The following is a 557242-nucleotide window of genomic DNA, read 5'->3' as shown; positions in this document are numbered from 1 at the left end:
CTAATCAACAAGGATTCACTTACAGAAACTAATAAAGAGCCAGAAAACATTATAAAACATACATTTTAAATGCAAAAGTTTTCATTCTCCAAATGATAAAGCTTATTTTCCCCCATTTCCTGTTTAATAAAGTCAATAAACATCTGTTCTCAAATGCAGATCCACTTAGATTATTTCAAATTTGTCATGTGGGGGGATTTTATGATAAAGAAATGAAGCTGTTATATATTACAGTGAGAGGGATTTTTCTGCTGGCTGAACAGACTTCTTTATACTGTGGATGTTTCCTCATGCTTTTTCTACTCAGACTGATGCTGTAGATGCATATCTCACTTGAGGTTTCTCTAACTGGGCTTGTAAATTAATAAATGTAATCTACTTTTCAATCCCTGATCTTATATCTGTCTAACACACAATAATGCCAGCAGATTGGAGCACACTTGTTGACCTCCACGGTGGTTCCCTGCACTGATTGAGCGTGTGGGTGTAGGCCAACTCTGGTTCGCTGATGTTCAGGTTTACATGCTAATTGCAGGTTAAGCCTTGTGTCATTTTACTTGGAATTTTAGAAAGCACAAATTACAACCCAAAAGTGCTTAAAACCAAGTTCGCACAAGTTTAGTCTGAGGGGTCCTAGCAGCGTTACCAAACCAAAACCTAAACCTAAACCTAAACATAAACACATTCAATGCAGCAACTCAAAAAGAGACTCTGAGTGGAAAAACACACAGAGGAAACATGAAATCTCACTTTCACAGCCTGTGAAAGTGTCCAGAAAAAAACAGAAGCAACCGGGATTGAAAGTAACTTTTTCAAAAATCCGTCACACCAGTACTACATCAACTGTTCCTTGATTTTGAAGTTCAAGAGGTGTCAACTTTTCCAAAATCCAAAGATTTCAGTCTCATCAAGCATGTTTGAGATTTGCAGGAAAAACAAGTTTGACAAGTGGAGGCTTCACATCGCATGTTACAGAATTTAAAGATCTGCAACTAATGCCTTGATTGTCGGATTCAAATGGACATTTTTTTACAGCTTTTTAGTATCCTTGTATCAAGAGGTTTGAGCTGTTTTATCATGAGGTGGAGCTACATTACACTAATCAGGCTGTAGTAATCTGGCTTATCTGCAAACCTTATGTTTTAACCCTTAACCAACTTGTTTGCTGTGACTTATTTGAGACTTAAATTAATTCATAAGTAAATGTAATTTTTAATATTTGATTTTAAAATCTAATAGACATTGTGGATCAATAAAACTGGCATGCACAGCACTGTCTCATACATAAAGGTACAAGTGAAGTCATATGCTGCTTACATCACAAGCCTTAACTTTATGTTTGAGCCAGTTCATTAGCCACTCAAGCTACTTGTGTATCTGCAGTGTTGATAACATTAGTGATGCTCCCACATGTAGATTTAATGTAATGAAAGTGTCATTATGCTCTTAAGTCAAAGGATAGATAACACATGATAAGCCAAGGAATGTTGAGTCACTGTGTAACACACATGAAGAACTCTTCAAGCCCACTGGCATAGGGTGATGACGTGGGTTCATTTTACAACCAGAGGACATCTTGCAGTCATTGACTGAACCACCCACTCCTCTGTATATCAAAAATATCCAAAAGTCAAACGTGACCCAATTATCCGACAGCAAACACTTAATCTTAAAATGAATTATACAAGAGGACAATAAACCCAAGCACTGCAGCTAATCTGTAAAATAATGGGTTTTAAAAATGAGGTGTTCTAACAACTGAGAACTACAGATTATTTCATATATATTTAAATGTCATGCAGCTATGTTGCTATAAAACTTAATCAGTATCTTTCTTTCATTAGGGTGGATTTTAATGCATTGAAACAAAAAAGGTTAATTGTTTAAAAGGCAATAGAACAAAAAAGCATTTGAGAAAATGTAAAACAGAGATCAAATTGCCCTTTAATCCCAACATGCCTTGATGTGAGGCAACAGAGGTCGTGGTTATAGTGTGTTTAACCCATGGACAAGAAAGATGCTTATGACTGAAAGCCAATTTGTCATCATCATTGCGGAACAAAGTGATCTGACTAGTAAATTAACAAAAAGTCATTGGGATTTATTGACAATACAGGCAGTTGTTGCTGTAAAATGAAAGAATATTTCAAACCCATTTTGAAGGAAGAGCAAACTAAGACATTAAATTTCATTATGACTGTCCCCAGTCAATATAGATTAATGTATTAGTAAATGACCTTGAGCACTGCAGGACTATCAGCAGCAATGCCGATGTCATCTGGAGGAGGAGGAAGAGAAGGAGGAGGAGGGGAGAGGTGAAAGATGAAGCAGGGAGGCTCATGTTAAAGTAAAAAGCTTTCCGGATGTGTCATCATCTCTGTTCAATGTAATGTAATGTAAGGGCACACGAAAGGGACAAACATAATGGCACCAAATGGTATGAAAAAACAGACCAGAGTCTAACAGGAAGAATCATGCCTGTTAGATGTGTGTTCCAAACAATAGATGTCAGTAAAATATAAGGAGTTGCCTTATGTGCAACTAAATTAGTTGATTACTGCAGCCTTCAAACCAAAAGAGATATAAACTTTTATCTTAGTAAGACTTTCTCACATAACATACATATGAAACTGTTTTTTAAATGTAATAATGAAACAGTAGGGAATGTGTTTTCAGACAGAGGCAGGGTGAATTTAAGAATGTGGCCCACAGGGCTTCTGATGTGAGGCTCTGGGAGATGACTCGCCCAGGACAGCAGGATCTAACACAAAATAAGAGGGGGGTGGTGGACTTAACGTGACATTATGGAAGACAGATGTAGAAAAAAGCACAAGCTTAAGTGGAAAATAAAGGTAAAGCCATTTTCTGAAATACTAATACAATAGATCTACCAACCTTTTGAGTTTGGTAGCAATTTATCAAATAGTTGTCAAATTATAAAGCATTTAGATAATTGTGATTAAAAAACTTAATCAAATTTAAACATGTAAGAAAGAGTTTCAACAACTGTAATACTCTAATAATCTATTAAAAACCCACAAATTAATTTGACATACTGATTTGACACCCTGGAAGCTTGGGGCCATAGAGGAGCCCCTTCCCTAATAATCTGATCCACTTCACTCAGATGTTCAAAGGGATCTGTCCTTGGTACTGAAATTAGTCCTGCTAATAAAACAGGAGTTAAAACTTGATAAGAAACTCACTATAAACTTTAACCTGGTAAAACTGGGATTTTCCAGCATGTTACAAACAAAGGGCAAAATCCCCTCTTCATCAACACCACGTCTTCAATCTATCAGCAGCTCAAAACAAGAGGGTTCAGTGTCACACAGACTAAATGTGCTGTTGCAGCTCCGCTGTATAAATGACAGCACTACTACAGGCGTGTCTGCAGCTTTAAGTGGCCAATCCTGACTGTTGAACACACAGAATAACAGAGTTAGCTGGTGTGGAATGCCAGCTATGACAGACACAAACATGTGCACGCTTGTACACTGGCTCCACGTTGCAAACCCAAACACCTCATAATGACAGATGATGTGCCCCGGGGGTGATGCTGAAGGGCCCCAACTGCCCCCTTTAATGCTCACTTACCACACTTATGGAGCAGAAGAAAAGGGAACAATCTTAAAGGTTTAACCTGTATTGAGGCAAATCCTGCAGAATTATGTGTAAAAAACATACTAGCTCATTTTTTGGAGTCAATAAAAGGTTTATTTGAAAGGCACTTAAAGAAGAGTAAAGAATATTTTCAGAACATTTTAGCATTTGATTCTCACCTTTCCATCTTTCTACCTCTACTTAATCTCTGACAGATGAAACATAACAGACTGGGTATATGGCTACATCATTAAAAGAAATGTAACAGATAATGAAATAAAACGATTAGAACTAATGTCAAATTGATAACTTGTAGTAATTTTTAGTGGATGTATGACAGCTTTTACATTCAGTAGTTTTTATCAGGTTAGGACAGTAGAGGTTACATGAAAACATTTGACCTTTTTGTGCGTACACCAGCAGCTTAGTTAATAAGTACACAAGATGTACCTAATTCAGTTAAAAAGCTTAAAATAAAATAAAGAAAAAAACAGTAAGCACCATTTTTTAACTCATGTAGTTTTTGTCCTACTACAAATAAAGGACAATGCAATTTAACAAAAGTAAAACTCAAGCAGATAAGCTCTTCAATACATCTAAAAACCATGGTAAACGAAAGCTGACAAGCATACACACTCACGCATGATGCTGCTGCAATGCTGCAAGTCTTACATATCACACAGATGTGCAGACACAGCTGAAAAGCTAATGTCAAAGGATGTTATTATCCTTCAGAAAATGTTGTCTCAACCTGAAAACTAAAGGAAATTTGGTTTGTTCTGGCTGATGCATCATTTTCAGTTTAGCCCTGCTAGCCTGAGCTGTCCAGTTACAATATGGACAGTTTATGTTGAGCTTGTGAGGTATGACGCTCAGATCTAAGTCAAACATTTTTACTATGCTGACTGGCTGTACATCTGCTAACAGTTCCCCTTAAAAGGTGAAAGACTACATGGGAGGTTTCAGCCTTTGGCTGTGGATGCCGGGCTTCTGTAACTTTAATGTGCGCAGTGCTGGGCTTGCTGGGAAGAGAAAGACATCACACCATGTCAAGTCAAAGAGTGCAGGCGATGGTTGAATCTGATGATGCGAGAACAGAGCTGAGACCCTGAAAAAAAAGAATTTTGTATTTAATTGTGAGAAAGCGTGAGATAAAGAGTAACATCAAAGACATATATTCAGATAATGGGGATGGTACCTATGAGAATATCTTCATTGAGCATGCTCAGAAGAGACCAGTGATTTCCTCTGTGACAGGGTTGAGGTCTATGTCGTAGAAACAGGGCCGGGTGGGCAGGCCAGGCATTGTGCTCATCTGAGAATAAGACACACAACTCAGTCATTATACAAGTTAATCCAACTAAATTCTCATCCTTAATTGGTAAGTTTGTGACAAAAAGAAAACGACAGAATTTTATAATGGCTGGACATAATTGACCATCATGATGGTCTGCCAAGAGAAGCCTTTTGGATATGGGGCTACCTTAAATCTTAAACAATAATAATAATGATAATGATAATGATGATGATGATAATAATAATAATAATAATTATGTACACATTTATTCCGTTATAAACACATACACATGTACAAATGTCTAATGTTCAACCCGCATCAACACCCACACCACATAGTACAAGGACTGCATTTAATGTTCAGCAGTCTTTGATTTTGTGCTGTTCTTATAAATCTGTCAGATGCCACAGAATCAAACAAACAGGTAAGATTATAATCTAGATGATAACCACAACCTCATATTAAATCCTTCACCACAACACAGCTGCTCCTCACCAAATGATCAAATTTTGCTTCAAAACTTGTGGTAATTAGAGTAGCATCAGCCCTCCACAAGTCCAATAACTATAATTTAGACTAATTCAATGTCAGCAGTGATGAACTTAGCTGTAGAAAATAGTATTCTTGTTTTTACCATCAACAAAATACAGATGACAAAAGGCTGCCTCCAAGATGAGAGGCAACGCTCCAAGCAGCTGGAAACTTTCAGAGCTGCTTTGACAATTTTTGACTTGACCTACCAAAACCCTTTAACCATCACTACCAACAGCCTAAACAGAGCAAGTTTCCAAGCTTGTTACTCAGGAAACAAATAATAGGGAGAAACATTGGCTAGCATTTGAACATGTGTAGCCTAAGTTGATGCCATATTTGGGTTCGGTATCTTTCCCAAGGACGCTTCAAGATTGGACTGGGGAAGTCTGGGATTTGAACCACTGAACTTTAGATTTGCAGACAATCATTTTTCCTCCTGAGCTACAGTGCAATGATAAAACACTACAACAGAACAATAGAAAAAAGCTGCACTGACCATATCTGGCACATTCACAGGTCCATACTTTTATATTGCTACACAACCTTTCAAAACCTAAGACCAAAAGTTAGGAAACTTGTGTTTGATTTCTTTGTTGTAACAATGCTTCTTGGCAATAAATCTTATGCTGTTGAAAAACCCACTCGTTTCCATTTTAAATGGTGCCACAATTATAAAGGAAATGCATTTGTGGAATGAGCATTTATGCACATTGAGTATGTGGGTTGTGCCCATGAAAAAATTTATATAATATTCTCAAAATATTTTCGGACTGAAATGTTTATTCACAACTATTAGAAATGTTTGAAGCAATGTCAGCATGTTTGTTACTCTAACGAGCTAACTCGTATCAGAGTGAGGCCTGTGAACTGCATTGAGACTGATTCAATAAAGAAATAAAGCATCACAGTGGAAACTCTCCCACATGAGATTTGTGACATCACTAGGAGAGAGCATATGAATGGAGGCTCACGAGATGCTGACATCACATGCTGTGAGAGACTAAGCAAAGTAAACTCAATCCAAACCCTGAGTCAGTATTTAGTTAAGTCCAAACCAGTCTACGTATGTTACATCAAAGGCAGCTGGAGCGACTCTTAAAACACCAGTCAGCTCATCCCACACACGATCGATAGTAAATCATCTTGCTCATTAGATGGGCATTCTTTGCATGCCTTCCTTATTCTGACCTAGGGGCGGTTTTATGAGTCCATTAGTGGAAACGAGACAAGAGGACGTGAATAAGAAAGTTCCTGTCTGAGGATGTGCGGTCCTGCAAGTCAAAAGGACAAAACAGGGAGGATGTGCTTAAACAACCTGGCAGCGGATGTGAATTGCCAGCACTTGCTGTTAGTCGGTCAGCTGTGACAACAGTGAAATGAGAAGAGTTCTATAAAAAACAATATTTAAACCATACCTACATATAAAAGAATCCCATCTAAATTTACAGCAATAATTTAATAGATTCCTTGTATTTGAGACATCACAGCTAGTAAAGAAACTTGTGTCTTGTTGATTATTTCTCCCCTTTTATAATACAAATTGGTGTTGTATTATATCACTAGACAGCCTGATGAGTCAACTTAACAACAAAGTACCACTTGGCATCTAATTGATAGGCAGACATATTGAAATGAGATGCTGGAGCCACTGACAACTCTAAATATCCATTTTATTCCATAACGCCATCCTCCAGGATAACAACATTCTTCCCAAATGACCCTGGATCATCAGAGTACTTGGAGAATTTGGGAGTGGAGAGGAATAAATTATCTGTAGTCCAGACCTCTACCCAAATGAATACTTCTAGGATTAGCTTGGGTGTGCAATACATGCTAGTGACCAACACAATCACAGAGTAGATGATGTTCCTGAGAGGAACGAAAAGGTGAATAAGCAGATAACTGTGCTTGACTATATGGCTTAGTGCTGTACTCCCACTGTAGACAAACATTACTGTCTTGAGTAATATTCAGGCAGCCAAACGAAGGTGGTGGAATTCAATGAGCTACACTTATGACAAGACCACTATAGGTCTTGAAAGAGGAAGCAGAGGAAGGAGAAAACTGATGTTATCTGAATTCTTTGTAGTTATAAGAAAAGAAACACATTTTCAGCTCAGTGTTTTTTTTTTTACAAATCCTCTTAAATAGTCTCATTGTCTCAGTCCAGGTGTTCTTAGAGACTGAATTGTGTCCATTAACTATGTGGAAACTACTCCACCAACCTTTTGTATCTAAGGAGTCCTGCCTTGTATCTCCTTGTATAGTTCTACGCCTTATAAAGATGCTTCATATTGATGAGTTTTTGTCACCAAATACAATAAGTGTTTCACCCCATTTCTTCTCAGTGAAATACGCAAGCAACCATCAGAAATGGTATGGCCCTCGCTCAATCACTGCATTTTCCTCGCTTATGTTCATTCATTCATTCATTCTCTGTACCGCTTGTTCCATTAAGGGTCGCGGGTAAGCTGGAGCCTATCCTATCATTAACAGGTGAGAGGCAGGGTACACCCTGGACAGGTCACCAGTCCATCGCAGGACCAACACGTAGGGGACAAACAACCATTCACACTCGCACACACTCCTAGGGAGAATTTAGAGTAATCAATTAACCCAATTAACACGCATGTCTTTGGACGGTGGGAGGAAGCCGGAGTACCCGGAGAGAACCCATGCATACATGGGGAGAAAATGCAAACTCCACACAGAAAGGCCACCGCCCTCAAGGTTCGAACCTCCCCCAGCCGAGATTCGAACCAGCGACCTTCTTGCTGTGAGGCCCTTGCTTATGTTATAATGTAAAAAGAGTTCAGAATTAGAATCATGGCAGCTGTCTTAGGTGTTAACAATTCACTGATTATATGAGCCATGATTACCATGAACAAGGTAGAATTGCAGAAAAATACCTCACATCTGCTGGTGTATCTGCATGTGTATATGGGTGTATATGTATAGAAATGTGTACGTGTATATATGCATAGGTGTTTGCATGTATGTTTGTATGTGTATGCACATAAATGTACTTATATCTGTCCATTGCAGTTTAAACATGGACTTTCATGTGTTTTATGTTTGAATACTTGTATATCGATGTGTATAAGTATGTGTGTACACATATGTATTTTAAGTAACAGTTTATGGAGTTTGTATGCATTAATGTGATGTACTTATGTGTATGCAATAAAGTGCAACATCAATCTAATCCATTCTTCTTCTTTTTCTTATTATTTGTAAAGGTATTTGTCTGCAGGTATTTGTTGTATAAATTATGTACATAGACATTTGACTGTACTTAACAAATGGACCCCAGGACGAATAGCAGGAGCTGGCTGCAGCTAATGGGGATCCACATAAAAACGAGAAAAATGTGCCTTTGTTGAGGAAAACCCTTTAGGAGACAATTTAACCAAATTTCTACCCCCCTCTGCTAAAGGAGAAGAATGTTGATCAACAACAGAAAAGTTTTCTTGAACATGAACAGAGATTATCAAACTGAAGTCACTGTATTATAATGAAGTGTAAAATGTTCTCTGCATCACTTTCCATCTCGCTTGAGTTAAAACTAGTTTAAACAAAGGTCAGTTTCAAGAGAAATACATTTAGTAGATTTAATTACCAAACAAACTTAACTTTGCTTCAGTAACATATGTGCTGTCCTTCTTAGATTTGATCAAGGATTGTTAACAAATCTTCCAAAAAGTAGTGAGCATGAAGGACATCCAGCCAAAAGGGGAAAGTCTTTCTATCTGAATTATTCTGGGTGTACTGGTGCAGTGAAGGCAGCACTAAAGGATATGAATTCTACAGAGATCCATTGTTCTGCTTGTTACCCCTCCCTCACATATCTGAAGAATGACATCAGCCGCTTCCTGATCCTTTACCCTGCAAAGACCCTTATCCTTCCCTTGTATTTAAAACTCCCCCTCTTCTCATACTCCCACCCTCAACTGAGTGAGATCATTTCACCTCTGTAAGTCAAGTAAGTGAATTTGCTTCTCACAAATCTTGGCTCCAGCTTTCTTTTCTCATGTAGGGATTCCTGGTTTTAATTCTAACCATCAAAAAAATCTCAAATATAATGCAGTTGTTTTTTTCTGCCAATATTGTGTACAATTTGAGATTCCTCTGTTTTAACTCGAATAAAAACACCTGAGTTTAAATGTTCTAAACCTTAAAAAAAAAAAAAACTCTATGAGACGAGCTCAACCAGAGACTTCAAAGAACCATTTGAGGCTTCCTTCACGTTGGCAGTCATAGTTCAAGGGTTTTCGCTGCCTAAGTGGCTCCGGGGGCCACAGCAGATCAAAGGCAGGTTTGGGAGAGTGGACAGATGCCACATCAAGAAACAGCAATTCTTTCCTAGCGTGGCCAGAGTTTGACACCTCCACCCCCGGACCCTCAGGGCACACTGGTGAAACAGCAGGAGGCACAACTCTCAGGAAGCTGCTTCCTTCCTGCCCAGCCCATCACTGACCAACTGGCTCCAGTCAACTCTGTCTGTTCAAACCAGTAACGCAGTAGTCAGCAAAAGCTGAAGACAAGGCCCAAATAACAAATTTTACTCCGAGATCAGCTTATGGGAACGATAAAGAGAAATGAGAAGGCAACTAAGCTTCTAGCAGCTGGAGATATAACTGTCTAAACTGGATTTTATGGTAACAGGTTAAAGGACAAGCACAGCAATGGGAGATGGGTCTGGATGTTAACTTTCTTACTTCACAGCCAGTTGTTGAAATAAAATAATGTGGTTTGTGACTTCTTGAGCCTGAATAGAAGTGTTATGTTGCACCAAACCCTTATTCAGTATCTGAGAGTTTTTGAGTCCTTCACTGATACCCCCATATCATCATATATGCTGGTTTTTACCTGTACACTGTTAGCCAAACAGTCATCATCATTTTTATCCCAGAAAACACACTGTCCACAATTTCCAACAAGTGTTGGGTTTCAACTGTGTTCTCTGTATACAGAGATTTCTTTACCTTTACGATGCATCCATTTATGGTATTATGCACTGCAAATGATGATACCCTGTGATTCTAAAAGCTATATGTTGACAAGCATCCCTTTGAAATAGTTAAATTTATTGCATTTGCAATATTTCATCATGGTGACAGCCTCCTTATCTTTTCTTCTCTTTTTATGGGCAGTCCTGTTACTAAACTTTTGTGAGTCAACTTAATTTGATATGAGAAGCTCCCCAGGTGCTTTAACACCACCATCACATAACCAGTTTTCCTTTTTTGGTGTTCTGGTTTCAAATACTTGAAGCAAGTTACTGGATTCAACTTAAAAAAAAGTCACATACCGTTCCCACAAGTGGGTAGATGAAGCCAGCACCAACGCTAGCACGGACATCTCTGATTGGCAAAACAAATCCGGTGGGTGCACCCTTCTTGTCAGGCATGTGGGACAGGGACAAGTGGGTCTTGGCCATGCAGATGGGCAGTGAACCATAACCCTGGTTATTAAGAAAGATGGGGGAAAAGACGGTTGATTCGTGATTGGTGGGAAGACACAGAGGACAGAGAAAGGAGATAAGCTCCTGTTAGTGTGAGTTTGTTATCAGAGCCACAGCAGGGATCTCACTTGTTGATCGTAGTAATCTATCTTGTTCTTGGCCTCTGGGGACAGTTCAATGTCGTCAGCCCCATACACCTTCTGGGCTATTGTTCGGATCTTCTCCACTATGGGCATCTGTGGGAAAGATGGTGCATCAGTAACATTTGGATACACAACACGGAAGTCAAAGAAAAGTGTGGAAATTAGATTTAGTAAAAATGACTATACATCTGTGTGAAATTAAAGAGAAAGAGTTTAAGGGAGTGAATTAAATCATTACACATTTGACTTAGTCAAACACTTTTACTTTACACAGAATACCTTTGTTCTTCTTGAGGGCAAAAAGATCATAACTCATTGACCTGTTCACCCAAAGGATGCAGCACAACCACTTAAACAAAACTGTGTTGTGTAAAAATGATTAATATGCATTACCACTTCCTTGAATTTGTGGGATAGCATAGGAATGACCAATGTTATGTTATTTTATCTGTTGAAGTGTAGCTTGTTGGGGAATATTCAGTCATAATTGTCACATTACTGGATAAATGAGCAGAAGACCAGTGAAGAACATGTCACCTGTGAGGGGAAATAAAGCTACAGTTTGTGGGTTTTACAAAGGAAAGAAAGGAAAACTGCTGTTCTTCTGTAATATCTATGTTGCTCACAGGGAAAATTAAAATCTGCATCCTCTAAACAATCATCCAGAGCTGAAGCAGGCTGTCAAACTGCACATTTCCAGTCTGCACCACTAACTGACCTTAATTACCTTAGCACTTGGAACAATGTAAATAATTAGCATTAAAAGCCAGTTTGGAGCTATTGAATTAGTGCTTATTGTTGGAAACCTGGTATGCAGGCACGTGTATACTGTAAATGGGACAACGCATTATACAGTGTAACAGAAAATTTAATTTATGTCACAACTACCTAATCTCACTAACTCAAACCAGCTGATGTTTATTTCAAAATACTTCAGTAAAAATGTCAACATCATTTACAGTGAACAGCAAAGTATCTAATCTAGTAAAAATTGGGTTCAGATTTTTCATTATTAAAACATTCGCCACATCAAAAATCTGTTTTTAAATAAAGGGCTGCAACAGTAATTATCATCAACAAACAACAAAATATCTGCACTGACCTCTGTGTTGTACAGAAACTGGAAGTTTGTGGGTCTGTGGGCCGACTCATTCACAGCCTGGGCCAACTCCAAGCAACCTCGCCCACCCTCAGACCAGTGGTTGCAGGGCAGGGCGTCAGACGCTCCACACTCCTTGGCTATTTGACACACGAGGTCAATCTCTGCCTGTGTGTCCGTCCTATAGGATCACAAAAGGGAAATGCTCTTTGATGGCTTTGCCAATGAGTTTTAGGACACATAAATGAATCAAACAAAAACAGTGGCTTTATTAACTTTACAAATTATGCTTTTTTTAAATAATTTAGTTTATTCTATAACATTAGACTGGGTATTATGTAAAGCTTTGTCAATGTTTGCACGTGTCTTACTTGAAAACATTTAGTGCCACTACTACTGGTACGCCAAACAGGTGTGCGATCTGGATCTGCTTCCTCAGATTGCTGTGGCAACCACCTGCAACCAGGCTCAGGTTCTGGAGGAGAAAGACACAATGCAGAGGTTTAAATAGGATTTTAGTTATTCAGCTTAAGTCATCTTCAGTCATATTTGCAGTTGCTTGCTGCAGAACTGGTCCTTTTTAGGTTTTATTTAAGCCAAAACCTCAATTATCCGTTACTCCAAGCAGCATTTAGTGAGTCTACTCCAAGTTTAAACACAGAAATCCAACCTTGAATTGTGTGTGTCAGTGTGCATGAGTATGCGTGTTTGCAGACTGCAGGCCATACAAGTTGGATAAATTAATTTGCCTGGCTCTGTTTTCTCCAATACTTCAGGTTCTTGTTACAATCAGTGCTTCATTATTTACTCAGCTGAATCTGCCTCAGAGTCCAGGGATTCTGGCCAGTTATGGAAAAACAGAACCCAACCTCCACTGTGCTTGGGTCTCCCAAACCCAGAAACCACATACAAATGATCAGTATGAGCTTTTAATTAAATAAACATGTTTGAGTTTTAGTACAATCTGTAACTTCTTTATCACATAAATCTCTTTAAATGGTGTCAAATGATGTCTGATTTCCAAAGCTTTTCTTGGCCCGTGACTCACACAGTAGTTCTTCTTCACAGAAACCATGGAGAGGAAGAGACACTAAGGACATGTCAAGTAAATAAATCCCCACAGGTGCAAACAACACTTTGCATGGCAACACATGCAGGCATACAACCACACAGAAGTCAGTTAATAAGTTTAAATAGCTTTAATTTCTCTACTGTAATTAAAACATGCCAGGACACTTATTTTAACTTAAGTGAAAGCAATGTTCTGACCCACTAACCTACAAATCCCTCTGATCAAATCTGCTTGCATCCTTGTCTCTTTACATAGTTCCTTTCACATTTATGTGTTTTTATTATTCATGTTTGTGTACAGATTTTGCCCATACCTCATCAATATACTCTCGGGAAAGAGGTGCACCTGCTGACACCTAAAATTACACAAAAAAACAACAAATAAATACAAACAGCCTCACATGGCATTCAGAAAACTGCTACTCTGAGTTACATTCATTTGTAAGACAGAACTGATGTTTTCTTATCTTGATTTTTGTGTGTTGTGATTAAGCTTTGATATAACGTTTTGAATGTGAAGCCTTTATTTATGAGCTGGATGCAGACAAATACCCAGACATTCTGAGCCTTTTCTTAATTAAATGAAAGAGGTGAAGGAAGTTCAAGCATTTTCCCAGAAATCCACAAGCTCCAAACCGGAATGGAGCATCAGCTTAAGCGATAAGATATCCTGATCACTGTGTTAAGCTGCTGTGTCATTCTCAATGTCTAGAAGTAATAAGCAACAGTAAAGTGGATTAAGTTAAATTTACAAAGGAGTTGTGCATTAAAATGAGCATATGAAACTCTCAAGAACCATTTGACTTGACCTAAGTTATTTGTCTCTGCGAAGTTTGAAATCCTCAACAAACAGGCTAATGTTAAGAGATTGAAAATCTGTAACACACAGGCATAGGCTACTTCAAAAATTTAAACCACTGATTATTTTATAAAACTGCTACAGGAGAGAATCTGTGGGGAAAGTTTTACTATAAATAACACGCCAAAAGGTGAACTTACGTGTGGGCCTCCACCGTGCATCTTCAGTGCTCGAACAGTTGCAACCAGCACCACCACATTGGGCCTCAAACCTGAAGCTCGACATTTAATGTTGAAGAATTTCTCCATCCCAATGTCAGCCCCGAAACCTGCTTCAGTCACTGAAAGAAAAACAGGCAGGAGGTTTTGATATAAGACCACAAACACAAGTATGAAGCATGTAAACATGTTCACCGGAGTGCTATAGGCATATAAACACAGTCAACTGTGAGCAAACTGTATTTACTGTGCTGTTTTACAGCTGCCGCAGCTGTACTGTGCAGGCAAATGAAAATAAATGGAGAACTTTGTCAGTCTTAAAACAAATGACGGTGTTTCTACAGCCTGACTGACCTGATAGTGAGCCTGTGATCTGTCTACATTCCTCATTTCCATCTCATCTTTTGTGTTTTTCATGTTTGACCAAACGTGACCTCATTATAAATGTAAATAAACTAATTAGCATGATCAGACATCTAGAGGAGTCCTGGGAATCCGAGTTATGGTTTTTAGTCTGAGCTGGAATATTGTACTGAGTAATGGGTACAATGTAAGGGCTCTCAAACTGACAGAGGGCCTCTGATGAGGACGGCCCCACATACAGGCCTCTTGAACGTGCTCCAAACAAAACATGTAGTCCACCTGGAAACAGCTTTGTTAAGACAAGGGTTCCTGAAACTTTTCATTGGTAAGTGTGTATGTGTAGCAGGACTCATAAATACTGGTAGGCCAAAAACTTGAATGTTGAAAGCAGACCAAGTCTGATTGGTTTAGTGATGTTTTAACAGCTAATAGAGAATGAATGCATTTTCCTTGTGGAGCCTGTTGAACTTTGTGGAATGCTGACATTGCAGCTCATTGAGGGAAAAACTAAAGACTACATCAATAAAAGTGAACTTTAAAGTCTGTGTGAACACTTATTTTAAACATATTGTTTGCCCCCTCTGGCTAAACTTGATGAATAATAGAATATGGAACAGAGAAACGCATGCAGTTTCTATCTGGACGTCATTTCTCTGAACTTTTGGCCATGACAGAAAGTGCTGCATGTCTTGCTGGAAGTAAGAAGAATACAGTTTGTTTAACTTTTCTGATACAGGTCTATGTAATGAGGAGAAGTAAGTTATGATACATCATTTTAAAAACGTCTTGTAATAGTTCAAAATCTAAAAGATATTTGTACATGCATATTATGCATATTTACAGAATGAGAGCGAGTCAGAGTACAATAATATAAAAATCAAACTGTATTTAAGGAAAATGACCAAGAAACTGGTTTATTTTAACATGGAAAAATCAATTATTCACACAAACACTTCATTTTAATAATAAAGACCGAGAGAATTGGTTGGTTTTCTAACTACGGAGAAGTCAGAACATTATTCACAAATTAGAAATAAATAAATAACGCCTCCTCTAACTCAGACCTCCCCTGACAATATTTTCCCACCAGTATAATTTATTAGGTAGTTTAACACAAGTGTTCTCAGGAGGTTTGGCTCAGATCATTCAGACAACTGCAGGTACAGCAGATGCTTAATTGCGCTTATGGTATGTGTCCACTGAGTGCTTCTGTATGCAATAGGTCATAATGCCTCCAAAACTAGACGCCAGATGGGCGTGCCCCCTTGGTGGTATCGTGATAGATGACTGTCAGGTGCTCTCCTTGCCTGAAAGAGGAAACCAGTAAAGACGGCACCTGATTGGATGGATTTTGCTTCTGGGCCAAACTAGACCAACACTACAGCTGCTGAAGTGTATTTCTTAAAAAATAAATACTGATGCAAGAAATGGTCCACACAGCTCCTTTCTTTAAATTTTAGATCTAATACAGTCACTGAAAGATTTTGAGGGCTTTTTACCCATGCTGGACACCTCCAATTTGTACAAACCAGCTCTGACATGAGGTTAATGATTTGTGCCCAGCTTGATGTCCTTTCTCCCAAAACAAAGACGAATCAGTTTAGAATAAATAACTAAATATATATTCAGTAAATCAGCATCTACAAAATGAAAGCATTTTAAAGACACACTTAAAGCGTTTCCTCCACACTGGTTACAAAATCAGCAACACACGTTTTAAAGCACACACACAAAACTTTAGATGATTCATTTGTTTAAAAATGTGTGTGCAGAGTTTTTATATACAGTTAAGGGATGCTACAAATAATTCTTCACAAAAGAAATTGTGCAATTGACTGATTGGGTCATTTATTCATTTTTTAATGAAACTCAGAAAAAGGATGACAATGCTGAACGTTTCAAGGGAACACCACACAAAGGACGTCTTTAGAAACGAAAAAGAAGTTCACTAGAACTCAGTGTTTGTCTGCCACTCAACAAAGTATTTCTCTATGAAGTTTTCACGAGAAAACAAGTGTTTATTTTTTTAGAAGATGTGTGAGTAAGGGAGAGAGGGAAAGGAGAGAACGGTTGTAGAAAGACACAAGAAAGTGGAATAACAACAGAAAGGCTTTTTTTGGGGTGTGAGAGCAATAAATAAGCCTGAGAGATGAGTAAAACAATTTAAGTGGACTCATTTAAAAAGACGGTGTATTAACACAGTAGACCAGAGTAAATGCAGACTGAATAATCTTCCCACTGCAGCACTATACTGAGCAAGAGGGTGAGCCCAGAGGATGTCATAAGGAAATACTTACAAACTTCCTGTTCTGTGTGACAACCCTGAACTGTGCAGAGAGCAAGAAGGGAAAAAGACATCAGCATTATTATGACAACGGTCAGAGAAAGAGCTGGATAGTGGAAGTGAGAAAATGTTGGTATCCAATAACAACAGTGCTGCCAATAACAACACTGACAACAGCACTAAAAAAAAGTGGCTGCATCCACAATTTAATCTATTTTCTGTCTGAGTTTCCCAAATTAATTAATGTTGTACCTCAGTGTGAGAGGTGCATTAAAAGGACATTTTTCAGGGTGGCAGCTTTTACTAAAAGCGAAGCATCAGGGGTCATCTGTGGTTAGTATTCCAGACAGCCAATGATATAGGAATTATAGACACACACACACATCTGGCCTGTGGAATTCCAAGCTTCCCCTCCCAACTCCAGAGTGCACCATAACAACAACACGGAGCCTGATGAAGCGTAACCACAAAGTAACTTCATTATTACCCCCTAAAACCCCGAGTTCACAAAAGGTTCATGTCCTTCCTCTGAAACAATAGAAAAACTTTCAGGGAGAATTAAACTGAAATTGGAAATGCAGCACCCATCAAACTACACCCCAACAATCCAAGAAACACAGTGGTCTTACTACGCATCGGCTCCAGGCATTGTTTAGACATAAAGCAAAAAATCTGATCAGTCTTTGTTGTTTTGTCCATTATTTCTGTCAGTATCAATAACAACTGCATTAATCAAGTCATGTTTAGAATATTGGATCAGAGAAAAACTGTAATCCTATAAAACAGTTAAATCAATATTTAAAAGTTGGCAAAACTTTAATTGTTTTCTTTAATTCTCTTTAATACTCCCAAGTCTTTAAAGAAATTCCAAATAATATTAAATATGTTATACTTGGTTATTTCGAAAGATTATGTAATATTACATATCTGCAAGTTTTCTGATGCTTCCCCTACTACACATCCATCCTGCCCCTTCCTCTGCTCGGCTTCAGCTCTGCTGAAGTGCTTCTATCAGATCAATCCACCGTCTTTTAATGGGTTAAAGTCATGACTTTTGACTGACCATTCAAAATGACTCCCTTTTTACCCTTTTCCTATTTTTGTAACTCAATTTTTTTTGATTGTCAAGGCAAGAGAGCAGAGAACAGCACGGTCAATGGCATGTCTTTGACTTCATTCAGTTTCCAATGGCGTCTCTGTAGTGAGACATATATATACTGTCCATTTGTCCCATTTGGTATTGAATTCAGTTTGTTTTAGTCTTACATGTGAGTCTTTCAATATTGTCTGTTTCCTCATAGTGGGAGTACCAGTTTATTATGTAAAACAGAACACCCGCTCATGTCTGAATGTCATCCCATTAACTGAAAACACCCAGCTGATTTACCAACTCATCCTTTTGCATTTATAAGTCAGGATTATTATAGAATTTTTCTGAATAAATAACTTTAAATTACATCATTTTAGGTCTTATTTAAGTAGAAATAAGGAATTCAAAAAGGTTCATTCGAGAACCAGCACATATTGTTTAGTTTTTCTTTTTAATGGTTAAGCAATTTACTTTTATAGTTGTTGTACACTTTAGTTTTAATGTTAAATATGATTCTTTTAGCAACATTAAACAACTGATGTCCCGTTTAACCTTTAAAACTGTGGTGTCAAACTAAGTTTGCTACATATAATTACTTTTTTTGGCTAAAAGAGGGCAAAAGCAGTATGTATCCAGAAAGAAGAGAAAGAGTGTAAGGGAGCCAGGGGAGGGGGCACAGTCATCCCAGCTGCCAGGGGAGAGTAATGAGGGAGGTTGAGTTCCTGGCATACCTGAGAGTCAGGTAACAAACACACAGACAGTAGAAAGGGGTAATAAGGCTGACAGATGGCGGAAAAAAGTAGGTGGAGGCATGTGGAGGTACAAGCCTCCCTCTTTTTCAGCTCCATGTTGTGAAATTCTATTCGCTGCCCACATTGCGTACACCAACCCAACCTCCAGACGACCGCTTTCTAGCCACAAAGTCAAGCTGTTTCCTTTTATTAGCTGACGTTTTTACACAGAAAACGTTTGGCACATTCACATAAAACCCACAAGAAATATCTACATGTGCATAAAAAAATACACCTGAAAGTTCCCACAGACTCACATTTACATTCCAAACATATTTTTACTGTCGAAGTAAATGAAGACAGAAAAGGAGCAGCAGGACAGATAGAGACAGATAAAACTTAAATACTCAAGCATGCTTTGACGTTGAAGGGATTAGTGTGGTTTACTCTAAAGCATTCCAGGGCCTCTTAAGCTTATCATCCTGCTTCCTTCCTCTCTCCTGTATTTTTTTTTTTTACACAATCTTTTGACCAGTTTCCTTAGTTCCTTCCAGGCATGTGTTGCTTTCCATTAATGTGGTGGCAACTGAACATGTCAGTGCCGTGTGAATTACTACACGACAGCTGCAGCTATGTCAATACTTCCAACTACTGTCTTCAAACACAGTTTTGTTTGAGACTCTGCTCAATCTTTGTTAGGTTGATATTATTTTTTATGACAAAATGTGCACAACGTCTCACCTAACCAACGGTGGCAGTACAGAGACACTCCTAAGGTGAAGCAAGCATCTTGTTTATCTGTTTATAATAGTTATATTACTGCGGCACAATGAAACCTTCAGGAGTATGATGCTTACTGTTTAATAGCTTTAACAAGTAGAAAACTGAGATTTTAAACAGCTTCTGTCCACCATTGGGATGTTTTACACAGCGCCTGAGCCTTTTTATATGAATTTCTATGGTAATATGACACCAAAACTGTGACTCTATGAAGGCTACAGCATTATGTATTTTTTAATACTGTGCAACAAGCAAATATCATGCACATACTGTAGTTCTAGGCTTAACATTACCAGAAAAGTGAGCAATCGCTGAATAAAAAGCAAATAATCTTAATATCTCATGCATGAGAAGGTTTTGAGGATATTTCATAGGAGCAGAACAACAGAGCTGCATACTAGTCCACCAGGAGAACGTGGATCAGGGCCAGAACCTAGATGGATGTAGGCAAAAGGTTGCAAAAGCAGGGGAGTATCAACACTGGGTTCATCACTGGGTTAAACTGTAAGTTATAGTTTGATCTAGTCTGCTAAGGATTTAAATCCCCATTTGGGACTCTAACTGTGCAGCTAAGATTGTGCTGTCTGTCATCCCCAAAGGTTTTGTGGCTGTGAGTTTGATCTGCATGCAAGGACTGAGTGCTCTTACCCACAAAGCCGTCCCGTCCAACCAACTTCAAAGCCAACTTGTCTGCCAGCACAGAGGAGTTGCCATGGGCAATATTGGCAAAGGGCCCAGCATGGACAAACACTGGCGTACCCTACAACAATTAGAAAGGGCACACAAACATACAGGAGTTTAGAAAACATTGTAATCCATAGCAACACACCCAGCCTACTTTAAATACTGACTAAACACTTCTTTATTAGTAAATTTAATCACTTTCAGTCCAGTTTCAGGATAAATATTGAAATGTAAATGTACTTTGGCTAAGTGAGTGTTTGTCGTAACAGTAGGCACAAGTTAAGAGGTACTTGACTGGCCTGCCAAGCTGAGGTGAGCCAGGCTGACTTCACCTTTAGCTGGTTGTATTACTCCCTAGAGGCTGAAAACACACACAAAGTGCCAGGTTTTCCATCTACCAGTAAAATTGCTTACACTTTATTTTTACATGACTTAGCTTACAGCAAAAAACAAAAACCCTGGAACAGTATGAAATGCAATAATCTGTACATAAGCCATTTGTCTTACTTTGTGAAATATTTTTCTTGATTATTTGTTTTTTTTCTCTTTTTTTTTGTATTTTTGTTTTTTTTTTGACCGAAATATTTGGTTCGTGGACAAAAGTAATGAAAAAAATATATAAATAATTAAAAACAACAATAATCTTGTTTTTTTTTTCACTAAGAATATAAAACTGCTGTTTTACATATTCACACTTCTTCTGAAAGCATTAAACAATCTTTAAAAATGATCTTAACACAAATCTGTCTGGTAATGTGCAACTAGCAATATGCAGAAAATGCATGAATAAATCGTTCTGCTTTTAAGGTTTAAAATCCTGATGTGATCAGTTTAAACTCTTGAAAGATAATTGCTCAGAAAAGGATGTATAGAAAACAAACAAAAAAAAAACAAAAACCAAGTTAACCTATTGTTACACTGAATGTGTATTCCTTGAGAGAGAGGAAAAAGGAAGGGTGGGAAGGCAGAGCAAGATTTTCTAAGCTTTTGTTTGCATACCGCTCCGTCTGGCTGCATAAACAGTCGACTCTCAGAGGAGTAAATCATCTTTTAAACAAGTCTCCAGGAAAAGCAGCCATTTGTCTTTTTGTCTGTGTAAACTTGTATGATTCACAGCAACACTAGCTGCATGAGGAAAGTTTTAACGAAAAGGAAACTGATGTGATCATTTAAATAAAAAAAATGTCATGTCAAACATGATGTGTATTTCCATCTGTGTTTCCAACTTTGAACTTTAATCTGACCCAGGTCAGGATTTTTCACTCTTTCCACCTCCCTACGTAAGGAAACACTATTACGAGATACATCAACAACATCAGGGTGATCGAAGTGGAAATAAATGACAAGTCCACTGTATCATATTTCTAATTATTGAACAAGAGAGAGACAGATGGAGATCATGTTATAATTAGGGCACCCCCTACTGTACATTGTCTACTATGCCAGGTGGATAACTGTGGTACACTAACATAATATCCCAAGTTTTTCCTCTGAAACTGCATTAGGACCAGAGAGCCTACATTCACACAGTACCATGGACTTCCTCCCCGCTTCAGGAAAGACACATGCAGCTGATCTGTGAAATTGTTGAATGGTTGTTTGAAAAACACAGAACAACTGAAGCATGTTAAGTAGACACGTACACAGGTTGTGGGTAAAAAAAAAGAAAAAAGACAGCCACCTTTCTTCTTGTGCTGTTTCCTTCAAACCCTGCCCCATCTAAAACAGCATAAATCTGCCAGCTGCAACACAAACACACCCACTTTCATACACCAGCTTTATTCTCATAAGCGTGTCTGCATTCGCCAGAATCACGAGCAAAGAGGGCACAAAGGGCAGATCTTGTCAAGCTGAATGGAAAATTCTCATGAAGCTCTGAGGTCCAGCTGGTCGTGATACCAGCTCCCTGACCAGATTCACTTGAAAACCACACAGGAAACAGTTGTACACAACAGTACCACAATGCAACTTCCAAAAAAACAAAACAAACAACAAAGAGTAACCAAATCTCTGTAGCATACAAACTCTCCAACCCCCACCGGCACTCAGAAAACACAGAATATGCGACAGTCTGTATTTATTTTTTCCCCAGTAGACATGCAATCAAGCTTTCTATTTGAAACCAACAAGGAAAAAACAAATAGAAAATAGCAATATGCAACAAAAAGTGAGCAGATGCTTGACTGTTAACACTTTAATTGTAAACTTGAATTATTTATATCGCTCCTACATTTAAAAAATAAAAAAAAAGCAAAACAAAAAACAATCAGCTTAACTTTTGGCTTGCAACACACACACAATAAGTGTGTTAGCGCCAAACAAAAACGCCTTTGTTTAAGTGCATAAACTATAGAACGCTGATCTGATGCCATGAAGGGGAGATAAGGAACATCTCTAGAGGATAAAGCCCTGGAATGTGTGTTTGTCACGACTCTTTTAAATTACACAATGTTGGCTTGAGGCACTACTTTGCACATTATAGCTTTAATGTGCAATCAAAAGTAATATTTATTTTCATAAAGTTAACAACTTCTGTCAAACCTGAATGTGATCTTCTGTTTTTCTATTTGGGATTTGCACATTTGATACCATCTTTTCACAATCTGAACACTGGGCTAGTGAACAAGTGAGTGAGAAAAGGAGTGAGGGAGGATGAGGAGGAATGAACAAGTGAGTGAATAAATTAGCAAAGGACTAGCAGGTAAAAGGTAAATTCAAAACCATTGATTAATAATAGCATCCAAGATCACCCAAAGCCCAACAGCAAGCTGTAAAGGACCTCTTTAAAGCGACTGAAAAAGGGAGTCAGTGGCTGTGGGTAAAGAGGGAGGACTCCACAAGGGACCTCAGGTGAGTTGGTGGCATCTAGGGGGTGAACTTGGGATGCTGGGATTCACTGCTGAACCCTCTGGAGGTGTCATGGGCCTATCAGCGAAACATCAAGGATTAGGGCCCACTTGATGACCCAGAGGGTGTCATCACTCATGTGACCATCACACAGAGTCCTTATCCATCAACGCCTAGGTCCAGACCATCTCACAAAGTCTCAGTGGTGACTCAGGTATGTAATGTGGGATATCAGCAACTGCTCCAACACAACAGAACCTTCCAGACATGTGAGTGAAAATGTTACGTTTTGTTCTTTTGGTATTACTCTATTTTTACACGTTAGTATTTCTAAGATTTCATGTGTTTTTAATGATATAAATTTGGCATTTTGCTCAACATAAATAAATAAATTCAATACATTCAAAAAAAATAAATCAAAAGTAAAATAAATTGTAAATTGGATCAGTAATTTTGACCATACTGAAAAGAGCTGTGCATTTTTGCACAAGCAGGGGAAGAGTAGTGTCACACATATATCTGTATGTATGCAAGTGTGTGTTTATGTACATGCATTACATGCATTAACTACTAATCTCTGTGTAAAACCACATGTCCATTCATCTCATGACAATGCCATAAAAGAAATAAAAGCCAGATGTTGTGAGTGACAAAGTAATATAATAACAAAAAAGCTCTTTTGTCTTATAGCTTCAGAGTTAAACATCAATGAAAATAAAGCCAGAGAAGGAAAGATCAATATATCATCCTTTGTTAAAGGCTCGCTGCAGAACTCACTTTTTCCTTGCAGCAGAGGTTACTTATTTGTTCCACAATGCATATATCAGGCTAGATAATGACAATGCAAGTGTGTGTCTCACCTCAAGAGTCTGCATCAGAGTGGGCTTAATAGCATCTTTCATCAGCACTGCCAGAGCACCACTCACACCCTGACAGAGAGAAAGAAAGATTTAAAATTAAAATTATCAGGAGTCAGGAAACATATTAACCTTATACATACAACTAGAATAAATACAAGAAATTGTGACATTTGAATTAATAGTCAATAAATGGAAAATTAAAGCCAAGTTTTTGTGCTTTATGCTTCCAACACTACAATTTGAAGTTCAATCTTAATTTGGCCACAGTGATCATCATACATACACTCAACACATTCCCACCGAGATAGTTTTGAGGTGCAGTGACCCTCCCTGGCAAACCAGAAAGGCTGATTTATAGCTTAACCGGGGTCCTGCCCTATAGCTCTGAAATAGCAGTCATGTGTGGGAAAGTAGGGCAAGCTGACCCTACAATGTGAAAGGCAGGAAAACCTTGTTTAACATCTTAATCACAAGTTACACCTAGATTACACGAGCTGTTTTGAATTTGGGTGGGTTAAACTTTAGTGTGTTTAATAAGAGAAGGACTTCAGAAAGACCTAAAGTGGTGTTTTGCCTGAAAATTGCAGAGGAAGTGTCCTTTCTTTCACATTCAGGCCTTTTTGTGAAACATATGTTAAAGATTACTTGGTCAAATAAAGAAACAATAAACAATCTCAAAACACAGACACACTGCAGATTCAAACACTACAGAAAAATTAATGTAAGTTGTACAAAAGGCTGTTAAAATAAACATGAAAGCGAGTAGTTTCTGCATATTGTGTGCATCAGCCAATTAGCTCAGTAGATTACAAGCTTTGCAGCACCAAAAATAAAAACTCATCCATGATCCCCTCTAACCCACACATCAATCCTCTTCTGCTTATCTGAGCTCGGGTCAGGGGGCCAGCAGCTTAAGCAGGGAAACCCAGACTTTCCTCTACTTGGCCACTTCATCCAGCTTGTCAGGGAGGAAACTTCAAGAGTCCCCAGGCCAGCAAAGAGATATAGTACCTCCAACGTTTCTTGGATCTTCCCTGAGGACTCCTGGTGGGACGAGTCGTGCCCAGAACACCTCACCAGGAAGGCATCCTGACCAGATGCCTGTCCCACCTCCTGCAGAGGTGGCTTTTCATGCATATGAGCTCTACTCTGAGCCACTCCCAGATGATTAAATAATTTCATCACTAAGGAAGGGCTCAGACACCCTGCAGCAGAAACTCATTTCAGCTACTTGTATCTACCATCTTGCTCTTTCAGCCACTATTCACAGCCCGTGATCGTAGGTGGGGATCGGAAAGTAGACTGGGAGAGCTTTGCCTTTTTGGTTCAGCTCCTACCTCATCAGAACACCCTGATGCAGAGCCCATATCACAGCAGATGCTGCATCTCTCTGCTTTATCCTTCCCACAGATCCCTTCTCTAATGTAAAAAAAATCTGTTCAAATGAATAATTCTCACTGGGACTATTTCTGCTTTAGAATTCAGTATTAGGATTGCTGTGGTTAAAACCATCACACTCCTTGAATGAAACACCCTCACACTAATACACACCAGATCCTCTGCCGTGACAGGTTGTCCAGAGCGGCTGGTTCCCACCACCATGCGCGCCAGTCTGCTTTTCATGTCCTCCAGACTGTCTGCTAGAGCTAGGATGGCCATGATCTCACTGGCCACTGCAATATCAAACCCAGTCTAAAGTGTGAGAGAAACAAAGTGGAAATTAATTAAAATGTTCACCACAAAGGCACCAAGTTCCTTTAAAGTGTCATGTAAAAGCTGTGGAGCTGACACTGTAGACTGCAGGTACAAAACTTGTTTACACCATCACATGAAAACATATTTCACATTCAAATATTACAGCCAGTTTGAGAGAATGAAGTGTGTTATAAACCACCGAGCTGTAGAGATTACACTGTGGGAAGAAAACAGGAACCAGACACCAGTCGTCTGGTTAATCACATGTGTAAGAAAGTATGATTCTTATGAATGTGGCCCTGTTTTGGAGAGATGACCGGAAGGAAAAAAAATGATTAAATTACAAACATATATAACTAATTTTGATGTTCCATTTTTATTGACTTATGTGAAACTAGGTGTAATGAGAATGAGAACCATTTAAACTTGGAAAACAGGGAAAAGTGGAAAAGTAAAGTCTCTATTCTGTCCACACACACAGACACACACACACAAAAGAAACATAATTTAAACCACATTAATTCACCAAGGACCTAATGATTTCTATTCCCACTCACAGAGATATTACCCTGAGGGGCTATAGGGTATCCAGCACTGGAGGAAAGTGGAGGGCAAAGGAATGAAAGGGAAACAGAGTGGATGGCAGTAAATATAAGCATATGCTGAAGCAGCTCAGATGCTATTCCAGGTGTGTGTGTGTGTTTGGGTGGGTCATTTTCCCTCTACTCTAAACATTTGCTTTCACTTAGGGCTGCTTGCTTCCCACTGACCTTAAGTGTTTATTCAACAAATTCCATTTAGATGTCATTACTATAGATATATGGCTAAAATATAACAGCAATGGATCATGACCAGAGGATGGAGGAGTGTGCGTGTGTGTGTGTGTGTGCATGAGAACAGCTGTAGTCAAGGTTAAACTCAACCAAAGACTGTTGCAGCATAAAGTATGTAAGAAAAATAACAGGTATCTACCATATTGAATCATTTAACATGAAAAGCTATGTGACATTTGGGGGAAAATTAATGGCTTCGGACAAAACTGGAAAACCAAACAGCTGAACATGTCTTGGGAGTTTTCTGAGCATACCTCTCTGATCCGTCCTTTTTCAGTGCTCGCCTGTCCTACCGTGATCTTCCTCAAAAAACGGTCATTTGTATCAACAACTGAAAAACAAAAGGAAAAAAAAGAAAGGGTGGAATAACATTTATTAGATTTGACTTGATAGCTCAGCTCCACATTTATGTCTTCATCACCAGAATTCAATAACAGTAGAAACCATGTGAGTGAAAAATTTACCTACATGGTAGTTTGGTGTAATGAAAAGGGGAGTGGAACTTCTCTCTCACCCATATAGGTAAATCTGTTTTTAATCCCCTGGGCTTTTTCTCGAAGAAAACCCTTCAGAACTAGTGAAGTAAGAACTGTATCTCATTGATAGCTCTAAACCAACATGGCTGCCACCGTTGTGACATTACAACATTTATCACAACCACACACAGTCGTCTTGTGGTTGATGACACTGAAAATGTGAAGCATTAATTCAATATGAACTACTTTTAGAGTCAAAAGTATAAAAAGGGGAAAATAAATTCTTTTTTGAGACTGCATGTGACACCCATTAAGAATGGGAAAGGACAAAGACTTTAAAGCGCCTGGGATGGTTTTCAAGATGTCTTTGATGTTAATTAGATCTAGGTGACAGTCATGATATTGCTCTTGACCAAGAATAAGTCTCAGGTCAGGTCAAGCTGTCTTTATTTTGATGCCTCAGGTGATGCCAGGTGATCCGTCTGCCACTCTGGAGGTTGTCTTAAAAGTCACTGCTTTGCATTCTGCTGTGTCTGAACGGTTCTGTGCCAGCTTTCCTTTTCCAAGGGGGTCGATCCCTGAGCTTAAATAGGTGGCATATAGCAAACATGTCCAAGCAACTTCCATTTTGCACATAGATTGTCTCCTGGATCCTTCAAGATATGAAAGATATGAGATAAATAATTTCTGAAGCAGGAAAATGTTGGCTGCTCATTACTATTATTAACATTATCATCAGTTCATTTTCCTACAAAAAGCAGCAGACGAACCTTTTAAATACAGCCTGGTTTCACACATACATTTTCTACAGGATGAAATTATAAACTCTTAGAAATACCTCTCTGCCAGGTGATCTTGGAAGGATCAAGATCAAGACGTACAAAGGAGCTGACTTCTTGCGGTGAGAGAGATGCAGGGTCTGTTTTACTGATGCCGAGACGCTGGAATGGAAAAGGGAATTAAGGTGGTCTCACGGGTGTTTTGGAAAAGGTATAGAAATGAGAACACAGCCGACACAGAAATTTATCTAATATTTGATGACAATTATGTTTATTATTTATGGAAACATGCAAAGCTGCTGAAAAATAACTGGAAATTGAGACAAAATGAGGAGACCTCACTGTCGGGTTCAGAAGGAGTTCAGCAGATAAATATTTTATAGCACTTTTAACTTCCCATCAAGAGACTTTATACTTCAGAAGAGACAAACATGAGCTGACATATGTTCAAACTCCATTAGTATGTTGCCAGATATAAAAGTCTCTGTTAAAATAAATGTTAGATATAAACAAATATCTGCAGATGAAGCCACAAACTGAGGCGCCCCTGTTGGACAAAATGAACATTTTATGAGCATTAAATTTATCGTTTTATTACGGTTTGTCTTGACATTTGTGATTTTAGCTCTGCAGAGTTTAGACTTACATGTAGCCTGGAGATTTGGATGGGGGAGAATTGCCTGACTCCATTCACTGAAGGGACCAGTCTTTTGAACAGGGCCTTGATGGTATAAGACAAAACAATCAGTCCATCTTTACATGTAAGTACAGTATATTTAACTGAGCCTTGGGTTAAAGCAAATATTTACAACATCACAGTGAAGTGTCAGAACGAGCTGCTGAATCACTGCAGTCACCTTGTCTGATTGTGTCGCCTCATGGAGCATTCTGGCATCGATGGCCGCTGCCACCAAGTTATTGGCTGCTGTGATGGCGTGAATGTCACCCGTCAAATGAAGATTAAACTAAAGCAAAGAGAAATAAACAGTATAAGGAGATAAACTTCTGTAAGTGTGCATGCTATGAGAGCAGATATGAAACATCTAACAGGGGAGGTTAAAATGGTCTTCTATGAGGTGGGTTTGAACAACGTAATCTTCCAAAGGCTCTAGTTTGGTTCACAAAGTCTTTAGAAATCGGCTGACATTGTTTTTTTTTTTTTTTTTTTTAAAGGGCTGAGAAAGTTGCTGGCACTTTGTAGACTACATGTCTGGAGCATTATAACTTCTCCCCCTCCCTCTTCCATTCAACCTCTTTTCTCTCTGTTTTTATGGACAGTGCCTGGAGTCGCAGCTGCAGGGGTTGGGAATATGTGCACATACATCTTTTGAAGAAACTGGTCAGTCTCTGTGTGTCATAAGTCTTTGAAGCTTCCCTGGTCCTGCTAGGGGAGTTCTTCAAGTCTGTCTGCATGTCTTACCTCCTCCATAGGGATGACCTGGGCATATCCCCCTCCTGCAGCTCCCCCTAGGCACAAAGGAGAGGCAGCACAGTAAGAGATGGTTACATGTCAAGGACATACAAAGGAGCAATATTGAGTGCTGGACTCTACATGAACTGCTCCACCCTTAAAGACAATTCGCCACAGTATGAAACACTAGGCTCAAGCAGACAAAAAAAAAAAAAGCTTAACACACTGCTGCTTGATACACTCCTAACTTCTGGATTGGGATTTCCAAATGAAAAAGGGATATTAAACATCATTATGAGACAGCTGGATATCTGTTCTAATATTAAAATATTAATCAGCAAGGAAACATGAAAGGTATTAAAGTAAAAAAAACTGTTTTACACAAAATTTGTTTAAAAAAGAAAAATTATTTTAAAGGATATTAAAGTATAATTAGATAAGAGGATGCATATTAGGAAAAAAATAATAATAATAAAAACAAAACACAAAAAAACAAAACTGAATATTCATTACTGACCTTTAACCCCAAAGGTGGGTCCCTGGGAAGGCTGCCGGAGGCAAGCAAAAGAGTTGAGCTTCAGGTGGGCTGACATCGCCTGGACCAGGCCGATCGTCACTGTGCTCTTACCCTCACCCAGTGGAGTGGGAGTTATACTGGAAACACAAGAAGGAGATCAGTTCAGAGTTTTACATTTTGGATCTTTAATGCAATATTCATTAAAGTGATAATCCCATCTGAACCGCAGCTTAAAACTGACAGATATGAACAGCAAACCATCGTCTAGAAACATCTCACAATTGTGTCCAAACTCTAATGTATTGCTTAAAGGTCATTTCATATGTTATTGCTTTATGTGACAAACTGAAGTGAATAATAATAATAATAATAGGTGAGTCACACTCACCCAGCAACTAGCACATATTTGCCGTCAGGCTGCGAGTGGAGGCGGTCCAATAGAGAGAGTCGAACCTTAGCTTTGCTCCTGCCGTAGGCTTCGAGCTCCTCTGGAAGCAAACCAATTTCCTCAGCCAGTTGATCAACTGGTTTGGGTGTCTGAGCTCTGGATATCTCTATATCACTGACACAGAGAAAAACAAATCACTGACATTCATTTAAAGCAGGCATGGTACAGTCAAGTGTTGTGTAAACAGCTTCTACAGGTAAATGTAGTTAAAAGTACCAAATCATTACCTTGGTACAGGGGTCAGGGGTTGTAGTTTGAGGCTGCGCAGGTGCCAGGGTTTGTACTGCTGATCTTGAAGCCACCAGCTGCAGCTCTGGACCACATTCTAACAGAGGGAAAGAGAGATAGATAAATAAGCAACCAGAAAATAAACAATTGAGGCAGGATATACAGCAGTAAAGCAGCGAGGTGAAGAGGGACCAGAAAAAAGACACACCTGTGCTCTGTAAGCTGCTGTGAGGTATCCTAATCCAGATCTTGAGGCACGCTCGTCTAAGTTTAAAAATAATCTGATTAAAACACATGTAGTCACAAGAAAATTGTACACTTCTCTACCAGGTAAATATTGTATAACACTTGTGTCTTTGGAAGCTTAGGTACACCCAAGGTATTAGTCACCTATAATCTCATTAAATGTTTCCTAAAAGGATAGCAGCTAAAAATATTTAAGATTTGTAAGCCATTTCTACACAGTGACAAGGTACATGCAGATGTGATTATTTAGCCTTACTTGGCCCTGTGGTGGGCTCACAGCGAATGACAGCAGCCCCTGGTCTCACCCAGGTAGGTGGAACATCTATATTTCCTGCACTCAACAGCACCACAGCATCTGCCTGCATCATCTGGCAAAAGAGAAGAAGATGCAAACGTGAAGGATATGACTTAACTTACCATATAAACCCTATATAGAAAATGGTTATATCCTTATAAGGATGTGAGCTTATATGGGAAATAAATAAAAGTGAAAAAGTATTAAAATATTTTTTTGCATTACCTCAATGAATGTTACAAAAATAAAAAAAGAAAGGCAAAAAAACTTAATAAGTGACTGCATAGGGATGCTGTCCATTAGAAAAACTGAGTTTGACTTTATATTACAATTGACTGTGCCAACACTGCCACCTTGTGGTCAGATGTGAACAATGCACACACTGAAACTCGACTGACATCTAAAAATAGGTCTAAAGACGTACGAATGAAAGAAAAAAAGAACATGTAAAACTGGAATTTATCACTCTTTTTATGCATTAAAAAAATGAAGTCTCAGTTAACAAACCTGAGTCTGCAGGGTCTTGGTGTTCCAATGACAACTCTGAGCTGTCATCCCACTTCTTTCAATCAGACATTGCAGGGCCAATCGGAGGGGTCCTTCTCCTCCAACCAGCAGGACAGTTTTTCCTTCCAAAGGAGCATCTGTGGAAACATTTAAATAATCAGGAGTGAGCAAAAATATTACCTCAATATTCAGGTTTTAGAGTTATCAAGTAAAGGCAAAACTATATTAATTAAAAAAAACATGCAAGCAGGTGGCTTGTAAAAAGAAAAACACGCTGTGGTTTATTTTTCAGTCACAATTACCTTCATGCAGTCAAAAGTGCAGCAATTGTTTAAAAATGCTTGTAAATCTGTTAGTTCTACTTATGCATCCTACTGCCCAAACCTTGACATTAAAATGCCCTAGAATCAGTCTTGGATTCAGTTTTTTCATGTTATATTTTTAAGACGTCTTAAATGCATCGTGTGTGTGTGTGTGTGTCTGTGTCAATTCAAGCGAACATAGGAAAAAGATTCTTTACAAAAATGTTTGTTTTGCAATTTTTAACAGACAGCAAGTAAACAGCTGCAGATAATAAAATCATTAACAAGCAGGTCAATTATACTGATCTTGTAGTCAGTATGAAACAGTACATTCAATCTTATCGGATTTTTGTTGTCCAGAATCATTTCAGTTGCAATTATTAAATCTAAATTACTGTTCAGTTTTTTTGTGCTGTTAACAATATAGCCTCCGCATCCAGTAACAGTGCATGTTGGTACTGATCCAATCACAGTCTATCACAAACCTTATCACAAGCCCTGAAAGATTTAATGGATGTCTCAACTTTAGTGCTGACTATGTTAGTTCATAAGGGATTACATTAGTAACAAATAGTGGACACTATGCTGATTGCTGGAAATAACATCACAGTAAAAGCTCAACCTCTTGTATGGATTCGACAGATGTCCCTGCAGGACTTTACATTTATCTCCTATTAAAGCAATCCCACTTTAAAAGCCTACACACATGCAACAAATATGCAGAACAGTACGTAACCCGTCAGTTGTCACCTACAGACAAACTTCCGAATAGCTTTCTTCCCGGCATCACCCATGCCTGGTTTGGTGGACAAAGACATTTATACATCACTGATTTTTCAGTGAACTGTGGTCAGATCCCACAGGACAGTCTACAAATATCCAGACCCAAAGATGGGTCATAATATTAAAATACCTGATACCCCTGAGCTTGATACATTTACAGGGAAAAAGGTTTAAAATCTCTAATTGTGCGGATTTGGTGTAATTAACGAAAACTCACCATGTTTCCCCAGAAGATCCAAAACAGCACAAGCTACAGGTGGCGCAAAACCTTTGCTCAGGTCCCCTCGCAGCAGGCGGCCCATATTCAAATCTGACATGCTACAACGAGGCAAAACCAGACAGAAATATGGATATCACAACATGGAAATGATTTTGCTCTTCATAAACAGCGTGAATACACATTAAACATCAAATATATTCAATCATGCATCAACCTAAGTTTTTTTTTTATAAAGAGATTATAAAGTATAAGCTATTAAATAAAAATCATTCAAGAGGTTAGACTCTTTGTTTCATTGTAAATAATTACTTTTATCCTTATGTTCACTGATATAACAAGAAAATAGCAACAAAATAATAATAGCTCATATGTCTTTTAATTTTTTTTTCTAAATTAACAGTCATCTGTAATTATTGTTAAACAAGAAACCTTTTCATTTACTACAACCAAACATAAATCATCTCCTTAAATAAAAGAGCACAGCAATAAACTTCTAATTTTTAACTTTTTTCTAGTTTGTGTGAGCTAATTTATGTTTTTTTTAAGTGGCTGAATTTGTTTTAGACATCCTAAATGGATCCAGTTCACTTTAATTTGTGATGATTGAAAAGGGCATCTTGCTAATTTTCTTTTTCCACTCTGTGCTACAGACACACACTCTACATTTTGCCTTAATTCTGTGGCAGCCCTTTCTGATTTAGCTTAAATTACAAACACCACGTGAGGGAATGCACTCAATCACTTTAAACCAGAGAGCCACACACAAGTCCCATTTACCTGCCTGGTGGTTGTATAAGCATGTTGACTGTACTATTTGTAGCACTCTTTAACCTTAAATCAGTGTGTTTTCATTTATTTTTACAATTAAAGAACTTTTTTTATTTGATCTTCCCACTATTTTGTCTTTCTGTGGCAGGGGATCTGAGCCAGTTTTATCATGACTAAATACGTCTGCCTCTGCAAGATTTTACCCATCAACATTCTTTTCAGGTTTGAGCGTGTTGAGGACTCGGCTGGTGAGGGAAGTTGGGGGGAGGTGGAGGTAGACGCCGTGCACCCTGGGGTCATGGTTCAGCTTCAGCAGCTGCTCTACGATCTACAAGTAAACAGAAAGAAGTTGAGAAACGTGGCAGCGATGTGTGAAAGTAGAGCAGCAGGGTTCTTCTCAGGTTAGGAATTGGAATGTAAATCATCCTCCGTCGGCTGAAATGCCTGAGCTATTCTAGGATATTTCATCCATCTGAATGGAGAAAGGCTACAGCTGAGCTTGGAGACCTCCCCAGGTTCTCTTACATAATGTTGGGAAATATTATGAGGTGAAAAAAAAAGCTTGTACATGAATGATTAAGTACAAAAAAATAGAAAACATGGGTCAGTTTCACTTACTTCATCTTCAGTGCACTCCTTTGCCAGACAAATCTGAGTCACATTTAAGCCAATCTGTAAACACACGGGGAGGTGTGAACTGTTTGCTATTAGGTTTTAATTATTTGGTAAATTTGTGAAAATAATTCATATGAACCAAAATTCACACAACGGAGCTGCCAGAGAGACACTTACCTTTTCTACCACTTTCTTATTGATATCCAAGATACCGTCATCGTCACCTGCCTTTGAGACAAAATAAGCTGATTTAGCAAAACACACAGAAAGCTGATAGCAAAGTGGTGTCAGCAAAAACAGATACACCCCCCTCCCAAAGGTCAAAGGTAAGCTGAGGCAAAACAAGCTACAACTAACAATAAAACCCTGCTCTATAAGTTAAGATATACTGACTGTTATATTTCAAGAAAATGCTTCTTTTCACAACAAAACTGGAGCTTGCATTTGTCCTTATGTTTTGTTTTTTTGTGTGTGTCTTTTTTAGAAAGTAAGGATGGAGTGGAAGTCTAGTGGTTGCTTAGGTGTGGAGAACCTGGGTTCAAGTCCCTGGTGTGCCAGCAGGGCTGAACCACTGTGGGCTCTTGAGCAAGGAGCCTACCCACTCCACCCCAACTGCTCCCCAGGCGCCAAAACATGGGTAGAGATGGGTTAAATGGCAAACCAAGTTCTCCAATCAGGATTAATAAAATAACAATTGGGTAATATGAATCCCAGGTGGTGCTGACATTTTTTTTTTTCATTACAGTACCTGTAGAATAGCTAACAGAGGTTGGATTTCTGGATTTCTTCCCTCTAGAGTTGCCAATGCCTCTTTGGTGCTCTGAACCACTTCCCTGTGGAGAAAATAATTAAACTTATTTACCCAAAAAATGGACATGGAGGAGAGAAAAACATTGTCTCTACCAGAGTGAAACTTAGTAGGTTGATTCTGTGACACAAATAGCTAAATTGTAAAGTGTTTTATTTTAATTTCCCCCCTTATTATTTAGTTTTACTTATTTAAACTCGTAAACTACAGTTTAAAACTGCTGCTATCCATATTCTACTGCCAACAATGAAGTCAACACTGGACATAATTTCATGATTTGAATGAATGAACAGACAGACACTGTAATATTCTCTGTGAATGATCCAAGTCCAACACATCCTTAAAATGTATTCATACCAGAAACAATTCTGTCTAAGGTCACCTCTTTTTGTCTGACCAGATTTCAGCTGTCTGACCTTGCAGTGGTCATTGGTCCTGGTGGACATTGGTAATTTCAGTCCGATCATACCAGACAAGTCAGAAAGTCCAGACTAAATGAGAAAGCACTCTTGGTTTCTGGAGGTAGCCTTAAATCTTTTGAGTCTCCTGACATAGACAATGAATATCCATTAAATGAATATATGTTTTTAAAGCATAAGCTGGTGTTTGAGGGTAGATGCATTTTAAAAACATTACAAAACATTCCTCTGTATGGTTCTGTTTCCTCACTTTAATTTCCCTAGATGCTGCACGTGTTATCTAACTGGAACTAGTTTTATTGTTTATGTTTTGTCTTTGCATGAGTGTCTCCCATGGCCACTAAATATGCAACTCTGTACTGTAAACGACTGGCAGTAGCGGAGGAATGATATTACAATGATTTATCCACAATCTGTAAGATCCTGCCTGTTTTCAGAATCGTGTGTTTAAGCAACAACACGGAGAAGTTACATCAGCTGGCTCGAGTCCCTCTGATCCAACAGAGGCACGTGCAGAGCTGGCTGCAATCCAAGGGCCAAAACGCCGGTGGGACTAAGCATCAGTTGATCACTAAGCAAAATACAACTCGTAAGAATATTATTTCGGGTAAAAAAATAATACTGAAACAGTCTTACTACAGCGATTTAGTGTTTTAATCCACGCTGTCTTTCTTACCATACAGAACTGTCGTATTCAGACCAAACTTCCTCTTGGGACTCCTTTCCGAAGATAACGGTATATTTCGGGTTAGTGCCGCTGCTAGTAGCAGCGCTTACCATCCGGAGGATACATGACTTTTTGGTAAATCCAACTGGGAGACATCTCCGCGGTAGATCGCTGAATCTGTTTCCTGGACGAGCTCCATGCACCCGAAGACTCCCACAAGCACTGCGAATCGTAGCCAGCTTCATAGTCTTTTTTTTAAAACAGTGATTGTAATTATTTTCTTTTTAAAGTATCTGATGGACTTTCTTCTATTTGCTTATGGAGCGGCAACTGGTGGGGTTCCTCCCAGAGGAACAAAAAGAAAGTTTAGGTGGCCACAGGATAGCTACTGATGGAGGTACGATGGCTTCAGGGGCAGTCGGAATTTCAAACTTCCAGATACTGATACACTTGAACGGTTCTAATAGCTGATAAATCCTTGTCAGAGAGATGCGCTTTTATCATAACACAAACTCTGTAGGAGGAACATGTGGATTTCATCATTGTCATCGTGTAGCCTATCACAAAGCAAGACTCCAAAAATGTGTTTACTCAAGTATAAATTGCATGCTTGATTACTTTTGTCCACCTTTGTATCATAACAGATAAAGTTCATCTTCTTAGTAGGCGCATAATAAATATATATTCTTAAAAGGTGCCACACAGTGTTAGTGTAACATTTAAGATAAGATTCCTTGGAGAGACGTTTTTCTTGGAAAATTCCGAGTGATACTTAAAGGCATCGAAGTCATTCATAGCATACAAGGAGATCATGTGAGTTCGCAGCCCACCTTAAGCAGTAGTTCAAGGGACATACTGTGTCACATTAAATGTTCCCATTCATATTCAGTTGATAAACAGGGCAAGACTAAATTCTTTGCCATGTTTATCCTGGAACTCACTTTGAAAAACCAAAGAAAGGAGAGCTCCCCAAACGATTGCCGTAAAAGAAATAAATAAATCACGTTTTATTATTCACCACATTTGACTGACGCCATACTTGAATTGCTTTTGATATTTGAATCAAAAGCACCGAGAACAAACACCTAAGCATGTCAAGTGTGTGGAGGATGAGGGGGATATCTTGTCCAAACAAGTCATAAGATCAGACGTTCCTCTGCATCAGCTCTAACAAAGTTTTTTGACCTTATCTCTTATTGTACATGTTTTGTTAAATCATATCTAATATGTGTGCATATCTAAGGGCAGTTTTATCTCCACGAGACAGCTCACTTGTGTCACTGGATCACTGTGTGAACTTAACGCAAAAAGGAAAAGAAATTTGTGTTCAATCGTTGTATTATACATCACTGAAAAGCCAGATTATTCACCTTTACAGCAAATCATAATTTCTAAACATCGAGCTTCTGTGGAATGAGCGACACAGGTAAACGTGAGGGTAGTGGATGAAGTTAGGTCCCAAATTCTGCAGATATGGGATCACCACTGGCTCTAGCATTTTACTTAAATATGTCTGTCAGTTAGGTGCCAGTCATGCATCTGCGAGTGAAAGGATAAATACCAACAAGAGGCACATTTGTTGCTCATTCCAAAAAATGTACGATCCTTACAAGTTATACCTGACTAATCAGGCTTTCCCAACTATGTATGATTTAACATTGAAAGGTATTATTATAAGATAAATTTAATTTAATTTATTAATCATTTATTTGTATTTGCGCAAAACTGGTTAAACTGCTTTGGTGTGTTTAGTTAATTATCCTCCTTCTTTCTTAACACAAAGACACACCTAGTCATCTTATAAGTCATCTGGGCGTGGCTGTTAAAATCTTACTGTCTGCGTGTTTCATGGTGGCTCCTTTTATTTGGGTGGTACCTTCAGTTACGAGGAAAACCCCCCAAACAAATCTTTCCACAAAAACTGCAACCCGAGGTTCAAAGGCGAACTTTCTAGTAAAAAATACTGCCACTTTGACACATTTGAGAACACCCCCAAGCCTCTGTGTACCTTCACAAACAATTTTGGTCAAATATATTCCCTGGAAACTGCGATCAAGTTCAAATTGGCACCCGCTGCTCACCTTCTCTACTCAGTCAACGCTGTTGGGATGCAGCGTCACTGCAAGGCCAAACCGACCGGACTTCATTCCACAAGTCACACCATCACAGTTGCGTGGCGCAATCCCTCGCCCTGACTATGCCAAAGTAAAATTCCAGTTTTAGCTCTAAACATAGCAGCATTACGCGTGTGACTGACTGTGTTTTTCTGCGCACAGTCCAACTCAGCCGATCTCAGAACTGGAGGATGCTGCTGAGGCGCTGCAGCCACCTCACTCCAAGGGACAAAGTTTGATTTCTACGGACATCAGAGCGAAATAGGTAAAGCTGTTTACTTTAATCTTGCCACCTTGCAATGGGTTTGAGAACACATTCTTTCAGTTTCTCGCTCAGGAAATGATGAATTAAAGATAAAAAAGATTACATCCACAAGTGTATGTTGTTAAGTTTGGGGGAACAATTGATACCAATGTGGTGATACTTGTAGATAAAAAAAAAATAACTTATAAATTTATGAGTAAGATCTGCCGTTTATTTTGGGGAAAGACATACTGGTTAGATTTATATGTAGAATTTGATCAGTTTTTAAAAAACACATTCATAGAAATTACTGTGCTTGCATGAATTTGTCTTGGATGTGGCCTGGTGTAATTTACCATGAGGATATTTGAACCTGAGTAAATCAAATATAGTTAATTACAATGCTTATCAATTCTCTGGTGTTGCTAAGCAGGTGAATCTATAGAGGGGTGATAAATGGTGCATTTAAAAGTTGCATCTGCTATATTTTAGCCTTATAAGAATGTGTACAAGGAATGCTGGCTTAAAGCAGAGACAAAATGTTGGATATGATACAGGTGACTGGTTTAGGAACCTCGTGAAATGCCTTATAATGATGTAAGCAGCTTCCTCAGCTCATTAAAAACTGTTTTGTTCAGATTGTATCTCAAATTCCAAGATATGTCTAGGTCTGATGTACAGAGTCTGATGTTAGGTTAAAAGTCTAAATGAATGTCTGGATAAAGACGTCAGACGAATCACAAGCTAAAAGAACTAGTTTGGCCAGAAGAAACACCTATGGTTATTCTCAGGAGAACCTGTTCAGCTAGTGAGAGGTACTGGGTGAGTTATACATGAAGGAAGAAGGAAAAGGCTTCTTAAGCATGACAGAGTCAACAAAAGACCAGTTGTTTTTCTAGTTATTTGTTGTTTTATACCTATTAAATGTAGCTTCCAGAAAGCATTGTAAAACTAAAATTCATGCTTGTTTTCCTTGTCAGGTTTGCCCATTTTAATGAATTGTGTCTACCAATGTGTGTCAGAGGGAGGTATAATCAGAGAAAAAAAATCATCTTGACTTTTCTGACTTTTCTCGCAGTCCAGTGCAACCATGAGGGACAGACTGAGTCACCTGCAGGTAATGTCCAATGGGAACATTGAGCAGATGGAGTATGAGGAGTCCACTGTCTCGGACTCCTTCAGCAACATCGACCTGGAGGAGGAGCTGCCCCATGAGGCAGTCATTTTTGACAATAGCCCTGCTCTGGCAGAAGTCTTTTCTCAATCTCAGGATATCCATAAAGAAATCCAACTAATCAGGCTTGAGGTGAAAAAGCTTCGAGAGCAGAATTCTCGCATGCTCCAGGGCACCACCACCATGAGCACAATTAAAAGGGACTCTAATGCTATTGGTGCTGACATAAAGAAGAGGGCTGAGGGTGTTCTTGCACGCCTGCAAGACATGAATGGAACAACCCACAAGCTAGAAGAAATGCATGGGTCAAATTCTGCCACCACACGCATCGCCAGAACCCAGTACGCCTGCCTTAGTAATGGCTTTCGCGATGTGATGTTTGACTATAACGAGGTTGAGATGAGCCATAGAGAGAACTGCAAAGCCCAGATCCAAAGGCAAATGGAGATAGTAGGGCGCGATGTGACAGGAGAGGATATAGAGGAGATGATTGAGAAAGGTCAGTGGAACATTTTTACTGACAATGTTGTGAGTGAAGGCAGAACGGCCCGATCAGCTCTGTCCCAGATTGAGAAGCGCCACCAGGAGTTGGTGGATCTGGAGTCTCGTATAAAGGGCATCCATGAGATATTCCTGGACATCGCCCTGCTGGTAGAAGAGCAGGGCCCCATGCTGACCACCATCCAAACCAACGTTCAAAAAACTGATGAAGGCATACAAGATGCTCTCGTCAAACTTCGCACAGCCAAGCGTCATGACAGAGACAACCCGTTTAAAAAGATGTTCTGCAGCTGCTTTCCATGCTACAACTAAGGCCTTGAAAGGGTAGAGGGATTGCAACATAAGCAGCGTGCTGTTCAAATAAATAAACAGATTAGTAATGGGACATTGCTCTTAAAATATGAATATAACCTGTGGAAAATGAAGGTATAAAGGTTGCAATAGTTGTATCTACACTGAGAGAAAAATATTTGTGTGAAGCACCAAAAATTGTACTGAAGTCACATTTGTGTTTGTACAAGAGATTTGAGACGGGTATCTCAAATCTAAATCCACTCTCCCATGACTGAGGCTTGACTGAGACAATTTGAAAAGATTTTTCCTGTTTTTATGGCCTCTGAGACATAAAAAAATATATATATGTGTGTGTGTGTGTGTGTGGGGGGCGCTGGGAATGCTGACTCATGAAACGCTCCCTGATGCTGGAAACTACCACAGTAAACTTAATTTTTAACAACTTATTTCAAACATTTTTGCCATGTGTCATTGCACCTGTAAAATAGATGCTAGAGTTGACAGAAAAATGAAAGTCTATTTGAAGATTTGTATAGTTTAGATTTCCTTGAATTAGTTTTAAATATTTTTCTTAAATATAAATCATGGTTGCAATGTTTCCTGATATTTCCTCACCAGACATGAAACATTTTTAAAAGAGAACATCTAGATTTTATGCAGTGATCACTGTTTATGTGCTACCTTTGATGATTTCTTGCATGAGAAAACTTTGTTGTATTTCTTCTTTGGTGTCTTGTATTTATCATAAAAAATATTAAAATGTGTCATGAGTCTGTAGTTATTTTTATTTTAAGCAAACATCTGGAATGAGCCAAGGAGCCCAAATAGCAAAGGTCTGATCATCTGTGTCCATTTGTGATTTAGGAACATTTAAAGGAGCCCTGTTGGATAATCTCATATGTCAAGCTTGTTTGTTAAATGTTACATAAGTAGGCAGGGCATATAATGTTATGAAAGAAGCCATGACGCCTTAAAATGTTTGAGTAGGCAGTGAATAAAGTGCATTGCAGTATTCCAGTTTGGAAAATGTAAAAGCATGGATGACCTTCTCTAGATCAGCAGGAAGGACAAATTTCCTATAAAGTTAATTTTTGTGCAAAACAGATGTGTCAAATATGACATTTGGATTGTGTGTTTATATTCTGGGAAAAGGAATTTAGGCTTAAACTAGGTTTCCAAATATTGAAACTGAGCAGGTAGGGATAATTTTCATTACTTTAAACTTTGAGTTATTAAGCTACAGAAAGACTTTCCAACATCCAGATCCAGAATTTACCAGGACAGATAATAATTACATGTTGTATGAATTGAAGTAGAAATTGACATCTGTATGCAAGGTTGGGTCAAGAGGAAGTGGAAGAAGAGAAAAGCGCAGGATAACAGGTGATCAGAAGGGGACCCAATATGAATCCAGGCACATAAAGAAGAGACCACTTATCATAAAATAAAATCCATGTAAGCATATAAAAATACATTAATAAGGTTGTGAAATTTTGGATTTGAACTGAAACACATCCCCATTCCACTGACATTAGCAAAAAGTTTGTTTACCGCTTCATTAACAGCTGATAAAATAATAATCCCTTCGAATGTTCCAGGTTATCTGTTTCATTGAGGACTTCCGGATTCCTTCTTTGCCCCCTCACCTCAACTACATCATTAACTAACACACATCCGCAAACAAGAGTCACCAATCAACAAATATGGAGTGACTAGTTTGTCATTTTTATAGTGGTTAATCGCAGTTCTTCACTCTATTGCACTTGTTCTGGATACACTAGTTGACTAGACTGTCATGAGTTAATTGATTCTTGAAGAGATAGAAAGGGGGAGGAAAGCATATCTCTTTTGAGGAAGTGATCATGTTTCAGTGAGAATACTTTTCTATGTCACCTGGGAAGGGGTGGCAGACACAAACATGCACAAAAGGCAGATAACTATCCAACAGAACAAAATGATGCTCTATCACGTCCCTTTGAACAAATAAATCAAATAATATAAGTTAAAGGACTTTTTTGCCGTTTGGATATTGTTTCCACCAGAAGAGGTAAGATATTTTAAATGTTTAATAAATCTGATTCTTCTAAGGAAAAGTGTTGCTACCTGGAGACAGGTCACTGAAGGATTGCTTAGAAATGTAACGGATACTATGAACCACAAAGAGATTGGAAAGCTATGAATGATTCTGTGTATAAGAACGATTTTTTTAGGGTTATTTCAAATATCATGACATCTTCTTAAATAGTGGAATGAGAATATTGTTAGTCAGTGTTAAGACTGGTGAGACATTGTCCAAACATAAGTTCAGATGTTTTGTATATAGCAAAAGATTTTATTTAAAAAAAAAAAAGATTTATGCAAGTTTATCCGAACACACCTTAATTCTTTGCTTTGAAGAGAAAAGTTTGATTTTAAGGCTGTCTTCCTTGTTCCTGGTTTAAATGAAGACATGCCAGTGAGCCACTGGGCTGTGATTGCTCATTGTTGGAAGATAAAAAATGCAGCTTTTGCATCCATTACACTTGCTGCGATTCTGACATTAGTTTGTTTAGAAGTCTTATATTTTTTTCCATAGGCACACTAGTGTATGTACCAATATCTATAGTAACCCAGCAGTGTATTTCAGTACTTATATTAGTTTATTTAATGTTTAGTTGCAAATTGTCCATATTTTATTATCCCTTTTTTTTGCAACATATTTAATCAAATTCTTATTGATTACAACCCAGTATGTGTCATGCATGTGATACAAACGTTGGCTGTTGAATGAAGAGTTATCAATAGATCAGACTGGACTTTACATAGGCCCAATAACTAAGTTCTTCTTCTTCTTCTTCTTTTTTTTTCTTCATTGATCCCTCAGGCAGAATGCGGGACATGCTTGAAAGACTACAGAATATCAGCGAAGAGCAGGAAGATGATGAGCCAGAATATGGGCCTAAATATGATGTGGACGAGGTGAATCTGTCTCCACAGGCAGTCATTTTTGAGAACTCCTCAGCAATTGAAGATATATTGAAAGAGGCCCATTCCATACGCAAGGAGATTTCTTTGATCCAATTGGAGATAGAGCGTCTGAGTTCCCATAATGAACGCTTTGGCACCTCTGTACGACGGCTCACCCTTCTGAAAAGGGACTCCGATTCCATTGCCAGAGGGATCCAGAAACATGGGGAGTCTCTGTATGCCCGTTTGCAGGCCCTGGGTAAGGAGAGCAGCCAGCTGGAGGAGAAAGAAGGTCCCAGCTCTGCTGTTAGTCGCATTGCCCGTCTTCAGTATGACACTCTGACCCGTGCCTTCCATGCTACCATGAGTGACTACAACAGGGCAGAAGAGAAGCAGAGGAGTGCATGTAGGAAGAGGATCCAGAGGCAGGCCTCCATAATTGGGACAGACATCAGTGATGAGCAGCTGGATGTGATAGTGGATAAAGGTGGCGAAGGCTGGTCAGAACTGTCCCAGAGCCTTCAACCAGAATCTGTGGGCTCATGCCGTGTAGCACTGTGTGATATTAAAGGACGACACAAGGAGCTGGTGGACTTGGAGGCCAGGCTGAAGGAAGTCCATCAGCTGTTCCTGCAAATGGCCACACTGGTAGAGGAGCAGGGGTCTATACTTAACAGTATTGAGGTTAATGTTTGCAACACCCAGGAATATATTGAAAATTTCAACTATAACATTAAGAAAGCCATACAATACAAGAGGAAAAACCCTTTTCTGCAGTGTTGCCCCTGCCTACCATTCTGTAGAAGCCGTTAATTTGTTCAGCACCTGTATGCACATTGAAAAAAATATGTTGTGCAATATGCTTAAATTAAGCAATTACAGTGTTTGCAGAGGTATTTCGATGCAGTAGAGAGCTTTACCCTGCAAAGGAGCATGCTGTCTAATTAACTGATTAACATTTAAATTCAATGCAGTTTGAAGTTTTAAGTTATTGTTGATTAAATTTACAGTATAATGACTATGTTGTTATGATCACAGAATTAATTAGTATGCTTCAATATTTGTACTTGCATGTAAAAGAAAGAATTGAACATTAAAAAAGAATGATTTGTTTTGGAATTCTTTAGTCTGAAGATGTTCACTGACTTATCAAATAAATGCTGTTGTAGTAAAATGTCTGGCCACCTTAAGTTTCTTGAGGACTGACTTAAGTTATGTGGGAGAGTTGACATGTTCTTTCTGGATTTGTAAGAAATGGAGTCATGAGAAGAAGGATGGAAGAAAAGTTTCCAAATTATAGCAATGTGGTGCTAAATTATGGTTTATTTTTGCCCATGTGCAATTACAGCCCAGGTAACTTTTACAAATTTCAATACAGTTTACTTTAAAAATTCAGTAAGTTCCAAAAGAACTGGGAAAGACCTCTTTCAACAAATCAGCCAGCTTCTTTTTAGTCCTCTAAAATATTATTATCTTTGACCACAACAGTCCTTACATTCGTTTTAGTACAAACAGGAGGCTGTGTGTGTAGCCAACTTTTTGATTATGGCTCCTTAATGAGCAAGTATTTAATCCAAAAGACCAACTTCACATATTCAATTGATTTAACAAATCCTTATTTAAATGATCATTAAATTAGCTTGTCCTTTGTTTATCATTGGTCTTACAAAATCTTGACCACATGGATCTAGTCATGTTGACATATGATATGTAGAAACTTGTTTGATTTAAATAAAACATAAAAATAGTAATCGAAATTATTACACCAAGGTATCCATGTTTATTATAACTTTTTAAAACACTATTTACTTGGTTGCGCCAGCTGTCTGTGCCAGTCAAGTGCAGAAGGCAGGAATAAATTAGTCATATTTGGCTTCCAATCTCAGAGGTGAGCAGACAAATGTCCACAACACTAAACAAAAGAGAAACAAATACTCAGATTGTTTTACAACCTTTATTTTTCAGAGACACAGAAAAAAACATAAGACATATCACATAGGTCTAAGCATGTGAGAGGGATCACATCTTCCTGACAAATGAAATGGTGATCTTACAGATAATCATGAGCGTGACTGACTAAAAAAAAAAAAAAAGGAATATAAAAACAGCATATACAAAGGGGTCAAAGCCCTTTTAACTTGATCTTACCAGCTCTTGGAAAATGTGACATTAAGTGTGAAATAAATAAACAAAAAAATCAATTTGATATACATATTTTTCAACTGCATTTTTTTAAATATATATAATTGTACATATTTTAATAATTAAATAGATATGTTTACTAATATATTACTTACATACCTGGTCATGTTTGCAAATGAGAACTGGTTCTCAAACATTTTTACCTGGTTAAATAAAAGTTAAATAAAAAAAATAAAATAAAAAAAACTTATATATATTTATATTTACAGTTTTTATATCTTTATACTGTTACTTTGCTGTAAATACACATTATAACTTGAGAGCATTTGTCTCCTTTTCTTTTAGTGTTGTGAACATTTGTGTTGTGAGCGTTTGTCATGGAATCGTCTCCGAAGTTATTACGGACTTCATCTAGAAACTTACGGCGGCTTGACTCCGATATAACTGGCGTTTTGCTTGCATTGCGTTTATTCGGGGTTGCACTCTATGACAATAATAAACTCTTCGCTGTACGTTTGGAGTGAAGAGTTTATTATTGGCTTTATTTATTATTGCTGTAACTTATGCTGTCTGTTAGCATGTGCTAACGTCAGGTAGCGATATTAGCATAATGGCAACGGTAGTTTAATGCAATAATTTATCACTGAGAAAAAAAACTGACGTTATCGTTTTTGATAATGCGTTTTGTGCTCTACGTAATAAAGAGGAAATAAAAAATCGCACCAGTGATATAGACGAGCACGACTGTAATATGCTACGTGCTAGCCTGCGGTGCTAATTATGCAGTTAGCATGATATTTTACACGACTGTTAGCTATTCATGTTTAACATGTTGCAACCATTTTGTTTTAGTACAATCGCAATCGAATAAAAAAATGGTACCAAAAACACTAGCTAATTTCCTATTTTTGACAAGTATCGTAGTGGGGTTACCGATGTACACCAGGATGGCCGAGTGGTTAAGGCGTTGGACTTAAGATCCAATGGACATATGTCCGCGTGGGTTCGAACCCCACTCCTGGTAGTTAACATTTTGATAGGATTTCTGCGAGGATCATGGTAACATTGTATCTTTCCGCCTATGAAGAAACAGTTGCCAAATGTTATTAGTTAAGACAGGAAAAGTGAAAGCATTTACGTGAAATGCAGGTTGTTTGCGGTTTAGTCTGTTCTTCAGACAAGATGTCGCATTGCAAGTTAAAGTTTCGCAATTGTTATGTATTGAATTACTTGATTTTATATATAATCAAGTAATTCAATATATATATATATATATATATATATATATATATATATATATATATATATATATATATATATATATATAGTATTAACTTTTAATTACTCTCTTAACAATACCATATGTCTTAAATACACTTATTTGGAGTAGATACGCCATATTGACAGACGGGGGCGCTTTAAGTCCTTGCTATGGTTCCTGAGCAGAAGTCCAGCACTTCCCTACAAGAAGGCCTACAAGTTACCCCTGTAATTTCACTAGCAGGGCGATGCCTTTTACACTCATCAGTCATCTTTATGTACCACATGAGAAGCTTCATATAACATAGCTGAACCAGCGGTTATTTTTTTTTTCTTTTTTTTTTAAATTCAATTATTTTTTCTTATATTGTTCATAAACACTCACTAAACTGAGGTGTTTCTGTAAAATTACAGCAGATACTTGTTGGTAAAAGTTACTCCATTGAACCTTAAATAGATTCATTTTCATTTTAATATTTGCAAATATGCCAGCGAGTCTGTGAGTATTCACATCCATACTCTTGATCTTTCTACTTATAAACAGATATCCTGTCACTTAATGGGCATTGGAGGCCTGAGAGAGCACTAATTTGAGAAAGTTTTTTCTTTGAGCAGTGTGAGGAATCACTCAGAAAAGAGCCCTAATAACCACAAAGATGCAGGGATGGGGAATTACAACTTGAGACCTACATCTCTGCATCCCAAAAGCCACAGAGACTCTTGCCAGTGGGCCCCAGTTAATCAGTCCTCTTGGATGTTTGAAAAGTTGTTTTTCTTGAGACTGACATCACTCAGTATTATAGCAAGACACCTGCAGGAGGGCAGTGGAAGGGTGTATGGTAATGATAATTGATGCTGATATCTAATAAGAAATATATTGTTGTAATAAGTTGTTCCTAATTGTTCTGATTTTTATTTTATCTTTTGCTTTTTGGATGTATTTTCATAGATTATCATTAATTAAATTCATGTTTTGGTTTTCATTTTTGTGCACTTCCTGTTACATGATTACTAACATTGATGCTTCCACAAGAAAAGTAGACTAATTAGACTTCAGAATAAACTAGAATCTAAAATGCAGAGGGCAGTATACATATCTAGAGGTTATCCAGTCATTTCCAGGAGTTGTTATGGGCTGGAGTCCTTAACTGTATGATAAGCAGTCACTGGTGGAATGCAGTTAATCTTCCAAAGAACCCCCGTTTTGACCTACTTTTCCTCTTTGTCTTTTACACACTTCCAATTTTTGTTCCAGATACTTGTGTGAACCAATAATTGCTATTTATTTTGTTGAATAGTAATTAACATAAACTGTGATCTTTCCATATATTAAACTACTATGACTTTATATATAGACAAAGAAAGTGTCCCTCTTGGCTTGCAACAGAGGATGGTGGTAAATGTATGAGTAATATTGTCATATATTACTGTTTTGTTAGTCATTGCTTTAGCTGGTGTTATGTCACGTGACGGCCACCGCGCCATGTTTCCATCTCTGCGTCAGGAAAAGTTTTACAGCCAAAGGGAAGATCTTTGGATCCCTGTCAAAGGACCACCAGTGAACACTGTATTTCCGGTTATGTCTTTCTAAATAAAGGTTTCTAATTTCGCTAGCCATGCGGAGACCTGTTTTTAAAGATACTTTACAGGAACGAACAAATCAGATATTAATATTAAATACTTGATCGTATAATTCTTTTCTCGAACACAATTGTAAACACGCATCTTCTAAGTCCTTTTAACTGATTAACAGTAAATGAAACTCCACGAACAGACAGCTTTACTTTGAGACGCCCTTCAGCTTCCGCTGCGCGTGGCTAACTGTCTTAACTTTACATCGGTGTGAGCAACAGGGAGAAAGAATCAAGAAAGCTGCAAACTTGTGGGACCTGCGTGAGCAGTACCGCTGTGTTCACCCGTGAAATGTAATGACCATCTTCCAATTTTCGAGAGACAGCCAGCTGTAAACTGGTAAGACGACGGAAGTTGTCCTTTTCTGTGGCTTGCCCAGTAAAAAGGCGTCTCTAAGTTTTTTTTTCTTTAGGGGGGGTGGAGGGCATTGTGGAGAGTGGATGCGCTTGTGGACGGTTCTTGTAACATTAGCTACATTTTAACATTAGTGAAAGGAAGGTGTCTCGCGCTTCAAGCAAAATGCCTTAAACTAATAGATTTGTTGTACATTTAGTAACATTTAAAAACATATAGCCTAAGCTGTCTATCCATAACCCGCACATTTTGGATTTGTTGTGTGAGAACACGTCTCCTGACCTCTTAGTGACAGCGGAGGTGAGTGTGTGGTTTTTGATCCATAAAACATCTCGGACTTGTTTAATCATTGCATCAGCGGAATACATCCCAGAGAAGTTTGTCTGTTTATTGATTAGGACTAAATTACCAAAATAACTTAACAAGAAGTTGCTGTTACTACTTAACCTGAGGTTTTGCGTAGTTAGTCGAGGTGTTGGTGGTGTACACAATGCAACCTGCATTTAAATTGAGTGTTGAGGCCATGCGTGACAGATAAAACATTAACTATTAACAAAGCCACGTTTAAAAGTCACTTTGTAAGTTCTGCAGCAATGATTTAAAAAAATATATTGCCTGTAAGGGAGTAATTTGACTAGAAAAAAAAGCACAATAATGCTTAAATGTATCGACAGACTGGAAACTACTGCAACTACATTTGAGACTGGTGAAATACACAGCTTCAGGAAGCTCAGATTAAACCGGCAGATTGTATCCCTCCAGTTGTTTAGCTTCGGTTGTCACAACCTTCACAGAGTAAGGAACTGAAATTGTAAAGATACCAGCAAGACAGATGGGCCTTCCTTTTGCTTGAGTTTACAGTTGTTATTTTAGGGTCTTACATCATCCTTAAAGAACTTTAACTCACTATGCACTGCTTGATAAAACTGCATGTGAACCTTTAAAGCAGTCTATTTTCGGAATGAACATGGATGAGTTTTTAATGAAAGGATGTCCCGAATGAAATCATACCGCAAAACCAGCTGACCTCTTCTCAGATTCATAATGAACATGAGCAGACTGTGATATATGGTTTCATTTTACTTTTCGACTTGAAGCTGAACTTGTATTAGCAAAATGTTTGTTTAAATTTTGATGGAAACCATTAACAATTGCACCCCCTTTGCAGCAAATATTAATCAACAGAATTAGCCATTCCTTAGGTAGTGATAAAAGCAAATCTCCATAAAATTCAGTGGTGATTGGGGAGAAAGAAAAAACATTTTTTTTTTTAAATCTAGTTTTTCAGATGTTGAAACTCTTTTCAAACTTTGTCCTCATAGTTTGCAGATGCCCACAATATAATTATCAGTTACCTCTGCAGCATTTTCTATTACAGGGGTAATTTTGTACTAAAATCGATTGTCAGATTGTCTGCCTCTGCCCATGATGAGAAACAAGCTTAGTGTAAAGAAGTGAAGTCTCAAACAGCTGTGAGTGTTTTAGCACACTTCCTGGTGCCAGGTCTGAGTGGCCTGGTTCCATGCTTTCTGATTTAAGAGTTTTCTCTTACTGCTGGACGTCATGTAAAAACTGAGAAGAGTTAATGGAAAAGGAGGAGTTTTCTGATTATTTAGGAGGTGAGCAACTGTGGAACTGACTATTCTCGCTTGCAGGTACAGCAAGAGGGCTGCACCGTGTGTCAAGAGGCCTGGAGGTGCATCACATAATTTCAGCTATTCTGTCATTGGATTAACGGGCTACAATGGCATCTCATGGTGACATTGCAGAAGGAGGAGTCACTGAAGAGTTCAACGAAATCATCAAATGGAGATCTGGTATGTTTGTGATAGTTTGGCAGCTGCTGATATTATGTTTAAAAGTGCTGCCAGCATGGAGTGCTTTCAAGCACATGTCCAAGTCCAAATGTTGAGAGACCTTTAATGTTTTTTAAAGAATGTAATTCATTAGAGAACAAGGGAACAGCTGGTTACATACTTTAGTGTGGTAACTTAATGGAAACCCTGTCAGAGCCAGAAATCAAGTGGTTCATGGTTAACCTTGGTTCCCATGGAGGCAAAGAAAAACGGACAGAGGTAAAGCAGGCAACAAAGGCACTGAGGGAACTGGAGATGGTTGAAGGTACCACGTTTGCAGATATTATGAGCAAGTAACAGGAAAAGGTGACCAATGGCAGCAGAGAGAAGGAAAGACAAGAATGCAGGGATGGGTTTAGAGAGCCGCACCCAATGATCTCTTTCTTTGTGGAGCTTTTCACTCCATAGGTTAATCTTTTGTAGACACCACCCTCAAGGAGAGGGACACATACAAACAAGTTGTTGTTCTGGTGAGAGACTGTTTTAGTTGAACATGCATTTTTTTAAGACAATTAAGAATGACACTGATGATGTGTATTGTCCTCTGTTCAAGGAAGCTGAGTTTTTGGAACTGTTCACTTTGTTTAACTGGGTGAAAAATGTAGAAATCACAAACGCTCATCTTCTTTTTATACATGAAAGATGCATTTTACAACATGTATTGCTACATTTCTTTGTATATATTTGATTCAAAGGTTTTAAAAGTTTTTCCAGGTCTGTCATGGTCATGAAATTTTAGTTGAAAATAATCTGCCTTTTTCTATTCATTTTATTTTGCTAGCATGGTATTTAGCCAAAAATACTGAAATCATGCACACAAACCTTTCAAAATTGAGCTTATGTGACTTTTAAAAATCCCCAGAAACAATCACTGCATGCCTGGTGTTTTGTGTGTTGAGTGATGGAGGAGTTTTCACTGCATTGGTGTTACCAGGTGGGAACCCTATTTCGTTGGTGTTCTGTTTATAGGCCCATGACACATCCAGAAGGCTCAGCTGCAACACCTGGCATCCCATGTCTTTTTGTCCTCTCATGCTATCCATCTTGCAGCCCAGTTGACCACCATTTTTTTCCCCGTTATAAGCAAGTTGTTGGATTTGTTCAGCAGCCTCTGATGGTGCCTTAGGGTGCATTCAAACCAGCCTTTGTGATTTGAATTCTAGTCTGTTTGCATGGAAAGTCCACTTAATTTGGGGTATCGTAAATGTGCAAAAGAATCCTGATTCGAATTAAAGAAGCAGACTCAGTCCGCCTACAAATGCAGGTCTCTGTCCGTAGTAAGTGGACTACAACACAAAGTGCATTGTGGGTTCAGCGCACAGCATTATGGGTAAATAAAACAGTGGGAGAAATAGCTAGCAGTCAGATATGGGAGAATTCGTCAAAGTTCTGATAGAAATCTGATCAACCCAGACCGCTAAGATTTGATGCAGCTCCATTTTTTATGTACTAGAAACAGAAGTTGTTCTGCATTAACCAACAGATGAACGTGTTTTCTTCTTCGATGTGTGCCTTGTTTTGTCTTTCAGTAAATCTTGGCGCAGTTATTTAAAAGGTCCGATTCATTTGAGAGGACAGTGTGAATGCAATCTTGGTCCGGAAAATATTGCACCCCCCTGAACTGAACCAAGTTTGAAACTGAACTGAGTCTAGTGGACTATCTTGGTGTGAATTCCCCCCTAACGGCTTGTCAGAAAGTCTGTCCTCTATACTCTTTAGGAGCCTAGTTTTTGATGTGGCAACAAGCCTTCTACATCCAAGCTTTATCAAAAAACTTGGGTTTGTCTGCAACTGGAGATGGAGTCTTTTGTGTTCTTAAGCTTCCTTGATTGCAGCCTACCATTGAACTGTTCCACATTGTGTAGGGACTTTTGCAAAGTTGACCACAAGATCAGGTTTGGCTTGAGATTGCTGCGTTTTCCAGTTACAGTAGTGTTCAAAAAGGTTGCTTCCATTCTTGCAGACGGTTTCATGGAAAGTTGTATCGCTCTAACAAATTAGGTGGTGCCTGGGGGTGGATGGCCATTTCTAAAAAACCTTTTATTGGCAATAAACATGGGAATGTTTAAGTAAAAGATGCATGTTGTTGCATTTTAGGTAGAGTGATTTTAAATTGTGGCTAGAGTTTTCTTTCAGGTTCAATGAACTTTATCCATTATGTAGCTCTTTTTTTTAGATTGTTATGCATCGGTTTAGCATGCCTCACTGTCATATGGATATGGTTATTCTTTAATAAAATCTGAACTGAGTTACATGTCTTTACCAGAAATTCAAATTAAGGCAGCAATCAGTTTAGGGGACAAAATCACTGGCATGTAAATAATTCTTGTTACTTTGACAGTGCAGATTTTGGTTAACACAATCATCAGAAAGGCTCATGCTGGTATCAATAAATGGCATGTGCTTTAGTAATGTCCTGGATTTCTACTTGTCCAGTCCTCTTGCCAACTACCCAGTACTGCTGTCTCTCTCTCTCTCTCTCTCTCTCTCTCTCTCTCTCTCAACTGTCAAACACAGTAGAAGTAGGGAAAAAACACTGAAAAAAATCTAGTCCGTGTGCCAGATTTCCTCGCCCACCCAGCCTCGGAGTACCGGCAGATTCCATGCCAGGAATTCCACTGTGCCACTGGAGTTTGTAATTTACAGTGCTTGTCTCCGAATACAATGTTTTTTTTTTTTTTATTTATTACAAAGATTCAGGCTACCCTCAGCAATCCTAAAAGTAATGTTGAAAATTTAGTGCTTAGTGAATCTCCTTTACACTAAGACAGCCAAAAATATACAGCTCTAGACATTGAAGCTGAGGCCTTGGCTCAACTGGTTCTTCATGCTGAGGTGTGGTGTGTGCATGTGTGTATGTGTGGTTGTTGGGTTTACAGAACTATGACTGAAATTAGATGTTTCGTTATATAATCAAGTGGCTGTGTGAGCTCGGAAACAAGGTTAAAGAAGGGGTGGCAGCTGAAAGCCTAAGCAGTGAGGAAAATTTACCAGTTAAATATACAATTTTCTACACTCATATACTTTATGATTTTGAAGCAAGGTATTTTTTTCCTGCTATACACTAAAGAAGCTGATTGTTTACTCTGACATTGTGACATTTCACTAAATCTGAGTTGGTATGGTGTGCTGTTAGAAATGGAGACAGATTGCTTCTTGGTGGAAAAAGATTTGTAGTCAGTGTGGAGATGTCAGCAATGACTGACAGGGTGGTGAGCATGAAATATGTTTTCACATCTGAGCTCATAGTTTTAGTAGACTTGACCCCCAGTGACCTCCATGCTGAGGCACATTTTATAAAGGTTCAGGTGTTTATTCCCAACTGCAGAGGATGTACTCAGTCAGCAACTTTTACTGTAATGATTGCACACATGCAGAAAGCTTGCACTGCTACTCTGGATCTGCAGAGACAGTGAACACATTCTGATGTTGTGTAGCTTCAGATTAGTTGTTTCAGCTTGTCTTTTGTTTTACTTGCAAACATTTGCTATTGTGAGATCATAACTGCAATGTGAGTGTGTGTATATTTCTCTATGACTCCTGTGAGAGAGCTCATTGTGTTAGTCCCTTTCAAAGATATTTACGCTCATACCTTCTGATGGGCATTGAGAGGTGTTTCGTGTCTTCCAGCATGCCAAGATGCTATTCAGGCCCATCATAAATCTAATAGATTTCGGTGCCGAACAGAGGAAAAAAGGTGTCAGAGTAAAAGTGTGAAGTAGGGAAAAAAAAAAAAAAAAAACTGTCAAGTGTTTGGTCAAAAATTTATCTTCTTTCCATCTGTCAGTGGAAGGTAGACTCAGGTAAACTCAGAAGATTTACTGATCGTTTATTATTTGGCTAAAAGTAATTTAAGTTATTTGAAAACAAACTAATCTTCAGTATAACTTTAAAAAGGCAGTCATCGATTGATTACATCAGATTTGTAAGATTATTATTTTAAAGTTGGTGGCATCTGTTATTGTGTTGGAAAGAAAGCAGAGTAATTTCCACTTAATTCACACGCTGTGTTCTGGTTGCTCTAGACAGTCATTTCTCCGCACGTCCTCCCTCACATTTCCACCTGGGAGAACGCAGCTCCTGCAGAAACCCTGCTGCTGTGATGTACTTGTGTGAAAAGCAACTCTGGAAAAAGAGCGAACCAAATTGTAAACTCATGGTAATTTTCATTTTCACTTCTGGTTTAATTGACTTACAAATGATCAGAAATCTAGAAAGCATTTTTCTTGCTGCTTTTGAGTGCATATTATGCCTTCCTACAACTTAGTGTTAAGGATACTTGCACACATTCTTCAACAAAAGTTACGCTTGGATTAACTTATAACCTCCTGGAAGTCTCATCAACATTTGCTGACTGTGCATTTCCCTTCCCTCTCTCCATTCCAGGGTGCAGACAAATGCAAAAGGTCAGATATCCTCAGCATCAGGAGTTGTTTAGCAGCCAAACTTAGTATTGAACACTCCCCCCCCTCCCCCCTGTTTGTCACTTGAGAGCTGTGTTGTGGAACAGCCTTCTCAAAACCTCCCCCAGACAGCTCTGGTTACCCGAGTTGGTCTTATTCTTCTCTGGCTTTTTTTTTTTTTTTTTTTGCTTGTACCCTCTCCGATTGTTCAATATTATTTAGTTTATGTTATGCAGTGTATTTCACTAGGAAGTGCTGTACAGCTTTATAAATATATACAACTTTAAAATGGCTGTGCTAAAGCAGGAAATGGAGACACAGAAGAAATGTTCATGCATGTTGCTCTTAATAAAATCACAAGCTAACCTGCCAGCTTGACCAGCTGAGCAACACGCAGGGACATCTGCTTACAAATTATCTTTGGGTGTGACATGCAGTATAACGCCAGAAATATTGTTGTCTATATGAGAACAAAAATGTGAGTAACCAGACAGAGGGTGTGGAGGATTTGTCACCGTACTAGCTCAGCTGCATGTCACAGATCCTTAATTCAAGCCTTGGCCTTTTGCAACAGGGTGTACCCCGAGCAGTTGGAAATATTCTAGCTGACGTGTGTGCCTGTGAGGATGGAGGCAGGAGAATGAAAGGATAAAGAAAGAATGCTATCAGGAGTATTATTGCCTTGCTATACAATTAAAAGAAATGATAAAACTATAATTGACATGCGTAATAATGGGTTTGCATTTTTATATTTGGGTGGCGTCGATGGGACTGTCAAAGTCAAAACATAGGAACTTTTACCTTCACCACCCCTTGATACGTTGCAATGACCTGAATATGTTTTGTTCTTTGCCTCTAAACCTTACTTTTGTGAATGGGTCAGTGAGAGTTTTCCATTTTTGAAAAAGAGGTATCCACAGGGAATGCAACTTATGTGTTTTTGCAGCTATAAATACATACACAGACCCACATGTGTGTATGTGTATGTGCTTTTATTTCCTTGGTTGTTGCTGAATCTGGCTGCCTGGGAAGTGGGAGGAAACTGACTGCTGGAAATTTGGGAATTGAAACTCTGGCCAAAAAATCTCCCCTGGGTGTGGTAGTCTGTGGGACTCTGCCTCTTTGGTCCTTGTGCACGTACCCTGCCTAGCACAGATGACATTTATACTCTTCAGAAGAAAGCTGGAAATAGCAGAAAATGATCAGTCTTGAATGTTCCTTTGGCTGTTAAACATACAAAAACCAGTATTTTCCTCCTGTGAATCTCCAAAGCAGGGCCTTCCACTTTAAATCCCCTCAAATTCTCTCAGCTTATTAGTGCCACAAAGCCATGTTGCCCAATCTGCCATCTGACCCCTCACATGACAAGAGTTTACTAAATAAAAGAACAGACTGAGGTTGAGAGAAGGTTATAATTAACCCTTCAAAGCTACAGTGGTATTTCACTAAATAACTTTAAGGGATTTAAATAATTTATCAGTATTCCCATTTTCTTGTACACTTTTCTGTTGTTGGGTTGATTAGACAGACCTTTTATACATCCCTCATTCAGGAAATTTGGTATTGCAAACAGCTGTTTATAGTATACACAGTATACACAGAACCAAAATAGAAAAGCACACACTCATCTCTATTTATATATATATAAACAAATAAAATAAAACATTGCAAGTAATCTACTTGTTCTAGTCCTTAGGGTGCTTTAAAGTAGGTGAACCACACAAAAAGAACCTGTATCTGAAGGGAAAAACTAGATTAATCTATCATGTTTTTTCCAGCTTTGCACAGAGCCAATTAATCAGCCAAAGGTCCTTCGTCAGGTTTAATCCTTGCAACTGCAAGAGGAAGTTTTAACAAGCTAAAAAGTGACACAAAAATGACCAAAACATTTTCAGGGTTGAGGGATCCATACCATAACTTGGAATCTACCTTTACCTTTGGATGCAGGTCAGTGGGATTAATGAATGTGTTGAAGTCTTTTATTCTTTCCTCTAGGGTGTTGTTGGGCCTTTGTCTTGGTCTTTGTACATTTTCTATATGACGTTTAAAAGTAGTTATATTGAACATAAATGTCATTTTAACTTGTTTACCAGGGCTGTGTCCTGATGTCTGTATTTTCAAAGGTACTTGCTGAACTATTTAGATACTACTGCGTACTGTTCCATGTTAAGTCAGTGCCACATTTTACATGACTGTTATACCTTGCAAGTCTACTATTAAACAAAAGTCTGGGGTCAAAAATAATATACAACTCATAAAGTCATACTTATCAGACAGTGAACTACACAACAGGTCGCCTGATCTTTTGTGACGGGATAGTTACAGGATGTAACTCCAGCTTTGTTGACCAGTTGTAGACCTAAAAGCACTGGAGGTAAACAGACTGCAACTGGGAATGTAAAAAGATTAAATTACCTTGTTTCAGCAGATGCATCTGTAAGTAAAAAGATAAATAAATACTACTTGAAAAATGTATTTTAGATTAAATTATTTTCTTTCTGATGGAATGGATATGATAGCTAACACACTAGCAAGTTAAGCGCAAGGCATGCTCTTATTCTTAATGGTTCGAGATTTATTTATTATATGGGACAGATATTTCAAAATTCGGGTTTTACAAAAGGATTACCCTTTCTTTAGGTTCTGGTTTGTCTGAACTACATGTTACTGCTAAATTTCCAGACTTCAAATGGACTCCATCCCTTCACAGAGTTTATGTCTGGTGTGTATCAGAAGGTTTTTCATGTTTCCTATTTAAGATCAAGTGAGAAATATGGGTGGAGTAGCTTCCGGCCTTATCAGTTTTGGGCATTTTGCCAAACTAGTAGCAAACTGTAGACTTCATATCTTCAGGGTCTTTGGCTTGTTGGAAGGGAAGGTTTGATTTCTGTATCTTTTTTTTTTTTTTTTTTTTGACATGCTAATACACACAGTTAGGTTTCCATATACTTTTTAAATGAAACCTGTGTGTTTTTTGACTGTGTCTGTCTTCCTGTTTCCTCTACCCTCATTCTTTAATTCACCCTCTGTGTGGGAATACAACTGTTTGTTCAGTTGCTCCTCATTGACTGAATCTATCAATGAGCAAATGGACTGAGGCCTGTTTTCTGTTCCACTGCATCAGCTCAAAGTCCCACACTCCATGTCTGAAGCCATATTACAGTTAGTTGGAGTCCGTCTGTAGCTGCATGCTTGTGTGTCATAGGCTTCAACATAAGCTAAATATTAGCAAAAAAGACTATTCTAGCTACTGTGTCAGTGACATTTTTTTAGGGCCACTCCGAGTCTTGTTTATCTGCTGTTTGTTGCAACATGGCACTATGAGAGCTGCTGTTTCCTGTAGTGGTTTGTAATGTAAGAGAGACAATCAGCTGTCAGTTGTTGCAACGCACATGTCTGTCACACGTCTGTCACCTGTTATTTACCTATTAATTGAAGAGCTAAAAGCTAGTCCCTGTTTCTGTCCCCCACTTTTGTCACCATGTTGTCAGTGTGTGAAGATGTGTGTCATGTCACATTGGACAGACCAGCCCATCACCCCAAATAATCCCACCCAGTTTACTTCATAAACACTCTCTCACCTCTACTTCCTCTTTCTCTTTTCTCTGTGTGTCACTCTCCCACAGCCACAAACTTGTCTTCCTGTTCCGGATTAGTAGTTGTCATTTCTCTCTTTTGCTTTTTCTCTGCTCTATATTTGAAACATTTGCTTTCCACCATGAATTTAAGTAAGTGGATGTCATGGAGAAAGCGGAACTTTTTCAGAAGAAAAGGAAAGCATGAATATAGTCTGGATCTGGGTAAGCTTGCTTTCACTTTTTAAGTTCGACTGAATATGCTTGCATTTGATTGTTTTTTTCTTTTTTCTTTTTCTTAATGCCGGCCCCTATAAAACCGATTGATTATCCCTAACCTCTTTTGCTTTGAAACACCCTTTTAATACCGTGTTTTTGTTTTTTATAGCTAATTTGTGTGAATGTGCTTTCCTGAATCTTGAGCATCGTTGTGCTATGTGTGTATTTGTCTTGCCTGTCAAACATAATGCAATTAAAGTATTGGTTTAGTCAGTATTGGGTTATAACTTTGCATGTAGCTTTGCTCATTTTTATTACGTAAAAACATAAGCTCTCATTCAGCCAAGATATGTTTGGGAGACATAGTCAATGTTGCTAGCATTTTCTCCTCATTACATTATGCTTTCTAATTTTCACCTTATGACCTTATTCATTCTAACTCAGCTTCACACGAGTGCGTTGAAGTTGGATTTGTGTTTTTATTTTAACTTCTCACTTGAGTAGATTTCCATCAAAGTTAGATCAAAAAGTTCAAGTATCTATCCTAAAATATCATCTCCACCATCATTATGTGTTGTTTGTGATTGTTTGCCAATCTCTGCATGATATGCCCTTCTTTGTCTTTCTTCCTCACATTGTGATGGCACTGAATGCAGAGATGGTGCCAAGCTGATTATCTATGCACATCCCCTATCCCACAATGGCATATGACTCCCTAGCTCTTGGCTTGCCCTGTCCTGTTCTGCACAGCTCCAATCCCTTTCCCTTTCATTGACTGTGTCCCTCTTTCTCTCCCCTCTCCCTCTGCTGCTACATTCTTCTGATCTTTTTCTCCCTCTCTGGTCCACAAGTGACTGTAGCAGAGAAGAGGAGAGGAAGGCAGGAAAACCAAAATCAGTTTTTGCACTGATACTTTTGGACTATCTTCACTTGTGCTTTTGGGGGTTTTACTGCTTCCTCTGTTCACCGTTGCAGCAGGTTATGGTAAAAGATGGCAGAGTTTGGGCTCAAACTCAGAGGTATGAACTTTTGACAGGTATGTGGTTGGGTTGCAGCTAGGTGTATCACATGCATGATTGGCTCAAACCACAGATACTGATGGAAGAGGTGGTGACTTTGACCTCTTACACATGCTGTTGAAGATGTGTACAAGCCTTTAGGTTTTTGGATGGAGTGGGAAGTTAACTTTTACTTTCTCTTGCACAAGATGTAAAGATGTTATCGGGCATACCAAAGGTTGGGGATGCAGTTTAGATTTAAAAATAACTTTTTAAACATCTTATTTAATTTTCTGATTTAAAAAAAAATCTCTTCTTGCCTAAAATACTTAATATGCAAATAGATTGCACATATTTGCCCAGGTTGAGTTGTCAATAAATGAATGCATTAACATGAACAGTTTTATCATTTCCTCTCTCTCACATAATGGATCAACGTTTTCTTGTTGCATCGCTGTTTTGTGGAGTGACTTGGCTTAGATCACAACTTAATGTCAGCCCTGGCTACGTTACATTCCACCACCCTTCACCTCATTGTTTTCATTCACCCCTAATTACAGCAATTCACTCGCATACGTAGACCACAGGGGTGTTTTGAAGATAGTAAGTGGGGATATGCAGTAATCTCTCTGGACGTTTGCCGTGTTTTCCCTACAAATTTCCAGATCACGGTGAGGGAAGAGTGTCAACAAGGCTGTGCCAGCTGGGGCAAGCTTAGACAAGTGACCACTGGAGGGAGGAGGGAGGCATGCATGGGAAATTATAGGAATTCTATGCATTCCTCTCAACCTACCGAGTTAAAATAATGCACAAGTTTGCACACAATCTGAATCAGACTGAGTTGCTAATGCTTTCAATTATTTGTCTTTGTTTTTTTGCAAACACTTTTATCAGGCTATTTGAGCAATGGATAATAGTTAAAGGAAAATTTACGTCTTTAGTTAAGGTCTATGTCCTGTACACAGATTAGCACCTTACAGCTAGGTCTGGATGGAGCTTTACTGAAAGACAAGAAAGCATAGAAGCTTCAGAGGTATTGTACCTGGTGAAACTTTAGTATGAAACCAACCAGCCTCTTATTGAAAACTGTTTAGTAGCTAAGCCAAGAACTTCACTTTCTTTCTTCATCTCTTTATAAAAGCCATTAATTGTTCTTTAGTTCAAGCATTCATTTACTTAAGCCAGCTCTGGGGTTAAAAGGTTGTTGTGTTAACTGTGCTCAGTCAGTGGCCACGCTTGCATGTAGAAGCTTTAATGTAAAACCAACTGTGAGTATCTTAATCTTAAAAGTTCAATTTTAGGTGTAAATCACAAGGTAGCATAAAATAAGTGCTGCTCTGTGGTGCAGCAAACTTAGTAAGTATCCTTATTTGTCCAAGCTCTGAGCTCTCTTATTTGCTGTGTGATGCTGTTGTTGGAAACCTTGATGGTTTGTTTGATTTTCACCTCGCTGCCTTCCCCCGGTTCATCCCCCCTCTCCCCAGTTGTGTGGTTACAAGCCTTCCACCTGTGAGATGGAGGGAGATTGGGGCTGTATGTTTTATGAGCCTGATTTGTGTTCTCAGCTGGTTGCTTTGAGGAACATGTGTGCCTCCATGTTTGTTTTTTTCTTTTTCCTTAACCAGCCATGTTTCTATGCTTGTTTGCAAGCTGGTCAGCATTTTCTTGCCTTTGTTATGTAATGTGAGCCAGCACCAGGCCAAGCAGTGGATACAGTCTGACAACTGACATAATTATGTAAAGAATTAACGTAGGAAAGTTTGACTTCTTGTCATAAACTGGAGATCCTGATACTGAGGTGGGAATGAAAGCTTGTGAGAACATGTATGTGGACTTGGTGAGAAGACACCACTGAGATTTCTCTTCATGATAAAGTCATAAAGGGAAACATTTAACTCAGTCTTAGCACATTTCCTACATATGACTAGTATGTGTGTTCAAAGTGCACATTAGCAAAACCTGATGTGTTCATGTGAGAAAAAGTTGGTCATCTGAAACGTGCTGGCTGACCGTTTGACAGAGTTTGAATATTTGCTCTGCAAACACATGTGCCTGTGACTCTTGCCTCATTGTGATTGTTGCAGTCTGTTCATTTGTACGTACTGGGCTGATAGGATATCTCTATCATATGACCAAGTGACCCATAAAAATTGTTTTCCAGCAGCTTGCCAGCTTTACTAAACTGTAGCCAAGAACAAGACATGGGAGAGTTGTATGACATATTAGTATATCAAATTAAATGCTGCTAAAATTGAATGGAAACACCCCCCCCCCCAAACCCACTGATTAATGCTTTAAGTTGATTATCGCTACACATGTGGTTTAACTGTTCTCTTTACTAACAATTAACAGACAGGAAGTGGGAAAATATCTTCAAAGGAATCCACATTTTGATGTGAACATTTCCTCCATTTCTTGCTTTGAATGTTCTAATCACTAGTTTTAGATAATTGGATGACCATTATCAATTCCTGTTATCAGTTAAAAAAAACAAAACAATAAAAAACACACACACAAAAAAAAACCAGCTCCTACAAATTGTATCAAGAAACCAAACCGTTAATTAAACTTCGTACTTGGTTTACTTCTGTTTATAGCAAATGGAAACAATTTAAAATGTCCTTTAATGAAACAATTGTCTATTTCCATTAAAATATTATCTAGTTACATGGTTATAACTGGTAATTAAATGGTTATTTTATAATTCCAGAGTAAGTGATGTTACAAATATTTGACTTTGATGGCTTTTTTTTTTTTACTGCAATGGCTCGAGTGCTGGTTTTTTTTTTTTTTTTTTACATATATTTATACCCCCTTTGACTTCTAAAGTACTGGGTCAGGGCCAGAAAATCTGGTGCTACAGAAACACCAACTCTTACTGGTCCAGATCTGAGAACAGCTTGTATCAGGAGATGATCCAGACCAGCTAAACTGCCAAGTTTAAACATCTAAACTGCTTGTAAATCCCATTTGTACTACCTTCATAAATACTATTCAGCGTTTGGATATGCTGGTTGGTATTGCAAAGAGCCACCAAAACTGGCTGCTGTTAGGAGCAGAATTTATAAATGCAGAGTAACCATAGTAAGATGTTGGTGTGCAGGTTAAACAAAGCAAACACTGGGATCTATGCACAGAAATGGTCTTCTTGCATTCTCTGCCCTGCAGGAGATTAGAAAATCAATTGTAAGAGATTTGAAGCGACATAGTGATGTGGCTCTGGGCTGGCTCTCTAGCGGTAGAAAATCGAACCAGTTTTTAGAAGCTCCTAAAGCTTTGACATGACCAAAGCATCTGATCAAAAAGTTAAATGTGTTAAATAGACTGTTAATGTTTTCATATAACAAGCCACTGACAGACTTCAGTCAAAATCAAAACCTTACGCATTCTGTCTTGAAGGAAGAAGCGATGCAGGTTAAGAGTTCATTTAAGGTGATTGTCTTCCTCTCAACTCTTTTATAAGTACGTCCTGTGGCTGCTACATTATTTTTAGACAAATGACTTCTCAGTTGTGGATGCTAATGTTCTTGCGTCATTGTCACGGTTAACTTATCACATTTGGTGATTTTTAAATTTTATTTTTCCCATTTCTGGTGGATTGTCTCAAGTTTGCTGTCTATGCTCAGATCCAGACCAGATGAGGCAGAGATCGTTTTGTATTTTGAATAATATACTCCCGCTGAATTGAGTTTTTGTTATATCTCCTCTCTGCGGTCTGCCTGAGAATGTTTTCTTTAATTTTGTTTATATCCAGCTGGAATCACCTATCCTCATCACCTTGAAACTTTTACATGTCAGAGAACTTGAAGTCTTCTTGCCAAGTAGCCGACACACTCACACAGTTAACACAGTGATATAAGTGAGACTGTGCATTAGTGTGTTAATGTTGCATTATGAGTATAACTGTGCACAGACTCTTCTTTGTAAGAGAGGAGCCTTATTTTATTGCTTATTGAGATGCACTTTTTTTTTTTACTTGGACACACACATGCACACATCACATAATCTTGCTGTTGCTTTGATCCGTCCTGCAGTTAGACATTCCTGTGCTCTGATGAGTAGGAGTAGCACACAGATTGAGGGGGAGCAGTGGTATGAATAAGGTTTATTGTTCTGCCAAGACAGTAAGTTAAGAGAGTACAGGAGACTTGAGTCGACAGGGACCCTCTCCTCAGGGACCTCAGAGGCCCCTACAGGGTGCCGATAAAGCTGTAAGAAACAGGAGGTCCCCTTATAGGGCTATTTAGAAAAGGTTAAGTGATTTTGTGCTGAAAGCATACCTGAACTGTACCTGCTTTACACTTTTTTGCTTCGCATATGTTTTCTAAAAGTTCTTGCCATCATTTTTCTCCCTTCATGGCACCCGCTCAATATTTTTATCTCATTTTGGAAGTAATTTTTGTTGCTTCTCTCTTCCCATTTGCTTGTTGGCCTTGTCATAACAAGTGTAATTTTCTTCTCCTGTTATTTACCCACTGTAATTGAATGCCATCAGTCACTGGGCCCCCTGTTATTCTTATGGCACCTTCCTTTTGTCAATCATAGTGTTATTGATTTCTTTAACATGATCCCTTCTTTGTCTTCTGTATCCTTTTTATTTCTCTTCCACCAGCTGTCATCTCATTGCTTTGTCCCCTAGAAAGAAAAATAGCATAAAGGTTATTGCTGATGCCCAAAGTTTAAGTGAAAAATAGGTCAGAATACTCCCAGGAGGGCTTTTTACAGTACTATGAATAAAACACTGACACAGGACAATGTGCATATGCCAGTTTAGGTAACTAGTGCTTCCTGATTTAGTCTCTACCTCAAAGTCTTACCTGTCCGGTTTTCCCGTTATTGGGCCTCATTCACCGACTGTTCTTACGAACAAATTTGTTCATAAATCATCCTTATGAACATTTTACAAATAGTTGTGGCATTCACTGTAATCTTTGTATCTTGGATTTGTTAAGAACATTTTCCACTTGGCAAAGAACAAATCCTACGAACACCCAGAAGTACTCTACAAACATCTGAAAGCCGATACGTTCCAACATAATCGCATTTGTGTTGTTTTCTGTTCTGTTCATTAAAATACAATAATCAAGCTACAGTCATGTTTTTGTCAGATTTATAATAACTTTTGGTGAAGTATAAAGCATTTACTTAAAATAAATACAAATATTGCAGATCCAAACTTTTTCATTTTCCTCATGGGAAAATTAAACAACTTCTTTTTTTTTTTTTATCCATTTTATTCATTCAAGAACAAGTCACAGTCAAAACTGATCTAATTCTGTTGCTGGTCTTCCAGTCATATCACTCCATCCGTGGAGGGACTCCAAAATCAGGCTTCATTACACATCTTTAGTATTTTTTTTTGTTTGTTGTTTTCATCAGTTTGTCATTCTGTTTATTTCCTCATCTGTTTCTCTTCTGTTTGCTGCAAACAGTTTACTGTTTAAGTTATGACCTTTTATGGTAATTTTTTTAAGGCCGGCTGGTCCGTCCTTTTAATTTACAAGAGATTGGTATTATCCAATCTAGGAGTAAAGATACAAACAATTCCGCAGCCTACAAACATTTTCATGAATTTGACGGAGGGTTTTCGTAAAAAAACAACTTCTCAAGTACAACTTCAACAACAAATTCAAAAAGATTCGTAAGAAGATATTAGTGAATGATTTCCCCATAAGCCTCTACTCCTCCACCATTAATCTCATCCCTTTCCCTCACCTCTTCACCTCTCTCACCCCTACCTCTGGCCTTGTCTTGTGGTACATTCCTGTTTTTATACTCCTCTTCGCCCAGCCGGCGGCTGCAAACACACACTCTACACACCCCAAACAAAGGAGCTGATGACTGCTGGGCCTGGTGATCATAACCTTTAACCTTTTGTTCAGTTTGTTGTGCTCTAGACAGCTTCTAGTTGGATGACAGCGGTAGCTTATGGACACATAAACCTAGCCCCTTTTCCACCCTCAGATTACAGTCTTGAGTGGGACAGCGCTAAGAAGCAGGTGTGAATGCATATTTTTTAGATCCATGCCGGTGGGTCTACTATTCTAAAACAGACTGTCTGCTTTAGAGGAGTATGTGAGAAGCAAAGAACCTAAACATGGCTGGCTTCACTTTAGAAATGAATCGGCTATAAAGTTGTTAGTAAGGTTCTGTTCTTGATTTGTCTTTTTTTTTTACCTAAAATTATCACTCCTTCATGGAGGCTTTTCCACCCTCACAGTTTTATAACAAAATCCAGACTTAAATTGTAATTTGTAAAGCTTTACAAGCCATGTGTAACAAATACGAAGATTGGCTTAATAACGTAGATATTTGTTTCTGTAAAAATTTGTTTCTAAAGTGCAAGTCTCTGCAAGAATTCCAAGTTTCCGAGACATTCTGATCCATTACAGGAGCCAGCCATCACTCAGGCACATCAAAGCAGCTGTGCTTGATACACAATGAGGCCTTATTGGAGAGCCACGTTGGAGAATAAAGGAGGAGCAGGGTGGGAGGGAGTCAAGTGGGAAGAGAATGTGAACTATGAGTACAGTTGGATTCTGGGGGAACAGCATCAATGGGGAAGTGGGTGTGCACATGTGCAAATAGGTTTTTAGTGTGTTAGTATTATTCCTGACACCTGACATTTTGGATCCACTACTGAAATGTCCTTATCTGCATTTTGTTCCTGTCATTTTCTGATGTTCCAGCCACATTGATCAGGATGCTTTTAAGCCATAATTGCCTCCAGCTACAATTACCGTTCAACAGCACGTCAATGTGAAATTGAATTTGACCTGAAGTGAAGTAGTGAAATGGACATTTAGTGTTAATGTTATTTTCTGTCCCTCATAAGACTGGTTGTTCCAACTTGCTGTGTCCATATTTCTTTTTCTTATTGTTTTTTTATTTTATTTGTCCACAGATGAGCATGATGCAGTACAGAAGAAAACATTCACCAAATGGATAAATGCACAGTTCTCCAAGGTATTGTTAAACTTTGCATACAAACAGCTGTTTACATGCACATGTTTTTCCAAAAGCATAGAAAAACTTAAAGCTATGACATGTGTGTGGCTTTACCCTCCCTAAACTTTTTTACCCTCTGAATTTAGAGTAAATTGAATCTTCTCATCCCATGTTAAAAGGGCCTGCTGCAGACAAGTTTGGCTCCATTTGTGACACGAGTTTTCACCTTGACAGCCCCTTTCAGTCTTCACGTTATTTATGGATTATTGATAACGAACTGCTGTTGCACTGAAGATCTTTTTGTTTCTATTTTATGTTCATTTTATGAATTTTCTAGCAAAACTATTCACTTGGCTCTTTTTCTCCTCTCAGACAGGGAAGACGCCCATCAAAGATATGTTCTCCGATTTGAGGGATGGGAGGAAGCTGCTGGAACTGCTGGAAGGTCTAACTGACACTGTCCTGGTGAGTTTATCAATACAAACATACATTTTCCTTTTTAAACATTTACTAAACCCTAATGCCTAACTCTAAACAGATCAAATTATTATAGTATTTCATCTCCCCCTTGAGTATCTTCAGGTATATTTAATTTTTCTACCAATGTATTATCTCTAAAGTCTTTATTCATACAATACTTGTGTTGCTTGCCTGGTCGGGATCATCTTTATTTTGATGTGACAATTTTTTCTGTGTGAATGCATCAATGATTTAAAGCATTGTTAAAGCTGATTTAAAGCACAATGGAAAACTGAACTTTTGGCATTGCATAGAGTGAACTTAGAGGAGTGCACAGTTTCTCCTTACATAAATATCTGACTGCTGCTTTCTCAAGCCAGTGCAAGCGTGTGCATTATCTCACGTTGGTGCTTATGTATAATCTTTAGTAAACATCAGAGCTACACGGGCAGCCTGAACGGGTGTTTCTTTAGTTTCTCAAATTAAAATGGCTAAATTCATGACAGTTGTCATTTAATTTATATTTGTTTTCAAATAAATAGATGTAAGTGTTTTCTGTTAAGTGAGCAAAGATGGGCTTGTGTGCCCATGTTTATGGATTCCTGGGTATTTCTTTTTTTAAATCAGTGTCAAAGCTCTGTCACCTCTTCAACAGGATATCATTTTTCTTGCACCTGCAGTCAGACCAAGTGCCAGCTGCCTCTTTGCCATATATGCTGGCGCACACACACACACACTACTAATACTAATGCTATAATTGGGTGCTAATCGGTGTTTGAGGTATGTGAAGACTTAAAAGGGATTTGCAGCTGGCAGCCATTTGTGCTGCCATTCTTTCCATAAGTTGGCCTGTGGACCCTACTGATATGGTAATAGGTGTGATGAATGTAGGTTGTGAAGCGCTCTGCTGAGTGATGGGATGCTTTTCCTTTGTGTAACAGTAAACTGCTACATCTCAGTCCTTTTTTTTATAACCGATTTAAAAGATGGATTTGTTATTATTAAGGTGGATTTTTTATAAATTCATATGTTAAATAATTGATCCTCTTAAACTTGCACATAAATTGCAAAGGCAAACAATGCAAAACAGTTGATTTCTGTAACCGTATGATGAGAACAATCTGTTATCTGATCTCTGCTGCATTTCCTCTTCTTCAGACCAAAGAGCGAGGTTCCACCAGAGTGCACTCTCTCAACAACGTCAACAAAGTACTTCAAGTCTTGCATCAAAATAAGGCAAGTGCACCAGGTGTTTCCAGCTGTTTTTCACTCCCTTGTCCTCTCAGCTGTTGTTCCTGACCAGGTGTTTGAAAGCATAAGAGTTTGCTGGGTTTCACTTTAGCAACATGGTGTAAGCAGACAGCGGGACCCATAATAAGCCTCAACACACAAAAGAAGATAATTATAAATAAGTACAAATCCATTAGATTTTTTTTTTCACCAGAGCATATGCCCCATAGTTTGTTTCTTTTCTTTTTTTTTAGATTACACTAAAAATGTAATAATTTTTTGTAATTTTCTCTGCGCCTCCCTTGCTTTTTACCCCATCGCCTCCTCCGTTCTGTGCACCATAGTTGGTCTTAATGAAGTGACCTTAGCAGTGGGACATTATAGGGAAAGCGTAGGAGGTCCACGCCTGCAAGATCCAAAAACACTGTCAGGTGGCTACAAATTTCCTACGTGCCAAGTGGCTTGAAAGAAAAGGAAATGAGACATTAGAAGTAGTAGACAAAAATGTTTGACAGTGAGGATTCAGGGAGAGTGTGTGTTATTTATCTTTTCTATTAATTTTGCCTAATGAACCTGCTAAAGAATCTTGGGGGAATCAGATGCATTTGCTCCTGCAGTTTTGTTAAGGAGGCCTATGCTTGTACGTTGATGTGTTGCTGTATTTGTGAGGTTTATGATCGTGATATAAACAGAAACTAAAAGTCCGTGACATAGTCAAGGTGGAGGCTGATCAGGATACTTGACTTCATGGTTTGACCCGACCCTCTAGAATATTTATATGTAATCAGTTCTTTACCTTTTATGAAGAAGAGAAGACAGCTACACTTCAGTGGTTCTGGAAAGTATAATTAGAGCTGTATAATCTGTGTTGTGGCGAAAACATACCGGCTAGAAGTACTCATCTATAACAGACTGTACACTCACTAAGATCAGGAACAGTATTATTTACCCAGCAGCATTAAGCAGAATTAAGCAGCTCAATTGTTACTTTGTGATCAGAGTTATTTCTAAGAGAAACTCTTCGGATTTTAATCAAGTCTGCTTTTAAAATGGGAGGAGAATGCTGCTGCATGTATAGAATAAATAGCTGAAAATAGAATTGCTGCATAAGAAATGATTGCATTTGTTTAATATAGTTTAATTACCAAGAGAAGAGTTAACTTAAGAGTTATCCAGATATACATTAATTATTAAAACTTTTATAATTGCTGGATATATTAATATATATTTTCTTTTTAACATGCCAGAGTCTTGCTCTCTCCACACTTTTCAAATATTTATTTAATTTTTTTATATATATATTTTGTAGGTGGACCTGGTGAACATAGGGGGGACAGATATTGTGGATGGGAACCACAAGCTGACATTGGGACTCATCTGGAGTATCATCCTTCACTGGCAGGTGAGCACTTTCCATACATACACCCTGCACATACACACTCTGAGTCTCATTAATGTTTGCTTTATCAACTCACCGTTCACTAATGTTCCAGAGGGATCAGAGAAACAGATGATGGAAACTCTGTATAGATGTACACGCATGCCTGAATGCATGTAAACATGTTGATCATCCAGCCCTTTGTCAGTTCGACGTGCTGAAATTTTGAGCAGCTGTGGAACAAAGTTAATAAAGCTGGTGTAATAAAACAGCCTGGACACTGCTTATTCTTTTAGCACCAACTTTTCATTACTCTTTAATAGTTGGTAGTTTGTCTTTATATTTGTCCACTATATATGCATACTGTCAGTTTATATCCTGTTTTTTTTTCTTCTCTTATGCATTCACTTTATTACATTGGACTTCAGTAGAATAGCTAATTTAATACCTGATGCATATGTGTGTGAAAGTGTTTAGATGTTTCTTAACCATGGAGTTGCTGGAATCAATATTGAATCGAGTTACTATGTGTTTGTATAGGTAAAAGACATCATGAAGGATATCATGTCCAACCTGCAGCAGACCAACAGTGAAAAGATCCTACTGAGTTGGGTTCGACAGTGTACCCGCTCATACCCAGAAGTCAATGTGCTGAATTTTACAACAAGCTGGGCTGATGGCCTGGCGCTAAATGGCATCCTCCACCACTTCAGGTCAGGAGCAGGGATGAAACTGAGGGGGTGATGAAATGATATATATATATATCTATATATATATATATAGATATATATATATATATTTAATGCTGCTATTATCTGATAAAATATTATATGCTGTAACCTCTGTACTCACATTTAGTTTATTGTTGAAATTGATTTGAATTATATTGATTTTCTACATAATAATGCACTTAGGCTTCATGTTTTGTCATTTTTTGAATTTGAGATTAGTACTCTTCTTGAGGTTAACATTACACACTAGTCATATTTTTCAACCTTTTTTGCTTCAACCGCTGTCATGAATCTAAGTGCTGCAATTTAAAAAAAAAACAGATATTAAAAATCATGTGTGTGCTGTTTGTGAGGGGAAAAGGTGGAAGTGGTGGAAGGTCAGACTAACAGGTCAGCATCTGCAGGGTGTGTGCACACTGCTTAACTTACTCTGTTTGGGCCTGCCATGTCACTGTTTGCTCATGCTATGTGTGCACCTACGCTGCTGTGTATGAGACAGCAAGGGGAGGAGTGTCGGGGTGTTTTCCCCCCTTTATGTAACCCCTTGTCTTTACTAGTGACATTCACGCGTGCACACACTGAGGCTTGTGAGTGGTGAGAAATTCCTGTGTTGGTTTAGACCTGGGCCTAGGGTTTAGGTAGATCACTGAACACACACATTCCACACCCAACTGACCTCAACACAAGTCCCCCCCCTCCCTCACACTGCAAAGGGACAAATATTCTGTCTACAGCATACGTTTGTATGGTAATAGTTTAAACACTCATCAGATTATTTCTGTTGTACAGATTTCATTAAATAGCTTCAATCAAGCCACTTCTATCTACATATTAAATCACTAAAAGTTGTTAAGTTTTCTTGTTCTTGTTCAGTCTGTGTTCATATTTTTTGTGGTTAATGAATTCTCTCATACTGTAATCATGTTAAAATATGTTTCTCCTATTACTTCTCTTCTGTGTGTGTCTCCAGACCAGATGCATTTAGTTGGGATCAGGTGGTCAGACTCAGCGCTGTGGAAAGACTCGACCATGCATTCACTGTAGCCAAAGACCAGCTAGCTATTGAAAGGCTTCTGGATCCTGAAGGTACTATTTTCCATTTTATTCAGCTGCTTTTTATTGTAGCTGGATAGTCGGATATCTAGTACTTAAAGATGTAATGATATTCCTTTTATTCAAAATTCACAGTTTTGAAAACACTTCTGTGATCACAAACCCGACTTTAAAGTCTTGCCAGCAGCTAGATAAACTCAGTAGAGAAAATATGCTGAAGTTGTTATAGACTCTAGATTTGCAAAAAGTTGTTTTTGGTTATAATTTAGATGTGAAATATGTCATAGCTGTGAGAGCCAATCACACCTAACCCATATTAAAACCTTGTTTAATTAGTCTCAGTCTGTTCCTCCATTGACCTTCCATCCCTTTATCTTTTCCTGTCAACCTTAACTACTATCGCACTCTTTCTGCCATGCTTTTTTCCTTGTTTTTTTTCATGCAATTTTCACCTCATTATCCCCCCCATCCCATCTCCCTCCTGCCTCTCACGCTCAATTTGGATCTTGATCTTTCTGCCCTGCATTCATCTGCCTCCCACACTCTCGCTCCTTCTGTTCCAGATGTGGCGGTGCAGTTACCAGATAAGAAGTCCATCATCATGTATGTAACGTCACTTTTCGCTGTGCTGCCCAAAGACGTGAGCATGGAAGCTATTAGAGAAGTGGAGACCCTGCCACGCAAATACAAAGTGGAGGCTGAATGTGGGCCAGGACTTAATGTGCAGGTAAAGTATTACTGTACAGCATGGTATTTGATATAAGTTGGTGTAAGCTTTTTAATTAAGGGAGAATCACTGTACTATTCTCAGTGAGCTTTGCAGCTGGTCACTCACTATTACATCTTTTTTTTTTTTTTTTTTTTTTTTACAAAACCAAAGGTGATCTTTGATGTGTGAAATTTTAAAAATCCACAGCTGGTACACAGCCATGCAGATGGATGCAGAGTGGGTCCAGATTTGATTTATTTATTATTTGACTTTTAAAGTTGGTTCATTGTGTAGGGAAAATTAATATATTCAACTATAAATGCTGATTTTATGTTTAAAACTTTACAAGCATAAAATGTTTTTACTGTCATCTAACTAACATAACCAACATCTTAATGGAGAAAAGACACACAGCAATAAATGCAGCAAAGATGGATGGGTTGATGCTCTGGAAGTTAAATATAATGAAAAATATTTGCTCATGTTGAATTTGATGGCCACAACAGAAAAGTGTTGTGCAGTGACACTAAAAAGGCAGAGCTGGATGATTATGTTTATGGTTTATTGTGAATGAATAATTGGTTTATGATATCTGTGAGTTATTGCATTTTGTTTGACATACATTTTAGACTGCACCTCGACTGTTTTCTTTACTTTGGAATTGGGCTTATAAGTAAATGACTCATACTTCAGTGATACCAGCAAATCAGTTCTGTAGACTCTCAGAAGTGTTTTGGTAGAAGTTGTTTTTTAGTGCGTTTATGCTTCAGGATTGATCTGAAGAGCTTAAACAGATGTGTCCTGGTTGTGTTTCGTCATTTCTGATACTTTAAGCGTTCCTCACACATTAAGTGCTTCAAGGATGTTCTTGTGAGAGCAGCTCTATGCCAACAATGTCCAATGCTGATCGCACATCATGATGGTGGTTCCTGTAAACATGGGAACAAATTTAATTTAGAACCACTTATCAAATAAAAACTGAACTTTTTATAAGACATTGACATTCATTAGCTGACAACGTAAAATAAATAAATAAAAACACAAGGAACATTATCTCTGCCTCTTTGTATTTGTGCAAAGAAAAACATTCGTTGGCCCTTTTGCCTTGTCTGACTGTAGAGAAAAGCTTTACTTCAACTCCTTTTGCATATGTTGTAGCTTACTTAGGCTGCTTTGTGAAGCATTATGACATTATTGCACTATGTTAAAACTGATTTCATTGGTGACATGGTTGTTTAAGCCATCTGATAAATGCTGTCACCCTCAGTGACTGCCTGTCTGATCCCCTCTGGCTATGCTGATAAAAGCACACTGGTATTTTTCTCTAAAAATGGTGGTGATATTCCACCTACACGAACAACAGAAAGTTAGTCACTAAATGAAGAAACTCATATCTGCTTTAACTTTTGATGCTGTGCTTCGTTTCTGATTACATTTGGTTTTAAGGCCACAGGCGTGATCATGTGTAGGAACATTGTAAATTGTGTGTTGCTGGGCAAAATGAGTCATTTCAACTCTGAAAAAATAAAACAGTTTCCTTCATTCTCTCCAGCCATGCTCATGAAAAGCACAGCAGGCATGGGCAAATTGGGAGCAGAGCCATGACTCACCCCTCTGACATTATCCAACAGGCCAAGCTACTCTCTGGAAACACCGATCTGTAAATGGATAGAGGGAAATTGGTGGTGTGTGTGCAGAGTTGACAGGGCAGGGAAGGTTTTGTCAGCATTAAAGTCTTAAGCTGCCGAGCTGTAGTACTTGACTGATACACACTTACATAAATGGACTCCCCTGCTGTTTCATTAACTGGTGATTGTACTTTGTGCACAACTTTTCTTTATCCTGTTATACAAAATTTACAGCTCAAAATATTTAATTTTTGAAGAAATAGAACAGTTTGATCAATTTAACACATGCATATTTTATAATTGTTAGCTTTCAGCCCCTCCTAGACTGCTGTGCTGTTTGATAATAGACAGCCCTGGGGTGACTTGTTCTAGAGCTTTTTACTTAGAAGTACAAGAAAGAAAAAAAAAATCCCAAAACCACCTCTTAAGTTTTTATTACCCATGGGCAAATACTTCACATGCCCTGGAATACATGTTGGAAAACTCTTTTTAAATAGTGCTCTGATTGGTCCAACAGGGGATTTACTTTCCTGGCACATTTCTTCTCCCCATAGGAAGTGATGCGTAATGCTGCTGGTAGTAAAACCAAGTGAAGAAAGGCCCTTTGTCTTATTAATGTTTGGCTTTTCACTTTAGATGTAGATTCACAATATTGGCTTATGGTATTTTTTAATATTTGACTCTTGATTTCATATGATTGATTTAAGTTTTGATTATTCCTCCAGCTCATGAAATGTTGTTCCATTAACACCTTTTATTAATATTGCTGATTGCAGGAGTTCTGTTGGTGTTTAGTCTGGCATTACATGCTTTATGATCACAACTGAAGGAGTGATGAGTGCAGGACCTCAGTTGAGTAAATCAGCTGGTGATGATAAAGTGCTCTGTTGAGCCAGACCACATCTATTTTACAGCCATTCAAGTCAATAAATAGAGCAAGACTTCACTCCCTCTCTTGGCTTTATTTCTGTCTGACAGTGCACACTGCCATAACACTGGGGCTTACAGTGTTTTTGTGACTTTTTTCAAATATCCAAAAGGTCGCTGAATATTTTCAGCAGCTGACCTTTTCTGTGTTTTCTGCACAGTTATTACCACTGTTTAATTTCAGCCTCGAAAACAAAGGGCCATTTAACTTGTTACTGTACTAGTCTCTGCACACCCATTTACATTTCTGTCGGCTTTGACTTGGCCGAGGTGCCTACAGAGATTTTATCCAGCTCAGCTCCAGACAGAGTAGTGGGCTCTGTCAAGCTTTTTCTTGCTTTTACCTCACAAGAATGAAAACCTGGAATAGTTTGCCTGTGCTGTTGGAAACACAGGATAGTATTTTCCCCCTCTGGTGTTTAACAGCTCAGACAATTAATAAAACTTATTACAAAGATTTTTATTTTAGACCTGAAGCAACATCAACATTACTGTTCTACTGAAATCCTTTTTGTCCTTCCTAATCACAGTTTGGTATTTTAAGATTAGGCCATCTGTTTCCCTGACTGCACACTCTACTTTATCCTGGTTGCTGCTGTATTTCAAACTTTCTAATATCCCTAAAATTAAGATTGTCCTGCCCAGTGTGCAAGAGGCTCTTCCCAGCATCCCATAATAGGCCTGCAGTTGTTTTCATTCTTAACAGAGCAGGTCACTCTGCATGCTCCAGAACCACACAACCCCCTCCTTGATGTCTGGGTTATTTTAAAACTTGCCAGCTGATGTGCACAGATGAAATTAGGAGTATTAAAGACGACTGGAGGGCTTGTGCTTTGCCACATTTGAGTTTTAGTGTTGTCATTTGAATGTGACACTGGGGAAGCAAACCATTTTTTTCTTACAGTAGATTCCACCAAAACATAAGATCTAAAGCTGCATCCATATTCTTTTATTTTGCCAGTGAGACTAATGCATGATAACATAAATATATTGTTTTTTTCTTTTGTCAACTCATGCACTCTCTCCTTGCCTGATGTTTCTTAAAACATGTAGAAGGAGGAGGCAGGCAGCAGCCCACGGCCTGAGACCCCCAGCACCTTGACCGAGACAGAGGCGGAGATGGAGGGCAGCCTGCTGGAGGTGGACCTTGATAGCTACCAGACTACCCTGGAAGAGGTTTTGACTTGGCTGCTGTCAGCGGAGGATACACTACAAATTCAGGATGAGGTGTCGGACGATGTGGAAGATGTTAAAGAGCAGTTTCACACTCACGAGGTACATGGAGGCGTGCAGAACTTAAAAATCCCTTTTTACAGCATTTAGAATGTATTTGAGAATCCTGAAAGAATAACATGTACATGCTGATTTACATTTTTAAGATGCACAGTGTTGTACAAGATACTTCATACTGCTTGTTTGACTCACTCCAGCTTTTTGGCTAAAAACTGTCACAACAATAACTGATTCAGGCCTCCCACAACTCACAGTACATGCTCTGTACATGTTGGGAATGCCAGGAATTCTGCTGAGAACAGTGGCGCACTGCACTCCACGGTGCCCTGGCTCAGAGTTTACTTGCTTGCTTGACAAGGCGTATTTGCAAGGTTTTTGTCTGTGCATGTGTGTAAAGGGGCTTTGGCTGAGTTCCCCTGGCTGAAATGTGAATATTTGTGAAGTTGAATGTCTGGAATTCAGGTCAAAGCAGAAACCTGTTTTTGAGACAGAGCAACAAGATCCAAAGCCTCCTTAACAGCCAGGCTTTTCAGGAGGCCTAAATAAACACAAACAAAAAACAATCCAGTTGGTTTAGGCCTTGTCATTCCCTTAATTTCACTAGCAAAGCCTCATCAAAACCAAGAGTACTCAGAGGTGCAGTCACAAATGCTTATTCATCCAGAGAGCCCTCAGAAACAGACAACTCAATTCACTGGCTTTCAGTTTGCTACTGAAAGATAAAAGCAAATACCCAGTATTTGTTCCTAAAGAAGTTTTTCTTTCTCTTCTTATTTTCAATTGGCCTGTGTGGCAGCTGACAGCTCAGCTATGCTTCATCCTGGTCGGGCTGTTTCTACAGCAACGTTTGCAAATACAAAGCTGCAGAAATGATGACAATGGCTCTAGCTGGGACTTAAGAGGTGAAATACTGAGTGAAGGGAGTCATTGGGACAGAAACATGATCAGATGTTGGCTTGTTAGTGCCAAGTGCAAGTATGGGGCCTCAGATGAAAGAAACCTTCTTCATTAGGTCTACATGTTTGAATAATCTAAACAAAAACAACAGCAACAAAAAACAAAAACGTCTTTTTATTAGGAGGTTTGTTGTAACATTTCTCTCTGAAGGCCTTCATGATGGAGCTGACGGCGCATCAGAGCAGTGTGGGTAATGTGCTGCAAGCGGGGAACCAACTGATTTCCCAGAGAAACTTAACTGAAGAAGAAGAAGAAGAAATCCGGGAGCAGATGAGCCTCCTCAACTCCCGCTGGGAGAGCCTCCGAGTGGCCAGCATGGACCGCCAGGCCAGGTAGAAACACAAACACTAACACTTTAGTCATGCAGAGGTATTGACAAACTTGTGTTGTCTGCAGTATCATCACAGAATCCCATGGATTTGTTTGCCAGTGTCAACGTTGAGCTCTGATATTTGTTTTTTTTTTTTTTTGTGTGAGGCGGCAAGTTGTTGGAAGGTGACACATGATAAACCTTACGTCTTCCAAAGTTCAACAACTCTATCAGTGTGTATTAGGAAGCTTTTGTATGCTTTAGAAGCACACATACATATACATAAAGGCACAGATATTCATAAATCATCTTCATCATGTCTTCTACATCACCTGCTGAAGTTTCTTTTGAGTTTCATGTTTCATCTTCTATAGGTTTATATTTACATCATTGATACTGTTTGTTCCACCTGTCCGCTTAAAAGTTTATTGAATTGACTGTTTTGATTGATTGATTCTTTTCCAGGCTCCATGAAGTTCTGATGGATCTTCAGCAGCAGCAGTTACAGCAACTTTCTGACTGGTTGACGCTGACAGAAGAGCGAATTAAAAGGATAGAGACAGAATCACCAGCTAATGACCTGGACACCTATAAAGACCAGATAGAACAACACAAAGTGAATACATTTTCTACTTTTTGTCACACTTTTTTTTCTCTTTTACAAAATGCTTTCAATGAAGAATTGGCAATATGTTGTTTGGGATACAGAAACTCAGTTTTCTTTTATTTATATTTCATTAAATTGTCAGTATTTTTGTGCTGTTCTTGTGTTAAAACGTACCCGTCTTATGATTACCTTGTTACATGCTTGATCCTGCACTTTGAGTCATAAATTGTCTCCATGTGGTCACCATAAATCCTGACAGTTTGTCTGCCAGCTCAGTTAATATGTAATATGTGACCATGCTGAATACACTGTTGGTGTTCCTGTGCAGGAACTTCAAAATGATTTGGAGGCGGAGCAGGTAAAGGTCAACTCTCTAACACATATGGTAGTCGTAGTGGACGAGAACAGCGGTGAGAGTGCCACTGCTGCCTTGGAAGAGCAGTTACAAGTAAGTTGGAAGTCTGTTTCAGAATCAGAATTAAGGTTTACTGTCATTATACATAATTATGAGATTAACTCAATTCTTCATTGTTTATTACTTACAAATGCTGGAAGTAAGCTACACCTGATAGCAGTTTTATCTTTTGTGTCTGAACTGTGGTGTGAAAATAACTTTTAAAAGTGTTCCCGGTTGTATTTATTTTTGCCTTTTACCTTTGAATCAGTCGTTGGGAGAACGCTGGGCAGCTGTGTGCCGCTGGACAGAAGAAAGATGGCACAAGCTGCAGGACGTCTTTCTGGTTTGGCAACAACTTTTGTCAGATCAGGTGGGATATTTAGTCACATAACTTATTTAATACACATTTTCTTCCTTGCTCTCAGTTAAATGACTAATTGTGTTGACTGAGTTTTTCATTTGCAGTATAAACCTGCTGAAGTCAAACTGAAACAAAGCCTGTTGTGAAGTAACTGAAGATAAAGTTGTTTTCTCACTTTTTCTGCAGAGTTTGTTTAGAGCGTGGTTGGCTGAAAAAGAGGAGGCCTTAAGTGAAGTACACACCAGCAACTTTAAAGACTCCACTGAAATGAATACTAATGTACGCCGATTAGCAGTAAGTAAAGAACTTATTCTAAATAGCTTCTGCAGTTGCAGCATTTATATTGGTTCAGTAAATAATGCAACTTTCCTAATGAAAGTAAACTGAACGATAGCAGTGGAGTTTTTTTTCTTGCTCATTCCACAGGAGCTGCAACAATAATGTTTGAACTTTCCAAAGTTTACTGTATCATTTGTGTTTTTGTCATTCTCTCTTTTCTTTTAGATTTTAAAGGAAGACATGGAAAAGAAGAGAAGAACGCTGGACAAACTGTCTGATGCAGGACAGGATGTGATACAGCTGCTACAAAGTGTTGAGGCAGGAGCTAAGATCGAGGCAGACACAGAGGAGCTGGCCCATAGGTGGGACAACCTGGTGCAGAAGCTGGAAGATTGCTCCTTCCAGGTGTGTGTATTGCATTTGCCTATTCTTTGCACAAGGTTCAAAATTGGTGGCAATGTGCGATTTGATAATAAACAAAATGTCAAATCATCCATATGTTGTTGTTTACTTTGTCCTGCGTTGTTGGAAAAGCAACACTTAACTCTGACCGGTTTAGAGGAAGCGGAATTACAGATCACTTTCCCAAACAGACATTTGATATATTTGGCTTCTCGAGTTGGAAGGATGTACGACAAAAGAAAAGGAAGAATGGTAGAGAGATGTCCATTGGTTTGCTCAAGGGTAATTTAGGAAAGAAGTAGCACTCAGAATGTGTAGACCTCTGCCAAGCCAAGTTTTTTTTCCCAATGATATTCCCAGGCGTTTTTTTTTTAGTTTGAAGCTCTAAAGGCAAAATTATCTACATCTCTCCATAGTAAATAATCCTTTAAAAAATTCTTGGATCCAGAAGGGGATCCAGATCACCTTTAAAATCTAGTCACTTGTTCCTCATTCTATTTCTGAGATTTCCTGAATATTTAAGGAATATTCATCCATAACCTTTTGAGTTATGTTGCTTAACAGACAGACAGACAGACAGACAAACCAACCACACCGAATACATGACATGTGCCTTGGCACAGGCAAAAAAAAAAAAACAAAAAACTGTTCAACCAAACTATCCTAAACATTAAGATTATGTGGAATTTTGCTTTCTTTGCTCTGTTTATGCATTTCCTTTGTATTTGCTGTGGTTTATATGTTATACGTATTCTCATGGATACTCTAACTCTTAGGTGATGGAAGCTGTGGCAGATGCTGAGCTGACTCAGGTGGAAGAACAGATTGTTGTGGATACAGTTACTGTTGCTGCTTCAACTACTGATCAGGAGTTGGCACCACCTGCTCCCCCTAAGAAACGACTGGTGGAGACGGATACAGAAGTTAGAAGAATGTATGAACCACAATGCAAACAGCCAACATCTACATGTCCTCTGATTTTTTAAAAAAAAAAAAAAAGGTTTCTGAAGACTAAAGCACACATTATGTTCTGCAGGTTTGAAAACAAGACATCTGACTTGTTGAGCTGGATTAAAACATGGAAAATGTCTGCTCAGGCTCTGGGTTCCACACATCCTGAAACTACACTTGACACTCTAGACCTGGAGAAAAAACTAAAGGTAAACCTGCAAAGAGATAGAGATAGTTTCAACAGTTGCAACTCACATTAGTCGTGTTTCAAAAGGATCATCGTAACTGTCTGTGGAATAATCTCCTCAGGATCTTGAGTTAGAACTCAAAGCCAAGGAAGCCACGGTTAGTGAAGTGATCCATGATGGACGAGGCCTGATGGACCAACTAGAAAAAGGTAAGTAAAGGGCAGATTACAGTTGTGCTCTATAAATCAAGTAAATCATCCAAGTTTTGTCAAACATTCTCCTCCCAATGAGTCTTCAGAACATGGCTCATATTTAATAGCTTTCAGCAGCTCATGATGACTCATGATCAGGTCCTGGTTTAAACAAAAATGTTCCATTTTCCTCTTAAACTGCATTCACTTTGTAATTTTGCCAATTTTTTCCAGCTGTCTTGTGTTTTCTGGGTATTTATAAATCTTTTTATAACAGTTATTCAGTGTTGGAGGCCAGTGATCTAAATGATAAATTTTGTGCTAGTAGATTAACTAAAACATCTGTTTTTCTACATGATCACTGATTTCATATAACAGTTAAATGATAAGAAGAGACACTCAGGATTTTTATGTGTTTACACTGTTCTGGAGACAGTAAGAGGTAGTACAGCAGCCCTCCAAAACTGGATTAGATCTATTAAACACCAAACTCTCCAATAAACCAGCTTGATTTATTCCTTCATGTCTGTTGTTGATCTGTTCTTCAGTTTTTACCCCCATCAGTATTACTTGGATCTCAGTCTCTCATGTAAAAAACTGAACTTTGAGTGCATTTGTTTTGAGCTTTTGGGCCTCCGTGTCTTTTTACAGAGGCTGCGAGTGTGGATTTGGTGAGAGCAAACATTGACCTGATCCAGACTGAGTGGGATGTTTGTGCGAGGGAGCATCAGGCCACCCGTGACCGGGTTAATACTCAGACCCGCATCAGAGCCGTGTCCGTAGAACTTGCAGACTTGAACAAGGTCTTGGAGAAACAGGACCAGTGGCTGGACTCAACCTTAGCCGTGGAAAAGTGGAACAAGTTTGAGCTCAGAAACTTGAGTGATGAATGTCGGGTGAGATTTGCTGTTTCACCCACATTCACCCTGATCTCCTTTGTGTTACATTAATCCCAATTCTCACCTCTAACCCCCAGCGCACCACTCCTGCAGCAGTGTTGTTTTTGGCATCTCAGTTTTAGTCTTCAGGACGAAAATACTTATTAGTTTTAGTCACATTCTAGTCATTTCTATGTTTGATAGTTTTAGTCCAGTTTTAGTAAAAAAAAAAAGTCTTTAATAAAATTTATTTATTTATTATATGCATTTAAAAAGTGGAATCAAGGTTCACAGGTTATAACAAGTTATTGCAAGTTTTGCAATTCATAAAACAAGTTAACCTGAATGCTTTTGCATAATAACCAGATCCTTTACCAGATTGATAGCTTTAACCGGGACTTTCCCATCAACAGGGATGCAATGCTACTTAACTGCTGTTGGGCAAAAATCTTTTATTTCTATATTTCACCTTTTTTCATGAATTGATGCCCTACTTCGTCATATAATAATGTGACACAAGAAAATAGCAGATCTATAAGTTCAACATATAGCAACACATTGTGAGCTTGTTTGGTTATTTTCATCGATAACTACAAAATTAAAAGGAATGCTTTTAGACTTAGAAGGTTTCCAGCCAACAGCAAATACTTTCTGATCTACTCAGGGTTATGCATTGCACAGATAAAGTACTAACTAATGAATCAATTACTTCAAAAAAGCAAAGAGCAACAACAACCTTACTTTGGTAACTGTGGCTTTATTTCTGAGAATTTTCTGAAGTGCAATACTCCACCCTGAACATACATATGCCCAAAATATGAGCAAAGGATGAGGAACACATGCTCAACTTGACCTGGTCTGCCAGTAAAATTATGATGGATTATAGCTAAAATATGTCCATATATCTTTTCATCGCTTCCACCAAATCCCTTCGTCCACACTACTGCCATGATTTATCTATGAATGAATAAACTGCTTGTCTGTGTGGGCGCTGCACGTCACCTTCTCGTTATCGTCATAAAGAAACCCCCCAAAAATTAGTCATCGTCACTGTTGATGAAAACAACACTGTCCTGCAGTATATTTCTAATTATTGCAGCTTTTAGAGCAGACATGAAACAGAATAAGAGAAATGTAAATAAAACCATTAAGAAATAATTCAGATATAGCATTTTGAGGAACAGAGCATAGGGTGAATAAACTTTTAAGTGTTAAGCTGAGAATTGTTTGTTTGAGACTAACTTACTTCTGCTGAGAGGGAAAACCCGTCCTATTTATCAAATGGTTTGCAGTTGAAACAGCTGGAAAATAACACTTGTGTACATCAGCTGTTGCCATAACAACAGATACTTCAGCATTTTTAATGTAAGATGGATCGGGTAAGTTAAGTGTAATAATTAACTTGAATTTAAAGATGACATATTTATAAACTAACAGTCAAAGTTGTAGAGCGCAGGTGTGAGTATCCATCCTTATGATTGTGATTCAAGTTGGTTATTGTTGTGCGAAACAATGCTATATGTCAAGATGGTCAGCAGGCCAAATGAGATTCATTCAAAAGATGTTTTTTTACTTTTAAGAAAATGCATTGAGTTGCAAAAATTAAACTATTGCTAAAAACTGTAAGAAAATCAGGGAGCATGATTATGCACGATCACTTACTTACTGTAAGGTTAATCAAAAGCACTGCATTACATGATTTAACCGTTTAGATTTTAATGATGTTTCCATACCAAACACATCAGGGATCTTTATTTTTCCATTTTATGTTTTTCAGTCCCGCCTTGCTCAGGTCACTGCCTTCAGTCCTCGTCTGGAGCAGCTGTCTGCAGAGATGGGATCACTGGGAGCGGTCCCCTCTCTCAAAGACAACATGGTGGTGGTTTGTGCTCATCATGCCTCCACAATGCAGCAGCTGCAGAGCAGAGAACGAGCAGTACAAGAAGGTATTTCTACTCTACGATATTAAAATAAATTTTAAAATCAGTGACAAGAGGAATTTACCAAACTCTAAGGAGGTTCAGCTGTATTAACAATACAATTTGCTTCTCAAGGGAACTGACAGCCTTGAGACATCCTCTTACTCCAATCAAGTACAGAACAGGAGATTTAAGACAAAGGCCTTTTCTTTCTCCTTGCTCTCCTTTTAGACTAATAAAGAGGCTAAAAGACTGATGGCTAAGATCATCACAGCTCAGGCTGTGTAAATGTGACATCAGTTTTTATATAAACCTTGGCCAGTCTCAAGTAATAGATGATGCCCTTATATGGCCTGTAAAAGCTTACAGATTTGCTGCTGTATACTTGAGCGATTGAGTGTGAGGTCATCTTTCTGTGTCAGCTCATATCTACCTGAAGACATGACTTGGAGCTGGAACAGTCCTAAAAATCAGTGACTGTGTTACCTCTGGAATTTACATATGCTACTCTTGGCCAAAATTAGTCTGTAAAGAGTAATTTGAAGGCTCCTAAAACTAAATTTGTCTGTTTGTGTGTGTGTGTGTTTTGTTGTGCCTCTTGGGCTTTTATGATTCGGACAAATTGGATGAGAACCAAGGACAACTATTTTGTTTCTGCTTGAGGGCTGTTTGCTTCTTGCTGGGGCCTCTCTATCACCACCATACCCCCACCCCCACACACTCCATCTCTGCTCTGTCTGTAAATAAACACAGTCAGATTATGTAAGCATTAAATCACCTGGTAATTAAAAGACAAAAAAATAGAAATGAAGAGAGACAGTCGTGAAAACAAGCAGGAGCCACTGAGACGTGATCCTTTGTTCTCTTGCATAGCATTCGTTTGGTGTCTCACTATGGGACCGCTCTGGGCGTGACCTCATCAGAAGCTCCTAATGCACTCTTCCAGCCAGGATTGGCTGGGGGCATGCTTGTCAGTGCCAGGGAGGGCAGAGACCCTTTCCCTATATAAGGGGCTGGCACTTTGCAGGCAGTTCATTCAAAAACTTTTCGTACAAGTTTTAATAAATCTCTCTCTCTCAACCCAACTGTCTCCCTAAGGACTTAGTTTAACTGTCCACAGACACAAGCGTAAACTCGGTTGCCAGGCGCTTTGTTTTGGGCTTGCACAGTATTTCAGAGAGAAAATTCCTGTCACTAGTCTGTAGCCAACCAGTGGTGTGAGTTGGTAACTGCTCAGGGTAGCAATACGCTTTGCCGTCAGCTGACTCGAGTAGCAATACTTAATCCCCAGTGATGGTTTCTGCGGCTGTTAACCAAGAACTGGCAGACCATGCAGTAATGCAGGTCCACAATGCAGAACCTAGAACAAGCTGGGGTGAAATACTCAAAGCTGTTGACCCGTTGCTACTGGGTTCAGTCAACCATGGCCTCACAGTCAGTTCTCTGGATTTCCACATAGCAGGAGAGGATGAAGCTTCAGATGGATGTTTGAATTTGGACTTGTAGGACCTGGACATGGACCTGCAGGATGAGTGCAAATACTCCACAGTAAAACTTGTCATCCAGTGACCTGAAGTGCAAGCTGAGTCTAGCTTGTCCAGTTATGAAGGGAAGAAGCTACCGAAAGCTAAGAGAATGGGGAAAGAGGTACTACTGTTTTTCTCAGATTTGCTGGAGGAGGTTGCCGTCTCCTGGGGGTGCAAGTTCACCAGGGAAAAGTAGCTGGAGGAGGACATGACCTCTGTCCCTAATGCTATGCTGTGGGAGGAAGAGTGTTATCACCGATCACTGCCTTCACCCCCAGAAGGTGGCGACCCAGGCATTTGGTGGAGCTATGAGGCTGACAAAAGTCCTGAGGAGTTGGAGGCGTCGCTGGAAGAGATGAAGGTGGGAGTTGAGGGCTGGAAATGTTGGCTGAACCTTACCACACTCTCAACCAGAGACAAGGAGGACCTCCTCATCCTAGACACCCCCGTAACTCCGGAGGGGCTGTTAGTGCAGCTGTCTCCATCATGCAAAAGAGGTGCAAAAACTATGACTATGACAAGACTATGAAGCTCTAAAACTGTGTCTTCCGAGTTGGTTGCCGGTACCCACTGATAGAGCACCCCTGGCAAACTGTTGCTCTGGCTTTGGCACACTTTATATATATATATATATATATATATATATATATATATATATATATATATATATATATATATATACATACATTTTTTTTCAAGATGTTATTAAATATATTGATCCTTTTCCAGTGTAGAAAACATATGTCCATGTCTATACACACATGGAGAAATCCCATTTTGATTACTGCCACCTTGTGGTTAAAAAAATATGACTCCTCATTCAAAAGTTCAAAACTATAATGCGGTGTCTTTTCTCTTTTAAACTTACCCTTCCCATGTTTAATTCCAGCTTTGGCCAATCTTGAAGCCACCGGGGCGACTCAGAGTCTGGTGGAGGGTCTGGAGGCCAGGCTGGCCACTCTGAAAGAAGGAATAGTAGATATACCAACAACAGAGAAGGCAGTGGAACAAGCTCAGGTGAGTACTCTTCCCATCTGGTTAAAATATAGAAGATGGAATAAAACCAAAGGCAGCATAGCAGGGTACCCTTCCGTTCCATATAAACAGAATTGCAGTTGCATCACTTGCTCTTGTTTGTGTCTGTAGCTGTATGTGCAGCACTTATCGGCCTCTTACTTCTCTTAGTAACATGTTCCAATGTGTAAGAGGGAATGACAGTGTGCGCCTGCCTCTCTGTGTTTTTGCACGTAGCTTCGTTCAGTACGTGTTTTTGGGTTTTGTCATTTGGTCTCCTCCATCCTCCTGTGGAATGCAGCTTAGTCTGCTCTCTTGTTATCGTGGTAGATAGGGCATGGTGCTGGGAAGGGCGGGTGGGGATGTGGCACATTCTGGGCAGGGTGCCCATGCGTGCAGCCTGGAGCTCATCAGAGCTCCGCGTGTAGCAGCTGAACCTGTCAGCCAGTCAGCGCTTTGACAGCAACTCCTTTTGAGTATTAGCATTATGACACAAGATTATTATGCATTCATATTTGAGCATGCGTATTTGTGACTTGTTTATAATACAATATTAAGGAGTTAATTAGTTGGAATTTTATTTAATAATGCATGTATAGTGTATAATTTGATATGGACACATGTTATATTAAAAAAGTAACAGATTAATCTACATAAAATAAAAATACTTGAAAGCATGTGTGTTTGAAGTTTGTATGAAGTGTTAAGTGATTTTAGAAACTTTAACATTAGCTGGGATAAATCCTAGGTTGGCACACAAATGTTTAAAGAATCACCACACACACACACACACACACACACACACACACACACACACACACACGTCTAATTCAATCAAAGAAATGAGAAAAAAAACCCAAAAATGCTTCTCTCAAAGGAGATGACTCACAGTTAAACAGTTTGTTTCAGTGTAATTTTCTAGTTTCTAAGGTTGACCGTTACTTGCACCCAATTTTGAGATGTCATTTTAACTCTGAACTCTTGTTCACCTCAGGGCTTGTGTTTAGAGATTGAGCAAACGCAACAAGCCTCTGATCCTGCAGAACATCAAAAATGGAGTCAACTGTCCTCCAGGGTTCGTGAGGAGCACGGTACACTGCAGTGCATCCTGGGCAGCATGAAGGACAATCAGGTAGAGTAGCTGTAATTACTTTAACATATCAGTGTTGCTTATGTTTTTAAAGGCTGTTAACTCTGTGGTTTTTATTCTGCGTTTAGGTGCGGTTGGAGCAGGTGGAGTGTTGGTTGAGTGCAGTTCAGGAGCTGTTGTCTCGGGACACCACAGGATTGGGTGGCTTAGAGAATCTACAGGAAGAGCTTAAACAGTGTGAGGTGAGAGAAAGATGCAAAAGTTAAAGTGGTGGTTGTGTGCCAGGTTCGGAGGGACTCACATAATTTCCCTCCTCTCTTCCAAACTTAAGACAAACAATAGATTTTGGTGGTTTAATGCAAAACAAATGGCAACTTTATAACTTAAAAGCAGGTTTGAGTAGTATTACTTCTAAAACTAATTAGATTACAGGATTACTTCCTTAAAATAATTCTTGATTATGCTTCTGCATTACTTGCTGATAAATAAACACTTTGCACTTTGGTTATAAAGCAAACATACATTCTGAGGCTTTACCTCACTGCATAGTCCGTTTTAAGGTGTATAATCTTGAGCTCAGCTGGCTAATTAAAAATGTGTTGCCTGGTAATTAAAAGGTTGAATAAAAAAAAGCTAATAACAGGATTATCATGATCATCAGTCCTGCATCCTGTCTCTTCTCTAAACTCTTTCTAGCAGTAAAAGTTAGATCCATGTTGACTCGTGCTCGGTCACTTTCTGTCTTGCTTTTTCTCACTTCCGCAGATAATTTTGTTCTTTTAGTCAGTTATGTTGTCCATTTAAAGCAGCCAGTTTGTTGATATCCAGTTGATGGTGTGTGATATAGTGCCGTGAAGCTGTAAGGATACCCTGGGCTGTAACAAGTTATGAAGTGTGGTTTCTCAGCCTCAGGATGCTGCAGGGCAACAACAGCTCTAGGAATGCGCATAATGAATGTGCCAGTGTGCCATTAGAACAACCCAGAAGCACAGAGGTTTTTGGTCAAATGCAGTGTATTTTTATCACTGGTTTTAAGAAAGGATGACTACTCTACAGTTGTTGGAATTCTCCTCCTCCTGCACCACATAACAAGCAACATGTTCATTATTTGTCCTCTGAGCAGCAGGTTTAGCCAAGTTGAGAGGTAGCTGTTGTGTTGCCGTAGCTCTGGCAGAAGTACTGATGTTGTGTGGCTTTGTTCAGCCTGCAGGTACTTTTTTACAATCAGAAGTAGTTATTTGCTGCTGACGGACACTCATTATCACCCAGGCGTAATTCGTGATCTCTTTTGTCATTTTCACCCACATACTGAAAACATTATTAGAAGTTAGTTCAATGATGTAAACCCCATCCTGTCTCACCTGTGCATCAGTGTACATGAACACTGATGTGTCAGATCAGACTAGCTGTTCGCTGAGGAAAAGAGACGGAGCAAGTAAAGGAATTTTTTGTTTTATTTTTTGTTTGTTTTGCATCATCAGAATTCACAAGCTGATGAGATAAAAGGCCAAGAGTAACAATTTATATTTAAGAATGTTACTAGAAATGGATTACTTGAATTGCAAAAGTAGCATTGAATGTTACTGGTTACCAGAAGAGGCAATCTGAGTACTTTACACTTTAAAGTTACTTTACTGTTGTGTTTTTTGTAGAATTTCACCATGTAAGAATTAGGGGATCTATTATCAAATGTGCAGTCATGCTCAAACTGTTGTCATTGCTGTAAAGTCTTGTGAAAGCAAAAAAAATGTTTTTTTTGGTACATCAAACCAGTCTTTCACATCTACACCTGAGCCATATATTTGGGTTTTTAGGTTATATTTAAAGTTTTCTTTCTTTTCTTCCTTTTTTTCTGAACTAGGAGTATGTGAATAAGATGGAGTTAATGGAACGTTCATTGAAGCAGATGGAAGAGAATGTGAATTCTGTACAGGCGACTGCAGTCCCAGGGCTGACCAAGTGGGGGCAGGATGTGTTAGAGGAGTGCCAGGAAAAGTGGGCCATGCTCAGCAAAAAGGTAACTAATAGCTTAGCGGGATTTGTTTATTTTAATAATTTATTTTTTTCCCACTATTGGTTTTTTGGTGATTAAAAGTCCTAAAGCAATTTTTAAAATGTGCATTTTGTTTTTAAGTCTTTTAGTCTGTAGATTTTTCACAAGTTTTTAGTTTCATTTTTAGAATATATAAATAAGGAGTAATTTACCTTCATATTGTTGGCTAATGCAAAGTTCGGAGGGATTCAGATAATTTCCCTCCTCTCTCACAAACTTGTTGAATACATTTCCCTCCAGCTCCTGAGCCATCATGAACATGTTGGTGAAAGTCATGAAAAGCAGATGAATCTGAAGAAAGACCTTGCAGAGATGCAGGAGTGGATGGCCCAAGTTGACGATGAGTTTCTCATGAGAGACTTTGAATACAAAAGTCCTGAGGAGTTGGAGGCATCGCTGGAAGAGATGAAGGTGGGAGTTGAGGGCTGGAAATGTTGGTGAAACATGGTGAAAAGGATAAACTTTATATATATTTGGATGCTTTTTCTCTTGACATGATCGTCCTAAATTTTGCCATCTCTGACAGCGAGCTAAAGAGGATGTGCTACAGAAGGAGGTGAAGGTGAAGATCCTGAAAGACAGCATCAACCTGCTGGTGTCCCGAACGTCGCACCCTGGTGGTGGGTTTGGACAGGAGCTGACCTCTGAGCTAGAGGGGGTACTCGCCAACTACCACAAACTTTGTGATCGCCTCAAAAGTAAATGCCACACCCTGGAGGTAAATTTGCCTGAATTTATGCTTTTCCATGAATAAGTTATGAACAAAACATTAGTTATGTGACAAATAAATTGGATTCACTTCCTTGTTAGTAAAATACATGGATATATTTCTAAACTTCAAGATAAAAATGAGAAGTGCATTTTCTCCGCTGTTTTCTAATAGTCCTTTTTCAGTTTAAAGAAGTTGCTGTAATTCATTATTTTATGCAGCAGTGGCTCAGTTCAGCTGTGGTGGGACAAGTAGGTTTATGGGAAGTGTCATTTATTGGTCTTTTTGTCATTAATTTTCATGTAAAGAGCAACAAAAGCCACAAGGAGATGTCAGTGCAAGTATGTGCATAAGTGGTAGTTTAAGGCACTGTTTTTGATTTCTGTCCCTGTACTCTCAGATAAGATGTTACTGTGGTTTATTTACATTCACAAGTACTATAAAGTTCATTACCAAAAAGTGGTATTTTTATAGCCTTATTTTTGTGTTTAGATTTTATTGCTTCATTTAATTTTGTTTTTTCTTTAGTAAAATGCAGTTCATTAGATTGTGCTTCAATGTTCAACAGCAGCATATTTTTTTCCCATTTATTTGATTATCTAAATGCATGTGTCGGGTTGTGCTGTGTAGGAAGTTTGGTCCTGCTGGATGGAGCTGCTTCAGTACCTGGACATGGAGCAGAGCTGGCTCAACACTCTGGAGGAGAAAGTGCAAGCTACTGATGACCTTCCAGAGAGCACAGAGGCTGTTAATGAAGCTCTGGAGGTACATACTCAAGCAAATGTGTCATTATTGGTTATTATTGTGGATCCCCATTAGCTACAGTTTTCACATGAAATTGATAATTTCCCATCATTTTCTTTAAAGGAAAGGTTGAGTACTGTTTGTATTCAAACAATTAACCAGTAGTCAAGCTGTGTGGGCAGTTTAAATCATTGCTGCTCTAAGCTGCATTAATGCAGCTGAAACATGTTTTATGGACAGAAGCTGCAAAATGACAAAAGATACTTTTAGTACAAAGCTGCATGGGGTGTTATGCAGTTCTGGATATATATTCACAATAAACAAAAAACATATATAGCATTATATTATAGCAGGAAACGTATAAATATGTCAAATGTTATAAAAATGTTTTATAAATGCACGTATTTGTTCTCTGGCATGTCACTGGCTGAGGACACCATTACACTGATCCTAGTTAGTACTTAAGTTAAATCTAGCATTTTTTTTATTTTAAAATATTATTTTAATTGTACTTTTGGCTTTTTTTGTTACTTTGCATGCATTTTTAAGAACATTGAAATGTGTGTAAGATTACCCACCTTTTTAAAACAGAATGGTTGGGTTTGGGGAAGGAGGGAAAAAGTGGTTTTCTGAAATCGGTACAGAAATATTCATACAACCTCTAATATCATAAATTGATTCTTTTTTGCTAAGTGGGCAGTTGGCAGCTTTTTGTACCAGCAAGAAAAGGATTTCTGAGACATCACTCAGGAAGGAAATCAAAGATTATCTGATATTTGCACATAAATTAAATTTACTGGGTGGTGCATACTCTTTGTGAAAATCTACATGAAGCTCTAAACTGCAAAGGAACTGGCTTGGGTGATCTGAAACCATCCAAGAACTACAAAGGTACATATTCTCCCTAAAATGGGGGCTTTGGTCCATGAATTTCCCTTGACTTTAAACAAAGTCAGTGGTGGTCCGGCTGCATCTGTTTAAAGTCAAAGGAAATTCATGGACTGAAATCAAGTCTTTGAAACTAAAACTTGAAGTTTACCACATTGACACAGAAAGGGTTCCCGAGGAAAGTTGTATAATGAAATGAGACAAAGATTTAGGGGTCTGATGACAACCGTGGTGTGTTTGAAGGAGTAAGGTGAGGTATTCAACTCGAAGAAAACTGTTAATAACAGAGGCAGAAGCACTGGTAAAACTTAAGAAAATGGAGGGAGGAAATTATGAAGGAGATCGACTGCCTTAGAAATCTTTGGCATAACAACCAAACCAAAGGCTAGACAGTTGACATCTGAACACAACTGGATGTTCAAACAGGACATTTATCTCAAACACAAATAAAAACTGTTTACATAATAACAAAAATGGGTGAATGATACACTTTTGGGATAGTCTTGCCAAAGATTTGAACTCAGCCTGATGGAAAATACTATATGTAATCTGTGCTCAGTAAACAAGCAAATGTAATGAACACAACCAGTTCTACCATAAAAAGTGGTTAAAATAAGACTGGAAAAACACCAGAGTCATCATAGCTGCTAAACACCACAGCAACCACCAGACCAGAGCAGACCAGAGTACAGGCCACAGTTGTAGGGCTGTAGTGCAGGACCCCCAGCCACCTGGTCAAGGGCAACCACTGCGGCAACAACCCCCAGACTGAGCAGGCAAGCTCCCAGCGCACAGGATCCCCATGCAAGTCAGATATATAAGAACACCCAAGACTATTAAGATGTAAGCTATAAGAGCTATAAGAAGTTCTCTGCCATCCATGACTTTATGACAGTTTAAAAGAATGTTAACTGGCTCCAGGTCATCAGGAGATTTGGCGACGTAAAGCTGCATATCATCAGCATATCTGTGAAAATCAATGCTGTGTCTCTTAAAGACACACCCAAGAAGCAACATGTACAGATTAAAAATAATTGGGCCTAAAATTGATCCTTGGGGTACCCCACACTTGACTTCATGGACTCTTGAGGACCATGTATCCATACTTACTAAAAACTGTTGTACTGTGAGATAGGAGTAAAGCCATTTTAAAATAGTACCTGAGAGGCACACCAGAGTCTGTCTAATAAAATCTGGTGATCCATTCTATAAAAGATCCAGTAGAACCAGGATGGAAAGTTTCTGTAAGTCTAAGTTACACCTGAGATCACTGACCATCTTTAGAAAAGGACTGTCCCGGTACTGTGGTTTATGTCCACTATAAGAATATATAAACTTCACATGAATCGCATGGAAAAAGTTGCATGAAACAAATCTGTCATTTAAAAATAAAACTATATGTTAATCTAATTTGTCTTTAATTTGTTTGGCAAATTTCTTCCTCTTTGACTTGCTCTGCTGCTAAATCTGTAGACCGCCTGCAGCATGGCTGTCAGATTGGCTTTAATCACTGAGCTGCTTCTGTAACATCACATAGTAATGAAGGACATTGAGGACCCTTGAAGACAATGTTTCTCTGTCTTGTCTGCGTCCTTCTCATCAGATCTTTCAGGCTTATTTAGTTTTTTCTTTCCCTCCCCCAGCCGATCTTTCTTTTTAGCTCTCTCCCTCTTCACCCTTCGAAACCCTATGTTGTCATCCTCATGTACGTCATGCCTGGAGTTTGAGACTAACCCCGTTTTGGGTGAGGGTTGTTGGGAAGGGCTGTCACTCTCTCTCTTGTCCATCACCAACGGGAAGGAAAAACACTTTTAATGAACCTACATAAACAATGCTGGAACCAAACGTGCTGTCACTCCTCTCACTCTCTCCCTTGTTCAGCTCTCATTTTCACTCAGTGATCATCTCTTTTTGGTTTGCTTCTTTTGGACACACCCAGCTCAGCAATTTCTGCGTCTGCTCTTTTTTTCAGCTTTTTGGTTATTTCTCAATTTTTTTATCCACATGCACACTCACCCACACTCTCATTCACAAGATTATATTTACTCTACAATTGATGTTTCTCTTTTCTTAATCTTTTGTGTTGGTCTTGGGATTTTTTTTCTTTTTTTTCCATATTTGATTATTTTGAAACATAATTGGACTGAATTTTTGTTGCAGGATAGTTTTATTGTTATTGGGGAATTTCACTTCCATGTGCTCATTTGCTTTCTTTCCTCTTTTGCTGGATGTATCCTTCCTCATTTCCCATGTGTGTGCCCTTCTCTTCATCAACTACCAGTCTTTGGAGTCTGTTCTTCGCCACCCAGGGGACAACCGGACACAAATTAGAGAGCTTGGTCAGACGCTGATAGACGGGGGCATACTTGATGAGCTCATTAGCGAAAAACTCGAGGCCTTCAATTCCCACTATGAACAACTCAACCATCAGGTCAGGACTTTGTCTTTGTGTTTATGTGTGGATGTTTTTGTGTTTTTGGCGCCTATTGTAAGCTGTTTGGATTTCTTTTTCAGTATGTATATTTGTTTTTAATTCTATATTGTTGCTAATTAGTTTCATGTATGTGCACAGTGGAAATGTCACCAGTTATTACAGTAAGACATGATGGCTTTTATTGCACACTACTGTTATATTAAGTTATTTTATGATTAAAAATAAGCATTTGTCTATTGTTACATCTATTTAAGTAACTAATTAAGTCCACTTGTTTATTCATTTATCCATTCTTTTCTGTTTGTTTGCACATGCTCGGCTGAGTAGAAATACCCAATCTGATAGGTTCAAAGCCACAACTTTCTGTTTGTATCATCTTTCAGGCAGTGAACCGGCAGATCAGTCTTGAGCAGCTGCTGCAGACCCTGAAGGAGAACGAACAGGCGCTCCAAACCCTGCAAGAATCACTGAGCCAGCTGGACCACACTCTCACTTCCTACCTCACCGATCGCATTGACGCTTTTCAGCTTCCCCAGGAGGCACAGGTACAGTGCACATGAACACAAGTTCATACCAAATGATATTTTACTCCTTGAAAAGGATCCAAAGTAAAGGGCCTACTTCCATCTAGGGGCTCAGGTAGAAGTAGTATATCATTTAACACATCCAAATGTCTTTCTGAAATGCTACATATGAATTAAAAACAAGGAAAATGTGAGAAGACTGCACAAATTCACATGAAGTATGGCATGTGCAGTTTGAGTATCACAATAAATGTGCTCATTTTCACTTTTTCTTCAGACTATTGGTGCAGAGATTGCAGCCCACGAGGTGACAGTGGAGGAGATGAGAAGAAGGAATGTGGTCAACTTACCTCCTCCCACCACTGATGGCAAAGGTGCCCGTGGTGGGACTATGCTGGATCAGCTACAGGTAACACTGACTCCTACTGGACAATGTGAGAAAGTGTATCCTACATATTTTCTGAACTCTACCTTTATTTTTCACTATTTGTTGATGTTATTTTTCACATTTAAAATGATTAAACAATACTGATTCATGGCACAATATTTTGTGTTATTTGTGCTATAATAGAAATTTCTAACTTTTATTAACATTTCACATGGGTTTTCTGCAGAGGAAATTGAGAGAGATTTCTACAAAGTACCAGCTATTCCAGAAGCCTGCTAATTTTGAGCAGCGCATGTTGGATTGTAAGAGGGTCCTGGAAGGGGCCAAATCTGAGCTGCACATTCTGGATGTTAAAGACGTGGAACCAGAAAAAATCCAGTCCCACCTTAGTGGTTGTATGGTGAGAACCAGACCTTAATCAAGCACTGCTGTATACAGTCTGTTCAAACTGTTAGTTGTTGCAGTTTGTCCACATTGTAAATGTACAACAAAGCTGAACGTAATTACATAAAGAGACTTGCAACCAAGCTTCCTTCTTATGCAGACACAGCAAGTATCTCAGCCACACAGTAACAAATTTTATTCGTCTTTGCTGTATAGAAATTGTACAAGTTGCTGAGTGAGGTGAAGCTGGAAGTGGAGACGGTGATAAAAACAGGCCGTCAGATTGTGCAAAAACAGCAAACGGAGAATCCCAAAGCCATGGATGAACAGCTTACTGCTCTCAAATTGCTCTACAATGACTTGGGGGCTCAGGTAACTCATTTAAGGCATATAACTATTTCATGCTGATTATACATAAGATCCAGCTTTTCTGAAATAGCCCTGAGACCTGAATCTTCTCTTCACAGGTCACAGAGGGAAAGCAGGACCTGGAAAAAGCTTTATCCCTGTCTCAAAAGTTCCAGAAGGAAAGTGCTGCCCTGCAGGAATGGCTGACCACAAATGAGGTCCAGCTTCAACAGAAAAACAGCAGTGGGGACATGCCAGCTGACATTGATGCTGAGATTGCATGGGCAAATGTGAGTGGTTGTCCATGTTTGTTTACTTATATATAAAGATCTCAAGAGACTTAAAAGAGAAAGTAAACAAGTTCAATACAAGTGCAATTAGATACAATCCAACCAATTATAATGCAAATCAGTCCAAATCATGATAATCCAGCTCATTCTGTTTGATGCCAATGTATAAAAAGTGGCCTAGAGAAGTAAATCAACATATTAGGAATGAAATATATGACAGGCAACACTGAAAGCTTAGATTTCTTTGGACATTAGCTTGTGTGATCATGCATCTTTTTAAACTGTGACATTTTCCATATCAAACAAACTTTGCAACCTTTCTCCTTAAAATAATCAAAGAAATACTTCTCTCTCTTGCCAGTAGATGGAGCAGGGAAACAGACTTGTGAAGATGAGCACTAATTTCTCAGTAATGGAAATTAACTATTAATATTATGAAGAGAAGACAGTACAGGGTTAAAAAACACTCTTCTCATTAAGCCGTGTTGTATCTCAAGTATTTTTAAATGATGCATGTTTATTTATCAGCTAATGTCAAGGCAGGCTGTTAATGGGTTTATGTTACCTGTTATTTATGTTTGTTTTCTGTACAGAAGTATAAATTGAATTTATCTATCTGAAAAGTCGATAAGAAACATGTGTTGCTCAACCAGGGCCTGCTGAAGGAATCAGAGCGTCGGAAGGTGGAGCTGTCCAGCCTGATGGAGACCAGTGCGGGCCTGCAGACGCTGGTGGAGGGCAGTGAGGCTCAGCTGGAGGACAAGCTCTGTGGTCTTAATGAATCTTGGGGCCGTGTCCGCACCTGGACTGAAGACTGGCTCAGCACTGTTCTGGTGGGTACAAATGCTGCTTATAATGAGATAAAATGAAGAATGCAGCATGTCTCTGTTTGTTGTTCTGTGAGTTAGTAGATTCTTTTAGGCTTTTATGAACATGAACTTTTTTTCCTGCATTAACACAATTTGCAGCTGGAGGAGCTCTTAGATATTTTTATTAGCCGTCTTTTGTATATTCTTAATAGTTTTTTAAAATGTAAGGATTAATCCTGTTTTCATATCAAACATACTTGATTTTTTAAATACACATGGGTTCTTTTTAAAACTCTACAAAATGTATTTATCTTATAGTTTTTTTCTGTTAAATGAATAATTAAAAGGAAAAAACTGCAAGTAACAACAAAACTAATGCATGTAAATCACCTCTTCAGTGTATTTTTATTCTAACAAAGTTCCTGTTGTCAGATTATGCAAATTGTAATTTTGATTTAAAGGAAACCGTTGATCCTCTGGTTTTCTTTGTGCAGAGTCACCAGAATGAGGTGGAAATTTTTGATGAGAACTTGGCTCACATCAGCACCTGGCTCTACCAGACTCAGATCCACCTGGATGAGGCGGAGCGGCTGGCCCCTGCAGAAAGAGAAAATGTTTTAAAGGTAACGAAGAGCAAGTATTTGTATTTTAAAAGTCATGTGCAAGCAAGTGGAGGCAGAATGACTCAAATGTGTAGAAACGTTGCACCAAACCTCGTGGTCTTGTCCAATGGTGTCTTCAGAAATTTACTATTTCATATTTTATTATATTCTTGGATAATGAAGAAAGAATTGGCAGTGCTCAAACCATGGTAAGTTTAAGAGTATCAGATATAATTTAAAATTACTTCCTGCACAAGATAATGCATTTTACTAAACAAATGAGGGTTAGTGGGGGACTGGTGCATAGAGAGATTTGCTTCAGAAAGACGTCAGCTAAATAAGAACTGGAAAGACGTGAATGAGTGCTGCATTGTGGTGTCAAGTAATTTGAATATTTTAAATCTTCACTTTGAGTCTCTTAAATCTTAACTGTTCCCTTCTCTTGACCTGACTATAGCAGAGCTACACTAAATATGAGCTGTGGTCTCTTGGATTTGACCCAAAACTACTCTGCTATCCAGTCCAAGAGATAATGACTGACTTCACAAGCTGATAAACAGATGATCAGATACTCTTCATTCTTTCCTCAGCGTATGCTGGAGGAGCTGGAGGATATCAGTCTGCGTGTGGACAACGTGAGGGACCAAGCTATTATCCTGATGACCAGCAGAGGTCCTGCCTGCAGAGATGTGGTGGAGCCCAAACTGACTGAGCTAAACTGCAACTTTGACAAAGTTTCCCAACATATAAAAACTACAAAGGTACAAAAACATTAAAATAATTTTCTGTTGAGCAGATTAACTCACTTTGTGGAGTTGTATTCCTATGTAGGCACGCAAGGTTTAACTGTCAAATGGAGGGCAATTTATTAAACCAGTTGTTTTGTTTTGGCATGCAGACAGTGACCAGTCTGGAGTCAGGAGTTGAGATGAATCAACAGGCACCTCAGCTGGTACAAGAAACTATTAATTAAATCATAACTTGCCAAAAGATACTTTATCATAGGATTATAATTCATTACACAAAAAGTAGAGATGCACTGGAAAAAAAAAAACATCAAGGATCAGTTTGGCCTAAATTCCCTGAGGTTTGTTTTTTTTTTGTTATTTTTCATCAGATCACCCACAGTCAGGAGATCAGAGCAGAGAGTCAGACTTGCCCTGATGAGGACATGGTCCCAGCTGAGATAAAGGACCTTCAGGCAGAGTTTCTGGACACACTAAGAGCTCTGCAACAGCACCAGGACCCAGTAAATACCCAGGATGATGACAAGGTATTCAGGGTTACTTCTTACATTTTCATTTAGTTTCTTTTTAAAATCTTCCAAGCAAAAGTGCTGATAATAACTGTAATAATAAACATAAGATCTATCACAAAGATATAAACAAGATGGTAGAAACTGCTACTTTGGAAATATGAATAGAGTAATCATCGCTCTATTCAACAACTTAAGGGTTAAGTATTTCTAGCAAATTTCCTGTGGAGTTTGAGCACAGACAGTGTTGACCCAGGTTATTCTCTTTGGAAAGTTTTATGAGTATTTTTTTCTCTAGGAAATAAGCGGGGCCATTTCCAGTAAAGCTTCCCAGCTGATAAAGCAAACTTCAAGGTTTAACAAGTCTGAAATTCAATCTGTGTTATTAAGGCTTATGACGTTAAGCACACCAGCAGAAGAAAAGAAAAAACAGAACAATCCAGCTCAAGGTCACTGGGCCAGTCTGTAAGCCTTCTCTGTGTTGGATTTTTCCAAGAGGTGTTTACGGCATCCTTAGCCTGAGCAACTTGTTGCTTGTTTAGCAGACTGGATAGATTTTAGATGTACCCAAGATTGCTCAATTTACAGAAAGAAAAAGTCTGTCAATTGCTGGCAGTTGAATACTTAATGTGACTCTTTCACTTGTGTCTACCTGCACCAGATGGATGAGGAAAAAGCCAGCGTAGAGGATTTGCTGAGAAGAGGAGAAGAACTGCTGCAACAAACCTCAGATGAGGGCCAGAGGGAGGAGTTGAGAGTTATGGTGCTACGGCTGCAGACCCAATATTCTGCTCATAGGGTGTGATGCATTAACATATTTAATATCTTTTCCCAGCACAGCTCATAGCTTGTGTGCTACTTTAACTTTATAAAGACATTAGCTTGTCTCACATTGTGTTTATGGTTGTACATTGTTGCACTCAATTGAACTTGTTTGCATGTCTGCCTGCTTTAGGAGCTGAGGATGCGACAAGTCAGACAGGTTGAAATCTCTGTCGACTCATCACCTTCCCACACCTTTAGAGAACAGACAGAGCTTTTAGCTGGGGTAAGTGGTCTTGTATGTGCACAGATACATGTACTGATCATTTCAACATTAGGGAGTTAGTAGAGTGATGCAGACAATCTCTAGTCAACCACAGACTGGATTGGAAATACATCACAGAGGCCAACTATAAGACATGCCAGACCAGTCCGCACTTACTGAGAAAGCTTTGAGTCTTTAATATGTGCTTTTATAAGTCTATTGTAGGAAATATAATGTACTTGGCTGCACTCTGCTGGGAAAGTGGAGTCACAGTGAGTGATACCAACACCTGATTTGGTTAGCACTGTGCTTTTCCAGTTTTGAAGAGGAGGATGCTGCTCAAATTGTTGACCATTATCTTTCACCACCCCATGACTCGCTGGTCAACCGGCAGAGCACTTTCAGCAAGCAAACTACTAAAGAGCATCTGCACCACTCTTGACAATTACTAGCCTGTGTTAGAGATGGCTACTCTTCCTCTGGCAGAGTATAGTTTTCCTTATTCTAGGTTTGTCTTACAGCATGTTCAGTATGTAGTTTTTTTCTGTTATTAGAAGTTATTCTGTATATTAGCCTTTAGGCTTTGGTATTCTAACTGCTATAGGGCTACTTTGGATTACTCTAAAAAACTCAGATGACACTGACACTGTTTTTCTCCCCTGATCTATGACATAGGAGATGTCTGCAGCAGTGCATAGCAGTGCTCCTTCGCTTACTCCTTCGGACTATCTGTTGGAGATCAACAAAGTTCTACTTGCCATGGCTGACAACGAGTTGCTACTGAATTCCTCTGAGCTCTGCGGGGGGCTTTATGAAGACTTTTCTAGCCAGGAGGACACACTGAGGGTGGGCCTCACCCCTAAATCACAAATTACTTTATACATCTTACAGTTACAGTCTTTGATACTTGGTTTGCTTTAATTATAATCATAACGATCGCTTGTGATTGCACAAATGTGCAGCACAAATTACTTGTAAATCGTTATGGTTGAAAACAATACAGTGTAGTAGACTGGGCTGGAATTGGGATCATTGAGGATTGATGTTATTAGCTATGAAGAATAAAGTTAATTTGCCACTTGTTGCGCCTTCTTTATTTTTGTATATTTATTTTCCAGAATATCAGAGAGAATTTGGAGAGTCTGAGTGAGCAGGTCACAGGGATCCATGAGCGCCAGCCTGATGCCATTCGAGATGCTTCCCCTGCTGAGGTGGCTCAAATGGAAGACGCCCTCACGCAGCTAAATGCAGAGTGGGACCGCCTCAATCGCATGTACAATCAACGCAAAGGGTATGTGGACTGACTTCAGGTACAGACTTGTAAGCTAAAAGTAAAGTGGTAAATAAAGATTGGCTCAGTCTTTAAATAGACTGAAGTACAGCAGGAACAAAACAAGCTTTTTTTTCCAGATGTGATGTGTGAACCTTATTGGTGTTTGTTTAAAGCTACAGGGACTTTGAATACCAGCTGTCTGCTAGTCTGGAGAGAACAGGAACAGATACAGGGAGGATATGGTGAACATGCACAACGACCTTGGTTAATATCAAAGCAATTCCTTGGGCATAAACAATCTCAAGCCTATTCACATATTCATTCACTCATTCTCACACACACACACACACACACACACACACAATGGGTGACCTTGACCAACATCATCACAATTCCTTTGGCATAAGCAGTCTTCATTTGTTGAGTGCATTGAGTGGAAAGATGAGAGTAAACCAGTGAGCTAATTTTGAGATTGCATACAAATGCTGAGGCGCTCCATCTGTAATCACAATAACCTCTAGGCATCATTATAAATTAAAGAATGGAGCATATTTTGTAAAATTGCTCATCCAGAACTCATTTCCTCAACTTGTCTCTCTGATCAGATTTGTTCTGCTGTAAATAGGAAATGGCGACCATCCACACCTCCAAAGTGATATACATCTGTTTTTTACTATGACTTATTTAAGTAATAAGCCTCTTGGCTTCTTGTAGGAATTTTTTAAACAGAGTTTAATAGTTTTTTTTTTCTATATTGTTTCCTAAATGGGGAAAAATATGGGTATTTGGCCCTTCATTTTTAGCTGCTTTCCTCATTTTCTATTTATGACTTATCCTTCACTTCATGTAGTTTTTGGTTAATTATTATAGTGATTATGATTTTAGTATTACAATACTGTGCACGTGGCTTTAAAGACAATACAAATAGTTAAAGCTGGTTGTGGAACTGGATATTATTATTAACAAAGACATGGTGGGACGTTTGTTTTCCATGGTGCGTTGCAGGACTTTCGACCGAGCCGTGGAGAAGTGGGGGCAGTTTCACTGTGATTTAAAGGACTTGACTCAGTGGTTGACGGACACAGAGATGCTGCTGTCTGAGAGCATCGGCCCAGATGGACAGCTAGATCTGGACTCTGCTTGTCAACACCAAGAGGTCAGTGGAAGGTGATGAGTGGGATGTTTGTGTGTGTGACTCCTGGTATGTGTTGCTTGTAATTTTTATATGCGCTGTAATTTTCTCATCCTGGATTCAGGTTACATTTTTAATGTAACCTGGTGTTTTGCATTTTTATAATGTGGTAAACTTTGTGATCCCACTTTTAACATTATAAATGTGGAATCATCAAATATTGACACACTCTCATGCAAGATAATTATCAGTTCAGAATATTGAAGTAATGTGTTTGAGATATAAGCACTTAGATGTGGATATGTTAGAAAATAATTGCATTTCATTCCCTAAGGAGAAAAATAGCTTCTATACCATTCCTTATAAACACACTTCACCTCTAACTGCTCATTATGCAGAGCTGAAAGTAAGTTGAGAAGGGGGCCTTTAATTCAGTTTTGTTTGATCTCTAAAAAGGCATTTTCATTTCCAAAGGAAGTTAAATTTTCTAAAGCCTGCATTATTGCTGACAGTACCACTGCCATTAACACCTTTATCAGTGTGATTTGCAAAGCTCAAGTTACACTCCTCTCTGTTGAGCTCGTTCACATGTTTTCACAGTCTCTGAGACGGGATCAAGTGGAAGGGAATTGAGAGATCTATTAGCTGACTCACTCTTCTTTGGACTGTACAATCAGTCACCTTACTTTATGGGTCTGTCTTGGCACGATAATTCTTTCTTGCTGGAAGGTAGAGATTTGGCAGCTTAAATCTTGACTTGCTACAAATCATGTCTATGTGTCAATAGGAGATTTGCTCGGAGAAATGGAATTGAGCTGGGGATTTGGGCTAGAGTGCATGAGATCAAGCAGATTGACTGAACTCTGATTCTACCTTTTCTGCTATTCTCTCTTTTCATTTTGGTTTTTAGGAGCTGGAAGAAGGCCTTACTAGCCATCAACCTGTCCTGGCCGGACTGGTCCACACTGGAGAGCAGATTATTGGAAAACTTTCATCTCCTGATGGGTCCCTGCTTGGGGAGAAGTTAGAAAACCTGGGTCAGCGTTGGAAAGCTGTCAACCGCCAGGTCTTAGACAGACAGAGCAGGTATCCATGGAAACTGTGGATGCAAAATTAACACAATGTTGTTGTCACATTTGTTTGTTTTTTTTTTTTTTTAAACATCTGTCTGTCTCAGTTTTACAATAAAAATAAAATGGTTGTTAGTGCTCATTGTCAATCTCCACGAGGCTGTTGACTTATCAGTCTTTGACAGGTTAACTTTATCAGTGTGGTCAGTAAGTCTGTAACAGCAATTTAAATGTAAATTTTATGAATAAACCTGAAACCTTGAGGAAATGGAGATCCTAATCTAAGAGTATAATGTGCTGTATGTGTGGGCAGGTTGGCTGGAGGGGACGCAGCCCTGTCAGACCTGGTGCAGCGACGTGAGGAACTGACTGTGTGGCTGGAGCAGGCGGAAAATGCCGTTGGCTCCCTGCCTGTCTCTGCCACTGACAAAAACCTCAAAGAACTCAAGGTACAGCTAGACCAAAACATGCTCAAGTTAGTTAAAGTTTCTATTCTTCCAGCCCCCTATGAACTCTTGGAAGGAAGGATGGACTTTTTTTTTCCCCTCTAGATAGTTTGCTGATTTTTACAGTTCCCTGTAAAAGTATGAATAAAATGTCATTTATTAACTTGTGTTGCATTTCTGAATTTCCCATTCTCGTAAATGAATGTTTACTTTATGCATCTATTTGTGATATTTGGTGAAATAACAGGTCAGTGCACCTTTCCTTGCAGGCCCTTGCTGAGGAAATGGATTCACAGAATGAACAGCTTGGTTGGCTAAACAAGCACGCTCCCCAGATCTTGGCCAATGCCAGTTTAAATCCTCAGAGCAGAGACCTGCATGTTGGAAAACTGAGAGCCATCAACATTAAGTGGAGCAAGGCAAGAACTGCACCAACTCTACATCCAAATTAAAATCTAACTTTTAGCCTGTGATATTCAGCCACGGTTTTAAATATCTATTTAGAGATTGGGGATTAACCACTTCTTATGCTTCTTTTATCCACCCTCCACCCTTTTCCTCTGCAGGTGACCCATGAGTTGCTTGACAAAGTTGGGGAGGTGGAGACCAACCTGCAGGGGCACAGTCAGTTCCAGGACAGGATGAACAGGCTGTCAGACTGGGTCATCGTCACACACCAAACAATCGTGACCCGAGGCCTGAATACAAGCCAAGCACAGGTAGATAACGTAAATACAACACAAAACGCTCTTGTAAAAAGAGTGCTGAACTTAAATGAATGTGTTTTCTGTTTCGTAGGCTTTGGAGGTCTCTATGAAGGACAGGAAAAAGGACCTGGAGGAACTGTTGGCTCATTCAATTGAGCTGCAGCGACAACAGCAACTGTTGCCCCAGGAAAGGGTACTATGTCCCATAATATTTTTAATTGATAAAGAATATATTGGAATTCTTAAGACGATACCATTTTGCTCAGCATCGCCACCCCTCCTGGGGTAATTGAATGTCCTGTTAGTTTTTGTAGTTTTATTGACTGTTTAATTAAATTACTAAGTCATAAATGATTTATATGCTTCCCTGTACACATTTATGTGTGTAGACTAATGTGGAGCAGCTGGTTGCCGATTGGAAAGCCCTGGATGGCCAACTAAGAGAATCTCTTCCACCGTCTCTTTCTCCATGGACACATCACCAATATGTTGTCCAGCATCAGCAACTTGGTAAACACATCTAAAAATACACTTTTTAAATATATAGATAGTTCTGTATTTATTCCTCACCAAGGGTGCAAAGCCAAAGTAAACTTTTATGAAGACAGAGACATTTTTAATATTTGATTATTGGGGATCTTTAACAGCACATTTACTTCTGTGAGCAGTGATAAGCTCTCAGGGGAGGAATTTGCAAATTCATTGTGGCATTTCTTAACTCGGAGCATGATAGCAGAAGATGCGCAACAGATTTCTAGTTATGTCACACTAAAACTATTTCTAATACCTAATACCTACCTACCTTTCTAACAATTTATGATTTACTGTAAAGACACTGTCTTCTGTGGGCAGTTGGACACCTTCTACCTCAGTCTACCATCACTTAAGTGGCTATTTATAGCACATTTGCATTATGTCCTTTTTACATCTCTGCTCCAGTGTCTGCGGTGCCCTCTGCTGTTCAGATGGCCAGCTTGGTAAACGAGGATCCCCACCACCAAACCCCCCACACACCAGACGCTGTGGCACCCACCGATCTCAACCAAACTGCCACCGAACTAGCCGACTGGCTTCTGCTTATTACCCAAATGCTCAAGTCTAATATTGTCACTGTGGGTGACACAAAGGAGATCAGGACAACCATGGGACGCCTTCAGGTGAGGGAGAGGACACTGAACAGAAAGTAGTAGTTCCAATCTTTTACAGTAAATGGATCAAAACAAGATGTTACTTGATACCTGTGATGTAAAAGGACACCATTAAAGATTGTTCTCCACAGAAAGTAGACGTAGTTGATTAAAACAATAATTTTTTAATTTGGTGCTTTTTGAGTGGGTCTGGAAAGATACTAAATCTAGTGAGAAACTCTCCAAGTTGGTAGCAGTGCATGTGCACACCAATCTCTCCTTTCCTAGCTTCATCATGTTTTGGTTCAGAGTGGAGAAAAGGGAAGGAGCTAGCAGAGTTAGCGTATGTGTGTGGGTGAAACAGAAAGAAGCTGAATCACTGTGCTCCACTCAACTCTATGATAAAAGATTTGAATTAGTGACCATTTTGAATGGGTTGTTAAGTTTTTATGTGGAAAATACTGCATATATCAAACTATAATGATCCAGCTTAGTGATTTTCCTGACCTAATCCATGCCTGTCTGATGTATATTTATGCATTTCTTTTTTCCTCATGGCAGGTGACAAAGAGTGACCTTGAGCAGCGTCATCCCCAGCTAGAACATATTTTCACCTTGGCGCAAAACATCAAAAACAAAACCTCCAATCTTGACATTCGAACATCCATCACTGAGAAATGTACGTACTGAGCCACCACTAAAACAAAATACACACACAGGCTACTTCAAACAGAACAAGGATGCATTTTTTATTCAAACTACTCTCTTTTTGGTCTAAATTTGCATGTTTCTGACTCTAGTGGAGAGAGTACAGAGTCAGTGGGACAACACTCAGCATGGCGTCGAGGCTCGGCTCCAGCAGCTGGATAACATGATTGGCCACAGTAACCAGTGGGACGAGCAGAGGAGGGAGGTGAAGGCCCTTATTGGGCAACTTGAAGGACGCTTCGACAACCTTCTTCAGTGGTCCAAAGATCCCCTGACTAATCAGCTTGAAGATAGTAAGGTTAGGGAAGATATTTGGACTTTATTGTGATTTTGTGTCCTTGCCATTACTCCAGGGAATCTTCCCTGTTGGAGGGAAATATCCTCAGACTAAAGCAAACTTGACTCCATGGCCATGTAGGTTTGTCTGTAGTTTGCAGAAGTTGGGAATGAATAAATCTCATCTGAAGTTTCACTTTAAACCTTAATAACATTCACTTACATTATCCATCATTTTGATTTGTGAGGATGACTAAGCTGGGAGTTTCGGGGAAACTAATTCTGGCCCTTAAGTCTGTCTGAGATGATACAAAAATCAAACACTAGAGGGCAACTGAGTTTAACAGAATCCACAGTGAATCATACACACCCACAAGTTCCTGGTTTGTGTGGTCTTGTCATGATGAGTAATTGTCTATTTATAATTGTGAAGTATCCCTTTTTGTCAAAAGAATAGGAGCCAAGTCGTCACATATGCATGACTTATTTGCTAATAGTACATTTATAATAATCAGTTGGGTCTCTGTAATCTGCTTAATTAAGCAGAGGTTAAATAAATAACATCAGAGAGCTGAGCAGCAGAATAACAAGTTTATTTGCATTTGTAAGTTTTATTTTTATTTACTGAGCTTAGAAAAGAGGCTATTAATATCCCCACATGACAATTTGTCTTATTGAAGAGACCCAATACAGTCCAGGAAAAGTAATAAACAGGGTCCCTTGAAGTGACTGATACTGTTCACAGTGAATTACATCTGTCTGATTTTCAGTGTCATGGTCCAGTGTCATAGCACTTATTGTTTTACAGGAGTTTCTCCAAGCTCTGGGCCGAGGCCAAGCCACAGTTGCAGCCTTCAATGAGCTGTCCAATCACCTTTTGCTAGAATACTCTACTGATGACACGAGGAGGATCAAAGAGGTCACCGAAAAACACAATGCCTCCTGGAACAGCATCAACAACATGTACACCCAAACTAACTTGATACATATTTTTTTGTTTATTTGCCAAGTGTTCTGTTGTATTTGACCTATTCTTGTCATTCGGCAGGGCGAATGACCATCACACCCAGTTAGACAATGAACTAAAGGGAGTGCAGGTGTCTCTTAGGGAGCTGGAGTCCTTCCTCAGGTGGCTTCAGGAGGCAGAGACAACAGTCAATGTCCTGGCTGACGCTTCCCAGAGAGAAGATCTGTCTCAGGACTCCGCCCACGCGAAGGAACTGAGACGACAACTGGAGGTAGGGTTAGAAACTGATAGACTGTGAATGTGTGTGGAATTCATGCACAGGTGCTACCCCATTATCTCAGTGCCATCCTTCATTAGCCCATCTCTGAGCAGCTGAACTGAAGATGCAGTGTGTGCGTGGATGCATCTGTGCGTACGATGGTAGTTAAAAGTGGGTGAATGAAAGGGCACACAGAGGGCGTGCAAATGCTTGTATGCATTGAATGTGACTCATTGATCCTCTTGTCCCTCTCTGCTTAGGAATTCAGTTTGTGTGTCTTTGTGCCTCCTCCTCACTTGCTTGTCATTTACACAGACCTTCCCTTTGGGATCATTTGACACACATCCATGCTTTATGGAACATTTTAATCCCAGGATCACTTTACCTCATTCTTTGAAAAGATAAAACGGGCACTTTTTAAAAAACATCCCTATGAAGCTAAAACATGACCTTATCAGTCTTGCTCTTATCTCGTTTGGATTGTACATTCAGGACCATTTCACAATCTCCTTCCTGGGGTTTGTGTTGTATTTTTGTGTTGCTCTTTGAATTAACTCCTCAAATCTGGGTGAAAAACTGCCACTCATGTGTCTACCATCCTTCAGACCTGAATCCTCTGAAAGCCAAGGGAGGCCACTCTTAGTTCTGTTGTCTTAAATATGATTCATTTAAAGTCAGACGAAAGTTTGAAGAAAAAAAGCCACACACTTTTTCCTCAGCATTGTAACTCATTACGTTTCTAGCCTTGATTTGTTTTTGTGAAACACAGTTCTTCTAATTGGAAAGTAATGGCTGATATTATCACAATTATCCACCCATCACGCTGAGCTGTATATGTTGTATTGAACCTTGTCTATCATTATAAGCGCTTTAAAAATTGTAAAGGAAAAAACAGAACTTTTTTTTTTTTTTTTTACATTTTGTTTTGCTTTTAGTTGCATTTGATATTTATGGCCAGCGCTTGTGTGTTGAAAGTATGTTAATAAAACAGAGACAAATGTTTTGACTCTGATATTGTCTGTTAACAGAGTTGACTACTCTTCCACCATTTAATTACTTTAATTACAAATATTTGCCACAGACCAGTATGATTTTCTTTCTGCCATTTTTATAGAAAATTTACAGCTGTGTACAATATAATATTACAGCAGTTTTAATAGAAATTGACAAGTATAGATAAATGTGAAGATGCTGAGTGGTAGTATTAGACTCCCCTGAGGTTCTTAATATTGGACAATTTAATGATGGAGCAACAGGATTTGCCAAATGGTATTTTGGAAATACACTTTGATTTCTTGCTGATTAGCTAAGTCTGTCATGTTTGCCAGTTCAGTACAAGTTAGTGTAGCATAACACCAGTTAATGATTTATTGGTTTTAGAGGCAGGTATGTACATTACATCTTGTACTCTGCCATCCATATGTGGAATGTCGTGACTTTGTCATGAAGCAGTCCTTCTGTCAACTGCTGTGTATGGACATCAGAGGAGTAATTACCACAGTATGAATTGCATCATAAGTTTATACTTACTCTTCTATCTTTTCATGGAGCATAATGTCATATTCTGTTCCTGGAGCTGGTACATGAAATGCCACTCCATCACACCGCTCATCTGCACAGATGCAGTAGAAGTTATTGAAATAATGGCTTTCAGCAGAAAAGAGCAAAGGTCCACACAGCTTGGAGGGCTGATTTTGATCAAACCTGGCATGTGCGTGTTTGGTTGGAGGTGTTAGGATGTGGGCCTAAGCGTGTGAGTGTGTCAAGTGCTTTCTACAAACTCTTAGGTAGGATCTGGTAACATCAGTGCCATTTTGGCAGACCAACAATACACCCAGTCTCTCTTGTAATTCCTGTGATTTGGAGTCAATACTCAGAGTACAATGCTTTAGCCAGTTAAACATTGTCTAAACTAAGCTCTCCAGTAAGCTCATAATGCTGCTACTTAAAGTGAGTTTGTAATGTGTGCACAAGCTTGTTGGTAAGTGATCATTACTTACTATTATTTATTCTCAGTGTTGGTGCTGCTTTTGTGTTTCCCCTCATTTGTATAAACCTACCAGGCAATTGAATTCTTTATGTAGTATACAGCAAACACTGCATTTGTTAGTGTGTCTTAATTTGGGCATTTATTTTTTAAATACAAAGTACTTCTTTTTTTTTTTTTTTTACAATTTTAAGTAATTCTTCACCTAAGAGTCATGGAGACCTTGATTATGTTGAAAATCTATGTATTATAAAGCTTAGTGGCTTCTACATGATAATCTCTGCTGATGGTTGACCTATGGAGCTGTTGCTAGACTCTTTTTGTCTCTGGATGTCATCTGTCTGGTTCTTTTGGTGCTTTCAGTAGATATTTTCTCTAAAGATTCAGCAGTTTTTTTGCACCAATTTTAAAGATACGTAAAAGCCTTTTATCTACTTTTGACCTTGCTCTTAAGCCTTCTCTCCTCCATTTCTATCTTCCTCCCTTATTTCTTTTCCTCGTCTTTTATCCAAGTTAATCTTTTGAAAACTGTATTTGAACCACACAGACTTGGCCAAAGTAAGAACACATGCTCTGTATTTCTCCAACAGAGGTGCAAAGTAGGATGGATCGCCTGTCTTAAAATGGATTTTTCTGCAGTTAATTAAAAAAAATAATAATAATATTCAGTGTTTATCAAGACATAAACATTTGTTTTCAAAGTTTCCTCTAGCGTGTTTTCCCTAATATGTGAACAAAACACCTTAAAGAAAAAAAAAATAGTCAAATTGTCCATAAATGCACCATAAATAACATTTAAACCTTGTTACTAGGGCTGGGCCATATGGTCTAAAAATAAAATCTCCGATTTTTTATAACCAAACCCGATTTCCGATTTTAATCGATTTTTTTTGTCTTTTCTTTTACAAAACATAAATAAACTTATTAAAAACATTTATTTGTTTATATAGATGAATGCCAGCAAAAATAAAGCATATAATGTCATAGCTTTTCCACCATATAAACGACTTCATATCTTACATAGAAATATGCGACACAATGCAGCCGTGATCTCTTTTCATCTGGATCTTATCATACAGGATCCTCAGAAATAATTCCCCTGATGAAGGTGGTCTCTTAACTAGGGTTTGTGGGTTAAGTTGACTTCTGCATCTCATAGAGAGCAGCATTTCTCATTGCAGTTATATGCACAGCTAAATCCCAGGTGTGAGTGAAGGGTCACTTCACTGAAAATCTGTCAGACAAACACTGTTCTGGTGTGGAGGGAGGGCTACGTCTGCTGCTAACTAACTATGGAAAAAAAAATCCAGATTTTCATAAAAATAAATCTCCAGAAATGGAAAATTCGATTTATGGATTTTATCGACTAATCGCCCAGCCCTACTTGTTACATAAACATTTTAGGCAATAGCTAATTAGTCCATTCAAGACAGCTATACAGTGGGAGGGATTTTTCTATATTTCACCCTTTAAACAGCATTGAGACAACTTTAAATATCTTGTGGTTACTGCTCAGTGGACATCTGTTACTGTTGTTTTCTTGGTCAGATCCGTCTTTTCTGAACTGTTGATGACAACATGCAACCAGAATCTTGATGGTTCATCTTTAATATGAAATCTTGCAAACAAAAGTGGGAGTTAACATATTTCATACTTCATTTAGGGTTTTTTCTCACTTTTTTTTTTGGCACACAAATTTAGGCTCAGAGTGGACAATTCTTACTGAAATGCTCCATGCTGACCATGTGTCCTTCGTTTTGAGATTTATTTTGAGTTTTATTTTTTGGCATTGTGCTTTCTAGTACACCTTTTTCCCTCGTGTATTAGTGAAGTGTTTCATGTCCATCTGAATCATGGGAGTGATACAGCTAAGGCTGGCAATGAAGGAAATGAATGGAACTAATACTTCCAGGAACCCTAGATGCCTGAAATAACCCCTCCCTCTTTGTAGACCTATTGTGTGTGTAAGTGTGTGTGTGAATCTCGTTTGTTCTTGCTCAGTCTCTCCCCTTTCTCTTTCTTTCTTTGTCTGTCTCTTGCACATTGATCTGTCTGTTGCCAGGCGTAATGTCATCCTCCCTTCATGGCAGAGGGATTGCTTATCTTCCCTTACACTGCTGTTTCATCTTTCCATCCCTCTGTTTCTCTCACTTCTCCTGTGTCTCCCTCTCTCTGGATCAGAAGCAGTAAAAAAAGTGATCGGTGGATGATTGCTCTGCCTACTTGTCCGGTGCAACTCTTGCCTTCCTCTTCTCTCTGCTCTCTTTCCAGCTTGCTGGCACTTTTCTCTCTTCTTGTCTTGTTTATGTTTTCAGCATTTCTTCGTCACTCTTGTCTGACTCTGCAGGGTGCCGTCACAAGTGATTAGTTCTCTTCTGGCTCCGCAGTCGGGTTACACGTGTGAATGTCCGCGTGGAGGAGAAAGTGAGTGGCTCGTCTTGTCCGCCTCGCCTGCATCATGTATGTGTGAGTGCATGCTGAGAGATGTGTTGGTGTTTATAAAGAGAGAGAGAAAGAAAGCTGAGCAAGGCTGCGCTTACTGCGTGGAGAGTTCGTGTATGTGACGAAACGAAGGGGGCATGCTGAACTGAGCGCGCTTGTGAGTGTGTGTGTTTTTTTTTTTTTTTCTCCTCTCTTTCTCTCTGTACATGTGTGTATGCGTGTGTGTGCATCACGTCAGCTTGGCTGGGGTCTGGTCGTTTGGCTAGGGAGAGGGAGAGGGAGAACAATATGAGCGGGGTAGGGCAGTGCTAGGATGCGGACCAGGAACAGGCTGCTGCAGACTTGTAGCAGTCTTAAGATGATGGCCATGGTCCGGACCTCCCTCCAGAAAGTGGTGGTCTTCTTACACAGGCTCCAGAGGATGGCCATCTCCTCGCCGCGCTACCAGAAACTCTGCAAGGTACGTGGAGAGACTCAGCTGGAGAGCAGAGTTTTTTTTTTTTTTTTGTCTAATTTCAGATGGCAGTTTGTTTAGACTTAGAAAATTAAAATAATGCATGAACATAAGTATGTTTGAAGCTTTCCCCATTTTATTTAAATAAAATAAAAACATGCTTGATTTAGCTTAGCAAAGTCTGTCATGCATGATTCAAAAAAGATTTGAAACTTGTGTTTGAGACTTAGTTCAAGTATGTTTCTGTGTGTATTTTTAAAGTATTTTGTGTATTTTTTTCTCTACAATTGTCCAATCAGTAGTTGATTATGAAATAATTCATTGTGACCTAATCCATACTTTCTTCATTTTTAATCCTATTATTCATGAGTCCTTTGGTCGACTTGGCATTCTGTTACAGCTAGGGTATCTGGGAGTCTGCCACTTTTAAATTATGATGTTTTAAATGTATGTTTACATCCCTGATTTCAGGACATTTTGGAATTTTTCTGAACAGCAGAAAGTAATTCCGACTCTGCGTCCCTACTGTGACATGTGTGCGTTATATTTCTGTCTGAACACTGTGGGTTTTGAAGTGAGTTTTTTCCCCCCTAGTACCAGTGCAAGCATCAGCACGGTAATGAGGAAGGGAATGGAGTCTTGTCAGTTAGTTCTTATTCTGTATTTGTGATTGCATTTGTAAGAAGCATCCTATCAGGATGTGCTGATTTCCGCAAGAGACTGTTTGCGGTCAAACAATTGAAAGGAAGCTTTTCTGTAGTAGATGTAATTTAAGAATTGAGTCTTAATTAAAGTTGGTGAAGCCACTTTAGTGCTGACATCACACACAGCCAAATTCATTTTAAATACATAACAAGAGTGTGTTCTAGTCGACTCATTTGCAGTGGTTGTTTCTCTTTTTTTTATTTCACCTTGGAAAAAATGAGCACTGATTGGAACTAACTTGCTGCTTGTTTCCATGTTGATCATCACTGATCGCTGAATGTCACTGCTGTCTTTGTTGGGTTGCACAACACCAACGTGTTGTCAGACCCAGGGCAGAGGGGACCAGCTGTTATGATTTGACAGTGCTGTGCACAGAGAAAAACACAGACTATTGCATCAGAGGAGTTGCAGATTACTTTGCAGCTTTAGTCAAGCTTCAGCAAATGTTGCTCAGTTTAATCTGTACTTAAATTCTTTTCTCTTTACTGTTCCACCTTTTTCTTCTCCATTTATTTGCTTGAGAGTTTTTTATTGTGTTTTTTTGCTAAAGTATGATCCTCGGTCAAATGTGTTTACAATTTTTCACATATCCTGTTTACCTCCCCAGTCTCTTTAAAAAAAGATAAACACAGAGGGGATTAGAGAGACAGCACAACAGGACCTGGTTAGAAATACAGTGTGAGACAGAAAGAAATAAATAGAACATTTGAAAATATAAATAATTTTCCATCTTTTTCAAACAATATCTGGACAAAATACGGGAGATCTTACCCTTCCTGTGGTTCAACACATGCTCACTAAAAACACAATCGCTAATTAAACCCTGGAGTGGCTCCGTTCAGCATCCTTAGGGACAAGACCTACCTGAATTGTGTCCCTACTTCTGGGAGGCATCAGTCATTCTACACCCAATTAACCTCCCCTGGGCCGCATCAGTCACTCCAGCTGTGTTTGGCCTTCCCCTGGGGGCATCTGTAATGCCAAGTTGGTCCTTCCTCTCTGGGGTACACTCATTGGCTGCCAGACTGGAACAGTAACTTTGTGATGATGGATTTGCACAGGGATCATCGTCTTAGGTTCAGACATTCTTTCTGTTTTGGGACAGGGCTGGTGCTAAAACAACCCACAATGTCCATGTCTGAAAGAGTTAATTAGTGCCTCCTCATTATACCTTTTTTTGAGTGTTTACCACCTTGATGAGCATTTAAGAAAAGCATTTTTAGATTGTCTGTTTGTGCTTGCATGTAGCTGTGTTGTGTTTAAGTAGCACTTGGCCTCGAATGTATGTCAGAAATTCGTTAAATCCTTGTCAAAATCTGATTATTTCTTTTTTATCAGTCTTTGGCCAGTGCTCTGTGCTCACACTTCTTCTCTCCCTTAGATTGTTTGCGTATTTGTGACAGGACTGGTGTACTGGTGAATAGTACTTCTGAGTGGCATGCCTATTTCATTTATTCAGAGGCACACAGAGCAGCCCTGGTGGCTCAGCTCTGTCTCTCTGCATGGAATCACTAACTGAGAATTGGCTGAAAGTCCTACCTCTCTCCAGAGGAGTGTCCTCCTGCTCTCATTACTGTGGCATTGGTTCTGACTTTGTGTGTTTGAGTGTGTTCAACCCAAGCTCACTTTAGAAACAGCCTTAAAGCAGTGGCCATGGCTCTGATTCTAACTGTTTCTGTGGTTGAAGTTTTTGGCCTTTTGGCTCCACACTCCATCCACTGTTGCTTCTGGCTCAGAGCTTCACCCGGACAGGTGACTCAGGTGTTGGCACAGAGCCCAGCTGTCTGACCTCCCTGTCCTTGAGCGCCATCAGGGTCCTCAGGGTTATTAGCAAGTGTTAGCATTAGCTGTTAGAGCCTCAGGTGCTGGCTGACGCCCCTTGCCCCCCACACTTTCTCCCCAGGTAACCTGGCTCACATTAAAACCCCAGATATTTCACGCTTCCTTAGACAAATGTAGCTTGCAGGCATACATGCACATGCGTGTATGCACACAGTTATATTGAGTGGTGAATCAGGAGGGAGAAATATGTGGCAACAGATTCATAAATGCAGACTATTTAAATTCATCAAGATGAGATTGGGAATGAGCAGGGACAAAAAAAAAGAAAGAAAAAAAAAAAACAAAAAAAAAAAAAACAAGGATGAGATTTCTCTCCTAATCAACATTTCATGTAAATCACAGCAGATGGACTTCTTATTGGCAAAAGTGCTGATGGGAAATGGTGCTTAAATCACTTATACACCCAGAGTTAAGCTGCTTTCTTGTTCTCTATTGCCATTACTGCAGGTAGTGACTCCTCAGTTATGATGAGATGAGCAGAATCTGACAGAAAATCTTGTCTTGTGATTGAGAAACGGCACCCTGGGATTAGAAGAAATATGTAATAAAGGATATAAATGGATAGAAAGTCCTTTAACTTTCCTGGCTGTCTTTTGTCTCAGTCCTTTTTTATTTCTCTTCAACTCCCACTAAACCCATTTATTGAGCCAGTAATTCATGTGTGTGTGTTGGCTTTATATTTATGTGCACTACAGAAATGCATTTTATACGCACAGTTCCATTAGTGGCTTTCAGGTGAGTTTCAACAGCAAGCTAAACCTGCTAATGCCTGTGTTGTTTATCATCACATGCGCTTTGTGGAGTTGGAAAGCTCTGTAACCAGCCAGCTACTTGACATGTGATGACCAGAGTAAATAACAGTTAGATGATGGAAAGAAATTGAGAAATGAAATGAAAGATGCCTCACAATTCACTGAGAGCAGCACAAGAGTGTTTATAGTATAGTTCTTTTGCTGTTGTTGAAATACTGACCATTCTTGCCATTGCTAGCTAAATACAGTGATTGATTTAGCTTTTGAAAGTTGTAATTTTTATAATATAATTAACTTAGATTAGCAGGAGTGCTGAAAAATCCAACTGCCCGTTCATTTATTGCATTTATCTGTCTGAAATGTTTACATAAAAAAAAGTCTACAGAGTTTCTAAGTGATCTTAATCACCAAAACACTGATAAAGGAATATGTTAAAAACACAACTTCAACTAATCCCGTCAGTGCTTTGTGCCAGATAATTCCAGGAGGTCCTTAAAAGGCACTGAGGTTCAGTACTCAGCTGTACGTACTGAAGAACTTTTTTTCAGACAGCAGACTTGGTCATAACCTTCTAACTTACCTGACATCATGATCTATGGCCAGCTCAGGTTTCCTCAGCGGGATCACACCAAGATGACACAGGATAGACATCACAATGCCCTGTAGACTCCAAATACAACATAGCCATGCTCTCAACTACATCTCTTCATTTTTCCCTCCTTTCTTTGCTCTCCCTAAAGTCATGGACATCTCTTGATAAAGTTTGAAGTGCTAAAAGGTTTGTAGAAATGTACAGCTGTAGAGAAATAGGAACATGCTGACCTGGAGACATTGAGAGGTGGAAAGCAGTCATTTTTGTTGTCAACTAGGGGTCTGTCTGACCTTCCAGCTCTTTTGCACTCTCCTTTTGTTGTCCTGGGCTTTTTGCCCGACAGAAAGGGTGCGGTCCAGGGAGCAGACTAAATGGTGGGGAGAAAACTACGTATACAATAATTTTTTCTTTGCTGCTTCGTCTATTCTTGGCCTGACAATCAATCTCAGGCACAAGGTCTTAGCTCTGCACCCAGTGTCCCCCTTTGTCCGTCAGTATCTATAGTGAACACACAATCACAGTGCTGACTCACAGTTCATACTGTGTTTTCTCTGTTTGGATGCAAGTATCTGCACCTCTGTGGGGTTGGCAAATATCAGTCTTGTATTGGAAAGGAGATTACAACACGTAATCCTCATACAAAGAACCTGAGACACATAGTGGGCCCTCACTCAGTTGAAAATCTCAGATTTTACTTAGAAAATGTATTGATTCATCCTCCTCTCACTGCGTTACTTCTCTCTTATTTGACTCTTCCTTCTTATATTTTTTCCGTTTACCTTCATCAGCGTCAACATTAATTTTTTTTTCTCCATAAGTCTCTCCCATTTCTGGACATTTCTCCTCCGTTAAGGGTAATTAATTCTTCAAAATAAGTGGAACATTTTGTTTTAGTGTTTTGCTCAGCACACTGTGCAAAAAGGATTTTATAATTTATCCACTTTGCTGAAGATACAGCACAGGTTTTAAATGATTCATCTCTTAAATCTCTCTTTCACTTGTGAGGACGTGTTTGCTTTGGTGCCTCTTCTGCTTCTAAATCTTTGGCTTTGCATAGAAAAACATTTCTCTGATCAGTTAGCCAGCTTTGTCGGCTTTTCCTAGAAAAACTGCAAACTTTTTAGGTTGAGAATTATGACGCAAACTCTCCTGCATTACTCCACCTGTCTCCTTCATCTTCTGTCATCATTCCTCCCTGTGTCCCCAATTTCCATAATACCTCTATGAGGCACATGCCCTGGCTCACATAATGCTCTTTTCTATTTATGCCATCATCTTCTCCATGCATGCCACTTTTAAATCATTCATTGCCCCCTACCATCACCCTGAAATCTTCTTCCCATTTTTCCTGGAGTCTTAGATGGCTTACATGCTACTTGAGCCCGACTTGATGCAGATGCCACACTTAAGAAGCAGATCAATCCGTGCTGCTAAAATATTGATCATATGCTTTTCTCTGACACCCTGCAGTTTCCATCAATAACACTAATGCCTCTTAAAATCATTGTATATGACCCAAGCTACCTTTGGAGTAAATCTTAGTTATTATTCCTGAAATAAAGAAAAAATGAATGGTATCATGTGATACCCCCCTTGCTTAGTTGTCAGTGGCCAAAATGAAGAAGGAGAAGAAGATGAGAGGTACAGGCTAAAATAAAGGACGAAAACATGTTTTGAGGAAAAAAAATGAGAGTTTAATGGAAGGTGGAAAGATGAAATGAAGGGAAAGAAACAGTGAGATTGCCTTCGGTCATACTGCCATGTGACAGAAAACAAAGAGCATCTGGAAACGGCTTTCACTGTTATACCACAGAGAGATTACAGATAAATTGTGCTATATATAGTCTATAATCTGCAGGAGGGTAGGACATGTTAGAGCCACAACTGCAATACAGCTGGGGCAAATCCTATAGAAAGAATATATTGGTATATCAGAGCTACACAGTCTTTAATTCTAGGACCAACATTGAGACTAGATATAGCGAAGTGAGACAAACGTGTCATACTGTAACTTTTGTGCTGCTTAAGACAAGAACTTGAGCATATTTTGCACTACCATTTCTTTAAGAGATGTCCTTCTGGTGTAACATAATTAGCTCAAATCTGAAGATTCTTGGAAATACTGAATTAAAAAAAAAAAAATCAATAAAAAAGCTTCTTTAGTGAATGCATGGTGTGAATGTCCACAGCTGGTTTCCTTACAAAATCACTATAGTTATTTTAGAGCGGTTAATTCATTTAAATTTCATGTATTCAATTAATGTCTCAGTGTGTGTAGACTAAATATTAACGACTACAAGGATTGCATGTTGTGCAGGGCTTGTAGTCTGGATTTGTTCACAGGAATATTCAGCAAAGTTTGGTGTAAAATCTTCTTCCAAGGTGAACTTTTGCCGTTCTAGTTACTGAACGTCCAAGTTTTCAGTAAAGCTGTAAACAAGAATTAAATCAGAAATTTTCTGTTCTCACGTCATGGTTAAAAGATTAGAAATGTGACAGCTCCATGCCATATTGAAGAAATTTAAGTGTCGGGTTGAAAAGAACAGAGTAGGATCTGTGTAATGTTTAGAAAGAATGTTTGGGAAAGACAGCTCAACACAAGCCCTAACTTCACTCTAGTGGTACCTTCACACACCAAATCCCAAACTTCAAAGAAAACTCAGAGGTGGTAGAGGCGACATGGAATCAAATGAGATTTACTGCAAGTGTGGGAGTTTTTTAGTGCAGCGTATTTCATAGTTATCACACTATCACAGACAGGCATTTTCATTCCTCATCCCATCGGAGTTGATTGTAGATTTCCAAAGAAGGAAGCAAGACAGGATATGAAGAAAAGTAATTCATGACAAAGAAGGAAATGTCTGATGTTTTTGTTCCTTTTTTTTCGGGAGAAACATGGATGTGAGCATACAGTAATAAGGAAGGATAAAAAAATGATGGGAAGAAGAAGCGATTGGACATTGAAAAGATGGAAATGATTGAAGGAGAAAAAACAGAAAAAAAGTTGAGGCAAGGGTGCGATTACCTTTTCCATTTTAGAGTCTGCAGGGCTTATTGTTGGGTCAGCAGAGAGACAACCGCATGCACTGATATGCAAACTGTCTCGAACTGACCTGAGCACTAACCTTCAGTTCAAAGAATGTTTGCGTTATTGCTTTAGTGTATGAGTAACTTTATTTTTATTGCCTGCTTTGTCTCCCACGTTGAAGAGAAGCATCAACAAAGGTTCTACACGTTCACCCAGTTTGTCTAGATGAATGTCTTCCTCTTTTTGTCTCCATCCCCTCCTCTGTGTTTGTGAATATGTGTGTGTGCCAAGTCGTGCCTGCTAAATATCATCAGGATTAGAGCCGGAGGCTTAATTAAAAAGCAATTACCTTTGGTCGCTGTGGGCGACGCTTGGCGGAGGGTAGCTCTGCTAATCTGGAGAATGGTGTGGGACCCTCTACATGCAACATACACACACCCTAACCCAAAATGTGCAGCCGTCTGCAGAATTAAAGGAGGATTAAAGCAATTGTTAATTACTGAAGTGGGTGCAGGCTGAAAGGGTAGATGAGGGACTATAGGGTCACACAGACTGCTTTCCCTTCTGTCTCATGGTCTTTGTGTGTTTATTTATGAAGTTAAGTGGGCCAATGATATACCCCAAAACCAAATTAATTTACTTGAATGGGCTTGTAGGCATGCTTTGTTACTCTTCCTCTGCCCATCCTCCTCTCTTGCATCTCTATTCTGACTTTTTTTCTCATCTCTTCTTTGTTGAAGCAGCACAGTTAGTGTCTGGACTAATCTTATAACTTTACAGTTCCAGTTAGATGTTGCTAATGACAGTAATTAGATCATCTCTCAGATTCACTCCTGTTGTGTCCTTGACAAACCCTGCAAGCTTAAGACATTTGGGGAAAATCTGCCAAAAATATGTCTGTATGTCACATCTGTTACTGTTGTGGTGTCAGCGCTATCAGAGTACAAAGTATAATCTGTGTTCACATTTACTGAAGATGTATATATGAGTGGAAAAAAAGACCAAAACACCTGAGCAGAAAATTTTAGGAAATTTTTGGTGATTTAAATTCTTTTAAATTTTATTTTTGGAGGAACACTGAATAGAAGTACTGTAGTCTGTGATTTATTTTGAGACCCAGACTAGAGATTGCTTGTCTTGATGGCATCACATTTACAACACATTATTCCAGATTGGGGCTAATTCTGGGGTTTACTCCATTGTTTTAAGATGGAATCACAGTTCTTCCTCAGTTTTGCTGATTTCTAGTAGATGCAAATCTGGATTGTTGACTATTACTTTCTCCAAACAAACCTCTATGAGTACAAACTGTTACACAAGCACCTTTCCCTCAGGGTGAGACATAATACTGTAATTGTCCTCTGTCCTCTTCCCATCCTGCATCCGTCCATCTATTTATAGCTCATTTTAGGCTTCGCCCTACCAGGCAGCGCTATGAAAACTAACTGATTGACAGGTCAATCGACAAGAATGCGGGATCCTTTCTTTCTGTTGACCTTCCCTCTGACATCATTGCTGTCTGCCTCGTTTAAACTTGTTCTGTTGTCTGTGGTCATAACTCAGTTTGGGGGGCTTACACCCCACTGTTAAATGTTTCCACTCACGCAGAGATGGCTACCCAGCTCACAGGGAGGATGTGGGTCATAAAACACACACTTGTACACATTACCTAAATTGTTCTAGACTACATTAATTAAGTTCCATGACTGAGTAGGAGCTGTGCTGCCACTATTTATTAATTTTATTTCCTTCATAGGATTTTTACAGTAACTAGAAGCCTTTATGTTTGGGTTCCATGACGTGAAACGTGGGTGGACAGAGCAGAACAGGGGGTGACATTCAGCCAAGGGCCACAGACTGGGACTTGCACCCGGGTAGGATGTGACAAGGACCTTTTAGGCTCATGAAACAGGTTCTCTCATCCAGCTAAACTACCCTGGACCCCACTTTGCATGAAAATCTGAAAGTGTTTAATCCACCAGTGATCAGATTGGAGTGTTCCTTAAATGCAAGACCTGAATTTTCTAAACTATGGCATGCGTTGTGGCTCCAAGTGAACATGATAGCTGATGTTTTACAGTAGCAAGGCAGAAAACTAGTAAGTTGGGCTTATTGTTGTTATGGAACTAATAGGCTAAGACGTTGTGGCTGTTTTCTGACATTACCAAGTCTGTAGCTTGTTCCCATTCCTGCTCATGATTTCCATTTACAAGTTGAAGGCAGTGAGGAAGGCAACCAGGAATTGACAGATCAGATGTCTGCTTTTTGTGGATGACACTGGTACCCTACGTCTTTCGTAAGATGACATTGTGTGCTCATTTTAATGTTTATTTGCAGCTGGAATGGAAATCTGTAACTCAGAATTTGAAACCATAGGAAAAAGATTGCATGGGTGCATAGATTGCATAGATTGTTTTAGGTGAAGGGGGCGGCAGAGTTTTCCCAGGTGGCTGAGTTCAGCTATCTTTGTGTCTTGTTCAAGCGTGACAGAAAAATTGATTGCAGTTGCAGTATTGTACTATAGTGGAAACAAAACAAAACAGAGCTAAAAATGCAAAGCTGTTGATGTCCACTTAGTCTACAGCTTTGGTCAGTATGACCATAATATTTGGATAATCTAAGATCTAAGAACCTAGATTGGAAATAGTCATATCTAACTTAGAAAATCCAGAACAAGTTCAGAGCTGACTTTTCAGTCCCCTACTTGGAGAAAGCCACCTTTAATGGTGTAGACACCTAAGAGGAATTCCCCCTAAGCTCCTTCTTTATGACCTTCTGGGTTGAAACTTCAGGACTGCCCAGAGAAATGATTTTTTTTCCCCCAACCAGCCAGGAAGCAGACAGAGGAAGTTGCTCTTTGCTTTTTAAAACTGTTTGTCAAAAAGATGTAATCTAATAAATCTCATTTACCAATTTAACCATCTTTACTCCACATATACACACACATCTGTAATATCCTAAATATTACATAATCCCCAAAAATGTTTTAAAGCAGTTCAAAGTTATCTGACAGGGCTTTGCGTTTTGCTTCAGAGACAGAATCTCTTTGCTGTCTGCTTTCTGTTATGTTTGGCAATAACAAGTATAAATGCCCTGGAGTTTAGTTGCACTCATCACAAACCAACGTAGTCTCCCCTTAGCTCAATGAAGATGTGAATTTCAACTTTTCATTGCTTGTTGACAGCATGGAGAGCTTGCAGTCTAAAGCTCAGCCTTAGCAGCACTCTGACAGGGTGACATTTCTGAGTTTATCATCTCAACTGTCTGAAAGGTTTATGCTTTAGGAATCTAGCTGATGTATATTTTTTATGCGCCTGCAAAGCTGCAGCTCTGGATATTCTCATCACTCAAGTCATTCTTTCTTTTATCCACCGACTTCATTTTGTTTGAAATCTTTTCCAATATCAAGTTTTTAAGATTCTTTTATTTATATTACTACATATATATTCTGTTTCAGGTTTTGTTTGCCTCCTATATGCCGAGTGAGCTTACTAAAGTGAACTTTGTTTATCCATGGTAACAGCCAAAGTGGAGAAACTCCAGTCTTTCTTACCAGCTATGCCCTCAGCTCCTCTTGGGGGGGATCTTAAGGTGATTCCAGGACAGATGGAAAGCTTTCCACCATAAACTGTGTCTGGCTGAGGTCTCCTCACAGTTGGAAGTTCTCTCTGAAAACATGTGTTTGGCCCATCCTGTATCTACCCTCAGTTGGCTCTCACTCACTATCCATCTCTCTCTTCACTGAGGCAGTTGAGATCCATGTGGCTGAAGACCATGCAGAGATGTGACTGCTGACCTGATCCAAAATCTCCACTTGAAATGGCAGCTTGCTGTGATTAACAACAGCTTGTCATGTTTGTATGAAAAGAATGACGGTACCAACAAAGTGTGGGCTGCATTCACTAGGGGTTCGCACAATCTAAATGCCGGTTGCCATGACAGTGTCACTGACGGACCATTGGGAGAAAAAGGACCAGTGAGCAGACAGGCAAGAGGAAATGAGAAAGGAGAAAATAATAAAGAAAATGGAAATGTCATTCCACCCTTCCACAAACAGAGTGGGATGTACTTGAGTTTGGTCACAGCTAAAAAAAAAATTGCCGCTTCCTTAAAGGTGGCAGCTTCAGAAGAGATTCACGGTCTGTTTCACCAATACTTGCTAACCTGACATTACCTGTTTTATTTGTCCCCACTGGATGCATGCTTTCATTCTGCTTGGTATACTTTTTGATTCTCTTCACTTGTTAAATGCTTGGCTCATGTTTTAGTTAGTTTATCTAAGCAGTAAAGGTGTTAGCTAATCTGAAATGCCTGCAGGTGAGCAGACACTGATCAAAAAAGCTGAGAAACAAGTGATGTGAATTCTTGGAATCCATTGACACTTAAGAAATTCATGATAATGTAGAGAAATGTTGACGTAAATAAAATGTTAATAAAGCTAAAGCATTCCTTTTTCATAGTTATCTAGGAATAATTATTAGATTAACTGTATCCCACTCATCTTCTTTGACTCTGACCAGGCTGTTTTGTTACAATTGTGCAAAGTAGTTGTGTTGCATTTAATACAAGAATTTATATTCACAGTGAATTGCGAAGTCCAGCCAAAGCTCTCTTGGGCTTTGCAGGCTGTATTGCTGCCTCTGTCATTTCATCATATGAAACTGTTGTAAGTCTCATTGTATGTGTCCCCATCCACAGATTCTTTTTGTCCCAGTAGTATAAAGAATTGGAATGATTGCTGTGTTGCTAAATTGCTTCTCGGTGCTACATGTATAAAGGGGCTGAATTGGAAGGAACAAATAGACACTGTAATAGAAGGTGGCCTGTGGATATGTCTGTGGTACAACTCAGTTTTCCCACTTTTTTTTTCTTTTATGGGTTTTACTTGCTTTTTACTTCTCCAGTTCCAGCACGTAGCAGCCACAGAAGATAGCGCCTATTTCATCGCTGTCAACTTATTTCAGTTGTCTTTAAAGTATCTATGTGAATGGCCTGATGTGCTTCAGTGACATAACATATGGTGGTGTGGGACTACAGTTTTTTCCCCACTGTCTTGTTTTTTTTATACATTTGTACTAACAGGCCTGAGGCCCAAATTGATAGTAAATCAATTTTCAGCTCTAACCTTTCCATAAATGTGTCACTCAATGCTAAATTTCTCAGTTCACTTTAATTAACTAAAACATAAACCACATACTCACACATTAAGTATATTTAAATGTGCAGACGCAGCGGCTGGGCTTTTCTTGTCACAAAGCAGACTAGAATGATAAATGGTTTTAACACTTGAGGTGCTGCCTAGTGTTTACTTATTTAATTCCAGATGGCTGCACTGTTAACACCTCATTTAGTGTATTTTTCTATCTGCTTGTTTCTATTGTAATCTTTTCAGATTGCCTTGTTAATGGCTGATTGTTATAATTGTTTATTTTCTTAATGTTTTTTAACATGATTTTTGTTCATAATGTAGTTAAAACATGAAGCTGGAATAAAATTGTTTTGTTGAGATATGCACTGTGCAGATGGCATTAAGTTTACTGTCATTAATTTTATTTATTTAAAAAAAAAGCTTGTAATCTGTCAGTGAAAAAAATTAAATGCAAATAAATTGGATTTTATTTTATTTTCCATTCATGAAGGCTGTGCCTCAGTGATATGCATGATGGTTTTTGGACAGCCAAGTTATTTGTTTGATTTGTGCTATCAGAAATTGCACATTGCCTTTTATTTCATGGAAATCAGTTTGGAAAGAATGAGAAACTGCTGGTACAAACAAGAAACTCTGCTTGAGGAAAGCTGTTTTTATCTAGTCCAGTCCAAATTTTCATGGTCCAGTAGGACTTTGATCCCTGAAAATGAAGTTATTTGTAATGGTAAAAATATGTTTACCCAGTGTTGGCAAAAATAAGGTAATTCATTTGTGTTTTTACTCTTGTACTTATACAAAAACAACAGAGAACAAAAGAAGGCGTGGGTAAAAAATTTGAGTGGGTACTTCTACTCACTATATACAAACCATAAAAATATAAAAATACCTATATCCTCCCGCAGATTATATTTATTCTATTTTTCAAACTGGTCTGCCCCGTTGCCCTCATTCAAGGTTTTACCTTCCAGCCATTTCATTGAGGTCTCTGACTTTGACCTCAGGGATTATGGTTGTAATTGGGGTATCACTGAGAAGAAAAAGAAAAAAAAAAGATATTATTTTTTCTTTTAGCCTGGAGTATTTCACATTTTTCATTATTGGTGGAAGCAGATTTAGGTGGCATTGTTTGTCATGCTGCTTTCTGTGGCATTCTGTTTTATTGATGCAGTCTACTTTTATGGGATGACCTTTATGAGGAGATTATGCTCTGCACATTTCTGATGGCAGGTGACTGAGGTAGCTTAGTGATTCAGATTGAATAAATGAGCACACAAATGCTGGCTTCTCTGTGCATCTATTAAACATAATTATATTGGTTGTGGTTAATGTTGAACTTATTTTAATTTAGGAAAATTAAAATGAATTTTACTTCATTTGACTAAAAAGTTTTTGTTTTCTCTGATTTTGGCTTTAACATAGTGTTGTTATAGATCAAATGCAAGACTTCTTTGTTTGTCATGAAGGGGTTATTAAATACAGTAAATTATACCAGCTCAGTATATACATATATGCAAAATGTTCAATACATGTTGTAATAAATGCTATTTACATTGAGGCTGAAAGTATACTTGCTTTTAATTATATGTATGTGTATGTCATCATGGCTGTCTTGCATATTTTTGTGTTTGTTTGTGCATATCCTCACAAATTAATGCTACTCATTCACAATCTGCAATACAGACATAGAGCCAGTTGTCTATGCAAATGCAATATTTATAAAAAAAAAAAAAAAAATATGTTCTTGACCTTAGTTGAAAAAACATAATGAACTATTATGAACATAAATTAGATGGTGGACCTGAGATAATTTGTGAAAACAACACAATGCTAATCATGTTTATTTGCACTGCTCTGGTAATTTTCTCTTGTTTGCCTGCCTGTGCTTCTTTCTTGTACCAGACCTTTCTAAAGCTGTGCCTAATCTCATGCTCCAGTATTTTAAGTATTGTCATCAATTCTGGAAAAATGTTCATAGAGGAGATATCTAAATGTCACCGATCAGTCTGTAACAATGACATTGCCCATAGTAGACACTGTTTCTTTCGTACAAAACAGTAAATATCCTGCCATTTTGCACTAAAGCCTGTAGCGTGTGTGAAGAGTTTTTGCTCTTCAGTACCACAGTATGGTAAAATAAGTAAACAAGTGGGAAAGATGAGCCCCACTGCACTTGTCGTAAAGCTTTTAGTGTATCTCTTTTGAGTTTTAATCAATACTGTTTTCCCTGGATGAGACGCTCTGCAGCTCTGACCATTACTCTGGGTCAATGCTTTTAGTATATTTTGCTGCATGTGAGATGTGCTAAAATGTTTCATGTTTGTTTTGTGTGAGAGGAAGTGGAGCAGCTCTCGGTAAAGGCTGCTGTTAGTGTCACGTCAATCTTAAAACCTTGGAGTATCTTAATGTGACTAAAGAGTGCTCTGTCAGGGAAAAGTGGCCAAGCGGAGAAAATGAATGGTCAGTGAGTTATGTGGTGGAGTTTTGAGAGTGGCTCCAACTTTACTTGCAATGTGATTTAGAGATTGGGCTTTAAGTCAAGCCAATTACTGCATCGCAGCTCTCCCAGTCAGGGTTAAGTGGACTGTCTGAGTAACACAGGGTGTAAATCACATCTCCCCTGTCAAGCTCCAAGTGGGTTTGATGACTGTCATGGTGGTGGAGAGAAAATAATGACAAAAATAAGGGCAGACAGTCGTGCCTTAAATTTGTTTATGAAAATATGATCCACTTTCATTCAGCCTGGTTTTGTTGTGAAGATAACTGACATCGATACTAATTCACTTTTTTTTTATTGTTCTTATTCTGGCATTTTTGCCCCTGGGGTCTGTCTGCTCGAAGCCGACTCAGGCAAGCTTAGGGAAGGAGTATGTGTGTTTGAAAGATTCGTGATGGTAAACATCTACCATCAGTTTTCTGGATTCTTTACAGCATGTTATAATTTCATTATTTTCAGCCACATACTGGGATTCAATTACAGTGGCTTCTTTCATCAGTGAGGGCAACTAAGCAGTTCAAGCTTCATTAGAAAAGGGGAAGTAATAAAAACCACACATATGCTAATATAGTACATTATGCTCTTTCAGTTGAGGAAATATGTGCTGACTGAGTAAGTTGTAGTAAGTTGTAGACTGAGTAGCGCTAAGCCCTGAAGATTTGTTCAGATGTTGAGCATCTATGTTTGCATTTATGTCATGAACCTCTTCTTTGTGAAGTGCACTAAGCACTTTTATTTGCTCAGTAATAGCATATTGTAGGAGACATCCCACAGATGACTTATAACCTCACATTACTCAGTTTTTCTGGACTTTCTACATTTTATTGTTCTCTCTACTTTCTACCTCACTGTTCAAATTTATGATAAAATTAATTTTACAGACCTTTTGCAAGCCTCTTTGTTTTATGCTTTGTATTTGTTGCCAGTTGTATAATGTATGCATTAGCAATAAGTGATTAGTTCTTGATTTTTGTTTTTGCCACATTCATTCTGTTTGAGTCAGTCATTCTCTCCTTTTTCTTTTCTTTTCCTGGTTACAGCTACTAAATGTACTGAGGGTTACGGGTGGGTTAATTGGGTATCAGAAGGTGAGCAGCTGCTGACACCAGTCTTACCCACAAGCACTAAACAGATGCAAATCAATCCTGAACAGAAATGGCGGCTGTCTCTTACTTGACCCAATGTCTAATGCTGCCATTTTTAAAGGATCTGTATTAAAAATTGATGTATTACTTGGTATGTTCTACATCAAAAAGCTTATCAGTGATACAAAGGATTTATGATATGAAAGGTTATCTCATTAATGGAGATTTTTCCCCACTGAAAGAAGTTGAAGGTTAATCTGATGATGCCTCGAATGTACAAGCAACCACCCAGCCATGTTGCCAAGGATAAAGTCCATTTTGTAAATTCAGACTCAAATGTCTAAACAACTATTGTTCAAACTCCTGTTAATTTTCTTATTGCTATCCAAGGTCTCCAAAATGTGAACTGATGATTTTTGTTTATTCCTTGAAGCAGGTCGATGTTTTTGACTTGAGATCACATTCCTCGCAGCAAGAAATATGGTTATTTTTGTGATCTTTCAACCTTTCTATCTAGCACCATCATTAGGACAGCACATTCCTGAACATCCAAAAGTGGAAATAGTCCCCTCACCCCTGGCTCTCACAGAAAATGTTGCTTATATGCTAAATTAATGTGGTGATCATGGTCCATCGGTGTATTACTCTGGCTATTATTAGCATGTTAGCAAGATCAAAGCACTGCTATGTGTAATTAGCCACGCAGAGCTGCAAAACTGACCATTGATTCTTGCTAAATAAAGAATGCAATTTATACTAAATTATAAATAAAAATAAGATTTATTAAAATAGTTTAATGTGGCATACTGCTTTTGTTACATCATCTCAATATTGTAAAGAAAATGTCATTTTAAAGCAGAACTGATCCTGTTGCCAATGTAAAGTCAGCTCTCTGCTCTATTTAAAGGATCTCCACATTATAAATGTTGCAGTATTGTGACTCGACATCCTCTCAAAAGAAACCATGAAATCGATGACAAGCCAACAAGTAATCCATGTGCATTCAAATGTTCACAACAAACAAATTAAGCATAAAAACTACTCAATAGAAAGTTCTTTAAGATTTGAATTGGTTTAGTATCTAGTTGTCTGTTAACATCATGTCACCTTGTATTTGAATTATTGGATTTTATTATTAAAGTTTAACCAAGGAAGTTAGAAAGGAATGAAAAGATGATGAAGGAGAAAAAGTTGAAGAAGAAGAAGAAGAAGAAAAAGTTGAAGAAGAAGAAGAAGAAAAAGTTGAAGAAGAAGAGTTGCTGTGAGGATCACAGTTGGTTAATTTTGACTGTTAAACCATCTATTTTGTACCTGCATAATTTTCTATTGCAGGTAAAATGTTTTTCCACAATTATGTCAGACAAAAACTTCCCTCTATTCAAGTGATTAGCAGGAATAATAGTCATGTATTTGTGATGTTTTCTAACCTCTGTAAAGCTGTTAAAGTGTAGGCGTGTGGACTTTTCTCCACCAATAGAACTAATGTGTACAAGTGTTTATGAACAACTGCATATTTTGGGAAGCGCTTCAGTTCCCCATAATTGGACAGGCCTTTCATCTCTCGCTCTTGCTCCTTTTGAACATGCATTTCCTCATCTAGGCAGATCAAAGGCACCACTTTACAGATTAAAAAGAAGACGGTATAAATGTGTGTGTGGATTCATGCGTGCATGCATGTCTGTGAATGCTTGTCACTGACAGGGAATATGAAGGAACATTGATATCAGCTCCTTATTTTCCATGTTTATCACTTTTAATCTGATGGTATTAATCCTTATCGAACTTTACTGCTCAGAAACCAGCTGAACTCTTTAGTAGTACGAAAAAACAACCTTGAATTTAGTGTATTTAGAGCTTCATGCAGGAAATTTGCCTGCTAAGCTGCAAAACATAGTTTAAATCAAACTGATTGTCAGCGTTCCCTGATATACACTGTAAAGGACAAGGTTTTCTATGTTATTATCCCAGTGTATTAGTAATTTCTCTGCCTATGGAGAGCAAGTTTGAATTTTTATTTCCAAGAAGAGCTACGGGAGCTGCTGTTCCAGCTCATGTTTAGACTACCCCAATCTTGTTTCAGTCTATCTTACCTTTATTAGGTTTACAGGTTTGGAACATATGCAAACTGTAGGATCGGCCTCTAAAGTCATATTCCAATTAATTTCTAAATGCTTCTAAATGTTCACTCCCAGTTGAAACATAAAGAAAAACAAGGTTCATTTAAATATCATAATACATTTTATCATCTGTGTAATGAATCTTAAAGCCACTGCATATGCCTCTTGAATTCATTCATCTCCCCATTAAGGGTCATCTTCTCTCACCTTTTCCTGTCTCTAGAGTTGACTGTTTCTGGCCAAACAAGACAAAAACCAATTGAGCAATAGTAATAGTGGGCAGAGGTACCACATGGGCAGATTCCACAAAATACTGCTGTCTCTGCTTGCAGCATGATATACTGTTATATACTGTATATCACATCATATATCATCAAACAGTTGCAATAACTTATACATGCAATAGTGAACTGGGAATCTGTACCACCTCTACTGTGTGCAATGCTTGTTTATATTATTTTATTTAACTTATCTTATTATTATTTATTGCATTCTATTTATACTTTTCTTGCACCTTATTGCCTCTATTTTACTTTATACCTGTATTATATCTTGTGCTTATCCTGCTTTACTGTTGGTGTTGTATTGCTGCTGGTACCCAAATTTCCCTGAGGACTCTCCAAAGGGATTAATAAAGTATTTCTATTCTATTCTATTCTATTTTATTCTATATATCCAACAGGACTTAATAAAATAAGAGGCTGCTTTAAAATACTACCAGTACCCCGTAGTGCCTCAAATCCTTGATATTCATTGTCTTGGCTGCATAGCAGAAGAACCACGAGTGTTCACTGACAGGAAAGCAGATCATGTTGCTAGCTAAATAGCAGCAATATGTGTTTTGTGATATTTAGTGTTTGCATGTAAAATTGTTTTAAATTTGTGCTCAGAGGATTGATATTTTAAAATTTAGCAACATGCACTAACTAGTGCAAATGTCACATTTAGCATCTATAGTATGTTTACAATTTGTTGTGTTTAATTTTAAGACAACACTAGATAGTCATAATACACTCTGCAAGTACAAATGTAGTGTACACGACACGTGTGGTACATAGAACATGTTATTGTCTTTATCTAAAATAAGTCAAGGTGGCTGCCCTCATTATTTTTATTTTAGCCTCTATAGAAAAGGCTATACTGTCATGACTGCATCTTGCATGGCTTTCACACAAATATGTCAACAGAGCACCAAACTGCTTTTGTGGCAGCATCTGGCTTCAGTAGGTGTCTTCAGTACAACATATTTTAATGACGACACACAGAGGCAATCACCAACAGAAAACAACATCATCCATGCTGTTGCACAGGCTATTTAGTCACACTGACATCTGTGCTACCAGCAACTCTTTATTTCCAATTCCGTTTAAAAGCATTGCTTTAGGGGCTTTATTTTAGTGCTTTTTTAAGCTCTGATTGTGCATGAAGCTAATGCCACAGCCTGTCCTTTTTTCAACACCCGGAGAAATGTTTTCATGTCAACTGAATGCACACCAAGGTTTGATAAAGGCAGGCTGGAGAGCATGACATCTGTGGAAAGATTTTCAGTTTACCTGACACCCACTGCACTTGTTATCAAAGGTCACATAGTGATTATTAGTGAGGTTTTATGTAGGAAAATAAGACATCTGTTAACATTACGTCATGAGCTTAAATGCCTTGTGTGTTTGTGTTTGCCAAGCTGATTTTAGTAGTTCCTACTAAACGTATTTATTGCAAATGTTTAAAAGCTTTTGACAGGCTAGAAGTAATAAAAAATCAATATTTATTTCAGAAGCAATAGAAATCTAAAAGTTCCAGCTGGAGCATCTATGAGTGGATTGTTCCCTGTTTCTGGGAAGCTGACCAAGAACCCTGATCCACAGAAATGAGTTATGGTCCTAAGTGTGGATATAAAAGATGCAAATTCAATTTTTCACATTTAAAAGAAGGTTGGATGGGCTGTGAGTCAGATGTTCCATATGTTAGGTTGATTAGATGTAATGACTGGTTTTAATAATTCTTCCTTTTGCCAGTTTATCTCCTCTCCTCGCTCTTATAAAAGATTTGCAGGATAAGGCTTGTGATTTTGTACGTTTGTGACAGCAGTGCTGACTAAGACATTTTTCTGCCATCCCTTCAGAGGTCATATGGCAGATCTCACTTTGTCATGTCATTGACTCAACATACGACCCTGCATGATTCACAAAGATCACCCGGTGAATGCTAAAAGATGATGAGCATGTATATTTTTAGTCTTAACATATTCTTACATAACATGTGTGTCTTCTTATGTGCTGTTGGATAGATGTGATTAGCATGTTGATGCCTCTGTTGGGCTGACCCAGTCTGTGTGCGTTTGCCACTGGTCTCTCCTTTTGTAAACCCTCTCATCTTCATTTAAGGTACAGATGCAGCAGAGACCCAGATGAGCATGAGCCGTCCTCCTTTGCTTTTCTCCTCTCTCCTTTTCCTCCCACTCCTCCTGCCCCTGCTCCTGAGTGATCGAGACAGCTGTTGTTTGTTCATTAACTTATTTTGGGTACGCACATATCCCGCAGTCTTAAACATGCACAGGCATTCAGTCTCCTGCACACACTTTACAAAGGCATACACACTTACTTAAAAACACACTTTCCTTTAAGCAAACTCCACATAATCTTGCTTATGCCAGTTCATTCTTTGTGTCTTTCCATCTTATTGGACTAATCAAGTGGTTTTTTTGTGCTAAAGAGTCTGACTCTTCTTACAGCACTACTCTTGAGTGCAAAGCTCTGTTTGATCAGTCAAAGTCTGGGGAAGAGAAAAGGCATAAACAGGAGGATGTGCATGTTTTTGCACAAGCCAAGATGAAAATGTCAGTCTTTGTAGGCCACACTGTCTCTTTGATCTTATGTCTCGTCCCCTATCTCCTCTGTCCCTGTGCTGATTCATTTGAATATATGGTGTTCTTGTAAGGGCAAATTAAAAGCTGCGTCACTTTGTCCTTTCCTCATATTTAACTGAGAGCAGATTGCTCTTCCCCTGATTTCCTCTGTGAGCTTGTATTGGCCTAATAAACAGTAAACAATGTACTTCTTTTTATTCCATTCATTTGTTGTGTTCATTGTACGATTTTATGAGTGGATCTGTACAAAGCAGGGCAAACTTTTCCTTTAAACTGATTAAAGGGAAGACTGACTTTTCAGTTTCATAACAGATTCATGTACTATCATCAGTCTTTTAACATCTAAACACAGGAGAGGCAAATCTTCTGTAACTGGTCTTGTCATTCAGCATGTTGCCTCGAGAGATCCTGTTTACAGTCTACTAGTTTTTAAAAGAACATTGACACTGTACACTACTTAATTACTACTAATCGAACAGTGTCTGTGCTGATTTGGCATGGTCTACTTGAAATTTCATGAAGCATTTCATTAATTTCTATTGCTCCGGGAGCTACTGACCAGTCGCTCTTCTGTGTTTTGTTGATCATTTTCTACTAGTCAGCAATCGAGAGCCTCCATACCTGCTGCTGCATTGTTTGGTTACCATCTGCACACCAGACAATATGAAGCCCTCACCCCCAGCATTGGGGGTGAGGGTTCAAAAGGTGTTATAGGTGTGTCACTACTCTGCTTCAAAGATATTTACACTGGTCATCTCCATCAAAAAGCCAACAGTAGTTTAATTTCTGGCTCATGCTGGTCATCGTCTGTTTCCCACCCTACCCTCTGGGACTAGATGCAGACTAGTCAAAACAGCTTCGCCCCTCTTTTTCCTCACCAAAAATTAAATGTCAAATATCCCACAACCCCCTTCCATGATCCTCTGTTTTGCACAATGTTGACTTCATTTTGCACATGATCTTTATTTGGACTATTAATTTAGTTCATACTGCATCATCAGGTTTATACTACTTCATTTTGTTTGTATTGTACATTCAACTGTATCTTCTTTTAATGTCTGTTGTTGTGGTCAAAACAGTGACGGTAAATATCTGCCGGGTCTTGTCTAATCTGATTTAGTCTCTTTCTTCTTTTGTCACCAATTATTTGTTTGAAATTTATACGTTCTCCATTTTGAAAATCACAAAAAAATGTTATTACCTTCAGATTTCACCTTTTTAAAATAGCCACCCATACAACAGCCGACAGACGATGTTTTCCAGAATATTCATAGTGCATCATGACTATTCATTTGAATGACTCTGGTGTTAAATATATTCATCCTCCCATATTGATCTGGCATCTGCTATGTGTATCTATACCATTGCATGTCCTGGGGTGACCCTGACTCCACTGGAAGGAGGTAGACCGAGTTTTATCACATGACCTCCTGTCCCATCACTGAATGATAAACTGTGTGCTGAATGCATGATTGTATGTCATTGGAAAAATTAAAATGATAAAATGATAATGCCACACAGACAACTAGTTGACCCATAAAATACTTTGGTGAGGCACAAGCATGATGCCTAGTGCTTGTCTGCTGTAAGCTGTTTTAGTTTTACCAATGTCTTGTTATATCAGTTCTGTTCCTCTGAGTTTGTGTTTTTAAAGCTGAGTGAATGACAAATTAATATCTTTCCTCTGTCTATTTTTCAAACCCAGCTTTATAAGTGTAAGTGGTTCATTTTGGGACACCACATGAGGCTTAGAAGTGTTGTCAAGGGTTATTCCAGCTCAGTGCATCAACAGAATATTATTTGTGCCTCAGTTAGCATTCAACCAATTATGATATGCGTCGTTCAAATGATCTCAATTGTGTCTTGACCTCATCTTTAATAATAAATATTTAGTCAAATAGTACAGTATTTCTGTAATAAACCAAGATGCCTCATGCTGTATCAGTCAGATGGGTGATGAGGTGTTACACACACATACACATAGTAATTGGGCATCTGGTATAAAAGTTTTTGGATTCTTGCTCAAAATTCAGGTATACTCTGAATATACTATCTGAAAAATGTCTGCTTTTTCTCAGTTGCTTGCCAGAAAAATAGTTGAATTCCAGTAATGACAGCAAAGACTGTCAGGGTTTGGGATTTATGTCCCTCAAACTCTAGCCAAAGTGTACATTCTAAGTAAATATAAATAAATAAAATGATAAAATTATTATTTTCCCAGCAAGTTTGGAGATTGTCCCCATCCTGACTTCAGGTTTATACTTGCAGAGTGGGAGCTGATCCCTGGATAGAAACCGGATAAGAGCACAAAGACAGAGTATCCCCACCGTGAACATTTTTCATCCCATTTTTAATGTGGAGGACTGCAACGAATAACCAAAACATGCTACTGAGAAAAGAGAAAATGAGCAAAGGTCATTCATTTAAGCATATCATTTTTATGGTGATGACTTGGGAATATTATCCATAGATTAAGAACTTTGAGAAAGAGAAACCATGCAGACCCACTTGTTCCTTTCCATTCTTTTATCTTCACCCCAAACCCAGTGGAGTGAAAAAAGCATCTCAGGGATCATCCATGGAGAAAACTGACTGCTAGAGGCCACATGTTATGCTAAGTTGTTGTGCTGTTCAAACCATCTTTGTGTAGCAGTGCAGTGCTGAACGCAGATGACATTGATCAAAATTTGTAATGGGTTCCCAGTGGGAGAGCAAATATGAAACTCTAGACAAGTATGTGTGAACTGAAGCAGTTTAAACCAGAGTATGCTTCTGCTGAAATCACTAAGTCAAATCTAATCTAAATCTGATGGATATCAAGGTGCCACAGGTTACTTGCCATTAGATAAGTCAATTCAGGTAGCAGCTGCAAATAATTTGTAACTAGTAGCTAATAATAGCAACATGAGCTGAATGTGAAGTTGGCTCCACAAGTAGAGAGAGTGGTATTGTTTAGGAAGCAGGGAAGGGAAACAGACAAATCAAGACGAACTCCAGAGTCATGTGTGAGTGATGGGTGAAGTAATTGAGCACAGCACGGCTAAACACGGGAAGGCTGTAGACCGAGACAGCTTGCCTACAGTAAACATTCCAGGAAGTAATAAGCCAACCGTCAACCAGTTGTTGTGGTGATGGGAGCTGAGGGGGAGGACGACCTGTAGAGGTTAGATATCTCACTCACCTCCCCTGGGCAATAAACTAACTGGAAGGTGGAGACGACAGGAAAAAGATGACTACGATAAAATATGAAGAACTTAATAGGAGTAGAGGAGGACAATGAAAATGACTAAGAAGAGGGATGAAGAGGTTTTATGAGGAGTAGGTTGAAGAAGCAGCTGTGTAGAGGTAGCACACAAGCTGTAGAATTTAGAAAAATAAATTCCAATAAAGAACTAATTATGCACTTTGGCACCCCTTTTGTGCCTACAGGCATCAATGTGAGTTTTCCAAATTTGTTTCTGTGTATATTCAACAAACTTCGCCAACTTGTTTTCTGCTGGCACCTTGATAAGAGTCTAATAGTGTTTTGTAAAGAATTCTTTGTGTTTATTTGGAGTTTGAAAGCTTTAGAAAGAACTTGGTGCAGAGAAGCATATAGATCATCAAATGGCATTTAGGTTGTATTATACAGTCTGACTGGCTCCCAAACAAAGGACACCACCTGGATTTATATGTTCAAATAGGTAAGAGCCTCCCATTGGAGAAGTACTGCAGTTATTACGGTTCAGCTTGAAACAAGGTAATTCTAACAAATGCAGTTAGTATCAATAGTACAACTCACAACAATGTTTAATACTGAAAAATTAAAGAATTTCCACAAAATTGAAGAAAAAACTTAACATATTGGGACTAAACAGCTGCTTGTCATCAGTGAGGCTGATCAAGAAAACACTAACTTACTAAGGAGCATTAAGACTGGACTCCAATGCAATAGAAAAAGTTCATTTTACCATCAATAACCAAACGTAAACAGATACATTTCCATTTCTGAAACTAGCACTTGAATAATGAAACATAAAACAAGAGAGCTTTAACTAACAAAGAAGACATATAAACTGATATGTTAGTGAACAGGTCATATATATGATACATTTAATCGAATTAATAAATTTTAAAACAAGTTCAGTGTTGTAAAGCACAAACATAAGTTTGATCTACCATAAGTTGTGTAAGTAAACCATCATTAATACTCTGTGGGTTGTTTTAATCATATTCTGGTTCCTTTAAATGACCCTCACCTATTAAACTTGGAGAACGTCTGATATACACAATGTATTGTTACATATTTATGTTTCTAACCTTTTCAAATGAGCTTTAATGGACATTTTCATCAGATATTTGCTGTTTTTATTCTTATGCACATCTTTGCTGCCGGACTCCGGCTCCACCATTAAACCAATCAGGCATCCTCTTGACCTTCTGTTTTCCTTTTAATCTAAACTTTAAATGTTTTGTTTGCTAGATTAGTTCCTCCTCACAAAAAGAAAAACAATCTAGCAAGCTGATTAAGTATCCTAAGGCAAGGCTCGGAGCCTCATGTTGCTTTTAAAAGTGTTAGTTTGTGTGAGACTTGAGAAGTGCTGGTTGTGTGAATTGATGGATGTGGCTTTTAGTGAAAAGGCCCATTTATGCTCCCTTGTGAACGTGAATATCGACATCCGTTTCAAACGTCGTCATATGTTACCAATCTCATGCTTCTATGGATCTTTTGTGTTGCGATAAGTCAGTTCCTCCACTATCCTCTTCTTCTACTCTGGTTTGTTTCTCTGGCTGGTCCCGTATCAGCTATTCTGCTCAGCACTGCCCCCCCCCTGCCATTTCCAGTAGTTTTGCTCCATCTTCTGCATCAGGCGATGGATAGCTAATGGTGCTTCAGAATTCCAAGGAATTTTTATGATCTTGTTTTTCCTAGTGGGTAAACTCATAGGTTTCAGAGAACCACAGAGATTCCAAATTTAAAGAAGGCTGCACCCAGTACTGCTTGTAGTACATTATTGTCTTTATTAAAATTCTTTATAATTTGTGTCCGTTATGTTTCTGGTGAAAACTGCAGTGAATTTTTTTTTTTTTTTACAATTGCGTTGTTACGGTGTGTTTGTTCGGGAAAAATTGTCTCCATGTGTGGTTTATTAATCATTATCACCAAAATTGGCTGCTTTTCTCATGGTGCACATTGAGACTAAGGTAACTGTCCTTCCGTCTGCATATTAATCTTTTGCATTGCGGATAAATGGGCCTTCTAGAAGTACTTGGAGAGGTCAGCAATACCAGAAAAGAGCTTTATTAATACAATACATTTGTGTTGATATTTATCTATTTACATATGTGTATATGGAGATATATAATTGATATTTTGATATAATGCTCACTCAAGTACTTAAGGGGGGAAAAAAAAACAAACCGGTTTTGTAAGTTACTGCTTTTAGTGTTAAGTTTTACCTTTAACAAATTTTCCTTCATAGGAATGTCACATCTGTGTTGCAGTTCATGGGCGGGTTGGTGGTGGAAACTCTGGTCTTATCTTTCCCCTGAACTGAAGCGTTGTTGAGAGTCCCACCCAGTGGCTTGTCCCTTGGAGACCAGACCGGAACTGTCTGTAGAGTGCAGTCAGTTGTAACCCATAAATCTATCCTGCTTTTACTCTTATATGTGGTCTATTACAGTGTTGTTATTAAATTAAGACTCACACAGGAATGAATGCAAAATGGGTTGCGGTTATTGATTCAAACAAGGTGCAATCAACGAGAAGCCAATTTTATTTATAGATTTTTAACTTTAATGAATCTCTAATTCCCCAACATCATCTCAAAGTCTCTGTTGGTCTCTGTGTGAGATCGATGGATAAGTTATTCAAGGGTGCACAGAAGCTGTCAGATTATTTTATCTGAGCGCGCTCAAAGCAGGACTCCAATCAGCGGGGGCCACCACAATTCAAAAACTCTTCCCGTCATCAGAACGATGTGAAGTCTGAATAAATTGTCTTGGACAGAAAGGAAAAGGAAATGTCACGCCAGAGCTTAACAGTTTGTGTCACACTTCTGTAAAAGGCAGCTGTAAACAATGTGTGAACAGACGATCAGTTTAGACGAGTTCACGGTGTCACAGGATTTTAAGTTCATCCCCCCACCACCTCCTTCTGAATGTTGTTTTTGTTGTTCTTCAGCTAGTTCCTTTTGGGCCATAATAATATTTTAAGCTGAGGGTTTAATTCAGGGCAGAATAAATATTTATGAAGGAATTTTAGCACTTTTTAAAAATCTTATACAGTAGTAAGTAGCAGTTAAGTTGCTGTGGAGACGTTCGGGAGCTTTTGTAAGTGATACTGTTGATGTTACTGAATATGTAATTCTTTACTCATACGTGAAATCTAGCTGTATTTTGGGTATGTTATCAGGAACTTGGCAGTATTTTCTTTATTTTTTCAGTGGAGGCTGGGATAGGGGGTTTAAATACACCCTTTCCCACAATGCTTATTCATTTGTCTGTTTATGGTCAAAACAAGAGATTAAAAGAGCTGAAAGATGTCCTGAAGTATTCCTTTATACCTTTATACCTAACTATCTTTGATTTCTTATGGGCTTCCTGAAGACAACATCTGTTATGTTATTGTTATTGATGCTGACTCATCACTTTTTTCTGTAATCTTGTTTTTGCCTTGGGCAACCCCATCGACTGCAGCTGTCTATGTATACATCAGGATATAATTTTCTTTAAGTACCAGTACAGAGAGCCCAACATGTAGTCAGGTCAATTTTGTCTTCCTGTTTGGTGCAATAGTTATGTCTAATAATCCATTATGTTGATGTAAACTCCATATTTCCACAGATGCAGAACCTTTCATTAGTGCACTACCTTAATTGGTGTAGTCACCTAACCTTTTCAGGCCTTTTTCCTTGTGTCAAACACAGCAGGTTTTTGGGTTCATGTGTTAAATCTGGCAGCAGCTTCAGAAACAATCACATCACTATGACTTTCTGCCATGGTGTACTGTGGGTGTGTGCACCTCAGTTTTAGTGTAAAACTTAAGTTGTGTCTTGTTCAAACTTGTAAACTTTAATTAAATTAAGGCTTGATTTTTAACACACAGCTCACAGATTTCCCCCAAAAGCTTTTGCTATATTGACATTAAGCAATTACATTCTTGCATTGAATTCTTACTGTTTGTGGTTGTTTTTCTGTCAGGATTTAATTTCCTTACCTGTGCACAGGGGATTTATGAGGTGCTGTGTATTTATCTGACATTAGTGACTGTGGTTTCATCCATATTTAATACCAGCATGTCTGTTTACATTCTTTCCCTTTAAGCAATAAATCTATATCAGTGAAAATGAAGATTCTTGACTTGCTAATTGTTGTTTGAATACTTTAACCACAGGTTGGCTTGTATTATTCTTCGCAGGATATGAGACAGATTTTTATGGAGCATCTCAACCTGCCTTTACATGCATGGACCATCCCAAAGGCACAATATTAATCTCAAACACGGCAATTAGCGTGTTACCTCTGCCTTTCTGTGATCTCCAAAGAGTCTTGTAGAAACACAAAAAGTCAAAATCAGAAGTTTACTGAACAACAGCAGTATAATCATTTTCCACTTTACTGTTTCTGGGTTTGCCTATGAATTCTGGGATTTCTTGTATCTAATTATGAAGACACGTGTTGAGAGTTATTATAGAATCCATGGATTAATTTAAAACGTCTCTAATGGCAGCTCTGTCACATCAGAGAAGGTCATGTGTAAATTGATTGTACGTGTTAGCAGTTAGCATTTCCAGGAACAGACTGTAGTATGTTGATTTTGCTGTATATATCATTATCACTTGCTCTTGTTTTTTTCTGTTGTTATTGTAGTTATCCTGATATTTATCTGGATTTAAGCTGACATAAAATGAATGAAAATGAAAAATTAAACTTTACTTTTCACTTCAAAAATACTTTATTTTTAATTGATAAGGCTTTAGACACAAACTAAACTAGTGAGGCTCTATCAGAGTCATGTGAACAAGCTTTGTCAGAGTATGTGAGTTCTGGTAGTGTGAGAACTGGACTCTGAGACTACAACATGCATTGCAGCTGGAGTATGGTTTATATAACTCATTTATAGATGATACAGAGCTGAAATGCCACAAAAATAATTTCTTGGGTGAAATGCAAAATGGATTAATTCAGATTAAACAAGCAGTACTCTTTTGTCAGTGCTATTTTATTTATTTCCCATTTTTTCTCCATCTGCCCTCCTCTGCAATAATCCAATGGAAGCTGTGCTAACCTTGCGATGACAACAGTAAAGTGTGTGCAGAACTACTACTACAGCAGAATTGACTTTATTTGATTAGAACAGTTTGTATATTTGAACGCTGGTATCAGAACAACACAGGAGGAGTCATCTCCTTGCACCCGATTAGTGCCACCACTCGAAAGGAGTCGCACTGCCAAATTAGTAACGCTTCTTCATTCTGCAGTTAGACTCAAATATGCAAACAGATCTGTGCCCTGATCTCCCCAAAGGGATGCTGCTCTCCTAACAGGAAGGGGAGTGTCAGTGATAACCTGAGACGTAGGAAGTGACCTCGTTGGATGTGGATTATAGTGGAGCGCTGCAGCTGCATTGATTTTTGAGAGACCTTATACGTTGTTAAGGCAGAAAACCTGGATTAGAGAGGATTGTAGAAATCTTGCATGATTTATCAGGGGAGTAGATACTAAGCTATACAGTGGTAGATGTGTCTGCTAATGGGTTTTGTGTGTGTGTTCATGTTTGTGTGTGTTCACTGTGGTGTTCATTTGATCCTTTTGTGATCCAGCCATATGGTTGCCCAAATTTATTTATACAGCACTGCTTCTGTTCCCTCTCCACTTAATTTGAGATGAACACCTCTGCTTCTGTCCTCTTCGCTTTTTAGATATATTTCTTTGACTCTCATGGTTTCCCTTTTGGCATTTTTCTCCATATTCAAGGTGAACTACAGCAAGGTTGTTAGCATTTGTTTGTTAGAATATGCTTTTGATTTGGTATTCCTGCACATATTTGCCTTTCCTTTTGACCAAATAGTTTTGACCTCTGTTACAGTGAGAATAATAATAATAAAAAAGCAAATTCAGATTCCACAGCTATTGAGACATATAAATGGGTTGTTTGAATTTTTATTTTTATGTCATTGATGCTCATCTGAAACGTGTCTGAACTGCTTGAACCTTCAGGTTTCTTTTTTTGATAGTTGTACATGAACATGTATAGTCAAAGATTTGTGGACAATGACTGTAGTTGAGATGGCATCGATGCACTTTTGACCACTTAGAGGGACTAAATAAAGAACAAAAAGACATGCTGTCAACGTAACCCAAAGTTTGGATGTCAAGCAGACATGAAACAACTTCACCTGTTTTTTACTATTTTAACTTTGCCAGTACTGCCACTATTATGTGGAGTTGTAGGGCTTTTACGGCTGTCGGATGCTCCACTGTATCCACCTGCTTGTCACTGTTTTAGTCTGTTTGGTATTAGACTGTGTCTATGCATGTTTAGAATTTTTATTGTTTATAACCTTTCACTTAAATCAAGTCCCTGCTTTAGCCACCCTAATTAATTGAAATAGATTGGATCTTTATTATTTGGAATTGAACATTATTTAATTTTTCTTAAATTAAAATCTAATTTATTTATATAGATCCCTGTGCTTACATACAGTGCTCTTGTAAAATAGTGTTTTATAAATGATCTGACCTGAATAACATATTTTTATTAAAAAATAAATAAATTAAAGTAAACTTTTGTTCAGTTTGAAGGCCATAAACGCTGACTCAGTCACCACAGTCCTGATGTAACATGTTGCCGGAAAAGTAAAGCAACTCAGCTAAGGTGGCAAGGACACAATCTTTCAGATCCTAAAATTAGTTGACTGGCACAAATGACATTTAGCCCATCTGCTTATTTTTCCTTGAAATTTTGTAGTTAGATGCCTCAATGTTGTTTCCTTTTGTCCTTTTATTAAACCTTAACAAATACTGAAAACATGTTGAAAAATCTTGTTGTAGTAATTCTAATAATCTTATACAATGGTTGTTGAATGGTTTTGACTCCTTAAAGAAACTGGACAAAACCATTATGCTAGTAAGCTGCATGGTGGTGTGGTGGTTAGCACTGCGGCCTCACAGCAAGAAGGCTGCAGTGCTTCTTGCTCCACAAGAAACCAAAGAAAAAAGCAAGATTTAGTCAATGAATGAAAGCATTTTAGCAAAGAAAGTCATTTCTCCTCTGAATGTGGTGGTAGTGTCATGTTTTGGGCTTGTTTTTTTGCAGTTTATTATCACAGGAACAATGAATTATGAACGTCTGTTGAACTTAGTTTAAATACAAATAGACCATACAACAAAAGGAAAATTAAATGCACAAGTATTTTGACACAAAATGTTCTCAGAAACCTGTGGAAGGACCTAAAGCAAGAACTTCACATGAGCAAACATACATGGACTAAAATTCCTCCAAGATGATGAACAGAACCGATCAGTTGTCACTGAAAATTGTTTAGTTGCATCAGATAATAAAAGCACATCTATTTTTCATTCAGATACATAATAGAAATCATTTTCATTTTTGAAGAAATTTAGTGTTATCAATTTAATTTTATTGATTAATTTAGTTTTATTTCTCTACTTTTAGGACTTGAAAATTGGATGTTTCTGTCGTAATCATACAGAAAATGTAAAAAGGAAAGGGTTTGCAAACTTCAAACATCCCTTCCTGTCCTTGTGGAGTGTTGCGGTCTCTGATCACTCCGTCAACTTTTTTTCCTTTGCTTTGGGGATTGGACATGTTACCCCTGCAATGAATCTAATCCGCTTAGTGATGAAGCCCAATATTAACCCTCACATCCCTTACCCTGAGCTGCAAATGAGTGTGTTTGCATTTTTGATACATTTTTTTTTTTTTTTTTTTAAATGACACTCATGGAGTTGCTTGCACAAAATTAAAACACCTGAACTCGTTTTATTTATTTATTTATTTAGGTCAAAATTAACAAGCACAATGTGTTACTTATGTTCAAAAATCTTAACTTCACTCATTCTTGAATTAGTTTTGCTTGTCAAATGTGTCAATTTGTGATGGTTAATTTTACTAGGTACCCTGGAAGACCCCTCAAACAAGATTTATTTGTCGGTATTCATCAAAAATGCTTAAAAACGGCCTGGAGTATGTAAATATTTTTAATTAGCTAAGCTCACTTCAAAGTATTTGTCTTATAAATATGCAAGATTGCATTGTTTTTTTCTTTTTTTTCCTCACTTGACAGCCATCTGTCTGGATGTCTTTGATGCACACCACATGTCTTCCCTGCTGTTCAAAATGCCAACACACACATACACACTGCAGTTAGCTTCCACACACAGCTCCAGTATATGGAATCAAATTTAATGCTTGCTCTTCTTGTCATAGCCCTGAGGACCACAGCTGGTACTCGGGTCTTTTTACAGCATTTTTATTCCTTGTGATTTGGTTGAATTGGAGAATTTGGTGTGTGATTATTGCAATTTTTCCTTCAGGCCGATTATGTTCATAATGTGGGATCTGAGCTGTAATGGGCGTTTGTAGTTTAGTTGTTTTAAAAGTTGAGACTAGAATACAAAAATATGTTTATATAAAACTGCATGATTGGGGCTTTTGAATCAGAATAAATCTGCTCTATGTTACCACGCAGACACCTCTCCATTAAAATCACATCAATTTCTTTTGTCATTTTCTTGAGCAAAACATCCACATTTTCACTTTTTCTTGGCTCTTCAGGTTGAAATTACCTCCCACTATTTCTGCTGTTGACATCTTTCTGTTAACCCTTCAGCAATCCTCAGTTCCACTACTCATATATGCCATTCCTCTTACTTATGGTAATCCTTTTCATACTGTAGTACTTCATACTTTTTCTTATACTGAAGTAATTCTGGTTATTCAACTGCTTACTTGCCCACACTTTTCTGTCAAACTCTTCCCCCCTCTGCCATGTTCTCAGCCCGTGCAGGCCTCAGGAAGTGGGTGTGTAATGTGCTGAATTGGTTTAGGGGAGAGAGAGGTAGAGGAAGGAGGGGAAAGGGAGGATACTGATTAAAATAATAAACAGCTGTGTGATAGAGTGGGGTTAGTGGCCAGCAAGAACAAGAGCAACAGAGGAGAGGAATGGGGTACCAGCTTGGAAGTTTACAAGACCCTTTTAAGGATTAAAAAGTCTAGCCAGAAAGGTAACTTTTGAAGGAAGTTTCCTCATCCGGTGGGGGATGAGAAGACAAATCAACTGTTTCTACTTCAGCTTTTCAACAGTCAGCGAGATAATCGGCACAACTTGGACTCAAAGAGGCCAGCAAGTCGGGACCGTGACACTGAGCCTTGAGGCAGCTCTCTGTGAACATGTGGCTCCAACAAAAAGAAGAAGGCATTCTTTGACTAAGTGGCCCAGTCATGGGAGTGATTAGAAAGGTGTGATAGAGCGAGACCAGATTGGGACTTGAGACCTGAGGGGCGGCTAGGGAGACAGACACTGAGGTGGCTCTTTGAGGCTGTGTTACCTATGCTGAGGGGAGCGAGTGGGCAAACCATGTGCCTCTTTGTGCCGCCGTCTTTCTTCTTGAAGGGTGTGGGGTTGTGCAGCTGGCAGGGATAGAGCGCTTTTTATCTGAGTAATTGAGAACAACCGCCTTGTCTCTGCCCTGGGTTGGACTGCTGGACACTGTGTAAACAGCTTCCTTGATGCCTAGAAAGGAAGTGGAGGAAGGGAAGCATAGCAGTGTTGTGAAGGAGAGAGGTAGACTTAAGGTTTACATCAACTTACTCTTCTCTCAAGACACAAGCCTTAATCTCCACTCTGCACACCTCCACCCAAGATTTCCTGGATTTCTCTTCCAGTTTCAGTGCCTCTTTTCTGGCCAGAGGAGCTCAACTGTCAGCCTGCAGCTGGGACTTCGTCGATTCAGTGACACCAATTGTCACTAAGTCCCAGTCCCACTATGACTGCAGGGTAACCGTGACCCTCACCGCTGAGCACGGCTGCCTGTTGGAGGAGGATGCTACGATCATGTGGTGGGATCAGGCGAGCACACACACTGGCACGCGTACACAGCCGCTGCCGAGGGGTGTGTAAAGTGTGTAAATCGCCTTTTGTGGGACTGCAACCTGGATTTGACCCCTTTGAGTTTGGACTTTTTACAAGCGCTAGGCCTCTCCTTTGTGAGATCAAAGATTGTTCGAGCTCTGGATTTACTAATGATCTGACCTCTGTGGAAGGTGTACATTTTCACCGTAACCACTGGAGGACTCACCTAGCTGTCCTAAGCCTTCATCGGCTTTCGAGCTGAATTACAATAAAGATGTAGATACTGGAGGGAGTGGGAGGAACTGCAGGACACACTCCACAATGATTGGCTTGAATTTCAACTTGCAGGAGCTGCTAAGAACGTTTGAACAGGTATAAATTTACAGCTCATCTTAAGTGGCATTTTTGTGTCTCACTTGAGCTTACAGTTAAACTAAATCAAGCTCAAATGCGGCAGAGTATGAGGACCGCCAACTTTCACTCTCCCTGAGTTTGTTAAATTGGACATACTGTAATGTAAGTCAGCTTTATGAAGTCTGAGCAGTTATTATCGGACTCATTTATATGAAATAAATGGTTCTGGACAGCTTTACCAGAGCTACCATGCTGAGAGAGAATTACTGATTGAATGAGACCCACAGCCTTGGTATTAGCATAATTTCTCAAAGCAGACCTTTACATTAATTTGTTTTATGAAGGATAAAGTCGAACATAGGTTATTACAGGGAGAGTCGTTGTTTGTCACTATAAAATGACCATTTGAGGGAATTATCATTAATATGCCAGTGGCATGTTTGAGTGCATTTTGATTCAGCCATGGCTTAGTTCATGTAGTTGCGGTTTAATTTCCAGGAAGAGAGAGAGAGGAAGAAAAAAAAAAAAAAACTATTTCCAGGAAGAGGCTAACCATGGTCACTCTCTGTTCTCCAGCATCCCATAACTAGCTAAATTCTGTCACTCAGCACACTGGCTGTGATTTATAAAGCCTTTCAAACCTTTCTACTACGTTTTTTAATCTGTTATATGTACCCATATTTTATCTGTTTACCAACATATCACATGCTTTGTGCATCTGTAAACATGTTTTCACTCCTTAACTTAATTATCTCGACATTAGTTTTAAATGATTTCTTGCTTGAGTTTTTTTGTGTGTGTTGGTGAAATTCAAGATCATTCACATTTTAGTCAGTAATTTATAATCAGCCATGAACATGAAATGGAAGTAAACAGAGGCTAGTTGTTGCTGGCATGATGACCTGTGGCACACAGTCTTTTCTCTGCATGTTATTGTATGTGGAGAAAGTAAATGATCTGTCTTTACTTTTAATCACGCCAGGAAGCACATTAACAAACATAAGCCACTGCCTCCAAACAGTCATTCACCGGGTGAAATGAAATTAAAAGGCTGCTTTGTAAATGAATATGTGTGCCTCTGTATTCCCCTTACAATATGTGCTTTCTGACTTGTATGAAGGCATTAGTGTATATATGTATATAAAGTCCACTTTATGTGTAAGTTGATGTGCAAAATGAAAAGTAAAGGGAAGCACTTGGGTGATGACTTGAAACACAATCAGCTGGCTCTGTAGCACAGCCTTTCACTCTTGGTGTATCTTTCCAGCTTTCTTTCTCTGTGTCTTATTCACTTTCTCTCCTATTTGACCTTTAAGAAGCAGTGATTTTATGGGTGATTATCTTTACAGATCAGAGTGGAGGGATTTGCTTCAGTCTTTGTTAAATGTCTATTGGCATTCAGTAAATTGCAGCCCACTGCCACAGATGTCTGTGTGTTAGTGTTTTGTGTGTATCGTGGTCACAAGAAAACACTTAAGCGTACAGGAGCTCTGATCTGTCAAAACGATAGATCATGTCATGTATGTCGTTTGTGTCTGCCTTGGTTTTTTCTGTAGTTTGTGTTCTCTTGTATTTTGCGCTTTTGCAATGCATTAATGCTGCTTCTTATGATGCACACATAGCAAATAACTTTTTGCCCCCAAAACGGTGCACATCAGTCAGCCACAACATTAGAAGACCTAAAAGACCAAAGTGGTTGATTTAGGGGTTGCAGGGTGGGAGGAGTCTGGATGCATCAGTGCTTGGGCCCTTTGGAATGTTTCATTAACTGTCTTGAAACAGTTTCTGCAGAGAGGCTTGGTGGGTTCTGCATTTCCAGATAACATTTACACAAATGCAAGAACCACATTTTGATCATAAAATATGGATGTGTGTCACACCACCTGTTTGTTTGTAGATGCTGTTTTGAAGTCTGGATTTAATGGTTTAGCTTTTGCTATCTTGAGCTTTTGCAGCCAGAATTGATATGCACGAAGGGATCTAAGTGTGAACCCCATGACACTACCATGCACTACCACTGGGTAACTTGTCTATCTCTGAGTGAACCCACCAGGACAATATAGTTGTAATTCAATCATAATGTGTGAGTTAAGGCTCTTATGCCAAACTAAAATGAAAAAATAAAAAAAACAGCAGCAACAAAAGGCTTCTTATTCTGCTTGTGTCTCTGGAAAAGATGGCACATAAACAAACTGTAATGTCAAGCTCCCAAATCTTCTGCATGAAATACCCTTTCATAAGGGGAAATAACTTTGCTGGCATTTCAGTTTAAACTAACATCAGATTTTTTTTCTAATTTTATACTTTTATTAAAAAACAAAGTAAACTTCATGCTCCAAAAAGATCATTAACATCACATCATCATATAGTTGCATCCTGGTCACCTCCCTTTGGAGGTCTTTTAAACTCACCCAAAGAGAGACCTGGAAGGATTAGCTATCACTTCTGAATTGGGAATGCCTCAGTATTCCCCAGGAGAATGATGAGGGCTATGTGTTTCCCTCTTTAACTGGTTGCCTCTGTGATCTGATCTCAGAAAAATGGAATAACTGGGTGGATTAACATATAAATTACATATGTTGAAATGGGTGGAAAAAAAAAACTGAACAAAAAAAAAATAGCTATTTAATAACAAGATTTAAACTTTTTTACAGATATAGTTATAGTAGGTAGGATTATATTAATCTAATACAGTACATGGTGTTGAAGATGGGTTATGTCACAGACAGTCTCTGGAATTATGTTCATGTTTCTATACTGTGGTGTGATGAGAGTGTAGGCCTCAATGCTATTCTATCAACACTAATTTTGTCCCAGTTGCAAATCCATCTTAGTGCTCCAGGCTCTGTAACTCCCATCTGTATCATATTGGAGTCTTTATCTTCAGTTGAAATAGGTTGAACTGAGGGGAGTCCCAGATGAGACAGCGAGAGAAAAGAATATGGAGCAGTTTCACACATCTAAAAATAAAACATTTGACAGGATCCTCTGCTTGCGTCAGCCTCCCTTGTGGCTCAACCCTCTCGAAAAAACACCCTCACACACCCTTTGAGATGAGGTTGTGTAATATAGCTGCTGTGTTTAGTATGCTCACACCCACAAGCACATGGAAAAATCACACCTTGTCACAATATTGAATGTAGTAGTCTCTTGTAGTCCCACAGATACAAACACGCAATATTTCCAATGGAAATGTTATACTTCATCCCAGTATAAAACAAGCAACACATGCTTTGGTGTAGCCCTCATTTTACCTCATGTAGCTTCAGTATGGAGGCGGATTTTGCTCAGAAACTTACGTCTGGTTGGGCTGAGATTCCAAACTCTGTAAAAAGGGAAAAGTTCAAGACTTTTAGTCAAAGTAACCTAAGGACACTCAATGAAAATTTAAACTTCTCAGTCCTCGACAGATGTGTGCAGTGTGCCATGAACTCACACAAGATTAATCTGTGCAACAAACTCCAACGTTATATTCTTTGACAGCCTAGGCAACTGTAACATCCAATTTTGGATATAATGAACTAATTTTCCTGCTGTCCTTGGCTGCACATGTACTAAAACCCTTTAAATTTTTCTGATGAAGCAAATCCTCTTTCTCTGTATTTGTAGGACATCCAGGCTGAGATTGATGCCCACAATGACATCTATAAGAGTGTGGACGCGAACAAGTCGAAGATGGTCAAAGCACTGGGCAGTTCGGAGGAAGCCGTGCACCTCCAGCACAGACTGGATGACATGAACCAGCGCTGGAGCGACCTGAAGGCCAAGTCAGCAAACATCCGGTTAGTTATTTTGTCCTTTAGCCAGTGTTTTTGGTCATTCATTTTAGACTGCAGTTTCTTTCTCTTTTGCTCTTGCTGTTCTTACATTTTGGCTGTATTGTGACATTGATCCTGCTCTTTGCTTTTTATGTCAGTAAATTGCATTGCACAAGTTTTCAAAAAAAAAAAGAAGAAAGAAACAGAGAATCTTAACAGCAGCATGTAGTGCTCTAAATATTGGATATTTTTCTGACATATAAAAGTTGCTGTTATGGTTGTGTGATGGTTTGGTATGCAGGTAAAAATATGTGTGAAGAAAATAACAGTTACAAGGTTTTATTTCCAGGGGGAACAAGCTTTTTGCTTCCCTATTGCTGTTGTCGATGGTGTCATTGTGTCTAGAAACAAATTTATGATTAACAATAAGCTCCAGCTTCTCTGTTGCCCTGTAGAGATTTAACCTGAAGTTACATTATATAAAAAAAAAACCCCATAGCTGGATGCTTGAATGGAAAATTTCTTTGCACAAATCAAACACCCCTGTGAAACATAAATATCAAATAAAATTGGATGTCAGGCTTCTAACTCAGTACTAACACTAAAGAAGACATTCATATCAGAACTGATTATAAGATGGAATAAATTTAAATTTGTGGAGATGCATCTTGTATGTAAAAAAGTGTTTCCATTACACTTTTGCAATATACTTCCATATCGTCATGTCTGAAAAACCACCTCATAAGAGCGTAAAAACTTTTTAGCAATATTTGAGTTTTTTTTTTTCTAAATTTAGGTGTTTCCATTACCAGTTTTTTATTGTGATATTTAGGTTTTGTGCAATTTTAGGGGTAATAGCAATGCACCTAATGGAAAAACTTGCAAATCACAATTGCACTTTGTCAAAATTTTATAAATATTGCTTTTATTCAGCGAAAAACTGTAATGTAAACGCAGCTAATGAATATCTATAACTAGTGCAAAGTCTTTAGACCCAGGAATGAATGCCAACTGTGACTTTTCACGCATGCAATTGTGAGGTGGTGTTTTTCTTCAACGTTACAGATTATATTTTGCAATAAGAATAAACTTCTCTGTGCAACAATACTCAACTTTGACCTGCATTGGTTAAAATGCCGGGTAAAAACGGAAAAGCCTAAATATTCTCTCATCAGTAGACAAATTCAAAAGGCCATCCATTGTTTTAGTGTATTGGAAGCAGGAATGTCAGTAAAGCAGTCTGCCCTTATTTATGAATTAATATATTAAATCTGCTGCCCACGGCTGCTTTATAGCAGATAAAAATTTCTCTCCTTTGGTTCATTTTAATGAATGTGCAGCATCCAATTTGAGAAGTGCTGCACCAGAGCACAGGGCTATTACACGCAGTGCCCGTTGTGTTTACCTTGATTACATTACATGAAAACAACACCAGGCTGCAAGTATAACTGCACACATCTCTATACACATCAGGCTGCTGGGCTTAAACTGCCACAGACTGATTTGCTGTAGCTCATTAATCCTGTGCATAACAGATTTATTTCCTGCTTTTTATAAGAAAATCTGCTGCTTGTGATTTAATGTTTAAAGCTTTAAAATGCATTTTTAATGAAACAACACATATATGGTTGAAACACCACATATATCAGGTATGATGTGACTATAACATTTAATTGGATGAAATCTGGTTAAAGCCTTATTAGATTGATGAAATCATATCAAACTATCATATTATTTTCTTTCGTCATTTATCTAAATGCCTACATTTGCCTCTGTCTGCAGAACTGTGTTTACATAATCACATTGCCCAAGCCTGTATTCCCTCTAGCAACATCACCATTTCCCACAGAAGAAATTGATTGGTGTTTCATCGCATTAAAATCTATGGTATGACTGATTTAGCTCAGGTGGCTTTTTATTGTACTAGTGAGCATACATAAAGGAAACAGTGAACTTGACCCCCTAACTATATCTTAGTGTTTGTTGTTGCGATTGTGCAATACAAATCAATCACAAGATTTCACTGAATCCAGTCTAAAAGAAGCCAGAGTCTGTGTTAAAGGTCAGATTTTCAGCAAAAACACATCACACATTTCCAGAGTTAAGCTCAAACCAAGGTCACTACACTCTCTTATCAATACTCTATTCTTCACTCAAATCATGGAGCATTTTACTTGTTATGTCACTGCTTGTAGCTCATGAAAAGACAGCCTTGTCTTATTCATACTGAAACATACTTGAGTATCTTAGATTCACTGAAAACATGAACATACAATATTCTCTCAAATCTGCACAGCAGTTCCTGTGTCCTCTATGGAGCACAGGGATGAAATACTGCTCCTAAAAGGATCAGAGAGCCAGCTCAGTGGCACATAAACTTCTGAGGACACAAATACCGTGTCAGCCACAACCTTGGCATAAATAAAGGAGATTGGTGATATGCAGAAGTGTTGACAGTGAAGAAAGTCGAGGTAAAAGTGGAGATGACATGGCCAGATGGAGATGTTCAAAAACCATTGCGGGAAGGTAGGGTAGAGGAAAGCAGCACAGCCTCATGGCAAAGCTAGACTGGCATTGGGGAAAGGTTAGAGGGTCTAAAGATGAATCAGGGCAAATTAAATAAAACCACTGACAGATGTTTTGCAATGAAAATGGTTTAAAGTTTTGAAAAATCAGACTGAGTAAAGGTGAATCAGTACAAACATAATGAGCTAGATGTGTTGCACAGAAAGATGAGCGAGGGAAAAAAATGAACTGCATGTGTAGGAGGTGGGATATTGTGTGATTATTATACAACCAATTTTACTCTAATTGCAGTACATGTGTAATTAAGGCTAGCTTGATGAGTAGGAATAGGAGGCACAGTGTTCAGGTACATTAGTCCTTTGGTGAGGAGGAAAACAAAATTGCTTTTCAACACGTATTGCTTGCTACCACCCAGAATTAGCAGCCAAACATGTTCTCTTCCACATATAACATTGAGAAGCCATTGTTGATTTGGTTAGCAGCTATAAGAATTTTACAAACTTTGCCTAAGTTTAAAGCACCAGCTTTCACTATGTGCCAATTCTATTGATCAAACTACAGTACAGATATCCAATCATAGATATCTGCATTAAATTGATAGTTTATTAATTAGCAAAACTGAATGAGAGTAAGATAATGTGTGCATGTGAAAGTATAAAAGGTGATACAGATGTTCAAATTAGATAGCTATACAGTAATATCGAAGTGGATAAATTGAAGTCAGTTACTCATGTTGGCAGAGCCCATCTGGAGGCGAGTGCAGAGCGTTGGTCCCGTCTTCTGGGCCTCCTTGAGGAGCTGTGGAGGTGGATCTGCATGAAGGATGAGGAGCTGGCCAAGCAGATGCCCATTGGAGGAGATGTGCCCACCTTGCTGCAGCAGCAGAACCATTGCACGGTGCGTATAGATGGCTGCAGGCAATGTTCCTGCAGCACTTGTGTAAGAGCCATCTGCCCTCATCTCTCATTCTTAAAGTGTCTAAAAAGATTAGTTTGTTTTTTTTAAGCAATTTGGTTTTCTTTAAGTATTTTACTTTTGTAGATGTTTTAGCAATTTTTAACCATAATCTCAACATTGTACAGTAATAAAAACGACTGTTGACTCAGTTAAGTTTCTCTATCTTTCATATTATTATTATTGTTATTTTTCTTGGTTTATGAAATTTTGTGGGAGTTTTTGTACATATGCAGTATCCCCATTTATCCAAGCTAAGCAAAAACCCCTAAGTGGGTTTGCTTACTGGATGACTGAGTATGCTTCATCAAACAAAACTCCTGTCATTTTCACAAGTTTTTATTTTTAATGAGCACAAATCTTTTGGGATTCATCTAATATTGAGTTTTTAAAGCCATTACTGACCGCCCAAAAGAAAAGCAGTGGAATCTAAGAGGGAAATCCTTCATGGTTAAGTAGAAGTGCTTGTTTTTGCCTCAACAGGCACAAATTGCATGTGACAGAAGGTAAACACAGAAATTAGCTGCCTGATGTGGCCAAGAAGGTTGTTGCCATGCTGAAGACTTAACGGGACCTAAGTGAAATCCCTCTGATGTTATCAGGCATAGGACTGGCGAGAGCTAAATCAACATTACATTTACACTTTTTTTTAAATTTAATAATAAATTACTTTTTTATTATTTGAATTATTATTACACAGCTATAAATCATTTATTCTTATAGTTTATCGTTTGATAACTTAGATGTTTTGACCCATTCCCACCTTTAAAAGCCATGCTGTATTCCCCACTGTATTATGTATTGTAGGCACTAGATATTGTGGAGTGCCATTGCTTTTAGATAAATTACTCACCCAATGTTGGCGGTTTACAGCCAGTCTGTTATTCACCACTGTTGACATCAAAATGCATCTCTCAGCACACTGTTCATCCCTCTATGATTTTGTTCCTCTAAACACCTTGAGAATAAAGATATTTATATGGATCAACTGACACACTTTGGGATGCATGAACTTAAGCAGTACATAACAAATGCAATGACCAAAGGAAGGAGTCTTTATGCAGATGCTTTTCATATTTTTTAAAGTTGAGTATACACTTTTAAAATTCTACCAACCAGACGAGCATTAAAACATTTGATAATATTCTAATTTCCTTTTAATTAGTATTAAATACAAAGTGACTTAAAAGTCTACCATATTCAGATTTTAGACTTTTTCCTTCCAACCGTGCTAATAAAAGAATTTGTATTTCAGATCTGAATTTGAATGGAGAGAACTGAAACTGAACTACAAAAATTAATTAGGGAAACAAATGTTTCAAATACAAAAGTTTCAACTTTACTACAATAATAAAAAAAATCAATATCAAATATGGTAATCTGGATTCAATTTTTTTAAAGCAATTATTCAAACAGGCGTGTTCAGGTTCAAATTGAACAATTCATATTTAAATATAAATAATTCAGATTCGCTCCCCAGTAGCACAAAGTTTATCCCATAAAAGTCTCCACACAAGTTAAAAAAGAGATCTTGATTTATAAAGATCAAATACAATATACTTCAGGGGATGGAACAGGAGTGGAAATGAAGATGGGTGAATTAAAGAAAAACTGCAGATGTAGAAAATCCCTAAGAGATAAAAGCAATTCTAAAGATCATCTCAAGCCAAAAAATTAAGAGCAAATGAATTGACATCAGATCAATGCTCTTGATGCATTCTCATTTGAAAAGGAAAGTATCAAGAAAGACAGATAACTGATCTCCCACAGAGATGGAGTCTGTTCTTCCAGCAGCAGACAATCAATATTTTCGCTGCTGTAATGCATGCTAAGTTAAATCTCCTAATGATTCAATTACAAGTCATTATCCAGAAGCAGAATGGATCACTCAAAACACACTTCAGGATTGTGGCTATATCTGTATTTATGCTATATGGTAACTAGAGCAAGGTCAGACCATGTGAATATAGTTCATACCAATTAAACTAAGTCCAGTTTATGAGAGGAGATGCACTCCGTGTGTACATTTGTATGTGGCAAGAATGTGATATTCTGCTTTATGGGTTAGGGTTACTTTAGATAACTTTATACAACAAACCATAGTCCAGCCCAATAAACACTGGTCCTTGTAAGTGTGAGATAACATTGAGTCCCATTTATTGCCTTTTCCCAAAGCATCTGCAGATCAGAGCTTTGTTATATAAAGAATAGGTCAGAAAACACCCACTAGCCATAAAATGCAATCTTCTTGCATCTCCACTTTCACCTTCCTTTTCTTATTACCTTTTTTCATCTTGTTTATCATGTTTTCTTTCATTCTTTCTTGGTCTCTTCTTCATTTTTCGTCCTTTTTCGATATGCCCATCCTTTCTCTTTACCTCTTGTTTCATCCCCTCTTTGCGTTCATCTCATCTTCAGCTTTGAGAATGCTGAAACTGGACATAATGAAATGGTGAAGTTGAAAGCGAAGCATCTTTTTTCATTTTGTCCGCTTTAGTTTTTCCTCACTCCCCTCTTGTCTGTATGCCTAGTAGATTGGCCTTGAGGTCTTGCTGACCCTGAGAAGGATGAAGAGGGCTGTGCCGAACAAAAAAGCTCTGGCTTTGAACAAGTCATGCTCTATTACTTGCTTACACTGACAGGCACACTTCCAAGCCCACTGTGCTCCAAATACACACAGTCATTCAGCAATACACCCACTCTTGTATCAGAAGGGGGGGTATGCATAAATGTATGGAAATCACTATCAGTGAGGTAAGGAAGGCTTATAGAGGCTAAGTGATCTTTTCTTCTTTTTTATTTTGGGAGGCTTGGAGGGATAAAAGAAAAAGGCTAAGCCACTTAGCCCAGCGGAGAGCAACGGATATTGGTGTTATTAAAGAATCAGAGGAGGGAAAAATCTGAGTGCAGCAGCCTGGGCAGAGAGAGGAGTGACAGACAGGGAGCAGCAAACTAGAGCACAATTAGATGAAAAGATGATGGGAAGTGATTTAGATGTGAGAAAAGAGGTTAATTGAGGTGTGCATTTTCCCCCCTTTTATTTATTTTCAACCTATTTAGTTTCAGAGACAGCTGATGCAATCAAGTCTGCCATTATCTGGGCAACATGTGGACATGGCATAAAAAAAATGAAAGAGGGAGGGAGCGGAGATATTGTCTCACAGCAGGGGCTTCTTGCTGTGTGGGGCATTGATCTGTGCCTGTGTTTTTCTCTACAGAAATGGCCATAATAGCATTTATTAATTGCACATTCAATTATCCAGTAAAAGGCCTTTGTCAGCAGCTGATTAAACTAATCAGTCTCTTATATTAAGTTAATAGCTTATAGATCAGGCAGTGAGAAAGGCTTGTGGGCATTTTTAACGACTCCTATCCTTCAGCAACAGTTGGCTGCTTGTCCATGTTATTAGAAGAGTCTGTTCTGGTTCTTTCTAAAGCTCCTTCAAATGTCTAAGTGAATAAAAGCAATAATAAATATGTTATTCACTTGAAAACCTGGCTTGTTTTCTTTGTACTTTTAATGTCTTTTATTAGCATATAATTGCACTTTTGGAAGGAAAAAGTCTAAAATCTGCTGCAGATTCATCCAGATCTCTGCGCTCATATGATTGGTTGGAATTTGGACCTAAATCCAGAGATCTTACAGGAGACTGATTAAAGTGATTAAAGTTCTCTGCTGGTCTTTTGAAAAACAAGAATCTTTATCAAACTTACAGTTGTCTCTGTGGCTAGATTTTAATTGTTTTTTTTTTTGTCAGTTTCATTTGCACTTTCAGTTTGGCATTGTGGTTCTTATCTCATGACGGTCTATAGTCCTACAGGCTATTCAACCAAATCATAGTGTTTCTATGTATGTAAATAGGGCACTTCTGCAGTATGAAATGCTGCATAATTTAAGCTTCATTTATTTATTTATTACTCCAGTGACTCACGATTTTGTGAAATATTTTCCCCAGACTCTGGTTTTTATCAGCTCAGCTTTTCTTTTGGTTTGGGGGATTCAACACTTTGCTGTTTTGGTTGTTTTTCCAACTTGTTCATCTCCTACTGCAGAGAGATGAAGCTCCACAAACGATTAGGTGGTGAATGGACTGGAGCATTTAGTATCTAAAGAGGAAAAATAGATCTCTTTGGAGTCAAGAAACCAAATAAAAAAAAAAAAAAGAAGGGGGCTTTGAGGAGAATGGAAAATATAACTGCCCAGTGGTCAGCATTACATTATGATAACATTATGACCACCTGCTTGATGGTGAGGAGTGCCCTAACCAGTCTAAAGGAGTCTTGGGAGTGTCTGCTACTGAGATGTTGGCAATAGATCCTTTCCACTCTGTGGGTTGTGGGGTTTGGTGTAAATAGTTTGGGCTTATTTCCCACAGATGGCATCAGATCATGAGTTTGGAGGCTGAGCATGACACTTGCACTCTGTCATGTTAGCAAAGAAGAGTCCACTGGCAGGAAGACCAGCCAGGAGTTTTGATGTTATGGCCAGTTGGTGTATACTCATCATTATAACTCCTTCTTTGGTTTTTGTAGAGCAGTCATAGGTTTATTTTTTATTTTTTTTGTCACCACCTCAGGCATTTTACAATCTATAGGGACCTAAATTATTTAAAATGGTCCATCCTGGAAGCTGTAGCCCAGGAGAGTATGTTAAAGAATTTTTTTTCAAATCCCTATCCCCATCATTTTCAGCTGTTTTAAGATAGCAGGGGATGTTAGGCACAAAGGAGCAATTACATTTTCAGGCTGAATCACTCTGAAGCTCCTCATGCAACTGTACATAGTTGTAAAATCTAATTTGGCTCAGACAACAGAAGTTCAAACATTTGCCTCAGCTAAAAATACTTAGCCCTATTAATTTTTATGTGCTGAGAACAACAAGAATTCACGAGTGTCTTAATTTCTTTGGAAGTGAGTGATCCCCTGTTGTGAAGCCTCCTTAAATTTGTGTCATTTTCTGCTGTGGTCTTGAAAGAAGTTTATTGTGGGTCGTCTTTTCTGGAGGAAGGTGTGGGGGTACAGTGATATTGTGTGGATGTTCAGATAGCAGGGTTTTGAGAGCAGGAAGAGCGATGTTTGGCAGAGCTCTGAAAGTAGCTGTGTTGTGATGTTATCTTATTGGCTCCACAGCACAGGGCACGTAACGATAAGAGTTTGCGGCGCTGCAGCAGCCACACACCACTCTCTTACATAAACCTGGACAAAAACGATGCTACACAGACGTAATCTCTTAGCCAAGGTCACGGTCACTCCTAGCTACAAGAAAACTGCCTTGAGAATTATAAGACTGACAATGTCACCTCTTTTTCTGATTTTAACAAATTAGAGCTGAAAACGTATCAAAGGGATGAGAGAAGGGTAGACCTGTACTGTTTTATCTTTGACTCAGAAGGCTTTGTCTTATCGCTCAAAGGCCACCAGGAATTTTCTTGGCATGAAACATGTCTCCCCCCCCCTTCTTTTTTCTTAAAATGAAGGTTGCACATGTGATCTTTACCTCCCATGCGTCCTGTACAAGTGTATCCTTGTGTAGCACTGATATTATGGGCTTGAGGCTTCGCTAAAAAGATTTGTTTGAGTCTTTAGTGTTGGCGTCATGCTGCAAAAATACCCAGTAGCTAAATCACAGATAGAGAGGGTCTAGCTTGCTTAGAACTGGGTGTGTTGCAAATTTTACAGTCTTCTGATGTTTGTTTTTCTGGAACTAGTTAATAATGAAAGATACATATTTGTTATCTTTTTTTTACTATTGTCAGAATTTTTTGCAACAGACAAGAAGCAAAGCTGTGTAAAGGAAATTCAGCATGTCTCATAGTTATTTATATATTTTTAAATGTATCAGTGAAGCTTTACAGCTTAAAAACTGGCCTCACCAAAAACACTATATGTACTTTATATTCTGTTTTTTTTAAGTTGCTGTAAATATTAGTAAGGTAAATGTATTCAAAATCACTATCATTAAAATGGAAGTTGGCTGCATTGTGTGAATACAAACGCTGCATAAAACGTTACCTTTAACATTAAAAAAGGTATTTTTAATTACAATTTACTTCTGAGATATTTGTGGGTAAAAAAAAAAAAAAACATGTTTATATATAAATGCAAAATAGATCAGAGCCACAGACTTTTCTGAAAATCATTTGAATGGGTTGTTTGATAATATATCAGTCAATTGAGAAAAAAGGAATAACAAAATAAAATAATAATGAACTAATCATCATTTTGGCATTGAAATATATGTCTTGAATATTTGGGTGCAACCCTCTTAGGTCAGTGGTTTTATATGTCTCTGTTTTATATGATTTCAATAACTTTGAGTTTTTCACTGTTGGTCTGACAAAATGAGTTATATCTTTTAAAAAGTCATTGATATGTGTAAATTATAGTATAATTTTTTCTCTTTGGCTTGTAACACTGGTTGACATGTTGGTTTTGACTGAATATTTTGACAGTTTATTTTGACTGATGGGTATACATATTTACTGTTTACCGTTTTACACTGTTTACTGTTTCTATATTCTCTTTTTATGTTTTTATATTCTCTTTTATTATTGTTTTTATTTGGTGTGAAGCACTTTGGTCAACCGTGTTGTTTTGAAAGTGCTATATAATGAGCACATATTGAGACAATTTGCCAATCGATTTATATGTTTATTTGTGCCTATGAGTCCAAAGGGATCACCAACTCTGGACCTCTTGAGCCAGTGTTCTGCATGTTTTCAATATGTCCCTGCTGCAGCACACCTGATTCAAATAATGGGTTGCTAAGAGGCTGGTGCAGCCCTGGACAACAAGCTGTTGGAGAATTATTTCATTTGACCCAAGTGTTGCAGTAAGGACACAGTGAAAACCTGCAGGACACTGGCTTAACAGGTTCGGAGTTGTTGAGACCTGGTAGAAAATATGAAGCCGATCCAGAAAATCTGCAATCCCCCTAATGGCCAGCAGGGGGACAAGCAGTTTCATTGATTGTAGATGGCATTGAGAAAAATTACCTTTTCCTCACTTGGATCTGTAATCTAAATAAATTCTGGTTATCATTTTATGGTCTCAGATGCAAGTTTTAAATTTTCATTATAAAATAATAGTTTTTTGTTAATTAGATTACATAAAACTTTATTGATCCCTTTGGTCAGGTTCCCTCAGGGAAATCAGTGAGCAAACTTTATGTTCCAGCAGCACACTAAAATTCCAGCGGTACCATAAAAATAGATTTAAAATTAAACAAAATATACCAAAAATATTTAAAAAGAAAACAAGAAAGCTATTAAAAAAGACACTTAGGAATACAGAAAGGGAAAACATTATAGTTCCATGATTAAAGCATGGTAAAACACAGCATTCTTTGGGACGTGGGCGCTTTTGTGACTGATAAGTATACACCCTCGATCCATTTTAAAAAAAACAATGACAAAACCATCACAAATAGGTGGCTAAACATTGGCTTCATCCATCATTTACATACATCATGCTCCCATCAGGTCTTAGCCATAAAAATCGGTTTTTCAGTACTGTTTCAACCCTCTTAGAAGATAGCAGGATGCTTTGATCTTGTGCCTTTTATTTCCAGTAATAATACCTCCTTTTTGCCCCCTCCCCTCCTTAGTTGCTATGTCATGAAAGGATTCATTTTATATTGTCCCAAAACTGCAGTGATATGAGCTGGTATGGAAATGTTTTACTGAAATAACTGACAAAAAAAATGGGTGATGTTGGTTCCTGCTGATAGTCGTCTTCACAGTTAAGCTCCCTACCCTCCTTTTCTTATCTCTGCTCACCCCTCTTTTCCTCTTCCTCAATCACCTCTCATTTGGTTTCTATCTCTCAAGGTCCCCAACTCTAAGCTACCTACCTATTATGTCTCCGACATGTGAATTTGGAGGAAATCATTGGAACGGAGCAGACCATTTATTAGCAGGGATGATGTAATTTGTGTTGAGCAGGATGCTCTATTTCAGCATGACGGTAGATTTGTCCACCGGAGGCTGTGTGAAATCATCACTCCACTGTTAGAAACTGAACTTTAAGAGGAATTTACTCTGTTAAATGACTGGAGTTATTTTTGTTTTTTATTCATTTTCAGTTTTTATATTTTTTTTACTCGTAAATATCACACGTGTGTTAATGTGTAAGGACTTTATTTTTAGATCATGATGGTACTGAAGCCAGCTCAGACAGCGTTGTGTGTTGACTTTCTATTTTTTGCTGCAATTGTCTATTTGATGAGTCTGAAAAGTGTCTGACTTTATTAAAAGTGATTGTCCCATCTAATCAACTTGCTTCACAGCGTCTGAAACTACATTCCCTGTTCATAAAGCAATCACACACTCCAATGGGCAAGGAAGTGCCGGGGGGCGGTCAGTCACACGTATATTAAAACAAGAATAATTATTCCGTTACATGCCATGCTCGATGTACTTTCATCAGCTGCTGTGCGTCATGGTGAGGCTGCCGACTTGACACGAGGTTCAAACATTTCTCAAATTGCTTAGGGAACGTTCATTATCTGTATTATAGGTCCTGGAATCTAAATTCATATAAATAACTGTGTTTTTGTATGTGTATCTGTGTGCTTATTTTATTCCAGTCACAACTGCTCTCTATGCCACATATGTATGAGGCATTTCCTGCAGACTCTGTCGTGATTATTCCTGGAGGTTTCAGTGACTTTCTTTATTCTGTGCATTGCTCAGCTAATTTCACACAGATCTCAAGGAAATGCCTGGTTTGACACTGCTGTTGAGTCTACTTGTCACTATGTTCTCAGAGCTCTCCGTGCTGGCGGCGCCCTGAGCAGAGACGTTATTTTTTTTTTTGTCTCTCCAACCTCTTGTTTTTCCTTTTAATAAGCAAAGACTGGGCAGAAAAATGGTTCATCTTGCGGTCATCCCCTAATTAACAGTAGAGAGTGTTGTTCACTTTGTCAATAATGAGTGTGAGTTAAGTTACGAGTAGTGTAATGACACAGTAATGAAAGTCAGAGGATTTAAGCAAAACTTGTTGATTAGTTTATATTTCTGTTTAAAAAGCACCAGGTTAATTTGGAGTCTTCTGGCACTGACACGAACAGGAGTTCAGAGTCTAATATGTGCACACCTGCAGGGGAAAAGCTTTAATTATGTCTTTCCAAAATGGTTTCAAAAGAAAAACTTTATAAAGAAATGCAGTCTCTCCTCAGTCTCTGCAAAAACATGACTGTTTCTGGCTGTATTTCTGTTATGAGCTTGACAGTGTTAACTTTTTCATACCTATTGAAACCCATCTGTTTCTTCTGCAGATACTGTGCTCTGAACTGAAGGAACGTGAGAACTTGGTCATTAGCACTTTGGACCAGGCCAGAATGTTTCTCGCTGACCAACCCATTGAGGGACCTGGAGAGCCACGCAAGAACCTGCAGCCAAAGACTGGTTGGTTCCATCCTCATATAAAAACATCAGTTTATGTTCACTAAATATACATAATAAAAAAAAAGCCTACCCCTGCTGCCCTGAGGTGAGAGGCAGGGTACACCCTAGACAATATGCCAGTTATTACTGGTTCTTGTAGATGTTTTATCATTGAAAAGTCTTCCTCTGTTCTAATAGCTTGGAAGTCCAAGTACCTCTTGACAGGGAGTTCCAGGAACTCTCAACATGCAAAGTGATCTCAGGAGTTATTTAATACTTAGAAAAGAGATGATAAGAGGCGATAATGTCTTCAAGAATTTAAAAGAAATCCATCTGCTGTCTACTCAGTATCTAATAAAACACATAATACTGAGGCAGTATGAGCTTATAGATGTACAGCAAGGGGAGTCTTATTCCACTGATCACTGCTTTATTTTATAGCTGAGACATTATGTTATACAGTTTACAGCTGGCATAGCCTATAGATTTAATCGGAATGTGTGTTATCACCGATGGTGCATCTATGACATACTCCTCTTTAAATGACAAAAACTGGTGTTGCCTATTTTTGTTTTATTCCGTTGTGTTAACTCTAAAAGTAGAAGTCCAGTAAAATAGTTGGTCCACACCATGTTTTTTAATCCATATAAACACATTTTAGGTGAAAATAGCAGGATTTTAAAGGGGTTAATTGTTAGATGTATATTAATCAGAATATTAAAAAAAGGTAAAACAATAAAAAAAGAACACCTACAAAGACTCCTGTTGAAGCGATTGAGCTCATTTATACTTTATAACCCATTAGGTGTGTGACAGTGGATTTCTCTGCAAAAACACCTTTTGTTTCTTCACATTTTGCTGTGCTTGGGACATTTTTGAGTTACGTCCTTTGGGCAGAGGTTGTGTGACAAAAGACATTGACAATACATGGGTGTGAAGGCTTTAACAACATAACATGATCAGTTCAAGTCTTTTTCTCCTCCGTGCTGCCAGTTTTCTTTTGTCTTTGCCACACAGACACAAAAAATCAGGCTCTGTTTGCAGAATATTAATAATGCATAAACTTGTCTGATGATTAAAGATGAGCTTCTCTCTGAACACTTGTGGGATCAGCTTGGCTGTGCTGTTGGTGCCAGAGTGACCACCATAACCACAGTGACTAACATGCGACAAATGCTGGTAGAAGAATGGCATGGCATCCCACAGTAGTGTGACACCAAGCTAAGAAGGTGCTAGGCTGCGTATCCTTCTTCCATATGCCATGGAGGCCCCAGTTTAAATGAATAAATTATTCATTTGATAGTATGTCTTGTTTCTTGAGACTTTAATAGTCCAATCCAATAAGCAACACCGTGCAACCCATATACTAAAATCTACTGTTCATCCCACAAATGCATTTTTCTTACATATGTGGCACTAAGAAAAATAAACAGGTTTTCCAACAGAAATAATCCACCAAACACAAATTTCCTCAATTTCTTGCCAAGTTTAACTTATAAACTATGTTAAAGCACTTTTACATTCAGAGCCAGATTTACTGATAATCTTCAAATGAAAAGTGAAGACTACCTTGGCCCCAGTGTTGGGTTAAGTAGCCTTGAAACTCTGCTCAATGAATCCTGAGTTAGTAATAATATGATTATACAATAGGGCAGTCAAGAATTAAACATGAACAGACTCATTCGGCATTCCCTCTTTGTCTTGGCCTCTCTCTTAGGAAGTCTTGATTAAGTCAGCACATTTCCCTTCCAACCAAACCCTATTGTGTAAATAATTAAACCAACCCAAGGGGGCTGATTTGGGGAGTGGCGAGACTTCAGAGTATAGACCAATAAGCTTGTTGTCTGTGATCTTTGATGTGGATATCAAAGTATCATCTCATTGAATAAATAGTTAAAAATCTGATTTTAGACCAGATTCTTTTCTTGTGTAATCAGATGAATATTTGTGACACTGTAATGAAGCATGAACAGCTGTAATTGTCCTACATCTTTTTGTTTTCAGTTCAATTAATTAGATTTATTGCTTGAATCCCACCGTCTTCATAATAGAAGATAGATAACATGCTGTGCAGCAGCATGATGCCCTACCTGCACATGTGCCCTCTGTTCATCAGACTTGTATGTGTGCAGGGAGGCGACTGAGGAAAATGGAGATTAAAAAAGAGGTGCAACAAGTAAAGATCGGTTTTCAAACTTTACACTGGAGATGAGACCTTAGAACTCATAAAAGTTGCTCATCTTTCTATGCAGCTTAAATGGGTATTTAGGGAGCCGTTATCTTTTCTGCCTGCTCTTGTCTCTGACGGCGTTCTCGGATCTGTAGCAATTACCCTGTCAACTCATCTTTCCTGCCTTGTCTCTCACCTGTTTTTCCCTCTTCTGAACACTTTGATTTAAGCTGCTGTCCATTTTTTTTTACTAAATTTTTGCACTTTTCTACTTGAGTCAGTTTTCCAAAGTTGAAATGTAGCTCTTTTTTTCTAAAAAACCTAACAAAAAGACATACAAATAACAGAAAACAGACAATGTAGACGTTGTCATTCCTCATATTGTTATAGTTGTTCATGCATTATGAACATTGAAAATTTTCAGGAGAAAGTCAGGACAGTTTGGTCCTGTCTTTTTCCACAGTTGCTGTTCACACAAAGCAGCTGTGAGCAGCAGGAGGCTTTCTGCTGGAGATGTGCTCTCACAGCTGGAAATGCGAGAGAGGAGATGAGGGGGAATGGCTGTCCAGAGTTTGCAGGAAACAGCATGAGATGCAAAAATTAGGTTGTTGAGATTGCTGTTTTCTTTACTCTGAGAATAGCATATTAAACTTCTTATTGTGTTGATGTGAGAGTATATGTGTACGTATCCACAACAGCTTGGAGCAATGTGGGGGTCTGTCTGAACATTGCATTTTTGTTCATCTCAGTTTATTTTGCTGCTTCATTTACCTTTTAGACCCTTTATTGACCTGTTGTTGCTGTTTTGAAGCATTGAAGAAGAAGCTACTTAAAGCAGGAACTTTTTGTTTTAGAATTTCTTTGTATACAGATATATATATGTAAACACTGTTCTTTAAACGTTCAGTGAAATTAATATTTATCCCGGCTTTCCTGCAGACCTCACCCCAGAGGAAAAGGCCAGAGGGTTGGCCCGGGCAATCCGCAAGCAGACTGGGGAGGTGAAAGATCGGTGGGAGCGTCTGAAGGGGCATGTGGGTGGCTGGCAGAGTCAGGTGGAGCGAGCCTTGGAGCGACTCCAGGACCTGCAGAGCTCCATGGACCAGCTTGACCTGCGGTTAACACGGGCAGAAGAGGCCAAAGCTACCTGGCAGCCGGTGGGAGATCTGCTGATCGACTCTCTGCAGGACCACATCGATAAGACAATCGTGAGTTAAAGCGGCTTGTTAGTCAGTTAAGATGATACTACATCCTTTTTTACCCAGTTATGACAGAATCAGTTCAATTAATAACATTTTTATGCTTCTACTTCACAATAATTCTTCTAATTTATGAATGCCACATCAAATTTGACTTTTTCCACAGAGGTTCCGTTAAGAAACAACAAGCATGAAAATGACAGCAGGGAGAAACTGGGAAAGAAAATAGCCACATCGTGACTGACAGGCTGCATTAGGAAGCATGACTATTGTGTTAATGTTTCCCTTGGTTACTGCAAACCTCAGATTTTTGGTATAAACAATCTGGCTTATTATATTACTTAATATCCATGTCAGGGCAATCAGGGACAGCATCTGATAAAACAGCCGACTCTGGAAACACTTCATCCATATTTTCACCAACTAACATACAGTTAGAGACAGTTACAGACTGCAGAGACATTAAACAACCAAATTAACTCTCCGCTTATTGCTATTAACTAGGTCAGACCAGAAACTCTTTGTAAAGGCACACTTTATTCAAAGCGTCATCTTTCACCGTACAGTAAGATTATTCTATCTGTCCAGGCCTTCAGAGAGGAGGTTGCCCCGTTACGGCAGGATGTTCGGATTGTGAATGAGCTTTGTGCAGAGCTTACACCGCTAGACATCCAGCTGTCATCCACCGCCTCCAGACAACTGGACCAACTCAACATGAGATGGAAAATGCTACAGGTCGGTTAAATCTTCGTATAGAAGTGTGGTTTTAAAACTTTTCATTTTGCCCACACTTCACTTTGGTGTCTTTCTCCCTGTTCTCCTTTTCTCCTGCTTTGCATTTGTTCATATCTTTTTCTCTGTCTCCAGCTGTGGAGCAATTTTATGTATTAGACAAATACACAGGACACCTAGCGCTGTACCTTTCTACCTGCGTGCCTGTTTTATTTGAACTCAGCTCTGCTTTTAATGCAGCTCTCTGTCGCCACACATCAGTGGATAAAGTTCTCACAGCACAGCAGTCACATTCTTGGCTCTCTGGTAGCTTGATGATGTTGGTCTGATCGGCTGTGGGACTTGCTGAGTGTTTCTCATGTCTCTGCCTTGGAGGGAAATCTATCTCTTTACAAGTCATCACAAGGAAAGAGAAGACAGGAGGAGAAATTGTTTGTGAATTAGGGAGCGAAATCCTCTCGGTTTTGTTTGTATGAGTACCAGAGCATAACATTTTATGAGTTTAAATCACAGAGGGCTTTAGTTGTGGAGATTTTTAATGGGTTCATTTACAGCTAAGATATTTAGAAGCTTGAAACAAAATGTAATTGTGTCTATTCAGATTGGCTCTATTAAATCTCTAAATTGGTACAACTAGAGATGATACAAAGAAATTCCAAGTATTTTCCTCCTAATGACTTTCCTCTAACATCATAACTGCATTGACTAGTTACATGTAGTGTCCAGTGGTAGAAGGGATGAAAGGAGGTCTGAACACCCTGCTGTGATGACAGACGTTGGAAGAAAGCCAATGAACTAGATTTCAAAGATGCTGTTGCCACACAACAGTGTCTCTGTAGATAAATTAGCCAAACATGTGGGTGGAAAAAGGCAGAAAAAGATATGGGGGAAAAAAAGGAGAAAAAGTCTAATTAAAAAGAAGCCATAAGTTGCCTTTTTTTTAATGTGGCACTGCTGGGCAGAACTGGGTAGCTGAGCTAATTTGCAGCCCTGTGATATTTCCCATGTTCTGTACAGATACCCAGTTAACAGTCTTTTTGTAAAGAGAGTGACTGTAACTCAACATGAGAGGAGGGCAGAGTTTTATAGACATTTTCAGTTTTAGTCTGCAGGGAGGCAGCAGCTTCAGCGATACGCCAGTTCTAACTGTGAGGTTTCATGAGTTGCCTTTCATATTCAGCGAATAACCATCTATCTTGCTGTGGGACATTAGGCATAAATGTCATTATTTGGTCAAAAAGGGACTGAGCTGCTGGCCTTTCTGTGCCCATTACCAGGATCCCTGTGTGGACATCTGTGATCCAACTGTAATAATCTCCAAAGTAGCTGTGTGGATACCCCAGTGAGCAGAGCTTCACTTTTCATCAGCAGCATGTGTTCTGAAGTGTGCTGAGCTTATTTTGTGTTAATAAGTTTGTCAACAATAATAATAAAAATGTAGTCATATAGAGATTTTCTCATATAGAGAAATTCTGCAGTCAAAATTTTGAAGACTGGTCACTATAAAAATGTATAATGTTTATTATCTACATTTATAGAAATAATATATCTGTCCACACCAGATGCTTGACCTTTTGTTATTATTTTCAAGTTGGCACATTTTAGGGTGTTTGTACGCGTACTGTAATACTGTGATTAACAGCATTTGTTTCAGATAGTGGCAGAGGAAAGCTTCTACTGGCAAGCTGCTCAGATTTGTTGCACTGCATCTTCACAGTGAAAAATGTATGGACAAATTCACCTCCATTGAGCTAAATGAAACCGATGGTCAGATGTGCTTTATAATCACTACACAATGCTAAATGTCACTGCATACATGAGAATTTGCAGTGTTTAACAACACACCACTCATACCACTGAGGGTTGTTTTTTTTTTTTTAAAGAATTCAATTAAAAATACCATTTTAATATAAGACAATATTCACATTTTCTCTTTGATACACATTTATGAAAAACAAAGAGCAACAAACATGAATGAAAGTAGTCACAGGAAGGCATTGAACTGCCAAACAATGGATTTTATTTGGCTACTTGTGGAGTGGAAATTCTGGTGTTGTGGTTTTATAAGGGTTTGGACACCCTATGTGTGAACAATACACACATTTTGTCTTCGCCCTGCAAACTGTTTCTTATTCCACCTCCAGCAACGTTTGTCCTGCTTCAACATGACGGTAGTGGCAGTTTGTGATGTAAGCTGACAGCTGTTTTCTGGTGGACAAGGCAAATTTGTTGATGTGACAAGCAGTGGTCACATGTGACCGACCTTGCTGTGGTCGGTCTGCAACAGTCCCAGTAGATCCATACCACTGTCTCAGATGTATAATCATGGGATGATTGGCAGCTATATTTTTCTGCTCAGGCAAACCTTTAGTGGACCACTTTCCATGTAGTTTGGTCAGCATTGTGCTGACGTGAAACTTATTTCATGTTATGCTACTTTGATTACTCTTGACCCCCATGACATTTAGTGATAATCAACAGGCTTGTTAGCTCAGTTGAAGAGTCAGCACTACTAAGCTTGTTACTTGTTAAGTCAGTGATGCAGAGTAGGACAAATCACTCAATTTCCTTAAATCTTCATTATCTGCTAATTCATTTAAGGTATGATACTGTATAATTCTGTACTTCTATTAGAGAAAAGTTTCTTGAGTTAGGGTTTTACAGAAATTTCACTTACATTGTAATTGCACTGAAATTGAATTCATCTCATCCATGACGCCAAGTTCAGCCACTGTGAAGTTCTTTCTCTGCAATCACTGCTTCCCAGCTCACTCTCCTCTGTTCTGTGTGTGGTCATCTTACAGGTGGCAGTGGAAGACAGACTGAAACTCCTTCAGGAAGCGCACAGAGACTTTGGCCCTTCCTCCCAACATTTCCTCTCCAGTGAGTACAATTACCTCTCCTTGGAAAGAAAAAATGTCAGGCCCCTGCAATTGTTTCCACTCAGTTACAGTTTCACACCCTCCCTCTCATCCTCAGCTGTACTGTACACTTCTATTTGCACAGTCATACTTATGCACGCAGCCTGCACATGAGGCTTTACTCTCAGAATAATTTGAGTAATTAGAGCTTTACTGACTCCTTCCTCTTACTCTCTTCTTGGAGTGATCATTAGCACGACAGAGAGAGTTCAAAACAAAGCTGCAGAGAGATGACAAATTCAGAAACCTTAAACACAGCTGCCAGTGTCATCCTTTCCACATCTCCTTCTTTCTTTTCTCATTTTTCATAATCATAAAGCCATCAGTGTTCGACCTGCTCCACCTGATTTACTTTCCTGGCTGTCGGGCATGGAGAAAAAATGGATGATGTGTTTTTCGCAGCAGGTGCTCGGCCACCAAGCTGCGTCACAGAAAGACATGAATTAACTAAGCAAGCACTGCTGAGAGCTCAGCAACTCCACCATACAAAACACTTCTCTTTTTTCATCTTCCTGGCACTATGACACTATCTCCTCCATCACACATTCGCTGTCATTACACCAGTAGCTTAATATTCCCTCAGGGATCAATAAAGTACTGCGTTCTTATCTTACCCTATCCATCTCGAATATCTCCCAATCTCACTTAATCTCTTTCTTTTACTGTCTTTTCATCTCTCTGTTTGAGTGTAGAGCTGTGTCACGGAGGAGGGAAAGTGGGAGGGCGATAAATCAAGCAACATTTCTGCGGCTTTTTGCTCTGCAGAGCTTCTAGATGCATCAGATTTTTATAATCAAGATTTCTCCGTTCCAAACTGTCTTCATTTGTGACCACAAAGATCAGCCTTAACTTAACTAAAAAGTTCTTACTTCCTTTTGTCTATACTTATTAATTTATTATTTTTTCACTTGGACTACTTAATGTCTTAATATTCCCTCCTCCTGATGAAGCATCCCTTTACTTTATTCATTCAATCTCATGCCCAGTCAGAGTCTTCCATATTTAGCTGGACTGTGGTATTATGAATATTTTAGATGCAGGAAGTCAAGCTTCAAACAGTAAATTGCTAATTGGATCACTATAGTGGAAGCAGTATTTATTAAAATAGAGTTTCAGTTTTAACTGCTTCTTGACTTTTTAATCTCTCCTTTCTTTTTCTCTTTGTCTTAATGTGTCTGCAGCATCTGTGCAGCTTCCCTGGCAACGTGCAGTTTCTCAGAATAAGGTTCCATATTACATCAAGTAAGTAATGAGAAATTGTTGCAGTAGCCCTCATTGTGCTTTTAACTGTTCATGTGTATGTATGTGTTGGTTATTATTATTCAGCAGTAAGCAGATAAGTAAGTTTTTTTTTTTTATTTATAAGAACGTTCTCTTTAAAATATTAAATTTAGTTTTAATTCCACGCCTCATATAAATGGTTTCCAATTACTTTGGCATGCAGCCCTGTAAAACAGTTCATACTGTTTGTGATTCACATGTCGTTTAGTAGAGGTTTACAGCCACATTTGTTTTTGAATGACAGTTTAATGTTGTTTTCTGAATTGTTTTTCTGAAATCTCTTACACTTTGGAGTATTTTTGCTCATTGTCTTGAGAACCGCTATGCTACTGCTAATAGTTCTGTACAACTTAAAATTGTTTTACACTGATAAATTTCATCTGGAGTGTGACTTGCAGGTTGTTGCAACATTGGCTCAGCTAGGGAAACGGGGTTAGTGACATTAACAAAGTAATTTACCCCCTAAAAAAGAAAAAAACTAAAAACAGGAGTCAGGGAATGCAAGCAAAACAAAATGACAAGGTTTAAGTCAACTAGTTACAGCTGGGCGATTAAATAAGCAAAATTACAAAATCCACAAATACACAGACCACCTTACTAGTTAGTATGAGTAGCTAGTATCTATCACACAACAGCAAAAGGCTCGGCCAAACTAAGACTTGCCAAAAAGCATGAATTTACCCAGTTCAAAGACTTAAATCACTACAACAAAGACAAGACCAAAGTTCTCAGTTGGGAAGCTGCTCTAGCCCATTTTAGCAACCCCGAATGGATGTAAGCTGCACAGTTAGTGGAGGAGACACAGCGGTCAGCCAGCCACAGACTGGGAATTGCATAGTCAGACTATCCAGCCAATCACCTGTGTGTAACCACTAACATCATCTGAATATCTAAAGCTGGCGGCAGAAACACAGGAACAAGATATAAAAGAACTAACCTTCAAGTTTGGTGGGTTAGACAACTGGACTTGTAAAGTTATCTCATGTAATCCATTGCAACTGTAAGTGGCATCTTTGATTTGCACGATTTTTCAAAATAGACCCAGATGTGATGTAAATGGAGGAGAGGTATGATTTAACCCCAAGTTTGAAAAATGATTTTAAAAAAATGGTCTGGTAGGAAGTCGAAGTCTTAAAGAGATCCACCAATAAACTTTCTAGTAGTTCCTGGTCTATGAACTTTCTGCTCACGACACTTGGCGACTTTATTTTTGCTCCAATTAGGGAGTTCTTTGTGCTGATTTGTGCTCATGTTAAAAGTTAACATTTAGTCTGCTTCACCTGCACATTTTTCATTCAGTTCAACATGACTGCCGGCTTCTGAATAGATAATACCTGGCTAAATCCCATGACAGCTTTCCTCCCTATGCTTACAGTGACTATAATGACTTCAGTTTAATGTCGTGCCTCCCATTCTAATTTTTGCTAAAGCAGGCTAAAGATGAAGCTTTTTTTTTTTCAAACAGGCAGAGAGGAGACTTGTTAGTAGCTTCTCTGCCTCTCAATGAAATGTCAGCTTTGAAATTTTCAAGGGCTTCATTATACTCAAAACATGTACATCCAATTGCTGCCTAAGCAAAGCTGAACTTAGCTTTATATTTGGCTGGCTGCAAGAAATAGACTTTGGGTAAATGATTTGCTTCTCTTTTGTTTCTCTTTGAGTGTGGTAATTACTTCACTTTATAACTTGTAAAACCCACAATTAAAGTGTCATCTGTGAGAAAGCAAATGTCCTAAAACGTTCAGAGATTTTGTTGGGTTTGTTCAAATGCCATCCTGTAAAAACTTAACTTTGGTAACTACTTATTTTGCTGCATAGTTGTGATTATTTGTGAGGACAATTGGAGAAACATTTTTCTAAAGGAAAAAAAAAGCAACTAATTAGAAAATTCCTGGGGACTTGAAATTGCATTCACAGTGTTATGACTTATTTAACAAAAGGCACAGGCAAAACATCTTTCAGAAAACAGCAGAGTAAAAAAAATGTAATACAAAAGTATAGAAGGTTCAATAAATGAGATAAAAATGCATATACTTATATATATATAAAGTATGTATTTAATGAATACAGCTAGATTGAACATTACATTTTTTTAAAGCAAAGACACAAGCTTTTTTTTTGTTTTATTTAAAGAAATTGCAGACAAGTTTTATCCAGTCGCAAAATCAAACATAGGATTTATTCGTAGAAACTCGCTGACACCTGCCTGTCTGTGCCTGCAGCTTGGAAGTAGAGAGGATCAGAGATTAAAGCCAGACAGCCAATGACTCACAGGACTCGTGAACAGCAGCATGTGATTACAGACATGTCCAGCTAGAAAACCTAAATCCTCCCACACACATAATGGAAACACATGAGAACAAAAGCATTCACACAAAACAATAAGCAAAGATGTGTTTAATGATGCACACCCTCATGCTGACAAAAAAATGGTTGCACACGGCAAAAGATGCAGGTGGTTTCTCAGTGGAACCAAGCGATGCAAATACACACTCAGACCCACTTTGAGCTTGCAGCACATCCTATGTGTCAGCTGCTACAGATTTTCTCTCTCCAAGGTGAATGCTTTTATAACCCAAAATGGCCTCTATGAAACAGAAAGAAAAAAAAAGGTTAGTTTTTGTAAACTCTGAACTCTGTGGCTTTTTTTTTTTAACAAACGTATTGCTCGTCTCTTCCTCCTTAATGCACAGATATATAGCACATGCAAGCTTGCACTCGTTTAATTTGCTGTTGAATTGGACTCTAAATCCATCTCCTACGTTAATCACAGGTCACATTCAGTGTTGGGATTCTCACATCATTATTACGGATATACATTTCCCCAATTTCCTCCTCTTCCTTTCCTTCTTTCATCTCCTCTCAAGTTCTGAATCCTGCCTTTAAGCTGACAAAAGTCGTCTGATTAAAAGTGTGCTTTTTCCACCCCCCTGTAGCGAGTAGTTCAGATGACATATTGTGGGGGTGGGAATCAGATGCCTTCATAAACGCTCTATGACTACTGCCTCATGCTGGCATCCTTGTGCTGCCCCATTTAACCAATCCTGGTGTATTCTGGAGGGATAGTGGACAACCTGCTTCTCTGGAAATGCAGTTTGAGAGTCTTTAATGGAAAATCTAAAGCATTAGAGTGTAATTCAAAGACAGGATGCTGCTATGATAGAGAAGGAGGGAGATACTTTTTGTGGCAGAGGTGAAGTGATGGCAGCCAGAGAAAAAAGCATGAGACATCAAGTGGTGAATGCAGGCACCTATCACCTGTCAGACACTTCGTGATAAGCCCGGCAGTCTGCTGTCAGATGGGAAAAGAAAAAGTTCCAGAAATCTTCTTCTTACTCCGATATGTCTCTAATTCTCTTACTTTGAATAGCCACGGATGCTAGTGATCATTCACCAGCCTACTCATGATTATTCATGGCGAACTTTGAGTGTGTCACAGTGACAAACTCCCACCAGTGAAAGAAGTGTTTTGCCAGACTGCTGCCAGCAGAGTTTAAATAAGTGTTTTGATCTTTGATCATGAAGTGACTGGATGTTTCCCAGAAGAATTTTAAGTCATTTTATATTTGATATTCTTTCATTACCCAAACAAAATGTGTTACATATTTTTTCAGTGGGATCTACATGGTTAATTCTGGAGCAGCAGGGATGAAATAAGTAATAAGAACAACTTTAACCTTCAGTGAGATTGTGCTGCTGGGAATGACAAAGCTGCACATAAAATGTCAAGGGAATAGCAATTATTCTTTATAAGCTGAATTGTTACAGTGGTGATCTCTTAGTCTAAGAGGGTCACTTTTGTCAAATAGCATCAGCTGCTCTTCTTGCTCAATCAGACAGAAATCTCATAAAACTATTTAGAAAAAGGATATTCTTCCACCTCCCTCACTGTCCTCTAGCTGCTGCATGTATTTAATCCTTGTCTGTCTGCTGCAGTATACCCCTCTATGACCCCGTTTGACTGCTTGATTCTTATTTAAAAGACAGAAAATGTAGCACACTGTAAAAGATGCAAGTGCTTTCATCTCTGCTCGTCCTCCGATTGACTGACAAATAGGAAAGCCACTATTTCTAATCACTGTCTGCTTTAATTGCCATGTTTCTATTTTAATTATATTTAATTCATGCAAATGATAACTCATTTTCTACCATGGAGATCAATTGCTTGGATATTCAAAAGTACTTATATTTGTTAAACGATTTTTCACGTTTGGAAGCTTAAATAACTAAAATAAAAGTCAGTGAAATAAGCAGCCGACCTATATTCCATTGATTTATTGTCACTTAAGTTGTTTAGCCTCAGAGTTGTTTACTCTTTGGTTAAATGTCTACAAAAACTTCTACTGCCGTTTTTCCAAGGTATTTAAAACAGTTAAATGCACCGGCTTTATATTCTGAGATGCGTTCAGACTGTTCCTACAAAAAAAACAAAAAAGAAACAAGAAAAACACACACACACACACACACACACACACATATATATATATATATATGGTTCATTCAAGTGCTTCTATTAAAAGGGAATAAAAACATTTACCACTCTCAAAACTTTCAACAGAATCAAACCTGATTCTATTTATTGTCTCATTATGGTTAGATTTTATTTTGGATGTAGATCAAGACATTTTTACAAATACAAAGTCACAGACAGTCGGAGATGAATGGGATTTACAGAAGTAAGAGAGCATTGATACCTGTGCTATGTTTGAGCCTGCAGCGTGGCACTAGACAGGGTGTTGAGATAAAAGCCAGAGATGGACAATGATTCAGAGGACAGGCTTTTTACTTTCGAGTTAACAGCCTGTGATCACATGTATCCATCCAGTGAACCCGTCTGGCTCATTTCAAACAACTTTTTGGGTGTTTAATCATTATTTTTTTTTATGGATTTATGTAAACGACATGTCCACTCTGGTAAGGGTTCAAACATCTGCCTGAAAAGGAAGGTCTTAGTTTTCTTTTAAAATATTTCACTGTGACTTATTTACAGTGTAAAAGAAAACCAGACCAATTGTAAGATTTAATTGGAGTTAATATAGATGGGAAGTGTTACGAGGTTATGAGCTCCTATTTGCTGTTACAAAAATTACATCACATCTACTCTACTGGTTGGATGAACACTATCCTCTCTAAAGGCATTTCTTCATTTGTTGTAATCTGGTGACTGTGGAGGCCACGGCATCTCTCATCATCAACCTTTTCAAACACCCTTTATGTCCTGTGGCCAGGAAGCACTGAGATTCATAAAACCTTAACATCATGATAAAAATGCTTCATTAGGACAAAATCTGCCACACAGTTTTTAAAGCAACTCTACTCTGACCCCCTCCCGGATCACCAAGCCCAGCCACCTTGTGGAGAAAACTCATTTTGGCCGCTTACATTCGTGATCTCGTTCTTTCGGTCACTACCCACAGCTCGTGACCATAGGCCAGAATTGTAATATATTCACTCTCAGGTGCTTTATAGATCAACTATTGCTGGTCAGCTGGTTCCAACCTCGCTTGTTTTTACATTTGCCGTCTTTGCCAACTACCTTGTTTCACCTACACTAGCTTCATGTTTTATCAGTACCTCAAAGCAAGCAAAAAGCCCCACCTAGCTAATTGTCTGGGCTAAAAAAGATAAATACAGTGGAAACATTAGCAAGGTTAGAAATTTGATATTTAGCAGAGAATAACTTTAAGCGGTTATCTCTGAGCTCTGGATTTGTTTACAATAAAGCCAGTGTGAACACAAATCATATTAGTGTGAAAGCAGCCTTAGACTGAACACTCCTCACCTTTCCCTGAGACTGACTGACGAGCTGCGGCTGTCTAAGAAGCTTTCATACTTTAGCCAAAATACCTGATTTCATCCCCTGCTTTTAAAAATCCCCTGATTCCTCTTCTTGTGCTTGTGAATGTTTCCTGTTATATTAAATGTTGCAGCTTTGTATTAAGTGTGCCATCAATTTACTTGTTTTCCCCTTTCAAGACAGAAGAAAATAGTTTAGGCATTACTTCAGAAAAGGTCAGACATTTAAGGAAAGTATTGAAGGCTGCTGATAATTTGTTTGTTTTCATTATGGCATCCAAGAGTTGTGGAAACAGCTGTCAGATATTTTTGTTGGTAGATATATTTCCCGCTTGTGTACATAACTGTGGATTTAATGTTTGATCATTGGATTATTTCTGTCTTATCTGTAGTGTACCTTTCTGCACAAATGTTTTACAGTGATAAGCTTTGGCCACTCGTGGCATCGATAGCTGGTATTCTTCCTTCTAGCTCTTGTGTTTATGTGGAGCAAATGCTAACAAATCCGCCTGCCCTGTTTTCACTGAAATCCTTCTACAATGAAGCCGAGCTCTATTTGAGTCCACACTGTGGGTGGTCTAGGCATTAGCAAAGCCTGCTCAGTTGTGAGAGAGGTTATCAACGTGTGCAGCTGCTGAATAGTGATGAACATCTGCGTATGAGGAGAGCTTATGCCATCTACAGCTGCAGTTCAACTTTGCTTCCTGCTGACTGTCAGCAGAGAACGAGCCACTGCAGATCCCACGGGGGAGCCTCTGCATTTAAAAAACCCTTCCAGAAAAACATTCCACATAGATTTGAGTGTGGCTTCTGACAGCCAGGTGCCTTCATGAAATATACACCCGGGCACACACAAACACAAGAGCCACATCACAGCCAGCACACCTGAAACAGATACACTGACTGACAGCTGCAGCCTGAGAGAAGCTTGATTCTTTGCTGTCCTGTGCATGCAAAGCCAGCAAGGTTTGATTAGTTTTGGCATGCGTCCTATTTTATTTATTTTTGTAAGGTTGATTTTGTGTGTGTGAGTCTGAAGCAAAAATGTGAGTAAAATTCGAAAAACCTTATCTGTGCCCCGTGGTACCCTGTGATGAAGATTCACAGTATATGTGTTTGTGTTTTCATTTAGTTGTTTTATGATTTCTGGATGTATCTCTAGCCCGGGGATCTCCACCTCTGGTCCTTGTGAGCTACTGTCCTGCAGGTTTTGGATTTTTCCTTAGTGCAACACACCTGACTCAAATCACTGGGTCATTAACAGGCTTGTGCAGAGGTGTGTTGTTGTAGGAGACATCTAAAACCTGCAGGACTGTAGCTCACGAGGACCGGAGTTGCAGACCCCTGCTCTAGCCTCTGTTCAAAATTCTGAGACTACAACAAAATTCTTTTTCCACTAAACTCATTTACAGAGTTAACAAAACACTAAATAACTTTAGGAGTGCTGTTAAGTTTACAGTTTAGTGTTAATTTTCTTTCACTAAGATGTTTTTGTCAATTTTTGCAGATACTTTTTTGGGGGGGCCTCAGAGTCACTTTTTGTCCTTTTGTGTATTTTTCTTTTGTGACAAGTCTGCGTGTGTTTTGACGTCAGTTGCTCCTATTCTGTTTATCCATCACATTATTTTTTGTGCTTCTTCTTCTAACTTTTGTCTTCTCTTATTGTTGTTTTCAGCCACCAGACACAGACTACCTGCTGGGATCATCCAAAGATGACAGAGCTCTACCAATCACTAGGTACAAAACAAAAAATTACATACGATGACTTCAGTTACTGACTGTCTTACTTCATACTGTGTTTTTCAGAAACTTTTTCAATGCTGATACAGAGAAATTAAAAAAACAAACTTACCTCTCACCTCGTCATATTTATCTACAATTTGTCACCTTGTTTAAGGAATTTTCACATAGGTAACTAAGAATTACATCTCCAATACAGAGGAAATATTTTAAAAATAATCACCTTTAAACAAAGTGGTATTGTATAGTTAAATAAAACACACAGGATGCTCTTCTTCACCCTATCTTTGCTACTCGTCACCTTGATGTGGATTTGAGAGCAGAAGGGAACAATTTCTGGGTCTCTGGAAGATGGAAGTAAGCATGCATTGAATAAGAGTAATAAAAAGCACCATGTTATTTTGTCCAGTCTGTGAAATGGCAAAGCAAAAAAAATAAAAAGAAAGAAACCATAAAAACACAAGAGCCTGTTAGCAGCTTGCTCTTTCACACATTTTGGTCACTAGAAAGCCACATTAGGCATGTGTGCATCTGCACAGCTGTGCATGGCATTGACGCTGAACAAATGTAGTACCATACTGGGACTGAGAAGCAGGTCAAGGTTAGTTTTCTATCTCTTCAGCGTTATTGGCTTCTCTAAGCAACTGACAGAGGGTCTAAAATGAAACAAACTGATGCCAACAAAGCAGAAAGCAGGGCTATAAAAATACATCAAAACAGTGAAGGAGAGCTGTGAAAGTGACTACCAGGACAACTTTGAGTCAAGAAACCCTTGGTTTATGAGGCATAGGAGTGGCAGTCCACTGTTACACTCTGCAGCTTTGCACAAGCAAAGTGTACACAGAAGAGCAATGGGAAGTTTTAACTGTGACCTTATCACAAAATACAGACGTTTTTTGAAGCAGCGTCAGGATAAATCAGGGTTTTTAAACCAGTCTTGTGGACAAAAGAGAAAACAAACAAGACAAAACAGATTAGGTCCAGACTGAGAAGAGTAAATATGCCACACAGTCAGTCTGTAAAAACATCTTCTTGCACAACGTGATCAAAAATACATCCCAAAATCTTCTTTGAGCTATTAAAATAATTACAAGCTGAAACCTTTAAAGTGACTGTAATGGTCCCCTGACTTGAGCGTCACTGAAGATCCTAATATAGATAAGTTTTAGCTGTCAAAGTGGCCTAAAAATATCTAAAAACTTGAATTAATTTGCAAAGATTAGTGTCTGAATATTCCTGAGTCACAAGTAGAAAGACTCAGCGGTCGTAAAAAGCATTTGGAAGCTGTGATGGCTGCCATTATGTTTTTTAAGTCTATTTAAAAATAACAGTTCATTAACATTTCAAGAAAAACATCATTTCACCATAATTCATGGGGTTCATCTACTTCTTTCCACTACATAGATCAACAAGATAAGGAATTAAACCCGGAGGTGTGAATACATTACATGCATATATACATGTTTTTTGTTTTAATTATTATTATTTAACTCTTTGACAACTGTTGTTTCTTGACTCTTTCCTGCTCCGTGTCCGTATCCATATGCATATCTGGGTCCCTGTGGGATGGCCAGTGTGACTGTTCTTTAATGAGCAGCCTGATTAGTAATAACCTGTGAAACTTTGGGAGCATTTGCTGTAGGCCAGCAGCTCAACAAATAGCACCGGGCCCCTCAGAGACAGAACTCGCTGACCTAATTACAGAGTCCACATTAGCACCTCTTCCTCTCAGATGTCTCCATAGACAATAACTAACAGAAGTTAGATTTCAGTGAAGAGACGGGGCCTGCTTGTGTTGCCCCACCGGCAGATTTCTTTGCACTGTGTTTTCCGATCTCCCGCCTCCATTTTTCTCATCATCTATTTACCTTTCATCTCTCTGTCTCTTTTTCCTTCCTGAAGCGGATTTAAACAATGTGAGATTCTCAGCATACCGAACAGCCATGAAGATTCGCAGACTACAGAAAGCACTGTGCTGTAAGTAAGACACACACACTCAAATATATACACATATTTTTAATATCTACGGCCATGGTCAGCTTTTGATGTTGAGAGGATGCAGTAATGATTTGAAATGTTGCCAGATGCTTTGCCAAAGCAACCTAGAGGCCAAGAATATTTTGGCTCTAAAATAACCTTCTGCTGCATGAATATGTGTGTAGTCGTGGGTGATCATATCCACACGCAGTCACAGCTGGTGACGCTTTTAAGCCTCATTCTGTTTTCACAGGTGTTTTTTTTTCGTCTGTTTTTACTTTTTCAGCATGAAAGCTGCTTTTTGCTTCTTTAAAATGGAGACTTTGATAAAGGTGGCTATTACCTACAGTCTCAGTTGCCTACCAAACCCATGCACAAACACACACGCTGCAGGTGTGTGTAGACCCCCTCCTCATGTGAGGTTTCAGCCAGCATGGCTGTAGATACTAGGAGTCAGCACAGTGTAATAATAGTGACTAATGATCACTATTATACAGCTGTTGACATTATTAATGAAACAAAACATTCTGAGTTGGCACTGCTCATTTACATCCTGCTGCTTGTTTGAAGTTTGCTGTTTGTACGAAACAAATGTCAAACTACAAAAATGAAGATGTGTGTGAGCAACTTTATAAAACTGTAGTAGTGAGTGTTAATTTCAAATCTTTTTTTTCCTCTGTTGGTTGTTAATAAGTGTAAATGATTCGGGCGTTTCAGTTTTCTATCTCAGATTGTGTCTCTGATCACACATATGTGTGTGTGTGTTTGCGATGAATGGTTTCAATGCAGGGCACTGCAATTAATTTTCATCCATTAGATAATAACCACTGTGCAAAAGGTGCACATACAAACACACACAACACAGCAGAGGGATCATTAGTTACTTGTTGTTAGCCTAGATTCATGTGCACAGAGAGCTGTGTGTGCATGTGCAAAAAGTCCAGAGAGCACGACACACACATATATGTGACATGGGTACTATGAAACAGCTAATTGGGTTAAGTCTGACCCAGGAGGCTGTAGGCAAATGAGCTTGCAGGGCATCTCAGCAATGTGCCACAGCCTTTTCAGCTTCATGTAATGACAAAGCTGGAGAGAGAGAGAGAGAGAGAAAAAATTGCTTTCTGCTGGCATCTGATAGCATGGCTGCCCTGCTGTGCCCGTGCCACGTGAGCTACTCCAGTAATTAGTGTTGACTCTGGAGCAAAGAATAAGATAGAAGTGAGTAGAGTAAATAAGAAAAATGTCTTCGTAAATTCATTTAAAAATCTCTCTTGAATACTAAGAACTAAATCTTGCTGTTTTGAATAAGCAGTACAAATCAACCTAAAACAAACAACAAAAAAGACGTTCTTTGTGACTCTTGTCCCAAACCATCCATCTACTTACTTTAAGTGTGGATCAAGTGTCATCTTAAATAAATATGCAAACTCTTAGTCAGTCAGATCATGATAATCCTGAGCGCTTAAAGAGAACAATTTTGACAGCATTCAGCTTTTTTTGTTTTTCTCCAACTCTTCTAAGTACCGATCACACTAGCTTGTTGGTGAGGTCAGTTTGCCCTCATCTTGAATTTAAAAAAAACTCCTACTTGTCTTGATGATATAACATGATCAGTAAAACTGAAACTGCTGGCCACAGAAGGCCTAGCTGCTCTTTTCTTTCCAGCCCTTTGCTAAACTGATCAGCTGGCAGCTCTTCTGAGCCGATGAAAATAACTATTATTGTGGTATTGATCATCTCATCTACCTTTCAGCAGGAACAGAAATAAGTGTGCAACTAGTCATTTAACCATAATTCTGCTTTTTTATTAAATCTAAAGAAACTAATGCTCTCAGTTTGTTCCATTTGTTTCCGTGTTTGACTTTCAGTTCAGATTCTTCTTTTGTTAATGGCTTACTGTGACATTTCATCTGTTCTGTTTTTCCATTAAAAACCACTACGTGGAAGTTTTGAATTATTTTCGACTGTATATCAGTCAAGTCTGGGGTTTTGATGTGCTTCTTTTATGTCTGTGCTGTCATTCGCAGCTTCTTGTTATTTTCAGAGTAAATTTGTTGGCATTCTTAGTAAAGTCTGAGTTGCGGTTGAAAGTCCAGTGAACAATACAAAGAGATGACTAATAGTTCTGTCTTTCTCTTATTGTTCTTTCTGTCTGTTACTGTTCCTCCATTCTCCCCTTGTCACTGTGAACCTCCTCTGCTCTCTCCCCCTCCTCACTTTTACTTATGCCTCCCAATCATTTCCTTGTCCTACTCCGTGTTGTCTCCTGCTGTGACTGGAACGCCCCATCTATTTGCAGTGGACCTGCTGGATCTAAATGTTGCCCAGAACACTTTCGCGCAGCACAAACTCACCAACAACAGTCAGCTGCTCTCTGTCCCTGACGTCATCAACTGCCTGACATCCATCTACGACGGCCTGGAACAGGAGCACAAAGATCTGGTTAACGTGCCTCTCTGCGTCGACATGTGTCTCAACTGGCTGCTCAATGTTTACGACACGTGTGTATGCCATCTGTTATGGATTCAGAATGGAGATTATGGATCAAGCTACATGCTTTTCTAATATTGTCACAAATTTTGCATATGGTTCATGTCGCCACTGGCATTCTGGCTTCTTGAAAATGTAAATGACAAATGCAACAAAGTCCTATAATACAACGATAGGCCCCTTAAGTGCTTTCACGTTTGCAGATTTAAATGTGCTACAAAATTCAATTTATAACATGTTTTTAATCTGTAAACTGTAAATATGAAACATTCTGATACTGTCAGCCTGGTGTTTATACCAACAAGTGCCTCTCTTAGTATTCAAATTACTGTTGCAGTGTGTTTAATTTGGAACAGGCATTCACGTTCACGTTTACACAACAGCCTGAACAGCATTAACATGCATAAATTTTTGTATAATCACGTGTGCACAGATGCTGATAGCTAACATCCTTACTAACATAAAAGCTGTTTTTGGCCACACATGAAATTTAATTGGAATCACACCATCTCTCACAAACAAAGAGAACACACACACACACACACAAATCAAAACGTCCCTCTCTTTCCAGGCCCATAATGATTTTCTGTCACTGCTGTTTCATGCAGTATAAACATTGTGGGTATGGAAAAGCTTGCATACTAAGAATAACTATGACTAGCTGGTTGTCATGCTCTTATATGTGTTTTTCTCTGTCCTCAGTGGTCGCAGTGGGAAGATTCGCATCTTGTCCATGAAGATTGGATTGCTTTCTCTCTCCAAGGGACACTTGGAGGAAAAATACAAATGTAAGTGGAAATGAGTAGGCAAGGTGTTTGCAGATGTAAACACACCACTGTTCCAGCTCCTCCCCGTGAACTTCAGTCCGACCCACACTGCTCCACCACAGCTGTAATCCCAGCAGTATTAATAAAACTCACAGCAAGAAAAAAATGTTAGAGAACAGCTTGTCTAATTGGATGAGAGACCTCCTACGCATTTCCCCAGTTCTTTATGTAATTCTGAATTCTGATTTATTTTTGAGGATTAAGGAGCGTGAATGCAGGCTTGCTGCACTGGGAGGAGACTTGTCAGTCTGGCTTCCTGCTCTGTGTCTCTGCTGCTTTATCTCCCTCTGTCTGTCTTCTTTTGCTGTCACTGCTCACACCACTGTTCATCTGTCTAACAGTTCCACTTTGTCTGTTGTCCTATCTTACTTACTCTCACTTCCTCTCCTTTCCTTCTCTTTCTCTTGCCATGGCATGAACCCTATCCCTGAACCTATTCGTTCCACTGGCAGTTTCTATTAGATTGAGAAGGGTATCAAGCATGGCTGATTGCATTCTTCCTCCTTTTCTCTTCTAGGGGGTTTGATTTACTGTCAGTTCTATGCATATACTCGTGTATGCATGACACACATACCTAACCAGGTGTTGTATAATCTAATGCCCTTTTGGTGGCTATTGCATATGTCACATCTAATTGTGCAACAGATAGTATGTTTATGGAGATATGGAGAAGTTTATCGGTAAGATGTCATTAGAGTTGTGAAAAACATGGCAATCTCAAATGCACATTGTTGATGGTGTTTGCATGTGTGGCATTTGTCCATTTTCCCTCTTTTCATTCACTGGATTACCCTCTCACTGCCCTCTTTGCTCATTTTGTGCTTGAGCTCTGTTACGCCTAATAACTATCAGAAAAAATGTCAACATGCGACATGTGTCACTGGGCTGGCATCGTCAGCCAGTACAGCTCTGTCAATCATCACAAGGAATGCAGGAGAGTTGGAGGCAGGGAAGGAGAGATTAGAGGGAAAAAAAAAGCCTCGCATGGAAGATCTAAGACAGAGAGATTAAAAATGAATATGTTCCCCCAGTGCTTTCTGCATCCTCCCCTCCGCCTCACACCCCCATATACACACTTTTCAACACTTTAACTCCCACTTGCAGCTATACTGTTACTCTTTCTCTTTTCACATCTATTTATACCTGTATCTTTTCTTTTCAATATCACCCACATGCTCTGACTTTTTCCCCTCTCTGCCTCTTTCTCATTCTTTTCCCTCTTTGTTCTCACTCTCTCTCTCACTCCTCCACAGATCTCTTCAGCCAGGTAGCATCAGCAGGCGGCACGTGCGACCAGAGACAGCTCGGACTGCTGCTCCATGAAGCCATCCAGATCCCAAGGCAGCTGGGGGAGGTGGCCGCGTTTGGAGGTTCCAACATTGAACCCAGTGTCCGCAGCTGCTTCCAGCACGTATGTTCGCAGAACAAATGGAAGCATGTGCATCAGATGCATAAATTACAAAGAACACATTTTATACAATACAGTAGTTACAGTCAGAGCTCCTTGATCTTTATTGTGGTGGGAGTTAAAATAACAATTCTGTTAATTAAGATAATCACACATTTCCTGACTGGCTGCTGCACCTGTTTAACTTTTGGTTTTTAATCTGTTTTGAAGTTACTCTTGTTTAGGACCATTATTTATTCATCAGGCTGGAAATATGGGATTTGGAAACCATGGTTATTGGTCTTCTGATGCCAACACCACCTCTTTTTAATACAATCATGTTTATAGCTGAACTTAGAAACTCCAGTTTAATGTTTTTTTTTGGTCTGGCAGTACGAGTAGCCTTTGAAAATAGTTTTGACAAGAATGGAGTCAGAGAGAGAGTGGGATGACATGCAGCAAAGAGCTACAGACAGGGGTCTCATTTACAGAACATTACGTAAGATCTAATCTAGTGTACGTACACCTAAAAGCTGAAAACAGCGTACGGCAAAAAAAAAACAAAAAAAAAAAAACAAAAAGACAAAAAACAAAACAAAAATCCAGACTCCTAAAACTGTGTGCAAGCACACCTGCAAACAGTTTCCCCATTATAGATCACAGACTACTTGGAAAAGTGCAGACCTGAATCGGCCTCATATCGCCCCATAACATGCTCAAATCAAGCTATATATGGCCCATGCAAAGCAGGACATGAAAATCGTTGCATATGAAGAAGCCTGCTGATAAAGGAGGAAATCACAGCAACAAGCAAAAAGAGAAAAGAACAAAAACTTTTCTGACACAGAAATTAAAGTGCTCGTTGGTGAAGTGGTGGCAGTAAAGGAAATGTTGTTTGGTGGCCACAGCAGCGCAGTCACAAATATAAGAAAACACCACCGTGTTGATGTGCAGTCTGTAAGTGCAACAGAAATAAACTAGAAGTATTCAGACTAGACCTCTGCGAAGACATTGTCTTTTTTTTCTTTTTCTTTTATTTATTTATTTGCCAATGATTGTGGGTATTATTTTTGAGTTAGAAGCTGTAATGTAATCTGTATCTCTAGGTTCTGACAGAAGCTTTATTCCAAACACAAAGGGACACCGTCAGCACCATTAATGTCATAGCTGATGAACTTAAAGAAATTAGAGCTGTGATGTGCAACACAGTGACAGTTAATGTGTGACATATCCAATACATAAAAAAAAAATCTTTAAAATGAACCTTTACTTTGTTGGCATCTCAAGAGCGGGAGACTGTTTTCTTCCCACCTTGGCAAAATGTTTGTCATTTAGTGATTTAAGCTACAACCATGATGATTTATTTGCCACACTGACAAGCTTAGTTGACCAACCATTAATGCTTCCCTTCATTAATCATTCCTAAGCGTTTTTTGTTTCTTTTGTTTTTTTACTGCAACCAGTTAAATGTTTTGCTTAGGTTTATTTCTGGATGTTACCAGCATTTAATGACGTTTCCATCATTCGTTTTCACACTGTTACGACTCTCGCTCATACTCCAGTCATTAACGGAAGCCAAAACATTCAAATTAAGCCCTAAAATTTTACTGATTTCCTACACTTCATCTAAAAAAAACACACACACACACACACACAGGAAGGTATCTCACCACCATGTTGATGCTATCTTTGAGCATACTTGAGTACACGCACATGCACATATGCACTGACAAATTGCTCACAAATTTGAATCATGAATCTCTGTGACACCTGCAGTTGAGTCGCCCATTAATCTTTCAATCATCCAACCATGTTTGGCAGCACAGCTCATATTTCACAGCCTCTCCTGCATTTTCACATTCATTCAAATTAACAAATAAAGGCCTGTGCCACCCTGTGCACCAGTTTGCCCTGCCAGTGATGGTGCAGTCACCCACTCCATTTGTGGGAGATGAATGAGTCACACCACCATAAATGTTACCTCTTTTCACAGCTTCTATGTCACTCTCCTTCATTTTTCCATCCCTCTGTCCAGTCATCCTTTCACTCAGACAGTAATTAATCTGTAAATGCAATAATTCTGCCTTTAGATGGCAAGAGGGAGGAAGAGGAGGTGATGATGAGATTAATGTATGTGAAAGGAGACAGGGTGAGATTGTGCTGGCGAAGGTCAAATAGAAGGGTGGAGGATTTAAAGATGATCTGTCATCAGAGGAAAGAATCCATTGGACGTAACCTGGCATGTTAATCACTGGGTCAAAGTCGCCTTCACGTTTTTAAATACCCACAGGAAATTTCATTAACATTCAACATCACTAATGACTATAACCACTGCATGAATGCAGGATTCTTTTTTCTTATAGCAATACTTTTCCACTTTGTCCAGTTGCATCATCATATTCAGTCATGGAGAAATAAATATTTATTAAATTCTGGAAAAGCTTTAAAATAGTCTCCTACTAGTGAAACGTGCAAATAAAAGCATTAGACCAAAATACCAGCCATTTTCAGTTTAAACAGCTACTTCACTTCCTTAAGTACTATTTTCTTTTTACTCAGCAGCTAATGAAAGTACTTCTGCAACTTTTAGAAAGGCTGTTGATTTTTTTCTTGATGAGCTAGACAGATGTTGACTTTAGGCAGGTATTAAGTCCAGCTGGTAGATAGCAAGAGTTTTGAAAATGTGAAGAAACTTCTTGTCAAAATAGTTTTACACACTGGAAAAGAGTTTCCTATAGGGCTGATATTTACAGCAAAGACTTGGAAAGTTTGGGTTGTGTTTAATTAATTTTACTTGTGTGATAAGCCTCTATCTGCTGGAGGGTATGTGGAGATACATGGGCTTTGGTGCATCTGTGTTTTTTGTGATTACTCCATGAAGCTTCCATCATGTCTGGTGATTCTTTTGCTATCAGAAGAATATTGTAGGGATATGTTAGATAAGTTAGAAGTAAACCTTTTTAAGCCAAATGCAAACATTGGAAACTAATACTGTGTGAAGAGGCGTACAAATCTGAGTAAATATTTGATCCTATTTTTTGGTACTTGACTTTTTTTATGATCAGTGTTGCAAAGGCATTTTTTACAAATGCTGTAATCTTATCAAACAGCCAGTTGATGTGTGTGGGAGCTAACAGTAAATATAGATTGAAAAAGTAAATCCCTTATTTTAATTTTTGGCTTGGAATATGTTTATGTTTGATTTGTTTCAAAGCATACATTTATTTCGGGAGGATAGGATAATGAAGCTGAGATGCGGTGTAGTCTTTCTCAACAGAAGCCTGGGAAAGGGATCAGGGAAAAACACACACACGCGCTGTTCCTTTTGATAATTCTCTCCTCTTATTGCAAATGTATTTTGCCCTTTGCTGCCCTTTTTGAGTGTCTGGAATGATGGAAAGGTTGCCTTTGATAGAAATGAGTCTGAAGCCAAAGCTCCTCAACCTGCGTTGGCTTCAGACTCATTATAAACTGCAGTTCAAAAAATATCTTGAGAACACCGCTGTGGTAATGTTTCTTGATTGGATGCAGTTTAAGCAGGTATACCGATTTACTGAAACAAATACAGTCGGTGCATGGAGAATTTAAAAAAGGAAACTTTCCTTGGGTACTTGAAACAATAAGTACAGTGCTTGACAAGTTACATAAACATATACACCTCCAAAAGTTCAGAGCAGCAGTTCAGAGTAGGAGTTTGGGAGCTTCATGGCTGTTAACTAACAGTACAGCTATGGGTGTGTAGCACAAGGGCAGTGAGGATGTTAAAATCAATCAATATTTATTATAAGATAAGCAATAAATATGAATAAAGAGCTTGTTAAAATTATTTAGTCTCAGTTCACAACTCAAGGCAATAATGCGCCTCAGGGACTCGTGACTTTCACATAAATATGGTCATCTTAAATTTGTCTGCATGTTTATTAGAAGTTCAGTAATGAGTAAAGAGTTACACCCTGTTGTTTATGTCTCTTGTGCATGTTTTTATGTTATGCTTCAAAGTGCCTTTACAGTTTATCAGCTCACTTTGTTGAACTTTTATGGGAACTATAAACTTCAAATGGTTGATAAACTTTTGATTTATAAGCTCCTAACTCTTGACCTCATGTCTTTAATGCACAGGTAAACAATAAGGTGGAACTAGAGCCTCGGCAGTTTGTTGACTGGATGCACCTGGAGCCCCAGTCGATGGTTTGGCTTCCTGTCCTTCACAGAGTAGCTGCTGCAGAGACGGCAAAACATCAGGCGAAGTGTAACATCTGCAAGGAGTGCCCTATCGTGGGTTTCAGGTAAAAACCGTCAGTGCTATCTCATGTATTTAATATTCATCAGTGTGTGAGCACAAACACTAAAGGGGTGATTTAGTCTACAGCCTGTAACACACCACAGATATATTTATACACTAAATGTTGCAATGTTCTGGTTTGTTCACTGCTGGTTGAACATAAAGGGCAGATCTGCACTGGAGGGCAGGCATTTATCTAAATGTCAGCAGCTGGAACACCACTGACTAAATACCATCCAAAGGTTTGTAATGAAACATGCACACATACTCACAAACATCCAGGACATTGCCGCATTCATAAAGTTCACAGAGAGTCTGGTGAACAACCTGTAACAGACTTCCCTCTGATACTGCGACAGCTCTCACAGTCCTGTAACTTCCTTTGTTTCATTTACTTTCTGATAAAAAACTCTCTCACAGCAACAACAGGTAAATAAAGATTGACTGTTTCAATGAGGTCATTGCAAAATTAGTATTATTTTTTTTTGTTTTTCTGACCATTCGAGTAAGAAAAGCAGTTTTCTTGTGCCTAGAAATGGTAGTAACGCCTTGCTAAGTGGAACAGAGTGGTACGATTGTCCTCTACAGATTCCTTGCTTTGCAAGCAAAAAGAGAAACACGTTCAGACATTTGATGAAGTGCACGTCTCCCAAGTTCTGTCATTGATCGATGAGCGTGAGCGATGGTGGGAATGAAAGGCAAGGAGCAAGAATGAAAAGGAAGGAAAATGCACAGGCGGCATTTTGTGTGGTCTTACAACATGAAAATAAGGATGTTGCAAGTAGTACCAAAAGGTTTTAACCCAAAAAGGCCACAAGCAACATAATGTGTGTTTAAGTACGGCTCTTTTATACTGGATGTAATGATTGTGTAATTGTTTTCAAGACAAGTGACAAGTGATTGAAATAAATGTTTCTGAACATCTAGACAAGGACAGTTTACAGCTTTTTTTATTCAATGCTCATGATTCAGATTTCCTTTGGCTTTTCAAGGGCTGTTCAAGATTTAACTTTGGTGCACAAGATCATTACAACATATATTTGACAGCCATAGATAAATGGCCACTGAGCCACATTAAGCATCCACCGTTTCCTGTGCATTCAAGCCAACCTGTCAGTGGCGGTCATTACATTCACGTGTTTACCTGCAGAGATGAAAGCTACAGGTAATTAGAGCTTAGTTGCCACAAAACATATCTCAAGATGATTTTTAGCTCTAATTATGTCCAGTTAAACTCGATTAATTACAGCCAGCTAATTTTTAAATAATATATTTTTATTCAAACAGCAAATTATTTGTTTTAAGAAGAAAGTAACCTAATGATTTCTAGTGATGTCAGTTTGAATTACATTTATTTTTACAATTGCCAGCTGGTTGCATATTGAATAAACTATTTGCAAAATACATTCCTTTCAAAAGCTGTAAATGTAGTTGGGCAACTCTAGTTTTAGCTTTAGCTGAGCACCACATATAGCTACAGAAAGTACACAAAAATGAAGTAGCAAACTAGCAGATAAGTTAGAATACCCTGCAAATAATTAGATCAAAGAAATAAATTTTCCATTGCATTTACCATTATTTTACTTGCATGTTTACTCTTGAATCACTGCTGAGATTGTTATTCTTTTAATATATTTTGCTGTTAACTAAATGTAAGGAAACATTGAGTCAAATTTTCTTTTTAAAAGAGTGCTATTAAAACAGCTATGAAGTTTTCACCTTTAAAGATCAGACAGTAAATGCTCTATAATTAACCAAAATTGTTTGGTGGACAAATTAATTAATTCAGGGCCATCTCATCATTACCTGAGTGAAGGTGACTTAACGCCCTCTCCTCATAGTAATATGCTGCTTGTCAGTGCATAATGGCGTATTTGACTTAGTGTCGTCGTGTGCACTGTTGCATCCTTTGATATATGGCTCTCTTTTGTAGCTCATCAGTCAGCTAACCTTGGGGAGAGCTGGAGAGGAGAGAAAGATAAAAGACTTGAGCCGTTATGTCTGAATGGCTCCTGTCTCAATTTAGTTGTTAAATGGCAGTCTGGTTACAGCTGCTGCTGAGGACAACATCCCAGCGGTTGTTGTCAGGTTGTTGTGTTTTGGTGGAAATCCTACCATCTGTCATGCTGTCAGCATATTGCGTGCGAGTACGAGTTTGAGGAGGATTATGTGAAAAAGTGACAGTGGGAATCAGAAGCTCACCAGAAGATGAGTCATGTCATAAGGATACATATGTGCTCACTTGTACGTACACACAATGACAGACCCGAGGACATGAAAATGGCTCCTAACTCAACTTTTCTCCCCTCATGTGTCTCTCTGTAGGTATCGCAGTCTGAAGCATTTCAACTACGACGTTTGTCAGAGCTGCTTCTTCTCTGGGCGCACCGCCAAGGGCCACAAGCTCAACTACCCAATGGTGGAGTACTGCACACCGGTGAGGGAGCAGCAGCATCACACCTTATCCCCCCCTCCCCTCATCTCATATCTCTTTTTCACACGCTTGCACATTCCACTCAGCCATTTAATGAAAGCACACAAATTCACAGTTTCAGGCTTTGGTTACATCCAAAACCATCTTAATGTCAAATAAACTTCTGAATCTTCAAACCGCTGCATATTAATGCTTCTACTTTGCACAGTGATCCTTAAGAAGTGTTACTCCAGCAGAGTTGGACACATTTTCAGATTCACTTTGTCTTGCTCTGAAAACATGCTCTTGCTCTGTTGTCTTGTAATGTTTAAATCTCAGGGTTTCTTTATAATTTGGCTTCAAGCATTTTATTAATTAAACATAAATTTTTCCACAACCTCTCCGTTTAGTTAAAGCTAAAACAATGTTCAATCTTGTTGGAAGTTGGATTTATCTTTGCCTCTGTGATGTTGAGCAAACAGGAGAGGAGATGGTTTGCAGTCAGTGTGGGAAACTATTTTTACTTGTCCTATCTGTTTCTGCTTCTTTCTTTTTTTTTCTAATTTAAATTCTTTAAATTCACAAATATTCCAATGTTCCTGCTTGGAATTTCTGAGAATATTTTTTTAGATAAAGTAGTGTGGAAGAATTTTCCTTTTTATTCTTTATTATTCATTAATCATCCTTTTATTATTCACTTCATTAATCTTTATTAAATTTCTTACCCATTTTCTATTATCATTATAGTTTTTAACCATTTTTATCCATTCTTATGCAATATCTTTTTCTGAGTATACACTAATGAATTTTTTGAGTAGAAGTGATGGCTTGAGAGACTCTGACCCTGGACTGTGAACAGTGTGGTTCTCATAGGAGACACTGGGTTGTATGAAGACATGTCATTGCATAATAAGACAAATTGTTATGAGAGAGTAGCAGACTGTCTTATCTGGTCATTCAGGCCACCCTGACAACACGGGGTAGAAAACAGCTTCCTTTGTCTTTGCTCGTCAGAGCCTCCTGCAGACACCTGCAAGGCCGGATGCAATGTTCTCCTTGTACAAGTCTTGTTAAACTTCACTCATCCAGTCTCTTGATAATTTATTTTTCTACAACAGTAGTATTGCGTAATAAATTGTTCCTCATTGTGATAAAATGCACTTACCTGATAGAAGTTCCTGAAACTTTTCTACTTGTTGAGGTGCTTCTTTATCAGACTGAATAATGCCAAGTTCATGAAAATCTTCTCCACATGTGCAAACTAAATGGGACTCTGTCAATGTACCCACAGATTTATTCATACTGGAATTTGGGTCAGTTGTACCAGGACTTTAAATGAGCTAGAGGTGTGAATAATTATGATTCCCCTGCCTTTCCAGCCTTTCCTTAAAACAAGTGTCCATGTTGTTTTTTTTTTCCTTTTCTTCTCTGTCCACTTTATCTATTGTGCTTGCTGAAGATTGTTCAAGTCGGTCTGCTCAGTTCATGTTGTAGCAGATTTTTTGGACTGCTTTGTGGTTGGCAGCAGAGCAATCCATTGGATCCTTGAAACAAATGAATAACTGGCTGAGTGGACTTCCATACAAGTCCACTCAGAACGCATGATTTGGTTTTTAGGTTGCATGTGATGAGCTTTTTAGGTTGACACAGCCTTGAAACAGCCCACAACCTGCAAACACTGACTCATATTTTGTTCCTTTTAGCTTTACCCAATACATACATCAAACATAATCACCCACTGCAAGCTTGCTTTTCAACACAAATAAGATGCCAGTTGTACTGAAATGTGACTGTGTAAGCAGATTATCTCCTTACCATGATTAATTTAAGCTGACACACACCTGTAGTTTGTCTCTAAATCTCACTTCCCATTTTCATGAATTCTTCCACAATCAACCTTCCCAACAGACCTCTGGCTTAATTTGAATTTGCTTGAGCAAATAGTGAAATACTCTTGGCTCTCTTGAGTGTTTTTATAATTTCTGCTAGAAGGCAATATTTCACATCAGTGTTATGCAGAGAGAAGAGTGTGGAGGGGTAAGGGGACTGGCAAAATAGAACGTTGTTCTCCTCAATTAGGAACTCACACTTTGGGGCCAACGCTCTTCAAAACTGCTTAATGTCAAAGTTTGAGTGACTCAAGTTTTATCTTATTATGCTCATTCGTGTCTTGATTTGCTTTTTCAGTTTTACAGATGAGATAGATATTTAAGAAGTAGCTTTAAGAAGCAGTAATCATTCTTTCCCTTAGTTAAGATCCTCAGTAGCTACCTGACACAACTCAGGAAAAACATTATTTTAAGCTTCCTATATAGCAATAAACAATAAATTAAGATATTAGTACTCAGCAGGTACATGAATCACTCAAGAGTCTGTTTATTTGAAAAGAATATAAATAAGCACAAACTTCCAAAAGTATTCAGTATTTCCGCTGAAAATTACCCACAAAATGCAGTTTTGTGCAGCAGCACCCTAACCCTACCAGTAAACAGCCACAGCTTCTCATCATCTTTACTCTGACTTGGTGTAACATCAGGATATTGTCCACAGGCTGTTCAGCACAAACAACTGAAAGATGTGAGGATAAAGCAATGAATACAGGCAGATTATAAAGGGGTGGAGGTTTGCTTTGTGGTCCAGCGATGTTGTGCACAAATAATGTCCTCAAGCATACAGACAGATCAATACTGGAGTGGCTGTAGAATAAAAGAAGAAACTCACTAAACTTGAGATTGGAACTTGCTTATCAAGGATCACTTAGATATAATTAACTTTTCAGATGCTGTTTGTCCAAGAGGGAAATCAAATAAAAATGGAATATTTTTTTTTATCTATATCCCTGAGCTCAACCCAATTTTTTTTTTATTTAACACAGTTGTGAAAATGTTGCAGTTTTTCTATATTCCTTGAAATGTCAGTATATGTCGTAATTGTATCTGTTCCTTTCCTATGCTCAAACCAAGCTGTTGCTTTTATATCTTCTATAAAAGCCTAAAGAAAGAGCCTAAATAAATAATAAACTAGATTTTGCAGGGTTAAATGCTGATACCGACTTTTGTTTGACTCAGTGCAGCAATTTCGTAGGATCATTTCTCTCATCGTTGTCTTACTGTTTATTTTATAGTTATATATTGCTTTTTCATTAGGCTATAAGTTTTATAGGAGTGTCAGTCTCAGATCTAATTATCTCTGTTAGGTTTTGACTTGTTCAGTAATGCTGTCATTTTGTTTTTATAATCTTGTTTTACTTTTCCCAAAGTGATGGTTGAGTTTCAGCTCTGGGGGACTGAAGTGTTCACTGCCATTTTGTTGGAATCTTTTTTTTTTTAATTCTATAATTGTCACAATATGTCTCCATAGGTAACATGCCTGCGATTATGATACCCACTATATTAGTGTGACTCCTTCTCATCTGTGGATCTCCTAAGATCTACCCTTTTGCCGTTTAATAAGACTGTGGGAAAATAAATATAAAGTTAAGTTAATTTTAATGACAATACAGCCTTGCAAAAAGAGTTGGTTTTATATGAGATTAATTTGCTTATGAAACTGCATTCAGAATTTCTTATGCACAAAACAAGGTAGACTTAAAGGTCCCATATTATACACTTTATTCCCAATCTGAGACCATTCATTAATATCTAAATGAAATATTTCCGCCATGGTATGGACAAATCGACCCTCAGTTTGAGTGCAGCGGCTTCTCTTCACCTCCCTCTTTTTAGCAGCTTCAGAAATGTGCCGTTTATGGTGGGCGGAACCCTGGTGGAGCAGCTCAGCTGTTGGCTCCGCCCATCGCATCGCCCGTCATGAGGTGATTGACAGGTTAATATATTTTCAAGCTATCAGACTAATAAGGCCGAAACGATAAAATAACTGCCAGCTCTTACCTCTCCAGCTGTGTCACGGACAGTTGGTATTGAACCTGGCTTCAGCTTCAAACGGTTGGCGAAGCCTGCTTTCCATGCCCCCATGTTGTGGAAACAGTCCTCTTTGAAATGCTGGCCACAGACATGCAAAACCTTTGGAAGTTTTCCGGGTACATTTCCTCCAAAAATAAAATTAATCCACTCAGTCCTCGTGGGTTCAGTGGATGGAAGTAAAAAAACGTTTTCGTGTTCATTTATGCAGCCACAAACAGAACAGTGCTTCTGTCGCTTAGCCATGTCCGCTAACGAGGGTTGCCGAAGAGGGAAAAACACTGGGCGCTAGGTGATTTTTAGAGGGCGGGCTTTGAGAGCCGGTAGACTGGTCCATCGCTCTGTGGGGAGTGGTTATTGTCCCTTATGACGTCATAACGTACACGCTTTCAAACAAGCTCATTTCAGCGCTTACTTCCCTAGAGGTGGAGCAGGGGGGAGAGAGAGCGCCTGAAAGAGTTTCACACTTACGGGTCTCCTACACATGCGGGGGGACCAGTATGACTGTTCCAAAACCATTAAAAAGTGAATTTTGCATAATATGGGACCTTTAATACTTTAGTTCTTCTTCTTCTAGCTATCAAGCTTCGGACAGACCAGCATTTTGCTGACATTTTCTGTATTAAAATCAAGGATGGCATCATGCAATGTGATCCAAAAGTAGTAAATTCTTTCGGTATTCTTAGCTGTACTGTTCGGAGAATAACTCTGACAAATATGCTTGTTATATTCTTTTGAATAATGCAAAATTACGCTGCCTCAGTAATAATGATGCTCTGAAGTTAGATGGCCTTATTAGGTTACAGGAATGTGAAGCTGCTGTGAAAAACAATGTAAATGTCGGTCACCAGGCCTAGACGGACTTCCACCTGAATTTTATTGGTCACTTTGCTTGTAGATATGAGCCAATATTCTGTTGAAGCAGGTTAATTTTCTAGGGATGTTAATCTTGCTTTAATTTTTTATTTTATGTATTTATTTTTTCTTTTTAAAGGGAAGGAGCCATTGGAATGCTTTAGCTACAGACCCCTTAAATTTTTAAAAGCTGACCTGAAAATTTATGCTAAAGTTCTAGTTTGACAGCTTCAAGGCCACATTAGCTTTGGTGCATTACGATCAAACAGGTTTCATCAGGTCAAGAATGGCCTCTACAACGTTAAATGACTTTTACATGTAGAGGGCTCCAAAAAATTAAACTCTCCTGCTGCTGTCCTGTCACTAGATACAATGATGGTATGGCCTTTCTTGTGGTCAGTGCTTGAAGTTATGGGGTTTGGTTTATCAATATGTTTAAAGTGTTTTACAAAAAACAGCTATAACAGCTGTGGTACTTAAAACCAACTCACCTCCCTTTGCTATTTCAAGAGGATCGAGTCAGGGTTGTCCTCTCAGTCCTTTGCTGTTTGCTTTCTCCCTACATCCGCTAGCACAAGCCTTTTATAATTCCTTCACAATCTCTCCTGTCTCGATCAGTGGAAGACATCACCTTGTCATGCAGGTGATATTTTTTATGTATATAAATAACCAAGTACAATCTGTCCCTCATATCCTTTCAACATTTGAACATAATGACAAGCTTTCTAGCTTTAAAGTAAAATCTGCATTGCTACCTCTAAATCAGGAGGTGTTATATTCCTTTCCCTGTATCTATTCTGGTTGTTGACAGCTTTACTTATCTGGTAATAAACTTTTCCTCTTCAGTACAGACGATATTAAAAAACAATTTTTGTGAAACGCTCAACAGAGTAATTGGTGATTTAGACAGATGGTCCAACTTACCAAACTCCCTCCGCAGTCGGATCTCCATTATTAAAATGAACATTCTAGACACACTATTGTTAAAATTATCAAAATGTCTTTAGCAAGGTAAACATCCTGGCATCAATATCATGCAGCACTGGTGGGTTGTTGCTACCAAATTTCAAATTTTATAACTAGGCCTTCACAACCTTTATTAACTTGGTTTCTGACTGGTGCTCAGGTGTCATGTCGAAATCTGGAGCAACAACTGATAACACCATTTTCTTTAGTGAATATAACACTTCAATCCAAAAATACTGCCTGAAATTTAGCCCTATAATATGCTTTCTATGTGGAGGAAGGTGTAGAGGTTGGCTGGCTGTTTCTTGATGGGGTTTCCACTTTTTCCACTATTCTGTAATGATAGACTGCAAATAGAGGGACACCATTTATTTTTCTCTCAGTGGGAAGACGGAGGCATCAGAACGCTGGGAGAGATTTATGATGAGGGAGTACTTTAATTTCAGGATATATATATGAAGCACTACCTACTCATACTTTCTTTTTCTTTTATTTAGAACTGTGATCAGCCTTAAAAGTAAGCAGTGTCACTTTACAGGGTTCTCCTGCATCTCATCCACTTCATGTGGATGAGATTCAAATTGCACACTTCTGGGGGCACAAGTGGCTTCGTTTTCAGACTCTATTGGTTTATTGCACAGAATTCTTACAGACCCCTGGCGTTGGACCCACTGTGGAGGAGAGATGTACCAGAATTTGAATAGGATGAACTGTGGGTGAATTTAGGTTTAACATCTAGAAATCCTGACCATCAGCAAATCCATTACATTTTTATTCACAGGCTTTATTTAATACCTAGAAGCTCCATTTGATGAAAACAATGTCCAACCCTATGTGTACTTTTTGTTCTCTGAAAGTAATTGGCAGTTTCTTTCATATGTTTTGGGAATGTCCCCCGGTGGCTAGATTCTGGAAGACAGTAATGCTGAATCTTTCCAAGATATTCCAGATCAAGCTGCCTTGCTCGCATATTAAACTTATTCTCAATAATTTGTCCAAATTGGGTTTAACATTAAATAAAAAAGCGTGGTCTGTTAGCTAGCCTTACAGCGGCAAAGAAACTAGTAGCTACACATTGGAAACCTCCACATACAGTTTCTATTAATGTATGGTTTTTATCTTATTTACATATAATATACTTGTAGTTGTCAACTGCTCGAGTTCATGGAGCAAAAGAGTCAGCAGTAGAGGTTAGGCACACTCTTTCGATCACCCTTTGGGATGTTCTGGGGTAGCGCAGGGTGGTGGCAGATGTCTCAGATCCAGGGGGAATAGAGGGTGGGAGGGCTGGGTCTTAATGTTTTTGGATTTTTCCCCCCTCTTTCTTTCTGATTTCCTTTTTAAATGTCAATGTTTTGAGTCTTGTCTTCAGGTATGTCTTCAGTTCAAAATTTGTAATAAAAGGTTGATCATAAAAAAAAAGTTAAAAGTCTCTGTTAAGCCAAACAGACAGAAGCTTTAATGAAATTCAAGCATCTTTAACTGAGTTGTTCTCTTGTTGCCGTTGATTTGCTCAAGCTACCATCTGAATTTATGTGGATTAGTCAATAAGCCGTGTGAACTTTAATAAGCTTGTTATCCATGTCTGTCATCTGATGGAGTTGTGATTTTGCCTTTGTGTGTGTATGCATGAGCAATGTTTGTACGAATCATCTGGAAAGGGATTTTACCAACCCTCTGGCTGGGCTTTTGTTGTAATTTGTTGTTTGCTTGCATGGCAGAAATTGCCTCTGCGAGACGAACACCTTTGCTAAGTACCTAATTAGCAGACACATTTTCTTCCATATAAATGCTTATCCTGATTATATGTGCACAAGAGACTGTGGAAGTTCATAAACTCACTAGACGGAACAGTAACACTGACTCCAACATTTCTCTTTATTTATTCTTTTTCTTCCTGTCTTAGACCACATCTGGTGAGGACATGCGGGATTTCACCAAAGTGCTGAAGAACAAATTCCGATCTAAGAAGTACTTTGCCAAGCATCCACGGCTGGGCTACCTACCAGTCCAGACAGTTTTAGAGGGTGATAACCTGGAAACGTAAGTAACTCTTAATATTTTTAGTAGATAGAGCAGTGCTTAGGTCTGTGTTGTGTACAAAGGTGTTGGGTGTTACTGTAAATATTCATTTAAAGATCGGCCAGTGTGTCAGCCACTGATCATTGTGGTTCCTAGACACAAACGTGTATTTTGTGCTTCAGATGTTTTCTGTTCAGGTAAATTCACACATGGATAATAAAGCATTTAAACAAGAAGCTTTGCACTTACCCGGCAGTATCAAACAATGATAGTAAAAAGCACTTATAGTTTCAGACTAACCCGATGGATGGTGCCCCCTGATCTGAAAGGACAGAGTTTATCTAGTTTGTATGAAATTCAGTTTCACAATACCTGTCAAAAACATGAGAAAAATATGCTGAAGTCATGGTTTCATAGTGAACAAAAAGTCTAGATAAAATAGATTCAAACCAAATTCTTTTGGTTGTTCTATCATTGTCTTATCCAGCCATCAGTTTTAGCCTATTTAGCCTATTTTATATGTACTATCACACCAACTTTCTTAAAGGCTTTCTCGATTATAACCTTCTAGACAGAAAGCTCTTTGATTAAACTTCTCTCAAGCCATTTTGTAATTTAGCCCATTAAAATCATTTCAAATGTAAACACACAATGAAATATATAAGTACCTGCCTTTAGTATTACTTTTACAGTTCTGTCACTACTAATTTCACACTATGTATTTATTTACCTGTTGGTCCACAAGACATTACTGCACTGTGGATCATCTGTCTGCAGCATTAGTCACAGTGGCTATGTCTATTATATGCCTTTTCTACTGGTAGTTGTAAATCCCGCCGGAGAGATGTTTAACTAGGCCCACATTATGCAGACGCCACAGTTAAACACTTCATCCTCCTCAAGAGTATGTCTGGGTTGTGGCTCCTTTATAAATCAGCCCATTAACCTATGTGCTCTGAGACCACAGACTTTTAAACATTTTTATGTTTCTTCTTCATAATTCATCTGTCGTCTTTTTCTCTGTCAGTGTCTTTATAGAATATGACATCAGATATTTGCTCCTACTGCTAAAATTCTCAGTCATTCTTTTACATGGAAAAAATGCAGTTTGGCATAATTTGTAGCACAACAGCTCTCAGATGTTCCAGTCTGCACACAGTGAATCAGAGGTTGACTCAACATAGATCTTCCCCATCTTGAAGTTGCAACTCAGATGGATTGCACTACCTCTCTCACCCCCCCAACACACACACACACACACACACACACACACACACACACACACACACACACACACACACACACACACACACAAACTTCCTTGTCCATCCTCATCCTCCTCCTCACCTCCCACTTTGTTCCATTTTCACTTTTCTTTTCATGCTGAAAAATGACTTCTGCAGAACTGCCTGCCTGATGAATGTCTCTAAAAGGTAGACAAACTTGTGAAAATGCAGAGATATTTTCAAATTATAGCAGAGGGGAACGGAAACTCAAAAGATATTTGAGCAATTTAGTGGTAATGATTTTGCAGCCTCGCTCACTGCATCAGATCTCTCCTGTGGGCAATCAGTATTTTTCTATAGGCTTTTGAACACCCATAAAGAAGCTTTTTGTTCTAAGGTAGTTTTGCTGGTGAGATCTTGCTCAAACATGAACTGAATGTTAAGAAATGTTCACGTTAATTTGAACCCTAGATTGTCTCATTTGGTGTTCTCTGCCATCTCTGTGTTGATATAAATAATGTGATCTAATTTTAAATGGTTTTTAATTTGAAGGACTTTATAGATTCCTTGCTGTATGTTATAATCTAATAATCTAATATGAATAACCAGTATTCTTCCACTGGATTATCTTATGGCTTTGCAAGTCAGTCAGCAAATCAACCTCCTAATAACATCTTCTGAATGTTTTAAAGAATTTAAATATTCCCTTTCTTTTCCTGTGTTTTCAGTCTGAGATTACAATAATAGATTTAAGGTTTTTCTATCACTACAAATAATGTGGATGCATTGTCAGCCCTCATTGGTCATTTTAATCAAAGGAACCAAGATGAAATTTTGACCATGTTGCAGCAGAGAAGGACAAAATTGATTTGCTCCATAATTGGCCTCTCTGACACACTCATTTGCTGTCTCTCTCTTCTCCACTTCTGTAATGTCATTTCCATTTTTTAATATCCACCCACTGTTTTTCTCCACTTTTAAAGACCACCTACTCCCACTTCCTTGTGTCATATCAGATAGGATTTTTAATTTCTCACAACTATGTATGATAAAGTAAAAGTGCCACTTAAATAGTTTCCCACTCAGTGTTGGGTTTAATCTTTCACACTGTATGACCAGGATGAGGAGGTGAGTCTGCGTTAGCTTTGCAGAGAGGTTAGTAATGTGGATTTAAAAACTTCTTTTTAATTTTGATCAAATGAAGCAAAATTAGTTATAACCTCTCTGAGCAAAGCCTTAAGTAAAGAACAGAGAATCTAAGTAAATCTTTCCACCCCAAATACATGTAAATTATCACAAAAACAAGTGGTCCAAAATCTTTTTGGAATGCAAAAAGCATGTTAGCAAATAAAAGAAAGTTTTTTGTTACTGTGATGGCAAAATTTACGTTTTCCCCTGATTATCTGTGTGAATACATGGCCTTTTGTTATTAAAAGAAACAAAGAAGAATAGCTTCTAATATCTATGTAGTAAAATTGAATCATTATCATCTTTAATACAACCAGAAGAAACCACATAAAACACATAGATTAAAATGTAGTACAGCTCAGAATATGTTTAGTTTCCACTGTGTTAACTCCACATACACATAAATGTGTGTAAATCTTTTGCAAATGAGTTTAAACTGGTTAAAACTGTCCTGGATAAACGTTTTTGCTGAATTTATGTTCTACATGAAGAGGAAATTATGGCTTCTACGCATGTAGAATCCATAAGTGCTTCTCAAAGTCAAGGATCCTTAATGACTGTCGTTTGTTTCTAGGATGTCATTTTATTAAATCTCCCCCTCAGATTGTTCCAGTATCAAGAATCCTTCAGAAGGCTTAATTCTTCCCTTTGTGTAATATCAAGCATGCTTCTGTGTCTTCTTAGCATTCTCAAAACATCAACAGTCCTTTGAGCATGTGTGAAAAGCCACAGACAGCAAATGGATTAATGTTGACACAATATGCATTTTAGTCTTCACCGTAATGTCATTAGCATTTTAATGTGTTCCACTAAGGTGTAGGAAAGTAAATTGCCAACATAAACAGCTGCTAAGTAAGCAGCTACCAGATGTTTTACAGCCATGCTAACATTTCTGCTGTTGTCTTTGACAAGACAGTTGCTGTGATGTGCTCACCTGTTGCGACTTTTCCATTATGCTTTTAGTTTTTTTTTTTTCTAATACAAGGAAGGACTCTTTCCTTGCTAGAGAAGGATGTAATTTTGAGGGACCCTTCCTACTGAGAAAGCATCCTTGACTTTTAGAAACACTTCATAGTTACGCTACAGCTGTTATAAGCTTCCTCAAAGATCACTGTCAGAAATATCAGAAAATGGTAACTGGTTATAAAAGACTCTTCAGGCTTCAAGAGAGAGATTTCTCCCACACTCCAATATCTCAGTAATGTTCAAGTAGTACATGGTGACCGCCTGAGGCGCATGTAATTTTTATCAATGCCAAACTGTTCAAATGACTTCTTTCACGCTGTATGACGGCGTAAACATTCAATACATTTAGCTAAATTATTTATGTTTCATCCTTTAATTTATCATCCATCAGCATTTAGTCTATAAAAGAAATTGATCCTAGAAAACATTGAGTTACATTACATTTTCCCCCCATTTACCTTGCCCACAAATTTTCCACATAAAGGATCTGCTTGTGGTCCTTAACAGTGCAAATGGAGATGATGTACAAGGATGTATGTCTCATCCACACACATTTATCTTTCCAGCCCTCTAGCTGCCACCAAACCTGACAGGTTAAGGTGTGCAGAACTCTGTGCAGAAAGAAGCACTGCTAACTGTGACAAAGTGACTACCACAGCGTGATGGACCAAACTGATTTTTAGAGACCTTTCAGGACTTTTACCAAGGAAGGTAAAACTTAAGAAAAACAGTGAAGAACATCCTGAGATTGAGAAATTGATGAAGTAATGACGGGTGTATTATTAACACATTACAATACAGAATCCCTTGGGGCACCACCCTCTAATTAGAGAAAAAAAAATATAGCTTATATCATTAAATAAAGTTCTTGTTTGAATTGACATAACCACAAAAGGAAACCACAGACAATGACCAGTTCAAATATATTTATAAGCTATTCTACAAATTACATGAGATTAAATATGAGCATTTAAAGCATAAAAAGAAAGAAAATATGTAAATTGGCTGTTCAACCAAAGTTTGTTTTGTGAAGAAATGTAAAAACATAGCAAGATAAACCATAAAATAATTAACTGTGATGTCAATTAATGAATGTTCAAGAGAATGATGAAAGAATTTCTGAATTTGACTAAACTAAACTTGATTGTCTGTTCAGGAGGTAGGCCTGGTTTAATGACTAATATTAACAACGATCGTGTTAATGGCAAACTTATGAGAGGGAATTGGTCCTCGTCAGAGGATTTCGTTTTGACTGCGGTGACACTTGCGCCTGGTTCTGTTGGACTCTTCCTGTCTCCAAAGGAAACGAAGTTTGAGTGGATGAATCTCTGCAATGCTGCCCAAACTTTCTGGAATTACGTCTGTAACTCTTTGTGGGCCATCGGCTCAGTCCTCTCTTTTCCGTCTCACCCTAAGGACTTATGTCACCAGATGGTGGATAGTAGAAAAAATACCGGCAAATATTTACAGTGATTAAAAAAATAAAAAATGCCTTTAGCTGCAAGATTCAAACAGCTTGTGTTTATCAAAGTCGATAAAAATAAACGGTGAAGGCTGAACTTGGTTAAGAAACATAATGAGTACTCACAGAATAAAAAGACGAAGACAAAAACATGTAAACATTACATCTTTTCTTTAATCTCAATCTTCTCTCTCCTCCTTACTTATCTGCTCTTTGAGTTCTCTGTATTTGAGCTTGTGGAACTGAGCCTGCAGGGAGGCGTGCTTTACACTCTTCAGCCAATGAGCTGAATGTTACAAATATTTCTATTTCTTCATTCCCTTGTTTTTAAATATCAGATTTAGTCATGTGTGAACGCATCTGTAAGTGATGTTGTTGAACCTATTAGTAGGGATGTTAGATTAACATTAACATTTTTAAGAATATAACCACCTTTTTTAGTGTTTTAAAGCACATCTGATATGATAGTTGAGGAGACTAGTTTTTGTAAAAAGATAAATGAATACTAAGAGGTGTTCTGATAGACATCACTATCAAAGTATTTGGGAATTTCCTTAGGTGATAAGATGCAGTTTTTGTTGAGTTGATCAGCTTGTGAATGGCTTCACAGGCAGATTTATGGGTATGGAGTGTTCCTGAGCGCCATTTCTCCCAAGTTGCCTTAAACCAATATTCAAAACAGTAATTTAGTGGCAGACAAAGTGTGTCCTCTTTCAGGAAGAGCTAGCCCTCTGGTCATCGGTTTAAAATTTAGCTGTGAGATTTGTTGATGGATGAAATTCCAAACCAAGGTTTTTAGGCGTTTGTCTTTTCTTCCTGGGACCTTTGTCCCACTAGAATCCATAGAGATATTGGCTCTTTAGGCAGTTTCCTCAGTTTTTTCCTCTGTCAGCAGAGCCATGCTTTTTAAAGTAGCCAGAAAGATAAAGTTAAGTGTTTTGATTTCCGTTGGCTTCTTCACTCCCATCTGCACAGGTTTTAAACATGTGAGTGTAGGTTTATTGCTCAACACAGACTTTTCTTGTTTTTTCTATTAGAACAGAACCATCTTCTGCCCTGATACCATTAGGAATTTCCAATCTAATTTAGTTCTGTGTTGTAATTGGGTTAAATGATTAGGTTATCTTATGCATAATGGTTTTATTTCTAGGTTCCCTGTAGCAGTCAATTTTGCTCACATATCAGCCTGTGCAGATATGTAGTTCAATTTCAGTGGAAGTGAGGTAAACAGGGATCTGCTTGGCTCTTCTCTTTCTCATTATAACTTTTTTTATTCCTCAATGCAAAGTACATCTTCCGTATCGAGGTGAAAGCTGTGTCACAGAATGAATTTCAGACAAATTCCAGTAAGAAAACTATCCAAAGTCTACAAAGCCATCATTCTTTGCAAAGATAAAACAGACATTCCCTCCCTGAAAGACAAAGTGAGCACACGCACACATCCTTTGGGCAAAGACATTGTTGAAGCTAGCTCATTGTGCCTTGCCGACCCTGATCTCTTTTCTGTTTTCTTCTCTGAACTCTCCTCGCAGCTACACAAGTGGCTGCTCTCCTGCAAGAAACATAAGCACCATGTCTCATACGTATCTCTCTTTTTTTTCTTAGCTTTAATGTGGGAACAAAAGAACAAGGTCAAAGAATGTCAACCTCTACTAATTTCCAGCAAACCTCCTTAGTGAAAACAGCACATTTCTTTGTGTTTTTCATTGGAGACACCATCCTACTCTTTTACAAATAAGTGAAGCTTGTGCCTCTAAAAATATCAATAATTATCACTGACTAGAAAACATTTTGTGTTTTGCTTTTCTCCTTATTAAAAGTCAATTTTAATTGGATAATTTGAGCTTTTACTCACACAACACACAGGTGTCACGCACTTCTTTTTGAAGCAGAGTTTAATTAATGTATATATTGATTTTATGACATATCTTCCCTGTATCTCCAGTCCAACTGCTCAGCAACTAGACTTTTACTTCCATTTCTTCCTCCCTCTGCTGTGTGCTCCAACCCAGTCAGTGGTTTTGACCTTAAAATGTTTTGTGGTACCTGTACTCCCCCTTCCCTCCTTCCCTCCAATTCTCTTACAGTCCCGTCACCCTCATCAGCATGTGTCCGGAGCAGTATGAGTGAGTATCAACGCCACCAGCAACTGCACCTCATCTCCAACCTGGAATGCCTTTGACACCCCCACTACTCCCTTTTCCATTCACTCACCCACATCCTTGTTCCAACTAAGCCACGACTCCTCTGCATGTTGCCTGACCACCTGCCTTCCTGCCTGATCCACTGGTTAAACATGCAGCCACAAAAAACTCTATGCTCACCTTCCTCCTTCGTTAAAGCATCCAACTAGATTTCAGTTCATCACAGCTGGGCTGTCAGAAGCTATTCAGTCACTCAGTAGATCACCTGGCTCTCTTCTATTTCTTTTTCAGATCATCAGATTTGTTTCTAGGTGATGTTGCGAGGGGCAATTAAGTTGCGTTTGAATGAATGTGTGTGTGTGTGCCCGCAGATATCTGTGTTTTAATGAGGCTGTGTGAGCATTCAGAGTCTCATTCATCTCCATAACCCCATTCATTTCTAGGCTGTCCCAGTCACCTCAGCTCTCTCATGATGACACCCACTCCAGGATAGAGCAGTATGCCAGCAGGTATGCGCTGCAATCTCCAATCATACTGTCATCATATCAGATTCCACAAACCACACACACACTGTGGCATCCTTAACTTCATTGTGAAATTTCTGTTGTTGTGAACAGCAAAGTAAAAAAAATGAGCTGATCTCCAAAGGGCTTGAAGTAAGAGCTCAAATTCTTAATAGGATTAGAGTGGATCTGTTTTTCACAAGTTCAGAGTGGAGGAGCAAAAAGAAGAAGAGAACCATTGGGCACAACTCGAAATTTTAGCTCTCAAGAGAGACCCGATGGTTTTGGAGCTTAATTAGCTTGTTAAGGAGCTGGCCTCCACAGTTTGAAAAACTCAAGTGAGATTTCCTCACTTTATAAATCATCTTATTTAAAAAAAAAAAAAAAAGTGCATCATATTTAACACAATGCCTTTCTGAATGTCTTTTACTAAGGCATTCACGGCTGCAGAAATTTGACTAAGAGTGGACGAACGTTTAGATGCTACTGCTTTAATAATGAGTTATGATTCAAATGAGACTGGAAACAGATCAGTATCATCACTATAGGGTAAACAACTCATATTGAAGAAACATAAGGATTAATGTGTTTTATCTAGTTTGTAATGTAATAAACTTCATTGCTACAATAAACAATATCAGTATTATTAAAATTACATTTTTTTCCCTCCCTTTCTTTACCATGCAACAATTGTCTAACAAGGAAGAATATAAAGACAGACATGACAAGCTTATTAAAACTGTGTCAGTTAAAATCATGGGCTAAATGGAAGACAGTAGATGCTTGAAAACATTTCAAAACACTGCATTTATGATCAACAGAAAACTATTCTATATTTATGTTTTCTTACAGATTAACTGATATGAAAACCAAAGTGCAATTTGAGATCAATAATTGACCACAAATCTTTATGTAAAAAGTTTTGCATTTTAAAATTACATTTCAGGCTTAAAAGTCAGCATAAACTAATTTTGTTTTCCAAATATCAAAGGATGTTTGTGTTTGATAACTGAACATGATTCATTTAATGAGGACAATAAGTCCTAAATTGGAGAAGAAATTGAGCGTTTTGCTTTCTTTCTTCTTGTTGTGCTCAAAGGTAGTCTCTTAAAACCTGTTTGATTCAAACAAGAAAAAAAAGGTCCCCCAGTTTTCTCTCAGGGTATCTGAGCAGCTAATCTCAGTAACATCTGGACTTCTGTTCTGTGAGATTTTGTTCCCTTTTTTCCCCTAGCTTTTAATAAAGAATAATACCCTCAATAACCACTTTAATAGTTCAACTTTGGACCACCTTTTGCCTTTAGAACTGGCATAAATCCTGTAGCAAACATTCAGCCAACTGCTAGACAGAATCTCACCACAGCATAGAAACCTGGACTAGATTCAGATTTGAACCTGCAAGTTTGCTCCTAGAGAGTCGCCGTCCTCCACGCTTTAGAGGTTTCCTTGTTTCAACATAACTGATTCAAATGTATGAGTCACTGAGCAGAGCTAATTAAGCTGCTGGATCCACTTAACTTGAATCAGGTGTGTTGGAGCAGGCAAACACCTGAGACCTGCAGGACTGCAGCTCTCCAGGATTGAGCTTGCACTATACCATATATAAAATATTATATGGTGGCAAGTTGTGTACAGTGAAGTCATGATCAAATTGCAGTGAGTGTTCTCTCTGCAGCCAGTTTCTTTGTATTAATTTACAGAGTGGTATCCAATGTGTTGAATCTGTTTTAAGGGTTTGACTTTAGCATACTTTGTTTTCATTTTTTGGTTCATTCTGCGTAACCCATTTTGAATTACTGAGTATGTAAACAGGTGTGACTAATCAAGTGACCAGTAAGTTGAAATATCCACCTGAACTGGCACAAGTTACGTAGGATTGTCATGTCTTTTAAGGTACAAACCACAACAATTACAATTAATCTTAAAAATAGTTCATCTGCTTGTTATTTTTGTTTATATGCACTGAACATCAGATGACATTCCCAAGCTAACCCTAACCTTCTAAAATGTTGCATTTACTCCAGCTCTCCCCCTTGAATAAATTTATAATCAGTCCAAATCTTATCTTTTTTAAAACTGAAAAGGATTGCTTGTGTCAAAAACACAACTCTGTCTACTTCAACACAAAGCTTTAATCATAAAGGCTCATCTGATCCGGCACTACTTTATCTTGCTTGTAACCTTCCACTTGCCACACACCATTAACCTCTGCTCAGTGTTTCTGGCTACACGTTGTCATCGACAAAGACACATTAGACCACCGGCTATAACGAATTTAACTGAAATGCAGACAACGATGTTGAAGTTTGGATTGCAGCTAATGGCTGTGCGCAAAAAAAATACATTTAACTCTAAAATCCAAGTTCCACCTCAGTACAGACTCTGTCATAACTCAATTTCACAATGAATTGGAGTGTGTAGATCATATGCTTAATTTATAGGACAATCCTCCCTTTTATATAACAGGCTTTAGTGAATGCAGGCTTTGATCTGAGAACCAGTCTCATCAGCATGACTGCTCTGAGTGGATCAGTGATTATGAAAACATAAAATGTTTTCCTGATGGTCAAATAGACTAATACATCTGCACATCTTTGTCATGCATATTCTTCAACACATACTTTTCACTGTTTTGCACACACATATATTAGATTGTAGAGTTCTGATGCATAAGCTTATGTAATCTTTTCATTTTTCTGATAACTACTTTGATTTATTTTTCTTTTTGGGTCATTTAATGTGCTTGGAGACTTCACTACATGCTTTAAATTTTAATTGGTGTCCTGCTGTGGTGCTGATGTCCTCATTTGTTGACACTGGTACTCTGCATATTAATGAGTCACCAGCAGACTTTAAAATGCTTTTAGTTTTTAGTTGCCGTCTCACAGTCGATGGTTTATTTCTCAGGTTGGCTCAGATGGAACGCTCCAATGGCTCCCTGCCCACTGACAGCAGCTCTGCCACAGGAAGCATGTAAGTCACTAACATTTCTCACACCTGACTACATGTTTCCATCAAACACTGTTTACACAAAGAAAAGGATGGAGTTCCTGACACTGCTTTTATAAATCAATTGTTGCTCACATTGTTGCACTTTGGTTTTTCATTGGATTTATCTTGTGAATATTTAAGTTGCTAAACCCGTTTAGCTTGGATTTTAAACCTATTTTTTGAGAACAAATGCAGCATGATAGTTTCCTTGCAATCAAGTCTATTATTATTATTTAAAGAAGAGTCAAGTCAGTGTGACATAAATTATTTTTTTTCATATCTGCAAACACGTTTGAGATTCCCATCTTAGATATTTGCATGCCAGTAAAATACAGTGTTTTATTGCATCAGTGAGGGTCCATTATTTTAATCAGTGCAATGCAAACCTCCTTAATGATGAATGTTACTGAACTGGATGCTAATTCACGTGTGGAGTCCTTTGGGATTAGCTTCAGCTCTGATGCTTTTTCAATGTCACAGTATTTCCACTTTTTTGTCCCTGTATTGCTTTGTTTTATCAATCCCCTAAATGTTTTCCAAATTCTTGAATCACAATGTAATCAATCAACTAATTTTACATGTAACTCCTGCTGTGTTGATTTCACTGAGACTTGGCTGGATTTGTTGCATTCAGAGCCACAATTTTGTGTCTATACATAAGACTAACAGGGTTTCTCAAGATGAAAAAAGCAGATCTCTGGATTTCATGTGATGAATCTATCAAATAAGGATGGATTAGCTTTAGTAACGCACAAAATCAGATAAGCAGCTGTTCTGAAAAGCCAATGATTTTTATCCAAGAAGTTTTCTGTTAATATTTGTGAGATTTTGTTCATTATGACACTGGCAGCTCCATGTGTTCTGTTAACCTTTCAATGTCATGCAAAAGGTGGCCTTTCATGGCTTTAATAACATTTTATGTGATCAGAGAAGATAAGAACACGACAAAGCATGACAATGAGATGAGTAGCAGTGGAATTAATAATTACGTGTATGAAGATGTTTGTGTCTACTAGAGGCCATTTAAGTTGAAGAACTCAAGGCTCTTTATTTGGAACTTTGCATTGGGAAATGAGCTCTTGAGGTTCAGATGTCCTCTGTGCCCAGGGACACGCTGTTATGTACATTTGAGCAGACATGCACACCCTCATAGATAAGCAGGCAGTTGTCACTGTGTTTTGTCTTTGAAACAAATGGATTTTGTTAGAAAACTTTCAGATCAGCATTATTTCCCAAATAATCAAGCTTTAGAGATAGATGGATTTGGATGTATGCTTATATGTAAAGGGAGTTTGGGCATGTGAAGCTGTACATATCTAAATGTACCTACCTTTAGGTAGCAGAAAGCCAAGAAACCATCTTTAGAATCACTGAGCTATGTGCACCTGCTGTGTGAAAAGAAATTGGTATAGACTGGGAATTTCTACAAAGGAAATTCTTTTAAAGACGTATTTTCATGACAATGATGGAAAGTCACTTGGGAAGAAGGTAGAAACCGTATAGACCTTTCAGCCAGGATGATATGAAACAGTGGTTTATTGTGCTGCTGATGCATCATCATGCATCACAGCATTTAGAAAAGCCTTTTTAACACATTCAACTATTCGGCTGCAGACTCCTAGAAGCTCTCCACCCCTGTTGATCTTTAGTTGAAAAGTTTTCGGACAAAAGAGTAGAAAGACAAACGTTTTTGGTGAAACGTGGGCGATGGAAATGGATTTGGATGCGGCACAGACACATTATCACCATTCCTCTTTACATTTTCTTTTTTGTTTCTGTGTACTGTGGCTTTTTTGAGATGGGAAGCCATTATCTTTGCCAGCTCTAAAGAAGGGGTAAAAAAAAAACAAAAAAAACACTGATGCTCCACATGGAAGTCTGCAGAGCACTAATGAGGTGAGGAAGATGATGGTTTGAAGAAGGCTAATGGGTTTAACAGCAGAGAGAAAAAACATTTGGAAAATAATCAGAGATGTGTGGTCACTTACTTTTACACCAGTGTCTTTGATATTTGTTTTCTGTAATGTAAATGTAATTGTGAAGATAAGAGCTCAATCATCCAAGAAAAAGAACATTTGAATGACAGTCATTAAATATAACTGCTTGTAAGACGAATATAAGTAATGTGTTTTTCCATTTCGTGTCCTGGTGAAAAGTGGCTCTGTTTGTAGCTGCATGGAGCACCATACAAACACCCAGATTTCAAAGACAAAGGGTGCTGTTTGTCATTTATGTACTTAATGTGCATTTTTAATGCTGTGAAGTCCAGATGTAGTTACTGTGGTAAATTATCACACTCTGAATAGGGAATATTTGGGTTTAAGGCGCTGGACCAAGAAGAGAATTGTGAACAGCAAGTAGCAATACAACCTCACAACAAAAACGCTCCTGGTTAAAATCTTGGTCAGGGCATGCTGTTGTGAATGCTGGTCACCTGTTACAGGAAAAAGTTTACTTTAAAAAGGCCTATTTTGGGTCCTTGTTGCCCTCCCAAGGACTGTGAACTTCTGACACATAAGCTTATTTTGATTTTCACAAGTTCACCATTAAGAAAAAACACAAAGAGCTGCAATGAGAAATCTTTCAAGCTCCACTGTGCATACAAGGTCTTTGGAGGTGAAACCTACTATCATACATTTCCTAATATTTCTTCAAATTCAACAGCTTCAATTAATCATCAGTTAGATTAGCTGTAAATTGATGTTTGTGGCTTTTCCTTTCTGTTTTACACACCATCTGTGTCTCTTCGTAAACTTTTAGTTGAAGCTGTTGTCTCTCGAATCTGTTTTTCCTATCTAAAAGATAATCCTTAAGTAGGAAGCTAGTATTTTATCTGACCTCCAGCCAAAGCATAATGTTGTCATTGATGCCCAAGAATGTCAGTGAAGTATGAAAAGGCCATCATCCTTTTTTTTTTTTTTTTTTTTTTTTGTCCAGCTTATCTTACTTTTCATACTTTCCCAGTGCTGTCCTTTATTTATTATTCTTTTACCCTTTGTTCTTCCCCTTCTTCCTTTAATTACTCACACTTTTCACAATTAAATCCAACTTTCTCCTCAGCTCATTTCCCCTTTCCTGTTTCAGTGTAGTTTTACCATGTTCTACCTTTGAGTCCTGTCTGCCTTCAGTTTAAGCAGTCTGTAGTCTGTACACCTCCAGTAATGAGGTTGCTGGACTTTACACAAAGAAAACAAGAATTTAATGAAAAGGAAGAAAAAATTGGGTGCCTCCAGCTTCCTTTCATCCTCTCCCTTCTTTTCCTCTGGCATCCTTGATTTCTTTGGTTCTCTTTTCCCCGTTTCTCTCTTTTTATTTCTCATTTCTCTGTTGAGCTGATGGAGTAGCAGTATTCTGCTTGAGAGGAGCTGCTTCCTTTGTGATATGTTGGTGACGTATCAAGCCGAGAGACTATTGTTGTTGAGTAAAAACTTTAGAAGTCCCTTCAGGCGTGTCCTCCACTCACCCTCACCAAGCACAATGCTCAAGTTCACAATGCATAGCAGCCATAGAGATGCAGAGCAGACAACATCATAATAACCTCACAATTATTCACTGTTAATTCAGCACCAGTCTGATGCTCTCTTCCTACATATTCTTTCCCTTCTTAGTCACACTGAGTCTCCAGTCTTTTTTACAGCTGCTCTTCTTTTTCCTAGTTTCTCATAGCAAGTGGTTTTGAGGCAGCCCTGCCCCCTATAGTCTCAATTTTCACTTGTAATGATCCCCCTCCTGCTGTCCTCTGGGCTCCTCCTGTGAGACATTGAGTTGCCAGGAACATGCTTAATTGGTCACTCAGTTTGTGCAGGATCGCCTTCCCTGGCCCCAGAAGACGAAGCTACCACCAATTTTCAAGTTTCTCTGTGGAAGATAAAGCTCTGTGACATCTGTCCTGTCACAGCATTCTGGCATTTCACAGAGAAATATATATGTGTGTTAGTATTTATACATGTTGCAGTAGCACTAGCTATGACATTCAACTTATTCATTTTCTTGTTTTTTTTTCAACAATTCCAAAGTCTCAGTAAGTATTTTATGAAGGACTAAGAGGGTCATATACCTTTAAAATAAACATCAAATAAATGGAAGAAAGATTTATTGTAAGCTGATAGAATAATTTTGTATTCACTGTATTGATGAGATAGTGACCATCTGTGAGAGACACAGCTAATTATTTAATGATTGTGACCAGAGCTGATTTCACAGGACACTGTTATCTTTAGTGCCCCCCTAGGAGTGAATACAATTGTAAAAACGCATCAAAGGACCTTATTACCCTCCTGCTGGTGCCGGTCAACGTGAAACCTGACTCTGGAGTTCTGCACCGTTGGATGAGACAACAGTTTCCCGGGTATGATGGGGTATAAAAAGAAGTCAGGAGGCAGTTCAACATTGTCTGGCAACCTGTGTGTTCGAACTTCGTGTGGTTTCCTGCAGTTGCAGTAAACAGCTGTGTGTCATTCATTGAGAATTTTTCTAACAGAAGCAAATTGCTAAAATAAAAAAAATAAAGTAAAAGAAAGCCACTGGTTACAGGAGATAAATACTTAAAACTGTTACGTTCACTGCAAAGCTAGTTTGTGTCATGAGTCTTTTATCAGTACTGCAAATAATTTGACATAAAAGCTTGGATGCACACACAAGGAAGACTCCTGGTTAATTCATTGGGTCTTTTATGTGAAATGGGGTGAAAACCATCTTCTGTGTGCCACTCATTAGGTACTTGCTAAGCTCAGTCTAGGGTCATGACAGCATAAAGACGGTCTTCTGTAAGAAAGAATAAGCTTCCTATTTGTTCCCTCTTTCATTATGCATGCAGTGATAATGGAATCTTGAATATGAGCTGAATACTGATCGACTAAAATTCAAGGGTGTCATATGTAGAAGTTGAGACATTTTAAATTGGCAGCATCTTTATTTGAACACATTATGATGGCATATATATTATATAGCCATTCAAATCATGGCTTTATATTTATTTAGATTACCTGCCTGGGTATTGTGGAATTAGGAATGTAAATGTTATGTTCATGGATCTCAGCATAACTGAGATAGATGCTTTCTAACACTTGTAGTTATTATTCTTCCCTGCAATAACCAACTCATTCATATTAAATTATTTATAGGGGGAAATGGTGACAATGCAAAGCTAAAAAGGTGTTTGAAAGAGCAAGAAAAACAAGCATCCTGTTGGCAAAATACAAACTTAAACTAAAATCTGTTTGGGACAGAAAGTTGAACTATTTGCCCTTTTTCCAATTTAAATAATCTTTAATTACTGTACAAGCAGTGTTTTGGGTTTGAACGGTGTAATAAAAAAACAACCAAACATTCCTTTAAACCAGTTATATATATTATGGGAGACAGTGGACCAGTATTTATTTAAAAAAAAAATCTTTATTATAAACGTGGTAGAATGAGTATTCAGCTTTACTGAAAATGTAGTTTTAGTAGGAGCGCTTGTAGTACTTACTCAGCCTTTCAGTCTTCAACAATGATTAAGCCATTTACAAAACAGTAGAAATATTTTTTATTTTTTTACCAATGTGCTTTCTTTCTTTTCTTTTTTTTTTTGCCACCTTTTTATATCAGTAAGATATTATATAAAGAGATAGACAGATAAACACTCATAAAGCTACATGACAGCAGTTTTTTCTCTTTTTCTTTCCGCATCTTTTCATCTGTCTGCCAGGCTCGGCTATTTCAGTAATCAGACAGTACAGAGTGACACATCTGTGTCCAACCAGGGATTATGGAGCTAAAGCAGGAGATCGTTAAACATCACAGCAGTTTATCTAATTTGGATTAGGTTCTCGGATTAGCTACTTCACCTGCTCCATGGCTGTTGTTGGATTACAGGGTTACATCAATGAAATGTGTTTTCAGTATATTGTCTAAAGGTAGTACATACTGTGTATGACCTGAATGAACATAGGACAGGAAATATTTCTCCTCTGAGTCTTTGTTAATCATATAGGCTATAGATATTTCACAGAAAAGCAAGGGCCACTGTTGGGTTTACTGCTAACATGAAACCAGGACTCAGAAAACATGGAGATGACCCTGACGAAGAATGGGTGGATGATCAGGAATAAAACAGTAATAAATCTGGAAAACAGGATTAAAAAAAACACAAAAAAAAAACAAAAAACAGAAGCATTAAACAGTTCTCTGGGTGGCCAACACATCCCAATGTGTGTGTGTGTGGGGGTGTGCAATATCAAGAAAGTAGTTGAATGAAAGTACAGGATCACAGCATTTTTGTAAAGCAGATACAAAAAGAGTTTTAAGAGTTAAAAGTCTGTGTTTTGTGGCTGGTGGATGTTGTGGTGGACTCATTCATGTGACAATTTCCTCCCAAAAGATAAAGTGAAATAGCCCTCAGTGTAGTTTTTACTCACTGTTTGGTGGCACTAACCACTTGGGGCATTCAAATCTTACTAGTTTGGTTTTGGCTGTCCTCTGTAGTCCTGCTCCATCTGAAAAGACAAAATATTTTGTCTATTTTTTTTTCTTTCCTTTCACATTACCTGTACTGAAATCTATAATTTCCCAGAATTCTTTGAAAATAAATTTAAGATATAATCATTTCATTAAAGTAGATGTCATTATTTTGAAGTGCATGCCACATTTTTTTTATTTGTGCATCGTTGGTTTAGTCGCAGCTTTCTAACTCAACAGAAGGCAACTGGGAAGGGTCTGACAGAGACATGATGTTTGGGGTGTGTGCTGATCACATATTCTGCATCTTCCTCAGGGATGATGAGCATGCCCTGATCCTTCAGTACTGCCAGACGCTGGGAGGAGAGGGTTCCCCGTGCAGCCAGCCTCAGAGTCCTGCCCAGATCCTACAGGCTGTAGAGAGGGAGGAGCGGGGTGAGCTGGAGAGGATCATTGCTCGTTTGGAGGAGGAACAGAGGTCAGTATGATTCATGTCAAATACAGGAATATAATGCTTGTGCTTGAGTAATTTTGTCTTTAGACACCGATTATATTAAGCTAAATAAGAAGTTAGAATTATTTAGATATGCAGAAAAGATCATTTTCAAGGCCTTTAAGACATTTCCAGGATTATGTCACATTTAAGTATTTATGTACAGCTTATTGGTGTTATTTGCTTGCTGGTGCTTACTGGATCAGACTAATATAAAATAAGTGAAAGCATACACATACTTCCAGTAACCCTGATGCTTCTTTCACACAAAGTCCTTCTGTGGTTTGATTTATAAATAGGGATGGCTTAGAGAATAGAATGACTGCAAAAGCTATTGTTGTGGATATGCATTTTGCACCACCAGTAGCTCAGCTGGAATGATTTAACAACGAATACACAAACATAAAGAAGACCCAGGCTCTCTGGAAGAGAAGGAAGGAGAGTGAGCGCTTTACTGCCAGACTCATGAATGCCATCTTAAGCAAAGCACTGCAGCTTATGGTTCTGCACCAAGAAGGAGAGGATGGACTGAGGCAAGGGATTTGGTGGTGGTGGGGAAGGGGGAGTTTATGTTTGTCAATCCACTTCAATAGGAATTTACTGTATGAGGAGAAAGAAGGGTTAAATATGAGTCAGGGATTTTTGTGGGGCACCCCACTGTGATGGTTCAGAATATAGCTGCTGAGTAATGTTTGAGTCTTTCATGGTTAACAGCAATTATGTTGCACACTTGTAATAATTAATTAATGTTCTGATGGTGGTGGAGAAAGCTGTAAACAACCTTCTGGGTGTGAAGTTGGGTAAAGTGATTACTTGCATTGCATATAGAAGAAGCTGTAGTTGTTGTTTGTTTATTTTAGTCTTTGTCTCTAACCTCTCTCCCCAGGATGCTGCAGAGGGAGTATGAGCAGCTGAAGGAGCAGCATGGCCAACGAGGACAAACTACAGGAAGCCCCTGGGAGTCGGAGGGCCCCTCTGCTCACCCCGACGAGGCCGACCTACTAGCTGAAGCCAAGCTGCTTCGACAACACAAAGGGCGGCTGGAAGCCCGCATGCACATCCTGGAGGAACACAACAAACAGTTGGAGTCTCAGCTTCACCGCCTTCGACAGCTACTGCACCAGGTGACGTAACACTTACGCTACTTTCTGGGTCAGCTTTTTTTCTCATATTCTAAAGGTTATCACGAGGAAAGAATTTATTTTTACACTATCAAATCAAATAAATCTTTATTTATATAGCAATTTCACATACCAAGAGATGCCCAAAGTGCTGCACAGGTAAAATAATAATAACAACTAAAACATCGAACAACAATAAAATAAAGAATTAAAGACACAAGAGAAAAGATACAAAAGTACAAAGCCTGGCCTAATGATCGTGCTCTCTGGAGTTAAAATCCAATGTAAAAATGAGTTTTTAAAAGAGATTTAAATTCACTCAATGTACTGGCAGACCTCACAGAAAGAGAGAGACCTTTCCAGAGTTTAAGGGCTGCTGAGGAAAAAGCTTTGTCTCCCTGAGTCACGACTCAAGTCCTGGGGACTACTAATTGCATTTGTTCTTCAGATCTGAGAGCTCTACAAGGACGAAGATTGTGCAGAAGCTCAGAAAGAATGGGAGGTGCCAGACCATGTAAACAGTCAAAAGTTGAAAGTAAAATTTTAAAAGAAATTCTAAAAGAGACAGGCAGCCAGTGAAGGGAGCGCAGAACTGGAGTAATGTGCACAAACAAAGAAGCAGTCAAAATTCTTGACATACATAAGCATTAGGAGTCCAAACCAAGAGGACGTCAGTGGATGTTTTCATTTTAAAATCAGTAAATTAAAAGTCAACTAACATTTTAGTGGAGAAAAAAAAAAATTAAATACGTAGTGTTTCTTAAAGCACAAACCTTAAATCACTGAATTTCTTCATTTTAATCCCTTAAATCCCTAATTCATCTTTGTGTCTGTTTATAAAGGATTTACAGGAATAACATAACATCATGTAACATATAAGATTATGTTGGAGCAGTACATTATGTGTCAATTTAAACTTATTGGTTGAATTTTGAATTTTATTACAAATTATTAGATTCCTTCTTCTGATACTCTTCTGGCTAGTGTGCTTCAGAATTCATGATGTGTGTGGTAATGCTTAAACGTAATTTTTTAATAAATATTGGACTACTCCAAGAGCGTAAAACAATATGTGAATTTCCTTTTCTTGTGATATCACAGCTGCATAAACTTCTACCTGAGCCATTCCTTTCTGATTGACACTTCAAGTCACAAAGGTGCTTCTGTTTTTAAAAAAAATTTACTTTAACTTTTCTTTTAAAAAATATGCTTCAACTGCAACAAGACATTAGCTGGAAAAAAAAAAAATTTGTGTTTTGCAGACAGAAAACAATAAGCATGTTGCAAGATTGTGCAAATGTAAACTAAAGTTGAACATTTGCAATGTTCTGAGTTTTAATTGTTAAAGTATAGTATAAAGTACAGTGCTCTGGGGTACATACAGTTCCCTATAGCACTGTCTGGGGTAACATAATACCACTAGATCATTATTTGATCATTTGGAGCAATCCAATTTTTGTTGAAATTTACTAATAATTTTTCTCGAGCTCTCTAATAAAATTAATACTTTCCTTCAGAGTAATTAGGATTTTTACATCCTTGAAGTCTCCTCTGAACGTAGAACATTTGCAACTTTTGATTTGAATTTTATTTTCCCCTTTTTAGTTCATTAGGCGTGTTGTTGAGGAGCAACAGGGTAGCAATCACAGTTCAGACTCACACACAAACACACACCAGCTGGCAGGGATGTCTCAGAGCAACTCATTAATTTAAAAAAGAAGAAAAAAAAAAAGCTAATTAAATAAGTAGAACACTGACATAAATTGCCTCCAATAAATTCAAAAGATCACCATGGATATACACTTGTAATTATTAACACCAACATCCACATAAAATATTTCATTCTGTTTTTAAACTTTAAATAACAAAAACTGATCAACTCTCAAATTAGAGCCTAATCACAGCATTACTATTCCATCCCGCATCCATGCTCCAGTCCCTTTATCAATATCTTCCAGATTTGTTTATACCTGGCCTAATTGCTCACTGAAGTTGGATTGTTTGAGCAAAATGAGAAATGCAAATCCTCAAGCCAAATAAGGGGCAATCGGACAGTGAAAAAAGCCTGACCAGGCGCTGGCTCTCTGGTGGCTGTGGAGCTGGAAGCATGGTAATAACTCAGGACAGAGCAGGAAGCAGCTGACACGGCTGCAGATTTTTAACACTGCATTGTTACATAAATATTTGAAAAGTTACAGGTATAACTTTGTATGAATTGCAGGTGAAAGCAAACATTATAGACATGATTCACGTGAAGCACAAATGCTTAAAAACTGCACTAGACTGTTCATAAATACACCCCATTTAACCACTTAGTTAAGCCTATTTCCTTGTGCTGTGTCTCAGGGATTTGTGCAGTATAAGGTATGACATCTTCTCCTGATTTGACTTTTTCTCATTGAAACTCAATGAGGTTTTTACTTCCTAGAGTATAAAGTTTTACTGCTGCTGATTCTGAAAAACAAATAAAATTCAAACATAATGTATGCATGACTACCTGTGCTCATAAAACCTTCCTCTCTCTAGATAAAAACTTGTGTTGTCTGACATTTGAGTCCCTGAGGGCCTACAGATATGTCAGCATGTCTTTCCATCAGCTGCAGTGAAGCTACTCCAAAGCTCCAGTATAATAAACTCAGCCAGCTTGATGACTCACATTAAATTCACACTCCTGAAGGCTGACCAAAGCCCTGACCTCAGCTATTCAAAGATGAGCCTGGAGATCCCGGGTTGTCCTCTGGGGACATTTCCAACACGTTAACCTTTACTCGCACTTGGGGCAAACATGAGATGAAGGAGTAGAAAACCACAACTGTAGTTATTAGCTGAGGGGAGGGAGCAAGATTTATTTCATTTTTTGGAGCTGAAAAGCTTAAAGGAATGAAATATTCTGCTGGAAATGTCACTGGACAGGAAGAGTTCGCTCCTGGGGATTAGAAAAATTGCTTGTTTCATCAGTCTGTCTTTTCAGACACAACTACAGTAGAATCTGAAGTTTTTATTGATGGTGGTTATTTATCTTCATGATGACAAACTGGATTATCAGTCTGCAGCTAAACTCTTCCATTGGCCTGAAGCAGTGTTTTCAGTCATCTTCACAGCACTTTGAGTCTCTCTGCAGGCCGAGGCAGATGTGAACTTCAGCGTTAACATCAAAGTGAGTCTGAGGGCTGCAGTGCAAAGCATTTGTAACCAAAAGAACTCACGTTATTCTCAGAAAATACCATTAAAAAACATACAGAGTCTTTAGGATTATTGCAGGACTTGTTTATTTGCCGTATGCAAATCATCAAATGCTTGGAGCAAAAGAAATGTGTAAGAGTATTAAAGGAGAGCCATTAAATTTTCATATTGTTTCTTTCAGTGTGGGCAAAGCAACATTTGCAATATATTTTTGCTGAGTGTCATACCTTTCATGTTAGTCATTCATTTTAGCAGAAATCCCACCCAGAAAACGTCCTTTAAGCTCTTTGATGCGAGCCGTGCTGTAGCATCTTTTTTTTACATTTTTATCAGGGATGCGGGTTTTGGATTTTATTTTTTTTCTTTCTAACACACGACAACCGCCTCATTGTACCTCCCTCTGGTATTCTGTTGTTTCCGCCTGTTATTGTGAAGCGCGACTAATTTTGATGTTGTCAAGCAGATGCCAAGCGGAAAAATTATGTTATGATTGAGTTTTCTTTTCCTTTTTTTTTCATTTTCTTTGGTTTCCTGTGCATCTCTCAGCCGGAGGTGGACTTGAGGGTAAACGGAGCATCATCTCCCTCTGTGCAAAATCGAGGACCACTTACTGAAAACTCAGGTGAGGCACTTAACGTCAAGAGTTTCAGACACACACATTTCACACTCGTCTCCCCTTAGAGGAAGGTGCTTTTTTACGGTTTTACACTAAAACTCAAACGATTGCTAACAAGACAGAAAATGGAGAAACTTGTTGCTCACAGTGGAGTCGTGTTAAAATGTGTCCAGTAACTGAAAATCAATCCCAATATGTGTGTGTGGCTGTGTGTGTGTTCAGATGAGCTTTTAGACCCCCACAACAGCAGCTCTGACCTGGCAGATGTAATGGAGCAGATTAACAACTCCTTCCCTGCAAGCAGTCGTAAGTTTCCCAATAATCCTCCTCCTCTTCCTCTCACAGTGTCCTCCCAGCCTCAGCAGGAGGTCGATGATCAGCAGAAAAAGTTAGTTTAGCTAGTCATTCATCATTTTTGTTTGCAGTCCAAATGTTTGTATTTGAATGAATTTCCCACAATACTGTGTGGCACTTTGGAACAAGGGTAAAACAACATATACATTACCACATAAATTCAATGATCACTGAGCCAGTAGCTCAGTTTAAAGCTGTATATAGAGAAGGTATCTTCTATTTTTGTTAAAAGAATAGATTATTTTTAGATATTATTGTTTTTGTGATTAGATATGTATGGAAGTGATTATGATATAATCTAGTATTAATGGCTGACTGCTGAATCATATTAGATTGAAAGTGTATTGTGGCAGAATCTGTGATATTGGCAAACATTAAATTATTGCTCAGTGAATAGACATATTAGGAACAAACTTGTAATTTAAGCCCCCCTTATAAATAACCAACAGTCTAAAACAAACAGTATTTTTGCCACTGTGCAGCCTGAATGGCAGAAAGTTCTCAGGTATTTAGTTGAAGAATACCTGACAGGTTTTTGTGTGCATCCTTGTTTAGCTGCTGCAGCTTTTCCTGTAATTTAAACTCAAGAAATGATTGTTGAAAGCTTAAACATTTGCTCCTATTCACTTTTTACATCTGAAGCCTTATGTGCTCAAATTTGCCAGGTCTACAGATATGTTTAATATTTAAACAAATAAAAATAAACAGAAAATTTAGGCACTGGAGGAAAATTACTACTTTTTTCACCACCTCACATACTGCAAATGTCAAGTGCTCCAAGCTGCATTTGACTGGAAACAGTACACAGTGTGAGCTTTCTGATGGTTTGTGCATTAAATCCAGGTTCCTCTGTGCTGTTATGATGTGGAAGCTCAGACACAGGTCTTTACATTTGCCGCCTGCAAATTAAAAATAATTTGCTATTTGCTTTAATTAAGAAAAGCTTAAGATTTCCATTACTTATCCAAGATTGAAAAAAATATTCTCCAGTGGGAATGTTAATCAAATGGAAAGCATAAATAAATATTTTTAAATATTGAGCCAGAGCACCCTCACTTAAAATTTTATTCAGGTTTTAGAGTTGAAACTCCTACGAGGGCTTTAGTTTAAAATCCATTCTAATCTTGCTGTTGCTCCAGCATTATTTGACTTTGGTTACTGCACAGCTCCGAGGCAAAGCTGAGGGTGTGCATTAACATGTGGGAGGCATCCAGAGGCAGATAGTTTAGCAGATTTACAAACAGATCAACTGAGAAGTCCAAGTGCTAAACTTCTTCTATTTTTTTTGTTACCCACAGCTTCGAGCTTCTCCTCAAGACCACAGGTAAGATGAGGTTTTTCCACCTTCAGGCGGATCAAAACTATAAATGAGTCTGCAGCTTGTGATTCTTCCTGCTGTTTTTGTTTATTTTATTAATTCGAAAAGATAGGAGAAGCTGGAACAGAGCTCGTTTTAGAGGTAATTACAGCTAGTGCCACAAAAGCAGTGCCCTCCCTGTACCTCTTACCTGCCTTTGTATCAGGTGGCCTGTATGAAAGAGGTAGCTAATGGATCTCTGGGGAGTGTCATCAGCAGCTCTTTTCTTTCTCCTCTGTCTGAGGCCAAGGTGCTTTTATAGACAGAGGTATTGTGAAAGCTTTTGCCACCTGCTTGTTGTAATTATTTACCCTGCTCTGCCTCACTCTGCTGAATTCATCCTTTTAGACACTGTCTTTTCAATCCATCAGCTTGTCTTTCTACACACAAGTAATACTTCCACTTGTCAATTAAAATAACTATCTGCTATGAACCTACTTGAAGCAGTTTCCTGCTAGACGCATCCTTTTCCTTTGATTTTCTCAACACTGAGTCGGATCCAGTTTATTGGGGTTTTGTATGATACAACAAACGCTGGCTTGCAAACATCTTTAGTGTTGGAATCTGCCAGAAAATTCCCATCTGAACTATTCTAAACTTTTCAGTCTGTATTGTCCTTATGTTTTTTCAGGCCTTTACATAAAGGCATTGGTGAGTAGGTTTAAAGCTAGAGAGGACAGCTATAGTTTCGTCTGCACCCTCCTTCTCCTCTTCTCTTCCTCACTGCGTTCCTAATGGACTATAACCAGCTTGAGGCACTGCAGTCCATTTACCAGCTTTCAAACCAGATTATTATGCCCAATCTTCTCGTTTTCACACAGTTATGTCAATGAAGAGAAATGAAGCGAGTTCACCTGCTGCTCTGTTCCAAACTTTAATGGGTGTTAGCACAGACACACAGTTCAGCTGTTCAATAAATCAACATCCCAGACTGGATTTATCTCCCTGTTGTATTTACATGTTTTGTCATCTAGTACAAGTTGGTGATTTCATTTTTTTTGTTGTTGTTTTTTCAGGTGATGTGAGGACCACCACCAGAGGATGGATGTGAACACATGAGTGCAAGACCATTCCCAAACAATTCCCAGATCCAAAATCCCAAAGACGCACAGGAGCAGACAGCTGAACTAGTTTTACCACCTTGTCTTGTACTATGCAAACTGTACATTTTAACAAATGTAGATTGTATCTGATCTTGATAAAACATTTTTCAGTTTTTTTCTTTAGAAATGCAGATGAATATATGGACACAGGCTTTGTATAGTCAAACATGTTTTCTTTCCAAGGACTGGTTTGGGATTTATGATCAGTTTTTGAGTTTAGCCTTAAGTGAAAATCAAATTACATTATTTTTTGTTTGTTTTCTTTTGTCATTCCACTGCTGAGTACTATGTAGCTCCCTTTTATTTGTCCCTTAAAAGTAGCCACAGACTTTTAAGTGTTTGGGAGCATGCACAAAAATGCGATTTTAGTGGCAGACAGGATGATTTTAAAAAGATGTGGCGTCATCTCTGGCATCTGTCCTCTTTAAAGCATTGATATGCTGACAGATTTTCTCTCAACTGCAGTTTGTTAATGTTAACTTCACCCCTTCTGTGCCTATACAGTTTCATTCCACAGGTGGAAAATGGAGAGGGGAGCTGTTGAATTATAGTGGGTTTGTGTAAAAAGAGAGATGTTTTGAAAAATATAAATTTAAATCTGAAGTTGTCCTCAATCTGGCTTTGTAAGAGGCCCGTCATCATTATGTAGAATAGCTATGTTTTTTTTTTATTAAGAGATATATGTTGAGAAATCAGAGGAAAGCCATGATTGCCTTGCTACCTCAGACTCATAGACACAGTTTTGTTTTGTGGTGGTTCCTAAACCTGTTGAAAACACTTGTGATAATTTACAAACATGAACAGTCTGGTTTATCATTCTAAGCTTTGGCTCACTGTATTGGTGTACACTGCAATGAGGAGTTACCAAGTTAATAAAGAAAAAAAAACAAAATAAACAAGGTAGTTACTGTACCACAATGCGTCTGTGGCCTGCTGAAGCTAGCCTCCCGTTATGAGTATCACTTTTTTTGTTATTGGGTTTTCCACTGGGCTTTCAGCACTGGTCCCTAACTGCGTCATGTTGTTGTGCTCTGTGCTATCCTGTTAAACTTGTGATACTGAACAACACTACTATAACCTCCTCTGACTAGACTGATGATGTTGGTGATGATTTTAATCGTGATGAACCTTACCGTGGCAGAACTGTGTCGCTTCTCCTGAGGTATGTAAAATAGATTGACCACACTACATGTACTATGGCTACGTTGTTTTATTCTAAATAAAAAATTTTATAACAAGTACATGTCCCTTGGGCTGTTATTTTTATTTATTCATAGAACTTACTGTCAGCTCGATTGACACTGGAGGGGTTCATTAACATTGTAAATATTCTAATGTAATATAAATGATATCACTGCTGATAAAATCATAATTTTGCCTGTTTACATTCCTGGTTTGGGGAATATCAGCCTTATTAATGCCAACTTCTCTGCTTCAAAAGAATTTATCACTGCGAGTGACTTTATCATCATTTTTACAGTAAGTAATACTAAGCACAATAAAAGATATTCAGCCTTTTCACAAGGTCTGCGTATGAATCAGGCTGTCCAGTAAAACTTGTTTCAGGGTGTGTCTCCTCCCGCTTGCCTCTGCCTTTTGCTTGTTCTCAAATCTTAAGTCTGAACCCACTTGTGATTTCAAGGTGTAAAATAGTAACCTGTCAGAATAAATTATGCCTCAAAAGAAAATTGTCCTGTCTCTTAAGGCAGTAGTTATTAGAAGCCTCAGACTTTTGGCCTTCTTGGTTTACTACTTAAAGTTTTGCATGAAATTGTAGTTCCTTAAACCTGGCATCTGTGTTTTGCTGGACTGGGGAGTTTTCGACTTTTTTTCTGCTCAGAAGTTTTAGGGCAGTTCTAAAGAAAAAAAAATCCATAACACAAGTAGATTGTATGTTATATATAAGGTGAGCCTAACACTACAAAACTATGACATACCCACTATAATTAATCTGTCTTGGACTAACCAGCAAGCCAGGCTGTCTTCATTATGGAAATGCATCTTTCATACCAGAATTTGCAGCTCTTAGGTCAAAGATCAGCACCTCTGGTCCTCCAGGGTCGTGTCCTGCAGGTATTGGATGTGTCTCTGCAGCAACACACCTGATTCAAATGAATGGGTCATAAACAGACTTGCGTAGAACTTGACAACAAGCTGTTGGGAGATCCATTTTATTTGAATCAGATGTGTGTTGCAACACATTCAGTACCCGCCTAAAGGACACCGCCCTCGAGGACCGGAGCTGCTGATCCCTGTCTTAGGCTGTCGATATAAATATAAATGAAATATTAAACTAAAATACAACATAACCAAAAATCTGGCAACAGATTAGTTTAGAAGCCAGCTTATTTCGGTTTAAGGATATTAATGTGAGTTAATTGTTGTTGGGTTGTATTTTTTTTATTGAAGTGTCCTGCCAAGTGCTCCAGTCAGTGAACTGAAATAGTTGGTTTCTGTTTATTGTTACTTTGTAGAACCACAGAGACACCCACCCAACTATACCAAAGCATTTACAGAAGTAAGATATCAGTGTTCATCAATAATACCACAATAAAGTAAATAGAAAACCAACCAGCTGCCCAGTTGGGATTAACAGATGCATTGCTTCAACTCCAAGATCAGGTCTCTTATTCCCCTGCTGGTATATTCAAGCTGCCTGGATTTAATGTTAAATCCAGGACAGTGAGGGCTTTCCAGTTATGGTAATGTAGGTAAGTAACACAATTTAAGTGCTGATAATTTACTTCACAGCTGAATAGTGTTAAGTAACGATAAAATATATATTTTTTAACTTTAGGATGTGTTTATCATCTGATCAGCTTTCTTAATTTAAAGTAAACGTCTTTGTTGTTTGGTTCACTTGAGTTGATCTGAGATCTATTTGTAAGGTTCTTTAGTGGACATGACACAAGAGAGGACAAGTTTATAAAAGATTTATATAGTTGTATAGAACTGTTTTAATCCCTCATGTTTGGTAGAGTAATTAATAACACATTTACTTGTAATGTAACAAACTTTGAATGTACATTTGTTGCTGCTTTACTTGGACTTGAAAGTGTTTTCTGTTTTTCTGATCACAAAATGTAAAGCAGTTTTGATTGTGAAACCTTATCCTATGTAACACACTTAAGAATATTATTCATGCATTCATTATTTGTTTTTTTTATTTGTTGTTTAAATGAGGGGTTGATTATTAAAGTAGTTGATTATTCTATACTGTACAGGTTTCTAATGCATATTCCAAGTAATCCAATAACACATTTTAATAATGCTCAGTAATGCAACCTAATTGAATCTGGTGGCTACTGTATTCATTCTGACTCTGCACAGACAAAGTGCTCACATCCTCTAGACTCCCTGAGGTGCTTAAATTAGTCTGCACCACACCCCCCATTTTTGTAATACACCACATAAAGTAGATATATGTACAAGTTTCTAAGCAGCAAAGTACCATACACAAGGGAGAGAGTATTTATCTCCTGGTAGATCTTGTAATAAAAAGAACTGTACTTTTTAAATATTAATGTGCCAATTAAGTTGTATGTGAAGAAGGATTTAGTTGGAGTACTTTAAATGCAGCTCATATTATAAAGTTGCTCTCTCTGTGACGACTGGTACGTTCCAGTTAAGGGCAGAATTTAAATATAAAGTGTTCTGCAGATCAGCAAAAACTAGTTTAGAGAATTTTGAAATAATTATATTATAACAATGTAAGCAATATTTTGATGGGGCATCAGAGGTCAAAACTGAGGAGCTGTGTATTCCACCTAAAATGCACAATATTAGCCAGTAAGACTTGATAACAAAGAAAGATAAAAGAACTTTACCATGGTGTATTACTGAAAGGTTTAAGCTTTGATATGAAGAGATAAAGCTATCAGTTATTTAGTATAGCATTTATAATTTATGTGGAGCTTCTACCTAATATTTAAATCTTCTGTCATCTTAACACTGTGAGGGCTTCAAGTTGGCTCATCAGTTGAGGGTTTTTCAGTTATTTACTGCGTACAAGTGGTCAAACAGGACATTTCATACATATAGTTATTTATTTAGCCGTTTAATCTGGTAAGGAAAAAGAAGAACAAACTTTTTAATTGCTTTTTAAGTTACTTATCCACCAATGGTGCATCCAAGGGATCACCACTTGTTGCCAAGTAAATGTTTAAGTTGAGCAGTTTTCATCATGATGGAAAGTTAAGCTGATATATTTCACTAGATGGAAAGAAAACCATTGAAAACGTATAGTGGTCAGACTCTAGTTTATAATGTCCAGCTAATTCTAGAAAATTTTGTTTGCTTAGGTTTTAAATTTAAGACCTTGCTTTTTAAAGAAAAAAAAATGTAGGCCTCTGCTGGATTACAGTACTTTCATGCAAGTGCAGGTCACTTATATGACTTCAGCTGAACAGGAGCTATAAACAGCCTTCAGCTGGGGAGAGACAGAGTGGCAGGACATTTGGTAAACAAACATCCTTTTATGTTGAGGAGACCCTGGCTCGTTTAGCCTAAAATTAAATAAAATATTTATTTGATATAAATTTTAGTAAAATATTTATTGTAAAGTAAAAATATTTAGCTTTAGTAAATAGTTGATAAACATTTACACAGTGATAAGGGTGATTAAACATGATATAATGAGATTTCTTGCTCTGGTGATGTTCAGAAAAGTTTGACAACCACTGGTCTTATCCAGTCAGTTTCCTTTGCCAGGTGTCCCTTTAATCATCTGAGTGCCACCATCTGTGATCTGCTAATTCTCTTTGCTGTGGGCAAAAACAGACTGATTGTTCCTCCAGTCCTGTCCTCCATCCAACCAAACCACATTTCTGGATGGAACAGTGATGCTGATCATGCTGGATGCTTATTTTTTCCCCTCCTTTCGCCTGCCCATTTCTCATTCATCTATCATTGCTGGCTGGCACGCGGAGCCACTCGACAGCTGTCCTCTTTGATCAGATGTTTGGCAGCAACAAAGCTGGTGCTGATGGTGTGCATGTCTTAGCTGGTAGTTGCCCCTGGCACAAGGCAGGGATGGGATGCAGATGCACAGATGTTAAGGGGGAGGCGAGGAACTGTATGACCCATGTAGAATATGTGATAACAAGCCAGATCCCAGAGAGTAATCTAAGCACCCCATACATACAAAGAATCAGATAATTATATAAAAAATGTCAGCAGTTGAATCATCTTTATGCTGACTCAGTGGTCTTCTATGTAAATGCTCCAGCTCCTGCAAACTTGAGTTAAACTTGTATCCTAATGAACCTCCTAACTTTAACAGCTCATTTGCAGTACTTATCTGTTCAATTTTATTGTCCCCTGTGCACTTCAGATCTCCAGAAAATGCTGAGTGCACACTGTGAGTTAGCATTAGCTCCATATATGGTATCTTTTTGACAATTATTTTTAAGTATCTAATTGAACCTATTGGCAAAATATCAGCCAGGGGTTTTCACACTGAATGCTTTTTGAAATATTTGGGCTTTATTTCATCCCATATCAGCATTTTCCTTCTGTGGGCTGTAAAAGAAAAAGAAAGAGTCACAAATGGATTATCAAACATATTTTTTATTTCACTTTTATGTACTCCATTAAGAGTCAGCTGCAGTTATGTCCCTTTGCTGCACTCCTTTTAAGAAATATTGTTTCATCTTTCCCAAGGTCATTTTCTCTAATTTCTCATTACTTCTCTCCTTTCTTAAGAATAATATCATCATTTTGTTGCCTCCTTCAAGTATGCTTTCTTCAAGGCTGCTATTCCATCTTTCTCTATATTCATATGAAGAAAATAAGACAGGTAAAAAAAAAAAACGTACATGTGTGGTTTTGAGGTCAAAGGCTGAGACAAATCATCCATGGTGTTTTTCCTCCACTTTCATATCACTCTGCCACAGGCTGGTGTTCTGCTCATCACATCACTGTGGTTGACAGTTAGTGATTGATGCCACGCTTCAGATTTTGAATAAAAAACAGTCTGAATTATTAAAAGATTGCCCCGTGGTTGTGATACTCACAACCCAGTTGTCACAACACTATTTTGTTGAGAAAAATACTTGACATGGATTCCACCAAGTTATAGAACAACTGTGTAAATTTGAATGATTGATTAGAAATGATGTGCTGCGGTTGTGTGGTACACATTTTGAAAATGTGGTGGAAAAAATTCTCAAAACACTAAAACATTTCTAGTTCTGCAGGCACTGATTTCCAGTCACTTTAACATAACGATAGTGGTTTCGTATGCAGATGATGTTCTGATGTTTGAATGGGACTTTGGCATGCTAAATTCGCTCATGGCTGTTTAGCTTATTTTCACTCTCATGAAATACCTCAAACACCAGTGACTGAAACTCTGGGTTTTACATGATGTCTTTGCTGGTTGCAGCTTCAGTGATGATTGTGCTCTCATGCTGGATAGATTCAAGTACACCAAATTAGCCTGAGGATATTTACATGAAAAGACATCATGTTCATGTTTGTCTTTGTTGTCTGTTGTCAAACCAAGCTGTCAGGTTTATTCATGAACTGACTATGTCCTGATTAGGTACAGATCCAGGATACAGGGTCAGAGCCATATATTTAACATTTATACTTCCTCTTTACTTTGACTGGTAAGGTCATGAAAGTAGAGCATTTGGGGTACCAGGACATTAGCAGCCCATCCGTTGCATGCTGGGCAGTAGTGGAAGTTTGGCTCTGTCCTGGTGAATCTTATAAATTTGGCTCAGAAGAGATAAGAGGCTTTGGTAGTCATTTCAGCTTTCAATAATGTTGTAGCTGACTGATGCATGATCTACCTCATAAATGACATTTGAGTGTGGATCTGGCTTCAGATCAGGGATTTTTTTAAATGCTTGGTATCGCGGTGACTGAGCGGACCTCTTGATCTGTTGTTTAAAGTCATCTTATCACACAGCTGGTTAGCATATGAATAGAAAAACTGATCCACTATTATATCAGGAACAAAAAGTCCCTGTGTATATTATGTAATTTGTGGATTTGTGGTCTGGAGGATTTGGATGAAGGAGAGATGGATTTTTTATAGACTTTTTTTTAGTGATTTAGAAATAAAGATGGATTAATTGATTTAGTCTTAAGATCGTGTGCTTTGGGGCTAGCAGGTAATCCATAACAGATCCTGAGCATAGGAAACTTTACTTGAAAAACACAAGCGTTGGGAGTGTTTAGTTGCTGCAGTAAAGGTGTGGCAAAAAGACAGAACTCCGGCAGACTTTCAGAAGAAATGGTCTACTCTTAAATCATCAGGGCGAGAAGAAAAAAACACCTTCCATCTGATAAAAGCTAATCTCAGCTTTTCTGATTTATAATTTTCTTGAACAAAACTCATGCAAATGTGTCACAAATTGCAATGTCCCTTCATAAACAGTTAATAAGTCACTCACACCAAACCCAGATGTGTGGAATAGTCTGGTCAGCAAGGAAAAATATTCTGTTTATGCTAGGTAGGATGTAATGCACTTTTCTCTCAGAAAATACAGCAGAAGGAGGAAAACATTATTATTTTTTTTACAGTTATATATGTTGTTTTATAGTTACAAATATAATTAAAATAATCAGTGTTATCAGTGAACTATATTTTATTTACTACAATAATAACTTGTGTCTTGTGACTTCAATGGTGCAAACTCCAATGGTGCTGTTACCTCTTCATAACCTGTGATATCAGGGGGAATTACAAATTCCTTTTGACAAATTGGGTGCTAATCATCACAACACAACTCATAGTGGCTTTTAAAGAGCCTGTCAAATTCAGCAGACGGGTTGATGTGAGGAAAGGTAGTTGTCAAAGGAGCAGACAGCTACACTAGCAAAGAAACAAGGAAGAATAAATCATTGAATTATGCAAGTAGCTGTGAGATGGGTCGATATGCTCGTCTTACATGTCAGTCTTGGGTGAATGTGGTTGCTTTATTTTTTTGTTTGTCCTCTTACATTTTAACCTCACCTAAAAGATTCTCAAAAGCCCCTGTGACTAGACTAAATGAATTAGTGGTGTGTTTCCTTTAATAAAAAACAACTGAGATTTACTAAAGTGAAGAACAATAAGACCAGACTGAGGGAGGGAAACAAATTTCCTACAACATAAAAATGTGGGAATATGAATGTAAACAGACAATGAAGCTGACAGCTGGTCTGATTCAGCTCATCTTTATCCATTCTGTCACTGAATACTAATTCACTTTGAATATATAATTTCCATTCTCAGTTTATGTAATAGTGTGTGGGTGGAACAGAATGAAACTTGAGACATCCGCTCAATTATCTCCTGGTGAGCACAGGTGTTATTCTCACTGGGCCTTTGTTGTTTTTGCTTGTGTGCTGATTAGAAGTGATCAAATCCTCTTTTTGCTTTTTCATGTGCAAATCCTGTTGCTTTTCTGTATTTCTTGTCTTTTACAAGTTCTTCTCTAATACTTAAAATTCAGTTGTCCTAAACCAACTTTCATCTTCCATTTAGAAAGTAGATCAGAAGCCAAAAGTCTTTCTTTCATGTCACTTTATGAAGATGAAAATATGCTAAATGTGGTTGTTCAAGTGCAAAATGTATTATAAACATGTGTATGAGTAGTTAGCTAAACTAACTGATTAGCCTCTTCTAACATTAATGCCTCCTCTGTTCTCCATTCACATTTGAAATCTACATTTAAGCACAACTTTTTAGGTTTGTCATACTTAAACTTCAGAATAAACTCCCTCATCTTATCATATCTGCTCAATGTAAACTGGCAGGTTTTCACACTTTAGGGCCTCCTAATTTGGCATCATTCTGATGTTGACTCTTACTGTGTCACATTCTCTGTCCTCTTGGGTTTCTTTGCTGACTCAATCATGGTGTGCGTGGCCGAATCCACACAAACAATGTGTTGATTGTGGTTTCTCAGCCTCAGGGCATTTCAGGGCAGCGACGGCTCCAGGAATGTGCACTATAAATGCCAGCGTGCCATCAAAATGAGCCAGAAGCAGAGTTTTATTATAAATCATAAGGTATTGCTCTAAATATATAACATTTTCCTTTTTCATTAATACTTTCTAGATGATATAATTTTCTTTCATTGGTCATGTTTTGATCTCAGTTTCTTCTTTTCCTCAGGTGTACATTGCTCTTGGAAAAAGATTTTTTTTTTGTGTTTTGTTTTTGTTTAAGACTCATTCATTTGTCTAAATTTAGATTCCAATCTAAGCTACAGGGAAAAAAAGTCATTTAGAGTACATTTTGTATCTAGTGACAGTTGTATAATTACTAAAAAATCTTCCATTTTTACAATTAAAAAAAGAGCTAACTGCATTTTTAATGACCCTCTCCTCTTTGGATGAGGATCAAGACCATTTTGCAAGCCAGCTTTCGGTAAGTTAAATGAAAAATATCTAACACATTTGATTTATATCAGATAAGCAGGACTTTCACCTAAATGCCTTGAATATTTTATCCAAAAGCTATAAGTGTATAACTCTCACCAAACAGTGATGATGTAAAAGTACTGGTTCTAATGGGTTCTGACCAGACTCTGGTCACATTTATGGTTCAAAGAAGCTTTTATATAAAATCATTTCATTCAAACCAATACTGTGTAAGGACGACAGCAGTTTCTTTTTACTTCACTACAGGTTTTTCATTCCCCTTAAAAGAAGTGATGGGAAAGCAGCAAGATGACAGCCTTCAAAATGAATTAAAAGTCTCACAGTTTAAATATCAGTTTCCCAAATCCTCCGCTTTGCTCTCTTTACATGTCTGTATTCCATTATTCATGGATGACAGGGTTGCCAGAAAAAGTGTTGCCCCACTTTCTCTTCGCCCTCTCATCACATGTTGACGTTAAAAGAAAACCAATCCAGCTCAAGGCCCTCTCTGTGTTTACTTGTAGCCCATTTTCATTATTGTTGTAATGAGAATTAGCAAGTAATCAGGCTTCTGTGTGCAACACAGATTGCCTCTGGAAATCAGGTTATCCTTTCATACAAAGAGGCTTGGTAGGACACGATGCAGCACCTTGTTTTTGTTTCCAAATAAGCAGGTAAACAATAGGAGCTTTGCAGCAACTGAGCCGAGCCAGAGCTGCCAACCTTGTCTTCTCTGCAGACAGTTTCTGCTGACATGACAAGGTAAAGCGCAAAAGTGGAGCAAACACCTAAATATGAGTATTTACTGATCATCAATGAGGCTGAGAGAATGCGTCTTCAGTAGGCCTGTTAGTGAGGCAGAAGGTGCACATATAAAAAGGTTGTGATAGTTGTGTTTTGTGTAGCTGACACATGTGGGACTAAATACTGTTTAGGTGTGAGTCTATAGCTTTGAGGTTTTGTGTTTTCCGCTCACTGAGATATGTGTTTGGTCTTTCCATTAATAATTGACAGCAACATCTGCTCTGGAGAATTCCTTGTCAAGCTCTGGAAGTTGAAGCAGCAGAGGTTAAAGAACCATTTTATCTGGGTTCCTGATACGGTTTAATACCCTTAATTCACAAACATAGGAATTGGGAGCATGTAAAAAAAAAAAAAAAACTGCCGTTTTTCTGAATGGTAATCAGACCCAAGCTTTATTTCACACAACTGACTGAAATGATAAGTTTCTATAAGTCATTAAAATGATTTTATGGTTAGTTCCATGTTTGGACACATAAACCAGTTTTGTTATTTAATATCTGAACATATTCCAGTTTCATTTAAATATAGATGTGAAGTACATACAGTTAGCCTTGATTTAAGAGTAAAACCTTAATGATGTGCCTTTTTAACATTCAACCCTCTTTTTAAAGCCCTAAAATCAGTTTGTTGTTGTCTGTGGTTGTCTTTGTCTTTAATTTAGTCTGCAGCAAGTGAAATGCATGTTGACCAGGTGGCCTGGTACTGTATATATTTTAGTGCCTTTCCAAACCTGTACTGTAGATTTTTCTTCTTTTTCTTCTTTTTTAGGCTTATCTTATATTTACAGTGTTGGATGCTGGAAAAAAATTACCATTTAATGAGTCTAGCAATTATCCACCACTGCTGTTTCCCACTGAGGTCCTGGAAACAGAGACCAACAGTAGCTACACCATGTTTTTTTTCTTTAAAGTATTACTTTGTCTGCACTTAACAGTTCCATTATTATTATTTATTATTGTTTTATAGTGTTATTATAGCTATTTTTACTCTTTTGACTGCATGTTAGAGGTCATGACAGAAGCTACCACATGCAATTAACCAGTTGAAGACTAATTCTCATACTGATTTAATATAGAAATAATGATATGTTGGTCCATACTGCCATAAAAACATTTTGACTTCACATGTTCAATTATGTTTGAGGCTCTACATAATCTGAGAGCTGCAATTCCAAATTTGCCATTTCTCTAGTTTGGATGTTAATTTCTTCTTATTAAAGGTATTTATTTTGACTTTAAGGTCATATTTATTATATAACTAGCTAGAATGTGTTTCTATAGACAGCCAATGTAGAAAAAAATCTATCCAAATATTTTTGGACCTGACTAAATCATTCCTGCTGGCAAAAGGAAAAAATGGAACAATGGCTCATGAGAAATGGTTTCGGATTTTTTAATTAAAATTTCATCAAGTAATGAAGCGAATCAAAGGCTAAATGAGCATGAGGGTTAATCATCTGCTGAATAGGCAGAAGGTCAGACTTTGTGTATTTTTGTATAAAAACTGCATTAAGTGTATTAAGGCTGCTAATATCAGCAGTGCTTTGACATGAAACTAATGGACATGTAAATTGCAGCTCTAACAAGCATTGTTGATCAAAGGTTAATTGGTAATTATTACAGTGTGTGAGAAACTCCAGTAGCACAGTAGGAAGCAAACCAAAATAATTTATAACCTTGAAACAGTTTGGGAGAAAGCCTGTGGGAGAGAAAAAACAAAGTGCTTGTGCTGTCAGTTCTGTGTGTGAATGCATGTATGTCTGCAGAGTGACAGCTGCTTTCTTGACTCTAATGTGTTTTCCAGCTGTAAAAACCTTTCTTACTACACAACATGGTAAAAATTGCCCAAGGGTCCAAATCCATCCAAATCTTAATGAACCTATCAATTTTTTCTTTTTCCCTTTCCTCCAACTTTCACATCCTTTGTGTTAATCCTTCTTCCATATTTTACTTACTCTCTTGCGCCAACCTCAATTTCCTTCTTTTCTGTCATGGTACCTTGTCTTTTTGACTTCAGATAAAAAAAAGACCTATTCATACTGTGGCTATTCATAGTTTCATACTATAATTTCACCAAGTAATTTAAAATGTTTGTGTAATAGTTGGTAGTCCTGTAACCACACCATCTACAAACTTCTAGGTATTCTGTCACATGAGAAAAAAAATGAACAAAAATAAACATAAGTTTTAAACTGTCTTAAACAAGATTAAACAACACGAAACAGTTACATAAAATCAGAGCACAATTAACAGATATAGTTTGTTACCACTATGACCAAATGACTATTTTCAGTCATTTCCATCCATGTATTCTGTCAGCTTCCTGGTCTGTTCATCCAGCCAGCCACACCAAAGAGGTGTGTTGTTTTGCCTAACTCTAAATCTCAGTTGAAGTTAGGCAAGGAAGGAAGGGGGCATCGTCATCGCTCTGTCATCTCTGAGCCATTAGCTGGTCAAGAAGCACGATTTCTGTGTAAAGATCACAGCCTTGTTTATATGCTGCAGACGTCTTTCTCTGCTGCTGTTTGACAAAAAAAAAAAGTACTTCCATGCCCTGTGTACTATATTAATCCATCTATGAGTTCCATCATTTCATTTGTCCATAAAAGCTTTAAAAAGTCCTTCTTTATGTATCAGTTCAGTCCTGATGCTTCAGCTTGTTAATCGAATTAATTGTTGATTATGTTTGGATTTGATCTATCCTTAGATGCCCTCTATATTTCTGTAGATAAATTGCAGGTTGATAACGGTTTGGTGACTGTTAAACATTTAATTTGTTTCTGCTTTTTGTAATTTTCTATTGAATCTTTTATTCACTAGATGTTTTCTGTAGCTCTGTTGAATTTGGCCATTTTGATTGTTGCAACTGGCTCAGTTATGTTATCATTTCTGTCTACTCTATCAGTTGTGTATCAATGTTTATTTCTTGAGGCAGGTGATGTGAGAAGATGGTTTGGAGGTAAAAAAGTCTCAGGACACTAGCTTGATGAATTATATAAAAAAAAAGGTTTATTACAAAAAATCTGGCATCTGTACAGATCTGCAGAATCTATGAGGACTATAAGGACAAAAGAAATCCCCCTAGTTCAGTCTCAGCTTCCCCTTTATATAGGCAAGAGGACAAAAACCTTTCTCAGTTCACATCTGGATGTAATTATAAGACTTGCATATGCAAGGTTAACAGAATGCAAACAGAGTTAACATAATACATGTGAGATACATGTGATAAGGCAGAGTGCAGAATTGACAGACAATAGACACTACAGTATGTTTTTTTTTAAAGATTGATTTTTGTTCCCAAGACACACTGCACTTCTGTTTCTATAAGCACATTTAAAGATTTTTTTATTTGTATGTGGGAGAGAGTAGTCTGGTGATGCTGAGTCTCACATGGAGAAGCCAACATAGATAGACTGCTTCTCCTCTAATGTAAGAGCAGTGCTCTTGATTGACAGGTTTATTGATTAACTGACTTGGCATACGAGAATACAGATTTCCCTATTGAGCTGTACTGCTGGGTAAAAGAGAGATTTTAGAAGAAAAACTGGAAAACATATCTTAGCTGGAAAATTCAAAGCATATTTAAAGCTTTACGTTTTGAGAAATTAAAGGTAGAAGAAAAATTCCACAATGCTTTAACACGGGGATTGGTATCAAAGTGTGCATTACTCTGTAATCTCATGACTTGTTGCATAATAATTGACAAATTTACCTCTCCTTGATGATTTTCTTGATATTGAAACAAATACTAAGCATTTGCATCCAAACAGCTCAATAAGGTTGAAGCCAGTTGCCATGACAAGCTCATCATGTGGGGTCATTATTGATTTAGGCTTATCCCTCCCCACACATACAGGATTATCTCTGTTTGACACTGTAACTGTTTACCAAAGACAACAGAATGTACCTGGTGAATTCAGTCAGACCAGCAGCTAACACTGATCCCTGCTAATCTGGACAATGACAGGGTCCATCAGAGCAGGTTGTCATGGTGACAGCTAATACTCTATGACAGAAAGAATGGCTTTTGTTAGCAGGAATAATCCACTGTTTAAAGATACTTTTGGCTAATTTGTATTCTGTTCAATATTTTCATGATCTTTTTTTGGCAGCAGGGAGAAAAATTACCATTTCTGCAAAACAATAAAAACTGATTTAAAAAGCCTGTGTAGTGTTTGCACACACATATTTTTGTGCACTTATTCATGTTTACTGCTCGATGAATTGTGATGCGGAGATACACACTTCCTTTTCAGTTTTCCTATTGTTAACCACAGCAAAACTGACAATTATTTTATTTTATTTTATTTTTTTTTTTGATGAAGTATAGCACTCTTTTCAGCTGTTATCTTTACTGGTGTGTTTTCATGGGGCATTGTATTCATACACACTGAGATGAAAAGGTGTACAACCCTGTTGATGCTGATTTCCTTCCATGTTGTTGGGTACTGTAGCATGAGACTAACCGCAGTGTGTGATCTCTGCTGGGATGCTGGAAACCTACTGGGTTATTCTGATGTTTTTGTCGACAGCTGCTTCATGATAATGTGACACCCTCAGAGTCCCGCTGCCCGTTTCATTGGAAATGGATGAACTAATGTTATAGACTCATGTTCGCTCCTCAGGCACATTTTTTTCTCAAACAGAATCTCCAAACTGATTAGTCATTGTTGAGTTTTTATAAAGACGTATGTGTGTACTGGCAGGGCTATGTGTGTGTGTGTGTGTGTACTTGGAGCTATTTTTATTTTCACCTTTTAATATGTGAAATAGGGCTTTTGTTTATGTGGGAGAAAATATACTTCACACTGAAGACTTCATAATAACACCTCATTGCGCCTATCCAATCACACGGAAGATGAGCCTCTGCTGAAATAACACCGGTGTCTTCTGCCTACGCAAGAAAATTCCTGCTAATTTAAAAATGGCTCTAATTTCTTGGCAGGTTTTGATATTAAAGTTGGTACATGTTCTGAGTAATAACCTGATGTTTATATTGTGAATGCCTGGGTGGGAGTGTATCTCTTAAATTACACTGTCAAGGGTTTATTGTTTTTGCCTTTTGTGTATTTTACTTTTTGTTAAGCCCCTGCTGTTGTTTTGCATTTGTTATAGTGCACAAAAATAATGTTAAGTGCTATTAGAGAACCCAAAAAGGAGTTTCATCAGTCCAGGATAGACATTAGCTAAACTAAAAAAGGTTTGACATGTATATGTTCTTTTCCTCAGCTATTCATTGTAGGTTGATGTGAGGTTTGGTGGACTCTATCATGAGCAAGGCCTTTGGGTCTACCATGCAACACCATGACCAAACTCCTTTCTCATCTTCATATTTACACACACACAAAGCCAGTGAGATAGTGAATGCCCTTTTCTTTGCTCTCCTAAGATTACCTGTCAGGCTTGTCATGGTTGGCTGATGTGGACATGGTTTCTATTTTGTCTTTGAATGTGGTGTTCGGGTGAGTGTGTGCTCATGCACCAGTGCAATCATGGCTTGGTGACATTCTTTATCTAGATCTTTAGATGAATACTTCAGAGCTCCCTTGGTAACAGCTCGAGAATAGATGAGTCAAAGCCTGGTAACGTTACAACTTGTGGGCTACAGAAATAATGGGACTCCATTTCTGTTTAGCCCTGAAGCCATAATCTATTTCGTGCTTGAATGCACAAGGAACAAGCACATCCACTAAAACAAAGAAGTTTTGTATATTCTGTAAGGCAGATGTAAAATTACATCAATAACAGCAATTTTGCTTCAGCACACCAAATTTAGTTTCCTGAGGTAAATCATCACTCACGCCAAAGCTCTCGATTTAAGAGGAAGCGTGACAGAAGCACTTGACATTTCTGATTTGCAAAGATATAATGAGAGCCACCATAACAAAACATTTAGAGTATATCTTTTCTGTAATCTCTCAGGTGAAAGTCAGTTTCACACCAAATTTCATAGGTAAACAGGATGAAGATATTTGTTTTCAGACTATTGTACAGACACTTAAAAAAACCAACAGTTTTGAATCTTACAAGCAGTAAACAGTTCAATTTACTTCCATGGACAAAGGCCAAAATACATCATTGTCACTTAATGCCTGCTCTGTATGTATCTCAATTGGATTTTCTGTTCTCTTTCACTCAGTGAACAATTTATCAGCAAGGTAGCGGTCTCAGGCTCTCCCCATGTTTAGCTGCCATTTCATAAAGAAATCAATCCAAATTACTATTTTTCTTTGTTGTGATGCTATATATTACTTATTTTGTATTGTGCTTTTCTTTGGCTTCTAGAAGGCCAGAAGAATAAAGCCTTAATCGTAATGCCATTTAGAAATAATAAGTCAGAAAAGTTAGATTCAGCAAACTAATTATGACCTCATTTGGCAAAACTGTTTCTGCCATATGGAGCACAGAAATGAATACCGGGGGAGTTGCTTGAGCAGTAAACCATATTTTGTAGCTCATCACAAACAAAGTAAAGCAGGGGAAGTCGGGTCAAATGATGAGTGCATGTGTATACTTTCGAGCAGCAAAAACTGAAATCAGTTTTCTCTGTCTGGCTTTTATACTTCCATCTAACCAGAGAGAGAAAACAGATTTTGGTAGATCCGCTTATACTTCCATTCATTGAACAGATGTTGTCCTTGAGCTAAAACTCAGGATTTATGGGAGTAGAACACCAGTCTATAAATTTAGGAAATTCAGCTGTATTAATGTAAACATATGCTTTAGAGTTTTTACAAAACAATAAAAAAAGATAATTTAGATCCATTTGAGTCTTTTTGGGCTTATAGAGGTATGGAGAACCCAGATAATGGGCAACGACTGCATTGTCTGGGTGCATTAGTCTGGTTTGGAACAGCTCAAGATTGTAAGATTTCAGTCAGACTAACAGGCTTACATACATTATAAAGTCCAGTTTTAGTCAAACTCATACTTTAAATAGTTTTTTTTTCTAGTGTCATGTAAACCTTCACAATCCTGGCTGCATCAAAGGTTCGACATTACCTTACTGGCCCACTTCCTCTTAGGCTATCGCCTTCTCTTTCCACTGCCAGTGGTTGCTTGCACTTCCCGGTCGTTATAGCTGCAGTATCTGCACTGTTTGACTCTAATCAGCTGTGTGTCATAATGTGGTCATTGCTTTAATACGTTAGAAGCAGCCATATGAGCCTTGCCTGGTACTTTTAAGTTTTAGTCGCTGTCAGAGATCAATAAAAGTTACTGATCACCTAATAACAATTTAATGTCTTAATCTGCTACTACTGCAGTTTGACTGTAAAATGAGTGTTTAACGGGCTATTTAACAGGATTTGCTGTTGAAAAAACTACAAATGTCTTTGTTAATCTTAGTTTAGAAACTCCTTAGAATATAGTATCAAGAGACTAACTCCTTAAAATCTATTTTCTACTAATAAAACTGGATTTTAATGCAGGTCAAAGCAATTTGCACAGAGCGCATTCAGTTATATTTCCGACATTTTCACCATCAGAAATAAACGGACAAAAAACAAAAAAAAGTTCTTAAAATTCATTTTATGCAGTCGTTTAGCATAGTTACTGTTTTGCAGCTGAAACAGATGCAGCAGTTGTCTCCTTGACATTTACATTATAAATGCTACTGCCTGTTGTGGGTAATTTTGAACAAAAAAACATTCATGAATTGTTTACACTTAAGCAAATTGCTTTAAGCTGTGTTACAGCTTCAGAGATTTTGAGTTTGAAGCACTTTAATACAAATAAATAACAAGAATAGCAATGTGGGTGTAATTCAGAAGGGATTTTTGAAAAAGCATGTTCCGATGTTGGTTTTAATACTCCCTTTAGGAGTCCCCAGCAGTCTTTTTTTCCCCACTTAAAACCACATGATGGCCTCCTTTAAATGCCACAAAAAACTAACAGGGATGTGTTATTGCTAAGAGGAAATATAATTTATACTTGGATAAACATAGTGGTAGAAATGAGTCATCCAACTCCTTTTAAAGCCACAACAGCAAAGGGCATATTATTGTATCAACCAGCATCTTCAGACCTGGAGAGGTGTGGATATCTGTGACTAATTTATTTACTTCAGGCATTAGCAGTAGCTGTAGTGCTTAAATCCCAAACAGCCACTTTGACTGTTGCATATGAGTGCCAGGATCCACCCCATTAGCAGCCACAAATAGGCTCCCAATGCCACTTTTGGAAAATTTAATGAGATTTTGTGTGATCGGTCCAAACATTGCCCACCCCAACCATTTCCCTGCCCTTCATTCTGTGCTGAGATAAATCAGCACAGCAAGATAATGGCTAGTAAAGGGTCCCCAAATAGAATGAAACATTTTCACAACAAACTAGAGCCACTGAGAGCACTCTCATTCTCACAGATGTCCTTTCTTTCCCCTCTAATCTCTATATAAAGTCAGTTTTACCCACTGTGTGAATCATTTTACAGATGCTTTCACACTCACTGAACCATATCATGCTGAAACAATCTTCTGAGGGATGTTTCGAGAAGAACACTAAATGCCAGCAAGCGGCTGGGGAAGTTTTCCAAAGAGACGGTGACAAACTGAGCAGCGGTAAAGGGAGACATTTTTAATTAGTTATTAAAAGGTTTTATAAAAGTAGATCTAAGAGACTCACTGTTTCAACCACCTGGGTAAAAGATCTAAATGATTCAGAACATGAGCCCACTGGACCGCTGGTGCTGACTCTTTATTACATGGCAAGTTATTACTGCTTTGGTGTGCAGGGTGGTGTCTAAAATTTGATCTTATATGACTCAGGTCAAATTAAATAATATTACTACTCAGCTTGGAGACTGATTTTAAAAAAAAGAAAAAAAAAAAAGACTTAATTCTGCAATCAGTGGGACATTTTGTTTAATGGGGCCCCAGGGCCAGTAGAACAAAGTTTTACTGGTAGGTTTTTACTGACCAGAAAATAAAAGAGGAATTTAAAACAAAATGTATAATTTTATTGCATATTATATATGATCTATCCCATCTATTGCCTTCATTAAACCAAGAGGCATGTTTTAGTTGTTTTTACTATTCATTTGACTTTCACTTTCACCCTCACAATATCCTCCCAATATGGTTGCACCTTTTGTCCTCTGGAGTCAAAATGACCCCCCACCTATTTCACCTATTATTTAATGCATATATTATTTTGTTACTCCTTTGTTTCTCCTTTACATGTGTGTATGTGTGTAACATAATAGATATCCTAACTGTGTTTCTCAAGCTCTAACTGTAATTATTTGCAAAAGACAAAAGTGAAGAACTACTGGAAAAGTTTTAAGTATAAGAAAATGAAGCCTGAAGTGGTCCTTTTGCCCTTTTTTTTTTTTTTTTTTTTAAGTTATCCCAGAAGCCATGGTGCTACTTGTAGCGTCTTTCCTGCCCTCTAAATTTTTTCAGGTATATTTTTCAGCGATGGTGAGGGCGTGTTGTGTTTTGAACTGCCACAACCCTTCTCATGACCCTAATAGCAAACCATTGCAACATGGTATTGTTTTTCTTTTTTCCTTTTTTTTAAAATCAAGAAACAAAAACTAAGCACCCACATTGTTACCAGATGGCACAGATTCAGCATTTCAACGAGTATGCTTATCTGCTGAAGTCAAAACACCAGTTTTCACTGGAGGACACTGCCAGCTTAATGAGGAGCTTGAGGAGACCAGACAGCTCGTACAGCTCAGGTTGAGAGTGTGGTTGGAGACGTACACACAAAATACACTATTTTAAACAGCACAGTATCACTGAGCTTACTAGTTCCTTGTGAATGAGAGAAAACTATTACTTAACAAAATGGTTTGTATATTTTGTGCACTGACCAGTATGTGTCCCAGTGTATGTGTATAAATATACAAGTAGTACAGAATGAAGCCTCACTGGCTGCAGGTACCTTACTGAGCTGCACACATCTCCATAACAATCAGCGGTTTTTAAGTGTTTCTCCATCTATTTATTTGTTAGAGAGGAAGTTGTGTGTCTATCATTGAAGCAGAGTTGGATTGTAAAGAATTAAAAGGTCTTAGAAGAAAGTGTTTTCCTTTAAGACTGCACTTCTTGTCCTTTGTTACTTTCTGTCGGACATTTCACATGCTTATAAAGACTATGAATGATCTCTATAAGTGAAACAAAGACATAAAGAAGACCCACCCACACACATTTGTGCCACACTTCCCAACCACTTAACACCTTGTCTGGATGTGTGAAAGCAGTAACCTCTGCTTTATCACTTAACCTTCTCTCTGAAACTTATCCACTCCTAATGAACACAGCTGATCGTTAATTCTTGACAAATGCTTACTGGGTCACTTAATGAGTACAGAGCCAAATCTATTACCAGCTACTCATATTCACTTGGCTAATTTAAATAGGAAGGGAGTTTTAATGAGCGTTGCCATGACATCTTACTGAATTTGCTACTTGCTGCAGAATTCATATCAAGACTTGTGTTTCACTTGCATTTGTCCTTTGTTCTTGCTTACTGTGATAAATACAGTTCATTTATTTCATGCTACCTATTTTACATCATTCTTCCTCATGCTTACAGTAATGAGTTACATGCCTGTGTGAATAATGTGAAATGGCCACGATGATGTTACAGGTTAAATTACTGCATGAGATCCTCAAACTGAAAACTAACTATACTACTTATTCACAAACTGAACAAGAAATATTTTACTTGAAGAAAAAAAATCAAGATATGTCATTTATAAGCAGGCGGAAACCATATCTGCCCTATGCAGCATTTCCAAATGAACCAATTTAACTTGAAACTTGAGTCTTGAGTCAAACCAGCATGTGAGGCCATTTTCAGACTGTGCCTGCACATTAAGCTGTGGCCTGCACAATTATTCAAGGTGGAACAGATTGAAATAGCCATCTCATGAAAGTGCCCCAGACTTTAAGGGGGTATAGGGGGATGTTGGCTGCACAATGAGAAAGCCAAGTGGAGCAGCAGCTGGCAAAAAGAAGTGAATCCAAGTGAAATAAAGAGATCCTGATCAGAGCATGAAGGAAGGTTAGAACAGAGCCACTGCCCTGGAACAAAAAGCCACTATGAGGGCACTAAGACCCCAGCTTCTGCTTTTATTGCTCATTGGATGGACTTAAAGGGAAGGGACATGCATGCTCAAACACCTATTGAACATTTATCAGTGCTTTTATGTGTCAACCTTCTGTAACTGCTTTACAATGAAACGTTATTGAACAATCATTTGGGTGATGATTTTCTCCAAAGTGACTTAGATCTGAAGGTGGTTAGGCAGTAGCGTCTAAGGACCCAACTGGAAGGTGTTATGTTCATCCCCTGTGGGATTTGAAGTCTGGTCTCCCACAATGGAGGAGGATGCACTGCCAACTGAGCTATCCAGCCACTATGTCAAACCTAATGGGTTAAAAGTAACTGCTAACTGGGAGTTGATCTGCAAATGTGGCCTAAGAAGTGGGTGTGGATGGGTGTTACCGAAGGTTTTGACAGACTTTTTATTTTTATTTTTTGGCTCACTGTTGTAATGTACATCAACAACTACAAAAATCCCATTTCTACATTTGAACGCCTACATTTGACAGAAAAACTACTAACCTTAAAAGTTGATATGTTGACAAACACCTTTCTATTTGTGGAGGTGATCATAGGTTTTCCAATGTGCTAATTTCAAAGGCATGAATATGCTATGTGTCAATGCACATGCAAGGTGGCACGGAAAACTTTAGGTTGAGCTGCCATATGCCTCTGATCCAGAAAGGAAGTAGCAAAATAAAAATGGGGCAACCTCATGAGCTTACACACACAGTGATGCAGGGCTGAGTCACTTTTGTTGTATGTATATATGATCATGTATGAACTACCAAAAAAAGAAGAACAGCAGCAGCAAGTAACATGGTTTTCTTTTTGCTTTCATCTATAAAGACCCAACCAGCATGCAAAAGGGAATTTTGATGTTGTAAAAAGTACAAAATTAAGACTACTGAGAAGTTGGAGGAGGCTATAACCATCCTACAAATGGCTACTGGTGTAGATAAGATGGAACTGGTAACCAACAGGCCAACAGTAAGAAATGATTGAAGAGCTGCTATGAATAAAGTGTTACACAGCAACCCATGGTATTAACTAATACCAAGGCTGGTTATTAGGAAATTGAGGCTAGCAGATAACATTGGATGATATGCTCCACCACCTGAGCCACTGCTGCCAAATTAAAATGAATGGATATTACTGAGTTAACAATTTGTGTCCTAATGGTACCTTTTTTGCAGTTCAGCACCATCATGCCTACAGCTGGAAAATAGTATAAAAATTAGGATGTAATACTCATGCAATAACTAAGCTGGAATACAGTGCATGTGGTTCAAATCTGTAACAAATTTGGGTTACGATTAAAGCACATTAATCCCACTCACCCAATGTGTTTCTCAGTGTCTGCCTTGTTTAAGGTGTGTAGTACTTAATAACCCTTGGAACAAGTTATAATAGAAACAAAGCTTACAGGAAATAGCCTAATAGCTCAGACCACACACCAGATGCTAGAAAAATATTTGACTAGCATGATCAATGGCTCACTGGCAGCATTTTCTTGATGTTGTAATTGTTTGCTAGATATCAGGGGTATGTTTCATGCTTCGTCACACAGGCCTCTGGTGTCCTGTTTTTAAAAAGAGGGATATGAGCTGCTTACTCGCAGTAAAGCTTTCTATTATTTAGTAGCATCAACATCAGCATCTTAAAACATTTTTGAGTTGGATCTGATTTCCTCCCTGTGGGAACCATAAAATATGACTTTCCATATAGGTTTTTTCCTCTCTCTTTTGCCCTAGTCGCATCAGAACATGATTGAGTATTTAAGGAGCCTGGGGATAAACCACAGGCTTGAGAAAGACATCAAGAATATACATTACAGCAGAGCTCTGAATGATAGGATGCACAAGAGGGTAATTTGTTATAGATGTCAAGATTTGGATTGTCTGCTAAAACAAATGTCTGTCATATCTTATAGAGGACTGCACATGTAAAAATAAAGAAAACCTACCACACATTGGAAGATCATCAGGACATTGGACATCTTTATCTGAAGCCTGAAAGAACACTTTTAATAGAGCATAATAACTGTAAGAATTCAATTTAAAGCATCAACGTAGCACTTCAAGAGCTTCAAAAGATCAACAAATATTTCAGTTGAATTTTTTTTAAGTCTCAAAATCTGAATCTTGGTATCATCACATTAGTGTTTACAACTAATATAGACTCAGTTATTCTTCATCCACCATGCCCAATCATCTGTATGTCACTCAGATGATGTCATCCTCACTGCACAGCCACTCATGACACCCACATGGTAGTTTTGACATCACCCATGTGAATACATCTTTGATGTCCCATGTGAAAGGGTTGTATTTGGCAGCATGTAAAAGGGGATTATTCTACTTACGTATTAGAAGAGTTTTAAAAAGCCATTGACTTTTAATGTTTACATTATTTCTAGGTTGATAGGAGGGATATTTCCTGTTAGGAGAAGGGCTAAGTATTGTTAACAAAAGCTTCTTTTTCTGTACTTTTCTATGTACCAACTAAACTATAATCCTGATCATTTAAAACCCTGTTTTCGTTGTTTTGATATGATTATTAAAATAAAAGTTTTTGTTGATAAAGAACATAGTATATAGTCTTTTTTCCACTGCCTACAATCTGAGAGTTCCAAATTAAAAGAGTCACAGTTGATATGCAACCTTTTTATTTAAGTTTAGATGACAAGGAGCCAAAAATAAATGAATTTACAAGAAATTAAGCAGTAAATTATTTCCTGTAATAGTGTTAAAGTGTAAAGTCTTGCTTTTCTTTGTCCCTAACCTAATGGCACTTTTACCCCCCAAAAAATCTGACAGAGATTGATTCTTAATTAATCTCTGTCAATCTCTGTTAATAAATAACTTTTATTCATTTGAAGTGTCCCGGTTGTGTCACATCAATTTTGTTAATAAGGAGTCTCATCGAGAGTCTGTCACCACCTAAATAAAACACACTGTTGAGACACAGGGGGTCTTGTGCTATTCCCATCCTTCATCATGTCACACTGCCATAATGCTCCACAGGAGTCTAATTGGCTAAACATTTGTACACAAATTCTGCATACATCAGTAAACTTCATACCATCCTTTCAATTGAAATATCCTTGTTGAAATAAGGATTAATTAATAAGAATGTTAAAGTCTAACTCAGCTATGCTAAGACATAATTTGCATATTAAGTATGATCCTAAACTGTTCTGTTGGATTCAAGATAGGATAAAAAAAAAAAAAAATCTGAATCCCTACAGGCAAATTAAAAACATGACCATAGGCGAGCACATTATCAAGTACAGGGTTTTATTATGGTTCTTCATGGTTCCTGGAATTACTCTTTAAAAATTACAAATTATTATGCAGGATCATGGAGCCAATTCAGCTAGTTTCCTGCTTCTTCATCTAAGTGGCTCATGTATCAAACTTTAATCTTTATATTTCTAATCACTTAAAAGTTTGGAATATTTCATTTGACTAAATGCTGAACATCAAAGCATCAACAGGGCAGAGAACTTGCACATCATAGTGCTAAAACAAAAAACTTCTGTAGAAGTATTGTTTGAAATGCAGGAGTAAAAAGCTACTACATCTGAACATGTAACTTACAACATGCACATCTACACGTCGCTAGCATTGATAAATTAGCATGCTGCATTGTGTGTATTTTTGTGCGAAGTTATCAACATTATGCCACTTCGTAGGTCACCAGCTGCTCTGGTACACAGACGGACTATGATTTATCACCAGTATTGTGTTTTCTAAGTCACATAGCATCAGCTCTGGCGCCTGTCAGCTCATTTCTCTTCTTTCTCTTGTGCTCACACATACACACTATTGTTTAATAGGGGGATTTGGTAAAACAACAATCTTTGTGTGTGTGTGTGTTCCAAGGTGATTTCCTCATTCTGGGAACCAGGTAGTGATACGTGGGTAGCACATGGGACAGATGCTTCCCTTTTAGGCACTCTCAATATCCTTTCTCTCCCCACATATTGTGTTCAGTCCAGGAAAACAACCGCCAGATAGATATTAAATCCTGATCCAATCACAGAGAGCTTTGGCTATCTCTCCCTAAGAGGCCTGTAAACAGAATATCACAGAAGGGATGAATCATAAAACACCAGCAAAAAAAAAAAAAAAGGCACCATAAAGGCTGTGCAGACACTGATCAGCCTTACGGGAACTCTTGTGCTTATCGGACTCATTAAAATAGAACTTCTTTATTAGTACATTGCGCCTGTTTTAAAGCAATGTGGAAAGACATTTCAAACTTAGTTTTGACATAACAAGACAGTTGTTATTCTTATTCTTATTATTAATAAAATCTTGTTTACTGAAAACAAACAACAGAAAAAAAAAACAATATCAATAGTGATTTGCACATTGATCCTCATATTCCAGTTACTAAGAGCCAAATCAGAATATAAATACTGCATGTAAATCACTGTAATCAGTAAAGACTGATCCAAACTCCCTCATCCATTCATCTTCAGTCCCCAGTCTTCCCAACTGAGAGTGGATTTTCATATCAGACTGCAAACTTTTCAATAATAGAACTGTAGGAAATTACTGCCATGATTTATGGTTTCTGTAATGTTAAGATATTTTGATCAGTCATTTTGCATTTTGTGTTCTGTTACTACTTTTCAGGTAGTAATCACCCTGCAGTCTTTATGTCTTTGGTCCTCTCAGTCCATTTTCAGATGCTATTATTCTTCTGGTAGATCACTGTTATGTTGATGTTAAATTGTTTTATTAAGATCTGGTTTATGTTGGGGTGTAAAAATTTAAAGGTCTTTATTTTGAATTTAGAGCAAATGAATTTTAAAAAAGAAAATAATAAAAATAATAAAATTATATGTAAAAATAATACTCTTAATCTTGAAAGCAGTCCTTGCATGTTGATTATTACAAATGAATAAAAGTGTTATTTATGTGATGTTTGTGACTTGTGATTTGTTTTTTGCTGCAGTTTGTATTATTTTGTCGATTTTTGATGTATAAAGAAATGCCAAATATGTTGTAAATTCCATCCAGAAGTCACTGGCATTTATATCCTTCCACCGACACTTCGCCAGGGGCATTTCAGGGCTTCCTGTTTTATGTCCGACGCGGCTGGAGATGCTGTAGAGTGCTAAATAAGAAACTATTTTATGGTGAAATAGAGACTGCTCTCTAGAAAAATAGTTAATGTACACAGCTGTTGTTAGAATGTGAACTAGAAGTTACATTTAAGATGTTTCTGTCTGCATTTTAATAACATGATGTATTTTGAAATGATTAGAGACCCTGTGTGTGGCGCCGAGCAGAGACTAACATGTCCTCTGAAAAAATAGCAAGAACCACAGTGTGTGTGGTTCTTGTTTGTGACACTTCCTGTGTCTGACGTGTTGAAATGAACTGCTGTGACATGTGAGTGTATACAAAATGATTGTCCAGAGCCTACTGTCATATTTTCTCTTGATCTTTTTATTAATCCTTTTATTGTTTTGCCATCCTGGTACAGTGTTGAGGTTGTCATCGACAATAAACCGCTGCAAAAGAACCCCAGTAATTGTGTCCTGTGAAGTAACAGATTTCTGGGCAACACTAATATCACTGTGTTCAGCAATCTTTTATATAATTTGCTTTCACTGTGACTGAAATAACTGACGATGATGATCACAGTTAAATGATATAATTGAATAGAATAATTGAATAATAAATTGTGAGCCTAATTATTTAATTTTATAGCTACATTATCAATAAAGAGCAAAAACATCAGACTGGATTAAAACATGGACTAAAGTGTTTTAAAAAATGGTACCAAAAGTAGTTTCTGTTGGGAGTTACTCCTGACTGGGAGTGGTAAACTCCAGAATTTACTAAGCTTGGCTGTTAGCTTGGTCTGGAGCAGGATAGCTGCACAAAAAATCTCCATGGTAATTGATGTGTTACTGCTTTTGTGAAACCAAATCAAAGATAAATTCAGCCAGGATAATGAGGAAATCCTCGCTTAATCCTTAGTCTTAGTCTTGTGGAACAGCCCTCTGATGACTGAAGAGCAGATATTGCTAATATTGATTCAAGAAGACAATGTCAAATATCTTAACATGCCAAATATTCTTTAGAAAAAAATAATACATTACTGATTTTATTCTTATTTAATTATTTATGCCCAACTTTATATGAGAAGTTTTCTTATTGTGGGCTATTAAAAATTGCATTAAACTAATGTTCCTCTCTGGACTTCTCACTCATGTCTGTTTGAAATAATCTCTATCAGCAGCAGTTTTCTAATTGTTATGGAGACAAGCTTCTATTTTTTCTTTTTTAATGCCCACATAAGACCGTGTCCACTCTTAGCCTCAGCATTCCCAAAATTGTTTCAATTTTGATGCCATCTGCTCATAATTGCTAAACGTCTGCCCATCCGTCTGTTATCATGATGATGAATTCAGGTGGGATTTTCTGGAAGATATGAGACCGGTCACAGTCATGATCAAACTGTCTCTCATTCTTTCATCACCTCTTTTACTCCCCTTTGCTCTTATTTGTCTTCACACAATAATCAGAGCTTGCTATCTATGCTGTCTAAAAATTGCGGAGCTCAACCACTGACACAATGAGCTATTGAATGGGTCTCCAAGCACCATGCAAATGATTAAAACTAGAATCGTATTCATTCTGCAACTGTGTCAAATCTCCAGTTCATCATTTTACTTACTGTTATTTCCTAATCAATCATTTAAATGCATTGTAAAATGTGTCACTTGTCTCTCTCTTTGATCGCATCTCATCACAGTTTGCACAGTTTACCCTACAATTTCTTTCTTTTTTAATCTTTGTATGTCTATCTGTTGGCGAACATCATCTCATACATCACTACAGAGGTTTGCTTCATTATTGTTGATTCTTAATATCAGATTTTGTTGCATCATTTTTTACTTAAGTGAAATTAAGATTTTTCTTGCACAACAGAACTCTCAAGTACAGGTGTGGGATGTCTTCGTGTTGGAGTTTTTATTTTGTTTTCCCCCATCCCTCTGTCAGAGGGCCCTGGCTATAGCTCTTCTCTCATCCACTTCCTCAGAAAAGTGCTACTAAGGCAGTGTTTCTTTACTTTCTGGTAAATCATGCCAACCAAAGTAATAATTTCTGCCAAAAAAACATCCATCCATCCGTCTGTCCGTCCATCCGTTCGTCCGTCCGTCCATTCATTTTTCGGGTTGCAGCGTTAGATGTTCCCTCTCCCTGGCCACATTTGCCAGCTTGTCTGGGGGATCCCAAGGTGTTCCTAGTCCAGCTGAGAGGTGTAACAATCCAGTATGTCCTGCGTCTTCCCCGGGGTCTACCCCCTTGTGGGACATGCCTCATCAGGGAGGTGTCCAGGGGGCATCCTAACCAGATGCCCGAGCCACCTCATCTGGCTCCTCTTGATACAAAGTAGCAGCAATGTTCTAGGCTGAACCCCTCCCAGATGATGAAACTTCTCATCCTATCTCTAAGGGAGAGTCCAGCCATCCTGCGGACAAAACTCATTTTGGCTGCTTGTATTCGCAATCTCGTTCCTTCGGTCACTACCCACAGCTCATGACCACAGGTGAGGGTAGGAACGTAGCTCAACCGGTAAATCGAGAGCTTTGCCTTTTGGCTCAGCTCCTTCTTCTCCACGACAGACCGATGCACAGTTCAGGTCACTGCAGATGCTGCACTGATCTCCTGCTCCATCCTTCCCTCACTCATGAAGACCCAGAGATACTTGAACTCTTTCACCTGGGGCAGGACCTCATTTCCGACCTGAAGAAAGCACTCCACCCTTTTCCGGCTGAGGACCATGGTCAGCTGCTTCACATTTTGCTGTGAATTGCTCCAGCGACAGTTGGAGATCAAGGCCTGATGAAGCCAACAGAACCACATCAGCTGCAAAAAGCAGAGACCCAGTCCTGAGGCCACCAAACCGGATTCCCTCAACACCTCGGCAGTGTCTAGAAACTCTGTCCATAAAAGTTATGAACAGGACTGGTGTCAAAGGGCAGCCTTGGCAGAGTTCAACCCTCTAGCACTGGTTGTACAGGGACCGGACAGCTCGTACAAGGGGGTCTGGTACTCGATACTCCAGGAGCACCCCCACAGGAGTCCCTGGGGGACATGGTCGAAAGCCTTCTCCAAGTCCACAAAGCACATGTAGACTGGTTGGACGAACTCCCATTATCCCTGAAGACCCTGAAAAGTGTAGAGCTGGTCTCCTGTTCCACAACCAGGACAAAAACCACACTGCTCCTCAATCCGAGGTTTGATCTGGCAGACCCTCCTTCACCGGACAGAAAGAGAAAGCATGATACTGTGTGTGTTTCCTAATTTTTTTCTATAAAAAAAATTGTGTGTGATGGCTTGTGTTTTTAACGTTGATTTGATAAAATAAATTAGATATGTAAAATTAAATAAAACAAACAAAGACAAGAAGTAGTTTGTCCTTAATTTGACACACTAGGTATCGAGGGGTTAACATTGCTGTGCTGTCTGTGGGATATTCTCTGTACAACTTTGTTTAACAATGTAGAAGACTGATGAGAACCATGTTTAGAACTAAGAATTGTTTAGACAAAGCAACATTTCTTCTGTGACTGGCAATATTACTCTCACTGTTTGCAAAAGTTTTCACAAATCACAGAAAGGAATTCCAGTGGACCGTCATAAAGATAGATGATGAGGTGATTGCAAAGACAGGATTAAATCCAGTGCTCTCAGCTCACTTTTCTTTTGATCTTGTCCCTCAGAGAACTTCTGTATGGTGCTGAAGGGCTGGAAGGTAGGGGAATATTTGGCAAGGCAGTTGGAAACAAGCAGGTGGACAGATGGGCATGTAAAAGCAGCATTACTGCTGAAAGAGCAAAGCCACCACACTCAGCAGACCAGTGAGGTGGCTGTTAGTGAGAGTGAGTCCCCACAGCACTGTGTGTGGGGTGGAATTTATCCTGCGCTTTTACAGTTACAGTTCCTGACATCATGCCCTGGCATCCTTACAGTGATAGATCCTCCGGTCAGTTGGAATATATCAGCACTGGAAGCTGTTCAGGATTAATTCCTGATGCTTGGATTGTTTTCTCTTCAGGTCAAAAAGATAAGGAAAAATGAAAATGATGTGCCACTGGGCTTTATCATTGAAGATGGATATTTGTTTTTAATGTTTAAGAGTTATCAAAATGTTTTGTTACCACCAAAAAAGTCTACACAAATTTAGAGACTATAATTACTCATTATATTTAATATAAAACATCTTGAAGTGAAGGGCTTGTTGTTAGGAGGGCTTTCAGATCCAAGAAGACAAATCAAAGTTTTTACATTTAACAGCCATTATCTTATATTTTTATCAATGCAGTTTCCTCTTCAACACACCAGTGAGAAAGCTGCACAACATTTCCAGTTTTTATTAGCAAACTGTAATAATATAAATGCCCTGACAGACTTTCTATCAAAAATAAAATGCTTTTCACTTTAAATTGTGAGAGTGTTTTTGAAGAAAGGGGTTGGTAAACCTCATGTTTGATCTCATTTGCTTGGGTGAGAAGATGCATCTATTACTGTGTCTACTGAAGCACAGATCATAATATTTCCAATTTCCTACTTGTGTATTGTAGATGCCAAACTAAATTATGATCAGCACAAAGATGAGAGAGAAAGCTTGAGACATCATAATTGAGACAAAATAGAAAAGAGTTGACTTTTTATAATAATTTAAAAATCTAAGGGTGAACAAGTCTGCTGTCAAACTCTGAGGCATGATTATGTTAATAATTCTTCTATTTTACCTTGTGTTTTTATTAAAACTGAGAAAAATGCTGATAACCATCAAAGGAAGATATGTTTACAGTATATGTACTGTTGTATATACGGCTGTGATGGTAATGTGCTGGTGCACAAGCTCTAGTTTGGCTTGTAGTGAAAAATATATTTTGCTCTTATTTGTTGTGCAAATTGAATGTAGTTCAGTGCTTGCAGATTGGAATTTTTTTTGCAATATAAGAATTTTAGTTATAGAAAAAACAAGTGTCCAAGTGCAGCACCCACTCAGAGGAAACTTTAAAGATTTATAACATAAATCACAAGCTCAAAGGGTGAATGGTGGCAGACGGATGACTGAGGGATGAGGAGCTCAGAAAGCTGAAGGAGGGGAGGGCAGACTGAGCAGTCTTTCAGAGGTGGGGAGAGACTGATCCACTGGCAAAGCCGGTGGAAAGTGAGTAGACAGGCAGGGCTTTGAATGTGGCTGGTGCAGGCGTGAGCAGCACAGCAGATAACTTGGCAGCTGATGTGGATGAAGGTGGGTGTGAAAGGAAGGCATAAGGCTGATGAGTGGGCAAACGGGCTTACAGACTGGAATAATTTTGGAAGTTTAGGTAGAGAGAGTGTTTACAAACACAAGGAGTTGATCTTAGTGTTAACACTTCAGCTGAGAGATCTGAAAAAGACTGAATCTGAGATGATGAAGCACATATGCGGCAGCCACATGAGCACAAACAATTGGTAAAAAAAAACTACTAAATAAAAAGTTTTTTTCCTGAGTACTTTACCTACAATGTGATGGAAAATATAGTACAATTTTAAAAACTTTAAAACTCACAAGAATGTGCAAATGGAGGAGAAATGAGGGTTGTGGAACAGCTTAAAGGAAGCGCAGCTCTCTCAAAACTCAGGAAGGAATAAGAATAATTAGGCACACTACCATGATGAAATGCGACCTATTTTGTGCCACTTATTCTTTTCTTTTCCTCCATCCCTCTGCCTGTGACCAAAATTTATCTTATTGTGCCATCTTGAAGAATGTCTCCATTTCTGAAATGAACTGTATCTGGTGGAAAGAAGAGCATAATCAGAGGAGTTGCAATGCCCTGGTGTGTCTTTTTCCCCTGAAATCTTTTCAGCATGTGACATAAAGAGTTGTGATGCAGCATGCCACGTGTCAGAGTGAAAAATGTGACAAGCCATTTTTCACACATATGTAGCCAGGTGGTAAATCATTAATGTAATGTGTCACTTAGGCATAGAATGTGTCCCGTAGAGACCTTTCTTTAGTTTTGTTTATTTTATTGTGCAATGTTTCTGGTTGTGATTTGTTTTCCAGTTTAGTTTGTATTATTTTGTGGTTCTTTGCATGTATAGAGATTTGCTAAATATGTTTTAAATGGTGTAAATAGATGTCCTGTGATGCAGCCATTAGATAGCAGTGTCACAGGAGCTTAAATCTTTCCACCAACACTTGGCCTGGGGCATTTTGGGCCTTCTTCCTGTTTGACATCTGACTTGGCTAGAGACACGGGGAGTGCTAATTAAGAGTCCATCTTTCGGTAAAATAGAGACCAATCTCTGAGAGAAGGTAAATATATACAACCCTTGTTGAAATGTAAACTAGGAGTTACATTTAAGATGTTCCTACTGCATTTTAATAAGGTGTTATGAAATGGATTACAAAGAGATCCTGCATGTGGTGCAGGGCAGAGACTGCCATGTCTCTTTATGTAAAGGAAGAGCAAGAACCTTGGTGCCTGTAACTTCCAGTGTCTGATTGATGTGTTGAAAAGAACTGCTGTGACATGTGAGTGTATAAAAAAATAATACATTCAACATCTCTGCCAGTTGATGGGCTTTAGGTTAATTGTGACTAATGGTTTTCTTTTATGCTTCTCTGTGAATGACCAGAGCCCACTGCCGTATTTTCTTGGGTTTTATTTTTATTACTTTTATTATTTTGCCACTTTTGTACAGTGTTAAGTTTGTCATTTGTAATAAATTGCTGCAAAAGAACCCCAGTAATTGTGTCCTGTGAGGTAACTCATTTCCCAACATCTAAACATAGAAACCAGGACAGTGCAAACAGCTCAATCCACACTTTCTCTATGCTTGCTGTTCACACATGAACTTATTAGCAGCCAGTGGGAGGTATTATTGTCAGGGTGTGGCCAGAGTTTTGTATCTTTGTGGAAAAACAATAAATTTCCAACAAAACTGATCTCAATGGCATATTTTCTTTTCTTGTCAGTCAGGTAATCGTATAAGAAATGGTGGGTGAAGAGCAGTTGATTAAGGCTATCAGTTCATTGAGACCATGCATCAACTCTTCAAGCTCACAAAAAACCTTTCCAGGCTACAGCTCTGCTATGATAACATTATGATTATAACCAAAACATTATTTGACAAAATCATCATCTAAGTCACTTAAATATTGTCTGGGCAGTGATTTTAGCTGTATTTACATGTTCAATTATCAGCTATAAAGAAAGATAAAAACAGCAGAATGTCTTGAAATTTTCTTTCACCCAGTTTACAAAGCTGTGGCATTGAAGACCTCACTGAATAAGTCGACTACCCTCACATGCATGCATACTGTAATGAGGATGTTAGTTCCTGGATCCAGGCGAAGATCCAGGTCACCCCCAAAATGATTTCCTGAAATTTTAATCAAAATCCATCCATAACTTTTTGAGTTATGTTGCAAACAGGCAGACAAGCCAACGCTGCTGAAAACATGACCTTCGCCTTGGCAGAGATAATGAGAATAAGGTGTTGTATAGCGTTTAGTTAATGCCTGTCACCTCAGCTGCTTCTTTACTCACCTTTCCTGCTCACAACTTAGTAGTTATAGGATTAGGCACAATGAGAGATGATGAGGAAAGAGACTGATGATTCAGAGACTGAAATGAGAAGGGGGAAGAAGAGATACACAGGGGAATCAAGCTGGGGATAAAACACTCACAAACACATAAAAACAGGAGTTCCAGCTTAAACAGTGACAATAAACACTGCTTTCCTCTAATGATTTCATACAGACTAGTCTTATAGTTTAATTTTAGAAACAAACATTCTCGACTTTTGTACTGATGACGAAAATAAGTCAAGTTTTCAAGTTCTTTTTTTTTTACCCAAGAATTTGTGATGGACTGTTTTCTAGGTCACTTAAAACTGTCCATGTTAAAAGAAAAGAAATATCTAAAGGGGCACCTAGAAGATCTTTATCTATTTAACTCCCCCCTCCAGGTGACAGAGTTCAGAAAGGTTTAATTCACTGTCCTATTAATGAAGGAGGCCAGTACAAAAGATAAGTTTGTTAGTAGATGCTGTAGAGAGCAGGGAGGCAATATTCAGGCAACAAGCAATTTTCATGAGCTTTTTTCAGAATTATAGATCAGGGAAAAAAAATTACAGTTCCACAAAATAATCAGCATTGATTGTTTTTTGGAGCAGCATTTGAGGAGAAAGTGCGAAACGTCTTTGCCATTTCTGTCTGTGTTTGCTGTTGGCTATTATCTACCCAAAAAGTTAGCTGGAAATGTAACATGAAATTACCCCTAATTCCCTCCTGCTCTCCCATCAATTTGGCAGTTTTACAGGTCCCCAGAGTTGCAGGATAATTAAGGTTGGGATTTGGAATAAAATTGTGTGCACTTGTGTGTATATCTGCATGCATGTCTGTGTGTGCGTGAGAAGGAGTGTGAGAGCGATAACTTGCATGCTGAGATTGAATGATTGACATTGACCAGGATGGAATTTTCTCCTTGAAGATAAAGAGACAGGTGAAGACTAGCTGTACAAACTACTTTCTGCTACTGCTTCATTTGCAAAATCATAATAAACTAATCATAAAGCATGTGATTTAACCATGGAGGTAAATTCTCCAGTTGCCTCATCAACCAATATGTGAACCACACCAACATTTCTCCTTTAACACATTGTGTTTTTGTCATTATATGACAAAATGTGGTTTAATTCTAGCCTGCTTTGCAAGACTAATTTGCCTCTGAATATTGCCTCAAGACTTTGCAATATACCCAAGAACAACAATCAGACACTGAAGCCTCTAAGGCACTGCTAAAGGCCCGTACTAATGCCTTTTGGGATTTGATGGTACCAATATATTTCTGAAAGAAATGAGGAACACCTGGTTTAATCCCCAGACTGAAGACAGGCCTCATCTACCTTCCATCTGTCTGGTTGCGGAGCCCAGATGTGCTGAAGATCAGTAATGAAGGCAAAGTAGATGGAGTGGAAATTCAGGACAAGAGGAAAACTATAGTGAGCAATGTGCAGATAAATGACTTGTAGGAATGTTTATAACAAAATAAAAAGAACATGATAAACAAATGAACTTCATTTCACTTTTTATTGTTCATTTAGGGTCATGTTTCATACAGTGGATCAATATTTTCTACTTCCTGGTCTGAACTTATACTTAGAAGTTTGTCCATATAGTTCAAGTTGCACACAAATCTTCTTGTGAATATAAATTCTATCAGTCCAGAAACCTGATATAGAGATGGGCAAACCAATCTTGTCTGATAGGCCTGCATTCATTATCTGTTGTCACGGGTGATTTATGACTCTGGCAGTCCTGCACACTGGAAGCCATATGTCTCCACGTGCCTACATACACACACAAGACTGTCCGACTAATGACGTTCGAATTCATCATCCAAAGACACAATCAACAGAGAGAATTAACTTTTAATGGTATTGACAGCAGCAGGGCTTTTACTCTTTCCACTTCCCAACTCTGCTTAATAAGCATAAATGCTGACTTTGATTTGGGAGAGAAAAAAGCTCAGTGAAGCAATTTTTGGTTTTCCACTGAAGGGTTTTGTTGCCAAACAGAGACTGAAAAATTGGCCAACTCCAATTATCCATCAGCCCATGTGGTGTGAAGCTGAAAGGGAGAAAATAGCATTAAGTCCAATGATGGGCCATTAGCTGATGGTATAATCTAAATATGCCTCCCATTGTGTGTGACAGTATCTGGTTGGCAATCTAATACAATGTAAAAGATAAAATGCACATCATCAGCTTTCAGCACAGTGAATAACCTAACTTTATTCACTCAGTTTGCATATAAGTGACCATGACCATAACTGGTAAATGTTTATTTTAAAGGTGCTCCTTGAAAAATTAAAGAAAACTAATAAAATTATGACTTTAGTCTCAAAGCTTGTGAAAAAATATTTTCTAATACTCTACTCCTTGTCACTTGCTTTCCTCCAGAGGTCTACTCAGTCTGCAAGTGCAACTTTATTTATAATGCACTCTGGAAACAAAGTTAAACAAAGTGCTACAATGTGCAACATAGGATTAAAAAATAATAAAATAAATAGCATTAAATTTTTTAAAATACAGTTAAATAAAATAAAATATAAAAATCAACTAAAAACAGATCAAAATGTCAACATGGAATCCTGTGTATGGCCAAAGTGAACAGATGGGTTTTAAGAAGAGATTACTTACACCAAAAAGTAATGCATTACTGTTAAAAGTAACTTTTTAATTACTTTTGTAAAAGAACATTCTTAAAAATTCTCCCATTAACATCTTTATAACTTAATTACAGTGTTGTACAATATATAGTACAAGATCAAACACAAAGTAATGTTTCAACACTAATTTAAGTCAGGCCAGCACATGATTAAAAAAAAAAGAATTAAAATTAAATCTATGCTGCATGTTGAGCCTCTGTCTTTTTCTCCTACTCTTTATCATATATATTTTTATTTACATATTTCTAGTTATTCACAGGCATTGTCACTGTCTCTCTGTCAAGTGAATTTGAGCATGTTTGTGAGGTTTGGGGGACGCCTGCGGTAAGTCCAGCAGAATAAGAACCATACAGTTGCTGCATGATAAAAGAACGTCATTAAAAACTCTTAACAGTGCTGATTTAGTACTGTGCATCGTTTAAAAGCCGGATTGAAAAATCTTGAGAACATTGTGCTCATTTAGATGTGAAATTATCTGATTATAAACTATTTCTTCCAAGGCTTTAGATAAAAAAGGCAACTTGGAAACTGGTCTAAAAATCGCAAAAACATTTGTTTCTAGCCCAGTTTTTTTTTTTTTTTGAGAAGAGGCTGCACAACTGCCTTAAATCTCTCAGATCATGTAAAATATGACGGGATCAGCGCAGGCAGCCCCCCAACCTTTGTTTTTTTTTTTCTTTTGTAGGTGCATCTTTCATTATTCCACAACCACTTGGTATGTTTTACATCTTTCCCTGCTCCAGCACACCTGATCCAAATAAATGGCTTGGCTCGTTAGCCCTTCATCAAGCTCTCTAGAAGCGTCATAATGATCTATTCATTTGATTCAGGTGTGTTGTAGGGTTGCATGATTTAAAATGTGCAGGGTGGTGCGACTCAGAATGAGGAATTTAAATGGTGAAAATGACCAAAAAAGGTCATCAGAGAAACACCGTTTGAATTAAGCAAATCAGCTGAGAATTTATCACAATTTTTTCAATTTGCATACATTTTATCAGTTCCAGCATTAGTTAAGTATTTTAATTATTTAATATTTTTGTTTTGAAATGACAGGACAGATTTTGTATTGCAAATGATTAATAATGAATGCAGCGCTGCAAATAAAATAGCATCATTTTAATGGCTGTTTTAATCAAAATTATTTTAAATGTACACATTGATTAGATTTGAATCCAATCAATGCCTATTTCTTTTCAGGCTGAGTTGCATTTTCTTTAATCTCTCTTTTTATGTTTTTATAATTTAAACTGGTATTGTATCTCTCCTTGAAATGTGTTGCCGAAATAATAATAGTAGTAATGATAAAAAAAAAAGACAAATTTTCCCCAGTTTCAACATTTGCTACCCTATCTCAACTTATTTGCTGTGCTGCATAGTTGCCTTTTCTCTGCAGAGTCATAATGTAGTGATGGCCATTTCTTTCTTCGGATGACTTGGCTCTAGATCTCATGATTACCATGTTGACAAAGCTGTCAGCTTTGCCATCTGGCATCAGATTCAGGCATGGGGAAAATAAACCAGGAGGCAGTTTCATGTATGCATGACCAAACAATTTCTTTTTTCTTTGACTTTTGCTAAAAAAAAAAACACACACACACACACACAAAAAGGAAAAAAAAAGAGTCTTCAAACAAGCTCCTTTTCCAAAGTAATGTATACCTGTCTAGCCTTGCTTAGCTGAAACAAGACAACAGGTATTATTATTAGTTATTTACAGACGGACCCAAACAGCACCCTTACATTTCAGATTGAGAGTTACAATGATTTGTGTCCTGTCACTGATGTTGACTGCAAACTATATGATGGATTAATGGATCAGATTTATAAAATGAACTGAGGAAAAACAACCTTAGATATTATATGTGCAGCATAAATAACAGCCCTTCAAAAAACAATGTCTGTAGGAGGCTGTTTAACAGCAATTTAAAGTTATCTTAATCAATCTGATGCTAAGATTTATTATTTAGATTTCTTTATTTATTACGTTGTAAATCTTAGCTGCAGTATAAAAAAAACTGGCATGTTTCGCCTTCATGCACAAATAAAGCTTGCTTGTATATCAGCTGGGACAAACCGGTTTAGCAACGGCAATTCATATTCTTATCAAAACCCTTTCAGTTTGATTAGAGCACAAAAATCACTATTAAATGTGCAAAGTAAATCAAGACATGAGGTCACTCCATTTGAGAAGTGATTCATTTAAACAAATAAACAATTTTACACCATAAAAAAACGGCAAGAGGCCATCAGTAAAAGGGCCAAATCACAACCCTTTAGTGATGCTCTGACTGTTCTGTTAGAGAGAAATAAAAGAGGTGTCAACTCGTGATTTAAATATTGAACTCAAACATATTGTAGATAATTTCCTAATTACTTATTGTCTGGAACTAATAAATCAGTATTTAAACAATGAAATTAATCACCGGCTTGTCAGCAATACCGAGCGTAACAATCTAAAATGAAGTCATGTGGCAGTGTCACACTGGATTTCTGTTTATTTTCCAGTTTGAGAAATGAGATATGAAGTAAGGAGTTTATTTAGAGCCCAGGCAGGACTGTGCATACCGACCCACGGCAGAGCTGCAGGTAACAGATGGGATTTATTGATTTTAGAGATATCTCTATTAGCCAAGTCTAAGGTCATTGAACCTGGAATTTACCTGCAAAGAGCTGTCAGTCTTGTCCGAGCTTGATGAATGACATCCTCTCTTCATAGTCCAACCGAACCGAACTACAATTCTAATATCTCATGACAGCATATGCACAAAAATATAAATAGCTGTAGACAACGCTCCCTCAGTCTGACACGCCACTTCTTTTATTATTCAATGTAGCACACCCCCTGTTCACATCAAAGTCTGCCCTGCTGACACTGAATAATGGCTGTGGCCATGTAGAGGATGGGGAGAACAATGGTGATATTGACAGCATGAATGGATTTTTACAGGAAGCCAGTTGGTACAGTCACACAGTGGCTACATGTTGTGGAAACTTGTCAAAATGAATGACTCACTTCATCCATTTCTCATCTTCTCTCATCCACCCAACCCTCATGAACAGTAATGTGTTAAGATTGAGTGGAGCTCTCAAGCTTCATAAATGGTGGCAATAATTGCCTCCACCAACAATCGTCTGTATTGCATGAAGTTTGTTGTAGAAATTAAAAAATCTCTTTGAAGTTCACAACAGTGAAGTGAAATCTGGTGTCATTACTTACACCAGACATGCATGTAATGAGAACATAAGCAGTCTGTGTGTGACAAAGATTAGTCTTGTTAAAACTCAGATGCAAGACTACATTTATCAGCCGAGGATTTTTAAAAACCAACCAAGGAACTGTCTACCCCCTCCTAAATGATGAATCTTAAGTATACCCATCCATCTGTAGAGAATAAATCTTAACACCAGGTGCCATTAAAAATCTGCTGTGGACTACAGGACTACCTAAGAAGACTAAAGGCTAAACTAAAGAAAGTTTCTGGAATGTTCTTTATATTTGAGTGTAAACTATTTATAGACACAAAGGCCTTTTCAGTCATACCCATACTGAGTCTTTATGTCTTGAGCAGCAAACCATTTAACAGCTGCATCATATATAATAATATGGTGCAAATCCATATATTAATTTAAAGTGCTCATCTTTGCAGCCAACAGGCTCAGATTGTTATCAGAAACGTCTGGCAGAATTATGAAGAAAAAAAAAGATAAGAAAATGGCTTTTAGTTATTTATTATGGTGCATCATCAGGATCCACTGTACCATATAATTTGCATTAATAAATGTCTAATCTGATGAATAAATTAGCAGAACAATGAGCAACCAATTTCAGAGTTTTTAAAAGAAAAACAACAGCAAAGCAAGCTGGATTTTTAAGCTTGTCTCCCCGTACATAATCAAAATGCACCTATTTTCCTCCTTTTGAAACACAAGGCCTGTGGTATGATGCATTTATAAAAGTATTGATGCAGGACATAGAAAAAAAAAACCACTAAACAAAAACAAAAAGCCTACCTACAGACTGGCAAAAATATTGGGTGCATAGTTTATGTGCAACAGTGAACAATTTCCACGTTTTATTGAGAAATGTTGAGTGTGCATACATTAGCCTGGTTATTGTTATGTTCCTTCAGGGTTCTGAGTATCAGCAGGGTTCTGCCCGAGGATTGACTCACACTGCAAGTAATACAGACAGGTTCACTCGGCCAGTGGAGCAGTTTAACAGATGTTGGGATAATCATGCTTCAGCAAGACAAGGTAAACCTAGTGGAAAACGTTTCTCTTGGTGCATACAAAGAAATTTAATGATCAATAAAATATTGTCTGTGAGGGTTTTAAAGGATTACATGCTGGAGCTCTGGTCAGGTGAAAAGTGCAAGCAAATCTGTTTGTTGCTGGATTTTCCTTAAATCTACAGACAGTCAATATGGGAATTTATTAAGTAAATTGCCCAGCAGTAAGTGAGCAGATGTGATGAATATAAATCATTTGTGTCTCTGCATGTGTAAATTATTGGATTTCCTGTGCAGGTGAGGAAGTGTAACAAATCCATTGAACCTCAAACTATCCAAGCTAATAAACTGGACTAAAGATAAATGGAAAATGCTTCAATCTTCATGTTACACATATCATGCTCTCAGGTGACTCAAGTTGTATTAGTATTCAGTTTTTAAAGCTGAATTTATGTGGCTATATTATCTATCAGCTTGTTACCAAATAAAAAAAGAACAAGCTTCAATATAAACTTTACAAATGAGGTATCAGTTGAAAATTAATACAGCTATAAAGATAGAATCTTTGAACCCAAAGCGATATACTACACTGACTGCAGTACAGTTTGCTTTGTCTCTCAGCTGTCTCTGCATGATGCATACTGTGTCAGTTTGCCAGAGAAAAAAAAAATAATTTCCTTTATATCCAATTTAAACATATTGTCTGCTACACATGCACAATTAGATGTTGGAGAAGGAATACATTGGTAGAGGGATTTTGTGAGGCACCTCTTTTTAAGAATATTTTTTTCCTTTAGTGATGAGTATATTAAATTATTTTTAATGACTATACAGACTTGACCTTTTATTCAAGGGTGATTTTTATTTCTAACAGTGGAACTGCTCAGGTCTTCATGATCATCGGCTTACAATCACAAGTGTCTCTTGCCAGTTGAGGTTAACGTTTTCGAACAATCCTCATGAGGGTGATGGCTGTGATTTTTAGTGCTGATTGTAAGGCTGATGATGCAACAGATGTCTCAGACAGTTGCTGAATTTACTGATGAAGATTAATTCTGACAAACTGGTGGGATTCAGTCTTCACAACTGAACATATTGATTTGCTCTTTAAGATGTTTAAGTCACAGAATTTGCCATTTTGTTTTCATTTTCTTAGCATCTCTGTGTTCTTTAGCACTGTAACACATTTGAACTTATCCCTTTAACCACTCAGTAATAGACAGCATATGTAACGGTAAAGTTTATTTCTGTAGCACCTTCCAACAACGCTTAAGTTGACCAAAGTCCTTTAACATCTTAAAAACAGGTGCATTGGCTGTCATAATAAACAAACATTACAAAATGTCGCACTTGTTTTATATATTTGACACAAATAGATTTACACGTGTTGCTTCATGCCTCATAAGCCTTGCAGAATCTTCTTAAATATAACTCTTTGTTATGATTCATTTCCACTAAAAACCTAGAGTTTTATTTAACTGAAATCCTGATGCCATCACATCCTTTAACCCTGTTTACAAGGTCTTTCTGTTTAATGTGGTTTCTCTGCCTAGTAAGTTGCAAAGGTTCAACGTTTTTCAGCAGATGACTAAATAATGGTATTCTTCTACATTTCTATTAAGTTTTTTGTTATTTGTACACTGCACAAACTCCTACGCTAAACAGGATTTACAACTTTAGATGTAGAGGTGAATAGTATATAAGTATATTATGTAAGATTATTGAACTTGACTGACACCTGATTTATTAAGCTACTATTTTATTCCATAGATTTATGCAGTCTCTAAAGGCACCATTGAACTTTTGTATATATTTGTAGATTTTACATCCACTAAATATCCTGAAACTCAAAACTCATCTCTAGGAAAGATATACAAGTTAAATCATTTTTGCTCCACTTGTGAAAATTTTGTTAATGTACATCATAACATCATTTACTTACACTTGCCCATTGAAATGTGCAGTAAGATGATGTGTAAACATAAAGTAAGGTATATGCAGATGTAATAATGTCAATTCTTCAAACCACTGCTGAAAATAAATATTTAACCTTAGTCTGTATTTTGAATAATTTTAGAATAACACCAAGGTGATTTGCCTCTGTTAGCTCAGGAGCATTGCCCTGTCCGCTTACATATCCCTGATGGCATGGAGCACAGGGACTGTCTCACAAGAAACGATGAGGTCCAAAACTTTTTTCTTGAGGAAACTTTCCCAGTCTCCACACAACATCCCAAATTTTGTATATCAGACTGAATGAAAACCTTTTCTCTCAACAAGAATTAAATCAAAAGTTTGACATATTCAACAAAAAAAACCTCAGTCTTAATGGATTATTATGCATGCATTAAAGTGGCCTGGGAAGGATGCCGCACTTGTTATTTAGGAGATAGCATCTGTCAGATAAATCAAAAATGAAATGCTATCAAGCTCTGAGAGACAGCTGTATTCGCTGATGTCTGGCAGCCAAATACCTCTGACAGAGAAGTAGAGACCCTGCTGATTTATTAAATTTAGAAAAAGATTTGGATCCTTGACAAGATGTGCCACTGTCATGTAGCATAAACTCCATAAAACAAACAACAACAAAAAAATCCCCCCCTCTGAAATATAAAAGAAGACTATTGAAAATAGTACACAATCATGCATCAAGAACGGCAGGGTAATGCTCTACTGAGGAGCACAGCATGTTGGAGGAGACACAGCAGTGAATTTATATTTCTCTACATGTTTACCTGCTTCCTGTCCACCTAAAATAACAATATGTCACCGGGCATAATGAAAAAACTTAGTATATATTGTTGGTTTTATACATTGCTTATTTTTCTCCGACCCATTGCAATTCAGCACATCAGCTAAAAGTTGCCTTTTCAAAATGTCAACTCTGTTTATTGATTACTAGCAAAAAGGCTAAAAGAAAAGGTCTTTTCAAACACCCCACAGGCACATACTGAAAATGACAGTATCCAGTTTTAACCATATGGGGTAAATGGCAAAGTGAGAAGCTAACACGTCATAGTAAGATTAATTGCTTGCAGCATTTATTCTGGCAGCCGACCGATCTCTCTTCCTCTCTCTATAGATACTTAGGAATCAACTACGTTTTGAAAGCCACTCAACTGAAGTGGATTATTTACATACATTAGCTCCCAGTTTATTTGTTACATGTTATTTCCCCCCTTTTGTCATCTTTCTCTCTGAACATATGCTTTTTGTTCTTTTAGAATTGCAGCAGAGCTTTTCATAACTTAAAAAAATCCATATTTGAAGTCTCATGTTTCTAAGGGAGAAAAGGATAATCGCAGCTGGCCAAACTTCTGGATGAAGTCTGTTTGAGCTTGGACTAAAGCATCCTCATCTATGTAGACTGCAGGTCTCCTAGCCACAACAAAATACTGCACCTTCCTCAAGGTCCAGCCAAGAACATACATGAGTAGACCACACACAGCTGCTGTGGACCGGCCGACACCAGCATTACAGTGGACATAGACAGTGTGGCCGTTCTCCAGGAGTCCGTGGAGCAAGAATACAGCCTGAGGAAGCATCCTGATCCGACCTGCAGAGAAAGAGTTAGTTAAACCTTCATTAGCGTTTGGTACCGCTACTTTGTCTGTGGCTCTTGGCCTGTTAATATCTTCTGGAATAAGTCTGTATGTTTTTTTCTTTTAAAGGACCAGCTCTGCTCAGCTGCTGGAGCTGTGTATTAGAGATTTTATACAATCTGAAGGTAAATGCTGGATTGAGTCAGAAGCAAAAACTCACACTGTGCAATGCTGAGGCTCATTAATACACCAAGGAAAATTTAGGAATAAGCAATATTGGTCTTAAGGAAAGTATAAAATATTGCTTGACTTCTCCTTTGACATGGCATGAACTGCAATGAAATATATATGCACAGTTGTTAGCAGTTCTTTTACTTCAGTGTGCAACCATGCATATTTATGACATTTATTTAGCATAATCAATAGCTGCTCATATATTACTATCCTTTATATAAAGACCTTATGGTTAAGTGTGATCATACAAGACTCATGGGTCATTTGCATTACTCTTCTTTTCTTTGATTTCTCCAGAATCTATGAGTAGCATATTTGAGAGCAACAAAACCCATGAGACCCCAAGCTGTATGAATAATTCTTAACATTATGGTTAAAGGAAAATGTGGAAGGTCATTGGCGGGTGTTGGTCAACGGTCATTATTCTTCAGTGGTTTATTTCTTGAAATGAATTAGTACTATGTTTTGCTAATAGAAGCATTTATCCCTGCTGATCTGTGGATTTGTGAATTGTTTGAAAGGAACAGAGAACGGTTTAAAAGTTAAGTTTTTGCCAGCTACATTATGTATATTGGAGGTTTTGTCTTGACTAAATATATTTTTGTTTCTGAAATGTGTGACTAAAAGCTCTCCTTACCCTCTGTGCTCATGTCAGGCGTGGGTATCCACACATATGAGAGGCCACAGTCTTTGTATAAATGCATCATGGTCTCTGGGGTCATGGTCTCCTCAGGGTTGCGCCTACAGCCGTGAGAGTTGTTCACCACGTCCCACTCAGTCTGGAAGTTCATCACTGCGGTGATGCCCAGTTCATGCTTCATCTTTATTGTCACGTGCTCCACCTGTCGGGGGCAGCTGCCCAGCCACACACGTGGCAACACCCTGAAGTCAGTGAAGAAGAATGCATCTATTATTTATTTCTAATTATCTATGTTGGAAACAGAGGAAAGCAGACCTTAACAAGTCATGTCACTAATAAGGTTTAACTTGCATGTTCTCTCACTCTGTCTCTCCCCGCTCTGGTGTTTTATTAACCTCCAGTCCTTCTAATTTTCTTCCTGACCACTGTGGTTTGAGGCAGACTCCATTAAGTGTTCATCAGTATGCATAAAGTCAACAACCAGAGGAGGTGACACGTAAAAGACAGGACGGACGCTGCTAATCCGTTATGTCCCAGTGTGACACTGTGGTGGAAAGTAGACGTCTTAACATGTTTTTATGAGATGACCTTTCTTTTATTCTGGTTTTAACCTTAAAACTGTTAATCAGGATTGGATCAACTGTCCTTTTTCTTCCAAATGAAAACTCCACATGAGTCAACGGGAGCATAAATAAGCACCAGTTGTAGTTATTTAAACAAGGTAGTCTTTTTCTTTTTATCTGCAATGTGTTTTTTTTTTATTTCTTTATTTTCTTTTTTAGCATTTTTCATTTCACGAACTCTTTAACTAAACAGAGCAGAAACATATTCCTCTTTCAAAATGACTGTTTTTCCTCTCAAATTTCTTTGTACCAAATCAATCTTGTATGCCAATTTAAAACAAGAAGCAAATATCTTAATCTGGTAAATAAAGTCACTGGCTGGTAAGCCCTAGGCCTTCCCTCCTCTAAATATGAAGATGACAGATGAGTTATTTGTTTAAAAAGTGAGTGGGTCTCTTGGAATCCCACCATGACTTATGGCAGTGATTGCGATATTTGGGGCTACATGGATGCACAGACTGAGGAACTCCTTTAAAAAAAGCTAATATTAGGTGTGTTACAGGAGCACTGTGCTTCCTGCTGAACACAGGTCCTTGACACAAGCCTTGTAAGGTCCTTTGGACACAAATTAAAACCCGTTTGCACCAGCCTGGCCTGCTCATTCTTATGCAAGATATGTGCTCACAGCCTCAGGGATCGAGGGCTCATTTCTGCTGTGCCTGATATGCCATGGCACCACGTCTGCATCCTAGAACAAAAGCATGCACAAGTTGATTTAGGGCACAAGACCAACATGTATACTGTAGGAACATGCATCCTTTAAACCATCTCTTTAAACTGTTTTTAAAGTTCACTCTAGCTGTTTATTATCTGTGTGCACTGTGTCCTCTAGAGATTTCTGCTAACAAAGGTTATGTTGTATTGTTGTACTGCAAGTTTTCTTTTTCTAAACCCAGGATAGATGACTGATCTGAGGATAGACATTTACTCAGTGCAGACACGCTTCATAGGAAAAATCAAGCAAATCATTTTGAAAGCATTTGATAAATTTTGAAGATTTTTGCCCCAAAAATTGGAAACAGTTTGCAATGTAGATTAAAATTAAATAAATATTGCAACAATGTGCAAATAATTTTAATTCTATAGAGAGAGATTTTCAAGACACAGTGATCCCCCCCTTTTTTAATATTATTGTTACACATAAGCGCAAAGCCAACAAATTACAATAAAATCCAAAGGAATTTGTTTTCAAATACTGCTTTGGTTTTAAAATGACCGGGGGCTTGTTTGCAAGAAAGAAGTCAGAGACATAAATTCAGCAGCTTCCATTAGGACAGAGCTGCTGTTGTATCATTAAGTACTGATGGGGAATACTTTCTGACAGTTTGTATCAGAACAAAGTAGAAAATCAACTTATACAGCAGATTTATTCATAGGCTTTATCAATGAAGACTGCTTATGTCGACTAAAAAGTATAGTTAAGGGAAAGAAAGGATGTGATGTAATCTTCAAGGCTATTCATGAAACGATTACTCTTGGTTATCCAGTGGTCTAATAGTTAAAGCACATACTACTATAATATTGAAAGCAGTTCTGGTAAGACCATTTTTTTTAAATGTTTTGATACGTAAAATCTTAGAATTGAAAGAGAGTTTACTTTTTTTCCACATAACTGTACCTGTTTGTCCATACGTCTTGCCTTTATTCACACCAAACCTATAAAATTAAAGTAACATGCCAGAAAGTAATGCTTAAACTAAATAAATGATCACACTTCGGCATGGAAATTAATTGGTCCCACGGGATCTCACTCAATTTTATGTATCATTAAGCAGAACGGGTACAGCCCGAGTACTCTGGCAACAAAAAAACTGAATAAAGAATATAACGTTCAAAAGACTGAAGCTCACAAAGAAATCCCTCTTTAAAGTGATAGGTCAATATTTCAGAGCATGTTTTATTCACTTAATTGCAATGAGTTCCCTGAAAGAAATCAATACCACCATTATGTCTGCTGCTAAGCTGAAGCCACTTTCAGTCACCACTGTCTGGCATGAAGGGGGCACAGCTAGTGAAAGATAGTTACAAAAAGCTTAAAATTTACCACATAATTAAGTTAGCTACTTTACCTTTGCCAACTTACTGTTTTCTGAAAGGTCTGAAATATTTTACAACTATTTTTCCTGCTTTAAGGGATCTAGACATCACACAGCCTTTCACAGACCTCGCTTTCATCATACTGTTACCTGGAGCAATGTATGGCCTTCTGACCCGCCACCCTAAAGTAAAAGTTGGTGGTGTGTCTCATCTCATCTGTGTGACCAGTGTCCTCTATCCAGTGACCAATCGGGTGGCAGTACACTCCATCCACCACGTTCCTTTCATCAAATAAACAACACCTGTCATGGCCTGGACCGTTGCCTGGTGACAAAGGAGAAAACCTTTCAGCAGGTAAGTGTGTAATTTTCTCTTAAAATATTTTGCAGGACTAGTCAATTACTGCAGAAACCTGGATCTTTATGTGTGGGACATAATATACATGTTCAATTTATATTATAGAAACCTGTGGTAGATAGTAACTTGATATTTAAGCAATAATTACAATTTCTGATACAGTAATTAATAGTCTCAATATAATGATAATAATATATGTTTTTCATTGAGACATTTAACATGTAATTTTAGCTTTTTGTTACCGTTTTGCGTTTTAATTATTCAGATATAATCAAAACATTTAGGAAATGGCCAACGTTACTTTACCGCCACCATGTGGCAGCATGGGTGCATTACACCAAACATGGCGGATTTAGGTTTTCATTGCCCTGCATTGGGGACACCTTCTTTGAACATTTGACTAAATCTTTGAGAAATCCTGTGTGAATGGTGTTGTGGATTAAACTGCATACCTTCCCATACATAATTCCCTCTGACTCTCTGAATGAACTTGAACCACAGTTTATCTCTGAACGGTTCCGAGAGCTCCACCTCGCCGACCCACAGACACGGTTCGTCTGGTGACGGGAGTGTGCGCGAGGCTGTCATCTGCACCGCTCTGTTCAGATCCCAGTGGCCCATTTCCTCACGGGAACCCAAAACGAAAACATCAGCGTACGAAGATACCGGAGTGAGGATGACGCCGAATCTGAACAACATTGTTGCAGCCTTTACATGTCCTCTGCGGTGAACTGTGGTTAATGTAGACTGCTCTTTAGCTCTTGTTCTAAATTCTTCTGGAGCGAAGACTGTGTTGCGGGCTAAATATGGGTGACAGACATTGTTGTGGAGCTTGTAAATGTCAGCAAAGACGTGTTGGCGTTAAAGAGGTCCCACTCTGTCAGAAACCCCCGACACCTTAGCCGCATTAATTGAGCTGCTGTAATTCAGAAAACCGTAATTCTGTTACTGAAAGTTTAAAAACAGCAGCTTATCACAGTAGAAATGAACTAAGAAAATATGTACAGTAACATTAGAATAAGAAGAAGAAGAAAAAAGCTGAAAGTGGCATGACCAATTTAGGCTACTAGGAAAGGTCTTATCTTACTAGGAAAAAGCCATTTTTATTTATTTATTTTTTTTTGTGATATCTTAAAGTGATCTTAAGCAATAGTTTTCCAGTATTTTGATGGTCTTTTAAATAATCGATTTTATTTAAATTTTTACATTCACCGTCTGTCCTGTGCATACTGAACCATTTTTTAAGATCATGATTATTAAACCATTTAAAACTGATCTATGAATCATCCAAGAATGAAAAAGTTTGTCTACACAAGAGACACCTTAGCAACTAAGCTAATTAGGCAGTTTGTTACTAGAAACCTGTCAAAAAGACACTGATTTAGAAAAAGAAAAAGATAAAAAAAAAAGAATACAATACCAAGTAACAAAAGTGCCAAAGTTGTCAGCATAAAAACACCAACAGGGAAGAACCTAAGAGGTTTTAGAAGTTTCCCCGCTGCAACACACCTGATTCAGACAAGCTCTGCACAAGTCTGCTAATTACACTGATCAGAACAGTTTTCATTTTCAAAAAAAAAAAAAAAAAAGCTATAAAACATGCAGAACCATTGTGGCTAAAGCAATGTTTCTCAATCCATGGCCTCAAGTCCAGCTGCCCTGCATGTCTTAGACACGTTTCTACTAAAACACACCTGATTCAGATTAATGAACTTCCTCATCAAGTTCTTTTCAAATAAATCCCTTGAACTGAGATACAGTGAGGCTGTTTCAAATAAAGTCAAGTCAGTGGAAACTTATGGAACAGAAGTCCTGAATTTGTTTTCATTCAGTAGATTGAAATGACTGAGCAGTTAACACATTAATAAAAGGGACTGAGTGCATATTTTCAATTACATTCCTCTAAATGAAGAATGGTTTCTGCATGTTAAGTCACTGTTAACAGTGAGGTGTGATGATAAAGTTATATGGTGGTTTCAAATCCTGGCAACTGAAAACTTTCTTCACATGAAAGAAAAGGCAGATGGTGGGAGCACTTACTAGATTTTTTTTAATTGCAATGATTCATAGAGTTTAAATAAAAAGTCCAGGCAAAAAGAGGGGAATGGAAAAGGAAAACTGATATTCGGTTATGGAATTCTTCTCAGAGGACCCATCAGCACACTGACTGTAAAAAGTGGCAGCAAAATGACTTGTGAGGAGAAAAGAATTGACTAAATATTTAGGGTGGGAGAAGTAAGACTGGTTACAGAGTTGAATGACTGTCAGTAAGATGCCAGTTTAAGACTCTTTCTATTTGGTTTTACCTTAGACAGAAAGTTCCCATCCAAATATAAAATGCATGCACAGCCTGTTTATAGATTTTATGCATTTCTGATACACTGCAATAATGCAAGCAGAAGCAGATACAGAAGATCCACAGTGTTACCACACCGCAGCCCAGCATCACCATGACATCCAACAGTCCTGGCAGAACATGCCATACATGCACCTGCCAGGTTTCTCTGTCCTTCCTAAATAGTTACACTGTTCTCTATTTGAGCAGGGTCCAGATATGGGTAGGGTACTTCAAGTTTAGAGTTTCTTGCTGCAATTTCTTCACTCAAGTAGAACAACTCAGCTTTAAATTCCTTAATCATCTGCTTGGGGACAGGCTCATCAAATAGTTCTTCAGGGTATGTCCCCAGGGGAACCTGCCATTATGAGAAAAACTAGTCAGTATTTTATTTGAGGTATTTTCTTTAAAGTTTGAGTGAATCCTAATCAAATTATGAGTGTGTTCCTGAGTGCTATGTACCATGTCAGTGTACTTTGTTGACAGCATCCAAGTCATCGTTGCAAACTTGACTGTGTCTCCAACATTTGGGAGGACCTCCAGAAGTGTTTTCATGCTTGACTGTCCTTTAGTGGCTGGAGGTGGTTTGCGCATCATGATAGAGCCATTAGGCATCCAAGAGTGGTAGTCAAACTAGAACATAACCCAAGCCTCAGTAGATATACATGACTGTATTGATATTTTTGGTAATGCAAATACTTTTCTAATTAAAACCATGCCAAGACTTTGGATCTAACTATATAAAAACCACAGACTCCACTTAATTTCATGCTCAACTAATACCACAACAAAAAGGTAATACATACAGGAAGTAGTAATACTTGTTTTTATACTGCTTGTTCCATACATTTGGTAGCGTTTTATACAATAATAAAAGGCTGTTCTCTTTTTTACCTTGAGGGGCAATTTATAAATTTATTTATACAGTGTGGTTAAATTATAGACAGGTTGTTATTTTTTCACACTTTAATATTTGAACAGATTTTCAGGCTTACTATATGTTATCCACCTGTCCAGAATAAACACTATTGTCTCACCTGTCCGTTACTGACAGCAGCATGTTGTACAGACACTGTGAAGATCACCATGGTGATGAATTTGACAACTTCCTGCACAGTATTGAAGCATGCTGGAAACCCTGTTAGCAGCAGCAACATCACTTTCACATAATCTGTATATACATATTTTGGGCAAATGTTTGATTTCTTTTATTCTTTTTACCTGAAAGTTTGTTCCTCAGGAAGCCGTGTGTGAATATCTCATCAATCCATTCCTGTAGCTCGGTGTCTTTACACACGTCGCTGTCTGAGGGATAGTAGAGCTCCACCATACTCCTCACAAAGCTGATAGGAGCAAAACAATACGGTTTAAAAGTAGTATTCTGAAATCAAGTTAAAATATCCTAAATTTGGAGCACACGTTAGATTTTTATTAGCCATCATCAATTCATATTTAGTGCAAAGAAATTGACCCCTTATGAGAGTTCAAGTGTTTGAGGCATGATCAATGCTCGATCCTGATGCAGTTTTTTTCTTTTATTGTGTAAAAATAAGCCAGTGTCAACTGAAACAGCGTTTTTAAACTTATCATTTAACTGTGACCTGTTGATGAAGTTCCACAGCTTCAGACCATCATCTCTATAGTAGAAGTTGGGAATTGTCTCCAGTCCTCTTGCAGTGATATTTTCTGGCAGACAGAGGGAGCTGTAGGTCAGTTCAGACAGAGCCCTTCTCATGAGCTCTGTCAGCCCCTCTTCCTCAAACGAACCCTAAAGGTCATTAATCCCAACATAGTTATACTTAGTTATGTCTCTCAAATTTTAGATAATCAAAACGGTTTAATATTACAATTAAAAGCAAGAACTGGTCTTAATACACGTATGTTGAAAGTGCCATACCTCACTCAAAGTCATATCTGATCCAAGAAGATTTTTGCGGGCCATTATGTTTATGTGCAGGGTGTAACGGAAGTGTGGTATCAGCAACTGGACAAAGGAGAGGACACAAAACAAGATGGTTAAGCCACTAAAAGTAGCCTACATTTAAAGGTTCACCAGCTCCATTATGTCAGCAGATACCTTGTAGAGGGGATGAATCACAGGGAAACAGCGAAGAGCAGCAACAGCAAAGACCTCAGCCAGATGGTGAGTGTTCATCAAGTGATGGACTGCCTGACATTCCAACAGATCTGCACTTTTAAAAAACAGCTTAGCCAACAGCCAGTCTGTCTCTGTGTCACTGGGCAGAAAGATGGGGTTCTGCTCAGATGGGTTTTGCTGCAACTAAGAAAAAACAAAACAAAACACACAAAAAAAATCATCCTAAAAATGTAAATGCTACTGTTGAATAATATATTTTAAAAAGACATACAGTATTGTATAAAAGCCTTAATCATCCATTTATTTAGAGATTGCCTTTTTTTTTTTTTTTTTTTTGCCAAATACAGTTTGTACAAGCTTGAAAGGTGATATTTGGGGTGACCACTTTCTTCTCTCCCTCAGCAAAGCCTGAACCCTCTTAGACAAACTTTTCATACCATCTCTCGAAGAAGTCTGCAAGCTTCTTGAAAGACATTTCAAAGCTCCTCTTTGGATGTCGGCTGCCTTTTGTTCCATTTTCTGTTCGGATGATTCCACACCACTGCAATAATGTTGTGTTTTGGGCTCATGGGAAGATTTATCATTATGTTGCAGTTTTTGTCATTTCTCCAACTTAAAATGGCATGTTGACAGCCATCTGCCCATGGAGCCCTGATGAGGCTTCAAAGAACGGATCAGCTAAAGGACCAGATCCATCTCTTAGATCCTGTGTCTTGGGTAGCCTTTTTTTTTATTTATTGGTCATCTAGCTTTCCCACCTCTCATCCCACTGTGCCACATAGGGAATCAGCAAAATACTAACCATGCTCTTACCTAAACAAGGTAAGAGTGCACAATTATGCAAGTTTGCAGGTGCAATGCTACATTTAGCATAATGCATATTTTATTCCATTAGTAAAATACCTGTATGGCTAGAGGGATCAGTTTCTTCTCAGGGTTAACGTAGAACAAGCATAAACCAGCAGTCATATGTAGAGGATTTCCATCTTTCACCCTTGTTGGTATTCCATCCATTATCTTCTGGTCACACAAGAATATATGGCCTTTCTATATGGGACAACAAAGTAGAGAAAATTCTTGATAGAGCATTCAAGATGCAGCCAGATTTGCTTAGTTGAAAAGAAATACGAAAAAATGTCTAAGTTACAAAATACTACAGCACTACATCAGCTGTTAAGATTCAGAGAGTTTTGGGTGCTATGGAGATACTTAAATCTAATACGTAAAGAAATGTAACTTAAATTGCCTGCCATCCTGAATCACTGTTCATTCCCACCTCCATTTCCATCTTCAGAGAGCTCCCGTTTTTCAAGAAAGGCTTCACCATCTCTTCTGTGATCGGGAAGTTTGGGGGAAGTTCTGAGCAGCGCTTGATCACATTGGGGTTTGTTGCATTCAGAAACTGGAACCCAAAAAACTCATCCTCCTTCCAGTGCTCTGAAACATACTCTGGAAGAACACCCGATAGCAAATACAGCAACATCTGTTGTTTAATTTTTTCATAATAATCAACTGTCCATTATTTGTTTAATAAAGATAACAGACATAAATCTTTCCTCAGGCCTTTCTGGTGACATTATTGGTGCCTGTCATAATGAAATCAGCAGGAACAATAAATATTTAAGTGAAACGGTGTTTTCTACCTGACATTGTGGTCTTTTTGGACCCAAAAATTTTCTTCATGTCCGTGATGTCTTTCCACTCTTTATTAGATCCAGCCAGACCTTTGAACATCAGTTCAGCACCACTGAAATAAAAAAGCAGAATATATATGCACCAATTTAAATACCTCAGAAAAGTGTGTAACACAGATTATCTCAGCATCGCTGGCTCACGTTTTTCTTTTAATACGATGTATTTCATGTGATCTGGAAGCAGAGAAACGTAGTTCAGCTGGGAGCTCAGATATATCTTGGAAGTGACTGTTTTGTGGCAGCTTGTCATCAGTGATCGCCCATCTATTAAAAAAAAATAAAAAGGTAAGATAAGCTACTGAGACAAGCTGATGTGGCAAACTAAAATGGAAACTTACTGGTACAAGCTCTTTCTAAGGTTTAGCTCTTTTTTCCGGTGTTCAATCATCAGGACGTGTTCTTCTTCAAAAACCTTCATAGCTGAGAGGTGGAAAAAAAAACATGCATGAGAACAATTCAGCATCAGCCATCTGCAATGTTTTCTTTGGTAGATTTTATGTAGACCTTTGCCTCCTCTGAGCTCCACCATCTCTCCCCTGGAGATCCATCTGTAACAGGGGAAAACGACGTCCTCTCCCTCTGGAGTTGTTACCTCTATTTTGGTGCAGTACCACTCATCTTCTGGGACAACTAAAAATGGATCTTTTTCCACTTTGACCAGCAGAAGTTTCCCCAGAGACAAGCTGCTTTTTATGGTGTAGGTCCTTGTCTAAGAATGAATGCACATGCATACAGAGTCAGGGTGATATATGTCATAGACTGCTGTTTCTCATGTTGGGACCAAGTCTGTAGGTAGGGAGAAAAAAGTGTAAATACACCTGTTGCATTGCAGGACTTAAGACATTTTCAACTTCAGTGTAGCTGATTCAAATGACTGATAATTATCAGGCTTCTGTAGAGCTTTCTGACAAGCTGATGACTTTATTTGAATCAGGTGTGTTAACAGGGATGGATCTATTTGTCTTCAAAGCTTTATGAGCAACATTGAAGCCAGTAACACAGTCAGAAGTCAGAGTAACCACTGGCTGGAAATGACTGATGTAAAATATAAGTAAAACACGAGTTAGCAACCATGATCCCACATGGGATAAAAACCTGTTTGGCCTGTTTAAATTCTCTGTTAAAAACAGAGTGCAACTTGCCGTCCCAGTTTTAAAGTCGATGCCAGGGTTGTCCAGCTTAGTGCGTTCACTCTGCCCTTCTGTTCCAAATAAGATGATGTATATGTGGTCCAGTGTCCCAGCATGCTGCATATCACCTGTCGTCACCTTCAGCTTGTAATCAGCCATGGTCACTTTGTGGGGAACAAAACAACAGACACACAAAAATCCTGTGAACACCTAACAGGCTGAATACTGTCCTGCACATTGGTGTTCAAAAAAAAAGAAAAACACTTAAAAATGTGTCCTTTTGACTCTTGCTTTCACACCAAGAGGGAATATTACACAAACACCCTTAGAATTAGCCTGGCTGTACCTACCTCTTCTCTTCACAGCTGCGGTACTGGTCTGTCTCTGTGATCTGAAATTCAAATGTGTCACCACATAAAGAATGTGAGGGGTGTGTTCTCCCAGACAAGTAGACCTGTTTAGTTAGATTTACCTGCTGGTTAAAGTTCATTTAGTCTCACAAGTCTGGATTGAATTCCTTTATTAGACTTTTAAAATTGTAGTATGAATAAGACCAAACAGCATACATAAAAAAATCTAACTAAATATATATTGATATTAATATATTGATATTGATAAATATTAATATTACATTGAATATAACTCATAGATCACAACTGACCAATGTTTATCCATTTATTTCTTCACATCATACCCTGCAGCAATTGGCAAATAAGCATCACAAATTGGGTAATTTGTGAACTACTAGTAAAATCATACTGGATTTTGCACATTTGTAAAATTATTCTTTTATGAAATGTTTCCTCACTTTAGTTAAAACCATCATAAATCTGACTAGTGACCCACAAACATGTATTACTGTATTTGTCTTCATTTCAGTTTTTAAATCATGCATAACTTCATATACAAATGTGCATTTAGATGAATAAAACTGATTTAGGCATTACAACTCTATCTCGCTTTGCCATTAAAAAAATAAATAAACCTCACGTCATATTTGCACTTTTTTTCTCAAACAAAAAGTGCATCTTTGTTCTGCAAAAGGAAATTGATGAAACTAGCAGGCTCTATATGTCAAATTTGTCTGGCTCGCTCTCTATTTATAAAGAAATAACTTTTTTGTTCATAAACAACAAATCTGGTACATTTGTCCAAAAGGGTTGTAGAAAATGTTGGTATATTAACCAGAAAAACGTCAGGTAAATGAACATAGGTGTGCTGAGTCGGAACAGTGAACTGATCTGAACTGAAATGAACACAATGACTGATGACAGGAAGTCAGAAACAGAAAGTCTTCGGTGGTCCGGCTTCTTTGGGATTCTTGGAGGTTTGAGGTTTTCTGAGGTATTGAATCAAGATTTTATGCTATTTATTAATGGATTTAATTGAATTATAATTGGACTACAATTACATTAATTGGGATGTGTACTTAAAGTGCCCTGAGATGACTTTGTTGTGAACTGGCACTATACAAATAAAACTGAATCATATTCTCAGGTCTTTAGACCATTTATCCATTGTGCTTAAAAAGCATGTATTTATTTCCCATACTGTTCATTTTCTACCCGAGTCTAAAAGACCATAACTCTCACTTTTTTCTTTGTGGGGCAAATGCCATTTCAGATTTGATGAACTCCTCCAAAACAGTCATCTCTTGACTAGCAGATTACAACAAACATCATTTTCCATGACTGTCACCTTCCTGTATTCTGCAAATCCAATGATTATGTAGAAAACTAAAAACAAACAAATAAAAGGCAAAAGACTTTATTAAATAGTAGCAAATCAGATTAATTATAGGGCTTTCCAACTGTTACAATTTTCTTCCTCACATCCCATAAACCTTGGTAAAAGATAAGCACCAGGCTAACCCTCTACTTGGCTAAAAAAAAAACAAACAAACAAAAAAAGAAAACACTTCAGATCAGGTTCACAGGTCAGCCTGGAAGATATAAGTAAATATCCTGTTGAGTGCTCGAGTAATTTCTGATACACACAAATAGTGAGATTTTACCACAAATCTGCTGTTTTCCACGGCTATGACTGAAAGGCATAATAGTGATATTAAATTTAATTTTCATATAATATACAGAACAATACAAATCTAGTTTGCATATTTGTCTTCAACAAAATATATTTTATCTTACCAGAATATAGTTGCACTATCTTGCACAAATCCATGCAAAGCTAAAAGCTTTTTTTTCCTCCCAACACAGGAAACTACCCGTAACCGCCCTGGCAAGTAAAGTGTTATTTCATTAAGGCTTCTTCATTATCTAGTGTAATACAGGAAGTGTTTGTTTACTTCAAAACAGAAAATCTTTAGATGCATTATTCATGTATTATGTGGAAGCGGCAGCTGAAGATTATTCTGTTGAACCTCATGCAGCTGTGAGAGTAACGCCCAGTTTGGTCAGGTGTTGACGTGACGCAGGACACGACGAAGCGAGAATCCCTCTTGTGCAGTGCACATGGCAGGAAGGGGTATGGGCTCCGTCTTCTGCTCCACTGTGTTGAAGTGGCACTTCTTAAGGTGAACTGACATACTGGGGATGTCAGTGAAACCCCAGGATGCCACTGGGCTGAAGGCAGTGCTGAATCTCCATACCTGTAACGGTAAATTAAAAAGGGGAGCGATTAACTAAGCTTTTATATTTATAAAATCAACACTGTGATCATAGATCAAACAGAGTGATAATTAGGCTTTAACTCACTTTATTTTTGATCTGCCATGATACGGTGCCACGACCGCCAGGGTGTTGTCTTTGCTCCCACTCCAGCTCCACTATTCCCCTGGTCTGAAGGAGACTAGCACACACCTCTCTCATAGTCCGTGATACCAGTGAGAGCTGGCATAAGCTGAAACTGTCCAGGAATCCAGCAATGTGCCACAATATCTCAATGGGCAATCCACTAAACTGGTCAGACTGGGAATCACTTGGAATTTCCACCCTTGGGCAAGGCTGAACCCCAAAGGACTTAAGGTGCCTATCATGAACCACTTTAGCCCCCTGGATGGATGGGTAAAACCGCCGCTGGGAAAATGTGCAGCCATAATACGCAAGGGGGCAGCGATGCTCCATCCAACCATTGAGGCCGGCGTGAATGTCACCATGGACATTTCTGAAATGGGAAGAAAACTGGTCCCGGCGGAATGACTGACCGCAGACAAAGGGGAACGTATGCTGGTAGCGAGGATTAGGAGGGAGGTAACGGTTGTGTGGGACTGCCTCTGCCTCCAGAGCCTCCAGGACTAGGCCGAGGCGTAGAGTGCGGAAAGGGCTGGGGTAGGTGAGCTGTGGAGCAGCATGGTCACAAGCAGATGCAGAGGCCATTTCCCCTACTCTGGTGTTGGTTACCAAGATTGCTGCAGGAAAAGTGAAAGTCTGTGTGCCAAAGTCAACATGGTAACCATCAACATAGACTGTATCAGAGATTCTTCTACACTCTCTAGACTCCTCTAGGCAGAAAAACAAGGCTGCGGTGATCAGATCAATCTCTCCTAGACCCATGGGGTCATCATCCTGCTCCAGGTCTGAAGTATCTACTGCCTTATCCTCCATTTTGACTCGCAATCTATACAATGAACTGTCTGGTGTGACACCTATCCTTCCGTTAGGTAAAAAATAAGAACCTTGGCCTCTGAAAGACTTTTGGTTTTCTGAAAGAACTAGCCCCCTGTCTTCCAGGACAATATGACCAGCCCTCTGTGCCACACCCTGGCTAACATTAATTGGAGACATCATTTGAGGGGTCACAAACTCCTGAGAAACATCTTTTTCTTGCAACTCAACAGTACAAGGAGTCTCAGAAATGGCCTCATCGACTCCTGACAAAGGTCCAATGGCTGTGTTTTCATTCTTTATAATTTCTTTAAGAGTCCCACTTTCACTCAAACAGCTTGAACAAACCGTTTTCTCCTTCATGTCTGTTTTGTGCAAATCATCTGCAACTTCAAGTGTGTCTTCTAGTCCATTCTGAAAGTATCTACTGCTGCTAAAGCTACCATTTAGCAGGGCGGCTCCATTTTTTACACATTCTGTGCTACTTTGGCCACAGCTGGCAGTGCTAACAAAGTCTAAAGCAGCAGCTAAACTTCTTGCCGTCTCAACTGTGGCCTCATATAGTTTACTGAGATGCTCCTCATTCAAACCATTAATTCCACTGATTATTCTCTCTTTTGCTGAGCCTGGTGGGAGTGGTTGGGACTGATTTGAGGTCAGCTGTGAGGGCAAACCCGTGAAGGTGGAGGCTTCAGGAATGGATGAGTGTAAAGCTGAGTGTGCTGTCCTGTTCTCCTTACAAATGTGGACAAGTGCCTCTCTTTGTGCAGAAGGCGCCATGGAGATCACCTTCAGAGACTCCAGGAGTGTACGCTGGTCCTGAAGGGCAAGTGCCATGTCCAGCTGCTCCACCTCCTCAACCCCACGGCTCAGGCTCTCATAAGAAGTATAGTCCAAGCAGCTAATGGGCCATCTGTTCCACTCCATTGTGCAGCAGACGACTCCAGCCGGACACACTTCCAGGTGTGCATACATCTGGTTGCGGACCAGGGTGGCTGGACAGCCATAGTCCCTATTAAGGCACTGAACCCTCATCAACGGGCAGAGAAGTTGGTGTTCATCAACTTTGCAGGAGTGAAATACAGCCCCACACAGCAAGGGACATTGGAAAAGCTCACAAGAAATTCCTGGTTCAGGTTTGGTCATGCACCTCTGGTTAAAACAGGACATGCAGTGAACATGATCCTCTTCCATCTTCAGTGCTGAAGGGTGGAGAGGTGACAGGGGTTAGTCTGTGAAATAATACAATGCCATGTCATATAGATAAAAAGAGTAAATAATTCAAGTGGATAAAAAAACAACAACAACAACAAAAAACTTTCTGGAGACTGATCATACAAAAGCAACAGACTATGTGACACATATGTTAAATATATACTTAGTCAGACCTTGAGTGAAATTACAACTCCAGAAATGGAGGGAACAATTTCAACCACACAGAAGAGAAGGTACAAAAACATTTTGACCTTTTAATTATAAATATATGTATGTATATATTGTTTATAAAACCACTTTCAATATATATATATATATATATATATATATATATTCCAACATAAAACATGTTTTTTTGATTCAGTATTATGTGTATATAAGGTTCCTGTCCACTTCTGAACCTGTGCAAGCCATTTAACTGTAGAACGTGCAGAAAAGCAAGATTTCCTCAGATTGGAAAGCAGTCCTCATTAACACAGGTCTGCAGTGGAAAATATCTTCTATCCATCATTTACTGAAGTCCAAGCAGTCTTTTGCAATAATGATATTGAGTATGTTAACACAACACTGTGGCCCATAAGACGACACATTCTATTGTATCTTCATGTAAATGTGCATTTATGAAGAAATAAATTAAAGTTGCAAAGTTTTAATCAGCCTACTTCTTTTTTTTTCTTATCATTTGTTTTACTGCACTTTGTCAGAATGAAGATAAACTGTTTTGGTCCTGAAAAGCTGCTATAACAACATTAGACACTAGGTGTCACTGTGCTCACTGTAATCCACTGATCTTAATCTTTCGGCCAACAAAACATTAATAAAAAAGATTAATTGCAATGAAAAAAAGCATCAAGGGTGAAAAAAAAACTGATAAGGAACAACTTAATTAAACTGATAAACAAAATCATGAAATAAAAGACTAAGACACAAATATAGACAAAGGAAAATCTGATCTAATGTCGTCTTCAACAGTACAGCTTATGTGCAACAGCGCCATCCTCCACCCTTTGTCAATGTCTAACTGTTACGTGTTGCACCTAAAAGGCTGTCTAATAAAATCTCCTCCACATAAAGCTTTACAGCTCCAAATTCGAGGAGGCTGAAACCTCCATTTCACTCTGCTGTACAGGTATTGACTCCACGTTGCACTGTAACAAACTATTTTTGGCGTCTGTCGTGTAGAAAAATGTATGGTGAAAAAAGTTGACAAGGATACTAAAACTCACTTGATTTTGAGTCACGCAACACACGCACATAAAAAAGACCGATTGCAGCTGTAAAATATTTAAAAAGAAGTGGTACAGGGAGAAGAAATACTTTACAAAACAATGAAACTGTTTAGTCTTTGTTTTGTCTTCAGGGAGTTAAACTGGGAGTTAGTCAAAAGTTGTAATTTGACTGAAAATATTTATTCATCATAGGTCATTATTAGCCTAAAATGTTAAATAAATGTTAAAGCAGAATGAAAAAAAAATGCTAGGAAAAAATACATTAAGTAAAAACAAATCATATTGTGGACACAGAATGTGTTATTGGAGAACATTTAGATTAAACTTACATCAAACTAATCTTGAAACGTGATCATGCTTTTGAAAAACACTGTATAATGTCCAACAGCTATAAACTATAACTTGTATTTTTATTCAGTATATCCATATAGCTTATCAACCTAATAATGGTCATAACATTTAGATAATTAACACCATTCTTAGATTTATTAGATATCTGCAATGTTCTTCGGCTAAGATGCTAATCCAGGACGTTTCCAGATAAGTAACACCCATAAATCTGCTTCCATGCAATTAAAAACGGTCTTGAATCAAGCTCTGTAGCTATACTCAAACACACAGCACTGTAGCAAAGTCTCGAACAACATAAACATTTTCTATACTTTTTTCATACCTTGTACATCACCCTACTGAAAGCCCGTTTGTTGTCAGCTGTTATTTCTCTACGGAAGCAACTTGTTTGACAAACAATGGCAGCCTAGCTTGCACCGACCCGGCTAATGTTGGCTAAAAACAGCTATAGGTCGGAAGTTGAGCGGCCATAAAAAGCCGACTTTAGCAAGATAGCGTGCTAGCATTCAAGGTTCTTCTCACCTGATGGGTGCATTGGTAGAAAAACGTGTGACTAAATAGTTTTATTCTATGCAACCGATACAAACCTACCTGTTAACTGTAGTTACCTCTGTGGATAAACTGCTAATGATAGCTAGCCACAGACATCTAACTCCCTCCCCCTTATTTTTTTTTCCCTCAAAACTTTATTGAACAAAATGCGCGTATATTTTACAACAGCCGAACCAATGGGTCCGCACCATTTTCACTCCATTTAAACTGGATCTGCCGGGTGACCCACAGATCCGACTGCGAGATCGGCCCTTTTAACCAAAGGTGGAACAAACAAATCAGAGTCCGTCCACAGATAAACATGGAAAATGTTCCAACCTGATAAAAAATGTTGGGTGTGTTAGGCCTTTATTTGTTCAGTAGATAAATTCTCAATTATATGATTCCACAAATTCTGCTGATATTATGATTCTTTTTAGTTGCTTTAGCGAAGTTATGATACAATTAAGTAATTACAAGAAACTAATTGTTCTTATGTTAAAAGTCATAAGAAATGCGTACAGTATAATGGCTTTATTATTAACTTATTGTCATTTTTATGATCAATTTTGCCTCAAAAAGTCATACCTCTTTTGTTTTGGTAAAGCTTCTTTCCACCGGAAACTCCTCCTCCGCCGCTCGTCATCACTTCTCCCAGGTCATTGCCCGGCTGACTGTAAAGGAGCGGACCCAATGGCTGATAAGGTTTAATAAAGTTTAGCAAACATGCAAAATGGAAAATACAGCAAATCAATACTTATAAATTAAAAAAAAAAAAATAGACAAAATAATTTACATAATAAATCATTGTGCACTGTAACTTATTAAAGTAAATCACAGGATAGCTGTTTAATAAAAAAAATACATGTTGTTTAAAAATAAGAATAATTTTTAAAAATGTCTCTCTCGTCGGGCTCTCTCTTTCCATCTCTTTTGGCTTATAAATTCTTTCTTTCTATAAAAAACAAAAACGAAAATCAATGGTTTCCTCTGATTTGAACAAGATAAAATACTACCACTGAAAAAATATCTAGCCTTGGCTACGTATTCTATAAATTACTTATGCTAAATCAAGGTCATCTTGCTGTAATCAGCCCACATTTTTTTCTTTTTGCGTTAGCTAGGGTGAAACGGGAGATGTCACTGTTGTACCGCTTTCTGCTAAGCCTAACAGATCATATTTAGACAAGATTACAACTGCTAGAGTTGACAGAGATGCAGCATTTCGAGGTAAGGGTCACCTACATAACATAAACCCCACAGGAGCTGACTTGGAAACAAATCAGCAGGACAGTGCTGAGTTCACTTGTCGGTGTTGAAACAAATCCATGCAGTGACCAAGTTTTAATCATATAATATCTAAAAACTTTATTCTATTTTCAAAACTGTGTAATTTCAAATTACCTCTCCTCCTGAACTAAATATAAAAATCCACTCAATCTATCATGTCACTATATAATTCACACACACACACACACACACACACACACACACACACACACACACACACACACACACATATAAGTTGAACTATTATTTTTATTATTTATCTCTAAAGTGTTAAAACAGAGGCTCATTTTAACTGGCATGAGAGAATGCAGCCAAAGAGTGTTTTGTTTTTTCTGTAATGATTTAAAATAACAATGCCTCTGCATTTGATGTTTGAGCCGTTTTGTGTTTAAACAAAATTAACAGCAAATAATGACTTTTTAAATTCTAAGACATGATTTTATTTAATCCTGTTATCTGGTTTAATGTTAGGATTAATTCTAAAACCTGAGATTCTGTATGCTTCTTATCTTCGTCACTCCCATCTCTTATTTATTTATTGGTTTTTCCCAGACCTTGCTTTCCATTGCAAGATTTTAAGGGTTCATTGTGATAACTTATAAGACAACGAATCAAGTAAAATAAGATTATCTACGCTGAACATTGTTGCAAGATGTGCAAAGCAATGACTTGCAAAAGGATGGGTTTTAAAATGCCCCTAAGCCTCAAACATGAAAAATCCTATCTAGCTCATATCATTCCATTTTATGACTGGCCTCTCGACGCACAGCGCATCATCAACATAATAATGCTGTTTAAGTCTTTGGTAAGAAGCCTTGTGGCCAGCCCACGCAGACCGCAGTCCAAGAATAGACCAAGTCTCAAAGCCGCCCTTTGCCCTGAAGACTAGCTGCGCCATCCAAACAGTCTTCCCTTCTCAAACATGTCACTTTTATTCAGGTTCACTATCAAATGATCCCTGCCAAAGCCTCAGGCATCAGTGTCACAGCAACTCCTTCATAATAAGTTTATTTGTGATTTATACCGCCTGGCGCGAGTCACGACATGACCCTATACCATGCAGTGCGTGCCCCCTCCAGGAGGGGACCTTTATCATAACATAAAAAATCATCGAGTACAACTAAACCAAATTCAAAGATTCCACCACTTTTTAAAAAAACATAACTTAGGCTAGTGCTAAACTAAAAAAACAAAAAAAAGCAGATGAATTTTCAGATGGCTTTTGTATGTTTTCTAGTGGAAACGTGTTTCCCTAAAATATAATTAATATTAAACAGTGTAGCAGACCACACTTCGTGGCTTACTTGTTCTTATTGTGCTCTATTCATCAGATTAAAGATTGGCAAAGCTGAGGTCTAATTGGCATTTATGACCTAAGTAGCTGTCTGCTGTCCGTGGTGCTGAAAATATTCATCACCCCTTTTTCATGTAGGTTATGAGCAGGTGCCTAATGCCACATTCACAAATAAGTTACACATTTAGATGTTAGCTGACACATTTTAAACAAGATATAGCTGCTTTTTAATTGTGCACAACTCATTCACAGTAACACACATAAACCTTGCTACAGGCTACTGGAATCACCTAACATTTTTACAAGACAAGCTTAAAAAGTTCAAATCATGTTCTTATGTGACAGTGCTGTGTGTAATGCTATCCTACAGGTTTTAGCTTGTAGATGCAGATTTGAATGCTTAAAGCTGACAAAACGGAAAATTAGAGTTTTATGTCGGGGAGGGGGAGGGGGTGGGCATGGGGTCCTTGATGTTCACGTTTCGAGTTGAGCGAGCGAGAGGGAGAGACAGAGAAACTCAAGTAATACAGACGAAGACCACGCGGTACAGAAGACGGGTGAAGGCACGAGACATGTCTTTAGGATTCAGGTAAGTTTCTGATGCAGCAGCCACAGAACAAGCAGTTTCAACCATTTAGGGGGTGAACAGGACACTTTATAAATTCATAGATTTGAGGTGACAGTGACAGCAGATTTTTTTTTCTTTTATGCTCTAGTTCGTTTATTACCATGCTTATTTGTATTTATAGTATTATTATTTTATTTTTTTGTTACTATTGCTATCATAAACCGACAGCCTGGCTGCACGACACATAGTAAGAAGAATACACGGTGTGGTAGATTTGGAACAAAACCAGTCGAGGGTATTTTCACATGTGTAATCCAAAAAGGTGTCGAAGATGGATTTTAATTTATTTATTTATTGGGGAGGGGGGTTTCGCGATTAGCTGGGTTAAATCGTGGTCAAGATGAAGGGGGTGATCATAGTTTATGTCCTAAAAGACGTCCTTGTGTTTGGAAAGCGCTCTGTCCGCGGTGCTGAAATCAGGTTTCTTGCTGATTTTCTCAATGGACCCCCGGAACACATGGTGCACAATGGACGTATTTCACAGCCATAATTTGTGTTTTTAAAAGACACGGTTATTTGATCGCTTTAACGTCTGGCTACGCATGATCGAGCCTCTGATTGGTTGGGTGTGGGTTAAGTGCCTTGCTCAAAGGCATCCAGGCAGTATTTGATAAGAGAGAGGTGAGGGCGGTTGCCAGCTGTAAGATTGTGAAACATGGGGTTGAATGAAAAAGAAAAGTGTTCTGCTAAGTGAACTTCATATAGCCTTTCTGAACCTTTGGCACATCTGGCCTCATATTCCTTGGCTTCCACATCTCAGCTGTGTGTCTGGTTTGCCCTGCAGGTCCGCGTGGATATGCCCCAGGTGTCGTGCTCGCAGGTCATGGCTGGGATAAGCGTGGAAGCACTGACAGACAGCAGATAATATGCCTGCACAGTTGGCACGGCTCACGCTATGTGGCACAATATGGCACGCGTAAAGATGGGTCTCTTCGCTCTTCTGTGTCTCTCCCCATGTCTCTTTCACGTTCCAGTGCTCTGCCATAGCAGCAACATCTATGAACGGTCGGTGGTCCCTCGCGCCGTGTCTCGCTCCGTGGCTCGTATGGACGGAGACGTGATCATCGGTGCACTATTTTCCGTCCACCACCAGCCGTCTGCTGAGAAAGTGGCTGAGCGGAAATGCGGGGACGTCCGAGAGCAGTACGGCATCCAAAGGGTGGAGGCCATGTTCCACACGCTTGACCGGATCAACTCCGACCCAAACCTCCTCCCAAACATCAGCCTTGGCTGTGAGATCCGGGACTCCTGCTGGCACTCATCTGTTGCCCTGGAGCAGAGTATTGAGTTCATCCGGGACTCCCTCATCTCCATCCGGGATGACAAGGACGGGTCCAAATGGTGCATTGACGGTACCCCGTCCAATCAGCCACCACCCTCCAAGAAACCCATTGCTGGAGTGATAGGACCCGGATCCAGCTCAGTGGCTATTCAGGTGCAAAACCTGTTACAACTATTCAACATCCCGCAAATTGCCTACTCTGCCACCAGCATCGACCTGAGCGACAAAACTTTGTTCAAGTACTTCTTGAGGGTCGTTCCCTCAGACACCCTCCAGGCCCGGGCCATGTTGGACATTGTCAAACGCTACAACTGGACCTATGTGTCTGCAGTCCACACTGAAGGTGAGAGCCCATCACTAACCCCCAAAGTCATTTAAATTATATAGCAATTTATTAGCGCTCATGCTTTTTATTAGTAAACAAATAGTGAGTTTTAGGTGACCCAGTTACTTGTTATGGTATTTTTAATTAACCATTGCCTCAAAGTAATACTGTTATTAAAAGTGACACATGGCTTATTAGCTGTTATATTTATAGAAAGGGTGACCACTTTGACATATTCAGGATCACATGCTGCCAAGACTCTAAAGGTCCTTGGTGAAATCCACACTAACCTAAATACACTTTTTATTTTATCTTTAATCATGCATTTATGTGGGCCTTTTATAAGTTATTCATCAAGCCCTACATAGCCCTGTTCATTTCTCAGTGTGTCACAACTCTTCAGAGCAAATTTTTGCATGCTTATTTAGTTATTTGGTCAGTACTTTTATCATTATAATATATCACCCCTTTGACACTCAATATATTTCAGTATTTGGAAGCAAAGCATTAGTTTCTTGGCTATGTTACCACAGAAATCACAGCAAGTTTCAAAAGTCTAGTGGAAGATGAGGGACCATTAGCATTAAAAATGTAGGTGTTCATTAGGAAAGGTTAAATGAATTCCATGGTGTAGCGAAGAGGGCAAGGAAAAAGACATTACTGAATAATATTTTATCAGATACAGTTTTTAAAGATTAGTATCATATTTTTGGTTTAAAAAAAAAAAAACTCTAAAATGTGATATTTCATGGCACAGTTTCCTGACTTTCTTTATGAGAACTTTCTCCCTCATTTCTGCAGCTGAGCAGCATGGCAGTGTATTGCAGTGGTGACAGGAGATAAAAGGGAGAGACAAGTTGGGTAGACAAAGTAATTACTGTGAAATGAATTATGTCCATGGCTTTTCATTAAAGTCTTGGTGAAACACAGTCAGTGATGTGCACCGAAATTATGACTGACAGGCTACATTACACAGGATCCCCCCCTGAGGAACTGCAGACTCATGGGGAGCATAAAACATCTTTGGAAAGTCTTATTATAGTCATGTGCAGGAGTGGGCTGTGACACAGGTTGCTATTAGATAAATGAAGAGAGGGAGTTTGGGAAGTGTAGTACCTGGAGGCATAACTAGGTGGCATCAGCTGTCTGACCTACCTATGGGACTGCAGTCATAATTTAGGAGTAATAAGGGTCCAATCTGGGGAGGGGTATTGGGTTGCAAGCAACATCTTCAATTCATTTAGCTGCAATATCAGATCACAAAGTTGGATTCCTTGCAAATAATGAAGCTCATTTAATAAGCTTATTATTATTATTTGTTATAAACAGAAAAAGATTAGTAAGAAACAATGCAATTGAAGTTAAGTGAAATTTGACATAATAATTATTCAGATGTAGATCTTATTTTGACTGAATCGTGTCAGTCTGCTGGTTTGTGTTCTATCTTTAGTGATCTCTGATTTTGTGGTCACGACTGGAGTTTTCACTCTCTACCACTCTAGACAAGTTATAAATGCAGCTTGTTGCCCATAGCAACAGCTAGGGCTGTGAAATTGCATAAATTACCTGTCTTGATTATCATCTCTGTGGTGGGAATGCTCAGAGCGTGTTTTGGTGGTCGTTGTCAAATGTGGTGTCAACTAATGCACCACCACCCACCTGTCTCACAGCCTAGATGGAAAGTGAAATAATTGGATATCATTATTTCCATTTACCAGAGGGAGAATGAAAAGAAGGAACTGAAAATATTATCAAAGGACTATTGGAAAACTGACACATGGGCCCATTGTGTGCCTGAGTAAATTCATTACAGTGATATCTATTTCAGCTGCCACCCTTCCATCTCCCGAAGCCATGCTATGAGCAGAGATGGCATTTTCTCCTCATTTCCCATATAAGAGAAACGTGGCACAGAGTGCCCTCAGGAGCCTGGTCTCTCATCATGGAAACTGCACAACAAATAATTTCAGATTTTTACAGTGAAGTGCTTCAAATTTCCTTCTGATGACATACACGTTCAAACACAAACATCATGTTCCAACACGCATGAGTGATGGATTGTCTGTGTAATCCACCTCTCAGGCTGAAGACCTGTGGGTTTTATCAACAATCCAGACTGTGACACATTAGTCAAGCACTGCAGTCCATGTAGAAACAGAGGATTTAGACTCAAACTGCTGTGCATTGCTCATGATTGTTGCTGTGTGGAGTTAAACAAGGATAGCCATCTCTACCCCTTTTGGTGATGATTGCAATCAGTAACCAGCAAATTTTGTGGCACTCATTATCAGTGGATCAGCGCTTTAGTTCTGCAAAGGTTTGATGTAGTGAACAACTGCTGAATGGTGTGCTTTGTGCATAACATTGATTGTCCATTGGTGAAATAATTAGGCCTGAGCACCGTAGGCGGTGCGAATTACATATTGTAATTGTTCTGTTTCTTCCTTCTTCTTCTTCTTCTTAAAAGTTTTTGGGATTTTTGGGGACCTAAACATGCTCGAAAGCTCACCAAATTTTTCCTACCCCCCCAAAGGAATGCGAAAAATTTGATATTTTGGGGTGCTTGGGACTGTTCTGGCAACTAGAGCGCCAGCTATTTATGATGCCCCGCCACTGCACGTCATCAATCTTTATGAAATTTGGTACACTTATTGTAAACGCTCAGGCAAACAAAAAATTCTCTTGGAGCAATTGCCTAAAACCAACAGGAAGTCGGCCATTTTAGGTCAAAGTCGCCATTTTGGCGTTTTACTGACGTCGTTCAAAATCTATCTCCTCCTAGAGATTTCATCATACCGCCAACAAAATGGCTTAGGATGTTAGAAGGCATGTGTCTTTAAAAGTTATCAAAAGTTTTCTAATAGGAGAAAGGGCATAGAGGGGGTGGGGCCTCAAAGTTTGACATCTCGCCATGAAAAACGAAAGTGATATAAGTTCCACATTAAACAATATATCTAAACCAAAATGGCCATGTACGATGGCAGTCCCATCCTGAACATATCTACATGTCAATATTTGGATTATGAATTGGCCACGCCCCCTGGCAACAGAAGGTCATGGTTTTTACTCGAAGACCCATTTCTCTGACGTTTTGGACACAACCAGGTCCAAACTGGGTCACACAGCAGAAAACAAGTTGGTGATGATATCCAGTGGAAACTGTTGCTCTACGCTGCAGGGCGAGACCGTGGCGCCATGGCGAACTTTGATAAGACTCCATGACATCATAAATCAGTATAAATCCCTCAATTCTCACCCAATCCCCATCAGACTTGCAGGGATTAATCAGGGTCTGGCCCTGAACAGATCCATATGACCAATTCTGGTCTAGCTCTAAGCCCCGCCCACTTTCAACAGGAAGTGCTTTTTTTCAGATGCTGGGTCCATCTCCTCAGGAATGAAACTTACACACTTGAAAGTGCTTCACAACAGGTCAAACCCTTTCATGATACCACAATAAAAATCTCAAGTTCCTTTGCCAAACGTAACCATGGCGAATAGTGGTCCGACGCCATCAAACAGGAAGTACTTGTAACTGACCCATTGTACTCCTGATCTCCACCAAACTCGGCAAGGAGGACAGTGGTCAGGCCTGGAACTAATTCAAATAGACATATGTTGGTAATATGGCTCTATAGTGCCCCCTATAAATATTTAATCTATCAGCTCCAACCACTGCTTTGACTGACATTGATGAAATGTGGCATATTTATATAACATGCCAGGACAAACAAAAAAGCCTCTTCATGTCCTGATGTTGTCAACGCCATAGCCCCACCCCCTGGGAACAGGAAGTCCCACCATTTGAACCCTTTAATACCTGTAAAACCAATTCAAACTCATTAATATCATCCTTCATGAACTCATGGTTGAAAATAAGATTGACTTCTTGCAGCATCATGATTAAAATGGCTTCCTGTGATGGTTATATCATTCGCCATGAAACAGGAAGTGACTCTAACCCTGCTGTCAGTTGACCAATTGAGCTGATATTTTCCTGTTCTCATTAAAGTTCCAACCTGAACATGGTTCTACATGAAAAACGAGTATAGTGCCACCTAGTGGCCACGTGGAATTTTCCTCCTGATAAAATCATGCTCCGGTTTGTGAGAATTCAACACAGTTTGTAAGAAACAAGGTCATGAATGCTTCAGATGTCATCACTGGTCAGACTGAGGTGCAAGTTGATCCTCTCATGAGAAAATCACCTCTTGATGGAGATAAACTAATAAAGGGAGGTTGCCGGTTGATGGGGCAGTGCAATAGGCCGGAGCGGCGCCAGAGGTGCGAGGGCCTTCATCGCTGCTTGCAGCTTTAATTAGATATGTATTGTTGAAAGCAATTACTCACACTATTTAACAATGTCAGTGTTTTTCTTTTCAATAACAAGGCATATAATGATTTATCACTAATGGATCATGTCTGATTCATAAAATAATACCCTGTGAATGAAATTTAGAAATGGGATGAGCAGAAATAGATTTCACAAGAAAAATGCTTTAATTGTTTAATCTCAGTAAGAACAAAATGCTTTCCCACTAAATTCCAACTTTTCCCACTTTCTTTTGTCTGCATCACATTCAGGAAACTATGGGGAGAGCGGCATGGAGGCCTTTAAGGAGTTGGCCTCTCAAGAAGGCCTGTGCATCGCCCACTCGGACAAGATCTACAGTAACGCAGGCGAGAAACACTTTGATCGCCTTTTGAGGAAATTACGGGAACGCCTACCCAAAGCTCGCTTGGTGGTGTGCTTTTGTGAGGGCATGACTGTGCGTGGTCTTCTGATGGCCATGAGGCGACTTGGCGTGTATGGGGAATTCCTCCTTATTGGCAGGTATGGATGTGCATATATATGTGTGTGTGGATTATTTTTTACTCTTTAATTCACAGTTCATAGCATCTCCCTGAATTGCAAGGCCTCAGTTTACAGACTTGGAGACTGTGAAATGATGTGTTGTCTTCCTGAGGTGCATGTCACCAAGGCAACCAAGAAGAATTAGACCACATACCAATAGCACTGAATAGAAATGTTCTTCAGCAATGAATAATTGGTATTTCTGTCACAGACACACAGCTAGAGAGGGAATCAATGCTGCCAGTCCATTCTCTACCTGTTTGTGCTGTTATTTTTTTAAGCCGACGGCTGTATTTTCACACACAGCAATCAAATATTTGCCTAGGCACATCTGTTCATACACATTGAGATAATATTTAATCAACTTAAACCAACAATCCCCCATTTTTAGTGATTATCCCTCCTTGTTAGATATTCACTTCATCTCTTACTATGTATATTTTCCCTTCTCTGTTTGTTTGTTTGTGCTGAGTGACAGATTTTTTTCAAAATCTTGGTCATAAGGAGTTGAACAATGACACTTATTAAATGCACATGGAAAGCATCATCCCCCAAAATAATCTGCAAGGACCATTTCCAGATGTCAAACTAAGTTCCAGTGGAGTCTATGCTACGAATACATTCATTCATGCAACATCTTTCCATCATCATTTCAGGGAGGGAGCAGGATTTTGGCACTTGTATGTTGTAGGTCAGTTGGCAGCTTTGTGTTACAAAGACAGGGACATTAAAAAGTCAGCTTGGAATGACCAAAGCTTGCAGCCAGAGCAGGCAGTCATCACTGGAGATGTGTTAAACTGCATGACAATGACTCAAATTCTGACAGAAAAACTGCATTATTAAACTTTAATCATTATTGTATATTCAAGCATTTTAAGATTTTGCTATTTTTAATAATTAAAGCATGTATTGTTATCTTAAAAAAACTGTATGAATCTATTCTATTATGTGAAAATAAAGTCATATTAGCATTGAAACTTATTTTCTAAATCACCCTTTTGAAAGTTTGTAGACTTTTTCATAATTCTGAATAATTTGTTTACAGTGAAAGGATGCTCTGTTTAGCTTCCGAGTTAATGTAACAGATTTCACAAAATTTACCATCAGGGCAGCTTGCATGTTAACCTTTCTTTCAGTTAAGTGATCCTTATTAATTTTGACAAGTTTTTGATGTTTTAAAACCACATACCAAATTTGGATGCAATAGTGAGATAAGAAAAATAAAATAGAAATTTCAGAAGTACATCAACTTTAGCATCAGGCACGTCTTCTCATCAGTCATTATTAGTGACTATTTGTGATGTCATTGCTCTTCTCTAAAGGTGCTTAAAAGTCAGTGCATAAAGATGTTTAAAACAATTCAGGAATCACTTCTTTGTTTTTTAGGCAAACTCGATTTTTCAAGATGTTTGACATGATATGTTTGACATGATATGTCATGATATGTCTCTCACACCTCACAAGAATGACTTTCAGCCGCTGTTGTTGAGCCTGTTGTGTGCAAATGAGTGCACATTTTGCTCATGTAGAGGTCTTATTAGAGCAGATGGCACTTTACTGTGGCCCAACTGTAGATCTCTTTGGTGCCAACATACATGTTATCCTGTATCACCACAGTCCATTTGTGACTGATTCACACAAAATGTAAATTAATGTCAGATGTAAGGAGGGTGTATGGCTCTCACCTTGCAAGTCTGCTGGATACTCAAAAGATTCATCGGATTTGAGTTATGGAAGGATACATTTTGCCAGGCTCCAATCTCTGGCTTTGTGGATAAAATGCATAATTTTGGACCAGTCAAGATACTATACTGGACTACTGGCAAAGAGCTTAAATCCTGACTGGTTCTATTTGTAAGACACTATTGATTTAATTCCAATTCGTACAGTCACTTTATGTGTATTTTCCAAAAGTGTCACCGTCTTCCAAAGAGTCTTAAAGGGAACATTCTACATTGTTCATATAATACACCATCTGACATATAAGGTCCTCAAATAGTTACCATCTAAAAAGTTGAAGGTGTCAATTAAGCAAATATTTTAATTAAATATACTGGCATTTACAGTTTGTCTTTTATTCATTCTGCATCATTCTTATTGGTATATATTTCCACTTATGTCCTGTTCCTTTGCTAAAAACAGCTGTTCCCAGATATTCCAGGAACGATAGAGATTTGAAACGAAACTCAACTGCTTGAGTTAAAAAACAAACAAAAAAAAAAAACGTTCTGTCTTCTGTGTGGTCTGTGTGTTGAAGGTACAGAAAGATTGTGTCAGGTTCATCATATCTAGTGACACTGACCTGGGCACACACTCATAGATGTTGTCAGAGGGTGCATGCATGTTGTGTCCACAGGACAACAAAATTACTGTATATGCATCTGACAGCTGTGGAATTGGGAACTGATGAGAAAAAAAAGGTGAATATAAGGTTCACAATCAATTTTTTACCATTGCCAAATATAACTGTCTTGTGTGTAATTGCACACATTTGGAGATTCTCTGATCTGATCTACATGTGATCTCATGTTGGGCGGAGTTATATCTTGTCACTGTTTTTAACAGGGAGGAAATTTTCCTTATCATCTGTATTATCTCCGAATTATAGTAATGAAACCAAGACACAAGTTGGCTCTGTTATTGTTGCTATATTCAGTGCATCCATGCATCTTTAGGTTCTTAGCAGGGGATGGCAGTCTTTCTTTTTAAATGTCTTTTAAATTATCTATCATAATGACACTCTAGGATTGGTTGCATTCCCTCCTATATCACTCCTTTTCTCTTCCCTCCATTGGAGATGGAAAAACGTGTCTTTTTTTAGCTTTTATGGAAGTCTCCATGGGAAGAGGAGATGCTTCTGGGTCACAGAGAAAAAGGAGGAGGTAGAAAGACAGAGTGTGTAAAATGACAGAGCAAGTCTGGGCCAAAACAGATGCCATGCCATGTGTGAGGCTGAATGAAGCCAGCATGCAGGTATTAACTCATCAAAGGGGAACTTGTTTCCTTAATTTATGCTTTCATCAAAATTTCACCTCAAAAGAGGCCTCTTTTTCTATTGCTTGTTTTTTATTCCGTGTGTGTCTATGTATTTGCATGTATGCAGAGTTACAGAGCAAGTTGGTAATACAGATATAATGCAAGTCAAGCCTTTTGCACTTGATTTTTTTTTTTTTTTTTTTTTTTGTAATCAATGCTTTTTGGTCCAGTTTGTTTGCAACTGCAAATGGAAGTTGTTTCCATAAAAAAAGATGTTACCATAAAAAGCTACCTCATAAAACTTAAAACCAGACTGGCATGTCTCCAAAATTTTTATCTATTCATCATCTCATCAGTCAACAAAATTAGTTTAGATGATCAAACTCTATAAAATGTACAGCACAGAAACTGTCCTCCTCCCAAAACATGCCAATGTAGCAAATGTACATGCAAGCAGATATTGGTTACAGTTATATTCAAAGAATATGTCACAGACTGGTGATCTGTTTAGGGTGTTGATGGCTGGAATGGGCTCCAGCTTCCCCACAACCCTGAACTGGGCTAAGCAGTATAGAAAATGAATGAATGTATGTGTGACCCCTGGTGGTTGTGATAGCAAATGGATTTATACACAAAAAATGTGCTGGTATTCACTTTGGAAACATAATTGTTTTAAATTTTTGCATCTGATAGAATCTAAATGGATCTGAATCTCATCTCTCACAAAGGCCCATAGCAGCACTTATAGCTGCTCCATCCAAACTCTACATCCTTCTTATGCACCTTTGTGGCTTAACTTCACAACGATTTCTACCCTGAAGTGGAAATCCTTTTATTAGCTGTATTTCCCTCATGCCATTTATAGGGTTTCACAGAGCAGCACTGTAAAAATTTAGGGTATGAACAAAAGGAAAATATTATTATGTCAGCTGGAGGACTTATTGTAATCTCCCAATTTAATCATATTTGGAGAAAATCTACAAAATAAGATAAACCAAAAGAAATTAACAAGGCATGCACCTATGGAAAATTTTCTTCATTTCATGCACTGCGATCATCATGAAACACGTCAGAGGCAGACAAAAACACTATAAAGGAGTGTCTGCATGAATTGCAAGTGGTTTGAATCTAAGAGCTTTTGTTTCTGCTGTTCAGCTAAGCTGCTCTTCAGATAAGGACCAGGTGTGGCAAGCATGCTTGACTCACTTCATCCCTTATCTGCAAACTCTACCCTGCATCACTTCAACATTTTACATCCACTCTGCTCTTCTGTTGTTGGTCAGAGAGTCTCTTGTCTCTGCATTGTGAGTCATAATTTTTCCAATCAGCTTCCTCCATTTTTCTATAACACATTCATATTTATCCCAAGCACACATTAGCAGTGCAGAATACATGTGTGATGATGTATTATAGCTTCTTACTGTTGTTGTCTTCAAGTACATGTCAAAGCGATAGTGTTTTAATGAATGAAAAAAACGCCCTACAGAGGGATTAACCAGAAATGATTATATCAGGGAGGCTAATAAAATTATTGGAGATGGAGATGTTTATCAGAATTCTTTGGCTTTGGATTGGAAACTGTAAACAGAAGAAGATGGAAACACCTGCAGAATAACTACTAGTGAAAGAAAAAAAGAGAGAATAGGAGGAGGTAATAAAGCAAACGAAAGATTGTATTTGTTTATAATTACCAATATTTTGTATTTTAGATGTAAGATGATATGATTATAAGTAAGTTAAAATTGTTTTCATGAGAAAAAGGAAAAATGCAAATATTCACAATGAAAGTCTGAAGACTGTGTTCTGAACATATTTACAGGCAGAAAAAGAGAAAGAAACTTAAAACGTTATATTAAGAGAACATTGGTAATAAAATTGTTGGTAGGTGTGTTTCATACAGAGTACAAGCTCGTATGCATGTTTAACATCTTTCTTAAATATGATGACACATAAGGTTGTTAACTATTTTTATTCATGCTTTGCTGTAATAATTCTAGACACATACTACTTTAAACTTCATTGGAAAACCTGCTAAAATAAGTCTGTCCTTCACCGCCTCTGAACAAAAGACACTAACATCACATAGAGGCTCCAGAAGATTTACAGCAACTTTTAATAAATGAACAAATTTACAGCTAAATAGAAAAAAATTATTTAGTCTCTACAATTAATTTCCCTCTTTATGATGACAGCAAGTTCTGCATGGCAGCTGCAAGTGGCGACTTTGTGCCACAGCTGCTTGCATTTGCCTCCAACAATGGCAACTGCAAAAACATTTTTGTAGATGTAGAAAATAGAAATATGAGTCATTTTTCACACTGCTCGTAAGTTATGTCACCTTGACAATAGTGGTGTCATATCTCTAAGGCATAATGGTTTTGGAGGACAGAGATAACAAATAATATTGTTTACTGTAGAGATCTTAAACCTAGTTTTGAAAATCAACTGTCCCAAGTCTGAACGTTTTCTTGAGTTTGACTTGGACTAGAGTCACAGTTAAGTAGCAAAAGACCCACAACAATGTGGTGGTCTGTTTATTAGAAAAGTGCACCTGCTGCTGATTTAGGAATGTAAGGAATATTTATTGGAATTGCAAGCATTGGATCTAAATTAATTATAATATTATGTTTTTTTTTTTTATTAATTTCTAAAAATTTAAAAATTTACTTTACTCATCTGGCAGTTATTTCAAGCCCTTTAAAAAAGTTTTTTTTTTCTAATGCACGAAGGAATCACTGACTGTGGACCTGTTGAGCCACCGTCCTGCAGGTTTTACAAGTTTACCTGCTGCAGTACACCTGTGTCCAAATTGTCATTTGGATCAAGTGTGTTGCAGCAGGGAAATGTCTAAAATGAGCAGGACAGGTGGTGATCCCGCACTAAAGTGTAGCATATTGACCTTCCTCTCTACATTCAGAAAAAAAAAATACTATGAACTACAACATTTTTTTTAAAAATTTCTCCGTTGGTACAGATGGATTGAGGTTTACATTTAAAACATTTAATTGTTAAGAGCATATTTACTAATCTGAATAAATTTCCATGTTCATTTACATCAGGGGTGCCCAAGTTCGGTCCTCGAGATCTACCATCCTGCAACTTTTAGATGCAACCCTTCTCCAACACACTTGAATCAGATGTCATCTGCATGTCATTCAGCGCTGCAGAGGCCTGGTAACGAGCCAGTCATTTGATTCAGGTGTGTTGGAGAAGGGTTGCATCTAAAAGTTGCAGGATGGTAGATCTTGAGGACCGGACTTGGGCACCCCTGATTTACATGTTTGAATTCAGTAAAGCAAAACAATCATCCAGAGGAGAGGTACAGATCATTTGTCAGTTTAAGCTAAAGATCAGTGCTAGTACAGACTTAAAATTCCTTGGAAATTATAATGCAGTCTGCTAAGAAGACCAGATGACAAGCGTCAAATGGCAAATTACTTATGACACCTAAAAGGGATGTGTGACTTGGACTTGAGGTCAAAGACTTGGACTTGCAACAAAGGACCTGTGAACCTCTTTGCAATATGGTGATGCCTTTAGATTGATCTTTCAATTGTTGCCTAGGGAAGAATACAATCAAATTGAGTTATTAAAATAATGTTAGTGTGCTATTTTAATTATGTTTTGCACTCTTCAAATGTAAACTGTGAATTAAACAATGGTTCATGTGATTGAGGATGTTTTTCCAATAAACACACTTCAGAGCATAGCAATGTCTTTTAAACAAAACATTGTTAATGGAAATTAATTTTCAAGTACAGCATTTGACATGTGTTGTGCATCAAAACTGGCATGTCTTCCCAGTAACAGCAACAGTTTGGGATGTACCTTAAATCTGAAAATCAAACTGGTTGTCATTCATGAATGGTGCATGGCTGACCTGAGCTGGGTCACTGTGCAACAGTCCCAGCAGTGTTGTACTGCTGTTGCAGAAATACAATCATGGAATGATTGAGATTCATTTGTCCAGTTCCACAACTTCTCTGTTTAGGCCAGCCTCAAAATAATTCCTTTGTGGTTCATTTAGTCATGGCAAACATATTTGTTTTTCTAAGAATGCTAACCAGCTAGAAAAAAAAGAGAGAGAAAAAAAAAAAAAAAAAAAAAACTGGATTATTTTTACCTCATGGCGTTCATTACCACAAAATCAGTGGATATTTCAATATATGAAAACAGGTAAGATTTTAACATCTACACACAAGAAATAATATATAATTGCATGACAGGATAGTACTTTAAGTGATCACCCCTCATAGTGGAGGCATGTTTGCCCAAGCCAGAAACACAACATTCAGCAGTGCTCACTGTGTCATCTGAATGTATGTGGGAACTGTGTGTGCTATACAGAGTGAGCTTGATGCAGTAAAATGCAACTATAGTTGTTGTTTATTTCAAGAGCCTTCACTTTTACACGTTATTTGGTCTTTGCTCTTTTTGAGCAGCACCAGTAGCCAGTGTGACTTTTTGTTGATGCAGTCACTCCATTTAAAGATCATGTTGTCATTTTCTTTAGCCTTTAAGTCCTGTGAAATTGTTTATATTTGGAGCTTGAGAGTATTTTAGACATGTTTTAAAACTGTAAAATATTGCTTTAAGAAAAAACAAAAATGGTGATGTAGTAACATCTGATTAAAACCGGTCCCTTGAGGCTGACATTTGATTCATATCTAACTAATTTTTAACTCAAGAACAAGCTCTGTCGTGACTGAATGCGTTTAATTGCTACAGCGTGTAAAAAAAAAGGTCCATGTTTAAAAATTTGACCTCTCTGACGTTTATACAGTGAATTATGTTGGTCAAATTTCAGCTCTTACATGTAGATAAATAGCGACACCCTCAACAGAAATGCTTGTTAGCTATGTTTCAGATAACAGTCAAAAGGAAGATTTTAATAATTCATGAAATGGATTTTAAAACAGTTAAGTTGTGCGTGTGAAAAATACGGGTGTGAGCTAATGATGAGAGGGGTGCATTGTGAAAATATCTAGCAGTGTGTGTTTTTTTTTCTTTTTTCACGCTACGATTTCCCCGAGGCCAACGCCATTTAACTCAGTTTAAACTGTTACAAGGGAGCTCAGAATCCTGAATGATCATTTCCACCCACTCAGTTACACAAAGACATTAGCATGGTATTCAAGTCTGTCTGCTGAGCTGTAGTTTTTGCAGCTTTTTACAACCAGATTTACATTTACTGTACAGTGTCCTTTGTCATCACCCCCTGCTTGTTTCCTTTTTTATCAAGTTTCTGAATGGTGGCATGCAGTGAATTCACCTACTCATTTGCCTGTCTGCTTGCTCTCTTGCAATTAGCAGCATTCTTCGCTTTCTCTCCCCCACTAATGCTGCTTGAATGCTGTTATTACTAAAAACCATTTGCATAAGCTGCTTTTCCACATGTAATGCTAATTTCTGTACCCGTCTTACAGACATGGCTTTTGGTCTAGGTCCAGTTTCGAATGCCCTAGTCTTGTTTATTATTTTATTCCTGACAAAATGGACACTCGGATAGCTTTGTGGATGTTCTGCTTCTCTGGCAGCTTGACACCAGTCAATAAAAGGTTTTGGTTGTGTCTGTGAGATTGCAGGGAGGTGCATAGCTAGCTGGGAATCTGTATTGTGTGTGTCACATGGATTTCTGCATTTTGCTGTCCCATTTAATTTTCTGCAAGGAGGAGACTGAGGTTTTGCTCCAAGCTTGAATAAATGAAATGTTTAGGGCTACACAGAAAGAGAGGAGTTGTAGAGATGACACATTTCTCTGCCTTTTCCTGTCATCTCTAAAGCTCTCATCTACTAGGAAGGAGGGCGCAAAGGATGTGGAATTCTGCCTGTTTTCTTCTTTATGCAAGTTATTTGGCAAACAGTGGAGCATGAGCAAAGAAAGACCTTTTCTCTGGCAACAGTACTGGAAATAAGGCAAAAATTAAATAAGTATATTTGCCATCCATAGCTGTAGATGTGCAATAGCACAAAGAAACTGTTTCCAAGCATAATCCCACTGAATCAAATGTTTTCAAATATTTGAAGTTTAAAGAAAATTATTTAATGACTAAGATTCAGGAAATCTAAAATGGCAATAAAATATTTCTATGTTTTAATCCAACACTCTGCTTTTCACATTAGATGAAGGGATATTAGCCTGCTCTATATACTATAGGAGTAAAGATTGTTTTAGAACAGAAAGGGGAATTACAGTATTAGGAAATGCATGATAGTAAAGATGATAGACCACTGAGCCTTTTTGTTGTTTGTTGCCCAGTCTCCTGTGATCTTTGAAACTCTGTTAACCTTAAGAATCTGTGTAATTTTTACATGAATATATTCTATTACATAGATATCTGCACAAGCCTTGAAAATGCACCAAGAGAACCCAATCAAACAAATGGGAAAATAATATCACACTGAATTGCTGGATTGTAAAACATTTTAAGTTATAAGTTGCCTGTGCTTATGTCCTTATTTAATAATATGAGCAGCTTGGTGGTCTTTTTCATTTTAATGGGTTCAGTTTGTAAGAATTTTCACAGCAAGCGATACTTCGCAATAACAGCACAATCCAAGGTAATAATGCAATCACTTCCAGTTACTATATTTTTATAATCTGCATATGTAGTTTTAAGAGATCAGTCTTACAACACATTATGGGCCCTGCCGAGGTTTTGCTACCTTTTAGACTCTCTGGATCACAGTCTGTTATTTTACTGGACCAGATCCACAAGCTTCTTTTGCTGTTGGCAAAGGGCTGTAATAATATTGGAATTTTTAACAATTTCATTTATTTTTTGGAGATTTGACATTGTGGGGAAACCTGTTTTTAGCTCATGTGGTGAACCCTGCACTCATTATACACAAGCTGAGTCCTCAGAGCGGAAATTTTAGGGTCATGTCTAATCCCTGGTAATTTTAAGCATTAGTACCTGGTGTTATCAAGACAAATGTTGAGACATTTCTCTTAATACTTCACTGATATAATTAATTTATTTGCACCCTTAATTATGATAAATACTCCTGATTCAGAAGCAGCCAAACAAGCCCAAACCATTATACTACCGTCACTGTATTTCATACAAGATGTCAAGATGCATTGTTTACCTTGAATGTTTTCACAGAAACCAAAATACAGAAAAGTTTTAAGTGTTCACCTTTACATGTTCAGATTGAATAATTATTTTCTGGGGTATGCCAAGCATAAACTCTTATAATTTATTTTAACAGAGTTGGATTTACTGCATGACTGCAATAAATACAGACTTGTGTGCTGCTTGTACCACAGTCTCCATGGAGATATTGTTTGACCTCACGATAGAGTTGGTGTGATCGTCTCACTGCAGATCTTTCATGCACTCTGTCAGCAGCTCTCAACACAATACAACACAATAGTCCCTTCTCAGAAAATATGGCTGACATTTGGAAAATTCCTACTAACAACAACAGAAACGAAGATTGCAATTACATGAGACGGACACACTGTTGACATTCATTCAGCAGTGGAGTTCCTGGTAGACATGTAGCTCTGGAAAGTGTATTCAAGTTAGGTTAGGATTTGTGATTATATCTGTTTGTGTTCCACTTAGCAACAGAGCACAATGAGCCACATCTGAATATTCATAACACGCTTCTGATGTTAATTGAAAGCAGCCACACATTGTCAAGGACATCTCTGTCTTTCCAGTTGATGCCTTGTGTTCCTGAATACAAGAGGACAGCTGAATGACATTGGAGTGATCAAAAATAGCACACAGACCTTGAATCTGGACAAAGTTGTCACATGCCAATTAGCAGAAGCTGTAATGGTTTCTTGTACAGACAGCTAAAACTAAAGTGAACTGTATAGGTATGATGTACACACATAAAAGAAAAAGTAAAAACTATTGTAATATTAACAATTAGAACAATAGAACTTATTTTAGATCTGCAACATCAGTTTTGACTGAAATAAAAATAGGAAGGGGAACAGGAATTAATTTTAGAAGGAAAATTAACAATGACTATTTGTACTAATTACAAATATCTTGAACTTTCCCCAGTCTGAGCCTCTCGAAGATTTTTCTTTTCTGTTCAGTATCACTGTCAGCTGAACAACCTTGGGTTTTGAGCTGTTTTTCAGATGAAAGAAGCAGCTTGAAAAGTCTGCCCTTAACAATTGTGATATAATATTTTTCCCAATTTAAAGCAAGGGAGGTGCATTGTTTGCAGTTCCACCCCCTGATGGTTGACGCAGCCTCCAAAGGGGAGGAAAAAGGCAAGCTATGCAGTGATACCCCAAAAATTAAAGATGCGCTGTTTGAATCTAAAAACTCACACATTTCATACAGATTTCATGCAGCTTTTTCCTCACTCACAGATTTGGTGTTTGTAAATGAAGAATGTTCTCGTTTGTATGAGATATGACACAGCACATGCTCAAACCATTTCTCTAAACAAAGAAAAAAAGAAAAACAGCCTACATTTCTCATTATCATAAAACAATTTAATTTTTTTACACACATATCACAATATAATTAATAAACAACATTAAATATAAATGAAGTTCAGTTTTATCCAGATAGTAAGGACAACTTGGGCGCTCTTCTCTCTTTAGTCTGATTGTTTCTTTTTTTTATTCTTCCAGGAAACTTTGCCTGAACATAAAGAGGGCTTGTTGCTTTTTTTCATTTACAGGATTTAATTCTGTTTATGATTTAAGAACTGCAGCCACCCAAAGATTCACATGTTTCCCCATTTTCCCATGTGCCCCTGCTTTAAATTTGATGATACTGTACATTTAATTTTAACCTGTGATGTAAACGGTATTTATATATACAGCGATGAGTGATATTCTTAGATACATCTTAGATAAAGATGAGTCTGGAAACCAGCAATATGAATGAATAAAAACTGACTTTGATTTATAAAAGAAATATGCTTTATAAATCCTGTCTGAGCCTGGTGCTTTTCCTAGTTACACTGAAACTTGTGCAGCTTATTGAGAGGAGCTTTTATTTATTTATTTATTTTTTTCTCTCTACTGAAAAGGCCCCACTTCTTTTATAGCTCAGGTATTTTTGGTGCAACAGTTTAGTTGATTTCAATCTTTTTTTCAGGAATAAGTACTGCATTATTGTACTTTTGGAAGCACAGTCTGTAAGTGCAGCAGCACCAGGCTGTAACGTCATCAGACTGAAAATGAAAAATACATTTAGTAGTTTTTAATTTAGTAATGCCAAGCAACCATAAGCTTGAAGGTATTTTAAAATGTAAGGATATTTAATGAACTTTACAAAACAGTTCTACATTGAACTGGCCAACTCATGACAAGATCTCATCATCACTCAACCACATGCACAGACTTTGTCCTGGGGTTTAGGGAATTAACATCCTTCAGTAATAAAAACTTGAAAGTATTTTAGCCTCCCCTTTAACAGCGTTCCCTGTGAAGGTGGAGGACACCGATCTCCTAGCTCAAACTGGGGCATTATGAATAAATAAAAGCAGCCTGGATGAGCTTTTAAAAGCTCACCAGCCCACCCAGGGCCTATGTGTCACCCCAGGAGAGTCTTACTGCTGCTGCCACGAAGCCAACAAGGAAACAGAACTCCTGTTTTAAGATAGGAATAAGAGAAAAGGAGCAGATAAGAGTAAGGAGACTGATAAGCTCACAAGGGAGAAGGTTTTGGCATTGCAGCCTTAGTGCTCGGCTGAAGAGATTAAGCAGTTCTTCATCTTAAAAAACAGCTCTGAAATCATTTAAATGCTGTGGGATCAGCATGGAGATAATTTACCTATAGGTGTGATTTTCCTGAGAGCAACCCCCTAAAAATGGGTAAATATTTAATTTCCTGTTCATTTCTTTTGTCTAATTTTTTAGAATGGGGATTTTTTATCCGTAATATAACGATATTCTCTGTTTCAGTTAAATAAATATTATACAATATTATTGATAAATCACTTAAATAGATATTGGTAAAAAAAAAAAAAACACACACACAAACACACACACACAAATAAGCTGCTGGCTGATGCACCTCATAGGTGCAATAATTAAGCAGTTCATTTTTTTCTCAAACACATCCCATTACATAAGTGTTCTTTCTAGGTTTCTTAGGTACAGAATGATCGTTGCTGGTTTCTGACTGCTTACACACCATGTTTCCCTATTTATTTATGCAAATTAATTGATGAAAATAACCATTCCTTGTTTTTTTCTTAAAGGATTGTATCAATCAGCATATCAAAATTTCAGGCCCTTACATACAGACTGAGCCACATGCTTGTTTGTTTATCCATTATGTGTGTGATTGATCAAATGATGTATGTCCCCCCAAAATATAGTTTCTTCCTGGACAGAAAGGCTGTAAAGAGTTATATGCCTTTCCAAACTGTTTACTGTTTATATATCTGAATAAACTTGGAACTATTTTTTTGTTTTGTTTTGATTTTGTCTATGTCAATTTAATTATTTTGACAGTGGATAATATAAAGAAATGTTTATTTGGAATTCTATGGAATAATATGCTAATTTACATTTAAAATGAATCAAGACAAGGATTTGAATAAAATAAAAGAAGATGCATTCATATTTGTATACATCTTACATTTATAATCATACTAAATTACTTTTTAATAATCTGTGAATGACTGGATTTTTTAGTTTTTTCATAAACTACTCTAACTTTTATTTCCACATTTGCACAGAGCAATTAGGAAGCACTCAGCTCCCAAATCCTCCACTTCCTCTCTTTAAAGTAACTCTTCTCATTCATCCTCCTGGGGAAACAGCGCATGTGATTAAATCTCTGCCCTGCCAATTAATTCATGGCTTCATAAATATACAGTTGTGCTATCAAACTGGAACTAGATCATCTGGCAGAGTCACGGAAGCTCTCCGTTTACACACACTTGTACACACGTCTGTAAATTATCCAGCTGTTGACAAGCTGTGTTCATTTAAACAATGCTGCGCATGAACAAGTCTCAGTAAATCATAGGAATGCTCACATCCTGTGGCATGAAGCATAAGGCCTGCTGACTTCACTTGCAAGTATACTTAACCTTTTAAATAAGCATATTTGGTAAGCAGTTTGCACTATTAAGATTCTCCTCAGGCTTGAGGGTTTTACTCATTTTTCACCACTGTGCCTAAGGTAATGGCTCACAGATCACAAGTTAGAGGTCTGATTCCTAGTATGCAAGACTCAGAGAGTTTGTTGTAGTTGTTAAAATATTTAAACAGTGTGTGATTTTGTGCCTATTTACAAAAAAAGACAACATGAAATTCTCCTTATTGCCAATTGTAAAATTTATTTTATTGTTTGCTATTGGTAAATGTAATTATTAGTCAATCCCAAATGTGATTAAACATCAAACTTTAATGTTTAACAAAGGAAAAGTGAGTTTTTTCCTCTTCTGGGGATTATATTTGTGTGCAAATTGGCACACCAATGTATTTATCTGTTGGAAAAAAAACTTTTAACTTTTTAACTGGCTAACCAAGCAGTGGGTAAAATGTATAAAGGTTGGAGTTTTCTTGAAAGCTGCAGAGTTCTTCCTGTTTGCTACCTGAAAAAAATATCATCTACATACTGGCAGCAGATTTGGGAATTGACTCTCAGCCCATATTTAACTTGATGAGTTCCAGCTTATCCTTCTAAATAGCAGCCCATGCCAGAACCCTGCCTCCACCCTGCTAGAGCCTGACTCAAAGCGGTTCAACCATCTGCTCCATCAACCAGAGTCATGCTTGTTCAGTCTGAACAGAAATCCTGTCTACAGGTTGTTTTTTTTAACCCAGCCATGATGCCTCAGCTTGTGACTGAGCACTTTGTATTTCTGCACTGCAGGTGCGCTGTAGCTCAGGAATATGATTGCACTGGAGAAGATAATGGTTTGCCAATTTCTAAGTGACAACTTTTGATGGGACCATGTTTTCAGTCAATAGGTCAGGTGCTACAGCCTTTCATACCTGCAACTACTCCTTTTCAAACTGGAGACTAATTTGCATGTTTAAACTTGTGTAAATATTTGTTTTTAAATGCAAATTTCCAAGTGATTCCATGTCTTCTGTAGCCACATGGGTTATTCTAAAAGATTCTAGTTAAGAATATTGCAATAAGGACACAAAATTGAAAAGTAAATCTCACAGCTCATGTTAAAAGAAGCATGATATATTTCCAATTTTAGGTATTATGACTTGTAGGAATGTTAATTATTGAATTATTTCAGGTAAGCATTACTTTATTTTCAAACTTCCTGCTTCTCTTGTCATCAGAGAACCAACTGCAAAAGTAATTACACGCTTGATAAGCAGTGACTCCTTAATCTACTTAAACAGGTGTTGCTTTGGTCTATCCAGCCCAGGTTATGTAATAATAGGCCTTCCAATATGCAGTGTGAAGGTGCAGAACATTGAGGTGACATCAGATTTTGTTCCACTGGTTGTCCCTCATGTGGCCCGAGAGCTTTGATGAGGTGTTTGGAGTTCTGCCAGACAGCACTATTCTGAGAGAGGAGTGTGTGAGGAGAGAATGTCATTTTACTTCATCACAAACTGCACTGCGAGACACAGTCAAGCATGCCTTCAGTATGCTGTGCATTATTCATGAGAAGTGTTAAACAGTACTCTTCCTGTCTCTCTTTCCCTTTCTGTCTTTATTTAGGAACTGTGTGCTTCCTTCTCCTCACTTAGAGCAAATATGCTCAAAGCCAAACTGTACTAGACGTCATTAAATGTATTTACTTGGCACACTAACGATATGCACTCTGCAGATACACAAATACATTTTTAAATCATAGTGTGTGTGGCTGTCTTTGTGTCTCTGTACGGCTTGTAATGAATAATAGAGGGAGGGACAGAGCCAGTATTCACTTGAATGAAGGTAATGTGACTTGGCCCAGTGACGTTCACATGTTTCTAAGTCTTAACTCAATTAGGAAGATGGAAAGGATGACTCAGTTAAATTGTACTTTTTAAATAGTCAGCAAATAATACAGCTAAATTTTTTGTGGATGTTGTAGTAGAGTTATATATATAACCTCAACATATATAATCACTACTATAATGAAACAAGAGGTTAAATTTCCAAAGAAAACGATACAGTTTTTTATTGTTGGTGTTGCCTAAAAGTAGTGGCCAACATTAACTTTAGGTTTATAAATTCTGAAAAAAAACAAAAAGTAATTATGACTCTAGACTGTAGCTGGATAACCTTGTACCAAAGCAGCAGCATTCACGTCTCAAAAGTAAAGCCAATGCAGCAGTGCCTCAAACATGCGTTCTTCCTAAGGATATATTCTTGCTTTTTAACTTTGCGTTTCTATAGGCAACCAGTTCTATCATGATCATTATTGTCCACATACTTCCTTGTGTACTGCACTGGTTACTGGAAGTTGCTGAAATTAGTCTCAGTAGTAGCAAACGGGGTGGCCAGGGTGGCACTGGCCACTTTTGGAAATTAGGTGCCACCTTTGGTGTTTAACAGGTCACTTGAGGAGGTTTGACAAGCTTTTCAGGCACACGTTGAAACCCAGTGTCCCTACATCACTTTGAAGTAAATTTTAAACTAGTTTCCTCATTAATCATCCTGTATAAATATTGACATTTGCCTGCACATTTGTAGAAGAGAGTTTATTCCTATACAAGTACAATTACTAATGTTATGTAAGGCTATTAACCTGATGTTAGCATAAAGACATGTAGCACTAATCTAGTTATATGGTAGCACTACTTTAGTTTTAAGATAATGTAGAGAAACCGTGTTTTTAGTTTTCAGTGTGTATTTACAGACTGCAGAACAACTCAGTGAATCAAGATTTTCACATTCGAACTCAAAATAAATGTTAAAGAATGCTCAAATAATACCTCAGTAATCACATTTCTAAGCTAGAGCTACATGATCCAGTTTGACTCAACAGAAGGCTAGCAAAGCTGCTGGTTGTGTTTAAAGTTAAATACAGTATGAAATGCTGGACAAATATAGCATTTAACAAGTCTTATCTTGTATAGGAAAATATGAAAACTGAAGAGAAAGGCAGATACTTCTGTCTTTTTTTCTAAAGAGGAAGGACACAGATCAGACTGAGACAGACTCCAGCCCTAATGTCAGCAGCCACACAAGTCATTGTGGTCAGACACAAAGATCCTGTCTACCACCACCACCACCAGAGAGTAAGCCACAACTGCTAGGGGGGAGATGCCATTAATCCCCCTACTACCACATTAAGTCCAAATATTTCTACTTGATAATCCAGATTTTTAATGTAAAGAAGTATTTCTTTTTTCTTCTTATGTTTTGCTAACACAGTTACCACAGAGGTGTATGTGAATGAGTGAGTTAGAGAAAGGGACATAATCATTTATTTGTGTGTATGCCCCCCTGATGAAGTCTTGCTTAACCTCTGGATACCTCAGGTATAAAAGTCTAGCTTCGTCACTGCTCAGGTTTCTGATAACTGGTAAACAAAACACCCCATCTGCGCTGTCCTCACCTAGTTTCTCTGTGCATGGATGCAACGGTCTCAGATTTGTTTCCACATAATTTTGCATGTCTCCACATCAACTTCTAAAGTAATACTGATCTCTTGCCAGCTGTTGTGACAAGCATATTTGTCACTGTGCAGCGGCAATTAAACATAATGGAGATGCACTCAAGTCAACAAGCTTATCTTCAAAACTTTACATAATTTACATAATTATGTCAAAGTTGTGATATTACATCTGGTCAAATTAGTCAGTTCGATTGATCAGTCAGATTGATCCCTTGTTGGAAAACGTTTGGTTTAGCAAAGTCAAGGTGTTGATTGGTAGAATACAAAATAGCTTATATCTTCATGTTTTTAAAAGACAACTTTTCACCAATTATTTAATGGAAATTTTACATTTTTATAAGCAGTGAAACCCAATCCAACCCAAAAGAAACCCAAAATTTTTGTACAGAAACTAATTAGGAAGTAAAGTTGGTGAAACCATTTCTCTGTGTTATAGACTTATTATCATGCAGTACAGTTATTAATTTCTTCATTCATTCCCTGGTTCTGTACATATAAGTGTAATAAATATGTAATAATCAAACAGAAGCTTAATACTGATTGTCATAGATACTGGAGGGAGATCCAGACTGCTCAGACAAAAAGAAAAAAGTGCTGTTCTCTTTTTTTAATATGGCATTTTTAATGACATTTCACTCTTGAGTCTAAAAATATATGATAGAATCAGAGAGTCAGACGTCAGGGTCAGCTGGATACACTTTAACAATGTCTAGATGACACAAGCTTTACTTTCAGAATGATTTCTGTATGCTGCGCTTCTTTTACTGCTGAGTGTACATGTGGCTTTCAGACTCAGAAAGGTCTGTACTTGTTTAAATGTACTGGTCTTACATTGTCTTCTGTACAATCTCGCAAATTAGTCTGAACGTCTCCTTTTTCTTGACTGGCAGTAATTGCAGACAAAAAAGTTAGTGATTTTGACCTGGACACATCCTCATCCTTCACCCAGAACATCCCATCTGTGCGAGGTAATTGGTTCCACGGTGAGTCACACCTAATTGGTGTGTAGCTGTCAATAGAGTAGGTCTGTCAAAGCAGGAGCCTGAAGCTCACATTAAACAGAGGCTGGGAGGAAAACACAGCTGAAAACACTAGCTCAGACTGAAAGGCTGAGCCCCTGACTTGGGCTGTTCATCACTAATTTGTTTTTCAGTGTCCCTTTTACTGACGCTTCCTGTTTCTCTTAGAAACCACAGGCGAGATGTGTCCAAATTAACTTGGTAGAGCTGACATTTGGGCCCATAGGATTGTGCAAACAAACAGCAAGCTAGCTCAGGGAATTGTGTAAAGACAGCAAATACAGTTTAGGCACTATTGTTGAGCTTTCCATCTTCTTAAATTGAGGATTGTTCCACTAGACTTGAGAACAGGCAGAGAGTGGTACCACCACCCATAGCCTTTGGCTATGTGTCTGTTATTTGTTGTTTCTTACTCTTTCTTGAGAGGTGGAATTTACAAAACACAAACCACCTGAAACATCTTTAGACCTTTATGTAAGTCCTGACAGAGGCTAAATAGACAAAATTGGATCTGTAATTTAGATTTTTTTTTTGTGTGTGTGTGATAATCTACGTGCACAAAAACAGAGCCAAATAATGATCATTTCATCACTAAGTTTCAAAGAAGGAAAACACATTCTTGTGCTGATTTGTAGTGATTTCCTTTCCAAACTTGTGATGTGCAAATGATGATGGTACAAAATTGAAATATACAAGCTCAGTGACCACTTACTTGCTCATCAAAACTTTTATTTGCTTTTGGTCTTTTAATCAGCCTTTAATGAGGAATTAAGAAATGAGATGACAAAATAGCTTTTGTTCACCGCTTAGAACAGCTTCTTTGCTAAAAGTTAAAGATTGGGACTGTGATAAAGGGCAGGAGCAGTAGAAATTACCATAAATAAAATAAGAAAAAGTGTCCTAAAAGTAAAGCTGGGTTATTTTAACTTTTTTATTTATTCACATTTTGACTCAGGAGTGAATGAATTATGAAACTCAGGCTTGTCAATGTAAATTAGCAGTTAAGTGCAAATTATAAGATACAGCAAAGATCCGTGACAGTCACATAATTACTGTCAGTGCCTTTAATTGTTATGACAACGTTTGATTCACTCGCCAATCTTTTTATTGCAGTGATGGATGGGCAGACCGTTATGAGGTTGTTGAAGGTTATGAGCAGGAAGCAGAGGGAGGGATTACCATGAAGCTGCAGTCAGAGGTGGTCAAGTCCTTTGATGACTACTACCTAAAGCTGCGTCTGGACACCAACACCAGAAACCCCTGGTTCCCCGAGTTCTGGCAGTATCGATTCCAGTGTCGCCTCCCAGGTCATCCACAGGAGAACAAGAACTACAAGAAAGTGTGCACCGGTGGGTAGTAGCAGCAAAAATCCAAATTTTTGTTGTTTGGATGTGGTGATCTCAGTAATAGTCCATAATTAGTGGGTTGAATTTGACCAAAGTGGAAAACTCATGAATAATAACAACACCTGCATTTTCTTCTCTATTTTTTCCCCCTTTTTTTAATATTCTCTCCACTTGCTCCCAAAAGGTGATCACGGTAAATTGTGTTCTTGGCTCAACAAAACCAATCCTCCCTGCAGTCAGTATGACATCAAAATAAATAGCTCAGCATGCTTTTAATCAAACAATTAAATTAAACCAATTAGTGTTGTGTGATGACTGTTATAGTCTTGGCGCAGAGCAGGCAGTACAGTCATGGCTGCTTTTCTGCTTTGTCTGTATCACATTGACAAACCTCTTATATTCCAAAGATCTTCAAGGTGGTAAGTGTGGCACTGAAGCCACTGTTTACTTTTGCCTCTAAATGTCACCTGCACTTTGTTCACATCTGACACCTTCAAGATAGGAAGAGTTTGACCTATGCTTTTTTCCAAAGCACAATGCTCTGTTATGTTTAGTGAAACACATGGACGCCTTCATCCAGGCACCCTAAAGGGTAGCGTGAGAATTGCATCAGTCAAACTCCAATGTGAAGCACTGTGCTTGTTTATGAGAAATAAAAAACAAAAATTGCCTCATACATTAAAACAAAACTGCACAAAAGAGTTGTTCACCCAGCACAAAATGATGAAACACTTGAAAAAGTATGAAGATAAATGACACTGTTGTTTTCTGTTGAATGTGCATGTTAATCAGCATTTTAAATGCACTGTCTAAGAAGGCAAAAAAAAAAAAAAAATTGAGTCTTTAAGATTGGTAGAAACTCTGTCAACTGTTTTTTCAACCAAATTCCACATTTGTACAGTGGGGGACAGTGCCTTTTAGATGACTGGAGCAAAACTGATGCCCACTGTCTCAATATTTTCCCAAGCAGTGGTTGCTCTCCACGTTTGTTTCCTATTCAGCTTTTAGACATCTGGTTTGAATAAGTAAGCTAAGTTATTCTGGAGCATCTTGGAGTTTTGTTATTTTCACTGCTGTCTGTCTGATTCAAATTTCATGTTCTTACTCTGTAATTACAAAACAAAATATCAAAAGATTTCTTCACTTGTAAATATGAATTTTTATTTCATAGCTTCCTCCTTCTGTATCATCACTTCTTCTTTCCTTTTAACAGGAAACGAGAGTCTGCATGAAAACTATGTTCAGGATAGTAAGATGGGCTTTGTCATCAATGCCATCTATGCCATGGCTCATGGCCTCCATGATATGCACAAGGAGATGTGTCCGGACCAGACGGGGCTCTGTGAAGCCATGGACCCTATTGATGGCAGCAAGCTGCTGGACTACCTGCTGAAGACGTCCTTCAGAGGAGTCTCAGGGGAGGAGATTTATTTTGACGAAAACGGAGATACCCCAGGCAGGTAAGAGGATGTGGAAAATGGAAACTGAGCTTTAATAACATCATTAATTTTAAATATCTGTTTTCTCCCATATTTTCCTACTCATTAGCACATGTGCATCAACACACACGTGTGCACCAGTCTTGAGCTTGAAAGGATGTAATTAGTTTGGACTGGAACAGATTCCGTGGATGGTCCACTGTGGCAGCCACTTTCATCTCTTTTCGGTCCAACAGACACCATTTGACAGTCAGAAAACACAGCCGTGTCATTTCTCAGTCAGCTAGAAGTTAGGTGAAGCACATGCTGGTTCGGAACAAAAATGGAGCACAACTTGTCAGTGTCACACTAACACAACTCTGAGCTGTATGAGTAAATTCGAATGAAGAACAAAGTTGATAACAGGGGATTACCCTATGAATGCTTCCTCTCACAGGTGCTCATAACAATCTGTCATCTTTCCCTCTGCACACAGGTATGACATCATGAATCTTCAGAGTGTGGGTGATGATCGTTATGACTACATAAATGTGGGCTCCTGGCACGAGGGCATCTTAAGCATTGATGACAATAAGCTTTGGATGAACAGCAGTGAAATGGTTCGCTCAGTCTGCAGCGAGCCCTGCTCCAAAGGACAGATAAAGGTATGCATTCAAAAAGACAGACAGATATAAGCTGATAAAATGAGCACAGCCTATTAACTTAATGCATTTATGCAGGACCTTGGAGCTTTGATCAGTCCAAATGTGGAAAATGCCTTTTGATTATCCAACATAACAAGTTGACTATTTTAGGGTCATAAAACTTTTTTTGTTTCAACAAATGCTGATAGAACAAGTTTCAATATGAAAATTTGGTCTATTTGTTGCTAAATTCTTACTGACATCTTTATCTGTCACAAGAAAGCTCACTAGCTTATGAAGGTATTTTACTTGATAAAAGGTGAAAATAAAAGGCTACTAGCTAGAAAGCTAACTAGTATACTTTGCAATGCAAACACCATCAGCAATTTTGCAAGGATTTGATCAGAAACCATATTAATGAACAAACAGAACTTGAACCGGATCTTTAAGTTGGAGATATAAGTAAAGAATGTAAAAACGTAAAGGTAAAAATTTTATGATGATCATGAGAATAGTTTTTGAAATATTAAAATTCAAGCAAACAGCACCACTGATAAAAATGGCAATTTGGTTGTCACAGCAGAAAAACTCGGGAGCTTTGTCAAAGTCATTTACATATATTATCTGGGCAGCATGTATTTCTGTACATAACTAAAAGTCCTCTGAACACACACACACACACACACACACACACACACACTCAAATCTCTGCCTACCTGACCGAGTGACAAGTGCGTTGGAGGGAGGTTCTACTTAAAAACAGCAGGAATCACTCCTGCACACTGATGAAGGTCAGATAAACTGAAACATTGCAATTAAAGATTTTAGCGGTAAACAAGAAGAGTGTTTGGAGGAGCTCCCTACTGTTTGTGACATTTTGCTGATCCATTTAGTAGACAATAGAGACATTTCACAGAATGTTTCAGAGAATAAATGTTGACATTACGTGTAATGTACATTATCTGCTCTTACTTTGACTGGTGATGCTTCAAGTTAACTTGCTCTGTTCTCCGATTAGATGATTGCATTACTGGCTTCCTTTATGTGTAAGTGTTTCATGCTGCTCATCTAAAGTTGCTAAAAGGTCAGTTATCTGAAATGTGACTAATGATTTTTTATGTTGGGCCGACAGCGTTTGAGTTCTTCCTACTGATTGCATGTAACTTTTTGGATATCAAGTTGAGGAATGTTGGAAACATTTAACTGAGATGTGCAAAATGTAAGGAAAACCAGTCTCTCTTATTATAAAAGTTAAAAGACGGCAAGTGTTATCAGTGTTCAGCCTCTGAATATAATGAAACCAGAAAGAGAATGTAATTGTTTTTATAAGCGTTGCTGCCATCGACCTTCCAATCCATTTGAACTCGGTCTTGTGGGAACTATCCAACAAATACTCAGGCGATGAGCAATTTAGTTGTTTTGTTCCAAAACTTTATCCATTTGAAAAATATATTCCCAAATATGCAAACCCCATCTCAGGACAAATTTTTAAATAGCTGTCCACAGTACACACTGTGGGGTGAATGTCCTACATCAAGCATGATCCCATGAGCCATTACTGCAAGCGATTAGACTTTTAGACTTGTCTTGCACAATGTTGTTTTCCTCTCATTTACAATTCTTTACTTTTCTACTGCATTTTCATCTTTTTCTGCTGCGGTTTCACATTTTCTCACCTTTTCTCCCCTGCATCGTTGCCTTTTTCTGCTGTGCACTTACCTGTGAATGGGTAGGGAACTGTATTGAAAGTACTTTACAAAGTCAGAGTTAGTTAATGTACATGGTTAGGTCTTCATGTTTCAAAACACTTTCTATTCATGCAGACGTTCATGTCACGTGAATGCTGCCCTAGAAAAAGAAACAGCCTAAGGATGCATTACCATCTAACCATTTACAGCCTGGATTGTGACACTGCTATAGTTTGGATATAATGTACAAATTTCATGTTTTCTGCAGAGACTGAGCTGAAAATGTTAACTTTGTCTAAAAATGATAATTTTTAAGGTAAAAAAAAAAAACAAAAACAAAAAAACATTTTTGTTCAGTCTTCAAACTCTGCATTACAACACACACGGTTTAAATTTGTTCTAGATGTATGAGGTGAAGGCCAGTTTGATGTAGTAAATAGTCAAATTTTTACAGAGCCCAGTTTGATGAAATGCCCTCGTTAGCTTCATCTGGGGCTGGATATTTTTTGTTGCTCAGCACTGAGCTGCCCTGAGGGAGGGTGCATCCTCCCTCCTAGCTGCTCACGCTTCTCGCTCTATCTGCGTTGTTTCCTGCCCCACTTATCACCCTGCTTTGCATATCACAGTGCTGGTAACAGCTACTCAAGGAGCAGAATGTAAAAGCAGCTGGCCTTGTTTTCTAAACACAAAGTCTGGGGCTCAAGGAAAAAATATTCTGAAAGATAACCTCACCTTTGATACCCATCTCAATACTTACTACTTACCGAAGTCTCTTTGAGTGTGATGCACCACTTGCAATGATTTGATCAGTGTTGTGACAGATTGCTAAGCTGCCTTTGACCCCTCTCTGATCATCTTCACATGCAGGTGATAAGGAAAGGCGAGGTGAGCTGCTGTTGGATTTGTACCACCTGCAAGGACAATGAGATTGTCCAGGATGAATTTACCTGCAAGGCATGTGAGCTGGGATGGTGGCCTGATGAGAACCTGGAAGGTAGGAGAAACAAACCAGCCAGGCTGCTTTTGTTCAGATGAGCAATATTTAGCCATCCTCTCTGAACCAATCCACACTGATTATTTTAGCTATGTGCTCTCAGCTAACAGCATTTTGCCTGATTCCAGCATTGACAACAATTTCTTTACACCCTCAAAATTCCTCCTCCACATTTAAGGCTAGCCATACATCAGCAGTCTGATACTTTCTTTTGCTGAGGCTTTTCATCAGACAAGTCCTATGCCCCTGCTCTTTTACAGCTTCCTCAGCCTCCTCATTACTCCCTCAGAGGTGAAACTACTCATTTCCCTCCTCGCTGTTCTTTGCCTTGTTGTGTACCAGTGGTTGTTTTGACAGCGATTTATGAAGTTGAGAGAAGCTCTCAGTTTCCAGGTGTTAAATCCTATTACTGCCAGGAGAGGCTTGGAAACACATTTCAGCAGTCTGTCGTGGAAGAAATTCTCCCTTCACTCTCATTGCATTTGGAGAAAGAGAGACTTGATGAGCCAGAGCCACATATAGTTAGTTCAAACCGTATGATTATTTAGGAAAAGGTCTCTTTTCAAAGCGATTTTAACGTGCAGAATGTTTCTCTCAAAGTAGAAAGTGTTAGTGCTGATTTTTAAATGCTAAAAGGTCTTTGTCAGAGTGGTGATACTGTATAGCAGTCAGGAAAAAGAGAGTGTAGGACTGTCATTGAAAGGATGAAGATAATGCTTTTGATTTTTGGCTCCCTTGACTGTTTGAAAGGAAGTGGGCGAGATGCTACTGTAAGCTTAACTGAGTGATTGGTAGGCTTCAGACACCTTCCCCTTCAGTGGTTTACTCTACATCTTAATATTCTTACATTAAGTTGAAAAATGCTTTTTCTGTTGGAGATAAAATAGGCTGTTTTGAAATGACTGATTTCTAATGATTTGACATGTTAGGTGTTAGCATGCAGATCAGAAGAGGGTTTCTCAGTGATGTCATTTTAATGCTATTAGTAGGAGCATGTAATTTATGGAGTTTTAAGCTGGAGATGTCAAGGGATGTAATTTTTCTCCCATTAAGCTCTACAAAATTCCTCTGCATGTTAGATGACAAGTATGCAACTAGTGTATCATGACAGACACACATACCCGGATATTAGCACATACACGTGAATGTGTATATGTATGTAAGAAAGATCTGACAGAATTAGAGCTTTGGGATGTGCGTAATGACAGATGCTAATTAGTTTTTAATGGCAGCCCTGTAGTTTTAGCAGGACTCCATAGTTATGCATTCACAGAGGACTTTTTACCAGATGTTATTTTGTTCGATTCTTCTTGCAGACACATCTTATGGTTTGCAAAAGTACAGGTCACTTTTACATTCTGTCCCCCTTCTTCTGCAGCCATATCTTTGTAATGTGTGTAGTGTGCTTTTGGCATTATTTTATTGGAAAATGAATGATTGTCACTGGAAAAGGCGTTGCCTTCTTGAAGGCAGCATACATTGCTTTAAATCTCGATTAATTTAAACATTTTTACATTAACACTGCTATCACATAAGTGTGGGTGAGCTCTAACCAGAGTAGTCCCTTGCCAGTATGATTATACCAGCGATATTGTAGATTGACAGTGTCCAAGTTTAGACTTGTGGCATTACTCTTTAGGCACTAAACTTCTGACAGATTCCTTGATTTTTCTTTTACAGACATGATGCACTGTTTAAGGAAAAATATGCAAATCCCTTCCAAGATGCATTTAAGGGGCATTTTTTTTTATCCAGTTAAATTGTATTCCCATGCCCTTGTTGACATACTGGAGAGACTCAGCTCATCTATTCTGCTAAGTGTAATCCTTGTGTGTTTTTTTTCTTTTGTACCACATCATGATTTGGTGAAGCATTGCACCACCAAAAGACTAACCGAACATCTTCTCTTCTTTTTCAGGCTGCCAGCCTCTGCCTCTGAAGTATCTTGACTGGGCAGATGTGGAATCCATAGTTGCAGTTGTTTTCTCCTGTGTGGGCATCCTCATCACCTCCTTTGTTACCTTTGTGTTCATCCAGTACCGTGATACACCTGTGGTTAAGTCCTCCAGCAGAGAACTCTGCTATATCATCTTGGCAGGCATCTTCCTGGGTTATATCTGTCCATTCACCTTAATAGCCCGTCCCACAGTGGCCTCCTGCTATCTGCAGCGGCTTCTGGTTGGCCTGTCATCTGCCATGTGTTACTCCGCTCTGGTGACCAAAACTAATCGAATTGCTCGTATTCTGGCTGGCAGCAAGAAGAAGATCTGCACTAGGAAACCACGCTTCATGAGCGCCTGGGCCCAGGTGATCATTGCCTTTATGCTAATCAGTGTGCAGCTAACTCTGGAGATCACATTAATCATTCTGGAGCCTCCTGAGCCCATCAAGTCATACCCAAGTATACGCGAGGTCTACCTCATCTGCAACACCAGCAACATAGGCATGGTGGCACCACTGGGCTACAACGGCCTGCTAATCATGAGCTGCACCTACTATGCCTTCAAGACGAGAAACGTCCCTGCCAATTTCAATGAAGCCAAATACATTGCCTTTACAATGTACACTACCTGCATCATCTGGTTGGCCTTTGTGCCGATATATTTTGGCTCCAACTACAAGATCATCACCACATCATTCTCTGTCAGCCTGAGTGTAACAGTGGCCCTGGGTTGTATGTTCACACCCAAGATGTACATTATCATTGCCAAACCAGAGAGGAACGTCCGAAGCGCCTTTACCACATCTGATGTGGTGCGAATGCACGTTGGAGATGGAAAGTCTGCTGCTCAGTGTGGGAGCAACAGCTTCCTCAATATGTTCCGCCGGAAAAAGGCTATATCTGGAAATGCCAAGTAAGTTACCTATTTTTTTTTCTTCTTCTTCTTCTTTCAGTTTTTCTACTTTTAAACTTAATTTTCTTTTATTTTGCTAACATTGGCTTCAAATCAAAATACAAAAAACAAAAACTTTTTCATTCTAACATTTTTTATGATGTACAGTCCCAGGCAGAAGTTTGAAATCACTCATCATGGACATGAACATTAGAGCTTTCAGGGATTTTCTTAACTCACCTTTTTCTGGTGCAGAATTATTTAAAGGAAGAAAATAGTTTTGATTATAATGTAAAAATTATAATCATCACCAGTTTCTGGCAGAATTCTGTTTGAAGATTGGTATATTCGTCTTGTCAGAGCTGGTAGGGTTCAACAAAATTACTTTTTTTCTTGGCACAGACCCAACTTTAAAACTCTTTCTACATGCTTTTAATAATATTTAGGTAGATACTCCAGAAACTGAAGCTTGACTTAGCTCAACATTAGCTTTAAGGTGTAGATTTTGGAGCAGACTGCCATCTCTCAGTCCATGGTAGTGTAAGGATTGTTTGAACTTAACACTGGTGTTGCTCCTGCCCACCAAACCAATTTTCTAATTTTCTCATTTGGGTCACAACTCTAATCGTCTCTCTGATCTTGGCAGATCTTACACTTCCCAAAAATGTGTTCACAAAGTGTGTTATTTCCTAAGACCTGTATTTAATCCTTATAACAAAAAAAAAAGAAAATTGTAATTCAAGCCAAAATGTGAAGGGTTCTTTAAAAAAAAAAAAAACCTTCTTTTTAAAATGTCCCTCTGAGATAAATGAAGTATTTCTCATTTCATTTCAGTCCTGCTCATACTCTCCACCAAGTTTAATCAAATTAAGGGTAATTATCCCATTCCTTCTCTTCAGTTTTTACCTGAAAGGAGAAATAAATGTATTTACATCCATTTTTATGAACCAGTGGTCTGTAAAACTATAGTTGTTTAGATATGGCTCTGACAGAAATCCCTTACTTCCCTTACTTGATCAAAGTCTGCAGTCCTCGTTCTCAGTTGTGAACAGAACTCCTTGGACGTTTACATTGTACAGTGCATTTTAAATGTAATGAGGCTTGTCAAAAAAGAAAATCAATCAAAGCCAGCGACATCCATGTCCATGATGGGTGCTGGTAAGAACTATAGTTAAGAACTTTGAAAGGTAACTGAACTTCTTTTGAGTATTCATGCATGATTTATGTTTAACTTTAGATTGTAGTCTAAATACAATGATTGTGATACAATAATTCGTTTACAGTAAATACTAGTTTATATGTCACATTCCCCTTCCCCGAGAATCAAATGTTATCAGTTAAATTAAATTAAATTAATTTTTTTTTAAAAATCCAGATTGGAACGGCTGCTGTCATTGATTTAGTGATAACGTATCAGTGATTATTAAAGTATAGATTTTACTCATTTAAACTAGATATAAGACTTGCATATAACTTTTTGAGATCCACAGCTGTGGCACGTGGGCAGGTGACTAAAGTAAGGAGTGGGACAAAGAATGAGAGTGATCCCAATATGTTTAAGTGTTGTCTCTCACCCTTGCTATGCAGCCTAACTTTAACCTTTAACCTTCTACACTAAGAAAGCAAGTGTCAAAGCTGGCAAATCACATCTCTTTTCCTGGAGAGCTGCAGTGTCAACTGAGCTATTTCATTGTCACAGAAAAAAACATGGGAACGTCCCAACATGTTTACATCCTCAGTTATGTGGCGTTATGGTTATAGTTGGACTAGGTCATCTAATTGGACCACTCTTTTTGTTTAATATCCAAGCACATGAGTGGACTCAATTTATTATTAAAGGTATGTAAGTCCCCACTCCCCTTGCCTACTGTGCCCCTTCACAGCTTGTTAGAATTGGACTTTTTCTGGTTTGTTATGTAAACTGATGCTCAATTTAGCTGGCGACAAATTGGTACCACATTGAGCTGTGAACTGGACAATTTTACAACTCCATATTTATTTATTTATTTTTACAAATAGGATGCATACCCCTTGTGTGGTTTTACTTCTTCTGCTTGTTCTGGGTCAAAAAATTGAGACAGGAACGGTGGCACGTGTGCAAAGTAACCAGGCCAGATTATATCAAATTGCAGGAATAATTTTACTTCCAAGTGAATAATACAATTCATTTGGACTTGTGTGTTTACATGCATTTTAAAAGTACAAATTTAGTCAGACTAATAGAATGAATTTATTTTTCCAATGTTATCTAAATGTCCGAATAGCCAGAAGGCAACTTTTAATGCAGTATATTACCTTTTTAGAAAAAAATAATTAAGCTAATAACCATTTTAAATGGGTTGGAGCTCTGTTTAGGTCTCTTGGGACATCTGATCCCTTGCTTTTGTGGTCCTGACACTCATCTAATTTTGACACTGCAGCCCTCCATAAAAGAGCCCTACCACTCTGCTGCTTTTGGTTTCTCCTGAATTAACCTCATATTTAACTTTTCTCAGCATGTACACCCTTCCTCCACCACCTCCCAATCTAACCACATTAGAGCCAGTCCGAGCTCATCCTTCACTAAACTGTGTTTTGTCTCCACGCCAGTTCAGGGACCAACAGAAGTACTTTGCAAATGCATGCGTCCCATTTTAACTGTAAGATAATAAGAAGAAAGAGAAATGAGCTGGATGGCTCTTAATTCTTTGAACTCTGTGTTTAAAACAATTTGAGGATCATAATGCTGTCTGCAGTACATTATGAATCATTGTTTGTGGAGCTGATAAATGTAACGCTCTTTAGGGCTCATGAATGAACCCTTTGGCAAAGCTGTTGATGTCAAGTCATGTGGTTAACAAGTATTTTAACATACATTAGAAATGTTGAAATGCTGTTGCTCTGTTGTGTTATGCTGCTGCTGTTAATGTTGTTTTTCTACCTTCACCTCCCGGTTTTCCTGTGATAGTAACTTCGGCCTTTATCTCGTTCATAGTTCTAATGGCAAGTCTGTGTCATGGTCTGAATCAGGTGCAAGACACCCTCCGAAGGGGGGGAATGTGTGGCACAGACTGTCTGTGCATGTGAGGAAACAGGAAGCCGGCTTGAATCAGACAGCGGTCATCAGGCCCCTAACTAACACCCCCGACCCCCACAGTTGTGAACCCTCCACCGGCAACCTTGGCACAGACCTTCATCTCTCCCAAGAACCTCCTGGCACTAAGCCTCTGTGCAACCTGGCAGAGGAAGACGATGATGGCGATGCACAACGCCCCCTCTGGACTTCGACTTGCTCTGAACAAACGCAAGGATTGGAATCTGAGTTAGATGAACCGGCTTCTTATTTGCCCTCTAATTTGGGCCCCACCACAGAGCGCTTGCAGGGGGCTGTGGTGGACACACACAGCACTCATGTCCCACTGAATGACCTCACTGCCAGGGAGGCAATCCCTGCCAATGAGCCTTTGAGCTTAACACCCTCTCAGCTTCTTTCAGCCCCACAAGCAGGGGTGTTTGAAGATGAGGGGCCTGAGGACGAGGAACTCGACCTCTTACACAGCTACATTTACGATGCCAAGGAGGAGAGGGAGAGGGAGGACGAGGATGAGGAAGGCGAGGATTTAACTCAAAACAAGCCAACTCTGGAGGATTCCCTGGCCCTGTCTCCCCCCTCTCCCTTCAGAGATTCTGTGTGTTCGGAAGAGTCTGTCAACGGCTCCCCCATCATTGAGTTGATGCTTGGTAGCCCTCCAAGCTCAGTCTACGCCTCAAACATCCTCCGAGACTTCGCACATAGCTCCTCAACACTGTGAGAGCAAAACCGCCACTGACACAGCAGCTGTCAGCATCACACAGGCAGACATTTACACACACAGTTACACACACACATAGTCACACAAACACAACAGCATACCTTTACATTTCTAGTTATTTTTTCAAGTGATTTGCTTGCTTGTAGGTATTACTTTTCTTAGTAAGTGGTCAATCAAAACTCAAAGTGGAAGTACACCAGGAATTATCAGTGAGTGCTTACATATCTGAAGGGCTGTTAGCGCACAAAGCCTTTCTGTAAAATGTAAAACTAGGATCAGTGCCAAAACTAGCCAGCTCTCATGCCAAATTATAGTGAATGATATAACACTGGGAATTATAATAAAAGATGTAGCTGTGTTTTTGGGTGGTGGCAATACAAAGAAGTGTTCTCTGAGGGAAGGGGAGGTGGGGGGATGATACTACGACACATCCACAGATAAGACTGTACAGTAAGTGCATTTAATGACAGTTTGCATCAGCTGTGCTCCCACCAATGCACACTCACAGGTCCATTCACAGCTGCATTAAGAAAAAACAAAACAAACAAAAAAAAAAAAAGCTTTTTGATTAATTCATTAATTGCACCTCCACTTTTTCTCCTCTGACCTCATTTCATTTTAATATTACAAATTATTTAAGAAAAATTTACCTTGGTTGAATATTGCGTTTAAATGTTGAGAGGTGAGCTCACCACAAAAATATACTTAATGACTTAAGATTTTGCTGAAGAACTGCGCTGTATGATATGTGATATGGATATAATGTGCCAATCAAAGCTGTTTTCAACCTACATCCCTGCTTTAAATTTTTTATAATGTAGCTGATAAAGGTAATAGTGTGATTGTAGATGATGCCGATGTTGTTTATTCCGTTTACGCTCCATCACAGCCCTGGGAACAAGTTTTACACGCATGGGATGTGATAAAAGAGTTGCTTTTGCTCTCCATGCTGTGTTGATATTTCATGTTTTCTGGGTTTGCTGTGTCATTGTAATGGAAACACACAGTTTTGTAATACTGTTAAGCCATCTCTTGTTTTTCACACAGGTGGTATGTTTGTAATACTGATCAATGTTTCTATATTTAGAATGTCAACAGAAAAAAAAAAAGACTTTATACATTTTGAAACTGCCCTCGAATACTTGTCAAGTTTTGGCAGTGTTTGGTTTTCTTTTTGGTAACTTTTACGCTGAATCAACTGTATTCTCTTAAACACTTTTGGTTGTATCTGTAACCAATGATTAGTTGCTTCTTGTAATGGGATTATACTTGTTTCAGTTTTGCTTCAATCTTGCTATGAACTTAAGTAGATTACTTGAGGTTAAGTTTCTTAGTTCTTTATCTATAAGAATGCAAATCATTTCAAAGTTTGAGACTACACAGTAAATACCGTAGTGAAACTGTGTTGTATTTTCAAATATTTTTAGTCGATTATAGTGTAAGTTGTTTAATGATTTTAACCAATGTAAAATAAACAAGGTGCCACCTGTTTAACACTGTTGAATCTAGAACGAAATAGGCCTTTATGTTTTGGGTGAGCTAAACATGAACAATGCTGTAAAATAAAAATTATTTATATTAAGAGGACTGATCACTGCCTGCAACAGCCTGTAGAGCTAGATTTGATAAGATTACAAAAATCCTACAACTTTCCATTCATTTTTTTTTTTCTAATCAAATATTTACTCCAAAAGTTGTGTTTTAGTTAGATTCCATTCTTTAAATTAGTTGGAAGGTTGTGTGAAATTAAGACCAAGATTTTGATATAATGAATTGTAAATTGTTTAAAGCTTACATTTAATTAATAATAAGACAACAGAACTTTTACATTTTAAAAATCTGGTAATTTTTTCATTTGACACCAGCACATTCCAAAAAAACATGGCACACAGACATGACCAGTATTTTTGTGGTCTAATTGTCTAATTGGTCTAAATTGTGGTCTAACACAACCCCAAGGCGACAGACTTATACCATCCCCACATGATGGCATAGTTACAGACTTGTCCTTCGGGGAAAGTGGTTGTTACTGATCTGGTTCTGATAACCTACTGTACACCAAGGATAAACAAGCTACTACTTTTCATGAGGAAGGATTTTTTTTGCAGGTTTACTATTGTTTAAAAAAATCAAAGATACATGCATATAATGATATATTGGTAAAATTACGTTATCAATATACTGTAGTCCTCTCCAGCAACCTGCAGGTGACCAAAGTGCTTTACAAAAGACCAAAAAAAGAGGAAAAAGCAATTACACAATCACAGCAATTACACTAGCAAATACAAAAAAAAAAAAAATTGTAAAAAAAAAATTAAAGTAAACACTGTTTCTTGAGTAAAAATGTGTTTATGGAAGAATCCACTTGCTGGGGTTTTGACATCATTTGAGGCATGCTCTTACTGTGTGTGCAACAATGTAGTTTGGCATTATATTGCTGAAAAAGGCAAACCTCTGGAAAAGATGTGTGGCCTACAGGAAATGTTGCTCTAAGTATCTTAGCCTGTATTACTCAACAGTGACATCTGCTTAACAAATGCACAAGTTATTAATGTTTGTGCAGTCATGCCGTTTCACACCACCATGGAGGCTAGCCTTTGAACTACATATTAAAAACAAGTTGAATGCAGGTTGAACTATTTGTCCACACAGCCTTTCACAGAGGGGTGAATGTCATGAATGTCATGTCTCTGACAAGTTGCCTTCCATTTTTTTCTTGCCCACTCTTGGGTGTTTTTTTTTTTTTTTTTAACTGTCTCTGCAGCTCATTGTCAAAACATGGAATTTAAAAAAATACCTTACAAAAATACAACAAAAGTTTGCATTATAATTTAATTTACACTTACACAATGATGCGCCTATCTTAGAAAATGGAATATTTATTTTTCCACAGTTTTTAAATTTTTTTTTCTTAATTCATAACAACATGGATTCAAATAACTTTTCAATTTTTCTTTTAAAATAATCCATCATACTGTACACACGACCAGTTACTGCATTCCCAGCAGCAGGAGGAGAAACTTGTCAAGCTTCCTCGACATTTCCGGGTCCTATGACTTATCAGGTGGTTGCTTTGTGGCAACGGGAGGAGGAGGAGGAAAGAAGAGCTTTAGAAAGTGGTAGAGGAGGGGATACGTACTTTTTTCTTTCTCCTTTTTTCTTTTTCTCTTTTTGTTTCATTTGGCCCTCAGCTCTCAAACCAGCCCGGACGTCCCCAACTCTTCAAAACGCACCTATATGAGCGAGGAAGCAGAAGTTGTCTGAGTTTTCACAAAAACTGTCAAGTCTCAGCATGGCCGGGGGCTCGGTGTCTGAGTGTAAGGAGTATTTATTCAAAGTGCTGGTGATCGGGGAATTAGGTGTCGGCAAAACCAGCATCATCAAACGTTATGTCCACCAGCTTTTTTCGCAGCACTACAGGGCGACGATCGGGGTCGACTTCGCACTTAAAGTCATCAACTGGGACAGCAAAACGCTGGTCAGGTTACAGCTGTGGGATATTGCAGGTAAAGAGACTTTTCAACCTCTTAATCAGTGTTACAAGACTGAATTAGACGGCTTGGGGCTTACTTTTGTGTGTCATACTGAGGAAGTTTCACTTTTACAGAAACAAAAAAAGTTAAAGGAGCTGTTTTGCTGCATGTTGACAATTTGATTAAATTGCGTAATGCATGACCACGCGGGTACTGACATTCAACAAGAGTTGCCAACAGGTTTAAAAAAATGTTTTAATTCCCTGTAGACACTTGAGAAGGGGGAATCCAGCAGAAAATACCGGTTCGTCACGTCTGCACGTTGGATTTTCCAGTGTGATGCCCACAGCTCATGATTATCAATGGAATGTAGGTCACGTTGTTATTACCGACCGAGCGCCGCCGCACCAAGTTCTTCTATCGAGGTTTTGTCATTTTTTTCTTAAAGAATTAACGGTTTATAGGCTTCTTAGGTGACCTTACTGGTGCTTTTTTTCTTCCCGTTGCGGTGTAACTGCAGGATTGTCCCTATCACATTATAAAATCCCTTTTTAATTAAAGTACCCTGAAAGAATTTCACTTTAGTGTAGTAACTTTTCCCCAGTGCTGCTAAACTTGGCACACAAGCAAACCTATGCATTCCAGCAGCTTGAGTAAGCAAGCCTAGTACAATTAGAGCAGAGTAAAAGATGGCAGCAGGCAGCTCAAACTCACTGATTTAACTTGGGAAACACAGAGCAGAGCAGCCTGGAGTGTGACAAGCTGGACAGATGGGTGAAGATGAGATGCAGACAAACCAGCAACTAACTTTTCTATCACCAGCGGTGGTCAAACTGACAGATAGAGGGATTCACTACAGTTCATTCAGCAGGTATGAGGGTGTGATGTCTGTGATGTCCCAGTCTCTATCTTTTTATGTCTGATCTGGTTGTCTTCACCAAAAATACATCAGCCATTAGGACTTGTGAAGTTCTTTGGTCACAGAGGCTCTGACAGATGTGCTGTAACTCATGAGGCTAATTTATGCTTCTTATCTTTATGTTTTGTGGAATGAGATCATGTGGTGTAAGGGCATGTGAATATGTGTGTGTGGCCTGTCATGGGAAAAGTAAACAGTTATATATGTGTAGCTATTTGCATGGGTAAATCTCTTTGGGTCTTTTTCTTTCTTTTGGTGTAATTATAATGAATTATTTATGTATTTTATAATACAGTAGACCATACAGTTTACAAATTAGGTGCATTCAATGAATATTTTTGGACCAAGCAGACATCTTGATATTCTCTGAAACAGTGCCTTGGGTTAAAAGTCATATAATAGATATTTTATTGACATTTTGCAGACAGAACCTGGGGTTGCATTTTAATTGCAAAGGCGTGGCAGGTGAAAGCTGCTACTGTTAACTCACTCACATCAAGAGCTGTTGAAGTTGTGTGGTGTCACAATACCAAGCTCTAACAACCTCCTATAGGTCTTCATGGAACAGCTTGTGGATGCATGTAAGTCTGGCCAGCTAGTTTTTACTTAAATAATGTTGTGTAAAGCTGTTTAGTCAGGATGCCTGGTTGTCACAAATCAATGTAAAGAGAGCCCTTTAGCATCAGTTTTCAGTGTGTCAGGCAGTTGTAAGTAAATTGTATTTCAAACTAAACCATGATCCTTTCCCAAACTTAAACATTTAGCTTATGTTACTCAACTTTACAAAGAAGCTTTGATTCTTAAACCTAACCAAGATCCTGTGTTGCTGAAACCAACTCAAAGGTTGACAATAAACTATACATCAAGACTGACTAAGAAAGAAACAGGTAATGGGGAAGTGAAAAACAGAAATAATACAAACTAATCTCAGTCTTGAGCTTCATGATTTTAATTCCTGTGACATATTGTTGTGTGACTCTAAGGGGTTTTGACAAAATGGCAACATTCAATGCACTGGGATTAAAACTGGTTGGTCTGGGAAAAGGCCAAAAATGGTCTTAAAAAAAACAAAGCAAAACAAAAAAAACACTTTGCAGTAATGAAAATCGGTATTTAAAGGTGAAAACCTGTTAACAAAACTCTCATTGTTTGGGAGGGGATGGTTTCATATGCTAACTTAGACTGATGACGTTTCCACTTATGTCAGATGTAATAAAAAATAAATAAAAAAAATAGGACTTTGTGTTTACTACACTGTCTTGGCAAAAAGTAAGTCACCACCTGGCTTTAACTAAGCAAATAGGTAGGAGCCTCTTATTGGATAATTACTGCATGGGCGATTGCCTTTCAGCTGGCAACAACTTATTTAACCCTAACTAATCCAATGAATAGCATCTCATTTCCTAAACAACCATGTTGAAAGACACATGGTCATGGGAAAGATGTTAATCTGTTTAAGAAGGGTCAAATCAGTGGCATGCCTCAAGCAGAGAAAACATCTAAGATGATTGTAGAAACTACTAAAATTAGGTGAAGAACTGTCCAACACATTAGTAAAAACTGTAAGGATAGTGGGAAATCATCGGTTTCGAGGAGGTAATGTTGTTGAATGATGGGGATACAGTAGATGATCACATAAATGTTTGGTGAAATCAAATCAGCAACAGAACTCTGGTTATGTTTAATAGGGAAAGTAAGAGAATTTCCACATTAACAATGTGATGGGAACTCAAGGGACTGGGATTGAACAGCTGTGCAGCCATTAGAAAACCACTAATTAGTGAGGCTAACCAGAGACAAAAGCTTCATTTTGCTAGGCAATGTAAAGATTGTTCTCTGGAGTAATGGAAGAAGGTCATGTGGTATGAGTCCAGATTTACCCTGTTCCAGAGTGATGGGAGCATCAGGGTAAGAAGAGAAGCAGATGAAGTGATGCAGCCATCATGCCTAGTGTCTACTGTACAAGCCTGTGGGAGCAGTGTTATGATCTTGGGTTGCTTCAGTTGGTCAGGTCTAAGTTCAGCAATATGTGCCCAAAGAATGAGGTCAGCTGATACCTGTATATACTGAATGTGCAGGTTATTCCATCCATAGATTTTTTTCTTTCCTGATGGCACAACCTTATTCCAAGATGACAATCCCAGGATTCATTGGGCTCAAATTGTGAAAGAGTGGTGGGAGCATGAGACATTATTTTCACACATGGATTGGTCACCACAGAGTCCAAACCTGAACCCCATTGTGAATCTTTGAGATGTGCTGGAGGAGGGTTTGTGCAGTTCTCAGACTCTCTCAACATCAGTACAAGATCTTGGGGAAAAATTAATGCATCATTGGACGGGAATAAATCTTGTGACATTGTAAAAGCTTATTGAAACAACACCACAGCGAATGCTACTGTTATCAAAGCTAAAGGCATTCTAATAAAATATTAGTGGTATTGTTCAGTTCAAAATGCTGACTGGCCAGCAGCAGCCAAAAACCTAAAAATCCTAAGATCCTAAGCAATAGGTAACCAACAATAAGACACATAGTCGAGATGGAAGTGATTGGATAAACTGCACTGTGTAGTAGTAGAAACATTTGGAAAGCCTGTATGATGGGGCAGTTTTAGCATGTGCAAGTGATTTAGCATGTGCCTCAGAGAATAGGGAGCATTTCTAGTACATTCTGTTCAGATTGTCTTAACCAAAAAGAGCTGTTATAGATTCTCATCTAGCTCTGACACTTGACTCTATCTTGAGTAAAATGCTGTGGTTTAAAACCACTGTGGTCTTATTTCAGTTTTTCAAAAAGTATGAAATAGAGCTTGCATGCCCATGAAGATTTTTTTTTCTCCAGACTTCTTATGTTGATACCTTTTTTTTTTCTGTCTGGACGGAACTGACCTGACAGACTCAGAGCATCACAGATTTAAAAAGAAGTTATGTTTTATTCATGTTTCTATACTCTAGAAAGAAAAAAAAAAAAGCTTCGCCTTTAGATATTTCTATTCTTTTTTTTCCCTCCTCAGTCAAACAAACCTCATATGCTGAGACAGATCAGGACAGATGGTTGGAGGACTGCTGTTTTTTATCTTTGTTCTATTGCTCATAGCAATGATACAAAAGGGGTTGAACATTTGGGTGTTGGGTAGGTCGTCACAACATCTTGTACGCTTGTCAAAAACTGATTGGCAGTAGACTGGTGTAGAATACCCCCCCCCCTCCCCCCCCCAGCCCCCAGCCCACCCCACTGTCACTCAGGCCCTGGCAACACAAGCTCAGTGTGCAGGGGCATCTGTGACTGAATGCCAGAGTGGGCCGTCTGCCTGTCACCGCCAGACAACGCTTGATCTGAGGATCTGCGAGGGTAAATAAAACACTGACACACACAAGCACACACACACACACACACTTGGAAAGCCTGATATTATTCATCGAGACAAGGGAGCACTGGCATATATTTAGGGTAGAGGGGGGGGCGAACATTTTCTGTTTACATATTCTTCGACCAGAACATTTGGGGTTAGATGACACAGATGCTAATCTAAATTGTTCACACCTACACAAAAGCTGGGCCTAAGGGCATTCTGAGGATAAAATAAGTAACGAAATGTGGGTGGAAGAGAGAAAGCTTGAGGTATATTTGCCAAGTCATTAAGGCCATTAATGAGTGGCCTTCAAGCCATTTGATCATGCAGAAAAAGAGGGATTATCATCTTGGCTACAGTGCAAGCAATTTAAAAGTTACGTAGCCTTTTTTACTAACTTCAGTCGTGATTACAGTCTGGGGGGGAATGATAGTAATCAGAGGCTTGTGTAAGATGGAGGAGGTCGGCGTGAAGCTTGTAGGCTTTCCTCCCATTTTCACCCAGAATTGCTACTCTCTTGTGGAGTTTTCTATGCTCTTGGACAGGATGATTACTCTCATGGTATAAAGTCAGGGAAGCCTGCATCTTGCAGAGTTAAAACACATGTCCAGGGGCAGAAAGTTCACAAACCCTTTGGGCAACATGTTTTCATGACCCTTCCTAACCCCTGAGACATGGCCCTCTGTACAACCAGACCTCTCATCACCTGATCTGAATTCACGCCATGATCTACTGTCCTGTGTAGAGCATAATCTCTACACTGTACCTTAATGGCAACTTTAGGAGGCACACAAACTTGTGTTTTGCAGTAAACATAAAATGGTATATGTCATTATATGTTCTCTGTGAACCCTATGGCCTTGGACACCATTCTGAGGTCTTCACTGGGGTTCAGTGCAAAGATGTCTTCGCTTCTTTTTAGGTATTTATAATTAATCCTGAACCAACATCATCAGTGTCTACTTTAACAGCCTTACTGCTACAGTAGTTATCTGATGAAATCTCTCCCTAAGCTCATTGTCTTTGATCAAGGAGAAGGATCTTTGAGAACTTTGGCCTGTTTCAGGTAAGAGTGCAGAGTGTGTCATGTGGTATCGTAGGCTGCGCATGTTTAAAGGCTTTGCCTTATTTCCTTTGAACAGATTTTTTTTTGCTATAAATGTGCTATATAAACCCATATAAACGCCCTAAAATAAAGAAATGACTCAATTATATCCCTTTAAATGAAGGGCTCATGTGGCAATTACAAAACTAATGAGATGGTTGCTGATTAATTGTGTTGACTAATTGATTTACCTCTTTAAATTTGTTCTCTGTGAACCAGAGTGGTACAAAATCAATGCGAATTAGCTCCTTTTGCTAATGATGCCTTTGCATACTAAATATGGCTCTGAGACTATTTCCAGCTGACATCTTGAAGCATAAGGAATCAGCCAGATTGGACAAACATAAACTTACTGAAACAAGAAAAGGCGTCAACATTGCAGTCATCTTATTGTTTGCCCACCAATTATTGTGGGAACATAAACTGCCTCCTACTTTTCTTTCCTTTTCTCTCCATCTGCTCCTTCCTCACTGTTGAGACTCAGACTTTTGCCCTCACTGTCAGCCTTGAGGTCACAAAGTTATCTCTCATGTTTGCGCTGCATGACTTTTCGTGTTCAGCTGACTGACTGGAACCTCTTGAGTCAAACCTCTCAGCTTTTGTCAAGAGTGTGTCTTCATTAGTTGATGAGTTTATCAGTGACAGCTCAGAACAGCAAATGCTTTTCATTCAGGAAAGTTTAAGGAAAGTTTCTTTATTTTTACTTCAAACTTAACATGGCTAAATAAACTTACAACAAATAGATGCCATAGTACAGATAAACTGCTTAGCCAATGACGACACGCTCCGATAAAAGCAAAAATCACCTACACGAAATAAGAAATAAGAAATAATTGTGCGATTTCAGCCTAGTCTTAAAGGTTTAAGTGTCTGCTAAGGTAAAAAAAATATATATATAAATTTAGCAGTTACTCATGAAATAAAGCATGTTAGTGAGGAAGTGCAACATATCCATCCCACTTCCTAATTTAGGATTAAGATAAAAGAAAGAAGAGAAAAAAAAACACTCATTGCCTGTTGTTTCACAGATTCCCAAAAGTCTTGTTATAATTTTACCCGATATCATGCAACAACTTTAATCCATCAACCCTGTGTCTGGGCTTTGCATTGAACAGCTGTCACCAACCTTTTGGTTGGAGGTTAAGGAAAATGAGGGCAATACCGCTTACAGGTCTGGGATTTTCCCCTCAATTCAAAGTCTGTTCAGTGTTAAAGTAATCTGTAGTAAGTCATTCCTCACATGGTGCTCAGAGGAATTTGAACGTGCCAGTCATGTGTTCCTCACAGTCTCTCCTTGGAAAGTTGTGCTGAAGACTACTTCAAAGACAGACAGGCCCCTGTGTTGTCTTTGTCATATTAGTGTTGTAGGGAGGGAAAACAGGCGGGTGGGGGGGGGGTCACAGCCTCTAGCCTCCTAACAGACTACTGCTTTGCTGCTGCAATGTCTAGCTTGGACAGTTTCTATGGTAACCCACCCACAGGAGAATGTACGACCATAAAGGAAACTGGGGTTGCTAGGTCTGTGGATAATGATGAAACTTGGCTTTTTCTGTTTGTCCCACACAGCAAACAGAGATGATACAGTGGCTGTAACTGAACGGTTATCATCAAGTCGTTCTGCAAGCGACTGTTTTGATGTGCTTGTTACCAGGGAGCCTAATTGTGCTTGAAGTTGTGCACTGGTATTCCTAAGCTTTGTAGACTAAACTGAAATATCCCCCTTTTTTTAAAGCCCTTGAAATTCCACCATAGTTCCATGTCTTTAGGTTTAGACGTATGCTTCTCTTTAGTTTGCAGGCAGTTGCCTCGTGTTGTGCGTTTGACGCAGCAGCAGAGGTCTTTGTTCTTTCCTGCAGTCTCATGCTCCTCTGTGGCATTCACTGAGTAAATACTCGATTGTTCATGCAGCTCAGTCCATTCCCGTGTTTTATACTGATTGGGTTAGCAGCATATGACACTCATTATTGCTTTCAGTATAATTTTATTTGTTCGTTATGCAGAAAAACAAATCTACTTCAGATGTGCTTTTACTTTTGCTGTATTAGAATGAAATATTACAGACTATGAACGCAATGGACCAAGAAAAAACTAAACTGGAGAAGAATAAAGGAAATTAGCATGTTTAACAGTTATGTTAATTTGCTTATCTGTGAGCGGTGGGAATTGCAGTATCACTAGAGCTGAGCTTGCTTCATGACTCTCGCCTTCTGACCAGTTCTCTGTTCTGAAAGCCGACTGTTTTCTTGACAAAACATCCAATTCACTAAGCATAAGCAGGAGGGCAAAAGAAGTGCAAAGGCTTGGCTTAACTATTATATATCTATTTAGGGAATTAAACAGATAAACATTCGGAGCAGATATAGCTTGATGTTTGGCTGTTAGATGCTAATAACATAAAGCAGGTTGTGGACAAAAAGGGAAGTGGAGCTGAAACAATAAGTTGATTGACCTCAAACGTTCAAAACTTTAACAACTAGTTCCAGTTTTTTAAATATTAGTTTGTTTGATACTAATAAAAAATAAAAATTAAATCATCAAGAGTAAAGATAGAAATTTAGTGTTTTTCTTTCTTTTTTTTTTTTAAATAAATTGTTAAACAGATGAATAAATTGTTTTAGTGCAAGAAGGGGAATCAATATAGGAAGAATTTAAATGAGATACCCCTTATTTAATTTTAATAACTTCTTTGGGAAACTACTGTGCTTTATCAAGCCCAAAATAACTGGTTAAAGTGTATATTTAGTTTGCAAAACTATAACATTTAATGTTGAATCTTTCTCATCTAGCCGATTGTATCCCAGGAATAGTTTTATGCGATCCAACTAGTGAGTCTCATTGTCAAGTGTTAAAATAGTCTTGTCACATCCTTTTTAGTCTTCAAAAATAAATGAACCACCAGGCTTACTCATGCATATATGTGTGTCTTTGCAAAACAGGGATCAGAACTTAGGAATTAGAGTTATGTTGATTATAGAGCATGCGGCACACACCAACATGATTTTTAACAACACTGTGGAACAATCCTGCAGCTTTGTACTTTATGAAAGAACAGTCTTGCCCTTCTTGCTATGCTCTTTGCTTAAGATTGCTTCTCTTTCATTTTGTTGAATAGACTAGATTGAATTTACAGTTCTGAAACCATTTGAAAAAGAGCCTCCTTTCTGGCAGAATTATTGTGCTTAACTTGATGCGTTAAAATGAATAGAAGTGCCTTGAAAATTACGAGGTCCTTATCTCTGTACATATGGTGCCCTGGCCTGCACTCTTCTGGGCATTTTAGCTGCACAAGGCCTGAAAATGAAATCCTTATTTCAGTCCATCGGCTCTTTATCCCACTGTGTCGTGTCTCTGGTGAATTCACCTGGGGTTATATCTACTAAAATTAGACTCTCAATTATGAGCAATTACCGTCAGGCCTGTGGGCCCCATAGTGTATTCGCTCTCTCGCTCACACCCGCACTGCGCCACGCCACTCCAGTTCCTTGCGCGGTTGGATAGGCACCTACAGTAAAGTGAAAGTATGCTGCAAGAAGTGGTGCTCATACTTCCTCAATCTTTGTCTTAGTTCATTTTACTACTTTGTGACGAAGTTGTAGTAAAACCTTATAAATGTCTTTTACATTGTATAATGACACTTGCCTTGTAGGTTTTCCTAAACTGGAGCAGCGCTGCATACATATGTGCTAAATCCATCACATGCTTCCATAAGTCATTGGAGGCCTGCTGCTGTAATTGCATGGACTTAATCTAATCAGTACCATGCTGCAGGAATAAATGCACAAGAAATGCACAAAAAAAGAAAAAGCCGATAGCTCTGTTTAAAATCAAAACACAAGATTGTAATCGGGTGTCATAAGATCAGCAGGGTGCTGCTTTAGTTACGGTCTCATCAGAACACAAAAATAAACCTACAATGGTAGTTGCAAAGTCAGCATTCTGTATGTTTATAGACATGCAAAGCTCTTTTATGTGTCTTTTAATGATGAACATACCGTACATCTGTTCAGTGTTCTGAACTGAGTTGTCATAGTGATGATGGCACACAACACATCAGAAACAGGAAACAGGCTTGGAAGCTTAAGCAAGATTTTTGTTGCATGATAAACAGTTTTTATATGAAGAGAAAGTAGCTGCCATGATCCAACTTTTTAAGTGAAACAGCTTTAGTTGTAGCAGCTTTTCTGCAAGATGGCCAGACTCAATTTCTGGCATTATCAAAATTTTGTTCCAAGGTCTCTTTTAAACTCGCCAACCATGCAGTGTAGGACTGCACGCAAGGATAGTGCCATGATTCTTTTTCTTTCACAGTGGTCACTTTTCATGTGGGACAGCTCAAACTCACACACTGCATACTTGGCATTAGTCAAAGCTTGTTATTGTGACAATGTTTTTGCCTTGGATTTTATTTCACAGTGGACCTGTACAACATTTTAGTGTTGTGAATTTGCACGCTGCAGAAAACATCCAAGCAATCCATGCATAAGCAGTTTTATTCTGTTCTGATTCGATTTTCTATTAATGCAAACAATCCCATGAAAAGACCCAAACCAGGAATGATCGGAATCCTTCGGCAACCTAAAGGCTGATTTGATTTTTCCCTAAGTTAACTCAGGGTGTGACTTTCCTTCAATAAAGTGATCAAGTACTCCAGTTGATGCAGATTAATCCAGTGGGATCAGAGGCAGAGTTCAGTGCATTTTTTGTGATTAAAAAATTCAAAAAAATGTGATGTCAGTCGTATGTTACGTTGCTTAAAGGAGTTGAACTTTAACTGCTGATCATGGATTCACTTCCCCCAACTGAGTTACTGTTCTAAACGCCTCACTGAGCGCTGAAATGTGGGCAGAGTTACATTAGAATGTTGTTCCTGAAATTATTTTCTCACTCCTGAGCATATTTCCTCATTAATGTTTCATGTTTAAATGTACAAATTTAAGCATAGGAATTTTCAGTAAAGTTTAAACTAGCTGTGTTTCATGTTATTAAAAATTATGTGTATCTGTGATCCGTTTTCTGGTTGCATCTAAGTGCATTAAACAAGGCTAATAACAATAGTTGATTTAGTGCGTCAGTGTTAGTAAAATAGTGAGACGGATTCTCCTCACTGACTGCTTAGCCTTTAGAAAATTGGTTTGAATTTGAGAAAGTGGTCCATTTGTGTTTATCAACAATGCTCTGATTGATTGTGACATACCATACACCATTTATAATCCCCCTTGTTTTACGTTTATGAAACACCATCTCAGATTTTCTTACAGAATGGCTACAGAGAATGGTGTTATTATTTTGTCAGATTACTTCTACCGCTCACTAGGTGGAGATTAGGCCCGTGGAAAATGAGGGGAAAGTAGGCTGAGCAAGAATCATCTTTTCCTTCATCATTTTTTCAGGGAGGAATTGTACTGTTCTCACAGAGTTGTGACAAAGTGGAGAAAGGAATGTGAATAGAAAATCTAATATCTAAATATTTAGTATTATTCATAAGTCACTGCTTCTGCAAGATTTATCACACTCGCGTTATATAAAGTTTTTAAACAATCCTAAACTTATGAGAATCCTCTAGCTTTCGGCGCCATTGTTCAATATTCCATTAAGTTATCTTTTCATCTCTCCAGGTCAGGAACGATTTGGGAACATGACGCGGGTGTACTACAAAGAGGCTGTTGGGGCATTTGTTGTGTTTGATGTGACGAGAGGCGCCACGTTTGAAGCCGTGTCTAAGTGGAAACACGATCTGGACAGTAAGGTGAAGCTGGCTAATGGCAGCCCCATCCCCTCTGTGCTGCTTGCCAATAAATGTGACCAGAAGAAAGAAATCTCCAACAACACAGCCCTAATGGACAATTTCTGCAAAGAGACTGGCTTCTTGGGCTGGTTTGAAACCTCAGCTAAGGTGAGTATTTGGCACTTTATATAGATACAGGACATGCATCATGTGTAAAGCTGTTATATTCTATGAAAAATGTTGACTTTTAGGAATATTTTGAACAAGAATGCTTCAGATTCTCTCTGAAACAGTTAATATTAGTAATGAATATATGTTTAGGACAATGACTGGCGTAAGATATTTACAAAGATCTTGAAATATTAGAAATAAATTATTGCATTGTACAAAACAAACAAGAACCTTTTATTAGCTCTGAAGCACAGGGGTGGAATATTATGGTTTGGAGTTGCTTCAGTCACTCAAGAAATAGGAAACTTGTAGCTGTTTATTTTAAGTACAGCGCTTAAAGTCTGGGGTTATAAACCACTCGGTTCTTCAAAGTCCTTTACAGTGTGTTTCACTTGTTCACAAAAATATGTGTTCTACCTCTAATTCTGTATTTTTGCATTTCATATATGGAATATGCAGGGCTTTTTCTTTCTTTCTTTCTTTTTCATCTGTATACCAGGTTAATTTTGTTCATTGTGAGTTGGATCAGATTTAAATTTGCGTAAAGAATTCGAAATAGACATTATATGTAAGTAAGTGGCAAAAGACTATGCAGAATTTAGAAAAACGCAGATGGGAAGTAGAGCTAAAAGCTTATATTACTTTTAGCATCTGCAGCCGTCATCTGTAAACCCTGTTTTGAAGCTGACAAGACACTTAATGTAAAAAAACGTAAAAAAAAGTTTTAGACTATGTGATTTATTTACTTGTTGAATGACTCATTTCGTTTTTACTTACATTCCTCTCTTCATGTGTTTAACAGTCTTCTCTTTGATATATTTTCTCTATTTGATGTCTATATTTTTGTTCTAGTGTTTTTGCACTTTAAACCAGGCAACATCAGCATGAAATTACCAATGTTAGTTTGTAATGATGGTGGAATTTATATATGAAAATTTATTTCAAGGCTAAAAATAGTTTGATTTAAAGTACTCTGTGTCATTATCAGACGTGATTAGGGCTGGTCTCAAATCTTATTTCACACATGAATGTGACTTGTGTTTGCTACAAATCAGATGTGGTGAGAGCTTTATAAATGCCCACTTAGCCAACTAAAAATAAAAATTGAGTATTTAGATATGTTACCATTTTCTGAATGGCTTATTCACTTCCCTTGGTGGACATGACATCCTCAGATGTTTTCCGGCAGGGAAGCTCAGCCTCTTCTGAATGGTGCAATCCGACTGTGGTTATTGTGAAATTGTCAAATGTTGCAAAGGTTTAGTCAGAGTTTCAGTAGTTAGTGTTTCTGATCCGATATCGAGTATTAAGAATGAGGATTTGTAGATAAATAACTACCAATATGAACAAAGTGGAAACTGAGGCTAAAGGTACAATATGCATTATCAAATATACAGATATTATTTAAAAATTGTAAAAATTATGCAACTTGTGCTTATGCAATTTTTGCACAAAATCTTGTAAAATATCTGTTAAGCAGCTGAGTTCATAGTGTGTCACGTGACATGGATTTGTGAGGATAGGAGGATAAGGCTTTGAGGGATTTTTTTTTCTTTTTTGCCAAGTAGTTCATAAGTTTGGTCTTGCCTTTTCATTGTGTTTCATACTGTGCTTTTTCTTGTAAGTAGAATTCAGCAAATTTGCAGCCTTTCACCCCTGAAATATTTTAGTTTGGATATTGATAGAAAATCAGCCAATATGTTACAAGCTTATCTTGAGCTTGTAAATTTCTTGTCTATTTAAATGAGCTTATACACAGTAGTTGGAGCCATTCTATAACATACAGTACATTTGGAATTACCTAAAAAAAAGTCTTGTAATACTGAAGTAAGATGGTAATGGTATTGATAGTTATCAAACCATCTAGCTGATGGATACTATGAATTAAATTTAGAGCTACTTTGTTGAGATTGTAGAACCTGATAGAAGTGCAATCATTAGTGCAATACTCCACCAACCAAGCATGTCCAGACAGAAGCCTTTTCTTATAAAAAGCTATATGACTGCCAGCTGGGAACTTCCCAAAAGGCACCTGATTGACTTTCAATCTACAAAAAGCAAAATCCCCTGATCTAATAAAATACAGATTGAACTAGTTGGGCACAATTCCAATTGTGTGTGTGTTGGGAAGCAGAAGTATCAGCCCACTTTTACCATACGGTCATGACAAGATGACGGCAGGTTCTTGATGTTGGGATATTTTTTTTAAAATCCTGAATGAAAACCTTCCTCAGAAGATCTCCGGCTGGAAAAGGTTTTATATTTTTACAATTTCAAGAAAGACTTGCACCCAGTCACCAACAAGGTTTAGGTGGTACTTCAAACAAAACTGATTGATGAAAATGATTCCTCAGACCAGACCTCCTCCTGATGCTCAGGTCAGCATGGGCAAGTTAGACCAGTTTGTGACTGTGTTACATGAAAAACTGGGATTTACTGTTTGTTAAAACTTATTTTTTATCAGAATCAGGAGAATCCTTTTTCAACTGTTTGATCTTTTGGATCAGACAACCTGCTCTAGTCTTAACTTTTTTTTTCAGTCACTGTTCATTCATTTATTTTCTGTGATCATTTACTTAAAAAAATGGCCATTTCTGCATATCAAATGTTCATGTCCTGACTTTTAAAAATCCAGGAAATATCTGTTTATTAACTATCAATGTTTTCCCATCACTTTTTTTTTCTTCTTTTTTTGCTGAGGCCTTTCTGGGTCCAAAAACCAGTAAACATGTTAAACTATAAGCATCCATTGTTACACTTTAATGTTAAGGAATGGTTTTATGTGTTTGAAATAAGTTGACTTTATGATCTAATTCTGAAAAACTCTGGGTCCTGGAGCTGTATCATGTGAAGTGTGTGGGTGTGTGTAATGAGTGCAAAGCCATTTCCTCTCTGAGTGCAATAAAGTCTTGCTATGTGTGCCTGTCACGCTAGTGTGGAACTCAGTCCACTACAACCTGTGATGGGAATTCCCTCAAGGAGTACCAAACCTACTTTTTGTTTCAGACTACAAAGCAAGTTGTTTCATTTGAAGCCATAAAGGAGAGTAATGTGCAACCTGCTTTGAACATATATTTTTTTCATTTAAGTTATTTAGGTTATATGATGCTTTTGATACAGGGATTTGACAAAATAAATCAAATGCATAGTTAATTGGAAAGTGTTTAATCCACTTTTCAGGCAGAACCTGATCTAGTTCTTTAGAGATGATGTTTGAGGGGACGTGGGCTTCTACCTCCTGCTTTAAACCATACTAAAAATGGTAGATTGTGGTAAGACCTGGAGATTGCAGTGATTACAGCTATGCTGTTCTTTGTCAATTTTTAACTATTTTGCCCTGTTAAAAAGTTTATTATCATCTGGGAAGATGCCATTATTGGTAAAACAACTAGCCGGCCAAAATGGACAAAAATGCTATATAAAGTAAACATAAAACACCATCCAGTACTGATTACTGGAATGTAACAATTCTTCTATCTATAGCTACTCAGATGGCCACGGAAAAGCCTTTATATTTCACGGTTGGGATCGTGTAATGTAACTGTAATATTTTAGATGTTCTCTACACACAAGTTTGTCCTGAAGAAGGAAACAGTGTGAGGCATGGTTTGTTGGAGATAACATTCTTTAACTGGCCATAGTCCAGCTTTTTTGGTCTTTGTACCATATTATGTGTTGTCCAGCATTGATGGAGGGGGGAGGAGAATAACTTTACCTCTTTCTGTGGTATCTATCCATATTGGGCTTGATTGTGTTAGTTGATACTTGGATGGCAAGATGTTTAGCTCTGCAGTCACTTGTTGCTGTAGTTATATAATTTCTTTACACAATTCTTACTAACTTTTCTTTGGACTTCAGTTGCACTTCCCAAGTTTTATTTATTTATTTATTTGCAAAGATGACTGGGGCTGCTTTTCTCTCTAAACAGCTTTTCTTCTCTAGTTTTTGTTATTGATACTTCAACTGTTTGTGTTCCAACAATTTGGCCTGTTTGGAAGTCGGGAAGGTCACGCTTCTTGAAATATATATGGTGATGCACATTTAAAAGCAAAATGTCTTTGTTGGCGCATAAAGTGAATGTCTGCAGTACATAACAAATTCATGCACAATTATTATGTCGTGCTTAACCATGCTGCCTTTCCAGTGCAGCAGACATGAAGTGGACAGATTATAAAATTTTAGTAACACTTGACCGTGACTTGAGTAATCGATGTAATACAGTGAAGGGAACAGAGAATATTTGGCTATTATGGCTTTTTTGAGAGTAGCAGCCTATTTTTTTGTCTTATTTCTTAAAGTTTCATATTTTTTTTAATATTTATATATGTTTAGAATAGCCCTATAGTTTCTGTGTTCGTAAGCAGTATTTTCATTTCTTGTTGTGTCATATGTTTGGGGCAAATTGTGGCTGTTCTTTGGTCCTGGCTGGCAGCACACAAGCTCTTTTAATACGCTGGTTTTAACATTTGTATAAGGTGAACTTCTGAGGAAGCTCAGAAAAGAAGTAGTGAAACTGGTACAATTTTCTTCTTATCACCTCTCTGACATAACTGTTTTAATACTTTCATAGGACAACATCAATGTGGATGAGGCAGCACGTTTCCTGGTAGAGAATATCTTGGCTAACGACAAAGGTTTGCCATATGAGGAGAGCAATGGAGACCGGATCAAACTGGACCAGGAGACTGTGGCTGCTGAGAGCAAGTCAGGCTGTTGCTAACATTCAATCCACTCACATTAGCCATCCTCCTCCCTTTGGCCGGGTCTAGTGAGTTCACCCAGCCTGTGGCTCCAGTTCTCTGTTGCACCCTCGAAGAGGAACATGTCTTTTTTCTTTTTTTTTTTTCCTCTTTATTTTGGGTCTTCAAAACGCCAGGAATTTCTCTCTGCACTGATACCCACTTGGTTTGAGAATACAAGTTCCTCATTACCCCCTTTTATTTTCACTGTGCTGTTTCAGGATCTTTTTGTTGTCTTTGTTTTATAATAAACCCTTACTATTGGTAATCCTGTGCCTGAGAAGGATGCAAACAAAGCAGAAAGTTAAGAAACGCAAGCTCAAAAACAATCCTGTAGCCTTTTTTATTGTCATTTTAGTTTATTTTCTACCAATATCATTCCATGTATGTTGATGTCATTTTGTCATCCAACTGTTATCTGTAAAACAAGATATTTTAATGTGTTTCTGAAGGCTGTCTTCAGTTAACATAATGTACATTATAACATCCTTTAAATATTAAATTTACAACATGCCTATACTGTTTGTCCTTAACTGTTCTCATGTTAGACTACTGTTAGTAAATAGGTAAATAGGCATCACAGTCAATGTTATGATTTCTGTAATTGCTTATAAGATTTATATTTTTCCCCCTATTTCCTATGAATTAATGTGCCATAACAGTTTATTCTCTTTTTTTTCTTTTATAAATTGCTGGGTCATATTTTCACTCTTCTTACAAACACTTTCACGATTACAGTTTATAATGACTGTATTCAATTTAAAAAAGAAAAGAAAAAGAACACTGATGGTTCTGAATGAGACACTGACAAACCTTTGTTGCTGTGTTTTCACAGGTATAATAGTGTAAATCTATAGTATGTACGTTTGAAATGTTTTGCATCATGCATTATATAATTGGTGTGGCATAACGGAATCAGAGGACTACACATTTTTTCTACATTGGGATGGTAATCTGTTGAAGTGTTGATAAAATGCAGAGGATGTTTTAAACATGTTTACATGTAAAAATACATTAAATCTTCAAGACCGAAATAGAATAAACATTTTAACAGATTTCTCCCGTCTACCTGTGATTACACTGTCTCTTTATGTCTATGTGTATGTCTGTGCCTATATTACAGTTCATTGTCAAGCAACATGTTTTTGATCGCACTATTTCACTGTTTATTTGTTTACAGATGTATTTTCCTGGCACATATACAGTAGATATCATGGGTCAGGCAGAGATAAGCCGAGCAAGTATTTTTCTTATTAATGAAATTCTAGTCAGCTTTACAAGCAGCAATGCCCAGCTTAAAATGTTAGAATTTGGATTTTAACAGTTCAAATTGCTTAGCCTCTGCAGAACTCTTAAAACTCAAAGTGAAAGCAAAAATGTGCTTTATGCTTGCTAGATGTCTAAAACTGCAGATGAAAAAAAATAGCTAACTCTGGTACATCTACTGTGACTTTTTAATATCTCTGTCAAACCATTAAATAAAACACTGTCATTAGGGGGTTTTGTATTTACCTTGAAGCAGTCATCTAACTCAAAGCACAAAGGGCTATAGATGAAGTTGTACGTGTTAATAGAACACACATTGAAAGTCCTCTCATGTGACTCCACTACAAATATGTGGTAATCGTCAGGAATGGTGTTCAAAAGAAGGATAAACAATTTATTGTGGAGTCAGTTTTAATATAAAGCAGTTAGACCAGATATTTGACCGACTCTAATGTACATCAGGATAACGGTGGATAAAAGAAATATTAAGAGAGGGAAAGAAAAAAATAAAATAAATGAAAAATCTCCTCATACTTCCCTACAACAACAGTGGACGTTCCAGACCCAGCTCACGTTATTGCCTGGTTGCATGGCAACGAATAAACTTCCACGCGCATAGACGTTATTTAGCAAGTGCAGTCAGTGAAGTCGCCTTACATTTTTTAGTTTCTTCGTTGGATTTTAGTTTTTTTTCTCACAAAATGGCCACAAAGCAGAAAAAGAAATCGACTTGCAGCAAAACGTCTTTATCTGCGAGCTCGACAGAGTAAGTTTGATTTAGTGTTAGCAGTTAGCGTTACAGACAACCGGATTAGCTACATAGTATTAGAACAGATTACAAAAAGTCCGCTAACTATTTATAAGAGGAATGCGTTTGATATGTTTAAAATCGTTTGCATCTAGACAGTTTGCCACGTCATACTGCTTCTCTGTACTATATTATAAACCGAAAAGACGAGAGTTTAATCTAAGGTGGTACAAACTAAGTCATTTAGCACTATTAAACAGACCAACGCTAACAGTTTTTTCTTTTCTTCAGTGTATTCACTCCCTCTGACAGCTCAGTAAGTGTGGGGGAATCCAAATTTCTCCTTTGGCCTGAGTGGAGTGATGCCGTAGTCAATCGAGAGGAATGGGACTTGAGTAAACGACTCAAAGACAGGAAGTGTAAAGTAAATATGAAAGGGAAAATATATTAAATAAGAAAATGATTTACCATTAGCAATAACATCCTGTGAAAAGTATTAAAAATGTGTAGTTCGCTGCAGGCCCATTTAAAAAGAGAGATTACAATATTATGATGAATGATTAATTGTTTCTTGTTATTTCTCATCTCACATTTGCCCAAAGCCATCTTTTAAAGATCCAGGGGGGAAACTTTCCCTACCTCCATCTTTGAAGGTGCACTCCTGGAAGCGCCCTACAGAGTTCATCATTGGCAAGGTAACCTTACACCTCTACTGAAATGACTTGGTTCTTACTTAATGAAACATTACAAAGTCTACATTTTTTTGCTTGTGGCAATGACTTTTATAAACTGTTCAAGTACAACATTAAATCCACTGACACTGAAAATAACATCTTGTTACAACTAGGGGTGAGACTCGATTAAAAAAAATCTAATTAATTAGAAGCTTTGGAATTAATGAATCTAGATTAATTGCGCATTTTGATTGCGTAACAATATTTTCACCAAAAAGCAACATTTTTCAATTTAAATGGATTTTAGTGGACAACTGAATCAAATAATGGACAAAGACATTAAGACATGTCTCAATTTAATAGGTGTACATGAAAAAGTACACTGACAAATGTTCTGCGTTGTTTGGAATGCAAACTGCGATTAAATGCATACATTTTATTATGTGATAATTTTTTTGTAATTAATTAATCGTAATTAACATGTTAAAGTCCCACCCCTAGTTACAACATAATGTCCTGCTATGAGCTGGCCTGCTAATTGCTGGGATAGGCTCCAGCTCCCCTGCGACCCCGAATCATCATGACATCTGATAGGATACCATAGTCATGTGACACAGAAGGAATACACTGTTGCTGGACTTTGCACGCTATTTTATTGTCTAAAATTCAGAACTGAAAATGAATGGCAGGTTTTGTATTAGCAGAGTGGGATCTCGATACTCAAAAAGTATCAAATCTGATATTTTGACTGCCTGATATCAAAGTATCGAATCCAGAGTGGGGCTGCAGGATTCTGAAAAAAATTAGATTTTTTTGATTAGAATTGAGATCACGATTCTCTGGCACAACATTTTCACAAAATGTATTTTTTGCACTAAACTTAAAAAAACAAAAAACAAAAAAACATTTAAATGGTATTTCAGGTAGAGCAGGGGTATCAAATACACAGTGGGCCTAAAAGAAAAAAACTGGAACAATTTGAGGTCTGGACTGGTTCAGTGTTTATTAAAAACCTTTTTAAAATTACCTTATTGCACACATTGAACCTTGGACTAACAGAGCCTATTAGTTCTTGCCTATAAAACAACATTAATCACTAATTGAATTAATTAAAATATGTTGCATTTATTTCTTATAGCGCTATATGCATTTTTATCCAGAGTAATTTCAATTGAAAACATTTTCTACAGGAAAACAGCCAAAAATAATTTCCTCATTTGAGAAACTCAAATACCCTGTTATACCATGAATATTCTGACGCTGGTTACCCACTGTGTTGCTTCATTAGACGATTTTGTTGTGTGTTTATGTTTTACAATATGGTGGGATAGACTGAATTCAAATTTTCTGGCAAGTACCTTTCAGTAAACGTGTAATGAATTCTGAAAAATCTTTATCTTTTCTATGCAAACTATGTTGTGCTTTATTTTAGGACCCCACTGTTGTTGAAAACCAAATGACCTTTGACCTACTCTCCCCCAATGATCACCTGATTTGTTGTGAGGTTGGTGTTCATGAAAGGTTTTTTTTGGACTTCAGAGATTCAGTATCCTACAGATTTTATGAATAAATGAATCAGATCAGATAATGAGGATTAAGCTTATACATTTAAAGATAGGAAGTCTCACGAAACATTTTTCTGTCCTTCTGTCCTCTCTCCCCTCATGTCCTTCAAGCTTATAAGGTCCATCATCAATGAGATTGATATTGTTTGGATGTCATGTAACTGCACATCTACACCACAAGATGGCTGGAGACCTTGGGAGCACATCTACTCACTATCTAAAGCAGAGAAAGGTCACGTTCCTCTGTACAACAGATATGGGAAATATATGGTCAGACTTTACTGGATGGTAAGCCTAACACTAATGCATAGATGCAGTGCACATTGTCTCATACTTATTAACCCACAGGAAGCATTGTTGGCAAGATTATAGGTACATAGAAAATCCAAGAATGGCTGGTCAGTGGTTGTCTGTGCCTTTTTCGTTGATTAACTTGTTTACACAGTTGGATGGCATAAGATAGCATTTATTTGTTTGGCACACCTCGTAGTATTCATTAAATGAGAAGGTAATAGCAATAGAATAGGGATGGGTTGGGGCTGTTTCTCGAAGAGCAAGGCTCAAGTTGGACCCTTGCAGGAGGCACACCAGGCAAAGGGTTGCCATGGCAGTGTCATTTATTATGATGACATGTAAGTTGTAGGATTTCGCAGATATTGTCTTTGAAATTGTCCATTGGAAAGAACTTTTTTCTACATAGCAATTTAGGTAATCAATAAGCAAAAAAGACTGAGCTAAAAGTGAACGCTTTATATTATGTGTGTGTGTTTTGCCAATTCTGCTTATAACCACTCTAATCTTAACTTATAACCTAATCTTTGGACCTAATCTTTGAATCACACAAATAATTCTTTCTCTTCTTTCCTACTTTTTCAGGGTTCTTGGAGAAATATAACCATAGATGATTCCATGCCTTTTGATAAGGATAATAACTTGCTACTCCCTGCATCTACTTGTCAGTCAGAGCTCTGGCCAATGCTGTTGGCTAAAGCTCTAATCAAAGTGGCTTGTACAAAGTAAGTCACTAAAAATTCCAACCAAAACTCTGTAAGCACCTTACCATTACTTCATAGAAATCCTTTGTAGTCCTCCTGATATAAGGCTGTTGTAGAACATTCCCAACCTCATTCCAAGTAGAATTTAATAGGATGGTTGAAGAAAATACATCACCAAGTATGCACACTAATCCTTTGTTGTAACCCTGCAGACACAAAGCAGTGTACAGGTTGGAAGTATTTCCTATTTTAAATGGATTTCAATAACACATACAGTTACTCATCATCAATATACACTATCACATCTGCGTCTTAAAAAATTAAACCTACATAGCTTCATTTTAGATTTCAGTAAATATTGTTTAACCATAACCAAACAAATTTATTTAAGTTTACTCAATTTAAAAGTTACTGAAAGAGAAATTAAACTGAGATTCTTTTGGAGCTGGTATTCATAAAAAGCAATACCTATGTGGAATCAAGGCCAACCACTTCCAAGTTCACACATGCACAAGAACTCATAGGGTGCCACTGGTTGCATTGGAAACCTTCACCAGACATAATCTCTGCTCTGGGCTGTACTGAATTTGATCACAGCCAGAGCCAGGCCATGCCTGTGATGGGCATCATAGTGTTTTTAAAGGTGGCTGTTCAAGTGTCCTTAAAAGATCCTGACACAAATGTTTCATCCTGGTCAGTGAATCACTCATAAGTCATTAATAAAATTCTTTGTAATAAACTAGAGCCAAACTTTCAGGGCTTCCTTACTGTGGTGCTAAGCAGTAGTTTGTGTAGACTGTTATTATGACATTACCAATCACGTTTTATTGATTTTACTTACTTGGCTATAGCTTGGGTATGTGCAGTGAACTGGTTTGCTAACTGGATCCTAAACGTTTGTAGTCTTGACATTTAGTCAACAAGAAAATAAGGGAAGCCACAGCAACACCACACACCACACAGTATTGCTTATGTAGCAACAAGTTTAATATTGTTGTGAGGTTTTCTGTAAACTGATTTCATATAATTTACTGCTTTTTCTGTAGTTTTCTTGTCATCACCATAGAGTTTCTTAAAAAGCAGTATTAAGACTAATTATTTTTGCTATTCTTTTTAATGTCATTCCTAGCCATGTCCCTAATTTAAAAACTGCACACACAAAGGCATTCACAATATTACGAGTTTAATCCCTTTAACATGATCATACACATTTTCAAACCTTGAAAGCCCAACTTCACAAATTCTACTTGTGAATGGTGCCAGTGAACAATGGTCTTTGATTGCACTGTTTAAAGCAGTTTTCATGGGTTTCTTTTTCAGTGGAGTGACTGAAGTCGGCAAGGAGATGGGTGAATTCACCTTTATCCACCTCCTCACTGGCTGGATCCCAGAAATCACTCCTATAAAGTATGGCTTGCCTGACTACTTCTCTGTCTATCTTGACTTCATCATCAAATGTACACACTATGTGTTCCTTTAAATCAGAGGGTTCCAATCTATTTTCCTCGGGGGCCCCCCTTCATGCATATGCTAAAAAGCCATGGCCCCCCTTCCCCACCCCATGCTGAAACCATGGTTGGTTTTCAAATGTGGGATTCTCATCATTAATAATGTATTCTGGCTGAGTCCTGTTCTTCAATAAAGCCAAAGTTAAATTAACAATACATAGCCCTACCTTTTTTTCTTAAAAGTATGGACAATGTGCAGACATTAATCACAATGGCTCTTAATGTTCAAAGACTCAGGGACCCCCTGTGCTCTTTAGGGGACCCCAGGTTGGGAACTGCTCTAAATACATGAATGTTGTCAGTATCATCTCCCTCTGCTTTTCATTTTTTATGACATTTTTTCTGTCATACTAAGACAATGTGGTCCTAATGTGCTAATTGACACTTAAAATATGTATTACTTTGTGATTATTATTATAATAATTTTTTTATACTACTTTTTAAATCTCTCTTAATTTATTACATTTGTTTTTAGCACCTCCATCCTAAGGCAAATTCTATGTAAAAGTCTGTTTCTGAAAGTACAAAAACTACACTTCATAGTCTAGGAATAGTATACATAGTACATAATCAAAGCTGCCTTTGTGTAAGTAATCTAAATAATAATAATAGCCATGAGGGCCTGACATCACAGCTTGAATTTAATAGAGTAGAAAAAAAAAACAACAAAGCTTTTTTGGTTGCATCTTTATAAAGTGATTATAGTGTAAGGTGTTTCCTGGAATAATAATTATTTATTTCACCCTGTCTCAGGTCAGTGGACTCTAGTAAAATCTGGGATCTCTTGCAAGACATCATTCCTAAATTTAAACACCAGGATGAGAGTTTGCCTATGACGAACCCTAAGATTGCAGATACAGCTGCAGGCATTGATTCCACTAAAAGTGACAATGAGAGTCTTCTGCCAGAGCCAAATGACAGTAAGGGTCTACCCAGAGAAAGATAGTTGTATGAGATGCACACTCACAAACATAAATATTTGTAACAAACTACTTCCACATTAAATGAGTCACTGTAATCAATGATTCATTACTGTGATAATGTGTTTGCACAGATTGCTGTTTCCATGATAAATTATTTATTTATAATCATATTCATGTCATGTTTCTATTTCTATGTACTACATACACATTTATGCTATGTGTGTTATAACACACCACATACAGCTGCAGAATTAATTTTTGCAACAGTTATATTATTCTGGCTATTTAATTTAGGAGAAGACATCATGCTGTAATAGTAACATTACTATTGTACCATGTTACATAACACTAACATTTATGAGCCAACTAGCCATAGCTCTGCTGCTTCTTTCCTGTTTTTAAGCATCACTTCCTGTTTTGCTGAGTTCATGTATTATGGAGTCTAGAGAGGGTTAATGCATGTATGGTGGGCCATAAATAAACCAGCAGAGGGAGCAGTGGAAGGGTGAATGATTTGGTCCTCCCTCAAGGCAGAGGAGCCTCCCAAGTCAAGTGTGGTTTTGTGGTGAAGGCAGGATTGAAAATTCACTCACACACAGAAATGAGTGTGTGGCTTTTAGTTGTTTCAGGTCAGGGCAGCGCCATTTAGGCTTTTTGAAAGCTTTACTGAGTTCAAAGGATTTATTTTTGAACCACAATTTATAGCATGCTAATTGTACTGCTGACAACCTAATGATGTATGTAAAGAAATAAGCAAAACTTCCACTGCTTAAAATGAAGAGTAAACTGGCAGAAATTGTTTGGGTCAAAAATGAATAATTATATCAATATTTATATTGTATTCAAAAATACATAATGTATTTTCAACTGCCACAAAAATTTAACTTCTTTCTCTCTTTTGTTCTCACATTTGCTGACTGGCTCAGTTGAGCGCTTACACTTTTCTATAATCCCACTTGTATGCAATAATTCAAGTGCTGAATATTAACAGTATGTGGTGATATGCATACTCAAGTGGTATTACTCAATAGAACCTTTTAGTTTTTGGGAGACGCTCTACCTAATGCCTTCACACATGCAAAACTTACACTTTCTTTCTCTGCCAGTGCTGTGGTGCTCACTGTTATCCCACTGAAATACATAAATCAACATGCAGTGTAAGATCCACTTTTCTGTTTAATATTTAATATGCAGTCTATATATTAGCCCAGGAGAGCTTACATCTCCCCTCACCATGGCCCGTCAAATTTATTTTTTCATCTCTCCTGGCCCATGTGCTCTTCTGCAATATGCTTTAAGATGCACTGTGGGGGGTAGCCTAAATAAACACTGAAGCTAACATTCACATTGTCAGGATTTCATTTTTACTCTGACTTAAAAATTTTGTGGTAGATAGATACTTTGGTGAATAGTGTATTCAGAGTTAGTTCATGTGTAAGATGCGTGAATCTGTAAGATCTACAATCATACATAACAAAAAGTTCTACAACCATACTATGTGTTCAGTGCTGATTGCATGTTCTTTTTTATTTTGTTCGTGCCATAGAGTTTACTTGTAATTAATGTGTGCTATTCTTTTTAGGTTTCTCAGGCACTCCTGAAATAGTGGTGTGTGCCAGCTTCCATTGGGTTCAACAACCTAAACGTCCCATTAGTTTGACCAAAGTAGGTTTTTTTTTTCTCTATTCTTCCTCACATGCTGATAGAAATGAGAATCTCTCTATATATATTCTATTTATTACTTAAACAGTTTAAATTTTTGCTTTAACCTTAATGTAAACAGACTTTGTTTAATTAACTCATCTGTAACAATAACTATAATATTAACCTAAAAATAAATAATAATAATAAATATCATCTTTTACAACCAAAACTGAGGCACGATGAGCTGGTGAAGATTTACCATTGCTTGTGATCTGAGGGCATGTTCTATTTGGATGCTATGCCACAACAGGCTTCATTTTTATTATTTACACCCATGCTAAACCTAATTTTGTAAGACTTTCTTCACTCCTCTGATCATGGACCAAAATCTTCTTTTGAATTTTCACTACTGCTTGCTACTCTTAACTGAATACTGTATGTATGTCTGTGTACTTGTTTGTTATTGTGCAGGCAGATTCCTCCGAAATTCTGCGTCGTTATGGCTTATACATGCTGTATAGCCATGTTGTCAGGCTGACTAGAACCCGAACGTGCCCACTGGTGGCACCACCCAAGCCTCCACCTGTGCCCCGATGGAAACTCATCCGTCCGCGCAGGAAGGTTAAGGTCTCTTCTGAACCTAAAAGTGAGTGAAAGACTGAACAAGTAACAATTAAAAAATGTTGAAACTATGTTTGGAAATAAAACTGGGGGAGGATGCAGGGGAGGATATCTAACGAATAGAAAAGTGTGAGATTTTGAACCCACAGTACAGAGGGCAAGCAGAACAGCATGCTGAAATAAACATATAAGGAGGCCAGCTGTGATATTTCAGTTTTGAAAATAGCTGTTGACTCAGGGATATCTGACTTCAGCTGATCTCTGAAAATGTTGTGAAAAATCTGAATCTGAGTCTAAAGAAGCAATGTTGGCATGATGTTTAGAAGTTTTCTCTGTTCTCTCTTTGCAGAGATCTCGCTGCCAAAACCAGATCAGTTCATTGAGGTTACCAGCCCTTTTGTCGCCTACCCTTTCAAGACCAGCAGGGGCTCTATCCCAGAGCTGTGCGTATGCTGAAATAATCTAAATCTAAGAAAATAAATCGGATTAATCTTTTTTAAAGTAAACACTGATTCTGTATTTGGTCCAGTGAAAAACCTTATCCTAATCACACATGATAATCACTTCACAATAAGGTGGGTTAAGTGTGGTAACATGTTGGTAATAAAGGAATACTTTGCAAAAACAAAATAATTTTAACCAGGTTATATCCTACTAGTAACACTGGGTACACCATCATAACAATATACTAGAACTGATGTTACTGGGCCCTGAAACCTACAGCAATCAGAGGGAAATTAATTTAAAAATGACAAGGCAAAACTATTTGGCAGTAGTGTGGTAATATTTTGAAATAATGTGGTAGCTGATTGGAAATAAAATGTCCACAAAGGTAAAGATATATTTTAGAAAAATGTGAAGTAGTGACATAAATGACATAATAGTCAAATAAATAAATATAAAATATAACCTGGTTATTACTTTGGTAATTACAGAGTATTGTTCAGTTATTACTTTTGTATTACCAGAATGTCACCACACTATTACCATTTTATAACCGTGCTGTAATGGAATGTGTGGCTCATTCTTTTTTTTTTTTTTTTTCAAAGTACATAGTAATAAAAATTAGAGATGAGTTCCCTAGTAACTATCACCATCCTGAAAAACATTTCTTTTATCCTTAAGCTAAATAAATTACAGATAAAATTAGTTTAATGGCAGGAATGCTGTTCTTGCATGATTTGATAGCGGGAATGTGACAAATTATTCATTTGTAGGTTAAATAATGCATTGCATGTATTGTATGTATGTCTGTGTTTCAGAGGGGCTAAGAAAAAGGCTCCAGGGAAGCATATCCATGGATGCCCTCTGATGTCCATTGATGAAGAAGAGGTGACTGTACATATGCAAAGCCTTATGCCTGATGTAGCTGAGCATGCCAATAATTCACCAAAAAAACCTGGCAAAACAAAGGCACATTATTATTGTCTGCTTCTGCACAGTGTTTATATAAAAAATTAGCATATAACATTTAAAAGATAAATGTTTTAAGTAAATATAACACTGACCCATTAAACAGCATTAGGATCTGTGGGAGACTGAGTAATGCCATTTGAAAAAAAAAACAAACTAAAAAACAGTACCATAGTGGCAATCTCCTCTTGTTTTATTTATCCATATTGTTTCCTCTCTATCTCCTCACACCTCTGTCTACCCTGTGAGCACGCAGCTGAAGGCTGATCAGTCGAGCTCTGTCTGTCAATGACAGAAAGGCTGTCATCCCCCACTCTCAAAGTCACTTCTGTTGTCTCGCAGCCAGGCCACTACTGACCAGGGGCACATCTGCACTAAATAGAGAACTGACTTGGAAAGGAAAATAATGGGGGGTAGGGTTCAGAACAGCAGTACTAGGGACAGACAAACAGAAATGGACACAGAAGCAAAGATAGTACGGAATACAGGGGATTGAAAAATGGAAATAAACTAGGAGTTGAGCAGGGGAAATAAAAACAGAGCAGGAAATGGAGGGAGATAGGAAGAGAGAATCTCTGGTGTGTGGCGGTAGTGAACAGAGTGCGTGGGCTTCATACAGGGAGAGGTCGTGTACTGTGCTGATGAAAAAAGCAGCGCAATTAGATGGTGAGCCATCAGTGTCTGTGTCTCCTGGGGGCTTCATTATTACACTTCACTCCTAGCATACACAGGAAAAGATAGAGTTCATATTAATCATTCTCTTGTGCAACTGTGACCAGTTACAGAGCAGTTAGGTTAGGGCAGTGAAGACATGATAATTTGATGTGTCGTTTGATGTGTGTGCACACAAGCTTTTTTTTTGAGAATAGTTCAAGTATGTGTCACATGTGTGCCACATTTGTAGTGAGTGTCCCAGCTCTTCGATCCTCTTAAGAGGATTTCTTAGCTGTTTTGACCCCTCACACTATTTTGGTCAACCCTGGCCGACAGAATCAAGCTCTGTGCCTAACTCCAGAACAGAGGAAGGTACATCCACGTGACATCATAAATATCCTCAGTGGCCTACTCACTCAACTGTACAATCAGATCCAAGTTTAAGCATGTTGTTATAATAATATGTTTGGATTGTGGTTAATTACAAAGTCATCAAAGCACTTTGGAGTTTCCTTTGTGTTTTACTTTACTTGTTCTTTTTTTGTTTTTTTTTGCTGGCCAAGACTTGGCTTTACTTAAATGTATTCTCTTCTAACCATCAACTTATGACTGATTTGATCGTGGGAAAACAGGAGACAAAAGCCCCCTCCAAAAGCAGCAGCTAAATCTTAGGGACCTTATGTATAAAATCTAGAAAGTCTCAATGTCTGCTCTCAGCATACAGGCAAGACAAGTTGTCTCTTAAATGGTATGCTGTGGGTACATTTAACACACTGTGCCCTAGATCTTGACTTAAAGTTTTATGTACACTTGTGAACATACCCACAAACACGTACATATTGACATTGTTATTGCAGAAAAGTTTCCACTGTGGTGGAGAGGAGGTCAAGTGTACCTCCCAATCACAATGGCTCTTTCCGTCTGTCTGTGTCTCTGGGTACTCATTTGAATAAGTGATGACTCACATACAGCTATATACAAAGATACACACACACGCACACACACGCACACACACACAGACACACACACTCTTAGTCATCAGACATTCTTGGCAGGGGTTGCTTTAAAGTAACCATGATACAAAGACATAATTCTTGTTCAAAGATGAGTAAACTTTTGGAAATTCACAAGTTGTTTCTTCGAAAGAGCATAGTTTTTCAGAAGTTTCAAATAAAAGGACCTGAAGGAAAGTTCAGATAGTTGATGCAGGTGCATCACTTTGTAGTGCTGTGTCTTCATGTTTATTGTTTAGACCACAGCGTATGATATTTGGAAAACATGATAATGTCTCATTATCTCAAATTTTTTAACATGTGAGGAGCAGGTATGAAATCAGAGGTCTTGTGTAAATCACTTTTAAAAGGAATAACCTGCTAAACAACATTATTGCTCCTCATCTGTCACTGACGTTCAAAGTAAATTAGATTTTAGATAGATATTAGATCTGGTATTCCCTGGTGGTGTTTTTAGCAGGGGTGGAGGAGCCCCTGTCACGTTGAACTGTGTCTCTGTATTGGGCAAGAATGGCACAACACCACAGCTGGCATTGAATCACCAGAGGGTGGAAGCGTATCTCTTGCAGTGCTACTCTGTCAGCAACCCACAGTTCATGCCGCCCTCCCTTTATCTTTACTTTTTTCTCTTGTTGTCCCTGTAGGTTACAACAAAGGGTAAGAAGAAGGACAATGACATCTCAATTGGTAAAAGCTGCTCATGTGTAATGCTATGCACCTCATTTATGCTGGAAGATATACACACTGCCTCTCTACACAAGATTATTCTACTGGAGGTTGAATATGAGGCTACCAAAATGAGAGACGCTCATTACTTATGTTTTATTGGCAAGTAAAAATGTGTTGAGGGTCTTCTTTATTGTTTCCCTTAAACAGCATTAATGCAACATTGTCCAGTATTTGTATCCACCTTCATCTCCATGTCTCCATCGACTGGCAAAGTCAGTTTGAGAAAGATAGGACTGAAATTATGCCTTGTGACCACAAGCCAATTCCCTTTCTTTTACTCTGCCCCCGTTTAGTTGCTTAGTAACACCTGCAGTTTGAGTTAGCAGACCACCATTTCTCAGCAGCAGTCATACTGGCCCTCACCTCACCATCTTAGCTTACTGATCAGACTCTTGCCTCAAGTAGAGCTTAGCGGCAGACTGTGTGCATGTGTGTGTTTTTTGGGGGATGTAGAGTGTATGTGTACATATGTCTATGACTTTTAGCATGCAATGAGATAGTGGGAGTCTTGAGTGGGAGTATGGATGTGCATGTGAGCTTACACTATGCCATTATGTGGGAGTTTGGCCAATTCTACCAGCATATTCAAGATAATGATTTGAGTCTGGGATAGCTTTCTGTGAGTCACAAGCATTAACTTGCTGCTCAATATCTTTTTAGCTTTAAGTGTGTCATAGAAAGCGACCAGTCATCTTGGTTTACATCCAGCTTAATAAAGTTTGCGTTTCTTTTATTTTGATGTTGAAAATTTGTTTTAAGCAACATTAAATTAACATAAAAAAATAACTGTTCTTCTTTAGCTAGTAAAGTCTAACCCAAAAAATATTATATTCATAATCAAAACTTGTGTCATCCTAAATGTATTTTAATGTCTTTCCAGACAGGCCCCCAACTGCAAAGAAAAAGCCTGTTGCAGAGGAATCCCCAGCTGTTGTCAAACCCATACTGCAGAAGACATGGGTGGACCTTGATGACTTTGCAAAAAGCTTTCAGTAAGACATGCATTTAAATACACAAGCACAAATATTACCATATTTCACCAATAGTGAATAGTTAAAGAATAGTTAAAGAGCTTAAAATGTATTTTTCTTCCAGGACTCTCTTGATCTTCCATAAACCACATATCTACCCATATCATATCAAGACATCACATTTAAAGGTAAAAAAATGTATCTACAGGGATAGAAATTCTAAAGATTTTTGTTTCTTTCCTCCACACATAGTTTCCTGTGTTTTTGCTTTGATAAATTAGTAGTATTTTCATTTGGATATTTTGGAATTACATTAACTAAGTTCATTTGTCTGCAGAGCACCATCCTACCCACTGTTTCGGGAGGCGTCAACTGCTCTGGCTCATCTACACATTCCCTCACGGCTGGATCCCTGATTGTAGCAAGCCCTGAGGTACACATGAACACTCAGAGACACACATTCATGCTCAAGGAAAATGGATTCTACATAGAATTTCATCTTCTTGTCTGTCTAACTCAAATGTATTTGCCCAACCCTACTGTCCTACTTCTTGCTTTGTCCTACTCAAATGATATCTCAAATTCTGATTTTGATCTTTTATATCTTTTCCAACCTTCAAGCCACCTTCTCACAAGAAACCCCTTTATTAATTTATATTTGCTTCCTTTGACCTTCTGTTTCTTTTGCATTTTACCATATGTGTTTGCCTTCAAACTGATAACTAATAACCACGTATGTGTTTCTTTGCACAGTGTCCAGAAGTCAGAGCCCCTCACTACTTGTGTGTAGACAGCACGCAACCTTCACAGATTCTGATCAGCTTTTCTGCTCTTCAAAGCTGGGAAGATACAACTGAGAAGAGTAATAATTTATCCACACATATGCATGCACAAAGCATTCACAAGGATTTTCTGTGCAGTTCATTTAGAGAGCTTGACCATAGGACAGTGGTTATAACTCTATGGCAGTATGGACAAATCATACATTATAACAAGTTTTGGGATGTACAATAGATACAAATAAAAATGAATTCTTTTTTATGTCACACATTGAATTTTTAATGTTGACCTATGTAAACAATATTTTTTTCGTCTTCACTTTGTAAGACCTTATAGGAAAGAAAACGTTGGGAAAAAGGCATCCAGAGCTAATCGTCCAGCCACACTCATGGACAAGGCTGGAATCTCAGCCTGCACTTCTCGTGATCAGGGCCAACTACTCTAAGGCAGCTGTGCTTAATCTTCCCACAGGGTATGGATCAAGGACGATGCACTGCAATGATCACCTAGTAGCTCAGATTAAGCTTAATTTTATACTAATGTCCTATTTACTTTATTTACATGATTTGGTATGGTGACACTTTGGATTTTTCTATCACTTAACAAAAATATATATATTCATATCTTGGCGTTACTAAGCAAATGTAATTAACTATTAAAAATTATACAAAGCCAGACCTTTCTAACTTTGATCGAATCTCATCAAAGATCTGCTGATATAATTGATAATTCTGAAATGTCTTGAAATCATAATAGCCCTATATTGATTTAAGCACAATTCTTCCTTTTATGAGGAACTGGTCTGAAGCTGTGAGCATTTTTTGCTAAGTACCTCTGGATTTTTTCATGAGGAGAAGAAAATATGTGACATTTTATATTTTGTTTTTACAGCTGTGCAGAGATCTTTTTAAGGCTTTCAAACGTCAGCAGTGGATATCTGCCTAGCTCAGTTGCTCTGAAAAGCATGAAAAAAAAAATCTGTCCCAGTCTCTATTAATGGGTGTGACTTGGCCTAGAAGCAGAGGGCCTAGTTTCTGGGGTCAGGTGGAAGCATGCAGCAGTGCAATTACCACTGAGCCATAATCACACACATGGCATTCAACTTACAATACCCCATAGTTCTTCATCTCCAAGAGATATTAGCTAATACATCCATATAATGGCAGTTGTAATTTTTAAACCAGCTGCATTCTGTGGATTTCAATGAGTGTGTGATTCTTTGTTTTACCAGTGTATTATTGTCTTGAGTCTTTCCACTGACCTTTTTTTAACTTACTGTTGTGTGCTGATCTTTTTTCTTTATTTCTTTTCAATCTCATTTTCTTTTCAATTGCTCTTTCTGTTTCTTCTCCATGTCCTCTCTCCCATGTGCCTGATCTTCTTTTCACTCTTGTTGAATTCCCCCTTTGTGTGCTTTTTCTTTCCAAGCCAAGCACTGCCTCAATGCTCATCCATCTTGTTGGTTGTGATTGCTGAATTAAACAAAGTTAATGGGGCTGAGGTAGAGGGGTTTTACTAGGCCCTGTAAACTTAACTTGGCACTTGATGGATACACCATACGTTATAGCACATCAGACTGTTTGAGACACAGACTAATACCAGACAGAAACACTTGATCGTGTTTTTTTAAAAACATAGTAGGGGCACTGTTTGGTGTTCATAAAACAGCAATTTGCAAATCATTGTTATTGAATGATTATTTGGAGATGATACAATGACAATATCTGAAATAATGAAACAGATATATTTCCAAAGCAGCAAATCCTGCCTGTTGTATGCACAAGTACAACCCAGAAAGGTTGAAACTCTGAGTAATCAATGTGCAGTAAGCCTGGATCACATGTGCTTTCAGAATGCAATTTGTCATCTCTTTTCCCCTCAGGCGGCATGTACTGCGCATCTACCCAAATGCAGAGCTGGGCTACAATGTCCACCTTTGCAGCAAGACACCATTCCACTTTGGTGATGAAAACACTATCATGCCACACCTCACAAAGGTAAATTTTCTATAATTTGGATAGATTTAGGCTGTTAATAAGTCCATTAACAATGCAATATGAATAAGCAAAATTGCTACATTGTTTTCCTTTTTTTATTCCTAAAGTGAATAAAGAAAGACATATAAGCTTTTATACGGACATTTCAATATACACTCAGGGATTTAACATATATTGTATTTATTTTCCTTTCCATTTTTGCATCACTTCATTTTTCATAAAATGCAAACAAACAGTAGTTGTAAAGAAGAGGCCACAGTCTGGAAGGATATTACTGCCTAAATTGCTCTGTCTTCACTTTAAAATGTTTGGCAGACACTTTTTCCAGTATTAATTTAAAAGTTACCATCATGTTAACAAGACATTTTTTTAAATGAAGGTAGTATTGTTTTTTTTTTTTCTACCATGGATTTTCACCAGTATCTGTTGGTATTATTTATTTTTTCATTTGCTTTCATTCTGTTTAACTTACAGTGCCAAAAAGAACAAAACAAAACAAATGCACTTCTCCACTGGTCTCTTTTAACAGGAAAGCGCTCGCTTCACTGAGCAGGCCTTGTCCGTATTTGGAGCCCTGTCCAAGGTGGTGACTTCCTTTGGGGATGAGCAAGAGTTGCCAGCACTCAGGAAGACACTGGAAGACACAGTCTGTCCCCAGCATATTGACACCATGACACCATACTACCGCAAGGTAGTATGTTTTAGAAACGTAGTACATAAATTGCACGTTGTACTTTTTGGGAATTGTTTGATAGTTTCTCTGATTCAGGTTCACAACGCTATTTTTCCCCAAGGGCAATTCAGTATGCAGACATGACTTTCTACATGTACTTGTTGTTAAATACGTGTTACATGGAAGATCATATTAAATTTTGTGCTATCAATATATTCTTTATGAGCCATATTTTACTTATGAAACAAGGATAATGTGTTTATCTGCAGTAACAAGTTGTCATTTGCTTGTTTTAAAATAGCTTTGTCTTTGTATACATGGGAAAAAAATGTCTCCAGCTCTTGTTATCAATCAGTCAATTCCTCCACATCTGTGGCATATCCAGACATTTTTTTCTAAGTAGTTGGATTTTCTTCTTTGTGTTTCCTGATCAAATCTTGTTATTGCTAGTAGTTTTTGGACTTATGGGCTGTTTCCTGTATTTCACCATTTTGCTTTTACCTTTGATAGAACAAAATACATATGTAATTATAATTTATACAAATACAATGGCTTCCTCCCACCATCCAAAGACATTCATGTTAGGTTAATTGGTTACTCTAAATTCTCTCTAGGAGTGAGTGTGAGCATGAATGGTTTGGTTTGTCTCTCTGTAATGGCCCTGCAATGGACTGGTCCAGCTTCCCCACGATCCTTAATGGACAAAGCGGTACAGATAATGAATGAATGAATAAACATATGTTATTAAATAATATAATAAATTGTATTATGTCTGTCTACCTTTTTTTTTCAACAAGAAGAGTGCTTCTGTGGGCCATGGATTTTATGTACACATAACTTCTCTTGCCTATATATTCACAGTTGTGTAAAGTACTTCTGTGTGTGTGTGTGTGTGTTTTCTTTGTGTGTGTTGGGGACAAGGTGTTTAACTTGGCAGTTTTTCAAATGGTGTGCAAGGCCCTGGGCAGAAAGCTGACAGCAGAGGAGCAGTTTGCTGTGCAGGCTCTCACTATTAACGCCTCACTATTGACCTCCGACCCAGAGGCACAGACCCAAACATGTAAGTCCCATCTATGTGTTTGAACATTTGCATGCTATCTACACTCATATACTACAGTAATTTTTTTAGTGTACACCTTCTTTAGGGCATCAAGCTGTAAATCTTCCACTTTGAATGGAGCTGCATTTAAATCCCAATCAACAGTTTACATAACAGTTATTACTAAATTAAACCACTATGTGACTGTGACGTGAAGCGAGGAAATTTTCTGACCTATTGATAAACTTAAATGAGGACATTGCCATCTGTAGAGGCCTGGGGATTTGGAGCCCCAGGCCTCTACAGCCAGCAAGTTATTTCTATAAGGCTGAGCAGAGTTAAAGCCATGTTAAAAGTAAACTTTTTTATAGTTTATTTCCAAAGCATATCAGAAACCCTAAAAGTCCTTAAAAAGGTTCCTTGGAAATATGCTTGCATGGGTCCATTGCCAGCGATCTGGGTGCGTCCTTGCCAACACACTTCCTCCTGTGTCCACGCACCTTTTCTCCACCGTGGTGCTTCACTCTCCAACAACCTGCAGAGATAAACATGCACGCGGCAGTCCCCTGTTTCACTGAGGGATTTCCCCGGCCCTTCCGCCTGGCCCTGCAGCCGGCATCTTATTTTGGATCCGTAATATTGGCTGATAGATGTACTCATGCTTGGGTGGAGTAGCTGAACCCATGGATCCTGGGTCGACTGTTGAGCTCCCGACTTGTGATCCGCCAGCCTACCACTTCGACAGGTCCCGTGGCGCGTCCCGTGCTCCCGTCTCAGCCGCCTGCTTGTTACTCTGTTGGCTCTGCTTAAATGCAGTCAGAACTGCTCATACCTGTCTCCTTCCGGCTCAGTTGCTAAGGGTTTGATTGGCTTCCAGAGGGTGTCAATAAAACCACTACATTGCACTCCATAAAACCCAGGGTCTCAAATACGAAAAAAAAATAACATACTTAAATACAAGCAAATCAGGCTCTACTTAAATTAACCACACCCTCTTTGGGCCCCATCACATGACTCCTACCCCAAAACAGTTGAGTCCCTGTAAATATAATAATTTTAGATAATTCATTTAAAAATGTTGTGTTTCACAAATTGTATTCATACTTTCATCATTAACTTTCTGTTTCTCTGTGCTGCTAGTAGCAGAAGGCACAGAATTACAACCACCAGAAAACTGGAAAGACAAGCCGCCAACAGACCAGGAGGTCAATGCAAGCATCATTCAGCAAAGTGGATTCATAGGGCACTTGGTACCAGAGATCCTTAATGCTGCAAAACCTGGTAAATGAATGACCACATATGGAAATATGTAATTATTCAAGCAAGATTATCATAAATAGATTATGGATTATATAATGAAAGTACTTACTTTTGACATAAGAATTCACCTGAAATACTGCATTTTTCAGAGTTCTGTAAAAATTTATCTCCAACTGCAAATAGAGAGAAAAAAAAACCCATCAAATTCAAATATTTAATTTGTACATTATTATTTAGTGTCTGAAAACTGACAAAACGCACTCAAAAGACTTTCTGCTCCTTACATTAACTGCTGTTTTAGTTTGGTGGTATATATTGAGTCTCAGAGCAGAAGTAAAACTAAGTATTGATAAGACTAGTATTGATTAGTAAGAGCCACTCTTACACCCTGACAGGTGAAGGGTGGTCACAGAGGGGATACACGTGTAAAGAAAACACATCAGCACAAAGTCATGCTCACATCTCTGCATCTACAATCAAATTTTCAATTAGCAACAGTAAGAACATTGAATGAAAAGGCAAGAAGACAGTAAAGAGTTTCCAAGAAAAATGAGCAATTTAAAAAATTATTAAATAAATAAAAAAGTCCTGAAGATGCCTGATGACAGAAGAATATAACACCTTTGTTATGCGTAAGCTGTGAAAAAGAATTAAATTATTTAGCCATCTCTTCAGACCATTTCTCTTACTCGTATGAACAAATACTAAATGCAGAAAAAATTCACTTTGTAATTTCTTTTGCCTACTCAGAACTAGGTGACAATATTTTTTTCTTGTGCAACATGGATTGTCTTTTACCATTAATGGTGTGCTACTTGTGTGTGTGTGTGCATGCACGTGTGCTTACTTCACCTAGGAACGAAAGAGAACCTTCACGCATCTCGCATCCTTTCAGACATATGGCCAAAGATTGAAGCAAATGTGGACAAACATGCTGCCTTCTTGCTATGGTAAATGAAGGATAGTCTGTAAAAACACACTAGTCCATGGCTAATAGAAATCATTTATTTTATACACTTATGCTTTACACCTCACATTCGAAAGATTTAGTTAGAGAAATTACATTTTTTGAGAGAATATGAGAGCATGCTTACAGTTGTGTGCCAAAGCTATTTATGCATTTAGCCTCAGTGTTGCACTACATGCCTAGAATCTGCTCCCTCTCCTGGTTGTGGCAGCCTTTGGGGGGCATGCAAGGAGCATTTTCCACATTGTGTTCCATCTTTTCCCAGTGGTACCATCTGCTGTTTATCCTCTTCTCATTCCAATCGGCTTGCAGTGTCTCCCGAATGACCTGCTGCCTGAGGAAGTAAATGTGTGCATGGGCACTGAAAGCTTGAACAATGTGTGTATGGAGCGCAAAGGGGGGTGTTGTTCTTGGGTGTTGTGAACCTTTAAGCATGTGTTTAACTGCCGGAAATATCCTCTTCACACTGAGAGACAAAGTATATGTTTTTTACTGAGTAACATTCACTTTCAGCTACATTGTAGACATCTTTTTGGATGTTCTCAAAATATATATCTTGTTTAAATCTTTTCACTATATACATGATTTATTAGAAATTCAAGTTTCCAAATGTGTTCTAACCTTCAGTTTCTTTCGCAGGTATATCATTGAACATTCTGCAGAGAAAGCAGAGTTATATCCTTGTGTACAGGATGAATCGACCAGAATCACCTTTGCTGATTACTCCGTCACTCTGCCAAAGACGACTACCTGCTGGTTTTTGGTCTTTAGGTTAGAGAACATGTGTACTAGCTAAGCAATTAGTCTATTTAGATATTCATTAATCAAAAAAAAAAAAAAAAAAAAAAAAAGGAAGGAAGAAAGAAAGAAAAAGAAATTGCAAGTTTATATCTCACTGTCCACTTCATTTTTGTTGCTTTTACAGACAAGTCTTCGATGTTCCTAAGGAGATGCTGCTGGCACCAATGGTCTTCTCCCCAATTCGTAATTTTCTTCTGCATGTCATAAATAATGATACAGGGAAGGAGACAGACAGGGTCTTTAACAGGGTGGTGCCACGTGTCTATCAACCCAATAAGGTTTGTGGATGTGAAAAATCATTTTACATCAAAACCATATATTTTGGGGGTATATTAGTATATTTACTGTTTATATATTACCATAAAAAACACTCAACTTTAGAAATGCCTCAGACCTGACTAAATAATTAAACAGAGCTGAACTTTTTTAGGGCTGATTTTTGTTGCATCTTGTACTAATTTGTAAACATTTATGGAATTTTACATTAAGCAAATATTTTTTTAAAAATATAAACTTAAGATACCTTTCCCTATCAATATCTTGCCTGATTTGTAATTTTTATATTTTGATTTTTATGAGTAAATGTATCTGTGTTTTTTGTTACAGCGTGGTTATACCTTTCTAGGAGAGGTTTTTACACCCGATGTCCTCCCTGCTGAAGACGAGTGGAGGTTGCGCTTGATTGGCTTAAAGGAACCACTTCCAAGTGTGTCCAGTGAGACTCCACTTAATGTTTTCTCAGTGAAGGAATTCCAAGATTATTACATTCCCAATGATGAAGATCTCATATGTCGGTAAGAGAATGATAGAATGTGTATTTTAATGAAAGCTAAATCGAGCATAAAATTCCTTCTAGTTAAGTGAAATTCATAGTTACAGTGTGTAATACCGGACAAAATCAATTATGCTTCATGATTCATGGTTCTTATGATTAAATTAAACTTTTTTTTACAGTTACTGTGTTCAGGTGAACACAACAGAGGTCCTGGGAACAATTCAGTTCCAAACTTCAAACCAAGATGTATTTGTACGTCTGTCTGTTCTGGACCAGAAGACGGAAGTTGCTGCAAACACTGGACAGGGCCATGTGATAATTCCTGTGTTCTACTTCCTGGCCAACAAAGGTTAGCGGTCATTACATGAAGTAACCAAAATACCTAAAATCCTTTGGACCACAACTAAACATTTGTAAAACTAATTTAAGCTGTTAGCTGTAAGCCGTGTAGAGCATCTGGGATGATGCTTAGTTAATTTTTTTTAAAGATTGTACTTGATCATTTACCCAAACAGAAAAAATGTGTCCCTGTTGAAACATTCTCAAAAGACTTAGTAGACAAATTATCAGAAGATTATAGAATTCTTCATTCCTGTATTCATTTTAATTCATTGTTGTTAACCATTACTGACAACAGAATTCATTTGTCTTTTTACATGTTTTAAATATTTTTTACAAGGCTAATACACTATGTATTGTGTTTCACATAACAGCACTTAGCAAATTATATTTTCTCATATTTTGACTGGTTTTTAATGTGTTTCAGAGGGGCCAGTCATTCCCAAATAGTAGCAGAAGCAACATAACACAATTCTGTTGAGAATAAAGAACATAAAGCATTTTTATGTCAACATTTACCTTCAACTGTTCCTTTTAATGAAAGACTTTTACATATTTTTGCTCTTATTCTATTGACCTATTAGGCTGATTGTTGTTGTTTTATTTAGATGTAAAAATGATGGCGACTTGTGTCTTTTACAGATGTCCGGTGCACAGATAAGAAAAACCAGGAAGTGTCCTCCACTCAGGTTAGCACAGTTGTAAACTCAGACTCTTTGTGTGACCATCCCACAAAGTCTGTGGTATCACTGACAACTGTCTGCGTGGTATCTGCTTTAGCTCACACACTTAACTGATCTCACTTGCATGCACATCTCACTTTCCCTGTCTTTCTTTCTCACCCACTTGCTTTCTGCCTGTCCATATTAGTTTTTCCTGCCAATGCTTTACTTGTAAGCATGCACACATACACACACACATATGAATTTAAATTCACCCACACACACTTTCACACAGACAAAATCTGATAAAAAAAAAAAAAACAGCAGAATCTGAAAGGGTGTTTTTGTTGTTACTGTCTGTCTTAGCAGCATTTGTCAGGAGCTGTGATTTGCTCATGATTTATTGTCTGAAGACACACTCATCTACCATAACTGTTGTTATAGCTTTACAACAAGTATTTTCTCAAATCCAATCATGCATTTACATTTGCTGTGTCAAAACACAAACCATTGATGCACCTTAGCTACCATCATTTTAATGTTCACCTTCAACTGTTCATAAATAAGTAGTCAATCAGAATGTTACAGCAGTAAATTAAGCATGCCAAGATGTGTATTTTGGGTACTCTCTGTATCAAATGCTTTTGTGTCGAATTTCTGTAGAGTGTTTCATTCTTGACCAGGTTTGGGCTTACCTTGAAATTTTGTCTAAAGTCTGTTTTTTTTCTGTTTCAGTGTCATGTAAGTGGGAGTTCTGTGATGTTATCTTGGCTAACAAACTCTCTGCCTCCTCTTTCCTTTTGTGCTTCTATAAAAGACCGCTTAGAATCAGCTAAATCAAAATGCATGCGATTTTAAGACAGTCCTCGTGCTTTGAATCATTAGCAAAGTTTCCAGCTGTTCACAAGTTATGCATCTGATGTTAGCTTTATATCTATGGTGATGTAAGCTTATCTGCGATGTGGGGGTTTCACACTTATATATTTTTTTTGCTTTTCTGTGTTTTACAGGGTCATACGTATGTGGTGCAGGCAGAGGTGCTCCATAAGAGCTGGGATTTGGATGAATCGCAGCTAGCTTTTGTCCAAAACCTTAAACTGAAGGAGGAGCAGCAGATGGCAGGTATGTTTTATACTAAAGATAGTCATAAATGCCACATCAAACAGTCAGCCATTCTCAACTGCCAAAGGGATAGCCAGAAAAGCAAGTCAGTGTCACATGAATTTTTATGTAGACATCTAGCTCTTAATATGCATTATGAGTGATTCAGATAGCCCCAAATACATGTACAGCCTTGAAGCATTTTTAATTTTTATTATTGAAATCAAAAGTTAGTCAGTATTAAAACCCCTGGGTTATGATTAGACTTTCTATTTTCCCATCAAGTTTTCTCCTGCACGTCTTATTTTTGGGGTCCTGTTTGAAATGTAGCTAATACTCTGTAGGAGCCAATGCAGACGGAGTTTATTCTCTGCCTCAGAGAGCTAGAGGCCTGTAATCACAAGCCTAATGAAAACCAAATGAATACAGCTGCTTTCCCAGATCAGTGTGATTTCTTGTGCCCACTGGCCATTGGCTGTTGCAGTAATCCTATCTTCTTCCAACAATTCTGCATCTCCGCCTTTTAATCTGCAAAAATTTAATCAATCGAAAAAAAGAAATAAAAACAGAGGTTTGAAATTTGTTGAAGCCTCTTATGGAAAAAAAAATCCAAGGTTATGATGTGTTAATGTAAAAGAGTCACTGCACGAGGACAGTGTGCCTGAAGAGAAAAGCCTGGCCTGCTGTCACTGAGGTCTTTTTTATTTTCTGTTGCTCTGGACAATGGTTACAGATTCATCCATTCAGTTTCAGGCATGAAATGTACAAATGATTTGCATGAGTATCATGTGCAAGATGAAGATTTATACTCTATGCTGCATTAATAAATTTAATGTGACTTCAGTCTTTTAAATGTATGTAGAGGTTTTTGCTGGAAAATGTATATTTGTCCTTGTATGTACTGTATGTAAGGGCCAGTATCCACACAAACCTCTTGTGTTTTCCCAATAATCTTGTGAAAAAATGGGTCAAAAGGATGTCAAATGAAGTTGGCTCTTGCCCCTGGTGCCCTGGGAAATATCACAGCAGAGTGAATTAATTTCACTCAGTTTAACTCTCAGTAGTGAGACTATGCCCTTGATCATGGTCCCTACATGCTACATGGGTAAACATGCTTTGGAACCTGTTTTACATCTTATTTGATAAATTGCTATCAAAATACTATTTTGCTTATATTTAATGCATGTCATTTTACATTGTTGCTATAAATGTACGTATATACTGTTGTCTGCAGTAGCTGTGCTTGCAGTTGTGTCAGCAATTTCATTCATTTGACAACCACTGTGACATTTAATAATGTGATTTTTATCAGGGCAACATTTAGTACGTAAGAAAGCACAACTTTTTAAATAACACTGATTGATAATTAGATCCATCCGGACCCCAAAACTTCTACATGACTTACAATAAAAGTATTTAAGAAAACGCTTAAGATAGAATGACATGTAGTCAGCTAAATGGTGGATTATTACGCCTTGATGTAGGAAAAGTGAGACTTACTCCTCTTGGTCTAAGCTGGGGATTGTTAGTTTCAGATTTAAAGTGCAACAGTGCCATCTAGCACACATGTTAATGCATAACACTGGCATCCTATTTCAAGATAGCTTTACATGTGTGAAGTAAAACGGCAAGCAATAATTTCACCACAAATGATGTCACAAGTGTGTGTTGAAATAAAGGAAACGTTTTTCTTAAAGAAAGAAGGAGAGAGAGATTTACAACAGCATTGCCTCAGTGAGCTATTGAGTGACATGTAAGGAAAAATAGTCAATTCTGTCATTTGCAAGTTATTAAAACCCAGTAATAAACTAAGCTTTAGAGAAAAAGTAAGACACTGTTGAAATTCTAGTAAATTTGATAACAGCTGGGTGGGAAAAATGTTAGAATAAGGCTAGCAAACAAGGTATTTAATGATACATCAAATGTAATGTAACGACTTTCTACCAAACATTTTAATAGATTATAATAACAATGGTTAAAGTTTTAATAAAAAATGCAACTATTTTTTTAAGCAGTGCATTGCAAATTTTGTTTATGATGAACTACATTAACATCATCCCTCTCTCAAAATTTAGTATTCAAGCCTGAAGATTTGAAGCCTTCATCCATTTCTGACATACCAAGCCATGATAGTCCCACGTCCAGGGAAATGGTAATATATATATTTTGTTCAAATCTACAAACTGACAGATGAGTTGGTGCCAGTGGTCATATTTGCTGAATCACATTTCCCAACAATAACTTAACTTTGTGGTAAAGTATTCACTCAGATTATAATTTTGCCAACTTATCTCCGTACCTTTGGTTAAGACATTTGTCATATGAATCTTCAAAAATGGCAATGCTAAAAAATTATAATCTAACATTTTTTGTTTGTTTATATTTTATATTGTTGGCTCTTGTGAAGCACTTTGTGAATTTATACATTAAAAGGTGCTATAAATAAAGTTCATCATCATGCCCATCCAGCCAATGTGTAGATATCATTTATTGTCTTTTTCAGTTTTTTATCAGGCAGATCAACGTTCACACTATCAGACCCTGTTTTCAGCTGCCATTGACAGAAAATGTTAATTGAATCTGTCAGAATGATGTGTATGACTTTATAAGTAACTCTTGTCCCATTAGACACGATAATCTTGTTTTGGCTCCTTTTTTTCTAAATAATGGTGTTAGTTCATCAGTGCCCCAGTGGCTTGATGAATTTGATACATAATAAGTGGCTTTTGTTGGCTAATACAAACATCAAAGCCTATGCCCAGTAACATTTAAAACATAGATTTATTTTTTTATATACTGGTTGGCCTCAATTTATTTTTCAATTTTCTTTTTCTGTATTTGCAGCAAAGTTAAGGTGAAAGCAAAGAAAAAAATGATAAATTAACTAAGTCTGTTTTTTTTTTTTTAAATGGGACATTAGAGGAGGATATATAATCTCTGGTAGCTAGGCAGCTGGTTGTGCACAAGCCTGAGTTATTCTATGAAAGAGACATAATAGATGGTGGAGCAATGACCTTTAGCTCTGATATCTGTCTGTATGAGCATGAGCTTTATTATTTTATGTGTGTATTTGTTTGTGCAGAGCCTTGACCTAACTAAGGCAAACTGGAAACTACGCGTTGTCATTGATGAGAGCAAAGCAGAGCATGTTGAGGTGAAAAAGGACACAGAGAAAATTGACAAGATAAAAAGCATTAAAATGAGCTGGGAAATGGCTGACCCAGGACGCCATATCAGGGTAAACCAAATTTACCAACAACTTCTTCTAATTACACTATAAATCTAAATACATGTGTAGTCTAGAAAACCATCTTTGATTAATGTTATAGCAAAAAGAAACCAAAACCTGTTATATTTACTTTATCTTGAATCAACCATAAACTATAAATATACATTTTTTCTGTTTTTCTTTTTAGGCTCAGCAGTCTCGTATGCGGCACCTTGAACAAATGCAACGTAAAGAAAATGATGCAGCTACTTCAGATGAAAGCAAAGACCCTGGTATTGTTTTTTTTGACCAACACACACACACATGTATTTTGGTTCTTAGTCTTTTCTTACAAGTCACATATTTTTTTGTGTTCTTTTACAGATCCTTCCAGATCTGCTTCAGCTACAGGTCTCACTCCATCCAGCAAAGAACTGAATGACAACCTCTGCTTTCTTGACAGAAAGTTCCCTCACCTCATCAGGTTCATCACCTCCCCTTTTTCACTCTATTTTCATCTATTTAACTGCTCACACTGTTGCCAGGACAAACAAAATGAGTTTAAAGTCAGAATAATTATGAGACCACAGCTAAAAGATGGAATATATTATAGAAACAGCAAAGACTTGTCATCTCATTGTATCTCTCTGACAGACTGTGTCTTACCAGAGTCTAGTCCTGTGCACGCAGAGTATATAGAGGTCTGTTCGTTTTTGAACTAAGACTTAGCCATCAAGCTTGATGGCATTAGGGGGATTTTTCTGTGTGTGTGTATGTGTAAATGTCTCTTTGTGTGTTGAATATGTATGATACTACACTGGCGGACATGGCAATATTCATCCTCTCAGCAGTAGAGTGGATTATACAGTGTCTGCTGGACTTTACTAGTAATTTCCTTTTTATGACCTTTGCTCCCATTGGTGCGGTGAATTACAATTTGTTCTTTCCAGACCTGAAAGAGCACTGTATCAGCTCCAGAGGATATCAGAATGTATGAATGCTTAGATGTATCCAAACTTTTGACTAGAACTGTAGGCATTTAAATAAGGTAGTCTTTTTTATAATGTGGTATAAAAACTTAATAACAAATTAGTCATAACAATTAGTGGCCTGCCTAACTTCTGCTTGCAAATCTGCTTAGAGGAACTTCTCCAACTACAAAGCTACAATGCATGTGCCTCAGTCTCTAGATGAAAACACAGCAGCTCCATTGCTGGCTTTAGTTACTATGTGACTAATGTTTTCTAATGTCACACAGAGGTTTGTAATGAGTTTTAGTTGTACTCAGCCATGGCAGTTCAATCTGAAACCAATACACAGATAGAGTTACGACAAACTGAGAGTTACCTGCTTGTCTTTGTGGAAACTGTGTATCAAATTTATACTTTTTCATTTTTTAAGTGTTTCTCTCTCCTCAGCTCTGCCAGAATCTCTCTAACACTATCTCTTATTCCCTCCCTCCATCCTCCCTCTGTCCATCTCTCTGCTAGATAAATGAGATGGTATTTGGGTCTGTTAATTAGAGAGCTATTTCAGGGCCCCTGTTGCTCCAATGAGATGTGCCCCTCTCCCATCACCTCTTCATCCTCTCCTGCTGTGTGAGTGTGTGCGCTCACACGTGTCTCTGTGTCCAGCTACTAATGGCTGCTGACACTGTGGCCTGCAATCTGAGCAAAGACAGAGATCTGGAGTAGTATATTAGGACGATTTGGTCTTCCATACACCTGTCTTTTGCAAAGGTGCACCATGCACACCGTCTTTACTGCTTTTGTACACTTTGTTACGCACAGTGATAAAGATTGGACAAGGACACTATTCATTAACACAATGAACTTAGTCTTCACCTCTGCTGGACTCCCGCTTAATTAAACTTAGCTTTTAGGAAATACAAAAATACATTTAGCAGTTACTTTTCAAATCTTTAATGTTTTGCTCTTCACTGTGCAAATCTGCAACAGTGTGCTTCACTGTTATGTGATGCCTCCATCTCCCATATGTTTTTCCAGTGTTGTTCAGTCTCCAGCCTTGGTGAGTTAGCGTGTGTGGTATTACTCTGCCACTGGGAGTACACTTTAGCTGAGTTAGGGGTCAACAGCTAGTTTATTTTCCTGGCCTCTATTACTATTGCATGTCTCCTCAGTCATGCAGCCAATGCTTCAAGTCTTTGCTTGGCAGTTTCCAGAGCCAAAGGATGGGCATCTGGGTGTACCTCTTGGTACTCCTTTCCCGATTCCTCCTTTCCATTTTTTTTTATCCATCTCTGAATTTATCTGTACCATACTTCCATTTTCTTGCTGGGATAGGCTCCAGCTTCCCTGTAACCATTTAATTGAATTAAGCGGTACAGAAAATTAATGACTAAATGAATATTTCCAATTTCATTTTGCTTCTTGTGTCAGCATCCCCATCTCACAGAACAGCTTGAGTAATATCAGATCCTCACACTTGATGGTGTGATAAAAATACTGTATGTCATAGCAAAATATTAGAAGCTTTTGTTATGCACTCTAGATATATAAATAAATGATCCCACTTTTTGGTTTTTAATTCTGGTTAGAAACATAATTTAACAGGTGTAAAAGACTGACATGACAGTGTATACAATTCAAGTGTATCGTAGCAAAATTACCTAAGTTCTTGTGTACATATACAGACGTACTAAGGATACCCCAGAGCTGATGGATGCGCAGAGAGAGGTGGCCAAGCAGAATGAGCGCCTTGAAAAGAGACGGCTTTACGAGTTGTCTCGTGAAAATGTACTGAAGCAGTTTGAACAGCTGGCATTAAATCATAAGGAGCTACAGCAGTATCAAGTCGGGGTTTCTGAGAGTATAAAGGTCAGTAAAACATAGACAAGTATGTGATGTCTGAAAGTGTCTCTAGAAAATGTTGACCACCATAATAAGCTGATTTATGTTAGCTGCCACTCCCTCTGCTCAGAATTCATCCGTAACTTCTTTCTCTTTGCCTCTGTCTTAGGCCCAGGCACGAAAAAATGAAGACAATTTGCAACGTCTTTACAAACAATTCACTGGCCATAAGTTTACTTTTCTGAGAGAGAATTCAGCTGTGGAGAAGGTCCAGCCTGAGGATGTAGAAAAACCCTCCACTGCTCAGCAACCCAGAAAAAGTGCTGGAAAGAAGGAATGATTGTCATTGGTACTGGCATCCTGTCTTGGTTCGTCATAAAGCTGACATTTGTTAATTTAATCAGAATCAGTTCTTGTACTTTGTTCGGTAAAACTAGACCAAATGTTTGAATGCATAGTTTAGAGTTCTTATGACTATAAACACAAATTGAATGTGTTTGTCATTGTTTAAAATGTTCAATATGCATATTCCAATGCATGCTTATTCATTTTTCCATTATACCACTTTGCAATAACTTTTAAGCTTTTGTTTTCTGTATATTGTCCTGTATGCATGTATTTTTTTTTTAGGAAACCTCAAACTGGAATTCAAGTTATGTGGAATTTGGGACACAACAGCTGGTTTGACTGTTGCCTGTAATGACAAAGCAGAGTAAAGTTTGCAGTTTGACACTGTATTGCAAGTACATGCACTGAGAATAGATTTTTGGAGACGGAGGACCTATTGTCTTTACAGTAATTAAATTTGAGAACTTGCTTATTTATATCTTAGTAAATGTTTATTAAATATATATATTTTTTATTAATGTTTTAGAAAACAAAGATCTAGCAGAAGTATTTAATGTTAAAATATTTGTGTATGTTCTCAGACTTTCCTTGAGAGGATCTTTAACATTATACAGTTATGTACAGATGAACTGATTGTTACATGCTGTGTGTGGTCACTTCCTTTTATTACAGAGACTTATTGTGTTGGTGTTCCTTATTAAATTCTCCTTATCTTTTGCTTTCTTGAATATCTCTGTATTGTATGTGGTTCCATAACTGGAAGCATAGTGGTTAAAACCACCTCCCACCCGCTTAGTGCTATTGATTGATTGGTTGATTGATTGAGCCTCTCAGGTCATATTCTGCAAGATAAAGTGAAGCACAAAGAAAATGGAACAAACATCAGGGAATTTATAAGACATTGCACCCATGACAGTTTATATGAACACTTTGCAAAAGAGATTTTTTAAGTTTCTGATTTGTATTTTGTCTTCTGTCAAATGGGTTTGCAATGGTAAAGTGCCCTTTATCATAATTTGAGTTCATCCAGCACCACAGAGTCAGCTGAGGGATGAGAAAGTAAAGTGGAAATGAAAGGGAGGACGTTGCCATCTAGTGGTTGCGGCCATTAATAAATTCTCATTATCGTGACTTCACTTGTGCTGTTTCAAGCTTGACAATAATGAATTGTTCAATTTTTCTGCAGCTGCATGAGGAAATAACCATTATGCTGTGCATGTTTGAGTATGTGGATATGTGTGTATTTACCAGATAGCTTCATGATAGCTGAATTATTTGTGCCTGTTTGCAGATTGCGTGCTGCAGTATTCCACACCAAAGATTTTGGAAGGTTAATCTGAGAACTCAGATTTAAATATTTCAAACTGCAGAATCCAAACAATTAATTTTTACGCGGTATAAGCAACTTTTTTGACTCTAGCAAACTCGTAAGAGAATATTCACCCATGCTCCACCATACTAGGCACATGTTTGCATTATACTATATTTTCTCTGCTAAAAGAAAAGACTGCTGTTGTGTTTTACATGTCTGTTCAGTGTTTGGCACTTCATTTAACCAACCACAGCCACCATTTCTCCTTGTGACTGTATGACAAATCCTGAAAGCCTTGCTCTGGCACAGAATGTTCCCTCTTCTGTCTGCACCACTTGTCCAGCTTACTATTCCTTTCTAACACATTAGCTTTTTCGTAGTGTTTTTCCAGCACCTAAATCTGCTCTTCCCTTTGCTCCTCTGCTGTGTATGGGCTGTATTGGTTGTCTGTTAGTGTGTTGCATTATTTTGTCTGCTAGGAGGAGAGAGATATTTCCTGACTCTCTCTAACTGACAGTGACTAGGTGTATTAACAGATAGGCTGTTTGTTAATTGGCAGCTGTTGGCTTTTGCTTTGATGCAAATATGTTTTGAGCATCAGAAGAACTGTGTCCCCTTGAAAAAAAAGGGACAGTCAGGCATTGTGAGTGTGCAACTGTGTGTGTTAAACTTCCAACAATTAATATGAAAATATTTCATTCTTAAATGGACCCACATTATAGAGGGATGATGAAATTAAGTGAAATTCAACACATTTATCAAGTGGTGTGGCGATTGGGATAGCTCTTTAATTCACTCTCCGTTTTGGAAGCAATAAGTGAAGATAACTTAATAAATTTTCTTACTTTTGCTTATGCGATTGTTAAAAGGGCATTCTAACTTGGTTGCTTTCTCTTCTTCTGAATTATTATTATTATTATTATTTTTTTGTAAATGTGTTTTACATATATATATATATAGTGTTATTTATTCTGTTTATCTGATGCAGCAGTTCAGGTAAAAGCATTTTTCGGATTTCAAGACATATGAAGGTCATCACGTACACACATACTTCTTTTGTCTCTTTTTGCTTTACAACAGTACACGAAGACAGGACAAGCATAAAGATTCCCAGCTGCAGTCATGCCAACAAGATGACGTTCTTACATAATGTGTCTTAACCACTCAGCCATCAGGGCACCCCACTGTTACAGAGAAGAACAAAACCTCCTCATCAAACCTGGTGTGACCCTGATGAGTCACTATATGCATGAAGCATTGGTTGATTTTAGTTTAAAGTAATGAAGCAGAACAAAGCATCTACAGCTGTGCTCCTGGCTGTGTGAGGGTGTTTGCAGCTAAATACTGTTGTCATCTCAGTCAGAAAGTTATGTTTCACAGGTGTGGGGACAGTTAGCACAGAGGCACTAATCCTAAAGGGGGTTTTAGGGTTTAGGCTGTTGGATACTCCTCCTAATGTGACTTGAAAATGTTTTTTTTTCTTCAAAATTCCTCCTTCATTAAATGATAATGTAAAAAAAAAAAAAAAAAAAAGCCAACACTTCAAAGCAATAAAGCTATATGAATGTATAAAGAAGAGAAAATGGATTTTAGACAAAAACTTGTCATTGGCAGAAATTTAGCATGCAGTAAAAAAAAAGTTGCTTCAAAAAATTATGAATGATGTCTTCTTAGAAAACTATAACTGTTTTTATTATTATTATTATTATTATTTTAAATATATATACATATAATAGCTTCTAAAGTGAGTTAATAGAAAAAGTGAGGAGACTGTGATGACATGCAGCATGAGGTCTGGAATGCAATTCAAACCTTTCTGCTACCATAAGGACTCAGCTTGAAATGCCTAAAATAAATATGCTGCTAGTTTGTAAACTAAAAACAAGGACAGCAAGCAGCAAATTAAAGATGATGTTCTTGGCTTCCTCCCTAATTAACATAGCTGAGTTAGCAATTAATGTGCTGGGTGAAGCACAGTGGTGGATGAGTGCGCTCATTTGACATAATATGTGCATAATAAAACAATTGAACATATATTCACAGATTTACACCTACATTAGGTAAAAATAATGTCACTGGGTTTTTTTAATACCATTATTATTATTATTATGTGTACAATAAGCCTTAAACCTTTGAAATAGTGCATTTAGTCCCCAAAACATCTTAGTTTTAATCAGTGATATCTGCACTGCTTTTTATTGCCTTTAATAAGGCAAATGTTTAGATATAAGCCTAAAAAACACACAAAACCAACCTCAAGGTGTTCTACAATAAGGTGAAATATAACTAAAGTCAGACATTTTTATCCTTTTTGGACCATGACCCTACCCTACCTGCCTAATGCCATGATAACTCTAAAGCCATCAGTCATATTCGCGGACATTTCTTATATACTGACTTACTGTAATGCTGCAGTTTTGCTTGTTAGTGCAAAACTTTTCAGGGACATGTCTTTCGTTTTTGTTTATTTATGCTCTCTTACTTTATCCTCTATAACATTTGTGTACATTTATTTTTTATACAGTCTGTGAACTTGTAATATGTGCAGAGAAGATGCAGTGCCCTCCAAGTCTTCAAGTGCCTAATACTCAGTTGGACATTTATGCCTTCACCCTTCTCTACCATGCACATGTTGTTCTCTATACATAAATAAGCACATAAAAGCACATTCAAACCTATGCAGCTGAGGTGGACTTGGCGTCCTTTGGTGTTTTGATTCAACAGTCTGCAGCATTGTCTTATTGTTGCTTTCTTCTCCTGGGGCTGAATGTCCCCAGAAGTCTGTTTTTGAACTTGCTTTGCTGATTAAAAAACAACAACAACAACAAAAAAAACAAACAAAACAAAACAAAAAAAAAAACAAAGCTGCTAATGTGGCTTAAAATAACAGAAACTTGTGCTGTTGGGGCTAAGACCCAGCTCAGACATGAAAAAGGCCAAAGTTTATGCTGACAGAATGATAATACTGAAGAAGGAAAGGTAAGGGCTCAAAGATTAATGTGAAAAGTTTGCTGAATTAATTAAAGCACCCTGTAACTTTCTCTCTCATGTACAGACAAATTGCTTTCATAACTTCAGATAAACATTAATCCATGCCCTAAAACTAAGCACAAACCATGTTTCCACCTTTAACCTTTATATGCAGATTTGTTTTTTCTCTAAATAAACTAGACAAAATCCCATAATCTGTAAAGAAAGTGAGGAGCCCTAAAACATTTTAACTTAATCCTAACCATAAAGCTTAAACCAAATCTTGACCCTCAAAAAGCCATATAAATTTATTTTGGAGCTCACAACTATATTAACACACACACATTTTCTGAAGAGGCTGGATGGCTCCACAGAAATGCTGACCTGAATGCAGTCTTTCTTGTAACCCAACTATATCTCCCCCTTGTCTCACATTGCTCTGGCTTTTATTTATTTTACTCCTTTGTGACCAACAATCCTGCAACAGTTGTCTCTCTTCAGCCAAGACAGCACAGCCCTGCAGACCAGAGGGGGTGTGAAAATCAAATAATGAGTCATAAAGCTTGCAAAAAGAAAAGAAAAAAAAATTCAAAACAAACCCTTGGGAACAAGGTCATCCTGGGAGAAAAGGAATCTATCATCAGATTTAAGTGACAAAAGACCTATAGAACAAAACAACAGGTGTGAGCATATCATTGTTCCTTATACTGATATCTTTCTGTGTTTTTTTTTTCCTATTGCTCTCAGTTATCAATATATGGAAGATACTCCCTCAACTACCAGCTAACACAAGTCTGAAGGAAGTCTATTTCTAGTTGAAGGTCAGACTAAGTCAATATTTGAGCAGGGCTGAGAACTGCATGTTGAAGCGGATTTATAAACTGTCTGTGGGCCAGCTCTGTGTACACTTAAAGATTTGACAGTGGCATCACAGTGAAGCCAGTCACCATTCAGAGCAAGAGCTTGAATTGACATTTACATTGGAGGAGGATCAAGGGATTGTGTGTATGTGTGGGCATATTTTTATGTGAGGTGTGGCTATGAAATGATGACACTAATTCTGTAATTCCATTTTAATGAAAAAAAAAAAAACTTTGGATTCCCCCCACCCTTTCAGTACAGTCTCTTTTTCTAATTGTGCACCCATGCACAACACAACAGATATGTAGTTTTTCTCATTGCCAAACTGTGATGTCCACTCAATCAGTGTCTACTGACACAGATTTCGTTGTAAGTCTATAAAACTCTCATGTGCAGTTGTTGCTCCGAAGAAGTCACAGTCACCATCTTTGTTTAAAATCTTTGCATGAACATAACAATTACTTTAAGCTGTAACAGGATGATGAGTTTTTGGTAACAGATAAGAAGCTCATGTCTATGCATGTGTAAGTCACATCAGGTGATAACTCATATTGAGCAGTGACACTTGAAACAGTTTGGGTGCACAAGTGTTACACTTGCTGCAACTGTCAGGAGGGTAAATTTGAGTATCTCTGTAGATGACAGATTGTCTGTTAATACACTGCAAAGGCTTTACCAGCATTCATCTTCGTCATTTTTATTGCACTAATATTCTCATCTACTCCTTCTTCAAGTTACAGTGTGTGACAATTACTGACATCTAGTGGTAAAGATGTGCATAACAGATGACTTCTGTTCCAAATACAGTTGTGAATGGACAGTGGCTGTCAGTGGCCAAGAAACATGTTTTCATCTGAGTGGATCTAGTGGCTTCAGGTGCAGCAATCACTGCCCTACAGGTAACTGCTTCAAAACTGTGTGCATGTGCACTGTCTTCCTCTATGTACCTTTTAAGGTATTACTTATCCCAAAAGCTGGTACTGCAGTTTTAAAGCTCACATGGTTCTAACTTCACACACAGAGATGTTTGTCTATTCAGAGACACCGTAGTAAACATGATGGCACAAATATGGCAGCTGCCATGTATGTGGACCTACCATAAGTAGATATAAATGTCTAATTCTAAAAGTGATTAGATACCAGTAAAAACTGTTTTAATTATATATTAAATTTTTCTATCACTGACCTGTTGATTTTGTACATGTTACACCTTTAATATTCCTTCTATAGAAACCACAGCTTTCACTTCTCATAGCAGATTTACTAGTCAGTCATGGAACATTATTCTTATAGCAACTTGCAAAAAATAAAACTTGCATTAACAAGTGACTGACCAGGAAGACAAGTCTGTGTGCCACTGTGCAATCCCAGCTGCTCCAACTGTGCCTGTTGTGTAAATCCCCCCAAAAATGTGTGAATATGTTTTGTTGTACAATTCACATGTCTTCCACATGGGGTCCAACTGGATTGTAATACTCATCCTATGAATAGCAGGATAGAGAAGTTGGAATCTATGATTTCTTTGTGGAGACTGAATTACAACAGGGGAGTATGCTGGGGTCAGCGTAAGGGGAATTTCTTCTCCCGATGGTGTATGTGATGCACTCCTAATTCTTATGACTGCATGTATCACAAGGCTACAAGGGCACTAGCAAACCAAACTACTCATGCATACTTGTAGTTTTGTTTTTGTGTACTAGCTAAGACCTTTAAATCCAGTTTAAAGCCAATGAGATAAGACCAATATTAAGAATAGAACACAATTTATTGAAGAACAAAGAATACATTTGAAACATTTTGTATGGCAATTATTCTCAGATGGATCATCTGTTTGAAGTGCTAATGCTAATGAAGAAAGGGGACGGGACAGGGGAGCAGAAATATCTAATGATGCTTCATTGGGAAGAGATGGGGAGACGTGCACTGTATTAAGTGTAATTTTGGAGTCAAATTTTGGAGGTGTTAAGGCATATTTTTGTTTAGTGTAAGTCATAGCTGTGGATAAGATATAATTTATAGACAACTGGGTGGAGGGATGAACACAATTTCCCTAAATAGCATCACAACAGCTGTTGGTATCACTACTCATTACCTTGCGTTGGGCGATAATTGTATTAATGCAGCAATGCAGACTCAGTTTACACAGCAGAGCTGGGGGGTGTCAGATCGCCAATGAAACAGGAGTCTAAGTTTCATCCCACTTTATTGGATTGTGTAATAGCCTATGCCAATCACAGGGGATAATTGCTCAGCTTAATTTACCATCAGAGCCGACAGGAAGAGAGGAGATCTCTTTAAGATGGCTCACCATCACTCGACTGTAGTCTGTGAGAAAAAATAACTAAACTTTCTTCAGAATCCGCTTTCAGTGCTAATGAGCTGGATTTGACAGCACCCCCTGTGTTTTTCTTTGGATTTCTATTAGTGACAGACTTTCACTTCTCATATGTGGATAAAGTTGGTGCTCCATGTGCGTCACACTAGTTTAGCTGCACAAAAAAGTTGAATTGATGCAGCCTGATATCAACAGCAGGTCACTGTGCAAAGAAGTCATTGATAACTTACTCAGAGCTTATTATTGATTATTACTATCTGATAACAGGACTTAGATCTCTGTTTCACACACAGATACACATCCACATTATTGAATATAATGTGGCACAATTTCTAAATTGTGCAGAGATAAACAAAACTCACTTTACCGTTCAGGTTAGAGGCTCAGTAACCTTGTGCTATGTTTGCAAGCATAGTTTTCATTCTACACAAGAAATCTTCCTAAGGACTACAATTTGCCTATTAATTAGCCACATATGTTAAGCACATCTCTGTGTGTACAAATGAAGTAGATTGTGATACTTTCAGGTTCCTGCACATCAAAATACCAGTAAACCTGTGACGCACCCTTCCATCGACTGTATTGAACTCCTGCTCCTCCTTCAGAGGACTGTGACCAGCAGTTTTCTCCCTTGTTCCTCCTCATCAGCCAATTTCTCAATTCACAGAGTCAGTGACGTTGAACTGAGGCCAAAGTACAATTCACCTTTCATGTCTCTTCAGTGTCCAGATGACTGGTTCAAGTCAACTTTATTTTGGCAGCAGCTTCTTTCTAGGAATCTGTCTTCTCAGATTTTCAGTGTCATTGCAGTGACAACATTGGCAGTGCCCTTTCCTTTAATAGTGGCGTCCATCTGCTACTGTGTGTGTGTGTGTGTGTGTGTGTGTGTGTGTGTGTGTGTGTGTGTGTGTGTGTGTGTGTGTGTGTGTGTGTGTGTGTGTGTGTGTGTGTGTTGATGACCAGCTTATCGCCTTGCCTGATTATTGGAAACCAGCTGTGCTGCCCCGAGTGGAGACAAGATGCTACGTCATATCCACCCTCTGAGCTGTTGTTCAAACATAGTATACATTCATACACACACACACACACACACACACACACACACACACACACACACACACACACACACACACACACACACACACACACACACACACACACACACACAGCATCAGAAGCCAGCATCTGCAATTTCAAACATTTGTGGGATGTTAAGGACAGTTGACCTTATAACCTTAACTTAATGAAACAACACAGGAAAACATTTGTTACACTCCTCTTTCACTTCCTGATTAGGAGCTGTGTGAACGTGATGAAGGCTTTATGGTGTTTTCAATTTCTCTACCCCCACCTCCTCATTTTTTTTTTTTTTATCCCCTGATCAATATTCATAAGCCCCTCTGTAACCATAAGGGTTAGTGTTGGAGGGTGGGGGGTGGGGGGTGGGGGGTGGGGGGGTCTCCTATGTGTCTCATAGCTTTGTTTCCTTCTTTATGCAACACATTTACAGTACATATGTGTTTGACATTGAAAACATCCTCCTATTTAACAAACAATGTGTTCCCTCAAGGGCAATGACTCATTAACTGCTGCAGATGTGTGGTGTGTGTGTGGAGTGTATGTGCCTGTATGTATGCATGTGTAACATGCATAATTTTGTTAGCTTGGTATGTGAGGTCCTCTCTCTCCAGCTGTTTTGTGTGCGTGTCGTCTTGTCCATGTGACAAATAGCTTGCATGAATGTCTTTTCTTGTTCCTTTTTATCACAAGCACACACACACGTATATACACACACACACATTGTGTGTGTTATGTGCACTGATAATGGGCATCCTCACATCTGCTGCACAGCCCTATGCTGAGGACACAGTGGTTGAATGCGGCAGGGAAGCTTCAGGTCATAAATGTTAAACTCAGGTGGGCTATGATGCGCTTGATTAACTGCAGCTGTCAGGGAGGGCGGAAGGTCCAGTCCCTCTAGTCCTTCTGCATGACAGGCAGAAGCCTGAATCTCTGCAACCTGACGTTGTCCCCTGCGCTCCTGTGGGTTTGTCACTTTCTCCAGACAGTACAGAGGCTTTGCTGCTGCAGGGGTCAAACAAGGGCTTGATGCAGAGTGCTGGTTCTGCATGGTGTGGTGCTGCTGATGGATCAGTCATAGGTGTGTGTGAGTGTGACAAGGTCTTTCCCTGTTAGGTCATCTGTAAGATTTGAAGGGGTATTCTAGAGTCCACTAGGGATGTTTTGTGCAGAAAATGACACTTATAGTGGCACCAATGTGAATCATTAGAGTATTTACTGTCTGTATGTAGACCACATATTAAGTTTTGTGATTTGAAGTGAAGATACAGCTACGACATGCACAATTTTATTTTTTCAGAGAACATTCAATCCTTCATTACAGGATCTGAGGAATTATATGTATGTAAATGTATGTATATGAGTTATACGAATCCATATTCATGATTTTTATGCAAAAATCTGTGTGATATATACAGATTTGTGTAGGTAAGTAAGCATTTTTCATGTCATACTGCAATCTACTGTCCAAGAAACGACTTTACCCTCTGTGTTGCCAGTGTGTCCTTAAAACTGGGGGGAAAAACACGCACATGAAATATTCATTATGTATCTGTGGTAATTTATTCACTCTGTGTTGCCTTAAACAGCTATGTCCACTGGTTTTGCACACATTGGGAGTGGCTGCACCAGAAGACACAACTGGACTGCACTAGCTACTTGATACTATCACAGGTAAAGATGTTTTGGCTCATCTATCCACACCTCTGACCTGAAATTAGCACTGGATTATACATATGCATGAGTTAGGCGATCTGATACAGTTTGTCTACATAAAAAAGATATCACAAAATCTTCCATTATGCCCTTTCAGCAAACCCATAGCTTGCACTGAAAACTTTATATTTTGCTTTTGGTATAAACCTTTATTAGCATTTTAATCATGAAAAGAAGGAGCCAACTTAAAACTTCCCAGGTATGTAGTGGAGTCAGATTTTATACAAAACAAATGAGCCACATCATTGTGGCTGTAAATTGTACATTAATGAAATAAAATCAGTTATCATCTTTGGTTTTTACACTTGCTCACACCCTAAATCCCTAAATCTGCAAGAGATAATCCGAGTGCTCTCTGTCTTTTCTTTCTGTTCTGCTATATTTAAACAGTGACTACACATGAAAAACATAACAAAAGCATAACTAAAAACAATGGCAAACAAACAAAAAACCACCAACAGTGCTGGCTCGGTGTAAAGCCTTATCAATACGCACAAGCGCAGCAGTCAGCCACTAAATACAGTACACGTGAACACATATGACGCAGCTAGATGAATAGCCTGGCCACGACACAATGGCGCTAAATTAAATCACTGATGTCTGTGTTACCACAAGCTCTCCCCTCCCCTCACACACACACACATACACACACACGCAAGATTTGACTAATAAGGCCATTTTGTTTGCCTGCATTATGATTCAAGATCAGGGAACATCTTTTGGACTTGGAATTTATAGATGGTCAGTTCACAAATCAGCATGACAATACTTCTCAAGCAAATGTAAATATGTATATATATATATATATATATATATATATATATATATATATATATATATATCAGGGGTAGCCAACATTGGTCCTCGAGGGCACCAATCCAGCAGGTTTTCCAGATTTCCGTGCTCCAACACACCTGACTTAAACTAACAAGTCATTGTGGAGATCCTTATAGGCTGTTGGATCCATTTAATTTGAGTCAGGTGTGTTGGAGCACGGAAATCTGGAAAACCTGCCAGATTGGTGCCCTCGAGGAACAACGTTGGCTACCCCTGATATATATACATATATATATTGAACCCTTTAATTTAAATATAGCTTACATAGAAACTTGCATAAACAAATTTGTAATATAAGCACTTTTGCCATTAGGATGGGGATCATTTTGGACTTTTTCAGACAGAGTTGGCATCAGGTGTTGGTAGCCAGAGCACAAACACAAAAATTACTTCCGCTGCTTTACCCCTGTCCGTGCCGCCGGCAGGCACCTGTCGGTGATGAGCGAGTTAGCAATCGGCCCAAACAGGTGGCAACGTCAGAGGCACTCAAGCATGAGGAGCCTCAGTTGAGCTTGTCAAGGCTGGTACTTTCATTTGTGACCTTACAAACATACACAGCTGTACTGGGGTTATGGACTCAGGGGAAACATAATGGTTGATGAAGTTGTCTGAATGGTAGATCTTTGTAACCGCTACTACTGGAAGGCAGCAGACATTAAAAGTACTGAATGACTATAATAATCAAGATCTTTTCATTTGGAGACATGCATGATGTGTTTACTTTGTAAGGGCAAATGGCAGCTCTTAGCACAAATTAAATGCTTTGACTATGGGGTGTAAGGTCTTTTGAGAGGTCAGTGAGAAGTAAAGCAAAATAACACAACTATGTAGATGTATAACATGCTTACCTATCAATATATATCCTTTAGGCACTGCTGAAATGGGTCCATATCTCAGCTCACAGAGGAAGTCTGGCACAAGCTGGCATCAAAGATAGTTAAACAGAACATATATCAGTTAAAAAATTGTTCTTTTAGACATCTTCATGAAAAAAATTCCATATTTTCTATTATTCAGATTGTAAAATGAAATTATTTTTTTGTTTTGGGTGAACACAAGTTTTATTTGTTTGGACTGTTTTGTGCTACTGGTGTGGTATGGAGGAGGTGGAGTGATATGGTTGAGACAGAAGAATACAGCCCTATTTTTGTAGTAGAAGAAGAGTGTACAACGTTCTGTTATGACCAGGTGAAAGCTAACAATAAAGCAGCATCTTATGATCAAGTAGAACTTATCCCCCAATTATTTCTAGAACCCACAACTTGAGTTCTGTTCATACTAATTAACACTGAAGACACGGATCTTTCCTGATAAATCAACAACAAAACTATGATTTGCAAAATGCTTGTAAGATGTTTTTTTTTTTTTTTTTTTTTTTAACTTCTTCCTTCTGGGCTTTTGGGCCAAAACTCTTCAAAGATCATTTCCAGGTCTTTGAGGATATAGGGCTTTCTCAATCTTAGTCTGGTCTTTAGTTCTCTTCAAAAATAGTGAGATTCAGGTCTGGACTTTAACTGGGCTGCTCCAAAATGTTTATATACCGTTCTCTTTTCACCACATCCAGACCAATTTAGCTGCAATTGCATTTGCTAAATTGTATTGTATTACTTTCTGAAAAGCAAAACAAAATTCTAATTTTTAAACTTAAAAAAAAATCAATCTTGCTGCACCTACAGACTGTTGCATGAGCTCAAATTGCATCTATGGAGTTCTCCATTTGACAGGGAGGTGGGTCTGAGTAACAGGAAAGCTGATCGACACCTCTATGAGCCGGAAACAGATATTGCCATGGATACAGATAGATGCAATGCTTGCTCACCCTTTGGGTTATTTAACATCTGTATTTTCTGCAAACATATACCTCAAGATTCAGAATAATGAAACCAATCAGCATTCTGTGAGCATAAATAAGCTTTTTTTCCCCGAACAAAAAAAGGTCATTTTGCCAAAGTCAAATGGCAAAATGAGTCTTTAATTTCCTCTGTTTGACTCGGATTCACACTCCCATGAAGAGAGGTATTTAGCTGTATGATTCATTTATTTGCCGGAAACAGCGAGATTTTTAAATTCACTTTCATTGCAATTAAATGTTATTTGTTGGCCCTCAACATGGATAATCTTCCACCCAAACACACAAACTGGGCCGGGGTTGACAGGATGAGGGTGCAGTGGAAAGAATGGAATAGAGCCCCGGATTGTTTGCTCGCTCGTCTGTCACCACGCAGACACTCAAAACGCTGCAGCATCCCAGCATCACCAGGTGCAGCAGAGCAAAACCCACTTTATGTGTACGTGATACAAAAGGGTGGGAGGGGGCGTTGTCGCTGGGGGCAGATGAATCAAAGGAGGGAGAGAAAGAAGAGAAAGAGAGAGAGAGAGAGAGGGGGGCTGGCAAGGTGGCGGGATTTGTGTTGAAACCTCCGTTCTGTCAGACATGCGCAAGAGCGCCAGCAGCAGCAGCATCTCCACCACCACAACCACCGCTGCGCTGCGTTTCCGCCTTGATTGAGCGGCGCACACAGCCGAGAGGGGAGGGGAGGGAAGCCAGAGAGGAAGAGCAGAGCCACCAAGACGCAGTGGGGCACACGCGAGTACGGACTCCGGAGCAAAATTACACCAACAACTCCAGTTTTCCGTCTCCACGTTTATTTTAACGTCAAGAGGCGACCTGTGCGGTGCGCACCAGAGCTTCTCCGGCATGGACACTGCGCTAGAAAAAATAGACACTAAAATGTGAGGCTCACAGGGGGAAATCACAGTAGACAGAGAGCGCGCGCGCGTGTGTGTGTGCGCGCGTGAGAAAGAAAGTGGCTACCCCCTAAATCTTTTGCAGGTGATTTCAATTCTGTGTTCTGCAGTCTGAAAATGAAGAAGTTCAACATCAGGAAGGTGCTAGACGGCTTGAAAGAGGTTTCCTCCTCCACGCCGTCTGTCCAAGTGGGGCCACAGGAGAACCATCTGATTCAGGAGACTCTCCAGTCCGACCATTTCCAGCTCTGCAAGGTGGGTTAGACTGATCATTTTCATCAGGTTTTGGGCAACAGCTGTTTTCACTGGCTACAATTAGCCCCATTGCGTGCAGTGTTTTGTAATTATTAATGCCAGTTTGTGTTGGGCTCCTTATCCCTTTTCAGGACACAAGGTGCAAGTACATATAATTTCTTTAATTTATATTAAAGCATTTTACACTTTAGTGGTCTACTAAACTATTTGTAGGTAATGTTTAGAGTGGGTCCAATCCACAATCCATTCAGGAAGGGGATCACTGAAGCGTTTTGTGCCTGCATGCAAAGCATACCTATCAATGCGCATTTTGTATGCGTGCGCTCTGGTGCAAAGCCAGAAAATAGTAGTTTCCATTTGGTTGCATCTTAGCATATTTTGCATTAAATAAAACAAAAACAAAAACATTTAGTTACATTGGTGACACGTTAGTACACACTGTGCAAAATCCCAGAGTTTGCTGTATGTGCGCATGGCATGAGCTGTCATATCGAGGGGTTGGGCTGTACTGATCCCTTCTTGCATAATCTGCTGGGTTTGGATTAGCAAAACGGTGGTTTGTGGTTCATGTGTCTGTGTGTTTGGCTGCTTGTCCTTTCCTTACTCCCTGTCTTTCCATCATCATTCCCCCTATATTTTTCTTTCACATACACAGATTATTTACAGCTTTTCTTTGCCCCCCCATTACACAAACACACTAACATAAAAGCACACCACGTTATCCCCAGCAGATATTTGGTACTATGAGAACTGATGCTACCCAAATTGACAGGTCTGACTGAGGGTGGGGAGTCTGCCCTCCTGTGTCTAAATTGGCCATGACAACAATGGATGGGATAATTAAACACTCATGCAATTTTCATGCTGTGCATGCTACATTTTAGACCATTGTAAAGTTAATTCAGCATTTTCCCAGTTGTGCTCTAGTGAGTAAGTGTGGAGTTTTAATAGACCACACTGTGTTTGTTATTGATTTTCCCACACATTTGATCTGCATGGCTGTTGTTGGGTTGTTTGTTTGTTTTTAAAGGTTTTGGCCCTCTATCTGCAGATAATCCAGTATATGTAAGCTCATGCAGTTGTCCTTCAAAGTTACCATTGTAACCCATGGTATTACCTTTCTGCTGGTTTCCTGAATCCATTTCCATTCACACGCAATGAGTATAAGTGCTTCTGGAAGACACATGACTGCTCTTTTTTTTCTGTTTTAGAGGTTAAATCACTGCCGGTGTCACCATTTGTTAATCTGTCCAGATTGAGGACACATTAATATTTGTTAGAATTAATAAATTAGAGTGCCTGAAATAATAATTAGAAATATAATCTGGAATCACATTGACTCACCTGATGACTTGAGGGACTACTGGCCTTATAGCCACAGCAACTAAAGTAAGTAAAACAGCAGCCAGACATCTGATTGAAGTGTCTTTGAACAAGACTTCAGACTCCCTTCTGCACCTTTACTGTCTGCCTGCTCAACAACTGTCTGCAGTGTTTCACTACAAGAAAAGCAGGTGTCTCTGCTGTGCAGAGTGCTTCTTATGTAATGGGCTTTAGCCTTCTGCCACTAAGCAAACAAATCTAGCAGCCCACCAACGGCTGACTGATACCATAAAACTACAGTTACACAAATACACACTGTGAGGAACACCTTTAAGTGTAATACAAGCATTTAACATTAGAATCACAATACAAACATAGCCATAACCAAATTCTCATTATTGATTTATTTCTTGACGTCAGTGTAATCACGACTTCAAGTGGGAGGCAGAGAGAGAAGGGAAAAATAAAAAGAGAGAAATAAGAGAGGAAGGAAATCTCAAAATAAGCCTGTGATTATAAAAGGATCCTAAATGGCCAAAGATCAGCTTGTCATGAAGAACAGGGTAACCTGTTTACAATTTCTCATACAAAAAAAAAAAAAAAACAATAAAAAATAAAACAAAACAATAAAGGTTCCTCTGTGTTTGAACACTTTCAAGCTTCATATTTCAGTTTCATTACAGATTAGAGATCCATCTGGGCTATTTGTTTACCAAATTCAGATGTGTGACATCCTCTGACAAAACAACACCTCTGTTGTGAAATTTAAATTAATATTCTTATGCATTCATTTTTTTTTATTCCCATGCCTCTGCACATCTCCAGACTGTTCGTCATGGCTTCCCCTATCAACCATCATCCATGGCTTTTGACCCTGTGCAGAAGATACTGGCCATCGGGACCCAGAGTGGAGCTCTGAGATTGTATCCTTTTACTTGCCATTGTGCTGTTGTAGGTACCTGTAGCAGCTCTTTTGGGTTGCAGCATCTCTGGGAGGCATAAGCAGGTAAGTGAAAAGTTGTCTGAGCTGCCATAGTCTGACGTAATGTAAGTTGGTTGGGTTTCTGTTTAGTTTTTGAGCTTGCTGAAGAGTTTTCGATGGGTTTACAGAAACTTGAAGTACTCTGTTTGCTGGTGAAACTTGAGCATCAGGAAGAAAAACTTTGGCTTGTCTGTGCATTTAAGTCCAACTTCCAGATATTATTATATGGCAACGTAATGGTTAAACATCAGAGCAACAATAACATAGATTCTACAGTCTTTGAATACCTCATTTTAGCTACTTTTACTGGCATCTTTAAACATGGCACATGTAGAAGAACGTGTCGCAGTTCAGCACAAGACTCTTGTGTTGGTTGTCTTCTAATACAAGAACATTTGCAAAAGCAAGGACAACAGCTTGCAGTGAAATGACACTGCAGGGAGTCATATAGCTGCAGAGAAGCCTACAAGCTTGCCTTTGCAATGCTACTTTTACTGGTCCTCTGTGTTCTCCTGCCTGTCCAACAACCTTCACCAGCTCATTACAAGAGCCATCCGCCTAGATGTCCCTCTTTCCCACCTGCTGGCAGCCATGCTTGTGACTCAGTCTAGTTCCACTACATGCCTAAAATAAAATGAAAACATGGTGGTTAGACAGTGTACCTATTTTTTATGTGTTCTCTTAGACTGAGTGAGTCAGCCGACCACCTTTTGGTGAAGTAACTTTTGTGCCCAAATTTGACGCAAACCGTAACCTGTCAGCGCTACATATTAATAGACAGAAGAAGAAATCCCTTTTCTGGTAGAAGCTCTATGTTAAGGCTTCTGTAAAACTGGCACATGAGCTTAATGGGGCTTATCTCATACTTGCTGGTACATTCCTTCTCAGAATAAGAAAAAGCTCCAACCCAGAAGTCTGTCACCAATCAGCTTAGAGATCAAAATGTATTCTCCATCAGATTATCCTAGGGTAGTTTCCTGCCAGCTAAAACTAGTCACTTTGAAAGTGAGCGAGCAGAGGAATCTCTGATGTGTTTGAGTGATGTAGATCACAGTCTTATCAGATTCAAGGGAAGGTGAATTGGAAGTCATATGTCTTCTGTGATGCTGGTGGTTATTCCCTATTATTTTGCTGTTTAGTCAGTCCTGACTATTTATCTGATGACAGTGATACTGTTGTGGCGCAGATGAAAGGGATGTGATGGAGGTTTTGTAACTCAGTTTTTGCGTTGTTGCACTGTAGCATGTGAGCTTTTCCCACCAATGTTTTTTTTTTAGCTAATATTTTATCCGCTTTCTGTTTTTATTTATTTATTTAAATGTGTCCTGGGATGAGCTGTTCCATCTCTTAGATAGACATCTAAGAGCTGGAAGTCATTATTATAGCAGATAATGGCTTCTCATGGATAATAGTGTCCGTACATGTTTGTATGTGTGTTTATTTGCTCGGTTGGCCTGTCAGGACATTTGGCTTCACCGCTCTCCCACAGAGGATTTACAGGAAGTGGCAGATCAAGGGCCTCAGACTGGCAGTGTGGCAGATGACTGAGAATTACAGGAGAAATGGGACCTGTGATACATGTGTGTCTACCCTCTTAGGATATGTCTGATCCCTCTAGCCACAAAGCCAATCACTTAAGTTATCCCCCTAAAACTATCCTGTGTTTGATGCACGCCACCGCATCTGCCTCTGCCTTCACTGTCCAGCTGGGAAGATGACAATGTCCCTTTGGTGTTGTCTGGAGGAGGAGAACAGAGGCATAGAGACAGTAGCTGGCAGAAGAGCCTGTGGAGAGCGCAGGGCAATATAGTTGAGGGTGAGCAAAGAGTAGGGAAAAGATGGGAAAGGCTGAGGGAAGCAGGCTATCCCTTTTTCAAGATCTAATGGCTAAGAATAGAATCCTTATTGATCTGTGTGTGGTAATGCACTGAGTCAGATATGCCCAAGTGCACACACACACACACTCAATTGTTTTCTGCACAAGAGCTCGGCAGTAAAAAGAAGTCATGCGTCTTTAGAAAACAGCTTTTGCTGCACAAGCAGTCACCTCATATTAGCTGTGTAGTGTAAAAAATAAGCAGGGATGCTGTGTGCTTAAGTGCTGCATAGAGTGTTTTTTGGTAAAAGTAGGGTAGCAAGAAGGCAAATGAAGCTTTCAGCTTTCTTGTTTGATTATCTATGATTTGATGGCCGTACTAAACAAATTTATCTGCACTGATGCCACATGACACCAAACACTTCGGGGCATTTGTTGTCCTTTAGTTTAGATGGATTCTTGAAACAGAATGATGTTGACAACAGATCAAAGAAAGAAAAAATGATGTTCATAGGCCATCAATTTATTGTTGTTGCATGACTTGGTTCTTGGTAGTGATGTTAAATATAATCAAATCAATAATCATTTTGTGACAGTTAATGATATTTATGTATTTTTTCAGATTAACTTAAGAGCAAACATCATTCATAGATAAATATCTTTATTAAAACTATTTGCAATAGTAACAAATGGCAACAAAAAAGAGGCAGAGACACGGATGTAAACATAGCATATTAAGTTTCTATCAACAATTTTCGAATGTCATGACCATTTTTCTTTCATACAATCATACAGTCCTGTGTGTGTTTGGGGGTTTGCTTGTGTATGTGTTTCCTTGGTGGTCTGCAGCTGTGTGTGTCTGTGTGTAACAATGTCGGCGACTCACCTCTTTACTGGTGGTGGCCAAAAGAAATGGCAGTACCATAACTCATAGACTCTCAGGAAGGCAGCAAGACGCAGATCAATAGATCAAATTGGCAGTCTGTGCTCTGCTAGATTATCTCATCGACAAACGCAAGACATCATAGCACTCACACATCCAAATGTGGGCACACACACACAGATGCACACATAAAAGGAAAGTTATTATTTCAGGCTAGACATTCGGGGGTGACAGACATAACACACATTTGTGCATTCACACATGCATGTGGACATTTGTGAATGGGTTATGTAAATGTTAACGAAAATGCCCACAAATATTGAAAGTGTGCAGAAATACACTAAAGGGTTTGTACATGCACAAAAACTCTGGTGCACACATTTACAGACAGCTATGCACGAACACGCACATGCACGCACGCACACACACACACGCACACGCACACACACACACTGGCTTTGCAGTAACTGCTGGGACTGACAGTAGCCCTGTGCAGTTTCTGGTTGTAGCACAGATTGACTGTGACATATCTTCATCATTAATCTTCCTTGTGATTCACTCAGTATCTGTGCTGCTGTTCAAGCTTTTCCTGCAGTTGCTGGAAAACTTCACTGAACCATGAGCTTCTTTACTGGATGGCTGAATGAGACCAGGTTTAAGCTTTAAAACAGAAATTGGTGCCCACAAAAGAAATGTGTAAGAGAGCTTCACCATGTGGTTTCATACAGCTTTGACTGGAATTTGCTGTTTTTCTAATTTCCTGAAGGGTTCTAAGGTGGTATTAGCTCTGGCTGAGCAGTTCACAGAAGCTAATAACAGTACAGAACCACCAAAATGTTTTTTTTTTTTTTTTATCTTTATTTTCCTTTGACTCTTTTTTTAAAGCAGTATATAGCTTAAGAATGGCATCATCATTATCATTTCTATAATAATGATGATGCATTTTGAATGATCACAGTGAATCTCTAGATTTTTTTTCTCTTTATGTCTGCAGGATCTCTCAGGATAATTTGTTCATGTATTTATTTTTCTACTTTGTCGCATCTTTCCACTTCTTGCACTCTGCTCATTTGGATTTTCAGCTGCAAGCTTAATCTCAAAGATTGCACTCCATAGAACTGAATAAGATCCGGCGTTGTGTGCTTGTGTATGTGTTGAGTTATGCAATGTGGGCAGAGCGTGGCACTGCAAAGTCTGAGCTGATTTGAACTGCTGCTGCTGTCAGTTTGTTGTGTGGTAAGAGTACAAAAATCTAAAGAGGAGCAGTATTGTAGGAGATCAAGTAATTAGTATTTCATCCCAGATGACCTTGTTTTGCTTTCACATAAGTGGAATGAGGATTTTAAAAGAGCAGGAAGAAAGCTAGAACAGAAGTCATATTATTATTAGTTTAATGAGTAGATTTGTGTGCAAAGATCTGCTGGTGAGTTAACTTTTTTTCTTCTTTTTTGGGTTCTTAGAGATAGAAAACAAATTTTGCTGCATTCGTTCCACAACACTGTAGTTGCAGCGTCTCTCTGCTTAGTGTCCTGACAGTTTGCCTAAATGATTTTGCCTTGACAAGCACCAAGTGTGTTCAAAGTTAAGTCTGATGTTTTCATAAAGTTGTGCTGCAGTGTTGCTTTCCAGGGATGATTCTTCTACACCAGGGGTAGCCAACGTCGGTCCTGGAGGGCACCAATCCGGCAGGTTTTCCAGATTTCCGTGCTCCAACACACCTGACTTAAACTAACAAGTCATTGTGGAGATCCTTATAGGCTGTTGGATCCATTTAATTTGAGTCAGGTGTGCTGGAGCACGGAAATCTGGAAAACCTGCCAGATTGGTGCCCTCCAGGACCGACGTTGGCTACCCCTGTTCTACACTATGTATGTCTTTATGTTCAACTTTTGTGGAGTTGGTTAGGTTTGACCAATGGGACTAATGTGGGAATGAACAAAAACTCAGGAATAAGGAAGAACATCTTGGTGAATTAGTATACTCCAAATTTAAAGATTTATATATATATATATATATATAATTTGTATTTACTTGTGCTTGATGCAACATAGAAGCATTGAATACAGAGTAGCAATGCTCGTGACCTATGCACTTATTATTCCCAACAAGTCGACTCTTAAGTGTCTCAATGTAAATACATTGGTATGAAGTTGGTTGGAGAGCATAAAGAGGCTCATACTGTACAAGCATATTAACTGGACTGGATAAAGATAAGCAATAAATATAGCTTGCAGGAGGTGATCTTTGACAGGACAGTTGGAGACGTGGAAAAGATTAAACCTTTTAAATGACAAGATTTTCAACATTAATGAAGTAGCAAACAGCTGCTTGCTATATGAGTAAAAAGATGAGTCAGCGATGGAATTTATGTCATGTGTGCCCTTTTGCAGAGGGAGTAATCGAACCTCTCCTCTTTATTACATTCTAAAAACTAATTATATACAAATTAAACAAAAGAAAACTGCATATTTTTCCTTCTGCTTTCAGTCAAACATCAGCTCAGGGAAAATGTCTAAAGCTCATAATATAAAAGGAATTAACACCATTTTTAAATGTTGACAATATTGATATTGAAAAGTTAAAAATGGCAAAAGACAAATTCCTGCATTATTTACTATTTTGTATTAAATGAGAGTTAAAGGCACCAATTTGCCATCCTCAATACCTCTTAATCCCACGTTACTGAAGTAAATTATTTGTGGATTAAAGACTTTTTTTTAACTGCTAGCTAGCTTTGTTTGTCAAACAATAGATGTTCTGTATATTAAAGCAACATTCCTTTAAAAGGTGTAAAATGTATGTTTTTGAGTAACTTGGTCTAGTTTAATGCCTCAAGGCTCTATTTTTATAATGAAACACTCCCTTCTGCAGCTTTAAACTCCTTTTCCACAGACTTTCTTAATACCTTCCAAATCCAACCTCACTTTTTCCCAATCTTACATAAATGTTTTGGGGTAAATGCTGCTAATCTCTGACAGTTAAAATACCAGGGAAGTAAAGTGTCACATCAGACCCCTGAGTGTTGCAAGTTTGCTTTACTAAATGCTCAGTTGCAGACTTTAATTTTTTTTTTTCTTCTCATGAATATTGCATTTCCTTCACTTTAACTGGGGCTTGACTTAAAACTTGTTTGTAAACCCACAGACAGCTGGCCATAGTGGAGGTTCAGCTGGAGATTTTCACCTGTTACTGACAATACCTCCTTGTTGTTGATTGTTCCTAACCCTGCACTGCATACCTTGGTATATAATATTTTTTTATTAGTATTTATTATTGGTTGCTATTGAATGAAATAATTAAATTATGGACTATCCCCCTCAAAAAAAGATCTTGTTACAATTATGTAAAATCTTTGCATGAACCAGAAAAACCCCACATGGGGCTTTGTTTCAATAGAAACTGCGATCCTCCTTATTGCTCAGCAGGACTCCATTGTAATCATTCTACCTTGATCCCTAATCAATCTTGATCACAGATTGATCTTTTCAGTAAGTGCTGTGTTTTCATAAGAAAAGCAACCAAAGCTTTTGATCACTATCTTGTGATTTATGAAAGACTTTACTTCACACAACTGCCTTTTCAGCATTTCTGCAGCCACTTGTGAGCGCCACGTTCATACAGTATTGATTTGCACTCGTATTAGTACAAGTCAATATGCTTCTCTAATGTAGAGGCGTTCTCCTAAGCAAAGGGTTTGACCGCTGCTCAGTCAAGAGTCAAATTTTCTAAGTAAATACTGTATCCTATACACTATTGGATTTGTTTAAAGTCATTGATTTGGGACTTCTCATGTAGGACTTCTGATACTCTTGCCTGTGGTAACATTATGCCTCTTATTGATTTCATCTGTAAGTCTGAGGCTTTCATTATCTTGACACTTGGTGAACTCCCCAAGGATCAAAGGCTGCTACCTCAAAAATCATTTAGACAGCAGTTTCCTGGCTATCAAAACAACTATTCCAGATTGCCCTTTGTCCATAAAAACTTGTTGCGTTTGGCAGATTTGTGTACAGGCTGTTAATAGTGACTTGTCTTGGGTAAATAATGAATTGTGCTGATCGCTTGTGCCTGTCCAACAACATAAATATCACCTCATCAAACATGCTGCAAATCCACCATCTCATGAAAACATCACTGTCACTGAACAAATTGCACATGACATCAACAGCGAATGACCCGTCTGAGATGATTTAAAAAGCAGTTTTGAGGTTGAGTGGAATGCTGTGTCTTTCTATTAATTACCTTAAGTATGAACTGTGTGAACACATTCACTCTGGAGTACGTTCATATTCTGGAACTTTCTATATTCTCTGCTATCAGGAAAACGAAAACAGAACTGATATATAAAGCAAGTGACAAAATGAATAAAATTCTGTGTTTGTTCTCAAGGTGACCCGACTGAATCAACTCTTTGTTTAAATGAAAGCACTTCATTTGACAAATTAACAAAAAAAAAAAAAAGTTAAAAATAGATTCTTGCTTGACTAGAAAATGAACTATAGTGGTTGAGACTTTGTGGGTTTGCTTAAAAATTGTTGTGTGGGTATGGAAGTGTGGCAGGGTTGAGTCAAACTCCTGCTGTCAGGTTGCCACAGTCCCTGTGGTGCTTGTAAGGGGACTGGCTTACAGAGAGCTGTGAGGTACAAAGATTTTGTCGTCTCACTTTTCTCACTGCCTTTCATGTGACCTCCAGGTCTCTGCAGGGCCATAGTATTGTTCGCATAAATGTCAATGTTGTCGAGCAATTTTTCCCTTCTTGAATCTATAAATCATCTTCCCATGAATGATTGTTACATTAGTTTAGGATTGTAGAATCTTTCTAATTCCAGATTTTTTTTTCCTATCCTGATTCTCTATGTCTCATTATTTTTGTGTAGCTGCTGTATGTAATCCTCCAGCCTGGATCAAGTGGCTCTGCTCCCTTCCTATTAATGTTTCATATGTTTTCTCTCGATTTTGTCTTTTTAATATTATCCTCTCCCAGATGCGTTAGTCAGACTTTTAGAGGCTTATATTTAAAGAGGTTGTGTGTGTTTTTTTTTTTTTTAATACTCTTTTCATGCACTCTAAACACAACCACGATAAAAACAATTCAACAATTAATTCAGTCTTACCAGTTACACAAAATACAGGTGGTATTAATGAGAACCATTATAGAGGCATTAACATTATTAATAAAAAAAAAATCATTACAGTGAGGCATGCCAATGTGTAATGACTTTGTATCCTGTGTAAGAGATATTATTACAGTGTGCCAGGTTCTATTATGATGAGTTATTTGGCCTAAAGTAGAACCTTTTGGAGATCCTTCGGTTTCTCAGATATTTTGTGCAGTACAGTAACATGCAATTGTTTTTGTACACACTTTAAAGTGTAAAAAAAATCCAAAAGGCCTAAAATCCAATAAAAATATTATAATTTCAACATTTTGAACAAGATTATAGTATTATTTTTCTACAATATTTTATGAAAAATGAAAAGGACAAGGGAGGCATGGCTTTTTCACAGCCATGGTTAAGAAATTCAAATGTGTTAGGGTTGTATTTACACAGAGCTCTTCCAAATGTTGTTCCAACAATCAGCAGTCTTAGGTCTTCTTATGCTTGTCTGTTAATGTGATCTCCACAGAGCAGGAGGAAACTATAAGGGAAGTATTTTAAGGTATTTTCTTATACCTTTACAATGGAATGACAATATAGTGGAGGAAAAAACTGCTTGTTGGTCTGCTAGAAATGCAAATATAAACTTTCATTTGACTGCAAAGGATTTCTGGATACTTAGGCAGAATCTGAACTGGTCACTTTTTTAATTATAAAGCAAGGCAGTGAATGGATTGAGATTTTAAATTGTGTTGGAGGCAGCTGGTAAAGGAGCTGGAATTTGTTGATAAAGAAATTAAGAAATGACAGATAATGTATAGGCTGAGGACTAGGTTTAGGCCTGGGAGACAATAAAACCAAATATCACATCACCTGTAATGTTGATGGAAAAAGTAAAGGATTGTACAGTTTGTGTGTGTGTGTGCGTGTGTTGTGTTTTTTAAGTTTTTATTTATTTATTTATTTTTTTACCCATTTCTATGCAGAACATCCAAAGGCATGAATCCTTAGGTCTAACCTGAAGCACTGATGACTGGACAGAACCAATAAGAAGGCAGTCTCAGGTCACCATGACTACCAGGCAATTTGTGCACACGCATTTAACGATTTGTCTGCATAGAAGGCTTTTTGAACACAAAACTAATGGATTTCTGTGTAAAATATTTTTTTTGAGTTTTTGTAATTTGTGCATTATGAAATTTTTATGTGTGTAATTTTAAATATTTGTGTGTGCACAATTTGCAAGGACCCAAAGTTATGCACATAATGGTTTATACGGTTTACAAACCATGTCTTACACATACAACTACCTGAAGTTACACACAAATTTGTTAACACAGTTTGCAAATCATTTATTACACACACACTGACAGAAAGTCGATTCTCTCTCCATATGCATGCTTGCACTCACCACCTATGCAATAATGTCTTTCTGAGAAGCTCCATGATTGTAGTCTAACAGGTGTGTCAAGAGACAGAAAGGATTGTTGTTTGTTGGGTGCAGGAAACAAACTGTTAGTGGCACATAATGGCCATGAGCTGTGTAAATGGTTATGACCTTGCTATGATCCAGATGCTCCTGCCCTGTCTGCAAGGTCTTGAATACACAGGCACATGCACTCACACACCAACAGGGTTAACACCACCGTCACACACAAAGGAGGAACTGATAAAGGTCCCTAAGGTGCCACACCTTGAGGGATTGATTATCACCATGTTTGTGTGTGTGAATGCTTGTGCAATGCTCCTGTACACAGACAAAACTGTATGTGAATTCAGCTCAATACAAACACTTGGTCTTTATTGTTGCCTCAGGTTTCTATAATTGTGTATTTAACCTCTGCATAACCTCAACATCAAAAAATTTATGCCTTCATTTTTTTTTTTAAACATTTTCATTCTATAAACGTTTAAGTCCCAGACATAATTTGAGTTTGACTGCTGTATTTCATGGTCTTTACCTTCTTTGCAAAAGGCTAATTTTAACATTCTTAGCTAAACCAACTCCAGCTGGAGAATATTAGCATCTCTGTCAGCTGTAGCTAACAAGCCTAGTCTACAAGTGTGGCCATGTGGCTAATGTTGCTTACAGGCTTAATGTGGAATACACACTTGAACTACATGTTAACTTGTAACTATTTTAACTACAGTTGGTTCCCTCAAGCCATTACTAGGACTGCCCTTCTGTACTTGCAGCACATGCAACTTGTTGCACAGTAACTTTTTATTTGTATGCAAAGTGCTTTTTTTAGGCAACCAGATGTTTTTTTAACAGTGTTATAAGCTGAATCTGTTTTTGTGCAAAACATTAAGTTATAAAAGTAATAGCTAAATAATTTCAGAATATGCAAGTACAGTAAAACATTGAACATATGGAAAAAGCCTGAACCTAATAATAAGAAACAGAAAATAAAAAAAGAAAACAAACAAACATTTTGTTGCTTTATAAGGTGTATTTTCCAAAAGTGCTAAAAACTTTTAAATTTTTTTATTTTTAATTTTTGTTTCAGGTTTTGTATTGGTTTCCTCTTAATTTCTGCTGGATTTTTTTTTTTTATGTGATTTGTATTCAGTTAAATAATTTCTATAAAAAAAAATTAAGTGAAATAACTTACTCTATTTTTGACTTTTTATAAAAGAGCACGTAACAGCACTTGTAAAGCAGTATATTAATCATGGTGATGTCACCATTATTTAATTTTATAATTAATGCTACTATTATTTAATCGTAAACATCACTCAATATCGCCGCTTCATGTGAAATATTATAAACTTTATCAGCAGATCAGCACAACTTCTGCATGGAATGAAAACAAAGTTACACAACTTCTGCGTGTTTTCACTTGTGTTGCTTTGTTTGGTTGTGAGAGGGCTGCTGAAGATGCTGCCGAGTTTTTCCCTCTGAACAAAGTGGTTAAGACATCCTTTTTTTTTTTTTTTTTTTAAATGGGTTAAAGGGAAGAGAAAAAAATAATAAAGCTGTTATTGTGGAGGACAGCTCACCAGCCTGTAAAGCATGACTTAAAATCCATCCAATACATTTCACCACATGTAGGATAACCAGCAGCTTTTTATGCCAAAGGTAAATGCACAGTAGTTCGGTAAAATTGCACTAATATTTATCTAATGTAACACTGAAATGAAGTGTTATCGAGTCATTTGCTATTTTGCAATTATGTCCGACTCAGGTTGGGTCTTCGAGTCCTACAGAACAATGTGAAGCTTTTAATGAGCGTTAAGTTATACAGACGAAAAAAGAAAATGAATTCTATACTCAGGTTGAAAAGAAATGTTTAAAATAATTTTCAAATCGCGTCCAGCTAGAGGTCCTATAGCCATGTTTTCCATATTTCTCTGAGAGAAATCCATAGTTAATATGTAGGATTTATTCTTTCCACAGCAGAGGGGATGTATATGGGATTTACTTTACTTTGTTCTATTATTTTGTTATGTTGAAAAGCATGAAAAGATAAAGATAAATAAACCTAATAGACATATAAGGAGTGTTGATGGGATTTTGCACATTATATTGTGAAATGAATTTACACACAATTGTGATCATTATAAAATCATGATTTTTTCTTTGACAATAATCGTACCAAGAAAATCTGTAATCATGACATCCCTATTTAACAGTTCGATACTAAAACAACCAAAACTTTTATATAGCACAGCAGCTTAGAAATGCATTCAGAGTATTCATTATTTTTCTAGACCACCTTATTCATTTTCTGTAAATCTGTGAAAAGGTTGGGTTCATCTGTATTTCAAAGATTAGATAACCAATGTTATTTATTCATCAGGTAATGTATTTCAATGGAGAGAGTACTAATGGCTGTCTTCAACAAAAAGTGTTGCATAATGGATTGTTTGTACCTTTTGATGTTGCTTCAAGAGCCTGACGAGAGAGAGAGAGAGTACATTAGTCAACAGTTCTCCTAACCATTGGTTTTTACCACTTGGTTCTACAGGAGTACAAACAATCTCATTTGTTGTAGAATTAAGCAACCTGAAATTAAGGCTGCAACCACATTTTTGCCTCTCTATGTATGTATGATGAAATTAAATAACTTTGTGCTACTCATGAATGAAAAGTGCTTTATAAAAAAAAAATGATTTGAGATGAACACAAGGTATGATTTTTTTTTTTTTTTTATGTAAACCCTAACCCCCAAAAGTTGGGATACTGTGTAAAACGTAAAAAAATGTTAAAAATTGTTAACAAAACAGAAAAGATACCAAATATTTTAATGAGATATTTTCTTCTGTTGCATGACAGATATCTCATCCTAATTTGATGGCATCAACACATCTTAAAAACGTTTTGGGGACAAAAGCAACAAAAGGAAGAAAAAACAGCTTGAGGGAAATTTTTACAACTAATTAAGTTAACTGTCAGCAGATCAATAACATGATTGGGTCTAAAAAAGATCACCTTTGAGAGGCAGAGTCTCAGAAGTAAAAATGGACAAATGTTTTAGTGGAGCAAAGTCAGAATAATATTGATATAAAATTGGGTCTTTGAATATTCTACCATCTATGGTTCATAATATAATAAAAATGCTCTGAAACAAAGGACATAAAAATAAATCAATATTAGATGCCAGTGGTCCTTGGGCCCTGCATTAATACTGAAATCTGTCTTGGATATTACTGTTTCACCAGGTTGTTATCAAATTCAATATGAAGTAATATTTTTTATTAAATGGTATAATGTCCTACTTTTAACATTGATATGTTTTCTATTCTCTTTTGTAAGTTAAATATTGTTTTAGATCAGCCCTCTCACTGTAACACATCATTGTTGCTGCAGTTTGCAATGGAGCAGGTTGTCTGCTAATGGAAGGGATTTTTGTTGATGTCCAGCCCCTCCTATGTACCTTTTGCTTTGCTTTGGTTAGTGTTAGGGGTGTGAATGGATAAATGAGAAACATGGTAACGCACGTTGAATACTGCAAAGGTATATATATTTTTATGTAAGTACACAAAATGTACCTTTTAACATGAGCTTAAATCATTATTTTGTTGCAAGCCTGCAAATGTCTAATTGCAAAGCCAAGCTGGTTTTACTGCCAGTGTTGCTGACAATGTTTCAAAAGCCCCACGTGTGCACCCAGCATCCACATTTGAGTCCAAATCTAGCTTTTACTTCAGGGGAAGTTGGTATTTTTTCTGTTTTCTTAGGGAGTGATAATGTGTGAAGTTTCAAAACATTTTTATTTTGCATACCCTACATAATAAGCTGTTCCATATGGGTTAGCTGCACTTTGTTTGATCAGAGCCTTGCACTGTCATATTCCACTTATGTTTCCCTCAGTTGACAGCCAGTCGTTGGTCTGCAGTGTTTCTGTGTTTTCGTTTCCTGCTGACAGCGACATTTTAAACAAATGTTTGGAATTTTTTTTCATCTGAGGAGAGAGAGCTCTAAATATCCGCTCAGTGACTTGAGCCCTGCTGCTGCCAGCCTAAATAGATGGCGTTTTGTAATAGACTTAGCCTGAGTAAAGGCAGTTTCCTAAACTTTAGTCGACTGAGGCTGTGATTCTGCCCAGGACTTGGCAAAACCCTTGCCTGTCAGTGAGACCAATGCAAATCTTCACATTGGCCGGTTGCAGTCCCCCTGTTGCTTCCTCTGTAGACTGCCCTTTAGTATGCAGTCATGACTGCCAGCAGGAAAGATGCACACATGTGTCACTTGGCATGATGACTAAGGCTTTAATGCTTTGCCACATGGCTGTTGTGCACACAGCCCTCCCCCTCTCTGCAGCTCTCAGCCTGCTAGTGTGTGTGATATAGGTCTATATTAAGTGCATAGGAGTTAATGTTCTGTGTGTGGTTTAAAAAAAAAAATGGCCGTGGGGCTGTTGCCCTGTTCTGTCTGAAGCACATTGTGGTTTATGTTGTGATGTAAAATATTGGAATGATGGGGGTAGGGCATGAAGGTTGAGACAAACATCTTAGTACTCAAGGCAAGGCAGGGAGAGGAGGGGGTTTTGTCCAGAGACAAAGCACTATGATTTGTTGTGCATGTTTGCTTTAGCATGATTCAGTGTGACAGATTCTGTAAGAGGGAAGTGTGCTATGATTTTCCACATCACTAGAAACCACACAAAAAATTCAAGCATTGTGCAAAGCTGTAAAATCTCAAGTGCTGTAGATGTGACCTTGGCTTAACATTCATTGCAGCACAAGCAAGGTGAAATCTCTGCAGTTAAAGGAGACAAGATGGCAAGCAACAGGAAGAATTATGGGATGACATCATTGCAGACTCAAAGTTGTGTCTAAGTTTAGAGGAGAGAAGAGGAGGAGGAAAAAATAGAGGAAAATAAAGTGTACTGTAGGAGTGTCTGCACATGGAGTGGAGCCATAATGGTTGCAGCCATTCAGCTCAGTGACTCAAGCCCTGGTGTTGTGTGGGTGGGATTTGCAGAAATCGGAAGGGCAACAATTGGCTCCTGACCTAACCGTAATTAGACCGCCGTCCAAGCAGAAGCCACCACATGTTGGTTGTTTGTCTACTTTCAAAGCAGGAGTCAGACCCCACCATTTCCCTTCTCTGTCAGAAAAAGAATGGTCTCTGTGAGGGAAAGGACATACTTGCAGCTTGTGCATCATCACTTTGATTTTCAGTGATGAAGCACCTAATTTGTTTGATAAGCCAGAAGCATCTGCCATCCCCAGACACCAGTGGGAGTGAATGATGAACAGACAGTGGGAGAGGTCTCAGCCTGCCATGCCACTAGGCCCCCATTAAGCCTCAATCCGGGACTATTGGCCTGATTTCTCTTCCCGTCTGGTGCTTGGCAACACTTTTGCCATCACATTAGAAGCGGGTGTTGATGAGAGCTGATAACATGATAAGAGAAGACCTTGGTGAGCACATTAACAATTGTTGCTGCTGCAGATTTGACATTATGACTGATGAGGGAGATAACCCATGCTCTTAACCATTTAAATGATAGATATTATAATAAGAAGTGAGTTAAAAGGTATTTGTCATTTTTCTGCCCTTATAGATTTTTTTTCTATTTTTTTTAATTCCTTCTCACAGGCTCTGGTAGTTCATATCATACTGATCAGCAGCTGGACCCTGGTGCTCATTTTTAGAAACTGTTGCTACAGTGTCATACATTTTTAATGGCCAAGGCCATTGTAGCAGTCTGTAATTATTCTATTCTGTGTACATTTACTGTCTGTGTTGTGGTTGTACAGTACATATAGATTCTTTGGTAAGCCTTTTAAAGTTTTCAACATAAACACAAATTTCTCTCATTAAAAGTAAACTTGGTGTTTAAAAAAAACAAAAAAAAACAAAAAAAAAAACAAGGGCCCATTAAACACAAGTATGTATGCCCATCAGACAGCTCTTAGTCTTTGTGAAATTATCCTACAAGCTTGGCACACCTTTTCTTTGGAAGATTTTCCAATAGTTCTTGGCAAAATCCTTCCAGCTCCACCAGTTTGGAAGTGGTTCATTGATACCTAGCCATTTCAGGTCTCTCCAGAGATGCATTCCTGGGTGTATGCCCAGACTGTGACTGAGTGACGCCAGGAGTTTCAGAGTCTTCCCAAAGTCATTCCTTTTGAAAGCATGCTTCAGGTCATTGTTGAAATGTAAGTCTTTGCTTCTGCTGGAGATGCTGAGTAGTCTAAAAAAAGGGTATACCTAAATATTGTTTTATATTTTCCTGCATCCATCTTTTCCACATATCCAAGCCGTGTTACAGAAGAAACATCTGTACAGAATGATGCAGCCACTGCCATTTATTTATTTATTTGCATTGATTTGTATAAATGAGATGTTTTTTAGTTCCTGATGTCCTCCATGCATGATGCATGAGGATGGTCTTAGTGTCATTAAGATATAAAACTTTTGGCAAACTCTCTGCAGGCCGCATATTTCCTTTGGTTAATTTTCTACTTTGGTCTGGCCACAGTACCATAAACGCCTGATTTGGTAGCATGCTTAAATTATAGTTGTCCTCTAAAGTTGTCCCATTTCCACAATGCAACACTAAGTCAGACTGAAATGGAATCTTTTGTCATTTCCCTGAATTTCAAAGCTTGATTTTTACCCTGACAACATCAGCTGTAAGACCATATGTAAAAAGGTGCATGTGTTTTGAACTGTACCGTTCCTTCTGAACGGTTTATCCCTGAACCTATATATATATATATAGTATGTGTATATATATATGTATGTATGTACTATGTACTATGTACTTGCCATTTGTGTGAGTTTCCTCTGCAGAGTGTGCAAGCCTGTCAGTCTATGCTTACATTCACAAGAGGACTTCTGTTTCCATTTGTGATTGCACACCTTTTTGTTTGCTACTAATGTGATGTGACAGCTTTGGGATTCAGACACACTTGCTGAATCATTTTGAATCAAAGTTGTGGGGCCCAGATTCCCAGTGGTTTTGCAAATAATGCCACCATGGCTCCTGTCCATCCCTGCAAAATTAATCTGAAGATTTGCCGAAAGGGGGGGAAAAAAAAGTCTTGGATTGAATAAAAAGTCAAACTACATCAAACATTTTACATTGCCATTTTACAGGGACTGTCAAGTGAATGCAAATTTAATTGTCATACCGCCCACATCCAAATGAATATATGTATGGGAGAATGTGATTTCTTTCCTCACCGTATCAGTAACTCAATCACCCCGAGCGTGCGTTGCCATGCTCCATCACATCACTTTTTGTGGTTTTTGTAGTAAAATGGCCCCTTTTGAAAACAATGGTTTTAGAGAAATTTCAGGGGATGGAATTAAAAATAGCTGAACTTCTGCAAAACAAGAGATGCCCACTTGAATGAAAACCTGTTTCCAAGTGAGGGATTTCTTCAGAAGTTTAAATACTAACTCAAAGTTGTATAATTTTTAAAATAACATGGAGACTTTAACAAGATCCATACACTCGCAGTTTCAGCTTTCACTTAATTTTACCTTCCAAATGTGAATAGATGCCTTGTGGTCACATATGTCACATACATCTTTATTATATGTGTGTGAGCCTTGTCCAACTGTTGTGGTGCAGTGCAGCTCAGAGGACTCAACAGGTTTTAGAAGTGGTTTTACTGTGTAGTGTGGTACTATTGTTGTTTTATGTATGAAAACATGCTTACCATCTTGAGCTTCTTGAGCTTTTTTTTTCTTCACTGGAAATTTTCAATAATAATATCAATGCTCACTTTAATCAAAAGAGATCCATCAGGATCAAGAAAGGAACCATTCATTTTTCTATGCTTTAGCATCATAGGGGTGCTGGAGCCTGTCCCAGCAGCTCTGGACAGCCTGGACAGGTCACCAGTCTATCACAGAACCACTACAGAGATGAACAAGACAAGCAACTATGGTTGCTCTCACTTACTTCTGGGCTGAATTTAGATTTTCCATTTAACCTGACATGCAAGTTTCTGGACAATGGAAAGAGGACCAGAGTATCTGAAAACCTGAGTCCAAGGATCAAACCAGGAACTTTCTAGGTGTGAAGCAATAGTGCTAACTACCAAACCACCGCACAGCTATATTCAAAGCAATATGCCTTAAAGAAATCAGAGACATAAAATGCATTGCTTCATCATTATATATCAAGCAGAAAGAATATTTCTTGCAGTTTAATTCACCTGGGCAATATTATGAAATTAGTAATAATCTTAAAACCTAATCCAAGTGAGTTCTTTGGCTTTATATGGCAAATTAATGGGACATATAGTCATGACAAGCGATCCAAAACCAGGATTAGCTTTTATACAGTAGTTTGTATTTTGCCGTGAATGGCTGGACTATACAGAAGGGGAAAAAAAAGCCACTTGGGAAAGACGGGGGCAAGTGTCTTAGCTGTGAGCTGAAAATCATTTGCAGAGTGAATAAACATATGTTTACAACGGTGCAGCAAGTCAAGAATGCTCTCCAGGCTGTAAGCAAATATTTTTCCTTGTCTTTGGTTTATGAGAGGACTTCATGGCTAAAACCTCAGAGGATTCACAAATAGATACAAACTACTTGTAAAGTTTGAAAACAAAAGAAGATGGTGAAACAAAGGTCCATTTCTATCAAAATGCCAGAAAAGAAGCGTATGCAGAAAAGTGGAACAGCTCACCTGTCAAAAAAAACAAAAAAAACAACCCACATAGGACTAGCAATGGAACAATTAATATTAAGATATATCAATGATTTCACTACTGATTATAAAAGAAATAATATATGCAGAGATGTAACATCAAAGTTGAAGATAAACTCAGACAAATCCAACAAACAACTTTTCAAGGTAAACCAGCAGGATATCATTGGCTGAGACAGTCACCTGCTCTCAGCACAACATTTACTGAAGACAAAAGTACTGTAAATGCACAGTGTCGCTACAGCGAAGTCTGTGAGCGTCACCAGGACAGGTGTGTGCAAAATGTTTTCCACAACATATTTAATATAATCACATTTGACACAGAAGCTTTGGGCACTACCTGTTTTAAAAGGCCAGCACTTTTCACACAGGTCTCGAAATATTCATACAGCAGAAATTTTGCAATTAAATAAAGAATCTGTCACTTTATTTCGTAGTCAAGATTCTAATGCAGGAAGCTTAAGGAACAACAAATATGTAACTTAATGCATTTGACACGCTTATTGCTTCCTCCTAGTCTCTCTAGATAAATGGGAGGGGGAAGGTACTACAATAGAAATATGTGTAGATAATTCCAGGAAAAGGGGGGGGGGGGGAAGTGGATTGATGCTCCAAATAAACCTGTAGACGCACAGAAATGAACTCAGGTGCATACACACACACACGCACATATTTTGTTCTAGTTCAAAAGAACAGAATCAGTTTGGTGCCAATGCATAGGGGTCACCTTTCTGCCAATCACACAGCTCACAAACTGGTTGTAAGTTAAAACTCTCGTGTGTGTGCTCACAGGTGTGTTCTGAATAACAGCACAAACACATGTTGGCTGCGCGGCAGGAGTCCTGGAAGAGCGATGGAGTTAGAGGGAGGAGGAAATGAGAAGAAAGAAGGATCAGACAGAGACGATGCAGATAAAAATGACAGAGATGGTACGAGCGAGAGAAGCGGCGAGGCGACAGAAGGGATTAGCAGCAGAGCGAAGAAGATGCACGTTCTTTTTTCTGCTCGCATTTCTTTCTCTTTTTTTCCCCATCTCCCACTTACTAAACACACTTTTGCTTAACACACAGAGATAAAATAGAATACATCCTGGCCTGTGCGCCCTCCGCACTGCGTGGCACATGTCTACAAATACACACATTTACAAATGGGGACAATCCTCTTGACTTGCGTAACTGCCTTTGTTGCACTCTGCACTCGCTTCAAACCCCTCCCCCTAAAAAAGCCTGTACATGATGAGTGATGTGATTATGCGCAGGTCTGCCTCATCTCCATCCTCCCTTTTTTCTTAACCTGTCTGTTATATTCTGTAGCACTATATTATAAAAAAAAGGAAAACACATACATGTAAAGCTGGTCTAAGAGTCATACTGTAGATAGACATTTGTGTTGCACAGATGGAGAGATGAATCATCAAAGTAGGTGTTTATGCAACTGTGGATCCTTCTTTTGGTATTAATTCTTTCATTTACATAGAATATATTACTTTTTGATCTCCTGATTTTTTTTTATTTAAAACAATTAGACCAGTGCATCACTTAAATCCTCTCAGTTTCTGTTTTTGTAATAAAAACACTCACATACTCAAGACTCTTCTCTTCTGGGGTTTTTAATCATTTTAATAGAGGGATTTTCTTAGTTGTACAGTAAGTGTGACCTTGCATGGTAGTTGATTTCTTTGCTAAATTATGATCATAAAAGATGCTATCTAGTCAAGCTCCAAGCTTCTGTGGCTGACTCCGTTTTGGATTAATCAGTGTTCAGTACTGGCAGCTACAGATGAGTTTTACTTGATGAGTAGCTCAAAACCTTTTATAACAGTTTGATCTGAACTGGGCAGTAGTTCTTGATATGAAAAGGGCAACACAAGGCATTTCATGTTGGAAAAGATATTTTTGCTTTTCTCCTGATTGAAAGATGATTCATGCAGTCGTCTGCCAAGTATTTTTAGAAAGTGCTGCCCTCTTTCCAAACACTCTCCAACTAGATTTCCAAGATGGATTTGTATAACAACCCATCCATGTCAAGTAAGATCTGACCTAAAAGAAAAAAATCCAAACTCTTTCTAGCCATCCAGAAGTTATTTTTCCTGATCTTGCCTGTCATTTGACTTCACGGAACCTGTAGATGCTAGGCTAGGTAGTGCTACAGAGCAGCTTAGATATTTTAGTACAGCAGATGGTCACCAACATGGGGAACCTTAAACTTTGGTCTCTAGTTGAAGGACACCTTTCCTACTGTGAATGCCACCCTGCTGGCCTCATTATGTCTGCATGCTAGCTCACTGGTTGTCTCCAGTTAAGTGCTGGGAATACTCGGCTGTCTGTCTCGCATTAATCTAAGAGCAAAGGGCAACACTAAGATTAATATTTTATCTGCTGTATGACACTTGGCAAGATGCCCTTCTTAACTGGCAAAGTGACAGCTATACGCTGTAGCACTGGTGCCTAATTAACCCTAAAGCAGACACAACAAAATTCATGCCAGCAGGAAGTGCTGCACAGAAACCTCGATCCATCAGCCTGAATACATTTATTGATTATAGTGTTAAAGATCTCTTAAGTGCTATCATAATGATATGTTATTTCCTCTTTTTCCTCACCATACTATTCATTGTTTCAGAATAAGCTGCTTAAGAAATCCATGGTCGGGTAGTTTTTGCCCTCATTTATTTTGTAAGTCAATTTTTACACCCTTGAGTAACTATGATGTGCCTATGCAGGTAGTGAGGTGCTACCGCATGCTTGGCAATATGCTGATCTTTGCTTTACAGCCAGCTCATAGGCACCTTGAAAGTGAAGCCTGGCTCTGCAGTAGTTGGCACATTCAAACATATTAGAGGCCAACAGTGGCTAATCTCCCATGGTCCTACCTTTGAAAAGATTTGTTTGATATCAGTGCCAGGGAGTGAGTTTGTGTTTGTGTGCAAATCCAAGTCAAAAAAGAAAAGGGACGAGGGAGAGCTCACACAAACAATGCAGTGCACTTTGATTGCTTTGGGGCAGTGTGGGGACTATAAGTCTGTGCTGGTTGTAAAATAACTCTGGTTTTGTAAGTAATTTTTCACTGTTTAGATTAATGGAAGCATTTCACTGCTATTGGAACTCGTATAAAAACTAAGGCTCGTGGAGCCGAGTGAATGTGTTAAAGGTTAATTTAGCATTAAGTAGCATTCTAATAAAATCTTTTCCTCCCTACCGCTTTGGAAGGGTAATACATGAAGCGATCTAAATGCATATGCTGGGTCCCATTTGCCACATCCATTATTCATAGACAAGAGAAAAGGGAGTCACAGACTTTTAGTCTTGCAGTTTCTTGTGCATCTCTGTCCACCCTCCTCTCCCCTCTCTTTTTCTTGGTTAAAATACAAGGTTTAAATGTCCACATGGGTTCTGTCTTTAAAATCATTAGACTATTTTCTATTTTTTCCCCTTTTTTTGATGACCTGTTTTTTGTTTTTTGTTTTTTGTTTATTTTTTTAACTAAATGTCTCAGTTGTTGGAGTGATGGATAATTAATGATACAGAGTTGAATTCCTCTGCTTAACCATAGTCCAACAGACATGATGATTGACGTGCCAAAGCAAACAAATCCAGTCTTCTGCTGCATCAGAGTGTGTGACCAGTGGGATTGGCATTAGTTTTCTGACTGCTGCAGGAAAGAATCTACTGACGCTAATGGTTTTGATTATGTCATCCTGTAACACCTAGTTCTTCTTTTTCTTTTTTATTATTATTATTATTTTTTTTTTCATATAGAAACAATCTTCCTGTTTCATTTGTGTATATGTGTGTTTTACCAGACAGTAATAGATGTGAGGAAGCTCATACAGAGAAAATAATAACTTTTTTTAAAATCATATATACCCCTAAATTTAAATTTATCATCAATCTCTCATCTAATATTTTCAATAATTGCCATCAACAATGATAATATACTTAGATGATTAATTTGATGAAAGTAAAATCTTTTAGTCTCCTCTTCACCCTAATTCTGCCTGTGTCGAATGTTTAATTGCTTGGACTATCTTGGACAGTAGTTTATGGACTGAACAGCATGTTTTCATAGTAACTGTGTTTAATATTTGCAGTTCTGTGTCACCAGTGTGCTGGATTAATTTGGCAAGAAAAAGCAAAGAGCTCTCTATAGAGGGTATTGCACAGCCATGTCTTTGGAGACCTGAGGTTCATGTGGTTTATTTTGCTTTAATACATTATCAAGGATTTCTGTTGTTACTTCTGGTGGTTTCATAGTGAACACACAAAAGGTGTGTCCCAAGAGATTGCTTGAAGATGTAAGCAGCAAACCCAGTTTTAAATATCTTACCCAGTAAGCACTTACCTTAAGATCTACTTCTGAGAGCTAAACCCAGCTCTCAGGATCTTTTACTATATTGACATCCTCTCACCAGTTTCCTCCATATAGCTGTTGTTAGCAGCAGGGTGTTTACAGAGACAAAACTGTGACAAACTGCAGAAATCTTAGAATTTTTAGCAACTAAAATTTTGATTGAGTTAGTGTGTATTTTGGACTCAGTCACCATGGGCCTAGAAAGAAATTGGATGTTGCTCTTTATGTCTGGGATCCAAACTTTTGATATCTTGGTGGCGTTGAAAGTGAAGCAGTAGATAATTTTGCTGAGCTCCAACACTGAAAGGAAAAAAAAGCAATGCAAATTTGATAGGAAATATATGCACATCAGCTGACATGAAATCAGAGTGCTACAGGTGAACACGTGGTTCCAGAAGTGATGGGTTAAATCAACTAACTCTTAGGTATTATGGTTTTCAACACAGTAACAATGTGTTCGCTGTGATGCCAGCTATTTCTCTCATCTACTCTCTGAATGTTCCCCAGATACAGAGGCACTCACAGCTGTAAGACTCACCAGGGATGGGAGAAGAAGATTAAAACTACAGCAAAACTAGAAATCATCAAGGGCCTGTTTGATGCATAATGCAGAGCAATCTGGAACTGTTTACTTCTACAACAACCAGTCGTGTACCATAACAATTTCCTTTTTTATACAGTATGTTGTTGTTTTTTTTTTTTCCTCATGCACTGACATGCTTGTGGGAAAGGCTAAATAAACAAGCCTATGCAGCCATGGTAAGGTGTAACAATACAGAAAACCTTTATAAAAGAAAACAGTCTAAGTCTGCACAAAATGTTCTTAGCTTGGTGTATACTGTCAGTCAGTTGTTCAGAAGTGTATTTATATCTATGATGGTGGCTTACTGTTATGATGCCTGGCAACTGTTGGCGTCAGCCCTGTCCTTTGGCCCAATCCTAAACTAAATGCATGCCCAACTTTCCAAGTGTTTAACATGAACGACAATGTCCTCTAAACTGCAAAAAGGTGCTAAAACCAGTCTGTGCTAATGTAAGAATATACTGAAGTAACACAACATGGCAGATTGGAAGGAAAATGATGCCTGCCTTGTGTAAATAGAAATGGTGTCTATTTTTACATAATTCTCCTCAAATGACATTGCGGTTTAATAGATATCCCTAAATGCCATACATTATCCATTTTACTGCTACATAAATATTTGGTACCAGTGCAGCCCTATTGAAGATTTGAAAAATGAAGATTTGCTGCATTTAAAAAAAAAAAAAAAAAAGTGAACATGAGAATCTGTCAGACAGCAGCTTTGTCCTTGTGCTTGTCCTTGTGCCAGTACTCCTGTTGAATACCTAATCATCCTGTACCCAGCTGATAAGTGCCATGTAAGATAAGGGGAACACAAACAAGAACATACTGTACCAACTTAAATCCAATCATGTACATAAATGACCTCTAGTAAATGCATCTCGTCTCCTGTCCATCTATTCATCCTTATCCAGGGTCAGGTCGCAGGGGCAGCTGCCTACGCAGGGAAGCCCAGACCTCCCTCTCCGCAGAAAATATTAGAAAATACATTTTAAAAAATACAATCCAGCTCAAAGCATCAAATTACACTTATGCCTGTGATATATGAGGTCTAGAAAGTCAAGTGACTTGTTTCTGGATCCAGTGTCTCCTTGCTGGTTGGTATTTATCCAGCTATTCAGAGTTTGTCTCTTCTATAGTCATTTATTCTAATAGTATGTAGCAGTGAAAGGAGCTTTAATCAACAACAGTATATATCTGATGTTACTCATTGAAATTGGGGAATTCTGGATTACTAAAATAAAAATCACATTGAAATATCTGTGTCACTATCGGCCCCTACTTCCCATGACATCCCATTGGCTTTTTGTTTTGAACTAGTTTTGTATCACTTCAGCAGAACTTATTTCTTTTTCTGCTGACTGTCACATTAATCTGAAAAAAACTATTTAACTGTTTGACAGAAAAAAATATGTTTTATCAAATAAGCTAAGGTATAGAATTATGCAGATTTCTATAGGTTTCTTTTGCATTTATGCAGCATCTCCTCTTTTCTGGTAAGTACATTCCTGTCACTTCCCCTCCCAGCTTCCTACCTCTCCTCCATTTTCACCTATTCCTACCTTTTTTCTCATATCTCTCATTTTCTCTTTTATACTTTTTGCATGCTTTTGCAGGAGATATCAGGCCACAAACAGTTCAGCTGACTCATCGTTTATTCCTATGCTCCAGCTTCCTTCTTGTCCCTGCTTCCTCTATGCTCCCAGCTTCCTTTACTTGTTCCCACCTTCAATTTCTACAACCAAAGAATTTTCATTCCCATTTCTTTCAATGAGTTTATTCTGTTCCTTCTTCCTTCCTTTCTTCATCTTGTTTCTGGAGGATGTGCAGAAGCCCAGTTATCCCGTTAAAATTAGATGATGTCCGAGGTCTTTAACACCCTACTACTTGGCAGAACTGGCCATGCTCCAACAACCAACAATCCACATTATCCCTACAGCATGGGGAAGACACATTTGTTACAGCGTATCACCCCTGTGGCTCCCTCGTCTACTGGCTTAGACGTGGAGAAATTTCTCGAGAAAGCAGAGATTTCAGTACAACTAGCCACAAACATTTTTGTCTCAGCATTGTACTTCATCATAATCTGAGGGAGATAATATGCTCGTAGGGGGACGGTGGCTAGTTTATCTTCCTCTCCACAAATGTAGTTTGATTTAAAGTAATTTTTTTCAAATTTTTTTTTCTTTATTCATTTGGTGCCTTTTATGAATATGCATCTTTGGTTCAAGTATCCTTTTAAGTATAGTATGTTTGTGTATGTGTGTGTGTGTGTTTTCTGTGCATAACAAAGCTTTCCAAGGTGAGTGTGTGGAAGCTGAGGCAGCGACAAATACTTAGTGGCCCCAACACAGTTTAATTGTTTTCCTGCATAATAAATCAAATGTGTCAAGGGGGATTATTTATACAAGGACTGCGTTAAACAAATGAATCACCATTTTGCTGAAGTCTAGGATGTCATTTTTTTTGCTTGGTGTGTGTAGTTGTGAGCTGGTGTTTCAGGACGGCATCTGTGTGTTGCTTGCTTGCATTTCAGTATAATTGCTTGACAAGACTTATGCATCTTTTTTCTTTTCTTTATTTTGTGTGATTCTGAAATTCATGAGGGAGAGTAATCTTCATTGCTTCCTCGCTGTCTTTGTCATTGATGTATCATGTTCTGTGTGAACGCGTTGGTAGAGAGAGGGGAAAGGAAAACAAATGTAACAGAAATAAGGCATAGGGCCTCTTAAGTGCTACAATTTGTAAATCTCAAAAGCTGAAGATGTGAAGACTTCTGCCACTCCGGCTGATTTAGCTTGCAACCTTGGTGGGATTGCCATTGTGGATGCTGGTTGAAGTAATAACAAAAAAACCTGCCTAAAGTTTTCAAATTTTACTGACCAGTTTGTTGCTCCAGCAAATGAATAAATGAATTAATCAATAAATAAAACATTTTGCTATTTGTTGCTGTGAAGTTGCAGATTGAACCTCACCACAGATCCTATACCTCAGAGGTTCCCAACCCCGGTCCTCAAGGCCCACTGTCCTGCAGGTCTTAGATGTCTCCCTGCTGCAACACACCTGATTCAAATTAAATGGCTCTCTGACAAGCTCTGCACAAGTCCGCTAATGAGCCATTAATTTGAATCAGGTGGGTTGCAGCGGGGAGACATCTAAGACCTGCAGGATAGTGGGCCTTGAGGACCGGGGTTGGGGACCTCTGCTCTACCTGACCCTTCTTACCAAACAACAACATAAACACACTTCCAAGGTAATGTGGAAAAAAAGAGAGAAAACTTCCTCATTCAGATTGTGAATCCTCTACGACAAGGAGCACCAACTCTGGTCCTTGAGGGTCTACGTCCTGCAAGTTTTAGATGTTTCTTTGCCTCTTAACACAAATGAGATGGTTCTCCAACAGCTTGTGGTTGAGTTCTGCACAAGCCTGTTGAAGAACCATTTTTTTGGGTGTGTTAAAGCAGGAAACATCTGAAACCTGCAGGTCAATGGCCCTCTAAAGCTGGAGTTGGTGAGCCCTGCTCTAGGTGTTGATATTTTACATTTTCTGGTGAAACTGGGAAAGCATGTCATCTGTACTAGGGATGCTGGAGACTGATGTTCTTGTAAATGTCTAATTTTGTTCTCTTTATTCTGAAGGCTTGAGTGGACTAGCAATAAAAATCTGTTATCTGAAATGCAGAGTCTTACGTATTTTATTATTTATTATTAATGATATATACTTTTTTGTTCTGTTGCGTGTTGTCACTTGATCAAGTACAAGTACAAAACAAATCTGGCCACGGGTATTAAAGTAACCGTGAACCTTGAGAATGTGATTGGTCCTTTATCTGCGGTTTTTAGTTCAGAACTGTAGAACCATTTAAATACATTAATTTTAGCAAATGTAAAATAGGACTGTAAACTTATAAGGTGATGACATGATTATTTGTTACATTACACGCATTAGCAATTTCTGTTAAAATATATACATAAAAAGAACAGACTGAACATCATATGCCAAGTCAGTGACAAAGAGGCTAACTTATGCAAAGTCTGGCCATGACTCTGGTAACAACGTAGTGCAGGACACCAAACAGGACAGAATCAAGTTTTTTGTTTTTTATTATTTATTTCGGCATGCAAAGTGAAGGTAGGCTGCAGCAAAATAGATGGTTTGTAATGTGATGAAAAGCAGCTGAGCATAGTTCTTTGTCTGTATACAAAAAAGATCACTGCAAAATTTTGATTTATGTTTTTGTTGCGGAGCTTGTCTTACTTCTATCTCTCAGTTGTATTCACTTTAATGCCTCCAATTATTTTTGGGCTGTGATACCCTTACACTACTCCTTCCCATCTTCCTTTGCAACCCTGTCTCTGAGTGCAGCAGAGAGCACACAGATCTATGGCCATGCCCCCTCCCTGGCAGGGTGATGTATGAGTGACTAGCTTTAACGTCACTTCAGGCCCGACGTCATACCAGCTTGCCGCTCCCAGGCTATCTTTTTTTTGGTGTCTTCTTTCACTGTCACTCTCCTGCTCCTTCTCTAATCCATCCACCATGATTCTCCTCTTCTCTGTTTTTCTTCCTTTGTCTGTGTACGTTTCTTTGTGATATCAACTTTAGTTTACAGTTTCACCCTCACCTGGTACACTTCATCATATGCATGTTCTTTTGAGAAAATAGTTTGTTCTCCCCTACTATCCATCTGTATCCTACTCATTTCACTGTTTTCTCTCACAGACACTGAAATATATGGGGTATGACATGTTTATAGTAAGTAGACAAGCAGCGAGTTAGCCTTCCTCGCATGCGACATGCAAGCTTATTCCTTTTCGGTTACTCTTATCGATGCTATTCCTGGATACCATGGTCTCATAAAGCCATCACCCTGTTTCCCACAGCTAGTTTTCTAGCTGCTTTACTTTACCAGATGCCGGTTGACTCACCTTTTATTTGTCAGGAAAGTTGCCTGTGGCTTTGACAGAAATAGATATAAGAAGAGATGTATGAAAGTGAATTATCAGTCAACTTTGACTTCCAGAAATTTCATTGGACTTGACAAGACACGAAGCTGACCCACTTTCTGCTTTCGCTCCCCTTCCCGTCCTCTTGTCTTGCTGCTATCGCAGCCTGCGGTCAGTCTGTCAACTTTTAGAGTTAGTGCAGTGTGGTGAGAGGAATGCGGATTGAGATGGAGACCTTGGCTCAAGTGGATTATGGAATTCTCTTGTCAGCAACTGTGATGCATCTCTTACAAGGCCTGTCCCATTAAGATCAATCTGAGGCACTTCAGAGTAACTTTGAGTCATGTTTGTTAAAAATACTGGAAAACATGGTGGGCTGAGATGTCAAGGATCTTGTCTTGCAAAGTAGTGACTGTCATTGCAGCCTCTGAAGACCTGAGCTTTCATTGTAAATGTTGCTTGGGATAATAGGAACTTCATAACTATGAAACCTAAGCTTTGTTTTTAAACAGGAATTAGTTTCAGAGGGGACAATATGTCCTTAAATTGAAAAAATTGGATTTATTTATCAGACAAAGGAAGTTAAAACTCAGGGAAGGACACAGTTTTTAAACTTAAATGCTTCTCTTCTCTACGCAGTCAGGATATAGTCTAAATGTCTCATTGTTTAGCTCCAAACATCTGCATTAAAACATTAAATTAATTTATTTCTGTATCAAACAGTCCTCTATGTGTTCCCCTTGGGAAATTATAAAGAGTGCTCTGTTAATTAAATGTACATAATGCACACAGAAAAAAAATGCTATTATTGGAACGGTAAGTTCCCATAATACCTATGATCCTGTGAAATATTTAGTAAATGTTGTTATACCATGTCAAAAGCAAGCGGTGCATAAACAACCCACAGAAAATGAAATTCTGTTATTTTCCACCCTGCTGTGAAATCGAGGCAAAAGCACACTGCCAGAGGAGACGAGTGCTTATTGGAAATTTGTTTTTTGACTCAGCATTTTTAAACTGCTACCCATCGCCGCAGGTTTAAAAATACAAAATGTAAAAGCTTTCATGTCCTGGATAAAGACTGAATTACCATCAGACATCGAGACCAGCCAAAGTGGCATTCAGCTAAAAACATAAATGCAGTGTATTGCATTTAGGATGGAGTGTGCTTTCTCTGGTAATAATAATTCTTGTGCGGTAGGTAAACTAATCCTATGCTTGCCTATGTCTTGTACAAAGTTTTTATGTAAATTTGCAAAGCATCAGTAATTGATTTGTCTGTCATTTTGTTCCTACAAGCCACACATGACTACAGCTCTAAACTGAATATTTTTTTAAACATCTTGTTATCTACAATGTATTTTTATGAATTATTTTTCTTCTATTTTGCAGCTCATTACAGAAATATTGTATTTACTACAATTTGAAACAAACATATCAACCATAACCAAGAAAGTGAAACCAATTAAATACTTGATCTTTTTGTTATTATTTGAATACATGTGGTTATAGAGAGCATGTATTACCTGTAGGCTAGCTTGTAAATGTTTTTTTTTTTAGACTCAAATGCTTCTTTTATCAGTATCATTATGGCAACGTTAACTTTAAATTCTAAGAAAAGTGCATTTTCTTTTGGTGTGTTTGTGTGCTTGATGATGCTGTGCATGTGGGATGGCTGGCTCTCTTCAAACAGAAGGCAAAATGAGCAGTTTCAAAAGCACAACCTTAAATCCTTTCCTTTCCTCGCTCTTTCTAAGGCCCTGACAGATTTAGTTGCCAGGCAACATTAGGACAGAGCTTTCAATTAAGTCCCTTTGAGTTGACTGGTCTGTACTGTTGTTAGGTCCAAAGCATCCCGACTAATTACTAACGTGCATTTCTGTATGTATGGTCAGTAATGTCCAGTAAAGAGATGGATTAATTCTGTACAATGGGCACGTCAGTCTTCTTGGAGAAAGTAAACAAAACAAAAAAAAAAACTAAATGAAAGAGCGTGAAAAGGAAAGAAAAAGATTGTCGTCCCTTCCTCTTTAAATAAAATAATCATTGTTTTTGTAAAATGTATGCATTTATCAATGTATATTGAACTATTAAGATTTAAGGAGCCCATGTATGCAGGCACACTTACATGGTACATTAGGTCTTATGAAATTAAGATGCTGCAATTTAAGTGGCTGACACTTAAACTAATGAAAAAACAGATGACATAAGTGGAATCCTTTGAGTGTCCTCTGTTTTTATGAATCTGCAGTAATTCCGGTTAACTGGAAATCTTATGAGTAGCTCTTAGTGCTGGCAGCTGTTATTTGTAAGGTGAGGGACTTTGTTGAATATAATGTCATTTTGTGCTATTTTTATCCTGGCTGATTATTAGATTTCCGCTTTTAAGATTCTGCTTTAAGTTTATCTATTCCTCCACAGTTTCTACATCTGCATCTGTGCTTTGTAATTAATTACAAAGGTTTGAGATCAAGTCAACAAGGAAATTATGTGACACAAAACACCAACTTTACAATCACTTTTTCTTGCTGCCCTAGAAAAGTATACAAAAAACAAATAAAAGCAAACATACATTTAGAACACATTCCACTGGCCCACTCCAAGTCAGTGCCAGTTTAACCAGGGGTGAAACCAGGAGGATCGCTTACAAGTGTGGAAGTCTGGAAAGCATCAGGACCTTCTCATTTCATCCACCAGAATTGGTGCATGTTGATGAATGTTTTGCTTCCCTATTACAGTCATACCACACTTATTTATTCATGTGTTCCAGTGTAAAAATGGGAAGAATGTTAGTGAATGTTAAGACTTTCTGAACTATTGATTTGACCTTATGCCATATGTTTGATCCAAACGGTAAGACTGTCTGGCTGCTGTTGTAAGTTCTCTGTTTGAGTCAGGCAGGTTGTGTTTATTTTAATGTTCCCTATCTTGGTAATGACGTACATTTATAAATATACACAAATCTCTTTTTGGGCATGCAGTTTATTTAATTAGTTTCTGACATTTGGGTAAGTCATCTATCTTACTCATTTATAAGAATGTGCTTTGGAAATGTTTAATTTTATAAAGGTGCATGTTGTGACAACAGTAGCACTGTCATATTTATTCTGCTGATACACCAACACAAGATCATTTCCACTTCTTCTAGCCTTGCCTTCATGCAGCAAAATTTTAGTTGCTTGCCACATGACTGCAGCCTTTTATGCCCAGGTCGAGCAACGGCTATGCCTTCAAGTTGTTATCAGTCAAACCTGTCTGAATATAGGGTACAGAGAGAAATGCATTGTCTTTACTAGAAAGCATGCATTTCCTCCGAGAAAAAATATTTTAAGTAAAAGTTTATATTTTCAGTCTTACCTAATAGCACTAAAACTGTTCTTGTTAAAGTGATGAATGACATCCATTTAAATACAGACAAAGGCAGCATTCCTGTCTTACTTATATTGGTATATATATCTTAGTTGTGTTATAACCATAACATAAAATAGAATAGAATAGTCCTTTTTTGGCCACAACAATGTTTTTTCTAAAGTGTGCCACAAAGCTTGCCCTCATTTCAAACAGAACTGTATTTATTACTTAATTTCATGTGGTTAATCAATGTTGATTAAACTACTGACCCACACAGCTAGGTTCAGCCATGACTGACACACTGACCTGTTCAGGGTGTACCGAGCCTCTCACATAGTAGCAGCTGTGGTGGGCTCCACCGCGACTCAGCATTAGACTTAGCGGGTGTAGATAACGGAAGGATGGACAGTACACATGTGATCAGTGTGACTTCAATACGTAATGTACAGCAGGGATCCCCACCTCTGGTCCTCAAGGCCCACTGTCCAACAGACTTGCAATATCTCCCTGCTTTAACACACCTGACTCAAATTAATGGCTCATTAGCAGACTTGTGCAGAGCTTGTCAGAGTTCCATAATATGAGGGAGACATCTAATACCAGCAGGATAGGGGGACTTGAGGACCAAGGTTGGACAGCACTGATCTACAGCAAAAACTCAGAGGTGTAAGGGAAGTCAGCTTTACTAAATGTGTTTTTAAAATATCAATTTTGAATCTTAGAAAGTTAAACTTGCAAATCTTAAATTAATGTTTTTTTTCCCCCCTCTCACCCCTTATAAACAGGTAGATCACATTGCACTTACAATACATGCTGTCTGAATTCAAAAGAGATAGATTGTTAACTCTCAGACATTTACTGGGGTTCAAAGGGGTTGCTGGTGGCTATAAGTTTCTAGCTTTTTATGCCAAGCTGGGCACATGATGTAGTCAAATATTTGATTGTCACTGATTTGGTGGAACCCTCCTGTTCTCACAGTTCAATAGACTTCAGTGCCTATGGGGCTTATTGACTAAAATCCAGTGGAGCAGGTGGATCTTTTTTCTAGCTTGGAGCACAGATTTAGTCCTTTAAATACCATGTCATGGGGAGGACATCAAAGCTTAATTTACCTAAAAGACTCACAGTGTGGGTTTTTAGGAAGCGCAGAAGCTACTTCAACTTTGGTATCTGACTGGGGCTGGGCCAATGTGCTCGGCTTCAGTTTACGGCTGATTATAAGCTCTCTTTTAGACCAAAGACCACGGGTCTGTGAAACCGTGAGCTAATTACTAAACTTGTTAGCAAACATAGCTAAACATTAAGTAGCTGCAAACTGGCGACATGTTTAATATTCACCTACCTTTCAGTGGTAGTCAGCATATAGCTTTTTTTTTTAATAGATTCTGACTTTTAGTAAACATAAAAACATAATATCTGAAGCTAATATCATGTTCACATCTGATAAAATGCAGCACTTTGATATTGTTAACACACTTTACACACACTTTCTGCAGAAACATGTTATTTTACCCATTAATTTGAGTGTGGTTCTTTAAACTATAATACATGCCCCTGATCGTAAACCTTGCAGAACCGAGGCCTTCAGGAACTACAACTTCATATCCTAGCTTCCTAGCTAGTTGTAATTAAAGAGATAAAAATATTCCAGAGTACACATTGATAAGGATACTTGAGTTAACTGGCTGAAATGCTTAGTTTGTTAGCTTTCCTTTTTCTACAGTGTGTGCAGAATTATTAGGCAAATTAGTATTTTGATCACATCATCCTCTTTATGCATGTTGTTCTACTCCAACCGGTACAGGCTTGAAAGCCTACTACCAATTAAGCATATCAGGTGATGTGCATCTCTGTAATGAGAAGGGGTGTGGTCTAATGACATCAACACCCTATATCAGGTGTGCATAATTATTAGGCAACTTCCATTCCTTTGGTAAAATGGGTCAGAAGAGAGATTTGACGGACTCTGAAAAGTCAAAAATAGTGAGATGTCTTGCAGAGGGATGCAGCACTCTTAAAATTGCCAAGCTTTTGAGGCGTGATCATCGAACAATCAAGCGTTTCATTCAAAATAGTCAACAGGGTCGCAAGAAGCGTGTTGAAAAAAAAGGTGCAAAGTAACTGCCCATGAACTGAGGAAAATCAAGCGTGAAGCTGCCAAGATGCCATTGGCCACCAGTTTTGGCATATTTCAGAGCTGCAACATCACTGGAGCGCCAAGAAGCACAAGGTGTGCAATACTCTGGGACATGGCCAAGGTAAGGAAGGCTGAAAAACGACCACCACTGAACAAGACACACAAGATAAAATGTCAAGACTGGGCCACAAAATATCATAAGACTGATTTTTCTAAGGTTTTATGGACTGATGAAATGAGAGTGAGTCTTGATGGGCCAGATGGATGGGCCCGTGGCTGGATCAGTACAGGGCAGAGAGCTCCACTCAGACTCAGACGCCAGCAAGGTGGAGGTGGGATACTGGTGTGGGCTGGTATCATCAAAGATGAGCTTGTGGGACCTTTTCGGGTTGAGGATGGAGTCAAGCTCAACTCCCAGTCCTACTGCCAGTTTCTGGAAGACACCTTCAAGCAGTGGTACAGGAAGAAGTCAGCATCGTTCAAGAAAAACATGATTTTCATGCAGGACAATGCTCCATCACACGCATCCAAGTACTCCACTGCGTGGCTGGCCAGAAAAGGTCTAAAAGAAGAAAAAATAATGACATGGCCTCCTTGTTCAACTGATCTTAACCCATAGAGAACCTGTGGTCCCTCATCAAATGTGAGATCTACAGGGAGGGAAAACAGTGTCTGGGAGGCTGTGGTTGCTGCTGCACGCAATGTTGATCGTGAACAGATCAAGACACTGACAGAATCTATGGATGGCAGGCTTTTGAGTGTCCTCGCAAAGAAAGGCGGTTATATTGGTCACTGATTTGTTTTTGAATGCCAGAAATGTATATTTGTAAATTTTGAGTTGTTATATTGGTTTCCCTGGTGAAAATAAATAAGTGAAATGGGTATATATTTGGTTTTTCTTAAGTTGCCTAATAATTATGCACAGTAATAGTCACCTGCACACACAGATATCCTCCTAAGATACTAAAACTAAAAAAGCCCCACTCCAACTTCCAAAAATATTCAGCTTTGATATTTATGAGTCTTTTGTGTTCATTGCGAACATAGTTGTTGTTCTATAATAAAATTAATCCTCAAAAATACAACTTGCCTAATAATTCTGCACACCCTGTAAAAGTAGCTGGCTGGAAAATATGCAGATGAAAACCCCAAAAAACAAACGATGGACATTTTTGCAAACCAGGTCAGTCATATCAGAGATTTAACATTTATAACTATTTTCTAAAAGATGTGGAAGATCATTGGTCATATGATCAGACATGGCCTATTTTTTGTAATAATTGGCTGTTGGAAGCTCACTATTGATTACTTGTGGATGGTCACACACACCTGGCAACTACACATATTAAAGCTTAATGAATTTCACTAATGGCTGTAATGTAACAGTATAGTAAAGACGAACTTAATTATTGTTTACATCATAATTTTAAGTAAGCTCCTACCATATTTTGTTGTTGTTGATGACATTATCATCGTTTTTTTTTTATTATTTTTTTTCTTTTAGTTTTAGTTATTCCTCTCTGTTGTCTATGAGTATATAGTTCCCAAATACTTTCTCTCATGTTGGCTATTAAATCTTTATTCATCAGTACCTTCATGGGTCAAGCTGCTGCAGTTGGATAGCTCTATAGGCAATTTACAGCAGCTGGCCACATGTGGAAGCTCGCTACTCCTCCACTCTCAGACATAATGATGAGCAATAGTGTTAACACCAAGCTGCCATACCCCCATGTGCCCCTTCATGAAAAATTACCACCCCCCACTTCAGTCCTCATTCTCATGAGAAGAATGAATGGAAATAATCAGTAAACTCACCCATTCACCGTCCTTGATATACGAAATTTGTTATTCTGTCAGTCCTCTTCAGTCAGGATGCTTCAGTCCTTTCCTCTTTTCCTGCTTCTCTCTTTTCCTGGTGTCCGTCCTTCTGCCTTAATTCTCTCTCTCTTCTCTTTCTGAATATTTTATCTGAGTTGTCAGTGTCACTTCGACTGTATCCTCTCCCTGCTGTTCCTCTTTGCTATTATTTCATCATCTCCTCACATAATATACACTTCTTCCCTGCTGATTATTTTCCATATATTTGAATATTTCACCCGTCCTATCATATGTTCTTCATTTTAACTCTGTTACCTTTCTAGTTTTTCACACTTGTTATGCCTGTGTCTCCCTGTTTTGTTTTGACTCAATATATTTATTCCTTTAAATCACTGTCCTTGAACATAGCTGTCATGATTGTGGGTTCAGTGTTTCCTACTATATAATTTATATAATATAAATAAAATTTTATTTAGTGTGACCTGGGGCTTCTGGGAAGTTCATAAGATAAAATGAAATCTAAGACCAATGGGAGTTCATTTATTTAGTTGACCTTAAAATCAACAAACAAATATCTAATTCAGATATTTTAAACACAGCAATGTGGGCTCTTATTCTGCTTTTAGTCTATTTTAGTGCTGCTGAGTTTAAGAGCAGCTGTAGCTGAGCTATTCTTCCTTGGAGAAGACCAGAAAGCAGGACATTGCTCTGGTCAGTGTGGCAGATAATGCCACAGAGTGACTTGAGAGCGTAAGGCGCTCTGTGTCATTGTTAATCAGATAAAATGCATTAAGGGGCATTTCTAATGTGAGACTGAAAACTGAAATTTCAGTGAGAAAATACATTTTTAATTTTCTCCGGTGGGTTAAATGCAAGTGCTTTTTTTTTTTCTTTCTCTGAGCCTCAAAACTAGTGACCAATAATTCAACTTTTTTCTATTTCAGTTGGAGAAAGTATTCTGCTGTTCATGAAATAACATAAAAAAACAGTTAAATTTGAAATTTATTTAACCGAAAGCCCCTTGAAATGCAACATCTGGTTTTCAAGGGGGTCCATGAAAGCAAAAGATACACAACACATATATGGTACAAATATGGTATTAAAGGGTCGTGGGTCATCAGGAAACACTAATGAAAACTGTGTGGCATCAGCATCTTTTTGGTCAATGTTGCCGTGCCTCCAGGTGACACATAGAAACTAAAGAAGTCCCATAAGAAGCTTAAGCTCAAGGACTGCCATAATTTCTTCAGCTAAATAAAGGTCAATCTGAAATCATTGTCTTTGGAAACAAAGATGAACTACCACAGATTAGTGCCCAGCTTCAGTTAGCAATGTTAAGTTCAACAAATCAAGCTTTACGTCTTGGTGTCATTTTGGTCTCTGAAAAGCTCAAATCAAAGTAATCAAATCAGCTTTTATCCCCTGAAGATTAAAAATTCATATAAGCAGACTAATCGCTGAGTGTGATTTAGAAAAACTTAACAATGCTTTTGTTTTAAGTAGATTTGACTACTGTAACAGAGTTTTTATAGGTGTCTCTGAAAAACCACAAAGACTAGTAATCCACAATGCTGCTGCTCATGTCCTCACAAAGATCAGATAAGGGGAATGTATCACTCCGGTTCTCAGATCTCCATCTGGCTTCCTGTGCATCAAAGAATTGATTTTAAAATTTTGTCGCTGGTCCACAAGGCACTGAATGGCTCTGGGCCAAAATATATATCAGACCTGCAGACGCCATATAAGCCACAGAGGTTTTTTTTAAGATCATCTGGGTCAAGTTTGCTTTCCATCCTGAGAGTTAAAACTACATAAGGAGAATCTGCACTTGTTTATATGTATATATATATATATATATATATATATATATATATATATATATATATATATATATATATATATATATTCATATATATATTCATTGTTTGAACTAAATCTCTGCTTCTTTCAGTCTGACACCCTGGAGTTTTAATAGATTTTGTAAGGCATATTACCATTATAGTGGTTAATTTGTTTGACAGATGTTCTTATAACAATAATCAGCTGAAAACAGTTGCTGTTATGAGAATCATAATACTGAGACACCTTTTTAGTGGTGTCACATTTGAAGAGGTACACTACATAATAAGATGATGACTTGAGCTGAACACACTTTTGGTTTGGTGACTTATTCTGCTGGTCAAACTGTAAATTCCTTAACTCAGCTCCTTCAGGTTTGGTCGTCCTGGTGTGGAGTGTTACTGTCAGCATGAGAGTGGATCAGCTGTCATCCAGCTACAGTTTCTCATCAATGAGGTAGGTCACACAACCAGAGAAGCTGTTCTAGGAAGATAAGCCACATTTCCATTGGCTAATACACATATAAAAGAATGGGGAAAAACAAACAAACAAAAAAAAAACTTTTACAAATGCACAAAATAAATTTGAAAGCCACCACAGTAGTTTTTCTTGTTTTTGCTTTCTTATGGTAAGGGCTCTTGTTTCTGGTTAGAACAACTTATCTTTTTTTACTGAGTTACATCAACTTCAACAAATTTGAATCCTGCCACCTTCTGGTGAATCTAAACTTTAAAAAGTAAGGAAATATGTGTTTGGTTGATTATTTTATTGTTGGAAAGCCTGATTAGTCACCTTTACAATGAGGTACAACATGTAAGCAGTGTGCATTTGTGGAATAAGCAACACGGATGTGAGCAGTGTCCCAAAGCTCTTCTAAAATTCCCTGCAATATTCTTCTGTTGGTATTCACTCATTTAGAGCTTCAAGTGCTGCCAGGTGGTCAGTCACACATGTATGACTGGTGCCTAATTGGTAGACAAACATATTGTAATGACATTCTGGAGCCAGTAATCCCATATCTAAAGAATCTTCAGAATAACTCCATCCTCTTGGATGATAGCACAACAGAACCAGGATCATCATCAAGTACCTCCAGAATGTGGGAACAGAGAGGCCTGCTGTGAGTCCACAACTCAACCCAATTGAATACTTGTGGGATCAACTTGGGTGTGATGTGCATGCCAGAGTGACCAGCACAACCACGCTGACTTAACCTTCAACATATCCATGTTGAGGAATGAGAAGTCATCCCATAGGAAAATGTGACCAGGCTGGTGACCAGCATGAGGTGGTGGTGCTGTTTTTTTTTTTCTCTTATTACTGTGGGAAAGTGCAATCATCCAATCCACCAAGCAGCTCAAAGTAAGAATAAAAATACCAGCAGGAAACTACTGCAGGGGATTTTAGCACATTTTCTGGTGCTACTACCCCCATGTTTACCTGTACGGCTTATTCCACGGAAGCTCAATCTTTAAAAATTACCCTTTGTTGTAATAGTGACTAATAAAGCTTTTCAGTTCTGTATAATAAAACATCAATTGGTATCATTAAAGGGAATAAATAACTGACCAAACCCAGATTTCTTTGTTTTTGTGCTGAGCGTATAAAACAGTTTATTGACTTCACACTAGTGTTTGGAAATGTTTTTCAATTCTTTTTTGCAATTTTTTTTAAACTTTCACAACAGATTTGTTCTGCCAGCAAATGAAAACCTAGCTACTGTATTGTCTGAGAAACCATAAAGACATGAAATAATTAGGACATACATAAGAGCTATGGGGTTTGCATATTTAACCACTAAGATATGAAAAATCAAACTCCCTCTGTAATGACAATATTCTTTACTTTAAGCACTTAAAACCAGTACTTTGCTCATATTTTAGTGGTATTGTGTTAATTGTTGAATATAAGCACTGAGAGCCTGATCTATTTAAACAATGTTTTAAACAAATATAGATAAGGAAAAAGAGAATTGGAATATTTTGCAAGAAAATTCATTCATGTTTTTTTAGATTGTTTTATACCCTTTGTCTCCACTCACCCTTTAAAATGACAGCCAGAAGAAACCACCCCAGGGCTCATTAAGTCTTTTAAATAAAAACAAATAGACAGTTTTACCCATTTGTCATTTTAAGCTACAAGCTATGCAGAAAAATAAAAAAAAGCATGTTTTGAGCGATCATTGGTGAGCTTGAAATATGACAGCAGTAACAAATACCTCTAGGCCTAAGTCACTTACAGAAAAAAAGACATAATTTTATTTTGCTTGATATTTGAGAAATGCAGTAGTTCATGCTTATTGATGTGTGTTGGCTGTGTGCATGTGTGACAATGTCTGTGTGGCTGTGACTCAGCAGCTCAAACAAACCCTTAGGGAGATGGAGATGATTTTTAGTGCCTCCTACACACACACATACCCTCTTATACATCTTATGATTCATCATCATTACCTGGGAGAACGCTGTCAGGGAACGCAGTGTGACTAATTTCTGTCATGTTCACAGAGAAAATTTGCAGTCTGAAGACATGTTTATGGAAATTTCTGTTGTTGTGACCTCATGTATTCAACCATGTTACCTGCTTATGTTTGAATCCTTTTTCTTTTGTTATTTTTAAAAAAATAAAACCTAATGCCCATGCCTCTGCTACGACAGGGAGCGCTGGTGAGTGCTTTGGCTGATGACAGTGTTCACCTGTGGAACCTGAGGCAGAAGAGACCAGCCATCCTCCATTCCCTCAAGTTCAACAGAGAGAGGTAATAAGTTCACATGAAACAATGACAGTTGATGTGTCTTTTTTTTATTCTTGTAATCCCTTTTGGTGTTAAATTAGACCTTCACACATGGTCTGGTGTAATATGAACTGTGAGCAGTGGCAGTATCACAGTTTGCCGCCTGTGTCAACTGCTTTTGCACTCATACTGCATCCAAACAGACGGCATGTGCCTAGAAATCTGTGTGCAGGGCAAAAGAGGTGACAAGTAGGCCGGTGCTCTCTTTCTTTGTTTCTCCATTTGTCCCTGTCCCTGTAAGTCTCTGAAGGTTTTTTATATGGGTCACTGTCTCTGCCTTTGAGGATTTCCTATCAGTGGGGCACAGGTGTGAACTCACCCAAATAGCTGAAGGTTTACACCAGAAGCTTGTTCCACACACAAGCAAACCATAAACACAAACAAATGGCATTCATCGTGTGAACTGCTAATCTGCTGGGATTTTCACACACAACCATCTGTAAGGTTTACACAGAGCAGTTTGAAAAAGAGAAAATCTCGAGCAGCAGTTTCCTGGTCACCAGGTGACACTCCTGTCAGCTAGGAAATGGAAACTGATGCTATAATTTACACAGTCTCACCACAACTGGACAATCCTGGTATTTTCTTGGCACACTTTGGGTCCTGTATTATCACAGCCTACATGAGCAATGTTGTTGAGCATGTCCATCCCTTAATGACCACAGTGTAGCATCTTCAGATAGTTGCTTCCAGCAGTGTAATGCGCCATTTCACAAAGCTCCAACTACTTTTTTTTTTTTTTTTTTGCATGACATTGAGTTTTATGTACTCCACTTGCCTCCACAGCCACCAGATTTCAATCTAGTAGAACACCTTTGGGATGTGGTGGAAGATTCTCATCACAGATGTGCAGTCGAAAGATTTGCAGCAACTGTGTGATACTTTCATGTCAATATGGACCAGCATTTTTAAAGAATGTTTCCAACACCTTGTTGAATCTAACCTAAGAAATTTTTAGGCAGTTCTGAAGGCAAAAAGAGGATTCAGCCTGATACTAGTAAATTGTACCAAAGAAAGAGACCGGTGTAAGCTGTTATTATTAGTATATACCTGGCGCCATTATTTCCACCACCATGCAGGTGATCAACCATACCATCCCCAATGTTTATTTAATTTTTAAACCAAACATAGTATAAATACAGTATAGAATTTTATAATTTGATTGGAAAAATACTGCTTGAGTTACCAACATCACATTGTCTTTGAGAGCGAACCAGCTCTACTCTGATCTGATCAACTTTCTAATTTTTTTTCCAACATCAGATTAATAAATGGTGACATTTATTTCCCCTTAAGTAAATACTGTTTACATTTTGAGATGCAAGTGCAGGATCACCTCTCCTCAAGGAAGTTACATCCACTGATCGCAAACGTACTGACTACCCATCAGAACCAATCATATCCTTCACCAGTGATTTGCCAGAGCGAAAAGGCGTGAATGGGTTAAACGTCAGAACCAATGATCTGAGACAGCGCTGATGTGATGGACAGGTGGCCAGCAGCAGCTTCTAGGGCGGATTGTGTTCTTGAGGAGGCGCTTGACCGCCTCTGACATTTAGTAAGCATTTTGAACGCAATGACCTCAAGTCAAGGCATCGGAGACAAGTGGAGTTAATGCATTTTCAGAGATGTCAACATGGAAAAGAGTCTACAAAGTCACTTGACACATTTAGAATGGAGGGAAGATGGAAGAAAGTTCAATTAGGAAACTAGGAGGAAGGAAAGAGAGGAAGAATTTGCAAAGTAGATAAAAAGGTGGAATTTAAGAAAAAAAATGAAGTGTATTAGGAAGATGAATGATAGTTCCATTTCTGATTCCATGTTGTCAGTCCTCATCCGTATATAATATGTAATGCATTGGGGAAAAATACCAAAACCTTAGCTTCAGGAGACTGTTTGACAAATTGATCTCAGCGTGAGACATCAGACTGTTAACAATTTGATTTTAGATCTTTTCTGTCTCACAGAAAACTATTTCATCTATACTGATGAAGTATGTGGTTTTCCTCTTTATTCCAAAGAAATACAGCTCGGGATAACCACAAGTGTCATTTTCTCTAAGAGGTAATGTTGTTTGCTATACTTTGTGTTAAGCTCAACAAAGACCAGCTATGTTGCAAAGCATTGCATCATTTGAAGTGCATCAGTTAATGAACACCAATACAAGAGCCACAGGATATGTCACGCTGCACAAACGCATGATGCAGTCCGACTGGGCTGATGCAGGAAATGTGATTATAAAATGCTGCATGTATACAGTCAAACGTTGCTGAAATTTTGTGTAGCTCTGTATTCAGGGATTCTGGTGGGATTCAACTTGCAATTATTTGCATTATGATTTCTTTAGAATTAAATAATGGATGATGCATTAATGTGTGCCATATATTGTCAGATGTAAATTTGGACATAAGTTTCTTCTAGCAGTGTCAGTGTGTGATTTTGTCATTCTTTGTTGTAGATTAGTGTGAGGTTTAGCTGGTTGTGGAGGGAAAAGGTAGAAGCTCAGTTCTTTAACCTGGTGCTTATCTTTATTTGACAAGTGCAGTTGTGCAAAAGAGCATAACTCAGTAGAAAAATGGCAACAAATAACAAAACTACAAAAATGTCCCTTAGAAGCGAAGACATTATCAACCTTTAGGCTCTTAGCTGCAAATGAATCTCAGAAGCCCCTCCTACAAGACAAACCAGCATTAACTGACATTCACTTTACAATTAATGCAATACCCAAACACAAAACATGGATGTGCACTTCAATCCAAAAATAAAATTTAGTCAAGACTATAAAATATTTAAAATGCCTCCAAATAGAGGTCCTTCAAAAATAATTAGTTACATCAACAGGAACACCCCATGAAAGTATCTACACATGGTACATGCCATACCACCTGCTCTATAAAGGCATTTCGACACTCACCATTTTGGTTTAAATACTCATTAGAAGGCATGGGCTACGCCATGACAATTAGTATTTTATCTTCCATGTGTGCACTGATGTACACCTTTGCAACACTCTGTGGAGCCAACTGATGACAGCCGTGAATGCTGGATGTGGTGGCCCTTTAGGGCAGCTTCCGGTGTTAATGGCACCATCAGGATTTTCTGAGACAACCTTTGTATTTCAGCTTTTATATCACACAGATTAACCACGTATCTTTCTTGCACTCTGATGAGCTTTAAGACCTCCGCTGGTACTAATAGTTTCCAGTTTATTATCTCTGCTTTGTGTGTTATTTTGTTGTTTTTCTCTTCAGGCAGAAAGGTGTAACAAGCCAGATGCATCATATGGGAATAAAAGCAGATTTTAGGGTTCTGTAATGACAGTGATGCAATTTGGTTGCATGAGCCTGAAAGACATCCTGCCGAAATACTTGGATTAAAGAACCACTTCCTTGATTATAGTAAAGTGATAGCCCACCACTTTGTGACTATGTCCTTTCTTCCTCTCATTAAGACTTGTTTAGAGGCAGTTCTGCATACCTCTGTATTTAAATGTATAGGATCATCTAAATAAAAAGTCAAATTTAAGGATCTTTTTGATAGTTTCATGTACAACAGACCACAACATTTGCACAAAACAGGATATTATACATATGGATGAGTGCACCAAAGTTCCCCACACATCTCTAGCAACCGCAGTCATCTCTTTATTTCCGTTATCCTTGAGAGTGGGCAGTCTACCATATTCATTATTTCAATCTGCATTAATATTGTTCTTTGGTGGGGCAGACAGTCACCAGTGGACAAGATGCCTTAGGCCAACGTTATAATAGTATAGGAATGAATTTGTAATACCCAGCCCATCATAGTCCACTGGTCTTTGTAGTTTATGCAAATTTGGAATGAGGTGCTTGCTATTCCACAGAAATCAGTTACAGAGCTTATCAAATTGATTGAAATGCTTAAGCAGAATTCTTACCTGAAGAATTTGAATGAACTCAGTTACAAATGTCATTATTTAAACATTGACTTTCGCTTACAGTGATAAGAAAAGATGGTCCCATGTATGAAAATCTGCATAAGATCGGCACCTACTCTTACTCACCTCCATCTAAATGTCTTAGTGATTTCCAAGTTCATGATGCTTCGGGACACAGTGCCTAGGTAACGCAAAGCCTTCCGATTAACTTTTTAACCTCTGAGGTGAGAGAGAGAGTTAATCTATAATGTAAAAGAGCTTTCTTTATTTTTCACAGGAGTGGCACAAAACTTGGTTTTCTTGGACCATAGTTGTCAAAACAAATAACATAAGGGCACATTTCCTCCAAGTGTCATCTGAAGTTAAAAGTGATTTTTTTTTTAAGCCAAGAAACAATGTCAACCATTTTTAAGGTTGACATGTAAGATTGAAACAGACAGATCTGTAAAGTAAATAACATTTTTGATGTCCTGCTGCTGCTCTGTCCCATCTTTTTAGTTTTATTTTTTGTGCCCTCCATGACTACTTGTCCTGTTTTTGAGGACAAGTCAGCCATTTCCCTCATCAGTAAAAGGATAGTTACCCAGTTACAACTGACATGAGGAACATGAATGTTTTTAGTTTAGTTTTGTAATTCTTTGGCTTAATAAACTTAAAAACTTAAACTTTGCAGACTATGCTTACGTATCCCTTGAATTGATGTTTAAGTCATCACACACATTGTTGGTGAGGGTCCCTTGCAGAGGGTACCACTTCAGTGTTTCTAAAGCAGATAATGTCCTGCTGCACTTTTTTATGTACTTAGGAGTATCATGACCTGGACCACTTAGAATCAAACATGCACAGGCCTATCATCCTCAGGCCCTTTTCAGTACTCTAAATAGATCTTTCTTTCCTGCCTCTTTGCCTTCATCTCTTTCTCCTTCTCCCTCATCAGAATTTGAGTTGATGGGTGAAAGCAGTACTGCATAAAGAAAGAGTGAGTTGAGACAGACTGGGCTTCAGCCAGAGAGCACTGAGTCAGTCTGTGGGTAGGAGTGTGCAGAAAGAGGACGCGCAAAAGAAATCTTGCCGAGTCATTCTGGCGTAGGATGCTCTCGTTACCTCCTGGCCTCCCAGAAATGGGCTGCAGAAGGGGATGCTGTTTTGTCAAAGCTGGATGATATGATAGGATGTAATTGTGGGGGAAGGGACGTGTTCACTTACAAACTAAGTGAAAACTTATTTCTGCTCATTGGTAAGATTAGAGAATAATTCACAAAACTTTTTTTTTCCCTCTTTCATTAACATAAAGATTATGATCGCAGATTTGACAACCCAGGATTTAATCTCTGAGCTATCTTGAAAGCCCCATGTGGTAATGCTGCAGTTTTAGGTCAGTCAATGGCAAAATTGCATAATCGTGAGCCAGAGTTGCTTGCAAGCTAATGATGATGTGCATGTCAGCACTTTTTGATATCTGCCTGAGCCTGAGCCATCATAAATCAATGCTCAAAAAAATGTTTTGTTTTTTCCTGTCTACCACACGATCCCAACCTGATCTGCAGCTGTAGCACATTGCCGTAAATGTGAAATCTCTAGTTGTACACTGCAATCATATCTAGTTATCCTTTTTTCCTCACTGCAAATGTTTTCTCAGTATAAACTGTAATTAACTCGTTAATTCAGTAATGCTGGTAATCACCAACAACGTGGACATAGATCTGTAGCCTCTTTGATCTTCAAGTGTTTGAAATTAAGAAAGTGTGACAACGATCGAGAGGAAGAGACAGGAGATGGATAACTAAGCACTGACTACTTAACTTACAATTTGTGTAAGTCAGAATAATTTAAAAAGTCTGCTTGTACAGTATTTAACCCAAACCCAAGGGACCCGTTGCATATGGGTCCATCTGCACATCAATGCAAACTACAGTTATCTTCCAGCACTAACAACCTGAGGGCACATCTTTAATCTAGATTAAATAAAATAGTTGCCTGAATGAGGATGGCCCAGTGGTAGGAACTCTGGTATGTTGAGCTTTGAAAGTGGATGTTGACATAAATAAGCTTACCCAAGGTAGTCTCTGCTTCTGTTATTTTCACATTCCATTAAGCAAAAGGGTGATCTGTTATGACACAAATGGGGCAAAACTTATTAGAAAAATCTTAGGGTGTGACTTGCAGTATATCATAAACAGATTTTTTATCTAAAATGAGATGTAATATCCTTTCCAAGATTGTGTGCTGAGTTTGATAACTTAAGCTGGATTTATACTCACACAGTGTCTGCGTACGGTAGCCCAGGCGTAGCTAACGCAGGTGAAATGTGCTTTCACACTTGAGCGTAGGGTTACGGGGTTGTGTTGCAGTTTTTCTTCTGTTTACTGTGGAAATTGAGCAAGAAAATCCAGAAATCCAGAAACACATAATCCCAAACCAACCAATCACAAGGAAGTACTTCCACATAACTTTGCTGTGTAGCAGGGGTAATTGTCGGGTCTAGAAGAGGTATGCGTCAAACCTCCACAGACCTACATGGAGCATACAGCGATGGATTATTTGCCATATTAATTGCTCCAAATATGATGTATTTATATAATTCAAAAGGCATTGGCAAGTTAAGCATGAAATATTATAGGAAAAGATGATTAACATAACAGTGACAGATTTAATATTTGATTAATCCTGTAATTCTGTCGGCATCTTTCACCATTAAGCATACCAGCACGCTCTTAAAATAACTGCACACATTTTGGATTAAATCTTGTTGGGGAAAAAAAGAAACCACCCAAACTTTTAGACTATTTCTCAAATGACTGTTTCACTGCAGTAATGACAGGCTTTCATTACATCAACCTAATCACATCCCTTTTGTTCCTAGTTTTGCTATTCTGCAGTTAGCAATCAGCGCTCAAGGGCAGACCAGTCAAAGTTTCTTAGAAAAAGGGAAATATCACTAGATCAGCACTCTTTAGATCCCAATATTTAAACTAATTATTTCTTTTGGCGGGAACATCTTTTGTGCTAGATACATCACATAAAACAATGCTCTACAAAAGATGGTTTTCTGAAATACCCCTTCTCCTTAATCTATTTGCAGTCAGCCGTGTTTTCATACGTCTAGCCCACAGTGCAGTTAGTTTCAGAGCTGCACTGTGTGGCAGGCGTCTGTTATTTCTGAGGCAATGTGTTTGGCCCTGAGCCTGGAAGCTGGCAGCTGCCTTTGTGTGTCGTGACCACTTGAAGCTGGAAATTTCACCAGGAGACACATACATGCACCAACAATTGGATGCATATTTGCACACATGCAGGCACACACAGACAAACTGATACACACACTAACAAATTGCAAGCAAATTTGTATAATTATGCTCCTGACACTGCCTCTCACTTGGCCCTCTCATACAAGCTCTCGGAACACAGTAATCAGTTAGCTTGTACTGTAAGTGCACACACACACACCCACACACACACACAAAGCAAACCGATGCAACATATGTGAACATAAAGCATATATGTAAATGCATATGAGCTGCTGGGATGCATGTAATGTACAAAATGAGACAAATATGTACAAGCGGATGAATAAAGAAACAAACACTGATTGTAGACGTAGTTTGTTTTACACGATAATCTGTCCGGAAAGCAAACAGACACACAGAGACACACACCAGCCCAAACATGCACAGAGCAGGCATCTGTTACACGTGCATTTTAATGATAAAAAATGTCCACATTAGCCAAGTACATCTACAACCAATTAGATACTTAATTTTACTATCACTAGATTTGGTTTATTTTTACATTACCAGAGTCCAACCTGATCTCAGCAAACTATGGATAGTATGCATTTACTTGACAAAGGTTATGAAAAAAAGATTGAATTTCTTGGTAAACTATGATGGTTTTGCTCTCCAGTGTCGTTTTGTGTGTGGGTATGTGTCAATTTATTGCTAATATCCTTCCACTCGTCCATTTCCTGAAGCTTATCTGAGATTGGGTGGGAGGTAGCAGCCAAAACAGAGAAGCTCAGAGTGTTCCTTCTCCTGCAACTTCTTCCAGCTCATCTGTGGGGATCCTGAGTTGTTCCCACTGTCATCCCTCTAGCGTGTCCGGGGTCTTCCCTTAGCCGTCCTCCCAGTGGGACATACATGGGAACACCTCATCGGGGAGGTGTTTAGGAGGCATCCTAACCAGATGTTAACAGTCCCCTCCATATTAAAGTACATCATGCAAGCTTTACAAGCATAATCAGTGAGACCGATTATGCGTCTTTGGATTTCACATGAAAGTTTCCCTGCTGCAGGCTCATCTTTTTTTTTTTTCTTTCTTCCTGTTGGCTGGCGTCAATCGTAGACATCATGCAAAAGCTGTCGTTTATGGAATATTTTGGCTAGAATATCTTAAATAAGCCCACATATTTACCTTTTTCTCCCACAGCTAATTTATTTACTGAGTAACTGACACTTCAGCTTCACAACATGTTTAAAATATAAGTGAGCATTATTTTTTATGGCCCTTTTTAAGACTGCAAAACCAGAAGAACTACTATCTTATATTAATTTTATTTAAAATAAAAGATTATATACCACAAATAAACCATAATCTAGATGTAGTTTAACCACTAGTTAGGTATTTGATATATGCAACAGATTCATAGTTTTGTAACCCTATATTTTGAGCTTGTTTTGAAAACCGGAAAAACTGCGCTCATGGTGCTTATTAGCTTGCAACTGCATGGGGCTGCCTAAAGGAATTGTAGTTTTTACATAACAGTAGGATTTTGTATGGAATTTGAAGTTGCAAATAAGTGTTGACACCTTGTGGTTATTTCATGTATTTCTGTGAGATCATGTTGTGCAATAGTGGTTATTATTCGGTAATTCAACTAATTCTGACCATGGTTGAAAGATGAATCATATCAGCTTGTAAGATTTTTTTTTATATACTTTTGTGTGTAACAACATTTACAGTTATTTATTGAAAGAAATGTAATACATCATTCATAAACATGTTTTGATCTATGAAGACTCACATGGGAATTAAAAATTGCTGGGATACCACAGAAGAAGCAGTATATCTCTGCAGATGACCTGGATCCGTCTGCTTGCCCTCCAACATGTTACTTTGCAATGTTACTACAGTAGCCCAGGAAGGACAAAACAAAGAAACACTAGAATAGACAAATCATTGCCTCATAAGCTGAATAAGCTGTAGGAGTAAAGAACAAAGATGTTTAGCCATGCTTCCCATGTGGACTGCATGTTTTATGAGCTACATCTTGTTTTGTGTGCCTCTGTACAGTTTGGACAGTGTGAATGAGATTTATCTCATACCTCTATGAAGTATGCATACATACATGTGTTCAAGCAATTAAGGTGAAAACTGTTGGCAGAAAGATTTTCTTAAATGGTGTGTGTTGTAGTGGAATGCCCTGCAAAGACTTCTTTTCAGACTTCTTCTGTTTGTGTATGTAATGCAAATATAGTTGTATGCTTCTGAATTTATTTTAAATGTATTTATATGCAAGTAAACTGCCTGAAATGTTTCTGTACTGGTGCTTCAAGTCAGTGTTTCACCAAGAACAAAATCATTTCTCAATTCACAACCAAGCATCTTGAATTGCTCACTGGTTCCATTACTTTTTTAATTAAGAAAAAAACATAATCAGCTTGTTTCTGCAAAGCATTTACTGATGCATATTAGTTATACTGAGAATGAATCTGATCTGTAGATAACGGGATTGTATTACATATTGAGAATTGTTATTGCAACACTAGGTATGTGATATGTCTTCATGAGTTTATAATTCTTATGCTGAGTATCACTTTCAGATTAAAAACCTTTTGTGCTGAGGGACTGCATGGCTCGATACTGGCTAATCTGCCAGGATTGTAGAGGAAACACCTTCCTTCCTGTGTTGCCCTTGTTGGAAATGCCAGACAAGACAGTAGGATCAAAATAAATTGATGCAGCTTTATTTGTCTTCCCATGTGGGTGGATATCAAAACTGATGCAACTCGAGGCTCCTGGTGTTTAGACACTAAAGTCTGCATCTGTGGCTCAAACTGCTACACTGATTCAAAAGGATCACTGGAGGAGCTGTGCGACCTTGAAATATTAGCAAGCCAGATTATCAAGGTTGTACATTATTATTCCACAGGAGGGTGGATAAAAGACCAAAATGATGAAAAGAGGATGAGGAGATGAATGGATAGGCACAGCTAAGGAGGGAAGGGTTTATAACCTCTCATTAAACTTAAGTCTGATGGATGGATGTAAGGAGGAGATGGGGAGTGATAATGAAAACAGAAGAATTACAGGCGACTCTTTGCCCTCATGTATCCTGTGGGTGTAAAGAGAAGGGGTCTCATGGAATGACACAAAAACCTCTCTGCTTTGCCACTCTCAACTTGACTGTTCTGACCTGCTGGAGTGGTAAATAATCCCCTCAAAGTTTAGCATAATTCGTCACCGGTCATAGTAGGACAGTGATTTCCTAGGGGATTCCAGCTTTTTTTTTCACCCCCCATCCTTTGCTTTAATGTTCTCTTCCTTTCCTTCTTTTCTAAAAGTTGCCTCTTTTACTTTTCTTCACAGAATAACTTTCTGCCACCTGCCCTTCCAGAGTAAATGGTTGTACATCGGCACAGAACGAGGGAACATCCACATTGTCAACGTGGAGTCCTTCATGCTCTCAGGCTACGTCATCATGTGGAACAAAGCCATTGAACTGTGAGTGGTCTTGGCCTTGTTTTTTTTTTTTTTTACTCTTCTCCCACATTTTGTCCCGCAGCAACTTCGCCTTTGCCTTCTTCTTATTCCTCTTAGTACTGCATGTATAGCTTACTGCTATACAGATTTTGTGTCACATAGAGGGGTTTCATATCCAAACTATCACTAATAAGTAGATCAATATTTGAACTCTGCTGGAATCAAATGCATATTGCCAGCATTGCAATAATGAGGGTCTATTGACTTACTTTGCAAACTTCAGTAATAAATGTTGTATAGTCAGCATTTTACCTTTTATAGGAGGTTTTTTTATTTGCACTGTAATGACCTAAAAAGTAATTTCTAAGTCTATCATTTCTAGACACAGTATCAAATTTCAGGTAGTGAGCAACCTGCCTCTTTGCCGTTTCAGTGGCTCTGTCAGCTTGACAGGCTCCATTTTGGCTCCCTGCTGTAGAGATTTAAATTATTCACTGGAGCGTTTTGCTTCACATTTTCCCCTCATCCCCTTCTAAGCATGTGTGTGTTTATGCGTGTGTGTGTGTGGGGAGACAGAGGAAAAGGTGGAGGAGGGAGTGGGTGGAACAGGTGTCTTCTGAGATCAGTGTATGGTACACACAGACGTCTCGTCTCGTCGACAAGGTTGCAGGGAAGAAAAAGGCAAGAGTAAGTGCTAGGGGAAGACGAAAGGAGGGGAGGAGGGAGGACATATGACAGAGAGAAAAGGAGTGGAATGGATGAGCCGAGGCTTTTGCCTGGGGAAAAAGACATGCAGAGAGGAAGAGTGATGGAAGAGAGGAATGGAGTTGTGATGGAGGGATAAATGTGGGTTACAGAGGGCAGAGCAGAGGAAAAAAGTTGGGCAGATAAGTGAGAACAGAGACAGAGAAGGCAAAGGTTTCCAATTAAAAGAAAAAAGGGCAGGAGGTAAGACGTGATAATGATGAGATAGACCAGATATGGAGGATGATGGAAAGGTAGATACTGCGATGCCTCTAGACTAAAGGACAAACATTAACTCTCTTCTCTTGGCTGAACTGTTTTTATGTTGTTTTTATCATTCACCTTCATAGTCCCTCTTCATCATGTTTTAACTTGGATTTTGCAGCTTTTTATTTAAAAAAAATCTTAATTTTAAAGCTCTCTGGAATATGAATGTTTTATTTATACAAACACACACACACATACACATATAACCTTTTTATTAAAAAAATATGTAAATAATATGTATTCTTGTCTGCCAGGAACAGTACAAATAGTGACACAAATTGGCAAACCTGCTGATAGCCTGTAGTTAATGTGCAGCTTGTTTTTTGTTTCAAGGTGGGACATAAACTGCCAATATGATCAGCTGTTGTGGAAAAAATATATTTTAAATGAATTCTTTGCCCAATATTACAAATGAAACAAAAGAAAGAAAACAACAGTTTTATTAAGTCCATTATGGGTGTCATGACTTCGTCTACATTCAAATTTCTAATTTGTTTTTAAAATCTGTCTTAAAATTTCCCCAGTAGGCCATCAAACATCATCATTTTGCTGTGTGCAGAGGAACCTGAATAAGTTGCACATGAAATAAAGACTTTGAAATCTAACATTCACAATCAACACCTTCTAAAATAAAAACAAAATTATTTAGGAAATTCACTTGAAGGGTCCTAGTAATTAACTGATTGTTGTTTTTTTTCTGTCAAAAGTGTTTTTCTATTGACAAGAATCCTGATAAACCAATCTGAACTTTAAATACCAAAAGCTTCAAAGTATTGTTTCTATATTCACACAGATTGCTGCATCATTTTCAATAAGCCAGCAGCTGTGCCTGATCTTTCATTCATTTTATTTTAGAAGTCCACCTGGTATGTAAAAATTCTTAATAAAGCGAATAGAAATTACAGCCAGACTTCTTAACCTTTGATTGCCATGACTAGGAGAGTTTATGGCCGTCCACAGGCTACAGAAGCCAAGGGAGTCTGCATTGTAAGCCAGTACACTGTCCACTTCTGATGTGTAAATACTAAATAAGCTGTAAATCATGACAGTGACAAGTCTGGAGAGAAAATATTATAAAGCAACATTTCTGTGGACCATGTGGAGACAGTTTTAGACAGGATTTGTTAAAGCATCAGCTTGTGATATAATTTTGCTTCCAGCTAGTAGCCCCCCGCCCCACCCCCATCCCCTTTGCCATTGACTAATGTTGTACTGTATTTCATTGTGCTATGAATGGTGATGTCCCTATAGATATGTGTTGATTACATTTTTAAGAAAGACATGAATAGGCCTAAAGCAAAGACGAAAACATGAATAGCTGCAGTAGGTTTTGGTGCAGCAGATGTTTGTCATTCTCTAGCATTTGTCCATCGAACTGCAGTTGCTGCACCTCATTCAAATGCTGTTTTATAAATAGGTCAGTTCCCAGAAAATTCTCTTTGAAGTCCCAATGTTTATAGTGTAATGATAGAATTGCAATCTTGATTGATTAATCTTATTGTGAAGCATGCTCCTATTTAACTACCCAATATGAAGAAATACATGCAATTCTTTGATTTAGATCATTATTAAAAATTATATATATTTGTAGTTGTAAATTCAAATTGGACTACATTAAATACTTATATTACTACCAAACATGTCATATTTTCTATAATTTCCTGTCTGAAATCATAAATGTTCCAAACAATATTTGGCTTGTTGAATAATATTGACCTTTTTGACCATGATTACCACCCAACCTATACACTGTAGTAATACTGTATAGGCATACATCTCTGCATCTGCTCTCATCTTTGCACTCAGACTCCATTTCCTGACCTCATCCAAAGATAAATCGTGCTTATCACCACACATCATTTGACATTCTCTTCTGCAAAATCCTAACAGCTTTGTTTCTGTCCAAACTTCAGCTTTGCACGATTAGTTTGAGGAAATTAGGTTTCTTTATCTTTTGGTTTAGGCTTCACTCACTCACACAGCTATTCTGGGGGATATTGTGTCTTTTAAGATGGCAGCGGTGCTGGGAATGATTTCTCTGATTTGTTACAGAGACACTCAGTTTGCATATCTGTTGAAGTGTGCTACTGTCGGTTTGCTTTGAAGCAGATCAGAGAGGTTCAAGGTGGGCCTCTTGTACTCTCTCCATGTGTTTCTCTGCCAGCTGTGGGGTGAGTAGGGCTGGTGTCCAGATACAAAAGATTCTTTACCTCTCTTGTTGCATGCTTGTCATGCTGTCATCAGACAGAAGTGGCATCAAAGTGTTGCTGCTGGAATGACTAATTGAGTGGCAGTTCACCAACCAGATACATGTCTGATTGAGTTCCAAGTCATTTGGCAAACAAAATTTGCAGGATGCAGTTTCTTAAATGGAAGAATTAACTGCCTTTTTTTTTATTTAGATTTGTAATTTTTATTTTGATTTGATAATTAATTAAAAAGATTGTTTTTTTTGTTTTTAAAGCAACTGCATCACATGGCCTCTGAGGATCTATAAGGAGCATTATTCATTTTTTCTGAATTCACAAATATGTCATTAGAACTGAATTTCAAACCAGGCTTAATACATGTTATGGCAAGATTTACTTAAACATTTAATCTAACACCTTTCCCAGTACAGCCCTGTTCTGTTACTGCTAATGAGGCTAGGATGTAGTGTGTACTGGGGTCATCATCCCTTGGGCCCTGCTATTTGGAGACGAGCTGCAGTTTCTGTGCCAGTAGCCCCAGGTCCAGCCTGACCCAGTGCTCTGTGTATTTGTATGACTCACACCTCTGCGCCCAAGCTACTGCGCTGGAAACTGAACTAGGCTATAAAATAAACACATATCTTACACCAACTGCGTCGCACAATAGTTTAGTCAGTGCTATGGACTGGGCAGTAAGGCAGCATGTAAATCTGTTTGCTCACATGATGCAGACTTTTTTTTTTCTGCAGAGATGCACTGTGCAGTGTGTGCAAAAATGTTTACATGCATAAATCTGACAGTGTATTTCGATGCATCTATGTGTTTGTTTGATTTGATTCAGCTAAATGGTCACCGGGTACAGAGAGCAAAAGAGAAGTAGGACAAGAGTGGCAAATGTTAACAGTTTACTATGACACATAGTTCACATGAACATGTTGACTTAAGGCATCTCTTGTTCCTTTGCTTTCATCTTTTCCTGCACTCTCGCTCAGGGGCCTGAAGCTATTGTAAATACTTGCTAGTTTTTCTTTCTTTTTTTTTGTTTTTACATAATGTGTTTTTATGCATGCGTGAGGTTCTCAGCTCCTAGCACAGTACTCATGGGAATATATATATTCATTCCAGGGTTTAATGTGTAGGATATTATGAATTGTTTGAACAGGCATGAGATCATTTGGTGATTGCCAAATATTTTTTTTTAACATTTTTTTAACCATTGTGAAAAATAATCTGGAAACAACCACTTTATTATTTAATGGAGCTGAAATAAATTATTTTAAATTTTATTATTATTAATACATCTATCCATTTCTTTATACATATTTAGTCCAAGTCAGAGCCCTTTATTTTATTAATACCCAAAGATAAGTTAAATTGCCTCAGAATAATTTAATAAATAAAAAAATATAAGTAACAACCTTTATGAAATGTTTGAATGTATTAGAAGTGATGTGGTCCAGAGAAAGCCATGAATGAGGGGGACTGTTGTTTTTTGTAATGTGGCAGCCACTCAACTAATGACATTGTATGCAGTGTCTGCAGGTAACACAGGTTTTTTTTATTCTTGTCACTGTCGGCCTGAACAATCTGAGAATCTTGTAGAAACAACTTTCTTGTTGGGATGGTAACATATCATAACAGATGCTAAAAAGTGACAGAAATACCAGCAAACATATTCCAGAAGGGCACCACTGAAACCAGCATGGTTAAATTTAAAAAAAGATTTGTGTTTTTACTGATTGTTAAAAATAGCTAATTGCAATTCTGAGCCTCAATATTTCAAGATGCCAGCAATAATAACAAGGACCGTATCATGCATTGCAAGCAGGTCTGTTTACACGAAGAATGTCATGTCACAGTATTTATAACAAACAGCTTACCGATATGACACGAGTCCACATACTGTATGGTTGGACTTCAAGTTGGCTTTCAAGTCATATCGCTACATAGCCACTGCCTTAGAGATAGTCATCTGTATTGACTCCAGATGTTCAGGACTTATTTGGGTGTGTTTTTGTTGCAGCTTTTATCTGTAGCCAGTTTACCTCTCAAACAATTTTGTTCATTTAATATCTGCATTTATTTAGACATATGTAATTTCAAAAATCACTGTATTTTTATGTTACATAGTATATTTTGTATTTGTCCTGAAAAAGGAAATGTGGTTGTGTCTGCACCGAGTAGATGTTAAATTCATTGAAGTGTTAACTTTCCTATTGCTTAAACATCCCTGCTGTGTCGTCTAAACACCCACCATCAATTGCTTTATGGTGCTTGTGTGCTTGCCTGCAACGCTCACATAAAAGCAAGTCTATTTTCTTTAATGCACTGAAAACATTACCTGGTAAGGAGAACACTCAAAGGTGGATTTGGTACAGCATAGGTTTATAAAAGATGACTTCCTGAATCAAGGGTATCAAGGTTATGTTTGCAATGGATTATTCAGTTTAACTCTACATTCTTGCACACACTCTCCTGGTGTGCATGAGTCTGCTAATATGTGACATGAAAATCCTTGAATCCCTATCTGAAAAATGTTAATGTAATGTGAATAATAGCATGTACACAGCCATATGTATGCATAGGCATGCATGGACACATACACACATGCAGTTGTAGACATGCTCAGTAAATATGTCAAGACTGTGTGTGTTTAAGTGGGTGGGTTAGTGTGTTTGTGGCAGGGTGTGGATGGTTTTTTGGGTTCCTGTCTGGAGTCTGCCCATCCTACTTCTGTTGCCATGGTGATTCCTTTATCCTCAAACCTGATTGTGTATTTGTGTACTTTGTGAATATGTTCATGCCAGATTTATTGCTGTAAACAATATCTTTTTAAATTCTCACCTGGGCAACACAGAGAATGTTGCACATAAGACCTTTTAAGTAGCTATAATGAGTCACATGGGAAAGGAAAGTCCGACAAGGATGGTGGATTTTGTAATTCAACGCAAGTAACTGTTTGTTGTGCTATAGGGATCATTGTTTACAAATGGGGATGGTGTTAAGATGCGTCTTAATTGTGCTGACATCCAGTTGTGTGTTTGCAGATGTGCGTGCTGGTGTGGACGACTGTAAGCTCACAGACGAGCAGTGAAAGGGGATTAGATAAATCAAAAGCTCCGGCTGCAGTAGAGCTTAGGTAATAAGGTTCCAGCACTAACAGGCTAAATATAGAGACTGACTGACTGCCTGCCCACAAACTGCTATCTTCTAACACGCGCACACACACGCACACACCCACAAACACACACACAATACATTGTTAAATACTCTTACCTTTCTTTGCCCTTTGATAATATTTATAAAGTCATAGAGATACACAAAGCTAAAGTGAACATGAATTTAATTTATCCATTTGTACGTGATGTCTATACAACACATGATGGTTTTAAACAGTAATTAAACAATAATAAAATTAAATTTATCCCAGAGGGAAATCACAATGTTGTATATTTTTTATTTAAATTTTTTATTAGAAGCATTTACCTAGGTACCCTTTTGTCTTGCAAAAACACTGAGCACACAGTTATTTCTTCACTGCGTTGTCTAGGCGACAGAAAGAATTGTCATAATAATAATAATATGATTATTATTTTGATTATTATTATATCAGCTCATCCTATCCTTCACTGTCAAACTATACAATACACAAACAAACTTTACACTGATAAGACATACATCAAAACAAGGTCTCTAGCTGTTTTGTTGCATTTCTTACATTTGGCTGCCACTCTCTTCTCCTCGTCTGACTTTCCTGCCTTTGCTGCACGATGCTGGGGTTATGTTTCAGCAAAAGTAACAGTCACTCCTTTGCAGCAGTGACCTTCCCATCACATCTCTTTAAGGCAGAGCAGGTTAGGAAAATTCTACTGGAGATTTGACATAAGGCTGTCTGGAGGGTAAAACCCAGACAGGAGGGGGGAGGGGGGAGCAGTCCAGCATTTTGTGCAGTCTCCACTCACATGCAAATGAACACACACATCCATTCAGACACACACTGCTACTGGGAACTGACACAGTCATTCATCACAACCTTCGGTGAGCTTATGTCTTTGAGCTGTCTTTTAGGACCTTGGAGAGATTGGCAGCTCCGTCTTCTACCAGCAGACCTCTTCCTCAGGTTTAAAGACATTTGCTCCTGGTTTAACCCCTAAATAAATCTCTTCTAGATCATGAATGAAAAACAAGTATTATCATGTTTTTATTCCAGTTTACTCTTTACCTGATATGTCTTCAAAATAATTACTTTCCCCAGGCTGCTAAGATTCACACTAAACCATGACAATAGCTCCACATGGCTTATTAGCATGAGCAATGTTGTGCATATGCCTAATATACATATCATTACACATGCACATTACCACACACTGTCTCAACTACTGTTGTTCAAGCTATATTCACACACATTCTTTACACTTGCATCAAGTAAAAAAGAACGAAGAACATGGTCAGGTCACATAATTCACCACAGTGCTTGGCTAATATACTGTTAGCATTACTGCAATTAGCTATAACAATGAAGGAATCTGCATTTGTTTATCATTGTCTTTTCTCTGCTTTTTCTTCTGAAAGTTCTAAATAGTTTTGATGATAGCAATCTAATTGCTCAAGTGAATCAAGACTGCAATGCCTTATCAGATGCTGCACATCTGTGTTGTGTTTTATTAGCAAATGATCATACTTCTGTGTGATAACTATTGTTTTGCCCTTCAAAAAAGACAAACAACTATTCTGTCTCTGTTTCTTTGTCTTCCTCCTAAGGTCCTCCAAGGCTCACCCAGGACCAGTGGTCCACATAAGTGATAATCCTATGGATGAGGGAAAGGTACGACACACAGATGCAAACACAATAAATTCATCTGCAGTTTCTTAAGTCTTGTTTCAAGCTTAGTCCCACTGTGGCTAATTGTCATCAAATTTTAACTCAATGAGACAATGGCTGTGAGAGCTAAACACATTATCTAAAAACAAAAAAAAAAAACAAACAAACAAAAAAAACATCTAAACTGACAGAACTAAGACAACTGCTAAAATAAAAGTTGTGATTTCACTGCAAAACTAAGAATACATGCTAATAGAGACAACTGTTGCAAATGGCAGTCTACAGATAACTGAGACTAAAGAATACTGTTAAGCAGTATACTTGTTGTCCTTAAAGTTACCCTTAATAAGGGGGGAAAAAAGAAAGAAAGACAGCAATGCCAAAATTAGTTTTTATTTTATTTTTATCATGGTGCTCCTGGATTTTTGCATGGCTTCCTGTTTAAAATCTAACTTTAAGCTAGGTGATTGTATAAAGACGAACATTCCTTTTTTTTTATACGATACCAAACAAACTGACAGAAATGATCAACCCAGTAACCAAAGAGAATTGAGCGGACGCAGTTTTCACCTTGTCCAGCTTTCCTGAGTGGTGCTAGAATAACAAATCTGATAGAAATTATCTCACGAAAGACAGACAATTTCATCTGTGAAATGAATTTGCTGTTGAACATGTTGCAAAGTAGTTGCACTGGGAAGACCGTTTTGATGAGGCATGAAGCACTTCTTAGTTTCCAGCACTTTTTTTTGTGTGTGTAATAAGAATAAATACAAAAGATCACAGTGTGTTTGGCTCATTTTATTACACCACTGAAGAGTAGCCAATCTTAATAACTTCATTTGCAGCACGTACTCTGTCAATTTGAGAAAACTGTCATCTTAATTGGCCTGATTAATCCATTTACTCAAGTTTTGTTAAGCTGAAGAACATGAGATTTCTAAGACACCCTATTGTAAAACAATGCAGCACTATGGAAAAACAAATGGATTCACACACATACATATATGCCTGAAAAACACTCTAGCATCACTTACAGTTAAGTACTACTTCTTTGGATATAAGCGAGCAGTAGTAACACACCAGGAAACATAGAAAGATAAGATTATGGCATTTTAATGAGCCTAAGTTAGACTAGCATCTATTACCAAGTGTTACGTCTCCTGATGGTTTTCTGTAAGGATATTTTTTTACATAAGACATTTAAAAAGCTAAATAAAGAAATTTATGTTAAATTGTGGGATAATCTAATGTGCTTGTAGACTCAATAAAAGCCTTGAATAGGTTTACTACCACTCTATAAAAACAGCTCTGCACACTCCCAGCACGTGCTGTTAAAATGTTATTTTGTTGCATACACAAATCTCAGAGCAGTGATTGTGTCTGTTGTTATTTCTGTCAATAGGTTGTCAGAATAAAAAGAAATAGCTTTTTGTGCTTGTTGTGTAACAGGTTTATTTTCCTGTGCTACTGTAGGCTGCTTACACCTGACTTCCTCTCATGCTGTGCAGGGAAGCCAAACGTATTACCTCTCTTTCTGCCCATCATGGAGTATTTTCTGTCCTCTGTCTGTCATCCCTGCCTTTCTCACTGAATGCCTGTTGCTCTTCCTTTCCAGCTTATAATTGGATTTGAGTCTGGGATCGTGGTCCTGTGGGATCTGAAATCAAAGAAGGCGGACTATCGCTACACTTATGATGAGGTAGGCAAATCTCCTGGATTTATTTCATCCTTTTAAGTCATTCCCATGACTTTTGATCTACAAGGCTAGAGAGTATCTTTTTGAACCTGGGAATTAAATCGCATATTCATGAGCTGAACTGTACACAACTTTGTAAGTGTGGCAAACTTTGTGTTTAAGATATTTACTGATACTAAGGATAGCAACGGTTATTTTTTGTATACATGTGCCTGTGTGGATGACATTGCTTGCATACTATTTAAACATCTTCTGAACATCTGTGTTAAGACCTAATAACAGAACCAAAGAAGAAGGAGTGCTGACAAAGAGCAGATAAGACTCTCTACAACTCTTTTTTTCTTCATGGGAAGTAGCAACTCTAATGTGCTGTTCAATTAAGATAAAGCCAAAGTGTGATTTAACAAGGGATTACTTTACAGCCTGCAATAACTGGATTCAGTGACTGTCTATGCTATTCAGCAACAGGAAACAGAAGATGTTTTTAAAAGTAAAATGTAAATTAATAAATGTGTCAGCTGCTTCTTTAGAAAGTTTGGATGTGTGAATAGACAAAGAAACACCTGGATCTTCTGGGCAAATAGAAAATGTACATCTGGAGCTACACAGCAATACGTTTAAAAAAAACATTTAGTAACCAAAATGTCACAAGGAAACTTCTAAACTGACAGAACCGCCAAATTGCTGATATGAAAAATGTGTATTGGATCAATTTAACCGATCTGTGTGAGGGATGACAGCTCGTTCTAAGGATAGTTGCACTGATAAAAACAGGCCTGTGGTCCACTGCAGCCTGTAGGATAGTAAAATCTCTATGGTTGCAATAAATTGCACCAAAATAAAAAGTTCTTATTGGAGCTGATATACAGTTTTAAAGCAAAAATGCTAAATAAATTTTGGATGGATGAGGCACATTCTTTGTTGATGCTTTCTTTTGAGGACAAATGTAGAAGCACTTTAAGTCATTTTGCAAAATGAGCTTCCAAACATTCTGTCAGGGTAGTGCTACAGTTACAACTGAAGAACAGCTGTTGGCATGAATCTATGAATGACACAGCAAATACGAGAGTTTGCAAACAGCATCTTTTAACAATGTCACAACGTATGTGATACTGCAGTGAATCATGTAGTCATTTCTACAGTTTGCGAGGATAAACCGTTATTTTGTTTGCATATTATAGTTGATTTGTTGAAAAATGTTTTTTCAGACTGTGTTATGTCTTCCCAAGAGGCAATAGTGTGTGTCTATAAATAACTGAAGATGAAACAACAAAATGCATTCAAGGTGTCAGAGCTCCTTAGATCCTCTCTTGGTTTGACTTTTGCTAAACCTAGAATGTGTCTGGTGACGAGAGATGGACAAAATCTTCACTCAGATCTTGAGTTCTTGTTGCACCACTGTTCCACTTTACATTGTAATTTGCTGACTATTCTGCACCTTCCTCGCCTCCTGTGTTGAATGTATATGAATGTTCAGTGGTAGTCGAAGAGGCACTTGTAGCTTACCATGACCAAGTGTGAATGAATAATGGATTCAATGTAAAGCACATATCACATTAAAAATCTAACCCATTATTATTCTACTTTAAATAAAAGTAAAAAAAAGTTATTATTTTGCAATGAAAGTGAAAATGCACCTCTTGAATTTAACAGTAGAGAAACTAAGTGTGCATGTGAGTGTGACACAATGATACAAGTCCAGTGCTACTGCCAACAGTTTAAATAAATTCCTTGACAGATTGAGACAGATTCAATTTATCAGGTCAAAAGATAGAGAGACGGTAAACATTTTGCCACCAAATATTATGCCTTTAAAAGAAGAAGAAGAAAAAAAAAAGCTCTTGTAAACTGTGGTGGAAACCTTTTTTTATCACACATTTTCCTCTTTTTTTAATGCAAATGCTAAAACTTTAAAGAAAAAGATTTTTTTTTTCTTTAATCTGATTATGGTCCGATCTTCCACGATGATTCATTTTTCAGTCCTGAGAAATTAGGATCACCGTCTTGCTGATGCACAAGTTAACAGTGGTGTAATTCTGTGAGCACAGCTAGATACCCAGACTTACAGACCAAAAAAAGAAACGAAAAAGAAAAAAAAACTGTGATTTTGTATGATCGGTATGTTGTTAGGAACCCTTTCTGTCACTTCCTGCCTCTGCTCTTTCTCCGACTCTGATAAGCTAATAACCTCCCTCTGCTCCCAGGCATTACATCCTCTAGAGCCAAATCTTCCCAAAGGAGCTCATCTCCTCTCTCTGAGTCCCCACAGATACATCTCTCTAGAGAGTGGGTAGAAGTCGAGGGATGGGAAATAGGAGGTGCTCCTGCTCTACATAGGCTCACTGTGACATGTGGATGGAAGTAAAATAAGGGCCTGAAACACACAACTGTTATTTACACGTTGACGTTATCTTGATGGTTTTTCCTTGGGCAAAAACTTCAAATGGTAGGAGTCAGATATCATAAAAGTTTAAACTGGCCCTAAACCAACCTTCAGAGTACCACTGTGCTGCATCAATAGTGTCTTGTGGTTCTGATTGCACTCTGGCTTTTCTAATATTACTATTGTGGATAGGGCTGTCGCCAACACTAATTAAATTGACTAAAGAGCGAGTGCAGTGGGATATAATTATAATAGGGTTTCATGATGGAAGGTGTGGGTGGTGTGGAGAAAAAATAACATGTTCTTGATAATCCCTTAAATAATTAAATGATTAAAAGCACATAAGAATCAGATAGTATAAATTATTTTCCATTATGTAGTTTTTAATCTGTTTAACAGAATGTACATTTACTTACAAAAAAATAACACCTTTTGGACCAAAAACAGTACAAAGCTGTGTTCAGAAGCAGTGTCCTGGTGGAGCTGACCACGCTGTGAAAGGCTGTATGGGAAAATTGTTTAACATGAAAATGCACAGAAAATAAAGAAATTGGGGATCGCATCATTGACAGTACAAAATTTCATTAAATAAATTAGAAGTTTGGAGAAAATATGTTAATATGCAACAAGTTAAAAATTAATTTTAGATGGCTGTGATTTTCAGGCTCTCTGGTGCCATTGCTTAATAACAATATTTAGTGGAAATTATTGAAAGGGCATATAAACACATAACAATGGCAGTGAACATAGTTTACTATAAACATGCTCTATCATATATAGTACCAGTTAAATGTCACTCAGCCTTTGAATTTGAATGAGTATGTGCGTCCAAACTTTGACAAGTTCTGTGTGTGTGTGTGTGCACATGAGAACCAACTGTTTTAATGTATGATTATATGGTTAAAAAATTAGCTTGTTGTTTGTCAGACATTCACCAGGTAAGATTATTAAATAACTTTTTAATACACTGTACTCACTTTCTTTTAGTCCTCGCCTGAAAAATGACCCAGTGGGGTGTTTTTAATTCAACCTGTATAAGTCATGAGAGGGTCTGCACATGAACTGTCAAATTATGGCCATTAAAACAATATTTTTGTTTCTGTTAAAGGCTGAAAACTGGGAATTTAATTAATGTGGGTTTAAAGATGTGAGCTAATTTCTTCGATAAAAAAAAATAATCTTAATATTATATATAAGTCACAGACAATATGAGGATTGGAAGGGAGAATTATAATTGCCATACCCTGGGGTCATGAATATCTGCAAATTTAGTCTCCGTATAGCTTCTTCAAACAATGCTTTTCATTAAAATAACTTTTTACAGCTAACAGATCCTTTTGCAAGCCACATTCCTCCTGCTGCACATTGCTAAGAAGTGTGTTGCCAAGTACTAGTCGTTGACTGAAATGATCATGGAAGCTTTTCCTCCTTTTCTTCTCAAACTGAAGGAGTCAACAGACAAAGCGACCTTAGATTAAGACTTTAGAAAAACATGTTTTGAAGCTTAGTTGTGATAGGAAGTTGTGATTCTTTAAGTAAGTCAGAAGCTGTCTTGTATAGAATTTAAAAGGAAATATGTGAATGTGTAATACTACCTTCTGTTTACTCTGCAAATCTTCTTAATCTTTTTTTTTTTCTTTTCTTTTCACATGACATCTGCATGCACAGGGATCTGGCAGTATAGCTTTGACACAAGTAATGGCAGTTTTTGTTAGGTCAGAAACCGTCAAACCCAGGAAATTTCATCAAAGTGGGCAACTTGACCTGGCTCCGCGTAAACAGCAAAGTTTCCAGCAGAGTTCAGACATAAAGCCAAAGCAATAAAACTTTGGTTTTACAAGCTCTCAAAGAGCTGAGAGAGCAAACCATCCACTATGTGTCTTTCAGTGGATTGTCTATTATTAGCTGTGGATCAGCACTATGGGTTTGGAGTAAGTGCCAGCCAGAGAGCATCTGTCATCCTGACCCTGCCTCACTCTGCTTTGTCTGACTCAACACCTCAGTATGAGTTCGGCCCTGATGAATGGTTCAAACTGCGGCCAAATCTAAATTCTCTTTGTCACTGTGTTTGTCTCCTGGTGACTTTCTTACTGTCAAATTTATTTATTTATTCTTTATTTTATCATATTTTTTATACCTTTAACGGTCTCATTGTTCTAATCCAAAAACGTATTCTACCATCTGCTCATGCAAACATCCCGTTGTTTCTCCCCTCAATTTTTTTTTTTTTTCCCCAAATTTCTTGGTTATGATGTCTGCATTAGCATTCCTACCATGTTATATTTTCTCATTTTCATGCATACACCTTTTCCTTATTTGTATATTTTTTCTTTCTGATCTTACCTACATCTCTGTCATCTCTCATCTTCTGTCAATCAGAAGTATTGAACACATTCAATATTTACGACAAAAACATCTTCGCGTGTGTGAGGAAAGACGACGACTCCTGAGTTTTGACTGTGTGGATTGTGACGTGGAACGTAATGTAGCCAATCAGAGAGTGAGCTGACTAGGGAGCAAGGACGTACGTAAAATCCGTGTGTGTTTTTTTTTTTTTTTTTTTTTTTTTTTTTTGTTTAGTTCTCGATTTTTCTGTTAACAGAAAAGATGCAAGACCACCATCATTACTTCATCATGTATGTCCTCTGCCATGCTGGGTGTTGTGCTTTCTGGTTGTTGCCTTATTTCTCCTTCTTTTTATCTCGATCCTGTTTGATCACACAAGATTTCAGGTTTAGAGGACTGGATTCTAGATCTGTTGTGGGACAGCATCGTTTTGTGTGTGTTGTTCTGTGCTGAGATTATCTGAGCACACCACACACATGATCAATGCCGGATTTTTTTATCTTCATGTGTGGGGTCTCTAGCAGATAAAAAATCTCTTCAGATTTAGAAAGTCTTTATGTGCCTTTACAGATTTGTTGACTGAGGAATCACTTTGCTGTTTTACAAAAATAGAGGAAAGACCTTGATGTTCAAAATTAAAGGTAAATATTTCACTGATCAGCCCAAACATTATGATGGCCTACCTGTTCTATATGTCCTCCTCGCACACTTATTATGATAAAGACAAGAATGTCACCAATTTGCTGTGGCATTCTTTCATTTAACGCGCCTCGTTCAGTAAATTCCTTCCATCTATCTGTCTGAGAAGATTTAAAACCAGTGCTGCAAATTATTTGTGGACTTGATCTGTCATGAGGCTGGCTTCATTATTTCTTACCCCTCCAAGATTTGTTAAGAAGTTGATAACTATTCATAGCTGATGGGTCATTTGGCAAGTCAAGACAAGTGTGCATATTAGTGTATATTATTATGCCTATCAGACATTTGTGGGGCTCTTTTCCACCATATGATGTGGGTGTTACCCATGTTATTAGCGTTATGACATTCCACATAATTTACTTGCACTTCATTCACTGATAAATATATGTCTAAAATGTTCATTCCTGAACAAAAAAATGTAAGAGATTATTGTGAGATGATGTATTTACATTTTGATCTATCTTTTCATTAAATTAATTTGTCCAGAGTGATACCTCATCCATATTTGTTGGGATTTAAATCATTTACAGATTCTGCTTATCATTTTAAGACAGTGTAAGAACATGAATGATATTTTGATACCAGTAAAAATGGATAGATTCTGTTGTATGTTGTTCTTAAGCTCATTGTTTTGTGTGACCACCTGACTTTGGTCAAGCTATGGCTGCGAGTGAGAGGCCCTCACATTTGATACAGTAAAACTAGGTAAATGTAGGTTTTTGCAGAGCTATGATGCAAAGTTCTTTAAAAATTAAGATTTTTTTTTTTTTTTTTTTTTGTAGTCACACCGGCAATAATTTTCCAATGTAACAGACCAACTGAGGCCTGTTAACTTACTTACCTTAAAGTGATGGACTCCACATAGCTTAGAAACTATCTTTAATCCTTACTTAAAGGGCAGCAACAGTTGTTTCTCTGAGATCAATGCTGATGTCTTTCCTCCTTGGCAAGGAGGTAACACATAGCTGAATGCTCAGGACCAACAAACCACCAAAGCTGCTTTTAAAGAAATGCTGACTGAAGATGAACAGGTTTAAGCCTGTTTGTTACCTTCTTAGTTTCTATGGAAACAGTAATGATGGACCTTACACACAATGATTTAACATTTTAGCTTAGACTTTTTATGTAAATAATACACAGTGCATTATTAAATGTGTTGTTCATCTGAGGTTGTAATTACCAAATATTAAAATCTGGTCATGATCAGAATATTTATTCAATTAAATTGTGATACATAAAATCTCATAACTGAGGGGAAAAGTACCTACATTATGGTGCTTTGTATGCGTGGTCCTACCATTATTTGATAAAATGTTACACAATCTGTTTCAGTGCACCAAATACTAAGCAATCCTCTGTGCTTTTAAGTCATGGATGTCCTATTTCTAATGTTGAAAACTTCAGCCTTATTTCTTTTCCAGATTTGTCCCACAATTCCCACGTGTTACACATTTGCTCCGTGTATTCTGTCTGCAAGATCCAATTCTAAAAAATCCAAATCAGTTTTGCTTGGAAATAAATACTAGCTTGGCCTCTTTTCTTGCTGCAGTCATAAATTATGAGTGTAAATAATTTCAACACAGAAAAGTCTTAAGCTCACAGGTTTTTGTTTGCTTTTGTTTGTTTATTTGTTTCCATTTTCCAGTACTTATATAACAACAGCAACATATAAACACACACAATTCTGAGGCAAAAATAAATTATTTATTGGGAGTCACTGTTGACATTTTGCCCCCAAGTGCTTGTGTGTGCATAATTACCAAAAAAATTGCTATGGAGAGTTTAAATCTGTACATTTTAGGTATTCAAATCTCCTTTAAGCTTTTATGATTTGAGCACATTAGGCTAAGTTCAGGAGTCATCAGGAAAGAGAGAGAGAGCTCTTCATTTAGTCATGGCTATCCTAGGGAGTTCTTTGGGAATGTGGAAGCTGTTTAATGTTTAATCCAAGACGCTTCCTCATTTCTATCTGACTCTGCAATCTGAGGAGACCTCTGGGTGGACCAGGGAGACGTCTTCAAACGCTAAAAAGAAGTGCATTTGCTTTCTAGTAAAGTGCTTAGGATGTATGTCAGCATATTATCCAGTATTTGTGCATGTGTGGCCTTTTTGGGTCCCAGCATGACAAAATACTGCCAGACAATATTCTAACTTAGGGGTGTGACATGCAATTTTTATATTTACGTCTGTCTTTCTTCAGCAATCTGGATTTGTGTGTTTGTTGTTGTCTTTGATTGTGTGTATCTCTGTGTGAAGTGCTCTCACGTGACTGTAAAGAGTTGACTGAATTCTCTCATTCCCAAAGAGCAATCTCTGGACACTGGTCTAATGTGATAAATCATGGAATTAGTCATTTTAATTGGCATTGTCTGATTTGATAAGAACCAAGTGTTTCAACTACTCTGCTCATTTCTCCATTAAGCACAGTGCAATCTCACCTACTGGGACTGTCGGCGTGAACGATGCACTGATTGTTTGAACTCTGTGTGGAGGTTGGGTCAAGGAGTCATTAAAAAAGTTGATTAAATGATTTTATTGATAAAAGGGTGATAGGTTTGAGAATTTACCACATGAATAAATAACAGTAGATCATGTCCGTAACTTGGTTGCTGTCAACTTAAAAAGAAACATCTTCATATCTTTAACATTGTTCATTATGTCAACTATATCTATCTATGATACTACTGGTTGTGCTTACTTTAGTGATGCTTCCTTAAAAACCTATGTAGGGTCAAGCTCTGGTAAATTAATACACACATCGCATCGACTGCATTTTATAAACCATTCCTGCCAAATAATTAATATAAATATAAATGGGAACAAGATCTATTGTATCTGTCATGCCTTATGTCAACCAAGATTTGAGTCCCATCAAAATGGTCTCTGTGTATGTTCAAAGCTACAATTTACTAATTCACTTTATTTTCAGTGTGGAATACTTATTTATATTATTAAATCAGATTTTTTTTCTAATTGCATTCATGGCGCCCACATTACTTAATCAGTGTCACTTGGCGCTGCACCTCAGTGAATCATTTATAGATTAAAAAAAAGAAACACTGAAAAACATCCCTGTCTATCTCGTCTTCTACCATAACCACTTTCCCAGCAGCAATACCACCAGCTTAATAAGAAACCTAAGCCATTACTTATCTTGCAGGATTATTTCTAGACAAATCATTTTCATAAACAGAAAATGAGGATAATCCATAACCCAGGAATATTGAAAGAAAATACATAAATGTCCATGAGTAATACATTTATTAATGTAGCCTCTGGTGACAGCTGATCTGGAGAAAATCCCACTGAGAAACCCAGAATAATCAGACCTGTGAGAACACACCAAAGCTGTGGATCTAAAAGGAAGCATCTTAAAAATCTCTATTCTGTTGCATATTTTCTATCATGTATGATGTTGACCATTCAGATGAGGATTCAATTGTTATATGGTTCTTTTTTTCCAGACACACTGTCAAATGTGGGTCTTGGTAAATGCATGTCCACATTCATCTAGAACAGCTTATTTGACAAGCATTTAATATACTGTGGAATACAAAGTGACAGTACTGTACAGTTGTTTGGCTACAGCAAAATTACATTAAACTTCCTTCACCTTCTTTTTTTATTTTCCAGCAGTGAATGTTTTTCACATGCGTCTGGACTTTGGAGCATCCTCATACCTAAACTAATTAACTGAGGCATTTAGAAAAGGCTTTCATCTTACATTTGTCTGCTGCTGATGTTTATAGATCCAGATTTCAACATGAACACTTTCAGACATTTTCAGAAATGTTCACCTCCCCATCTGCACAGTTAAAAGAAAAGAGCTTTTATTTACAGAGGGACTAAAAAAATATAGCTTGTTGACTAAATCTTGGCTTAGCCATTAAATATGAGCCAAAACAAGCTTTCCAGCAATGAATTTACCTTTGGTGTTAGAAGGTGGCATCATGGACTACTGTTGCACTCAAAATCTGCCTGTGCTGGTGTAGGGTATTAGTGCAACTTGTTGGAGCCGCAAACATCTCACACAATCCAGATGAATTTTGAGTTAACTAGTTGGTAAGAAGCATGCTATGTCCCATTTAAGATTTGACTAATATGTGCAGAATGGCATTACATACCAATAAGCAATAAATGGTCTGGAACAGATAAAACTATTCTCCATTTCACAGTCAGCTACAAACCATTTCATGGAGCTATTTTCTTAAGTACTCGCAAGCCTGACACTCAGCAACATTTATGATTAATGAAACACTGAAGGGAAAATTGATATACTTGCAATTGCAGGAAATTGACTTAACCTGATGTGTGCTCACTTTAGAATTGATCATGGTAATCCTTCATTTTATAAGAGTGACGTGAGACATGTTGCTGTGCCTGGGATACAAGGTGACTAGGAAAGGTATCAAACTGAATCTTAAACAAGAAGAGAAGCTTTACACAGAATTTGGAAAAGGTCAAATGGTGCAAGGTGGAAGGAGTGTAATAAAATGGCAAATGCAGCATTCGTTTTTAAAGGTTTGCAAAGGGGAAATTGAAGTGATGGGTGATGCTGAGCCCCAGTGTGAAAATCCATGTTGTAAAATTACTTTTGAAGCTGATGAGAGCTTTGTTCATGTCATTGTGTTTACAAAATGGCAAAATGTTGGCGGGTATGATTATCAGCTATCAAAAGGGCGTAAGCGGTGGTGCCCTTTTGCAGGCTGACTTTGGTCGTGATGTGTTTGTGTTTTCTTGTCAGTAGATAAATCACCATGAGTTACGCAAATAACAGCAGGACAGTTCAGATGACAAGAGAGGACACCATCTCTCTAAATCTCACCCATCTTCTTTTTTACTCTTTATTTTATCTGTTAACTTTACATTACAGAGCTATATTTTCATTTGGTGCTTTCTCCTTTTATTTCTTTCCTCTGTACTCTTCTCTGGGTTTTAAAAACCTTACTCAAAGTCATCTCTTAAACTGCTCTCATTCAGCCCCACCAGCTATCCATTAAATTGCACATAGAGTTGAATTTATTACTCTTCAGTTCTCAAGTTCAAATGACATTAAATGAAGCTGAATGCATTTGATCTTCTGTGTTTCAATTATATTAGATGTTGAAGATACCTTTCTTCCCTCAAGCAGATTTATATCTTTTTTTAAATGTAGTTCTTACATGTATAACTATGCTAATAAAAATTTTCTGGTGGCGTTCCTTTTTTTCCTCTACATTCAAGGAGTTGTATAATAATATCCTTTAATATATTCGTGTATGCCACAGGAAATGCTCTGAATTCTAGACCAACCACTTTTACCATCTGTCCATAAGTACAAAATCACAAGCGTTTAAACCACTTATGAGCAACACACACCATATGGCTCCTGTAATGCAACAAACATGTAGCGTATAGGGGAAGAGGCAGCACATGATGTTTTTATCCTGCTGAACCGCTGCCCTTCTGCCTTCCTGTCTGTCATTTTTTTAGGCTATCCACTCAGTTGCTTGGCATCATGAGGGCAAGCAGTTCATTTGCAGTCACTCAGATGGAACTCTGACCATATGGAACATCAGAGGCTCGGGCAAGCCCATACAGACAATCACACCACACGGTAAGGAGGTGAAGACACACACACACATACAAATATACATGCAGAATATAGACAGTCTGCGTCTTGATATCATCACTCAGTAGTCTTTGCTTATAATATAATACAATTTCTTTGATGCTAATTACTTGTTGTTCAAGAAGTATTTGAGGGGACCAGAAACTTAATGATAAATATTGTGCATTAGAATCACTTTCCCTAATAAATCCAATGGGATAGTGATTGCAGACTTCTGAGTGTTAGAGCAGTAATTATTATGTAGAAACTATAATATTATTCTTGAAGATATTTGTATTAACTTTTATTATCAATTGGTATAATGTACAAAACCTAATTCAATATATTATTGGTAAGGTGATTTGTCCTACCCCACTTCAATTTTGTGAGTCAATATTTAAACCTGCTTTGTGTTTAAATATAACAGACAAAGGAAAACAAGTTTAAAACTGTATCTTTTGGCACTGTATTAGCAGCTTGTTGCAATTCACATCATTTGCTCCAATTTATTTGGAGGGGTCTTTGAAAAATGCCAAAGATAACAGTTTGATAAGTATAACTTTTTATTTTCGCACCGACAAAAATTAGCTGAAAATGTGGCGTATCTCAAAATATTATGCAGTTTGTCCTTGAAATAAAAATGGACGACAGGAGAAATGGCAGCTCTGAAAGCAGCAGATGAACAGTTTCTGAAAGTGATGGGAAGAAAAAAGAAATCCAGCAAAGATCTGGCACAAGAAGCTTTTAAATTCATTCTTAAAGAAGAAAAGGCTGCCTTTTGTCAAATTACACAAGCACTGGACTAAAATTCATTGGCAACAGAGTCTGGAGCTCATATTGTTGAAGCAGTGTGGGATCATCTTGACAGAGAATGGAAAAAAAAAGGCAGCTAATATCCAAAGAAGAGCTTTGGAACGTCCTTCAAGAAGCCTGGAGGACTTTTCCTGTAGACAATTACATGAAAGCTCGTCTGAGAGAATTCATGCTACATTGAAAAGTAAAGGTGATCACATCTAATATTAACTTTCAAGTTCATTAGAACTGTACAAAGTCTTTTTTGCCTCACATACACTAAATCAACACCTATTTCCTTTTTTTCTTAAACTATAAAATGAGGAGTGGTTCAAAACTTTTGCACAGGAACACATATAATTAGACAACAGAGTCAGCTAAAAATGCACATTTTATTAATAATTTCAACCAAAATATTTTTGAACCATTGTTCTAAAAATGCTTTATACTGTATCTCAAATAACTGTGTTGACCGCAAGTTTTATATGTGCAGTACTAAATGAAGATAAGTACATTATTTTTTTTTCTTGGTTTGTTAAAGAGTAGAAAAGCTACCAGATATGCATGGTCAGATTTGGAGTCTACATGCCTTCTCCCACTTTCATTGCAGCTACCCGTCAAGAAATTCCCTGCACATTTTTCTGTTATTTCCTCATTTCAATTACAAGGATTATTGTCAGTTCAATTATTTACCTTCTGTTTGAATGGGTGTACTTTAGTGCTGACATTCTGTTTATTTCCCTCTGAAAGCAAGTCTGCTCTTTTGAAGATGTATTTTAATCCATACTCCTCTACTCCTGCACCCCTCCAACTCACACACACACCTACTCACCTCATAGAGTACTTTGACAGTTCACAGATGAAGGACCTGGAGAAAAAGACAGGTTGTGTGAGTGCTGCAACAGGACAGAGAGAACAAGAAAAGCAGAAGAGGAGCAAGGAAAGGAATTAAAGGGGGAAAAACAAACAAACTTCTAACTAGTTTCTCAAGCTGTTTTTGTGTGTAGGGGATTGCAGGAAGGATTTTGCCACACAAGCTTTTTAATTAGTTGTTTCCCCCATAGCTGCATACATAATTACTTTGGTATTTAATGGCCAATTATGCAAATTCCTTTGACAGATTTCAGTAAGGCTTTTAAGTCCTCCTTTAATTGTGTTTCTTGATATCCGTTATTATGACATAGTTATTAAAAAGTCTTCTTTATTACATTGGTTTGAAGCTGTGCTCACTTTGGCACCTCGGTAGCAGATATACAGTAATAAACCTCTTACTGTCATCCAGAACTATACAAATGTTCAAATTTTCTACACTGACATCTTATGAGATTTGTATAGGTGGATTCTTCTAATCGTCTACAATCCTCACACCTACTTTGCACATCCCTGCCCCTTTCATTTGTCTTTCTCTTATCTGATGAATATGTCTTGGTTGTTGTTTGGCTGCTGTTCAGGCCAGCGTTTTAAGTGCCGCTTCTAGGGGAAAAAATTAGATGACAGGAGAAACAAGAAGAGAAGAGGAGAAGGAGTGAACTGGCAAAGTAAAGCAACGTCTGTTTGCTCTATTTTAGGAAAACAGCCCAAGGATGGGAAGAAACCAGAGCCCTGTAAACCCATTCTTAAAGTGGAGTATAAAACAACCAGAAGTGGGTAGGGTCCCTCTTTCTCTCATAGACACACACATCATACAGTGTTAAAGTACAGATGTGATGTAAGAGAGTACAAGGTTTCATATAGAGTTAAAACATCTTGAGTAATGTGTGCAACTACATTATTAATTGTGCTTTTGTTAGCAGTGAAAGTCCGCAATTTATTAGTAGCTTCACTTTGTAGTCACCTAGTCAGATATTATTTGATATGTATTTGATTAAAGGAAGACAAAAAGAAAAGCTCACATGAGATGTATCAGAATTTTCTTCAGAACCACAATGCTACTATAAGAAAAGCTTTTGTTTCAAGAAACATGAAAACAGAAAACAGCAGCTTTGGATCACACCGTAGTTTTTTCAGTTGAGTAGCAGATTCCACTTTAATAATTGTACAGTACACATTCTTATTGGTATTAGCTTAAAAAATTCTGTGTTTGTCATGCTCAAATCAATATAAAAAGTCAATCAACTTTTCTGCCCATGCTTGTGTGTATGCTTGTTCCAGGGACCCCTTCATAATCTTCTCCGGTGGTTTGTCTTATGACACGGTGGGCCGGCGACCTTGTCTAACAGTAATGCATGGGAAGAGTACTGCTGTGCTAGAGATGGACTATCCTATAGTAGACTTCCTCACACTATGTGAGACACCATATCCTAACGGTAAGCGTATGTTTGTTTTGGTCAAAGCTTGCACTTACATGTTTTCTGGTTGGTGTGTGCATGACATTTTGCATACCGCTATAGTGTATGTTTGAATGCAAAGTGTAATCTTATCCTCCTTTTGGACTCAAACACAAGTAGACACATCTAGCTTTTTTATTCATTTACTTATTTTATTAATTATGTTGAATTGCTTGCATCGTGCCTTTCGGTAATGAATTTCCCAAGAGAAAGTAGCCTACCTTTCAATTTCATTATTGGACGCACAGAATATCATATTGCATTTTCATTTAATTCGTTCACACATAATAGGCTTCTTTCGGAATACATTTATTTTCTTATTGCGTTTATGAGTGAGTCTATAGCTAAAACAAGTCCTACTGGAGCTGAATGGCATGGGCTCCTAAATGCATGTAATCCTGTATGTAATCGCTGCTGCACTGTAATGTGTCACATATACAGTTTGAGAAAGGATTAGTGAGTTATGTAACAGTGATGACTTCATTAAGTCACTGGCAACCTGATGCTTCCATTCACCACTTTCATCTGGTAATGGACATAACTGGGTTTGGATTATTGCACAGTGCATGCCTGGCTCATGGTTTGTGCTCACGCATCCATAAATTGTAATCATCAGCCCACAGTGAAATGGCTGCAGAACATGCAGTATTCCTAAATGTAATACCCCAGTATATTTGAGTGGTAAAATAATTATTATTTTAGCTCAGGCACAACATCTTGCAGTCCGGCACTGTTTACTGACATAAATATTATTAATAAAAATGCAGGTAATGAAAACACACGCAATGTAAATCACTTTGGAAATAGAATTGTGACATCACCTTAACAGATGGAGTTTCCTCAGTGTCAGTGTGTTCTATAAAAGACAATAAAAAGTGCAGTGTGAATTATTTATCTTCATATGTTGTCCCTTCATGCAAACTAAACTATTTTCTTTAAAAATATACCGATAATGCCCAAATTTTATTATTCTGAATACACTATGAGCACATGCAAATACACATTGTATACATAAATCATTCAAACATGATTATATTTCTCAATTACATAAAAGAAAATCTATTTTTTTTATAAACTTTTGTGTAAGTCATACAGATCAATAAGCATCATGTTTTTCTGCTGTCACAACTTCAAGGTATAGATAGTGGGGAATTCCTCTCCTGTGGTTTGCAGATCTGAGGGAGTTTGTCTCACATAGATTCACAGAGGTGTGAAATGATGATCGACTTATATTGTGCCTCATTTTTCAGATTTTCAAGAGCCTTACGCTGTGGTGGTTCTTCTAGAAAAAGATTTAGTGGTAATCGACCTTGCACAAAATGGGTGAGTTTCACTCCCAAATAACTCATCACTTTTACACCTTTAATTCCTTTTAATATGGGTTTCCATGCCATAGCCCTACCAGTTCTTGTTTTCTCTGTTAATTATGACAGATTATTTTCATAAATTCTTATTACTGTACGGTAAATGTCCAAAATTTGTCAAATACCAAGCAAGCATTTCTTGCACTGAATGAGATTAATTAACTAATACTGGCAGACACATGAGTTCAATTGTTGTGCCTTTGACCCCTTTTTCTTTTAACAGTTACCCCATATTTGAAAACCCATATCCTTTGACTATCCATGAGTCTCCTGTGACCTGCTGTGAGTATTTTGCCGACTGCCCTGTGGACCTCATACCTGCACTTTACTCTGTTGGCTCACGACAGAAACGACAAGGCTACAGCAAAAAGGTACTGCACGGGAAGGTTTCATGTTGTACTACTATGCATGGTTGATAAAGACTGCTTTTTGTTTTAACTGTTTGGTTTAAACGGGGAAAATATATTCTGTCTGAAAGCACTCGTGACAAAAACTGGTATTAATAAGCAAATAAGTTGCATTAAAGTAATCTTTTTGTCCTTTTTTGACCAGAAATCCTACATTAAAATGTTAGTTTCAGCAAAAGACACCAGGTTCAGTTTCATGATTAGAGGTAGCTAGCAAGAATTTATATCTTAAGACTTGGATGTCTCAAATGGTCGAGCAAGGGCCCTATATACAGAGACTATGTCTCTTAGATGCAGCTGGCCCAGGATTGAATCCTGCCCTGGGGGCCTCCTGCATGTCAGCCTCCTCTCTTTCTGAATCCTTTGTCTTCCAATAAAGCCAATAGTGCCCAAAAATCCTTGAACAAATTATTGTGCCTCACTGAGCGTCCAAGGTAGAGTTTCATATGAATACACTTAGAAGTGACCCAGAAAACTGAATTAGCATGAATTTTAAGAAAACCAACAGATACAAAATGCATCCGATGCAGGTTTTAACTTTATTTTGTACAAGTTAAGAGCCACTAGACCTAACTTTGTTATTATGTGTAATACATAATACAGTGGAATACATGTATAATAATACAGTGTGATAATGAATTGAAGGGGCATTTTTCTGCTTGTCACTATGGATAGTGGTGTTTTAAAAGAACTAAATGCTTAAATTAGAAATGTAAATCTATTAAATACCCTCTAACCCTCTAATCTACTCGGTACACCAAAAGAAAGAAGGTATATGATAAAGTGTACATTATGTAACTTCATCCTCTACTGCTGAGAAGCATTCATTATAGGTAAACTTGTCTCATTGGTATGAAAATATACTTTCCTGTGTTTTCAAGAAGCTAAATTGACTGTGTATGACAATGTTATCCAACCTCCTTGTTGCACAATCTTCTTTTTTCTCAGTACCCCTCCTCTCTCCTCATTCTCATCTGTTTTCCCCGTATCATCCCAGACAGAACCTCTGCTCTTTCAGCCATTATGTATGCTTATGTTCTTTTCCTTGTCGCCTTGTTCTGGCTTTCTGTTGGAAATGTCAACATGCACTGACCTAAACTGGCAGCCGAGCCTATTCTTTCTTTCTTTTTTTTTTTTTTTGTTAAGCAAAAGGCTGTCTGAGCTGCAGGGGGCCAGTCTCATATAAAGATCACAATGAGTCATCATGGTGACCTTTGCATGTGTCAACGTGTTCACAGCCTAACCCCCAATAGCACATACACGGTCACATACAAAGACACGCACTGAGATACACATGGTTTCCTATGTGCACTCTAACCACATGGTTTTATCACGTTACCTGCTTTTATAATCAGTGTGTTTAATGACACCCTGTTTATTGACTTAGTTGTTGCTATAAGCCTGCTATCTCACTCACTAATGTGTATGTGTCTCCCTCACACAGGAATGGCCTGTTAGTGGTGGAAACTGGGGTCAAGGCACACAAAGCTACTCGGAGATCATCATCACTGGGTAAAATACGATACTGAATTTCATTAGTGTCATTAAAAACACACAAGCTGCAATTACTTTAACCCGTTAGGTCATCACAGCAAGATAAGTCGTCTTAGATTTTGCACTGTAGGTCTTTATACTCTCCAGTCATGTGCACTTTGCTCGTTTTTTATATTTATTATTTCACCCTAAGCTGTCAACAAGGGGAGAAGAGGCATTTTTAACAGAACACAGAGTAAAGAGGTGACATTGAGTTATGTGTATGGCGCTATGAAGCTCTTGCTTCTCTGTTTCTTCCCCTGTTCATCCCTACATTCTGTATTACTATTCTGTTCAGGTTTCTTTCTCTCTCTGACTGCCACAGCCTGCAAAATAGTTTACCACACTCAGCTGAAATGGCCACAAAAATATAGGAAATGGGGAAAAGAGGGGAGGAAATGACTAAATACGTGACATTTATTAGAATGTCAAATAAGGAAACTGTAAAGAGTTAATGTATATCAAACATAACGGTGCATGGCTGTATGTATGTGTCTAAATGCTTTCATCACATGAAACCAAGCCATCTCTTCATTACCATATGATTTTTTTTCTTATTTCCTTGCATTCCCAGGCATGCTGATGGAACTGTGAAGTTCTGGGATGCCTCTGCAAGTAAGTTCTGCTCACTATATGTGACAAAGGACATATTGGGTTTCACTTAAACAGAAAGGGGGAAATCATGAAAGAGAATCCCACAGAGCTATTTAGGAAAAAAATACACCCTTTTTATTTTCATTCAGATTTCCTTAATGGGAGCAATCACTAAGTAAAACTATTTAATATTTTCTGTTTTGCATTGCTTTTTTTTACTTTGGGTTCTCTGTCTGATATCATTTTACTACAACTAATTTTTTTTTCTCTCTCATTTCTTTTAGTAATGCTCCAGGTGCTCTATAAACTAAAAACAGCCAAGGTATTTGACAGGAACCGGTCTAAGGAAGACAAGGGCAGCACTGATGTGTCAGACGAAGATCCCTTTGCCATTCAGATTATGGCCTGGTGCCCCGAGAGCCGGATGCTGTGTGTGGCTGGGGTGTCAGCCAATATTATCATCTACCGCTTCAGCAAGCTGGAAGTAACTACTGAAGTAGTGCAGGTGGGTTTTCTTTATTACCTTTATGTTCAATATATTTTTTCAAATTTGACACAACACATCCATTCTCTCGCATCCTCTTTTTTTTCCCAGTCTAAGTATCTTGCAGCAGAACAAGTCTAGACAGACTTCATCACCAAACTTTTTCCCCGTGTTTGTAATAAATTGCTTCATCTTGACGTCCTCTCTTACTTTAAGATGCTGAGACATATGCACAGCCAAATACGCACACTCAAAGATCTGCCTAGTCAAAGGAACTATGGTGGCCATGCCAACAGACAGCACAGCGAACAAGCAAAGTTAGACCAACATTATAATTTCATTTGATTGCAACCTAAGTGCTAACAGCAGTGTGATGCTATTTTAATGAAATAAAGAGAAATTCAGGTTAATCTCTGTGAGTTTGATTACAGTTCCTATGTTAAAAGAGAGGATGCTACAGTTTAGCTGAAGGTAGGTTATTTGATAGAATAATGATCCCACACACAGCAGCAAATGTACAATAGAATGCCTGAAAAATAAAAGAATCAAGGTGTTGCAGTGGCTGAGTCAAAGTCTAGACCTTAACCTGAATGAAATGCTGTAATGCCCATTTTCCTTGTGTGCTTGGCTTAAGCTGATGAGTGTTTATTGGCATTTAGCAGTATATGCTGTTTTTTTTTTTTTTTTTTTTTTTTAAAGTCTGGCAACCATTTTCTTACTGAACATCTGTGGTGTTGCTGGACCTGACTGCACAGAGATCACTTGTCAATCACAGTGTGTGGGTAGTACTCTGATGTGTTAAGCTTATGCATGTTTTTTTTATTTTATTTTATTTTTTTGAGCACTGTTTGTCCTAAATATCTAAACCCTAAAATGATTACATGAATTTATAGAGATTTAAACGCTGTCTTCATGACCTCAAACTGCAGCTCAGTTTGCCTCTTTTTGGGTGGTTGTCATATTGATGCCAATGTCAAGGAAATTCCAGGTCCTTTTTCCCCCCACACTCCAAGTGCTGCACTGTGGATCAGGAGTAGATGTGCAGAGGTAGAAAGCTGTCATTAGGAAAACGGCCCCACTTTGCATAAGGCCAAACACCTCTGTATCCGTGCAGGTGTGAAGGTAGAGGAGAGAAATCTGAAGGAGAGACCACTCTTCACTCCTACATGTCAGTGGGGCTAATGAGAAGAGAGAGAGTGCAAGACCGAGGCACTTACGAGCATTGTGTGAGAGTTTAGGAGTTATGCGTGTGTGTGTGTGCGAAGGCGGAGGTTGCAAACAGATAGCCTGAAGGAGGATTTAGAAGGAAAGGAATATTTTGGTAGTGGAGGAACTCTTTGACTCTCAATCTGCCCACACATGCGCACACGTCAAACAAATCCATATCATTAAAGTGACGCTATAAATGTATGCAGATGCAAATCACAATATTATTTCTTTTCCTTTCCCATCCATAGAGGAATTGTTTCAGCTTTCATTTATAGTTCTTGTTTATTGACTTGTTCATGGCCCCTCTTCTGTGACTTCTATTCTGTACACTTTTGTTTGTATTTACAGTTACTAGAGGTGCGAATGCAGTATGAACTGAATGAAACAGAGTCTCCAGATGGGGGTGAGCAGATATCGGCACATCCCACCCCCGGTGCCTCCCCTCAGACAAGTGGCCCACCTTCACACCCTTCCACCAGCAGCAACAACTCTGATGGAGGCAACATGCCCTGCCTCAAGTATGACACACGCGTACACACACACACGCAGAGGCACTTACATGAACACCCAGAAGCAGCAGGAGCACTGCCACACACACTCACACAAGAGTCTTTCTTTTGCCTCAAGCGCACTTGCACAGACTCAGTCAGTGCCTGAAACATTCTCAGCCATCAAGCCCTTGCAACCACTCATGTCAGACTCTTGACACACGATTGCTTCCCAGCTGCAGCTGCAACACTTAATTTTTTTATTTTTTCATTTATTTTTTTTTTTTTTTGTGGCTTTCATTTTTATGTTTGTTTGATTTTCTTTCTCTTGACATGTCTTTTGGCCCTCATTCCACTACGTGGCTTTCTCCACAGGGTGCGGAGTGCTCCTTTGAAGCAGTCTCCAGGTTACCAGGTAGATTTGGTAGTCCAGTTGGTGTGGGTAAGCGGAGAGCCTCCTCAACAGATCACAAGTCTGGCACTAAATTCCACCTATGGGCTGTAAGTACACACACCTCATGGTTTTGTTTCTTTAAATTCTTAAACAAATATCACATCCATATCTCTGCCTCTTCATCCTTGTCTCATAAATCTCTCTAACTCTCCTTGGTCTGTCAGAATGGCCTTTGGCAACAGCAATGGTCTGGCGGTGGTGGACTACATCCAGAAAACGGTGGTACTCAACTTGGGGACGGTCGAGCTTTATGGCTCCAATGACCCCTACCAGCGACAGCCTCGATCGCCAAGAAAGACACGGCAGCCATCAGGAGGTAAAAGACCAGAAAGAAAAACAACTTATAAATTCTTCTGACCATAAACGACACAGAGTATGAGTGATATATATAAAACCATAAATGGTTGCTGTTTCATGTCCATGTCATATTTCTTGTGACTAGTCACAAATACAAGTTGTTTTTTCTTATTTTTTTTCTTCTTATTTTTTTTTATCTAAACTGGAAATCCGACTTACTGTGCAACAAACTTGTCAAAATAAGGGACCGCTATACATCAGTACTGATAGCCCCAGTAATAAAAATAAAATCTCCAATCATGTTAATGATTCACAAATAATCATAAATGTATTTTCAAAAGTGATTATATACCAAATTGATTTTATTGGGAATTGCACAGCTCAAAAGATGCCACTTGAATCTCAAAGTAATTTCTACCATATTTGTTTAGTCTCCCTGTTGTTCTTTCACTAAGCAGGTTAAGTTTTTATTAGTCATGAGGTCTTGTTATTGCATCTGAAGTTTACAGCCAAAGATGCAAAGTCCCTGATCTAATCTGCAACTGAATCAAAAAATGAGAATAAATGCAATTACTCACATTGCATTCAAAATGGTTGATAAAGCTTGTAGTTCAAAAGGCTTGCACATGACAGAGCCCTTTAACACCAGTACTTCCTCTCTTCATGGACCTTGACTTTCTCTGGTTATCCTCCTCTTTCTGCTTCTATTTTTTGTTTGTTTTTGCTTTCAATCACATATACTTTCTTACAGCTCAGTCATCACTGACTAATTCAGCATGGACACACTGCCACCATGTGTTAGACAACATCAGTGCAGCTGCAATGAAGATGCTGCAGTCATGACGATGCAATACCCATAAGCTTGATTAATGAATTAGTAAGATGTGTGTGTTGATGCTGAGAAATTACTTTTTAATATGATGATGGCTTATATGCAATTATGCCAAGCAACTGTGTCACAGACTAAATATTGCACACAGACAATGATCTATATGCTCACATATACACAAGAAGATGCACATGTAAAAACACACAGAGCATCTGGTGTCACTGACTGGTGAGCAGTGGGCTGGCACCTGTCAGAGCTTGGCGAGTCTGAGCTGTAATCAGGCGTCCAGCTGTGTTTATGCGCCAGCAGGGACTGCTGTCTGCTTGGCTTTCTGCCTCACAGGACAATGTCACCCACACATTCACACAAAACATGCAAGTAGTAAAAGGTTCAAACAGGATAAAGCCAAACAATCAGCCTTTTGAAACAAAAGAAATAAATTCCACGTGGCCCAGTCCATTGTGGGGAAACTTAAATTTCATTTTTAACAATCATTTATGTGATATCTGCTGCAGGTCTGTGTGATATCAATGAGGGCTCAGCCACATCAGAGGACCGCTGCAAGTCCCCCACTTCAGGTAACATGTCCTTCAACATCTCAAAAAAAAAAAAAAAAAAAAAAAAAATTCAAACAAAATATAACAAGAGCTTTGTGCTATCCAAACAGAAGTCCAAACAGCAGAAATGCACCTGAAAAGCCTTGTATCCTAGATGAGCGGTGGTTAGGGAAGAAGATAACTGTTTTAAAAGAGCCTCTGGACTATGTTTTTTTTTAAAATCACTGCTCATCCAAGCAGAACTGTCTGAAAGCATCAGTTTATCTGGTAGTCTATTACGTTCTTCCTGAGTCTTTAGAATTGCACCTTTCAAGTATAATATATACAGTCATGTGTTTTTGAGAGTATCTATTTTTTTTTTATTTTTTGCATTTGCACAAATGTTGCAGAAAACTTGGCAATAGACAAGAATAAACTTATCTTAATCTCATTACCACTAAAAACTGGGTTATAGGCTATTAGCTAATAGGCTGTTAAAAATCTGTAACTCCGATGTTAATTCGGTGCAAAACAAATTAAAGGCAGCTGTAAAACAAAGCTACAAGAAAACTTAATTTGCATTATTTACATAAGTTATTGGATAGTTTCTATATATTCAGAAAGTAGCAAAATTGCATAATTTAGAAGAATATTAAACAGTCTTACATATTCGTTTTCCCGTCAACAACATGTGAATTACCTCTAGACTTGTGCAGGGATCTTCTTTCATTTCAGCATTTACCCGTCTGTGTGCACTACTTTAAAGCGTATTATTCCAAATACACCATTATATGAAGCAGGTTTCATATGTAAATCCTGAAAGCAAACAAATATTGTGTACAAGGACATTGCATTGTGTTTTGCAGCAGGAAGATGCTGTTCTGTTTACTTAAAAATTTAAGTCCCTTACATCTAACTAAAAATTGCTTCAAGAGGTGAAGACCCAGATTCATCTCATAATGGGTAATATGGCATTAGATTGATGAAAATAAGGAGCCTTTTAAAAAGGTCACACAAAAATCACATTTCAAAGTCTGCTTCCTGCTGTTTCCAGGTGTGACTGCAGTCCCAACCCCCATGTCTACTTCCACCAGACTGCAGTCTGGTACATCTGTCTGCTTTGCATAATTTATAGGAAAGAGAGGCAAAAGGTGCTGCCCAGAAAAAAACCATCTGCCTTTAACCAGTCATTTAGTCAAGACTTTAATAACATCTGCATTTCAACCCTTTTTGCTGTGAAAGAGGTGCACAGTGATAAATTAATTCCTGACAAGTTGAAGAATAATGTCTCTTCATTTGCAAAGATTCTTGAAAAAGTTTGCAGTGAAAGGAGTAAAGATGACATTACATGATAATGTGAAGAAATAAAAACATTTACAAACTGGTACACACGCTGTAACAGATTATTTTTTTATTGATTTGCATATTAAATCTTGTGTTTTTGAAAGAGCATACTTTAAATGATTGTGATCTGTGTTGATTATGGTATCAAAATCAAGCAAACATTTAGCTTTTTTATTTATTTTAGAGGAAAGCATTTTAGCATTTAGCCTATTAAGACATAATCTCTCAGGCATGAGTCGATATTTACATCAGAAAATCAGTGTCCTTGACAATCTCTATTAACATAAAAGGTAATTTTTCTGCTCAGAAAAAAAAAAACAATTTAAATTTTCTACAGATTGTCATAAAAAGAAAAAGGTGTTTCTAACTGCACATTTACTGTACTTTACTCCCCCTCCCCCCCCTCCCCCAAAAGTGTTGATGTCACACAGCAATCTACAGCAATTCTACAATGGAGGTGGTAGAGGAGGTAAGACTGATTAAAGGCTGTATAGGCAGGACAAACATGGTCCAGATTTGGTCCCCACTCCCTGTTTTTTTTTCTTTTATTCCTGTGTTTATTTTTTTGTGAAAAAAACAGTCTGTCTTCATGCCTGTTTTCACCACAATGAAAGGAAATAAACTAGACCAAGGCTGCTCAATTCAGTCCCACAAGGGTCGCAATCCCTCAGGTTTTCAATGTTCCCCGGCTCCAACACACCTGACTCAAATAAATTGTGCAGAACTTCATAGGCTGTTGGATCCATTTAATTTGAGTCAGGTGTGTTGGAGCAGGGAAACATTGAAAACCTGCAGGACTTTGATCCTCGTAGGACCAAAGTGAGTAACCCTGAACTACTCTACCTCATGGTTAGTATCTGGTCCATCAACTGTTAGTTCTGAATGTATTTTTCAATCTGAAATATCTTCAGAGTTGTTTGTTTAAAAACAACAAAGTTCTCATAATTTGATGTTAGCACCTTACTTAAATATGAATAGAAAACTTTTGAACTAAAAGTTCTTGGACGAGAGGATGACCTGGAAGGAAGATGGGATTTCATGTCTGTAGACACCTTAGTTGTCAAGTTGCATGCTACTTGTATGTAGCACGAGTGTCAGGTTGTAAATGTGTTTGCGTTTGATATCTGTCCTGATATGATTGTCCTCAGTATGGAATGACACCACGAACAGAAGGAGCAACTCATCTGTCCAACTTTGTCTTTGTACACATCCAGTGTGTGCTGATAAAGCACATAGTCACATGCAAGTTTTAAATAGACAAGTCAAGAGCAAAGGTTAAATCCTCCAGTATCCTGAATCTAAAAGTTCAGCTACATTTTGTATTTTGCCATTTTTAACTTTCGTGCCTAAAACAAAGTGGTAGATTGCATTAGCATTAATTTAAATAATGAATCCTGTTAAAAGCTCTTCATTTTAGAAACTAAATCCTAAACTAACAATACCCAGACACACCCAACTACATTAACCCTTTAGGCGCCTGAGATTTAAAAGTTTTTTTAGGCATACTGTCAATAAGAAAAATGTTGAATATGAGTTTGTGATGGCAGTAAAATTACTCATCTAACTTTGTATTGTGGCATCACAGGTTAGCGGCCATGGATTAGTTTCTGAACCCAGTTGTTGCATCAAACTGGGTATGGAAGTGTGCCTGTAATGCTTTTCCTCATATTTCAAATAGCAAGTGCATCACCCAGCCATGATCATCAATATTTTTAGCACTATTTGGACCTATACTGCTCCCACAGATTTTTCAGTGCTACAATTTCCACCCTTGCTGCTTCTACCATATCCAGACATTCTCTGAAATACTGGAATTCTGCCTCTCAGACCTCGGTTAGGTAAAGCCTCAGAGTGGTCATCTCCCATAAATTACTTGAGATATCTTATTATTATGGACACACCGTGATTTCCAACAGAAGCATCACTTTCGCTGTTGCTGGATGACCATTTGTCAACCTCAAACCCAAATTTTTCCCTCCAGAATCAGAAATGGCTAACAGCTGAGAAAGTACTTCAACAGTAAAAAATTGTTGTGATGTGTTGCATGTTTTCTCTGTCATCCATTCTGCATCACCGACTATGAGCTTTTCCTCATCTGCTCCATATGGTGTCTTTCAAACTTGGATTTCCTCATAAACTCTGAATAGACTCCCCACCCTCCCCTGCCCTCGCCCACCAATTATGTTAGACTAAAGATTCAAAGGTCCTCCATCTAGCCGTGGAAAGTGCTAAAAGGTTTAAGTCGTCTTTCTGGAGATATGACCTAATGCTCGTAATTTTGCGACTTTGGCGCTTAGAGGGTTAAAACACTTCCAAACTCATAGTTTGCTTGTCCACATCTTTCATTTTAGCTTTTTTGCAAATATAAGTTTGACTTTGACTATTTAGATACATGAAAGTTTGGTGTCCTGGCACCAGTACGCATTGGTGTTCAAAAGTATCTTCACATTTTTGTCTAACTCTGGACAAAAACATCAGACTTTTATTCCAATCTTAAAAGTAGAAGAAAGTGAACCCAATTAAGAAAATAAGATAAAAAAAATCTTCATGAGAAAATGATCTAACAATGCATTAAGAAAAGTATGTGAAACCTTCAAATTTATCACCATGGGTCAAGGCATACAGGCAAGCCATGTGCTGGTTTTCAAATTCAATCTTTTTGTCCATAAGCAACATGTGCAATCAGTGCTTCTGTGCAGTTATCAGAGCACCATCAAAGGTGTGCCCCAGGGTTCAGTTTTAGGACCAATATTCTTTATGATCTATGTGCACAATATTAGCCAGAATATTACAGATACATCATTTCATCTCCATGCTGGTGAAACAACTGTTTGTTGTTGTGTGAGCACTGTTGCCCTGCTCTTTGCTCATCTGCAGTCAGCATTTGATATGATTCAGTTGTATTTGTCTCCTCTTACATTGATAATAAATGCAAACAAAATGGAATATAAACAACAAGAAAGTGGCAGCAGTTTCTGAAGGTTTTGTGGCTTCTATAAATACCTGGCTAATTAGTGAAAATCTCTCTTTCTAAATCCCCTAAAGGACATTTTCTACTAAAACTAAAATTGAGTTTTTTTGTTGTTGTTGCTGTTTTTTTTGTTTTTTGTTTGTTTTTTAAATGCTCAACCAGTTTATAGAATAATCTCTTCAAAAGTAAGGGCTTGCAAAACCAAAAAGCAGAACATACACAAGTCAAGGAATTAAATGAAAAAAACTTTATTTGAGGGAAGAAAAATCCTTCATTGCAAGATATAAAACCTTTCTATATCTGGCTATAAAACAAGGTAGTGGAGAGGTCATGGTTCGGATCTGTTTTGCTTTATCTGAGCAGAGCTTGCCATCAAAGATTAGAAGAATATATTCTACAGCCTCATATTCATACACATACATACTTATTTGACTTGTGTGAGAACTTAATTATATTTTGGGTAATTAAAATGCAGAAATAAAGATATCATACACACATTTTTAAGTGTTAATTTATTTCTAGTGAATTTACTGTCAGATTTTATTCAAAATAAGTTATGGATTTATAACATAATTTAGGTTCTTCCTTTGCTCCACCTTTCCATCAAGTTTAATAAAACTTGACACAGTGTTTTATGTCATGATATTGCAGAGACAAACAAATAAACACATTTAGGCTAATTGCCTCTTTCTTTGATGGAAGATGTCCTTAAAAGAAATAAACCGTGGAAAAAAGCTATTAAATATGTGTCAACTTCAATCAAGGACAGGGGCAGGACAACACCGAGCTTCAAAAACTGAACAACAGCTATGCAGTTTGCACAAGAGCTGTTACATTTATGTTCCATAACGTTACGTTTTGTTGTTGGATATAAATTTGTTATGGTTTCCTTTTCCTGCTATTCTGGATTTCTGTACTGGCAACTTCTTAATTATAAAAAGACAATACAACATGCCAGTGAGTGCATGATGAATAACTCCTCTTATCATCTCTGTCTTCTACTTCCTTTTCCTGCAGACAGAGAAAATATCTCCAGCCTTTTTTTTAATTTTCATTGCTTTTTTTCACATTGATAAAAGATGGCATCATTTGCAAGCAATAGTAATATTTGCCAAAAATAAACAAGAAGTAATCGAGTACCTTGGTCACTTTTAACCATCGTTTTCACTGTTTTCTTCCATTTCTGGTGTTAATTATAACTTCCTTCTTGCTGCATGCTCTTTTGGCATGAATGTCTCTGTAGTTTTTTTGTGTCTTACCTAGTCCTCTTTTTCAGGGCATTGTGCAACCAGAGGTCACCTGTTTTGTTTTGTCTGACACAGCATGCTTCTGTGGTACACAAGGTCAATAAAACAATCCCTTGGCACTTGATTCACAGTCTTCTGTTATTTCGTTGTTCTTTAGCTTTGTGCAGAATCCTTGTCCAGTGCTAGCGACCTGGCTTTGCATGGCATCGTGTGTTAGCTTAGATGTGTGTTTTGTAAAGAGGGATGTTCTCTTTTTTCCAGCAAAGATGTCACGGAAATTAAGCTTGCCTACTGAGCTAAAGCCAGACTTGGGTAAGCCTTGACTTTGTGTCTCCAAACGATTCATATGAAATGCAGTTTGCTTTTCTCGGTGTGACTGGACTCCACCACATTCCATTAGTCCAGTTTTATCTGGTTACTAGTCTCAAAATTGGCAAGCTGCACATATCTAAGTTTGCATGAGTCAAAATTAGTACTGATCTATTCAGTGTAAAGTGATTGAGATAAATGAAATAATTTAAAGTAAACTTGTCCTTTTTTATTTATTATTTTTTTTATTTTTATTTTATTTTTTTACCATAGTGGGTGTTTTACAAAAGGTCAGTCATGCTAAGCTAAACTTCACACGCCTTATTTCATTCTAAAGCTTTCTATACTTTTTGCAGCTTTCTTTTTTCTTCTATGTTCTTCATTGTCTTCTTTTCTCTGTCTGGTTGGTTCTTTAATTACTAAGACTTTTTTCCTTCAGGGCTTAAAACGATTTTACAGAAATGTTAATTGGAATGTTGATTACTTTTACATGTTCATTTTAAAATGTGCAAATGCCAAAACTTTCACCTATATTCTTGTCTCTTTAACTTCACCTAAGTGCCAGACAAAGGTTAACTGTATTAATCAAACTTCTGATTTGGGATAGAACATTTAAAGTGACTGGCATACTAAAATGCAGGGGATTTATCTCCATTGTACAACACTGGTTTAATGTTGGCTTAGTAGGATTATCATGAAGCTGTCTTGCTTAAAGTTGGCTGATACTACAAATAAATACAAATGTTACCCTTCTGCTTTTTCTTTTCCTTTTTTTAAATTTATTTTTATCTGTTTGTCATTGTATTTTTTTTATGTGCGGCAGTGTCTTTTGATGTTAGTGCTTTGCAGGTGCTTTACCTCTCTGTTTTCTGCTTACTGTCCTCCTGTCCGTATGCCCGCCACGGGGTGCCAACCCGTTAGACCACCGGGACAACTCGTTCAGCCGCTCACGCTCCTCCAGTGTCACCAGCATCGACAAGGAAGCACGAGAGGGCATCAACTCCTTCCACTTCTGTGAGACCTTTGCCCGAAAGGGTGACTGCACTTTGACGCCCTGCCTGTATGTGGGCACCTCCCTGGGAACTGTGCTGGTTTTATCGCTTACGTTGCCACCTGCTGGGGAGCAGCGGCAACTGCAGCCAGTGATCATTTCACCAACAGGTAAGCGAGCACATTAGAAGTACACAAGTTTTTAAGAAAATAGATTATTCTGAGTAACCTATGTGCTCTGTGTGTTCAGCTTGAGGCAAGTTGGAAAAAATTTGGAACTCTTCAAGTTTCTTATTTATTTCATTGTTTTGCCAGGTTATTATTATTATTACAAATGTTATTCCAGATGACATTGCTAGGTTTTTTTTCTTACCTTTTTATTAGTTTTTATTATTGTTTTTTTAAATATTCATTTCTGTTTGCACAAAAAAATGGTCAAGCAAAGATGTTTGCCTTGTGTTGTACTCCTTTTATACCTGTAAAAATAATTTTAGGAAATTTAGCGTTAATAACAGAGTATTGAATGATGTGAATTACCATGTGCATAGTTACAGCTACTGTGTGTTTCAACATACCATTTTTAATTCTCCAGGTATGCTGGTACGGCTGAAGGGAAGTATCCTGAGAATGGCTTTCCTGGACTCTACAGGTTCCCTCCTGACACCTGCATACGACCCTTGGTATGAACCCAACGTTACCGCTGATGGTGAAGAAAGAGAAAAAGTCCGCAAGCGTCGGCCCGTCTCTGTGTCCCCTTCAACCTCCCAGGACCTCAGTGAGAGCCAATACGCTGTGGTGTGCTCAGAGAAACAGGCCAAAGTCATTTCCCTCCCCTCCCAGACCTGCATCTATGAACACAGTATCACAGAGACCTCCTTCATCTTACGGGCAGATGTGGTGCAGATGAGCCAAGGTGTGTGCGTGGCCTGTTTCTGTGCTAATGGCCACATCATGACCCTCAGGTGAGAAACATTTTGAAAGCTAGTGTCAAAAATAGTAACCTGTTAATGTTGACCATGTTTGTGTTATAAGTATTAAAAAATCTTTAAGTAATTATAATAAGCACTCAGTGCGTTTTTTTTTTTTTTTTTTTTCAGTTTTGGGCAAATTTCCTTTTAAGCTTCCTTTTAAGGCTTTTGCATTCTTCATTATTATTCTCAGTAAAGAGCAAAATCTATGCAGGTTCTTGTATATTTGAGAGCAGACATATTTGTGTACAACAACTGGTCGTTTTCTTCATTTCAGCAGTTTAATAAGATTTTAATCACAAGAATAGTTTTATAATTGGATGAGTACTAGAAATCCCTCCAACAGTGATCACTGGGCATCTTCTTTTTCCAAAGTGTATGAGACATTGTCTTTGGAGATTTTGGCTAGTGATGCAGAAATCTGCTCTACTTTCTTTTTTGTTTTGTCATTTCTGACCTCACTCAGTTCTTCCAAGCTGTGTGTGATGTGTGTGTCTGTGAGGCACCTCCCTGTAGTCTCATGTCCGTTTGGGATTTCTGGGTGGTTGATGCTAATTACATTTGGCTAGTTATTTGCATACAAAATACAGATGTGATTAATTCTGCAGTTTAAGAGCGTTTAAAATCTGAAATAATTATTTTTCTCAAATGCTTCAAGAGCAGGTTGCATCAGTGATGTCATCATGGAGTTGTTGATAAAATTGTTCTCGATAAACATGCAGGACATGTTAAATCAGGGCATTAGATTTCCTGAAGTTTGAAGCAGCAGAAATATCAGACTGCTTCATTATATGTTGTAATTTAACACAAACATATTCTTAGACCTCTTCCTTATGGGGACTTGCAAACCTCCTCTAACCCGTTTTGCTAATCTAAACACACCACATTATACTGAGTCCTATAGGCTACAGAATAACTGAATGTGACAAGGTGAAGAACGATCCACTCCGGCAGACATCAGGTTGACTTTCATGCGGACGGTGACAGGTTATAAGTGAGAAAGGGTGTATAAGTGTGTTGCTCATCCTTATCAATTTTCACATCCTTGGAAGAGAGAGACAGAACTGCCGTCCATAAGGGTGTCTGACAAGGCAAGGCTAGCCTGCTGTCTGCATGTCTGTGTGGATTTATCTTTCTGTGCAAATGTGCTCAATGCGTTTGCCTGTTCTGATTGGTCACTGCAAGAAATCTGTCTTCAGAAGTTTCAGGAGATTTAAATATGTTGCATACAATGTTAGAAAAGTCATTATCATGATTTAAGCTTGATAAACTAGCTCTCTTGTACCGTCTGGGACAACTAAAGTGGCACTAGCAGTGAGGTTGTTACAGAGCTAAACAATCAGCGATGCTAGACAATGGAATTTACTTACCCAATTACTTTATTTATTTATTTATTTATTGTATACCATGGATTTAAGATTTCATATCATTTCTCCTGTGCAGTGTACCAGGATTGAGACCGCTCATGGATGTAAACTACCTGCCCTTGACAAACATGCGGATAGCCAGGACATTCTGCTTCACCAACCTGGGCCAGGCCATGTACCTCTGCTCCCCCACTGAGATTCAGAGGATCACTTACAGTCAGGACACCTGTGAGAACTTACAAGTGAGTTGTTTTAATGTAAACATATGACCTGCTATGAGAACATAAGATATGCGAGGAGGAAAGACACCAGCAGTGATGTGCAGCATGGCAAGTCACTGTCTAGTATGTCTTATGTTATGTAGCTGAAGTTGTATTTACCTAGTTTCAAGACCTGATTTTATCTCATCCTGATGTATAAAATCTTAAAACTGACAAAAAATACATCACGAATAGTTCAATGCAATCAAATTGTATTTACTATCATACAGTGCAGTAATCTGCATGGATGTTTCAGGAGTTGCTAGGTGAACTTTTTACACCAGTGGAAACACCTGAAGCTCCCAACAGAGGGTTCTTCAAAGGGCTCTTTGGAGGAGGAGCACAGTCACTGGACAGAGAGGAACTATGTAAGCCAACATCCTGTACATAATTCTCTACATAAAGTTATGCCCTACAGGTAGATACAGCATCCTGTCTGGTTTTCTCCACCTTTTTCCTTCACTCAGTTGGAGAGTTGGCAGCTGGAAAAGCATCTCGAAGTCTGGCTCAGCACATTCCTGGCCCAGGTGGTATTGAGGGCATGAAGGGTGCTGCTTCAGGCGTGGTTGGAGATCTGGCACGTGCTCGGATAGCGCTGGATGAAAGGGGTCAGAAACTGGGCGAACTGGAAGAGAGGACAGCTGCCATGATGGCCAGCGCAGATTCTTTTTCCAAACATGCCCATGAGGTAAGACAATTTGTCAAAAAGTTTAAATTCTTTAGTCTTTTCCAACCATGTTAAGGGGAATTTCCTTTCAACCCCCTCTAAAGCGGTTTTCAAACATAATCTTTATGTTCTCCAGAACACTGACAGTGACACATGCTTCCTAAAACTATTTCAGAAATTATAAACTTTTGTCCACTAGAAAGCAGTTTTATGACCTGTAAAACATTTGCAGTACAACATTTGAGGAATTTACTTTGATATCAAACAGCTTCTCCTATAAAAAGAGAAAAAATAATATCTCCTGTTAAAACATACAAAATAAACTTAAATAGTAGCAGGAAGATCAGTAGCTGATGATGTATCTCATTTTTTTAACATTTCCTTTGCTTGCAGATGATGCTGAAGTGCAAAGACAAAAAATGGTACCAGTTCTGATTAGTGATGGGGGAGGAGCAGCGTTCTGTGGACAAGACTATCTCATCGACCTTCCATTGGCTCATCTGGACTCACCGTGACTCTTGTCCATCTGTCTGTCCATTAATTCGTCCCTCCAGGCCTTCTTCACTGAAACACTTGGGAATTTCTTCCCCAGCACAATGTTGAACACTGTTTTTACCTCAGTCTAAGGGTAGAACTGAGGAGTAGACAGATGACGGGTGAGAAGGACAACCTCAGAGGTAATAAATAAATGCTATCTTTTTTATGTTTTTGTCTTTTTGTTATCTCTGTTCAGCCTCCCCTCCGAGGTAGCAGATTGGCTCGAGCGCCTGGAGATTTTTCATTCTCATTTGCCAAAATGTCCTTTACGGTTGTGTCCACTCTGTTCCCTCATGGCTGATATTCAAACTGACAAACACAGCAGAAAAAAAGAGACTCATATCTAATCAAGTAAAAAAAAAGACAACAAAAAAAAAAAAAAGTCAAATGAAATAAGAAGATTCTAAATAAATCATTATATATACATAGATCTAATTGATGTGCAATGCTGTATCCACTTGTAGACTTTTGTACTTGAGTGACAAGTATGAAAGGAAGGAATAGTCCCTCGAGGAGACAGGAGCACGGCTCAAAGGCCGACGGAGGCAGTGCTGGGGAAGCGTCTCTATGCAGAGAGTCACAAGGATTGAAGCAACTCACTCTGACGTACACTGGATATTTCATCATCTCGCTCAATCTCCAAACTCTTCTCTGTATCTGACAGACTTTCATGATATTACCAACAGTGTGTTAGTGTGTGTGTGCGTGTGTGTGAGAGAGTGCTCGAACTTTATATTCATGTAATTCTTTCTGTATTTAATTTAATTAATGTGGAAATGGATGATATTTGAGTAATGGGAAAAAGTGATTTTTGTCTAAGAGCACAAATTACTTCCTCCTTATGACAAGGGCTGGAATATGTACAGAGCGTAAGGATACGAAGGCGTTTATCCCACCGAGATGGCAACATCAGATCTCCTTATTCTGAAAGGAAGGTCATATGAGCCCCACGCAATTAATGTTTGCTTGAAATATTAATTTATTTATCAATTTGAAGCAATGTTGACTGCCTCCCTCCCACTCTGATGTCACAAGCTTTCACTATTAGGCCTAGTGTGTGAGCTTGACTGCAGAATTAATGATGAGATCAGTGTTAATTGCTAGATTGTTTGGGTATTAAGAGGTTTCCAAAATCTGGACTCAAAATCTGGATTCTTCACATATGCAGGGATTGGGGGGAACAAAGAGTGTAATATTTTAAGTTCTGTTTCAGTTCTTGCTGACAGTGGTCTGTATGAGGAACACAGCTGTTTGTGTTCCTTTTTTTGTTATCTATTTATTTATTAATTTATCATGGTGCAAGAGACACATATGACTTCAATGTCAGAAATGCTCACCTTCATTATTTATCTTGTTTGCGTTACCATGTTTGCAGTAAAATTCACCTGTGGTGTATCTGTCTACCAAGCTTCTAACCTTTATTTGTATATAAGTAAATAGTTTGACAATCTTAGACCAACTGGAAAGTAAACACTGAGGTTGCTCGAGCAACAAAAGAGGAGATAGGCCATATTTTTTCTGACACCAAAGAGTTGCTTTAACTTTTCCATTTCATTCTCATTTGGCCATGAGTCTGGGAACTAGGTGGCCTCCAGTATTAAGTGTAATCCAGTATAGTTTCATAAACGGAGTGCAGACAGTCTTCAGATCCATTTTGGAATTATAATCACCATCATTTGTCAGGGTTAAAGTAATGAAAAGTTGCTAAATCAAGCAGATTAAATTATATTGCTGTTGGATTAAAACCAGAAATATTCCACTACACCTCATACAGTATTTATGGTAGTCATCTATGTGTGTCCGACCGTGTGTAAGGCTATGTCCATGTAACCTAGGTGATATAATTTCTATTATGTTTTGGTAGTTGATGTCCTAGTCTGTCACAGTCAACAGTCTGTCCTGTTGAGTGTCTGTTAGACAAGCCACCAACAAATGGGGGAAAAAAAGAGGAAAACCTCTAAATTCTGGTCTCCTTTCAGCAACAAATGTTAAGTCTCTGCACAAAAGCCCTTCACTTTCTAGACTTGTTGTCCTCTGACTTGTTTCCACCTGCACAGGTAGCTCTGTCTTTACCTCCAAGGTGATGAAGAGAGTAAGAAAATTAAAAAAAGAAAACAACTTCAGGAAAAAATAGCTTGTCTTAGCTATACTCATTGTATTTTACTTTTCCTACCCCTTGTAGCTTTTTTTTAAAATTCTATTTTCAATGTCATCCTCTTTTTTTGCCATCTCTTAGTGATTTGTTTCTTATCCATACACTATAGTATGCAGTATTCTTACCTGATACAATCCACAAACTTAAACAATGAGAGGGGGTCCTGTCTATATGCCATATGCCGTCTTCTGTCCTGGATTCAACAGTTATCAGTGGGTTGCAGTATTTTTCTCATTGTAGCCAATTTTCTTGTACAGTTTTATGCAACTTTCACATGGATGTTTATGACTTTATCTGCTGCCACAACAAATTTAGAAATTCTGTAGATAGAGATTACTGTGCAATGGGAAATAAAAGTGGAAAATGTATTTTTGTCTTCCATTTTTGACATCATTAAATGTCATCTTTTTTGCAGTCTACTCTTACATTTAAATATGTATTCAGTGGTTAGTTCATAATGTAAATGATGCAGTTCACAATGCAGCCAGTAAAATGAGCATTTTTGGTTCAGGATTTTAGTGTCAACATGTTTGTTTCTTTTCTTTAAACAGTAGAAAACTGCACAGTGTTACTGATCCTTCTAAAATCAAATTCCAATAGTACCAAGGTACCAACACCATAGCTACTTAAATTAAGAACCTATTGGCTTTGACAATGAGTGAATACATCCATATTTTAAATCTTTTTTATGTCTTCCTTTTCCAACTAAACTACTTGGGTTGTTAAAAGGTGAAGAGAACCCTGAGGGAACTCAGCATCTTATGCACAGGGTGGTTTATCATTGCAAATATTTCAATCAATCACCCTGCTAATTTACACTTTAAAAGTGTAAAAAAGGACATTTTTTTTCTGCCACAGGGGAGATTTTTTTTTAATGTTTATTGCAATCAAACAGAGAAGGCAAATGAAATGCCATAGCAGATTCATTTTATGCCTTGACTCCAATACTCTACAAAAAACGCAATAAAAATAATAATTCCAACTTCACAAACTGTAAAAATATGGAAATGAATGCACATTTAATGTAAGCAATCTCTGTGATATGAAACCTTTCTGTTACAGCAAGCCTGGTGACTCCATTCTAGCTGCTGCTGGAAGTTACAGGGGTTTACTATTTCTGTTTTCCTTGAAAATCTTTTAAAAGTGGTCTAATTTCAAGGCGGCAAAAAGAGCACCCACTCATCTTATTGACTTCTTGGCCTTTTGTAGTTGTGGAATTTTAAGAAAGATCACATAAATGTGCTATATTTATTATTCACTTTCTGTGATGTATGACACACACACACACACACACACACACACACACACACACACACACACACACACACACACACACACCACTTTGCCATCATCTATTCAAATATTGTTAGCCTGATAGCATAATTGTCCTGCCATATAAAGTTTTTGGAAATGTTACGTAATGACTCAACAGTGTTAGGATAGTTGAGTGAATATCACAATTTGGCAAAATAGGACTTAAAATGTAATGACTAAGACTTTAAAACAAAATTTAACAAGTTCTCAACTAATTGTTATGCTTACAATATAATTATGCTAGATAAGACATGGCTCTGTTTCTTTGGTGAAACTCTGATTTGTGCCACCTTCTCCTCCAAACATCTAACAGGCAGGTTTGACAGATATACAACTTTGGCTTCTACAGATGGGCACGTGTTCCACATAAAGGACTGCAGTCAGGTAAATGAGAATCTAACAAAACTGATACAGTTTGCCTAAAATGCACACAAATTTTGCATGGAGACATGTTAGTGTTTGACAGTTACCAGAAACTGTCATAGGTAGGGTCTTATCATGTTAAGAAGATGGACTGTGGAACTTTTGGTAATGCAGGGATCTGAAATGCATTTAAGAAATCTGGTCTTCAGGATATTGTACAATATTTATGCATCTACACTAGAGGGCAGCAAATACATATGTTTGCCTCAACAAACAGGTAGGCTAAACAAAGAGTGCTAAACAAAAATACTTTCTTACAATCCTAAGCAATTAGAAATAATATGGTTAAACTGCATACTGTTGAAAAGAGATTAGTTGATGAATTTGAAACTGTTCTTTGAATATAACTTTAAGGCCAAAGATGCAGATCTTTTCATTTTCTAGGTTTGAAATCTTTTTATTTCCTGCATACGACTGTAGTGACTTTATATGATAATTAATGACCTGATATTTAATTTTATTCTGGAATGATATTTCACCTTTTCCAACAATGCAATGCTATGCTCATGAAACTAAATGGGAGCTCTTTGGATTCGGGCCATGGGTGAAGGAATGTGAAGCTGTATTTATAATGGTCGAAGTGGGATCAGGTTCTGCAGAAACCAGGGTTTGGTGATGAGGGATTTATAGAACTGTAGAAAACTGTAGGTGGACTGTCAGCCTGCATTGTTATGCTGCTTCCTGACATAATGTGTTATGCCAAGCTATATAGTCAAAGGATTAAAAATACAAAGGGTACATTTTATCCTTTCTGCCTTCTAGATACCTTTAATGAATGAAGGAATAAACCAACACTAAACCCTCATTGCAAATACAGCTATTGATTGCTGGCTGCAGGGATAAGGCAGACCGTAATTGAATGCTGCCTTCTCTGTGGCTGACTAATCATCAATCTAACTAAAAGCAGATATACTAGAGATCAAATATTTGGCAAACCAGAGTTACTGGAATGATGTCAAATTAGGAGTCCCTTAAGATTTATACACATAATCAACATGTATAATTGACAATTCAATGAAAAATAATCAAGCCAAGAAAAAATCAACTTTGTAATTATATCCCAGAAATCATTATGACTGCCATTGCCCTCTCTCTTTGGCAGGTCATCCCATTTTTTTTTATCTAAGCTCTAGCTGAGGGAGGTTGAAGGGTAAATTAAGGGGAGAGTGGGAGACAGACAAAAAGGGAGGGGAATGAGTTAGGTGAGAGGAAAAACATGTTGTTTTGTGCAATTTGGCCGAAGCTGTGAAGAGAAGGTCACTGGGGAGAAATGTTTGTTGATGCATACTGTTTGAACTACTGACTGACTGAGAAATCGGGTTAGGCAATCCAGAGCCAAGCATGCTGCTCAGCAAATGACACGTCAGAGTGACTGTTGCCGTGGTGATTGGAAACATGAATGACCCAAGTCATGTCTGCACAGCGGGAATCAGTGTGACACCCGAAGGGGATTAGGCTGGCTGTGTCTGTTCCAGCTTAATTTAATGCACTCAGAAATGTAATGATGAAAGATTTTTTTTTCTTTCTTAAAAAAAAAAATCTTTTATATGATCAATCCGTAGACTGACTTCAGTTCTAAAATGTATACAAATTTCAAATAATCAATGTTTGTTGTTATTTGTTTAGCCACACTCTAACAACCATTGCCATTTAATATTAAAGCGTTTGCTGGTTAAAAGGTCAAACATGATCCAGTTTGACATTATCTGTCATTTTGCTAATGAACAAAGGCAATCTAATTTGAGGGGCATAAGCTGTTTAGTGTGTGAAATATCTTGTATCCGATAGCTCTCCATGCCATTCCTTTAAAAGTCAAGCCAGACAGTAAAATATAAAAGTTAGGTTTCACCTTTATTTAGTAGATCAACTATGATCAATTTAAATGACTTATTAAACTGTAATCACTGTATTCACACTTTGTTTTTAAATTTAGTATTTTTATATTGTGTGAAATCCAAGTAAAAAAGACTTCTAATGGAGGCTTTTTTGACTGATTATTAGAAAGCATTTTTGTTATTTTAAATAATCGTAGAACAATAACACATTTTTAATTTAATTTTTAAACTTTTAATTTTAAATATGCTAAACTAACCTTCAACTACACACTGTAAACCTTTCAGTTTGCATTGTGTGTGTCTAGGTCTGCTTTAATGGTTTTTGCAGTGTATCTGTTCTTGTTGCTTGACTAACGTTTAGCAGCCATTGGTTCACAGTTCCCACCTCATGTTTCATAGTTGGAAGGAGCTACAATAAATTGAAACTTAAGTACTAGCTTAAACTTTTGGGAATGTGAAGCTTGTGTCGCTTGTAGATTTGTTCAGATGCTGTATTTATTTTAATGTTCGGATGTGTGGTACACTGCTACAGTCATGTGTTGAAGGATTCAATCTGTACTTCTGTAGTCTGCTAGATTTTTCCGTTTTATCTGAAAATGCATATCTCTCAGGATTTGTGGATTTAGTAGCAGCTTTTTTAAATACATGTTTGTTTTGACTCTAACCATGTAAAGGTAAAGTGACATTTATCAACGTTTGATAAATGTTGCTGACATGGTTAAGCCTGTATACTTTACTATACAGATAATTTGCACTCAATTCTGTTTTCTTTATCAGATTATAATTTACTCAGTGGCATCTTCATACTCTTGTGCATAATCTGTACATGAAACAAGAGCTGTTATTCCAACCAAGGACTATTTGTCTCAACTTATTTTCTTGATGTTTAAATAAATTTTAATGGGGTTTTATTTTCTTGTTTTATATGAAGAGCAGTTATGATTAATTTGCCCCGCTGGGCTCAAGTGCTTATTTGATGTTAAAATGCTCTCCTGTTATGAGAGGGGACATGCCCATCATCTGTTGTGTGTGTGTGTTTTTTGTTTTTTTTTCTCATCATGGATATGGGTTTTTTTTTTTGGTGTGTCTGTGAAGCCTTTAATATTTGACATGTCAAAATATTTGATGCTGTTTTGGGAAAGGGTGCCTTAAACTTGAAGAGGGATAGATTGAATATGCAAAGCTTGCTGTGTTTCAGCACAAAAGGAATGAATCTTTCATGGTTGGGTTTGAAGAAATGAACTGTGGTCAGTGTCAGTTTGAAAAAGTTTTGCATTTTAATTAGTCATTAACTCCCAACTCTTATCAATAAAACTTTGCAACGTTATCTGTTCTTTATTTTGGATTCTAAGACTTTTTATTTCAGTGTTTTAATGATATAGTAATTATAATTTAGTATAGATTAATACAGAGATAAAGAAATATCACATTTATGTCTTATACCTTTAAGAGTTATCTTGCTTCAAAAACTGATGCACACTCTGACACCCACTCAACAAGTGGGCCATCTGGCAGATCCTTTCATGTAACCTGGTTACATTAACAAATTAATTAAGGATGTTCCCTGTCTTCCATAATGTATTTGATCATATGGGCCAGAGATCTAATCTGACGTTGACATCCATCAATGATTAATGGTCTCAGTAAAATGTTTAAATTTCCTGTATGGAAACAAGAACCTGTCTATATAACTGAGGTGAATGTGTAGAGGAACATTCTTTGTTGCTGCACAGCAATTTCTTTTATCTTGTGCAATATTTTTTTAAATGACAATGTCTTCTATAGTTTTTAGAGTAACCAACACCCCAACAATTCTGAAGTATTTGCAAAGCAGTCCCAGGAGATCTGTAATCCAAAGTCAAAGGGTTATTTTGGAAAAAAATGTATTGTCCTTTTACAATCCACAGAGTAGAAAGGTTAGCAACTATCATTTAAACACAACACTGACACTCTTGGTTTGAATAGCTACTTTAATTTCCCAGAAGGAGGAAAGGGTGAAAAATTGTTTTGCATAAGCTGCTGTTCCAATACCTTTTGTTAATTATTAAATTCTGGCACACAGACATTTATCCTCAAAAATTTTACTAAGGACTACTTGCAGAGTCTCCACAAAAGTTTTTGTAAAGTTGCATGCTTAACTTTCATAAGGAAGCAGGGTATGTCCAATGTTTGTGGGTACTTATCTAGTTATTCTGGACACCTACCTACTATCACTGACCTCTTTTTATCAGTCATAAAGTAATCGTCAACAGGAAGGGAAACCATTAATTTGCCCTAATTTCTGTGGCAAAGCACAGGCTGTTCCAAATCTGGATAGTAATGTACCGTTTGGGCCTCCTGTGGTATTTGTGGTCAAGAAAAGGTACAATTAGTGTACCCTGTGCTTTTTCTATGGTAACATAGTGTAGGCAGCACATGTTGACTTTGTCTGAATTGAAAACAGGACCAGAAAGTTTGATCTTTTTAAAAGACAACACTAGTGAGGTTTTCCATCCTGATTCACCCATTTTTATCACTCCATCGTGTTCAGGGTCATGCGGATGCTGAAATCCAGCTGTCATATAACACCTTGGACAGGTTGACGACTTCTCCTAAAGAACGTGCATGCAAAATAATTTTGATTTGGAGGAGGTTCATGTGGACTGTGCAGCAGCTGGTTGAGGTCAGTAGTTAGTTAGCTATTTTTGTAATGAAATGTCAGATATTTCTTCTAGACATATCTGTAAAAAGGAAATAATCCTATTAGCTGAGGCATTTCTAGTCATTTATAGTGGTCACTTTTGTCTTGTTCCTCTGACATATGTGTAAAAAAAGGACCAAAAGAGCCATAGAATGCATATTTATTATTCCTACTGGACAGTAAATTGAGGTATAAAATTAAAATGCCTACTTATTTATTTTCACAGCACTTACCCTTGAGGACACTGTCTCCACTATTACTGCTGTATGAGTAGCTTTACCGTATTACATAGCTATACCTTTTCAATAGGTTTGCTTTGCATGTGGATGATGGGAGCAAACTGAAGAAAACCCCACATTTATCAAAATACATGTTTGTGCTAAAGGCTTACTAGTCTCATCAGTTTCTCTTAACTTTTCTCATCTTTGCTCTGAAAATCTTTCAGGTTCCTCTGAATAGTTGAGTATTTGTCAAATTAACCTACTACTTGTATGTGTGCCTGTCTATTAATTTGGCTTCTGCAATTCACACTTGTACCACAAGGAAAGTGATATCTACAAAATATTACAAAGAGGCAGATGAGGGGTTATTCATACTTGAAAGCGACATGCTCATTCATTCATTCTTGCATTCATGCTCAGTTGCTCCTAATTAGGTGGAAAGCAGTGCATGTCTGAAAATGGTGTTTATATTAATTGTGTGAGGCAATGTTTTATTAAGCTATTTAAAAAAATGTATTCAGACATTTACTGAACTACTGGGAATTTTAAAAACCTAATCATTATGTAGTTTGCCTATAACAAAAAGCTGTCATTTTATGATCATATGCTTGATGTTGCATTTAATTTTTGCTTTTTCTGACGGACTTAATATTGGTATAAGACGCCTAAATTAATTTCCTCCACTTGGCATTTGTTGCTCCACATAAACCATTTTTTATGTTCTTAAATGTGTCCTAAGAAATGTCCATGCATAAAGTCTTTGTATTGTCAAAATCTGCAGTGACAGCTGCTACAAGAACCTCAAAAGGCTATTTTCCTTAATAGACCCAGACTGCTGTCCCTTAATGTGGAATCATAGATGTTTGTTCACAGTGAATCTTTATACTGTTTCTCCTGTGAGGCTGAGAATCACACAGCGATCAAATTAACATGTCTGGCCAGTACATAGCCCTGTTCCCTCACAACAGCGGTGATAAAATAACTGGAATGAACAAACTCAGCTGCTTAGCATACTGCATGCATAACCAGGGAATATTGTCTGGGCTGTAGAGGCACTTTATAAAAACTAAACCATGAAAATACAGCATAATCCTGTTCCCTCATTCAGATTTCCTTTGTCATTTCAGATCAAACAAAATGATCATTTAATGGACCATTTTACAAAACAAGGTTCTACTGAAAAAAATTAGCAGTATATGGTGATGTGTGTTAATCTGTTTGACCCGTGTGACTCTGACAGAGTATTCCCACTGCTGGAATTTGCACAGATCCAGACGCTTCATTTTGGAATTTTTAAATGACTGCCTGGCAGCCGCTGGTGTTTCCAAGGCAACAGTATGATTGGGAAAGGGGATTTGAATGGTCGCTGTCAGTGAGGAAAATTGAGTGCTGCCACAGAGATACATTTTACCCTGTGAGAGTTTGTTAAATGTGGGTCAATCATAAGCCTCTATTAAGTCTTCACCCCGGTGAGGCATATTAATTTGCATGTAGCTTGCCTTGTCTGTATTCCATTAAGAGTGGTATGCTGCCTGCTGATTTCTGGAGCTGCAATATAATGTGTGATGAATGTGTAGCAGTTTGAAGCGGGGGAAAAGAGAGATCTACCAGTGCTTACAGGCTAATGGAGGCGGATGTCATCCAGCACTCTGCTTGCCTTTTGATCTTCTCTTTGTACAATTTGATGGTAGTTGCTCAGAGTGAACAGAAATGAGCAATGAAATGCAGCAGATTACTGCATTTATTCACACCTTTTTAGCATATGGATACGGATAATATTCCAAATGATTAATTTAATGCTGTCTTCAAAGCTCCACTGCATTTAGACTTCCCTGGTAATCTGGTGGAGATCAGTCTAACTAGTGTATATGAGTAATTTTCAGAATTTATCTGTACACCTTTCTGTTATCTAAATGGTGCTTGCATGACTTGATGCATTTAGCTTGTTGGTGAAATATGCTGTTAAACTTTATTTGCCAGTTTACAAACTTGCGCACTTAATTAGAAAAATTGCATCATCTAATCCAGCTACTGAATAAATTTATATGTTAGGATACTAAGATAAAATCTCATACTATTAAAATAGATGTGTGGGTCAGTGTTCATGACACTGATCTGTTTAAAAACGCCACTTGCGACACATTTGCAGCATGCCTCTGGTGATATGAATATTTTATGTCCTGTTTAATGGTATGTTTCAAACCAGAAGCTATTTCATGCTTTGCATGCACCAAGTAGGTAGGCAGAGGAAAACCATTTTCATTTGAGGTTGTAAATGTCTTGATTACATGAGAGTTTGTGTGAAGCATCATCAAATGATGAACACACTAATTACTGTGATTGCAGAGACATTAAAATCTTAACTTTCCACTATGACTTTTAATCTGTGATGTTAGTGCTCACTACAATTAGATCTTCAGAACAACACTTGCCTTAATGTTTTATTACCAAAACAAGTCAAAAACCTGAGGATCTTCATGTTAAAAGTGAATGGGGAAATGGAATATTTAATACCCTATAGGGTAATAGGCTCTACTTATTTTTATTCTTACTGCCAAGGGCTGTTATGTGAACAAATTTTTAGATACATAAACAGTTATAGACAGACATATACAAGCTATCACCAGATATGGTACTGCTTGAGGATAAGCCCATCATTTATAACTGGTGTTTATGCACACACTTCAAGTCTGTTACCATTCTAACATGCTTCATGTGTAGATGTTAATCACATTGATAATTTAAAGCAAAATAAGTTGTCATTACTCTTCAGTTGCTCCTTCAGTTCTTTGTACAAGCTGGCACACTGACATAATGATTGGTGAGTTGCTTTCTTGGTTTCTAAATGAGGTGTGTGTTTTTAAGGACTCTTTAAATGTTTGATATGATGATTTTGATCCAAATTTACAGCGGAGTCACATGTCTGAGGACCTCAATGTTTCCAGATTTTATAGGGGAGAAATAGACTAATTTAATTTAAAAAAACTGAAATTTTTTTTATTTATATGTTACTCATTTGGGTAAAGGACAATATTCATGTCACAAATCTAAAAGCAAACATTTTCAGGCCATCTGCTGAAATTCTGAACACACTTGTGTTACATGAGTGAGGTTTTTCATTCATGACTTCTTTCACTTTTTTATACAGGAAGAAAACCAGAAATGGATCAGAAACACATTCACAGTGTCAGCATGAGCTTTGCCTGCAGAAGCTCTCACAAACCCACATACACAACTCCCAAAAGCATCAACACTTTTTGTAATGATTAACTATCTGTTGCTCTAATCGGCGTCCCTGGTGAAATGTTTCTGAATGAGCAGTTTGTGTGCATTTATGTGTGTCCCAGTGTGAGCTCTTCACACAGGCTAAAACGTCCTCTCTGGTGGATACAAGGCGATGAAGAGCTGTTTGCTGGCCTCAGCACTAATCCAGGAAGACAGCGAGGACCAGTTATGCTGAGCTGTGAATCCACTTCTGCTTCTATTCACGGAAAGGCCATGGTCAAATTTCCAGCACCAAAGAAGCTCTCTGTTCTTTTCTCGAATAGTTTTTGTTTCTTTCCTTGTATGCATTTGTCAAAAACCCTCTCTCATCACTAAATTGCTGTCAGATGTTCCTGCGCTTCTAACACATCTTTTTTTTTAACGACAAACTAATATTCAGTCAAGTGGAGGCCCAAGCTCAAGTGCAAACATACAAAAATATCAATGTACTGTGAGTTAAAGGCTGCAAGTCTTTAAGTCTTAGCTAGACATGAAAACTCAACTTTATACTTTTTTAAAATAGCTTTAAAAGGTCCATGCACTTCATTGTCTGGCTCTCTTTCCCTTTACTGTTGCATATCCCATTTTTTTGCTCATTATCTCAAGTTCCTATTTAGTTCAACCCTTGAAAATTGTGGTGTGAGATGCTCTGTTAATACCAGATTCCAAATGATGATTTGTGAGCTTACTTTTTTAAATGTAACAAGCGTTTGAGTATGAATAAGACAATTATTCTGAATGTCCAAAATAGATATATAGATGAATTCCATTCTGTCTTTTTCTTTATAAAATAGTTTAGTTTCTTGAAAACTTCAGTTCCTGCATGTCTGACAACATTTTACACATGTGTGATTCACAACCAAGGCGATTTTGAGTCTGAGTGGTGTTCTGCTTTTGCACTGGTCTAATTAAATCATGCAAATTAGACATTTGAACACTTAGACCGATAGTGTCATGCAGGTTTATGAAATATGACCTTGCACTGTATTTCACAGATGGCTTCTGTGAATAAGGGCACAGCAGTTTGTGATAAAACTTTAGTTCTTGGAATAGGAAGTAATGAGGGTAAAACTACTCAAAGTAACACTGAAGGCTTAATATAAAATGTGATCTCTTGAATCCAGCAAAAAACATGCGACTGTCATAATTTAAAATCCACTTGAGCAATTTTTATAATTTCTCTTTTGACGCTCGGCGGCGGTTTCAGTTCGTTTTTGTCTTTTAATCAAGTGAAAACAATTAGGATGTCAGACTTAGTAAAGACCTAAATTAAAAATTGACAAGTTTTGTGTAAAGTAGTTTGGATTCACAAAATGGAAATTATTCCATGTTTTTGTTACCATGGTTACCAAGCTTTTAATTTTTAGATGAAGGGCACTTAATCCAAGAAAGCAACTGGCATTTGAAAGGTGGTTCAAGTGGTTTTTAGTTTTGACCTTTTTTCATCTAAAGGTTAGTTAGTAACATGTAGCGGTATCTTTTGACAGAAATGCATATTCATAGTCTTCGTTAGTGTACAAAAACGGGCCCTGTTCTTCATCGTTCACCATCTTGCAACATCATGCCTCAACTGCCCAGAAAAAAAGGCTGTTTTGCCTCCTGGTAGCAGCATGTATCCTGGGTGACCAAATGACTAGTTGACAACTCTACACACAGATGTAAACAGCATTAGCATCCACTGAGGTACATTCTGATCATAAAGCTCAGACAGCATTTAACCTTTTAGGTCCCAGAGTTTTTAAAGTTTTTAAGGTATACTGTAAATGAGAAAAAAATGTTGACTATGAACCAGAGTTTATGGTTGCAGTAAAATTACTTAATTTCATGCTGTGGCATCACTGGTTGGCAAACAACAATCTAATCATGAGGTTATCTTCAACAGTGGCTTCTAAATGATGTTCATATGTCAGAGATTCAAATATGGGATTCCTTGAGATTCCAACAAAGAAAAAACATCTAGTTTCCTCCAGCAGCAGCTATGATGATGTCAAGCAAGATAAAGCATGAGGGGGAAAAAGGAAATAAATCCATGCATTATAGCCATAAAGTATTATCACTGTACCATCTGTACTACCAATCCTCTGTTTTGTTGCGTAATTAGACCAGGTGTTGGCAACCAATCCAAAGGGCCATTTGTCAGCCCAGCTAAATAAAACTTGTTTAGAGCCGCAAATGTTACAAGGCCTTTTGAAAAGTAGGAAATTTGTCATTTTTGAAGAACCACATTTTCATTTCTATTTTTAGGAAAATAGATATTATTTGTATTTTTATGTAATTATGTGTAAATTCAATGCAATTATTCCAGAAAAAACAACAGAAAATTTGCTAAAACCCCTAATTTCTTATTATTTCTATATTTAAAAACATTAGTTAGTTCTGTAGCCTTTATATCCATGTATTAAGAGCCATTGTGGAAGGTCCAGAGCCACAGGTTGCAGATCTCTGCCTTAGACTAATTCATTGCTATGATCGCTGGCGGCAGGCCCTTTAAAGGTATTTTACAAAATGTGAATTTTCAGTTTTGTCACTGGATGCTGATGGCACTTTTTTTTTCAAAAGCCTACTTCAAAATTTAAGATTTATTGCTCATTAGGCTAAACATTCACATAAAATTTGACCAATAGCATGACAATCTCCATATGGCTGTGGAAAGAAGGCCAGCTGAGGATTAAGGAGGCAACTTGGATTTGTGTGTGGTATTCAGTTTTTGCAGCGCAGCATGATGATTATCTTGTTAAAATAGGCCTCTGCCATCAAGAACACAGCTCTAGCAAACTGATGCGCTATTTGTTCTGACACCTACATATAGCAGTCACGATTAATGTTTTAAAAAAATAACTCAAGAGTAGGTCATCAGTGGGGTTCTACTACACTGACCACGCTCATAAATCATTATGAATTGTATGTGTACATAAAGATGTGCAGACTTTAGGGTAATATAAGAACATCAGATCCTTGCTCCGTCTATGAGAAGATAACACTTTCCCTGCAGAGAGAGAAATTCAGGCATTGCAGAACATGCCTCACTTTGTGTTTGCAGCTGTGTTCAATCTGGGCTTGAAATAGGATTTCTGTCTCAGTGGCATTTTTCCTTTTTTCTTTCCTTTTAATCAAATTGTTTGCTTTTGTAGAGGACATGGAAGATAATTGAACAGACAGAAACAAGAAGGAAAAAAAAAAAACAAATAGATTCTCTGAAATTATATTTGGACTGTTTAGTTGACCACTTAAAATGAGCATTGAGTTGTAACTCACAAACCAGGCACTATACATCAGTTTGAACAGAGAAGCTCTGTGGGATACCTGAAATCCAGTGAGCTGCTTCATGTTGGAACTATTGTTTCTTAAGCTTCTCATCACGTCTCCTAATGTTGAGGAATAGACGTACAAATGCGAGCTGACAGAAACTGATCACGCTAATACCTTTTTAAAAGGTAATCTCTCAGCCGCAGGGGACAACCTCATTATGAAGTCAGTTAAGTCAGTTCAGGTTTCAAGAAGTCTTGTAGCTGTTGTCATCAAGCTTGCTGGAGTTTAATGTCTTTGCCTAACCATGAGTTGCCTATACACTCATGTTTTGAACAGACTTTGGAAAGTTTACTTTCTGAGGAGTTAAGTAAATGCCAACATGTCCCCGTTCTAGCAGCTTTTTGTGTGATTGTCTGCAGATGAATATAAACAGACCCTTAAAATTCATGGTGCAGTAGTTAGTTCTGGGTGAAGAAGGAGAATAGGGTGCTTGAGTGAGTGACTGGTTGGAAAGAGAAAGTGGAAGTGAGTGGCGAACAGGTAAAGGGGGAGAGTGATAGGTGTTTTGTATCCCAAAAGTATAGTGTTAAGATTGTTGATGTCTGGCAGACACAGAGTTCAGGCATAATGGCTTGTCTTTGTTACTGATTACTTTTAAAAGGACGTGTGTTTTTTTCTTTTTTTTTTTTTTTTAATTTGTTTAGCTTCCTCTGAGGAATGGAGCTGTGCACGTGAAGCACCTGGCATTAGTTTGGCATTATAAAATACTCCATAAACACCAGAATAATATGGGTTATCTGATAACAATGCACTATTAATGATTCCTGTAAGAATAGCATATTGTTACATTGCATTTTTTTTTTTTAAAGAAGCTTCATTATATACCAAATTGTGCATTAAAATGACTGTTTTAATATTCAGTTGTGCATGCATGCATACACAGTGGCGACCTCCCCAGGGTGTACCGTGTCTCTTGCCTAGCAGGCGATGGGATAGACTCCCCTCTGCAACCCTGTTTTGGAATGAGCGGGTATGGAACATGGATAGATCCGTATTTATTTGATCTTTCTTTTCTTTTTCTTTCTCTCTCAAGAAAAACCCTTCAAGAAAGAAGCAGTTAAATGAAATTCTTGGTTGGGGTGGCAGTCTTTGGCAGATAACCAGTAAAAAAAAAAAGAAAAAAAAAAACCATAATCTCCTGTGAACATGTTGCCAAAGAAAAGAGCCATCACGTCACGTGTGAGGTACAGTGTGGGCTGTCAATTTTGAACTGAAGATTTTGACAGCTTGCATGTCAGACCTCTCTCTGGGGAACAGAACAGCAGTCTATCAGGCAGCTACAGAAATTTTTAAAAAGATATTTTAAAAGAGAATTAATCTTGCATGTGGAAAATATCCAGTGTTGGTTTGAAAAGAGAACTCTAGCATGTCATATTTGTAGATTTCCACAGAAAAGGCACAAATATTTGAGTGCGGAAAAAAACATTAATCCTCTTAAACGTGGCACTGCAAAATAAGAGATAAAATCAACACATTTTTTATTTTTTTAACCAACTTGGTATTCAAGATTGAAATTTAGTAAGTGGTGTAAGTTCAAATCGGTATTGTTGAAGTGAATAGTAAAAGGTCTGTATCAGATTACAAGAGGAACTCCAACAGGATTCCATATTCCTTATGTATGGTAAGATATTTAGTCAATGCAGCTGATTTTTAAAGTCTTTATTTCCTAATATATGCAGTTTTCAGACTATTGGTGTGTCTGGTCATGATGCCAGCTGTATGTAATGTCTCATGCATTCTCATTGCAGTCATTTGCATGTATTGCTTTGACCACTGATTGTGTTATAATTTGTGGGGTATGTGCTATAATTCCTGTTTCTCCCTTTGACCCCTCCTGGAAAAGAAAAAGTGCTCCGAAGCACAAAAAGTCTTGTCAAGGGACCCCCTCAGAAAATCACCATATTCCCATAAAACAATGCATAACACAACATGCTTGGTGCAAAACAAATTCCCTTTTTGTGAAAAGAGACCAGCCATCTGCTGATCTTATCAGCTTATCTTTTAGCTGCCTCATCTTATCATAGTGGGATCTTAGCGAGTGTCTTGTGTATCAATAGAGAGCTAGCCCTTTGTCAGCTCTTTGTGCCTGTCAGCAGAATTTTGTTTGGCCCTGAAGCTGATGTCTGCAGCTGTTGGATCCTGCCCATTCTGTCACTGGAGAATTTATCCAAGGGTGAATAACATGCATACATACAGACATGCACATCTCTCGACTGGCATCATGTCTGTCTTAAACTGGCACAAAAGCTGGCTCTGTGTCATGCTGTGGTAGCAGAACTGGAGCATGTTCCTCAGTGATAACACTGTATGGCATAATTGAATCTTTCATGGTGGATCTAATGCACAAATATTTCACCAGCCGCTAATATTGTTGCTACAATGCATTATAATGATGCCAATATGAGCACATTGAATGAAATTATCTCCAAAGCTGTGATATGGTCACATTTGTTTTTTGTTTTCATAGATCGTATGTGAAGAAAGGACTGGACAAAGCTTTATTTAGTCCTGGATGTTTATGAATTTGTATGTGTTTGTACTAAAGTGCAGTGGTTGATTTCCTCAATGTTATTGTTCTATCTACTAACTACAGCTGTGGGACTTTGATAAAGTTGGTTTCAAACTCTGCATTCTGCAGTTTAGCAACATTAAAGTCAAGTTATAGAAGATCCTGAATGTAGTTCAGACACAACAGCTTTTGAAATATAAACTGATTTAACTATGTGTCATAGGAAATCTGATTAAAGCCCAGCTATGAGATAAGTGTTAGGATTAGTGAGTTTTAACCTCTATAGATGCTCTGCTGTGTGGTGTTGAACTGGAAATGGAATGGAAAATATTGCATAATATTAACTGGCCATACCTTTTCATCATGCTGATTCACTCATAATGCACCTTGATTTAATGCCAAGCTAAATTGACTTTACACCCAACTGATCTGTTTAATGCCTGGACTATTGAGGTGGTTTCCCTCTAGCTGATCACAACCCCCTCTAGCATCTCAGTCACTATCTACACCTAAAAACCTTTTTGTCATTTAATCTTCTTCCTGTTCTCCATTAGCCTGCTACGCCAGCTCAACTACTGAAACACCCAACTGTTAAAAGCGGTTAAACTGGCAGTCCGTCATTCTAAATAATTTTTTTTGTCCTTGTCTTGCAAGTTGTTCTCACCTGGATTCACATGGCTGCCTGTTTTAGTGTCTTATCAGCACTGCTTGATGTCTATATTCTGCACCAAAGGAGAGACAATGACTCAATTAAGTCATGCATGACTTCATGCCATCCACAAGAGGAAGCAGTATTAAAAATGATTGAGAAGGAAGCAGATATAGACCGTTCTTCATATTGCTTCGTCTGCTTTTCTAAGAGCAAATTACTACTTTTCCAGCCAGTGCTGTCTACAGGTTCATGACATATCTTTTACTTACCTATCCAATGTTCCTCATTCAGCCTCAAAGGGAGGAAAAATCAATTTATTAATGCAGTGTATGTCAGATTATGTAATATAAAGCTGTATGTTGGATATGTTGGTGTTTAAAAAATTGAAAACAGCTCTGTCTGTCACATATTGTTAGTTTAAACTGTAATAGGTAATTCTCTAATCCCCTGGTTTGCATTACTGATTAACTAATGCTGCTTGCTATGCAGATTCCTTTTTAAAAATGTAACTAAAACCAGGATACTCATTAACTGCTTCAGACTCAAGTTAGTAACACAATCTATGTATGAGTGCAATGTGATTATTAGCACTTGTACGGTGGCCCTGATGTGTCACAGCAATACAAAAGCCAAAACACGAATACAAAAACAACAACACTCCACAATTAGCCGCAACAGAATTCTGGGCGCCTTGTTTTTGTTTTTTCTCCTTTTAACAACTCAGATTTTACACAGCATGAAGTGTCAAAGTTTATTGGCAATACCGACTCGATTTGTTTGTTCCACCCATGCGTTTTAAAAGGGGTGAACAAGGAGTTGGCTCTAAACATTAGGTTGCCCGGATGATAAATGATGCAGACCCACTAACTGTAACAAGCAATAACTCTTTATTTACACATCACAGTTAACAACACTGATAATGGCGCATATCAACATGAATAAACACCACAAGGAGGAGGAAACTCACATCCTCATTGTGGAGGGCTTCCTGCTTTACACCTATGGACCATTGATCGAAGTGCTGAACCAACGCTACTTCATTCCCATCCCCTATGAAGAATGTAAAAAAAGAAGGTGCAATAGGAACTACATGTTCACAGAATTGAATGCAAATGACACTTAGTAACCCCTGAAACATGTTATTACTGCATGATGGTGCTAGCACAAATGGTAAACCAAACCCAGATACCACAAACCAAACTGATGGGTTAAAAATGCATAGACATCTATACTATTGTGAGATTACTAAGTGGTGCTGAATTTATCTGAAAAACTCCCAGACCCAAATCCTTCCCTATCCCTACCATTTGGGCTTAAGATTTGCAGATGCAGCAAGTTCTAACAGAGACGTGTGAAGGTGGGGGTGTGTGTTGCAGCTTTGAAATAGTAAAATAGAAATTTATGTAAGCAACTGTTTTGATCAGGAACTACCAAATGTTTTACTTTTTAATGCAGCTGCTTATTTTCAAGTCTCATTTACCACATGGGGGGAAAAAGAGACGAAGCTCAAATGCTGTGTGTGCAAACAGTAACCTAAAATGTTAGCTTTGTCTGTCATTGAACTTTATAGTATAGCATATTGTGTGGTGGTCAGCATGCAGTTCAAACTATCACTGTGTCAAAAGTGATCCATAAATAGTACAAGGTCTGAATTGGTGAGATTGCGCTTAAAATCTACAAAACATGACCCTGGACTTCATTCAGTTGCAGTCAGGTTAATGCAAAGGAGTGCATAACTGAAAGTGACTTTTCTGAATCCAGTTGCTACCATGATTAGCATCCCAGCTCTGATGCAGAGCTCATGCTAATCGGAGCAATTAAGTAACAGCACGTGTCTTAATTTATGCAGCTGGGGCCAAATCTGAAGCTCATTTTGAAATGCGGTACAATGACAGTGATTGTCAATTATAGATGTGGTAACACGAACATGCAGTGCCACAGATGGAGAGCACATTGTCACGATCCCTCCCGCTAATTCATAGCCTAATTTGCATGATCTATTTAGGAAGTATTTATGAGAATGAAAAATGGCTGTCAGTGATGAGGAGGCAAGTGGGATTGATAGTTAGAGGTAAATTTACTTTTTTTTCTCGTAGCTTGTTTATACCTACTATAATTTGTGCAAATGGATTCACAATATGAGCTAGAAATAATTTAAATAACTGGGCAAAATAAGGGAAACTGAGTTTTAGATCAAGATATTTGGTAAAGCAGAGCTTTGCAAGTGTTATACTCACGCGAGACTGAGAATAACTGTTAATTATGGGTCATATTTAATTTGTGCAGTTTGACTAATGAGGCACACAGCTTGGGTACTAGTGATTAAACAGCATCCCCTTTAAGCAATTATCAGGTCATACAAAGTTTAATATGAGGTGATTTTGGTTGTATCAAAATATTATCAACAAAAGTATTACTGAGTAATATTTATTACTGTTATAGAATTAAACATGGCAGCATGACAGGTCTCTATCCTTTTAAGTAGAGAGCTGCAAGCTAGCTGGAGGGCTGGAGTGTGTAAGCACATGTTATTAATCCTGTTTAGGAGGACCACATATTGGCAGTTTCAAATGGTGTTTACCCCTGTTGCTGTTTGAATAAATGGGTACATCACCATCTATTTCAAATAATAGTCCACTGAACATTTGAGTATATGCAAGATGCCATATCGGAGTAAAGTAATTTTTGAGTTTATAAAAAAAAAAAATGTCCAAGCATCATTTTTCCCTTTACCATTCTGTTGATCTAATGTGGTCTTTTAATCTCTGATTTAATTTCCTTGTCTAATATTGGCTGTAGGTGCTTGGTGTAACCATCAGACTCTTTCAGATCCAGTAAGGACTCTGATATTGTCACAGATCCTGTCTAGCCTTTTTAGGGCGCTCCACAATAGCAGCAATTGAGTTGTGGAGTCTCAATACAGCTTTACAGGTATGGATACAACCATGAAACCAATGCTACTGTTGTCAGCAGATCTTGTTTGGACCAACCAGCCTTGCTGTTTGTTTTCATACATTTGATTCTTTCCAAAACAGCGTTCTTGTCTCATAGTTGGACCGAAATTGCACCTAGAAATATGGACAAGGATTTGTGAAAATCTTTGTTCTGAAGAAGGCACTTGGACAACAACATTGTTGGTGAAACTAGTTGTTGTTGAGATCTGGTTGTAACTGCATTTTCAGTGAGATTTTGAGCCTGTGAACCATCCAGTTTGGCATTAAAACTTTGACCATACCTCAGTATGGATATGAATAGCTGCAGGTGTGCACACAAACATTTTTCTACATGTTTTAGATTATTTAAATAGCAAAAGATACCACAAACCATTTTTACTTTACTTGGAAGGTAAAAGAATGCCCTGTGGAAAAAACAGCTCAATTTAATTAATGAACATTGAACGTTTTTTTTTTCTTTCTTCTTCTTTATTCTTGCCATACCACAAGGAGCAACACATTGGGCTAAGCTCTCCTTCACAAAAGGGATAAGTAAAGAAGGATCCCTGCAAGATATGCTGGCATTTTAATCCTCCTAGTGAGCTTTTTTTTCCAGTATTTATCATTTATTAAAGTCTTTGTTTATGGCACAAGATTGATACAACATACTTCTGTGCTTTCTGGATATGTGGTGAGAGGGTTTTATGGTCAAATTATGCATTGTATTAAGGTTTTATACATGCTGTTATTAAAATATTGGAAGCTAGAATCATTTGCTGTACATGCAAATTCTGACCATAACTGTTCAGACCAAAAGGTGAATAGTTTAATCTGCTAAACCCTGTTAGAAAATAAAAGCCATAAAGATAGAGTTTTGGGTTGCCAGCTGCCAGTAAGGCTCTGTTTCGTTTATTCAATAATAAATTAATTTATTAACTTAATAAGAACATATCCATGTCATATAAACTGTGTCCGCCCCATGATGGACACTGTTTCCGAGGAGAGTGACTATCTGGCTTGTTTCCAGCACTCAGTTCAAAAGTCTGCATGTCTGGTATAAGGGTGTATTAATGCTAAAGAAGCTGGCAACTTGCACAGCTTAAAAGGCACAATCAATAAGGAATAGTATGTACAGGTTTTAGAGCAACATACACCATTCCAGGTGGCATCTTGTTAAGGGAACACCTCATATACTGTATTTTAGTAAGATGGTGCCAAAGCACACACTGCGTCTAATATAACAGCATGGATTTGTAGAGGAAGAGTTCAGATACTGGACTTAGGTGCCTTCAGTCTGGACCTTTCACCAACTGAAAACATATTTCTGCATCATGTAACAGAAAATATGACAAGATCCTGTACTGATGAGCTCATAGAATCCCATATCAGACAAGAAGGGGGCCAACATTTGTCTCCTAAAGGTCCTAATGCTGGTCTGCTGAGTCAAATGTCTGGGAATTTGAGACATCTTGTGTCATCACTTTTTAATAAGCCCCACTGTAAATGAAGTATGTATATATATGTGTATATATATATATATATATATATATATATATATATATATATATATATATATATATTACACATCTTAACTATTTTGGAGTACAAGCTAAATGAATACATTACAGCAAAGTAAACTAAAGGTGACAAAACAACATGACTGATTCAGAATTCCTGCTTATCTTAATGATATCTGTGAGGCAAAAATGAATTTGACAATGTTTCTGGAGCAACTGCAGACATGAGCTTTCACAAACACATTTAGTTCCATCTGAGCTAGGGTGTGAAAAGGTACGCCTTCTAATGTGTTGATTTGTGCACATCTGATGCTATAATAGAAGTGAAAGAGCACACCTTGTTCAGTTACATAACTGATATTAATGCAGTCTATTTTTCTTTTGTATCCTGTGGGTGTTAGTTTTTTTTTTTTTTTTTTGTGGTGGAGGAAACAATATGGTGTCCTGTAAAAGAAAAAGCTAGAAAATGTAATGATTTTCTTTTTTTTTTTTTTTTACATTTTAGCCCTGCCTTTCATAAAGATCAAATGATTTAGTGTCAAAACCTTTTTGTTTCCATGTCAGATTTTGATTCTGTCCTTCAGAATTGTGCTCTGGTAAAAACATCCTTTATCCTTTATATTTTTAAATCATGTCTGCATCTCACTCATCCTTTCACCTAAAAGCACTGTAGAACAGTTCTGCTACTATTAAGGTTACAAGTCATCATTTTAACGTAAGCATTTCACTAACTTGTTGGTTTTCATTAACACAACGAATAATAGATGTGATGAGTTGAAATTAAAGCAGAAGCTTGACAACAGGAGCAGATGTGAGAGAGGATAGTCACAAATGGGAGACTGTTGAATTAAATAAAAGCACAGAGGGGCAGTGAGAGGAAGGGCATGTTGGTTGCTGAGAGGTGGGCAGAGTGAAAGCAAATTGTACAGGTGTGACTCGGAGGGCACATAAAGCTTTTTGCAAGCATTGTTGGTGTCTAGGGAGAGGAGACCCAGAAAGCTGTTAGGGGAGCAGGGTGACAAGATGAGCTGTAATGTGACGGCTGTCATGTGTCACCTTCAGAGGACACACGGTGTCAGAAAAACTAGTGATACCTTTCTGATGTTGCTGTGAAGTGGCCCAGAAAGACCACCATGTACTTGTGAAAATACAACTGTAACAGTAAATCAAATTGTCAGAAATGTAAAAGCTGTGTTATTTTTATATATTAAAAACTAATTAGCATGTGGATGCAGAAATATATATTTTACTTTTTAATTATAATTAAATATCTGTCTGTCAAGACTAAGGGATAAGCCCTTTTTCCCTCATTTCTTGTATTGACTCAAACCTTTCCTCTTTATCATATCTTGCAGGGGAGTTGGGTGTCATTTGTTTAATCTTTATACATCCCAGTGCTTCTTGCACCTTTTATATATTTTTTTATTCCCATCAACATAAACTGTTTTAATCTAGCGACATGAGTACTCAGACATGTTGCCAATTGTAAAGTGGTTTTTAGGAATTCATGTTCATCGCATAAATTCTACAAAAAAAATCCCATTTGGGTTGACTTATATAGAAATTATACTGGCTACAAAAGATGCATAGATATTTAATATAGATAGACATAACATAGATAAATGTTTGTGTCCAGAGGTTTTTGTTTTAGATCTAAAGGGAAATGTTTTGATTACAAGAGGTATCTTGGTGTGCACACAAATGATTCTGCATTGATGTAGTGAAAGAACATAACCAACTATTTAAAGCTGATATGAGATCATAGAAAGTTTAGTTTGTCATTTATACAATTACTCATGGCCAGAAAGCATCAAATGATCAAATCAGCAACAATGTAAAAGTTCAAGTAAACTGTAAACAAAACTTAATTCATTATTTCATCAGTTGTCAGTCAGTATCTTTGAAGTCACATGAAATCTTTGACGATGGGTTTGGTAATATAAAAGACTTCTCCCCCTCTCTCTCTCTTTTTTTTTCCTTAGGTATGTCTGGCTTCCAAGCTGCATTTTTCTGACCTGCTGTTGCTGGTCAGACCATTGTGATCACTGTTTTCTTTTCTTTAAAGGTGTTTTGTTCTTTCTACTGGTAAAAACTGAAAGCTGCTCTCCCCAAATCTGGTTTTGTTGAAGGTCTCTTCCTCTTAGGACAACAAATGCTCAATTTAATGGAGCTCTATAACTAAATTTAAAGTAAAATGACAGCAGAGATGTGACTGGAGTTTGTGTCCTTTAATTGCTATCGTAGCTTTATAACATTATTGTTTTATTTTGTTAATTGTATTATGACCACCTGTTGTGGGGCTCATCACCCCAGTAACCAAGACAATCAAACTATCTGTGGTGATAGGATATAACTTAAATTTTAATATTAGACATTGCTGAGAAGGTTCCATATAAAGACCATGACTGATGCACACACCCGAAATGAAAAATAAACGTGGTAAGAATGAACTAACACCGGTCCATAAATCCTGACAGAAAAAGCACACAGAGATTCCCCTCTCCTTCTGTTACATAGCCATTCCTCAGCTGCATTACATGGTGCAAAGAACACATGTCTCCAGACTGCTACACACGTTTCATACAGCAAGTGTGTGTACAAGTGTCGTATACGTACTGCTGCATACTGCAAATGACATTTGCACATCGTTTTTTTGTAAGCTCTAGGCAAGGTCCCACAGTAAACATTTATATGTGTTTATGTATGTGTGTGTGTATGCGTGTGTGTGTGTGTGTGTGTGTCTATGTGTATGCATCACGTGTGTATTATATCTTTCATTAGTCCCAGTTATATAGTTGAATATAGGTAGGAATTTGAAGGACAGTAGCAGTTGGCACAGTTGCTCAGCCAACTATTTAGTATATCAGGAACAGCTCTTTAAAAAGCTCTTACCGTGGTTGCTCCTTGGATATTTCCAAGTCAATTTACTCAATTAGGAAGGCTGCCAAGCCTAACAGACTGACCAGAACCCTTAAGTTCTCATACAGGAAGTTCTAATTTTGTGCATGGTCTACAAGTAACCAGCATGCACAGGTAGAGATGTGCAGCACCTTTTAATATAATTGAAGCAGTTGTTTTATATTCTTTATATTTTTATTTGATATGATTTTGCATATCACATGTTTGTCTAATCCTGTGCATCATCACTGTTTGCTATAGTCCAGTGACTGTTTCTGGACATAAACAGCAATATTTCTTTACTTCATTTGTAGCCAGCAGGAATACAAATTTTTAGGTTGAAATTTTTTCAACATTTAATCATAGCAAATTTGTCACAATACCACATTTTGCTCTTTAACTAACTACTTCAGTGAAACCAGAAAATATTCTCGTTGGATTTTTTTTATTTGGATTCAGTCTACAACGAAGCTGGAAATGAAAAATGAAAAAAATCCAACAGGTATGTACAATGTAAAACTAAAGCATAATCTTAGAAAAAGTTATTTCTTCATTCCAAATAAAATGATAGTACTAAATGTATACATAAAGTCAGGGAAGCATCTAAAGTACAACTGAATACATAAAAACTGTTTGCATGACTGTTTCAATAAGAATAGTAGATGTAGCGAATAAAATTAATTCATATTTTACTTTTTACAGGTTTATCCTTCACAAGGTCAAAGGTGGCTGAAAAATATGCCTTGTAGAGAGATGCATGGTTCACCGTTAGGTTCACCGGTCAGAGCAGTTGGAGTCACTATTAAACATTCCCACAGAAATGCCCTACAAAGTGTATGAAACAATGGTGCTAAGAGTAGAATTGGTGTGCACATTGTCACATTTTGTCTGCATTCATGTAATGGTTCTAATAAAAGACCAAACTCTCTGATGTGAAAACTTGTGACTAAAATTGAATTTAACTGCTCATGAAACAGAATCAAATGCAGAAGCAGTGTAATATAAACTGCATTGTAAGTAAACCACATGATTCAGTGGTTTGTAGAAGCCCTTTAGCAGCAATGACTTGAAGTAATTATGTTTGGTAAGATGTTATCAGTCATTTACATCTTACAGAGGAATTTTGGCTCACTCTACAATGTTGCTTCAGGTAATTGAGGTTCACAAGCATGTGTTGATAAGTGGCTTTTTATGGTCTCATCAAAGCCTTTTGTTAGGCTAAGGTCTGGGTACTGACTGAGCCACTGCCACACCTTGATTATTTTCTTTTCCAAACATTTATTTGTAGAATTGCTGGTGTGCTTAGGATCATTGTCCTGATGCATGAACCATTTAACATCCTAAGTGAGGCTTGTAGAGTTTAAGAGTTCTTTGGAGTCTTTTTCAAACTTCTTTAAAGATTGCACGGTTCACTTTGGGGTAAACTTGCTTGGATGGTCACTCCTGGGGAAATGGAGAAACTGAGAAACTGCTTTGAGTGCTACAATCTTAAGTGAATCACAGTAAATTGGTGGCCTCTTAAATAGTTTGGAAATGGCCTTTTAACCCTTCCGACATAGATTGACAGCAACTGTTTTTCTGCAGCCACTGATGTCTTTCCTCCTTGGCACAGCAAACTGGTCTTGAGTAACTTCTGCTTTTAGAAATGTGCACATTTGATTAGTTGCAGCACATTGCGCCATCATTTTTCATATCCAGTTTTTTTCTTTCACTATGCCAGTTGATGTGATGCATCATGTGTTGCTGTTTAATCTAAAATTGCATGACCTAATTTTAAGCCAGATTTTTATATCTAGGTATGTAAAACCTCATATTAAAGAGGCTGTATTTTATTTTCAGTTTTAATTGTGGTAACCTTATAATGCAACAAACAAGCACCACATCAGGAACAATAAGTTGTGAATGCTGCTTGTCCATGCTGTAATTTGGTTTGAGCTTGTCTCTTCACTCATTTCAAAAGTCAAATTCACTCAGCAGCAAGTGTATTTATAATATTCACTCATGGCCTAGATATTTCAGGAATTCCCCCTTGTCATAGAAACCCCATACACAGCACCACTGTAGATGTTGCCTGTCTCAACTGATCTCATCTGGCAACATAGCATGAGCCATTATCAACAATTGCCACCATCACTCCAGTTCACTTGAACAATTACTAACAAACCATGCCAGCGTTGTATTCATGCACTGCACTGTAATGCACTGACTTTCTCTACTTCCTCGCTCTGAATACGTGGCGTCTGATTCAGGATGTGCTTTCATCTGAGAAAGCTGTTTACGTTTGTGATGTCACTTTCAATTGCGCTGCCTTTTCCTCTGCAATTATCCACGGCTCTGGCCTTTGTTTCAGTGTTTAATTCCTCCATTCATTTGAATCAAACCTCCGTCTGGCGCTTTCTGTGGAGTCCTTGTGGAAGCAAATGAATGGATTAAAGGTTTTAATTAGAACAGAACAGACCTTTGATTGGGTCACCAGTAGTCTGCTCCTCTGTTTTTCAGTTTGTTGCTTCTGTAACTAGAGCTGGGTTAAAAGACAAAATAGCTAGTTCTTATTTCATATTATGTATGTCAATCTATATTCTCAGTGATATGCATAATTTATTATTCCAATTAAGTTTAGTTTTTATGTAGTAAAATGCCATTGCCCTAAAGGGATTCATTAGGCCATTTTAACCTGGGGGGTAAAATCATTGTCACAGATAATAAACTCAAGAGTTTGTGATGGTACAACTGACAAGCTCAACAAGACAACATATGATGCACAATCATATATGTCATTTATACAAGAGAAGATGTTTGAGTGATGAAGACTCTTCCTTTTACTCCAATGTTGTCTCAGAGAAAATCAGACTGGATCGGTTTTCATGAAAACCCATATTGTTGAGGAGTGAATTTGAATTATGATGAGTCTTTCATCTTATTTTAGATGAAAGCTGCCTATTTCACAACCCACTGACTTTCTTAGCAACAATTTATATTGCAAAGCTAATTTCACTTTTTCTTCTTTGAAATTTGTAATTGCATTTTGAATAATATAGAAAAAATGGTTTATGGTTTGTTTCCTATGAACTATTAAGTAATGAGGGGCTTATTCTCATCGCTACACTTTCAAAGGTATACATGAAAATTCTTATTTTCACACAATTCTATGCTATACTTTTCTAAGTCAGCTCCATCACCTGCATGTTCATTATCACAAGAACTAAGTTATGTCACAGAAGCTGTGTCTATATTTTTAAATGTGCTGTATTCATCATTATCATACATTCAGGGAAACATACAGCTGTGTGTTTTATGTCAGATTTGTACAACTGGAACCATTTCCATAATAACATAAATACTCAAACAAACAAAATAATAATAACTTACATTATTATTAATTTTATAGAAATAGTTCTCTTTGCCACTGCTGCGAAACCAGAGGAAGTATAATTATGTAACATCATGGGAAAAAAATCACAGCTAACAGCCTTTAATGTAAAGAACAGACATGATGGAGCAGGGGAGCACTTTTTACTTGTCAGTTTGTATTACTGGATCAGTTGCAATAAATGGCATGCTGCTATAAGTCTGGGGTTTATTCAGGACATAATTTCTAAGTTTGCTGATGTGAACAGATTTTCTTGGTTGAATTGTTTGAAAAACTTAAGACCACTTCTTCAGATTTATAGCCATGGATCTTTCCAATTTTAACATCTGTTTTGAATGGATCTCGTGGGCCCACAGGGTCACGAGAGTCACTCGCTTTGCCCACAACTGTGAATTAAAAACATTTTAACATAAATCTGAGACCACACACATCCAGTTGACAAGCTTTTCCAGAGGCTGCATTTAAAAAGACTTTTGTTTTTTGGCTGGATTGAGTGACACTGACCTGAATGATGAAAGTAGTCCGATTCAACCAACCATTTAGCTCAAAGCTTAACTGTTGAGTGAGGTAAATATTTCATCCAGCTCCTTTGATTTCATATTTCATATTTCATTCTTTTATTTAAAAAAAGAAGAAAATAAACAGGACATCAGTTTGGAGAAAAAAAAAACATAAAAATAAAATACTATTAACAACTTTATACAACATGGTCAACATTGTTTGCTTGTTTTGACAGCAGAGTGGATATTTAGGACCATGACTGTGGGCCAGACCCTGCACTACATCCTAAAAACATCACTCAGCTAACCCTCTCTCATGACCTCCACTTGTCTAAAGCTTTTAGTGTTGCTGCTATGGATAGGCATATCTGTTAAAGATTACTGCCTTGCACAAAGTACCCGGATGTGAGGGTTACTTGAGCATGAGCCAGATGTGCAGGTTGAAAAGTTCAGTTTAGATGAGTTTTAAGTCACTGACACTGTTACCATTTTGAGGATCTACAGCAGACCACTTCTATATGTCTGAGTTTGGGAGGAAGCCAAACAATAAACAGGGAGAATACCAAAAGCTCCACTACGCATAACTAAATCTGATTAATAACATTACCAAGAATGGACATATAAAAACATTTAGACAGAAGTTTATTTCTTTGAACTGATGGCAAGTAACACTGTAGACAAAATGCAGCTGTAATCTTTGTTTTTTTATGTTTTGACTCCAAAAAGTATTTTATTGTTGTGACTGTGCACAGTCTGTTTGTTGAGGACTTAGCTGATTTACAGGTTTCTTCTTTATGGTGCAGTAAAAAGGCAGAAAAGGTCTAAATCTGCCAGCCATGTCCAGAAAACTTTAGAATTGTTTCTTGTTTTTCTTACATATATGGTGTGTGCCCCTTTTCAATATCAGCTTAAGTATTCAAAGGTTCAAGGAATGAATGAATGTCTCTGCCCTCAATTAACCCTAAGTTTATGCGAGTGAGCTGTTATTTTGTTCATGTTTCTTTTGCAGCTCTTTTATGCCTTGAAGGGCTGTGTTGGCCAGTCAAATAAAAACAAAACGTGGCCCCATGAAGACCTCTCATTTCTTATCTAGTATCCAAGTAAGACGATTTTCAAGAGGCCTTGTAAATGGATTTGAGAAAAAAAACTAACCTTGTTTCCACTGTAGTTCAGATATTGAGGTTTTAGAAACTGTTTGAACTTGTCTGGTATAGATATCTTCAACGCCTTTAGCAGAAGTCTTGGCATGACCTAATCATTATGCCCTCCACAGAGATCCTTGAAGGATTGTTACACTCCTTTTGGCCTTTCATGCATAATGTTAGTTTGTGTTTCTTTACTTGTTTGTGTGTTGGGGCCTCTCCAAGTATGAGCACAAAGCTCCAATCCATGTCCAGAATTTGATTTGTCATAACCAATAAATTGTTTTCACCACACACTCTGTGAACTTGTGTTGTTCTGGTATGCATCAATGTACAGAACACATAATAGAAATATACACCTGAGTGCGCACAGGCACTTGAGTGCCTGGAAAGGTATTCCATCTGGAAAGGAATGTAACAAAGCTGCATGACTGAAACCAAAATACTCATGCATGTCATTTCAGTTTAAATACAGAAAGTAGGATTATTGAATTAATTTATATTTTAAAATGGCTAGCTAAATATGTTACTTTTTTTTTTTTTTTTTTGGTAAGTGCAGGCATCTGCAGGATAAAGGGCTCCTAAAGGTTTTTTAAGGAGAAGCTGAACAATGAAGCCAGGAGTAAATTATAAATGAGATAAAATGACAGATGAACTAAATTATATCCTTTAGGAAATGGACTCCGAGAATATTAAGGGAACAGGATGTTATCAGTTATGTTCAGCAGAGCTGATGTCTGAGGCATTACGGTAGTTTGGCTTCAACTACATAAACTTGGAGGGTAAAGCAAACTTATTAGTTATCAGCAAAGATTTTGATTTTTAGCTGAGTACATTTTTCACTCATAATCCATTTGTCTCCTCTATCCATATTCAAATTTTCTTTAGTAAGAGCTGGATCTTAAAACAGGTTAAAGGTAAAAACAAGACAATTTTCACTGTGAATTAAGATTTCAGTCGAATCCATCCCATGACAGATTATAATCAGACTTTTTTACTTTGCCACCATTTCCCATATTTACTTGCTTTTCTACTTCACTCTCACCTGCTAACAGTTACCACAAAGACTTAAAAACATGGTTAGAGCTAGGAAACTGGACATTGTCATGTACTACACAGTTTAATAGCCATTGGTTGCATCTCTCATTACATGATGCAATGCAACATTAAAACCACTTCTCAATTCTCTCTAAAATCTCACAGTTTTTAAGCCTGGATTGTAAAGAGACTTAGTTTTTTGGGCAGCGGTAGTAATAAATGGACTGGCAATGTTGCTTTCATACATAAGTATGTAATCCAAGAAATGGAAAACAACTTTTAATGAGTGGACTGTAGAAAATGTAACTGTTATCTTTGTAGTAGCATAAATTACACAGAAAATAGACACATTGATTTGGTTAAACTGGGTGAATTGAGCATTATTCATCTTCTTGTATGAGATTATGTTTCCTTTGCAAATCCTGATCTGTTCCAACCTCTGTTCAGGAAGTTTGTGTTTTGATGTCTCCAGCTATTTGTCCTCCCTGGTTCTTTTTCCCGCTCTTTCCACCCCTTTTGCCGAACAAACACAACATGGCTACCATGACAGGCATTCAGTTAGGTGTGGTTTAATGGATTTCCCCCTGACATCAAGTAAGAAATTAATAACATAAGCTGTGTCCAAAGAGGAAAACAGCCTCTATATAACCCTCAGGCTATATTTTATTTATTTATGTGTACACTTTTATGGCAGGTGGAGGATTTCATTCACTAGGTGTGTTAAAAGGAAAAAGGCATATGCACAGATTGGTAATGTTTGAAATGCACAATATTCTCAATTTGACTATGTTATAACAGTGGGTACGTTTTTATTTATTTATTTATTTATTTATTTTTTGTTTGTTGTTTTTTTATTTATTTATTTTTTTACATTTTTGCACAATCTGACATTTAATCCACTCCGATACAGTGTTTGGTAAAGGCGCCATAGTTGAACTCAGTGAGGTTATTCCATAATTTATTTAACCATATTAATATTAATGATCACATTCTTTTATGATAAAAAGCTATATATACCCTTGGACTTTGAAGTTACTGTTTGCCCCTCTTATGAGAGATCACTTTAATTCTGCATTTTTCCATTTTGAGAAATAGGATGTAAACTACCTGGATCACTTGCTTGTTAAAAGTAAAGTAAGAAAAACAAGTTACTTCTGAATGTAATACATTTTTTTTATAATTGGAATTTTCTAAATAAGTGAAAATATCAATTTTATGTCCTGTATTATGGGCTGTAAATGAAAATGAATTTCAATGTTATTATGCCTATTGGTGGATCTTTTACATTTATAGACATGGTTTCAAAGAATCAAATGTACACATGTTCACAAATGGGGGGGAAAGGAAATCTTTATGGGATGTACCCATATTCCTCACATGACTAATTTTGAGAGGAAATTACTCAACCAATAAATGATAGAGCAGTGCATCCTCAAAACACACACTGATAGGTGAGTAAATGATACAGATGTAACGACAGTTTAAAGGACTCTGTCTTGGATAGGTGGGAAACATTGAAAGATCCCATGTATTGAGGAAATGACATTGTTTTTAATGCCACAGGCAATTGAACTATAATCATGTTTTTAAAAATTGCATAAAATGGGTAAAACTTCTATATGAAAAAATAAAAGCACCCAAGGAGCCAAGTTACAGTCGAGGTTTGCTACTGAATCAGAACGATTCTCCCTTGCTTGCCTTCACCTTGTCTCCCCTTTTCGTTCTCAGTAAAACACTTATATACACACATAAACACACCAAGAGGAAGGCAGCTGAGACTCTTTGAGCACCAACAGCTGTAATGGTCTGATAAGGTAGCAACAAACCCAAGACTGGGGTTTATTTTTTAGCCACAGTCAGAATCCTATTGAGGCAGAGGTTCTTGCACAACGGTGGTACATCACTACTGAGCCTGTGTTTATCATTCCTCAAACCATTTTTATGGTTTTAAATAAAGACTAGTGACACATACTGAAATCATCAGAGCCAAGGAAGATGGAACAAGAATGGATGAAATGGTTAAATAGATGACAGGAAAATATCTCCTGAGTCCTCTCTTCAAGGCCACCTCCCATTTCCACTATGGTGACAGTGATCTATGTCTCCTGGTGGCAATATAGTTTGTTTTTCTCCCTCTGTTCTTTAATCTCAGATTCACCACAGAGATATGGTGCACATCAGTTTAAGGAATGATTAGGAAAACCCCAGTAGTGCTTTATCATAGACATTCTGCTGGGAAGTCACAATGTCATCAAACACTGTCAGTCAGTCTTTACAGATTCATGGGAAAAATGTAAACTGGAAGTTTCCCAGTTGATGATTGTATGTATGCCTTGGGTGAGGGCTACTCAATTCGGTCCTACTAGGGCCTCAGTCCTGCAGGTTTTCATTGTATCCCTGCTCTGGGTCCAACAGCTAGTAAAGTTCTGCACAATGACTAATTAATTTGAGTCAGGTGTGTTTGAGCAGGGATACAATAAAAACCTGCAGGACTGCGTCCCTCGTAGGACCGAATAAAGTAGCCCTGTGTTAGATAATTGATAATTATACAGATTTTGTCCAGGATTATGTACCATGTTCATCCCAATGATCCCAAATGTCAGACATGTAAGCGGGGTGCAGTAACAGCTATAATGATGCAGTGCCATGAAAGCCTTTATTCGAAAAAGACATGTAAATGATATTTGTGTTATACCCTGAAAACATAATGATTTGAATAAAGCCATAAATAATAAAGCTTTTCCTTTTTCTTTTTGTGTGTGTGTGTGTGTGCGTGTGTGTGTGTGTGTGTGTGTGTGTGTGTGTGTGTGTGTGTGTGTGTGTGTGTTTGTGAACACAGTAGCACATGTTGTGTGTACATAGATTAAATCAATGAGGAGCGGTGGGATCTTCAGGGCTGCTACTGTCTATTATTAGAATTATAACTTTGATGTCCCTCTGAAGATCATTCGGATGCACATGAAACACCTGCAGTCTGTGGGATGATCAAAAGTGTCAGATTGTTCTAAAACATAAAGGTGTGTTGTATGCTCAGTGCTGTTTGCAACACTTTGTCACAGCAGCTGACACGTGTGAATATTCATTTGCTATTTTTATATCTAGTATTAATTAACTGGAATGTTAAAATAGCTCTAAATAGATATGAAGGACCATATTAAGTGTAAGTCTTATGACTTATGAATCTAAATGTAATCTGTTTTTAGTTTTTCCTAAAATTTTCTGTTTTGGAAGTCAGATGTTATTTATGTAGTGTCACTTTCTGTATAATGCAGGAAATGCCACTTTTCACAAGATGTAACTCACCAGCTCGGTGAAAATAACAGGCATCAACATGTCAGCTACATAGAAAAATTAAGCCATATGTTAATGATTAGGCATCAGTGCATTGCAGCTTCAACCTCCCACCCTTTCTGTTCTCTCATATTTTCAAGCCCCTTTTAAATGTCAAGATATCTATAATTACTAACATATTTCACCGGACACACTCCCACTCAATCCCACACATACACAGATAGATATGCACAAAATCTGGAGCTTCCTGACATATTTCAACCCTTCCTATTTCTATCTAAGGTCTTAATGTCTCTTCAGTTACTGCCAATTACCGCTCTCATTGGTGGATGGCAAAAAGATTAACACTGAAATGCCAAAGTCGTTGGGCTTCTTATTGAACGCAACACTCTTCTATGTCAGCATGCTGTTCCTGTATTGATTTTCAGAAGGCGACGCTGCTGATCCATGAAGGCAACATGGTGGCATATATTAGAGCCATTTGAGCCAATTAGAGTGATGTATGTCTCGGCAGCCAGTGGCACCACAGTCAGCGACACACTCCACTGGAGACACCCTCCATCATTTTTCAGAGTAATTAGAAAAACATCACATGTCATTGGAGGCAGGGTGGGTTGAATGTGTAACCCCTGGCACACCAAGATGCCACACACAAACACCCAAAGAGAGAGAGGCGACTAACAGGAAACACTGTTTAATGTTGATTTATGACACAGAATTTGCCTTCATACTTAACATTATTTATCTTCATTTAAAGGGGATAGACATCTTATTTACAAGTCAAATTACAGATGATTTACCTGGCAATGTTCAGCAAATGGTACAAGTCCACTGCCTGCTCATTTATAGCACCGAGCTACACATCCCATCTGGATGGGGGTCTCCGAGTCACATGCAGGTCTGTTGAAGTTATAGCAAAGACTAAAAGGAGCTTAACTTAAGCAGCCATGCTTGGTGGGCCTATTTTCAGAGAGAATTGAAATGGGTAAAAGTTGTGTGACATAGAAATTGTGTTTATGTTGCACACGCATGCCCTAATTTTCTCTTCACTGCTTCCATAGACATGGCCATTTGCGCCCACTAAAATCCTCCCCTAAAGAGTCATACATAAATAAACATCAATGTGTTGCCACATCTGTTTATTTACGTTTGTAGTTGTGTTCTTACAAATGTGTAGACATTTCATTTCTGAATGTCAAAGCCAGACTGGACACAGTATGTATGTACTGTATATAATGTGAGATCAAAACAAACATGGTTTCACATGGATGGCTTTATAGTTGAATGTGTAATACAAATGCATGCAGGGTTGAAAAGCATTTGACAGCGATGTCTCTGCTGGACAAATTGACAAATGATTGATCAAGGGAAGCCAAAGAGAGTCTCAAAGCAGTGAATCCACTCAGCTTTTGCTCACTTTATCTTGGCAATTTGCTCATCTCATACTGGCACATAAGCTGATGGGCCTGGGGATGAAGTTAGGGGCAAAATCCAATGTTAGAGGACACATAGACCAAGAAGAAAATTGAGATATATATCAAATGTCAAACTAAAAAAAGTGGCATTGAAGTGGCCTTTGTGTTTCACATCTATGGGAACTTTATCAAAAATGCTTTTGGAGCTTGTTTCCTTCCGGTTGGCGTTTAGTTTTTTAGGTCTGCATTTTTTATTATTTTGTTTTCTTACATGGATGCAGCAATGAGTACAGTCTCCAGCCAGGTTTGCTTTGCTGTTTTTTGAATTCCCATCCAAAAAAAGTTAGAAAAAGTGAATGGAAATGGTTAAAATTTAAATGACTTCCACTAAAGAGCACGAACACAATAGACCTGGCAGTCATTAGAAATGTGACTAACCAGCTGGTTTTGGTCTGAACCATCAGATGTTAAACTCTTGCAGCTGACCAGCATCTGAGATATACACTACCAGTGAAAATTATGAACACACTTACGCAATGGATTTATTGTGTAAGTGTGTCTAAACATTCGGCTGGTACTGTACTGTAACTCCTTAAGTTATTTTCACATTGAGCAACTACTTCTGGTGAATTGCAGCTACTAGCAATGCAACTCATATTGCCGCTTCCTGCAGCCTTGGTTACTTCCATCAAACCAGTGGAAACATGTTTCATCCACATTTTGCATTTCTATTTAAAAGGTTTCAGATCAGCTTTGCTGGTGAATGGAAACCTTCTTTCTGTGGCACCTTTCTTCAAGCACAGTTACAAAGTGGGAGTCAGCATAATAAGAGTGGAACAGGGACCAGAATTAGTCATGTTTTGGAAAGTATGATCAAGCCAGAAAAAGTGCAGAAATTCTAAAAGAAAAGGTATATAATCTTCTGAATAATCTAAAATGCCTGAAAAATAAATGTTTCAGCTCCGCCTTTAACAACTCTACCTTTAAGATCTGAATGCGTGATAATATTGCTCTCCATGACATTTTTAAGAGGCAGAGATGGAAGCAGAAGGGGATTGAAAGAAAGACTTGAACATACAGCACAAAAATAGAGCGGAAACATGTTGCTCAGCAGATGGGTGGCTCTGTGTTTTCTCTGGATGTCAAATTAGATTAGGACAGTGTCCTCTGCTCTAATTGAACAACTGTGTCCTGTTTTATCTGTTTACATCTGTACTGTCTGCGTAATTTTGGCCGCTTATAGAGATTAGGTCTATCTATAAGAGCTGTTCTCAGAAGGGTCAGATTTAATTTATTGATATTAAGTACCATGTAACAAGTATTGTCTGTTACTGATGTGCAGAATCACCATAAAAGTGCCACCAAAAGTTAGAATAAAACACAAATGACTTAGGATTAGATCACCAGGGACTTTTTTCTAAGTCTTCACAAATTCAATAGTTGTCTCTTAATTGTTCTGAATTGGATTATTCTTATTGCAATCTGGTGGTGCATGAGCCTCATAGCAAGAGGGTTCGAATTTGCTAGTGAGCTGGAGCCTGTCTAAGTTGAGTTTGAATGTTCTCTTTCAGAGTAATTAGAGTTTCTGTTTCCTTTGGTGCACTGGCTTCCTCGCACAAACTTAAACTTGATGAAACGGTTACAGAGGATGGACAAATGGCTGTATGCAAAGCTAAATAAAATACCTTTGTCTTCTATTAGACAAAATATAATAAATGTTTGACATGTAATGGATATCTACACAAATTTCTAATCATTAATGTGCATAAAGACTTCCCAAAACAGTTCCATTTTAAAGTCTGTTTAGATTTCTATTGATCACTTTGTCTTTTTTCTATCCATGACTTTGTTTTGATACCAGTGATATTTTCCTTTAAAATTAAGTGAAGAGAAACAGCCACCAACGTGAATCTTCATGATCCTGCTTCATATTTCTGGAGGCTCATCTTAATCTAGACAGATCCTGTTTCTCTTAAAACAGACAGCAAAAGGAGGTTTTAATCACTGGTAACTGAAGACCCTGCTGCTAGGAAATGAGCCTTAATCTGACAGCTGAGTGCATACCATTAGCACCGGGGGGCTTAAACGTTTGGATGGCACTTTTAGGACAGTGCAGATAGAAGCAGTGTTTAAGTGTCAGTGGCCTCACAGTTATGTTGCACTTCTGAATTGTTTGTTTATTTTGCAAGGCTATTTTTAGCTCTTACAAAAAAAATAATTGTGTAATCTTAGTGTTAATGCGGTAGTTTTGTTTATAATTAGCTCTGTCCTTAAATGCACCACAGACCTTTTGCTGTCAGCTGACTGTTAAAGTGACCTGTTTCTGTTATTTTTCTCTTAGAGTATTTCATCAGTTAAACACATGATTCAGTTCATCACACCTTCTAATAAATATTCTTATGATGCTTCTTTTTATTCTTGCATCAGAAATTTTACAAATATACATTTTCTATTCAGACTTTGCTCCTTATCTAGCTTTAATTTTGCATGCTCTGTTTGAGGTGAAACCCCTCTGACTTGCCCTATTTCACAGATAAGCTCAAAATGCATTTCTTTCTTTGGAGGAGTTCTGTGCTTCAACCGACTGGCGAATAGGAGTGGAAAAAATGGAAATCTAAAGATAGAGGGCAAGCTGAATTTAAAGATAAGAGATTTTCAAACCATGTTTATTTCAATTTCATTACATTTGAAAAAGATCATAATAAAGATAACCCTGTTATGACTGGAAATATAACTGTATGAGAAGACTGAAAATATCCTTCACACAGTGGCCTTGGTTGGACCAAAGGAAAAATAAAAATACAAACAGATCTGCCCAGTATACATTCACCAGAAGTAATTAATGAATAATGATTATTCACATGATTATATCTCAGTGCAGTGAACTGTTGAGTTGGCATACCTATGGACTTGATGTGAGGATGAGTGGCAACATCACAGCTAGTGTGAACTTTTTTATTTTGTAATAACGGTCACTAGAAAAGGCCAAATTAGGACATACAATTTCAAGTTAAAATCTAAACTCATGAGAGAAGATGAGCTGTAAAATGAGCAAAAGTTGCTAACGGCTCACTGGGTTTGTGCCATCACCATCTGCTAGCAATATTTACATGGAGAGAAAGCAGATTAATTACAATAAAGAAACTGTTTTTGTTCTTTTTTTTCTTTTTTTTTTCAAAGAGAGCATATCAGAAAAAAACTACTGCTGTTTACCATTTTATTTCTGTCACAAGACACTGAACCAAGATGTTTAATATCCCTGGATGAGGGGAAATCATTTTGCAAACTGATCAGATAAAGTTGGATTTACTGAAGGCAACATTATCAGGGTCTCCATGGAGATTCAGCCTTTCCCACTTTGAGATGGGGGCGGTGGGGGTTTGTAAAATGAAAAGAAAATCTGCTCACACTGGCAGCCTTGCATAACTAAAATGATCTTTTCTTTGCGCTCAGAGAAAGAAATCTTTCATGTTCTAAGCAGAATAAGCAGTTGCTATATTGATATTAACGTTTTTTTCTCTTAAATCTTACTAAATGGATGTGTTTGTGTACAGCTGGTTGTATCCTTTGCTTTCCTTTGGAAATGTAATTCTTTGACATTTGGTACCATTTTACAATTAAAAGGAGGGGCCATTATTTGCCTGTTCATTTTTCTTTTTATCTTATTCAGAAAATCTTCACCTTCCTTGTTTACAGCTGACAAGAGTTTATTCATGACATGAACATTCTGAATATGATAGTTATAAATAGAAGAGAAATCTTGTTATTCACACACTTCATTTTCCTTCTTTGTGATTTTTATAGTTTCTGATGTGTTAGAGGTTGTGACCTGCTGGTGGCTTAGTTGCTTCTGAGCTGGTTTATCTACAGATTGGGATTGGCTCTGTATGCTGACCCATCCTCTTACTGCTAACTGGGTAATCCTCTAATCCAGCTGGTGGTCAGCAATGACTCTCCAAAAGGCAGCTCGCCTATTTGGCTGAAGCTCAGCCTGCTGTGCCAGGAGGCTGCTGCCAGACTCGGTGTCAGATTGTTAACAAGTGGTGAGAGTATGTACATACTTGGTTGTCATGTTTGTGTGGGATAAATGTTGTAAACCATAAAGTTTCAACTCTTGTTAGGCTTAGAGAGAAATGGAAGTGTGAGGTGTTTATGATCGAGCATTTTCAGTCAAACCTTGTTGGATTGGTCAGATATGTTATTTAAAATCTTTATGGTTGTTGACAGCTAATGTCATTATTTTTCCATGTATACTGTATACAGATAATAATTAATCATTTTCATAGTTGCTACAGCCACAAGTGTATAGTCATGGAATTTTAATTTTATACCACATCTTTCCTAGTATTAAAGTATTTCTTTTACACAGAACATGTTGTCAATCAAAATCAGTACCAACTTCACTGGTAGAGAACTGATCAAAGCATATAAATTAAACCTAAAACAACCTGAGATTGAAATTCAGAAGTCATCATTGTTCAGCCATGTGAGGGTTGTGATGTCACATATAAATGCTTTAGCCAGGCCAGTTATTGCCATTGTCCTACCAACCACCTACACTTCATGTGCAAGCCTTAAGCAGAGCAGTGACTCTGTTTCACTATGGTTCATTCAGCCATGGCATTGTACAGACATGTGAGAAAGATCTCATTTTATGGTCCTTTTATAGCTTCAGACCACACACTTTTGTGTTTAAAGGGTTTGGGCTCTCACATGAGGTGTAAGTTGGGACAAAATAAGGACCACTCAAGCAGAATGGGGGAAAAAATTGGAGAATTTTTTATTTCTTAGATTTTTACAGTAAAAACAAACAATTTTATTCATATTTATTTAGTCTGTCAGTATTGTTGCTGCATGTAAAAATACCTGTCATTTTCCTTACTGTTTCCTGTCATTTACCATTTAAAAACAGGAGGAAATGGTTATTAAAATTTTGAACTAAGCATACTCTGAAGAAAATCCTTTTGAAACATGATATATATTTTTATTATTATAATTAGTATAAGACCAGAAAACATAGAACATTTTTAATTTCCATGAATTTCCATAAATTCCATAAAAAAATAATAATAAACAGATAATCAAAAATTAAGTTTAATAAAATAATCAGTTCTAAAATTATGGAAGGAGTATCTGCACACAGCTGAAATAATTATTTTCCTGAATTTGCCATTTAAGTTAAATTAGAGCTCAAATGCTGAATTGATTCACTTGATGAGGTAATAGTGGTGAAATGGGAGCCAAGCTTGAGCCAAACCTTCCACACTGAGAAATCACATTAGACAGGTAATCTGAATGAAGATAAACTAGTGCCACTTGGATCTTAATTACCTCATGTGTAATCTCATTGTATTGCCATGCACAATCTGCCAGTCTTTCAGCTTGAACTAACAACAGACAACAAGGTGCCATATGTTGAGATTGGAGCTGCCAGGTCATATTGAGGAGATTTTAGCAGCCCAGAGTCCCCCTTTATTCACCATTTGTGTCAGGTATTTCCCCCCTGTGGCAAAGTGGAACAAATGCTTAAGCTAATTGATCCAGCTAATAAAAAGACTGAGGTCACACACACATGCACACATGCACACACCACAGCAATTTCTATTGTATACCACAATGTATTAAATGGTGGCTGAATAAGAGGACAATAAATAAGAGGGGAATCAATGAGTGGTCAAGCACTAATGACTTAGTCTGATGGACTGCATTTGCATGACCATGCATGTATGTTTGTGTTTTTCTTTTTTGTTTGGATGAAAGTCTTTGACCCAAATGTAAAGATGATAGCTGACGGGATGGATTTGTCAGAAGGCCAGCTACAGTCAGTGGTTCCTTAATGGGCAGCTGTGGCCTCATCTGTCAACTCTAGACAGAACCTTTTAACAAAGACGTCACACAGTGGCAGAACAGCATCATGCTATGTGTAATGTCTCACCTTGTAGGATGCGCTGACAGACACAGGGAGAGCAATTCTGATTCCTATTAGTTTGACAAAAATGGCAAATTTACACTCAAGTTTCTTAAATGTGTGTGTTTTTTTTTTTTTTTTTTTTTTATTATTTATCAAATTAAATATTATTATTCAGTCAAAGGCTATACAACTGTACAATGCACCCGACAAGGCACTTCCCTTTTATGCTGCATGTCCCACACAAAAATAATTCAATAGTCTCATATCTGGAGAAAAGACACTTTTAACTTTGGTTTGACAGCAGTTGCTCTATTGCTTGCTGCCAGCAGGGTGGGCAGGCTGTGGCTGGGGGAAATTTTGTTTTATCCTTTTGTACTCTGTGCAGGCACATCATCATTCTGACATCTCTGATGTTTATCCGATAGGAACCACTGATGTTTTGAGCCATTTTAATCACAGGCTGTCTTGGGCATGCATATCCTATGCCAGTTTGGGATGTTTCCAATAAGGATGCTCTCTGATGCTCCTCTGTAGAACTAGACATGAACTTGGCTTGGGAGCTTAGCCATTTCAAGTTTCCTCAGGTGTATAATTGTTACGAGCTCGTTTAAATATGTTGAAAGACAATCATAGCCTAAAACTAAGACTACACGGTGCATCAAAATTTGCAATTGCAATATCCACATGCAGAGTGTCTGCTTTTATGCATGTTCTGCATCTAACCAACAACCACAGGTGCAGAAGTGAAATGTAGCTTAACATCATATACCAGCATATTTGTTTACATCACACTACATATGATTGCAGTTTTTAACAGTAATATTGCATGTTTTTGCTATATCAAATAGCCCTGTCTAAAATTATTAACCCACTCTACCGCAGTTCCAGGCATGTAGACAAGGATGTGTATTTTTGTCCTCTCAAAGTTTCCTGTTTCTATTTGTCATGTTTTCTTTCTTCCAGTTGATGCTTTGTGAACCTTCTCCACATGGCCATGATATCTTCAGTGTAACTTTCTATTTAGTTTCTGTTGTGATTTTAGCTCTCTGTATATTTTGGGCACTGTGTTGGATGGCTCTGTAGTTAGACCTACCTCATAATGAAAAGTTAAATAAAAAAAAAAGAAGTTTTTTTTTACCCCTCAGTCTCTTTGTGTCTGCATGTGTGAACATCAGGAGTTAGCTGTAAACTGAAATAAAACTGTCCTGATAAATGTGCTTCCTGCAGACCCCCAAGGCTCATTTAAGCACCACTGTACCAGAGGACCATTTGTCTCAGTGCTAAATACACAGCAGTGAGAGAAGAATTATGGCAATTTCAATGTGCATGGTCTCTCTTTTTGCAAAGGAATCGTGGTTTTGAAAAAAAAAGTGTTTTTATTATAGGTACATGTACATTAGGTACACATTATAATGTGCTGTAAATAAATCCAAGGTCACTTTTCTTTTATTAAAATGTACACAAATACCTAGAGCTCAGACTACATTAGCTAGAATTAGAAACGTGCAGATTCCAGGGGGTAAAATTGATTTGTGACTGTAGCCTATTTTGCATAAACATGGATGGTTTAATGTGGTAAACATGAGCCCTGCCTCTGATAAACATAATCTCTCTGTCGTGGTGAGTTCTGTAGAATACAGAAATGCTGAAAGTCTGACGGGAATTTTTAATTTTAGCTTAAGCTGTACTTTCATGTGCACATGTTTTTCTGTTTGTTTTTATTATTCGCTTATCTTAAATGAATAAATAGTAGCAGATAGGCTAAAATGGCAGCTTAGCTCTGTAGTATCCAGGTACCATTAATTTCAATATGTAAGATTTTAAAAAGTAAGTTTAAGTGCTCATGACCTCATTTATTTACTTACTTTTGGATAATGCCGACATAATTCTTCCAGTTTTTTTATTCTTGATGTGGAAATACAAGTTGTTTTTTTTTTTGTTTTGTTTTGTTTTTTTTTGCTCTACATAGTATGTCCCCAAGTGGTTAACTGGAGGAGAAAATGAAAAAAAAAAAAGAGTGAGAAAGAAAGAGAAAAAGGAACAAAATAAATGTGGCCCATCCCTTATTAACGGAATGTTTGGTAGCAAAAGTATCAAAAATCAGTAATAAGGGAAAGAGCTTGAACCAACAAGAAAATTTTACAATTCTGAAGAATTGCTGCTCTTCTCTAAATCATCACCACATGTCTAATAATGTATTTTATAACATGCCAAGTAGAGCATGTCAGCTCTAACTGGCACAACTTAAATACGGTGAGTCATTGTGGGATAGATTCTTCCCGGACAAATGTAGCATACTTCGCATGCAACACACAGAGACTCCCTCACACACACATATCTAATAATAATAATAGGGTGGAACTGCTGAGGAATGAGTCTAAGCAAGCAAAAACATTCAACTCCTGGTTTGGCAGAAAGTGACTGCCAAGTCTTCTAATTTTCCCTCTTGCTGTTTTTGCCCCCCTTGTGCAATCAGGGTTTTGCAAATTTCCATGTTTCACAGGAGAAAAGATAACCAACTGCTAGTGTTTATTTTGTTTCAATCAAGGATTGTTGATGTGTGTCTGGGAAGAACTTCACCGACCAAAGCAGTCAGGCTGCTTGAATTCAGCTCTGCTGTAGCCAAGACTGTCAATGACCACACCACAATACAAAATGTGCCTTTGATTTTTGATAACAGCTAAAAAACATTAAGGAAAAAGAACAAATGTTTTACATGCAGCAAAAGTATTGACATATATCTTAAATACTAACAAATAATGATCATTACAGAAAATAAAAGCATATATTTTGGTTACATTCAGGGTCAAGTGAAAGTGTTTATGACACCTTAGTTCTGAAATCATCGTTTTACCTGCACACAGCAGCCACAATGCAGTTGTTAGCCCTGCAGCACCTTTTCATAGCTAACACATAGAAATTGTTTGTCATGCAGTTTGTGCATAATTACACAATTGTGCCATTTTTTTCCTTTTTTGTGAGAATGAAAGGGAACATGTTTGTTACATTCCAACATGAAAACATGCTGCTATCCTGCTTTATATTCTCAGGCTTGGTCAAACAAAATGAATTATCTCTTCAGTTTTCTATTGAGCGAAGTACAATTCACTGGGACAGAGCACGCTGTCAGAAAATGACAAGTTGCCCAAAATATGCTCCAAAATATGTTATTACATTGTCAATTTCCTGGCCAAGTTGTGGTCTTTTTGTACTGGGGGAAAATGTGTCAGGACAGTGTAATTTTTCTACTTCTCTCCTCATCAGACCAGTGTTTTTCAGTTTTTTGGGTTTTTTTTTCTCTGCATCATAGCTCTTTCAGCACACTGTCTTTTTAACCTGTAGTCTGCTGCACACTTTTTGAGGTACTCTGTGTATTTTGATTATATGTCCTAGAAACAAACCAGCATTTTAAGTTTTGTTTAAGTTTCCATTCTTTTCACTTCCCTATGTAAAATGATGTTACAAGATCACATGAAACATGCAAGTAAATAATTATTTAAAAGCTGAATCATCAAATGAACCATAAATATAACTAATTTAAAAGCAACATTAATCCTGCTTGGGTTGCCATGTATATTATAACTGTCCCTCTGTTTGACATCTGTATCTTGTACATGTGGTTTTAATTATGATCCCTTCTCTCACTGCTTGTAGCTTTCCCCACATAAGCTCAGTAATCACTTAAAATTGTCTAATTCTCCTTAAAAGGGCTTTCTCACGAGCACGCACCTATCAGCTTAACTTCAAATTGCCTGCTTTAATCAGTCTATGCAGCGTGGTGGTCTTTACTGTTGTTGTTCTCATTGCAAACACATAGCTTTGCTTTCTTTGATGCAGGTTTTCATCATTTAGACACAAACTAATGAGTGCTGATTTTTTTGTGTGCTGAATTTGGGAACTTTTTCTATCAAAATTGCTTGTTCATCAGCCACCGGCATTATTTAAGCTAGTCTATCAATTTTGATCATTAATAAGGTAGTATTATTAATGTACCTGGTAATAGTCTTAGAACAAGCACAACTGGGATACACAATGGAAATAGAAAGTATGGGTAAATTGTGCAGACTTGCACTAGAGTCAGATAAACTGAGAGTGAAATGACATCCTTTAAACTTTAAACAAGTTCTGATAAGCATGACTTTCTGAAAAAAAAAAAAAAAAAAATCTGTCTGATTTTACTAATTGTAACAACACAGTGGACGTCAGCCCTGATCAGCGGGACTAAAAGTGAGCTGCGAGCTGTCTTACAAAAAGGTAGAACTCAGCTTGAGCTGATTAAAACAAATATAAATGTTTTTCAACCAGTGTAAAGAGTGCTTAAGGAGTTATTTGAGGTGGAATCAAGATCTAGAGCTGAATTACATTCTCCACAAATGCAACTAAACTCGTGTGATCACATGCACAATTGTGCATATGGCAACAGAAATATCCTACATTAAATATGTGTCACGATCATGGGCTGTGTGTGGGCCATGTTCATTTTCTAGTTATGGTTTTGAGTTATAGTTCTGGTTTTTGTCATTAGTTTCTGCTTTAAGATCATGGTTTAGGTTTTTGGTTTTGTCATGTTAAGTTAGTTTTTCCCTTGTGTGCTCTGTGGTTTCTGTTTCTGCCTCGTTAGATCACCTGGTCTAATTATTCATCCACTTCACCTGTTTCTCATTACTCCCTCCATGTATATATGTCCTTGGTTTTCCGTCACTCCTTGTCAGATCCTCGTATGTCCTCTTATGTGGTCATATGCGGTACATGTTGTATGGTTTATGCCCTGTCATGTGTGGTTCCCTGTTCCTGCATTTTGGAAATAAACCCTGTTACTTGCACCGAGTTCTGCCTCCTGCCCTGACTGCCTGCAGCGGGGTCCTCACCTCCACTGGAGTCCGTGACAATATGAGGAGAAATTAGTCTGTTATGTCTGACTTGTGACCAAGCAGCTGCAGTTGTACTCCAGTGATTCAATGTACAATACTTTGTACAAGAAACATTCACAGGCTTCACAGTTAGTAATGAGAAGATGCCACAATTTTCTTTCAGAATATTGGTCTGCTCACAGCTAACCCTTAAGGATGCTCCAAAGAAGCTTAGAAACCAGACAAAACCAAGTCCTCACACCCATGAATTTTTATAGATCATATAGTTATCTTTAACCTTTTGCTGTAGAAGGCACACAAGACATTTATGTGAGTCGGATTCAAGGGAGTATTTCAACATTGGAGCAAACATTTAATAAACTACAAAGTCCTGTTCAGGATGGGTGGTGGTGTAACTAAATTAAGCACTTTGCACCACTGTGACAACAGTTTTTTTCCACCGTGTACTTTATTATCACCCTTTTCTACCAATTCTGGTTGAGGTGAGAAATCAAAAGTAGTTGGTTTAAAAATTGGTTTGGACTAGAATGCATAAATTATTATCCAGATTAAGGAAATGACCCATTAGATTGTTTCAAAACCAAAATGTGGAAACTTGAAACATGGAACAGACACTGAATGTGCTGTGAGGATAAAAAGAAACTCTAATTTTTTTTTTAACTTTATATGGAATATATTTCTTTAAAGTATTCCACAGAACAGTGGCTTCACAAACGCTTGTTTTCCTTTTGTACCGCTTTACTCTTGCTGCCTTTTTCACGTCATGAGCACTGATCACATTTAAAGTATGAGTTTAGGTTCTCAGGGATACTTAAGGTACAATTTGTGAATTTCTTTTTCTTTCTTTTTTTGTGATTGTCTGTGCATGTGTGTGTTTGGGTGTCTGCCAAACTCTGCCCCACAACCAAGGACTGCCATTACTTTGGGATAAGCCTCTGTACTGCCATTCTGTGTCCTTGATAATCATGGTAGGGGTTCAAAGCTCAAGATGTTCGCTGCTTTTGGCCATACCCTGTGGTAAACCTCAACTAGTACTCCTCCGGGTTCTTGGCGTTTTTGTGGCCCTCCTTGTGTCTTCCTGACGTCATGCCCAGGCAGAGTGGAATGCCATCTGTTATCATTGTGAAGACAAGAAATTCTCCTGGGGTCCACAACACGACTCTTGCCTTCTCTTTCAAGCAGTGCAGGTACAATAGTGAAGTCTGGTGTCAGCACATATTTACAATCTCACTGACAAGACTAATAAAAACAATCGTGCTTACAGGGGTTGTATATATTTAGAATCCACATCAGGTATTGTGAAATCTCACTTTTTTCTTTCATATCTCTTTTTCCTAGAGCTATATGCCTCTTTCTTCAGTGAACATAAAAGAAACAATAGGCAGAAGAAAAAAATATTAGGTGTGATGCACTGATTCTGGCCTCTGTCCTTCATTTGTAGGCATTGCCATGTTTCTCTCCATGCTTCCCCTCCCTCTCTAGAAGAATATCTAATGCTGTTGCTGTCTGTATACATTGTGAATTCTAGTTATGTTGCGTGTGAATCATTGATATTCAGAGTGCAGAGCACAAGAAGCGGATGTGCTCTACCGAATCAACATGTACAGGTTTATTGAAATACTCATCTCGCTCTCCCTGTAATTGATCTTGGTTTTGCCTCCAATCCTGATTATTTTTCTCTCTTTTTCTTTGTCTTCCAATGCTGTCTCTCAGTACCTCAAATATAATTTTCTTTTGTCCTTTTTCCTCACCAGTCCTCCACTATTTAGGATACTAAATGTCTAAATCCCTTGTTACTCCCTCAGCCGTTTCCCAATCGATCTTTATCTATGTTGTCTCTTTTACCTTTTAACTTGTCTTCCTTCCTGTCCTTACTTTAATTTCCATTTCCATTCTCCCCACTCACATCTCAGAGTAAGTCTTTTCACCTGTGAGACAGAAGCAGAGGAGATACCATCACTGGGCTCATGAATAGGTTATGACAATGTCAATAACATCCCTGCTTCTCATAAATAGACATTTTATTACCCGCCTCTCTCTGCAGTACAAGTAAGATTCCTCACATTCATCTCGCCTAAGTATCTGTCTCTTAAAATATATTGGATTTATGCTACATGTATGACATTTGGTGCAACATCACAGGGAATACATGCTAATGTCTTCATTTCACTTGTGCTGGATGTCATCCTTGCTCATTGTTTGTCTTTGGGAGCAGGCGGCACGCAACGGCTTCTTTTCTTCTGTACTACTTTTAACTCTCTTGCACAGACAGCCTCAGCTAAAAGAAACAGTATGCTCCATTCACTGCAGGCACCTCTTTTGTTGTAGTTGTTTTGCCTTTTTTCTCTTCTATTCTACAATACCTTTTCTACTCAGTGTTCCAACATATTTTACATTTTCTGATTTATTATATTCTCTCACTAGCTACTGTACTTCACTCTTGTCTTTGTGAAGTTGTTAGGCCCCGTGGGAGTAGTAACCACATGCAGATGTACTTCTCTCCATCAAAATGCTTGTGTGGTGCTAAGTGTCACTCATCAGATACACACTTTGCTTAACATTAATCCCACTGCTTCCTTTGAGCAGGGGTAGTGGTGGTGATATGAAATTCATTTTAGGATTATAGCTCCAACCAGGATAAATGTGGGTCTGGGGGGCAGACTGGAGTTGTTAACAAAGACAGAATTATGAAAAGGAATTCCGTGTACAGACAGGAAGAGGTCAAATAACACCCCACCCAGTTTTACCTCATAATCAGCTGAGAACGCTGGATAATCCTCTTCGTGTCACTATGTGGCAAGCAGGAGCCAGAGGGAAAGAAAAGAAAGGAGAGGGGGCAAGAGTGCTTTTTCTTGTGGGTGTTGGCAATTTGTCAAAATTAGCAGGGTGCCTGCAGCTTTTAACAAGACATAATATCTTGATAAATGTTCTTCTGGATTTGATGTACAGCAGCACTGCTGTAGGATAAGAACTTTTCCCCTGCCACTATATGTAAGTGGTCATTCCCAGATGGCTGAACGCCGAAACGCTGTGTGACTTGGCTTTGCTCAATGATGCATATAGGCCACATTGACCCAGCAGTGTGATCATCTGACCTTGCATCCCACTGTCCTGTCTGTGTCACTGCCCATACTCTAGCTTCTTAATGCAGACAGACAGAGTGTGCTTCATCATGGTTTTCTTCCAGTTCATTTTCACTATGCTGTTTTTCATTTGATGTCTTGCTACTGCACAAAAACCAATAAATTTAATACAGAAATGCACCTCTATATCACTGCAGAAACCAGATGCTTCACTATGGTTTTTTTCACATAATTTTTTTATAACTGCAGGCTTAGATCTAATTTATATTCCCAGGAAAGTTCCCTGTGTCCAGTTTAAAATAACGTTAGCTGCTAATAAACCTTCTTTCTGGAAAGACTTTACTCGTAGTCTATTCATTTTATAAATATTGAGCAGGGAGTTGGGAAACAATGCTTGGGAGTGGGTATCAGTACCAAGGAATAGAGTGCAGTTAAAGGAAAGATACAAGTGAGTGCGATGTTTGATGGATGGATGAAGAAAATGTGTAGAGAGGCGTGGACTGAGAATAGAGGGGCTCTATCTGCCTGCTGGCTCTCCCCATAGGAACAGCTGTCTCTCAGACTGTGACAGACGTAGATTCATTGAGGTGGGAGAGATGCTCTGACAACTCCTTGGTCTTTTTTTCTGCTCTTCTTTTCCTATCGAATAATATGTGCTGTATAAGTTTAATGTCCTGTTGTGGAAATACTTTGGATGTACAATAAAAGGGTATGATTTACTTATCTTGTATCATCAAATCATTTTAAAGATATCTCTACGTTTGGTTATTACTTATTTGCTAAATTCTTTTTCACACACCACTGATTGATTTCCTTGTTACAATTTACCACATTACCAATCTTCACTATGGTCTGTCCAAACTGGAATGTCGTCCAATGAACAGTTCAAATTCAATCAGTTCTAAGGCTGTCGACTGGTAAGAGACACTTTTAGTAATCTTGTTTTTATCTCTACGTCTCCTGGCTGCTTCAGATAGATAATAAATTAAAAATACCTGGTACAAGATTGTCATCTTGATTTGTTTTGATTAGGGAGAAAGCATACAGCATATTCTCCAGCTCAACTAAAGCTGTGTTTCCCAACTCTAAGAAGTGGGATTCAGTCCAAATTATGTTTGTTTTTTTTTTTTTTTTTTTTTTTTTTTTTTGTTTGTTTGTTTTGTTTTGTTTTTGTTTTTTTTTTTGTCCTTTATCTCTACATAGAATGGCCTATCATGAATACAGTTAGAATAAATCAAAGTGATTTTGATAGCAATAAAGTTTAATTTAACTGAATTACAATGAATTGGACTGAATTGGATGTTATACTACAGGAGTCTTCAGTTTACTTCTGTTTTAAATTGGCATAATGATAATCAGTTGAACTAAATTAGGATATGAGTAAATCCCATGTTTCTCAGTTGATTTAAACAGCATTTCAATTTCTTGCCCCATCCTGAGTTCAGTTAAAGGATAGTATGAGTAGGTGTGTGTGTGTGTGTGTGTGTGCATCCTACAAGCATAGTTTGTGTGACTGGATGTGTGCTTTCTCCCATTGTAGCAAATTATCTTCTTCATTAATTTCGACATAGGAGGAAATGAGCCTGTTCTCTGCTTGAGGCTACATCTAAATTAGAACAACTGGGGTAATCCTGAGATTTGAAAGGCTTATAAGACTGAGCCTATTCTCAGGTCAAATAGTCAAACAAAAGAAAAAAAAAGATAATCTTGTACAAGATAAAGCAGAAATGCCACATTATCAGCCAGCCTGTCATTGTTGTTCATCTATCTTGGTGATCCCAGGGGGGTTATTTTTTTTTTATCATCTCTGAGCAATGCTGATAAGTGTTAGGTCCTAACTGAAAAATGACATTTTTCTCACAAGCATAACTCTGCATTAACACCTTTTATTTTTTCACCTGTCTTCCTTCCCCTTGTTCAGTTTGGCCACGTTTGTCTAGGGTCTGTTGCCTGGGATGTGGGGAAGGCAGGAATAGTCTCCAGAGAGCCAGCAGCAGATTCTAAACACAAGGCATTTGACTAGGGTGTCAGAGGATGTGTGCTCAGATGCTTGACTGTTGAACTGCCCACCCAGAGGTGTTTCTTAGCAGCAGTCAACCAGACACAGTGGAGCAGAGGGGGAGAGAAAGAAAGAGAAGGCTAACAGCTCAGACAACCATGTATTTTACAGTATCCTGCCCTATGGGAGGTCTATTGAGTGAAAGCAGTCTGCACTTCAGTGGTTTGCAGAGCATGCTCCACACTATGTTTCATGTGCGTGAGCTTTCCCTTTTGTTTTCATATATACAACTTTGAGATATTCATGTTTTGTTTTGTTTTTTGTTTATTTTTACATTTAGGTCCAGTTATTAGCAATAAAACCTTGCAGGACATTTTACTCACACCCCAGTTCAGTTATTGTGATCTTTGTCTGTTAAGGTCAATTACTGAATGAGTTTACATAAATTTGACCTCATTTTAATAGCTCGTTTCTGTTCCTGGGCTCCAGCTTCCCTTGGATTATGTTAGCTTTGTGTTAGAGAAGCTCCTGACAAAAACAGTACTTTGGGGTAAATATGTGCTAGTATGAACCATGATCCGCTAGATTCCTCCTTTTCACCTAAATGACAAACAAACGCTACAAGAGAGACAGTACTAGCGACAAGAAAGCCAATCAGCTGATCACAGTAAGCCGTGAAGATTCACAGAACAACAGGAGACAGAGAGGAGGAGCAGACACAGAGTAGACCAGAGAGCCACTAGAACAGCCATGTTTGTTCACAATGCAGGGGAAAAAATGCCGGTGTGGAACGTTCTCAACGCAAAATGTGTGGGTGTTAAATCACTATCATCCTCCATGGAGGTGACACCCATGTGTTGTTCCATAAATGTGCTTTTTATTCTCTAATCCATCCATAACGGCAAAATGACAGATGTTTTGGGCTTTTAACGACATGCCTGCATTAATTATGTTAAAAATATTAACGCAATTGATTACATAATTTAGCTACTGCCGTTACTGTTATTTTTGACAGTCCTAATATATACATATATATATATATATATATATATATATATATATATATATATATAAACTTTAAAATCTAAAGAGTGTGCTGGCCAAGACATCAGCAGTACAGTTAAAAATGTACAATCACCCAAACACACACATAAACTCATTATTGTATCACAATTACAAAACCCAAAAGATCAAGCAGAACATCTGCAAACAGACGTCTCTGTCTCCAAGTTATCCAACATTTTCTCAAAACTGTCCAGTGAGACCAAGTCATAAAGTTTCATGTCTTTTTGTAGTTTGTTCCAGGCAAAAGGAACAGTACATGAAAGCCTTTTTCACCAGCTCTGTTCCAACCCTTGGGAAAGATTTAAAAAAAAATAAATAAAAGAATCCTGCAAAAGAAGATGATAGGACTCCGAGCTCTTCTGATGGAGGAAAGTTGAGAGGTAGGAAGGAAGTACACCAAGAATAACCTGGCAAGCAAGAATATGCTAGTGTCTCAACTTATGTGTTGACAAAGACCATTGAACATACTTGTATAACACTGATGAGTGAGAGATCTAAATTTGTGATGATGCTCAAAGCCCTGCGATTCACATTACTTAGAGCACATATTGAGACAAGGTATGCATATCCATGACATCACTATAATCCAAAACTGAAAGAAAGATGGAAGCAACCAGCCTCTTTTGGGATTTAAATGAAGTACAGAATTTAATCCTGAAATAAAAGCCGAGCTTCAATTACAACCTTCTTACAATTTAATGAAAATTTGGGGTTAAAACAAAAAAGAGTCCTCAGTCAAAATACCAAGATATATGTAACATGATATAACCTCGATCTGTGAACCCCGAGTAGGGACAATTGTTGGCAAGTTATTTGTCTTGACCTTAGCATGTAAATTGATGATATTTTAGACTCAAAATGGCTCAAACCCAGACCGCTGTGCATCTAAACATTACCGTTTTTCTTTTTCTTTTTATATGTAATGCATATTTGCAATATTTGCAAATTTGCTTTAATGTTTGGAAAACATGGGAAGCTGGAGAAACTTGCATGCAGCCAGTCAGTCCAGGACCCTGGCTGACTTACCTCTGTAAAATTGATCATTTATAAAATCATGCTGTGATAAGGCTGAAAATACCCCTTACATGAGATGCTACTTTAGACATTTAACCTGATCTAATGGTGGAATGGACAAGTAGCTACAAATTACTGTAACTGACTTTTTACTCCTAACACATCACATTCTAACACGTAACACGTTAGAAGCTCTTGCCATCACATTTAAAGAAAAGGGTATTCATGGTTGTGATCTGCATGTGTATTTGGTTGGGATTTGAACAAGTAATAGTGTCTCCAGATGGATGTTATGGAATAAAATATCAGACTTCTCCCTGAGTTTGACAGTTGTGGCTGAAATTAAAACCCAACTTAACACTCAAATTTTGAAACTGGAATCTTTGGTTGAGTTTAGGAAAACCATTTTTCCTGGAAAACTGGTTACTTTGGAGACAGCATTGAGTCTATCTAATGAGTCTGTGGTAAACCCATCCCCATCAAAAAATCACTAAAAAGATAAACATTACTCTGCATATTTAAATTAGCTTGGTAATGGTTTCTAAAAAAGAATCCATTTGTGCTGAATATTAAATCAAACTCAATGATTTGTTTAGTAATTAACTGCAATAAAATCTCTCTGTACTGTGTTATCCTGATGCTGCTTCGCTGAACAAAGATTCTAACATTCAGTTTTAAATTATGGTGCATGGCCTCACAACAGACGGTTAACTTTGCTTCATTTATAACCACACAGAACTATGTGGATGCAGCTAATGCTGGCTGCAAGGTGGAAATGTGGGTGGAACTTGGAAGACTTATGAAGTTTTCATCTAAAAGTAGCTGGAATCAGGAGGCAAATACAATGCATGCAGCAGTTGCATATAACAGCTTCTAGTAGTATGTAAATCAAACAAAATATTCTCTCCAATTTTTCTTGTCATTCCTATTTGAATACTTTTTTTTTCTTTTTATGTTTTGCTATTTTACTATTTTTTCTGATTATAATTTTTTTCTTTGAAATAATTTAAAAAATTATAATCAGATGTGAGATCTTGTACAGAAATGAAGCTCAGAGCACTGGCATCTTAATGTTAAAATAATTTTAAATAGAATTTTCAGCTTGATGTTTAGTCCGAAAGATTTTAGGTATTTTCGTGCCCTAGCCGGATAGGTTTGTATCTAGTTGTCATAATTGACTAATAACAAACTATTGTTGCAGAGCCATTGTGCTTTGAAGAGCTGAAGGATGCACAGCAACAGCTGATGAAACATTGCAGCTCATCCCATCATAACTGATGTGCTATATTTCCCACTGGGGTTTTGATCTTCTCACTTTGTCACTCTCTTCTTCTCTCCTGTCTGGTCTTATATCCATAACTGAATCTGGGTTACGTTGCTTTTCAAGATTTTCTCAGTGAAAACTTGCTCTGCTTTTAAAGAATGATTTAATATTTGAATATTCATCAAAATTATACAAAGTCTTGGTCTCTGTCAAAGTCATTTTAACTTTAGGGGATTTAGAGAAAGTAAGTTTTCTATTTTGAGGGAATAATATTCAACAGAATTTTGCAGACTTTGAAACAGTTGGAATAATAAAGTGCTTTTTAGACTGACAATCCTTACAGAGCAAAGTGCCAAACTAAGCAAGTGGTCTAAGAAGATTTATTATTTATAGAGCTCATAAGATATTCATCTTCTTCTAAAATCTTCTTTTCTAACAGAAACCACCGAGGCCCAAGTCAAAATTCAAACACGTTAAAAATTGAGTCATGCAATGCCTTCAAGCTGCAGTATAGGTTCTAAATTTGCTCAGGTTAAAAAGTCAAAATGCATTCTACCTCTTTATTTGTTCGTACACACTGAGCATATTTTCTGCAAGGTAAATATTCCACTGTTCATATTTATTTTAAAAGAAGAGTCAACTTTGTTCTTAATGGTGAGAACTTTTTTTTGCTGCAGCTCATCTTTTTCCACAAGATAATCCCAGTGCTGCTCATTAGAAATGTCTTCTCTTCCCACTGGTGTTCCAGCACTTCTAACCCACAGCTAACGTGTTGTGGGTAGCAGAGTTGCTCTCAAATAACCACCCCACCAGGGACAGGGAGCCAGGATGTGAGGGGGCACTCACAGCGATACCAGTAGTCACACCGAAGCTCAGCAGGCTCATGAAATAATGAGAAAGTTGAAGAAAGTCTTGGTTAAATCAATGGAGAAATCAATACCACACAGCCACAGTAGTGGCAAGCAGTACAGGTGAGCATATCTTGAGTTTGCTTTTTACTGTCTCTTGTAAGGACGTTTGCTGGGAATGATACGTTTTAGATATCTCTCTCTCACTTGCAAACATGCAAATATGTAATAACAGGAGTGTTTAAAGTAGATTATTAAATGGATCTCTGAAATATTTTCTTGATATAGAGCAATATAGACCTGAATTAATACACTTGCACATTCTACTGCCTTCTCTTTCTTTTTCCTTTTCATTGTTCCTAATGAAGAGGGGTTGTGTGTTTACAGTTTGAGCTCAGTATAGTTCCTGAAGTAGACAGCAGCCCGAGCACTCTCTGTTATGAGAATCACATGATGTGTGTGTGTGTTTGTGTGTGTGTGTGTGTGTGTGTGTTTATGTGAAAACTTTCTCACAATGGGAGCCATCAGAAAAGCTAAATTTTCATAATCTAAATAACGTAAATCTTTAAAAATTTGTTAGAACTAGAGCTACTTTGTTGATGTTTAAATTGTGTAAATTCTTTTTCAGATTGTTACACAGACTGGATCCATGTAACACCATTATTGCCACAGTGTTGCAAAATGGACCTTTTTTTGTTTTGTTTTGTTTGTTTGTTTGTTTGTTTGTTTGTTTGTTTGTTTGTTTGTTTGTTTGTTTGTTTGTTTGTTTGTTTGTTTTAATGGACGCTCCAAAGCTGAGAACATGTAAACAAATGTCTGATGCAGCAATAATAAAGTGTAAATATTAATAGAATTCTTGCTCAGTTTCCCCTGAAACATTTTTTATTTGAGTTGTTTTAGATTCAAATATTAACTTTTGTGTTGAACCTGTTGTGAGCAGCTTTTATCTCAAGCTAGCTCATCAGAAAAGCTTCTGATTCTCCAAACTAGAAGTCTGAAAGCTGTAAATTACATATTAAATACTAATTTCTCCTTTATGCAATCCAAACATAAAATTCCCTTCAAGATCCTCTTCTTCAGCTAAATTATGAAAGTGTAAGCTCATGACTTTGTTATCAAGTTTCTTTGTGGTTCTTGCATCTCAGCTTTTACATTAATAAATAAAAAAAAAATAAAACAATAAAATAAATTCTTGCTGCCTTTCACAGCTTCTCATCTTACTGGAGCAGTGATGCATTGAGTTATTTTTACTGTGTTTTTGAACTGACCTGTGATCAAAGTGATTATGAAAAAGTCTTTCCCAATTTGTGCAGCTTCAGCAGCTGCAACATGAGGTTTCTGAACTTGGACAGACTTTATAGATGTGGTCATTTAGAAATCGCTTCCATATCAGGCTGAATAACAAGATTTGACAAAGCAATGTACTGCGTTATTAAGATCCTGAACATTTCAGCCTACAGTCTGTTTTTGTTTTCTTTCCTTCTTCATCTTTGCAGTTTAAAGGTGCTGCTGTTGTATTATTTCTTCTGAGCACCACAAACTGCAATTACAGCAAATGCCAGTGGTTTCATTTGCATATAAATTGGCTCTTTATTTACCCAAGGTCAGGTTTTGACCTAACCTCACCCCTGAATTTTATGTCTGGTTTGTTACTTATAAACCTGCTTCTGTGTGACTAGCTGATATGCAGTTTATTGTCTTATATTAAAAACTGGGTTATATAAGTAAAGTGGTTGTGCCTTTTAACAAGAAATCATATCTGGTATAAGTTTTTATTGTCAGTTAGCTATTGTATGTGTAGATAAGAGTCAGCACACAGCACACCAGTTTCATTTATATTTTGGGTGACATTTTGTAATAAATCATATACATTAACATATAAGATTATACATTAATCTTTAATTCTTAATGCATATAATACATATTTCAGTTTCGTGTCCTTGTCAGGTTTTGTGTTAGATAGAATTCGAATGCACTTAAAAACAAACATCAGGATCAAATCTTTGTTTCTTGATGACACAGTGATATAAGAAAGCATCGCTGTATACAGTGAAACAGATTCATGAAGGATTTATTATACCAGGACAATTAAACCATATTTTGTTCTGACTTATTCAAAGTATATCCCTCCCATTTATCTGTTTGTGTGTGTATTAAGTCTCATGGTGCCATATCAGATATTGTATGAAGTCGTGAGTAAACATTCATTAACAGATGCTCATATTATCAAATTTTCCTTTGATACATATAAAGTTATTATATATATCCACAGTGAGTCATTTTTTCCTGCAGTGTGGAATGAATACTATGGCAATAACATTGCATTAGTTTTCCTGTTTCTAGACACTGCTCTTCGACTACTAATTCATAGCTTTGCACTTAAAAAGAAGCACATTCCTTGAAAGCTGAAGAAAACATCAATTTCTTCCTTAAACTGTCTCAAAGAAATGAGGATTTTCTCCTGTGTGACTGTGCATATCTCAGCCACCTCCACATAAAGCCAGTATTTGTTGTAAATAGTTGGCCCTCTCATGGGAAAGCTTTATGACCTAACTGCTGTATGTTACAGTTCACGTATAGTCTGCACTTAAATTTCTACATGTTCCTAAAGATATTTGCTTGTTTTTGCTTTCATTATAATATAAAAAAAAGAATGCAACAGCTCTAAGAGATCCCTTAAATGGATTACGGATGCTGCAACAGACATTTTGAAAACAACACCTTAAGCTCAGCAAACCAGCCGTGACAGAGAAACAACGCTTTGTGTAGTATGCACATAGGCTGGAGAAAAATATCATGAGGGTAGCATAAAACAGGGTTGATATGTTACCCCCATCCCAAGGCCAGTAAATAACTCACATGCTTTGCTTTGAGAAGTGTTTGAGAATGCAGACTTTTATGACTCATATTTCATTCTGCCCTTCTGTCATTCAAAAAGAACTTTTTGCACACATTTAGTCATATTTGTACCAGATATCACAGCTTTGCATCGATGTATAACAACCCTCTAGTGCTTTTACTATGAAGCTGTTTAACACAAGCACAACGGCGGCTCTAGCAGCTAGACAGCTTTGCCCTGAAACAAGCTTGAGGGAAGATCAGCACTCTCAGCTATATTTTAGCATGTGGAATGAAACCAGTGGCCTGACTTTCATTTAAAATGAGAAAGACAACAGTGCAGTAAAGGAAAAAAGTATGATTTTTGTGTGTGTGTGTGTGTGTGTGTGTGTGTGTGTGTGTGTGTGTGTGTGTGTGTGTGTGTGTGTGTGTGTGTGTGTGTGTGTGTGTGTGTGTGTGTGAAAACATTTTGTAATACTTCTGACAGAAAGTGTTTTCTTATCTGACATGTGGAGCATGGTGCCCTCAGCAGGTGTCTGTGTTTATACATTAAAGGTCCAGTTTATTATGTGAAGTATGAGCAAATTATTTTAAAGCTCTCCAGTTTTGTGTTCTCCTTAGAGAGTGGGACTTTGGGCAACTACTAGAAGCTAGAAATTTCACAGCCAATCCTTTTTATACAGGAGCACACTGCAGTTAATGTTTGACTAGAACCACAAAAGCTATCTGCACAATTATCAGAACACAGACTCAACATTCTTATATAAATGCGTCTGACATCCTCATATCAATACATTTGTCCATGCATTTAAATCGGAATATTATTCTAATGATGGATACCTTCTACTTACAGCGACTCTCTGTTAACTCCTCAATGTGCCACTGAACATTAGTCAGTAATTGATTGGGTGTTAGGGCTGTGGAAAAATAGGATATTTGATTTCATGCTGCTTATTCTCTGTTGTAGTTCTGGATGATTTAACTATCAGTCACTGATGCAGAGAAACAGTCACAGTTGTCAAGATGCAGACATTTTAAATGACAGTTTATTGCAATTAGCCTTTAGATAGAATTGCTGTAAAGAAAAAGGAAGAGTAAACCCATTTAGGTTATACTTCAGTTCTTGCATCTAATCTGTAAGTATGTTTGCAATCTAACACCAGTCAGTCAGTCCTTGTTGCATCGAAGTCAGACAGCATGGACCACTGTAAATGTGAACTGTACATGTGCCTTTTGCACCTGTACGCACTAAAGGGATATTTTCAGGTCTTAAGGGACATGTGCAGTACATCAAATGCAATAGAGCCATTACTGTGCTTAATTGTGTAGCATGCTTGAAGGAGCTTACTTGAGCAGAAAATTGCATATAAAACACTTATCTTTTAAAAGCAGAGGGGGGTTGGGAACATGGTGGCCTCTGCAGAGATTGTTACTCCTAATATTTCTTTGTAGAAAGACATTGCATCATAACAGACCAAAGCAGTGAAACACTTGTTAGTTAAAATTCTTTTTTTCAGGATAATTGTGTGTATTCTAAAAAACTACTTAACCACTTTGCTCACTCTACAATTATGCTCATTAGAATAATAAGTATTTAACAGCTTCATTATGTGGTGATAGAATGTAAAGACAAATGTTTCACTAATTATTACGCATGGCTACATTAGTTTAGGAAGAAATGAGTGGAAACAAACACTTTTGATGCATGGGTGCAACATCATGACTGTTCAGCCATAAATAGGAGTTGTCTGTCAAAGAAGAGGTGTAAAGGAGGTCATAAGTGTAATGACGGTAGGGGTCAATAAGTAGTAGAGTCTGGAACATTTATTAGAAAAATAGTCATAACCATCTGCCATTATAATAGTTTATATTTAGTGGTCTGGCTCCATTCTGGGGCTTCCCCCCATGCCCATGTGCAAACAAGAAATGATAGAGTCAGAGAGGACAGCAGCAAGGATCCCCAGTGTGCAGAGCAGAGCAACATCAATAACAGACATGACATTAATTTAGTCAGACAATATTTGAAGGTGAGAAACTGGGCAAACTGATGAACAGACATGTCTTGAATAAAACATTTGTATGAGAGGAAAAAACAATTATTTGAAAAGCATGTAGAGTTTTTCATGTCAATCCTAAAGATGGAGCCACACCAGGTTGGTTCTGTGCACCAGTTCCTCGGACTGCACCATTTCTTGCCAGTGATTTCATCTCGATTGTACCTGGAGTCTGCTGCCACCACTTCCACAGATTTGAGGTCACAGCTCCTCATAATCCAATTAGCATTGATACCACAGTACTCACTTTTCCACATCTCTTCCTTTTATTCCTTAAGCACCTGGTTCTTCTTGAACTTCTCATCCTCCTTCCTGATGTTTAGCTGGAATACTTGTAGTTGCTCTGCATGTTTGCCATCTAGGACCTGTCTCTGTAGACAATGGGTAAAGACTGGAAAAATGTATCCTGGCTAAATAAATCTCAGGCTCTGTTGAGGCATGAAGATGATAGAGTAAGAGTCTGGCACTGAAAGCATTTATTCATGACTCAACAAGTACACATTGATGGTGATTATGAGATTGTGTGTGTGGTGCTTTTTTTAGCATACCTAAAGCCAATATATACGTGAGTCTGGTAGTTCAGTAACTCAGTTCCCATTTTAAACAAAGTAGGTGTGATATTCCCACATTTTTAATTAGTACTCTGAGTACCATTTTAAAAGCAAAATAGTATGGTATTCCTAAGGCTGTGTAGTTTTATAATCCAGCATGTGTTTGTTTAGTTATTATTTTCTACTTCATATTCTTTTTTCTTTTGTTTTTTGTTATTAAATAAAAAAAATGTTAGTGAGAAAAGATTAGATCATCCTGGAGTCAAGCCCATAGTGAGACATTGAATCTTATTGATTTGAAACTCTCTTGTTGGGAAATCGTTTTGGTTGAGATGGAATCTTCATTTACAGCTGTCATTGTAACTCATAATGATTCTTGGACATCTATTCTTTCTATCTGTATTGCCTGCCATACTGCAGAGATAAATACAGCAGCTAAACCTTCTGTTCGATAACCCATTTACTTTACCTCATTTTTCACTGTTTTTATGTCATTAGCCTGTTATGCAAGGTAAGATGACAATCTTTAATGTGGCTGTGGTATAATGAAACTGTTTTCATTATTAATATTTGCATCCAGCACCAGCACTCCCATAACCTTTGCTTTTTGCACCACTACCTAACTCTGCTATAGACTCTGTGGGCCTGGACCTGGTCAAAGTCTTTTTTTTTTAATTTCTACATTTGAACAAATCTGGGCTCACAGCCATTATTGTCCCATCTATCTGAAATTAGATTTATTGTAGTGAGACTTCTGTGGCTGCTGTGTCTAAAAGCTCTTTTATCTCAGTTCTCCTGGGGTACAGACCATGGGAAAGTTTGGACCCAAAGCAATCTAAAAAAGAAAAAAATAAATAATAATAATTATATTCCAAAAACTCAAACTCTAACTGGAAAAACTTTTGTTGTATTTAAACAATAGTGTTATTGTTCAAATATCCATAACATCGGGAGGCTATTGAGACCGCCAAAACCCAAAGTTAAACCTTCTTGCTCTAACTCTGTTGTGCTGTAATTTTTTTCTGATAAGTTTCCTATTTCATGAATATCCAATTAAAAAAAAAACAATAGCTTCTTTATATATCTGCATAGTGATTCATTCATTTTCAATCACCTTGTTTTAATTAAGAAGGAAAAGGAGGTCTGTGGAAAAGGAGCAAATCTCTATTAATTGGGCTTTCTGCATCACTGCATTGCTGAAGGGATTGTTATAAAACATTGTCTGAAGTCCCATGATGGTTCATTTATCATCAGCTGGAAACCTTCCTTTTTTAACACACTGTACCACACACACACACACACATTGTCATACTGAAGACTCTATTGCCTTGTCTTTCTTTGTCTCTTAGGAATTTAATACAAGCCTGCTGCAATTCATCAGCGTTCAATGTTGAAACGTTCTTGATCTTCAGAATCCTCAGGTCAGTAATTTTGGAGATAAAACCCAATACCTCCGGGTGCCTTTGTGCTCTTAGGTTAGATCATGAGGTGATTTTGCTAGCTGGAAACACCTTTAGTCAATATCTGTCAGGATCATCAAGCTTGTTTCTACCCAGGTCCTGATCTCTCTGTATCTGTAATTAAAGTTAGCCGATGAGAAGACAGGAGGCAGAACCTGGTCTCATTCAAACTTGCCACACATGGTCCCTTAGGCTAAAGTGATTGATGTCACATTTTGCCATACTGGGTTACTGAGTTAGTGTTGATTTTATTTATGTATTTATTTTTTAAAGAGAGCAAGAGAGAAAGAGAGAGCGAGGAAGTCATGTTGATGTTAATTTTTCCCCCCCTTTTCTTTGTCTTCTTTTGTTATTATGTTTTCATGCACATGTATTTTAAATTAGCGGTTAATAAAAATAGAAAGAAGAAGAAAGAAATTTGTCCAAGACTTAGCAAATGGAGCCCAAGGTTACATCACAAGTCTATCACCATGAAGTGGAAAAAAGGATAAAAATATCAGTTTATGTGTTATATTACTGCTCAGTTGCATAGCTAGAAGTGGCCTGGTGTCAAAAATTTGCATAAATACATAATCCACTTATGTTACTGTAGTCGATTGCTGCATGCTCAACCATACTAATTATATGGACTCTAGCTGACTCTGATGGCAGGTCAGTGCAGCTGACTGGGAATTAAGTGCCAGTTCCTGTGGGCATGTTGATGCCCTTTAAGTTGCCAAATTTCTCGTACAGCTGCCTCTGCTGCTGCAAACTCGACTCTTATTAAAGCATGGCCAAAGGCAATAACTGGAGTCATATTGCCCGATAATTCTCTTTAGTTAGGGTTTACTCTCCGTGATAGCGGAATAAAATCATGAAGCAGCAGCTTTGTTTCACAGGTTACCCTGGTATGCACTAGTGTGAGATCTAACTTTCTGTTTTGCTGTGACTTCTGTCATGGAGCTTTCTGGGAGCACATGATTTGTGACAGCAGCCTGACCCAAAATAAAAATCAATTTATAACCTGTTATGAAAGAGAGATTTCTTTCTGTTCATACCAAAATGTTTGCAGCTCATTAGCCTCATTATCTTTATGAGTTTTGGGGGGTTTTGGGACAATAAACATAATTAAATTCAACTGCTCAGTTGTAAAAAGAGTGATTTTTAATTAGCAGTGCTCTAATTGCTGTGGTTCTCGTCACTTGTTCTGCACAAACTTCATCTCTTTTAAGTGCCCACTATTTTGTTTCTTGTAAAAGGCTTTCAGCTATGAATGTTTGCCAGTTTATAACCACGTTTTGAGCAGATAAAAGAGGATGCAACAGACTTTTTGTTTTGTGCATGGGCTATAAAAAGAGACAAAGAAACTGCCATGTTTTTGCATTTTGTTATTATTCCTGTGCAGTTTCTTCTAGTTATAAAATAGGGATGAAGTAAACGCAGTCCAAGTCACAAAAGTTGATTTGAAGTCTTGTCTCTGCTTGTGTGTTCCACTCAAGGTAATCACCATTACTGTCTGATCTGAGATCTGTCCATCACCACCCACTAGCCTTATTGAACTAGACCTCAGAAGAAGTTAAGAAGTTCACTCCAGCTGCAACTCAAAGCAGTGTTTGATTGATGGAATCACCTTTATCAGTCTGGAGAGAATGTTAACATAGACGGTTGACCTGTTCCTATTACGTACAGATTGTGTGTGGTGATTGGCAGATGTCTGTAGCTAATATGTTAAGAAATATAACCTTTGCTTTAACCTCGAGCACCAGCCTTCTTTCTCCCTGTTTGAGGATGTTTAGGTTGATACTGAGCTGCCAGCAGAGTGGCAGCTGCTCTGACATGCTGGCTTCACCTCTGTTCCCTGGAGAGTAGAGCCCAGCCAGCCGTTTGTAATTAAAAGAGCATAAAGACAGATAAAGCTCTGTCCTTCTTACTTGATTTAAAATACCAGGAGGATAAAATAGAGTTCACCGGGTGCCCCAGACCACCAGCCTGCAGGGAGAAAGCTTCTTTACTTTGAAGCTGGCAAAATGAAGCTTAGTATTTGCCCATAAGTGTGTTTTAGGATGAAATGGTGAAGTGTAGATTAGGCCAGATTTGAATTATTTGTCTTAATTTTTACATCCATGTAAACAGTGTCCTATAAAATCCTAGGCTCAATAAAGAGTGAAAAATGAGAGGGGAGGAAAAAAAAAGTAAAAAGTAGAGCTGTAAGCTGAAATGAAGTCAAAAAGAATCTGAACAATTTGGAATAAGAAATAACCGAAATGCTTCTTCGTTTCTACTTCAGAACCAAATGCATTTGAAAGCTTGAACTTTTCATTTGCTTTTCCATCTTTGCTGTGCTGGCAGCAGAGGAGTCTACATATCTGTCTGGGGCTGACAGATAGTCACCTCTGAAAGCCTCGCCTGAGAACCCAGCATCCATGACCTTCATGGTGCTTCTGCATTTAGGTGGACCGAAGTCATTCTCTGCTTCAAAGGGTTTCAAAATTGAGGTCTTGAAAGGTGCAGCCTGGATGTTAGAAGCCAAAGAGATCCCAACATCTCACCCTACAGAAATCTTCACCTTATGATAACCAAGTCTTTTCTTTGTGCTTCTCAGAAGAACAAAGTTTTAGTCAGTTTTGCATACATGAAGCTTGTCCATGTTTATTGTCTTGTATCTATTTCCTCTCAACCTGTTCCAATTCAATCAATATAGACAAAGCAACTCTATACAAATAAATGTCACACTTCATAACACACATTCAGATTAAGCTACACTCACAGCTCTATTTTTATGAGATGGTTGTTGACTGGTTATTGATGTGGCAGCAGCTCTGTGTCTACAGCGCAACAAACATTCAGTGGGAAAAGTAGTTGTCTGTTGCTTAAAATGGCCATGCTGCCTTTTTTGTCACGACTATGTGAAGCAATGTTATGTTAAAAGCCTCACAGATGTTGTATGTCCTCATATGTAAATTTAAGATCTCTTTACTTGTGATGGTGTTTGTGTACACTGTTGAATTCATCCTTCTACCCATAAATGAAGATTAAATTTCTTCCACTGACAAATAAAATGTAAAATTATGATACCAACCTGACTGACTGACAATGAAGGGACTCTTCATTGGAAGCTGACAGATTCCACTTTTACACTGGATTGATCACTTTGATCAACATAATTTTCTTTACAGGATCACAAGATGGAAAGAGTATGAATCACTTTGCAAAGTCATTGATTATTGAAAGTATAACCTTCAGACAATCAAGTTTAATAACAAAATGTGTCCAACAATGTAATGTGTATTCATTAATAATGCAGGCTGTAATATTTTGTAGTTGCCTTTGTGTTGGCCTGAAGCAGGTGTCACTACAGTTTAATCTACAGGTTTGCGCCTGATACTACTGCTTGTAATATTTTAAGCCAAGTTTGGTATTTACCTTGTTTTAAAGCCACTGTCTTTCCAAACAAGTCATTTTTTCACATCTTCTACACTAACAGATCTCTGATTATTCTTAGAACTTGTGAGACACTGTGATGAAACCCCCTCTGCCTCTGTTGGAGCCCGCTGTTGCTTACGATGGTCGGGGCAGCAGAGTAAAGACTCAGCAATCCAGCTGTTGCCAGTATGAACCAGTATGCACCCAGAGTTCATTCACCATAGAGCACACCACTCTCCATTCCCCAACTGTCACTAAACTCCCACAATCCCTTGTTTCTGTGACAGATTTGTTGATGTGTCTTTACCCAAAATAGCCTAAAGAAGAGATCTACAATATTATGTTGTCTTTTGTTTTTTGGTTTTCTAATAAATAATAATAACTGATCAATGTCAGAGCTTTTTTTCACAATTATGGTATGTTGAATTTTGGTTTAAAAGTCACATTGTGTGTCAGGTGCTCTGACATAATGGGATTATTTCTTTATTATTTATTTTTCTTCATAAGAAGTTGTGTCAAATGTAAATTATTATTATGGTTATATTACACCAATATGTCTGCAAACAGCATGAAGGGAGCAAATTGGATTTTTGAAAAAGAGTTTTTATTTTTCTGAAAATACGTCCTGAATTTTAATTCCACATCCACTACATTATGTAGAATAACTTTAATAGGAGCATGTTTACCACTGTGTTGGATTATGTGTTCTTAAAACTATCTCAGAATTTGGAAACAGATCATATCATCATGTTTCCCATTTTAGTTTCATATACAGTATGATTCCCAAAAAGCATTTCAGATTGTGGATCATAAGACCACTCAATCATAACATTTATAGCTGACAGTAAAATCATTAACTTCTTCAAAAAATTTAGTCTGAGAAACCCAATCAGTTCAACATGAGAATACATAAAAATTTATATGAACGGGTGACCCTCCATATGTTGTCAGTACTGTAGCCAACTTTTCTCTGACTAAATATTGGATTTAAAATATTTACGGATCCTCGTGTTCTGTTTTTTACATTTTGCTGTATCCCATCTTATTCCGAAGTAAGATTTTAGATTATTACATATGAAATAAAATATTAATCCATGAGAGAATAGTATAAAATATGTGTGATGTAGCATGTGCAAGCTCTAATGTGTCATATGAGACTCTGGCTACATTTGACTCCTCTTGCTCATGCCAGTTAGACCAGTTTGTTCAACAAAGGATGAAGGACAATAGAGCATTTCTGAGTAATTATGTTGACAGCACCAGACAGGTAAATCACAGGAAATGTCAACTTGCTCTTGAGTGATTGGAGTGGCAACATGATAAATGATCCACACAGCCTTCCACCTCTTCCTCTGACATTCTGACATGCATTTCTGGCATATTTCTGCTGCTTTTTCAAAAGAAACCAGTTTGATATGCTTCTCCACCTCATCCCTGACTGGTGTGTTTGTTCTTTAGCCCCGCCATATGTCATAATGGGATGAGGCAAATCATTTCCAGCTTAGCGCTGAGATAGTGATTGTATCAAACTGACCCCTAACAAGCTGTCAACTCATATTTGATAAAGCATGCATCAGCACTGACCAGCTTGACATCTATTTGGACAGGGCAGACAGGTCTTAGCAATGTTATCCCCTTAGGTCTGTCTCTCTCTCCCATCTCTTTTCTCTAAGTTTGACGCTGT

The 557242-nt window shown here is 37.9% G+C and overlaps 11 protein-coding genes and 1 non-coding gene across 30 annotated transcripts; 8 read left to right on the top strand and 4 right to left on the bottom strand.

The window, feature by feature from the left end:
• Positions 1-4330: 4330 nt before the first annotated feature.
• On the bottom strand, positions 4331-38041 carry mthfd1l (methylenetetrahydrofolate dehydrogenase (NADP+ dependent) 1 like). Its single transcript, XM_041976489.1, has 29 exons — positions 37966-38041; positions 35894-36132; positions 34739-34823; positions 34168-34218; positions 33994-34047; positions 33579-33703; positions 32605-32705; positions 31303-31439; positions 30757-30868; positions 30463-30518; positions 30254-30351; positions 29967-30140; positions 29579-29715; positions 29071-29117; positions 28508-28615; positions 28297-28371; positions 27710-27812; positions 26650-26726; positions 25419-25559; positions 23868-23936; positions 20125-20236; positions 14211-14350; positions 13526-13567; positions 12512-12615; positions 12144-12321; positions 11027-11134; positions 10746-10898; positions 4802-4918; positions 4331-4711 (listed from the first exon to the last, which is right to left on the bottom strand). The coding sequence occupies exons 2-28, from the start codon at positions 36127-36129 to the stop codon at positions 4829-4831; spliced, it is 2913 nt and encodes a 970-aa protein (XP_041832423.1). The 5' UTR covers positions 36130-36132; positions 37966-38041; the 3' UTR covers positions 4331-4711; positions 4802-4828.
• A 77-nt stretch (positions 38042-38118) lies between these two features.
• Positions 38119-40975, top strand: LOC121634074 (syntaxin-11-like). Of its 2 annotated transcripts, none has more exons than XM_041976493.1 (2): positions 38119-38263; positions 39326-40975. In XM_041976493.1, exon 2 carries the CDS (start codon positions 39333-39335, stop codon positions 40227-40229), a length of 897 nt encoding a protein of 298 aa, XP_041832427.1. In that variant the 5' UTR covers positions 38119-38263; positions 39326-39332; the 3' UTR covers positions 40230-40975. The 2 variants fall into 2 exon arrangements, with proteins under 2 accessions (XP_041832427.1, XP_041832426.1); XM_041976492.1 differs by having other exon boundaries at positions 39321-40975.
• A 1133-nt stretch (positions 40976-42108) lies between these two features.
• Positions 42109-44324, top strand: LOC121633918 (syntaxin-11-like). The gene is made up of 2 exons (XM_041976253.1): positions 42109-42258; positions 43075-44324. Exon 2 carries the CDS (start codon positions 43080-43082, stop codon positions 43968-43970), a length of 891 nt encoding a protein of 296 aa, XP_041832187.1. The 5' UTR covers positions 42109-42258; positions 43075-43079; the 3' UTR covers positions 43971-44324.
• A 1916-nt stretch (positions 44325-46240) lies between these two features.
• On the top strand, positions 46241-46323 carry trnal-uaa. The gene has a single exon. It is a non-coding gene; the product is annotated as a tRNA-Leu (tRNA).
• A 2090-nt stretch (positions 46324-48413) lies between these two features.
• Positions 48414-226316, top strand: utrn (utrophin). 7 transcript variants are annotated; one of them, XM_041976217.1, is made up of 79 exons: positions 48414-48530; positions 50201-50362; positions 66501-66562; positions 66917-67009; positions 68162-68239; positions 69543-69635; positions 70152-70324; positions 71313-71428; positions 71959-72122; positions 75713-75934; positions 77000-77181; positions 77625-77775; positions 78095-78214; positions 78432-78533; positions 78711-78818; positions 79029-79208; positions 79982-80139; positions 80242-80365; positions 80466-80553; positions 81187-81431; positions 83191-83359; positions 85748-85875; positions 86867-87004; positions 87091-87204; positions 88824-88979; positions 89256-89426; positions 89542-89733; positions 90355-90489; positions 93638-93787; positions 94174-94335; positions 94592-94723; positions 94929-95102; positions 95303-95458; positions 95554-95724; positions 96378-96557; positions 97028-97156; positions 97726-97896; positions 98034-98087; positions 98253-98408; positions 99052-99189; positions 99346-99438; positions 100093-100263; positions 100536-100708; positions 101696-101846; positions 102733-102908; positions 103206-103341; positions 103608-103757; positions 103905-104057; positions 104137-104238; positions 104435-104555; positions 104985-105202; positions 105734-105851; positions 105973-106178; positions 106965-107119; positions 107205-107394; positions 149938-150110; positions 153353-153509; positions 162844-162973; positions 166062-166330; positions 166910-167056; positions 169858-169936; positions 171156-171216; positions 178727-178788; positions 180694-180768; positions 183071-183272; positions 183964-184049; positions 185342-185499; positions 189595-189761; positions 192083-192194; positions 199818-199954; positions 206863-206901; positions 207363-207428; positions 210330-210395; positions 217168-217329; positions 218231-218468; positions 222195-222270; positions 222487-222570; positions 223917-223942; positions 224992-226316. In XM_041976217.1, exons 2-79 carry the CDS (start codon positions 50290-50292, stop codon positions 224998-225000), a joined length of 10602 nt encoding a protein of 3533 aa, XP_041832151.1. In that variant the 5' UTR covers positions 48414-48530; positions 50201-50289; the 3' UTR covers positions 225001-226316. The 7 variants fall into 7 exon arrangements, with proteins under 7 accessions (XP_041832151.1, XP_041832153.1, XP_041832154.1 ...); XM_041976218.1 differs by lacking the exon at positions 48414-48530 and adding an exon at positions 48673-48845; XM_041976219.1 differs by lacking the exon at positions 206863-206901.
• A 38976-nt stretch (positions 226317-265292) lies between these two features.
• Positions 265293-274132, bottom strand: epm2a (EPM2A glucan phosphatase, laforin). 2 transcript variants are annotated; one of them, XM_041975907.1, is made up of 4 exons: positions 273685-274132; positions 273025-273199; positions 270204-270457; positions 265293-266407 (listed from the first exon to the last, which is right to left on the bottom strand). In XM_041975907.1, exons 1-4 carry the CDS (start codon positions 273929-273931, stop codon positions 266328-266330), a joined length of 756 nt encoding a protein of 251 aa, XP_041831841.1. In that variant the 5' UTR covers positions 273932-274132; the 3' UTR covers positions 265293-266327. The 2 variants fall into 2 exon arrangements, with proteins under 2 accessions (XP_041831841.1, XP_041831840.1); XM_041975906.1 differs by lacking the exon at positions 265293-266407 and adding an exon at positions 267346-269355 and having other exon boundaries at positions 270213-270457.
• Positions 274133-274350: 218 nt separating this feature from the next.
• LOC121633714 (hydroperoxide isomerase ALOXE3-like) lies at positions 274351-280944 on the bottom strand. 2 transcript variants are annotated; one of them, XM_041975904.1, is made up of 15 exons: positions 280840-280944; positions 280502-280653; positions 279864-280068; positions 279698-279779; positions 279501-279623; positions 279309-279412; positions 278912-279114; positions 278569-278712; positions 277645-277848; positions 277465-277551; positions 277169-277335; positions 276789-276910; positions 276605-276705; positions 276030-276200; positions 274351-275925 (listed from the first exon to the last, which is right to left on the bottom strand). In XM_041975904.1, exons 2-15 carry the CDS (start codon positions 280646-280648, stop codon positions 275746-275748), a joined length of 2040 nt encoding a protein of 679 aa, XP_041831838.1. In that variant the 5' UTR covers positions 280649-280653; positions 280840-280944; the 3' UTR covers positions 274351-275745. The 2 variants fall into 2 exon arrangements, with proteins under 2 accessions (XP_041831838.1, XP_041831839.1); XM_041975905.1 differs by having other exon boundaries at positions 274354-275925; positions 278942-279114.
• Positions 280945-282240: 1296 nt separating this feature from the next.
• On the bottom strand, positions 282241-287525 carry LOC121633713 (F-box only protein 30-like). Of its 5 annotated transcripts, none has more exons than XM_041975900.1 (3): positions 287439-287525; positions 283204-285284; positions 282241-283097 (listed from the first exon to the last, which is right to left on the bottom strand). In XM_041975900.1, the coding sequence occupies exons 2-3, from the start codon at positions 285244-285246 to the stop codon at positions 282903-282905; spliced, it is 2238 nt and encodes a 745-aa protein (XP_041831834.1). In that variant the 5' UTR covers positions 285247-285284; positions 287439-287525; the 3' UTR covers positions 282241-282902. The 5 variants fall into 5 exon arrangements, with proteins under 5 accessions (XP_041831834.1, XP_041831836.1, XP_041831833.1 ...); XM_041975902.1 differs by having other exon boundaries at positions 283204-285254; positions 287439-287513; XM_041975899.1 differs by lacking the exon at positions 287439-287525 and adding an exon at positions 287370-287387 and having other exon boundaries at positions 283204-285254.
• Positions 287526-290459: 2934 nt separating this feature from the next.
• grm1a (glutamate receptor, metabotropic 1a) lies at positions 290460-329867 on the top strand. Of its 3 annotated transcripts, none has more exons than XM_041975811.1 (9): positions 290460-290551; positions 291375-292215; positions 296782-297031; positions 316684-316919; positions 318130-318376; positions 318831-318999; positions 321534-321660; positions 323579-324515; positions 327469-329867. In XM_041975811.1, exons 2-9 carry the CDS (start codon positions 291486-291488, stop codon positions 328283-328285), a joined length of 3513 nt encoding a protein of 1170 aa, XP_041831745.1. In that variant the 5' UTR covers positions 290460-290551; positions 291375-291485; the 3' UTR covers positions 328286-329867. The 3 variants fall into 3 exon arrangements, with proteins under 3 accessions (XP_041831745.1, XP_041831747.1, XP_041831746.1); XM_041975813.1 differs by having other exon boundaries at positions 327504-327700; XM_041975812.1 differs by lacking the exon at positions 290460-290551 and adding an exon at positions 290912-291211.
• Positions 329868-331359: 1492 nt separating this feature from the next.
• Positions 331360-348822, top strand: rab32a (RAB32a, member RAS oncogene family). The gene is made up of 3 exons (XM_041975814.1): positions 331360-331791; positions 342750-343027; positions 347601-348822. Exons 1-3 carry the CDS (start codon positions 331578-331580, stop codon positions 347748-347750), a joined length of 642 nt encoding a protein of 213 aa, XP_041831748.1. The 5' UTR covers positions 331360-331577; the 3' UTR covers positions 347751-348822.
• Positions 348823-349645: 823 nt separating this feature from the next.
• adgb (androglobin) lies at positions 349646-379981 on the top strand. The gene is made up of 35 exons (XM_041976784.1): positions 349646-349801; positions 350075-350192; positions 350386-350478; positions 351890-351961; positions 352134-352310; positions 352899-353038; positions 354338-354424; positions 355279-355445; positions 357031-357113; positions 357564-357738; positions 358063-358156; positions 358976-359045; positions 361438-361480; positions 362403-362514; positions 362618-362681; positions 362831-362926; positions 363247-363355; positions 363601-363745; positions 365156-365270; positions 365800-365961; positions 366865-367003; positions 368123-368263; positions 369099-369192; positions 369849-369980; positions 370135-370288; positions 370617-370804; positions 370965-371134; positions 371767-371813; positions 372797-372908; positions 374963-375039; positions 375970-376125; positions 376304-376388; positions 376480-376579; positions 378749-378932; positions 379075-379981. Exons 1-35 carry the CDS (start codon positions 349737-349739, stop codon positions 379243-379245), a joined length of 4137 nt encoding a protein of 1378 aa, XP_041832718.1. The 5' UTR covers positions 349646-349736; the 3' UTR covers positions 379246-379981.
• Positions 379982-392799: 12818 nt separating this feature from the next.
• stxbp5a (syntaxin binding protein 5a (tomosyn)) lies at positions 392800-491255 on the top strand. 4 transcript variants are annotated; one of them, XM_041976036.1, is made up of 27 exons: positions 392800-393367; positions 395516-395613; positions 432994-433075; positions 435274-435374; positions 445909-446043; positions 453984-454047; positions 455660-455743; positions 466641-466764; positions 469119-469197; positions 469702-469856; positions 471128-471200; positions 471465-471612; positions 473093-473160; positions 473756-473796; positions 474060-474280; positions 475817-475986; positions 476332-476457; positions 476575-476726; positions 478052-478114; positions 479832-479885; positions 483896-483946; positions 484823-485104; positions 485526-485895; positions 487345-487510; positions 487785-487896; positions 487996-488216; positions 488589-491255. In XM_041976036.1, the coding sequence occupies exons 1-27, from the start codon at positions 393230-393232 to the stop codon at positions 488628-488630; spliced, it is 3420 nt and encodes a 1139-aa protein (XP_041831970.1). In that variant the 5' UTR covers positions 392800-393229; the 3' UTR covers positions 488631-491255. The 4 variants fall into 4 exon arrangements, with proteins under 4 accessions (XP_041831970.1, XP_041831971.1, XP_041831973.1 ...); XM_041976037.1 differs by lacking the exon at positions 479832-479885; XM_041976039.1 differs by lacking the exons at positions 479832-479885; positions 483896-483946 and having other exon boundaries at positions 484865-485104.
• The last annotated feature ends 65987 nt before the right edge of the window (positions 491256-557242 follow it).

The sequence above is a fragment of the Melanotaenia boesemani genome, chromosome 22 (assembly GCF_017639745.1).
Source record: "Melanotaenia boesemani isolate fMelBoe1 chromosome 22, fMelBoe1.pri, whole genome shotgun sequence".
NCBI classification, from domain to species: Eukaryota; Metazoa; Chordata; class Actinopteri; order Atheriniformes; family Melanotaeniidae; genus Melanotaenia; species Melanotaenia boesemani.
This window is presented reverse-complemented; position numbering and strand designations above follow the sequence as displayed.

Coding starts and splice junctions, on each gene's coding strand:
- mthfd1l (XM_041976489.1), bottom strand. CDS start 36,129: ATGAAGCTGGCTACGATTCGCAGTGCTTGTGGGAGTCTTCGGGTGCAT. Junction 30,141..30,253: donor CCCCTGACCCCTGTACCAAG/GTAATGATTTGG, acceptor TCTCTGTGTCAG/TGATATAGAGATATCCAGAG. Junction 23,937..25,418: donor CTGTCACGGCAGAGGATCTG/GTGTGTATTAGT, acceptor TCTCTCTGTCAG/GGTGTGAGTGGTGCTCTGGC.
- LOC121634074 (XM_041976493.1), top strand. CDS start 39,333: ATGAGGGACAGACTGAGTCACCTGCAGGTAATGTCCAATGGGAACATT.
- LOC121633918 (XM_041976253.1), top strand. CDS start 43,080: ATGCGGGACATGCTTGAAAGACTACAGAATATCAGCGAAGAGCAGGAA.
- utrn (XM_041976217.1), top strand. CDS start 50,290: ATGGCATCTCATGGTGACATTGCAGAAGGAGGAGTCACTGAAGAGTTC. Junction 100,709..101,695: donor ATGTACAATCAACGCAAAGG/GTATGTGGACTG, acceptor GGTGCGTTGCAG/GACTTTCGACCGAGCCGTGG. Junction 103,758..103,904: donor TCAACATTAAGTGGAGCAAG/GCAAGAACTGCA, acceptor TTTCCTCTGCAG/GTGACCCATGAGTTGCTTGA.
- epm2a (XM_041975906.1), bottom strand. CDS start 273,931: ATGTTGTTCAGATTCGGCGTCATCCTCACTCCGGTATCTTCGTACGCT. Junction 270,458..273,024: donor AAGGCCATACATTGCTCCAG/GTAACAGTATGA, acceptor CACTGACTTCAG/GGTGTTGCCACGTGTGTGGC. Junction 269,356..270,212: donor GCCTGACATGAGCACAGAGG/GTAAGGAGAGCT, acceptor CTTTCTCTGCAG/GTCGGATCAGGATGCTTCCT.
- LOC121633714 (XM_041975904.1), bottom strand. CDS start 280,648: ATGGCTGATTACAAGCTGAAGGTGACGACAGGTGATATGCAGCATGCT. Junction 279,624..279,697: donor CTTAGAAAGAGCTTGTACCA/GTAAGTTTCCAT, acceptor TTTTTTTAATAG/ATGGGCGATCACTGATGACA. Junction 279,115..279,308: donor CAAAAAGACCACAATGTCAG/GTAGAAAACACC, acceptor GTGTTCTTCCAG/AGTATGTTTCAGAGCACTGG.
- LOC121633713 (XM_041975899.1), bottom strand. Junction 283,098..283,203: donor CATGGCAGATCAAAAATAAA/GTGAGTTAAAGC, acceptor TTACCGTTACAG/GTATGGAGATTCAGCACTGC.
- grm1a (XM_041975811.1), top strand. CDS start 291,486: ATGTGGCACAATATGGCACGCGTAAAGATGGGTCTCTTCGCTCTTCTG. Junction 316,920..318,129: donor CTACAAGAAAGTGTGCACCG/GTGGGTAGTAGC, acceptor TCCTTTTAACAG/GAAACGAGAGTCTGCATGAA. Junction 324,516..327,468: donor GCTATATCTGGAAATGCCAA/GTAAGTTACCTA, acceptor TCTCGTTCATAG/TTCTAATGGCAAGTCTGTGT.
- rab32a (XM_041975814.1), top strand. CDS start 331,578: ATGGCCGGGGGCTCGGTGTCTGAGTGTAAGGAGTATTTATTCAAAGTG. Junction 331,792..342,749: donor ACAGCTGTGGGATATTGCAG/GTAAAGAGACTT, acceptor TCATCTCTCCAG/GTCAGGAACGATTTGGGAAC. Junction 343,028..347,600: donor GGTTTGAAACCTCAGCTAAG/GTGAGTATTTGG, acceptor ATACTTTCATAG/GACAACATCAATGTGGATGA.
- adgb (XM_041976784.1), top strand. CDS start 349,737: ATGGCCACAAAGCAGAAAAAGAAATCGACTTGCAGCAAAACGTCTTTA. Junction 349,802..350,074: donor TTATCTGCGAGCTCGACAGA/GTAAGTTTGATT, acceptor TCTTTTCTTCAG/TGTATTCACTCCCTCTGACA. Junction 352,311..352,898: donor TGGTCAGACTTTACTGGATG/GTAAGCCTAACA, acceptor CTACTTTTTCAG/GGTTCTTGGAGAAATATAAC.
- stxbp5a (XM_041976036.1), top strand. CDS start 393,230: ATGAAGAAGTTCAACATCAGGAAGGTGCTAGACGGCTTGAAAGAGGTT. Junction 469,857..471,127: donor TGAGACACCATATCCTAACG/GTAAGCGTATGT, acceptor CTCATTTTTCAG/ATTTTCAAGAGCCTTACGCT. Junction 471,201..471,464: donor ATCGACCTTGCACAAAATGG/GTGAGTTTCACT, acceptor TTCTTTTAACAG/TTACCCCATATTTGAAAACC.